Below are 573263 nucleotides of genomic sequence, written 5' to 3'. Positions count from 1 at the left end.
CCCGCCGCCTGGGGAGAATGTGGGGAGGGGGGAGGACTTGGGAGTCAACGTGAAATCTTAGAGCAGGGGGACACTCAGGCCACATCTCCTGCTGCTGATGGCAGGTGGACATGGTCCCCTCAGACCAGGCCACTGGACAAGGTCTAAGACAGCCGCTCTCCCAGGGAGCTCCAGGTCCCATTAGAGGTGCAGCAATCCTGCGGTTAGCCTGATTTTTCTCTCTACACAGCTGTGAAAGGACAGTTTTCCAGGCCCACAGCAGAGCCTGGCACCTCTGCAGAGCCGGGGGCAGAGAAGGGGACTCTGGGGCAGGAGTATTGCCGGGGAAGGTGAGGTCTCAACAGGATGGGAGATCTTCAGCCTTCCGACGCTGCTGATGCTCTGCTCTGGGGCCTGGTCACTGGGGGCTCCTCCCTCCTCTGACTCTGTCATGGATTGAATCATGTCCCCCCAAAAGATATGGTGAAGTCCCAACCCTTGGTACCTGTGAAGGTGACCTTATTTGGAAATAGGGTCTTTGCAGATGGTTCTAGCGAAGTTAAGATGAGCACCGGGGTAGGCCCTTCATCCAATATGATCGGTGTCCTTATAAGAGGAGCAGATTGAACACAGAGACACACAGGGAGAATGCCACGTGACGATGGAGATTGAAGCTGCAGGGAGAAGGCAAGGAAGGATCCTACCCAGAGTCTCGAGGGAGCACAGCCCCTCTGAATCCTAGCCTCTAGGACTCAACACGGGCTCAACACAACTCTCTCATTGGGCTCCAGCGTGAACCTCCAAGTCAAGAGACTTCTAGTTATTTCTACTTTTTCAACAGCAGGAAGGAAAAAAACAACTTGGATCTGAAAAGCAGAGGGAGAATTAAGAAACTAAGAGACTGGATTTCTGTTGTCTTAAGCCACCCAGCACACAGGGCTTTGCTGCAGCTAACACGGGCCCCAAATTCTGAAGCCTAATCCCACCCACCACCTCTATCCACATCCCATGGGGACACAGAGACCGGGGGGGGGGGGGGGGGCGGCGCCTGAGACTCCACGCTGGAGAAGGAAGTCAGCTGTGGGTGAGGGAGGTGGTCCAGGGGTGCGCAGGACAGGAGAGGGTGGGCACGACAGAGAAAGACAAGGGGGTGCTGTCTCCTGGCAGAGCAGGGCCCCAGAGAGTGGCATCAGGTAAACAGAGGACGCCTCAGATCCTTTCTAGCTGTGGACTCCGAAATGGCTGGGCCTAGGATCGAATCGTCTCCCCTCTGCTTTTTTTTTTTTTTTATTTATTTATGGCTGTGTTGGGTCTTCGTCTCTGTGCGAGGGCTTCCTCTAGTTGCAGCAAGCGGGGGCCACTCTCCATCGCAGTGTGCGGGCCTCCCACTATCGTGGCCTCTCTTGTTGCGGAGCACAGGCTCCAGACGCGCAGGCTTAGTAGTTGTGGCTCACGGGCCCAGTTGCTCCGCGGCATGTGGGATCCTCCCAGACCAGGGCTCGAACCCGTGTCCCCCGCATTGGCAGGCAGATTCTCAACCACTGCACCACCAGGGAAGCCCTCCCCTCTGCTTTTTTGAAACCCTGGAGTTCCTGCCAACAGAACGAAAAGAAAGCCCCGAACACACGTATTTCCTATCTCAACATATATTTGATAACCCTGCCTTTCCCCAGACTATAAATGACTGCCCCCCCCACCCCCTGCCACGCTCACTCCGGGTTCAACACGACTCTCTCACTGCATCCAGCCTGAACCTCCAAGCCAGGAGAATTCCAGTTACTTCTACTTTTCCAGCAACGGGAAGGAAAAAAACAACTTGGATCTGAAGAGCAGAGGGAGAATTAAGAAAGTGCCTCAGCTCCAGGCATCTTTTTTTTTAACCGCTCACTGGGCAATGAATAATTTATAGCCAAGAATGTTTGTAGGGGGATAAAACTGTTGACAAGTCAAGAAAAACCTCTTAGCAGCCTAACGGAGCAATCCATCTTCAAGAAGCACGTTTCAAATGCATAGTTTGTGAAGACGCTGGTTGAGGTTGTTTCCTTTCTCCTTTTTTTTTTTTTTTTTCCTTTTTTTATCTATATGGAAATCGGTGGGTGCTGAAATATATTTCACTTCAGCATGAACTGGGGCTGAATGATATCCCAGGCAAGAATTAAATCATCGCTTCATGCTGCAAGAAATAAACACCAAGCCAGGCAGAGACCCTCGGCGCCTGCAGGGGAGGAGAGCAGGGACTTCTGGGGAGCTGAACAGAGGTGTTGGTATTCCATGCAGGAGAGCATGCAAAGCCCAGGCTCAGACTCACCGGAGCAAGGGGGTGATGGATCCGGGAGAATGTTCCTCGGGGAGGGCCCCAAGCAAAGTGGTGGTGATTACACAGCTGAGACCTCCTCGTCTTTGAAGAGCCGGCATCCTCCCCAAGTCCTCCTAGATCTGGGCATCAGGAGGGCACTGTGGTTGGACCGAAGACAGTACGCCAAGAATCCTGACAGCTGCAGGGTCAGTCTTGTATCAAGCGCCTGCCATGTTCCAGGGCCAAGCTCCTTCTGGAGACTCTGTTGCTCGGTCCTCGTGTTGGCTCTCTGGCTGGTGCTGACTGGGCAGTTGGATCACTGCATGGCCCCCCTCTGCACCAGCAGGACAACTTGGGAGCCAGAGCTCCAGGAGGACTTGTAACATTGCTAAACATCACACAGCTACAGGATGATACAACCTGGCCTTGAACCTATGTCTCACCCACATGCTTATTCATCTCCCATGGTCTTATGGAGGCTGACTTGGTTTTCCAGAAATCGGCAGGTGTTAGGATGCCCCCCCATATTCTCACCCCCTCAATGCTCCCCCTACCTGCTTTGGGCCCCTGACTGACCAAGGTTCGAGTGGTTCAGTAGGCTGAGACCCAAGTCTAGACCACAGCCAAGCAGCTCCCCTGGGGACAGGACAGGTGAGGTTGGCACCATTCCTCGTAACTGTATTAATAATCCATTGCTGTGTAACAAATGACCCCACACTCAGCAGCTCTAAAACAACAAGCATTTTCTACCTCACGGTTTCTGCGCACTTGGATCCCAGGGGCAGCTTGTCTGAGTCCTCTTGTTCAGGGCCTCTCACAGGGCTGGAACCGAGGCGTCTGCTGGGGCTGCCGTCATTTCAAGGTTCAACTCTAAGCTCACCAACATGGCTGCTGCCAAGGTTCCGTTTATCACAAGGTGTTGGATTCATGGCCTCAGTTCCTCACTGGCTGTTGGCCGGAGACATCTCTCAGTTCTTGGCTATGTGGACCCCTCCACAGGGCAGCTCACAACGTGGCAGCTGGCTTCCCTCAGAACCAGCAAGAGAGCAAGAGTCACCCATAATGGAAGCCAGAGACTTTTGTAACGTAATCTCCAAGTGACACCCCATCAGGTGTGCCTTATTCTTTCACTAGAAGCAAGTCACTATGTCCAGTCCACAGTAAAGCAGAGGGCATTACATGATGGCATGAATGACCGGGAGGCTGGGATCGTTGGCAGCCATCTTGGAAGCTGCCTACCGCAATAACCAGCTGTATTTGTTATCTAGTGCTGCATAACAAATTAGCCCGAAGCTTCATGGCTTAAAACAGCAATATTGTTTATCACCTCTCACAGGCTCTGTGGTCAGGAATTCAGGAGCAGCTTGGCTGGACAGTCCTGTCTAGAAGTCTCTCATAGGACTGCAGTCAGATGTCAGCCAGGGCTACAGTCTTCTGAAGGCATGGCTGGGGCTGGAAGGTCCACTTCCAAGTGGCCCACTCACGTGGCTGGCAAGTTGATGCTGCCTGCTGGTGGGAATCCTCAGTCCCTTAGCACATGGGCCTCCCCACGGGGCTGCCTGAATGTCCTCACAGCACGGCGGCTGCCTTCCCAGGGCGTGCAATCCAAGAGATCAAGGCAGAAGCTACAGTGCTTTTATGACCCAGCCTCAGTGTTCAGTCACACACAATCACTTCAGCGGTGTTCCAGTGGTCACACAGGTCAGCCCTGTTCAGTGACAAAGTGGACCACACAAAGGCTTGAATACCTGGAGACGAGGATCACTGGGGGCCATCTCATAAGTCAACTACCACATTAACAGGGCAAGTCCACCACAGGGTGGAATCATAGTGCTGCAGCCAGGCTGAAAAGGGTACTGAACCCAAAGCCCAGGCATATCATACTCTCTGTAGTTTTCCTGAATGTGACTGGCTCTCCTGGGCCCACGTCTTTGTGATCTTCCCTCTACTTGTCATGCTTTCTCCCACAGTGAACTCCTACTTAACCTCCAAAGCCCAATTCAAATGTTACCTCCTCCATGAAGTCTTCTCTATTCCTCACACTACTCCCCTGACCTACCCCACCCACAGCATGGCTGTCTCCCCCTCTGTGGGTCCCTACGCAGCTTTTTAAATGCCTGTATTGCCAGCCCATATCTCAGCATCTGTCTGCTTACCCCATGTGCCTGGGATTCCAGGGACCACATACCTTCACCTGTGGATCCTGAGCGTCTGGCCAGCCCACCCATAGTGGGCACTCAGTCGCTGTATGATGGAGCCAATTAAATGACTTGCCACAGCTGCAGCTGGCCTGCTCCAGAGCTGCGCTGAGGCCAGAGGCAGGTCTCCTGCCTCCTCGGCCCTTTCCTACAGATAGTGGTGGGGCGCTTTAAACACATGTCCTGGGGTGAGCACCTCCCTGGAGCCCTCCCTCAGGCCCTGCCCTCACCCAGGGCCCCTGGTGAGGACCACCCTCGGCTGCCATCCCAGCTCCAGGAAGTGGACACTCCACCCTGCTCTTCATCCAGAGCCAATACACGCCACCTGATCCCCACCTGCCTCGCTCCCTGCTGCGGGGTCCATGGTAAACCTTGCCCCCAGTACTCCACCAAAGCTTAGCACAGGCTCTGACCCAGTGGAAGGTCCTCACGGGGTGGGGGCAGAGGGCAGGCGAGGAGTCCAAGACAGGGCTGAATGTGATCGATGAGCAAGTTTCAGACCAGAGGCCTTCCCGCTGCCCTGTGGGAAGAACTGCCTTCCTGCTTCCGGGAGGATTCGACCTATTGAATGCACAGATGCACAGGGACGCGTTGGTCACCTGAGCAGCTTTGTAACCAGGACCGGGCAGGAGGCTTGGTCCCCTCAGTCCTTCCTTCCTCCCCTTCTTCACCTGATGGAGAGGAAGACTTTCAGCTCAACAACACAGCACGGTTAGCCTGGAGGGCCCATCCATGCGGGCTTGTCTGGAGGCTGCTCCCCGCCATGTCCCAGCCTGGGACACAGAGTAGCCCAAGGGGGAGGTAAGACAGAGCCAGAACAGGGTGGGGGAGGAGCTGGGGGGCAGAAAGGAAAAGAGGGCTGGGGCTGGACCAAAAGGACCCCCAAAGGCAGCCCCTTCTAGAGTCAGCAAGCAACCCTTGGGCTCAAGTGTTTTTCCATCACTGGCCCCTTCATGGAATCTTTCTGCCCCTGCTCCAGCTCTCCACAGGACACCTGGCAGGGTGATGTGATTTGGGGCCCCCAGAGATTTGGGATTCTGTAGATCTGGGGGAATGGCGTCTTGTTTTAATATCTCACTACTCATTTTGATATAAACTAGGTTTAAAAGCCCCTACTCTGAAGGCCAAGCCATTAACCCCAATTTTCTGATACAATCCCCATTTCATAGAACTTAGCAATGAAGGTAATTTATACAAAAATGGAAATCATTCTGTTTTTCTACCTATTAAGTCCTTGATGCAAATTAATTTACATATTTAAAAATCTGTTGATGAATCTGGTGATCCAGTTTGGGGTCTTGCAATGTTCCACCACTCTACGCCAAGGGTTTCTTGGTTGTTAAAAAAGAAGATGGAGAAGGTTGGCTTCAGAAGGATGTCCAGAATGAACCCTTATAATGGCTTCTTCCAAAATGGATTTACATTGATCCTATCCATTCGTTTCCTCTCATTTCACTTCATGTATAATGGCTTCAGAGTCTGCAGAACAAGCTAGAGAATTAGGCCTGAATATTTGATCTCCCTGGACTCAAGGACCACGTCTGGAGTCCATGCTGGTCTTGGTCATGTTTCCAGATCTATTACCGTCCTCTCTTCTAGACCAGCCTCTGTGTGACAGCAGTGGGTCTAGGCTTCCTTACCGTTATGCATCTCTCGTTTGGCCCAGTGCCTGGCACACAGGAGGCGCCCAAGAGTAAGTCCCCTCGTGACCCCTGTCAGGGCTCCCTGGACGCCAGCTGCCCATCTACAGTGTGACAGGGCAATGCCTCACCCCTGACAACACATGAAGCCCTCAGAGGAAGGGGCCAGTCACAGCCCTCCCCAGCCTGTGAGCCCTGGGAGCTGGCTTGTGTCCTCTCCGTGCAGCACCCCCTGCCCCTGAGGCCCACCTCAGGGGGCTTCAGAGGGGGCTCTGAGGTTTGTGCTCCGAGGTGGCTCAGAGCACAAACACCCCGCACCATCATTCCCTCCAAATCCCCTCAGGTGACAGATACCGCCCAGATGGCAAACGTTGTGCAGCCAAAGACGTCATGACCAGCTACGTATCGTTTCTCAAGGTGGCCCCTGGGAGGAGCGCTCCATCCCTGCCAAGGGCCTCTGGACCACAGGCCTCCCCCATGGGTCGGGGGCCATCAGATTCTGCAGGGGGTTCATCTTCACGGTCATGGCCTAGGGCTGTCCTTGAAAGGTCCAGAAAGGAAAGGGCAACCTTGGCGAGAGGGAAAGGCAGGGCAGATCCTCACTGAAGGCATGTCCTTGACCTTCATCTGACCTTCATCCAAGCAGCCGACCTCACCGCACAGTCCAAGAGAAACCAGGACCTCAGTCGGTCCTGCTGGCCTTGCCGACCTTGACTGCAGACCACCCAGCCACACACATCCGTCCCATCCCAGGACGGGCCCAGCCTGTCTGCCTGCCTGTGTCTGTCCCAGAAGTCTCCAGGCCCCCTCCAACTGGACCCTTTGCTTCTTAAGATACACTCCGTGTAAGAAGCTTCCACTTTACTTAAAAACACTTGCCATGGTCAGGGTGCCAGTCACAGAGAACCCCCCAGCGCCTCCCCCGTTTAATGTTCTCCCGGGAGTTCATCAAACGAAAACCCTGGTTCTGAGGTGGAAAAGCCTCTTAGGAGGCTAATAGCGAGTGGATAGAGCAATAAATGTAATGATTTAATTCTTCAAGGATGGCTAAACAGGCTGCTGTTTACCAAAGTCTTAGTGGATAATTACTAACGGATAATTACGAAAAGCTGCCGGATTCCAGCTGCCCCAGAAAGGGCCACAGCCCCAATCCGCTCAAGTCACTTTCTGGGAAGGACCCAGGCAAGAATCGCCACTGCCCTCTCTTCTTGCTCCTTCCCTGGCTCTGCCATCACTGGAAAGCTGCCCTGGGTGATTATCTCCCCAGAGATACACATGATGCCTTTAACCCGGCTCCTCAAGCAGCCTGTTTCCCTGTCCCTCTCCAGTTAGAAGACAGAGGACAGCGGGACATTTGCTATAGGAGCACAGCTCTGGGACAAGCTTTGATGGAGGGGCTCAGGGGGTCCCCTGCGGCTCGAGCCCTCCCTGGCTGTCTGGGAAGGTGGAGGGCACGCTGAGGTTGGCCCTTAGGGACCACTGGTCACCTGACCAAGAAGTTGGTCCCAGAGCCCAAGAAAAGAAAGGAAGAAAGTGTGTAACCCATATAGAAAGTGGGCCTCCTGGGGCCTCCCCTGCTCTCACCCCCAGAGGTCACTACATCTCCCATCCTGTGCCTCCTTCCCCAACTCCAAACACACCTCCACCATCCCTCCAAATCCCCTCAGCCACAGGTGCCCCCAGCCCCAGCAGGACAACAGCCCACAAATGATGTCATGACCAGCTATGGTTCCTCAAGCTTGTCCCTGGGAGGAGCTCCCCAGCCTTACCAAGGGTGTTTGGACCAGAGGCCTCACCTGCCTGTCCCTCAGGTCACAGGGCCCATCAGATTCTGCAACACGCTCATGTTCACGGTCATTCTTGGGGCTGTCCATGTAAAGAAGATGTTCTCTATCATCATGATCATTGGTCATGGTCACCTTCAAGGTCATGGTTTGGGGCTTTTCCTGCCCTGGGACTAGGTCCTACCTGCAAGTAAAGATATTCTCTGTGGTCGTGGCCATTGGTCATGGTCATCTTCAAGGTCATGGCTAGAGGCTGTTCTTGTCCTGGGTGAAGATGTTCTTTATGGTTGTCCAGGCCAGGCCAACAGCTCCATTCTTGCATGTCCTGAAATACCCATTCAAGTGGTCCTTCAGCTGCAGGAACAGGGAGCTCCCTATGCCCAAGTCCACCCATCCTGTGGCAGGCAGTTTCAGGAGGAGGTTTCCCCTACACCAGGCCAAAAGTGGACCCTTGACCTTTGGAGCTAATCCAACAGCCTTAGGGAGCTCGGAACAGTCTTTGCTTTTCCTCTAACAAGACTTCAAACATCAGAAATGCTTCTTCTGTCCCACACAAAGTCTCCTTCATTCCAGGCAGAATGTATGACGCTTTGGCCATTTCTCCAATGCCAGGGGTCCAGGTGCCCTTGCCACCAGGGTCACGCTCTGTGAGCAGACACCAGCTTGCTCTGTCCTTCTGCGGCGTGGTGCCCAGGATGAGCTGATGAGATCCAACGTGGCCCAGCCACGCACAGAGCTGCAGGAGCACCCCTCCCCACCCCAGGCCCGGCCCAGCTGGCTCCTCCTCCCACGGGCTTCTGTCCTGCTGATGACAATGAGGACGCCGGCTCTCCCAGGGAGCGTTTCAGATGCCAGCGACTGAAGCCTACTCAAATCAGCTCACAAAAAGTGGACTTTAGCCAGAAGTCTGAAAATATGTCAAGGAGCTGAGGGCAGAAAGTGCAGGTATGGAAAATGGTGACCCGAGCCTGGCTGGGACAACTCAGCGGCCTTCTGCAGCCCTGCCCCAGCCCAGCCCGGGGCTGCACGGTTTCTCACCGCTCCTCTCTGATCATCGGACTCTTCGTTCTTCCCTCTCCTCCAGAACCCTTTTCTCTGCACCTGCTCAAACCCTGAAACGTGGCCGCCCTAACTCCAGGGCCACCATCCAACTGATGAATGTCTCCGGTCCCAGTCCAAAATTCTTGAGGGGAACGAAGCTGATGAGCTCATCTTGCCAAAAGATTGGATCTCCTTGGATCAAGCCTCCTCTCTGGTCCAATCAGCTGTGGCCCAGGAGGGGTGAGTGCCAGTGTTCAAACACGGGGCTTACCCGGGGGTTGCCCTGGGGGAGGGGGTGGGTGAGCAGACCTGCTCCTCCCCCCAGGAATGTCCTATCCATGCTGCCGAAACAGTCCTTCCACCTCTCCAGCCCCCACCCTGTACTCACAGCGGGACCTGATACAGTGCTCGTCCCCTTGCTCCTGAATCTTTTCCTTTTCTAAGATTGTCCCTCTCATCAACCAGTGGGGTCTTTTTCTAATTCTAATTCTGGCTTCTAATATAGATGCTCTTCCTCCATCCTCATGCTGTTCAAAATCTGATGCCTGTGTCTCATGGGTCCCCCTCTAAGCTGCTCACCACCGGCCTAACCCAAGCTGGATGGGCATTGGTGGGGCAACCTTGGGTTCTTGCCTAGGGCTCTGGCGGCTGGAATCCAACCAGCTGGATTGTGGGCAAAGTTCCTGTCTCCGCTGTCCCCACCCTGGCCTTGTCCTTCCTGCCGCAACCCTGCCCTCTGATAATCACACTGCCCCACACCCCGGACTGAGTCCCAGCCCCAGCACGTCAGGGGTCCCCGGGGGCAGCTCCGATCCCAGCCCGTGGCTGGAGGCCCCAGCTCCACCCATCCCGAAGAGCTGGTGGCCTCAGAGCCTCTCTGTGGGATCTTACTGGATGGCAGAATGAACACACATTTCCACTTGAAGTATTTTGACACCAAACACTGCTGAGCAGGCAGCCTGGGCTCCTCCATCCATAAGGCAGCCCTGCGTGACAGGCTGAGAAGGAGGACTACTTCAGCGTTAGGGACCCCTCATCACGGATGCTCAGCCGTCACAGGGAGATGCGGAGAATCCACCAGATTCTGAGGACGCACTTCTCTGCAACCCACCTCCCCAAAGGCGGGGAGCATCTCACAGATGCACATCCCGGATACACCAAACAGGCAGAAAAATCCTCCCACTAACCTGGGCAGCCCCCAGATTTTAAGAGCCATCTCAGCAGGCTTGGTGGGGCTCGTTTTCAGGATTTCCATTAACATTTTCATGACCACGTGAAAAAAAATTGCATTACTAATTCAGTTTCTAGGGGAAAAAATTCCAACTTGCTTTTCTAACTTAATGGTTTTTCAGGAAGCCAGATAAGACTTCCTGAATCTGGAGGCAGTGGGTAAATCATTACTCAGACCATTCTTAGGAATGTTCTGGTGGTACAGCCGGCTTCCTGCTCAGGAAGAGGGATAGTGGGGATCCGGGCCCCTCGGACCACATTTTCCAAAAGTGGCCCTTGTACAGCTCTTTCTTCCAAGGTAATATGTTGTGATGATGGCCATTAGACGATAGTAAATGGCCAGCAGGGGAAGTTGGAGGAGAGCAAGACGGTGGGATGGGAGGGTCGGGCTCACTCCATCCTCCTCTCCCCCAGCCCGAAACTATCTACCTCACCACGCCCTGGAGACAGGTGGCACGTGGCAGGCACCCCTGGGTCCACCTCTGACCCTGCTGCGCCTTGGGGACAGGTGTCACTCCCACTGCCCTGGCCTCGACGGTGCCCACCCCAAGCCTGCGTCATGCACGGCCGAGCACACAGCCAGGAGGGTGGGGTTACCCCCAGGGGCAAACCTCAGGCGGCGGGCAAGGAGCCAGCAGGTGGCTTGGCCCTGCATCATCTTTCCTGTGGACAGTCCACCCCCAGCCTGCAGGTCCCCATGGAATCGGGCATCATGGCCCCAGCCGTGCCCTCCACTACCCAGGGTTAGCTTTTCCCCTTTTCTGTTCTACTCCCCGCACCCCCCTGCCCCATCCTGCTTCCGGGAATCAGCTCCCAGCAAGCTTACCGGCACCCAAATCCTCATCTCGGTCTCTCATGCCGGGAACCCAAACTAAGACACTGTCCCTCTCCCCACCCCCAGGGGTCCCACACGAGGTCTGGTGTGGAATCGACCCCTCACCCCCCATAAACATCCGCAGGATGAACTAAGGAAGTACCTGTTTTGTGCTTGGCGACATGAAGTTCCCTCCGGGACCGTCACACCAGGAAACTGTTACATAAACTGGGTTTCCGGATGCCCTGGCCCCTCCCTGCCCGTCCTCAGCTGCATCCCAGCCAAGCACAGCCGCCCTCAGCGGCCACCGTGGTGCTGTCCGCGGGCCCCGCGGGGAGGCTCGAGGCCAAAGCCGGCCCTTGTCTCTGGGCCCACAGAGGTCTCCTTACCGAGGCCGCCGCCCAGACAGGCATATTCCTGCCTCGCCGGCCCACAGATGGCTCCATGCGGAATGTCGGGGCCATAATTGCTTTCTGCCCAGTGTCTGTCTCGTGTTCAGACACAACTCTCTCGGGGGGTGGCGAAGGACATGTTCACACAGGTCCACATCAGAGGCCTGGACACAGGGGCAACGCCCAACCCCCAGTCACCCTCCCAAATGCCTTCCAGAAGAGTCCATTGAAATGAAGAAGCAGGCCCCTCCGGGGATCTGGCAAATTGGAACACAGGAAGCAGAAAGACTGCACAGGAGGAGGGATCCTGCCCAGGGGTCCTAAGCCCAGAGTCGGCCTGCTGGCTCTGCCGGGCAATTCCCCTCCCTCTCCAGGCCTCAGTCCGTCTGAGGAAGAAATGAGGGGCTTGACCTCACCTCCACCCAGAGGCCAGCCCAGCTCTGACCGTTGTTCCCTGAACCGTGACCCCAGAGCACCAGGTCTGGGAGATGCAGGTGGATGCTCCCTGGATAAGGTGTTCACTGGTCCAGTACCCTTGGGGGCCCGGCACACAGGAGCCCCTCTTAGAGACGGTCGTGGCACCACTAAAGGTCCTGAGAAGGCCTGCAGCGCAGAGTCCATTAACATGTGGAGCCCAGAGTTTTCCTAATTCACGTGACCGCAAAAAGGCTTTTCTCCAAAGACTCCTACTACTTCTAACACACATATTGAGAGCTGATGACCCAGGCATTTGACACTGTTACCAAGGTTCTTCTGAGGATTCTGTCTCCTTGGGATGTGGGGTCAGATGAATCCGCTCTGATAACAAAGGCCCTGGCGTAGCAAGGCAGGTGTCTCCAGATGTGTGTCCAGAACAATACTCTAAGGAACAAAGAAAGGAAACACCTGAAACCTTGAAGGGCTGCTTGTTCCCGTTTGTGATTGAGGGTGCCCAGAGGCGGGGGCACCGGGCATCTCCACCTGGCTGGCCCTCAGCCAGCAGGTCCCTTCTCCCGCCAGCCTCCGTGTGTCCAAAGGTGGAATCGGGGGCCCGGGAAGACTGCCCCAGGCGCCAGCCCAGCTCCGACAATTGCTTCCCCAAACATGACCTCTGGGGGAGAGGGACAGACGTGCTGAACCCACACATCCAGTGTGAATCTTAGCTTTCTGGCCCCAAACCTGCCCCTCCTGGGGGGCCCCATCTCACCGCCATCCCCCCAGTTGCCCCAGACAGATATAAAATGTCACCCTCCTCCCCAACCCGCCCACCCCATTGCCACGTCCAGTCTCCAACACCTAGTAACGCCGCCTGATAAACAGCCCTCAAATCCTTCCTCTCATCTCCATCCCCTCCGTCATTCAGCAGCAAATATTTACAGAGCACCCCCCACGTGTGAGGCCCCCACCTTAATTCTGCCCGACGTCCCCTGTTCAGACCGTCACAAGAGCCTCCGCAGGTCCTCCTTCCGTGCTGCCCCCAGAGCCTCTTTCCAAATGCAGACCTCAGCGGTCCCATGGCCCTCCGGGTCACATCCAAACTCCTCAGCCTCACACGGTCTGACCACGGCTGCCTGCCTTTCCTGCTTCTCCGACACTCACCCTTTCCTTGATGGCAAGATGCTGAAGACCGCGTCCATTGCAAGGCGCTCCGGTGAGGATTAACCAAGGCAACGCTCGCACAACACAGAACTTGTGTCACAGGGTGAAGGGAAGCCTGCAGGATATCATGCTTCTGTGTGCAGAAAGAGAGTCTGGCATTCAATCCCCCCATCACACCTCCCCCAGCTCATCCTCTCCCACGCAGACCCCACCTACCTGATGGGAGAAATTAAGCCATTGAAGCTGTTCACCGAAGGAAGGTGGCAAGTTTGCACCCTGAATTCCACCACTGCCAGCTCTGTCCAGGCCTCTCCTCAAGCAAGGCCCAGGATGCCCTCCCTGGTGAGACACAGAGCCACCCCCAGGGCTGGAGACAATACTCCCCCACGCCCACCCCACAGGGATGGGCTCCGGGACAGGCTGTCACTATGGGATGTCACAGTGTCAGCCTGGAGAGGTTCCCGGGCACTGAGGGTTGTAAACACCCCCCTAATCACACTTCTCAGCAGGAGCACCTGCTCCCAGGGGCGCACCCCGCAGGCAGCCTCACCCAGGGCAGCCCCCCGCACCACGAGGGGCTGCTCCAATGCACCGTGGGTGGGGCTGCGGTGAGGCCGGGCAGGGCCTGAGCCCCTCTCACCTCCAGGGCCTTTCCAAGGCCACCCCTCTGTCACCCCTGAAAAGTGCAGCGGAGTCTTATTTCTAGGAAATGATGGTGCACACTTGTACTCCTGGGACCCAGCCTGCTCTGAGCTGCGAGGGGAATGCCACAAACCCTGGACGGGCTCAGACTGCATCTCCATGGTCGTGCAGACCTCCCACCTCTGACCACCCCCCACCAGTCTGCATCCTCTTCCTTGCTGGGTGGCTCCCTTGTGGTCCACGAGAGCCTCCTATATGTTTCTGGAGCCACAGAGTGTACCCACGGGTGACGGTGAACAAGTACAGATCCAGGCCTTCCTGCCTTGTCCTTGAGCGGCTGGCTGCCTAACCTGCCCCTGCCAGGTCACTCCTTGGGGACATGGGTCTCACAGGGACAGGCCCAGGGGTCCTGGGTGGGTGTGAGAGGGGGCTGACACGGTGACTGAGCGGAGTGTCCCCCACGGCCTAGAGGAACAAGTGCGTCTCACCCTGGGGAAGGAGTCGTCTAGGGATGGGTAGTTAAGACACATCTGAAAGGCGGCGTAACCTAAAGCTGCAAGTAACAGAAAGTCTGACTCATAGTGGCTTAAAGAAACAGGGGTTTATCGTCTCACAGTAACAAGAAATCTGAAGGGAGGTGGCCCGACACCGGTTCAGTGACTTAAAGCCATCGTGATTTCTTAGCCTCTTGCTCACAGTTACACAATAGCTCTTGTGGGTCCAGGAACAATGAGCACAGCCACAGCAAGAGGAGGAGGGAGTAACACGCCAGCCCAGGCTGCGCGTCATAACTAAGAAATCTTTACCTGGCCCAAGATGGCAAAACTTTCCTCTTGTGTTTCCATCTTGAGGTTTCATAAATTGTAGCTTTTACACTTAGGATCACTTTTAATATTCTATATGGTATATGGAATGGATTGTGTTTCTTTTCTTTTCTTTTACATATGGATATTTGATTATACCATCAGCATTTGTTGAAAAGACTATCTTTTCTACACTGAGTTGCCTTTTCCCCTGTGTTGAAAATCAATTGACAATATAGGTATGGGCCTATTTCTGGATTCTCTATTCTTTTCCATTGACCTTTATGTCTGTTTTTATGCCAATATCACACTGTTCAGATTATTAGAGCTCTATAATAAATCTTTAAATCTGCTAGTGTAAGTTCTCCAAATCTGTTCTTTTTTTTAAGTTGTTTTGGCTATTCTATATAAATTGCATTTCTATATAAATTCCAAATAAGAGTCAACTTATTCATTCCTATGGAAATCCTGCTGAGATTCTTATTGAGTTGAATCTATAGATCAATTTGGGAAGAATTGACATTTCAACAATATTGAGTTTTCCAATCCACAAACATGGTATTGCTTTCTATTTATTTTGGTCACTTAAAAGTTCTCTGAACAGTGATTGACAGTTTTCAACGTACAGGTCTTTCACATCTTTTGTCAGACTTACCCCATGATAGGCAGAATAATGCCAGTGCCCCAAGATGCCTACATCCTAATCTTCAGAACCTGTGAATATGTTACATTACACGATAAAGGATTTTGCAGATGTGATTAAGTTAAGAATCTTGCAGCGAGGAGGTTATCCTGAATTACCTGTGTGGGCCCAATATCACATATAAGAGGGAAGCAGGAGAGTCAGAGTCAGAAAGATGAAGATGTGACATTGGAAGCAAAGATAGAGATGTAGGACCATGGGCCACAAGGAATGAAGGCAGCCTCTAAAAACTGGAAAGGCAAGGAGCATTCTTTCCTAGAGCATCCAGAAGGACCAGCCCTGATGACACCTTGATTTTAGCCTACTGAGACTAATTTGGGACTCCTGACCTGTAGAACTATAAGATAATAAATTTGTGTTACTTTAAGCCACTAAGTTTGTAGTAATTTGTTACAGTAACAATAGGAAACAAATACGGATTTTGGTGACAGAAGTGGAGTACTGCTGTTAACAATACTTAAAATTTTTGAAAGTGGCTTTGGAATTGGGCAGTGGAAAAGCAGTGGAAGACTTTTGAGGAGCATTATAGAAAAAGCCTAGAAACATGGATGTTAAAGACCCTACTGGTAAGGACTCAGAAGGAACTGAGGAGTATGGTAGAGAAAACCTATATTGTCTTAGAGAACCCCTAAACATCACAAACAGACTGTTATCTGAAACATGGATGTTAAAAGTGCAGCTGATGGGGGTTCAGAAGAAAATGAGGACTATGTTAATGGAAACTAGAGAAAGGGGATCCTTTCTGCCTATACAGTGGCAGAAAGCTTAGCTAAATTGTGTCCTGTGGTTATGCAGAAAGCAAAGCTTATAAACAAGAAATCTGGCTATTTATTTGAGTAGATTTCTAAGCAAAGTATTTGAAAGGGCAGCCTGGTTTCTCCTTGCTGCTGATATTAAAATGCAAGAGGAAAGAGTGATTGAGGGAAGAAATGTTAAGCAAAAGGGAGCCAGAACTTGAAGAGCTGGAAAATTATCAGTCTATTCAGATTGCAAAAGACACTAAAATTGGCAGGACTTCCCTGGTGGTCCAGTGGTTAAGAATCGGTCTTGCAATGCTGGGTACACCAGTTCAATCCCTGGTCAGGGAACTAAGATCCCACATGCCGCAGGGCAACTAAGCCCACGCACCACAACTAGAGAGCCCGTGTGCCACAACTACAGAGCCTATGTGCTCTGGAGCCCTCGCACCACAACTACTGAGCCTGCACGCCACAACTACTGAGCTTGCGCACCACAGCTAGAGATAAGCCTGTGCAAAATAAAATAAATAAATATATGTTTAAAAAAAGGAAGTTTAGGGCTTCCCTGGTGGCGCAGTGGTTGAGAATCTGCCTGCCAATGCAGGGGACACGGGTTCGAGCCCTGGTCTGGGAAGATCCCACATGCCACGGAGCAACTAGGCTCGTGAGCCACAATTGCTGAGCCTACGCGTCTGGAGCCTGTGCTCCACAACAAGAGAGGCCGCGATAGTGAGAGGCCCGCGCACCGCGATGAAGAGTGGCCCCCACTCGCCACAACTGGAGAAAGACCTCGCACAGAAACGAAGACCCAACACAGCCATAAATAAATAAATAAATAAATAATTTTTTTTTTTTTAAAAAAGGAAGTTTAAAAAAAAAAAAGACACTAAAATTGGAAAATTTGCTGTCAGGAAAAAAACATGCTCCAGAGAGAAAGGAGGGTATAACTGGACAACCTTTTGCTAGGGCCTTGGATGGAGCAAAATGTCACAGTTCTGTCACACAGAGAGTTCTTTAAAGAGACTCAGTTTGTGACTCATGAGTTCCCACAGCCATCTCAGCAGAAGCCAGAAATAGAGATGATATTATCTAGGAAAGACATGTGGAGGAGCCAGGTCTAGCGGAGTAAGTCCCTGTGACGTGCATAGGAGAACCACAAGGTTGTTAAGAATTTTATACCCGCAGAAAGAGCCATCTTAGACTGAAAGGGACAGATAAAGGGCAAAATGAAAGAAGGATGTCAGGCTCCCCAAATTCTGCAGGCAGGAAGCAGACTGATAAAACTCCCCAGCTTCAAACACATGCTACCCTTCATGATAAAGGAAGGATAACTCTGAAGACAGAGCCTTGAGCCCAGACATTGGAGCCGCAAGACCAAAGGGCAGAGCCGAGAGCTACAGAAAATTATTCCTAGGTCTTGAAACCTGATGGAGTTTGCCCAGTTGGCTTTTGAAATTGCTTGGAACTAGAGATTTCTTCTTTTCCTTTTATTTTCTCCCTTTTGAACAGAAATGTCTTTAATTGGTATCCTATGCTTTTCTCCCTCCTCCCCATTGTATTTAGGGACCAGATACCATGTTTTCTTGTTTCACAGGTCCACAGATGGAGAGAGATTTCTTCCCCCAGGATGGATCACACCCAGAGTCTCACCCACACTTAATTTAGATGACATAGATCATGAGATTTGGAACTTCTGAACTGATGAGATTTACATGAGATTTGGTGCTTTGAGTTGGTGCTATATAGTGTTTGGAACTTTGGTGATATTGAGATGAGGTAAACACATTTTGCATGTGAGATGAACGTGAATCTTTGGGGGTCAAAGAGCAGATGTGGTAGGCAAAATGCTGGCCCCCAAAGATGTCCATGTCCCAATCTCTGAAACCTGCAAATATGTCACCTTACATGGTAAATGGGACTTTGCAGATGTGATTAAGTAAAGGCTCTTGTGATAGGGAGATCATCCTGGTTTATCCACATGGGCTCAATGTAACCGCAAGGATCCTTATAAAAGGGAAGCAGGAAGGTCAGAGTCAGAGATGGAGATGTGATGAAGGAATCAGAGATCAATGTCATGGGAGGCCATGAGCCAAGGAATTGGGCAGCCTCTAAAAGCTGTAAAGGCAAGGAAACGGATTCTTCTCTGGAGCCTCCTGAAATAATGCAGCCCTGCTGATACCTTGATTTTATCCCACTGAGACAAATTTTGAACTTCTAACCTCTGTAACTGGAAAATGAAAAATGTGTCTTGTTTGTTTTAAGGCACTAAGTTTGTGGTAATTTATTACAACAGCAATAGGAAACTAATACAATCCCTAAACATTTCATATTTTTATCCTATTGTAAATGGAAATTTTTATAGTTCAATTTCCATTTGTTCATTTCTAGTATGTAGGAAAAATGATTTTTATATATTGTTCTTGCATCCTGTAACCTAACTAAACTCAAATATTAATTCTAGTAACTCTTTTTTAGACTCCATTAGACTTTCTACAGACACAAGGATGTTGTTTAAGAATAAACACAGTTTAACTTTTTCCTTTCCAATCAGGATGCCATTTATGCCTTTTCTTGCCTTATTGCACTGGCTAGAACTGACTACTTAACTGGCTACAATGTTGAATGGAAGTGGTGAGAGTGAACATCTTCACTTGTTCTTGAACTCAGGAACGAGAATGTTCTGTCTTTACCACTGAGTATGATGCCAGCTATAGGTTTTCCATAGATGACTTCATCAGGTGAGGAAATTCTTGTCCTAGGTTTCTGAGAGCTTTAATCAAGAACAGATATAGGGGCATTTCCCTGGCACAGTGGTTAAGAATCCACCTGCCAATGCAGGGGACACGGGTTCAAGCCCTGGTCTGGGAAGATCCACATGCCACGGAGCAACTAAGTCCATGCACCACAACTACTGAGCCTGCACTCTAGAGCCCGTGAGCCACAACTACGGAGCCCACCTGCCACAACTACTGAAGCCCGCATGCCTAGAGCCCGTATTCCGCAACAAGAGAAGCCACCTCAATGAAGAATAGCCCCTGCTCACCACAACTAGAGAAAGCCTGCATGCAGCCATGAAGACCCAACGCAGCCATAAATTAATTAATTTTTTTAAAAAAGAACAGATGCAGGATCTTGAATTCTGCTTTTTCTTAATCCATTGATATGATCATATCTCATTTAACCTATTGGTAGAATGAATTACAATTGTAGATTTTCAACTTTTAAAAACCTTGCATTCCTGGGATAAACCACTTTAGGTCATGATGTGTTATCTTTTTAATATATTGTTGAAATCAGTTTGATAGAATATTGTTAATTTTTGCATGTATGAGGAATATTGGTCTATAGTTTTTTTCCCCTCATTTTTGCTCAAGTTCTGCATTGAGATTCCACATCTTGAGATTCCACAAGATGATGGTAGGCAGCCTCCTAAGACATGACAGATTGAGCTTTTACAAGAGGTCCATAGCAGTCAGGACTCTTCATTCCGAAAAACTTGAAGCTGGAAGAATTGTCACAAGGACTCGTCTTTTGATCCTTCAGTCCAAGTGGAGAAACCAGGAGACCCTTTCCACCAGGGCAGCATCAAGAGCGATTCTAACATTCTTGTAGGCTGGTGGATTTGGACACTTAGAATTTAGATTGAGATAAGTATATCTTGCTTCACAGTAGAAAGAAGTTATTTAAAATACCCTGTGACAGACCTACTAGAGAATGGACTTGAGGATATGGGGAGGGGGAAGGGTAAGATGTGACAAAGTGAGAGAGTGGCATGGACATATATACACTACCAAAAGTAAAATAGATAGCTAGTGGGAAGCAACCGCATAGCACAGGGAGATCAGCTCTGTGCTTTGTGACCACCTAGAGGGGTGGGATAGGGAGGGTGGGAGGGAGGGAGATGCAAGAGGGAAGAGATATGGGAGCATATGTATATGTATAACTGATTCACTTTGTTATAAAGCAGAAACTAACACACCATTGTAAAGCAATTATACTCCAATAAAGATGTTAAAAAAAAAAAAGCAGAAACTAACACACCATTGTAAAGCAATTATACTCCAATAAAGATGTTAAAAAAAAAAAAAAAAGAATCTGCCTGCCAATGCAGGGGACACGGGTTCAAGCCCTGGTCCGGGAAGATCCCACATGCCGCGGAGCAACTAAGCCTGTGCATCACAACTACTGAGCCTGCGCTCTAAAGCCTGCGAGCCACAACTACTGAGCCCACGAGCCACAACTACTGAAGCCTGCACGCCTAGAGCCCGTGCTCCACAACAAGAGAAGCCACCGCAATGAGAAGCCCACGCACTGCAACGAAGAGTAGCCCCCGCTCGCCGCAACTAGAGAAAGCCCGTGTGCAGCAACAAAGACCCAACACAGCCAAAAATAAAATATAAATTTAAAAAAGTGGAAAAAAAAAAATAAAAATAAAAAATAAAAAAAATAAAAAAATAAAAATAAAATACCCTGTGACATCTCCATGTCACACCCTGTCAGTGGCTCTTTCATACAGCCAAACTCATAACAGTTTGAAAGGATGAAAATGTTCACTCATATCTTCCCCCATCCTTCACTCCCTGGCTTTACCTAGAGAGGAAGAGAAAACAAATGCCTGATTAAGTACAGTTATAGTTACTATTTCCTAAAAAAAATTTACTCTCACTTTAGAGCTGTCTCAAAACTTTGCAAAAGAAAGATAATCTCCTTGGCACATAGTAGGAACTCAATAAATATTTGTTAAGTAAATTAGAGAATAGATACATGAGTAAATGAACAGAAGAATCACCTTAAAGATGTCCCACTTGGGAGGAGCAGGTGTCAGTTCATAAACTTTCCAAGGGAGCCATGAGTAGGCTCAGGGGATCTGCAACACCCACACCCCACGCCTGATAAAAAACAGCGTGCAAGTGGAGCTATAGGCATACGTGCAGTTTTTTAATTCTCGTTGCGGTCTATGACCCAGAAAAGATTAAGAATCATTTCCTTGAGGCCTTTAAATATGCTGATGAATGAAACATAAACAATATTAATTTGCTTCCCATGGCCAAGTTTCTGGCTTCTAAGGATGGTCGGACTCTCAGGACAGCCTTGGTGTCTGTACAAGAGATCTCCCGATCTCTGAGCCCCGCAGCAGATCTTCATTTATCGCCTCTCCAAGTGCACACTTAACTTCCCAGGCAGCAGACCCTAATGAAGCAAACCAATTAGGGATCCATTAGAGCCTTGCAGAGGGCCATTAATCCTCCCCACCTCCTGTGCAGGCCAGTGAGAGCACGGGAGGTTTTCCCGAGGAAGGGACTGAGCCTGGAGACAGTCATTTGTTCTCCCTTCAGAGCAATCCAGCCCCCAGTGGGGTGGGGACAGGGGAGGCTGCTTGTGTCCCTGTAGGATGTCACAGCAGAAGAAGGGGCATGAGGAAGGAAAAGAGGCACACTGCTAGGCCTCCCATCGGCTCTGTTCATCACCCGAGGGGACCCGAGTTTGTTTCTGGAGGGCCATGGAATTTTCTTAGTTTCCATTAAATCCCTGAATTGTTGAGACTGCAAGGAATACACTGGGCTCTGAAAGGAATTTAAAATGTGGACACGGCAATGCAACCTGAAGAACCAAACTGTGTTCTCTTGCAATTAAAAATAAAAGATATGGACCATGGAGATGGGTAAATGGCTTACTGGGATGTGTTCAGATGCCCTGGAAGTCCATTAGCATGAAAAGGCTCCCTCCTTGACCTCCTTACCTTTAACAACCTTACCAGAATCTCTGCTAAGATATCAGGACACACACCCCGAGATAATTCCCTGGAAATAGTCTGGGTATCAGAAAGCTGTCCACACTCCCTGGACTGGCTTCTCTAGAGACAGAGGCTGATCAGAAGGAGGGGTACAGTCGGTGTCCCCTGCTGGAAATTAATCTGTGAGCGGGGCTTCCCTGGTGGTGCAGTGGTTGAGAATCTGCCTGCTAATGCAGGGGACACGGGTTCGATCCCTGGTCTGGGAAGATCCCACATGCCACGGAGCAACTAGGCCCGTGAGCCACAATTACTGAGCCTGCGCATCTGGAGCCTGTGCTCCGCAACAAGAGAGGCCACGATAGTGAGAGGCCCGCGCAGCGCGATGAAGAGTGGCCCCCGCTTGCCGCAACTAGAGAAAGCCTTCGCACAGAAACGAAGACCCAACACAGCCAAAAATAAATAAATTAAAATAAATAAATTTAAAAAAAAAAAAAAAAAGCCCAATCTGTGAGCAACTCCCCTCTGCTGGGGTGGCGGGTGGAATTGGGGTAAACTTCTGGAAAGCACAAAGGAAATACACATCAAAAGGGACGTGCGTACCGTTTGTACTAGTTATTTATTGCCACATAGTAAATCATCTCCAACCTTAGTGGCTTAAAACAGCAAGCATTAACTCACAGCTCCAGTGGGTCAAGGGTCCAGTCATGGCTTGGATGGGTGCTTCTGTCTCAAGGTCCCTCACAAGGCTGCAGTCAAGGTGTCAGCCAAGGCCCCAATCTCATCTGAAGGCTCAAGTGTGGGACAATCCTCTTCTAAGCTCACTTACATTGTTGTTGGAAGGATTCATTTCCTCACCAGACATTGGGTCAAAGGTCTCAGCTCCTCACTGGCCATTGGCTAGAAGCCTCCTTCAGGTCCTTGCCGTGTGGGCCTCACCACGGTGCAGCTCACAACATGGCAGGCTGCTTGGCTCAAAGCAAACAAGCAAGAAGCCTGAGCAAGGTGGAAGTCAGTATTTTGGTACCCTAATCTTGAAAGTCACATCCTATCACTTTCACTGTATTCTGTTCATTAGAAGCAAGTCACTAGGTTTCAGCCCCCTCTCAAGGGGAGGAGGTTACACAGCACAGGGATATCCGGAGGTGGGAATTACTGGGGGCCAATTTACCGACTGCCTACGCACCCTTGAGCCCTATAACTCCACTTGCTGGAAGTTACCCTAAAAGAAATAATCAGACAAGTACAAAGATGTACAGTCAACAGTGCTGCTTAAAATAGTGTACAACTAGAATCCGTCTGGGCTGGCTGATTCTGATACAACATGTTCAAATGACAGAACACTGTGCAGTCACTAAAACACACATAGAAGAACATTTATGTACATGAAAAAACATTTGAGATATAATATAAAGTTTAAAAAAGCAGAACACGGGACTTCCCTGGTGGTCCAGTGGCTAAGACTCCACACTCACAATGCAGGGGGCCTGGGTCCGATCCCTGGTCAGGGAACTAGATCCTGCATGCTGCAACTAAGAGCCTGCATGCCGCAACTAAAAGATCCTGAACGTGGAGACGAAGATCTCGCGTGCCACAACTAAGACCCCGTGTAGCCAAATAAATAAATAAATAAATAAATAAATGTTTTTTAAAAAGCAGAATACAAAATCATATGCAATATGATTCCCATATTCAAATATATAGAGGGAAAATAATTAAAGAAACCTCAACTTTTTAACACTTTGAAGTATCTCTGGGTAACAGGACTATGCATGATTTTCATCTCCTTCTTTATACTTCCCTGTGTTTTTATAATTTTCTAAAATAAATAGGTATTACTTTTATCATAAGAAAAAAGAATGCTTTTTTAAGATTTAAATTCACTGCGTGCTAACAATGTCACACTTTCCACATCTGCTCTCCTCTACAAACCCGAATGACAGAGGAAGAAAAGAAAGATGTAGCAGACGTAGCCCCCGTACTTGAACTGGGCCCTGAGGCTGAGGGAGAGGAGACCAGGCCTCGGGCCACTGACAGCTATGCCATGCCATTGTGCACATCTGAAAAAGCACCCCTCTGGGAGCTTGGTGAGCCTGGGGGTAATTTAGAAAAATGTGCCCCCCTCTCTGAACAGACACAGCCCCGATCCAGGGTACAGGGTACAGCGTGGCCAGCAGGGCGTGGGCCGGATTTCAGCCCCACTCGCCTCCTCAGCCAAGCACCCTCGCTCTTGTCCTGTGGCCTTGCCTACCTGAAGGTGAGAGGCAAGAGGGCAAAACCCCAGCTTCTGGGTGTCGCAAGCCGGCACCTCACTTCTCACAGTTACCCCCGCCCCACTCCTGCCCTGTGGGCGGCTGTTCATAGGCCAAACGCCACCACTTCCTAGACCTGGCCACACCGGTTAAGTGGTTGCCCCGAGGCCAAAGAGCCAGGAAGGAAAGCAGGGAGCTGTCAAAGGCTATTCCCTCACCTCCAGCTCCATCGCTCTCTCCATTCCGAACTGCACTGACCTTCTAGACAATCCTGACGCCCCAAGTCCTGCTGTCCTGGGCCTCACGGGCTCAGCTGCATCTTTCTCCGCAGGGCTTCCCCGACTCCGCCCCTGGCCCGAGTTTCCTCTCCTGCTTCTCACCTCCTCCATCCAGACGACAAATCACAAACGAGCCATCAGAGAGGGGGCCTCGCCGGCCCTGAGTATTTGCTCTGTGCCACGGCAGCTGGGGCTTCACACGTGCTACGTCATCCTCAGCAGGCGTTGTCGTCCCAACCTGCCATGAGAACCCTGAGCCTCGGGAAAGGCAATGAACTGTCGCAGGCCACACAGCCAGGAAGGGAGGGACGGGGCTGGGACTCAGGGCTCATCTTACTAGCCCACGCATGATGCCTGTTGATGTTTGTTCCACAAGGAGAAGAGGGAGGAGAGAAACACGGCTATGTGTTAGAAACCCAGGCATTTTATCTGTTAATGACATGTAATAATTCAAAAGCAAGCCTTAGGACAGAAAATCCCCACTGACCGTGTTTCCAGGGACTGGGAGAATCGAAAGGCTAACCCGACCAGCAGGGCACAGACCCCGTGTGGTCTCCAGGCCCGCTGACCTGGATTCTTAAGGACCAGAGACAGGAAAGGTCACCTCCACAGATGGGGTGGCTCTCGGGAACCAGAGCATCCTGGGAATGACCAGGACGCCCACCTGGCTTCTCCAGCCTTGACCTGGTCATGGGAAAAGCTTCCAAACCTCCTGGGGCACAGCCCCGGGTGGCTGAGGGGCCCACGGCCCGGCTGAAGCAGAGGCCCCATCCCACCGGCAGGCAGCCCGCAGGTGGGTGGGTGCTGCAGGGGTTCTGCTCAGAACAGAGAGCCCCCCGTTTCAGGACAACGGAAAGAGCCTGACGGTCCAGCATGGAGGGAGGAGGGTCAGCTGCCGCTTTGCACCAGCCTTAGAGATTATTACCTCCCAAATGGGGCCTCCATCCTGGCTTCCCAGCATGCACTGGGCTCAGGAAAAGCATCCCAGCTTATCGGGAGGATGAAGGAGGTGGGAGGGAAGGAGAAAGAAGCAGATTTTTCAGTACATGCCGTGTGAGGCGTTTGGTTTACATTATCCCATTTACCTTCCCACAACTCTGGGAAGTGGGCATTCATGTTCTCCCCATTTTCTAGAAGAGGAGGCTGTGAGTCTGAGACAGGAAGAAGCTTGCTGGCGGTCACACGGCCAGGGAGAACGGGGTTAGGCACAGGCCTCTGAGGCGAGCTCCGAGCCGGCACGCCTTGGCTCAGAGCATAAGGTGGCGGTCAGCAGGGGAAACGTCCTGTCATCACTGGCTTCGCTGCAGGGAAGCAGGGGACGTGCAAAGCTGCCTGGATCCCCCCTCATTCCGTCTCCACTTCACCCGAGTGGGAGCTGAATCCCAGAGCATCCAATTTCACACAGCCAGTTAGGACGTGGCCATCTCTGTCCTCCAGGCAGGTGACTGAGGCAGGGTGCTGGGATGATCTGACTCGCCGGCCCCAGTCCCAGCTCCACCAGTAAATGGCAGTGGACTCAGGGCAACCTCTCTCTCTCTCCGCTTCCATTTCCCCACCTGGAAAACCGTGCAGGTTAAAGGAGACATTGCTGCAGCCTGTCGCCTCGGCCTGCCATGATTCTCCTTCCGTCTAAAAGGTGGTTGGCTCTGAACCCGATTAGGATAAATCCATTTCAGACAATGTTCATCCCCCGTGGGCTCTGTTCTCCCCCATCCGCCTCCCATTTGCCTGTCGTCACCCGAAGTCACCACTTACTGAATTACCAAGGAGAAGGCCAGCAGGTCAAGGCAAGGCCAGCAGGTCAAAAGAGGGGAAATGGCCAAAACCAATCTTAACAAAAAGTATTTGAACTCCCAATAAAATTTCACCCCTTCCCATTGGCAGCCAAGCATGTGGACCGGAGCTCGCTTCTGCCCCAGATAGAGAATAACAGGGGCCCTGACCTGGGGAGCCCCCAGGAGGGTGGAGTGCCCTCCACAGGCGGTGATGGAGGGCACAGTGCAGAGCTGGTTCCTGCCAGCCCTCCAAGATGCCTGAACACCCGTCACTGGGGGGAGTCTTTTGGGAAATTACATTTAATAAAAGCAACAACGACAGCAGCTCTCCTTTCTTGAGCGCTCGTCATGTGCCAGAGGCAGAGCTCGGCCCTTACACACCTTGTCTCATTTAACACCCTGTGAGGTGGACACTCTGACTATGTCCACTGTATAGATGAACAAACCAAGGCGCAGCAAGGATAAGCAACTTGCCAAGACCGCATAGGCAGTCGAGAGCAGAGAGGGCTTTAAACCTGGCGTGTCTGGCTCTGGTGCGTGCGCTCCTAACCCACTGTCACTGGCCTTTCAGGAGAGGAGTGTGGTTAAGAGTCTCTGGGCTCAGGGGTCCTGTGAAAAATGAACCCGGGTATTCATTCAACAATCAGGAAGCTTTGCTCATGGACTGGGTAGTAGGTGATACCAAGGAGAAGTTTAGGACGATGGTGACACAGTTATGTAAGGAGAGATCCAGGGTTTTAGAAATGTCCACTGGATTATGTAGTGATGCTGAGACACGGTGTCTGGCATTTGCTGTGAAATCCTTCAGGAAAAGGGAAAACAAACTGGGCAAAAATCTTACTAATCGTTGAATCTGAGTAATGGCTATATGGGGCTCATTGTCTTATTATTTCTACTTCCAAGTATGTTTGAAAACATTCATAAGTACGTATTTTAAAATACATACAGGAGTTCCCTGCTGGTCTAGTGGTTAGTATCCAGTGCTTTCACTGCCGTAGCCCAGGTTCAATCCCTGGTCAGGGAACTGAGATCCCGCAAGCCGCACAGCGTGGCCAAAAAAAAAAAAAAAATACACACAGAACATCATTCGTCATTAGGGATGTGCAAATCAAAACTACAGTGAGAAACCAGCTCACGTTCATCAAGATGGCTACTATCCCCAAAAAACAAACAAACAAACAAAAAGCAGAAACTAACAAGCGCTAGAGAGGATGTGGAAAAATCCATACCCTTGAACGTTGTTGGTGGGAATGTAAAATGTTACAGCTGCTGTGAAAAACAATACAGCAGTTCCTCAAAAATTTAAAAACAGAATTACCATATGATCCAGCAAGCCCACTTCTGGATATATATCCGAAAGATTTGAAAGCAAGTTCTCAAAGAGATATTTGTACACCCATGTTCATAGCAGCATTATTCACTGTAGCTAAATGTGGAAGCAACACATATGTCCATCTATGAATGAATCAATAAACAAAATGTGATATATCCATACAGTGGAACATCCTTCAGCCTTTAAAAAGAAGGAAATTCTGATACAGGCTACAATGTGGAAGAACCTTGAGGACAGCATGCTAAATGAAATGAGCCAGTCAAGAAATGAAAAATATCGCTTGTTTCCACTGATACGAGGTACCTAGAGGAGTCAAATTCACAGAGCTCCAGTTTGGGAGGAAGAAAAAGTTCTGGAGTTGAATAATGGTGATGGTTGCCCAGCAATGTGAATGTACTTGATACTGAATGGTACACTTAAAAATGGTCCAGATGGTAACTTTTATGTTTTTGTGTAATTTACCACAATTTAAAAAAAGTTTTTAAAACACGCACACACACAAAATGAACCATTTTGCTATGTGCCCATGAGAACGTTCTCCAAAAGCTGTTTGCAGTAGAAAAACAGGCAAATGCAGAACCATGTAGTTAAGTAGATGCATAGGAAAAAATTCTGTAAAGACACGAAATTGTCTTTCTGTGGTTTTCTCTGGGGAGTGAGACGGAGGTGGCTGGGAAGTAGGAAACCTGGACTTTCTATTTTGTAAGTTTTTATGCTATTTGAACTGTTGAAACAAAAACTATTCTCTGCATTACTTTGGTAATAAGTTTGATATATTTTTTTTAATGCAACTACGGTCCCTGGGACAGGAAGTTATCACCAGCCCCAACACGTTAGCAATGACTGTGGGATAGATTTGGCCCTGACCTCTGGCCCTGGAGGAAAGACAGGGATGGCTCTCTCTGTGTTTCTGGGTGAAGGAGAGGGAGGGGGGTTATGAGGGGGCTGGGTCTGAGCAGGGAGCCACATGAGGCCTCGTTGGATCCTGCGACTGTTTGTGCAAGGAAAGGGCTCTGGATCATGAAACAGGAGCGTGAACAGAGGGGCAGAGGAGCCCCTGGGGCAGCCCCACCTGAGCATTGGGGCAGGTGGGGTGAGACGCAGCCCTGGACCCAGCCCAAGGCCTGTGTGTCAGTCCAAGCCCTGCAGTCTCCAACACCGGGACCCAGGAAGCCCTCAGGCATTTCATTTATAAAATATAAAGGGTCATATCTGCTCTCAGACCACCAGGATAATTTTTTAAAAAAGAATGGATAACAACAGTTAATATTTATCATGCTCAGAATATGCACCAAGCCCTATACTAAGAGCTTTATTTGTATCAGTTCATTTAATCCTTATTAAACAGCACTATGAGGAGAGAGTACCATCATAATCCCTATTTCACAGATGAGAAAACTGAGGCACAGAGAGACTGAATGACTTGCCCAAAGTCATTACACAGCTAGTAAGTAGCAAAGTTGACTATGTGTCTGGAATCTGGTCTAACAACCATGTTACAGTGGTGCCTCTCAGTGGAGACTCTATGACTCAGGACTCCACTGGAAGGAAGTGACAGAAACCCAAACAAGCAAGCTCAAACATAAAAAATATATATATATAAATATATTGGATAAAGAAAAGGAAAACTCTAAGGGTCTGCTTCAGGCACAGCTGGATCCAGGTGCTCAAGTGATGTGTGGAATTCACCTCCCTCCATCTCCCACTCTGCTTTCACCCAGGCAGGCTCTATTCTCAAGCAGACTCCCACATGGGTGGCAAACAAGTTCCCAGAACTTTAGGCTTAAGTTCCACCAGTCTGGCAACCCACACAGAGCAAGTGATTCCTTCCAATAAAACTCCCAGGTTTGGGTCTCACTGGTTGGGCTCGGGCCACATCCTCATTTCTGAACCAAGCCCTGTGATTTGAGGAAGGCCTGGGTCTGAGTAGAAGAGGGGGGTTCCCCAAAGGAAAATTCAGGCCATTCCTGGAGAATGAATAATGGCCGCTGGGCGGGTAGAAATGTCAGCAGTCCCTTCGATGTGGAGGTGCTTAGAATTCTGCCAGGAAGGGTCAGACATGGGAATTATTACTATAGGAGACCACTGTGTGTGTGGCATCTGCCACAAACCCAGGCTGAGAGTCCACAGAGGGGTTGGCAGGACATCACTGTTGGTCTGGCATCACCACACACATTGGCAGGTCTCAGAAGGATCCAGAGAGCAGCACAGGTCTGCGGCCCTGGGGTCTGCGTTCCCTCCCTGGTTCTGCAATCCCTGGCCTTGTGGCCTTGGGAAATTGGCCTAAACTGTGCTCAGCCTCAGTTTCCTCATCTGAAAAATGGGAACTACAAAACCTCATGTACAGGATCACAGTAAGGATTGCAAGAGAAAAGGATCTGGGTGCCTGGAACCATCCCAGCAAACCTCAGGGGCTCAATCAATGATTTTTTTTTTAATGTAGGAAATCATTTAATATAAATCTCAGTAATTACTGTAATACATTGAATTTTTAAGTAAAATTTTATTCTGGAATACATTGAGATTTGCTGAAAGGCTGTTTGTCAACACCAAAAAAACCAACACTGGTACATTATTATGAGCTAAACTACAGACTCTACTCATATTTCACCAATTCTTTGTTTTAGTTTAATTTTTTATTTTATATTAGGGTATAGTTGATTTACAATTTTGTGTTAGTTTCAGGTGTACAGCAAACCGATTCAGTTATGCATATACATATATCCATTTTTTTTCAGATTCTTTTCCCATACAGGTTATTACAGAATATTGAGTAGCATTCCCTGTGCTATACAGTAGGCCCTTGTTGATCATCTCTTTTGTATATGGTAGTGTGTATATGTTAATCCCAAACTCCTAATTTATCCCTCCCCCCGCATCCTCCCCCTCTGGTAATCATAAGTTTGTTTTCGAAGTCTGTAAGTCTGTTTCTGTTTTGCAAATAAGTACATTTGTTTCATTTTTTTTAGATTCTGCGTATAAGTGATATCATATCAATCAATGACTTTTAAGAGTTCGCCTGCCAGCTGCTGCCCCCACCCCTGGAAGGCCCTTTGGGCATCTGAACTGAGGACCAGAGGACTTCAGGAAAGCAATTCCTCTTTGCTTTAGCTGTTGGCAGACTTTAACGAAAGGAAATTAAATAAAAGCCAATACTGGGACTTTCTTAAATCTTTTCCAAGGCACTTGACCCAGCAGTGGTGCAAATGCAAAGAGCCAGTCCTGCCAAGGCAATGGATGGATGGCAAAGATTAGCTCGAGGGTCCCAGAGACCCGGGGCCTAGGACACACCTCTGCTCCGGGGTCCCCCCAAGGCTGTTCTGAGATGGGGTGAGGGAGACTCAGCTGCGACTGTAGAAGTACTGTGTCACCTGTAATGCCTCCAAAGAGGTGTGGTTCCCAAAGAGGATGCCACAGGACCCGCAGCCCTTGGGGAGCTAACAGGCACACACGCGGTGCCTTCTGGATGACTTGAAAATGTTAAGAAAGCCTTCCTTTGTGCAAAATGTGAAATAATGTAAATGTCCCTTTCAAAGGTTTAAAATGTGTCATGAATTCCATAACTGCGAATCTGCTGGCTAAATGAGTCATCACCTGGGCTTTCTGTACTGCCCATGTCCGCGCCACCAGAGCTCCTGCATAATCACGCCCTGCCCTCCATCCACGCTGCGGGAAATCGGTCTTGAATTATTCATGTTGTGGGTGTCACAGTAGCTTAAAGAGTGGATGCTCTTGCTGAAACATAATCACCCTGACTTGGGAACAAGCAGCTGTGCTCAAACCTGCTCTCGGCACGTGCCAGACACCCCATAAAACACTGTGGGGAGGGGCAGAGGGAGAGTATGGTTGAAATCAGGGATCCCAGGCCAAATCCAGCCCAATTCCTATCTGGAAATAAAGCTGTATTGGGTCATTGATTTAGGTACTGGCTACGGCTTCTTCCACACGACAGCAGCTGAATGGAGTCGCTGAGACAGAAAGGAACAGCCTGCAAAGCCTCAAATATTTACTACCTGGTCCTTTCCAGAAAAAATGGCTGACTCCTGGTTTAAATAAAGTCAAGCACGCTTCTTTCTCGCAGGACTTCTAAGGGGCCTTTAAAGTGTTATTAGACAACGTGAACTGCCACACAAGGGATTTCCCAAACCTATTAGATGGAGAACCTTCTCTTCCCTGGGGCATCGCGCAGGCCTGGGGTCCACGAGCCACACTGGCCACACAGGCCCCACTGTGGCCTGAGCACGGCATCCTGGGGCTGAGGTTAGGAGAGGAGGATGTCGTGATGAGTCCCCCCCAGCGTCTGAGTGACCAACAGGAGTGTTCTGAGATTCCTGAACTTGCCTATCAATCCATCCTGCCTCCCCCGACCATGAACTCGAGGACATCTCTGTCTGTGTCCCCCCAAATGTCAGCTCCACTCACTGTAGCCAGGAGGAAAGTGCAGCCCAAGGCAGGAGAGCGAAGGTCGCCCGCTTGGAATGCTCACAAGCAATGTCCTATGGGAGGAAGCCTAGCTCTCGTGTCAGCCGTCCTGCCCAGGGGTGTTTGCAAAACTGGAACCATTCACAGAGAGCAGCCTGCAAACATGAGTCACTGCTCCCTCAAATAAACAAACCCAGACACCAGCTCTCTCCCTGGAGCATTGCCTGCCCCCCCCCCCCCAGGGCCTCAGCCCTGCCTCTCCCAGCCCCCGGGCACTGAGCTGGCAAAGACTGGCAAGTGGAAGCAGCTGCTCCTTCCTCCAGCCTCAGACCTCAGGCACGTCCGGCCACGCACGCCACACCCTGTGCAACCACTGTCCACATCCCCGATGCAGGCCCGGGCAGCGTGGCAGAAGTGCCTACTCGCATCGGGCACAGGATCAGGAAAACCCAACCTCTGCCCCGGAGGGCTCATCAGCCAAGGTGAAAGGAATCATGGAGGAACAGGCAAAGTGCTGTGAAAGAGGGGAAATCCAAGAAGGCTTCCTGGATGGTGTGGCTCCTAAGATGTGCCCAGGGTACTGACCAGGGAGACTCCAAGGGCAGAAAGACATACCCGAGAGCGGGACACACTGCCCAGGGCAGGGAGCAGCAAGCACAGCGTTCTGAGGAGCGCTTTGCTCCACGTCTGCTTGAGGGCAGCCTCGTGCACCTGCAAGAGCCTCGGCTGGGCAGCCTGCTTGGGGGCGGGGCTGGCAAAGGCCCTGACGGCAGGAGGGGAACTGCTGGCAGCAGGGAGGGCTGTTAGGACGCCTGAGCCGGGCAGCAGCATGACCAGAAGTGGCTGCTCATGTGAAACTTCACAACTCAACCCCCAGAGGGTGTAAGTAATACTAAGGACAGTAAGTGCCCACTGCCGTTTGTGCGCACGCCGTGTGCCCGCGAACGAGAAGCACTGTGTGTGCCGCCTCCTTTTATCCTCACGATGCCTTCATGAGGTGGGTGTGACCCTTATCCCTGCTTTCCTAGAGAAGAGCTTCAGGGAGGTTAACTTGCCCAAGGCCACCCAGCCAGGAAGTGGCAGGGACAGATGTTTGAAACCAGACTCTGGACCGCTCTTTCTTAGCCTCTTCCTGGGAGGGAGAAAGAAGACCCAACACGCTGGGCTGTGAGCTGCACTCCAGAGCTGTTGCTGACTCATTTCCTCCAGACGGTCCCACCGAACGCTGCATTAGAGCATCAGGAAGGAGGACCCAGCCAGCCCTGACTGTGGTGGTCTTCCTGGAGCTGCTCCTTGGCCAGGCTGGGGGCCTCCAGGAAGCCACGAATGTCAGCCGGTCTCAATCCCCATGGCCTGGCACAGAGCCCGGCACAGAGTAGGCATTCAGCAAATAATTGTTGAATGAACAAATGGTTGAACAGCTGTTTGTAAATGACTAAAACGCACGCCATGGCAAGTAGCTTTCCTCTTTAATCCATGTTAAAAGACAAAATGAAGCTCTCCAAATACCTGCGTGATCATAATCCGTCTTGAAGTTGAAATATGTTCCCCCAAATTACCCACCATGTCTGATTTCAAAGAACTTGTATTCTTGTAGACTTCAGCTTCAAGATGGAGCATGTCAAATCCTGACAGTCAGGACAAGAGGAGACGTTCAAAAAGACAGCAGCCAACCCCTGCCAGCTCTCCGGGCCCCAGGGAAGACACGGGAGGGGAGACGCTGAGTCTCTCCTCCGGGCTGGTGGGTCTTACACGGTGGCACCAGCTTCTTGGGTTTCCCCATGAGCTGAACATTCTTTCCACTAACCCAGGAATTTGATGCAATAAATCTCATGATTATTGATGGTTCCTCTACTCCAGGTGTGGGCTTATTGGCCAAGGATTAAACATCTTATTCAAGGTGATCTAACTACATTTCTGGAGAGAGAGAAACAGAGGAAGAAGAATGGAGGGCACACAGTCTGTCCCTGGAGGACAGGCTCATGGGGGATTTGGGTTTCAGAAAACAAAAGATCATGTGTTGCCAGAGACCTGCAGCTGCAGGACCCTCGATGGGACCGTTCGGTCCAGCTGTGCTAGCGTGGGTGGGACAGGAAGGGGTTGGGAAACACAGATGAGCCAGTCAGGTGAGGCCCCTGCAGAGCAAGATGGTCTGGGTTCAGGTTCTAGCTCTGCCACTTGCTGGCTCTGTGACCTTGAGAAAGTCACTTAACCTCATGTGTAAAATGGGAATAACAATAAAACCCACCTTGCAATGTTGTTGTGAGGATTATAAGTAATTATACATAAAAGGCCATTTTTGTGCCTCGTTTATCATAAAGGCTACTGCCCCATCTCTCCTTCCATCATCTCTGCTGAAGTTTCCTCTTATTAAAGAAGAAAAAAATACATGTACATGTCCAATAATACCTGGGCCAGGGACTTTGTGTAGCATCTCAGGCTGTCAAAGAGACTTAAGTGGAGCTGGCAGGAACTCTCCACGGAGGACACTCACCTCCACACTCCAGGGATGTGCTTTGCACTGGAGTTTATTCTAAGCCACGCAGATTCTACTCAGACCGCCCATTTTGCCCCCCATTCTGTCAATAAATGTTGGGGGGTTCACACAATGGCCAGGCCCAGTGCTGGGACACAGGGACACTCTGACCTGCTCTCCACCCCCGGGGGCTCACAGCCACGTGGGTTCTGGACGTTGGGACCATCCTGGGGCTGGAACGATGTCCAGGGTCTCAGAGGGCTTTAAGCCCATTCCTGCCAATGGCAATGCTTCCTCCACAAAGAGATTGCCATCCAGTCCTAATAAAATCCCTCCAAACCCAGAATTTTAATAAGCAGATAAACAGGTGGTATCGTGCTTCTTTTAAAATACATATAAATAATGCTCCCTGAGCAAAGATGCTATGCATCCCCAATAATCCTGCATCATCCCTCCCCTCCCCCTGAGCCAGCTGGGGCTCTGGGTTCAGCGATCTGGGGGTGTACCTGATGCCATGCCAAGAGCATCTCAAAATACTGACACATCTGCTCCCCATGACAACCTGGGAGAAGGGGGGGGCCGTGAGCACCCTCCTTTTGCGGATGAGGAAACTGAGACATGGAAAAGTGAAGAGACTTGCCCAAGGCCAAGCCAGGCCCTACCCTGACTTCTCTCTCCAGAGGGGCCAGGTTACTGACTCTGGCAAAGAAGAGGTCCACCATGCCATGGCCAGAAGGGCCAAGTCCACATCTATCTGCAGAGTCCCTCAGAAAAGGGCGTCTGGCTCTCACGCCTCCCCTCTGCGATCCTGAGTCTATCCTGCTTGACAGTGCAGGGTCCTTGCCCCTCAAGAGCTGACTGGGAAAATAGGGTCCGGTGTTCTGGACAGTGAGAGGGTCTGGGGCTTGAAAGGGAACAAGGAACAAGGCCTACTCCTCTCAGGATACAGGAGTTAGCGAACACCAATACGGGATGCCTAGTGAAATTTGCATTTCAGATAACAAATGTTTAACATAAGTAGTCACATGCAGTATCGGGGATATACTTATACTAAGAAAGTATTCGTAGTTGATCTGAAATGCAAAGGTAACCGTGTGTCCTCTATTTTTGCTGGCAGCCCTACCCCTCATCTCCCACTACTCTCAATAGTGCTGGTGCAAGCTCAGGATGGGGTCTGGGGCCCAAAATCACACCTCTTCCTACTCTAGGTTATGGTGACAGAATATAATCACATAGGGTGATCGGCAGGGATGAAAGTCGTGGCTTTATGAATATCATCATCAGATTGGAGAACGTGCCCTGGATTTGGAGCAGAGTGACCCGGGTTGATGGCGGCTCCCATCCCCGGCGGTGTGACCCAGCCATATCCCTTAATGTCCGAGCCTTGGTTTCCTTTCCTGCAACTTGGGGCTAATAATGAACCTGCCCTACCTGCTCCCAGAACCGCTGGGTGGATGGACCCTCCGTGACATGCACAAGTGCTCCAGTGAAGCTGAAGTCCTAGCGGGTCCTACTGGGTTATAATTGATTCGTGTCACTTTAATAACAATAAATGAACGGGTTGATTCATTTCCTGACTCCAAGGTGCTGCCCTCGCTTTCTCTACCAGCCTAGTTTTCTGCCTGTACACAGAGTTCATGCAAACGCTATATTCTGGAGGTGGTTAAAGAGGAAGCGAAGCCGTAGCAAATTCGATTTATGTTTCTAATTCCATTTGAAACGACTTTGGCAGTAAATAAACCACTCTCTCTGATTCTCTTAAATCAGCATATTTCAGCAGCAAAGTGACATGCTGGAATCAGCAGTGTGCTCCATCTCACTCTGTTGGCCCACGTGTGTCCACAGTGAAGGGACACTGAGGTCCGGCCCAGTGCCAGGCTGCCGGCCTCTGCAAGCATCAAGACACTGCCAACCGCTTTGGTCCCTGGCTCCGAGGGGCAGTAACTCTCCCCAGCGCGAGGCCTGGTGACCTGCTGGGGTCGGCCTCTCTCGGTTCCTCTCTGGTTGCAGGGCGCCCAAGGAGGTTTCACTGTGTTCAGTCTGTGAATTGATGTAGGGTGTTCAAGAGGGATGGGGAGGTTTGGGCGGAGATGCCAGCCGAGGCAGGATTCCAGGACTGGCATGCGAACCAAGGGCCCTGCCCTTTAGCCTGAAGCAATTACCCGGGGATTCTTGCTGGGTCAGGGATACTGTGAGTTCATGAGCACAGCTAAGCATTGGGCCCTGGAGTCATCCCGGATCAGCCCCCTACTAATCAGAGAGGCTGGGGAGTGCCTGAGCCCGGGATCCCCATTCGCTCGCCTGGGCAATGGGGATGATTCTGTTGTCCACCGCTAAGCTGCCATGAAAATGACCTCATAGCATCTGTCATCCATGACCGACTAAAGCACTTAGCACAGGGCCTGGCAGCTGTCAGCTCAACACAACAGATAGAGAGGGCTTCTTACCGGTGGGCAGACACCCTGGGAGCTCAGAGAAGCTACGCACATGTGCACACACACCCTGACACCTAGAGACCCACAGACACACACACACACACACACACACGCGCGGACACTCAGAGGGTTTGAGGTGAGGCCCTGGCACGTGGACGTTTAGCAGGCAGCCCAGGTGACTCCAATCACAAGGAAGCCTGAGGCACCACACTAAGGGAAACCGGGGCTCCCCAGCCCTCGGCAGTGTCAGAAACACCTGGAGAGCTTGTTACACTGCAGCCGGGGCCCCAGGGTCTGCGTCTCTAACAAGGCACCAGGCGATACTGAGGCTGCTGGGCAGGGATCCCCCCTTTAGTGGGGGAATCACTGCAACTGTCCAGGGACATGCAGAGCTCTTTGAAGAGAGGCCAGAGGCTGTGATGTTTCGGGGAGGGAAGCAGACATCGGCCACCAGGAGCTCCTCCACCTCCTGGACACCTCCAGCCAGCGTCCACAGGTCCCTCCGATCCAGCAGGTCCAAAATGATCCAGGCTCACGCCTCCGTCCTCCTCAGCCCCGCCCCGGACTGCTCCCCAAGTGGATCTATTCCGGCAACTAGTGCTGTGTGGTCTAAAGCAATCATTTTATCGTATTCATGGATTGAATTCTACAGGCCGGGATTTCAGGCAGGGCATCCGGACAGCTTGTCTCTGCTCCACAGTGTCTGGAGCCGTAGCTGGGAAGACTCAGGACTGGAGTCTGGAATCATCCTGCGGCATCTTCACTCGCGTATCTGGCAGTTGATGCTAATAGCAGCTGGGGCCTCAGCTGCGTCTGTTGGACAGAACCCAACATGTACACGTGGCCTCTTCACGTGGCCTGGGCTTCCTCGCAGCATGGCAGCCTCAGGGCAGTCAGAGTTTTCTAGAGATGTCAGGGCTCCCCAGAGAACCTCGCTCTGTTACTTCCACCGCGTTCCGGCACCTAGAAGATCAGCCCAATTCAGGGGCAGGGATATCAACGCCAGCTCTCCATGGGAAGAGTGCCATAGGACTCACAGACATGTTTCAAACCCACCCACCAAGTGTCTCCAGGGACTTCCCTGGCGGTCCAGTGGTTAGGACTCCGCACTTCCACTGCAGGGCGCACAGTTTCGATCCCTGGTCGGGGAACTAAGATCCCGCAAGCAAGCCGTGCAGCACGGCCAAAAATAATAAAATAGAATATGTGTCTCCAGAAGGCACTCTCTCCTTCACCCCCCAGCCTCCACCTTGGTCTGGGGTCTCCCTGTCTCCCATCAGGGCTTTTTTTTTTTTTTTTTTTTTTAATTTATTTATTTTTGGCTGTGTTGGGTCTTCGTTTCTGTGCGAGGGCTTTCTCCAGTTGCGGCAAGCGGGGGCCACTCTTCATCGCGGTGCGCAGGCCTCTCACTATCGCGGCCTCTCCTGTTGTGGAGCACAGGCTCCAGACGCGCAGGCTCAGTAGTTGTGGCTCACGGGCCTAGTTGCTCCGCGGCATGTGGGATCCTCCCAGACCAGGGCTCGAACCCGTGTCCTCTGCATTGGCAGGCAGATTCTCAACCACTGCGCCACCAGGGAAGCCCACCATCAGGGCTTTTGAAACATCTTCGTTGTTGGTCTCCCCACCTACAGCCTTGCCCTCCAGGCCAGCCATCACCAGCAGGGATGTCCATAACAAAAACAGATCCAGTTGCTTCCTACCTGGTCTCCTCTGGCAGAGCCAGTGGCCTGACTCGCAGCATTCCTTTCTCCCAGCCTCATGGCCTCCCCGTCTCTGCTCTAGTCACGTTGCATTCCAAACCTTCCACTCGCCTTCCTGCTCTGCCACTTTCACACAAGCTGGTTTCTCTACAGGGAAATGCCCCTTCTTCCCCTATGCGGATCCTAGCAAACTCCTAGTCATCCTTCAAAATCCAGCTCCAACCTCACATCCTCTGTGATGCCGTCTCCAACCCATTTATGATTATAATTGGGTGCAGACCAAAGGTTCCCAGTCTTAGCTGCACATTGGAATCACCCGGGGAGCTTTGACATATATTGATAGCTGGCTGCCACCGCCAGACACTCTGATTTAGTGGACTGGGTGCAGCCTGAGCATGGGGGCTTTTAAAACTCTCCAGAAGATTCTAGGGTGCAGCTAAGGTTAAGAACTGCTTGTATAGACCAATGGCTCACAATATGGCTGCACATGAAAATCATGTGGGGATTTTTAAAAGCATGCCTTTTCCCCAGGGCCCTACCTCAAAGCTATCAAATCAGAATCTATAGGGGTAGGGCCCAGACAACACAATGGGTCCTTTATGAAACCTCCCCAGATGATCATGTAGCCAGGGTGGAGACACACGGGGGGGCAGGTTCTAGCTCTCATTCAAAACATGACATCATGGGGCATGCTCAAAACCTCAATCTAATTTTCAATTTATAAGATGATCTTTATCCTAGAAGTGCACAAGGTCACAAGTCTGCTGAGTTTTTATAGAACACATCACGAGGCACTTTCCAATTTCAAAACCAATAAATGAATGCAAAATATGAATAATTTAAATATCAATTTCATGCACATAATAGATCCTCAATAAATATTCATTGAATGAATTAATCAGTCAATCAATCAATACAGTCCTAGTTTTATAGCTGCCCAAAACACTTCTACACCCCTCTCTGAGGGCAGGCCTGGGACCCCAGCCCCCAAGCAAGGACATTTGATGAATGAAGCAATGACTCTGCACACAAAGCAAAAGGGCCCTGAACGTTCATGGCTGTCTCTCTATTTTCTAGGTGTGCCATGAATTACTAGATGAACAGGGGAAATGCAAATATGTCATTTTTGTTGAAAGGATGACAATGTTACAATTTAACTATGGAAAAATTATTGGTTATTGAGCTTTTTTAGAGGCCTGGGGAGAAGGCCAGACATGGCTTTTCAACTTGACAAGAAGCCAAAGGCTCAAAGCCCAGACATGCATGGAGTCAGGTCAGGTGCCCAGCGCTGCTCCGTGCACTGTCCCCCACAATGCGGTGGCTCAGCCTTTCCTAAGCAGCCCTCACTGGGGCCGTGGCCTCTGCTCCATGGCTGGTGGAGGGTGGATGGTGGAACCGTGGCCTGTGCAGCTCCCCTGTCTTGTGACCTCAGCTGATTTGGCCCCTTAATGGTAAGAATATTCTTCCCCAAAGCCCCCCACCAGCATGGAGCTGCAGCCCAGTGGTAAAGAGGAAGGGATCTCAATCAGACATCCAGGGTTCCAGTGCCTGGTCCACCACCTATTAACTGTGTGACTAGGGCAAATCACTGAGCCTCTCTGAGCCCCAGTTTCCCCGCCTATACAACAACATCGATGTAGTACCCGCCCCAAAGGTCACTATGAGATGAAGATGGAGTGATGTCTACAGAGCCTGAACACCAGGCCTGGTGTGGAAAAAGGGATCGGGATTTGACAGGTGACAGCACAGAGGCTGAGCCCTCAGATTCCAGGCTGCCTCTTAGTCACTGTGCCACTTGGAGCAAGTCGCTTACTGTGGTAAGACTCAGTTTTTGCATCAGTAAAATGGGCCCAAGAGCAGAAATCATCACAAGATCATTGAGATGTGCTAGTGCCATGAAGGACAAATCATGGTCACTGGCTTGTGCTGAACACTCAGTATTAGCTGTCAGAATTATTTCCACTTTTTTAGTACTACGGTTATTAATAACTGCCATTTATTATAATAATAAGGAGCCGACTCTTCTCCCGGCAAGGGTATGGTCATGGTTTGTGTGCTGACAGCACCCCAGAGACTTACAAAAAGCACTCTCCCCACCAACGCAGGCCCCACCAGAACTCTGGTGTAACTGTTTTCCAATCAGGGGAAAAACATGGTTCACAGGAGGTGGACAGAGAGGGGAGTTGCATGTCACAGGCCTGTGTCTGCCCTTGCATAACCTGCCGCCACCAAGGCTGGAGGGAAGGACAAATTCAGGTCCCCATGTGGGATGACAGGCCCTTTTCCCACTTATAACCTGGGCCACCTCAGCAACCAAACATCTCATTGCACCAAGCCTAGAGGGAGAGTGAGAGTTCGCATGCAGCCTCCCTCTGGAACCATCCCAGGCCCCGCCTTCTCTTCCCATGCCCCAGAAGCAACCTGTGGGCCAGGTGGGAACATGTGCCCAGGACAAGGTCTAAGTCAGGGTGACGCAGACCAGGCCAGCTCCAGCCCTGCCTGGACACAAGACCCCTTCCCAAATGCACACACGAGTCCTGGTACAGGTAAGAGAAAGGAAGACAGAACATTCTTTGGCAAAGTGTGGCATCCTCGGGACTTCCCTGGCAGTCCAGCAGTTAGGACTCTGCGCTTCCATTGCAGGGCCACGGGTTTGATCCCTGGTCGGGGAACTAAGATCCCGCAAGCCACATGGTGTGGCCAAAAAAAAATAAAAGTGTGGCATCCTCCACCAACCTGTGTGCACCCAGGTGGCAATGTCCTTGAACAAAGGCCAGAGGGCCACCTTCTCCCAGTCTACTGTGTGGACAAGATCAGCCTTTATCTGCAGTCAGGACCATGGGGCAGTGCAGCTGTTCAGCAAATCATGACTTTCCTGAAGCAGCCAAGGCCAGCTTCCCCAGACCTCCAGGCAGCCACGTGGCATCTCAGAGCACACAACCCAGAAGGAGCACGGGAAGGAGAACAGTTAGCAGCACGTGTCCGAAGACATGGGCTCCATGTGGGCTGCACGTGGCCCGCCGCGGTGACTCTGATGGCTTCGCCTCCCTCTGCCTGTGAGACGCGGATAAGGTAATTAATGCTGGACCCCTCCATGTGCAGTGAAAATAAACGTGCCCGTGCAAACTCTAGAGTGCTAGTGATCACTGCCGGCCCTCCCGCTGGCCCTGGGGGAGCCCCAGCGGAGGAGGGTAAACTTGAACCTGGGCTCCTGGGAGCAGTAACTCAGAGCAGCTCTCCGAAAATGTGAAATTTCTGCGGTATCTCTGTTTGATCTTCAGAGTTCATGCAGACTCTTATGTTTAATTCATAATATCTTTGTTTCAGTAAAATGGTGTTTTAAATTGGTTTCCGTCTGGTAGATTGATGTACCTGGTAAATCGATGCTCCAGAAAGTTGTGACTGGGGAGGTGAACCCCACCCCCGTGCTGCCAGCAAAGGCTGCTCGGCACCGAGAGATGAAACCCCCGGACGCCTCCCAGCAGGCTCATTTGGGTGTCCCTCCCACCCACCCCAGTGCCCTGAGGAGTCAGGGGCTGCCTCTGGCGTGTGGTCCCCACAGCCCTACCCCAGATGGACCTGGCTGCATGTGGGTGAAACTCTGAACAGCTTCTCACTGAGTTAACCTGGAAACCTGGCCTCCTGGCCCAGCCTGTGGGAAACAGCTTTGTGAGGCTCATCCGGGCACGGGGTCTAGGAGACACTCAAGTCCAGCTCGCCTTCTCCAGAAAAGGAAGCCGAGGTTACCACGGCTGTGCCACTTCTGCCTCTCCTTGCGGGTGATCCCATTAAGTCTGAGCCACAGCCTGGCTGGGAGCCCGGGAGAGCGAGTCTCATGCGAGGTTATGGGAAAGGGGAGGCTGGCTTCAGGTTGTGGGGAGGGCTCCCCCAGTCCTTGTCGCCCCCTCTCCAGGTCCCAGGCCCAGATGCACCGGAAGAACTGCACTGGCCCCCACGGCAGTGGTGCGATGGTGCCTGCTGGGCTGCTGGCAGAAGTCTGAGAGGGCAAGGTTACCCAGAATGCCCTCCTCCTGCTGCTGGTACAACGTCTCCTGTCTTTCAAAAGCTTAGATTTGGGACCCAGGCAAACTGGGCTCAGATCCCAGCATGTGGCCTTGGGCTTGGCCATCCAGTCTCTGTCTGGGAGGAGCTCAGGGGAAATCACCAGCTCCCTGGATTGGACCCAGTTTCCATCCCTGGTCAGGGAACTAGATCCCACATGCCGCAACTAAAAAGATCCCACACGCGGCAACCAAGATCCCGCGTGCCGCAACTAAGACCCAGCCAAATAAATAAAAATAAATATTTTTTGAAAAGATAGTAGTATTCAAATTTTGAGATGGCAGCAAAAGAGCATTAAACCAAGCGCGGGCCCTTCTGAGCCTGCCTCTGCTGTGAAATGGGCAGAACGCGCTTGCACTTGCCTGCCTGAGGGTGGGGGAGGACCACACGCAAGGGAGGTGGTAGAAATGCGTTGTCACCGGTGACTCCCGAGCCCACTGGGGATGTCAAGCCCCCCGGAGAGAGGCAGGTGGGCACCCTGAGCACAGCCAGCATCTGGGCGGAGCTGCAGGAACAGGGGTCTCCGGCCGGGAGCGGACAACAGGGAGCTGATTTTGGTTCTAGATGAGCTTGGATGACACAAAATCCATTTCCTTCCAGAGTCTGAACTGTTTTTAGTCACCCAGCGAGCTCGGTACCGTACCACGTTTCTCCCGGTGGCTGTCAGGCAGTAAACCAAACATCGCTGTCTGCAGCCTGGCTGCGTGTGCCCAGAGGTCAACAGCAGCTTGCTCTCAGAGCCTCTGCCAACAGAAGGTGGGTTTTGCTGCACGTGCTGGGACCACCGGCCGCCCGCACCTGCAGACCTTGGAACCAGCATCCGACAATGGATGTCTGGTGACAGCTCTTCTGCCCAGCTGTTCCATCCTTGGTCACCCATTTCCCCTGAACGAGCCAGTCCCCTCGCATCAGAGCTCAGCTGAGCAGTGAGGACACAGCGGAGAGCCTTTGCCTGTGTCGGCTGAATCGTCATGTATTCTCACCTAGGAAGGCGATATCACACTCTCCTCTCTTCTCTCCAGGAAGCAGACAGGCCCCGTGGGCACAGGTGCTGGGCTCAGATGGCACAGCACGGGGGGTCTGAGCTGTGCCATGGATCCGTCCAGCTCAACAGGAGACCGACATCCAGAGGTCCCAGGCCCTCCACCCCCAGCCACGGAGCCTGGATCCATCCACGACACAGGCGGCAGCCACCAAACCTCGTGCACGTTTCCTGAACTGTAAACTGGGAGCTACAATGACCACACGGACACCGCACAGCCTCCCAGCCCCCGGGAAAGGGAGTGTCCTGACCCCGCTTCTCGTGGAGGCACCTGAGGCTTAGAAAAGTTAAGTGACCAAAATCTTATTGTCTCAGGCTTACACACGGGGAAATCGAGGCTTGGAGAGGTTAAGCAAGCTGAGGTCACCCCCACGTCTGGGGAATGCCTAAGTCCACGTCCAGCCTGGAGTAAGTGTCGGGAACACGTGAGCTCACCCGTGTGACGGGGCATCGTAGCTTTTACTGCGGGACACCAAGGTAGGCGGCTGCCGCTCGCTTTAGACACAGAGGGTGTCTCGTGGGCCACAGTTATGGAAAAAAGGGCAACTCGGGGTGAGGAAGTCCAGCCTGCCCGCCTGCAGTGCCCCCCCGTGCCCAGCCAGACTGAGACAGCAGAGCCATTCAGTCTGTGTGATGGAGGGAGAGAGGGAGGGGTGGATGAAGCAGATACTACACACCCCTGTGCTCTCCCTCCTTCTCTCCCAGCCCCAGAGCGGGCGGAGCTCAGACTTTGCTCCTCCCTCTACCCTCTCTCGGGAGGTTGGTCGTCCTCTGGGTCCCCAGCCTCCCTGGCTGTGACGCTGGTACCCAGGCCTGCATTTCTACCCTCCAGCTAGAAAGTGGCCTCCAGCCACGCCTCACCTCAGCCTCCACACATCCGGGAGGCATTCTCCCCTCTGCCCTGTCCAGCTCTCCCCCAGCACACACACACACACACACACACACACACACACACACGTCTCTGTTTCTATGTTGGCCCCTCTGACAATTTGATGCCTCCTTCTCCCTCCGGCCCACAAGTTTTGCCCATCCTTCTGTCCCAGACTCTCTCAAGCCTCATGTCCTTCTCTCTCATGATGCCGTAGTCTGGGCTTCAGAATCACAAGCATCCTAATTCCAGCTCAGGCTTTACACCCCCAGCTCTGAGGCCCAGCTCCCTGTCTGATGATGGTGCATCCTTCCTACATCAGAGGGTGGTAGGGTATGTGCGTAAGTGCTTGGCCTGTTGGGGCCCCAATGGCCTGACTACTCCGAACTTATTCACACCAATGTAAAACCAGTCAACATGCTGGACCTCCCAGGACCCCTCCCACACTGGGGAGAAGACTCTGGGGGAAATGTCAGGATTTACTAGGAATTCTAGAAAAAATAATAATAAAATGGAGAAAATGTATAAATTATATGAGTCTTAGAATAACTTTCCCCAGTGCTAAAGGAATATATAAATCTTCAGGTTGATGGGGCCCACTGTCCAAGCAGAAATCCAAGCAGAATGACTCTGCGCTAGAGGCAAAGAAACCCTCACGACCTGCAGACGTTCACCACCCCGGTTCTCCCTTCACAGAGAACACCCAGAGCACAGAAGGCAAGAACCAGGGTGAGAAAACAGATTCAAAGAACGGAAGGAACTTCTAAAAGATGAATGTCCTTAGAGAAATTCAAGAAGATAATGTGGCCCTAAAAAGAGAACAGGTTGTGCTTAAAACGGAGCAGTTAGAGATCAAGAAAGAGTTCGTAGATTTATGGTTACCAGGGGGGAAGGCTGGGGGAAGGGATCGTTAGGGAGTTTGGGATTGACATGTACACTCTGCTGTATTTAAAATGGATAACCAACAAGGACCTATTGTATAGCACAGGGAACTCTGCTCAATATTATATAACAACCTAAATGGGAAAAGAATTTGAAAAAGAACAGATACATGTATATGTATAACCGGATCACTTTGCTGTACACCTGAAACTAACACAACATTGTTAATCAACTCTACTCCAATATAAAATAAAAAGTTAAAAAAAAAAAAAAGTTCATAGAAATGCCATTGCTAGAACAAAAAAAACCTGAAGTTCAGGAAATCTCTCAGAATGTGTATCAAGAAGACAGAGGACAATATGAGAGAAAATATATGAGACGCATAAGATCAACCTAAAAAGATCAACCTATTAAGAATTCTAGGAAAAAATAAAAGGAAGAAAATATATAAATTATACAAATGATAGAATAACATCCCCAAGCACGGAAGGAACATGCACATCTGCAGGTCAATAGAACACACCAGGTACCAAGAAGAATGAATGAAAAAAGACCCACTCCCGGACACATTCTCCCAAAAACTGGAACTCCAGGAGGAACAAGAAGATTCTAAAAGCTTCCAGACAAGAAAAACAGATTATCTGCAAAGGAATTATAATCACCTTTGACATGTGACTTCTCATCAGCAACACTGGAAACTGGAAGACAATAGATACCCCAGAGTCCTTATTAAAGAAATAAAATTCTAAACTTATAATGCTAACTCTTCTTTTAAAAACTAATAAGTGTAGGGACAACATAAATCTTTTGAGACATAAAAATACTTAGAAAATTTACATCCCAAATATTCTTTTTTGAAAAACGTTCTCTCAGAATATTCTCCAGCAAATAAAAAAGTAATCCACGGAATTTTTTAAAATGGGAATCCTAAAACAGAATAGACTTAGCTTTGCATTTGGGGCTCTTCAAAATTCCAATCACGCATGCCAAACTACATAGTCATTAAAAGTTTAGCTTACTGTATTTTATTCCAGCAAAATATCTTTATCTATGGCAAATTCATTTCTCTACCCACCCATATACTGTCTAGATAATATTTCCCAGGTATAACATCAGCCACCAATTCTTTGCTCAGCTAGAAAGGATTGGCTCTCAACCTGGAATATAGACTTCCCTGCATCCCCAGGTCTTCAATAGCTTTTAAAAAATATGTACTTTTTTATTCGGTCATTTCTTAGTATTTCCTCAAGAGAGATAGGCTATTACCATTTTCTACATCCTAATAAATGTGAGACTCAAATTTTATTCATTTTCAATTCCAAACTGTCATATTCATGTACAAAAAGTGGCGCTATCACTGTTCACATGTTGACTTCACTAGGAAAACTATACAAATAGTTAAAATAATGCAAGTTTTATTTCAGTGTCATAAGATTCCTCAAATAGAAAAATCAACTAATTCCAATAATGTTTCCTTTTTTTTTCATCCAAGTCATGGACTCGGAAAAAAGCTTTTGGAAGTTTTCTTTATTAATTGAGCATCATCTGAAACTATTATGAATACTATTGTGCAATTGACATTAAGCTAAATAGTACTTGTTTTTGCAATGATAATACAAATATAGTTTTTGGTGGAGCACACTGTCATGGTAAAAAAAAAAAATCCTTACTAAATTAAGAAACCTATGAAGCAGAAATTTACTTGGAATTGTTGATGGTACACATATAATTCATATTGTATCCAAATAAGCTGGTATTCTACCAATATAAGTAAAAGCTGTAGTTGCCAACATTTTGTTACAACACTGATGAAGTTTAAAAAAAGAAAAAGAAAAAACATGCTTCAGCATGGCTTAATGTGGTTTGTCTCTGCTACCTGCCATCTATCAGATTTTAGAATACTTGGAACTTTTGAAGTCAGTCTCAGTGCCCTACAACAATATTGAACTTTTTTGTAAATGAGTTCTCTAAATTTTGGATGCATGTTGTTCAAAAAAATTAGAAAACCTTGATGATTTAACACTTGGATTTTTAGTTTCTGAAGCTCTGAAAGAATTACATTAATTGAAAACAAAGCTTGCAAATAAAAAGACATTGGAATTTATCCCTAAAAAAGTACGGGGGAAGGGGAATACATTAATTAATGAGAGCACAATATTGAAATTCTATAAGGGTACTTCAGAATATCTTGACTTGTAAGAAGAATCTTTTGATGGAGCTTCTATTTTTAATTCGAAGAAATTACATTCTGTCCCAGAAGGGCAGGAGATTGAAAAAGCCTACCATCTTGCAGCATCTAAATTTAATGAAGCATTCAAAAGAAGCATAAAGACAATTTGATGAGTTTTGTCTTGTAAAAATATTTGCTGAAGAAAACTATTCTGGAAAGAGGCAAAAAGGCAGTACCTGGGAGCCGAAGTCGGCCGAGCCCCGGCGGCAGGGGATTGTGGGAAAAGATGGCGGCCACCGTTCACCCCCGAGTTGTCCGGGTCCTGCCAATGTCACGTCGCATGGGGTCACAAGTGATCGTCCCCTACCAGGGTGAGCCATATGATACCATGCACCTTCGCCCCATGGGTGACCTGGGCCAGATTATCCTTCTGGAATGGAAAGGGAGAGACAAGGACTCCATCCTAAGCGCTGTAGAGCACAGCAACGTGGTCATCAATCTCGTTGGGCGAGAATGGAAAACCAAAAACTTTGATTTTTAGGATGTTTTTGTAAAGATTCCCCAAGCAATCGCTCAAGTGTCCAAGCAAGTTGGAGTTGAAAATTTTATTCACGTTTCACATCTGAATGCCGATATTAAAAGCCCTTCTAAATATCTGAGAAATAAGGCTGCTGGAGAGAAAGAAGTGAGAGACACATTTCCAGAAGCTACCATCATAAAGCCATCGGACATCTTTGGAAGAGAGAACAGATTCCTCAATTATTTTGCAAGAATTCAATGGTTTGGTGTTGTCCCTCTTATTTCCTTGGGCAAGAAGACAGTGAAACAACCAATATATATTGTGGATGTCACCAAAGGAATTGTTAATGCAGTTAAGGATCCAGATGCCAGAGGGAAAACTTTTGCCTTTGTTGGGCCCAGTTGGTACGTCCTCTTTGACCTGGTGCAGTACATCTTTGCCATGGCTCACAGACCCTTCCTGGCATACCCTTTGCCACATTTTGCATATCGATGGCTAGGTCGACTCTTTGAAATGAGTCCGTTTGAGCCCTGGACCACAAGGGATAAAGTGGATCGAGTTCACATCACAGACATGACCCTGCCTCACCTGCCCGGCTTGGAAGGCCTAGGTATTCAGGCCACGCCCCTGGAGCTCAAGGCCATCGAGGTGCTGCGGCGTCACCGCACTCACCGCTGGCTGTCTTCTGAGATTGAAGATGTGAAGCCAGCCAAGATAGTCCCTGTTTAGTGGCCCCTGAGCTGCCCTTGGTTTTTGGTGTCATTCAGGTCACTAGCGACCAGGCCACCTTCGGCAGAGAATCCTGTACATAGTGCATAAGAGCCCCTATTAAAACATCTGAGATCAAAAAAAAAAAAGACAGTATCTGGTAAAATAGTTAGGCGGAAAGATTTTCACATTTTAATGCCAAAAAGTAGCATTGAGAACATCCTTCATTTTTCCCAAGCCCACTAGGTACCCTAACACCTATAGAGAGAATATTTTCCCAATTAAGAATATTATAGTCTATAACAAAGAGTAGATTAAAGGTGTCAATAATTTCAAATTTACTAACCACAAAATATCTCTTTGAAGAATATTTATGGGAAATTTTGTGGAAAAAATAAATTAAAGTGATGAGGCCATATCAGGAAAAAAATTGAATACCATTGACATTATGTTAGAGACAGACACGCCTTAAGAAACTGATTAAAGTACACTATTCTGCTTTTTTGTTATTTATATTCAGATAATCAATATAAAGAACTGTTTTGTTTTGGTTTTTAATTTTATTTACTTATTGATTGATTGATTGGCTGTGTTGGGTCTTCTTTGCTGCACGCGGGCTTTCTCTAGTTGCAGCAAGCGGGGGCTACTCTTCATTGCAGTGCTCGGGCTTCTCATTGCGGTGGCTTCTCCTGTTGTGGAGCACGGGCTCTAGGTGTGTGGGCTTCAGTAGTTGCAGCACGCAGGCTCAGTAGTTGTGGCTCGCGGGCTCTAGAGCACAGGCTCAGTAGTTGTGGCGCACGGGCTTAGTTGCTCCGTGGCATGTGGGATCTTCCCAGACCAGGGATCGAACCCGTGTCCCCTGCATTGGCAGGCAGATTCTTAACCACTGTGCCACCAGGGAAGTCCCTTTAATCATTTTAGAATCTCCTTTCCCCCTCAAAAGCCTTGACTTGGTGTGATCAATAAAATATATGGTCACTCTAGCCAAGAAGGATGAGGAGGCATACTAGTTCTCTGTTGCTGTGTAACACATTACCCCAAAGCTTAACCGCATGAAACAGCCAAGTGTTATTGTCTCACAGTAGAGAGAGGATACCATGTGGCTCAAGAATCTAGATGTGGTTCAACTGGATGCTTCTGGGTCAGGGTCCTTGGTGAGGCAGCAGTAAAGCTGCCAGCCAGGCCTACAGTTAGATCTCAAGGCTTGACCCAGGCTGGGAAATCCGTTTCCAAGGCCACTTGTGTGGCTGTCAGCAGGCTTCAGAAGACGTGCCTGTAGGCTTGCGGTGCAGTTGTGGGCCTGTATTAGTCAGCACAGGCTGCTATAACAAGTACCACAGACTGGCAGCTTATACAACAGTTCCGGAGGCAGGAAGTCTGGGATTGAGGTGCCTGCAGGATTGTTTCTCCTCAGGCCTCTCTCCTTGACTTGTAGTCGGCTGTCTTCTCCCCGTGCCCTCACACAGTCCTCCCTCTGTGTTTTTAGGTCTGCATCCTAATCTCTTCTTAAAAGGATACTGGATCAGTCATATTGGATCAGGGCCCACCCTAAAGGCTTCATTTTAACCTAATTACCTCTTTAAAGACTATCTCCAAATACAGTCATGTTCTGAGGTCCTGAGGGTTAGGACGTCAGCACATAAATTTTGAAGGAATGGAATTCAGCCCATGGCAGGGCCTCTCCGCCTGAGGGTCCCCACAGCGTGGAAGCTTGTGATTCAAGATTGGGAAGAGAGAGAGAGAGAAGAGAGACTCAAGACACCAAGACAGAAGCTGCCGTCTTTTATAATTTGATCTCAGAAGTCACATCCCATCTTGTCTGCCATATTCTATTGTTGGAAGAGAATCAGTGAGTCCAGAGGAGGACAGGGTTCACGAGAGCAGGGTCTCAGGAGGCAGCCATCTTGGAGGTGGCCTTCCACAGTCCGTCAGCTTCTCTCTCCAAATCCACCGGAGGGACCTAGACGGAGAGTGGAAACGCTGGCTTCGGAAAGGCAGTTCATCCGCCCTCATCTCTAAGGAGACGGTAGGAAGGCTAGAGAACACGTCAGCCTCTCTGGCTGCCCAGCGTGACTAAACGGTGGAGGCCCACCGGCATCGGGCGTGTCCGCCCAGCCCTCCCGGCTCCTCGGCTGAGGACAGCCGGGCGGCTCCCGTCCGCCCAGCCCTCTGGGCTCCTCGGCTGAGGACAGCCGGGCGGCTCCCCATCAGATTCTGAGCTGGAAGCCGTGCGGGAGGCTGGTTCAGCTCCAGGCGGTGAGCTCAGGGCTCTTCTCCCTCCGTGGCACGTCGTCTCGTGTGTGAAGTCGTAACCCGGAGCCTCACCAAGGCCTCCAGCTGTGCAAACCACCTCCACGTGGGTGGCTCCCCCTCTCCGTGGGGTTTCCGCACGCATCCTTCTGTACTCTGGGCCCCAACTCAGCCAATAGTCTTCATTTGTTCTCTAGATGAGTCCTCCCTCCACTAGCTCAGCCTCTGGTGTTCGCTTAACCATTTCAGGACACACACATCACCCTCATCGCAGACGACGACAGACAACCTGCTTCTCCTTCACGATGTTCACACAGCCGCCCACGCTCACAGCAACCCCGCTGCCTCCCAGGTGGAACCATTTCAAAGTCGTTGTAAAGCGACAGGGTAGGAAACACAGGGCCTGAGGTGACTGAGGACTGTCCCCTCACAGGCAGGCGGGCTGACAGGTAGGAAACCGAGAGTAAGGTGCTCCGGGCAAAGACGTCACGGCTGGGGGTGTGGGAACCCCACGCAATCCAGGGTGGCCGGCGTTTAGGGAAGTAGAGGAGGGGAAGGTGGGGAGGGAGGTTGGGGGGTGCTTTGGATAACAAGGAACAGGGTGCTGAGCGCAGGTCTCCTAGTCTCTCCTGGCAAAGCTCCTGGGAGCAGGACTCAGTGTCCTCTTCATCTCTGCATGCCCCCCCCTCCCGTCACATGCACGCACACACACACTCACATATACAGTTACAATCTCATACACATACACACGTGTCCACACACATACACCATTGCCCACAAGAATGGACACACAATACACAAGTCACATATACTTGCACGCACATCCACAGTACAGACTCACACTACACATGCATCCACATGTGCTCTCTCTACGCATACATCCACATGTGCTCTCTGTCTCTAACAGACACACACACACACACACACACACACACACACACACACACCCCACGCAGCCCCACCAGCACCCTCCCAGCCCTGGCATGTGGCTGGGGCTCAGTCAGGGTTGACTGCATTGATGAAACATTAAATCAGGGGAAATTGTGTTTGGGGATCCTTTTTTCCAATTAATCTTTCCAGTTGTTTAACATCAGCTCCTAAGGAATTCGCTGTGTGTGTTCAGAGCCCTAAACTCGTGCTTCTCAAAATTAGAGAAAGATAGGACTTCCCTGGTGGTGCAGTGGTTAAGAATCCGCCTGCCAATGCAGGGGACACAGGTTCGAGCCCTGGTCTGGGAAGATCCCACGTGCCACGGAGCAACTAAGCCCGTGCGCCACAACTACCGAGCCTGTGCTCTAGAGCCCGCGAGCCACAACTACTGAGCCTGCGTGCCGCAACTACTGAAGCCCACGTGCCTAGAAGCCTGTGCTCCGCAACAAGAGAAGCCACCAACCGCAATGAGAAGCTCCCGCACCGCAACGAACAGTAGCCCCCTCTCGCCGCAACTAGAGAAAGCCCGCGCACAGCAACGAAGACCCAACGCAACCAAAAAATTAATTAATTAATTTTTTTAAAAAAAAAAATTAGAGAAAGATCATTTCTCTTTCCCACAATTGCATCTGAACTGACCATGCTTTAGGAGATTTTTTTCATGAAATATGACCCTTTAAATCAGGCCATGTCTAAGTCTTATACTTTACTCAAGCACTTGGGTGAGGGGGAAATATAAAAGATTCTCTCCAAGCAAAGCACTTCTCCACGTTTGGGGGGATCCTTTTAAGGAAAGGGGAAAGTATTGGGAAAACAGTCCATGGTCCAACATCCACCACTTTACGGGCTGCAGCTTCCAACCACCACCCCAAACGGAGCCCTGGGAATGGTGCACCCCAGGGGTGAAAGCATGGCTGAATTTGTTCAACTATGTTTTCTAAAGAATAACCCCCAAACATGCATTATTTTGTAATAAGTCGAAGGTTATTTTTTCAAGGAGGAAAGAAACAATCCTGTTGACACAATAGATGCAAAGAACTTAGCACCATGCCTGGCAAGAAGAAAGGGCTCTGTAAATGGTTTTTTTTTTTTTTTTTTTTTGGTTGTTTAGTTGTAAAGAACCCGCCGGGAGGGAGCCTGCTTTCTGAGTAATCGACATCCTTGATAATTTGATGCCCCTCCCTGGACGCCCTCAGAACGCTGCTCTGAGACCAGCTCTGTAGGCTGAAGGCTCCAGTCTCAAGAGCGCCCGACGAACCCCACTGAAGAGGGAGGCTTTCCACTTACCCCATTCTTAAACCACCACTTCGGGACACGATGAATCCCCAGGAAAATGAGGCCACTTCAGAAATACACAATTCTGGCTTAATATCCGCCTCAATTGCCTGGTGTGTTCCCTTTACGACAAGATCCCCCCAAGCCTGCTATCTCCTATTAGAGTGTTATTCTCTATTTGATTTCCAAATTATTCTTCATGTGTCACCTTTTACCTTGAGCCATTTTCTCCCCCCAGTGAAATCTTGGCACCCAAAGCAGTTCTCAGAACTAAATTAATTATAAAAGCATATTAATATCATCTGTATAGCAATGAAATTAATTTATTCAATAGATCCAAGAGGAAGTCATCAATTATGCCCGGTGACTGTAGCATTTTGTGTGACAGCATTTACAATTCTTACAAATTTTAATATCTCGTCCAGCAAGAGTTGCCATAAATATCATGTGCTGTGCAGCCTTGATTTATGAATTACGTGGACCTTTTAGATGTCACTAGTGTTCAAATACTACACATTTTATTCTTATCAAGTGTGTGTTCCGGGGGCGGGGGTGGCGTTTTATCCTTCTATGAAAAATAAGGATCTCCATTCTCTTAGGGATGACCTCTCCCGTCAGTACAGTCTACCCTGGGACATATACAAATTTCTTAGATGTGCTTCTAACCATCCAGGTTAAATTTCCCAAGACATGTTATAAACTCAATACAATGGAAATTTAGCTGCACCCTCATGTCAAGATCTGAATATACCTAAGGGTTGCTCAGTCTCAGAATGAGTAAGCATTCAAAGTCCAGCTCACTATCCAGAGCAATTCTTATCAAACTCCTCCTTCCACCTCATTCTTCTACGTCACCCACAAGACCCACAGCTAGCCAGAAATCCTCTCTCACTGTTCCCTAAAACTCCCCAAGAAAAGATAGTTGACATATATCTGACAAATAACTTGTATCCCAGCGATACAAGAAATGCCCACGGGGGGAATTCCCTGGCGGTCCAGTGGTTAGGACTCCGAGCTTTCACTGCCTAGGGCGTGGGTTCAACCCCTGGTCGGGGAACTAAGATCCCACAAGCCATGCAGTGCGGCCAAAAAAATAAAAAAATAAAAATAAATAAATAAATAAATGCCCACAAAGGAGGAGGCCCAAATGGCCACTAGGCAGGCGAGAAGGGGCCCAGCTTTAGGAGTCCTCAGGGATGTGCAAATTAAAACCACGGTGAAATTAAAACCGAACACACCCACTAGAGTGACTACAATGAAAAAGACAGAAAATGCCAAGTATTGGCGAGGATGCAGAGCAACTGGAACTTTCGCACACTGCTGGCTGGAGTGTAAATGGGTACCATTTGGAACGCCTCCTGGCAGTATACACCAAGCTGAGCATATGCATTCCCTATGACCCAGAAATTCCGCTCCTAGGTAAATACCCAAAAGAAATGAGTCCATATGTTCACCGAAAGTCAGGTACTAGAATATTCGTAGAAGCTCTATTCATAATAGCCCCAAACGGAAAACTACAAAATGTCCGTTAACGGGAGAATGGAATAAGGTTGGCCAATAAAATACAGGACACCCAGTAAAATTTGAATTTCAGATAAACAACAAATAATATTTTAGCATAAGTATGCCCTACACAGTAATATTACCCAAAATGCTCTACTGCTGTGTATGGATGATGTCACAGACATAATGATGAACAAAAGCCTAAGAGAATCCAAACTGGGTATTTCTATTTATATAGTATCCAAAAACAGGCAAACTCACCCCTGCTATTAGAAGTCAGGATGGTGGGGAGATTCGTAGCTCCTGGATGAGGACACAAGAGACATTTGGGGAGCCTGAATGTTCTGTTTCTTGATCTGAAACACAAGAAACAGATGTGTCCACTCTGTGATGATTCATCAAACTGTACACTGTGAGACATGCTCATATCACATTGTATAGTCAACATACTTTATAAGTACGTTTCTTATTCACTTCTTATTCAGGCAGAGATTATAAAAGTTTGTTGCAAGTATCCAGATCAAGATTTGTGTTTCAGAAATTATCGGTGTTCACAATACCTGCAGGGGAAAAAAACCAAACTCGAATACGAGCACTCTTTACAATTAAAAGAATATTTTTATCATTCTTTTATTTGTTTTGGCTCTGTCACAAATTAAAGTGCTTGGAATGCTGTAAAAAAAAAAAAATGCTCACAGCAAAAAGTATTTGTTGTTTATCCAAAGTTCAAATTTAACAGAGTATTCTTTTATCTGACAGCCTTATTCCATCCTCCTGCTAATGGACATTGTGGCCATCAACACATATCATACATGTATTTTATATGTCAATAAAAGTTATTTTAAAAACTTCACAGAACACTGCAATCAATATGGATCCTCCCATTTTTTTCCCTAAGAATGGAGGAGAGAAATGTCAGTGGGCAAAGCTGGAATTTTTAGTGGGCTGGGAGGGGGTCAGAGTAGAAAACAGGACTGCAAATACTCACGTGGTAATAATTTTTGTAACACAAACATTAATCTTTCAAAGACCAGAGATACGACCCCTATTTCCATCCTGTTAGGATTTAAATTCAAGTTGCCTACTAGGTACCTTCAAACTTCATCTGTTTTTGTAGAAGGAAGACGGGTGGTGATCAGTCAAGCACATTATTTGTGTCCCTACCCACCTCCCCCACAATAACAGACCCCTGGCCTCTAAACAGTCATTAAGGAAGTGGTGAGGACCCCCAGCAAGGTTGAGAGGGACATTGAGAAGCAGCTCCTTGTTAGATGTACCCATTCAAGTGGAGACAAAAACACAAAGCTGAGAGAGAGGAGTGAAAAGTCGACTGAGACACTAGATCCAGTCCCAAAAGACAGCCCAGGAAAGGCAGTAGAGGGCAGTGGTTAGACTCAGCTCCAACATTCCTGACCACGGGTCCTTGAGAACATCACCAACCATCTGAGCCTTGGTTTTTTCACCTGAAAAAGGGGGATAATGATAGTACCTACCTCACTGGGTTGTCGTAAGAATTGGGTGAGATGATGGGTGGCAGATTATATTATCCCAAAGTGACCACAATGCGTTTCCTGCTCCATACGCTCCTCTAAAACTTGCCACTCCCCCATCAAGGTGGAGTCTAATTCCCTTCTCTTGAATCTGGGGGGAGCAGAGAGCTTGTGACTGGCTTGCGACCAATAGAAGGTAGCAGAAGTGATGCTGAGTAAATTCTGAGGCAAGGTCATGCAAGGCAGTTCCCTTCCCCCTTGTTAGCTGGTATACACCCCATCGGAACCCTGGGCCTCCATTAAAGCCCAGCTACCTGGAAGCCACCATGCTGTGGGGAAGCTCAGGCCATGTGGGGAGGCCACACGTGGCTGCTCCAATGGACAGCCCCTGCTGAGATGCCAGCTAACAGACGATATCAACTACCAGAAGTGAGTGAAGACAACTCCAGATGATTCCAGCCCCCATCTTTTAATAATCCAGATCATTAGCCCTTGAGTCTTTCCAGTTGAGGCCCCAGATATCAAAGAGCAGAGACCTGTCATTCCTGCCATGCCCTGTCCAAATCCCTAATTCACATCCATTAGCAAGATAAAATGGTTGTTTTAAGCATTTAAGTTTGAGGTGGTTTGTTATAAGCAATAGTAACTAAAACATAATGTCTTGTATCAGTTAGCTCTTGCTGCATAACAAAACACTCCAAATTTAGTGGTTTAAAACAACACACATGGGGCTTCCCTGGTGGCACAGTGGTTAAGAATCTGCCTGCCAATGCAGGGGACATGGGTTCAAGCCCTGGTCTGGGAAGATCCCACATGCCGCGGAGAAACAAAGCCCATGTGCCACAGCTACCAAGCCTGCACTCTAGAGCCCATGAGCCACAACTACTGAGCCCACATGCCACAACTACTGAAGCCTGCGTGCCTAGAGCCCGTGCTCCACAACAAGTCACCGCAATGGGAAGCCCACACACCACAACGAAGAGTAGCCCCCGCTCACCGCAACTAGAGAAAGCCCGCGCACAGCAATGAAGACCCAGTGCAGCCAAAAATAAATAAAATAAATAAAAATTTTTTAATTAAAAAATAAACCCACATTTATTTAGCTCACAATTCTGTGGGTCAGTGGGCAGTTCTGGTGCTTTGGGCAGTATCAGCCAACCTCTCCTGGGCTCACTCGTGTGTCTGTGCTCAGATTGTGGTCGGCTGGTGGCTGATGATCTAAAATGCCTCACCTACATGTCTGGCAGTTGGCTGAATGTCAACCAGGCAGCAGATGTAACTAGGCCATAGGACTCTCATCATCCAGGAGGCTGGCCTATGCTTCTTCACAAGGAGGCAGGGTTCCAGGAGCAGCAAGAGAGGACCAGCCCACTGTGTAGGCTCCTCAAGTTTCTACCTGCAGCATGTTTGCAGATGTTACATTGGCCAAAGCAAGTTCATGGCCAAGTCTAGAGTAAGAATGAAAAGGCACCCCACTAAAATCTGGAACAAGACAAGGATGCCCACTCTCACCACTTCTCTTCAACATAGTATTGGAAGTCCTAGCCTCAGCAATCAGACAAGAAAAAGAAATAAAAGGTATCCAAACTGGAAGGGAAGAGGTAAAATTGTCACTACATGCAGATGACATGATACTACATATAGAAAACCCTAAGGACTCCACACAAAAGCTACTAGATCTAATAAATGAATTCAGCAAAGTAGTAGGATACAAGATTAACATTCAGAAATTGGTTGCATCCTTTACACTAACAATGAAATATCAGAAAGGGAATGTAAAAACAGTACCTTTTAAAATCGCACCAAAAAAAATTTTTTTAAATACCTAGGAATAAACCTGACCAAGGAAGTGAAAGACTTATACGCTGAGAATTATAAAATGTTAATAAAGGAAATAAAAGAGGATTCAAAGAAATGGAAAGATACTCCATGCTCTCAGATTGGAAGAATTAATATTGTTAAAATGGCAATACTACCCAATCAATCTACAGATTTAATGTGATCCCTATCAAAGTACTCATGACATTTTTCACAGAACTAGAACAAATAATTCAAAAATTTACATGGAACCATAAAAGACCCAGAAGTGCTAGAGCAAGCCTGAGAAAAAACAAACAAAGCAGGAGGCATAAATCTCCCAGACTTCAGACAATACTACAAAGCTACAGAAATCAAAACAGTGGTGTGTCTCCTTCCTGACTGTCCTCGGTGGTTTGTCTGTGAGAAATGCTGATAGCAATATGTCTTCAGGAAATGCCAAAATTGGGCACCGTGTCCCCCAGTTCAAAGCAACTGCTGTAATGCCAGATGGTCAGTTCAAAGATATCAGCCTATCTGACTACAAAGGAAAATATGTTGTGTTCTTCTTTTACCCTCTTGACTTCACCTTTGTGTGCCCCACAGAGATCACTGCTTTCAGTGATAGGGCAGAAGAATTTAAGAAACTCAACTGCCAAGTGACTGGTGCTTCTGTGGATTGTCACTTCTGTCACCTGGCATGGATCAACACACCCAAGAAACAAGGAGGACTGGGACCCATGAACATTCTTCCCTTGATATCAGACCCCAAGCGCACCATTGCTCAGAACTATGGGGTCTTTTTTTGTTTTTAATAAATTTATTTATTTATTTGTTTATGGCTGTGTTGGGTCTTCGTTGCTGTGCACGGGCTTTATCTAGTTGAGGTGAATGGGGGCTACTCTTCGTTGCGGTGCGCGGGCTTCTCATTGTTGTGGCTTCTCTTGTTGCAGAGCATGGGCTCTAGGCACGCAGGCTTCAGCAGTTGTGGCACGTGGGCTCAGCGGTTGTGGCTTGTGGGGTCTAGAGCTCAGGCTCAGTAGTTGTGGCACACGGGCTTAGTTGCTCCGCGGCATGTGGGATCTTCCCGGACCAGGGCTCGAACCCGTGTCCCTTGCTTTGGCAGGCAGATTCTTAACCACTGCACCACCAGGGAAGCCCAGACTATGGGGTCTTAATGGCTGATAAAGGCATCTCATTCAGGGGCCTTTTTATTATTGATGATAAAGGTATCCTTCGACAGATCACCATAAATGACCTTCCTGTTGGCCGTTCTGTGGATGAGACCCTGAGACTAGTTCAGGCCCTCCAGTTTACTGACAAACATGGGGAAGTGTGCCCAGCTGGCTGGAAGCCTGGCAGTGATACCATCAAGCCTGATGTCCAGAAGAGCCAAGAATATTTCTCTAAGCAGAAGTGAGCACTGGGCCATTTTAGGGCCAGGCTGCAGTAGGTGGCCATGAGAGCAAAACCTCTTCTGTACTATTGTCATGCTTAAAACACAAGACGTTACACTCAGCCAAGATGTGGTGTGGGACTGGACAGGCCTTTCCTGCAGGGGTTGGGGAAGCCAGACTTTCTTCCTCTGGAGGGAATGCCCTGAGCTGTATTATGGGGCAAGCAAACTGATGTGTATAGTAGTAGGGTATCACTTTTGGTCTTTTGTAGTTTTATTAAACTTGAGCTGAGACCTTAAAAAAAAAAAAAAAAACCAAACATTGTGGCATTGGTACAAAAATAGGCATACGGATCAATGGAACAGAACAGAGAGCCCAAAAATAAACCCACACACCTACAGTCAATTAACCTTCAACAAAGGAGGCAAGAATATAAAATGGAAAAAAGACAGTCTCTTTACAAGTGGTGCTGGGAAAGTTGGACAGCTGCATGTAAATCAATGAAGTTAGAACACACATTCACACCATGCACAAAAATAAACTCAAAATGGCTTAAAGACTTAAACATAAGACATGACACCATAAAACTCCTAGAAGAGAGCATAGGCAAAACATTCTCTGACATAAATCGTACCAATGTTTTCTTATGTCAGTCTCCCAAGGCAATAGAAATAAAAACAAAAATAAACAAATGGGACCTAATCAAACTTACAAGCTTTTTCACAGCAAAGGAAACCATAAAAAAAACGAAAAGACAACCTACGGAATGGGAGAAAATATTTGCAAATGACGCGACAGACAAGGGCTTAATCTACAAAATATACAAATAGCTCATACAACTCAACAACAAAAAAACAAACAACCCAATCGAAAAATGGCCAGAAGACCTTAATAAACATTTCTCCAAAGAAGACATACAGATGGCCAGTAGGCACAGGAAAAGATGCTCAACATCACTAATTATTAGAGAAACGCAAATCAAAACTACAAGGTACCACATCCCACCAGTCAGAATGGCCATCATTAAAAAGTCTACAAATAACAAATGCTGGAGGGGGTGTAGAGCAAAGGGAACCCTCCTACACTGTTGGTGGGAATGTTAAGTTGGTACAGCCACTATGGAAAACAGTACGGAGGTTCCTCAGAAAACTAAAAATAGAATTACCATATGATCCAGCAATCCTACTCCTGGGAATATACCCAGACAAAATTGTAATTCAAAAAGATACATGCACCCTTATGTTCATAGCAGCACTGTTCACAATAGCCAAAACATAGAAACAACCTAAATGTCCATTGACAGATGAATGGATAAAGAAGATGTGGTACACAATGGAATACTACTCAGCCATAAAAAAGTATGAAATAATGCCACTTGCAGCAACATGGATGAAACTACAGATTATCATACTAAGTGAAGTAACTCAGACAGAAAAAAACAAATACCATATGATGTCACTTATATGTGGAATGTAAAATATGACACAAATGAACTTATCTACAAAACAGAAACAGACTCATAGACATAGAGAACAGACTTGTGGTTGCCAAGGGGGAGGGGAGGAGGGAGAGGGAGTCTGGGGTTGGTAGATGCAAACTAGTATATATAGGATGGATAAACAACAAGGTCCTAATGCAGAGCACAGGGAACTATACTCAATATCCTGTGATAAACCATAATGGAAAAGAATACAAAAAAGAATGTCTATATGTGTATAACTGAGTCACTTTGCTGTTCAGCAGAGAGTGGCACAACTTTGTAAATCAACTATACATCAATAAAAAAATAAAAATAAAATAATGCAGTAACTTAAAAAAAAAAAAAAAAAAGAATGAGAGAGCTCCCAAAGTAACATGGCAAGGAGATGTGAATCTGGGGAGGGAAAGAACCATGGCCATTTTTGTCGTCTGCCACGTTCTGACACAGAGACAGCCTCTAGCACGCGTTGGCTGTCCATGTGACATAAAAGACACAGAGTTTGTGCTGCTCTGCAGTCCCCGGACGTAAGCTCAGTGCACCTAGAACACAGGGTGTCTGAGAGCGGTGGCCGGGGATGAGGTGGGAGAGACAGGCAAGGAGCTAGGTTCAAAAGGCATTCATCCCTGACTCCTCAGGGACAGACACAGTGGCAGAAGGGCAAGAGTTTGGGAGTCAGACACGCCCAGGTTTAATTCCAGCTCTGCCACGAGCCCCTGGGAGGCCCCTTGCTAACCACTAAGGTCCCCATCTTTCATAAGGGATAAAAGCATCTGCCTCTTAGTGCTGCGGGGAGGATGAGATGAGGCCAGGTGCCTGGCATGGAGCGTCATGGTGCCTCCAGCAGAGCTGCAGCTTGGCTGTCATCAGGCCCCAGGAAGCTGACTGAGGTCTCTTCGTGCCCACTGAGTGACAGCGGCTGGAAAGACAGAGCCAGCTGAAAAAGCTCCCCAGCCAAAGCCTTCTCAGAGGCTTGCTCCCCAAATTCCCCGTTATTATGCTACAAAAGACTGGTACAGCTGCTCACCAAGAAATAATTGATGCCACGCTTGTCTGAGGTTCAACCTGTGCAAACTGCAATCGCTCAGATTCCCACACCTGCCAGCCCAGCAGGTCCAAAAAGTTGTGCTTACGTACGCATTTCTCAAAGGCTCGTGCTGGGCGGGGCTGCTGGTGTGACTAGACCTTCCGCAGGGGGCCAGAGCCCAGGCGTGGGCCCAGCTTGCAGGTTAGACATCCAAGGAGGAATGATGCACTTTCCAGGGGCTGCAGCCCAGACTGGGCACAGGAGGAAGATTGCCCTGCTGCAGGACTCTCCCAGGAGCCAGGCTGGGCATGCCAAGGGGTACACATCACACACAAACACACACTCACCTATCAAACCCCTTACCAAATGGCATGCCACCGTGTCACTCACACAAAGGTGCCATCTACACTGGCACTGCTGCCCTAACCATTGCCAGGCCAGTTGATTCACCCTCCCAGACAAAGAGAGAGGGAGAGGTGAAGGCATTCCTGGCAGAAAGAGTGACATGTGAAGACACATGGAGTTGCACATGGGCCTGGGACACCACAAAGGTGCAACATTCCATGAATAAAGTGGGAACGTTAAAATTCATCTTGTAGACATTAAGGGGTCAAGGGAACTTTTTAAGCATCAGTGTGATGACCAGGCATGCAGATGGGTTTCAGGACCATCCTCCTGGAGATGGTGGAGGAAGGAGAGACTAGACACGGGTGACCAATTCAGAGATTTCCATAGCCCAGGGGAGAGCTGCTGGGAGGAAGGAGAGGATGGAACAGACTCAGGGAGCGTTTCCGGGTTGGCATCAGCAGGCCATGTGACCGAGTGGATGTGGGCATGGGGAGGATGGAGGGCTGGGTTGACTTCATGTTCGGGCAGATGGGGGCCGTTGCCCCAGCCAGAGGGCACAGGGGGAGGAAGGGGTCTGGGAAGAAGCCGGTCTCGGTCTGAAACGGTTCTTTCAGTCTGAGAGGCTTGTCCATCACCTCTCCTGCCCTATGCTCGCTGGGAGGACAGGCAGACTCCACTTCCCATCTCTACAGCTGAGGCTGTGGGGAATGGCCAGCGTCCCCATGGGAATGCTGGAAAGGAAGTCCCCATGGTTACTGATGAACAAGGAGGTCCCGGGCAACAGGGTCAGGGGACCACGATGGAGCCCTGCCAGGGGGCACATCTGACGCTGAGGGTTCACTGTGCCAGAGGAGCCCCTCCACCCACTAAAGATGCCTGTCTTCCCTGGCTTTTGACCCTCCAGGCCTAAGCCCCTGGCACAGCAGACACCTCCAAGTCCTGCCATGTCCCTCCTGCTGTGACCCAAGCCGGTCCCAGGCCCAGACCTCCAGGTCACACACACACTTCCACACCCCATCCCCACAGGTGAGCATGACGCAGAGCTGTGAGAGAGGTTTTTTTTTTTTTTTTTTTGAGTTTTTAACATTTTTATTCAAGATAAAATGAAAAGATAATGAAGATACTTAGCAACATGCCACATTTAAGCCTGATGGACATTTGTTGCAGTCCTACTTTGTCCTTGATATTTGAAAATAGTATTTAATGCAGTTCTTAAGAGAGTTAGATGATATAGATATAAGTTTCTTCTAACAAATTATATTGCTCTGGTAGGTTAAATGACTTACCCAAGTTCACATGGCTGATAAGCAAAGCTGAGATTAAACTCATTTTTTAATTCAAATTCAACATTTCCAAAACATTCCTTTCTAAATGACTTCTCTTCAAGTTGAATGTACTTTTTAAAATTTAAATTAACTAAAGTATGATATTGAAGTATAATTGCATAGAACATTTTTTATAAATCACATGTAGTGATAATTTACAGAGTAAAATTCATTTTTAAGTATATAGTATAGACTGTACAGTTCTGACTAAAGAGAGAGGTTATTTTTGAAACTCATTTGCAAGGTAGATTTCTCATAAATGCCACAAAGCAAAGCAAATCCTATAGATTTTTTTTCAAGGCAACACAAGAACTGTATAAGTTCTCTGAGTACGTGTGTTCACGGCATCACTTTGCTTTACCTCATGGTCCTGCACATTCAGACTGCAGTCGCCCCGACCCAAAACATCATCAGCTCCAGGAAGCATCCGCCGGCACCCATGGGGCAGGATACATGGGGGTGGGGCTGTCACAGGCATTCTGGGGGGCCCTCTGGTACCTCTGGCAGTGACAGGCTCCAGACCCTTCAAAGAGAAGGGCAGAGGGCTTCCCTGGTGGCGCAGTGGTTGAGAATCTGCCTGCCAATGCAGGGGACATGGGTTCGAGCCCTGATCTGGGAAGATCCCACATGCCACGGAGCAACTGGGACAGTGAGCCACAATTACTGAGCCTGCGCGTCTGGAGCCTGTGCTCCGCAAAAAGAGAGGCCGCGATGGTGAGAGGCCCGCGCACCGCGATGAAGAGTGGTCCCCACTTGCCGCAACTAGAGAAAGCCCTCGCACAGAAACGAAGACTCAACACAGTCATAAATAAATAAATAAATAAATAAATAAATAAATAAATAAATAAAAAGAGAAGGGCAGAGTCTGGGGGCTGATTCTCAGCACTTGGACTCAGACCATGGGAAGGGCCATTGTCCACCTCGGGGTCAACAAACTGGGACTGTCTCACCCAACAGCCCGCTGTTCCTTCCTTGGGCGCCCCATCTCCACGAAAGGTGCCTCCCTCCACATCCAGGGCACGGCCTACGGGAAGGGAGGGAGGCTTCCCTGCACCGCTGCTCCCCTCCACCACTGCCCCTCTTCTGTCTCAGGTTCTGGGATTCCACCCTCTTGAACTTCTCCCCTCCATCCCCCACCTTCCTCCTGGTCTCCCACATCTAACATCTCCTGCTCCAGGCATCCCTGCACGGCGACTGGAGGGGCCTGCCTGAAGCACAGTGTATCTGTCATGCTCTCCCTCATTAGCCCTCTGTGGCTCCCACTGCCTACAAAACCAAGCCCACACTCTTCAGTCTTGCCCGGCCTGGCCCCGCCACTCACACCCCCAGGTCCTCGGACACTTCGCATGGACTTCAGCTCTCAGGTCTTTGCTCAGAGTGGGGTCCCTTCCCAAGTGGCCTGTCTTCTCCTTTACCCCCTCTGAAATGTCCTCTTCCTGGCCACGTGCTCCCTGAATTCTTCTCTGATCCCGAGGAGTCCTCCCTGCCTCTGGCTCCCCCATGTCCTTGCCTGTGCTCTGAAGGTGCTCACCCACCTTGTGTTACAGCCTCTATGTTTGCCATCTCCTCCTATCCTGTGAACTCCAGAGGGAAGGGAGGGCTTCGGTCTTTATCTCTGAAGCCCCCTTGATTAGTTGAGGCAATGCTAGCTGCTATCACAGATGAGCCCAGAATCCTGGTGACCTAACACAGGAACAATTAACGTCTCACTCACTCACATCCAATGTCGATGTTCCTGGCCCGGTGGCCTTCCACAGGCTCCTTCAGGGACCCGGGCTCCATCCACCCTTAGAGTCCTCTCTCTAGAGATAGCACAGACGGTTTGAGGGGTTTGTTCTTATTGTGGTGAAAATACACAGAATCAAATGTACCCTCTTAACCATTTTCAAGTGCACAGTCCAGGGCGGGTAACTGTATGCACATTGTTGCACCCTAGTTCTCTAGAACTTCTTCATCTTGCAGAGCTAACAGCACCCATCAAAAGACTCCCTTCCCCGCCCCCAGCACACCCATTTGTTAACCCCGTCAGCTACTGACGTGTGTCACTTCCACTCACATTCTGTTCGCACGAGCTCACTACGTGGCCACACCCTGGGGGGCTGCAGCCAGGGGGTGGGGAGCAGCTTCCCATAACAGGGCTGCCCTGCGGGAAGGGAGCCCAGCCTTGCACACAGGTGAGGCCGAGACAGGTGTGTGCTGAACTGAGCGTACACAGAGGGTGGAGGAAAGAGAGGCTTCGGGGAGGGAAGGAGGGCGACGGTTCCTGCTAACACCTCTGGGCACCTACTGCCGGTAAAGTGCAGAGCTGGGTGTGGTCACACACGAGAGCCACACGGTGCCGGGGAAAGAGCCAGACAGACTCGGTCCAGATTCCTGGTCTCTGGGCTCGGGGAGCTGATGAACTCGATGATCGCATGAGATGAGATGGGATGTGCAAAGGGCCCGGCACACAGGAAGCGCTGTTACTGTTTACCTTACACAATCCTGCAATGGGGAAACCCAGTCTCAAGTCACCTGGGCCACTTGCCCAGTTAATAAGCGGCGGGGCCAGATCTGCACTCACACCAAGACTGCATCCAGCTCCCCAGGGCGTCCCTGAGATGCCCTGTGACCTCCCAGCTCTGGCCTAAAGAAGATCAGAGAGCCGGTGCCCCGCTCACACCTCATGACCTCCCTCCCCTGACCTCTTGCGGGTAAAGCCCTGTGGTATCCGCCAGATGACGCCAACTCCCTCCACATCCTTTTAAAGGAGCTCCGCCTAACAGTTCTCAATATAAATACTGCAGAGCCTGGGCTGAGATCTGCTCCTTGTCTCCTTGCCCAGCCTCCTTTCACCCAGCCCTGCCTGCCAAGCGCGTCCACTGCTGACTCCATCCAAGACTTATTGCCAGTGGCCCCTCCACGTGTACAGTCGCCCAGCGCCCAACCTGCAGACGCAGCCCTATCACCTCCCCTGTCAAATCCTCCCTCTTCGGGCTGGTGCAGCAGACGGGCTCACGGAGGAGCATTCAGAAGCGCCGTAGCAAAAGAAAGCAAATCTGAGCTCGCGTCGCCAAAGGCCAGCCACACGCCTGGCCACGGAGGTGCCCTGGGGAGATGCACGGGCTGCACGGCTGGCGGGAACAGGACGCTCTGAGCTGACCCGGCGTGAAGCCCAGCTCCGCAGGCATCACCAAGTCCCCGTCCTTCCCGCTGGCAGCTCCCTAAATGCTGTGGCTGGTCAAACAGACATTGACATCTCTTCCCCCTGCCTGGCACGCGGCAGGCCTTAAGCTTCAGAGAGACGCGGAAGAGGGCAAGAATGTAAAAACCACTCCTTCCTGCTTGGAAAAGGGCCTGCGTTCATGAGAACCTTCTTACCTCCCTGGCACAAGGCCGCTCATCACGGAGAAATGTTCATTTGTGGTCCGTTTCTGTTACTCCCGGAGCTCGCTTTCAGGTTTGGGGGGCCGCGCGCATCGAGAAGGCGCCTGCCCACCACTCTGCTTCCCGGGCCACGTCTGCGCCGTTTGATCCTCAGCCAGCGAGGCTGCGAGGCTGGCAGGAGCCGCGGGCAGGACGCCTGCCACCCTCGCACCCCCTTCCGGGCCATGCAGCTTGTGACTGTTTGATGCATCGCCCTCTTTCATCTGCACCGAGGTGCTCAGCCGAGTGAGGGGCAGGTGGAATCACTGGCGCCCCAGCGAGTGTCAGGAGGGAAATAAACCCCGTTGCTCTTCTTCTGCACCCACGTCGCTGGCAGGCGGGGCCAGCCACTGAGAGGCCCCTGCCCCAGCCGGCACCCACGTGCGTGCCCGGCTGGAATCTCCCCTCTCCCTCTGCCGTCCTGGAATTAAGGCAGGGCAGCTGTCATCTCTGGGTTCTCAAATGTAAATCCCAGAAACCTGCCTTCATCCTTCCAGCTGCCTTCATCCTTCTAAACGTGCCGTGTTTTTTCCAGGCTCTGCAAGACCGGGCCCTGTCCAGAGGCTGCTGATGCCCGGGCCGAGGTGGCCTCCAGGACACACCAGGGATTTCAGTCCCAGAGTCAGGGCCCCCTTGGTTCCGTGCTTCTGATGCCCCAAGCCCCACAGCAGAGCCTCCCCCAGGCCCGAGGCCATGGGCACCAGGAGAGAGACTGTCAGCAGCCAGGACCATGGAGAGAGGAGGGACAAAATTCCATCACCTGGGCTGGGGACGAGGGCCAGGACCCAAAGCACAGCAGGACACTGGGCTCCTCGCTGCTCTCCGAGATCCTCGCCTACTCTCTCCTGCCTCTAGGCCTGGCAGAAGCTGCTCCCGCTACCTCGGACACCCCTCCCCTCCTACTTCACATTGCTCTTCGCCATAGGCCTTTCAGGTCTCAGCCTGGGTACCACTTCTTCCAGGCAGCCCTCTCTGACCACCGCCAGACAGGGACAGATGCCCCTCCCTTCTCTCTCTCAGGTCCTTGCATTTCACGCCCCCCATGCTGCCCCTGTCACTCTGGGAGGGAAGAGCTTGTTGGTTTTTCTGTTTCCCTCTCCAGGCTACGAACTCCACAGGGCCAGTCAGGGATGTGGTCGGCCTGTCACAGCCCCTGACATGCCACCTTCATGAATATCTGCTGCCTGGGAGAAAAGATAAAAAGAATAAAGTGAATGAATTAATGTTGGGCTCATCGATCCTTCCCAAGAACCGGTGTCGCCCAAAACCCCAGATCATGTTGCTCCAGAGGTGAGCCCTGAACACCTGCGTGGCACAAGCTTCCCTCCGGTCCCAGCTGCCCTGGCAGTGGGTGGGGCCCAGCCTCAGCCTGACTCCTGGGCTTCCAGACCTTCCAGACCAGTGCCCCACAGAACTGGAGCCTTCCACGACCACTAGCCCCGCTGAAGCTGGCCCTTGCTCAGGCCCAGCCTCTCCTCCGACAGGAGTTGGTTGTGTGCCTGGTGCCCGGGCAGGCCGGCCCTGCTGCCCCCCGGGCCTCATTCATTTATTCCTTCATTCACTCACTCACTCATCATTTAAACCAGTTTGAGCTGGCTGTTTTGGTTCTTGAAATGAAAAGTCTTGACTGATTCTGCCTGAATCAGCCTTCAATGGGGTCAGCCTTCACTCTTTGTGTGGACTCCCAGCTCTGGACTCATTCTCACATTGGTTTGGATCCCAAACAGAAGCCCCGGCAGGCACCAGATCTCTGCTTGCAGATGAGGCTTAGATGATACAGGGATCATGCCCTGGTGGGGAGCGGGTCTGCAGCCTGCAAGGCCTCAGCTGGACCAGGCACAGTCCTTCCCTTCCCATCACTCACGGCTGGACTCCCCTCTCAGAGAGCAGTTGAGGCCCTCTCCCCAACCCCCCATCATGAGTCCTCTCACCACTGACCCCTCCTCTCCACCACGGAGGGCTCGTTCCCACTCATGGATACAGATCATCACTTTTCCGCACTCGCCACGCCCAACGACAGCGGCCCAGGCCTGCCAGCAAGGCTGACCCCATAGCGCCCAGGGCCCCTTGTGGGCTCTCTGACTTTGCCCAGATGGAATCCACAGATTCCAGAACTACTAAGTCAAGTCTGCTGAAAGACTATTGGAAATGGTTCAATTTGAGATGAAACAGTAGCCAACCTTCAGGGGTTACCATGGGCACTGTTTTCCTCTCTCCTTATACGTCGAGCCAGGCTGAGCAGCTAGGAGGAACACAGGCAGAGCCTTGCCAAAGAGGAAACTGTCGCTCGCTCACGGTCAGGCACAGGAACGCAGGACGCTGTTTCTGCCCAGGATTCAGGCTGGAAACCCTTGTGCAGGACCGCGCTGCAGTGTCAGAGGCCCAGGCCCCCCGGAAGGGCACAGCGACAACCCTAGAAGGATGAGTGGCAACAGCATTTCCTCCTGCAAACCAGTGAGCCTATGCGAGGAACGGTGGGCAGGAGCGCCTCACCAGTTGGAAAGCCCAAGGGGACAGACTCTTCCCATTTGGGGCCATCCAGAGCAAGCTGTTAGAGTTTCGTGTGGCCAAGAATTTGCCAGAACACTTCACTTCGTGCTCCCAGTCTGGAATTCATGCTGGCAAATGTTGCCTGTGGTTAATTAAACGTATTGATAAGATGTGACAGAAGGAGTGCCACGTTCCTCCCATGGTTTAGATATTCCCTCAGGAGCGGAGAGAGGGGAGTCCTGCCAACCCACAGCAATGTTCCATAAAACTAATCACTCTGCTGACTCATAAAATAAGGATCTGACACAAGGGTTGAATATCTGAGCTCCTCAAGGACAGGGACCAAGTCCCACTCGTCTGGTGTTCCCAGTGCCTTCCAGTTCCAGGCTCACAGTCGGGCACACAGAACCCGAGTGAGTGTGGGATCCCTCTGCTATGCCCTGGATTGTTTGGAAGGAAGGATCATACCTACAGAAGATTTCTTATTAGATTATTCAGCACACACAGCCACATAAATATAACAGAGCATGGATAGAATCTGTGTGCTAGAAACTATAAAAGCTGATGTAAGAAGCCAAAGAAGCCCTAAATAAATCAAGAGACAGCATGGTCGTGAATTGGAAAACTCACAAAGATGTCAATTCTCCCTACATAGATCTACAGATTTAACACAATTCCAATCAAAATCCCAGCATGATTTGGTAGTTATAGACAAACTGATTCTAAATTTTTAATAGATAGGCCAAGAAACTAGCAAAGCCAAAATTTTGAAAAAGAAAATAAAATCGGAGGAGTCACACTACCCGATTTTTAGATTTTCTCAAAAGCGACTTAATCAAGACAGCATGATATTGGTGAAGGGATAGACACATATATCAATGGAACAGAATAGAGCATCTAGAAATAGACTCTCACGAGTATGGCCAATAGACTTTTGACATAGTGCAAAGGCAATTCAATGGATAAAGTATAGTCCTTTCAGCAAATGGTGTTGGAACAACTGGACATCATAGGCAAAAAATAATTTTTTTAAAGCTGATCTAAACATACTCCTTATTAAAAACAAAACAAAACAAAATGGAGTATAGATCTAAATGTAAAACACAAAACTTTTTAAAGAAAACATGGAAGAAAATCTTCATCACCTGAATTAGGTAAGGAGTTTTTAGACATGACACAAAATGCAAAATACATAAAAGAAAATAATGACAACTTGGACTTCATCAAAATTAAGAACTTCTGCTCTTTAACACACACAGGTAAAAGAATGAAAAGACAAGCTGCAGACTAGGAGTAATATGCAAATCTCATATCCAATAAAGAACTTCTATCCAAAACGTATCAAAAACTCAGAATCCAACAGTAAGAAAAACAAAATAAAAAATGGGCAAAACCTCGACCAGTCACTTCACCAAAGAAGATATACAGAAGGCAAATATTCAGATGAAAAGGTGTTTAGCATCATTAGCTGTTAGGGAAATGCAAATTAAAACCATGATGAGATACTACTACACACCTATCAAAATGGCAAAAAAAAAAAATACTGACAATACCAAATGCCAGTGAGAGTACAGCAACCAGAAGTCTCATATGTTTCTGATAGGAATACAAAATGGTACAGACACTTTGAAAACAGTTTTGTTTAAAGTTAAACATACATTATCCATCCCAGCAATCTCACTCTTAGATATATATACCCTAGAAAAATGGAAACATACGTTCACACAAAAACCTGTACATGAATGTTCATAGCGTCTTTATTTGTAACAGCCAAAAACTGGAAACAACCCAAATGATCTTCCACAGGTGAACAGATAAACTCTAGTGCATCCATATAATGGAACAGTACTCAATGATATTAAAAAAAAAATTACTGATACATGCAATAATTTGGACGAATTATAAAGGTATTACACTGTGAAAGAAGTCAATATTAAAAGGTTACATTCTCTATGATTCTACTTATATAACATTCTCAAAAAGACAAAATTCTAACAAAGACTTTGTTACAAAATTAGTGACAGAGTACAGATAAGTGGTCTCCGGGGGCTTAAGGTAGCAGTGGGGAATCATTACAAAGGGGTAGCATGAAGAAGTATTTTGGGGGTGATAGAACTGTTTTGTATTCTGATTGCAGTGAGGGTTACACAAATCTATATGTGTGTTAAGTTCATATAAATATATCAAAAGTTTGTTTTATTGTGTACTAATTTTTAAATAAGATTCTAAAAAACTATTATAAATATACTCCAAATACTCAAAAGGAAAATAAGAACATGATAAAAAGAAAAATGGAAGATACAAAAAAGAAACAAACTTCCAGAGACAAAAAATAAACTGAATGAGAGTAACACAGATTAAACACTGCAGAAAAAATGGCCAGTAACCTTAAAGACATAACAACAGAAATTATCTAAAGCAAAGCACAGAGAGATAAAACATTGGGAAATAACATCGAGTGGTCCAACATGTATGTAATTGGAGCCCCAGACAGAGGGAAGAAAAAATATTTCAAGAAATAATGGCTGAAATTTTTCCAAATTTGATGAAAAATAAACTCACAGATCCAAGCTCAATAAACAGGATAAATATAAAGAAAACCACAGCAAGGCAAAACATAATCAAATTGTTGAGAAGAGGTGAGTAAAGTCTTAAAAGCCGTCAGAGAAAAAGACACATAATCACATAATGTACAGAGGAACAAAACTTAAAATGACAGCAGACAATGGAATTATATATTTAAATACTGGGGTGGGGGGGGGGGGCGTTGTCAACCTAGAATTCTATGTTCAGTGAAATATCTTTCAAAAATGAAGGCAGGGACTTCCCTGGCAGTCCAGTGGTTAAGACTTCACCTTCCAGTGCAGGGGGTGTGGGTTTGATCCCTGGTCAGGGAGCTAAGATCCCACATGCCTCGCGGCCACGAAACCAAAAACATAAAAACAGAAGCAATATTGTAACAAATTTAATAAAGATCTTAAAAATGGTCCACATCAAAAATCTTTCTAAAAAAAATGAAGGCAAAATAAACACATGCAAATTTCAGACATGCAAAACCTGAGGTAATTCATTATGCATTACCAGCAGATCTGCACTACAAGAAATGTTAAAGGAAATTCTTCATACAGAAACAAAAATGAGAGGGTAACATCAGTGAAAATGAGAGAATAAGGATGTCTGAAAGCCCCTCCTCCACAAAGGCAATGAGGACCCTGGCAGAAATTGTCAGAATCAAACTGTTTAGAACTCTGGAAATCAACCAAAGGCTACCAGCAATCTAGGGAGCATTTATTCCAAAAATAGATGAATGTTGGTAACGACAGTGTACATTGTCATATTTTAACTTATCCTATTCCCATATTCCTCTCCCCAGCTCTTTTTCATATCTAAATATCTCATAGTAAAATAATAATTTAAAAAACAAATTATTTGCATATTCTTTGTTATTTCTCCAAGTCTAAACTCCCTGTTTAACTGACAGGAAGGCAGCTTTCTCCCAGATCCATACTTCCCACCATGTGTCTAGGGGTCTTTCGCAATTGGCCCTATCCATGTACTCCCCACTCCCCCGCTGGACCCCCCCTCCCAGGCCACACTTTCCTTCCTGATGCTGCCCCCCCATCCAGCATCTCAGACTTCCTGGACCCTTTGTCCTAGTTGTCACAACCATCATGGCACTCCTCTGCCATGGCCCAGGGCGCCACTCACCAAGTTCTCTGCCCTACCTGGCCCTGACTAAGGACTTCCTGCTTGTGGACACAATCACCAAGAGCCCCTTACAGACTAGTCGGACACCTGGCAGGAAGGGCAGGCCAGCGTCTGTTGGAGGGCACTGCCCTCTGTCCCTCTGAGAGGTGAGGAAGACGATGCCTCAGATCCCACAGTCAAAGCAACTCTACCAGCCCCCAGCACCAGAGCAGAAGCCATTCCCGTTCTCTCCTGGAGGGTCACTATCTTAGTCAGCTCAGGCTGCTGAACAAAATACCAGAGACTAGGTGGCTTAAACAACAGAAATGTATCCCTTACAGTACTGGAGGCTGGAAGTCCAGGATCAAGGTTCCAGTGTGGTCGGTGTCTGGTGAGAGCCCTCTTCCTGGCTTGCACATGGCCACCTTCACACTGTGTCCTCACATGACAGAGAGAGAGGTCATCTCTCTTGTGTCTTTTCTTACAAGGGCACTAATCCCATTCCTGAGGGCTCCACCCTCATGCCCTGCAAGATATCCAAAGATATCTCCAAATACCATCACACTGGGGGTTAGGGATGCAACATATGAATTTGGGGGGGAACACAATGCAGTCCAAAGCAGTCACTGTGACTGTGTCACTACCGTGCAGGAGCCATTGTGCCTCTCCTTCCCCACACCAAGCAGCTCCAACCATTGGGGATAGTTGAGTTCTTCCACCCAGCTGGGCTGGCTTGTGCAGACAACCTCCTTATTTTAACTCAGACAGGCCCACACACCCCTTCTTTGTTAAAGGGGTTCAGTGCCCCCCCGAGTCTCATAGCATGTGAGGTGTGGGAAAGTGGGGAGCTGGCAAAGCTGTGTGCCAACAGCTTCCCTACTGAGCAAGCCTGCTGGAGTCATGGGAGCAGGCTGAAGACGAGAGGCAATGACATCCCAGGGCAGTGAAAAGGTTCGATTGACACACGTGGGTTTGCTGGGCGTCTGTCACTGCATTTGTTCATTTCTCCAGCACACAGATTTTTTTATTTTTTGATTTTCTGGCCACGTGGCATGAGGGATCTTAGTTCCCCGACCAGGGGTCAAACCTGCGCCCCCTGCAGTGGAAGTGCGGAGTCTTAACCACTGGACCATCAGGGAAGTCCTTCTCCAGCACTCAGTTCTTGAGCACTTACTCCGGTACTGGGCAGGCTGCTGTGGGCAACAAGAGAGACAGAAGGACCCCTTCCTGCCTCCAAGACCTTCTGGTCCTCCATCGGATGCCATCCTGTGTTCTGGATACCCTGGCATGCACCAAGACTTGCCGGCACAAGGCTTGGGGTGGCTTCTCAGTGGAATGATGGGCCCAGGGTCCCCCTGCCTCACACATCACCTCTGGATGCCAAATGGCAATGATCTCATGACTGGTGTAAACAATGACAGTGACAGCAACGTTCAGGGGCCCTCGGGGCCAGCACTGTGTACACACTTCACATGCAACTTCACCTCTAGCCTTGGGCCAACCCTATAAGGTACAATTATCACCCCATTCTTCAGATCAGGAAACTGAGCCTCAGCGACGGGCTGTAACTTGTCCTATGGTGGCTAGGTTGAGACCTGACCTTGGCCAGCTGAAGCTGGGGACCACATGAAACACACATGCTCTGCCCATGTCATTTCCCATTTTCCCATCAGGAATCTTTGTTCCCCTGTGACCGCAGGCTGGATAATTTTCATGGGAGTTCAGGGTCAAAGGTGGGTCTGCAGAGCTGTGTTTACATCTTGCCTTGTCCTTGAACAGCTTACAAAAACAAGACATTTTTACGCCGTGACCTGCCACTTTCCCACGTCTTGACCAAGTGTGCTTTCCGCATCAAGTTGTTTACTTTCAAAACATTTCTGTTTCTCTAGGTTCGCTAGTGTAAATGCCCCCCAAGGCTGCCAGGCTTCCAGGGAGACGCAGGCTGCAGGCCACAGCTGCTCTCCTAAGCCTCCTAAGCCTCCCACTCCTCGGGTCACACCTGGTGGAGGCTGAGGCCACAGCAGCCAGCCCAGAGCAGTGATGCCGTCAGGGCCGCCAGGATGCTCAAAACTCTCATGAGGGTGTCTATGAAGGTCCCATCATGGCCGTGCTGGGTGTGGTCTGAGGCCACCCCAGAATGACCCCCTGACCCCTACCACCTTCCCCAGTGCGCATGGTCCAGTCCCCCACTGAGGCCATTGTGGCCAAGTGGCCCACAGTGAATAGATTCAGAGCAACAGGAAGGAAAGCCCACACCTGCCCCCTGCAGGCTTTGAGACAGAGCCAAGTCCAGGGGAGGGGCTGTCCGGGTCTCCAAACTCCACGCCCCAGGTGACAAGCCCTCCGGAGGAGGCAGCCTGGAAAGGCTGCAGGCAGCACGTGCTAGGAGACCTCAGCAAGCCATGCGGTCTCTGAAGCTCCATGTCCTCACCTGAGAACTTAGGACAGTACTAACCCGACACCCCTCACAGCACGGCCAAGATGATCAATGCCTGTTAAATGCTAGCCCTGGTCACCACTAAGGTTAGAAACATGCATGTTGTACAGGGCTCACCAACCCCTGCACCAACCGCTGAATTAATGTAGCTAAAATAGTACTTGATGGTCATTAAGAGTCTTCGAATCCAGCTGGAATGACGCAGGAATACCCCACGCTCTGTGTGGCAGATGTACCCAGAGACAGTTCTCACCAAGCCACGGGGGATGCCCATACCCGTCCCGATCTGGGCCTCCATGGCTTCAAGCTGATCTCAGATCACAGACACATGATTAAAGGGCATCAGTCTGAGCCTGGGGTGAGGACACGAAGCCCGGTGGCTGCCGGGATCAGAGCTTCCCCCGCACTGAGTGTTCTTTATCACATTTCACCTCCCAAGGGCACTAAGGGTGGGCACCACTGTAAAGTCCAACAGGTGGATGGGGAAACTGAGGCAGCCTCTGTGGCATCCCTTGAGGTAGTCAGAGACCCCACAGGATGTGGCCCAAGGAAGGTGAGGAAGCTCGCCCTGTACCAGAGGCAACGTAGATGCCAAAATGCTCACCAGCTTCAAAGCCTCGACTCAGAAGTCAGGTGCTCGGAGCAGAGGCCGCACCTGTGGGAGCGCTGGAGGTGCCTTGCCCAGGGCGCTGGGGTCAGCACCAAGGGGCTGCACAATCTCCTCCCCTACACCCTCCTTCCTCCACCGCACCCCCCAGCCAGCCTCACCCCAACAGGTAAGTCAGAGAGCAAAGGCACAGGGATTTCATAGAGGCCACACATCCATGACGCCAGTGAGAGGTGGCCATCAGCAGGAGAACAGTTTGCTTCCTACATGGTCACCTGGAAAAATTAGGAGGAAGAAGCCAAGGCAGGACCAAACACTGCCCCCACCAGGACCCTGGTGGTCCAAGGCATTAAGGAGGGTGGCCCTGAGGACAAGGAGTGCCAGGTGCCCACCGAGGTGAGCTGTCCTTGGGCAAGTTGGCAACTGATGGGGAACAAGACAAAAAGTGAGACTGGCCAGGAGCCATGATTTCCTTCTGGCTCGAGCCCACAGGCCTGCCAGAACTTGCGGGTCTGACTCAGGGGGTCACAACCTCCAGAGTCACAGTGTCACCACATCACAGCATTACTAAGTCACAACCTTACCACTGGTGCCTCTCGAGTTTTCTGGCTCCAGGTAATGGCAGCTGAGACAATATTTTCAGCAAAGCCATGCACGCCCAGTGACTCTCCAGAATCCCCGCCGCCCACTTAAACATCTCCAGACCCGTGAGGCCGGCGTGTGCTTTAGCAGCTGCAGATGCCCTGCTTGCTGTCAGCATGAAAGCTTTATGTGACTCCCTTGGGGCTTCAACTCTAAACAGTGCCCAGAAATTTTTATAGATTTATTTTTAGAGTCAACTCTGGAAGGAGTTCCTCATCAACAGCTTAGTAAGCACAGCCAGGTCCAGGAGCACAGTGACCTAGAAAGCCTCCAATCCCTCTGCCTTCCTCCACCGTCCCACTGGGCAGGACATGTGTTTCCCAACTCACGGACCTCTGCTCACAGGGATCACTTCCTCTCAAACAAGACAGCCAACAACACCTGGCCTTTGCCCCCAAGGAGGCCTTTGGAGCCAACTCCTTTGCATAAACCCCAAATACTCTCACCCACCAGCAGGCTTCCGGCAGAAGCAGCGGCCTGAGAGTGAGTGCTGTGTACTTTATAATGCCAACACCACCTACTCCATGGCCCTCAAGGCCCGAGGAAGCAGGTTCTCTGTCTGAGTTTCCAGGTGCCCTGGGGGTCAGGGAGCACAAGGTGGGTGGCTCTTGGTGTCAGGCCTGTGTTACAGTTTTGCCTCCTCATCTCCCTCTGTGACCATGGCCAAGTTACTTACCCTCTCTGAGCCTCAGCACCCTCTCAAAATGGGAGGATAGCACCCACCCCTTCAGCAAGCTCAGCCCAGCCTCCAGAAGCTTAGAGACATGGCTTGGCCACACCCTGTCCTGGGCCAGGCTCAGCAGGCCTACAGTAAAGGTTGGTTCCTCACTCCTCAGCACCTTGCCTCAGCACCAGAAAAATGTTGGAGAAAACGGTGCTCATCTTAACAGCCTCGGGAACCCCCCCCTTCACTAACACTCATGCCCTGCGAGGCCAGAATCTGCCAGAATGGAGGCTCCAGACAGGGGAGATCAAAGTGCCTGGGAAAACTCTGTCCTCCAGGACCCCTCCCCAGATCGTGTAGAACAATCAGAGGCCCCGAGTGTGGACTTGGGTCTGTAGGGGCTGGGCCTCACGGAGCAGCAATCTTCTCGGAAAATCCACAAGGCCCCCGGGCCCCTCCCGGCTCTGAGTCCAGAGCACAGCAGCCCCTGGGACATTCAGGGGAAGATGAGTCCTGGGGTCAAAATGCTCGCTGCTGGGAGCCAAAGGAACGAGATGGGCTTTTCTGGGAGAAAAGGACAATCCTAACGGCAGCATTTTTCCAGGACATCCAGGCAGCTTGCAGACCTGGGCCCGGGGCAGGGCCTCTCTGGGCTCTTGCCAGGCTCACTCACTCCACAAAGGTTGATTTTGTCCCAACACCGGGGACTCAGCTGTGAAAAACACCAATGAGACCCCTACCCTCTGGAGCTTAGAGACAGACACAAATCAAACAGACCACCAAATGAGATACTTACAGCTGTGATAAGTGTCCCGAAGGAAACAGAGAGGATGTGCTAAGGAAGAAAATAGCAGAACAGCCTCTCTCGGGGAAGACCCCCCCTGGAAAGATGGGGAGCCAGGACCCGCCTGGCTGAGGGCAGGGCCAGAGCTCTTCCAACCACAGAAGCGTGGGTGTGCCAAGGCTCAAGGTGGGATCACAGCTAAGACTGAGCGAGCTCTTACCTACACCAGGCACCGGTCCCCGGCTTCACAGGTGGTGTATTTCTCTCCAAAACCCGAAGCTACTACATTTACACTTCACAGATGGGGAAACTGAGGCACAGACCAGTTAAGTGACTTGCCCAAGATCATGCAACTGGAAGTGGTAGAGCGTGGATTTGAACCTGAGTGATCTGGCTCCACGGGCGGTGCCCACACCTGGTCCCTGTCCAGGGGCACCCTCGGCCCAGGAATGGCTCTGCCGGCCCTTTAGCTCAGCACTGAGGCCAACCGGGCAGCTCAGAGCAGAGCCTGAGCTCTGGAGTCTGAAGACAGAGTTCAACTACTCCTGAAAATTGCTCCTGAGCTCAGGGCACCAAGTGGGGACAAGATCGGACCTTGTCAGCTGGCTGCAGAGCCGAGCGGCCGCGTGGCTGGGACGGGGCTGAATCTCTCTTGGGCAGGCAGGACGGCTCCCAGCCGCTCAGGTTCACTCCCAGCTCAAACTCTTCCTGGCTGTGTGTCCCAGGGCAGGGTACTTAACCTCTCTGTGTCTCAGTTCCCTCATCTGTAAAATGGGGATGATCAATGAAGATCAACTGAGAAATAGCTACAGAATTGCTCTACAAAGGGACATTTTCCCCAAATGTCGCCAGTGTGTGCTAAGAAATGTTTATGCATGCCCTCTGTCATTGGCAGGGAAAGGCAAACCGTGGGCTTTTCTAGGGCCCAGAGGACATTCGTGCCACCCGGGTCCCCCTTGGGCATGCACTGCCACCTGTCAGTGGCTGGGACACGCGCGGCACATTCATAACAGTCCACGCCAGAGACGCGGAGAAGAGCTGGATGCTAGCCAGGCACGGGGCCTCGTGGGGTGACCTGGGGACCTGACCCAGTCCTGCTTCGGCAGGAGAGCCACCTCCCCACCCCAGAGCCAGGCTGGGTCTACCTCTGTCCCCGCCACACGCACACACAGCCTCAGGGGTTGGCTAGGGCAGCGCCAGGGCCACAAGGCAACCACCCAGAACCAGGCCTTGGCGGGCTGCCCTGGACTTCAAAGCTCCTGAGAGCCAGGGCGAGGAGGAGGTCCCAGTCCCAGACAAAGACAGGGCTCACCCGCGTGGAAACCACCAGCCTCAGCCAGGGAAGAGGCCGGGCCCAGGGCACAGCTGGCTCTGGGTTCCTGGGCCCGTCAGCCTGCAGCCAGCATGGTGCTAAAACAGCTGTCAGCAGCGCGGTGGCCGGGACAGGCTGCATCCTGACAGCTCCCTCCCCCAGCTCCTCCTGCTCTGGAATTATCTGCCTCCAGGTGGGTGAGGTCCTCACCCCCAGCCTGGCTTTGCCTGCCTCTGGGCCCTGAGGATGGCCCCTCTCCTACCCTCCTCCTGACCTTGAGCATCCCCCAGAAATGCCTAGAAAGCCAATCCGGGCTCCCTACTGGTAATGCACGTGTGCAGGACAAATGCGTCTTGCTTGCCCTGTCTGTCCTGACTCCGGGGGGCGGACAGGCTGCTCACAGGCGCTCAGGACAGAAGAGAGGGGAACGCCCCTGCCGCTGCTGCTTCAAGCCAAGAAAATACTTCCTTGTGTCTCTCTGGGCAGGTCCTGCAGAGCCCAGGAATGAGAAGCATGCTAGCTGGTCCCCAGCACCCCTGCAAAGCGATCAGAGGAAATTCAATCCACAGTCTGTGGGATGCTTACTGCCCCCGTTCTGGAAATTCCTCCTCCTGGGTTTGCAGGGCTTTGCGTCCTCTTTCATCTCCCTCCCCTCCAGCTGCTCCTTCCCAGCCTCTTTTGCAGCCTCTCCAGCACCTGCCCCTTAAATGTTGCGGTTTCCTCATGGTCCACCCTCGACCCTCTACAGAGTGTGCCCTCTCCCTGGGCCATCTTCACCACCCAGCTTCAGGAACCCCCATCTGTCTCTCCAGCCCCCTCTGGGCTGCGGACCCCATTCACTCCTCAGCTGCCGGCTCCGCTCTGGACTTGGCTCTGGCAATGGCTGGTGGGACCTCCTCTGAAAGACTCGGGAACCACGGACCTACAGACGCCCACTCCCAACGCCCACAGAGATTTCTCCGTCTGAGTCCTTGACCTCCACCCCCAAAAGCAGGCCAGAAAGGGAGGCCTGAGCCTCAAGAAAGGCTGAGAGCCCCACCCCCGAGGTCCTCACCCTCGCCAGGCCACCCACTGTCCCCCTGTTGGTGCCACGGTGGCCTTGGAACCTTCTATTGGTCCTCACCGGGAGCTGTCATTATGCAGCGGTAAATTCCCAGTTCGACAGACTCTCGTCCAAGCACCCACCTGCACACACCCAGGCCTGAGCCACAGACTGCATAAGCCATGAGGGATTTCTGACTCCCTGCTCCCCACTGTGGCGAGGCCTGAAACTCTAGGTGCGTGTCCAGTCTGGGGTCCCGCTGGTGCCCCCCAGCCTCTGGGACAGATGGGACAATCTCCTCTATCCTCACATCTCTCCCTCTCCACCGTCGTGGCTGCCAGATTCACCTTCTAAGGATCCCACGCTATGAGCACCGGATCACTGCTTCTGCATTTACCTCCCTCAAATTCTTTCTGGAATCAACTGATGCCTAAATAACTAAATTTTAAAATGTATTAAGATTACATTTGTCATGTGAATAAGATTACTCAGGCCACTGACCCAGCTATTTACAGGCAAAGATTCTGTTTCTACACATCTATCTATCCACATATTTTTATAGGAATATAGGAATATTTGTAGCTGTCTAGGTAGCTTGCTGGATGGATGGATAGACGGGTCAATAGGTAGACAGATCTAACTTAACCCACTATATGTGTTCTGAGAAAGTCATCAGTCAAATGTTTTTCTAACTTGAGCCACATTTTAAATTCATCTCGAAAGAAAGACTCTTGTAAAGCAAGCACACACACTTTAATTTAATGGCTATTTACAGAGGTTTTCTGATACTGGACACATCTAGGAATGGATTTCAGTTCCCCTGTCTCCAGCCTGTGTGCCTTCATCTATCAGACCAGCCTTCTTTAACACTGTGCCCTTTGCTGTCCCAACTGAGGTTAAGACAAAATTCAAAGACTATCTCTTTGGATGAAATTAGTTTTCCACCAGACTCACACCTCCATCAGCTGCTTTGACCTCCCCTCCCCTCCCTACCCTCTCAGGAACCTCACACCATCCTCCACCCCAGTGACTAAAGGCACCGACCTAGCAGCTCAGAGCCTGTCTTCCCCAGGTGGGCAGAGCCACCTCAAAGTTTATACTTTCCACGAGATGGTCATAAGGTCTAATTTTATAATGATGACATCACCTTCCTGCATGCAGGTCTTCTATACAGCAAATACTGTCATATTTGTTACCTCAGGGACTCCTTGCAACTCCCTCCCAGAGATGAGTCTCCATTTTACAGGTGAGAAAACAGACTGAACAAGGGGGAGACATTTACCCTCAGTCAGGTGACAGGTAATCGTTGAACCGGGCTGCGGTCTGGATCTGGCCCTAAAGCCAATGCACGGGCGGACACCCATCCCCTCACATTTCCCGGACAGCCCAAATCTTCGTACTTTGTGGCTAGAGACAGTCCTTTAGCAGGGTCCAGCCCAAGTGAGTCTCCAGGTCAGGCAACAAGGACTTCAGTGCCCTTATCTGGCAGCCATATTCTCAGTGCCACCTCAACCAGGATGTGTCCAGGGGAGCTGGGGCCTCAGAGGATCCAGAGCGGACTGGAGCAGTGAGCTGCAATGGTCTCACACACACACACACACACACACACACACACACACACACACTTCAAGGAGAGGCACAAACATGCCAACGAGGAAGAACCAGCTCTGCCATTTTCATGCTGTTTGACCTTGAGCAAATCACTCAACCTCTCTGAGTCTCAGTTTCTACATTTATAAAAACAGAAAAGAATACCAACTTAAGGTTTTATGAGTATTAAATGAGAATTCATGAGAAAGAATTCTGCAAATGACTAAAGTTCATGTAAATAAAAGGGAGTTGTCATTATCACCATTATTACATATTTATTATTTCAGAATTGTTAATATGATTTTCATTACCATTAGGACACCAGCGTATCTTCCCCAACCAGGTCAGGAAGACCAGGAGATTGTTAAGATGCAGCTGAACAGCCAAGATGAATCGTAGATAGGCGTGACCAGGAGCAGGTCAACAGACCTAAGAGATGACCACAGCTGCCTTCCCGATTTGACCTGAGGCCCGGGGTGCCTGTCCTGGGCAAGGGTCACTGACGCCTGAGGTTCTCCTCCCTGGGGCCCAGTCATGCCAGGGGTGCTCCTTCTCCTCCCACAAGACCGCCTTAGGGGCTAGGAGTCCATCTCGGTAGCAGTCTTAGTCCCAGGCCGGGTGTCCTCAGCTCCCCTGCCAGCTCACTCCTTCTAGGCCCATAGCTGCCCACCCTCATCCAGTTCCCCTTCTGGGTCAGGCGGCTGCTGGGCCTGGGGTCGGGACTGCCAGGAGCTCAAGACTCCCAGCACCACACCCATCATTCAGACAGCTGCGGTTAGTCCTCTAAGCCCAAGCCCTGGGGTTTGGACGGCGCTGGCCAGCTGAGGCCACATCCAGTCTCAGCTGACCCTCAGAGGTAGGTAAAGCGCTGCCCCCCAAAGCCCCACGCCTCAGTGCAGCCTCCTGCAGGCTCCCCTGCGTGGGCACCCTCCGACCACGCAGGTGTGTTTAGAGGTACAGGAGGGAGGCCCTCCCAGCACCCTGGACCACAGGGTACTCTTCCTCTGGGCTTCAAACCATATGCCAGCCCCTAAAGCTCCTTGGGGCAGCCAGAGACCAGCTGAGGCACAGGAGGCTCCAGGCCTCACCCAGGGTGAGACTCGGAGTCACGAATGTCCCCCGGAGCAGGAGTCCCCATTTCCCCCACTGCGTCCCTAGCAAGTGGTCTCAGGCTTCCTGTAGCCTGGAGAAACCAGGTCAGCCTCAGGCCCACCCAACTCTCCCCCACCGCAGCCAACACTCCAGCCCCAGGAAGGAAAATCCTTTTCCCTATGCTCCTGAGCTCTGCTGAGACAGGCAAATTATCAAAGAATTGCTGAGGACAGTGGAAGGAAACCTAATCCCAGGGCTTAGTGAGAGAGCAGGCCTCGCATTCTATGAGTCTCCTCCCACCTAGCTCCTGGGGTCCCTGCCATTGTTCCAGGTCTTTCTTAACTCTTTCTTCCCTTTCTTTGCTAAACCAAGCAAAGATGCAAAGATTGGAGCCCTCCCTGAGCCAGTAGAGGGACTAACCTCCACAACATGGCAGCGCAGGCCACTGGGCACGCCTGGGGCCACGGCCACAAGCACTGCAAGCCCAGAGCACCGTGGGAATTGGGAGTCCCTGGGGGCAGTGCTCGCTGACTGACAGGGGTGGGCACGTAAAGCCCCGGCAGCCTCGCTCTCTGGGTGGGATATCTCAGGCTGAGTCTCCCAGAGACTTCCCAGCAGCACCTTCCTTCCCAGCTCAAGTCTCCACTCCTGTTGGTTTGGTCTGGGATGGTCTCCCAGATATGCAACCTTCCTCCAATCCTGGTCTCAGGATCTGCTTCTCGGAGGCAGGGGAGGAGGGGGAATGGGGGAGGACAAACCAGGACAGAGGGCGGAGGCTCAGAGGCTGGAAGAGGAAGGACTCGCTCAAAGAAGTGTTGCTCTACAGTAGAGAGAGAAGGGCGGTGGGAAGGAATAAGGATCTCAGGGCACCTGCATGTCATTTAATTCTCACTCTGGTCCTTTGGGGTAGCTGTTATTATGCCCATTTCCCAGATGCAGAAACTGAGGCTCAGACATGCCCCAGGTCCCCAACCAGGAATAGGTGGAGCTGGGATTCAAACCTGGTCTCCTGGGATTAAGGCCAGGTCCCTGGCCCTGGACCACGGTGCCTCCAGGCAGGGGATGCAGAGCTAGAAGAAATAGCGTGTCCCCCAGAAGTGGAGCATGAAGGCAACACGGTCCCATCAGGTCCATGACATCGATGAGAAGGTGGTCAACGGGCAGGACGGTCAGCGTTCTGTCCTGGCCCCTCCTCGGGACAGGCCCCCACGTGGCTCGCCGGCCCAGGAACACAGACAGCCCAGCCCCTTCCCTACACCGAGCAGCCCCTTATCTCACACTGCCCAGCGCTCAGCTTTCGCTTTAAAGCCCAGCTAATCAGAAGTATATTTTATTTTCTCAGGGGAGGCAGCTATGGGATAAAAGTCAGAAGTGTAAACTCTGGTGGTGGAAGAATCATCGCATTGCTTTTCATTAATATTTTTACAGTGAAGTTTTTATGGCTTTCCAAAAACACACAGAAGAATAAGGCTCATCGCTCTCATTATTGGTGATGACTGGGGTAGAGTTCAAAAGGCTAAGGCATTGCTGAAACAACCTCCAGTGGGGCGGGGCGGGGGTGGGGGAAGGCGGATGCTGACCACCAAGCACCACATCCACCGCAGGGCCAGAGAAAGCATCTCTCCAGGAAAGGACCAGGGGGAGGAGAGAGGTCGGCACCTGGGACCTTCAAGTTCTTCCATGTGCACAATGAGTCGGGGGGGTGGGGTGTTGTGAATGAATGAATGAACTGATTCCACAAAAACCTTCTGTTTGGCCAAGGAAATTAAAATAATTGAATTGAATTAAATTAAATTTAAAATAATTAAATTATTTAATTTAAAATAATTAAAATAATGCAGCCCATTAATAAGGTAGAATACGATAGAGCCATAAACTGAATGTTTGGGAGAATATTTAACAATAATGGGAAAGTATCCCCTTCTATTATTAAGTGAAAAGCAAATAATAAAGCAGCGTGTAGATGGGACTTCCCTGGCGGTCCAGTGGTTAAGACTCCGCGCTTCCACTGCAGGGGGCGTGGGTTCGATCCCTGGTTGGGGAACTAAGATCCTACATGCCTCGTGGTGCGGCAAAAAAAAAAAAAAAGTGTGTAGAGTAGGATCCAAGCTTTATCTTCAAGATACAGCATGTACGTATATAAAATATGTGGAAATGCAATGTAAGGACATGCAAAATGGCAGGGTAATACACAGTTTGTAATTTCTTCTTTATCTTTCTCTGTATTTTCTAGTTTTCAATATGACTATGTGTTACTTCAGAAATCAGGGAGAGAAAAGGTTCTAGTAACAATAAGGCCAAATATCATAAAGTAATTGACAGCTTGACTTCTTTGCATGAAACGGAGACCAGATTTATGGGAGCCCATCTGGGCACGGGGGCTGGGGGATGGCTCCTGAGATCCTCGTGGACCCCGAGGAGGGAAAGGGAGAGGAGACCTGGGCAGACAGGGCGTCATTCTCACATCCTGCTTCTACCAGCTAGTCCTGCTTCACTGGGCTCAGCATGGATTTTACTCCACTGATCAACGTGCCAAGAAATGGCACTTTGTATTTTTTAAAAGCAAATTAAACCTGACCTTATATTCCCGCCCTATGCTCCCACCCTTGGGGTGATGGCAAATTCACTCCGTCATTATATAAGGGCCCCTTCTCAGACTAGGTTGCTAGATTCAGCAAATAAAAATACAGGATGCCCAGATTAAATAAACAAACAAACAAAAAATTAGCATAAGTATATCCCATGAAATATTTGAGATATACTTATCTTAAAATATTATTCATTTTTTATCTGAAATGCAAATTTAACTGGGTGTCCTTTGTTTTTTCTGACAACCCTATCTCTGTCTCCTAAGGGTTCTGCAAAGGCCCAAGGACGGTATGTACAGCAGAATAGGTGGGGAGGCCCCAGGTCTCTGAGTTGTGGGTTCACCAGGGGCAGGGAGCTTTCCTGTCCCCATACTAAATGGGGCAGGGCAGGGGGGGACATCTTTGCCAAGACTAAGCACCTGGTGACCAGGGGTAGTAGTTGGTCACCCCCCGCAAAGACTTGCCACCTCTCAGGACACTACGGGCATGGGGCCTAGGTGCCCACTGCTATCAGCACCCCATAAGCCATCCCTGTATGAGTCAGGGGTCTGGCAGGAGACCACTGGCCCATCAAAGAGACCATTTACAAAGCCATGGACCATGTGTAGAGAAACCAGTGCAGACCCAGGGCTACCGATGGTATGAGGGGAGGCAGTCCCTTCCAGAAGCTGGGCACAGAGACTGGGAAAGGGGCTGCTGAACAGACACTGAGACCCTCAGAGACCCCTGAGGGAGAGATCCGGGAATAAGCACCCAGCCTCTCCTCCCTCCCACATCTCCTGCTGGTGCTTCCCACCGGCCAAACCAACTGGAAGCCAGTGAGCCCACTGAGGCAGTCCCCGAGGGTCCCCTTTCAGGGGCCCAGAGCAGATGGGAAGAGCACAGAGGGCAAATGGAGGGCACGCAGCACAGTGTCCCTCAGCGGAAAGGACTCTCCCAGCCCCTCCTCTCACGGTCACCACCCTTCATCCCGGGCCTCCCTCTGGGAGAACCCCCCCAGTCCCTTCAATGAGCTAAACAAAAGGCCAGGGACAGGCATGGTCCTCAGGCAACAAGTGGCCCGAAGCAAGAGGACACAGCAGCCTGAGGCCCTCTAGAACAGGGGAGGGAAAATGCAAGAGCACGCAACACTGATTAACATCTCATCTGTCTTGATCACACTTGCTTTGTGTTGGACTCCCATCTAAATCCCGCTTCAAAACAGTTTTGCAGCTGAAAGAATAAAGAAGCAAAAACCAGGGCTATAAGCAAACCAGACAAACAAATGCACCAACTCAGAACAAAAACTCCAACCCCCGGAAACATACGTGTAAACTAAAGCACACTGACAACGTGTCTTTAGTATGGACATTAATCAGCCAGGCTGAGACAGACCCCACTCCACAGAGGATGACTCCCTGGTCTTCTGACCCAGGGGTTTATTTTCACAAGGCAATCAGCAAATTCCACTTTCCCTGGCCTCAATAATTGGTTCAGGAATGGGTACCCAAGCCAATCAAAATCAACGAGGCCTCTTCTTCCATAAGAAAGCAATTAGAAGAGTCTCAACCTTTCCCTCTAGACACGAATAAGGAAGGATGTAGCTCCAGGAGCTTTGGCACCCATTCTGTGCCTAGGAGGAAAGAATCTGCCTGAAAATATGCTAACATCGAGGAAGCAGAGCCAAGAAAGGAAGAGAGAGAAGCTAGGTCCTGGTTACATCATTTGAGACCTGGATCAAACCATTCCTGACACAGTTGAGTTACAGGCACCAATAAAATCCCATGTTTTTCTGAAGGCAGTCTGGGTTAGGCTTTCTGATACAAGCTGGATTCCTAAACAGCATGCAGCATATTAAGAACCAGGAACACCATTCCTGCTTCTTTCAGGGCCATGTAAGGAGAAAGCAGCCAGCTTCCTCCATCCAGTTGGGAATCAAAGTGTCAGCCTCTGCGAAAGGGAAAGGAATAGACAACCAGGAACCTGGACTCAGCACAGGCGCAGCAGGGCAGCCCGCTACTTTGCCAAAGGTGTCAAGTCTGCTCAGCCCCTTTTGGGACAGCACAGTGGTTACCAGCAGGGACCCAGGGCCAACTGGCTCTGCCTCCTGGGCTTGATGCCAGCTCTATCCCTAGCCAGCTGACCACCTTGGGCAACTTTCTTAACTGCTCTGGGCCTCAGCCTCTGCACCTGAGGATAAAAACAGTGCCAACAACATGGACTGTTGTGAAGACTATGAGGTAATATCTGTAAAGTCCTTAGGACAGTGCTTGGCACAGAACTGGCCTCACTGAGAGATTGTAGCTGCTACTGTTGTTGTTGTTGTTATTAATACCTAAGCCCGCCCTGGATGAGTTTCACTCTGGAGGTTTGTCATCCTCCAGACTCCTCCTTACATATGGAAGAATCCTGTGGCCTATGCTGCATGCGCCCCCTCTCCCTGCAGACTCCACCCTGCCTGACCCTGAACCTGACCTGGTAGGCCACCCTGAGCCCCACCTGATGGTCCAGGCTCATGCAGACTCAGTGTCTGCAGCTCTTCCCCAAGCCCGGGCTGTGCAGATTTTCTGTTGCAAGTGACAGAAAATCCTCCACAAACTGGGTAATGGGAGAGGTGACTTCACTGTCAGGATTCAGGGCTTCTGAGAGGCCATCAGCACACCCGCTCACACCTCCTCCACCGGCCTTTCTTACCTCTACGTTGGTTATATCTTCTGGTACGTCATTTTCAAATTAAAGACAACTTTTTTTAAAAGTCTAAAAGGTTTCTTTAATCACTATAAAAATTAGAGTTAATAAGGATAGAGGAAATATAATCATTCAGAATACAGAATACTGAATAGCTGAAATTACCCCCCAACAAGTGAATAATAATGAACATAACACATGGAAAAATTCATGGATTGTGGCTAATGTCATTCTTAGAGGAAAATTCAAACCCTTCTTTTTTTTCTATTTCTTGGCTGAGCTGTGTGGCATGGGGGATCTCAGTTCCCCAACCAGGGATCAAACCCGCGCCCCCTGCAGTGGAAGCACGGTATCTTAACCACTGGACCACCAGGGAAGTCCCTTTTTTTTTTTTTTTTTTCTATTTTTCAAAACCTTTACTATATTAATTAGAAAACAAGAAAAAAGGAAAACAAATGAGTGTAGCTCACAGGACTAGAGAAAGAACAACAGTCAATTCAAGGTAACAAGAAGGACCTAAGAAAATAAATAACAGGCAGAATTCAAAAAAAATTCAAAAATCGAGAACAAAACAGAAATGATGAGCACAGTCAAAATACCAATACATAAAATACAAAATGAAAACAGGGGACAACTCAGATATAACAAATATTGTATTTGATATTAAATATTTAAGGGATATTATTCACAACCACAAGCCAATACTTTAAAACAGATTAAATGGAAATACTTCTGGAAAAAAAACATAAGTGCCAAAACGGGCTCAAGAGGAAATAGAAAAGTTGACTAGATCAATAGCCACGAAAGAAAGTAAAAACCCAAGAGAACCAACAGACAGACTATTAGAAAAAGTGGGAGAGGGCCACAGAAAGAGAGACAGAGGTATCTGAGAGGAGGCATAATGGTAAACTGGGAAGCAGACTCTTGAGTTCACAGCTGGCCTGTGGTTTTTGCATCTCATCAAGGATCTCCTCCTCGTACAGGTGGTATTTTTCTGAAGTTGTTCATTGAGACTTCCCAGCATTCCTGCAGATATAATAGCCGTGTGGCTGACAGGGTTTTCGTGTTCCGGCCAGGTGTCAGGCCTGTGCCTCTGAATTGAGAGAGCCAAGTTCAAGACACTGGTCCACCAGAGACCTCCCGGCTCCATGTAATATCAAATGGCGAAAGCTCTCCCAGAGATCTCCATCTCAATGCTAAGACGTTGAGCTCCACTCAATGACCAGCAAGCTATAGTGCTGGACACTCTATGCCAAACAACTAGCAAGACAGGAACACAACCCCACCCATTAGCAGAGAGGCTGCCTAAAATCATAATAAGGTCACAGACACCCCAAAACACACACTGGACGTGGTCCTGCCCACCAGAAAGACAAGGTCCAGCCTCATCCACCAGAACACAGGCACCAGTCCCCTCCACCAGGAAGCCTACACAACCCACTGAACCAACCTTACCCACTGGAAGCAGACACCAAAAACAACGGGAAATATGAACCTGCAGCCTGCGAATAGGAGATCCCAAACACAGTAAGTTAAGCAAAATGAGAAGACAGAGAAACACACAGCAGATGAAGGAGCAAGGTAAAAACCCACCAGACCAAACAAATGAAGAGGAAATAGGCAGTCTACCTGAAAAAGAATTCAGAGTAATGATAGTAAAGATGATCCAAAATCTTGGAAGTAGGATGGAGAAAATACACGAAACGTTTAACAAGGACCTGGAAGAACTAAAGAGCAAACAAACAATGATGAACAATACAATAAATGAAATTTAAAATTCTCTAGAAGGAATCCAGAGGCAGAAGAACGGATAAGTGACCTGGAAGATAAAATAGTGGAAATAACTACCACAGACCAGAATAAAGAAAAAAGAATGAAAAGAACTGAGGACACTCTCAAACCTCTGGGACAACATTAAACACACCAACATTCGAATTCCCAGAAGAAGAAGAGAAAAAGAAAGGGTCTGAGAAAATATTTGAAGAGATTATAGTTGAAAACTTCCCTAACATGGGAAAGGAAATAGTCAATCAAGTCCAGGAAGTGCAGAGAGTCCCATAAAGGATAAATCCAAGGAGAAACACACCAAGATACATATTAATCAAACTATCAAAAATTAAATGCAAAGAAAACATATTAAAAGCAGCAAGGGAAAAGCAACAAATAACATACAAGGGAATCCCCATAAGGTTAACAGCTGGTCTTTCAGCACAAACTCTGCAAGCTAGAAGGGAGTGGCAGGACATATTTAAAGTGATGAAAGGGAAAAAGCTACAACCAAGATTACTCTACCCAGCAAGGATCTCATTCAGATTTGATGGAGAAATTAAAACCTTTACAAACAAGCAAAAGTTAAGAGAATTCAGCACCACCAAACCAGCTTTACAACAAATGCTAAAGGAACTTCTTTAGGCAGAAAACACAAGAGAAGGAAAAGACCTACAATAACAAACCCAAAACAATTAAGAAAATGGTAATTTGAACATACATATCGATAACTACCTTAAATGTAAATGGATTAAATGTTCCAACCAAAAAACACAGGCTGGCTGAATGGATACGAAAACAAGACCCGTATATATGCTGTCCGCAAGAGACCCACTTCAGACCTAGGGACACATACAGACTGAAAGTGAGGGGATGGAAAAGGATATTCCATGCAAATGGAAATCAAAAGAAAGCTGGAGTAGCAATTCTCATATCAGACAAAATAGACTTTAAAATAAAGACTATTATAAGAGACAAAGAAGGACACTACATAGTGATCAAGGGATCAATCCAAGAAGAAGATATAGCAATTGTAAATATTCATGCACCCAACATAGGAGCGCCTCAATACATAAGGCAAATGCTAACAACCATAAAAGGGGAAATCAACAGCAACACAACCATAGTAGGGGACTTCAACACCCCACTTTCACCAATGGACAGATCATCCAAAATGAAAATAAATAAGGAAATACAAGCTTTAAATGGCACATTAAACAAGATGGACTTAACTGATATTTATAGGACATTCCATCCAAAAACAACAGAATACACTTTCTTCTCAAGTGCTCATGGAACATTCTCCAGGATAGATCATATCTTGGGTCACAAATCAAGCCTCGGTTAATTTAAGAAAATTGAAATCGTATCAAGTATCTTTTCCAACCACAACACTATGAGACTAGATATCAATTACAGGAAAAAATATGTAAAAAATACAAATACATGGAGGCTAAACAATACACTACTAAAAAACCAAGAGATCACTGAAGAAATCAAAGAGGAAATCAAAACATACCTAGAAACAAATGACAATGAAAACACGATGACCCAAAACCTATGGGATGCAGCAAAAGCAGTTCTAAGAGGGAAGTTTATAGCAATACAATCCCACCTCAAGAAACACGAAACATCTCAAATAAACAACCTAACCTTACACCTAAAGCAATTAGACAAAGAAAAACAAAAAAACCCCGAAGTTAGCAGAAGGAAAGAAATCATAAAGATCAGATCAGAAATAAATGAAAAAGAAATGAAGGAAATGATAGCAAAGATCAATAAAACTTAAAGCTGGTTCTTTGAGAAGATAAACAAAATTGATAAACCATTAGCCAGACTCATCAAGAAAAAGAGGGAGAGGACTTAAATCAATAAAATTAGAAATGAAAAAGGAGAAGTTACAACAGACACCACAGAAATACAAAGCATCCTAAGAGACTACTACAAGCAACTCTATGCCAATAAAATAGACAACCTGGAAGAAATGGACAAATTCTTAGAAAAGTACAACCTTCCGAGACTGAACCAGGAAGAAATAGAAAATATAAACAGACCAATCACAAGCACTGAAATTGAGACTGTGATTAAAAATCTTCCAACAAACAAAAGCCCAGGACCAGATGGCTTCACAGGCGAATTCTATCAAACATTTAGAGAAGAGCTAACACCTATCCTTCTCAATCCCTTCCAAAATATAGCAGAGGGAGGAACACTCCCAAACTCATTCTACGAGGCCACCATCACCCTGATACCAAAACCAGACAAAGATGTCAAAAAGAAAGAAAACTACAGGACAATATCACTGATGAACATAGATGCAAAAATCCTCAACAAAATACTCGCAAACAGAATCCAGCAGCACAGTAAAAGGATCATACACCATGATCAAGTGGAGTTTATCCCAGGAATGCAAGGATTCTTCAATATATGCAAATCAATCAATGTGATAAACCATATTAACAAACTGAAGGAGAAAAACCACATGATCATCTCAATAGATGCAGAAAAAGCTTTCGACAAAATTCAACACCCATTTATGACAAAAACCCTCCAGAAAGTAGACACAGAGGGAACTTACCTCAACATAATAAAGGCCATATATGACAAACCCACAGCCAACATTGTCCTCAATGGTGAAAAACTGAAACCATTTCCTCTAAGATCAGGAACAAGACAAGGTTGTCCACTCTCACCACTATTATTCAACATAGCTTTGGAAGTTTCAGCCACAGCAATCAGAGAAGAAAAAGAAATAAAAGGAATCCAAATTGGAAAAGAAGAAGTAAAGCTGTCACTGTATGCAGATACATAGTCAGAATCCTAAAGATACTACCAGAAAACTACTAGAGCTAATCAATGAATTTGGTAAAGTAGCAGGATACAAAATTAATGCACAGAAATCTCTTGCATTCCTATACACTAATGATGAAAAATCTGAAAGAGAAATTAAGGAAACACTCCCATTTACCACTGCAACAAAAAGAATAAAATACCTAGGAATAAGCCTACCTAAGGAGACAAAAGACCTGTATGCAGAAAACTATAAGACACTGATGAAAGAAATTAAAGATGATACAAACAAATGGAGAGATATACCATGTTCTTGGATTGGAAGAATCAACATTGTAAAAATGACTATATTACCCAAAGCAATCTACAGATTCAGTGCAATCCCTATCAAACTACCAATGGCATTTTTCACAGAACTAGAACAAAAAATTTCACAATTTGTGTGGAAATACAAAAGACCCTGAATAGCCAAAGCAATCTTGAGAAAAAAAAAAACGGAGCTGGAGGAATCAGGCTCCTGGACTTCAGACTATACTACAAAGCTACAGTAATCAAGACAGTATGGTACTGGCACAAAAACAGAAATATAGATCAATGGAACAGGATAGAAAGCCCAGAGATAAACCCACTCACATATGGTCACCTTATTTTTGATAAAGGAGGCAAGAATATACAATGGAGAAAAGACAGCCTCTTCAATAAGTGGTGCTGGGAAAACTGGACAGCTACATGTAAAACAATGAAATTAGAACACTCCCTAACACCATACACAAAAAGAAACTCAAAATGGATTAAAGACCTAAATGTAAGGCTAGACACTATAAAACTCTTAGAGAAAAACATAGGCAGAATACTCTATGACATAAATCACAGCAAGATCCTTTGTGACCCACCTCCTATAGAAATGGAAATAAAAACAAAAATAAACAAATGGGACCTAATGAAACTTTAAAGCTTTTGCACAGCAAAGGAAACCATAAACAAGACAAAAAGACAACCCTCAGAATGGGAGAAAATATTTGCAAATGAAGCAACTGACAAAGGATTAATCTCCAAAATTTACAAGCAGCTCATGCAGCTCAATATCAAAAAAACAAACAACCCAATCCAAAAATGGGCAGAAGACCTAAACAGACATTTCTCCAAAGAAGATAAACAAATAGCCAACAAACACATGAAAGGATGCTCAACATCACTAATCATTAGAGAAATGTAAATCAAAACTACAGTGAGGTATCACCTCACACCAGTCAGAATGGCCATCATCAAAAAATCTACAAACAATAAATGCTGAAGAGGGTGTGGAGAAAAGGGAACCCTCTTGCACTGTTGGTGGGAATGTAAATTGATACAGCCACTATGGAGAACAGTATGGAGGCTCCTTAAAAAACTAAAAATAGAGCTACCATACGACCCAGCAATCCCATTACTGGGCATATACCCTGAGAAAACCATAATTCAAAACAAGTCATGTACCACAATGTTCATTGCAGCTCTATTTACAATAGCCAGGACCTGGAAGCAACCTAAGTGTCCATTGACAGATGAATGTATAAAGAAGATGTGGCACATATATACACTGGAATATTAGCCACAAAAAGAAACGAAATTGAGTTATTTGTAGTGAGGTGGATGGACACAGAGACTGTCATACAGAGTGAAGTAAGTCAGAAAGAGAAAAACAAATACACATATATATGGAATCTAAAAAAAAAAAAAATTGTTCTGAAGAACCTAGGGGCAGGACTGGAATAAAGACGTAGACATAGAGAATGGACTTGAGGACACAAGGAGGGGGAAGGGTAAGCTGGGACGAAGTGAGAGAGTGGCATGGACATACATACACTACCAAATGTAAAATAGATAGCTAGTGGGAAGCAGCCACATAGCACAGGGAGATCAGCTCGGTGCTTTGTGACCACCTAGAGGGGTGGGATAGGGAGGATGGGAGGGAGACGCAGGAGGGAGGAGATATGGGGTTATATGTATATGTATAGCTGATTCACTTTGTTATACAGCAACAACTAACACAGCATTGTAAAGCAATTATACTCCAATAAAGATGTTAAAAAAAAAAAAAAAGAAGAAATGGGAGAGTTCAGTACAGCTGCCAGATACATAATCAACATACAGAAAGCAGCGTTTCTCTGTTCCAGCCAAAACTAGCTGGAAAAATGTAGCCAAAATATATTAGCATTTATCATAGCAATAAAAAATAGAAAGCATCTATGAATTAGCCTATTAGAGAATGCACAAAATCTCTATGGAGAAAATTTTGAATCTAGTAAAGGCACAAAAGGATATGTGAGGAAATAGGGAACTGTGTCCCATTCATGGATGGCACAACTTCACATCACCAAGGTTGATTCTCCTCAAGCTCATCTGAAAATTAACGATAATCCAATCAAAGTCACAGCAACACATTTTGAGGAACTTTACGGGTTGACTTGAAAATTCATATGAAAAATAAAGATTCATGAATGGCTAAAGATCAAAGATGTGGTATTGGCAAAGGAACAGATGAGACAATCAAAGAAACAGAATAGAAATTCCAGAATCATACCAAAATCATGTCAACGGCATCAAAACTCAGAGAGGAAAAGATGAATTATTTAGGAAATGATGCTGTAGATATTAACCTGCCATGTGAGGAAGATTTGGGCTCCTACCACATACAGACTATACTCCACATGGAGCACCCTGGGTCCAACATTCCTACAGCACCTTGACTCACTGGCTGCATTTATCACCTAAATATCATGTTGCCTATTTGACAGTCATTAGTATGGGAATCACAGTGCGTCTTATAATCTCAACATACATTTGCGATTTTTTTTTTTTTTTTTGGCCACACAGCATGTGGGATCTTAGTTCCCCGACCAGGGATTGAACCCACGCCCCCTGCACTGAAAGCGTGGAGTCTTAACCACTGGACCACCAGGGAAGTCCCCATTTGTGGTATTTTTTAACGTTTAATGCATATTAAGCCGCTACGCAATCCAAACTTTTCCTGCAAGGAACAGCGGTTGAAAGAAGCAAGTTCTAAATGAAAAGCAGATTCTTGAAATCCTCACACTGAATTAAGGAAGCAAATAATCAGGCTGCTTCAAAGGGAAGATAAGCTAGTGGAGGATTCGGCTGCTCAAAATGCAGAGGTAAACAACCCAAGATGAACAACTGCCATTGGTGCCGACACATTAGAATCCGGGAAGGAAGAAACAAAGGAAGTATAAGAAAACTATTTGCCCTGGATATTTACTTCCTCTAGAACTAGTGATAGTTTAGATTCTCAGTACAGGTTATGAAGAAAGAAAATAAACACTAAAGCTATTTCGATGCAACCATCAATGGTATTTGGAAAGTCTTCATATTGTACATAAAGACAAAACTGTAAAAATGAAAAATATTATATATATAATGTAATATCACATGATAATATAATACAATATAATATGGACACACATACATATTCCAAATAGTTTAAGGCCTGAAATATTAGCTTTAAATTCTAAAGCTAATTTTTTAAAAAAGAAAAAAAGCTTCATGGTCTCAACGTTGGCAACAGTTTCTTAAACAAGATGCCAAAAGGATGAACTATGTGAAAAAAAATGACAGATTCAACTTCATCAAAATTAAAGATTTCTGTTCAATAAAGAATACCACCGACAAACTGAACAGATGAGTGACAGACTGGGGGAACTTTTTCTTCAAAGTCTGAAACTGATAAAAATTATTATGTAAATTATACAAGTAATTCCTACAAATCAGCGAGTGAGAGAGAGTCAGCCCCTCAGGAAAATGAGCGAAGTATAAGCAGATGGTTAACAGGGGGGAGACAGCGTCTGCTGAGGAAATGAGGAGACCTCTGCCAGAGACTCGGGAACAAAGGAGACATCACCTCCAGCCATCTGATTCTCCAAAAACAGAAGGTCAAGTGACAGCAAGGGCAGCTGTGAGCTTGCAGAAGTGGGGCCCCGTCCAGCTGGGAGGCCAGGCTGCTGCAGGACGGTGGACAGCCAGGCAGTGTGTACCCGCCCACCATGCAGCAGCCCAGGACAGGCGTGGGGCTCCTGCAGATGCATCCCAGAGACATGCCACAGGGCCACCAGGAGACATGGAGAAGGGCTTTCAGCACAGCATTATTCTCATCACAAAGAGGGGTAGGGCCCATTGCTCAGGAATGGAAAAGGGGTGTGTGTGTGTGTGTGTGTGTGTGTGTGTGTGTGTGTGTGTGACAGACAGAGAGACAGAGAGAGAGACAGAGTTGGCTCAGGCTTCTATAACATAACACCAAAGACTGGGCAGCTCATAAAACAACAGACATGTACCTCTCACAGTCCTGGAGGCTGGGAAGTCCAAGATCAAGGTGACAGCAGATTCACAGTCGAGTGAAAGCCCACTTCCCGCTATTTTCTGGGTGTGACCTCACATGGCAGAAGGCATGATGGAGCTCTCTGGGGTCCCTTTTACAAGGGCACTAATCCCATTCATGAGGGCTCCACCCTCATGACCTAGTCACCTCCCAAAGACCCACCTCCAAATACCATCACCTTGGGCGTTAGAATTTTAAGATGTGAGGGTTTTTCTTTGCCAGGGGTGGGGGGGGGGGGTCCACAAACATTCAGCCTATAGCATAAGTATACTCACATAATGAAAATTCCATACAGCCATGTAATGTACTGAACCAGACTTACGTATAGCAACAAGAACCGATCTCAAAAACTTAATGTCTGGCAAAAAAAAAAGTAAGAAAGACAATGAGATTTACGGGCCAATAGTATTTATGGAGATTTTAAAACACATGCAAAATGGCACTCTATCTATTTCAAAGAGTCACTTATATTTAAATAAATGTATAATGTATTGAAAGGGGATTGGGAGGATGTAAATTAAATGCACTAAAGTGGGTAGTATTGGGAGGAGGGAAATAGGAGTGAGGAGGGAAGATGAAAGGGGGAAATAATAAAGGAAATGAAACCAAGCACAGCCTGGCATAGGCCACCGGCAAAGCGAGCCAAGACCTCAGCTGGGTTCTGGGACACGTCAGTACTGGACATGTGTACGAGGACGGTGCCGGGGGCCTTTCTCCACCACAGGAATGGGGTCTGCAGAGGGACAGAGGAAGTCTGGATCTTACTTGAAGTCAGGTACAAGTTGCAGGACCTTCCTAGCCACCCCCTTCCATCCTTCTCCCCTCCGCCAGCCCCAGGCCAGCACCCTCGGCCTTTCCTCACCAATCACAGCTCAGACCCCAGGGCCCCTGCTTCAGCCGAGAGCACCTGCATTCTCTAACCACCTCTGAGGCCTCTGTCCTCTGGCCCAGCCACCCAACCCTCTACCCCTCAGCCAGAGATGCCAACCCAAGTGAGGAGACAGAGGCCGGAAGGTGAGCTAACTTCCAAGACCACGACGGCGGTCCCTGAACTGGGGGCCAGGGGTTCTGGGCTCTGCCCATGCCGCCTCGCAGCAAAGCCCCCAAAGAGTCCAGCACACACTGAGGGTGGGTCCTGGACGCCTCTGGGGCCACAGAGTCCAAGAAAGATGGCCCAGATAACACCCTGGTGACAGCCAGTCTCAGCTGCTGTCTGAACACTGCTGAGTGTTTTTTCTTGGTAATTAGATGTCAGCCTTGATAACTGTAGAGAATAGGAATGACTGTCCTCTATTTCACAGATTCCCAAGGGCGCTTAGACGGGGAGGGATGGACATAGACCCCCTGCAGCAGTAGCAGCAGCAACAAAACGCCAGAACCTTGTGGAAGGGGACACTGTCAGGGGGTGGCACTGGTTTACCATCCCTGCGATTATTAACTTTTTGAGGATGACAGTCTGAACAGTGAGGGCCTTCGGACAGGGGTGGAGTACCTCCCAGGGCACACCTGCTGAGGAAGCGCCCATGAATCCATGGCAGAAAGACGGGAATGATGGATGGAAGGGAGGGAGGGAGGGAAGGATAATAAATGGATGGAAGGAATGATGGATGGAAGGAAGGAAGGAGGAGCGATCACACAGGAGTACAAACAAACCCGGTCTCGAAGGCACACCCCCTGAGCAAGGCCCTTTGACAACACAGTATGTTTCATGCACGTGTCTGGTTATGAAATAAACCCATTTCATCAAAATATGGAGGAGCCGAGCACAAGCCCTAGGCTGACGGAGCAGGATGAGTGAGGATGCAGACTAGGACCTGAGCTCAGAGGAGACAGGAATGGACATGGCCGAGGGTCGTCGGTACTCTCGGCTGTGTCCACAGGAGACAAGAGCAAGGGGGTCACATTAGAAAGACCATCACCAGGAAGAAGTGAGAGAGTGGGAGGGAGGGCTGGGTGCCCGGAGCTGGTCGCCTGGCATGGAGAGGCCAGCACATGGGTGTCCGGCGGCCTCCCCATCGCTCCCCTTTGCTGGCCCCTCCCCATCTCCCTGACCACTTAAAGATCCAAGTGTCAGGGGACTTAGTCCTTGGTCCTCTTCTCTTCTCCCTCCACACTCAATCTTGTCAATTTCATTCAGTTTCAAGACTTTAATGACATCTGTATATCGAAAATTCCCAGCCTGGATCTCTTTCCTGAACTCGTGTATCCAGCTGCCTACTCAACACATTTCTGCTTGGATGTCTAAGAGATATCTACGGCAGATAGAGACTGATGCATAACAAGCAGCCCAAAAGAGCAATGTCTTGTTTCCCATGATTCTTTTGGTCAGGAACTTGGGCAGGGCTCATCTGGGTGGTTCTTCCGTCCCATGTGATGTCAGCTGGAGTCACTTCCACGGCCACATTCATCTGGGAACTCATTTGGGGCTGGAACGTGGAAGAAGGTCCTTCTCACAGGTCTGGAAGTTGGTGTTGCCTGTCGGCCAGCTGTCCATGGGCTTCTCCTCCAGGAGTCTCTCCCAGCCTCCTGACAGCACAGCAACTGGGTTCCCAGAGAGCAGAACCAGAAGCTGCTGGGCCTCTTCAACGTGAGGCCAGGAACGGACACAGCATCATTTCCCCACACTCTACTGATCAAAGCAAGTTACAAAACTGGCCCTAATTCCAGAACGGGGAAGGGGGAGAGAAATAATGGCCAAGTGGCATGGGGGACAGAAGGGAAAGTCTCTCTGGAGACTTTCTACCAGGACAAGCCAGAGCCCCTGGATGACATCTACTCCATCACAAAACCTGATGGCTTCATCCTAAGAATATATCCAGAATCTCACCGCTTCCCTCCAGCACCACTGCTCCCAGCCTCACCTGAGTCACCAGCATCTTTATCCTATTTCCCCACCAGCCTCCTGAGTGGTCTCCCTGTTTCTACCCTTGGACTCTCTTCCCAACAGCAGCCACCAAGTTGACCTTTCTGTACTTTAGGTCAGATAATGTCACTCTTCTGTCCAACCCTTCCTGTGCCTCCCTATTCCTCTCAGAGGGGAGCCAAAGCTCTCACAGTGGCCCCCCGGGGCCCTACACTCTCCACAGGCCCCATGCGCACTCTGGCATCACTGCTCAGACTTGGTCTCTGACTACTGTGCCCCTCCCTCACTCCCCTCCAGCCAGCCCGGCCTTTCGTCTGGAGAGCACCCTGCAGCCCACAAAGCACCCTCTTAGCCGGGAGCAGCTACATAATTTGCAGGGCTCAGTGCAAAATGAAAATACAGGCCCTTGTTCCAAATGACTAAGAATTTTAAGACAGCAACAGGAGAGCATTAAGCCAAGGGCAAGGAAAAGGGGTAAAAGGTATTAAACAATGTAAATCAGAGCCCTTGGCCCTGGGAGCCCAAAAGTCCTGCCAGGACTCAGGGCAGAGCCCAGTAAGACTGGAGATGGGCAGCGGCACAGAGGCCCTAATTAGGGGCTTACACAAAACCTGTGAGTCAGGCCACCGCAAGCCCCAGCCCCACGTCAGGACAGACTTAATGGCCTGGGCTGGAGTCACCACCAACATAAAGTATCTTGTTCCCAGCAACTTTTACAAGGTGTTTATGGTCCCAGACAACATCAGGCTAATACTCGGCTTATGGGGCAGCTGCCCAGACAATGAGGGCAAAGAGGCGGGTCAGCACAGGGCCCTGGGATGATGGGCAGCAGGGCCAGGGGAACTGAGGCCCATTCACCCCCTCTGCAGGACTGGGGCCCCCACTTTGTTATCTTGCAGCCTCCCTCCCACTGCTCAGCCCTGCGAGGGACCTTCACCTCCACACACTGTGGGGGAGGCACACAGCATCGTAACCAGATTCCTGGGGTCTGGGAAGCCCACCATCACCGGTGTTTAAATGTAGCCCCAGTAAACACAAAAACCACTGGGGGCAGGGCCTCTGAGTCACTGCCCCCCAACAGCACCAAGGTCCCTGGGAATATCTTGGGTTCCCACAGCCCACCCCATTGCTTCAATCAGCCCACATGCTTCACAGCAATTAATCTGATATTCCATTTTTTCTAATCAAAGATGGCCATAACCAGCCTGGATGGGAGGGGACTTTGGGGGAGAATGGATACCTGTATATATACATGGCTGAGTCGCTCTGCTGTGCACCTGAAACTATCACAACATTGTTAATCGGCTATACTTCAATATAAAATAAAAAGTTAAAAAAATAAATAAAAGATGGCCATAACAAGGGTCCAGTGTGCAGGAGCTAAGCCTTCACACTGATGTGATTCCAGCCAAAAGCAGAGGGAATTTGTACCTGGGTTCCTCTGTCTCAAGTAACTGTGGGATTTCCATGCTTTCCTTGTATGTAGCTACCATTTACTGAGAACTTAACATGTGCAAGACTCGAGGGAAGGGCTTCACATGAATGGTCTCATTCAGGCCTCACAACATCTTGGGAAGTAAGCTTGTCATCCTCCAACCCATGTCACAGTTAAGGAATCAGGTTCAGAATAGCCTGAAAACATATACTGGTAAGTGACAGGCCTGGAATTCCAACCCGGATCTGCAGAGGGTAACACTGGAATCCTTCCATCTCCCTGTCCAGGTTCACCCCTCCTGAGAGGCAACCATGGTTCCAACATTGGGAAGGAGCAGCCAAAGAGAGCTTCCTGGAGGAGGTGATATCCAAGTTGGGCTTAGAATGATGAGTAGGGTTTGGCTAACAGAGAGGAACAAAGAGAAGAGGGAGCATGCGTAGGGCCCCGAGCACAGCAGGCAAGAACCAGAGGCATCCCGGCACCTCAGTGCACGTCCTTGGAGGGTCTAAGCTTTGAGGTTCTGCCCTGTTGTTATTAGTAACGGCTACCACATAGCCAACACTTACTATGTGCTTTATAGAAAAATGACTACTTTCCCCAGAAGGCTGAGACCCAGGGACATGAAGAAACTCACGGACTGTGTGATCTCAGGTGAATCATGGAGCCAGGTCCACAACGCAGGTTCCATTTGCAGACAGAATCTACACACTCAGTCTCCACGCAGAGAGCCTGTTCTGACAGGGGCTCACGGGAGCTGACAGGAACAGTGTTGGCATTGCAAGGGGGAGACCCTGGTTCCACTCTCGGCTCTGGCACTCACTTCTCAATCCTGGGCAATGACTTCACCTCTGGGCATCTCCATGAAAGGGGGCCCACAACCCCCTCTCCTTCTGCCCCCCAGGGCAGTGGAAGGATTGGAGCAGCCAGACCATGGAAATGATTTTCTGGCTACGATAGGCCAAATTACAGCCCCAAGGTTCTTCAATCCTATTCCCCAGAATGGTGAATTTGTCCCTTTCCATGGTAAAAGGGACTTTACAGATGCAATTAATTAATAGTCTAGAGATGGGAGATTATCCTGGATTATCCGATGGGCTAAATGAAATCACGAAGGTCCTTATCAGAGGGAGGCAGGAGGGTCAGAGTCAGAGAAGGAATGACAGGAGCAGAGGTCAGAGTGACAGGCTTTGAAAACAGGGGGAAAAGAGCCACCATCCAAGGGATGCAGGCAGCCTCAAGAAGCTGGAAAGGGCAAGGTAATGGATGCCCTCCTAGAACCTCCAGTAAGGAATCAGCCTGCCGGCACCTAGCTTTTAACACACTGAGGTCCCCTTCAGTCTTCTGAACTACAAAACTGTAACTTAATAAATTTGTGTTGTGTTAAGCCACCGAGTTTGTGGTAATTTGTTACAGCAGCAAGAAGAAAATGATACACCGGATCTCATACCCCACTCACTCGGGAGTGATTCCAGCTTGGACTCTGCACCCAGAAAATTTTACACAAGTGTCTCTTTTGGTCAGAAAAAAATGATTCCAACTGCTGTTCCTTAAGTTAGAAAACAGGCTTCAGATAATTCCATTCTACTTCCCATGGAGAGTTAAAATAAAAATTTTTTTAAAGGAGCTGAAAGATATGTAATTACATTAAACAGCACCAGTGTCTTCCTACTGCCCCCAAATGAAATACATTTTCTTCTCCAAGGGTGATTCTGAGGTGTTTTCTGACAAAACCAGACCTGTTTGGATGGTGTCTGCTGCCTGTCACCAAGTAAGCTCCTCTGCCCGTGGATACCACGGCCAGACTGAAATAACAGTGCTGAGAAAAGGCACATTTCTGACCAAGCAGAGGCCCTGGCAGAGTTGGAGGGGTGGAGGTTTTAGGCAGGGAGATTTCCAAGAGCTATGAATATAACAAGTCAACTTTGTGGGCAGGGGGATATGGCCATAATTTATTAATAAGCCTAATGAAAATGCACGGGAGTGGGGGGAAGGCAGAGCCACAGAGACGCTGCCCCAACTCCCACACAATACAAAACAGAGTCGGTGGATGGTCCTGGACCAGGGTGGGCATCGGTCCTTCGCTGTGGAGTCTGCCCTCCTCCACTCTGGCCCAAGCAGAGATGGACTGGGTCAGCAGAGCCCAGACAGTTCTGACTGCATCCTGCCGCCCACCAACCCTGCCATGGAAGAGAGGCCAAAACAGGAGGACCAAAGACGGACCAGGGGACCCGAGCTTCTAGTCTCTGCCGGGAGCCCAGGAGAGTTGCTGCCCATCTCTGGGCCTCAGATTCCCCAGCCAGAGCCAGAGCCTGCTGGACTAGAGGACCCATTCTGAGGGTCCCGGCCTCCTCATCCAGCTCCTCAAGCTCAAGTCTGGCTCCATCTTCAACTTCTCTCTCCCACTGCCTTCCCAGATGTGGCCCAGCTCCAGCCAGAGCATCTGCCAAATTCTAAAAAAAGAAGCTCCTTTCCCATTGCTCCCTAATCTCCCAGAGGTCTCCTGGAACTTGACCTCATTTCTTGATATTATAGGGCCAATGGATCATCTATTCTTAACTCTCTCCTTCCCTGAGCTTAGCTCCCCTTTCTCTTTTCTTTTCAGATCTCTACCCTCCATCTTGGTTTAGGACCCCAAAGACAGCCCAGAGAGAAGGACTTGGATGCAGGTGGTTTATTTTGGAGGTGGTCCCAGGAAGCACAGGGAAGATATGGGGAAAGCCAGAGTGCTATGAGTTGAATTATGTCCCCCAAAACGATATGTTGAAGTCCTAATCCCTGGTATCTATAAATGTGACCTTATTTGGAAATGGGGTATTTGTAATGAAGGGAAAAGGTCTTTACGTGTAATTTAGTTGTAAGTTAAGAGGAGGACACACTGCAATAAGATGCGCCCTTAATCCCATATGACAGGCGTCCTTAGAAGGAGAAGAGATGCAGAGACAGACACACACAGAAAGAAGAATACCATGTGAAGGCACAGACACACAGAGGGAAGACAGCCACGTGAAGACAGAGGCAGAGATTACAATGATGCAGCTGCAAGCCAAGGAACACCAAGCATTACCACCAGCCGCCAAAAACCAGAAGAGAAAGCTTGCCTGACACCTTGAATTTGGACTTCTGCCCACCAGAACTGTAAGAAAATAAGTTTCTGTTGTCCTAAGCCACCCAGTTTGTGATAGCTTGTTACAGTACCCATAGGAGACCAAATATATATATAGCATATATATATAAAACACATATATATTTAGATAATTCTTTTTGGCCACTCAGCATCTCTCTATGCCCCTTCCTGGCTTCATGTAGTTGGAGGGAGGCAGGGACCCCATCCCATTACAGAGGCTGAAATGCCAGAGACCTGCCTTCCCAGCCTCCCTTGCAGCCAGGGGAACAGGCATCTGATAAGGGTTCTGCCAGTTAGGTACACATGGGAGTCAGTGACAGAAAGAGTCTGAGGCTGTGTGGACGCCATGCTGGGGAGGTTGGGGGCAGCAGAGATACCCACATGTTCTAGAGGCTTCCAGGGTTCTATTCAAGCAGCAATGGCCAGCTCATTCACTCTGGGGTCACCAGCACGCGTGGAGGTGTCAGTTCCCACTGGAGGTCTCACGTGTCTCCCTGGGGCAGCTCTGCCCATTGATTTTGAACATTTTTTCTGGCTGCACAGCCTCCAAACCTAGTTGTCTGACCCCTACAGAGCTGTGTGCTGCTCGATACCCTTCAATACATTTGTTTTGCCTTAATGAGCAGAATTAGCTTCAGCTGCTTGCAGCTGAGCTCCATGGTTGATGCAATTTCATGCACACAGTTCTTCTGACTTTTGCTTGCGGCCCCTCTGGCTCTAGGATTCTGGTGGGAGGCTTTGGGAGTGGGCGGGGACTGATCCCTGCAGGCTAGGTGCTGTCGTAAGCATTCTATGTGCTTTCTTATTTATGACAACTCTGTTTCATGGACAAGATTATTGCTCAGTTTTAGAAATGAGGTGACTGAGGCTCAGAGAAGGTTTGCAACTTGCCAAAGGCAGCACAGCTCGAAAGGATGGAAGCAGGATGTGCTCGGGGTTTGTCTGACTCTAAATCCTCAGCTGTTCTGCCATGAAACCCCCTTGGGAGTGAGGGGTAACTTCCAGCTGGGAGTCCTCCCTAAAAATAATTTCCCCTGCTGGTACCTGGATACTTCCTGTGGAACACCGTGAGATGTCACACCAGAAGCACATTCTAAATTATTTTGGGCCCTGCATCATGCGGGTTACATTTTAAGATCATCGGGTTGGCTGCATTGAGGACACTTTCTAAGCAAATACGAGTTGCACGTACCTATGAGGAAAGGTCCTGTGTGGGAAAAGAAGTCCCATGAGTGGAGCATCTCCTAGTCCGGGGACTTGGAGAAGCAAATCACCCCCTTGCTCAACAAAGCAGCAGCCTGGGCACTGACAGACACTCCGATGGCATTGCTGGGTCCCTTCCTGGGGCAAGGTCAGGGTGACAAAGGGAAGACTGGTGCAAATAGGGTGAGTTCACCGAGCTCCCGTCAGGACCGAGACGGGGAAGAGCCTTTGGGGTTTCAGCAACTATGTCAGAAGGGGGTGGGGTTGGGGTGTGGGTGCAGGAAGTTCAGGCCAAGGCAGTGGCTCCAAGGACTCAGCACGGTTCTGGAACTTTCATTTGGGAGGTGGACTTGTTACTCCGTTCCTGGAGTGTCCAGCGTGAAACTCTTCAATGAAAGGCCTGTGGGAAAGTGGAGGCCTGTGCCGTGTGCTACAGCTGGTCTGGCAGAAGAGGGACCCTGAAGGGAGAAGGCCGGCATACTGAGATGCTAAAGGCATTGGTGAAGAAGGGGGGCCCTGGGTGGGTAGAGGTAGGGGGTACACTGGGGCCTGAAAAGTTGGGTGCTGTGGGGCTTAGCAGCCTGAAGACTTGTGTATTCCCCTAGGGGGCTGCCCATTTCCTGGGCCAGTGGAAGGCAGGCAGCTCTGAGATCGGAGAGCTCTGGGTAGAGTGGAGGCAGCTGGCCTCTGCTCATGCTCTGTCACCCACTAGCGGTGAGACCAGGAACAAGTCAGCACCCATTGGCTGGCTCCTCCCCTCCTCTAACCTGGAACACGGCGAAGACTGACCCCAAGCAACACCCTGAGTTTCTTAATTGGGGGCAAACATCCTATTATTTCCTGTGTTAACACTGTTATCAGTATTAGTTCCTCGTCCTCCCTAAGGCTCACCTTCCTGAAACAGTCCAGTTTCTTCCTCCTGAAAGGGAAATTGAGAGGCCACTTCCTATAACAAGACGGATCGCATGTGATCTGAGCTCATGTGACCTAACGGGTAGAAAATGGAAACTGAGACCCCAGCCTTTCTCCCCCTACCGGTTATCCCACGTGATGTTACAGACTTGTGAACCTGGGTATAAAGGTTTGTTTGTTTGTTTGTTTGTTTGTTTTTATTCCCCGTGCTCCAGCCCCCACCCACTCTTGAGGGTTTGGAGGTGGGTGTCTTTCCCAGCCCCCCAACCCCTGCAAGGGTTCTTCACAGAGGCTACACCTGAGTGTTCTCTCAAGCACAAAGCCCCTAGAGACCAACCCTGGCAGCCTGTGGCTCCGCCTCCCTCTCTGGGAAGACTGTGGCTCCACCCCCCAAGGCTGTGGCCCCACCCCCTCTCTGGGAAGACTGTGGCTCCGCCCCCCAAGGCTGTGGCCCCGCCCCCTCTCTGGGAAGACTGTGACTCTGCCCCTCTCTCTGGGGTGGCTCTGGCTCTCCTGGGACAGAGAAGGGGCTCCCTGCCAGGCTGTGTGCTTATCTCAGAGGGCCTGGCAGCTGGCACCAAGTAGCACCCCAATGCTGTGCCCTCTTTTGAGGTGAAGACCACACGTGGGGGGGGCCCTCTAGTCTTTGGGACCTCCCCTCACGACTGCCTTTCCTTTCTGAGCTCTTTTCTCCCTGTTCTTCCTCCTCAGCACCACCCTCCTCCCTTTTCCTGAGTCTGATGAGTGTTCATGGCGATTGGCCCAAGGCCCAGCTCTGGCTCTGGGAGCTGACAGTTCTGAGGAAATGGAGAAGGGGGGGTGGGTAAGAAGATGGTGTTGGGGAGCATCCTACCTCTCCGGCTTCCTTCCTGAAGAGGCTGGAGACTCCCAGCCGGAGAAGGAGAACGTCCTCGCCGGCAGACTGTGGGCCCCTCGTGGCCAGTGCTGAGTGGGCATCGGGCAGGCGTGATGTTGGCCTGGTAGTTTCCCAGGCCTCTGCTTCTGCATCTTTAAAGTGAACACAAGAATTATATGATAAATACAAATATATGATTTATTATCATAAAATTACATGATTATCAGTACATATCATATACATATATATTATACATATGTGATAGGGATTTGTCGTTGCCCAGCTGTGGGAGCTGATTAAACCGTCTCTGGGAAGCTGTCCCTTCTCCATCTGGTGCCACAGCCTGAAGTCGGCCATCAGGAAGGGAAGGTGGACGTGAGGTGGGGAAGGTCAAGGAAAACAGAATGAGCAGAGCCCACAGGATGGACCAGAACAAGCTTGGATGATGGGGGTGTCCTGCACTCTGGTGCCCTTCATCACAGAGCTAAACACGCCCCGGGCCCAGAAGTCGCAGAGGCTGAAGGAGGAGACCTGGCAGCCCCTGCCAACCAGGTGAGCCTAGAGGTGAGCAATGATGTTTGTGAGCGGCCAGGGTGCCTTGCGCTCCAGTCTCCCAGATGGAAAGGAATACGGCTGCTACTTCATGTCCGCCTTCAAAATCTCATGCAAAGCATCGCTTGCAGCTTTAGTTCCACGAACCTGGAACGATGTAGGGAAGGCCATTTCAGCTAACGCATCCACCCCACACAGATGTCCGCTACCCTCGGAGACCTCAGGTCACCTGGGACACTGTGGCACTGCCCTAATGGACAAGGGTGACCAGAAGTGGGCCACAGGGACACTCTGCCCCAGGGTGGAGGCTAGCTCTCCAGGCTAGATACCCCCTTTCCTCAAGATAGGTTTTCTTTAGAGACATAATGAACCTACCCCAAGCCTAGAACCATATTAGGGCTACATTGAGCCCCCCAACAGTTCTCCCCAACTTGTAATCTTGGGCATCTGGGATTGGGGACTTGGTGTCCAGCCTCCTCCCAGAGGTCCCTGTCTCCCTGTATGCCTCCTCTCCGGGAGGCTCAAGATTCATGCCCCAGCTGGGTGCCAGCCTGCCCTACACCTGCATAACTAAGGGAGACCATGGATGGGACTCTTCAGGTAAACACAGCAAATGAACTTCTGCCTTCCCAGATGCTGTGTTACCTACGGTGTTGCAATTTTGGAAAGAAGAGTTATGTGGGTGTATAGACAGAAAACCTATAAGGGAAGGTGCTAACACATCATCAGGAGCTCTCTCTGAGAGGTGGCAGTATGGATGATTCTTCCACCCTCCTGGGGTGTTTTTTCTTTTTTCCTATATTGTTTTTCAATGAGCATATACGACCTTTATAATAAAAAAGAACAAATACAACATAGTCAGGTTTTCCCTCCCTCGTCCACTCAGAGGAGATCCACTTACTTAACAGGTGAAACCGCCAGGGAGAGCTCGGGGCAGAGCTGAGCCACACGCATGCATGCCGCCTGCCTGGCATCGAAGAAACATTCCATGGCCAAGCAAGGCCGCTTAGCCTTTCAGACACCGAGGGCATAACTGAAGCATGAAACTAACCAGGCTTAGTCATCCATCTCTGGTCTCCTCGACAGTTTGCCAACTGTCAGCAGAAATCACAGGGTAGGGAGCTGGCGGCGGACCCGTATGATAACGCAGGCGAGATTTGCCAAGGCACAAGAAGAGAGGGACTTGCCCCCTTTAAGTATCAAACATCCCAGGGGCTGTGTGTAATCAGCTCCCTGGCCACTCCAAGGGTGGTAGGAGTCCTAGCCCAACACAAAGACTGTCTCAGAGGAAAGCAAGTTGATGAGAAAGCCTTGCAGAAAGCGACGGGCCCTCCCAAGGAGGCAGATACTCAGTCAAAAGCATCTCTGGTTTGATGCAGCTTCCCTCCCGGTCCCTTCAATTCCAAATCACCACCTGGGAGAGCAGTGCTGGACCACCTCACTTCATGGATACGGAGCCACATGTGAACGTGCACCCGACGGTCGGGGACCAAACTTGGTTTCCTATAGCTCAGAGCACGTGCTCCACTCTAAGGGCCAGAGAAGCAGCAGGTACCCAGGAAGGCTGACGATTTAGTATCTTCTGATTGGTATTCTTGATATATGTGTTCACGTCTATTTGTTGAGTGCAGGGAAGGAACCAACACTTACTACACTGTGTGCAAAATAGAGAACGTCTCTGCATGTGACTTTCCAACCCAGACACTACCTTGGAGGCAGCTGAAAGGCTGCTCACTTCTCTCTAACTCCCAAACCCAAGTTTACATTTTGCCAGTTAGGTTTGTTTTCTGGGACGCTGTTGTGCCCTCTATATGCGTGGCCTGGGCAGTTGTCAGCTGGTGTGCCCTTTAATCAGCTCTGCCTGCTCTGTGGCCAAGAGGAAGCACCCACATCCCACCAGCAAGCCTATGGGCCTGACCCCCTTTCCTTCACCAAGCACACTCCTGCCCAGGCTACAGGGCCCCATTTAAATGCCACCTTCTCCATGCACCTGCCCCAGCACCCCAGCTGCTCCAGTTCCCTCTGATGCCCCAGCTCCTCCGTGCTCCTCTCCTGACATCACAGCTCCTCCAGGCACCTGCCCTGACGCTGCAGCTCCTCCCCTGATGCCTGAGCTCCTCCCCTGACACTTCCAGCTCCTCTACGCTCCTTCCACTGTGCTCCTTCCTCTATGTTCCTTCCCTCTGTGCTCCTCTATGCCCCAGCTCCTCTTCCATCCTGACTTGCATGGTTTATTTTTGGCCACACCATGCAGCATGGGGGATCCTAGTTCCCCGACCAGGGATCGAACCTGCGCCTCCTGCAATGGAAGCACGGAGTCCCAACCACTGGACCGCCAGGGAAGTCCCCTGACTTGCGTGCATTTTATTGTTTTGGTCTCTCCCTCCCCATGACCGTGAGATGCCATCTGTCTTCTCGTAGTCCTTGCCCACTGGCCCCTGGCACTGTTCCTGGCTCTGTAAAAGCACCCTACAAACTCTGGTTGAAAGTGAAATCGTTGATCAATTTCTTAAATTAATCCAACTCAAGCTTTTCTTGGCAGTTGTCTGTAAATTGATTCAAGGTGCCCGGCTGGGGCGGCGGCAGGTGTGCAGAGGAAATCAAGGAATCCAGCCTCTCCCCTTCCTCTAAAAACCTTCCAGACTCTGATTCTTCTGTTTTTCCTTCACACGTGTACATGCTCGGGGGAGCAGATATCCGAGCCTGGATAAACATGCCTTTGCTTGTGAACATCAATGTTGTAAGCACCATAAATCACTAGAAACAAGAGACACCTCTCGCGGTGGAGGGCGGGAACTGCTTTCCCAAGCACTATCGGAAAGGCAGCGACACCCATAACGCCACCCGTCAGAGCCCACAGGGAAATCAAAGCTCTTTCTACTGAAGATCCTGTTTAATTGATGCACTGCATTCACTAGGGATTAGGGCTGTGATGAATGCAGACCAGAGAGACCTGAAGACACTGCGGGTCACACGGCCAGCGGTGTCAGAGCAGGACAGGCACCCAAGGGTGAAGATCAGCCCCACCTGAGATCACAACTGCAGGCGGCAACACACGCCCCACCCTCCCAGCAACCCCCAAGCCTGTCACTCTCTCTGTGTCCTTCAAAGAACCAGAAGCCTAATCCGCCGTCTACCCCTGCTGGGCACCTCTAAAGCAGAACAGATAAACGGTGCAAAGCTAAGGGGAGCGTCCTGGCCTCTGGGGGGTGCTTTCTGTGGTACCCGGCTCAGCATCCCCTGCCTCGCTCACAGTGGGTACTCAGTAAAGTCTGCCGAATTATGGATGCTAAACTCCCAGTGCTGGCAGTGGGGCAGCAACAGAACACATAATCACAACCGCATGGTCTGATTCAGTCCCAGGAAAAGAAATGTGTCAGCAGCTGTCGGGCATGAAATCATTCATTATTCAGTGGGCGGACGATGCTTCTCTGCATCTCATCACTGACCAAAACTTCTGGGTCTGATCATCGAAACTTTGTTCCAAGGGATCTCAACCCAGCTGCGGCATCAGAGGCACCTGGAAGTCTGTTACAAAGATGCATGCGGTGGACCCACCCAGACTGGGTACGGGTGCCGTGAAGGCTCCTCCCACGTGTCTCGAGAAGCCTCCAAAGACAGAGGACCACTGGGTCTGCAGAAGAGCTGTGGGGTGGGGGTGAGGGGACACTCCCCCAGCTGCCACTGGAATCTTCTGGAGTTGATGCTGGGCACTTCATAGAATCTCTTTTCAGAATCTCAGCTTCCTCATCTGTAAAACAGATGTAATAAAACCCTGTGCCCCTCTAACCACATAGGCCCACCAAGGTACAGGGACCCACTCTGCTGACCTTATAAAGCAGCTACCTGCGAGAATATTATTTATGTTAACAAGCATGGCTTTGCTCCATGACACTCAGATTCGAGAAACATCTCATTTGATAATTTTTCTACATAAAATTAAAGCTAGTTGAGGCCCGTGACAAACCCAGACCTGGCCACCTAGCCTGCCCAGCCCAGGTCAGACCTGGCTGAGTGCCACAGTCCCGACTCAGGTATGTCCCATGAACAGCTGAGTTAGCTGGACGCTGTAATCTCAGCCCACACCTCACGCACGCAGCAAGCCCCCTCTAGCCAGCCCGTGGTATCGCTGGCCATCACCCTGCGACCCTGCGATCCTGATAAGGGACAGACACAGTTCAAGGCGTTTGGGCTTTGGAAAACCTACCTTACTTTTCCTCTCCCAAACCTCAGCCCCCAGCACCTGGTCTCTGGGCTAGATTGCTCCCCACTTGACAGTAAAACATTGCCACTCAGCATTCAAACTCAGGAGGGCTGGGGTTTTTTCCAACACCTCACTCACCAGGGTTGACCAGACCCCCAAAATTAGTAGCACTGGGCCCTCCTTCTGCCCCCCAAAGACTCAGCTGTGCATGAACCCAGGGCCACAGCAGAGAGGCCCTGTCCTTGGTCCGCTGTGGACCACTCACCCCCACTGTACCTTTGCTACACTGACCGTGAGCTTGGCCACGGGGCCTACAGCTGCTGCTCCTGGTATCCAGCCCCCTGCCCACCGCCAACATCCACGCAGCCACTCTCCCATCTGGGGGGGCATCAGGGCACCAGTGTCTGTCAATCCCAGAAACCAAACCCCAGCCCTTCCCCCAAGGCACACGAGGCCTCCCTCCCCAGTGCCCACAAAGCCTCCCCCTCCGTAGACCCAAAGAAAGGCTGAGGGGGCCTGTCTTTAGGGCGGCCCTGGAAATACAAAGAAACTGTTCATCTGCCTCCTGGCCCAAGGAAGCCAACTCGGAACACAGAGCCGAAAAGAGGGGCCAACAGAGCGGAAATCAACCTTTTCATTATTTACAGTCTCCCATAGCACTAAGATCAAGTCCAGCTTTATATCTCAGCTAAGCCACTGGCCATATCAGCACCCATGTCAGCCAGATAAAGCACAGCTCACATTTTAAGCTTGGGCTGGCAGGAGGGGGTGGTGGGGAGAGGATGCCTTGAGTCGATGCACCACTTGAAAACTTCACTCTCGCTTTTTCTTGTGTGTTTACTTTGTCCAGACTTCCACTTCTATGGTGGACACCCCCCCATGGGTCACACCCTTGTCTAAATCCCCGAGTACAGACAGAGCCTGTAATTTGCTTCTGGTCAGTAGAATAGCCACAGGTATGGGCTAGTCATTCAGCTGATTCACCCGATTACATCACATTGTATGAGACGCCGTCTTAGCAGACTGGAGAGGGAGACCCTCCTCTGGCCTTGAGGAAGTGAGCCACCAGACTGTGTGAGGGGCCGTGTGGGTGCTGCGTGGCAAGGTACTGCAGGCCTCCAGGAGCCAAGAGCAGCCCCCGGCCCACTGTCGGCAAGAAAGCAAGACCTCAGTCCTACAACCGGCAGGAGCTGAATTCTGCCAACAACCCCATTTTCTTGGAGGAGGCCGCCCCCCACCCAGGTCTTGAAAGGGACACAGCCCAGGTGACACCTGATCTACAGCCTGGGACACCCTGAGCAGAGGACCCAGCTAAGCCCTCCCAGAGTCTAGACCCACAGAAATTGTGAGATAATCAATGCATGTGTTTTAATCTGCTAATTTTATGGTAATTTGTTACTTGGCAATACAAAACAAATTCAATTCTTTCCTATTTCATCATGTTGAGTGGAATATGTCAAGTAGCACATGAGGGTCTGGGTGTAAAAGGGAGCAGACACAAACCAGGACCCTTTGCTCTGATCCCCAACTCCAGAAAGTTGAAAGTTCAAAGATCTGGGTTCAAGTTCAGCTCCTGCTGCTAAACTGTTGTGTGTCTTGAGCAAGTGCCAGCTGCCTGGTGCTCTTTAGGGTCTTCTAGCTCTGAAATCCGGAGTCTCTAGTTTCAAGAGTAAGATCTTAGGGTTAAGGAGGTCACAGTTACTTCCAGATTCTCTCATCTTCAATTCCATCCGCCCACAGAGCCTTCATTCAAAACCAGAGCACAGGGACTTCCCTGGTGGTCCAGTGGGTAAGACTCCACGGTCCCAATTCAGGAGGCCTGGGTTCGATCCCTGGTTGGGGAACTAGATCCCGCATGCCGCAACTAAAGATCCCGAGTGCCACAACTAAGACCCAGCACAGCCAAAATAAATAAATAAATATTTTTAAAAAGAAAGAAAGAAACCAGAGCAGAGGGTAGGGGGACAAAGGCAGAAGTCAGCTTCCCCAGAGACTCGGACACCTGGGGGGCTTTCCTGGGCTCCATCCGGCCTCCCAGCCCCCACTCAAGTTCCCTCTCCTGCCTCAAGCTGGAATGGAAAACCTATCAGGCCTCAAGAGATGGCCTAAGAAACAGCAACCTGTTTTTCAATCCAAATTGTGAAATGCTCTGGGAACAATCTGCTAGCTAAGCAAAGCTTTCCCATTTTTTTCCTGTCTGAGCACATTGTTCTGAGCCTGGAGAGAGGACAATGGAAATCGCAGCTCTCCTTCACTCCCATCAAGGAATAATTCACACAGGAATTCACTGCGCCGGTGGCTTCTGGGCAGGGGTCTGCCCAGGAGGATGAGAAGCCCATGGCAGGGACGTCCCCAAGACTCCCTGGCTGACCCCGTCGGCAGCGCGGCAGGGAGGGGCTGAGGCTTGGGGTGCGGCTGTGCAGTCAGCGAGCACCAAAGACCAAGTGCTGCCGGGGCCGCCCCAGCTATCTGAGCCAGGAGCCCCATCCACGGTCCATCAATCGCTGCCCCACACCCGGCCACTGAGCCACCCATGCCACGGACCCGAGTGTATGGCAGGGAGTCACCCAGGACTCCTCGGCCCTGTTTGATCCACTCACACTCTACCTCTGGCGGGACTACCATGCCCCTGCTCACACCCCACTCAGTCCCGCCCTTGGCATCCATTAACCGCACTCCTAACAAGCCCTGAATGAGTGCTCTTGGCATAGAGGGTGGGCACAAAGCCAGGTGACCCCGAATGACCCACCAGGGGCCCACGAAGAGTCATTCAGGCCATTTTTAAGCAAACAGGTTGGTGCTGTGACAGGAAGAGCAGCATCTCCAGAAGGGTCGAGAGATGACTCTCGGCTGCCACCACTGCCACCTGGGACAACAGAAGTGGGCATGGGTGCGTGGATGGGCATCCCCCAAGAGAGGTGGGCCCCTTTCCCAGGAAGCCCAGGACCCTCCCTGGGCCTGTCTTCATGCTGTCCATCAGCACTTGCAGGGGATTCTCCCCTACCTCCCCTATCCAGAGCCCTGGGTGGCCCTGAAGTGCGTCCCACGTGCAGTGAGGCCACATGGAGTGGTAACCAAGAGGTTATTGGCACTGTGGCTCCCGACCAGGCTGCACCCTGAAATCAACATCACGTGCCCAGGATCCATCCACCCCCAGAAGGCGGAATCATAGGGAAAGGCCCAGTCCCAGCACAGTGTGACCTTGGGCAAGTCGTTATGCTCCTGGAGCCTCAGTTTTCTCATCTGTGAAGTGGGGATAATACAGCACCATTCTGCTATGAGATGAAATGACAGAATCTGGTGCTTCCCAACCTCTCTCAACAGAGCACACGGAGAACGTGGAAATATTTGCACAGCCCACTGAGTAAAGGAACAAGGCTGCTTGCAGGATTCCTCTTGACCCTGAGCCTCACCAGCCATCTCAGAGCTGAAAGGGCCCCCACCTCACAGACAGCAGGATGCTGAGGGGCAGCATGCCGAAGGCCTGATCCCCGACAAGCACCAGACAGGGGTCTGCGGTGTGTAAGCCCCCCACCCAGTGCAGGATTTTCTTGTCTCATCAGGGCGGTCTGGGACAGGGCTGGCACATCACCATTTTTTAACCAGCGCCTTGCACAGTTCTGGAGCAGCAGGTGTGCAGAGCCAGGTTTGGACTTTCAGTTCTAGCTCATCAGAGCCAGCAGGCTCTTCCCCAACGGGGTCACTCACTCCCCCACCCATCCCACCCTTTCCTGCAGCCCACCCACTGCTAGGGTCCTCCCCACCTAATTAGCAGGCAAATCCCGTTCTGGGAGAACTGAATGGGTCCCTTCTGCTCCCGGCATCCCTCACAGTGTCCCTTTGTGGCCGGCCATCCTCCTGACCAGGCCAAACTGGGTCCTCAGCTGTTCACTCTCCATGCAATTCTGACTCCGCCTCCTGGCTCCCAGCGTCAAAGCCGTGACGGGGCAGTGTGTGGCCTCCTGTGGGGCCGCAGTTTCCTCTGGGAAAGCGGCTGCCCACCGGGGACGCCTGGTGCCACACATGGACCTTGGGCTGGCTGTCTGCAGGGGCGTCAGGAGTCACGACTCCACACTCTCTGGAGGTGAGAAGTGCAAACAGCCCAGGCCTGGGAGACGGAGCTCTGACCAGCGGGGCCGGGCACAGCTCCTGCCACCCAGTGCTCCCCGCGCCCCCCTCTGTAACCCAGGGAGGCAGGGCCCCCCTCCTTGAGGCAACCCAAAGAAGGCTCCACTGAGGCACACATCCCTCCAGACGGGGCACCGTCCCTCCCCACCTCAGCAGAGAGCCCTGGTTATAATAAAGGGCAAGCTGGCAGAGCCCCTCCAGAGAGGGCCAGGCTGCGGCGGGGTGGGGCCGGGCTGGGTCCCAAGCAGCAGCAACAGGGAGGGGCATGGGAGCCAGGGGAGGGAGCTACCACCCCCCAGCCCTGGCCTCTAGAACTGGCTGAACCCAGACCCACCCGAGCTCCGCTTACCAAACCAGCCCCAGTCTCTCAGGCTGGAGAGCTCAGGGTCACTGTGGTCATGAGGGCGGGGTCTGGAGTTTCAGTTACTTCCACAGCATGGATGGGGCTGTCTGGGCACCAGGCTCCATGGGGGTGAAGCCTCACCTACCACCTGAAGACTCTACAAGCTGTCTGGCGTCCCTCGGACTCGGCCTGTGAACTACCAACTTTGCAGGGTTGCTATGGGGATTAATGAACTGAAGCATGAACTGGTCCTCAATTGGGAAGGAAGGATATGATGGCTGTCACTATTCACTCATCAAGTTAAGCCCCGTGGGAAGAGGCAGGCACCAGGCAAGTGAACCCAGGTCAGACCCCAGGCCTTGAGCAAGTGAACTCAGGGTTAGGACCCGACCCCCAGGGCTGTCCAAGTCCAGGGGTGTCCTCACCTCCTGGGAACAATGACACCTCCTAAGTGAAACATCAACTCAGGGTCCTGCCCAATGTTCCCCACGGAAACCACTAAAATCCCTCACTCTCCACAGAGCCTTGCAGGTTAATGAGTCTGGGGTGGGTACCGCCCACAGCCCACTACCCTGGCACCTCCCTTCCCAGTGCTGGGGGCCGATGGGGTCCACAACCAGACCCCAGGAGAAGTGTTCCCAGGGGGGTTCCTTGTGCCACCCAGACCTATAGCAACCACCTGTCAGAGCAGAGTCCTGGGCACCTGGACGTTTATGAGGTCTCAGGTAATGCCAGCACCCTCTGAAGTTTGCAAACTCCCAGAGGACAAGGTCAGGGGGCAGAGAAGGAGACAGGCAGGACCAAGGACCCAACACTGCCCCACCAGCACCCTGCTCCCATTCCTAAATGAGGACAACGAGACTGCAGAGGTTGCAGAACTGGACCAGAGTTACAGAGCTGGCGACTAGCCTGGAAAGACGCAGGAGCAAGGAGGGGGAGTCGAGGTGGGCCACTCCCTCCCACCTCCCACCTCCCGCCAAGGAAGACTTCAGTTGGGTCCAGCTCTGGGCCCAGGCACTGGCCTTGCCCCTGGCACTCACACAACCCAGGGCTGCCAGACCTCGCCGGCGGGCAGGACTGTCAGTATGTCAGTGCCCAGGTGCCAGTGTCATCCAGCCACAGCCAGGTGAGCACCGGGCCCCACATCCTCACACTCGTTGCACAACTCCCCTCCCCCAACCACCGGGGCGACTACTACTAACCCCACCTCCTCTCCCCCCTCTCCCCCTCCTTCCACTCCCCTCCCCGCCCTCCAGTCCAAAGCCCCTGTCCTTGCAGGACCTCAAGCTGCAAATCCCTCGGAGGCTACGGCAGCCGTCCAAGGAGCTTCCAGGAGGTCCCGGGAGGCCCTTCCCACGGGGTCAGAGCGCCCCCTGCCCCCTGCCGGGTGGACTCACAGGCGACCATCACTTGTCAGGTCGGCCACGAGACTCTTTAAAACTCACCATCCCGGAGCGGTGGTTGCTTCTCCCGCTGCCCTGCACAGTGAACTGAAAGGGGCTCCAGAGGGGGGCAGCGGACGGCGCCTGGGCTCTCAGAGGGTGCAAGCGATTCACAGACCCCAGTGTAGGCGACAGAGGGCTGAACCGGGGCCCCACGCAGCAGCGCCTGTCTCTGCGGGGAGTGGCCGTGGGAGGTCTGTGTCTACACTTCCGATTTTCCTACCAGGAGCACATTTAATAATGAAACAACTTTTGCAAAAGTACACTGCATTCGGCGCGCGGCTGCCAGGCTCGGGACGCCGCCGCGGCCCCCGGACCTCCTGCGCCGTCCGCCCACGCGCCCCGCTGTGCGGCGCGGGGGCCCAGGACCATCAGCCTCTTGGGGCGCAGGCCCCGCCCCGCCTCGGCCGTCAGAGCCCCCCGGCCCCTGCGCACGCGCGGCGTCCCGCTCTCCGTTCAGACCCCGGAACCAAAGCTTTGCGGACAGCGCCCCCTGCCGTCCCGAGGCGGCCTGCGCCTGCGAGCGGCCGCCGCCAAACCCGACTCCTAGTTACTCCTGGTTATGCTGAGTTGCCCTGGAGGGGCTCGAACTTGGAGGCGAGGGGACCGCCCTTTCCTCCACCCAGAGCCTGAAGCCCCTTGTCCGCGCCCGAGGAACGGACTTTGGGGGAAACTAAGTCACTAGAGGATATAGGGAATGCACAAAACGCGGTGGCTGTCTTGGGCCGTCCCTGTTTGAAATCTAATTCCTGGGGTCACAGACCCCGGCTCCACTGTGGGTTCAGGAGGCGTGCTGGGGGACCACCTGAACCGTGTGCTCAATGGCTGGGGGTTTAGGCCAGCCGGATGAGTTCCAGGGCCCACCTTCAGACGCCAACTCCGCCAGGACCACTCTTTAAGAAATATTGTCTTAATTTGACCCCCTCATTTCATAAAGGACAGACAGGCAGTGACTTGCCCAAGATCACACAGCTCCTCAGAGGGAAGTGCAAAACGGAAGCTCTGGCAGCATGTCTACCACCCCACCTCCATCCCACAGTTAGAGAAACCAGGAGGCTGTCACCAGGTTCAGTCCCAGCTGTGCTACCACTGCTGTGTGCACTGTAGCAAGTCCCTTCCCCTCTCCAAGTCTCCCAGGTCTGTGTTCTAGCATGAAATGATGGGCAGTGGCCATCCCCTCCATGATTCTAGAATTCCTGGAGCAGAGGCAGACCCTCACCCAGGTTTGAGCTCCTAGGTCACCATGTGAGGTCCTGCAGCTTTGTGTGCTCTTTGCGTATGTATTTTTAAATTGCTCCCAGGAGTAATTACTTCCAGATCATTAATAAGTACATGGCTCGGCCCTCGGGAACCACTAAATTTAAGTGCTTTGTGATAAAAAGGAAGGCAGAAGAAATTGAGGACTGGCAGAACTTACTAGCGTCCTCCACTTTCTATCTCAGGGAGGAATATGCACCCCGATGGCCTGGGGGGAAGGCCACCAAGATCAGAAGGAACCCAGGCCCTCCACAGCTCATGTATGCAGGAGCCAGAGTCATAAACAGTCCAGTGGAACAGGATGCTTTGAGCCAGGTTCTGCCTTACTCCCATTTATCTTTAGCTACCATCTGCTCTGCACTTAAGTATTGTGATACAAATTATAAAAACCGTACTAGCTCAGATATTTCATTAACGATTTGAGGGACTGGACCAATGCATCGAGGGAGAGATCTCATTTCCAAGGTAATCAGAATAAAGGCTGGGGAGCTAATAAACTCCTCTAAGCTATTATACATGCAGGGAACAGTAGAGTAAGTCCTGAAGTAGATTTTAAAGAGTTTTTCCTAAAAGGACTAAGCTTCTTTTGCGTTATCTATTATTCATTTGAACGGCTCCTGCTTGTATTTTTCAGAATCCATCCCCCAAGTTAGAAACAAATTGAAATGCTTTTACACACACCTGGGGCCCCTCAGCCATGCTCCTGAGCCAAGTGGAGGAGCTGTCCCCTGTGCCCCCAGCCGCTGGAGCACCTGAACTACCTCTTGCCTCCCTGCAGAAGCCTGGTCCAGCCCACCCAGGGCTCCAGGGCTCCACCGCTTACTATTCCAATGACCCAAGACAAGTTTGTCTCTCTAAGCCTTGGTTTCCTCGTCCGTAAAATAATGGGGATATTAGTACCTGTGATGAAACCTAACACATTTGGGATAGCACCTAGCACATACTGTTCAATGCTATTTCTTGGAACCACTGCCTCTCCTCTGGGGCTAGCCACGTGGTACATAATATTTTTCAAATAAATGTACTCATAATAGGGAAGAACAAATCTGACCCCATGCTGGATGTTTCTTTAAACTATGCATTCTATTGCTTTTGCTACAAGTGAAGAATGTTGCCTATATCCTGAGATAGACAGGATAGCTCACTGTCAAGGCTCTCACCTTTGAAAGTATATAACGCTTTCATTCACATAGAGATAAAAAGTTGCAGAACGGAGAATAACGTTTTTCTTGTTAGAGGTTTACAGGAACATCGTGACCTGACCTAGGTGGAGGGCTGCAAGAACAAAGGATTCCGACACCAAGAAGTCTGCAGCAACCAGCCACGCCCCCTCCCTTTCCAGTATAAAAGCAGCCTTGGGGGAGGAGAGAAGATGGCGGAAGAGTAAGACGCGGAGATCACCTTCCTTCCCACAGATACAGAAATACATCTACACGTGGAACTGCTCCTACAGAACACCCACTGAACGCTGGCAGAAAACGTCAGACCTCCCAAAAGGCAAGAAACTCCCCCCGTACTTGGGCAGGGCAAAAGAAAAAAGAAATAACAGAGACAAAAGAATAGGGACGGCACCTGCACCAGTGGGAGGGAGCTGTGAAGGAGGAAAGGTTTCCACGCACTAGGAGCCCCTTCGCGGGCAGAGACTGCGGGTGGCAGAGGGGGGAAGCTTCGGAGCCACGGAGGAGAGCGCAGCCACAGAGGTGCGGAGGGCAAAGCGGAGAGATTCCCGCACTTCCCGCACGGAGGCTCGGCGCTGACCAGCACTCACCAGCCCGAGAGGCTTGTCTGCTCCCCCGCCGGGGCGGGCGGGGCTGGGAGCTGAGGCTCGGGCTTCGGTTGGATCGCAGGGAGAGGACTGGGGTTGGCGGCGTGAACACAGCCTGAAGGGGTTAGCGCACCACAGCTGGCTGGGAGGGAGACCGGGAAAAAGTCTGCAGCTGCCGAAGAGGCAAGAGACTTTTTCTTGCCTCTTTGTTTCGCAGCGCGCAAGGAGAGGGGATTCAGAGCGCCGCCTAAACGAACTCCAGAAACTGGCGCGAGCCGCGGCTATCAGCGCGGACCCCAGAGACGGGCGTGAGACGCTGGGGCTGCTGTTGCCGCCTCCAAGAAGCCTGTGTGCGAGCACAGGTCACTCTCCACACCGCCCCTCCCGGGAGCCCGTGCAGCCCGCCACTGCCAGGGTCCCGTGATCCAGGGACAACATCCCCCGGGAGAACGCACTGCGCGCCTCAGGCTGCTGCAACGTCACGCCGGCCTCTGACGCCGCAGGCTCGCCCCGCCTCCTCTGTACCCCTCCCTCCCCGCGGCCTGGGTGAGCCAGAGTCCCCGAAGCAGCTGCTCCTTTAACCCCGTCCTGTCTGGGCGGGGAACAGACGCCCTCAGGCGACCTACACGCAGAGGTGGGTCCAAATCCAAAGCTGATCCCCAGGAGCTGTGCGAACAGAGAAGAGGAGGGGAAATCTGTCCCAGCAGCCTCAGAAGAAGCGGATTAAAACTCCACAAACAACTTGATGTGCCTGCATCTGTTGAATACCTGAATAGACAACGAATCATCCCAAATTCAGGAGGTGGACTTTGGGAGCAGGATATATTAATTTTTCCCCTTTTCCTTTTTTTTTTGTGAGTGTATATGTATATGCTTCTGGGGGAGATTTTGTCTGTATAGCTTTGCTTTACAATAGCTTTATTTTACTTCACTATATTATAGCTTCTTTCTTTCTTTTCTTTCTTTCTTTCTTTCTTTCCTTCCTTCCTTCCTTCCTCCTTCCTTCCTTCCTTCCTTTCTTTCTTTCTTTCTATTTTTTCTCCCTTTTACTCTGAGCCGTGTGGACGAAAGGCTCTTGGTGCTTCAGCCAGGCATCAGGGCCGTACCTCGGAGGTGGGAGAGCCAACTTCAGGACACTGGTCCACAAGAGACCTCCCAGCTCCACGTAATACCAAACGGCAAAAATCTCTCAGAGATCTCCATCTCAACATCAAGACCCAGCATCATTCAATGACCAGCAAGCTACAGTGCTGAACACCCTATGCCAAATAACTAGCAAGACAGGAACACAGCCTCATCCATTAGCAGAGAGGCTGCCTAAAATCATAATAAGGCCACAGACACCCCAAAATACACCACCAGACGTGGACGTGCCCACCAGAAAGACAAGATCCAGCCTCATCCACCAGAGCTCAGGCACTAGTTCCCTCCACCAGGAAGCCTACACAACCCACTGAACCAACCTTAGCCACTGGGGACAGATACCAAAAACAACGGGAACTACAAACCTGCAACCTGTGATAAGGAGACCCCAAACACAGTAAGATAAGCAAAATGAGACGACAGAAAAACACACAGCAGATGAAGGAGCAGGGTCAAAACACACTAGACTTAACAAATGAAGAGGAAATAGGTAGTCTACCTGAAAAAGAATTCAGAATAATGATAGTAAGGATGATCCAAAATCTTGGAAATAGAATAGACAAAATGCAAGAAGCATTTAACAAGGACGTAGAAGAACTAAAGAGGAATCAAGCAATGATGAAAAACACAATAAATGAAATTAAAAATACTCTAGATGGGATCAATAGCAGAATAACTGAGGCAGAAGAAAGGATAAGTGACCTGGAAGATAAAATGGTGGAAATAACTACTGCAGAGCAGGATAAAGAAAAAAGAATGAAAAGAACTGAGGACAGTCTCAGAGACCTCTGGGACAGCATTAAACGCACCAACATTCGAATTATAGGGGTCCCAGAAGAAGAAGAGAAAAAGAAAGGGACTGAGAAAATATTTGAAGAGATTATAGTTGAAAACTTCCCTAATATGGGAAAGGAAATAGTTAATCAAGTCCTGGCAGCACAGAGAGTCCCATACAGGATAAACCCAAGGAGAAACACGCCAAGACACATATTAATCAAACTGTCAAAAATTAAATATAAGGAAAACATATTAAAGGCAGCAAGGGAAAAAAAACAAATAACACACAAGGGAATCCCCATAAGGTTAACATCTGATCTTTCAGCAGAAACTCTGCAAGCCAGAAGGGAGTGGCAGGATATACTTAAAGTCATGAAGGAGAAGAACCTACAACCAAGATTACTCTACCCAGCAAGGATCTCATTCAAATGTGATGGAGAAATTAAAACCTTTACAGACAAGCAAAAGCTGAGAGAGTTCAGCACTACCAAACCAGCTTTACAACAAATGCTAAAGGAACTTCTCTAGGCAAGAAACACAAGAGAAGGAAAACACCTACAATAACAAACCCAAAACATTTAAGAAAATGGGAATAGGAACATACATATCGATAATTACCTTGAATGTAAATGGATTAAATGCTCCCACCAAAAGACACAGGCTGGCTGAATGGATACAAAAACAAGACCCGTATATATGCTGTCTACAAGAGACCCACTTCAGACCTAGAGACACATACAGACTGAAAGTGAGGGGATGGAAAAAGATATTCCATGCAAATGGAAATCAAAAGAAAGCTGGAGTAGCAATTCTCATATCAGACAAAATAGACTTTAAAATAAAGACTATTACAAGAGACAAAGAAGGACACTATATAATGATCAAGGGATCGATCCAAGAGGAAGGTATAACAATTGTAAATATTTATGCACCCAACATAGGAGCACCTCAATACATAAGGCAAGTACTAACAGCCATAAAAGGGGAAATCGACAGCAACACAATCATAGTAGGGGACTTTAACACCCCACTTTCACCAATGGACAGATCATCCAAAATGAAAATAAATAAGGAAACACAAGCTTTAAATGATACATTAAACAAGATGGACTTAATTGATATTTATAGGACATTCCACCCAAAAACAACAGAATACACATTTTTCTCAAGTGCTCATGGAACATTCTCCAGGATAGATCATATCTTGGGTCACAAATCAAACCTTGGTAAATTTAAGAAAATTGAAATCGTATCAAGTATCTTTTCCGACCACAACGCTATGAGACTAGATATCAATTACAGGAAAAGATCTGTAAAAAATACAAACACATGGAGGCTACACAATACATTACTTAATAATGAAGTGATTACTGAAGAAATCAAAGGGGAAATCAAAAAATACCTAGAAATAAATGACAATGGAGATACGACGACCCAAAACCTATGGGACGCAGCAAAAGCAGTGCTAAGAGGGAAGTTTATAGCAATACAAGCCTACCTCAAGAAACAGGAAACATCTCGAATAAACAACCTGACCTTGCACCTAAAGCAATTAGAGAAAGAAGAACAAAAAAACCCCAAAGCCAGCAGAAGGAAAGAAATTATAAAGATCAGGTCAGAAATAAATGAAAAAGAAATGAAGGAAACAATAGCAAAAATCAATGAAACTAAAAGCTGGTTCTTTGAGAAGATAAACAAAATTGATAAACCATTAGCCAGACTCATCAAGAGAAAAAGGGAGAAGACTCAGATCAATAGAATTAGAAATGAAAAAGGAGAAATAACCACTGACACTGCAGAAATACAAAAGATCATGAGAGATTACTACAAGCAACTCTATGCCAATAAAATGGACAACCTGGAAGAAATGGACAGATTCTTAGAAATGCACAAACTGCCGAGACTGAACCAGGAAGAAATAGAAAATATGAACAGACCAATCACAAGCACTGAAATTGAAACTGTGATTAAAAACCTTCCAACAAACAAAAGCCCAGGACCAGATGGCTTCACAGGCGAATTCTATCAAACATTTAGAGAAGAGCTAACACCTATCCTTCTCAAACTCTTCCAAAATATTGCAGAGGGAGGAACACTCCCAAACTCATTCTACGAGGCCACCATCACCCTGATACCAAAACCAGACAAAGATGTCACAAAGAAAGAAAACTACAGGCCAATATCACTGATGAACATAGATGCAAAAATCCTCAACAAAATACTCGCAAACAGAATCCAACAGCACATTAAAAGGATCATACACCATGATCAAGTGGGGTTTATCCCAGGAATGCAAGGATTCTTCAATATACGCAAATCAATCAATGTGATACACCATATTAACAAATTGAAGGAGAAAAACCATATGATCATCTCAATAGATGCAGAGAAAGCTTTCGACAAAATTCAACACCCATTTATGATAAAAGCCCTGCAGAAAGTAGGCATAGAGGGAACTTTCCTCAACATAATAAAGGCCATATATGACAAACCCACAGCCAACATTGTCCTCAATGGTGAAAAACTGAAACCATTTCCACTAAGATCAGGAACAAGACAAGGTTGCCCACTCTCACCACTATTATTCAACATAGTTTTGGAAGTGTTAGCCACAGCAATCAGAGAAGAGAAAGAAATAAAAGGAATCCAAATCGGAAAAGAAGAAGTAAAGCTGTCACTATTTGCAGATGACATGATACTATACATAGAGAATCCTAAAGAGGCTACCAGAAAACTCCTAGAGCTAATCAATGAATTTGGTAAAGTAGCAGGATACAAAATTAATGCACAGAAATCGCTTGCATTTCTATACACTAATGACGAAAAATCTGAAAGTGAAATTAAGAAAACACTCCCGTTTACCATTGCAACAAATAGAATAAGATATCTAGGAATAAACCTACCTAAGGAGACAAAAGACCTGTATGCAGAAAATTATAAGACACTGATGAAAGAAATTAAAGATGATACAAATAGATGGAGAGATATACCATGTTCCTGGATTGGAAGAATCAACATTGTGAAAATGACTCTACTACCCAAAGCAATCTACAGATTCAATGCAATCCCTATCAAACTACCACTGGCATTTTTCACAGAACTAGAACAAAAAATTTCACAATTTGTATGGAAACACAAAAGACCCCGAATAGCCAAAGCAATCTTGAGAACGAAAAATGGAGCTGGGGGAATCAGGCTCCCTGACTTCAGACTATACTACAAAGCTTCAGTAATCAAGACAGTTTGGTACTGGCACAAAAACAGAAATATAGATCAATGGAACAGGATAGAAAGCCCAGAGATAAACCCACACACATATGGTCACCTTATCTTTGATAAAGGAGGCAAGCATATACAGTGGAAAAAAGACAGCCTCTTCAATAAGTGGTGCTGGGAAAACTGGACAGGTACATGTAAAAGTATGAAATTAGAACACTCCCTGACACCATGCACAAAAATAAACTCCAAATGGATTAAAGACCTAAGTGTAAGGCCAGACACTATCAAACTCTTAGAGGAAAACATAGGCAGAACACTCTATGACATACATCACAGCAAGATTCTTTTTGACCCAGCTCCCAGAGAAATGGAAATAAGAACACAAATAAACAAATGGGACCTAATGAAACTTAAAAGCTTTTGCACAGCAAAGGAAACCATAAACAAGACCAAAAGACAACCCTTAGAATGGGAGAAAATATTTGCAAATGAAGCAACTGACAAAGGATTAATCTCCAAGATTTACAAGCAGCTCATGCAGCTCAATAACAAAAAAACGAACAACCCAATCCAAAAATGGGCAGAAGACCTAAATAGACATTTCTCCAAAGAAGATATACAGATGGCCTACAGACACATGAAAGAATGCTCAACATCATTAATCATTAGAGAAATGCAAATCAAAACTACAATGAGATATCATCTCACACCGGTCAGAATGGCCATCATCAAAAAATCTAGAAACAATAAATGCTGGAGAGGGTGTGGAGGAAAGGGAACACTCTTGCACAGTTGGTGGGAATGTAAATTGATACAGCCACTATGGAGAACAGTATGGAGGTTCCTTAAAAAACTACAAATAGAACTACCATACGACCCAGCAATCCCACTACTGGGCATATACCCTGAGAAAACCATAGGTCAAAAAGTGTCATGTACCACAATGTTCATTGCAGCTCTATTTACAATAGCCAGGACCTGGAAGCAACCTAAATGTCCATCGACAGACGAATGGATAAAGAAGATGTGGCACATATATACAATGGAATATTACTCAGCCATAAAAAGAAATGAAATGGAGGTATTTGTAATGAGGTGGATGGAGTTAGAGTCTGTCATACAGAGTGAAGTAAGTCAGAAAGAGAAAAACAAATACAGTATGCTAACACATATATACGGAATCTAAGGAAAAAAAAAAAAAAAAAAAAAGGCCATAAAGAACCTAGTGGCAAGACGGGAATAAAGACACAGACCTACTAGAGAATGGACTTGAGGATATGGGGAGGGGGTGGGGTGAGATGTGACAGGGTAAGAGAGTGTCATGGACATATATACACTACCAAATGTAAAATAGATAGCTAGTGGGAAGCAGCCGCATAGCACAGGGAGATCAGCTCGGTGCTTTGTGACCACCTAGAGGGGTGGGATGGGGAGGGTGGGAGGGAGGGAGATGCAAGAGGGAAGAGAAATGGGAACATATTGTATATGTATAACTGATTCACTTTGTTATAAAGCAGAAGCTAACACACTATTGTAAGGCAATTATACTTCAATAAAGATGTTTAAAAAAAAAAAAAAAAAGCAGCCTGAACTCTAGCTTCTTTTATACTGAAAGGGAAGCGGGTGTGGTGAGATGCTTCTTTGGGACACTAATCCACAATCTTCTCTGTCTGCTGGCTTTCCAAATAAAGTCGCTCTTCCTTGCCCCATCAATTCCTCTCTCCATTTATTGGCCTGTTGTGCAGCGAGCAGCACGAGCTTGGACTCGGTAACATACTGACTAAAAAGCCCCATGAGGTCAAGGACCACGTCTGTCTCTTTCACCAGTGGACCCTAGTGCAAGCCCAGTGCATGGAATAGCAGGTTTAGTGAATGACACCCTGCTTTACAGTCAATATCCACTCGTGCGTCCACATTCAATACCCACTTTGCAAAGGCTGCACACCAGACTCCCCTAGGGAGCATTTAATATCCTGAGATTCTGATGGAATTTATTTGAGGTGAGGCCTGGACATTGATATTAATTTTTAAGCGCTCCAGGTGACCCTGACAGGCAGCCAGTGTTGAGAAACAGATCTAAACCTACAAGTGGTTCCCACGTGGTGTGTCCCCTTCCTGTCAGGAGGAAGCTGGGATCTTTAAATTCCTAGTGCCTGAAACACGCTGTAATTTCACCTTTGTAATTCCTCCTCATGTATTATCCTGGGTAAATCAGACATCTTGTCCCAACCTCGGTTTTCTTATGTGTGCAATGATTCATTTAGATGAGGTGTCTGAGATGGTCGGAATCCAAAGAACAAGTCATCGTTGGAGTTTGTTATGGGCTGAATTATGTCACCCTCCCACACTCTTACTGTGAAGTACTAACCCCCAGAACCTCAGGATGTGACTGCATTTGGAGATCAGGTCTTCAAATTGATAATGAAGCTAAAATGAGGTCATTAGGGTGGGCCCTAATCCAATATGACTGGTGTCCTTATAAGAGGTTAGGACACAGACACACAGATCATGTGAGAGGTCTCAGAAGAAACCAACTCTGCAGTAACCTTGATCTCAGAATTCTAGCCTCCAGAATTGTGAGAAAATAAACTTGTGTCATTAAAGACACCCAGTCTGTGGTGCTTTGTTATGGCAGCCCTAGCAAATTAACACAGGGTTTGTGTGTGTATACAAAATAGCTCCTGGATTATCTTTCTTTGGATGACTCTAACCCAGGGCCTGTATCTGGGCATCCCGTTCTCACTGTGGGTCCTCTACTTCGGGCCACTCTTCTCCTTCAGGGCCCAGCCAGTCCCCTCTCCCCTGCTCTGGCTGTCACCCTTCCAGAGGTCCTCCCCCCACCTGAATTTGTGTGCTGGGGCCTCCTGCTAATGATCATATGCCATAGGTAGCATCTGTACCACAGAGGTGAGCGTCTCATTCACGGATCTAGAGCTCTGCCCGGTGCTGTGCCAGGGCTGTGCCTACACCATCTTAGTCCTCAGACCTCTCCTGAAAGGCGGGTATTATGCCACCTCCTCAAATGAGGAGTGAGGCTCTAAGATGTGGCAATAGCTCTGACATTCCACGCCAGGTCCAATTCCAAAGCCTCTACCTCCTCCGTGCCTCCCCACCACCCAGGCTCCCCTGCTTCAGCCCCGGGGGGACTCGGAAGAGTGAGGGCCTACCTGCCTTGTTCGCTGTCCACACACCCACAGCCCCAAACATGGCTGGCAAACCAGTAAGCATGGGCTTCCCTGGTGGCGCAGTGGTTAAGAATCCGCCTGCCAATGCAGGGGACACGGGTTGGAGCCCTGGTCCGGGAAGATCCCACGTGCCACGGAACAACTAAGCCCGTGCGCCACAACTACAGAGTATGTGCTCTAGAGCCCACGAGCCACAATTACTGAGCCCGCATGCCACAACTACTGAAGCCCGCGCGCCTAGAGCCTGTGCTCCACAAGAGAAGCCACTGCAATGAGAAGCCCGCGCACCACAAGGAAGAGTAGCCCCCACTTGCCGCAACTAGAGAAAGCCCGCGTGCAGCCACGAAGACCCAACACAGCCAAAAATAAATAAGTAAAATAAATAAATTTTTTAAAAAAAACAGTAAGCATACACTGGATGAGCAGCTGTGCAGCTGGTGGGCTTTCCTAACTCATTTGGGATCATCCTACTTCCCCACTTCACTCCCTCCCCTCAGGGATCCCACTGCTGACCAATTAAAAGCCCCAGCTGCTTGCCCAGGATTCCAGACTCGCCAACACCCTTGGCCACCTTATTGCACCCCAGGTTCTAACTATGCTTTCCTACAGGGCCTTCCTCAAACCATTAAGGCCCTCAAAGAATTTAGCAGGAAGCTTGCTGATTTGTTAAATTCACCTCGCCTTTAGGCCTTCTCTGATGGGTGAGAATTGCTGAATGCAAATTAAACTTACTCCTGATAATGATCTTGTGCCTTAAGGCAGCATCAGCACCTGCATCTCCTGGGAGCTTACAGGAGAGGCGGAGGAATCTCCGGTCACCCACACACACTGAATCAGAATCTGCATTTAGGTGAGATTCCTAAGACAGGTTCTCAGCCCTGAGTGCACACCAGCATCACCTGGGGAGCTTAAACGTTACTGATGCCTGGTGACACCCCCGAGATTCCGGTCTAGAGTAAGGCCTGAGAAACCCCTGGTGATTCTAATGTGCACAAGGTGATGTGATCGGCAGCAGCATCAACCTTAATAACCCGTCCTACAGTCCCAACCAGGGGTGAGAACCGGCAGCCTCTGATGTCTTATGAGGGACCTCACGTTCAGGGGCCGGGCAGGCCTAAGCCAGAACCTCCCACCCAGACCAGTAAGTGTTGCCATTGGTATAAGCAGACCCTCCTGTAACCCCTGGCTCACAAATCTGGTCACTAACTCCCATGTTGCTTGCTACGAGGTGGACTCGTTAGAACCTGGTGGGGGCAGGGAGCTGCGCGGCACTATTCATTAAGTTGTTCCCTTCGACACAGCGATCCACCTCTAGGGATCTACTCCACAGAGACACTCACACGTAAGATACGAAGTGGTCACGACCAGCTATTTAAAGAGTGAATAAGTGTTCATAACATATGGAAATCACACCATCACGCTGTACACCTTAGACTTATACAGTGATGTATGTCTAATGTATTATTTCTCAATAAAACTGGAAAAAATGCTATTAAAATTCTGTTCCACTTCTAAAAGAGAAAACAAGTGAAAAACTGGAGACAACTCAAATGTTTCCTGATACAAAACTGTAATATACCCACTTAAGATAAAATACTATAGTCATTAGAGTGTGAAATAAAATTCATATTTTATGGCAAGACAAGAAAAATTTAAACATAAATTCTCTCTGCCCTTTGGCCTCCTCTCTCCCCTCTACTGTGCATTGTGTATCTGCATTAAGCAGCAACCAAACCTCCCCATCGGCAAAAATAACTGCTCAACCATAAAGAGCAATATTTTCTAGCACCACCAAGACAACCCCTTAAAGATAACATACGCTTTTTTGGCGGGGGTGGGGAGCAGCGCACCACTCAGCACGCGGGATCTTAGTTCCCAACCAGGGATGGAACCCATGCCCCATGCAGTGGAAGGGCAGAGTCTTAATCACCGGACTGCCAGGGAAGTCCTGCATTCCTTCTTAATCTTGTAAGGGGCCAAAATGACCCATGACCCACTACTCACCAGATCGTGTAAGCTGTCAGTAATACATCATCTAGTGTACAGCCTTGTCTCAAAAAACTTATGTAAAACTGTTTTGACTACTTTTTTCTTTTTTAAATTTATTTATTTATTATTTATTTTTGGCTGTGTTTTGGTCTTCGTTGCTGCATGCCGGCTTTCTCTAGTTGCAGCGAGCGGGGGTTACTCTTCGTTGTGGTGTGTGGGCTTCTCATTGTGGTGGCTTCTCTTGCTGCGGAGCATGGGCTCTAGGTGCTCAGGCTCCAGTAGTTGTGGCACGCAGACTCAGTAGTTGTGGCACGCAGGCTCAGTAGTTGTGGCACGCAGGCTCAATAATTGTGGCTCACGGGCTCTAGAGCGCAGGCTCAGTAGTTGTGGCGCATGGGCTTAGTTGCTCCGCAGCATGCGGGATCTTCCCAGACCAGGGCTCGAACCCGTGTCCCCTGCATTGGCAGGCGGATTCTTAACCACTGCGCCACCAGGGAAGTCCCCGTTTTGACTTCTAACAGGCTGCGAAACAGTTCTCAGAGCTTTCTGAGAGGCTGTTCCTGCGTTATAATCCTTAATTTGGCTCGAATAAAATTTTCCGTTTCTTTCTTAGATAGACTGATTAATTTTTTCATCAAAAAGAGAATGACATAAACTTATAACTACTGACATAGAAAAGCATCCAAAATACTCTGTTCAGGTAAAAACAAACAAAGAAACAGAAACAATACCATGCAAAACAAGGATACTTTAATAAAAATGGTAAATATAGTACTAAAAGAGATTTTTATAGTTTGTTTTTCTAGAGATTACCAAAGAAACCAAAATGTTCTTAGAAAACACATGAAATACATCAGGTAAGAACATTCTCAGAGGGCTTTAAAATGTGAGGTAATTGATAACACTGCAGTAATCACACACTGGTCCCAACGTAGACATTTTAAATATGAGCTTTATTTTAAATTTAAAGAAACACTGAAAATAAACACTTTATACAAATTATATCAAACACTTAAAACATAATCAGGAATGTTAAACAATAATTCTTAATTCAAAGTAATGACATTCATAGAATACATCTTGGTGCTAGCCAATATGGTGTTTACTTAAGTCTAGTATTTTATATAAGCTTAACCATTAATCCTTCCTAAAATTCAATGACTATGACTCAACTTTATGAGGTTAAGCTAATCTTCTATGCAATACTCTCCTATAACTTTTTCCAAATACAATTTATACCAGCAAGGAAATTATTAAAACATATATAAATTATGCTGAGGGGCTTGATTAAAAGGCTGTCTATATAGAGAGATGCATCTCAGAAAGCGCGCGCGCGCGCACACACACACACACACACACACACACACACACAAACACACATACACTTAATCGAATATAAGATGCCAGGACATTCTCTTAGTTATGTTACACAGCAAACTGCACGTTTATAAATGTCATTCTATGGGGAGGGTGGGAGGGAGGGAGATGCAAGAGGGAAGAGAAATGGGAACATATTGTATATGTATAACTGATTCACTTTGTTATAAAGCAGAAGCTAACACACTATTGTAAGGCAATTATACTTCAATAAAGATGTTAAAAAAAAAATAAAATAAAATAAATGTCATTCTATTATGTATGAACTGAAAAACATATATTTTTTAAAAAGCCCTTGACATGGGGGAGTGGAATATGCCTGCATTAAGTGCAGAAACACAGAGCTTTATGAACTGCCTGTCTCCAGCTGGCTCCCAGGCACCACTGAAAACTGTCACCCTCAGAAAGACAAGATGGTCTTGTTAATGATTTCCACGGCCTCCAGAATCTCATCCTCCTTGATCACAAGTGGAGGTGCAAACCTGATGATATCACCGTGGGTTGGCTTGGCCAGAAGTCCATTATCTCGAAGTCGCAGGCACACCTTCCAAGCATCATAATCTAAAGAAAAACCGTCAAACTTGTATGCTGATCCAAGATAAACGTTGAAACATTCCCTTGCAGCGCGCATGGGCAAGGGCAGCCTAGCAAAACAGAATTCCCAGTACCTAACTCAAGAAACGCAGCTCTGAGTTGCAAGCTTGCTTTGTTCTTACTCTTAAAAACGAAGTTATTTTTCAGCAGTGGTCTGAATGGTATGATTAGACATGGTTTTTGTTAGTTCTTCGTAAGTGAAAAAGACCTAGCAAAAAACTTACATGCTAAGGCAGATGTAATTAATTACACGAGGAACCAATACAAAAAGAACTGGGGTATGACACACATAACTAACTGGCATAGAATAAGCAATACTCAAAACGCAGTGAACACTACACATTCCTAACCTGGATTTGCTTTCTGAGCTGGCAGAACTAGACTCTCATCATTTTGACTCTCACGACCCTCAACCCCGGCTGCATCAGAATCACCGAAAGGGCCGCGGCCAGTGTCTGGGCCCCACTCCAGACCCATCAAATCCATATCTCTGCAGTGAGGCTAGGCTTGGATTAATTTGTTAAAAAGCTCCCCAGATGATTCTAAAATGCAGTCAAGGTTAAAATCACTGCTTTAAAAGGAAGGGTTAGGGCAAGAAAATCCAGCAAGGAACGCTTAAGGATTAGAAATGATGTGTTAGACACTAAACACTCAGTTAAGTGGCAGCTGGGGTTATTTTTATTATCAACATCATCATCATCATTCCTATTATCACTCCTGCTCCTACTACCTCTACTGATATGCAAAGTACGAAAGTGAGTGAGGAAAGGAGAGTGAGGAGGAAACGGGACTGCAAAGTGCTCTGTGCAGACTTCCTAACAGAAAATAAACTGAAATCTCCAAGAACTGCATAAATAACCTAAGGCAGAATAACAAATGACTTAAAGAAAGGAAAATAGGTGAAATTAGTTATATGTGCCTTCACGTAGGAAAGAGCTATATTTTTAAGACCATTAATATAAATCAGGTAATAAGAGTATTAGGCAGAGCTTAAAAGACTTGGTCAATAGGAGGCCAGTCAACAGTTTCAAACAGAGGAAACCAACGACCAGATAAAATACCAAACGTGTTTTGAGCTCTTCCTATAACAGTAATATCTTGTAAAATATTTTGTCTCCGTACCTTTGGTTTCTCTAATAACAATAGCATTTAATAATCCTTTTCCTCTTACAGCCGTTACAATATCAGAAGGTAGCTTCATGAGTTCATTTCTCAAGATGACACCCATTTTCTCTGCATTTTCAGCAAGGTTTTCTTCTTCCAAAACCTATGTTTGAAGAGAAATTACACAAATGTTAAGATTGCCTTTTCTTTTACGTTGTTCTTTGGAGGGGAATGTGGACTATAAGCACAGGGAGAACGTGATCAGATAAAGACCAGAGCGGGGCTTCCATGGTGGAGCAGTGGTTGAGAATCTGTCTGCTACTGCAGGGGACACGGGTTCGAGCCCTGGTCCGGGAAGATCCCACATGCCGCGGAGCAACTAGACCCGTGCTCCACAACTACTGAGCCTGCGCGTCTGGAGCCTGTGCTCCGCAACAAGAGAGGCCGCGATAGTGAGAGGCCCGCGCACCGCGATGAAGAGTGGCCCCCGCTTGCCACAACTAGAGAAAACCCTCGCACAGAAACGAAGACCCAACACAGCCATAAATAAATAAATAAATAAATAGATAGATAGATAAATAAATAAATAGATAGACAGATAGATAGATAGACCAGAGTAACTTAACTTTCATTTCTATTTTGCAAAGCCTATACCAGTTTGATTTCTAATCATCTGACATACGCTAGCTCAGACAGAGCCTTGCTTTAGTAAACCCATAATCAATCTGATTCTGTGGCAAAATAAGGATTAAAATTTGTTTAATGCAACTGATATATTTTCTTCTTAGGTGAATAAATCAATGGACTAAATATACTTTAACTTTCTAACTGCAATAGAGTTCCCTTTGTTTTTTTCCCTAAAAAGTCCATCCTCAGAGATAATAATTTTATGCCTTTTGTAGGCACTTGAGGAATAAGTCTAAAAGCATTCAAATCCACACTTGAACAACAACAAAAACAAAAAGCCACATGTGCTAAGCCAGAGGCTTCACAGGCCAGGCCTGGTCACAGAGTGAGAGTTCTGTGTGGACAGGCCAGGGCCTATGGGCCAAAAGCCCCAGGAGACTGCAAACCTGGGAAGCCCCCGGAGGATTCCCGTCTACTAGGCCAAGGATAAATTACTTTTTGAGAATGCCTTGCCCCTAAACCCTTTCCTCTATACTTCATGTTCTGTAATACTCGGCAATCTTATTACATTTCTTATCACACCAGTGGGCTCAAACCTAAAAGGCACTTCAATGCTACCTCCAGGACTAGCTACTGTAGAGCTGCAATCAGTTTTTACCTCCAGGGCCGCGATGGCCACTCGGCAGCCCAGTGGATTGCCACCATACGTTGAACCATGTTCCCCTGGTTTAATGGTCAGCATTATTTCATCGTCACACAACACTGCGGATACCTGAAAGACAGACACTTCAGCGCTGACCCAGTCTTTTCTCAGATGAACTCTTCTTATTCTTACCAGGAACACAAATATTTATGAAGCTGATACTAAATTTGACATAAACTTTCAACCAACAAGTGCTACACATCTGCCACCTTAACTAGCAGTGACAAACTGAGTGATGCCCTAACACGTTCCAAGCACATCAGGCCACACTTCAATGGCACAGAATAGCATTTTGGAACTAAAAGAAGAAAGCTATTTCTGCAGTGATATACTTTAGAATTCTTTCCCCTCTCAAGGTGAAATGCTTTGTTTAACTGTTTAGAAAACAATGTTCTGCACTATATATTCAGAGCCCTTTAGTCCATACCAACTGTTGGCTCTGAATAGCAAACCCAAGAAAAGAATTACAGTTAAACATTAATTTTTTCCAATCTCTACATTAATCGGTCATGGTTTTAAACAATTAGTAAGAGTATGTCTCTGAACCATGGGAAAAAGCATAAAGGTCTACAGGAGTACTTTTGGGATAAAATGTTTCCATCCAAAACAAATGCAGCAGAGCAAATCCCAAGGCACACTCAATTCTTCAGTTAAAATATCTAAGTGGGTCACCCCATGGAACTCTGAAATGTTTTTATTACATGTATTCCAGGTGACCTATATATATATCACACTAAGTAAAACCAAACCATCAGAAAGGCACTATTGCCACAGTCGGCTAATGCAAAAACATCTTAAGGATTCATGAGAATAGGGAAGAGAAAGGGAGGCTGAACATTGGACTTACAGGGTATAAACCACCAGAAAGTGCCTTTCCTAGAAGGACCATATCAGGTCTGACATTTTCATGATCAACAGCCAGCCATCTACCAGTTCTGGCCAATCCTGTCTGTATTTCATCAGCAATAAACAGAACCTATTGGAAAATAACAAAACAGCATTAATTATCATTTTCATTTCCATAGGGAAATAGTGATCTTTATTTTACTCTTCCCTGCACAAATCTATCATTCTGACATCCCCTCAGATTTGTGAAAACATTTTAATGACCCACACAACTTCAAGAGTGTCCTGTGAAAACCCTGCAGACACACAGTTATTCCCTGTGTCAGGCCACTCAGTCCCCAGAGGCCCATCTGCACTGTTCTACAAAGGGGTGAGGCACTTAGGCAAAGGGTTTTGTGGGGGGTTTCTGAACATAACTACTCTCCGGGAATAAATTCCCTTGTTTATTCCACAACATTTATTAGTAAAGAGGGAGAGAGAGCGTAAATTCTGGAGCAAAGGGATACGACAGAGGGTTTGAGAAGGATCAGAGTACAGGCTGCCGGAGCAGAGAGGAAGGAACCGTGGTTAGGGCCCAGAAGTCTGCAGCTCTGCCAGGGCCCAGCCAGTATTAAGTCAGCTTCTTTGCAGCCTGCTGCTAGAAAGTTCTATCACCACTAGAAAGTTCTGCAGCTCTTAGAATGAAGTCTCCCTCTAGTGGAGAGGTGATGTAATCTTCGCATTTATCCTATTGGCCAAACCCTAAAAGAGGCAGGCAGGTGGGCAGGTGTGCAGGTGGCTGACCTGGTGCTGGGTGCAGAGCTCTCGCATGCCCACAAGGTACCCTGGATCTGGAACAACAACGCCTGCTTCACCCTGAATTGGTTCCACCATGAACGCAGCAACGTTTGGGTCCTGAAGTGCACGCTACAAAAACAGCATGAAAATGTTTTCAGTAACTTCCTTTCAAACCTATGTGGAAATCTGAAATCACATAATGCGCATATTTTCCCACTAAGAATAAGTGTGCAAATTAAGTTTTCACACTAACTTATATTCTGGCTTCAAAGTATAACTTTTTTTTTTTTTTTAAAGTTTGATTGATTGATTGATTGATTGCTTGATTTCTATGTTGGGTCTTCGTTTCTGTGCTAGGGCTTTCCCTAGTTGTGGCAAGCGGGGGCCACTCTTCATCGCGGTGCGCGGGCCTCTCACTATTGCGGCCTCTCTTGTTGCAGAGCAGGCTCCAGACGCGCAGGCTCAGTAGTTGTGGCTCACGGGTCTAGTTGCTCCGCAGCATGTGGGATCTTCCCGGACCAGGGCGCGAACCCGTGTCCCCTGCATTAGCAGGCAGATTCTCAACCACTGCGCCACCAGGGAAGCCCCAAAATATAACTTTTCTGACTGACATTCAATTACCAAAAGCTCTAAATACGTCAGCTTTAAGCTACTCCATCCTTTATTTTCTAATATATACTTAAATGTACTGTAAATAAAAGCTAATGAGGGACTTCCCTGGTGGCACAGTGGTTAAGAATCCGCCTGCCAATGCAGGGGACACGGGTTGGAGCCCTGGTCCGGGAAGATCCCACATGCTGCGGAGCAACTAAGCCCGTGCGCCACAGCTACAGAGCCTGCGCTCTAGAGCCCGTGAGCCACAACTACTGAGCCCACGTGCCACAACTACTGAAGCCTGTGCGCCTAGAGCCCATGCTCAGCAACAAGAGAAGCCACTGCAATGAGAAGCCCATGCACCGCAACAAAGAGTAGCCCCTGCTCGCCACAACTAGAGAAAGCCTGCACGCAGCAACGAAGACCCAACACAGCCAAAAATAAATAAATAAATAAATAAATTTATAAAATTTAAAAAATAATAATAATGAAAGTGGCTTTTTAAAAAGCGATTAAAGGGAATTCCCTGGTGGTCCAGGGGTTAAGACTCTTTGCTTCCACTGCAGGGGGGCACAGGTTTGATCCCTGGTCAGGGAAATAAGATCCCACAAGCCACGCAGCCAAAAAAAAAAAAAAAAAAAAAATTAAATAGATACATTAAAAGTGTATCTTTTTACTGTACAATTCTTCCACTTCATAATTTTAAAAAGCTGGCTGAATGGCTAAAAACTGCTTATTTTGTCTATTAAAGTAATTAACAGGTAATACCCAAGTTAATACTTATGCAGGAGATAAATCTAAAGTGGTTAGTTTGTTGTCAGGATTAGACCACAGAACCTGGTTTCCCCATGTTGGAAACTTGGAAACTAACTGACCATTACAGAGAACAAGTGTGACTCTAACTCTAATACAACAGATTCTCAGTACAATCATATATCTGTTTTTAATTCATACATTCAACAAATTTAAGTTCTATTTACTATGAACTAAAGCACCATGATGCTAAATGAAGTACCTCAAGAGCAGGCAGATCATTATATGGAATGATTTCGAAACCTGGCATAAATGGTCCAAAACCATCGTAACTGGTTGGGTCTGTGGAACTGGAGATAGCAGACAATGTTCTACCCCAAAAGTTTCCAGCTAGAAAGAAGAAATAAACAGTCATTATTTCAATCAAACCCCCCAATGTAATAAGCACTGTTCCCCCCAAAATGCCCTAAGAATCTTGATTTTCAAAAAAGCAAGGGTTTGCTTTAGAGAGCCTCCAGTGAGCTCATTTGTTTAAACAAAATCTGATACTAAACACCCTGGTTCATATGACTGAGGTCTGGCCTTGCAATTACTATTTTAGGCACTTCTCTACTGAGCCTCGGAAGTGTAATATATAGCCCCTAAGGATAGGTATTTGTCTTTTCTTTCAGTAATCCCAAACCCTAACAAGTGAAGCATTCAATGCATGTTTTTCTAGAGATGGCTTTTCTAGACACATTTATTATAGCGATATGAGAAAGAGACTACCCCTTCATAGAGAATTGGCAGTTTTCCTTTTAAAAATCTAACACTACAGGCTATTCAATAGAATGAATTTTAAATTTCATTTGGATAGAATATCCTCAAGCAGTCCGAACACTTTCAATTTGCCTTCCTTGCTGTTATAAGTTGTTATGTGCTAAAAGACAGACATCTGCCTCTGTTCAGGAACAATTTTTACCCATTAATTTATTTCATTAATAATTTGAGGACTGATTAATAATGTCAGGCACTGTTCTAGGTGTCAGGGGTAGAATGACGACTGGCAAGCTCCCTGCCCTCAAGGAGCTTCTATGCTAATAGGGAAGAAACACCTCAACGTAAACTAGTGAAGCAAATGCACAACATAATTGCCATGTGATTAAAGCCAAGGAAGAAAAGAAACAGTAGAATAAGAGAGGCTTGGAGGGTCTCCCACGTGTTGTGTTTTGTTTTGTTTTTTAATATCTTCCCACTACTTCTGCCAGCAGCAACTCAAATAACCCAGTACTGAATTATTCTAAGTTGGCTTCAAAGCATCCATAAATACTACGCTTGCAAAGCCTCTCTCAGCTATGAGTACTACGAATAATCCCCACTTGCCTTGTCCACAAGCAACAGCATATTGATTCTGCCCAGACTTAAGACAAAACGCACACTAGACCATAAGCCTATTTGCTCTCCTGCATCGGCCTCAGGAGTCTCATGCCCCGCAGTATAAGGGACGTGCAGCTGGGGACAGTCTTCTGTCTCCACCCACTGTCTCACCAGCTTCTTTCAACACCTGGGTGAAACACCTTTGCACCCTGTGCTAATGTGAGAGAGACTGGACACAGTCTGTAAGAACGAAATCACCAGAAATGCCATTTTTGTTTGCAAGAGACAGCTTTGTTGTCCTACAACTAAGGCACAAGATTCCAAAATGGCAGACCACAGAGACTTCGGAAACAGGAATCTGTCACCCCCACCCCCAAACACCAACTACGGCTGGCCATTAGATGAACTCTGGATTCTGTTATATTATGGGGTTTATATAATTTAACTGCGTGTATCCCCAAGGCAAAATATTTAATGATTTCAACCATCACAAAAATGAATCTTGACCATGTGCAGTGACAAACTTACCCATACTTTATGTTTTAAAAAATTAAAATCAGAGCTTTAAAAAAAAGTCAGAACCTATCCATTGACTATCATTATCAAGATCCCCAAAGTCAGTCTATATGGATAATCTGGATTAACTGTTGGTCTCCCCAATCAGAATTCAAGTCATTCCTCTCAACCATTCATGGAAATATACCCAGGGCAACTCCAGCCCTCCTCTTCCAGCAGCTTCTAATGACATGATACAGTAATCCTCAAATACTAAGATTCAATCATCGGATCATACCTAGGACATGGCCCCACCTGAACACAACCCAACGTCAACAACCTCACAAAAGTGCTCCATCGGCAAGGCCGTCCAATTAACCAGAAAACTGCTATGAAAAAAATCAGATAAGCAGATGGGAAACAAATCATACAGTCACTCATTTTAGGGAGGGAGGAGTAGGGAGTTATCTCGGAGAGAAAAATCCCACATATGAAGAAATACTTGGAAATAAACCCAAGAAAAGGAAATCCTTCCATTTTTATGAAACATTCAACAATTAACATACATGAGGCAAACATATCTGAAATATTTCATCAGTAAATTAAAATGGTAACTGATATTGAACGTTTCAATCACAGCAGGTAATGGTGAATTTCACATACCTGCAAAAACAATCTTTGCTTTGTATTTCGGGATCCCCTTCACGGTATATCCCCATCTACGAGCAAGTTTGCAAGCAGTCTCTCCAGCCTCCACTCCTACCAAAAGAGAACATCTCTCAGTTTTAAAAAATGTTTTAAACTATCGGAAAATTATAAGATTTTCTCGGCTATTTAACCAAAAAAAAAAAAAAAAAAAAAAAAAGGAAGTATTTACCTGTATTCATGGGAAGAACTTTGTGGTAGTTGAAAAGTTTGGTGACATACTCTTCGTATTCACCGAGCACGTTATTGTAGAAGGCCCTAGATGTTAAGGTCAATTTGTCCGCCTGACTTTTCAAAGCATTCACAATCTTTGGATGACAATGCCCTTGGTTGACAGCACTGTAGGCACTCAGAAAGTCAAAATATTTTCTGCCTTCTAAATCCCACACATAAATACCTAAAATATATAAGGAAAATAACTCTAGAAAAACCACTACATTATATGAAGTTCAAAGACTAAGACTGCTAGCCAGGGACTTCCCTGGAGGTCCAGTGGTTAAGACTCTGCACTTCCACTGCAGGGGGCACGGGTTAGATTCCTGGTCGGGGAACAAAAAAAAAAAAAAAAAAAAGACTAAGACTGCTAGTCAGCCCTCTGAATACCTACATATGAACCTTTAGTTAACATAGAATTGTGGTTAAGGCATGTTTTAGCTCAAGCATAATAAACTTTGGTTTATAAGGAATTATATTGTATCTGCCCAGCTTCAAATTACACATTTAACAAAACCAGCATAACAAGGAACTTCCCTGGTGGCACAGTGGTTAAGACTCCGAGCTCCCAATGCAGGGGGCCGGGGCTCAATCCCTGGTCAGGGAACTTGATCCCACACGCATGCCACAACTAAGTAAGCCCGCGAGCTGCAACTAAGGAGCCCGCCTGCTGCAACAAAGACCCGGCACAACCAAATTAATTAATTAAATAAATAAATATAAAAACAAAAAAACACCATTAAAAAAAAAAAACCGCATAACAAGAAGAGATTTTATAACTCTGGAGTGAAACCTTTATTCCCGGAAAACTGGAACCTTTATTCCTGGAAAACTGAAGTTTGGAATTTAAAGCTGGAATTTAAAGGAAGAAGTTATGCATAACATAAAAATCACAATTGGTTGACTGTAAAAACCAACAGAATGGGAAAAAATATTTCCAAATCATATATCTATCTAATAAGGATCTAGTATCCAGAACTCCTACAACTCAACAACAAGACATACAACCCAATTAAAAAATGGGCAAAGAACTTGAACGGACATTTCTCCAAAGAAGGTATACAAATGACCAACAAGCACATGAAAAGATGCTGAATATCATCAGTCATTAGAGAAATGCAAACCAAAACCACAATGATAGCATTTTACGCCCACTAGGATGGTTATTTTCTTAAAAAGGAAAACAAGAATTGACAAGGATGTGGAGAAATTGAAACTCTCATATATCACTAGTTGGAATGTAAATGGTGCAAGAGCTGTTGAAAACAGTTTGGTGGTTCCTCAACAAGTTAAACATAAACTACCATATGACCCAGCAATCCCACTCCTAGGAAGAAGGGGAAAAAAAAAGAAGTGGAAGACAGGTGTTCAAACAGAAATGTGTACACCAATGCGCACAGCAGCAGTATTCGAAATAGCCAAAAGGTGGAAACAACCCAAACATTCATCAACTGATAAATGGACAAACATGTGGTGTATCCATAAAATGAATATAATTCAACCATAAATAGCAATGAAGTACTAATGCATGCTACAACATGGATAAACCTTGAAAACATTGTGCTAAGTGAAAGAAGCCAGACACAAGAGGTCACATATTGTCTGATTCCATTCATATGAAATATCCAGAATAGGCAAATCTATAGAAACAGAGAACAGATTAGTAGCTGCCAGGTTCTAGGGGAAGGAAGGAATGGGGAGTGACTGTTTAATGTGTATGGGGTTTCCTTTTGGGATAATAAAAAAACTTCTAAGACGAGCTAGAGGTGATAGTTGTACAACATTGTACATGTACTTAATGCCACTGAACTGCATGGTTAAAATGGTAAATTTTATGTCATGTACATTTTACAACAATTTTTTAAAGTTGATCATAGATATTAAAATGTATTAGGGGCTTAACACCTAATTTTTACCATGTACTTAACATACTGTGGTAGGTGCTTTTGTCCCTTATCTCATCAAAAACCCCCTATGAGTGTTACCATCCCTGTAGTACAGAGTAGGTGCTTAGATTATAACTAGCCCCAGCTGGCACACATCAACCAGGACTCGAACCCAGGCAGTCAGATTCTAGACTGCACTCTGCTACTGTAAGTAAAGAATACTTTTGCAAACCAAACTGCTTCCAATTTTGTAATACACAAACCTAGATTTTCATTTGTTCAGAAGGAGCTTTATCTATACTACAGTACTGGTCCCAAGTAAAAAATACAGGCAAATGATTAAAATGTTTAATACTCTTATGCATCATCTTCTGGCCAAAAGCTAAGTAATAAACTTTGGCTTTATTTGGTTACGGTTGTTATTTCAAAATGTGGATTAAATCACCATTTGGCAACAATCAGTAATCATTTATTCAGGTAAGAATCATTAATGGATGCTAAAAGTGGGAGCAAAAATTTGATGAGTAACAGGATATTTGCAGTCTCAAATCATGTCTCCACAAGACATTTAAAAGGGAAAAATAGAACTTTACAATGGAGAAGGCTGGCAGACACTACCTGACCAGTCAACCCCAAATTGAGGTTTATACTAAAAATTATTGGCCTGTACTCTTCAAAAATATCAAGGTCAAGAAAACAAAGACTGAGGAATTGTTCTGGATTAGACTAAACAGACCTGAAAACTGAATGCAACCCAGGATCTGAGATTTTCTTTTGCTACTCAGGACAACCAGTGAAATCTGGATCAGGGCTGTAGATTAGAGAATAGTGCTGTGTCAACGTTCATTTCCTGATCTTGATAATTACACTCTGTTATGTAAGAGAAAGTTCTTGTGTTTCAGGAAAGGCACACTAAGTATTCAGGGGTAAGGAGGCATCATGTCTGCAACTTCCTCTCAAACAAGTTCAAGGAAAAAAAATGTATTGCGTATGTGTGTCTGGAGAGAAAAAGAAGATTAAGCAAATGTGGTAAAACGGTTAGCGCCTGGGAAATCTGGGTGAAGAGTAAAAGAAAAATTTAGATACTACTGTTGCAGCTTTTAAGTCTAAAATTATGCCAAAATAAAAGCTAAAGGAAAAAATGACAGCAATATTCCAGTACTTTCTTTATGTATCATACATTCCCTCCTGGCAAGGTCCATCATGACTCTGCAGTCCCCATAGTACCTAACACAGCAAGCACCAGACACTCAAAAATGTTGAATTAACCGTATCTGCAATATAGAAATTAAATGCATCTGGAAAAATGTATAGTGAGAAAATATAAAAGCAACTTTTACAAAAATGTAAAGCAAGTAAAAGGGGCGGGGGTGGGAAGGGTTGGAACATACCTTTCCCTCTCTCCAGGGCTACAGGTAAAGGGTGGTAGTTGTGGGCACCATATTTAGATTCCCGTTCAAAAATGTAATCAGAGGATGGAGGGCCTTGGACTGTTTTTTTAGTTGCAACCGACGTAGCAGAAGCCACTGAAGAATGAACTCCACGAAGGACAGCAACAGTCTGCAAACGCGCTAGTTTGGAAAACATGATGTCCTTCAAGTAGGAATATCACCAACCTGTCCAAAGAAAAGAGAAGGCATAGAGAATAAGAACCTCCCAAGAGCAGACAGATGTCAACTCATGAACTATGTGTTGAACATTTACCGAAGAATCAGAAAAATAAAGAGACAACTAAGGTGATAACTGTAAATGGAAAGTAACCTTTAAAAATTGTATTTAGGGCTTCCCTGGTGGCGCAGTGGTTGAGAGTCTGCCTGCCAATGCAGGGGACACAGGGTCGAGCCCTGGTCTGGGAGGATCCCACATGCCGCGGAGCAACTAGGGCCGTGAGCCACAACTACTGAGCCTGCGCGTCTGGAGCCTGTGCTCCGCAACAAGAGAGGCCGCGATAGTGAGAGGCCCGCGCACCGCGACGAAGAGTGGCCCCCGCTCGCCGCAACTGGAGAAAGCCCTTGCACAGAAACGAAGACCCAACACACCCAAAAATAAATAAATAAATTTATTTTTTAAAAAAATGCTAGCCCTTACAGTTTAAAAAAAAATTGTATTTAAATTTTTAATTAAAAAACTAAAATAAAATGAAAAAACAAAAAAGAGAACTAAGACAACCACTGTCTTTGGGGAGCTTGAAGGCCAACAAAGGGAACAAATATATGAACATTGACATTAAACCCCAACAAGTGGGATGTGCACAAAGTGCTCCAGGCTAGAAGTCTAAGAGAACAAGCAAGAACGATAAAAAGCAGAAGGGCTTTTACTTTTCACGAACACCCTTCTGTACCACCTGACGGTCTCTGGGGCAGTCAGGCAAGGCTGAACAGCACAGGGCCTAAAGAGCTGAACAACCATTCAAAAGGTATTTATGCGGGGGTGTAAGACTCTCTCAGCTGGATCGCAGATTAGAGCCCAGAGGCGGCAGAGACCAAATCAGAGAAGTCGGCTGCCCAGGGGGTAGTCATGGGGGAGGCGACAGAGGGACTGAGAACTACTTTGCATATCTACTTGGCCCTTGTGTAAAGAGTGAGAAAATTAGGGAAGAATTTGGTTTCTACAAAGATAACAGGGACCATCCTAAAGCAAAAACAATAGGGGTGGGGAGGAAAAAGTGATTTCTTGGGGGATGGGAAAGGCTTTTTAAGTTTAAAGACAGAAACTACAAAAGGTAAAATCAGTTATTTAGCCACAATTATCTAAAATTTCTATAGGTCAAAATTATCATAAACAAAGTTGAAAGGTAAAAAGATGGGGAAAAAAGTTTTTTCATTTATAACAAATAGCCTTTGAAGAGCTTTTACAGTTAAGTGAAACAGACCAAAAACAAAACAAAACATATGAGATGAAAAGGTACAACTCCCAAGAGAAACCATCTACTCTGCTAGGATGGCTGTTTCTATAAAATTAATCCCCAGAAAAAACTGCACCACAAAAGCAACTATTTAAATGAGAAAAAGGCAATTAGGAGCTAGAGAACATCAAACTGTTGATACAACGAGCTAAAAAGTTTAGTAATAAATCCTAAATATCACTGAGCAAACTGGCATTTATTCAAATCTATTTATATATTATTTCAGCTGCATAGCTTCTCTCATCCCACCAGCACCAGCCCTAGAAGCAGCCCTCACCACAGTGCTTCACACGGCTACATAACCATTAATAGTCATAATAAGCCATGAAGTACAGACTGAGCCACAGAAGAAACTAAGAATAACAAGGAAATTGGGGGAAATACAGAGCAATGATGTCAGGGGAGGGGGGAATGTTTTTTAAAGATACATTCAAGATGAGTGGAAAGTTGCCAAACACTAGGCATACTTAATATGTCTATACTTATTTTTTAAAAAGACTAGTTAACTCATGTTTCAACAGAACTCTATTAATGACACGTCAGACCAAGCAATATCTCCCAGCACTCAGTCTGAGCTGCCCAATTAGCAAAACCTAATACTTGGAGTTTGGCTTGCTTCCCTTTCAACTTGGCACTACCCAGTAAATCCAGTATGTTCAGGAATCTGCTACACAAAATTCAGCACTCTGGTTTGCCAAGACCCACCAGCTAACCCTTCTTCCCACAGTTCAGATTAGAATACAGATTTTTAACCTGAGATCCAGGGACGGTCTTCAGAGGGTCCAATAACTACTGAAATAAAGTGCAGAATTATATGCATAAGTGCATTTTTTTAAGAAGAAGGTCCCTAATTTCCACCAGATTTTATTTAAAAGAATTACATATTAACAACAAAAATGTTACATAAGAATCATTACACTGGAGATAGCCGCTAGCAAAAATATAAAAATTCTAGTTACACTACACAGAACTTCCCCAAAATACTAAGTCTAAAACATTGATTTTAAGTCTATTTCTTGAGTAGAGACTCAGTAAGAATTAATGCTCTGTTTGACCAACTAAAAAGTTAAAACACATTAATTTTTGCCTTGATCAAATTAGCAGTAATACACAGAGCTACTTAGATATACTTTAAACTGAAACACTTTCTGAAAAGAACCGTAACCATAATAAAAGCCTTAGACATGTTTGTGCTCTAAGACCACTAATTTCACTCTCAAGATTCTATCCTAAAGAAACACTCAGGAACGTAGCAAAACATTCATACATAAAAGATGCTTGGGGCTTCCCTGGTGGCGCAGTGGTTGAGAATCTGCCTGCTAATGCAGGGGACACGGGGTCGAGCCTTGGTCTGGGAAGATCCCACATGCCGCGGAGCAACTGGGCCTGTGAGCCACAATTACTGAGCCTGCGCGTCTGGAGCCTGTGCTCCGCAACAAGAGAGGCCACGATAGTGAGAGGCCCGCGCACCGCGATGAAGAGTGGTCCCCACTTGCCGCAACTAGAGAAAGCCTTAGCACAGACACGAAGACCCAACATAGCAATCAATCAATCAATCAATCGATCTTTAAGAAAAAAAAAAAAAAAAAAGATGCTCAACTATATGAGAACGGCTCAACATAATCACATACATAATATATTGTCATTTAAAATCACTAGTTTTTAATGACATGGAGAGATGTTTTAGGATATGTTTAAGTGAAGAAAATAAAATCATGTTCAACTCTACAAAAAATACTATACACAAGGAAGTTCACTGTGGTTATCTTTCTACTGTTCTATATTTTCCATGTTTCCTAATGATCAAGAATTACATTTATAATCACACAACACTGTAAATCAACTATATTCAATAAAAAAAAGAATCATATTTATTATCAGAAAAAGTTATTAAAAATGAAACTGAATGTCTGCCTAGGTTGTCACATTAGACAAAGAGAAAGCTTAGCAACAAAGAAAACCAAAGTAAGAGAAAAAGAAAGAGTTTTGAGAAAACAGATTGCGAAGGTGGCCAAACAGCTCAGCTGGGAGTAGTGAAAAGAAAGGCATAAGTCACTAACCCTGGAAGTGCAGCCTGGATGGATTACAGCAAGTAGGTCTTAAATGTCGTCTCTTTCTAGGGGGCAGGGTCAAATTCTAAAATAAAAACTATTCTCTATGATTTTGCTATCAAGGTCTACAGCTCTGTGACTTCATTAGAACCTGGCAGAGAGGTACTAAAAAAAATTTTTTTTTAATTAAAAAAGAGAGAGGTATTAAAAAAATACTAAAAACTCTCTAAACAGCATCTTCTAAGTTAATTAACAGGTTGACACAATATTGTGAGTGAAAGGAATCTTTGAAATTATCTAAATTCAACATTTTCATTTTACACATTTGCTCAGCTCATTCGCAAAAGAAATGGGACAAAATATCCATTTATATGCCAAGTTCAGGCAGTCTTATTAAAATATAACTACACTGTGGACTTCCCTGGTGGCGCAATGGTTGAGAATCCGCCTGCCAATGCAGGGGACACAGGTTCGAGCCCTGGTCCAGGAGGATCCCACATGCCGTGGAGCCACTGGGCCCGTGCGCCACAACTACTGAGCCTGTGCTCTAAAATCCGCGAGCCACAACACAACTACCGAGCCTGCACGTCACAACTACTGAGCCTGCGCTCTAGAGCCCACGAGCCACAACTGTTGAGCCCACGTGCCACAGCCACTGAAGCCTGCATGCCTGGAGCCCGTGCTCTGCAACAAGAGAAGCCACCATAAAGAGAAGAATGCGTACGGCATAGAAGAGTAGCCCCTGCTGGCTGCAACTAGAGAAAGCCCGCGCACAGCAATGAAGACCCAACGCAGCCAGAAATAAAATAAATAAAAATAAATAAATTTTAAAAATATATATAATATATATATATATAAAACTACAACTTACTAACAAAAGAGTAACATCCAAAACATTACTAATACTCGTGCTTAATTAAGGTTTTTAAGGTGAACTCTGAATATTTAATTCGAGGGGTCCTGTTGTCCGATGCATCAGATGCACTAGGGCCCTGTAGGCACATTTCTATTCAAAAACCTTCTGGGTTCAAGCTACTGTGCCTGGCACAACACAAGAAATACTAGAACAGAATTAAGGAGGGCTTAAACCAGCCAACATCAACAATTTCCTCTTCCAGAAAGGCCTGGAAAACCAGGAGAGGAGAGAGTAAGCTCCTCAGCGTTTGGAGATTAGGATGTAAATTCTAGCTGAGGCTATTAAGAGTAACTATTTGGATGATTTTGTCAATTTTTTTTTTAGCTTCAATGTCCCCATTTGCAAAATGAAGTTGAAGCCATTCAAGGCCATTACTGAGGATTAAATGAGATCGTTTTAGAGCACCAAACTTAGCACAAAATAGCCACTCAGTTAGTTCCCTCTTAAATTCATAAGGGAGTTAGCCAATTTCTGCAATATAAAAAAAAAACAGTGCCAGGGTTTCTTTTTTAACTGCAGCTTTTGTTCTTCTAAAAAATTTTTTCTATTGAAAAAAAAAAAATTATAAACACAAGAAAATGATCTACAGTTCCATATTTAGGAGGTAACCATTAACCTTTAACTTTTTTCTATGCATAAAAACTATACACATTGGCTTTTCACCCTTCCCTAGGGAATTTACCACATTAGACCTTCTGAAGGCTCCCAGGACCCTTGCACAGATTTTTGTCACAGGTCCTAACACTTCAGGACACTTGTTTTCACACCTGTCCCCTTACTAGAATCCTACTACGCTCCTTAAAAGGACAGTAATAAAATTCGCTTTGCATCCCCAGAACCTAGCCCAGGTTTGGGGATTCCTTGTCTGTCAAGTAAACAAGGTCATTCCTAAACAGACTTAGGACTTGCGAGGGAGTCAAGGCAGTGACCAATAGCAAGGCCATCCAGAGATGATTAAATCACCCACTCCTAACAGACAGAGCTGAGTCTAACTCTAACAGGAGGCTAGCATGACATCAACAAGAATGATCTTTCCATCAGGAGTTCACTTCATTAGATCATTTCACTCCAGGCTGTGCATTTAACTTAGGCCCACACTCGGGTCCTGGAGAAGAGGACAAATTGTTATTGACAGCAAAAATTTTAACACTGAATGTTTTCAGTAATACAATTAACAAGGTCCTTCTTCAAGCTACTATTGGCCAATCTAATCCATCCTATCTATACTAGAACATACCTAAAATAGAATTCCATAAAATGCTGCATTTTGAAGAGTTAATTTAGCATACACTTATGAAATACTATTTTTTTATATCACTCTAAAAGAAAAACCAGCATTAAATTCATCAAAAAGCCACTTAAAATATTCCACTTGAGGAATAAATTTGGTTTTACTATATTTGTCAAATATTTACCTTTCTTGAGGCAACCATTCAAAAGTACACTCCTTTTTGGAAAGTTCTGCCAACAAAAGTTTTTTGGCCTTTTTTTTTTACATAATCTGGCTCAAAGTCAGCTTAAGTGCGCCACCGGCAAACACCTTAAGCATTACTACTGAAAAAGGATTGGCTCCATTAGATCATTCCCTCCACACACCTCCAAAATCCACTCATCACTATTTTTAAATGTAGATTTCACCCATCCCCAGGAACTCAGGAAAGGGCATCAAATATGCCCACAAGTAACTGTAATAAAGGCAGAGAGTGGGGGTGGAAATACAAATATAGCCTCTTTGAGGAAAAAAACGTCTTTTCAAGAATTTTTACCATTCAAAGTTATACTGGGTTTGGGACTTCCCTGGTGGCGCAGCGGTTAAGAATCCGCCTGCTGATGCAGGGGACACCGGTTCGCTCCCTGGTCCGGGAAGATCCCACATGCCCATGTGCCACAACTACTGAGCCTGTGTGCCACAACTACTGAAGCCCACGCACCTAGAGCCCGTGCTCCGCAACAAGAGAAGCCACCGCAATGAGAAGCCTGCACACCACAATGAAGAGTAGCCCCTACTCGCCGCAACTAGAGAAAGCCGGTGTGCAGCAACAAGGACCCAATGCAGCCAAAAATATATAACTTTATTTTTTTTTAAAGTTATACTGGGTTTTTTGGGGAGCAGATTCAAAACTTATCTTGAACACCATGGAAAAACTGCAAACCCAAAACAATAAGCTTTATTATTTAAATCTTGTTCTTATTAAAAGATTTTACGTTCCTACTTGGACCTTTTTCATAGTCAGGAACTAGATTCTCTGAAGACGGTACCAGGATGTTTTAATGAAAGAAGTCTGTTGTTTCTTTCAGATGAGTAAGATGAAGAATTTGGATTACATACCTAAAGAACAGCTCCAAATTCAAATTGAGAGAACTAGTTTACCTACAGAAACTCTTACTCTTAGAAATCCGAAGATTCAGAATTGAGAACCTGGAGTTTAGTCATTTCTTAAAGCCACTTCATTCCAAAGTCACTCCTCCGTCTTTTCCGCCTTAATTTATCACCTTATCAAAGAGGTAAAACTGAACACCAAGAAGGTAAGAGATACAGTGAGAAAGGGAGGAGGCTGTAGGTCACGGAGCACAAGTGTCCCAATGAAATCAACCAGAATTTATTTATGCTCAGCGCTGTTGGCAAAAAAACTCGAGGGAGGAAGTCTTCGTGCTGAAAGCCCTGTTGACCCCAATCCCCTGACACCATGCAATTAAACCTGCACGTTACTGTAAGGTAAGGCTCTACTTCTGACTTTTTTATTTGGACAAAGGCTGGAAGGGAAAAGAAGATAGGTTGGGGGAGGGGAGAGATGGGCAGGTAGGCTGCAGGGCCAAGGAGCTGCCCGGAAGGACTCGAACCCAGTCTCGATAGTCGGCGCCGCCCCCGGAGGCAAAAATTTACCGTTTACTGAGCAGTCCCGCGTGTCCAGAATGCGCTCTCCTGGCCGACGTCAGGAACACAGCGTGCTCGCGGGGCCCACAGCCCCGGTCCCACGCGCCGGCGCCCTAAAGGCTTCCTCCCCGGAAACCCGGAGGCGCCCGAGAGGCTCAGGGTCAAGGCGCAGAAACCCCGGGGCCCCTGGGGCTGCGGCACGGGTTCGTGAACTGCGGGCCGGGAGAGCAGAGCGCCCGCCCCCATGGGCCGCGCGCCGAGGGGCCGGCCCGGCTCCGCCCGCTCGGGCAGGCGGAGGTGCCACATCCACAGCCTCTCTCTCCCTGCCTCCCTCGCCCGCTGCTCCCTGCCGGGATGCGCCGCGCCCCTGCCCGCCCGGATTGCGTGCGGGCCGGCTGCTCTCCGACCCGCGATACCCCAGTGCCCACCGCCGGCAGCGCAAACCTGCTGCGGAGGCGGAGCCTGCCTGCCGGTCAAGGCCCAGCACGCCCCCTCAGCCGGCTCCCTCCAAACCCGGGACCGGAGCCGCCCACGCCAGCCCCCCGAACCGCCGTGGCCCGGGGCGCCGGGAACCCACCCGAGCCCCGGCCCCGCGGCGCCTGCGCGGATACCTGGCGATACCTCGGAGGTCAACCCGGGACACGCGGCGTCAACTGAGCAACTGCGGCGATGGCGACACGTCACAGACCTTAAGATGAGGCTTCTGCCCCGCCCCCGGGACGCCCTCGCTTCCCATTGGCTGGCGGCGGAGGGCTGAGCACCAATCGCCGTGGGCCCGCCCTCCGCCCCGCCGCTGCGCATCCCAGACTCCTACTGGGACCGCAGGTTCGAGCCCCTCCCGCGCCCTCAGGGCCGAGCTGTTCCGTGCCGCCATCGGCTCAGTGCGTTCGGGCGCCTGCCTAGAGAGTGCTTTTCCCTCGGTCGCTCACTGCCCTCCCTTTGTTGGCGGGAAAACAAGGTCCGAAGGGATGAAACGTTGGTTGGGCCCCCGCCTCGCGGGGCTGGACGGCAGGCTGGACTTCCAGCCCTGCGTTCCCCAGCCGCGCTCCCAGGCCTTTGCCTCGCAGAGCCTTACGTGTGCGCCGCGCCAGCCCATCCCGGCCCCAGGCAGAGTCGCGCCCACCATGTTCTTGAACCCTGGTGTGCTGTAGTGCTGTTGCGCTTCTGAACCCATCTGCGTAAGTCATCACTGAGTGGAAAACACACTGTCCACCTCCTCGTGGTTGCTGGCAGATACTGAAAGGATGGCAACACACTCTGTAAGTTTGTCTGCGGCGCCCTCCACAACCCGTTAGAAACGCAGAACTGAGAATGGATAGGCCAGTATAACCTCATTTTAGAATTATGAGGGAGGGCGTCCCTGGTGGCGCAGTGGTTAAGAATTCGCCTGCCAATACAAGGGACATGGGTTCGAACCCTGGTCAGGAAAGATCCCACCTACCTCGGAACAACTAAGCCCACATGCTACAACTACTGAGCCCGTGCTCCGCAGCAAGAGAAGCCACAGCAATGAAAAGTCCGTGGGCACCACAAGGAAGAGGAGCCTCTGCTTGCCTAAAGACCCAATGCAGCCAAAAATAAATAAATTCATTTTTAAAAAAAAAGAATCATAAGGGACCTGGACACCGTGAAGTCTACACCATTTTTAAAAATTTTTTTAACTTTATTTATTTTAAATTTTTTTTTTAATCTATTTATTTTTGGCTGTGTTGGGTCTTTGCTGCTGCCCGCGGGCTTTCTCTAGTTGCGGCGAGCGCACAGGCTTCTCATTGCGGTGGCTTCTCTTGTTGCGGAGCACGGGCTCTAAGCGCGCGGGCTTCAGTAGTTGTGGCACGTGGGCTCAGTAGTTGTGGCTTGCGGGCTCTAGAGTGCAGGCTCAGTAGTTGTGGTGCATGGTCTGAGTTGCTCCACGGCATGTGGGATCTTCCCAGACCAGGGCTCGAACCTGTGTCCCCTGCATTGGCAGGTGGATTCTTAACCACTGCGCCACCAGGGAAGCCCCAGTCTGCAGCATTTTTGTTAAATATTGGAAACAGAGCTGGGAGTGAGAAAACGACTTACCCAGGGTTATCCCACAGGTGAGGGGCAGCCCAGTCCTGTGTGCCACCCCCCTTCTCTGAGGGTGATCACAGACATCTGCGGGGACAGGACTGCACATCAACGCGGTGTTCCATTAGACCGCCCTGATCAGTCAGGGTCCCAACTGGAAACAGGTGGCACACTCCAAAATGGAAAATTGACGTGTATTTGTTACAGGAATCATTTAAGTGTAAGCCACAAGAGGTAGAGAAGTAACCTGGGGCTAGTGCACCAGGGAAGACCATTGTCAACCCTAGGCTTAAAGGGAACTGTTTCCAGAACCGAAAGACAAAAAGAAAGGAGAGGCCAGCTGCCTGGGCAATGGTCATCAGTGACCTCCAGGAAGGGGAGCTGGGGTGAGGAGGATCCTGACCTCCCACCTCCTGCCAGGGTTCTCTATGGACTGAGCCCATTAGGAAGCCAGAGACCTAAGGAGCCCTATGAGGGCAGTCCCTGCAGGGCAGCCTCCTGGGACGCAGGCAGGGTAGGGAAGGGTGGGGAGTAGATGGGGTAGGAGGACAAATGGAACTCATTCAACACAGAGAACCAGCTAAGATAAGCCTTAGCCAAGTAGAAAGGAAAGTCAAAGCTATATGGTAAGGGCTGGAAAATGTGTGGGCACAAGGCCAAGCTGTAAACATCAGAGCCCATGTCTACAGATGTCCAGAGCAACATACCAAAAGGGATTCAGTCCTCTGTGGCTCCATCTGCCTGAGACCAAGGTCAGTTATTCTGATTGTTATGGCCATGCCCTCTCTAGAGCTCATTGAGAGTAGGACTTTGCCTTTTAGTTTTTTGATGTGCCTCCATAACCCTGAATACAATGTGATTAATTTCTTGGAAGTTAGGTCTTTGTGCTCACAGGATCAGAGAGGAATTGTTTCTCCATGGTCCGGCCTTACAAATCTGGGCAGGTGTGTCAAGCCAAGCCCAGCTCTTGGAACACTTACAGAGAGCCCAGGAATCCCCAGTCTGGCCTTGGCAAGTAGGAACAGGTGCTTCTGAATTCATGAAGGGGACATGACACCCAAGATCTGAGTAACATCAAAATGTGTTGCAATGCCTGTTGGACTTACAGATAAGGTGCTCTTTAACTAAAACCTTTTCATAGGCCAGAAACTGCTGAGAATGTCTGGGTTTTATCTTTTCTCTCTTATCAGAAAAACGGAGGTACAGAGAGCATGAAATACTTTATGGTTTTCCTAGCTGGTTGAAAAATAACTAGCAGTTGTTTTTCAGCTTAATGTGCCCTTGGAGACCTAGACTTGAAAGCAGCTTGTTTTCAAACAAGAAACAGAGCTGCTCTGTTTGTATGCATTTTATTTATAGTCTAGAAACACATAAGGACAGAGCATACATTACAAAGATTTTTGAGCCTCTAAAACTACTTATAGATTCAAGTTATTAACTATATGGGAACGATAAAACTGGATGATATAAAGACTGACCCCATCACAGATATCCAACACCTAAATTAATTTATTTAGTTCATTCAACAAATGTTCCTTGAGTGCCTACGTGCCTGACCCTGCAAGGGGTTTCACATCAGGCAAGAGTATGTGGGTCTCTTTAGGAGGAGGGAGAAGTTCAGGAAATGCTCCTTCAACAGGTGTGAACTGAAGTCTTGCAACTTTGACCATCTGAAAAACTGCAACTACACAAAAAAGGAAAGAATTCATTTTCTTATACAGGCAACTGTCAATTATTCAGTGACCAGAAAAGCAATTTATGGATTATGCCAGCCTCTTGCTTTCCATTACTTCCTCCATTGCCCAATTTGTTTTTACTTGTCATTAGCATAGCCTACGTGTGTAGGTGGACTTGAAATGATTAAAAAGGAAAATCCACACTGACCGTCAAGGAGAAAGTCTTGTAATGAGACTCAGAAGATGTTTGGTGATTTTTACCCAGCAGAAGAAACATTTTTCCCCAGATTATATTCACCCTAAAAGATGTCTTCCAACGGAAGACTTGGCAATATACATAGCTCATGCCTCCTGCTGCTGCTACACTGAGCCAAGGCAGGCATTTAAATCTGGAGGAGAGGGACTTCCCTGGTGGTCCAGTGGTTAAGACTTCCCCTTCCAATGCAGAGGGTGTGGGTTCGATTCCTGGTCAGGGAACTAAGATCCCACATGCCTCACAGCCAAAAAACCAAAACATAAAACAGAAGCAATATTGTAACAAATTCAATAAAGACTTTCAAAATGGTCCACAACAACAACAACAAAAATCTTAAAAAAAAAAAATCTGGAGGAGAGTAAACCTCCTTACCTCCAGAATGGCAGGGATCTGGCAGGAGCAAGGTAAGCAAAATAGTGAGGAACGTTAAAGAAGGATATAGCTGGTAAATGTTCTGAACTTAAATCTGAACTGGGGACAATAGGCAGAGATTCAGAAATTGTGCAGTTAAAATACTGGTTCTGCTACGAGGATATGCCTGCTAGGGGCGCTTATTTTCTCTCGTCCGTAGCTGAATTCCACCTAAGACCTCCAGCTGCAGTTTCTATCTGTCCCCACATGATACCTTCCCTGACTCCCCAGATCAAAAGAGTCCCCCCCTCACCCTCAGCACTGCCTGTCCCCCTGTCACAGAGCTGCCTGCAGTCACTGTTCGACTACTGTATATTTCTAGCTCTGTCTATGTCTTATCTTCCCACCCAGACTATAAATTCTTTTTTTTTTTTTTTTTGGCCATGCCACGTGGCATGCAGGATCTTAGTTCCCCAACCAGGGATCCAGCTCAGGGCCCCTGCAGTGGAAGCGCGGCGTCTAACCACTGGGCCACCGGGCAAGTCCCCAGACTATAAATTATTGAAGGTAGAGTATGTCTTGCAGGACTTTTAGAGCCTTCCAGAACCCATCTCCATGTTGCTTTTAGTAGGAATTATTATTCTACACCTGCCCCAACTCATCTTTATTCCCCTGGGCAGGAATTAGAGGCAGAGTAGAGGCAGGCCTACAATCCTGAGATTCTAAAAGCCTAGATGGCAAAGCCCTTCCCACTCTTAGAATAATAACAGCCATTCAAAACCCCAGAAGCTTGGATTGAAAGAAGGATACTTCAAGCTATTATTGTCCATTAACACCTTGCTACTTGTCCAAGCGCTGAAGGATTGTCACCTGGGCCTGATAAGTTTATAAAGTTATGTGCTAGAGAAAAGGAGATGGACCAAGTCTTAGCACGAGGCATGAGATCGGGAACAGAGCTGAGTCCAGAAGGGGAGGCTCTGAGAGGATCTTTGGGGTTAGTGACTGCAGATGGAGGATACTGCATGCCTGGGAGCCTGAGCAGGGAAAGAGAACAGAAAATACCAGAAGAGGGATTTGGGTGAACCAGGCCAACTCAGTGAAGGCTATTTAAGTCAACTCAGTAGCAAATATTTTAAAAGAGACTCAATTCACAGAGCTAAAAAGTCAGCTAATTATCAATACTGAGACATAATAAATAAGTTATTTTGAAGATACGAATTAGAGATATAAGTGCAAAATAGAGCTGAAGAGTTTTTTTTTTTAATAAATGTATTTATTTATTTATTTATTTTTGGCTGCGTTGGGTCTTCGTTGCTGTGCACGGGCTTTCTCTGGTTGCAGCGAGCGGGGGCCACTCTTCATTGCGGTGCACGGGCTTCTCATTGTGGTGGCTTCTCTTGTTGCGGAGCATGGGCTCTAGGCGCGCGGGCTTCAGTAGTTGTGGCTCGCAGGCTCCATAGTTGTGGCTTGTGGGATCCGTAGTTGTGGCTCATGGGATCTAGAGCGCAGGCTCAGTAGTTGTGGCGCACGGGCTTAGGTGCTCCATGGCATATGGCACCTTCCCGGACCAGGGCTCCAACCCGTGTTCACTGCATTGGCAGGAGGATTCTTAACCACTGTGCCACCAGGGAAGCCCAGACCTGAAGAGTCTTAAAGATCTAATCTAGCACTTTTAAGGACAGAGAAATCCAAGATTCCAAGGTAAAGGGCCCCAGCCAGTTGCGACATAGGTGACAGGACAGCCAAGAAGCCACGTGTTCACCCCATCATGTGTTGTGTTTGACACTTAATCAGAAGTAAGAATTTTAACTAAGAATAAAAAAAGTTAAAGTAAAAATTTTTGACAAAAAATTAAGTAGAGAATTAGCAGCAGCGTTTATTTGGAAAATACATTGCTCATTAATTAAAAAATAAAATAATAGAAACCTCAAGTATTAGTTAAACATTTACATCCTTATCTATTCAGATACTAAGAAGTTCAGTGTATTTTGCAATTTTCTTTTTTATTGATTCCATGGAGGCCAACTAAGTGTGAGCTTTGATAACTTTTATTATTTTTCTTTTGAGAACTTTAATTTTGACTCTTTTTAGTTGGACTATAGAAAACAACAACAACGGGACTTCCCTGGTGGTCCAGTGGTTAAGACTTCATGCTCCCAATGCAAGGGGCCTGGGTTCAATCCCTGGTCTGGGAACTAGATCCCTCATGCCACAAGAATATTTTTTATTTTATTTTATTTATTTTTATTTTATTTTATTTTATTTATTTTTTATACAGCAGGTCCTTATTAGTCATCAATTTTATACACATCAGTGTATACATGTCAATCCCAATCTCCCAATTCACCACACTACCACCACCCCCGCCGCTTTCCCCCCTTGGTGTCCATACATTTGTTCTCTACATCTGTGTCTCTATTTCTGCCCTGCAAACCGGTTCATCTGTACCATTTTTCTAGGTTCCACATATATGCGTTAATATACAATATTTGTTTTTCTCTTTCTGACTTACTTCACTCTGTATGACAGTCTCTAGATGCATCCACATCTCTACAAATGACCCAATTTTGTTCCTTTTTATGGCTGAGTAATATTCCATTGTATATATGTACCACATCTATTTTTTAAAAAAAGAAAGAAAACAACAACAATGACCCCCACCCCTGCAGAAAACCTGATGTATTAATTGAAAATAATTCAAACTTTTCTCCTAACATTGTTGATGTAAATAAATGTAATTTTAAGATTTTTTAAATTTCAAAGTTAAATGTTATTAAATAAATATATGAGAATATATTATAAAATCATTTCATCTTTGTTGAAGACACTTTGTTTTGCTCTGAATTCTGCCAAGAGTTGTTCACATATTGGAAAGTCAAGTCACAGACAGCAATGCCAGTCTGGTATTTGAGTTACCAGTATGCTTTGTGTTTGTGGCTGTCACATCCTTAATAGTGGTATATGGTCCTTCCCTTTTCTTTTGACCTGGATTCTCCTCCAAAAGGACTGTAGTGATAAAGATGAATTAAGTCTTTAAATTAGGAATGAGAGATTATATTTTGCCCTGACACCTCAAGTTTGACTTAGTTCATTGACTGAACAAATTACTTTTGTTTTCTGATATCTGTATTAATTTAAATATAGATTAAAGCACCAGAAGATGTCTACTACCTTGGTCTCCCCATTTTTAATTTAATTTGAACTATTTAAGTAGTGCCTCCTAATTCACAAAACACTGTGCAGAGTTCTGAGAGAATCAAGGGATTCAATAAAATGTAGCTCCTGACTTCAGGGGGTGTGAGTCTGACTGAAATCAATGTTCTAATGAACTTGTTAGAGCATCTAGCATCCAGACCATATAGTGGCTAAGATGCAGGCATTGGAATCGGACAACCCAGAAGTCACTCCTAACTCCACTGATCCTTACCTGGGTAACCTTGAGACCCTGTGGCTCACTTACTCATCTTGTAAAATGGGTTATCCAGAGGATCACTGATAGATGTGGCACTCTAAAACATCCAGCCACTTCTAAGCCACATGGCAGCTCAGTGTCTCGTAACATTATTATTTTTATTTACAATGAGGAGTAAAGGTTCTTTTCCAAGCCATCGTGATCATCATCTGGCCTTGAATCTTCCCTCTTCTACAGATTCCTATTGAAATCTAAGTAAATCATATATTACACTTAGAAGGCTAGAAAAGTGTTGATTGCAAATGCAAGAATATTTTATCACTGGGATCTACTGAAGTAAATTTTACTTAGAAAAGGCAACTTTTTTTTTTACTGCTACCTGTTCCCATTCTGGCCCTATGCCTCTCCCTGGAGTTTGGGAAGCCCTGTTGGGCCGGATTATATGTGATGAACTTCACTCTGAACTGGCCTTCTTCTGGTCGATAAACAAGCTTTGGTAACACCTTCCCACATGTGTTAATTTTCTAAAAGAAAGCTTGAGATAAATCCAGGATAGTAGGTAGCCCAGTGCCCCACTGGGCAGGTGGTCGAAAGAGAGTTGCCATTCTCCCTTTAATATCCAAAGATTGATAGTAGAAGGAACTTTGGAAACATTTGAATTACAAGTGTCTGTAGAACTACTTTCCTCTCTGACATTTTCTCCCCCAAGCAACTTCTTTTTGTTTTGTAAATAGTTAATACATTTACTTCATTTACAAATCAAAACAAATTAAAAAGTACACACTGAGAAGACTTCTTCCTACCCCAAGCCCATCTAGCTTTTGTCGCCACCAAGGGCAGCCCTTCACATTAGCATCTTGTTTATCTTTCCAATAATTCTTCATGCAATAGAAGTAAATATAAAAACATGGGACTTCCCTGGTGGTCCAGTGGTTAAGAATCCGCCTTCCAATGCAGGGGACACGGGTTCGATCTAAGAGCCCACATGCCGAGGGGGAACTAAGACCCGCAACTAAGACCCGACACAGCCAAATAAATATTTAAAAAAATAAAAATGATAAAAAATTTAAAAAATAAAAACATGTCATTATTTCCTCACTTTATAACACCTGAGACAGCAGGTTGTATGTACTCTTTGTACCTTGCCTCTTAATATGCCCTGGAGCTCTCTCTGTGTCAATATGGAGAGGTCACCCTCATTCTTTTGTTTATACCTGCATTAATAGCCCCATATTACTGGACACTTGGATTATTTCCAATCTTTTGCTATTGCAAACAATGTCACAATAGAGAACCTTATCTCTGACATTTCGTGACTTGTCCTAGGAGTGAGATTGCTGGGTCAGAGAACTGGCCTACATTTCCAGTTTCAAGGCTAAGACTTCTAAATCCAGGGCTCGGAGGAGAGTAAATAAAGCAGGCTACTTACTCAGTTTGTGCCTGTGGACTGGCGCCGGTCTCTGCAATGAAATGGTGCAGAAATTGCGAGAAGTGAGAAAACTTAGAGCAATTTTCCATTGCTGTGTCATCCAAGTACATAATCATTTTTCTAAGTAGTTGATTTTTACTGATTTTATCTGTCTGTGATGACTGGAAAGAAAAAATGACTTCTGTGACTATGCAAAATCACCAATAGCTTCTTTATTATGAGATTTCCTTTCAAATCACTTTAAATTCAGTGAAGTTTATTATCCAAACTTCTGAAAAAGTTGAAAAATAGGACTACCCCTAAACATGAAAGAGTAAAACAAAATTAGACTAAACAAGAAGTGAAAACATAGCTCAATCATTTAACAGCAGTTCTACCCAAAAACTGGGTTCACCTCTTAGGGGGTGTTGAGCCAAAAGACCTACCGAAGCCGAAGATCGGGAGAAGGAAGGATTTATTACTTGCAGCAAGTGAGAACACTGGGCATCTTTCCCAAATCAGTGTCTTCCTGAACAGCAAAATTGGGGGGTTTTAAGCTAAGGGTACATGCATATTCATGAAGGGGCCTGAGCAGTATGTGCATATTCATGAAGGAGCTCGAGTAGAGGAGGATTCAGCTTAGAATTGGGGCAAAGGTCTACGGTCTAAACTTTAGTCCTGAGGGTCAGAAAAGGTCAACATCATCATTCCCTAGCTTCCGACCAGTCTGGGGTCTTAGCAAGTAGTTAACCATCCTCCACCTGGGTGGGGGCCTTGGTTCCCATAGAACAACTCAAAGATATGTATTAGATTGTTATGTATATCCCTTGAGGAGGAACTAGGACTCTGTTTTATTACTGCACTATTGTTTCTTGACTGCTTTTCTTCTGTTCTTGCTTTCCTTTGTTCCCTTAAGATCATTAATTACTAAGACCTGTTCAAGGAGAAGCACTGTGGCCAGGCTTAGGTGACAAAAGGGTTTAGGTCAGAATGGCTTCTCTTATGTCAAAAAGCTGTATCTGGTTCTTTTCCTCTGGGGACCCCCTACCCTATCTGCCTACAGAATTGGTGGAATACCAACATATTCTGATGTGAGAGATATAAGACCTATAAAATATATGGAAGAACTGCCAGAGACAGGGGCTGGCGGGTGCGGGGGGGAGGGTCTCCCAGATGAAACAAGTAGATAATGATACAATACAAAATGTAGTAGGTGCCAAGTGACACGGTGAGGCCTCATCTTTTTACAAAAGGATCTGGCCACCCAGGCAGAAAAGCAGTGTATCAGGAATCATCCTGTCTGCCTGGACACCAATCTCCAAAAAGTGGGAAGGAGGTGTAAGATGAAATCGAGATATGCAGGAAGAAAATGTTATAAATTCTATTTAATTTTATTATCTCATCCTTTTATTATTTTTTTAAATATTTATTTATTTATTTATTTGGTTGCACTGGGTCTTAGTTGTGTCAGGCGAGCTCCTTAGTTGCGGCTCCAGGGCTCCTTAGTTGTGGCATGTGAACTCTTAGTTGCAGCATGCATGTGGGATCTAGATCGAACCCGGGCCCCCTGCATTGGGAGTACGGAGTCTTAACCACTGCGCCACTGTGTCCCATCTTATCCTTTTAAATACGCATTATCCTATCCTTTTAAATCCTTTTATTTTGCAAAGTAAATAATCGGTTAGCAGGGGAGAATGCATATACAACTTAAACAAATACGTATATTGGGCGTGCAGACTCACTAATTTTTATTCTGAAAGGTATGAGATCAAAAGAGCTGAAAGACTATTGTACTAGAAATGTAGAACTGGAGGGCGGGGATCTGATGTGTTGCACCCTTCCACCCCCAGGGACACTGCCTGACATAGAGAAAGCAAAGAGGAATTATGTAAGCTCTGATACAGCCTTGGAAATAAGTACCTGCCTCAAGGGCCCAAGACGCTTCTACAGGTATGGTTGCTAAATATTTAAGCTTCCGAAAAGAGAGAGAACAAAACATCCTGTATCTGTCCTACCATGAAGTTGTTATTCAAACATAGTATTTATGCCTTCTAGAGTTGAAAGAAAAATTAGAAATCAGCTGGCAGATCGAATTACATGGGTTTATACTCTATAAACACGTGTGATCTTGCTACCAGGAAGGCATAGATTTCTCTAAACCACTGAAGGTCATTTTACTTCAACTTATTTTAGAAAACCATGTTGGAAGCTAACAACTTCATAGGGTGAAAAAGCAGTTATGATTTATCTCAGGAAAACAAATAACCCTGGTCCTTTGAACTTATCTTGGTAATACCATTAACTTCTTTGTTAGTTGTGTTTTGCCACACTCTGGGAGTTATAAATGCCTGGGAAGATCTTTCTAAGACACAAACCAGATCTGTACAGCATAAGCATGGCAAAGGTGAAATTAGCATCATGTTTCCAGCCTGAATTCCAAATGACATCAATGCCAGGAAGAGTGTTTCTTTGTACAGAATAGCTGACAAGAAGGTCATGGCATTTTCTACATTCTGTTGCACCAACTGCACACCAGTCTGTGACTTTTACTCACCTATTCCTCTCTCCCATGCCCAGCTAGAGTCTTTCTGTTGCATGCCCAGAGTTTACAGTAGTGCCTGGCACACAGCTGGTACCCAATATGTATTTGTGCAAAGGAAGGGAGGAGGGAATCTTTGGACAATATATTTACTATAACGTACAAAATAAATAAGGGGTAAAGGTTATAAGTGTTTTTAATATATAAAGTATTCTTGAAACTCAACAACAAAAAGACAAAGATTCCAATTAAAAAATAACAAAGGATTTGAATGGACGTTTCTCCAAAGAACATATACAAATGGCAGCATGCACATGAAAAGATGCTCAATATCATCAGTTATTAGGGAAATACAAATCAATACCACAGTGAGATATTACTTCACATCTACTAGGATGGTTTTAGCTTTAATAATAATAATAAGTGTTGGTAAGGATGTGGAGAAACTGGAACCCTCGTACATTGCTGGTGGGAATGTAAACGGTACAGTTGAAATCAGTTTGGCAGCTTCTGAACAAATTAAACATGGAATTACCATATGGCTCAGCAATTCCATTCCTAGTTATGTGTCCAAAAGAATTGAAGACAGGCGTTTAAACAAAAACAGGTACATGAATGTTGTTCATAGCAGCACTATTCACAATAGCCAAAAAGTGGAAACAACCCAAATGTCCATCAACTGATGAATGCATAAACAAAATGTGGTCTATCCGTACAATGGACTATTATTCAGCCATTAAAAGCAATGAAATACTAACACATGCCAAAACATGGATGAACCTTGGAAACATCATGCTAAGAGAAAGAAGCCAGACACAAAAGGTCACATGTCATATGATCCCATTTATATAAAATATCCAGAATAAGCAAATCCAGAGAAAGCAGGTTAGTGGCTGCCAGGGGCTGGGGGTGCAGGGGTGGGGAGCATGGGTAGTAACTACTTAATGGGTACAGGGTTTCTGCTTGAGGTGATGAAAAAGTTATGGAACTAGATAGAGGTCATGGTTGTACAACATTGTGAATCTACTTAATGCCTCTAAATCAAACACTTATAAAGATTAAAATGGTAAATTTTATGTTGTGTATATTTTAACACAATTTTTTAAAAATTTAATATTTTGGAAGATTTAAAAGTGAAGGAAGCTAACTTCAAATTAGAGATCTGCTTGAATTTTAATGTCTTTAAAAAGATTCCATCAAAATCTTGCTTGGAGATAAGAGGAGCTTTTTAGAATCAAAGTAGAGTTGCTTAGCTTTAGTCTCTCTGTAGAGATGTATAGGAATTAAGTATCCTGGATTCCTGGGAACTTAAATTGATTTAGTCAGCCATGATGATGTACCAAAAAGAACTCCCTATGCAGAACTAGGACCCCTTTAAAAATGCATTAGTGAATGAATAGAACTTTCAAGAAGGGATTAAACTTTCCTTTTAACAGTTTTTTTTTTTAACAGTTATTTTAAAAACTTCCTGCGTATTTGTGGTAATTTTAGATCTCATGAGTATGGACTTCTGAAAGTGGTGTCTAAATTTCCCCCAGATGCAGCCCCTTCTACCTTACAATCTGCGAGTTATTTAGAAGCAAAGAGAACATTGGCCCCTGTTGTAAATGTATTAGCTACACACAAAAGAGAATAGGTCACAAGAAGGGAATCGATTCTTTAAAATAAGTAATTTTACGAGATTGCCCACTCAGCTCTTTTCTGTGGACTGTCGTCTCTTGCCCCCAGTGTTCTTGGCCAGGGGAAATCCTGCAGAGGAGGTCCCAGTGCGATCAGCCGCTGCCTGGGAGAGCGGTTTATTTAAAATGCAGTCCCCACTTTTGGGCCCAGCTCCAAGCCCGATGGTTACCTAAATATACCAATTTTTTAAAAAAATAAATTTATTTATTTTACTTACTTATTTTTGGCTGCGTTGGGTCTTCGTTGCTGCGCGCGGGCTTTCTCTAGTTGCGGAGAGCGAGGGCTACTCTTCTTTGCGGTGCACAGGCTTCTCACTGCGGTGACTTCTCTTGCTGCGGAGCACAGGCTCTAGGCGCGCAGGCTTCAGTAGTTGTGGCACGCAGGCTCAGTAGTTGTGGCTCGCGGGCTCTAGAGCGCAGGCTCAGTAGTTGTGGCACACAGGCTTAGTTGCTCCGCGGCATGTGGGATCTTCCCGGACCAGGGCTCCAACCCGTGTCCCCTGCATTGGCAGGCGGATTCTTAACCACTGTGCCACCAGGGAAGTCCCACCAATTTTTAAATTGGCAGGAAGAGCCATAATATTTACTGAGAGCATACTATGTGTCTCTCAGAAGCTTAGAAAATTTAGGAAACCGGGAACTCCCTGTAGGTCCAGTGGTTAGGACTCCATGCTTTCACTGCGGTGGGCCCGGGTTTAATCCCTGGGTGGGGAACTAAGATCCCACAAGCCTCGTGGCGTGGCCAAAAAAAAAAAAAAAAAAAAGAAATTAGGAAACTAACACCAGATTGCAGAGCTAGTAAGTGGTAGAGAGAAGAAATAAAGGGCCTTCCTCTTTTGACTCCACAGACCAGTGTAGTCATAGGAAAGGAAGGGAATATGCAGACTGTAATTGTCCCTGTGTCTGGGACCTCGTTTGCCTTAATAAATTCCCGTCACTGGAACAGTTGTTGGCACAGAATGAGTGCTCAGTACACCGTGTGGCAGGAAGGAAGGTGGAGAGGGAGGGAGGAAGGAACTGTGGATACCCTTTCAAGACTGACACTTGACCTGTAACTACAAAATGCCAAACAGCTCTCAGATCATTTAAAAAAAATTTTTTAACCAAATATTTTATATGTTTGATGGCCCCATGTACAACTTAAATCACCCTAGAGTTATTAGGCCCCGGTTTCAGGTTCTGCTTTTTTCTTACTAGCTGTGTGACCTTGGACAAGTCACATAACCTCAATGAGTCACAGTTTCTAAGGTAAAATGGGTGATCTTGGGCAAGTTATCTCCTCTCTAAGACTCAGTTTATTTTACCAGTAAATGAAAGGGTTAACCAGTGGGCAGAAGATCTGATTAGGCACATCACCAAAACAGATACCAAATGGCCAATAGGCATATGAAGACAGAGTCAATGTCATTACCCATCAGGAAATGAAAATTGAAAGATAAATGTGATACTACTACATACCTTCTGGAATCATTGGAATGAAAAAGGTGGTCAGTCCTAAGTGATGGAAGGATGTGGAACACCTGGGACTCTTTTTTTTTTAAATTTTATTTATTTTTGGCTGCGTTGGGTCTTTGTTGCTGCGCGCGGGCTTTCTCTAGTTGCGGCGAGTGGAGGCTACTCTTTGTTGCGGTGCACGGGCTTCTCACTGCGGTGGCTTCTCTTGTTGCAGAGCATGGGCTCTAGGCGCACGGGCTTCAGTAGTTGTGGCACGTGGGCTCAGTAGTTGTGGCACGTGGGCTCAGTAGTTGTGGCTCACAGGCTCTAGAGCGCAGGCTCAGTAGTTGTGGCGCATGGGCTTAGTTGCTCCGCGGCATGCGGGATCTTCCCCGACCAGGGCTCGAACCCGTGTCCCCTGCATTAGCAGGAGGATTCTTAACCACTGTGCCACCAGGGAAGCCACACCTGGGACTCATTCATTTCAGGTGGGAATGTAAACTGCAACAACCGCTGGCAAACTGATGGGCAGTATCTGCTAACGCTAGACCTATGCATACCCAATAACTTCACTCCTAGATGTATTCCTAATGGAAATATGAAGATGTTATTTACCAAAAGACATGTATAAGACTGTTTAATCAAAATGGCCCCAAAGTATCTGATTATCCATCAACAGTAGAATGGATAGGGACTTCCAGTGGTTAAGACTCTGCGCTCCCAAAGCAGGGGGCATGGGTTCTATCCCTGGTTGGGGAATTAAGATCCCACATTCTGCACGGCATGGCCAAAAAAGCAGACAAACAAAAACAAAAAGTAAGAATGGATAAATTGTAGCAAGTGTATACAGTAATAGGCCATCAGAAATAGGAATAAATAATTTACAATACTACACAACATGGATAGAACTCACAAATGATGTTGAGCCAAGAAAGCCAGACACAGGGGTACATTCCGTTGGATTCCATTTTTATATTTAAAAGGAAAAAACAGGCACAGCTAATCCATGCTGTTAGAAGTAGGACAGCAGGCACCCTTGGGGAGCGAGGTATGAGAAGGTGACACAAGGGGCCTGGGGTGCTCACAATGTTCTGCTCTTGATCTGGGCGCTGATTACACAGGTGTTCTGTTTGTGAAGATGCACCAAGCTGTATCCATCTGATATATTCAGTTTTTTGGGGTTTTTTAAAAATTTATTTATTTATTTTATATTTATTTTTGGCTGCGTTGGGTCTTTGTTGCTGCGCACGGACTTTCTCTAGTTGTGGCGAGAGGAGGCTACTCTTCATTGCAGTGCGTGGGCTTCTCATTGTGGTGGCTTTTCTTGTTGCAGAGCACAGGCTCTAGGCGTGTGGGCTCAGTAGTTGTGGCTCGCGGGCTGTAGAGCGCAGGCTCAGTAGTTGTGGCGCACGGGCTTAGTTGCTCCACGGCATGTGGGATCTTCCCGGACCAGGGCTGGAACCCATGTCCCCTGCATTGGCAGGCGGATTCTTAACCACTGCGCCACCAGGGAAGTCCCTGATATATTCAGTTTTCTGTGTTTATTCTACTGCAATAAAATTTTGTAAAGGAGGAGGTTGGCCTAGGTTCAGCATCTTTAATGTCCTTTCCAGCTTCAACTGGGATAATAACTACCTCATTGTGTCAGGCACTGAACTAAGTGCCTTCCTCATAGACTCTTGTGCAGTCCTCCAAGCCAGGCACTATGGTGAGGAAACTGAGGCCCAGAGACATGGGGAACTTGCCAAGTTCATCTATCGACTGAGGGGTGGAGGTGGCTTTGAACCCAACCACTCAGAGGCCAGGGGCCTTCACCTCGTCCTTGAAAACCACAGCCCAAGGGAACCAGGAGGAGTTAAGTGCAGCAAGAGCAACCCTACTGGGAGTCTCCCACTGGGTGTTTCCCCCTTTGTCTCCACAACCTGGCTCCTCCTGAGTTTTCCTTCCGCTGGAGGGAGAAGGGGGCCTTTCTCTTTCCCTGTTTCTCTTTCTCTGAATCTGTGTCTTCCCACCTCCCCTTAGACTCTTAGATGCTTCCCTTCAATTGACCATATGGAATTATGTTTTTAAATGTATTTATTATGTATTGAAGAATTTCTATGCTAGCCTACTCATAATTTTAAAAAGCTAGTTAAATAGGTTCTTAAGAGTCATTCCTAAAAAAACAAATACACTAAGCTGATCTGTGCCCATAAAATGGTTGGGGGTCTCTCAATGCAAAAATGCTCTCTAATCACTCCTTTAAATAAGGCTCCCTGGCTACATGTTTTCAAGTGGGAATCTGAAATGGTAATTTTTTTTTAAGTATAGTTGATTTACAACGTTGTGTTAATTTCTGGTATACAACAAAGTCATTCAGAGAGAGAGAGAGAGAGAGAGATACATACATATATGCTTTTTCATATTCTTTTCCTTAATGGTTTATTACAGGATATTGAATATATTTCCCTGTGATATACAGTAGGACCTTGTTGTTTATGTTTTCTTATACATAGTAGTTTGTATATGTTAATCTCAAATTCCTAGTTTATCCCTCCCCCACCCCTGTGGGTCTGTTTCTGGCTTGTAAATAAGTTCATTTTAAAATGGTCATTTTTTTTAAAAATTTATTTATTTTATTTATTTTTGGCTGCGTTGGGTCTTCATTGCTGCGCGCGGTCTTTCTCTAGCTGGAGCCAGCGGGGGCTACTCTTCGTTGCGGTGCACGGGCCTCCCATTGTGGTGGCTTCTCTTGTTGCAGAGCACGGGCTCTAGGCGCGCATACGGGCTCGGTAGTTGTGGCGCATGGGCCTAGCTGCTCCTCGGCATGTGGGATCTTCCCAGACCAGGGATCGAACCCATGTCCCCTGCATTGGCAGGTGGATTTTTAACCACTGTGCCACCAGGGAAGTCCCTAAAATGGTCATTGTTAACATCAGAAATTTATGACCAGTGGATGGCCCAAGTCTGAAAAGTTATCTACCAGACTCTTTATGGGGTATTCAGAACTTGTAAAGTAAGACTAGGAAGTTAATGTCCTGGAAACCTGGTGTTGATTTAATTTGTAGCCACTAATTAAAATTCTGTAAAGATGCTTTGCTTTCACTATGGAAATGGCCTTAAATGTGTGTTTGTGTATACTGCCTACAAATGGAGCCACTATGTGTGTATCTAGCAAGGGTCTGAAAAAGATGACTTAAGAAAGTTATGTTAGGGGGACTTCCCTGGCGGTCCAGTGGTTAAGCCTTTGCCTTCCAATGCAGGGGGTGCAGGTTCAATCCCTGGTTGGGGAGCTAAGCTCCCATATGCCTCGTGGCCAAAAAGCCAAAACATAAAATAGAAGTAATATTGTAACAAATTCAATAAAGACTTTAAAAATGGTCCACATCAAAAAAAATCTTAAAAAAAAGAAAAAAAAGATTCCAAAGCCACAAAGCAACTGTTAGTGTTCGGTGACCTTCTGCACCGGCTGTCTTTGGTGCTTTGAAATTGATTTTCTTTTCTTTTTTAAAAATATTTATTTAATTAATTAATTTATTTATTTTTGGGGGGGCTGTGTTGGGTCTTTGTCGCTGTGCATGGGCTTTCTCTAGTTGCGTCCAGCGGGGGCTACTCTTCGTTGCGGTGCACAGGCTTCTCATTGCAGTGGCTTCTCTTGTTGAGGAGCACAGGCTCTAGGCACGCCGGCTTCAGTAGTTGTGGCTGGCGAGCTCTAGAGCGCAGGCTCAGTAGTTGTGGCGCACGGACTTAGTTGCTCCGCGGCATGTGGGATCTTCCTGGACCAGGGATCGAACCCATGTCCCCTGCATTGGCAGGCGGATTCTTAACCACTGAGCCACCAGGGAAGCCCCTGAAATTGATTTTCAAAAAAAAAAAAGTCGTGTTAGGGTAAAGATACCCTCTATTGATGAATGCTAGTTGGTGGGGGGTGGGAATGGGAATACATATATACAACCTCTGATAATTATAAAATTATTTAAAAGCTTTGCTAATAAAGAACAAGAAATAATTAAACAAGAAATTATTACAAACAAAATTTATTAGACAAACACATCAATAGATTGAGTCTAAGAATTTGGTTGGAAAGCCACTGGGCCTTTTAAAGCAGCAGAAGTCCAAAGTCACACACTTCGAGCATTACACTGTTAAAATCTGAAGAAACAAGAAAGGTCAGGAAGTATAGCACTCCATGCTAGTCCATAGACAGATAAGCCTCCCACCTCCCTCCCCAGTCCCTCTCTCCAAATGGAGTCTCCTGTGATTCTGGTAACTGAGAGGAATAGAATGTTCCCCGAGTCTTACAGAAATTCAGCTTCTTTGTTACAGAACTTGCCTCTGTGTATTTGAATTGCCTACTCGGGATACATGGAAAGTTGCTTTTGAGAAACTGAGAAATAGTTACTGAAGGAATGTTTATCAATATGTAAAGTGAATAAAATGATATTCTCTACTATAGTAACTGCATTTTGAATCTCATCTGGCATCAGTTGTCTTTTAGAAAGTCATAATGCATTGTTTGGGGACACTTTTCTTCTTCAGAATAAAAGGAAAAGAGTCTAATTAACAAATTATAATTAAATAATACATATTCTCAAATCTTATGAGAGTCCCATGAATGTGAAGTCTTCATTTAATTTGGAAGAAAGTGATATTTTCTCATTCCTGATAATAAATGAAGTAGATATTTCAAGGTTATAATAATATCATGTGTTCATAATACCAAACAGCATGCTCTTACTTTACAAGAAGCCATTGATCATTAAATTTAATTATTAATGACACAGGCTACCAAGAAATAGCAAGGAATATGGTACCCATATAGATATCACCGGGCCTAAAGTCCTCAAATAAAGGTGAGAGTGAAACGTACGTGACCTAGTTGGGGAGGTCTGGTTTTCTGAGATACGGGCTAAAAATCATATCACATAAAAAACTAAAGGAAGGGTATTCCAAACAAAGCCGGCAAGAGAATTTTACAGAACTAATTCTTAAGGGAGATAACAAAAGCAGCAGTTAGAATGCTCATCCATATATTAAGTTACTGCAGTTGAATCCATCATAAATATGCTTTTTGCTTCCATGGTAGCTTTTTACACCCCAAAATTATTTCTTTTACAGCTAATGACCTTTTGCTTGTTAACCATGTCATCTTGGAGAGTCTGTGTGGAACAGAGTATCTTTCAAGTCAGAATCTTAGCTGAAGCTCTAAAAATGTTGAGTTTGTGCTTTAAAAAAATAGTCCAATTCATGACTGCAGCGTGTGCTGGAGGTGCGAACTCTCCCCCGGGTTCGATCACTATTGGGAGCCTAGGATTTGCTGGGACAGACATATTAGCCAAGACTGAAGTTTTACAGTATCAAATACTGCATACCCAAATGGGCAGTCTCATGCATAGACCTCAAGATTTTAGCTGAGCCATTTGTCTCTTTGTTATTTTTATGCCTTTGGGGCCATAGCCGTGGTTCATCAAGGCTGTTCTCAAAACTTGCAGTGGTGTGGAAGTGCGTCTACTTCAGCAGGCAAGTCTAGCTATAAAGCTGTTGCATTTCCCAAAAGAACTTCCGGTCTTCTCCGAAAAATCAGGTACACGTTTTCTCAGGAATAGCCTGTGGAGAGACTGTTTGGAACAAGAGTTGCGCTCAAGTCCTAATCTTAAACGAAGACCTAAAAATGTAGAGTGTTAAGCATTTAAAAAATAGTCCATTTCACGGCGGCAGTGTGCGCTCACAGACTCAGCTCTCTCCAACTTTGTTCAGTATTTGGAAGGAATCGCTGGGTTTGGGCCAATAATCGAGTATGAAATGGGAAACAATCAGCTGTGAAAAGGGAAAGCTCCTTACCCTCTGAGTGAGCCACAGTCTTTGAAGATTCCATCCTAGGTGTGAGCAGCTGGAGGGAGGGTCTTGTCTCTCTCTGGACACCATCCCCGCGGCTGGGTTAGCCCCGCGCCGCCGAACACCCAGACCCTCAGAAAGAACCCTTGAACTGAATTAAGCCTGACCGAAAGTGAAGAACAAGGTCCAGACACGGGCAGGCTTAAGGACAGCCTCCGTCTCCGGACACTTTTAAAGATGGCAGATCCTAGACCCCCTTTAGTGGACCGCGTGAATTCAAGGGTTCAGCGCGGCGGGGAGGCGGCAGGCGGCCTCTCCCTGCCCTCTGGCGGCGCCTCCCGGCAGCGGGAAGGGAAGGGGCGCGCAGACACCCGCGCACCAGGAGGGGGCAGTCCCTGCGCGCTGGCGCCCCTCCGTGGGGTGGGGACCACAAGTCCACGCCAATCACTGGTAAATCCGGACGAAGTGGGGCCCGAGGGGCTCCGGGTTCATAAATGTGGGGCGTAGAAAGGGGTCAGGTAGGAGGGCCCGAGGAAGGGCGCAAAGGAGCCCCTGGCGGCGGCGGCTGTCAGCGGGAAGGAGGCGGCGGCCGGGAAGAGGACGTTGGCCGCCGAGTAGGAGGGGAAAGTCTGGAAAGGATGCGCGGCCGGGCCCAGCTGACCCGGGCTGGCCCCCGCGCCGCCGCCGCCGCCCGCCCCCGCCCCCGCCGAAGTCCCAGGCTGGGGCGCGCCACCTCCCGCCTGCGCCGCGCCTTCGGCGCCGGGGTTCTGCTTCTTCCACTTGGTCCTGCGGTTCTGGAACCAAATTTTGACCTGCGTCTCAGTGAGGCTAAGCGATAGCGCGAGGTTCAGGCGCTCGCACACAGACAGGTAGCGCGTGGCCCGGAACTTGTTCTCCAAGGCCACCAGCTGCTCGTAGGTGAAGGCGGTGCGCGCGCGCCGCGGCTTGGAGCAGCTGGGCTCTGAGCGCCGGCGCCGGGGCCGCGGGGAGCCCGGCGAGCCCGGGGAGCCCGCGAGGCCGCCTGCGCTGCTCTCCGCCGCCACCGATGCCGCGGCCCGGGCCTCGGGGGAGCGCGTCCGGGCCTCCTGCAGGCGCGCAGTCCGCTCCCGCCGCCGCCGCCGCCCTACGTCCTCTACGTCCTCCTCCTCCGCCTCCTCCGCCTCCGAGCCCTCCAGGGGGGACGCCAAGCCGGCGCCTCGGCCCGCAGCATCTAGGGGAGAAGGGGACGGTGATCAGAAACCCGGAGCTACCCGGCCGGTCCTGGTCCCCAGACCTGGTCCTTGTCCTCCCCGGAGCAGGCAGCTCTCTCTGCCCAACCCAGAGCCCAGCCCTGCCCCTCTCCGGAATTGCGCTCCCTGCCCTCACCCCCACGACCGCTCTTAGTTGCAAGCCCTTTCCAGGAGGTGGGGGTTAGGGTTGCCGTGCCCGCTTTCTCTTCACCCACCTACTACCTAGTAGGCGTCCGAGAAGTGTATTTCGAATGAATGAGTGACACCACGCATCAAGAAAAAATAACGACCTTATTGGACTACCTTATCTTTGTACATTAAGACATCTATATGTCAAGTGCATTTGGGGCTGTCTCCCCAGTCCCTAGAAGCCTATTTTGGCCTGGAACTGCCGGCAATTAAAAAAGAAGTTATTAAGCGCCCCCTCCTCCCTTTTAAAGTGAAATTCCCTCTTTCCCATCTTCTCTCTCCTGCCGTGTTAATAGAGTTTCAGATTTGTGCGGGGCCGGATCGATAGATGTCATCTATTAAAGGTAAGTTTTAATCGAACAATATTAGGATCAGACAGGGAAAGGGGGTTTGAAGTCGGTACCTGCAAGCTGCGGGCAGGAGATATGCAGGCGCCAGTAATAGAATATCGATCATGGGGGTGGGGAAAGGGGAGCGCGGCCCCTGCGAGGGGCGATCCGAACAATTACCAGGCAGACCGCCCAGGCCCAAGCGCAGCCGCCAGAGGCGCCCAGAGCCCCAGACAATCACCGCTAAACTTGGGGAAGGGAAGCGGGGGAGCTGCCGAGACGTCAAGCCTCTCCCTGACCTGAGCCCCCGATCTTTGGCGTCCTTCCAGGGAACCTCGTGCCCACGCCTCACCCAACTTGGGTCCTGCTGTTTTTTGTCTTTCCTTTCAGACACAAACTTTCCTGGACCCCTCGTCAGGTGTCCTCCAGAGTTAGGAGTTGTTTTGTTTATTTGTTTGTTTTTGTCACACGCGGCTTGTGGGATCCTAGTTCCCCCACCAGGGATCGAACCCGTGTCCCCTGCAGTGGAAGGTGGAGTCCTAATCACTGGACCGCCAAGGAATTCCCAGAGTTAGTGGTTAAATCAAAAAGGGTTTCGGGGAGAAAGGACCAAGAGCCTCCCGTCACCCCACCCCACCCCGGCCCCAGCCCAGTCAACGATTGGGTCTGGGGAGAGTGAGCGTGCGGGAGAGCGGAGTCTCTGCAGCTGTCTCTGGATGGTTGGAAGTGGGCCCTGGGTGCGAAAACCGGACATCACTGCCTACTAAGACTTTGGACACATGATTCAGCCTCAGCTTCCTCATCCTGAAAATGGAGAGACGATGCTGTCTACCTCGTTAAGGATGCTGTCTACCTCGCAGGTTCTGAAGTTTTTCCTGACTTTTATCCCAGTCTCTAGCCCAGGTCCTGGCACATAGGGGACAATTAAACGCCCAATAAATGAATGAGCCTGGACAAGGTGGGCGCTGGGTAAGAGTTTCCACTGCGAGTAAATCAGAGCTGGGGTGCTTGCTTGCTTAGCGGGTGAGCAGGGACAGGCTTCGGTGGCAAATCCCTGACCCGGGATGCTGGGGGCCCCCTTTCTGCGTCAGTTTAATTACGCGCCTGGTCCTGTGCGCCTTCTCCCCTTGGGGAAGACGCCGCTAAGGGCTACTCACCCGATCCACGGCTCTCCCTCCCACCTTCCCATCGCATCATGTAAGCTGGGGCTTTCCGGGGCCGGAGGCCGCCTCGCATCCTTACCAGGCGTCTGTCGCTGCCGGGCCGGGTGCCGGCTGGAGTCCTTCCTTGCTTCGGCCTCTGCCAAACTTTTCTTGGCTTCCCGGGGAGCAGGGCGCACGGCTGGGAGCGCAGCGCGGGTGAATTTCTGAGGGTCCAGGATGTCCAGAACCGAGAAGGAGATCTTGTGGTGGGAGGGAGCCGCCTTGGCCCCGCCGTCCTGCCATGCTAGCATGCCCGCCGTCCGCGGGCCGGAGGCCGGCGGCGCGGAGTCCGGGATGGCCGCGCTCGGGCTTGCCTTCGGCTGTGGCTCGGCCGCAGTTCTCAGCCGGTAGGAGGGTCGGGGCGGCCAAGTGAAGCTGGGGAGGGGGGCGTGGAGGGGGGGCGTGGAGAGAGCCGCGGGGGGCTGAGCGCGGATTGGCACTTGGGCTGCCCAGGCCCCCGCCAAGTGCAGGGCGCGCTCGCAGCAGCCCCAAGACTAAGGCTCGGGGACCTCTAGCCTCGGCGAGGGGGCGCCTTCGTGAGTCTGGTGCGCGCTCCCGCCGGGACAGCGCCGCCGGCTCAGCGCTCCTCCGCCCGACCTGCGGGAACTCGGGGTGCGCGAGGGAGGGAAGTCCGGACGCTTTGGTCCCGGAGATCCTCCCAATACACCCACCCTGGCTTGGGCTGCGATTTGCACCCTTCCCCCAGTGCACCCGCCTTTGAATTGGAGATGCAATTGAGGCCAGCACTGATTACTTCAAGGCAATGCTCAACATATCTCCTGCCTCGCCAGTGAATCACGGTAATGGCCTCAGACCTGATCACCTCGGATTTAAAAGCCCTCATTTTCTCACAGTTTACAGTTTACAAAGCCCTTAGACCTGCGCGATCTCGTTTGATCCTCTGAGCATCCCTGTGCGGTGGGCGTGGCCTGGCAAGACTCTTATCCCAGCTTTAAGATGAGCAAATTAAGGTTCAAAGATGAGAAGTGACGTTGCCCAGGGTCACTGTTAGTCGGTGACAGAGTCTGGATTCGAACCCAGGTCTTCTTTCCCGGACCATTATTCTTTTCAGTACGTCCCGCTCGCTAGGAAATAACGAAAGAAAGTCCCGCACTGTGTCAGAGGCTTTCCCTTCCACTCTGGAGGTCAGAGGGCAGCAGGGGTTTTGGAGAGATGTCTGAGCCCCCACCAAGATGACTTGCCGCTTTGGAAACCTTGCGGGTTGAGGTCTCAGAGCCAGGTGAGATGCTCTGGTGAGGGCAGGTGAGCCAGGTGAGGGTGGCTGCCCTGGCCGGCAGAGACGCCAAGCACAGTGCCTGATGCCCTTCAGGCCTTCTTCAGAGTCACAGATTTGATCATGTGCACAGATGTTGGGTCTCTGGGAATCAGGTTGCATCTTTGACCCTCATCCTCCCCCTAGCCCCAAGAAGAAAAAGGTTAAAAGGTGTTTGCCCGGTTTGGATTTAAGATCAAAGAAGAGAGACAGTTGTAAAAGCTTCCATCTGCCCCACCAAGTCCCGTGGGCTGGTGCACATCAGTCCTCGCGGAAGCTTCCACCAGCCAGGCCCTTCTTAACATTCTTTTTTTCCCTTTTGTTGTTTGGGGAGCAGTCTGAGCGCTAAGCATTTATCTCAGCGGCAGATTCTGAGGCTTCTCCTACCCCTCTGCCCAGAACTACCTCTAAGGCTGTTGTCCCTTTCTTCCCTGCCCCATGGGGTTTCCAAACAATGACTTGGCAATTAAGATTGTCCGGTCAGGTAGGAGTAGGAAGGGGAGGAGAAACCTCACTGAAGTGCGGTGGGGGTGGAGGGAGGGGTGTGTGCTGCTAATCCCCTCCGTTATTGTAGAGAAGGTCTTACAGGCCAGCTTCTAGGAACTTTTCTCATTCAAACCTCGTGGCCCCTCCCAGAGGCGGCCACTGTATTCCCTGGGGACTTTAAAGCCCTGCCGAAATTCAAGCCAGCTTCAGTCCTAAAGCAGAGATGGATTGTGCTTTTAAAAGGAAATCAGAACAGGAAGTGCCCTGGCCAAGCCCAATGGACCACCTCCCATCAGAGGGAATGTGGGCCTTGGGAAAATCAAAGCAGGTGGCCATGGCACTAAACTGTGGTACCCAGGAACCTGGATTGCCAATCACAGAACCTTCCAGATCACAGATAGGGTACTTTGTTTTTTGTTTTGACAACTCTTTCTCACCCAGTTCTCACTTGATTTAAAAAAAAAACAAAAACCTTCTTAAACAACAGGATCCTACTGTATAGCACAGGGGACTGTGTTCAATATCCTGTGATAAACCACAATGGAAAAGAATATGAAAAATAATGTATATATGTATAACTGAGTCACTGCTGTACAGCAGAAATTAACACAACATTGTCAATCAAGTATACGTCAATAAAATAAATATTTTTTAAAAAATCTTTCCTTCCTTTCTCCCTCCCCAATGATCCCAGTCCCCTTTTACATTTTTCTACCCACATTCATATTTTTTCATATTTAGGTTCTTCAAGGTAGCTAGAAATAGATCTCTTTAAGGGAGCTCCAGAATGGACGTTTCTGGCTTCCCATGGTCCCTCTTCTTATCTGTTCTGTAAGAAATATTGAAACCACTTTCACAGGAAGGTGGGCTGGCATTCCAGAGGGCACCGAATACCCCCAACCAGAGGGACATGTAAGGCGCAGAAGCCAGGGCAGGCCAAACATGGGTCATTTTCATTTCACTTTATCAATTGTCTCCAAAAATTTTGTTCAAATAATATGAATCATTTTTCCTTTGAGGTCCACAGGTGTTAAATATAGAAAAGGAGCAGAAAAAGTAGAAGCAACAAATTGGAAAGTCAGGAACACATAAAGGCCATGTGCTTTAAGACTGTGAATCTTTAAGAACTCCTATTAGTTGTCTTTCTTTTTTCCTTGTCCTTTATTTTTCCTTTATTTTTGATATGTGTGTTCAGTGCAGCACAAGGTGATGTGAACCCTTGCACTCAGGACTTGGCGTCTGGAGACAGATGCCACCGGAAACACCGCGGTGTCTCCCATCCACATTGCAGGAATAGAAAATGCGCCCTCTTATTCACCCAACTTAAAGAGAAGCACCCCACCCAAAGAACAGGTTAAATTCTTCAATTTGGTGAGGGGAGGGGGTGCCTTGGGGAATTGTGTTTCTGGCCACCTGCTAGAGGCAGTGAGACTTCATATAGGAACAGTTTGGAGATGTGTTGACTTGCTAACGTCCTCATGCGTGTATTTATACACAAGGTGTTCCTATATAATAAGGATATCCATAGCCAGCAAACCACTTTCCCCCTGTGCATGGAGTTGATTTGTGTTTTCAGCGTGGGCATTAAAATTCTGCCTGAGTGCTGTCTTTAAATTGCTTTGATGCTAGGTGGGTTCCATCCCTGACCTGTCCTGATGGCAAGTGATGGCTGTAACAAGCTCGGGATCAATATTCATAGCGGGTGTCCTGGGCTGATAACACTATCCAAGACAATGTTCACTATCAGTGCAGACAGCTGAGATATTGCGCCATTAGGGATGTCGTGTTAAATAACCTGATCCATTTCTGGGGCTATTTAATGAATTTCACAGTTTAGATAGTATCTTTAAGGAGAAGGCAAAGTCTATTCCAGAGGCACTGATGCAAATCAATGGTGCCAAGCTTCCCGAGCTATTCCACAAACAAAGTGGCCTATAATTCCAGCACAGCCTTGAGAAGCTGCTGCCTGAGCCGTGAACAGTGTTAACAATGGAAAGAATTTGCAGTATATGCAGAGGGAGAGCACTCTTCGGAGCTGTGTTAAAGCACCTTAGATAAAATCTTATGCTCCTGAAATAAAATACAACTTAAATTCTCTAGGTAAAACCCTGCAGTTTGGGCCAGCCCACGGGGCAGGACATTAATGCCAAGAGACAGCTTCATAAGGCACATCTTGGTGACAAAGGGGGAGTGGTGAACCGCGTACTTCTTTAACTGAAATCTGGCTGCAAAATGGGAGGGGCGAGGCACTGGATGTTAAAAAGAAACTACTGAGAGCAGGAGAATCAGTTGTTAAATGTTTACTTGACTCTGTACCTCTTGTTGCTGGAGAGTTCATTTACAATTAAAGGCTAGTTTACCATTTCCCCTCAGGGCTTTGAACTCTGGCTGCCAAACAGAGCAAGTATTCCTTTTAAAAACCTACTTCGGAGACTTTGATTTGTGAAAGCTTAAAGTGTAGCCTTCCCACCTGTCCCCAGTCTGCAACCAAAATAAAAATGTTTACTTAATATATCTTGCTTTAAGAAATCAGTATTTCTTTTTGGAAATCAACAGGTTAAAAAAAATGAATTTCTTTATTTCAGAAATTTGGAGGAAGCATCAAAGAAGGTGATAAAACAATGGGAGGGGGTGTTGTCCTGATAGCGACAATTAGTATTAACAATAATTGCTCTTCTTTCTTGGGCACTTGCTCTGGACCAGGCACTTGGCTAAGCTTTTGCTTATTTTGGGTTATTTCATTTAACCCTCCTCATGCACGACCCCATGAAGCAGGCACTCTTGTATCCCCAATTTACAGTCGAGAAAACCAAGCTTAAGAGCAAGTTTGCCCACGACCCCAGAGCTAGGAAGTGGTGAAGTCGAGATTTGAACCAGGGAAGTGAGATTTCAGAGCCTGGTTCAGTAAAGTTCTTCTCTTAAAAGAAGTCACATTCCTGCCCCAGGGTGAAGTCCAATTGTAGACATTTATCGAATGGCTTTCCTTCAAAGTTACACACAGAAATGAGATATGGAAAAGGACCTCTGAGAAAATGACTTGAGCCCAGGCACTGCCTGGGAGGATACCGTGGTGCAGGTTTTGGAATGCAGTTTTGGAAGCTCTTACATTCAGTGTTTTCTAACATTTTAAGATATTCCCAGGAGAAACCCAAGAGAAGGGAATTGCCAGGCAAACCAAATTGCTCTGGGCATCTGGAAAAGTAGAGACATGTCATTGGGAGAAAGAGAATGGGGGAAAAGTGCCAAGTGACAAGCTGAGGACATATGAGGAGAGAATTGGGGAAGGACAGAGGCAGAAGGAACAGGGACACAATGCAGGCTCTTTCTGACCGTGAGTATCATACGCCATGTTCATACCGTACAAAGAGAGGCACAGGCAGAATATAGACAAGGGAGAAAGGTAGGGCTTGGCAAGTATATGAAGCACTTGCTTCCTGGTTGAATGGAGACCTGTATGATCTATCATTCTTGGGTGATTTCCTGCAAGGCAGGGGACAAAGTCCTCTGTTCCCCACCTCTGTGCCCAAATTTCATGCCTTCAATCTTTTTTTTTTTTAATTGAAGTATAGTTGATTTACAATGCTGTGTTTGTGTCTGGTGTACAGCAAAGTGATTCAGATATATATGTATTCAGATATATATATATTTTTCGTATTCCTTTCCATTATGGTTTATTACAGGATATTGAACATAATTCCCTGTACTATACAGTAGGACCTTGTTGTTTATCTATTTTATATATAGTAGTTTGTATCTGCTAATGCCAATTTCCTAGTTTATCCCTCCCCCACCTCCTTTCCCCTCTGGTAACCATAAGTTTGTTTTCTATGTCTGTGGGTCTGTTTCTGTTTTGTAAATAAGTTCATTTGTATCTTATTTTATTTTATATTTTATTTTATTTTTATTTTTTAAAACTTTTGGCCATACCAAGTGGCGTGCGGGATCTTAGTTCCCTGACCAGGGATTGAACCCGCTCCTCCTGCAGTGGAAGTGCAGAGTCTTAACCACTGGACCGCCAGGGAAGACCTGTATCATATTTTAGATGCCACATGCAAGTGATATCATATGATATTTGTCTGTCTCCGTCTGACTGACTTAGTATGATAATCTCCAGGTCCCTCCATGTTGCTGCAAACAGCATTATTTCGTCCTTTGTTATTCATGCCTTTAGTCTTCTTTTCCTGGCCTCCCTGCCTCCAGCCTTGCTGCCCCAGCAGGCTGTTCACCTCGCATGGGTATGCAAACTCCTGGAGCACCTGCGACTCACGTTGCAGGGCTGCTGGTCCTCCACCTGGTGGATGGTGCCCTTGCAGGAAGGCTGATCAGCGCTGCCAGATCTCCACATTGCCTCAAAGAAACTGGAAATCTCACCTCTTACGTGACATCTCCAATGCTGGTAATCAATTCACAGTGTTGAAAATCAGGCCATCAGAAACAGGTCTGTGGGTCACAAGTTTGCCACTCCAGCCATGCATATGTCAAGTGACCCCACCTTCACTGTTTGGGTGTTTCCATGGCTACTGTGGTTCGTGGGGTGAAGACTAAAGACCCCTGCACTGAATGCCAGGCTCTTCACTATCTCTTCCAGCTGCTTGTGCAGCCTTGGTCCCTGGACAGGCTAGGCTCTGGGTAAGATGTGTGTGGGTCCCCTGCCCATGCACGCTACCTTCTCAGAGACCCTGGCCAGCCCTTGGATCCTGGCGAGTGGGCAGTGGGCTTCCATCCAGCCTGGGTGGACATCTCTTGCTTTTCGGGATCAGCATCCTCATCCCCTTTTCTGGTACTGGTAATTTGACTCTGCTCAGATATCCCCCTTACATGTGGTAGTGGTGGGATCGCCAATCAAGGGCCCCAGGGTGGGAGTGGCCTCCTGCAGGACCGATCAGGCTCTCTCCCACAGGAATCTGAAGCAGAGTGACTGACACTGGCTTGGGGCCGCTTCATCCTAGCAGCAATGCCTGAAAGAAACCCTTTGCTATTTCCCACTCCTGGAGTTGATGGTTCTGGTACTTTCTGAGGTCTGGTTGTTGAGCATTTCCTTTGCTTCTGTAAATTGCCTTAAAGCCTTCCCAACTCTCCCCTTGCTGCCCCTTTCCCCATTTTGGAATTCAATTAGCTGGGGTCAAAGAACCCTGCCTGGCATACAGACTGCCTGGTCCTGAGACTGTCCTGAAGCCAGGGCCACACAGCATTTGTCTTTGTGCCCGTTAGCTCCTGGCACTTAGCAGGTTGAAGAGTTGAAAGGAATAAACTGTGGCCTAACAGCATAAACCCAATGTTCCTCAGTCTGATTAAGATAGATTGGAAACCCCACACCTAAAGAGGGGGTGCAGACTGAGCTGAAAATAAGAATGAGATCCAGAAATGTTTAGCTATGGATATAGTTTTATAGTGGATCCAACTTCCTCAGGGGAAATCCCATGAGTTTGTTGCACAGCCTTATGCTTTTATGCTGGGCAACCGTGCTCTTTGCAAAAGAAAACTGCAGGGACAGAAGAGATGTGAGGAAAGAGGTTATTTATTCCCCTTCCACCCAGCTACAGGTCAGCAATTGCCACATTCCTGAACCAAAGGCCACAGCTCTCCTGCAGCTACAGGTCTTATATGGTTGTAGTAAGAACTCAGGCCTAGGGGTGGTGAAGCCTCTACTGTTGCCAGCCTCTGAGGAGAAGAGTTTTGCTGCTCTCCCTTACCCCTGCCCCCACCTTCCTAACGAAAAAGCATCTCATGGGAGTGTACGGATGGTCTAATGCCAGATCCTAGTAACTCAGAGACTGATTTAAAGCCACGAACTCCCCTCCCTTTGTACAAACATGGAACAGGCTCCATGGCCAAAGAAAGGCTGAAGAAACATGGAAATCCTGGGAAAGTGTCACTCACAAACCTTTGCCCACGTGGCTCAGAAGCACTTGAGCAGATAGCCTGAGCCTCCTCTCACTGTCTGTTCCGAGACCCTGCCAAGCAGCCACCGGAAGTAGGGGAGAAGCAGGCGAGGAGCATCATTTACAACTTCGACAATCAGCACCTCTGTTAATAACGCGCACATATGAGGGCAGTATCCTGGATGTGCTGTTTTTCTGCAAAGTGATTTTTTTTTTTTTGGCTGCGTTGGGTCTTTGTTGCTGCATGCGGGCTTTCTCTAGATGCCGCGAACGGGGGCTACTCTTCGTTGTGGTGCGCTGGCTTCTCACTGCGGTGGCTTCTCTTGTTGCAGAGCACGGGCTCTAGGTGTGCAGGCTTCAGCAGTTGCAGAGCATGGGCCTTAGAGCACGCGGACTCCAGTAGTTGTGGCACACGGGCTCCAGAGCTCAGGCTCAGCAGTTGTGGCTCAAGGGCTTAGCTGCTCTGCGGCATGTGGGATCCTCCTGGACCACGGATCGAACCCATGTTTGCTGCATTGGCAGGTGGATTCTCAACCACTGCACCACCAGAAAGTCCGAGTGATATTTTTTTAGGAAAAAGAAAAAATCACAGAGTCATAGATCACCAGAGCTGCCAGAGGTCATTCTGGAGTCTAGAATCTAGACCCTGGTTACTTAAAGGAAGGTCTGTGGCCCAGCAGCTTGTTGGAAATGCAGACTCTCAGGTTTCACCCGAGACCTACTGAATCAGAATATGCATTTTAATAATGTCCCCCAGGTAATTCACATGCACCTTAAAATTTGAGAAACACTGATCTAGATCTGAAGAGTAGCAGCAGCAGCATTGCTTGGGGGCCTGCTGGAAATGCAGGTTCTCAGGCCCATCCCAGTCCTCCTGCCTCCAAACCTGTATTTTAATAAGCCCTCCAGGTGATTCTAATGCGCACTAAAGCTGGAGAGACACTTCTGGATCAATGGATCTCTACTTTTTTTTTTCACTAAGACCCACCGTGATAAAATAGAACTCCTTGGCTCATGTAGGCCTCCCTTGGTCTGGTTTCACTTTCCAGGGAAAACAGACTTTGGTCAGAATAAAGGGTCTCTGCGGGTAGTAGACACCTGCTAATCTTGCCTGCACGGTGTCTCTTCCTGCTTTCTCTTTCTCTTAGTCTGTTTGGGCTGCTAAAACAAAATACCACGGCTGAGAGGCTTATACACAACAGAAATTTATTGCTCACAGTTCTGGAGGCTAGCAGTCCAAGATCAGGGTGCCAGCATGTTCGGGTTCTGGGGGGGAACCCTCTTCCAGGTTGCAGACAGCCGACTTCTTACTGTGTCCTCACATGGTGGAAGGAATGAGCTAGCTCTCTGGGGTCTCTCTTTTTATTTATTTATTTATTTATTTATTTTTGGCTGTGTTGGGTCTTCGTTGCTGCGCATGGGCTTTCTCTAGTTGCGGCGAGCAGGGGCTACCCTTCGTTGCAGTGCGTGGGCTTCTCATTGCGGTGGCTTCTCTTGTTGCCGAGCACGGGCTCTTGGCGCGCAGGCTTCAGTAGTTGTGGCACGCGGGCTTAGCTGTCCCGCGGCATGTGGGATCTTTCCGGACCAGGGCTCGAACCTGTGTTCCCCGCATTGGCAGGTGGATTCTCATTTTTTTTTTTTTTTTAATTTATTTTTGGCTGCATTAGGTATTCGTTGCTGTGTGTGGGCTTTCTCTAGTTGCGGTGAGCGGGGGCTACTCTTTGTTGCAGTGCGCCGGCTTCTCATTGCGGTGGCTTCTCTTGTTGCAGATCACGGGCTCTAGGCGCGCGGGCTTCAGTAGTTGTGGCATGCGGGCTCAGTAGTTGTGGCTCGCGGGCTGTAGAGCACAGGCTCAGTAGTTGTGGCGCACGGGCTTAGTTGCTCCGCGGCATGTGGGATCTTCCTGGACCAGGGCTCGAACCCGTGTCCCCTGCATTGGCAGGTGGATTCTTAACCACTGCGCCACCAGGGAAGTCCCGGGGGTCTCTTTTATGAGGGCACTAGTCCCAATCATGAGAGCTCCAACCTCATGACCTAATCACCTCCCAAAGGCCCCGCCTCCTAATACCATCACCTTAAGGGTTAGGATTTCAGCACATGATTCTGTGAGAACATAAACTTTCAGACCATAACACTCTTGTTACAACGCCCTGCCTTTTGCTGGGGGCATTCCTCCCCCATCCTATGTGGCCGTGGTGAGGCGGTACTCAAGTGCCCCTCCTCGGCACCTAAGTCAGGCTGCATCATCACAGTACCTCTTCCCTCTGAACACAGACATGAGGGCCAGTCAGAGTTCTTTCTGCAACTATCAGGCCAAATTGAGGAAAATGTTCTTTGCCATGTGGTTTACCCAGGGCTCTGTGGCCTGGAACTGCCACAGCCCTCCCTCCCCACTGCCTAGAGAGAGCCTGGCCACACAGAGAGAAGGAAGTGAACCCAGAGAAGGGAGCAGAGCCAAGAAATGGAGAGTCAGAGAGCCCAGAACATCACCATTCGAGCCTTAGAACCAGCTACATCTGAAGCCATCAATTCCTAGACTGGTTACAAGAGCCAATAAATTCCTTTTAAATTTAAGCCATTTGCAATTGGGTTTCTGTCACTGGCAACCAAAGAGTCCTAGCTAATACAAGCAAGTCTGGAAGGATTATACACACATCTACTACAGCAAAAGAGGATTGGAAGGATTCATATTTAAGCTGAAATTCAGACATGATTTGTAGACTTGTTATTGGAAATGTAAGAGGCCAAGCTCTTACATCCCTGCACACTGGAGTGTTAATGTGCCACTTGACTAGCTCTGGCCCAAAAGATATAAACAAGAATCTATTGGGTCTGGATTCTGGGGCAGCTTTTGTTTTTCCTGGTATGAAGGGCAAGACTCAGTTGTCACAGGCCCTTTTCCCTTTTCCTTTCCGTTCTTTCCTGAAATGCAGACGTGATGCCTGGGGGTACAGCAGACATCTTGACAGCATGAGGGTGAAAGCCTGAGGATGGTGAAGCAGAAAGTTGGAAGTAGACTATTTCCTGATGTTCCTGGGAACTGCTGTACCTGCCCAGGGCTGACTTCCTCTTGGTTTCTTGATATATGAGAAAAAGTAAGTCTATCCGGTTGAGCAACTATAGGTGGATTTCTGTTACATGCAGCCAAAACAACTCTAACTTATACAGTGCCCTTCTATTACATCCAAAGAAAGGTCGTGGACTTTTGGATTAGGTCTGAGCCCACACTTAGAGAGATCTGTTGCCTTGGACCAACATGTCATTCTTCAGGTGAGAGACTCGGGTCCCTGTATTCATTTCCTATTATTGCTGTAACAAATTACCACAAACTTAGTGGCTTAAAAAACACAAATTTGTTCTCTTACAATTCTAGAGGCAAGAAGTCCTAAAATCAAGGTGTTCTCAGGGCTGTATTCCTCTGGAGGCTGTAGGGGAGAATCCATTTCTTCGCCTTTTCCAGCTTCTAAAGGCTGCCTGCATTTAGTGGCTCATGGCTCCTTCGTATTCAAGCCCAGCAGCGTAGCATTTTCAAATCTCTCTCTCACCTCGGCATGATGTGTTGTCATGTCTCCTCTGACTCTTCTCCTGCCTCCCTCTTTCCTTTATAAGGACTCTTGTGATTAGATCGAGCCCATGTGGATCATCCCGAATAATCTCACATTTCCAGGTCTTCAGCATAATCACATCTGCAAAGTCCCCTTTGCCATGTGAGGTAACACACTCACAGGCCCTGGGAAGTAGGACGTGGGCATCTTCAAGGAGCCATTATTCTGTCTCCATAATCTTAGACATAGAAAGTGATTTGCCCAAGGTCATGCCCAGCTAATGGGAGAGGGAGAACTACACGTGGACTGACCACCACAGGCAGAAGTGCCCTTTCTCCTTTTCCTCTTTGGCATGAAGCTAAAGCCCAGCCATGCTTCAAGGTCCATTTCAGGCTGCCCCTCTGCTCAGAAACCACAGCTGCCCTCCACAGCCCACAGAGTCCATCGTCTTGGCTGTGTCTGTCACTCACTGGCACTCTGCACACGTTTGATCAGTAATCTTAAAAGTGTACGTCTTGTTCTCTGCCCAGTCTTGACTCAAAGGCAAAGAACACACTTTAGACCTTTTTGGACCCTGGGACCCACTGAGCCCACAGAGTTGAAGTTCTATACATGGGTGATGTATGGCTCATGATGATTGTGGTAGATTATCCAGACTGACTCACTCAGTTCCTGTACCACAGAATCTGGAATGCAAACACTGCATTTCCCAGACTCCCTTGCAGGTTGGACTAGGTTCCACCAAGCCAGACATGGTGAAAGTGAGATGGTGACCATAGGTGGAGAGAGAGAATTCTCTGAGGGTATGGTGGGTGGATTTGATTCTTTCGGGGCAGTACTATCAGGTCCCTGTCATCTTAAGAGCCAAGTGATGGGGCAGTAGTCTCAGTGAAACAATGAAATTGGGCATTTCTCAGAGCTGCACGGCTCTTTGCTGTGCAGTACTTGAGCTTGGTTACCCAGTCCCCCTGGAAATCTGTAAGCTCCTTGATGCCTTGTATAAACATACCCCTCTAGCTGGAGAAGTTTCTATTGTCTGCAGCTAAGAACCATGATTTTAAAAAAAATTTTATTTTATTTATTTATTTTTGGCTGCATTGGGTCTTCTTTGCTGTGTGTGGGCTTTCTCTAGTTGCAGCGAGCGGGGGCTACTCTTCATTGTGGTGCTCTGGCTTCTCATTGCGGTGGCTTCTCTTGTTGCGGAGCTCAGGCTCTAGGCGCGCGGGCTTCAGTAGTTGTGGCACACGGGCTTAGTTGCTCCACAGCATGTGGGATCTTCCCGGACCAGGGCCTGAACCTGTGACCCCTGCATTGGCAGGCAGATTCTTAACCACTGAGCCACCAGGGAAGCCCAAGAACCATGATTAATATGAGGTCTCATATTCATTTCTCCCCCAACCAGATTGTAAATCCCCAAAGGGCAGGAACTATATTTTATATTTCTCCTGTAAAATCAGCAGAGTACACAGTTTTCCTAGTAAACTTATCAACATGATATGCACGATTCATTGAACTGGGTTAAAGTTCTAATATTCTGATGAATTCTTCATCCCATCTGTGAATCAAGAGCCTGAAACAAAATGGCCACCCTAATATGGTCTTCTTTTGAAACCTTAAAGTTAAGTCAGGCTAAGAGAAGTCAATTTTTAAAAAAAATAAATTTATTTATTTTATTTATTTTTGGCTGCGTTGGGTCTTTGTTGCTGTGAGCAGGCTTTCTCTAGTTGCGGCGAGCAGGGCTACTCTTCATTGCAGTGCGCGGGCATCTCATTGCGGTGGCTTCTCTTGTTGTGGAGCATGGGCTCTAGGTGCGCAGGCTTTGGTAGTTGTGGCACACGGGCTCGGTAGCTGTGGCTCGCGGGCTCTAGAGCACAGCCTCAGTAGTTGTGGCGCACGGGCTTAGTTGCTCCGCGTCATGTGGGATCTTCCGGGACCAGGGCTCAAGCCTGTGTCCCCTGCTTTGGCAGGCGGATTCTTAACCGTTGTGCCACCAGGAAAGTGCCAGAAGTCAAATTCTTTGAAGTTTCAGTTTAAACACTTGAAAAGGTCAGAAGGGCAGTCAAGGAAACTCTTCCCCTTTTCTATCAACTTTTATTTATTACAAAAACGATGTAACATTAAATAGAATGTAAAAATTCATCCAAAATCTCACTGGGCTAACACATTGCAATATTCCCGTTTTCTTCTCAGCCATTCCTATGCCTTATTTTTGTAGGCAGTGGTCTACATACAATTTTGCATTCTGGTTTTTTTTTTTTTTTGGCTGCACCACTCCGCGTGTGGGATCTTAGTTCCTCAACGAGGGATGGAACCCACTTCCCCTGCATTGGAAGCTGAGTCTTAACCACTGGACAGCTAGGGAAGTCCCTCTGCTTTTTCACACAATGTTATATCATGAGCGTTTTTCATGTTGTAACCTGGTCTTCCTTTTTTCATGGCATAATATTTCTGTCAGTAGCCGTCTTATCACTTCTTGAACAATTCCGGTCCCTCAACATTTACTTTTCTTCCAGCTTGTTTTGGCATCATAGCTTACACTTCAGACGTGTCTTTAGAGATTCATTTCCTTATCATTGCTTGTCAGGCGCGCAGCATTGTCCGGTCTGTGGGCCCAACTATCTCCATTGCTTTTAGGAGTGTCATCGGGACACAGTAAAACACCAATGAAGGTCTTGCCTGTTCTCTTTAATTTTTTTTACTTTTCCGGTTGCCTCCTCGTCCCAATCTGCCTTGCTCTAATTTTTAGGGAGGTTGACCCTTTATCCACTGATCTCCAGGTGAAAAGGCTCCCATTTTGGGGGCGCGTGACTCGGGAGTCGGGAAGCAGCGCCCGTCTTGCCGGGTTTGCGCCCGGCCACGCCCCACCGGCCCAGCTCTGCCCCGCCCCGCCCGCGGGACTACACTTCCCAGGCGCCCCTGCGCGGCGAGCGCGGCCGCAGCTTCCAGCAGCCGGTTGGGACGCGGGGCCCGAGGCGCAGGCGGAACGCAATGGCTGCGTGGGGCGAGCGGCTGGCCGGCGTGCGCGGGGTGCTGCTCGACATCTCAGGCGTGCTGTACGACGGCGGTGAGGGCGGCGGCGCGCCGATCGCAGGCTCTGTGGAGGCGCTGGCGAGGTGAGTGGGCCGCGCAGGCCGCCTCGAGCGCCCGGCGCTGTGCTCAGCCGGGTCCTGTGGGCCGCTGCTGGGGGGCGGGGCGGGGCTGCTGCTCTGGCCCCGCCCCGCCCGGCGAGCGGAGGGCTGGTCCCGGGAGGATCGCGCTGCAGCCCCTGGGTGTGCCAGGCGTCCGGCGTCCCTGGGTGAGCCCCGGGCCTCTGCTGGTTAGAGTTGCTCTACTGTCCAACAGGGCAGCCCCGCTCCTTGCTGTTGAGCGCTTGGAATGTGGCAAGTCTGAATTTAGATGTGGTGTAAGTGTACAACCCACACCGGATTTCGAAGACTTAGAAAAAATGTAAAAAGTTCATTGTATTGTTTTATATTGGTTACATGTTGAAATGATAGTAGTTTGAATATGTTAGCTTAAATAAAACATATTAAATTAATTCCACCTTCTTCTTTTAACCTTTGTTAATGTGGTTACCAGAAAACTTTAAATTACATACGTGGCTGGCATTGTAATTCAGTTGGACTGCCTTGACTGTCTGCTTAGACGGTAGGAGGGCGTCTTGCCCACCAAGTCTTGTGCACAGAGGACACTGCCAGGACCACTGTTGGGACCACTGGGCCATGGGCTTTGTAATTGCCACTGGCATCGCAGAACCAGAGGGTAAGAGGGGGCATGGGGTGAAGTGGAGGAGGAAGTGCCTTCCATCTGAAGGGAACAGTGGCTGCAAAGCCTGAGGCGGAGGAGAGCTCGGCAGATCGCACGCACTCACGGAACTGAAGAGCAAGTGGGGACTAGCGAGGGTGAGCATGGCTACAGCAGGCAGGGACCTGAGGGTCACAGAGAGCTGTCTGGATTCCATCCTGGGTGCAATGAGAAGTCACTGAAGATTTTAGGCAGGAGTGTCGTCTGATCTGATTTATGTTTTCAAGACATTTAAATGTAGAAAGTGAAACCATATAAGTAAATGAAAACAGGAGAGATTCCCTTTGAAATCTTGGAGTAGGAGAATACCTTTGGAGCTACGCCTCAAAATCTAGAAATCGACAACAACAACAAATCAACAGCCCAATAGAAAGATGCACAAAGGATATAAACAATTCATGGGAAAGGAAAACAAATAGAAACACAAAGGAAAAGCATAGGAAAGATGCTCAGCCTTACTCGAATAAGAGAAGTGCAAATTAAAACTATCCTGAGATGCCTTTTTTTATCAGTTTGAGAAAATTGGCCAAAATCCACAACTTTGGGAGCGTATTCTCTTGGTGAGAGTTTGTGGAAGCAGACCCTGTCTTATATTGCTTGTGGAAGATGCATTTGGCATTATCTATCAGCGTACTGCCTCATACATGAGAAATGACAGGTGGGAGGTCATTCATGGCAGTGCCTTGCGAAATAGCAAAAGACTGAAAACAGCTCAGCTATCCATCGCTAGGGAAGTATTACAGTCTATCCTTCTACACAGTGGAATTCCATGCTGCATAAAAAAGAACGAGCATGCCTGCCATGTAGACGTGCTGTCAGTGAAGACAGGATGTGCCCTGTGCCGTCTTTTGGGTGGAAAAGGCAGAAATGCAAGTGTGTATTCCTGCTGGTGTGTTTGTATAAGGAAACTGGAGGGAAGAGCTTCAACCTGTGAAGATCTGGAAGGCAAGTGATTGGGGAGAACTAGGTGTTTGGGGGTAGGGATGGGAGCAAGGCTCTTCCCTCGGTAACTTTGTATATAAACATTTTTTTAAAGTTTTGAACCATGTGGATGTATTTCCCATTCAAGATATCAAATTACAAATATTTTGTCAATTTTGTCTCAAAAAATGCTGGAAAAAAATACTGCACCAGAAAAAAAAAATATTTTAAGAAGATCTCTGGCTGCAAAGCGGAGAATGAGCTGGCAGTGGGGCAGACGGCCGGGCTCCAGAGGAAACAGGGGAACAGCCAGTTGGGAGACCCTTGTGTGGTCCAGGGAGACATGATAGGGCGTGGACTAGGGGGCGGCAATGGAGATGAAGAGAAGGGGGTGAATTAGATGTTTTGGGAGTAGGACAAATGAGACCTGCCTATGTATTGGATATTGTGGGGAACAAGGAGAAGATGAAATAAAGAATGGCTCCGGTGTTGGACTGGAGCACCTGAGGGGATGGAGAGGGGCACAGAGGGGTGCAGGCAGGTGCCATGATGGCCCTTGATGCAGTGCTTGGCACACAATACACCCCATGAGTATGACAGTTAAACGTCACATCCCATGTTTGTTTGTCTGTTTTTGTGTAAAAGACAAACATTATTGAGCCCCCAGCCCTAATTCTCTTTCTCCTGCACAGTCTTGGTTCCCCGGAGACACCCAGTCCGGCGGGCAGCAATGAGACCCACTTTCTGGCCAGCAGAGGCATCTCTGAGGATGGTAGAGGGTTTGCCGATGTGGTGGTGGTTGCCACCTCCGAAGGGATGCTCAACAGGGTTCATGGCCACACCCCGCACGCATGGCCAGCAATTCCTCTTTGCCTTATACTTGTGGTAGGCATGGCTGGCCTTCAGAATGGGCTTGTCAACGTGGCCACCTCCAGCCACCACACCGGCCATAGCTCTGTTGGCGGAGGAGATGACCTTCTTGGAGCCCAAGGGCAGCTTCACTCTGGTCTTCTTTGTCTCAGGGTTGTGGGAGATGACAGTCACATAGTTCCCAGAGGCTCTGGCCAGCTTGCCCCAGTCACCAGGCTTCTCCTCCAGACAACACACGATGGTGCCCCCAGGTACGGTACCCACCGGGAGCACATTGCCGATGCTGAGCTGGGCCTGCTTGCCACAGTACACGAACTGGCCGCTGTGGATGCCCTTGGTGGTGATGAACATCTCTGTCCGCTTCTTAAAACGGTATGGATCCCGGAAGACCACCTTGGCAAGGGGCGCGCTGCAGCCTGGGTCGTGGATGATGTCCTTCACGATACCCTTGATGTAGCCGTGTTGCTCGGCAAAGTCCACGGCGCGCAGAGACGCGGCGTCCTTTCGGTGCTTCACGTGCACGCGGAACGTGGAGCCGGCGCCCTTCCTCTGCCCACAGATCCCGCGGCCCACGGCAGCAGTCTGCTGAGGAGCGCGGCCGAAAGAGCACGTCCCATGTTAATATAGGAATTCCTGTTATACGTGCTTTTAATTTTTTAAAAATCAGGGCCACTTAAAAGAAAACAACTTTATATTAAAGTAAAGTACACATCTGTTCTTCTATTGAAGGAGTATAGTTTCCTGTTTTCAGTTATTTTGAATAGTGCTGCCATGAACATTCTAGAACATGTCTGGTGAATGCATGGATGCATTTCTGCTGGGTACAGACCTAGGAGTGGAATTGCTGGTCATAAGATAGGCATATGTTCATTGCTAGAAGATGCTGTCAAATCGTTTCCCAAAGTGGTATATGTGAGAGTCTCTGTGGCTCTGTGTCCTCACCGACACGTGGGTTTGTCAGTCCTTTGCATTTTATTTATTTTTTATTTTTTTAAAACTAATTTACATTTTCATTCATTCTTTCTTAAAATTTTTTAAAAGTTAATTAATTAATTTTATTTTTGGCTGCTTTGGGTCTTCATTGCATGCAGGCTTTCTCTAGTTGCGGCGAGCGGGGGCTACTCTTCCTTGTGGTGCGCGGGCTTCTCATTGCTGTGGCTTCTCTTGTTGCAGAGCACAGGCTCTAGGCACACGGGCTTCATTAGTTGTGGCACGTGGGCTCAGTAGTTGTGGCTTGCGGGCTCTAGAGCGCAGGCTCAGTAGTTGTGGTGCACGGGCTTAGTTGCTCCGCGGCATGTGGGATCTTCCCGGACCAGGGCTCGAACCCATGTCCCCGGCATTAGCAGGCAGATTCTTAACCACTGTGCCACCAGGGAAGTCCCGAAGTCCTTTGCAGTTTAGCAGGGTCATTTTTGCCTCAAAACCTGAGGAATAAAGTAGGTCAAGGATATGGACAGAGCCTCGGTCCCTCCCCGTCTCCCTTCTGCTGAGGAGCACAGAATGGATTCAGCAGTGGCTTTGGAATAGGTAGGGCTGATTGTGAGCCCTTGTTTCCAGTCAGTACTGTGGGTCTGGTGTGCACCCTTCCAGGGCCAGTGAGGCTCCAGGCGTCTCCCAGCACCAGCAAAGCTGGCTGCTCTCAGAGTGCTTCCTCTATGCTGGGCGTCCCTGTTTATGTCATGTAGTCCCCCTAACAGCGTGGGGGTGGGAGGAGGTTATCTCCCTCAATCAGCTGAAGCCACTGCGGCTCAGGGCTTGCTAGGGTCTCAGCTGGGATGGCGCAGGGCCCATGGGAACCCAGGTCTGCGCGACTCCTAACCGCTGTGCTGGACCCATACTTAGAGTCCTTTGAGGGAGAAGGGGGCATTGGAAAAGGTCAGGGGCTTCTCTCTAGCAGTCTCCCCTGGGTAATGCTCCCCGCCGATACACTGTCCAACAAACACCTGCACAGATTCCAAGGTGTGACTCGAAGGAGAGTAATCCCTGGTCCTTTAACCTCTGTGGGTTTGGCACTGGCATCTTCCAACAGATCCCCGGGAGTTTTTTGTCTTGATTTGCTTTAATTCAACTAATTTATCTAGCTGGAGTGTCTTTGGTAGCAGCTACACTGTATAAATCTAGCAGCGGTAAAATAACCAGATATACTAACAGTCCTAAAATACATCCCAGCCAGTTTTGTAGCTGAGAGAGGGGAGAAGTGCCTTCCCCATAGTGTGTGGGACTGTTTCTGGTGAGGGGACATAGTTCTCATTATCTCCGGGGAGTTGATTGTCCTGGAGAATGAGGCCTGGTCCCTCTGAACCCTCCCCAGGACTCCACGCCACAGGACCGCATCCCCATGCCTCTTCCTGCTCCACCAGGGCCTTCCCGAGTGACCTTTGTGGCCCCTTCTCTCCCTCTGCCCACTTCACCCCCTTGCTCCCAGTTATACAGACTTTCGGGGGGGTTTTCACTGACCAGCCCCTTAGCAGCCCAGCACCCGCAGAGCCTGGGCCCTCCACGCCGCGGCACCCTCTGGCTCTCACCCACGTTCCTTTTCTCTCTTCAGCTCTTGTGCTGGCTCTTTAAAGACTAGGCCCCTCCACCCAGGCCCGGCCTCCAGTGGCCAGCTGGTCACAGGCCCAAGGAAGCCGCCCATGCCCTCCTGTGGGGCCCCCGGAGCCCAGCATCCAGACCCTCCCGGCAGTGAGTGTATGTGGGCAACTTTCCCCAGTAAAATCTGCCTGCTTTTGGCGTTTCCCTGGGGATGTCAGACTTGGGGACACGGCTCTTTCCCGGGCCAGGCCCTGCTGGCCAAGGTGAATAACGCCAGGCTTCCACCACTTTTTTGTAGTTTTTGCAGCCACACCCTGCACTCTGTGGCCTCCTTGATATGCAAGGCTGGCTTTGAAGTCACAGGGGAGCTCAGAGGAAGTTCGCAGGGTGAGAGCAGCGCTGCAGAGGGGCAGCGTGATGGGGGTCCCGGGGCCCTGGGGGGCGTTTGCCTCCATGGCATCTCCCCAGTGCCGTGGGTTCCCAAACAGCACCTTCTGTTCTGGGAACCCCGGAAGGGGCTGACTCACCACTTCTCTTCCTAGACTTTCTGTGGTGACAGGTGTCCTCAGGTTTTTGGAAAGGTTCCCACCTGTTTGGAGACACAGAGCACATGGGGAGTATTAGCCCTGCTTTTTAAAACAATACCGACCACCATAATAGCAGTCACTGATGATCAAGCTACCTTCACAACCAGCCCTTTTCAAAGCCGGGACTGAGGCTCAGAGAGATTTGGGAAGTGGCCAAAGTGGAGAAAGTGGCTGGGCCAGGGTTCCCTCCGTTCCCGCCCCCCACCGTCCCCCGCCCTGCCCCGGTCCACCTGACTCCAAGCCCCAGTTTTCCCCCGCGATACCACACTGCTTCTCATTAAAGATGCACTTGTTCATTTGTTCATTCATTCACTCACCCAACAAATATTTATCGAGTGCTTCTTTTATACTGAAAGCACCGCTGTAGGCATTGGGACAAGGGGCAGTGAGTGCGGCAGATGGAAGTCCCTGCTCTCGGGAAGCTGACCGTCCAGTATGGGGAGAGCAGCGTAAACAGCACCCGGAAAGGCTAGTGTCAGGTGGAGAGAGACTGAGCCGCCCGGGAGACGGGGAGCCGGTGATGTGTGAGCTGGGCTCTGAAGCTGTCCTCTGGGCCAGGAACGTCCCAGATTGGAGGACAGGAGGTCCAGGCTCCCTGGAGCGCTGGTGGGCACGGTGCTGGCCAGGTGGAGCCCTCTTACTGAGCTAGGACTTGTGGGTGGGCGTGGTCACGGGACATCTGTAACCGGCCTGGGTCCCCCCATCAGGCCCTTTATTGGAGGCCATTCTTGGGCAGTTGGGCTCCCCGAGGGGAGCCATTCAGAGGCAGGGCTGGGCACAGCGGGGGCTGCAGGGGCCGGCCCCCCGGGCTGGTCAGCACAAAGGGGAGCCCCAGGGGCATCTGCATGTGAAAGGCGGGTGGGCATTTACTGCATCCTGTCTCGGGCCACTAAAGCACATCTGCTGGGCCCAGCGCGGCTCAGCCTTTTTGCGGCCGGCGGAAGGAAGCAGGCTCGGCCTCGGCCCAGGGCAGCCTCATAAAGCAATTCCCACCCAGGACTAACAGACCCGCGACCCATCCCTCCAGTGTGCACCAGAAGCCCTGGGACCCTGTTAAAACTCAGGCCCCTCCCAGCAGGTCTTAGAGCCCCGGGAACAGGGCCAGGGAACTTGTCTGAAGTGCAGCCTAGGACCAAGCCCCTCCCGATGCTCGGCCACCCTGGCTCCGTCGGGCCCCAGGGACACAGCTGCCCAGGAGTGGCGGTAATAATAGTAGCTACCAAGACTGTGAGAGAGCCGGGAACCTCCCTGCGTTGCCTCGTCCCATCCCCTACGTGGCCCAGCACCTGCCAGAGGGGGCTCTTAAGGCTATCAGAGGGGGCGGGCCGTTTGTTTGAGTTCGTTTAGGCCAACAACAGCTTTCCTGACTCACCCTGGACCTTGGACAAGGTGTGTTTGTTGAGAATGCCCTGTCACTTGTGCTGCCGTTTCCTCTCTGCGGGTGAACTAGGCTGACTTCGGAGTTGGGGGCCGGGTGAGAGAACGATGCTCTCCTCCCAGGCCGAGTACTGGTTTCATAATGTCCACAGTTTAGGTTTCCCAAGGCAGAGGTGGCTTCCTTCTTGTAGACCATCCCACTAGCGGCATGAATGTACTAAGTAAGAAGTCCAAATCGTCATCACCAGCCCCATCCTAGTCATTCCCCCAGGGGGACCCTGTAGTTCCTTCCACGCCTTTTCCTCTGTGTTTCCCCCAAAAGCGCAGGGGATTTTAAGAAGCCGCCCCTCCCCTTGCTGGCTCTCGTCCAGTTCCATGGTCCCCCCATCACACCCCCCACGACCCCCCACTCCTTGGGCAGCACTGATGCTCAAGAAACATGTTCTGTTGGTTCACAGGTCCCTGGAGGCTGGAGTTCCCCGCAGATCCCGAGCCAGTGGTCTCAAACTTATGTCGCCTCAGAGCATTTATCTCCTAAATGAAATCTGAGGTAGAATCCCCCAAATTTTAAAAACAGATAAAAGAGCAATGTTTGAATGGTGTGTATTTTCTCTGTTCAAATCTGTAATACCGATTATGAGGTCAGTCAGTGAAAATGATGAAAGTGTCATTTGTTTTTTTTTTTGGCCACGCCCCACGGCAGGCGGGATCTCCACCAGGGATCAAACCCGCGCCCCCTGCAGTGGAAGGCGGAGTCTTAACCACTGCGGCTGCTTCCCACTAGCTATCTATTTTACATTTGGCAGAATATATATGTCCATGCCACTCTCTCACTTTGTCCCAGCTTACCCTTCGCCCTCCCCGTATAGCGCAGGGAGATCAGCTCAGTGCTTTGTGACCACCTAGAGGGGTGGGATAGGGAGGGTGGAAGGGAGGGAGACGCAGGAGGAAAGAGATATGGGGATATATGTATATGTATAGCTGATTCACTTTGTTATAAAGCAGAAACTAACACTATTGTAAAGCAATGATACTCCAATAAAGATGTTAAAAAAATATATAACAGTACTAAAGTCTGGGGCAGTGGACAGCTCAACAGTACATATGTGTTGAGCTGTCACAATATGATTTTATATTTGTGGCTGGAAACAACCTGTGTGTCTTTCAGGAGGGGATAAGGGAATAAATTACGGTTTATCCAGACCGCAGAATATTCCCCAGCAGTTAAAAGGAGTGAGGTAGCTCTGTTTGGTGTTGACATTAGTTTATATGAGGTGAATGTTGCGTATAGTCAGTGAAAAAGTTACAGAGTGATGTGTGTGAAATACCATTTTTGTTCTTAGAGTTAAAGGAGACAGAGCCGCCCTCAGGTAGAGTAATAACAGAACTGTGACCCTGACTTGTGTGGAGGGAAACCGAGGGACATTGTTGTGAAGCCACCCACGGCTCCACTGTCATGACAAGGGCTGTTTCTGGGTTTCTGATCTCAGCCTCGGTGGGCAGGGGTCACCCTGTGGAAATCAAGGGCAGCCAGGCTGGGGGTTCTGGAGCAGAGTTAATGGTTTATCCCAAAGATGCTGCCTCTGGTAGGAAGGCCCTGGCTGATTAGGAGGTGAGCATGGCACGGGTCACTCATGGAGCCCACAGGTGGAGTTCTGACCCCGCAGCCCCCCAAGGATATACAGAGAAGCCGTATTGGCAAAGCCCTGCCCGGGCCCTGCCTGTGGCGGTGTGCAGGGTGATTTCCCACCACCCTGGGGCGGGATGCAGCCCTGTTTATAGAGGAGGAATAGGACTTGCTCAAAGCCACCTCATGAGGAAGGAGAGTGGGGGCCAGACCCTTACCAGGGTAGGTGTCAGCTCTTGTGGGCGAGGACCTGGGTTTCGAGTCCCAGCTCTGCCCTGTGGTTGTCATGTGGTCTTGGGCAAGTTCCTTAGCCTTTTTGTGCCTCAGTTTCCTCTCGTGGGGAGCTGTTGTAACTACTGTTGGGGCTCCCCCTGTCTTGGGTGCTCCGGGATGTCTGCCAGGACGAGCCAGTGCCGGTTTACCCCAGGTTCCCTTTGCTGGGTTGAACTTTGCCCTCTTTCTTAATGGTGGCCCCGGGCGAAGCTCTCTGGGCTCCGTCCAGCAGGCCTCCCTCACCTGCTGGCTCCTCCGGCTGTCCCAGTTCCCTGGGCATCTGTCTTCTTGTCCGACTACCTGCCTCGAGGGCCCAGATGTCCCCAGCACCCAGCCCCGGGCCTGCCAGATGTGTGGTTGTCATTGTCACCACCATCATCTTCACTGTCATTCACTGAGTATTTGCAACACGCCAGGTGCTTCAGGACAGTCCTGTCAAGTAGCTACTGCTAGTGCCCCATTTTACAGATGTGGAAACTGAGGTTGGAGAGGGTTAGGTGACCAGCCTTGGTCGCACAGGGACGGCGTGGCAGAGGTGCTGAGGGTGTGTCTGCTTCCCGAGCCAGGCTCCCACCTTACCCGAGAATGCCTGGCTCTGCCCCCTGCAGCGCCCAGCACTTGACCAGCCTGTGACCGCGTCAGGGGAGGACTAGCTGTTGGCTAACCTTCCAAGGCTGGGGAGTGGACCAGAGAACCCATGGCTCCCAGAAATGTGCCCTTAGGTTCCTCGTATCCCTCTGGGCCTCAGTCTCCCCCTCTGCGAAAGGAGCCACTAGGTTGGATAATCTCCAAGGTCTCCTCTGTTTTCTAGATTCCCATGCACTTCATTCTAAATTGAATTTATTAGTAACTAGTAAAGTGACGTCGTGGGCTCAGCGTGTCCCATTGATCTGAGCTCGGAGGCCCAGGCAGGTCAGAGAGAACATACTGGATGGCGGGTGAGGTGGCCGCGGGTGTGGAAGGTGTGCCACGTGTTTCGTAAGGGCCCTGGCTTCAGGCCTGCCCGACATCTGTTTGACCTCGTTGCTGTCCCCCTGAGGTCACTGGCTGGCTAGCCCGGACCGAGAGGCTCAGCCAGGGCCACTTCCATGCGTCACCACTGCTCTTGTTCTCTCCTCTCCGTCCAGACTTTGGACTCTGTTTCTTGCCTGGACTCTGACGACACAGTCTGCCCAGCAGAGTGTCCGATGGAGAGTGGGGAGGGACCTCCAGGGACCTAGCAGCTGGCTGTCAGCCTGGCCAAAATGTCCACTCTGGTGGGTCGGTGGAAAGAAGGGGGAGGTGCAGCAGGCCCAGCCAGAGCTGCTGGCAGAGGCCTCACCGGTGTCCCTCAGCATTCCTGGCCCCGTGGTGATGCCAGCACATGATAGGGCTCATGGCGTGTCCTCTGTGCCCCACCCTGGCGAGCCAGAAGGCTAGGCGCTACTGTTACCCCATTTCGTGGTTGGGACTCAAGACTCCCAGGAGTCTGGCGCGCGGATGCCTGGGCAAGGGCATGTGCAAGGTGCAGGTGCCGGACCCCAGCGGGGGAGCCAGACCCCATCCTCATGGGGGCAAAAGCCCTTGTGTTGCTGCTCCAGCCAGAAGGCATCTCCCTGCCCCTAAGCTGAGGCCCTACATCAGGGCACATGGGGAGCTGGACCTGGTCCCTCAGAATCAGCGTGGGTGCCCCTTGGTGTGTGTGTGTGACTATATTTTTCTTTCTTTCTTTCCTCCTTCCCTCCCTCCCTCCATCCCTTCCTTTATGACTGTATTTTTCTACTGCAGAACTGCCCCTGCTCTGTTCATGGGCTCCTGTTTGACCTTCTATTTTTAAAAAAATTGGGTTCTTAGAACAAATATGCACTTTGCAAGTTTCAATTTTCCAAATGTGTGTTGTCAACCTCTGTGGCTTTCTAAAAGGAAAGCAGCCACAGATCTCAAAATCAGACAGTGGCCGGCGTTGCCGGGGAGCTCTGCTAGGTAACGAGATCTTGATGCTGATGGATGGGGCGGCTGAGACTGATGTTCTCTGAGGGCCTTGGCTGGGCGCTGCCGCCCGAGTTTCGGTTCGTAATGACCCCCCGAGGTGTTGTGGGTGTTCTTTCCTTCTCTGAGAAACTGAAGCATATCTGCAGCTGTGGTCATTTCAGTAGTAACGGGGGCCCTCTTCCCCATCAGGTAGCGTCTTGAGCTGTAGCCCCAGGGGCAGAGCAGGCATGGGTCAGGGAGGCAGGAATGAGGGGGGACGCCCCTCTCCTCCCCTACACCTTCCTCCCCTCCTGGTATGAGTTTCTTCTGTCTCAGGAGAGGATTCCAGGCTACTTGACATAGAGGTGGCTCTGGTAGGAGACCAGAATTTCAGCCCAGGGTGGGCCTATGGACCTCACACAGCTCTTTTGAAGACCAGCCCAGGGATGAGAAAAATCAAAAAAAATAAACCCTGCTCTCTCTGCGATGGGGGAGAAGTCACCCATCCCCTCTGGGTGCTAACCTCATTTGTCACTTCACATTTGACCTGCCAGCCTGCAACCTCACCTTCCCACCCAGGAACCCACCCAGCCTGAGGGCTCCTCCCCGTCACCATCCCGTTGGGTTCCCTCCCCCGGGGGTGGGGGGTGAGATTTGGAGTCGCCATCAGCCTGGCCTCCCAGACCCTCCACACATGCCCCCTCTGTAGGACCCAGCCCATGCTCCTCGGAGCCCCAAGTGGGCGCAGGTGGTGAGAGCAGGGGAGGGGAGGTTGTGGCAGCTGCCATGGGCCTCGCTGCTTGGTCACAGGATGGCTGGGGCGAGGTGGGTGAGCGCCCTGCCTGCTCTGGGCAGTTGGGGCAGGTAGAGCGGGGAGGGAACTAGGTTGGGGGAGCTTCCCCGCCGGCCACTGGCCGATGTTCTCGGCTCACATTCAGTGAGCACTTACTGTGGGCCAGGCCCGAGCAGGCACATTGCAGGTCTCATTGGAGCCTCACAGTGTGAGGCTGTTACCATCCCCATTTTCCAGATGAGGAAACTGAGCCACAGAGAGAAGAAACAGCTCGTGGAGGTCCCACAGCCATTAAGTGGCAGAACCGGGACCAGCCCACAGTCGTCAGACTCTGAAGCGCTTCCTGGTCGCCTCTCGGCCACCTGGCCTCCCACTCAGTATTAGAGCATCTTTCTTAGGCGTTTGTTCCTCAGCCTGCAGAAGGCGTGACTCGCTCCTCATCCCTGTGCCTAGGCCCATCCTCCCGTCTACCTGTCTGCACTCATCTGGCTCCACTGTGCTTTCTCTTCTGGAATCCTTTAACAGCCTTGCACCAGGAAGGATTAGAGATGGGCTCTGGAGCAGTGCTCTCCACAGGCGGGATTGGCAGTGAGCGTGGGGTTTCTTCCTGAAGTTCTCTGGAAAGCAGAATGACTTGGTTCCATTACCAGGTGGGCCCATCAAATCCGGAATTTGGATCAGTTAAGTGCTTCTCATAGAAGAGCACTGCTGTGCTTCAAGGGCTGTGAAAGCCAAGTAGGAAGAAGATGGGCTCTGCCCGGGCAGGGGCCAGGGTCTGGGGGGGCTTCCTGGAGGAGGGGACATATCAACCAGGCTTTGATGGATGGGTAGGATTTGGCCATAGGGGAGGGTGAAGGCAAAGACTCAGGGTGATGAGAGGGCCTTCAGGGTCAGATGAAGGTGACAGATGGCTGGGGTGGGGTGGGGTGGGGACTGAGCTAGGAGGGGCCTTATCCAGGGCAGCCTCCTGGCCCCCTGCCCAGCCCCTCTGTGGCGAGCCCAGAGGGCATCAGGCTGTGGAGCAATGCCAAGGTCAGTCAGGATGTCCAGTAATCGTCCTAGCACTCTACCTGCTACCGAGAGCGATAATGAGAAGGTTTCCATTATTTTCGGGTGAGCGCCCCTGGCAGATGCCGACAGCCAGCAGATGTGTGAGGTCCGAGGTGATTTGCAAGGGACCAGTTCATGTGATGCTCGGTAATTGCATCAGGCGACGTTGTCACTCAGAGCTTGTCCTGGCCTCCGGGATGAGGTAAAGGTCAGTTCAAAGAGCCGTTGCGGCCACGGGAAGTAGGGGCAAGTACCCACCCTCTCAGGGAGTCTGGGGAGGGTGCAGTGGACTGAGGCCGTGTTCTCAGAGGGGCCGTCTGGCCGGAGCCCGGCTCTGGGCTGCCAGGACCCTGCAGTAGGCCCCCTGTGCCCAGGGTTCTTGGGTGTCAGGGGATGGGGTGACATGGCCTGTCCTGGAGCTGGGCCCAGTCCGATGTTGAAATCCTTTGGATTCACTCCCCTTGGGAGGCCCTTTGCAGACTGTGCCGCGGCCCTGAAGCCATGCCTGGCTCCGGCTTTCCTGGCGTTGGATTTGCGTGTTCCAGGCCTCCCGAGGCTGAATCTGACCTCTGGCAGCAGACCCCTCCAAAGGATGCCGAGGCTTTGGTTCCTTGGCTGTCTTAGTCTGCCATAACAGAATCCCAGCCTGGGGGCTTAACCACGGGGGTTTAGCTTCCCACAGTTCTGAAGCCTAGGTATCCAAGACCGAGGGGCCGGCAGGGTGGGTCTCTGGCAAGAGTCCTCTTCCTGGCTTGTTCGGTAGCCACCTTCTGCCGTGTCCTGACACAGCCTCTTCTCTGTGCTCGAAGGCAGATCTCTGGTGTCTCTGCTATAAGCACACTAATCCTGTCATCTCAGGGCCCCACCCTTCTGTCCTCACTTAACCTTCATTACCTCCTGAGGGAGTCGACATACAATTTTGTGGAAGGGACACAATTCAGCTCATAGCCCTGGCCATTCAGGGCCTCCCCTTCAGTGCTGACCCACCTTCTCACACTCTGTCCCCTGTGCACGCACAGGTGTGCCCCATGCACACCCTTCCCCACCCTGGGAAGGTGTCAGTTTCCTGCCCAGCGGGATGAGCTGGGCCTGCCCCCGGCAGGTGCCTCCCTTACTGGGGAAGCACCAGCTTCTTCACCCCCTGGACCAGAGCCTGGGCCGCCACCTTGTAGCCAGCTGCGGGCCCGTGGGCTCTGCTGCTTACAAGCCGAGCGACCTTCTCAGGTCTCTGCCCCCCGGAGCCTCTGTTCTGTCGTCTCTGGAATGGGGACCATGGTTCTTGCCTCCTCAGCTTGTTTTCTCAACATGTGCTTAGGGCCCCCTGTGCTCCAGACACCAGGCCCTGGAGGGGTGCATGTAGGGGACACAGGGTGTATGTAGGGGGCTCTGCCCTTAGGGAGTGAGGATGAATCAGATCATGGATACTGAGCCCCAAGGCAAGGTCCAGTGTAATGTTGTATTCATGCTTTACTATTTTAATAATAATAACGAATACTTGTGTTATTTTTGGTAATTAAGAAAAATGAAGAGAGGACCTGGGACTCGTGCCAAAAAGTCAGAAGGGGGTGTGGTCAGGGGCACGAATCGACAGACCCACAGGGAGGGGCCTTCCCCAAGCATTTCCCACCACTTTCCAGGGACTGATTCAATCCTAAAACAAGTACTTTGATTTTAAAGCATGTGTTTTGGATGAACTTACGTTGTATTTCAAAGGAGAACAGTGGCTGAAGTGTCCTGAAGTGAGTTCTGTTATTTACTCGTTTTTTTATGGGCATCGAAGTTGTGTTTGGAATAGCAGATGTGAGGCACTGTCATCTCACTGTCACACCGATTGCTCACTGTTCTGAGAAGGTCACATCATAATCCATTAGCAATAATTAGTCCCCCGGCACCCCCTGCCTTCTTCTCTCAACTGCTCCATTAACTTGGGTGCGATCGCACATCCCGGGCGCCAATCAATGAAGATCTGTCCGTAATGTACAAGGTGATGCTATTAGTTACAATGTATTAACTGCCTAATTTAAAAATACAAAAGCTGTCTTTATGAAGGGCAATTAACCACTAAACGTAATTGATAATTCATAACCCCCTGATTAGGAAAGACAAATACTTAGAAAGAATTGATTACGACATCGTCAGCCTCTCTGTCTGCGTTCGCCCTGTTGTCAGTAGATCTGCCAATTTTTTTCCAAATCGCACCTGTCCGCTCCAGTGCTCAGAGGGTCTGAAGGCTCACTGTGATGTGGGAATGCGTGTCCTCACCACTGAATCCTGTCTGTTTCCGTCCGGGCACCCTTGGGGGAAGCAGTAGGCGTGGCCCTAAGGAAGGGTCCCTCTCACCAGCTGTCGTCTGGACTTTGCATCGCTCAGTCATTCAGCAAGCGCTTATCGGGGGCCTGCCGTGCGCCAGGCCCTGTGGGAGGCGTTGGGGATGCCGAGGAGCGCCCAACAGGCCCCGTTCCTGACCGCGTGGAGCACGTGGGTCCAGGAGAGAGACGATGAACACATACAGAAATGAGACGGCTGGAGATACTGATTAGTGTTAGAAAGAAAAACCTGGATAGAGACAGGGTAGGGGCAGCGTCACACAGGATGACCGGAGAAGGGGATATACAGACCCCCCGCCTTTTCCCTAGGGTTTCTCGGGCCTCTTGACTTGCAGCCTGTTGTCTTCCACGGGCCCCCACCATGCTCTCTGCAGATGCCAAATATGAAGGCTCCCTCGCTGTGGCCCGGGGTTCATCCAGGGAGGGCTGTGTGCTCTGGGCCAGAGCCGTGGGGCCAGCCCACCTCTTCCCACTCCCCCCGGCCCGCTGGCCCCCTTGCTCGGCCCCCACGCCGGCCTCCTCTCCTGCCCGGCCACACCTGCAGCGCTGACGCTTACCAGGTCCCCCCTTCCTTCTGCCGGCCGCTCTGCCTTTGCCTCTTTGCTTCCCTTCGGATCTCAGCTCCGGAGCTCTCTCCTCCCCAGGGAGGCCTCCCCGACCTTCCCACCCTCCCTGGCCACCCTGTCTCTTCACCTGTTTGGTCCTTCCCAGCACCTCTCTGTTCTCAATCCCCGGTTCCCCTTCCTTTGTGTGGTCTTCCGCCCCGCCTGCTGACTGAGGGCTCTGGGGGTCAGAGAGCCTGCCTGCGGACACCGTGGCATTTCTGTACACCCACCCCAGCCAGGCATTTAGCAGGTGCTCGATAGCTGCCTGTAGGAGGGTTGAGTGTTACTTCACTGGGGCCTCTTTAGGCATCAGCTTTGCGGCTTTGCGTTCGGTGAGCCTGCCCGGGTGCCGCTGGGATGCAGGGCCTCCTGCGAGCGCGGACGGGAAGGATGTCGGTGCCGCTGACACTCTGCAGGCGTCCCCGGCTCCCCTCACATGAACTCGCCCGCGTGCCTGGTGACTCTGTCTGGCAAACCTTTCTTCAGTGACGGCGACGAGGAGACACACCTCCGCTTGGCCCCTTGACCTTTGTATTTGGGAAAGTGTGGATACAGAGTCAGCTCAGATGCTAAGTGGAAGTGCTCGTTGTGACGGGAGGTCCAGAGGGGTGGCCAGGACGCTCGGAGGTGGCCCCCGCGAGGCTAAGCGGCGTGGTGTGGTGGAGGAGGTGTCGGGTGTGGGAGAACTGGCATGTGCGCGGGGCAGCGTGTCCCAGGGGAGGGGTGGGGACGTGTCCCAGGCAGAAGGAGAGGTGCGGGCGGAGGCCAGGTGGGAACCTTGGGGAGTCTCAGCTGTGTCAAGCGCAGTGAGGGTGAGAATGGTCTGCTCCAGCTCCCAAACCCCCGGGGTCAGTCGAGGCCCAGCTCAGGGGCCCGTGGTGACCTGGCCTGCGCCCTCGGAGAAGCGCCTGTCCAGCCCTCTCCGCAGGAGGCCACACCGCCTGCTCACAGCCTCTCCACCTGTCTCCCCACTTCCAGACTGAAGCGGTCCCAGCTGAAGGTGAGGTTCTGCACCAACGAGTCGCAGAAGTCCCGGGAGGACCTGGTGGGGATGCTTCGGCGTCTGGGCTTCGACATCTCAGAGGGCGAGGTGACCGCCCCGGCCCCTGCCACCTGCCTGATCCTGAAGGAGCGAGGCCTGCGGCCACACCTGCTCATCCACGATGGTAGGCCTGCCGGGCCCTGGGACCTGGTTGGGGTGAAGGCGCCCCCTTTCCAGATGGGGGCTGGGGAGGGGGTCCTTCTCACCTGGGCCATACCACTGGGAAGGACACAGAGGTAGCACGTGGCTCCTGTTGACACCTGTGGGCCTTGGGGTGGTAACCTGTGGGCTCCCTGCTGGGGACCCGGCCCCATCCATCCCGGCCTCATACCGGAGGGTGTTTGGAGGCAGGTTCCAGGTGGCTTCTCAGAGGAAAACCCTGAATTTGCTTTCTGTGATCTAGGATGAAGCAAGGTGGCAAGGAATTGTCAAGGGGGCAAGATTTTAGCCTCTGGGGGGTGTGTGTGTGTGTGTGTGTGTGTGTGTGTGTGTGTGTGTGAGAGAGAGAGAGAGAAAGAGACAGAGACAGAGACAGAGAGAGGGGGGGATGAAAAGCTAGACTGAGGTCCATAGGTTTCTGAACTATATTTGTGAAAACCAGCCCTGCTGTCCCGCAAACGGCACAGGTTTACTTCCTGATATTAGTCTGAATGAAGGAAAAGAGCCCCTTTGACCCTCAGCGGGGAGTTTTGCTGGAACAGAGAGGAAGGAACAGTATTACCTGGTGCCTTCTGAATATTTAAAAAGAAGAGGGACTTCCCTGGCAGTCCAGTGGTTAAGACTCTGCGCTCCCAATGCAGGGAGCGCGGGTTCAATCCCTGGTCGGGGAACTAAGATCCCACATGCTGCGCGGTGCGGCCAAAAAGATAAAAAGAAGAGACATAGCAACGCTTCAGAATTCAGGACACTTTTCCTTAGTTGCACTGAGCCTTCTTCCTTCCTCTGCACTTGGTGTTTTGATTTACAAACCTGTGGCAGAGACAAGAATGCTTTTCTGCCTCCGGACAGGGGTGGGCCTCCAAGAGATGGAGGGAGCTCCCTGGAGGTCCGGCTGTCCAGTCCACGACTCTGGCGCCAGTCGAGGGCGACATGCCCAGCCTTTAGAAATCGTGTTTCTCCAAATGCTTCCTCTGTGATCTAGGATCCCTGCCAGTGTCTTTAGAACAGGTCCTTAAAGAAACAGAAAGACTTAAGAAAGAAAATCCTCCCCTCCCCAGGGCAAAGGGAGGGGTGGGGTGGAACTACCAGAGGTGAGAGGGAAACTCAGAGTTTGCTTTGAAGGCATCGTTCATCAGTGAGTCCAACAGGCAGATGTTGGAGCTTGAGAGGCTGAAGGGGAAGCCAGGTGCTTTCCTCACCTGTAATCCTGAGTCTGTGTTTTCCATCAGTGTACCTGACTTTTCAGACTTTGAATCTTTTTCAAGTTTTATTGTCGATAAATCTTCCCCCCAACATTTTATTACGAGAATTTTCAAACATACAGCAAAGCTGGAAGAATTACTTGGAATATTTGTATGCCCTTCACCTTGATTTTACCAGTGACATTTTGCTATATTTTCTTCATTATATATCTACCCATCCCTCCATCCATCTGTCCATCTTTATCTTTTTGATGCATCTCCAAGTAACTTGCAGGCATTGGTACACTTCCCCTAAACACTTCACATCATTTTTTTTTTTAATTAATTAATTTTTATTTATTTATTTATTTATTGGCTGTGTTGTGTCTTCGTTGCTGCACGCGGGCTTTCTCTAGTTGTGGCGAGCGGGGGCTACTCTTTGTTCCGGTGCACGGGCTTCTCATTGCGGTTGCTTCTCTTGTTGCAGAGCACGGGCTCTAGGCATGCGGGCTTCAGTAGTTGTGGCTTGTGGGCTCTAGAGTGCAGGCTCAGTATTTGTGGCACACGGGCTTAGTTGCTCCGCGGCATGTGGGATCTTCCCGGACCAGGGCTTGAACCCATGTCCCCTGCATTGGCAGCTGGATTCTTAACCACTGCGCCACCAGGGAAGCCCCACATCATTAACTAGAGTTCAATCTGTTTAGTTTTTTCTTTTCATGTAAAATTTACATACAATGAAATGCAAAAATCTCAAGTGTACTTTTGCTGGGTTTTGACAAATGCACACATCTGTGTAACTCAAAGCCCTCTCAAGACCTAGAACATTACCGGGACTTCCCTGGTGGTCCAGTGGGTAAGACTCCACGCTCCCAGTGCAGGGGGCCCGGGTTTGACCCCTGGTCGGGGAACTAGATCCCGCGTGCATGCCGCAACTAAGAGTCTGCATGCCGCAACTGAGACCCAATGCAGCCAAAAAAAAAAATATATATATATATATTTTTTTTTTAAAAAAAGACCTAGAACATTACCATCACCCCAGAAGTTCCCTCATGCCCTTCCCTATTAGTCCCAATCCCCAACCCCTTTAGAGGCACCCACTGTTTGGATTTTTTTCCATTATGAATCAGTTTACTGTGTCTAGAATTTCATATAAATAGAATCACACAGCATCTAGTTTTTGGGGTTCCCAAGACCACCCTCAGGCTTGATGATTTGCTAGAAGGACTCACAGGACTCAGAAAAGCTGTCCTACTCACAGTTATGGTTTATTTTTATTTTTTATTTTTTTAAATATTTATTTATTTATTTAATTTTGGCTGCGTTGGGTCTTCGCTGCTGCACGCGGGCTTTCTCTAGTTGCGGTGAGTGGGGGCTACTCTTCGTTGTGGTGCACGGGCTTCTCATTGAGGTGGCTTCTCTTGTTGCGGGTTTCAGTAGTTGTGGCTCGCGGGCTCTAGAGCGCAGGCTCAGTAGTTGCAGCGCACGGGCTTAGTTGCTCCGCGGCATGTGGGATCTTCCCAGACCAGGGCTCGAACCCGTGTCCCCTGCACTGGCAGGCGGATTCTTAACCACTGCGCCACCAGGGAAGTCCACAGTTATGGTTTATTACAGTGAAAGAATACAAATTAAACTCAGCAAAGGAAAGAGATGCGTGGGCAGAGACCAGGAGAATCCAGGCGCGAACTTCCAGGGGCGTTGCGCTGAGATGCACTTCATTCTCCCAGCAGTGCGATGTGTGACAGTACGCCTAAGGTGTGGTCACCCAGAGAAGCTCACTGCAGCCTTGTGCCCAGGGTTTTTATTAAGGGTCGGTCAGGTAGGCATGCAGCACCCGTGTGACTGACCTTGGCTACTCTGTCTCCAGGCCCCCAGGTGTCAAACTGATGCAGCGTGGCCCAGGGCCCCAGGCACACAAAAGCACTCTTTCCAGGCAGGATATTCCAAGGGCTCAGAGGTGATCTCCCCGGAGGTGGTGGTGGGCCTGATCTGAAGACAGCCTTTCTTTGGATGTGTAGGGTTTGAGCAGCCCAGGCCTACTGAGTTAACCGTTCCTCGTGTGCAGGGCTTCTTTCACCCAACATACTGTTTGGTTACATGTGTCAGTAGGTCTTTTCCTCTTGATTGCGGAGTGGCATTCTATTGAGTGAACATCCCATGGTTTGTTTATCCGTTCCCCTGTTGACAGATACCTGAGTTTGGGGATTTTTTAAAATTAATTAATTATTTTATTTATTTTTGGCTGTGTTGGGTCTTTGTTGCTGCGCGCGGGCTTTCTCTAGTTGCGGCGAGCAGGGACTACTCTTCGTTGCGGTGTGCGGGCTTCTCCTTGCCGTGGCTTCTCTTGTTGCAGAGCACGGGCTCTAGGTGTGTGGGCTTCAGTAGCTGTGGAACGCAGGCTCAGTAGTTGTGGCTTGAGGGCTGTAGAGTGCAGGCTTGGTAGTTGTGGCGCACGGGCTTAGTTGCTCTGCGGCATGTGGGATCTTCCCCGAGCAGGGATCGAACCCATGTCCCCTGCATTGGCAGGTGGATTCTTAACCACTGCACCACCAGGGAAGTCCCCTGCCTATGGTTTTGAACTAAGGGAACTTCTGGAGTAATGCTGGTGTTGGAGTGGGGGTCCCAGGGGTGGGCCTATCATCTTTCAGGATCCTAACACACACTCTTTGGGGAGCCAGAATTCCTTCATCTGTAAAATGGGAATAGCACCCCTTCCTTGCCCACCTCTCATGGCAGCTTGAGGATCGGAAAGAGTATCTGAGAAAGGACCAGGCAGACGAGGCAGGCACAGGTGTTCCTGGGGAGGAGACGGGAGGTGGGCCATGTCAGCCAGGGCTTTATCCTTCTCTCTCTCTTTCTCTCTGTCTCACCAGGAGTCCGCTCGGAATTTGATCAGATCGACACGTCCAACCCAAACTGTGTCGTAATTGCAGATGCAGGAGAAGGCTTTTCTTATCAAAACATGAATAAAGCTTTCCAGGTGCTCATGGAGCTGGAGAATCCTGTGCTCCTCTCACTGGGAAAAGGGTAAGTCGGCTGCAGGGAGAGTCGTTTATGGCCACTTTGGGTCATGCTCTGTGCGTCTCTGACTTAACAGAATCAGCAGAGAAGATGGGAAAAGTGGGTGTGGGGTGGACGCCGGGTGACCCCTTCTTCCTTCCCTCCCCTTTTCTTGCTTTTTTTCCTTCATTTCTTCATTCCTATCTTTTGATAATTTTGGAGGAAGTTCCCTGTCTTTAGGAGCTGGTTGGTCAAGCTTCCCTGCGGGCCCGAGGCTGGAAGAGGCCAGGGGCAGGGGAGGGTCACTGCAGAGGAGACCCCTGGAGATCTCAGGGGCCTGTGTTGACTCTCCTGAGTTTAGGTGCATTTTCACAGGATACAGCACAAGACTTGGATGGATTGGGCCAAGGGGGCACCTAAGTAGTAGAAAATAGGCTCGAGGGCCTGTGGGATGCTCTTGTCCGGGCCCCATATCTCTGGTCACACAGCACAGTCTGTGTAAAGTTGTGATTTTGTGATCGACATTTTTGTCTGAGTCTTCAGCCTGGGCCTCACTGTCTCTTTTAAAAAACCATGTTGGTTATTTTTCTTACCATCTTTTACCACCAAGACAGCACATGTTCACTCAAGAAAAATTAGAGAATACAGATGAGCAAAAAGAAGAAAACAAAAAGAATTTTCAGTCCCACCGCATGAGAAAACAACTGTCAACGTATTGATATATGTCCTTCCAAGTGGTTTCCTGTGCGGAGAGATCATTACACATGCATGTATTCACAACATCGGTGTCAAACTTGACCTACTTCTGTCACCCATTTTTAGTTGTTCACCAAACATTTTGTGAACCACTTTCCATACAATAAGTAGATGTCTCTGTGGTGAGGTTATTCCTATCAATTTTTTTTTTACAGTTATTTTTTTTTTTTTTTTTTTTTTTTAAATAAATTTATTTATTTTATTTATGGCTGTGTTGGGTGTTCGTTGCTGTGTGCGGGCTTTCTCTAGCTGCGGCGAGCGGGGGCTACTCTTCGTTGCGGTGCACGGGCTTCTTGTTGCAGTGGCTTCTCTTGTTGTGGAGCATAGGCTCTAGGGCGCAGGCTCAGTAGTTGTGGCGCACGGGCTTAGTTGCTCCGTGGCATGTGGGATCTTCCCGGACCAGGGCTCGAACCCATGTCCCCTGCATTGGCAGGCGGATTCTTAACCACTGCACCACCAGGGAAGCCCTTTTACAGTTATTTTTAAAAAATAACTCTCCTATAGTTATTGTAACCAACGCCTGCTGATGGACATTTGTGTTGTTTCTAATTTTCTACCAAAGTAAGGCTGTGATCAGTATCTTTGTGCATTTCAGATGATGTGTATTTTTGAGGTTCTTGATGTATGTTGCCAAGCTGCTTTCCAGAAAGCTGTGCAGATCTATTCTGTCCTCAGTGGAAGCAACACTAGTAGTATGCTGTGGAGCTCTATCCCAGCTTCTCGTGCGGGGCAGGAATTCTGTGGCCATCTCTGGGGAAGCCTTTCTCAGCTTAGGTGCTTCTGGTGATTGGGAACTTCCTACCTCTGCCTGCTGAACAGGGGGCAGCTATTTCAGGTGACGCCAGGGGGGCTTTTTATCTGGCCGCCAACCATTGCTAAGCACTTTATATAGTTCCATGTTTAATCCTGACCACAACACTGTGAGCTGTAGGCAATGTCATTGCCATTTTACAGATGGGCATATTGAGGCATAGGGAGGTGAAGTAAGCCATGGTCCCCCCAATCTGTAAGTGCCAGCATGGCCAGGAGTGCCCCCCAGAGCCTGTGCTCTGTCACCTCTAGGCTACATTCAAGAGCAGACATTTGGTCCACACAGGATCTTAAATTTTTTGAGGATGTTTTAAAAATTGGGAGATTTTACGTAAAACAACCAGATTTCTGGATCCTTTTGAGAAATCAGAAGATCTGGCAGTACTGGCCGCACATTCCCGAGTGCACCACAGCTTGGCTGGAGCCACTGGTCCGTTAGTTCCGGTGCACCACGGACCCGACCATGTCCTACTGCCCCTTCTCCAAGTTTCAGAGTTGGTTGCCATTCATCTTGTACCAATTGTTGTTTTCCTCATAGTAGAGAAATGTCTTTTCATGGCTATGTCTGTTTCAAAATAGGCAAATGAAAGATTTAAAGAAAGAGAAGAGAGGATATATTTCTTTTCGGAACTACAAATATTCTGGTGTGTTTATGATGAAAATGAAATGTGTCCTGTATTAGTCAGTGTTCTCCAGAGAAACAAAACCAACAGGATGTGGAGATGTATATACAGACAGTCCCTGACTTAGCGATGGTTCGGATTATGATTTTTCCACTTTGTGATGGTGTGAAAGCTATGCACATTCAGTAAAAATCAGACTTCGCATTTTGATCTTTTCCCGTGTGCAATATGACACTCTCTTATGATGCTGGGCAGTAGCAGCAAGCGGCAGCTCCCAGGCAACCACTCGACCACGAGGGTAAACAACTGATCCACTTTACGACTATTCTGTACCCAGATCGCCATCCTGTTTTTCTCTTTCGGTACAGTATTCAATAAAATACATGAGATATTCAGTGCTTTATTATAAAATAGACTTTGCGTTAGATGATTCTGCCCAGCTGTAGGCTAATATAGTGTTCTGAGCACATTTAAGGTAGGCTGGGCTAAGCTATGATATTTGGTAGGTTGGGCTTATTAAATGCATTTTTAATTAATTAATTAATTTATTTATTTATTTATTTATGGCTGTGTTGGGTCTTCGTTTCTGTGCGAGGGCTTTCTCTAGTTGCGGCAAGCGGGGGCCACTCTTCATCGCGGTGCGCGGGTCTCTCACTATCGCGGCCTCTCTTGTTGCGGAGCACAGGCTCCAGACGCGCAGGCTCAGTAATGGTGGCTCACGGGCCTAGTTGCTCTGCGGCACGTGGGATCTTCCCAGACCAGGGCACGAACCCGTGTCCCCTGCATTGGCAGGCAGATTCTCAACCACTGCGCCACCAGGGAAGCCCTAAATGCATTTTTGACTTACGATATTTTCAACTTATGATGGGTTTATCAGGACGTAACCCCATTGTAAGTTGAGGAAGATGTGTATATAAAGAGAAGTTGATTGTGGAGTCTAGATATGTCCAAAATCTGCAGCATAGGCCGGCAGGCTGGAGATTCAGGGAAGAGTTGCAGTCTGAATGCCAAGGCTGTCTGCTGGCAGGTTCCTTCTTGCTCAGAGAGGTCAGACTTTGTTCTGATTGTGCCTTCAACTGACTGAACGAGGCCCACCACATTATGGAGGGCAATCTGCTTTACTCAGTTCCACTGATTTAAATGTTAATCTCATCCAAGAGACATCTTCACAGAAGCATCCAGAATACTGTTAGACCAAATATCTGGGAAGCTTGGCCCAGCCAAGTTGATACAAAATTAACTGTCACAGTGCCTTCCAAACCTTACCTTCTTCAGTTTAGGTCATTGCAAACCACAGAACCTGGCCTGCTTAATTCTTTTACACTCCTGGCCCGGTCCTGTAGGCACCCCTAAAGTTACCAACCCCTCACTAGAGAACAACACAATTAAGAAGCTCTGTTTTAGGGACTTCCCTGGTGGTCCAGTGGTTAAGACTCCATGCTCCCAACACAGCGGGCACAGGTTTGGTCTCTGGTCAGGGAACTAAGATCCTGCATGCCCCACAGTGGGGCCAAAAAAAAAAGAAACTCTGTTATAACTCATTTACGTTAAAATTTTTTTCTTGAAAATTGTCTCTATTAAAAGTTACTATTCCAGATTAGGGGTAGTAGTCAAAATAGGTATGTTGTTGAAAATGAAAAAAAAAATGAGATCAGTTTCTTCTGGCTTTGTAATTCTGTAACAAATTCAATAGGAGGCAAGTGTTTGTTTTCCAAATAAGCAATTAGTGGGGTCTCTAGCTGCTGAGGATTCTGGCTTAGGCTATGGGTCGGGTACTCAAAAATCAGAGAAAGGGACCAGCAGCTTCTGGGCCTAGGTCATAGCTTCCTGGGACAGCCCAAGGACCCATGAAGAGCTGCTGTCACATCCACGTGGGGGTCATTGATGGTGAGGGGCTGTCCTCCACTGGAGTGGGGCTGTGCGGCGTCCCCAAGGGGGCTGTGCGGCGTCCCCAAGGAGGCAGGGTGGCGGGGGCACTGGGGCAGAGTGTCCTCCTCCTAGAAATGGTGTGATTTACATTTGGCATCTGTTTGGACCGAGAGTGGGAATTGCCTTTGTAATTTCTTCTGTCATGCTGCCGTCAGAAAATTAAGCTGTTTACGCGACAGACTATGGAAGGTTAATGGCTCTTGTGGGAAAGGTCAAGTGGTCATTTTGAAGGGAGTTTGTGCTGAATAATCGGAAGGGCAGAAGAAATAAAGCATAAAATCTGACTGCTTCTCTCCGGCTTTTTCCTGTCTTTCCAGAATCCACAGTTTCTTCTTTGTGGCCGGAACACTCAGGTTCTTACCAGACCTGCTGTTGCTTTTATTATGCCAGTAACAAAAGATAAATATATCACATCTCTTGTGTTTCGGGAATAACCTGGGCCTTTATAATAAAAAAAAAAAAAGTTAACTTAGGTGCTAGTATTTCCTGTATCTCTAAAAATGTTTTCAGCTAACAGATGGCCTTCAAGGTGCTTTTTTGTTTTCCTGGATGAAGAAGAAATAAAGACAAATTCTGGGCACTATAAAAACAAGGCCAGGGCTTCCCTGCTGGCGCAGTGGTTAAGAATCCGCCTGCCAGTGCCAGAGACACGGGTTCGAGCCCTGGTCCGGGAAGATCCCACATGCTGCGGAGCAACTAAGCCCGTGAGCCACAACTACTGAGCCCGAGCTCTAGAGCCCACGAGCCACAACTACTGAACCCGTGCCCCACAACTACTGAAGCCCGTGTGCCTAGAGCCTGTGCTCCGCAACGAAGAGTAGCCCCCGCTCACTGCAACTAGAGAAAGCCCGCGCACAGCAACGAAGACCCAACACAGCCAAAAACAGAAATAAAACAAAAACACAAAACAAGGCCAGATTTAGTTAAAAAAGAAATATTAAGTTCTCTAATTTTGATTTATGGAAGTCAGTTTTTTCTTTAGGTTCTAGAAGTCAGTGTAGCAAAGACAGGGTTATGATTGGGTATTTTCTGCTGCATGTTCAGTTTGTTCTTCCCACCAGGACTAAATTTAAATTTAAGAAAGCACAGGTATCTGTCACTCTGGAAAAAAGATTTTGGGGGAGGCTGAGGCGGGCAGAAGGGGTGCCGCGTGGGTGTCCTCGGGAGGTCTTACCGAGGGGAGGGGCCCCCAGCTCCTGCCGCCTCCACGCCGCTCGGAGCTGAGGCTGCGCTGGGCCAGAGGCCCCTGGAGCCCTCAGCTCCAAACAGAGCTGTGTCTGTCGCGACAGAGTGGCCTTGTTTTATAATTGTTTCCATGGCGCCTGGCTAAGCCTCTCCTATGCTGGCCGCATTCTTTCCTCAGCTCCGTCCTCCGTGCCTGGCTCACTTCAACATGCCCGTCCTCGGGGAGGCCCTCCCCAGCCCCCTCCCTCCCAGTCCAGCCCCCCCCCGCAGCAGGCATCTCATGGGGGGCGAGGGGGCGAGGGGACGAGGCGGTGGCTCCCTGAGAGCCTGACAAACCCCCGTGCGCCTAGAGCGATGTCCGGCCCTTGGGGCCCTCAGCAGGGTGCCGAGTCCGGGAGGCTCGGGGCGTGGGCTCTTCCATTCCTCCCCCTTGACCTTCAGGTCTCAGCTTTGATGTGTCCTCCTCTGGGCCGCCTCCCCGCCTCCCTGTCCCCAGCCTGTCCAGCCCTCCTCAAGCAGAGCGCACAGAGCATGGGGTTCCACCTGTTGTCACCCATGTCCTGCCCTTTTATATTTGTCTGTGGACTTGTCTGCTTCCCCCCGAGACCGGGAGTCCCTGGGGAGCAGCCTGGGTCTGAGAGCGTCCCCTGCAAAGGGTGTGGGGCAGCTGCGTCCTAAATGTTTTGGGGGACTGAGTTGGCGGATGCCACTGCCCCCCGGCAAGCCCAGGCCCCAGCACCCGGCGTCTCCCTCTGCCTCCTGGGCAAATTTTGCTTCACTCGGCCATTCCTCCAAACCCTGGACCTAGCTGAGGAGAGCGCCATACCAAAGTCGTTGATTGTGGAAAAAGAAAAGGAAGCACTATTTTGAGGCTGTATAAATGCAAAATAGATGTCTAGATTCCAGATTTAAGATAAATGAGATTGGGAACCTCTAAGCCTGTGACTTAGGGTCACCCTTAAAAAACGGGAGCATTGGCAGGTCCTAGCTCGGTAAGCAGTGGTGGTTCTCTCTTGGCTACCAGGTACCTTCCTGCGTGTGTGTGGGATCCTCGTGGCATGGCCCCTAGAGCACAGAGCCTCGGACCCCGGCTGAGAGGCCCAGGCTCACTTGGAGACCGAGTCCTGTCGTGATGGGAGATGCCCCCATGGCGTCAACAATCGGGCTCCAGGCTCTAATCCACCCGACAGGAGTGAGTAGCAGGGGACCAGCCCTTTCCAAGGTCAAGGGTTTGGCTACAGCCCTGCAGCCCAGCCTGCGTCCAGGCGGAAGCTTCCAAGGTGGGCAGTGGAGGATGCAGAGTGGGAGAGCACTAGTCCCACCTGAGCACCGGGTGAACGCTGCGGGCAGCAAGCCTCCTGCAGCCTTGGAGGCCTCAGGTGGGGCAGAGAGGGCCAGGCAGAGTCCCTGGGAGTCGCAGAGCTGGAGGAGAGGCAGAGCCCTGGGGCAGCTCCTGGGCTGTGCTACCATTTCCAGTAGGCACACAGCAGGCTTCAGCCCCCACAAACCGGAAAGACCTGTGTTCATCCTTTCTTCCCCAGCTCATATCTTTTTTTAAAAAAAATAATTTATTTATTATTCATTTATTTATTATTTTTGGCTGCATTGGTCTTCGTTGCTGCGTCCCAGCTTTCTGTAGTTGCGGCAAGCAGGGGCTACTCTTCGTTGCGGTGCGCGAGCTTCTCATTGCGGTGGCTTCTCTCGTTGTGGAGCATGGGTTCTAGGTGTGTGGGCTTCAGTAGTTGCGGCACGTGGGCTTAGTTGCTCCGTGGCATGTGGGATCTTCCTGGACCAGGTATGGAACCCGTGTCCCCTGCATTGGCAGGCGGATTCTTAACCACTGTGTCACCAGGGAAGTCCCCCCAGCTCACATCTTATTACCCATCTCAGTCTGGGTGAGCAGTTATTTATAACAATATTCTCTAACATTTTTGGAGCAGTTTCTGCGTGCCAGGCATCATGTTAGGAACTTGGCGTGCATTATTTTGCTCAAGCCTCACAGCAACCCATGAGGGTAGGTACTGGAGTTTCTTTTTACCCATTTTACAGATTAGGAAACTGAGGCCCAGAGGGCTTAAGCAACCCAAAGTCCCACAGTTAAAAAGAAGTGGAAAGAGGATTTGAAACCCTGAGGTCAGCGTGCTTCCCTAGCCTTCTCTTTGCTTTTCCACATACATGTTGTTTATTTGTATCATTTTTTTAGATTCCACATATAAGTGGTATCATATGATATTTGTCTTTCTCTGTCTGACTTCCTTCACTTGGTATGGTAATCTCTAGGTCCATTCATGTTGCTGCAAATGGCATTGTTTCATTCTTTTTTTTATGGCTGAGTAGTACTCCATTTTGTGTTTGTGTGTGTACACATATATATGTGTGTGTATATATATATATCACATCTTTTTTATCCATTCATGTCTGTGGACATTTAGGTCACATACATGTTATTTAACATCTCCCAAATTTGAAGGTTGAGGGGAGGGAGAAGGGTAACTGATGTGATGGGTCTGAAAACATGGTGACAGTCCTGGGTTTCCGTTAACCCTGTCTTCAGAGCAGCACAGAGTCAACTACCTTCTCACTTTATAATCGAATGGCTTTGCTCAGAGAGAACTGGGCTTGGTCACCGTGTGTCTCAAGGGGTCTGCGTGTGGCCTTGGGTGGCCAGGCAGTAGCAGCTGGGCCTCAGCACAGCGCTCACAGGAGGGAAGATGTGAAACCGTCTTGGGAGGCCCTGCTGTGAGCCAAGCCGTCTTGGCCCCAGTGAGATGGGGAACAAATAGTTGTCTTCTCCTAAAAGCATCTGGCGCCTGTGAGACCTGGCACCTCTCCTGACCTCCAGCTACTAGGAGATGCGGCAGGGTGCTGTGGAACTAATGGAGTTTTCTTCTCCAGGCAGCAATTAGGGGTTAATTATTAGCAATTAGGGGTTCACCACATGCTCTGTGGACCAGCTGTCCTTTCGAGAACACAGGTCACTTGTGTTTCTCTGTATTAGCAACTGGATCCAACTGCCCCTGGGGTCCCCCGTTAATCACTGTGGCGGGGTCCCCACGAGGCTGGCAGCAGGGGGCCATTCTGACTGAGAGTTGCTGACTCACCGTCTCTCCCCCTCTCGCCAGGCATGGTGGCCACCGCTGGGCTCTGTCGTGCTGACCTCCATCGGTCATTCTCAGCGTGGCGTCTGGACTGACCCTGGCCGGTGACTCAGCTCTCTTGAGCTGGCAGAACCGGGACAGGGCAGTTTCTCTTGGCACTTCCCAGGCCCTTGGGCTCAGCTCCCCTCGTCCCCTTCTGTTCTTTTCTAGACGCTACTACAAGGAGACCTCTGGCCTGATGCTGGACGTTGGTGCCTACATGAAGGCACTTGAGGTACCTGCCCTGGGTCTGCCCAAGCCCTCTTCACGTCTCAGGGCCCTCTGGGATGTTTCTGGCCTTTCTGGAGAAGAGGGTGTGCTCAGTGTTCTGAGTGCCTTCTGTGTTTTCCAACTCAGCGCCCCCCCCCCACCCCCCATTTGAGGCTCCAAGCCCGGCTCTCCCCCTCCTCTGGAGCTTGGCCTCTCGGCTGCCCTGGTCATCACTCTGCTCCCCCGTCGCTCCCTCTCTTCCCTACAGCTTGTACCACCTGCCGCTGAGCCCGCTGGCCCTCCCAGCATGCTCTGTAGCTCTCCTCTAGGATTCTTGGCTTCTGGATGTGTGTGAACCTGCCTCATTCCTGACCCTTACCTGCACCACTCTGAGCTTGATGTGTCCTGATTAGACTCCATCCCAGTTCCCTCCTCCAGTTTCCAAGTCTGGGCTCAGATGGGGCTCCCACTCTGACCCACGCCTAGCCAGCTGCCCCAGCCCGGGCTCCTGGCCCAGGTCAGCCCATGTCACATCCCGTACTCACTGCTACATTGGTCCCTACCTACTTGCACTCGGGTGGGAGGGACGGACAGGCTGGCGGATGGGGCCCTGGACCTTTTCCCCTGGAGGGCCTATGACAGAGCTGGGGGTGGTCGGGGGAGAAGGGAAGGGAGGGGAAGCAAGAATGCAGATGAGAGCACTGTCGGGGTGGCCTGCTGCGGACCGCCTCCTGCTGAGGTCCGGCGCTGGGGCAGGTGGCAGGGCGCCTGGTGGTGGGTGCCCCCGGCCTCCCGGGCAGCCCGATGTGGCATTGTGACACTTGCCTACGAGGTGTGCCTCTCGGCCCACGTGTCTTGCCGCCTGGAGGCCCCTGGCCTGCAGGTGCACATTTGGGGCATCTTTCCTTGATTCCCCGGAGGGAGGATTTCACTGCAGAACGGGTGTTCACCTGTACTTGCTCCCAAACCCATGCCATGTCCTTCTGTCTTTCCGCAGTATGCCTGTGGTATCGAAGCCGAGGTGGTGGGGAAACCTTCCCCTGAGTTTTTCAAGTCTGCTCTGCGAGAGATGGGGTTGGAAGCCCACCAGGTAGGCCAGCTGGTCCTGAAGCACGTGCGTGGAGGCAGCTATTGAGGGAGGCCCAGAGCGCTCCCCGGGGCGGCCTCGGCGCCGGAGATGGGTTTGAGGGCTCAGGCAGCCTGCGAAGGTTCCCTCTCGCCCCCCGTGAGAGCTGACCTGACTGGAAAGAGGGAAAAAGACAGCAAAGGAGGCCCACTGAATGTTTTCCACCTGGTTAATTAGTATCAGTATAAGAGTGAGAGAAAGAAATGCCTGTGGCTCTTTTCAAGCGACTTTTGTTTCTTCTCTGGGAGGATAAGGATTGACAAGTCCTATCAATATGTTAAAAATATTTCATGGAAAGACAGTGCACAGCAAGATGAAAAGAACATGTAGGAGTAAAATCATGCATCTGGCCACCTTTACATTATAACTGTTTTTGAGACAGGTTGCCTTCCAAACATACATCTTAAAAGAAAGAAAGGCAGTTATGGTTTTAGTGTCCCCAGTGCCCACCCTCCCACCTCCCCTTCCCAGGTAGAGTGAGTTGGTCCCCCCCGGCCGGTGGGTTCCTGATAGCATTGTTGAAGAAACAGTGGGCACGTGTCTGCTGGCGGTCAGGGCTGTCCTGCTGTCTCCTTTGGACACGGCACCAGGGGACAGTGTCAGCATCCTGTGGTGAGGCTGGTGCCCCCAGGATCACCGTGCTGCTCCCTTATTCATGGACCCGAATTTCCCATGTGTGTTCCAGTCTAGAGCGCTGGTCTCTCACGATGCTTAGAGAAAGACAGCACACAGCCATGGAAGTCTGGAACCTCTGCGCCCAAACCTCCCCTGAGATTCACAGATGCCAGAAAATACAGTTCTCGGGGGTCCCCAGGAAACACCTGGAAAATGCCCTGTGAGGCTGGTAGAGAGGAGAGGCTTGTGTTTTAAATGAGTGAAGACTACAGGAATAAACAGCTTGGTTTTCACGACTTCATTTCATAGTGACAATTTTTAAAATTTGTTTTATTGTGACAAATTTCAAATATACACAAAAGCAGAGAAAACAAAACAGTGATTCTCCTCATATATCCATCACCCAGATTCAACAATTTAAAGATTTTGTCACATTCCCTTCTTCTATCCCATTTCTTTCTTTTTAAAAATTTAGTTTTTTTTTTCCTGTTGTATTTTAAAGCAAATCCCATTCTTAATGTTATCCTATCCTTTCAAATTATAGTGTGCCTTTCAAAAAAGGATGGTTGTTTTTGACCATCATTAATGCATTTTTGACAATGCATTAAGACACCTAACCATGGCAAAAAAAAACACACAAAAAGATGTTCAGCATCATCACTCATTCAGGAAATGCAAATCAAAACCACAGTGAGATCCCACCTCATACCCACTTGGATGGCCATGATAATTTTAAAAGAAAAAAGGAAAATAACAAGCATTGGCAGGGATGTGGAGAAATTGGAACCCTCATATAGGAATACTGGTAGGAATGTAAAATGGAGCACCCACTATGAAAAACAGCCAGTATGGAAAACAGTTCCGTAATAATTTAATGTAGAATTTTCGTATGACCCAGCAATTCCACTCCTAGGTGTATATCCAAAATAATTGAAAACAGGTGTTCAAACAAAAACTTACACGTGAATATTCATAGCAGCACTATTCACAATAGCCAAAAGGTGGAAATAATGCAAATGTTCATCAACAAATGAATGGGTGAACAAAATGTGGTTTATTGTCACCATGGAATATTTCAGCTATAAAAAGAATGAAATACTGATAAATCCTACCATGTGTATGAACCTTGAAAACATTATGGTAAGTGCAAGAAGCCAGTCACAGAAGGTCACGTTTTATATATTTAACATTTATATGAAATGTCCAGAATAGGCAAATCCACAGAGACATAAGATAGATTAGTGGTTGCCAGGGGCTGGGAGTATGGGGGAATGGGGAGTGACTGCCAGTGGGTATGAGGTCTCCTTTTGGGTTGATAAAAAATGTCTGGAACTAGCTGGTGGTGATGGTTGCACAACATTGTGAATGTACTTAATGCCACTGATCTGTACACTTCAAAATGGTTACATTGGTAAATTTTATCACATTGAAAAAAAACCCTACCTAAAAAAAAAAACCAAACCAAAAGAACTCTACCTAACAAAATCAATAGTAATTCCTTAGTATTATCTAATACCAGGCCATATTTAAATTTTCCTGGCTGTCTCAGAAATGTCTTTTATGTAGATTAAAAAAAAAATCAAATCCAAATAAGGTTGTTTTGTGTTTTAAACCTCTCTTTTTAACTTTTTTATTATGGAACATTTCAAATATCTGTGCAAATTGCGAGAGTAACCTCATAAACCCCCAGGTACCCATCACTGAGCTTCAGTAATTATCAACTAATAAGCACTTTTAAAATTTGTTTTTAACTGTTCATTCTGAAGCAATTTCCCACGTACAAAGAGGTTGAAAAATAGTACAGAGAATTCCCCTGTGCCCTTCCTGCAGCTTCCCCAAAGGCTAACATCTTATGTAACAATCACAGGACAATTATAAAATCAGGAAATTAGCCTTGATGCAGATGTTGACTAGCCCAGGGACCCTCTGTTTTTGGACATGTTATATTTGGTGTCATGCCCCCAGCACCCTTTATTCTGAGCAGTTCCTCAGTCTGTCTTTGTCTTTCAGGACTGTGGCAGTTTTCAAGAGTACTGGCCAGTTCTTTCATAGAATGTCCCTGATGTTCCCTCATGATTTAATTTCAGGTTATGCATTTCTGGCATATTTAATTCTGGTTGTACATTTCACAGACACAGTGCTGTGCCCTCTGGTGTGTCCCATCAGGAGGCATGTGTGGGCGCTCTGCGCATTATAGGTGGGGGTCACTTTGATGCCCGTCGGAGGTTCCTATTTCTGCACTGCAGAGTTAACTGTTGTCCCTTTGTGAGTAATAGGTATCTTACGGGGGGAATACTTTGACACTATGTAAATATTCTCTCTCCTGACATACTTTTCCCCTCCTAATTTCAGCATCCTCTTACCTGCAACAGTTGTTACCATGGTGCCAAACGGCGGTTTTCTACTTCCATTGTTCCTTCTATATTTATTGATTAGCATTTACTGTAAGAGAGAGCTTTCCTTTTTCTCCCATTTACTTTTTTATTTATTCCAAAATGTACTTAAGGATATTTGTTTTATTCCACGAGTCACAATCCATTCCTATTGTTATTTTGTTGCCCACATTGTCCCATATTTGGCCATTGGGACCACTTTGAAGATTAATAACCCCTTGTTTAATCTGTACTCCCACCTGCTCCTCTCCCCTAGATTGTTTTGAATCATCTCCCAGAAATCGTATCATTTCATCGGTATTTCTAAGTGTCTCTAAAAGATAGGAATTCTTTTTAAAAACATGGATGATGCCATTATCACATCTAAGTAATACTAACAATAATTCCTTAATGTCATCAAATATCCAGCCATTATTCACATTTCCCTGATTGTCTTACAAGTGTTTACATTGCTTGCAGTTTCTTTGAATCAGGATCCACCTGAGGTCCTCGCATTGTGATTGGCCGGTGTGATTCTTAAGTGTTTTCTAATCTATCCATTCCCACCCACCCACGCCGACCCCACCCCCGTCTCCCTTTTGTACTCCTTGCAGCTTTATGAAGAAGAAGCTGGCTTGTTTGTCCTGTAGAGTTTCCCACAGTCAGGATTTTGTTGATTGCGCCTCAGTGGTGTCTGTCTCATGCTCTCCTGTTCTCCCTGCTTCCTGAATGTTGATAGTTAGATCTAGAAGCTTAGGCAGAATCTGTTTCAGTTTTTTGATGACTGCTTTCTGGGTGGTGTTGTGGCCTCCCTCAGGAGGTTCAGAATGTCCAGGTGTCTCCTTCTGTGGTGTTAGCAGCCATTGGTGATTGGTGCGTAACCCCATTCATTCATTAAGGGGGGCAAAATGGTGATATTTGAATTCTGTCATTCCTTCTCCATTTCTTCTCTGGATTACCTCTGTATAGGAAAACGCCTCACCAACTATGCGTTCCCCTGAAGTACAATTCATATAGGAAACTACAGATAAATGCCTATTTCTTTCCTATTATTTATTAGTTTTCAGAATGATTGATTCTCTAACACCATCCCAATACCTTGGAGGTTTAAAACTACATATATCACTATAAATAGACAAAAGCATATTGGACGTGTTCCAATCCATTGCAGTTATTCGTGTTCAAAGTATTGCATCTTTGACCAGTGGGAGCCTCTTCCAGCTGCCCTCTGAGGCCTATTGTCCTGACCCCAGAGGTCTCTGAGGTGCTTTACTCCCTGTTATGACAGGATAACACCTGCCTTGCACACTTCCTGCCCTAGGCCTAGAGTCTGCCATCCTTCCAAGGAGCCATGCTTACCTTTAGTGGAAAATAGTATTTAGAAACCATAGTCGGGATAGTAACTGTTCTTACTGCTATGGGGTTGGTCATCATTTCCAAGACTTAGTCCACAAGGGTTGAAAAAATATGTATCTTTAAAGATGAACTGCATAATGAGATCACACTGAAACTTCTGATCCAGATTTAGGCCTGTGGGTTTTTACTGGATCACCCATCTTGTGTCTGTATTTCCTTTTTTCCATGTCAGAAATCCTGGCTCGCAAGAATACCGACATAATCATTTGTTTTAGCCCATAATACACACAAGGGTCTTGAATCTCAAAAACATGATGCTGTGTGAGAGAAGCCAGACGCAAAAGCGTGGGTGCCACCACCAGTTCCATCAGCGCCACCAAGGCTGGGTCAGGGCTGCGGCTGCCGTGGGCTGGACTGTGAGACACAGCATCACTGTGACCGCTGATCCCTGGATTCGATAAGGCTGGTACCGGTGCTGTTCACGATTCCTTTTTTCCACAGTTCTTTTTTGGCTTAGAATATATCCCTCTAGAGATTTACAGCCAAAATACTGGGTTTTTTTGTTTTTTTTTTTTTAATTAATTTATTTATTTATTTATTTTTGGCTGTGTTGGGTCTTCGTTTCTGTGCGAGGGCTTTCTCTAGTTGCGGTGAGCGGGGGCCACTCTTCATCACGGTGCGCGGGCCTCTCACTATCGCGGCCTCTCTTGTTGCGGAGCACAGGCTCCAGACGCACAGGCTCAGTAGTTGTGGCTCACGGGCCCAGTTGCTCCGCGGCATGTGGGATCTTCCCAGACCAGGGCTCGAACCCGTGTCCCCTGCATTAGCAGGCAGATTCTCAACCGCTGCGCCACCAGGGAAGCCAAAATACTGTTTTTTAAAGCTACCATTATTCCGCTGGGTAAGTGTGTCACCAACAGGACCCTCCTTGAAGTCGCTTTACTTCCAATTTTTAAGGAGTTGGTTTTTCAACATTTAAATTTGTTTCATAGTTATGTAAAAAATCATGTGGTTCCGAAATTAAATCCACGGAACAAGATACATTCAAGGAAGTCTGGCTCCTGTCCTTTTCCTTCTATTGCCTTCCCACCCATCTCTCATCATAGCCATTTTTATAAATATTATGGCTTATCTTTCCATTTTTTAAATACGACCAACTATGTATACATTTGTATCCTACTTACAGGGTGAATTTGAGAGAGTAAATTCTTTTGTTTTAAAAGATTTTTTTTTGATGTGGACCATTTTTAAAGTCTTTATTGAACTCGTTACAATATTGCTTCTGTTTTATATGTTGGTTTTTTGGCCGCGAGGCATGTGGGATCTTAGCTCCCCGACCAGGGATCGAACCTGCACTCCCTGCGTTGGAAGGCGAAGTCTTAGCCACTGGACCGCCAGCGAAGTCCCTGAGAGAGTAAATTCTTAAGATCATTTGTTATAGAGTGGGAAGAACGTTACTGTTGTAATCTGAGTTAAAAATCAGTATTTAGAATTACATAAGCACTGTGGTCACAACCATCTCCCGCGACCCCCCAATCCCCTGCCTTCCCCAATCAACAAAACAAAAAACTGTCACTGCCTAGAAATTAAGACCAGAGGAACTGAATATTAAGACGTTATCTTTGGTTGTCTTTGCAGAGTTGACCTTGGTTAATCCCCTCCCCCGCCTTTTGTTTGTTTGTTTATTTGTTTGGTGTTTTCCAGTTACTTCCTCGGCCAGTATCTTTTACATTCTGAATGAGAAACTGCGCTCCCCACACCCCAAAGAGGAGCTGAGGCCCTTCTGCGGGTCAGGTCGATCGGGCTTCTCATTTGGCGGATGCCGGGGCCGTGCAGTCTGGGGTGGCGGGTTAGGAGCTTGGATTTCTGGCGTGTCTGCCGAGGCTGGGGTCCCTGTGCTGTCCAGGCATCGTGAGCATCTGTGGCCCTGGGTCGCTAAGGAATTGTTTTCTCTGGCGGCTCTGAGCGCACATGGCAGAGCTGAATCTTATTTACCTACCACATTATCATCCTGTCTCTGTCTCCCCTCTTGACAGACAGTTGAGTGGCAGTTGCATGTTCTTAACACCCCACCTCACCGTTTTTCTAAAATGTTAATTTAGAACATTTTGAAATACTGCTTGAGCCTCAGGATGTGTAGACATTTTAAAGCAGTATTTCAAAATACGGCCATTTTGAATGAACTGTGTCTTATGCACAAGGTAATAATTCTCTGCTCCTGCTTCTCTCTTTTTAATGAAAAATGGCTTTGAGGGGCTGTCTTGCTGCTGAAGTGCCGGGCTGTGGCAAACCTTAAAATTTTCAAGCTGCTTTAATCAATAAAGTTATCACCAGTCATTTCCCTTGATAACTGCTTCTTCCCAGATCCAGACTTGCTTCTTGCTGCCGAGGAGTTTTCCACCTGCGCTCAGAATGGATATAACTCTCCAAATCCAATTTTCATTTTAACCTTTCCTCAATAGGCTAGAAATAACAGATTGCTGGTATTACTCTAATAGATTGGAAATTCAAACCTCTTAGCGGTAACCAGACCCTTTCTAGGATTCAGTAATAAGGCAAAGAATAACATACCTTAAAGGCTACTTCAAGAAATACTTAATTCTCATGGTTTAAGGCTTCTGAATCAGTGGGTGGTTTTATAGCTTCATACTAAATCCCAAATCATGTGAAGGTTTTGGCAGTTTTCCATAATCGTAAGAAATTCCATCAGTTGCAAATTGTGCAGGTTTGGTGGAAATTGGGTCTGTTCAGACCAGAGTGCTTAGTCAGCACCAGAAGCCAGTGTGCAGGCATCCTGGAAGCTGGGGGTGCCCATTTCACAGATGAGGAACCCGAGGCTTGGAGAGGAAGGACCTTGAATACTTTGAGCACTTGTGCTGGGCACACCCAGGATCTGTCACGTACCCATTTACTTCGTGAAATCCTTACTCCAACCCGCTGTCGTAGGTACTTTCATTCCCATCTTAAGGTTAAGGTTAAGGATTTCTCAGCCTCGGCACTACTGACATTTTGGGGTCAGATCATTATTTGTGGTGGGGGGTACTGCCCTCCTCCCCCAGTTGTGAAACCACAGATGTCCCCAGACGTTGCCAAATGTCCCAGGGGAGCAAAATCGCCCCCAGTTGAGAACCAGGGCACTGAGGAGTAGTCACAGGAAAGTCTACTGTTGAAGCCAGGATTACTCTGCCGCTGTGGAGTGAGGCCGGGACCCAGCCCCCTCCAGGTCTCTGCTGCTCCCCAGTTCTCCAGGAGGGGCCAGCAACACAGCAGAATGCTTAGGTTTGAAAAGGCATATTTAGCAGTGCAATATCATTTTCTGTTGTGAAAAACATTAAAATCTGTCTTGTTGGCAGAATATAGAAAGTAAAGTTAAGCAAGATCTTGGGTGGTGAAGGTGAGGACTCTCAGGACAGCCTATCAAAAAAGGGGGCGAGGTTTGTGGGTTTATCCAAAGAGGACCGGGCATAAAACATGGACTTTGCCCCATCATTTTGCTCCCTGGTTCTCAGGGCAGTAATTCTAGCTACGGGGTTATGGGGACAGTGTGTACCCTTGGTGGGGAGGCCTTGTGGGTGGGGAGTGAACGTCTGCGTGGGGACCTCCTCCCCCTCAGGTCCGTGCGTGGAAGGCCCATCTTCTCCCCTTCGTGGGCTGGGCCCTCCCCCGGCCCATCTTCCCCACAAGCGGTGTGCATGGTCTTTGGGTGTCAGCTCAGGGACCACTTGCTGGGACGGTGTGAGCCCCGGGAGAGAGAGGGCCAGAGGGGTGGCTCATCCAGCCACGGGCGGGGGTTTCCAGGAAATGCCAGCACTGGGGTTGCCTTGTGCCCCGTCTCGGTCATAAGGGAGCTTTAGAACCTCATGTCTTAGTTTTCCCTAAGATATTTCCGCCCCTAAAGCCTTTTTAGTGGATTTTATTTTCTTCTCCTCAAAACACAAGTTTTTAATCTGATTGTGAAGTAACTCATGTGTGTTAAGGGGATGAATAAAGTTCAGAAAGTACAAGGGAAAAAAGTGTTCATCCTTCCACTAACCTGCAATAACACAAATCATGCTTAACCCTTCCAATTTTTTGGTGTCTATATATACTTTTTTTTTTTGGCTGCACTGTGCGACTTGCGGGATCTTAGTTCCCTGACCAGGGATCGAACCCAGGCCCAGCAGTGAAAGCGCCAAGTCCTAACCACTGGACTGCCAGGGAATTCCTGTATATGTACATTTAAAAAGAAAATTATTTATTTATTTGGCTGTGTTGGGTCTTAGTCGCTGCACGCGGGATCTTCGTTTCTGCGTGCGGGGTCTTTAGTTGCGGCATGCAGGATCTTTTTAGTTATGGCATGTGGGCTCTTTGTTGTGGCATGTGGGATCTAGTTCCCTGACCAGGGACCAAACGCGAGCCCCCTACATTGGGAGCTCGGAGTCTTATCCACTGGATCACCAGGGGAGTCCCTGTATATATACATTTTTAACACAAAATTGGATAATCCCATATCTGCTATTTGAAACCCGATTCCCATTCCCCTCCTCCCCCCCCCCCCCCCCGGCTTAATATTGGGAACAATTTCCTTTGTGCGAATTCAAGCACCTCCACAAAGTAATTTTTGTGGCTACAGAGCATTCTGTCATAGGGACTACCGTAATGTTCTTTAGCAAGAGGCTACCTTCCATCCCCTTGCTACCATAATGTGCTTCCCCAGTCCCCTGTTGTTGGACGTTTAGATTACTTCCGATTTCCCTCTTGTACATTAGCCCTAGTGAACACCCTTGTATGTATATGTCCTTCTGTATATTTTAAATTATTTTCTTAGAAATCCTAGAGGTATAGTTGTCAGGCCACGATGCACAGTGTTCATTTCTATTTCAGAAACACGGTATCAATTCAGCTTCCTTACCAGCTGTATATGCAAGTGCTCATTTTCCAACATCCTCACCAATAACATGGTTTCTTACTTTTTATAAAATGGTTTCCTTGAGTTTTGCTGTGCTGGTATTATTCCTTACGAATGTGTCAGACGGTGGGGGAAATTCCTTAGTGACGAGCCACCTCTGGGTGTCGGAGGGGGCCCGGTTGCTCTGAGCCTGCAGGGTGAGGGTCTAGGGCTCTTCCCAGTGCTAGGTGTCATCTCGAGGCCTCTCCACGTGGGGGTGTCTGTCCCTCGGGGCTGAAGTGCAGGCCAAGCCCACTGCTTCTTCACCACCAGCCCTGCAGTTCGTTGCCCCATGGGGGCAGAAGTGCTCCTCCTGGCAGAGCCTGGGAATAATCAGAAATTTCGTGAAACCTGGGGTTTCTTGGGAAAGCTCTTTGGCATTGGAAGTTGTGTTCCAGACGTCGCCACCTGTTGGAATGGGTTCTGCCCCTGGCACCTAGGATGGTGAAGAGGAGACCATGGCGGGCAGATGAATATTTAAGAAGGATGAATGAATCTGCATTTTGAACCCAAACCAGAAAACCTGCCTAAAGGGCTCTGGTGCCGCCTCTGGCTCTTGGATCTCTGTTCTGTGGGAGTCTGACCTCTTGGTGTGCATCTCCAGCTTCCCTGAACCATTTTGCAGTCAGAAAGGAAGTGCAACCCAGACCTGACAGGTAGGGTTTTTTTATTTCCCCTGACAGCGCACCTCTTGACCTCTATCTTCTTGCCAGTGATTTTTTAAATCCTAAATGATTTGGCAATAATTGCTCCTCCTTGCGTGATTATTGCCCTTCACTGATAGTAAATCTGTGAAATCCCCAGGGGCTGGAACGCGTTTTGGTATGCAGAGCCCACAAGCTGGCCCAGACAGGCCTCACTGCGCCGGGCGGCCGCACACCCACTGGGTCCCCGCATCCTGCCCCTGCCCTCACACACGGCTCTGGGCTCTGCCTGGGCTTGGCCAGTGGCTTATCATGCAGAACCATAGCCGCTGCTCCTGGTGTTCTTCCTCCAATGGCCCAGATTTCTCTGGTTCCACTTCCATGGGCCACACCAAAAAATGTCCTCGCCCAGGCAGACCCAGGAGTCTCTGTTCTGAGAGGGGGGAGGAATTTCTGCTTCATGCACAAGTGTGCATGCACAAAATTTTATTTTCCCCAGAGCATGGAAGATGCCAGGCATGACATTTAATAATAGGAAGACCGTTTCATTTCCAAGGAACCTTCTAGCAAGGTGGCCCCTGGAACCCCTGGCAGCAATGGACAGGGTCCTAAGCTGGAAATGCTGTGGATGTTTAGAGGCTGACCTCACAGTGTCAGGACAACTCTTTGAGAAGGGCAAAGTAGAATCTCATACTGGGGCTTGTGGCCGGCCCGGCTGCCTAAGCCAGGTGCCCACCTGCCCCAGCTCTCTCCTCCCAGGTGAGCTGTGTGGTTGCCCAGGTGACCCTGGCTTTGCAGATACCCTTAGACTCACGTGTGTGTGCAGCGGTCTCATGGCGGGTCCCACTTCAAGGAACACGCGTCGCCACTGGCTCTTTCTTCTTGGGTGATTGATGATTTCCACACAGCTGCATGGGAGCTTGTAGACACAAAAATTAAACCCATTTGGATTTGGCAGTGTTTTCCCCAGCATCACTCATTCTAGGAAAAAAAATTCCAAGTTTACCATATCTGGGTACTTGCCCCTGGCACTATTATTTACTTAATGTTTCTTTAAATTGATTCATTTTATAAACTTAAATGTATTTTAAAAGGAGCTTTCGATCCCTACTATAAATGGAAGACCAGAATCACTCACCATAAATAGATTACTCTAAAAATAAATACAAACGATTACATTAAAAATGTATGTCCTTATATACACTACCAAATGTAAAATAGATAGCTAGTGAGAAGCAGCTATATCGCACGGGGAGATCAGCTGGGTGCTTTGTGACCACCTAGACGGGAGGGATAGGGAGGGTGGGAGGGAGATGCAAGAGGGAGGGGATATGGGGATATATGTATATATATAGCTGATTCACTTGGTTATGCAGCAGAAACTAACACAACATTGTAAAGTAATTATACTCCGATAAAGATGTTAAAAAAAAAAATGTATGTCCTGTTCTACCTAAAATCAAATAGCATATCACCAGTATGCATAACACACATTGGGAAACATGGGTTTAGGTGGAGGAAAGACCAGAGGAAATTAGTGAGAAGTATGAAGTTTAGAATATTCACTGGGACGAAGTGCAGTTTATTTCAGGTACCTCGTATGTCTCTCAGGGGCGGTGGCTCCCAGCAGTTGGCAGAATTCTCAGCCCTGGTGGTCATCAGCCACCTGCTCAAGCTCCCCCGGGGGCCAGTGTCCCCCAGTAGCTTCTCTGACGGAGGCCTCTCTGGCCTCTGCTGGAATATGATTAAGTGACAGGGGCCTGGTACTTCTGAGGCAGCCCATGCTGATTGTTAGAAAAGCCTCGTGTTTACCTGAAACTACCTCCCTGGCATCTGGGGCCGCACCAGCTCAGTCTTTGTCCTTGTCTACAAGCTCCTCATGATTCCTCGTTATTTGAAGTCCTGTTTGGGAGATGTTTCCGAGGACATGTGCTTCAGGCTTAATGGCTGTGCTTTTGGGAATTCATTGTGTAGCCTGCCCTGGTAGAAGATTAGCACACATGTGGTGTCTTCTTCGGGGAAGTCTCTCACCCCTTCCCCTATACCCCCTAACCTGGTTGACCCCTCTTGCTCTTCAGATCCAAGCTCAAAACCTCACCTCCTCCAGGAAGGCTTCCCTGACTACCACCAGCCCCACAAGGTTAGGCCTGACAGCCTCCTGCACTTTTCCTCCCTGTGCTTTATCACAGGTCCTGGCTCTGTGTTTGTGAAGTTACCTCATGAACATCCGTCTTCTGCCTTCCACTGGGAGCTTCACAAGGGTGGAGACTGTGTTTCTGACTCACTGTGTCCCCACTGCCTGGCCTATAGAGGACCTGGTATAAAGGAGCTGAGGCACTGGAGCCCCATCGTAAAGACTGTGGACTGTCTCCAATAGGGTTAGATTAGGAGTTTCCTCAACAGAACATTTCCTAATATTTTTTCCTTTTAAACATATATAGATAACTTATTACGTCCAGGCACTGTCCTTGATGCTTAACTTACGTGATTTTGTTTAAACACCACACCAATTGTACCCATTTTACAGACTGAAGTGGATCACAAGATCACAGGGCTAGCAAATAGCAGAGCTGGGATTCAGGCCCAGTTGCTCTGGCCCCGTCTGCGACTTGAGCTCAGTCTGTCCATTCTGCTGGTCGCATAGGGCCTGCCTCTGGATTCACTGCCCCCCACCCCTCCCACTCCGAGCTGGAAGGCAAATTCCATCTGGACTCCTCTCCTCACAGGCAGAGCCCAAATCAATGTGTAAGAGTCCCCTGGTTTGCAAATGCTTTACGGTCATCACTTTTTTAAAAAAAAATTCATTCATTCATTCATTTTTGGCTGCATGGGGTCTTCGTTGCTGCGCGTGGGCTTCTTATTGCGGTGGCTTCTCTTGTTGTGGAGCACGGGCTCTAGGCGTGTGGGCTTCAGTAGTTGGGGCATGCGGGCAGTAGAGCACAGGCTCACTAGTTGTGGCACACAGGCTTAGTTGCTCTGTGGCATGTGGGATATTCCCGGACCAGGGATCGAACCCGTGTCCCCTGCATTGGCAGGCAGATTCTTAACCACTGTGCTACCCGGGAAGTCCACGGTCACCATTTTTAGTTTTCTTGGTTTCAGTTTATGTATTTATTCATTGGTTAGCCCTACCTAGCATCTGAATTCCAGAGGAAAGTTGTGGAAAAACTGTCAGTTTCAAAGCTTCTATCCCGTCAACATCAGGACGCTCACCCTGCTACGGGAGCCCGGTTTGTCAGGCCTGTCTGACCTCCCACCAAGGACATTTCTGATCGGACTCGGGAGCATATCTGGAATGCATTTGGTGTCTGAGGCATTAGACTTTTCTTCCGCTAGCAGGATCGTTTCCTGAAAATATTTGGAAGCTTTTAATCAGTGTGGCAGTTGAGTCAGGGAGGCTGCTCCTTTTTTCTTAAAAAGAGCACATTTACTTATGTAAAGATTATGAATCAATTTAAACAGTAATATTAATACAGGTTGATATGTCGAATGGGCACCCACTGGTGGCTAAAGTTTCGGCAACACGGATGCAGACTATGCCACCCGCCCCCGCTCTTTTGGTTGGTAACCACTGAGCAGTTCTATTGGCTCGACCTCCTAAGCATCTCCAGACATGCACAGCCATGCCTTATTTCAGAGCACTGATTCACTCAACAAACTCATGTTGGTCATCAGCTGAGCTCCAGGATCAGCACAGAGCCTGCCCTCAAGGAACTCACACATTTTTGGAGGAGAGAGATAAATGAAGGGACCATTATAACACAGGAGATGTGTGCAATGCAAGGGGGTAATCACAGAATGTTTTGGGGAGCCCCCAAACCCAGCCGGGGGTTGAAAGGTGGTGGTCACCTGAGCTGAGTCCAGAAAGACTGTTAGGAGTTGGCCAGTAGAAGAACAGAGGGAAGCGGGCAGAAAGGTCACCCTGTGCCCACGGGTACCCTTTCTGGTGCTGTCCATTCCATTTTGTGTAGATCCGTATTTCTATTTAAGTACCATTTTCCTTTTGCCTAAAGAACTTCCTTTTACATTTCTTGTGTGTGGATCTGTTGGTGATGAAGTCTTTTAGCTTCAGATATCTGGAAATGTCTTTATTTCACCTTTGCTCTGAAAGATAATTTTGCTGCATATAGAATCCTAGGTAAGCATTTCCCCCCTTTTCAGTACTTTAAAGATGGTGCTCCACAAAGGTGGTGTTCCACTGTTTTCGCATTTGCATGTTTTCAACAAGAAATCTGATGTCTTATCTTTGTTTCTCTCTGTACATGTCTTTTTTTTTTCCTCCAGTTGTTTTTAAGATTTTCTCCTTGTCACTGACTTTGAGCAATTTGATTATGTTGTGCCTTGATATAGTTTTCTTCATGTTTCTTGTGCTTGGTATTGATTGGGATCTCGGAGCTGTGGATTTATCATTTCTGTTGAATTTGGAAATTTTTCAGCCATTATTTCTTCAAACATTGTTTCTGTCTCCCCCTCTCTCATCTTGCTTCCAGGGACTCCAGTTACACCAGGCTGTTTGAAGTTTTGTCATAGCTCACCGTTTCTCTGTTCATCTTTTAAAAATTATTTTTTCTCCCTGTGTTTCATTTTGGATAGTTGCTATTGCTGTGTCTTCAAGTTCATAAATCTTTTTTCTGCATTGTCTAATCTGGATTTAATCTCATCCAGTGTTTTGTTTTTTTTTTTTTTTCCAGTCCAGACATTGTAGTTTTCATCTCTAGAAGCTTGATTTGGATCTTTTCTTTCACCTTCCATGTCTCTCTACTTAACTTTGGGAACATGTGGAATACAGTTACAGTAACTGATTTAATGCCCTTGCCTGCTAATTCTCACATCTGTGTCAGTTCCAGGTCTGTTTTGGTTGATTTTCCTCTTCACTGTGTGTGATATTTGTCATCTTTGCATGTCTGATTATTTTTTTTAATTGGATGCCAGACATTGTGCATTTTACCTTTTGTGAGTGCTAGATATTTTTATATGCCGATAAATATTTTTGTGCTTTGTTCTGGGATGCCGTTAAATCACTTGGAAACAATTTGATCCTTCCGGATCTTGCTTTGAAGGTTTGGGAGGCAGCACCAGAGCAGGGTTTAGTCTAGGGCTAATTATTCCTCACTGCTGAGGCAAGAAGCTTCTGAGAATGCTACCCAGTGCCCTGTGAATGATGAGATTTTCCAGTCTGGCTGGTGGGAACAGACACTAAACCCAACCCTGTGTGAGGTCCCGGCACTGTTTTAATTTTTGGTGTGATTCTTTCCCTGGCCTTGGGTGGTTTCCTCACTTGCCTGTGCTCATTAGCAGTCTACCCAACACTGCATCATTCAGGGGGACCGTCTGTAGATCTCCGCATTTCTCTGGGTAGCCCTCTCTTCTCGGGATACCCTGCCTTAGCCTCCCAGCTCTTAGGTCTGTCTCCTCAATTCAGGGAGTCTGGGCTCTACCTAGTTCCTCCTCCCTTTGCTCACAGTCTGGAAACTCTGAAGGCAGTAAGCTGGGGCATTTGTAGGATCCATGTCATTTGTTTCCTATGTCTCAGGAATCCTCCTTCATTGCCTGATGCCCAGTGTCTTGAAAACTGTTATTGCATTTGGTTTGTCTGGTTTTCTAGTTGCTTCAAGTGGGAGGGGCTGCTTTTTTTTTTTTTTTTTTTTATAAGCCACTAATATTCATTCATTTTATATTTAATTTTGTAGTTATTTTGTTTATTAGGATTTGATTACATATTAATCTGACATAGACTCTAATAATCTCAAAAAAAAAAATATAACCTGACATAACAAGCACACAAAAAAATTCAAACAACTATAAGCTACAATTGATTAAACTACACCTTCCGGCAAAGAAATAGGAATAGTAAACAAAATATTTCTCTGTATTACTAAATTTTTCATTTCATAGGACCTGCCATTAGAAAGTCATGTTATATAGTTTTAATAGCTTTCTTATAATTTTTTTCTTGTAAAAGTTTAACTGTATTTTCTAAATAGGATGACCACCTATCACGACAACTTAGTTACATGTGAATATAAGTAAATATAGCATTAAAATGATGCTATATTTACTTCAGAACAATTCAATGGGGTTGAAACATTATATATTACTTGTATTACATTGTTAAGATAACACTGAGTAGTACACAGAAGGCAAATTCTTGTATCTTGAGCTCAAAGAATGGGGTGGAAAATGTACGGTAACCATTTCTTAACTGCGAGGTCTTTTGGAAAGCCAGCACGGAGCACGTGCACACACGTTTAAGCAGCTGTAGTGTGCGCTTGTGTTCTGTGTGGAGATGCTCCTGCCGTTCCTAACGCTCTCATCCGCTTTTCTGTGGGCCGCCCAACAGTCAGCACGAGTGGTCAGATGGGATGCAAGAGTGAAATGGGGACAGAATTCTGGGCAGGCGACTGCTACCTCATTTCAAACCTGACAAGGACCATTTAGTTACCCAACAGAACTTCAACTTTACCAAGTGTTATGAAATTCTTAAGGACCAAAACTCTTTGGACTTTGGTTTTCATTTACTACGTATTCAAAAGATGGTGCTTCTGGAAGACAGGCCCTCTCCCTCAAGCATCTCATCGGATGCTCAGCCGAAGCGACACACGAGCTGAATGGCTAGTCTAGGTCCTGCAGCACCACCGAGGCACCCTCTGCGGTCTCCTGGCCAAGGACTCGCCTCCCACAAGCCCCGCTCAGGCTCACAGCACAAAGCGGTCCAGCTGCAGAGGACGAGGTTTAAATGCTCACGCCATCACATTCACACAGTTTCCGTGTAAACTCTCCCGAGGAAGAAGCTATCCCGCGCCGAGGCGTGTCTCCCAGGCCACCCGTGCTGGCCCCTACAGTCACTGACGCTAAACACAACAGTCACACACAGTCTCAAACACGCGTTCAGACTCACATCTGGCATTTCTGTAGAGAAGGAAGGGGTCCTGGAGCTGGAAATCCAGGTCTTTCGTGATGGGCTCTGTCCTATTCTCCATGCTCAGCCTGTTCATGATGGTGAAGCCGTGTTTCGGAGAAGCAGACCTTGTGTAAACAAATAAGGTTCCTTCCACATCAGTCTTTTCCCACTCGTTGGCCCGGTGGCCAAAGGTGTACAGGGCCACCTGGCTGGCCACGTCCACGATGCGGCTGATGTAGGGGTCGTGGCGCTGCAGGGCCGCCAGGCTAATGTCGCGCCCCTTCCCAGCTGGGTAGCCCGCCGCCGCCGCCGCCGCCATCTTCCCGCCGGCCCGCCAGGGGCTGCTTTTTGAAATGATATCCAGGCTGTGAGCATCTCGTGTGTGTGTGTGTGTGTGTGTGTGTGTGTGTTAGAGTGTGTATTTTTGTTTGCTCTTTTTTCTTTCTGTTTTTTTTTTGTTGTTGCTTTTTATAGGTAGTCAATTCAGCATGGAAAGCAAAACCTAAACTTGGGCTACAAAGATTTGCCAGAAATTTACTTAGTTTTCACAGAACCAATGGTTGGCAAAATAACCTGGTTACAGAGTATTTAGCTGAAGGTAAAATTCAGCCTGTGTTCGACTAGAGGTGAGATAGCGTCGGCCTCCTCGTGTGCCCTTGTGGCACTATATCACTTTGATACCCAATGATTGATTTTTTTTTTTTTTTAATTTAAACCAAACTATTTTAATTTTTATTTATTTATTTATTTATGGCTGTGTTGGGTCTTCGTTTCTGTGTGAGGACTTTCTCTAGTTGCGGCAAGTGGGGGCCACTCTTCATCGCGGTGCGCGGGCCTCTCATTATCGCGGCCTCTCTTGTTGCAGAGCACAGGCTCCAGACGCGCAGGCTCAGTAATTGTGGCTCACGGGCCCAGCTGCTCCGCAGCATGTGGGATCTTCCCAGACCAGGGCTCGAACCCGTGTCCCCTGCATTGGCAGGCAGATTCTCAACCACTGCGCCACCAGGGAAGCCCCCGCTGATTGATTTTAAATTGCCCAAATATGCATCATTCAGAGCCGCAGCCCATGCTGGGCAGTGGGAGATATATTCAAGTGCGTTGACTTTTAATCAATATGATGACGATATTACCTCGTTTACTTTGTATGGTGGTGGTTTTAAGCATCAAGTCAAGAGGTTTATTATGTCAAAAAAGATGAGGGAGCACAGGAGGAAAACTGTCTTGACATCACTTCTGAGTGCCTTTCACTCACTGCACGACAGGCCATCATGATCGGAGACGACATCGTGGGTGACGTCAGCGGTGCCCAGCGGTGTGGGATGAGAGCGCTGCAGGTGCGGACCGGGAAGTTCAGGTGAGTGCCCCGCGCCAGCCTGCCCGCCATCTGCCTGCCTGCCTCGTGGATTCCTGGGGTGACCAGGTTTTCGTTTGTTTTCTTCTCCAAAATAAAGGGGGTTACTTTTTCCCAAATGGAAGAGCAGTAGGTGGGCATCCAATGACTTTTTTGTAACTGTCCCCTAAGGACGGGCCTGGATGCCTTCTTATAGCAGAGAGTGGTAGATAAAAAAGGTCTGAGTTTCAAAACTGAGATTTGAATAGGGTGTAGTGTGGAGACAGCAAATGGAAGGCTCTGGCCAGCCGTTGAGCCCGCTGCCCACAGAGAGCCGGGTTGAACTTGGGCCGCACTCCTCTCCTCAGCGTGGCTGATGTCTCACTGTGCTTGGAGGGGACGGCTCCTGGGCGCCCAGCTCCTCTGGTCACCTTCTCCTTCCTTTTCCTCCACCATATCCATCTCTCACCTAGAGATGACAGGTCCGTGGTCAGGGGTGAGTCAGGGACACTTTGGAGTTGAACCTCTGTCTCCAGAGTGTTTTCTTTGCTGGGTCAGAAGTCAGCCTAGCCTCGGGCAGGTTGCTGACGGGCACCTGTCGGGGGCGTGTGGATGTGCCCTGCGGTGTCTGGGCCTGGCTTGCTTAGCCTTTTAGAGTATCTCAGACATCACAGTGTTGTCTTGGCTCATTCTAGATGGTTTTGATTGTGGCCATTCAGAGAAAGTACCATTTTGTGTATGCTGGAGAGACTTAGTTAAAACATGGTTACCCTGGGGTATTTGGATGTTGGGGGAGGGATGGATTACATCAGTCCTGGGTGGTCTGCTTAGACGGGATCAGAGGAATAGATTAGAGGGCCTGACCCTCACTCCGAGGCCCGTTCCTGTGTGAGAGACACACGCGGCCTTTGGGTTTGGGTCACGTAGGTGGACACAAGGTGAGTGAGGAAGTCTCAGTACCCCTAAGGTCCAGGGCCAGAAAGTCCCTTCCAGCCCCCTCTTGGACCTCCCAGGGTGCCAGAGGCCACCTTGAAGCCCCCAGCACACCTCCTTTCTTCCCCAGGTCCTCAAATGAGGGCTTCCTGGGCTTCCTCGGCTCTCTCCGGCCTAAGGGAGTGAGGGGGACCCCACTGGAAACCTCATCAGCATTCTCCCCCAGAGGCCAGCCTGGAAACCCGAGGTCCCCAGTGCCCGCTTCCCCCGAAGCTGCTGAACAGTGGGACTTGGCGCCCTTTGGTTGATGCCCTGCTGCGCGGTGCCGCCCGCCCCTGGTGCCGCCCCATCAGTAGCCAGCCCAGCTCGGTGAGCACCTTTGACCCATGAGCGCAGGAGTGGCACCTCCTCACTGAGAGCACGGAGCTGAGGCTCAGAAGGAGGTGAAGAGCGAGAGCCATGTAGTTTTTTGCACCGGGCTGCTGCTTCTGGTTTCTTAGGGAGAAAAACATGTCTGTCTCGATTAAATGTAGCCACAGTTGGGGTCTTTCTGGCCCAGCCTAAGCCATGCCCCTATACACTGAGAAGGTACTGCCCCTGCCCCAGGCCCCAAGCGTGCCACTAGGTCGCTGGGTCACTGAGGAAGGTCCGCACACCCAGTCGGGAAGCCCTCGAATGGGCAGGTGGGCGTGCAGGCGGCTGTGTCCTACCTTACACCTCCGGGGTTGGCACTTTTCTGAGTCCCCCATCACCCCGTCTCCCAGAGGGACAAACCCCATCAACAGTTGGCCAGATCATTCCAGACGGCCTTCTCTGTGTAGGTAATACATGGATAATATTTTGGTTTTTTCTCTTTATAAAAACGGTATTATATTATTTCGCAACCTGCCCTTTTCTTGAACAATGTTTTGTGGCATCTCCCCATGACCGTTCTTCATAATTTTAAATTCCTGAGGAAATGCTATAGGTAAGTACTGTTTAGCACGTGGTGCGCAGGGAGCCATCAGCAACGGGGAGGTGGTGCCGGTGCTGTTGGTGATGTCTGTTGCTTCCAGGTGCAGCCCCACCTGGCTCTGCGTGGAGAGGCTGGGGCTTAGCGTGTCTTTTCTTGGAGGTATTTAAGGTTTCAGACCTTTTGATTTGTTTGTTGTGAGGTTGTAAATCTGCCTTTGTTAGCAGGCAGGGCGGAGGGAGAAGAGCCTCAGTGCAGGTTAGGTGGTGATGGAGCCACCCGAGGGGGAGGCCGCATGGCGGGACAGGAGGCTGGGCTCCGTGCCGTCAAAGCAGGCAGAGGACCTCTCTGCCCCTGGCCGATCTCTAGAGCCTCACTGTCTAATGCAGAAGCCACGAGCCGCAGATGGCTGGGGAGCACTTGAAATGTGGCTGGTCTAAATTGAGACGTGTTAAAAGTGCACGTACACAAGAGTTCAGACTAAGTGGGAGAAAAAGAATGTGACAAACTCGTTCATAATATCTTACACTGATTGCATGTTGTGATCCTGATGCCTTGTGTTAATTTCACCTGCTTATTTCTTATTTTTGTTAATGTGGCCACTAGAAAGTCCTAGCTTGTCTCCACGGCTCGCATCCATTGGCGCTTAGTGCATTTCTGGTGGACAGCGGGGCCCCTGCACCGCCCCCTTCTCCCTGCAGATGGCACTCTCGGTGCACGAGACCTCCGTGGCACCTTGCATGGTGCTCTCTGTAGACGTGTAGCCGGCTTGGGGCCAGTGAGCAGCCTTGGCACTTTGGCGCCCTGGTGACTCGGCCAGCGTCACCGGGGCAGCACCCAGCTCCTCCCTCTGGGGCCGCCCTGCCTGCCCCTGGAGCTCTCCACCCCTCTGGCCACCTCTGTGAGCCGGCGACACTAGGTTTGAAGGTCATTGGGGCCCATGTCTGCACCAGACGTGAGCCGGGCAGGGGCAGGGTCTGCGTCCTTACTGTGCTGGGCCTCCCTCTGAGTGGCCCTGAGTGGCCTCACAGGAGCCAAGGGCCACTGGATGGGTCAGCAGGGCATCAGCCCTGTGCACCGTGTCCCCTGTTGGTGGCCTTGGTCCAGCCTTGACTGAATTGGGGGAGTGAGGCGGGTGGAGGATGGCCTTGTCACCAGGCACAGGTGGCCGAGAGCCGTGCGGTGAGGGAGCTTGGTGCTCATACCTGGCCACGTGGCTTCTCCACTGGCTTGAGGCCAAGGGTCGGATGGGGAGGCTGAGCCAAGTGAAACCCGGGTGTCCTGCCCGTCCTGGCGCTGGAAAGGGAGGGAGGCTGGAGGGGGCCGCACAGGGCCTCTGGACAGCCCCGCTGCAGGTGCCCCTCAGGCCAGCATCTTCTAGTTGTGCGCACGCACACACACACACACACGTGAGGTTGTCTGGGGCCACGGCATTGCTGGGGGTGTGGGACTTGGACTTTCCCATGGCCGTGAGATCTCCCTGTGACCTTCCATGTCTTCATTCCCCTCGCTTCTTTCTACTTTTTTTTTTAAAATTTATTTTGTTTATTTATTTTTGTCTGCGTTGGGTCTTCTTTGCTGCGCGCGGGCTTTCTCTAGTTGTGGTGAGTGGGGGCTACTCTTGGTTACGGTGCGCAGGCTGCTCATTGCGGTGGCTTCTCTTGTTGCAGAGCACGGGCTCTAGGCGCGCAGGCTCAGTAGTTGTGGCTCGCGGGCTCTAGAGCGCAGACTCAGTAGTTGTGGCACACGGGCTTAGTTGCTCCGCGGCATGTGGGATCTTCCCGGACCAGGGCTCGAACCCGTGTCCCCTGCGTTGGCAGGCGGATTCTTAACCACTGCGCCACCAGGGAAGCCCGCTTCTTTCTACTTTTATCAGAAAATGGCCCAAAGAGAAAAGTGTGAAGTCTCAGAGTGGGGAGAGGTCACAGCGGCCCCTGAGCTTTGGAAGGAGGGCTTCACAGGGCCTGCCCCCCAGGACCAGCGGGAGGCTCAGGCCCCTTACAGGAAGGGGGCTGGATCCCTTCCAGCAACCCCAGTGTTTGGGGCCAGAGCGGCTCCCGGGGCAGACAGCTTGCAGACACACCCCCGCCCAGCCCGGCAGCCAAGCGGTAGACAGAGCCGTACAAGGCTTTCTTTTCATACCTGCTCCACTTGAACGTCCAGCCCAGCCAGGGTGTGGCCCTCACCTGGCTGGCAGGTAAAAGCCTTTCGGGCGTTTTCCCCACCTGCCCCTTCCTGGCATGTCTGACGCACTGGGCCTGCTGGCAGAACCTTCCAGCCTGAGGCCAGGAGGCTGCTGTTCCTCCAGTCTCCTCAAGACGCCGTCCCGACTCCACAGGGCCCTGTGACCATCGCTGGCACATCCTCGTGGTCCCGGGGAGTCCCGGATACCCAGAGGGTGCTGGGTCCCCCACCGCCAGAGGCCTTTCCCGTTGAGATGGCTGAAGCCTTGCCCAGGGCCGCCCAGCGAGGGTAGGCAGAGGCCGGGCTGGAGCCTGGCTCTTACCCCAGGTGGGTGCTTCTGCCCCCGGTTTCCTACCGGGACCATCCAGCCCTTGGGGGTGAGCTTCTGAGGAGCTGCAGGAGTCACGGTCCCACGCTCACTGCAGGGCACAGGCAGGGCTCGGTGTCTGACTAATGGGGGGGCGCGTCCGGGAGGACTGCTGTCCCCACCCCCAGGCACCATAGCCCCCCTCCTTCTCTCCTAAGGACAGGCCTCATCTTCCGTGGGGGCTGGGGCCAGGCCCTGTGTACCCCCATCTGGCAAATTCAGGTGAGGGACGTTCTTCTCAGGAGCCAGATGCCCTGCCTGTCCCCAGTGGAGGAGGAAGCTGTCAGGACATCTCACTGTCCCTTCACGCCTCCTTGTATCCCCACCTGACCCTCCTCCTGGAGACATGCCGAAGCGGAGCGGGGACACCCTGAACGCTTCCCCCGTCGCCCTGTGCTCCGTCCCACGCTGCAAAGCACGGCTGGCGTCTGGTTCCCAAGCACGGTGGCAGGCGTCACTGCCCAAGGCCCACGCTGGTCGCGCTGTGTAAATAATCCGGCTACCTGGAGCCTGCTTTGGGTATTCTCTTGTTATTTACTCACGGGTGGGAGATGTTTTATGAGTCCAGAACGTTCTTGACAAGCAGTTTGCCGTCTTGGACTCACGAGGGAGAGTTTCCTGGGCCTGGATGCCAGGTGTCCCTGGGCTGGGGCTGGCGCTCCACCCGCACCGAAGCTCAGCTGGGGCTGGGGTGCCCGTGGTCGCTCTCCACCCGGCAGCGGGGCTGGCGGATCTGAGATTCCACGCACTCTGCACAAGGCTGAAGGAGGCGGGGTACAGAGAATGTGATGGTGGAACCAGACGCTGGGGTGGAACCACCCAGGGCCCAACGGGGCTGCACTCCTGACACAGCTGCCGCCAAAGCGTGGCCCTTGACCCCGTCTCTCGTCACTTTGCAGCCAGTGACTTCAAAGAGCTTCCTTAAGAGGAGACTCTGGTTTCCCTTTGGAAGGAAATGGGTTTTTCTTCTAGTGCCAGGTGGTATTTGAGGGAAGTGAGTGATCCTGGGTGTTAATTTTTCAGCAGTCACAGTTGTCACCGTGAGGCTATTGCAGGCTGGGGTCGTGGGTGGTAGCCCTCCGTCCCTGTGTCCCGCCAAGGAGCCTTGCCACGTGTGCACCGGGAGGGACCGCCTGCCCTCGTAGATGAACACTCCCGAGCCTCCGGCTTCTGGAAGACGCTCCCAGCTGGGGAGGAGGCTCCACGTAGCTTCAGCTGGGGCTGCAGGCCGAGCACAGGAACAGGAGACGACCAGCTACGGCCTGGCTGCAGCCCGCCCAGCTGAGGAGAACGGCTTAATGCTGGGCTTGGGGGCTCCCCCCTGGGTCCCTCGGACTCCAGTCCTGGCTGCCAGTTGGGGGAGGGCTCCGGGAGCCAATCTTCGGCGAAATCGACTGTGGAACGTTGGTGGGCCAGCCGGTCAGCCCAGCAGGCAGCCTCGGTCTTGCAGGGGGATGGAGGTTGTGGGAGGCACCCCTGGGCTTTGAGAGGTCCCTCAGCTCACCGGGGGTCACATAGTGAAGGGGGGCACACCCAAATTTGAGCCCATATGCCGCCTTTTGTGTTTTTTTTGGTAACTGCTTTATTGAGAAATAACTCGTATGTCGTGCAATTCAGTCGTTTTTCAAATGTTCACGGAGCTGTGCAGCCGTCACCACAGCTGGGTCGACACCACTCCATCATTCTGAACCCTTTAGCCATCCTTCCCAAATCCCCTGCATCCTAAGGCTTTGGGGGGGGCAATGTCAGCCCCCAGCGGTTCAGTCTGCCTAGACCCTGGGCCCTGTGGGAGACTGAGGAGGGACCCCCAGGGGCCTGGGGTGGGAGGGCATTGGGCAGGCAGAGGTAGGCACCGGTGGTGGGGTCAGTGGCGGGTCAGGGTGGGATTGGCAGGGCCAGACCCGCCCGTCTCCCCGTCCCCTCCCACCCACCGCTTTCCTGGGTTGAGTCCACTTCCTCTGCACTGGTTTGGTTTCCCTGCCCTCTGATTGGCTGGTCGCTGGGGGACAGAACTAGTAGCACTTTCTGGTACCTGACTCTCATTATCCTTCTTGGTCCCTGACCAAGGCTGCTTCGTGCCCAGGGCAAGAGGGGAAAGGTTTTCAAACTGTATACAGCCCTGCTGGGCTCCTCGCCCTCCTTGGAGAGACCAGCCGGCTGAGGCGGGGGGCTCCAGGCTGAGGGGGGCGTCCCAGGCGGAGGCCAGGAGGTGGCTGCAGAGTGAGGCCACGAGGCCTGGTGGGGGGCCCAGTTAGGACCCCGTCGGCAGCCTCCTAGCCCGAGGAACTTGCTTCCTGGGAACCTGCAGGTAACTCGGGGGGTCCTGGACGGCTCAGGAGGCGGACGGGGATGAAGGCCCAGCAGGTTCTCTAGTCCCCCTGAGCCCAGCTAGTACGTTCCAGGAGCCCCTCAACAAACCTCGGGAGGTGCGTGCTCTGGACCTGCCGCTCGCACTTGCTCCTCAACCGTGTGACACCCCGAGAAGGAGGCCGGCCTTCTTGTGGCCGGCCTCACCACAAGCTGGCGAGGAAGACGTGAGAACAGGGCAGTGCCTCCCAGAGGGTGTCTCACATGCCAGAGCCTGTGGCAGGTGCTCACATGCATCTTGCTTCAGCTCATCTAAAGCTCACAACCGCCCTGGAGGCTGCCCCTCTTCTCACTCCACTTTATACGTGTGGAAATGGAAGCCCAGAGAGGTAGAGTAACTCGCCCGAGGCCACACAGCCCACCAGTGTGGGAGTCGGGATTCGAACGCAGCTCTGCCTGACTCCAGGGCCTGTGTCCTGAGCACTCTCACACCCTGCTGCCCCCAGTTAGCCCAGTCTCGCAGGAGCTCCGAGCCCGTGCTGGGTCTCACCAACCAAGAGTGGCCGCCGTGGGGCTTTCAGGACCGAGCAGGTCCCTCCTGTCCTTGCTCTCTCGCACGACACTCTGCACTCAGCCCCGCTCGAGGAAAGGGGCCTCGTGAGGATGAGCTGCTCTGGCCCCGAAGTCGGTCATGTGACCACACCCAAGGGCCTGGCTGCGGGAGGTGACAGGTGGCAGCCCCAGAAGTCACGTGTTTGCTGGCTTTGTGGTTAAAGCCAGCTAACCCTGAGCCCTCCCCTCGCCTCCTGTGTGGGGGTGGGGTGGGGGAACGGGTACTGGAAGGTGCTGGAAGGAACCTCATTTAACCTCAGAGGAAGCTGCCCATGAAGGTGCGTCAGAGCTGTCCCGAAATAGAACGGGTTGCCTGGAGAGGGGTGAGTCCTCATCACTAGAGATGACCCGGGGAGGCTGGCAGACCTCCGGCTGGGGAGGCCGAAGACGGCACTGCAGTGGCCAGAGGCCAGGGCTAAATAAAGCCTCACACCCATTCGGAGTCTGCTGACATTTAATGGGCACTTGTGGGCTCCAGGTCGTTTCTGTACCTCTGGTCCCATTTCCCCACTGACAGACCCTGAAATGTCAGTGTCGCCACCTCCTACTTGCAGTTGCGGAAACTGCGGCCCAGGCAGGGCAGGGGCACTTGTACTCGGTTATTCCAGCTGGGCCTGCCGTTCAAGCCTGACTTCCCCCTCTGGGTCCTGGGCTGTTAGCATCAGAGCTGGAGCCCAGCGGTTAAAACCACAAGTATAGATGCAGGTGTATAGGTGCATGAGTAGCAGAGATGGGAAGGAAAGACAGCTGCTTGTTACGCAGGATTTGGTTGTATCTTTGCATCATCGGGTGTCTTCTAAACATTGTATGATGAAAGTATAGCACTCTTATCAGAACAACAGTTATTTTTTAAAGTACGCTTGTGCCACCCACACCCCCTTAGGTTTGTGAATTTGGGGAATTCTTAAAAAGAAAGACCACCTGAAAGTACAACACTGTTCGTTTAAGAACAGAAACCAACCCAAGTACCCTGAGGCCCCTGAGCCCGTGCACAGCTCTGCCCTGACCCCCGAGGCCCAGCCGGGCTCCCCGCTCACACGCAGGACCCTGAGTCTCTGGACACAGGCGTCCTCGTAGTGCAGTCCCATCCCTGGCCTGTGAGCGGTTGCTCCGGCTCCTCCCGCCTCCCTCCATGGTGCCAGGACACCCTCCGAGGTGTTTCATCCGGACGGGATCAGGGTGAGGACTCCGGTCCCTGCGACTGAAATCAGCGCCTTCTCTGGGCCACCACGCATATGCAGCCGTCTGTGACCTCCTCCCCACAGCGTCACCCCGACACGCTCAGGTCCCATGCCCTGGCTTACACACACACACACACACACACACACACACACACCACGTACGCACTTGGACTTGCGGAAGGGTGGCCGCCCAAGGGCGGGATCCCAGCCGCCCCAGCACGGGATGGGCGTCCAGGGCCGTCGTGTCTGGACTCACAGACGGCAGGCCCCAGGCTGGGGGTGGTGGGTGAGGGTGTGTCCGGGTAGAGGGGCCTGAGTCAGCCCTCGCTGGACAGAGGGGCTCAGAAGGCGGACTCAAGGCTCCCCTTGCTGCAGGCCCAGGCCCGCCCGGATGTGTCCAGTCCAAGCCCACCTGCCCCTCGTCATCTGGGAGGGTCCTTTGACCCGGGGAGGGAGGGGCCTGGTGAAGACCTGAGAGGGTTGGGCAGGGGGTCGGCCTCCAAGACGCGCTGTGCCCTGAGGAGGATCCCAGGGGAGCGCGCCAGGGCTTGTTTTCTCCTCCAGACTCTCCCCTCTGTGTCCTTCCTCCTGTCCCCACTCCTGTGCATCGTCTCCGCCCCTGGCTTTGCTTCCTCTTTCCAGATCCTTCAGGGTCAGCGCTCATTTTCCCTTCTTCCTCACGCCGCTTTCAGCTGGGGCCGCTAGAGGGCGCCTCGAAGCCAGGGCCGGGATGCACATCCGCTCACACCTGCACACTCACGCACACTCACACCCAGGCCCCCTGCACACATGGGAGCCAGGCCTCCTCAGCCCACGCCCTCCACCCTGGGCCCTCACCCCTCCCCTGCCACCCCTCATGGAGAACACGGAGGTGCTGGGCCTGGGGGTTTCCTGCAGCTGCGGCAAGACCCTCCTGGCAGCGGGATCCCAGGCCCGAGGCAGGTGGGAGCCACCCCCCACCATCCTCTCCAGGGTCTTTTTCCTTTTCCAGCTCCCCTGGCACCTGCCCAGGGGAGGGGGGCGCTGAGAACTTCCAGTGTTCCTGGCCAGGGGCCTCCTAGCATCCCTGTGGGCGCCGGGGAGACCGGGCCTCCCAGCCCCTCCAGGCTCCCCTCCCGTCCGTCCCCACACCCCCGTCCTTGGCTGGCCTGAATCCTGCTGTCTTTAAGGTCTTCTCTGATGATGGAATTCCCAGGGTCTTCCTAGCTGGAAGGGCCTTAGGGGACCCCTGGCTCTGTATGGGCAGCTGAGAGTGGCAGAGGGGCTGTCTCAAGGTCAAGGGGATCCTGTGGCAGTCTGGGGTCTGTGTGGGTTCCCACTCCAGCACCGTTTCTGTTGTACCCCAAACACACCTCACCTCCGGCGGAATTATCTGGCACTCCCTTGAGTTCCCACATTCTTCTTATTTCCAAACCCTTTTTGAGACTTCCAAAAAAGACAGATTCCATGTATATCCTTCTCCCAGAGCCAGACGCAGGTCCAGGTCTCACCGGTTATTCCACTAACAACTCCTCTATAGACAGGGAGATCCAGTCCGGGGGCAAGCAGCTCCATGGTCCTTTCTCTAGACTCTGATCTGGGGCACTAAGGCCTTGCCTCGACTATCATGATGTTGACCGTGTTGCTTTTTTTGTGTGTGTGGCCTCGCTGCACAGCATGCGGGATCCTATCCTAGTTCCCCGACCAGGGATCGAACCCGCGCCCCCTGCGGTGGAAACGCAGAGTCTTAACCACTGGACCACCAGGGAAGTCCCACCATTTTGAAGATTTCAGGACAGTCATTTCGTCTGATGCTTCTTTGTGAAATGACCCAGGTTATGCATTTGAGGCCAGAATATCACAGAAGTGATGCCGCGTGCATCATATTAGGAGGCTTGTGGTGTCAGTTTGCCCCAAATGACAATGATGTTAACGTGGTTTGATTAAGATGGAGGCTGCCATAGAGTTACATAAAGTTATGGGTTTTCTTCCCTTTGTAATTAATAACTGCTCGTGGGGAGATACTTTGAGTAAAAATCCCATTCCTCATCGTACTTTCATCCACTAGTTTTAATGTCTGTTGCTGCTTCTTGAGTTAATTATTTCTATGATGGTTACCAAGTAATTCCATCATTTGTTCTTCATTTGTTATTGATGTTCCACTGTAGGGAAGAATGTTTTCTTCTCCCCGCTTACTCATTTATACCAGTGCAGACTCATGGATTCCTGTTTATTCCAGTGGGTTATAATCTGTTAAAACCATAATCGATTTTGATGCTCAGATGGTCCCTGGTGTGGCCAGTGGCAGCCTCTTGAAGCTGGATCTGTGTACTTCTGACCCCCCCCCCCCCCCCCCCCGCCAACCGATTCTCCAGCCCTTCCTTACTTTCTGGCACAAAAGATGTTTCAGGCTCATCGTGTTCTGTCTCTGCATCAGCCCTGGAGTCAGCCATTTCTCCAAGGAGACCCCGTTCCTTTGAGTGGAAAGTGATATTTAGAATAAAAGACCAGGGCGCTAGATGTTCTCTTGCCTCTGGATGTCTCTTCTCTCAGAGCCTCTCTGTGGACAGAGGTGGGAAACATGCATGTGTGTGCATGTGTAATTCACACATCCACCCCCCTGTGTCTCCGTTCCTATCGGTACCCATAGAAAACCATGGGTTCACACTGATACCTCTGATTCTGGTCCAGCACCACAGGGCTCATCCCAGCCTTGTGCCTTTGCACATTTGTACCTTTGTCCGCCAACGGGGAGAAGGCTGCTTCCATTATTCTCTCTGTTTTCCTGATTGCTCAGTCCCCCTGTATATGGCCAGTCTCTGGCCCTGCTGGCCTGCCATCCCTCTCACCGCTCCCTCCCATGCCAGGGCGCCGGGCTGCCTTCCACAAGGGAGGAAGACCCCAGACCTTGCTGGCTCATCTGTCTCCCTCCTCTCACCCTCCGTGTTCCTTGAGTGAAAGGACTGGGTTTTTGCCAATTTCGTTGTCTCCCCCGACCCCGCCAGTGCCTCGCATGTGGTGGACACTCTGGTCTGTTAAGCTGAGTAACAACGGTCTTCCCCATCGGGAGAGTCCTTTCAGCTTCCCAGACCATTTTCACGTCTGTGGTTCTCACCCAGGCTCCCGGGTAGACAGGGAAAGTCTTCTGTTTTCCGGGGAAGATGCTGACTCGCCCAGGGTTGCCTCGCCTGCATGGGAGTGAGAAGGGTGGAAGCAGCCGCCCACTGTGCCCAGGGTAAGGGTGTTCCAGGGCAGTTGCCAGCATGTCTGTCAAGGTTGTCCCTTTGCCCCCATGAAAGCCTAGCTACGTGGTGTAAGAAGAGTATCACCTGGGCTGGTGCTCCTGTGGCGATCATGTGCTCCGAAGACAGAGAGCCTCAGGCTCAAATCCTGGCTCTGCCACCTACCAGCTGAGCCTCAGTTTTCTCATCTGTAAAATGGAGATTTGGGGGAAGTATCCTCAACACCTTCGGTGCAGGAGGAGCTGAAGGAATATACAGGTGCAGGAGGTAGGTAGGTCTGTGAAACCACATGTGTGCAGAGCCACATCTGAGGCTGCTGGCCTGACCCTCCAGATGCCCGGGCATTCCTGGGGGCGGGCTTGGCCAGGCCCGCGCGCCTGGGTAGAATCACAGGGTGTCATGAACCGGGGCGTTCAGGACACCGCTTTGAAAATTCACGCCCACGTCCTCAGATTTCCAACCCATTCTCCCAAATGTGCTCCCCTTTTGTGGCGGAATGGTGGGCAGAGCTCACAAGTTTACGTACTTGGATGGGGGGAGGGAAACATGCAGGTGCAACCACGTGAGATTTTTCTTGCTGTTCACAACCTTGTGGCAGCCGGGCAGAGCATGGCTTGTCATGGGGCCAGCCACTCCGAGAGGATAGATGCTGGATTAGCAAAGTTGGCCTTTCTTTAAATAGGGCGCGGTTGGCTTACTGAGAGGGGAGGAGGGGCAGCTGCTCCCACCCCCCACCCGCATGCGCGGAGACGCAGCCCACCCTTGCCAGGCCGTCTGCTCCTGCCACCCAGAGGGCACCCAGGAGGCGCTCAGCTTCGCAGGCACCTTCGTGTGCTCCGCACTGTGCGGCGGGCACCGAGTGGCCGGGAGGGTCCCCAGCCCAGCGTTGGGCACGGAGTGTGTGTCCTGGGGACTTGGGGTGCCCAAGGAGGACTCCGTGAGGTGCAGAGTGCAGGGGGAAGGGGGACGTGGGGCGGGGGTGGCACTCTGGGGCTCGCCTGCTCAGCAGGGACGGCGTCTGCCCCGGTTGATGTCCTACCTCGTGTGGTCACAGGACGGCAGGCTCTGAGCGACAGAGTGTGGGGACGGGCAGGAGCCCGGAGGTGCTGGGCGGCTGGAGCAGAGCCCCTTGCTGTGGCAGGATTGCCCTCCAGGCCCCAGGGCGTGCTGAGCCGGAGGGGGGTGGGGCAGGCTGCGTGGCCCCGAGTTTCGGGAGCGGATGCCCCTCGGGAGACTGGCATCACCGTCTTTGCCCCGGTGCTGGGAGCTCAGGCGCTGGAGCTGCCTGGATTTCTTCCTCCACCTCAGCCCTGTCGCGCTTTCTTTCAGTTTTTGGAGTCTCCTGTATGTGAGATTGCAGAGAGAGCCGGTGGCAGGGAGGGGGCAGCACTGGCTCGTCAGAAGCTGCAGCAGCGTGGGGAGGAGGCCCGGGTGCACGGCTCAGCCTGAGCAGCCCCGGCCTGGGCGGGGCCTGGGCGGGGGAAGGGGGAAGGGCCTGGGTTTTGGGGTCTGTGGCAGGGGATGACATCTCTGAGCCAGCACCTAGCCAGCGTGCGACCCTGCACGGGCTGCGTTACCTCTCTGTGCTCCATTCCCATCTGTGAAAAACAGATGCTGCTGCTGGTCTTGCGGGGTGCTGTGAGATCCCACAGGAGTTACAGGTGAGATACAGGTGAGCTGGGCAGGTACAGGTGAGGCTGTGATGAGCCCTGTCCCCTTCCTCTCTGGTTCCTGACCAAACATCTCTCATGGTTTCTGTCAGTAGCTTGGCTCTGGCTTACACAGGGCTGGGAAGAGCTCATTGATCTGGCTGTATAAAGTAGCAGTCAGCACTTGCACATAGTTCCACATAAAGATGTTCACGAGGTCTGGGTATTGTCTGGTGTGCCTTGGTCCTTGGAGCCTAGTAGTTAAGCACACAGGCTCTGGGACCTGCTGCCCCCGTATGCTCAGCTGTGTGGCTGTGGGCTGGTTACTAAACCTCTCTGTGCCTCAGCTTCCTCAGTGTAGATGTGTTTCCTTCCTAAGGTTGTTGGGAAAACACTAATTGTGACAGTGACAGACACAGGACCTACTTCATCAGAGATTGTTCCATTAGCTCGTTTACCCTCAAAACAATGATATGGAATGGTTAACATATTATATCGGAGAGGTTGAGTAACTCCCCTAAGGTCACAGAGCTGATGAGAGCCCGTCTTTGAACCCTAGGAGTCTACTCTATAGCCCGTGCTCTGAACCCTCCACTGTGTGCAGTGTTACCTATGAGTACTGTCCATTTGTTTCTGGAGCGTTCTGGGTTAGTCCAGTAGGTTTTTAAATCGCGTTGGCTTCCAGGGGTGCCTGCTGTGAAGTCATGCTGGGCGGGAGGCCGACACCGAGAGGAGCTGCTCCCAGCTGCCGGAGGAGCTCAGAGCCCAGGGCTGAGAGAACAGCTGGCTCCGGGCCTGTCCTTAGGCCGGGCCCAAGCCCCAGTTCTGCTCTGGTCCCTCAGGGAATTAGGGGGACCAAGCAGGGCTTCCAGACCCTGCCCTAATTCAGCCCGAGCAGCTCCCTTGTCTGTATCGGGCTTCCTTGCAAATTCCACTGGGCTGGGGTGGAAGTTCTACTTTAAAGGCATGTAAAAGCTCGAGGAGCGTGGCTGTCCCGACTACGCCCCCGTGCCCCCCAACCCCTGGGCCCTTTTACAGGTGAAGAGGCTGAGGCTGGCTGAGTCGGGGGCTGCCACCGGCTCTGGCCCCAGGGCCCCCACCTCGCAGCCGAATGGGCTCAGGCCTGTCCCTCTGCTTGTTTCTGGGTGTTTCACCCCCAGGCCTCATCGGTCTCGCAGAGGCCGTGACTGGGGCCTGGCAGGATCTAGGCGACATGTCTGAGATGTTCCTTGTTTTGTTCCGGCCAGCATCAGCCAAGAGGGAGAAGAAGGGGTTAACCTTCTTTGGAACCTGCCAGTAAAGAGGAACCATCCGTGTTTCCACCTGAAATGGTTTAAAATAAGCTCTTGTCCAGCCCCACTGAGGCCGCCCCAGACGGATCTTGCCAGGGCCGGATGGCAGCTCATGAGCGCCTCCTAGTGTCCCAGCTCCTCTCTGCCAGCCTGAGTGAGCTCAGGGCCGGTGGTGGGACCAGCTGGTGTGTCCCAGAGCCCCCATAGAAGTTTCCCGGAGGTCCTGTGAGCCCAGGGCTGGTGAGGCTGAGGGAGGGGAGGCGAGAAGGGCAGGGAAAGCTTCTGTGCCACTTTGGAAGTGACTTTCTGAAGGCAGGAAGCAGGCCAGGGCCCCATTTGACTGAAGACCACTGGGAGCCTGAGTTATTTCAGAACAGATCCTGTGCGGCAGCTCCGAGCCTGGGAGAATCAGGCAAGGATTGGTTTAGGACAGCGGCCCTTGATGGGTGGTGTTGGAAGCTGTCAGCCCTCCTTTTGCTGCTGAGAGATGGATGGACTGAGCTGTGAGGGTCTGGGCACCTGGACTGTGGTCCTGGCTCTGCTGTGGACCACCCACTGGTGGCTCAGGCCTCTTGTCCTCTCTGGTAATAAAAATAATAGCCATCTTTTTATTTATTTTATTTTATTATTATTTTTTTAATTTTTAAATTAATTAATTTATTTATTTATGGCTGCATTGGGTCTTCATTGCTGTGCGCGGGCTTTCTCTAGTTGTGGCGAGCAGGGGCTACTCTTTGTTGCGGTGCACAGGCTTCTCACTGCGGTGGCTTCTCTTGTTGTGGAGCACGGGCTCTAGGCGCACGGGCTTCAGTAGCTGTGGTGCAGAGGCTCAGTTGCTCCGCGGCATGTGGAATCTTCCTGGACCAGGGATTGAACCTACATCCTCTGCATTGGCAGGTGGATTCTTAACCACTGCGCCACCAGGAAAGTCCCCATCTTTTTAGGATAAACCAGCACTTAGCGGGTGCAGGACGAGCACTTTTCCTCTGTGCAGCAAGCCTGTAGGGTAAATATGTGTCTCGGCGTTTTGAGCATCAGAGACATTTAGTGACAACCTGGTGGGCCCGGGAGTCGAACCAGGTAGGTCTGACTCCAGAGCCCTGCTCGCAGCCCTCACTCAGCTTGCCCAGACTCAGTTTCCCCACCTGCCCTCTCCGTCTCCCTGCTGCCGTGAGAGGTCCCGGGAACACGGTGCTCAGGGTATCACGGGGCCCAGGGAGATGCTGGGGTGTCAGATCTCTGCCCATGTGGCAGGGCTCCTCATTGTTGCTGGAAGTGGGGACCCAGGTGGGAGGCTCCGGGTGGCATGAATCGGGCCTCAGGGAGTGGGTGGCAGGCATGCCAGCCCGGAGCCGGTTGTGCAATTGGGTGAGGTGGGGAGGCCGGGACCTGTTGACGGCTGTTGGCACCAGGGCTCAGAGTCTCTTCTGCCTCCCGGCCCAGCCCCAGGCCAGGAGCCCAGAGCCCCTCTAAACCCTTCCACTGGTCCATCAAGGGATGCATCTAAAGGCCGTTCCCATTAGAGATAATGGCTGGGCCTCACCTCACCAGACACACTGCGCCCACTTCACAGATGGGGAAACCGAGGCCAGAGAGCCAGGTGGCCAGTGTGAGGGCCTGCCCCAAGAGCCGGGCTCCCCATCTCCTGCTCCTGTGGACCCCGTTTCTGTGCCCACTGCCCTGAGGAGAGTGGAGGCCGAGATTACCCAAGACTTTGGAGGTATCAGCCAGGTGTGAGTAATTCAGGCTGCGTCGTAAACAAAAGCTGCTGGGCTTCTTTAGCCCTCGGATAAGTGTGTGTGGGTTTGTACCACCACAGAGCAGAGACATGATGTGGGCAGGTGTGGCCCAGGAGCCATGGTGGACGAAAGACCCTCTTAGGACTCCAGAGGTCCTGGACTCTTCTCTGACTGAGTCCTCTTCTGGGCACCGCCATTCTGGTTCCCCCATCCTGGGTGACCCGCCAGAACCTCCCACCTTGGTGCCCAGGGCGGGACTCAGCACACAGGGTGTGGCCGTCTGCGGGGGCTCCCCGCCATCTGCAGGTCTCGCCTCCGTGGGCCGGCCCAGCTCTCAGCACGGCGCTGCCTTCCTACCTCCCGGCCACGTGGCCTCCCGGCTGCCCTCTCTTCTCGCCCCATCAGGGCGTTCTCTGGGAGGACAGGAGAGGCTCTGGTCTGCTCACATCCAGCAGCTTCAGGAGAGCAGCTGCTGCTCTGGCCGAAGGGGAGGTGGTGGGCAGGCCTCCTTCCCCTGAGTCAGAGGCCATACACGTCCACCCTGAACCAGGCTGGTGACCACAAGGAGTTTGCTACTCGGATCTGGAAGAGACCAGTGATGATGAGGTTACGTGCAGACATTCCATTTCCTGAGAGACTCACAGGTCTAGGAACCCTTAGGAGTTGTCTAGGTTCTCCCCTCCCACTCCGTCCTGTGGAAAAGTAAGCCCAGAGTGGCTTCTGACTTGCCCAGGTGACACAGCTCTTTGGAAGCTGACTCAAGCTTCCAAAGAAAGAGCCTGGGTCTGCTAACAGCGCGGGCTCTTACTGCCTCTTATTCCTGCAAGGAAACGTGGTGAAGGAAGGAGGCACTTCCTTCCCGTGATATTTCAAGGCACTTTATTTCTCAGAATATTGTAGGCATTGAATTATTTTTAGCCTGCCTTCATGGGAGCAGGGGATACGCTTGCTGCAACTTGAAGTGTAGGACGGTTATTCAGGGCCTCTTTCTGGGGGGAGTTGGATGGCTGGAGGAAGTGTGGGGTGCCCCTGAGGCCTACCGGGCCCCCCAAGTGTTCCCTGTGGCTCATCAGCCATGTTGAAACTAAAAAGCACCCCCCTCCGCCCTGCCACATCCCCTGAGCTCCCCAAGGGGAGGCAGCAAAGCATCTCCAGTCAGAGCCACTTGCCTGACTTCATGTCCTGCTCCAGTCACTTCAGGCCTCAGTTTCTTTATCTTTAAAATGGGGATAATAAGAGCACCGACGCCCCAGGTGGAGGGAGGACAGAACGGCGTGTTATGCTGAAAGCATTCAGCGCATTTCCCGGTACATAGTGAGTGCTCCTCGGCAAATACCAGCTGTTGTTATTTTTGTTGGTGTTCCATCTGTGTGACCACCTGGGGAAGGAGGCCCCGGGTTACCCCTGACTTCCCAGGCCCTTGGGCCCACTGTCCCTGTGGCGTGGCTGTACTTCTGCGGCTGTGGGAGCCTCCGTGGTGTCTGCGGAGGTGCTCTGGGTAGGCGGCCAGTGTGCCTGTGCTGTCAGGCCTCCAGAGACAGGGGTCCCCCCCTCCCCACCGAGCAGGGACCTGCAGCCCAGGCATGTGACCCCACCCTGTTCCTCCAGGCCCCCCGCAGGAGGGGCCTTTCACTGTAGTCTGGAGCCCCTGCTCCCTGACTTCTGGAGCTGCTCGCGGAGTATTCTGAGGGAAGTTGCCAACACAGAGCACGGAACCTCGGACGGCTGGCTTCCTCCACCGGGCGCCCCAGACTCCGTGGACACGGCCCCCCGTGCAGCCTGCTGTGCTTACTCCGTCCTGCCGTTGGCAAGTTGAGTGGACTTTTCGCTAGGGGCCCGAGGGCTGTGGGAACACAAGCGTCTTCTCCAGCAGCCCCGAGGGTCTGCACAGCAGGGGTACCGAGACCGGTGGGTCGCAGTGCCTGGTGGTTCATAGTGGACACTCATCCCCTCTCCCGACCCCTGAGCCCACTCCCAGGTTCTGGCCACCGGCGGGGCTCCAGACACTCCCAGGAATTGGAGCCAGGGGTTGCAGTGCCTGGGGCCCCGGCTACCTTAAGGGGCTCATGAAGGTGTTTTAATTTCTTTTAAAATTAGAAGGAAAAAAAAACCCCAAACTTTTTTTTTTTTTTTAATTAATTTTATTTATTTATTTTTGGCTGTGTTGGGTCTTCGTTTCTGTGCAAGGGCTTTCTCTAGTTGCGGCGAGCGGGGGCCACTCTTCATCGCGGTGCGCGGGCCTCTCACTGTCGCAGCCTCTCTCGTTGCGGAGCACAGGCTCCAGACGCGCAGGCTCAGTAGTTGTGGCTCACGGACCTAGTTGCTCCGCGGCATGTGGGATCTTCCCAGACCAGGGCTCGAACCCGTGTCCCCTGCACCGGCAGGCAGACTCTCAACCACTGCGCCACCAGGGAAGCCCAAAACCCCAAACTTTAAGGTCAAAGAAAATGTTTTAAAATTTTTTCTCATATCAGAAATACATGATACTTTTGAGGCTCACAGAAATCCGTTAAATTATTTAAATTCTTTTTATGGAAAAGGGGGCCCCTAAAGTCATCAAGCACCAGGCATGCCCTGCTGTGTGGGAGCCTCCACGCCCACTCAGCAGGCCTGAGTCCCCGAGTGCCACAGATCAGGATGCGTCCGCTGTGAGATGAGAGCTCGGAGCCACGGGGAGGGGACAGCCCACCAGGCTCTCGGGGCCCAGATGGTAGTTTAGGTCTGAGCTCAACTCCATCAGGTGAACTATTATCCAGAGCTGCTTTGTGGAGAGACCAGGGACGGGGCTCTCCGGCCTGCAGGAATGTTGCTTTTGGCTCCAAGTGGCCACCTGTGATGGAAATTCTGAACCCTGAGGCTCATGGAGGAGCCAGCCCCTGCTAGCCCCTGACCTGATGGAGGGGGGACCACGGGCACCCTGGTGGGGTCCACGCAGCAGCTCCAATGGCAGACAGGTTCACGAGTCTCCTGTCTGTCTGCACAATAGCAGCGTGGACCCAGGATGGGGACGTGCTGGGCCTGCGAGGGGCACCAAGGCCTCCTGGGGGGGCATCATGGTCCTGTCAACACAGAGCTCCTGTGACCTCATCCCTCAATACACGTTGCAAGGGCTTCCTAGAACACACTGGGGACCAGGGGGATTCTAATGTTATCTGCACAAATCTGTGATGCTGGAGGGCAGAGCGGGGTGGTCCCCTTCACCCCGCCTTCCCACCTTGAAGGGGTGCCACCTCCCCAAGGGGCTGGGGAGATGCTGCCATCTGCTCGGTGGCAGGGTAGCCTGTACCCACACTTGGTCCCCGCCGAGATGCAACGGAAGCAGCGAGGGGGCTTTGAGGGGCTCTCCTGAGACACATCTCCAGCAGACACTCCTGGAACCGGAAGGCCCTGCAGTCCCGAGGGCTGAGTCACCAAAGGCCATCGTCACGCATTTGCCCTCCGAACCTTCTCTTGGTGCCTGTGACCCGCATTTAGACCTGATGGGCAGTCGGGGCCCAGGGCTGGTGCTGGGGCCAGCAGGGAGGTCTGGATGCCTTCTGTGGCCCAGGGGTGCCTGTGGCTTCCACAGCACCAGACTGCGACCCTAAATGGGGCTGTCAGTGGGGCTCAGCTGCAGGGTGACTTCCACCGATTTACTGACATGTTTACAAGTATGTTCACAGTAGCCCAAGAGGCAAGTACTAATATATCCCCATTTTACAGGTGAGGAAACTAAGGCAGAGTGGTTGGGTTACCCACCTGAGGACACACAGGAGCTAGTGGGATCTGAACCCTGACATTCTGTTTCCAGTCTGTGTGCTCAGGCTGGGGCTCTCCATGGCAGATGGTACCGAGGGGGATCTAGGGGCTCCCAGGGGCTCCCACCCTCGTGGAAGTTCTCCTGCCTCTGCACATGGGGACCAGAGAGAGGGGCAGGACAGGTACCAGCCTGGGGGAGCTGATGGTCAGGGGGAGCAGGTCTTCCCCTGGCCCCCACCCAGCCCCCTGCACTTCTGGGGCTGAGCCTCGCTGGAGGCCCGTCTTTCCCAGAATCCAACCTCCGTGCCCATTCCTCGTGCTCTCGCTGTCCTGCAGGCTACTTTCCTGACGGCCTCTGTGCTTCTGCCCACCCTGCATCTCGTCTGACCTCCCCTCACTTTCATGGGGTGCCTGCATTTCAGCACTGGGGTCTGCTGTCTCCCTGGCTGATGCATGCCCCAAAGGGATCTGAACTCATGACCCACCTGGGGGAGACACCGCCTGTCCTCCAGCCCCTGGCTGCCCCCAGCCGGCCCAGGCCAGCCTGAGATCCCATCACCCGACCTCCATCCTGGAATAGTTACCCCCATGGGACAAGCAGGTGCCAGGCGGCTGTGTCTGCAGAGATACCCCAGCAAGGCAAAGTCTGGGGGCCCCACGAGGGCTGAGACTTGGGAGCTTGGGAACAGGGAGTCTTCCTGGGCTCAGGGCCTTTCTCTCAAGATGGACCATGCTGGTTGCCAGGGCCACTCACAGCACAGAATTCCGCCGCTGGTGGCGCGCACGCTGGGGTTTTTCTCACGTTTCTCATCTGCCGTGGGGTGGGCTTAGTGGGGCTTGTTTGGGCCCAAGCACAGTAGCCCATGAAAAGCCATTTTTACCCTGAAGAACTCCTCATTTTTATGTTTTTGACTATGCCTTCAATGGTTTTCTTTTTTTTCTTTTCAAAAATCAATGTAATTTTTCTAATTATATAAGCAATGAGTGCCCTCTTTGGAAAATACAGAAAAGCACAAAGAAGAAAATAATCTATAATCCCACCTCCCAGAGGGAACCACTATTAGCGTTTTGTTCTGCCTGTTTCTTTTAAAAGAAAGTCGTATTAAATGCAGTTATTTATAAAGCATGGTTTTGGGTTTAAGAACGGACCAAGAGTCACTGGCATCTGAGCGTGTTCCCCCCTCGGGCATGGCTGTGACCCACTGGCCGCCCAGCCAAGCCCCCCAGGGTGGAGCCTGCTTAGGAGGCCGCCAGCCCAGCAGGGCAGGAGGGCAGGCTGGAGGCACCCCCTGCCCCTGCCCCGGGCTAAGCTGAGAGAGAGGGTCTGGGTCAAGCACGTCCCTCCCCCTCCCCCTCCCCTGGGTGCAGAGGAAAGCTGGACGCCCCATCGTGTCTCCTGGGAACGGAGTGGGAACCCCACAGTTCGTGGGGGGACTGTGACCCCCCCCATGAACATTCCATGGCTCTGGGCAAGCCTGCCAGCCCTGGATGTCCGGGGGCCAGGAGCAGGCCGGCTGGGGGCACAGTGGAAAGGACGCAAGGCGGGTGGCGAGAGGCAGGCTCCAGTGTCCACGTCCCCGCATCGTCCGAGGAGTGAGTGTCTGTTGGGGGCGGGCGTGGAGATCTGGGGGAGGGTCGGCATGTGCCTTTCCCGCCCTGCCGGGCCCGGCGGGGTGCAGCCAGCCTGGACTTACCCTCCTCCGGTGTGGCCTGCGCCCGCACCCCCGTGGGCAGCAGTGGCAGGGGACAGAGAACCGGCCACCCCTGAGTCGTAGAGTCGGCTGGGCTGACGGGGGTGGTGAGCAGCCTCACACACCCCTGGCCGCCGCTAGCCCCTGGTCAGGAGTCTTTTTTTTAAACCTATTACTGATTCATGACATACAGGAGGTTGCACAGAACTTACGTGCACAGCTTCAGTTCCTATTGCGTGAACCCACCTCTGTAAGCAGAGCATTCCCAGCCTCCCAGAAACCCCGCTGGGTCTCTTCCAGTCACTCTGACCCCTGAGATCACCACCACCCTGACCACCTCTAACAGCAGAGGTTGGTTTGCCTGTTCTGGAACTCTCTGTAAATGGAATCATGCTGCGTGCGCTCTTCTTAAAGGTTCTGCTGGGCGGTGGCTGGGCCGTGTGTTGTGATCCTGGCATCTGTGGTGGGCAGGGGTGCCACTCCCGGCTGCAGGCTTGTTCGTCACTCTGCAGACACTCCATGTGTGATGTTCCTGAAGATGCTGGCTCGGCGTGAGGGACACCAAGTCCTGGCTTTGCAGAAACTCTCAGGCCATGAGGCAGGGACAACTTCTCCTTCTGGGGCCAGAAGGCGTGGGGGCCGAGCCCGCAGGATTCAGAACTAGCCCGGAGGGAGATCGGGGTCTCCCTGGAAGAGGTGGAGCCTGAGTGAGATTCTGAAGGATGAAGAAGAGTTTGCCAGAGGGACAGAGCTGGGGGAAGGGCAAGGCAGGAAGAAGGCAGAGCATGTTTGTTTTCCCAGGGGGACCCTGGCTCATGCAAACCCGGCCACGTGCCCTGCCTTGTCCCCGTTGAGACTGGGATCAGGAAATCACATACCAAGTCAAGTCAGGGGCCAGAGTGGTCCTCATCGCCCACCTAGCCCTTGAAAGAGAAAGAAACTGCTGATCAAAAACATCTCCCCACCTTCTTTCTTCCACCTTGAGATGTAAAGTTTAGGGCAGATGCTTCTACAAAGGGACAGCCTAATACAGGACGGCGGGCAGGGGATGGGGTACCACGGCCCTGCTGTGACCGGAAGAGGCAGGAGTTGGGTGGAGGGGTCTCTGAGGTCCATTCCGCCTCAGCCACCCCCTGATTAGACGTGTGGTGTGAATGACTGAGGGTTCGTCTCCTGCAGTGAGTGCTTGAGCGGGAGAGCAGCGTCCCTTGTAAGGCATGGGTGCCTGAATGTGGGTGGGCACACAGGAAAGCAGGACTGGGGGGCAGAGCTGGGGCTGGGGCACAGCTGTCACCTGGGGCCGTGGCTGGGCTTCAGGGGACCGAGTGCAGAGGCGGCGTAGATGGGCTCAGTCCTGGCGTAGGGGTCTGTGGGAGGGGCTGTCGTCGGATTCGCTGTGTCCCTGGAATTACAGGCTCTGCTCTGCAGGCGGTGGGGCAGGAAGGGCCAGTGGCCCATTTACACTTTTGCTCTGGAGGGGCGTTGACCTTGGCAGAGGCCAGGGCACATCTAAGGAGTGCCACCGAGTCGAGACAGGTTCACGCTCTGAGGGGACCACTGATCTTGTCCTTGTTTGAGAGAGGAGCCCCCTCCTCAGTCCCCCTTCAGCGTCTCTGGGGAGCTGGGCGGGCCCAGCCTCCTCCCAGGACCCTCTTTGGGATGCTGGCATCAGGCTGGCCCAGTCTGTTCAGGCCAACACAGCGGTTGATTGGCCAACAGACCCAAATTCATCTGCTGGCTGGCAGCCCCTCACTGCAGGAGACCCGGCACCTGATTTTACGCTTTATCACCATGAGGTTGTGTGGGGTGGGGGGAAGAGGGTGGCCAGAGCTCTGAGCACACGCCTCAGCTCTACGGCTGGCTGGGCTCGCCCCTGAAGTGGGGAGAAGGGTGCCACCTCACAGGCCCTCCCAGGTAAATGAGATTGCAGGTGTGATGCGCCCGGTGCCCAGCAGACCTTCGGTCAGGGTGTGGCCGTCCCTCCCTCTTGGCACAGATACCAGTACGTGGGAGCCAACTGTTTCACGCATCCGTGGAGTGGGGGCCCGTGGGTTGGCTGCACCCATGGAGGTGCAATCAGTGTGCACCGCTGTGCTGCACACGTGGGCCAGCTCCCCTGGGGGCACCGTGGCTCCCAGCCGCGTCCCTCCCCCAGGGATGTGGGCACCTAGAGCGAGTTAATGATGGAGCTTCTCCCGGGGGAGCTCTGCCGGCAGCCTCCCCTCCGGGACCCCCTCCCAGGGCAGAGAGAGCCCTCAGCCCCTGCCTGGCTCCCGTACCTGCAGGAAGCTCTGGGGATGGGCCCGTGAATGAGCCAGGTGTGAACCTGGCCCTTCTCCTCCCTAGGCATCTGTTTCCTCCTCTGGAAATGGGGATAGAGGATTGTTCGGACTTCACGGGGCGTCACAGGATTGAATGAGAGAATGCTCCTACCACAGTTAAGAGTCCTGCCTGGCCCGAGGTGGAAGCGCCACAGGCGGCCACTGCTGCCTCCAAACAGGTAGTTGTTTCAACTCACCTGTTCGGGACCATCTTGTGGTCCTGTGTCAGCCTCCAGCTTTTCTCCTTCTGGGGGATTGAGGGGCCTTCTCAGCCTCCAGGTGGGGCCCTGCCTCTCCCCTCTGTGGCTCACCACCGGTGACCCTGGCGGCCCACCGCCCACTCTGAGGCCCTCAGTGGCCGGGCCACTCGTCTAGCCCTGATGCTCTGATCGTTAGTTCATGGGTAGGGAGTTGCTGGGTCTTTTTGGAGCCTGGAAATGTAAGCAGCTGCTCCCAGGTCGCCAAGAGGAAGGGCCGAAATCCACAGGCAGCGTGAAAGACTCAGCAGGGCGCACACTCTGTGTGTGTGTGTGTGAGAGGGCACGTATATGTATATGTGTATGTGAGTGTGTGTGCGGGAGTGCGTAAGCGTATGTGTAAGTGTGCGCTTGGAGGATAAAGAAAGATTTTTTTTTAAAACATATCTCCTGTGGTTTTCGATTTTCTTATGTATCTGAAAATCAATACAAAATCTTCAGGTGCAATTTGGGTCTCTAAGGCTGACATTGTCATTCTGCTTCGAGTGAGATGGGAAGCTCAGTCGGGGAGAAAGTGCAACCGCCCCTGCTGTCATTAGGCGTTCATTAAGTCCAGCTCTGGACACTGATGATCACAGCTCTGATTGAACTTCAAGAAGAGGCAGGAGGTGGGGAGGGGGCCTTGATGCAGCGTCTGTTTCAGAGTGTGCTGCTGGAACCGGGGTTCGCCAGGCTGTCCTCCCAGCCAGGTTGGAGGGAAGGTCCAAGGTGTGCACGACTTCCTGAGGGACTCGGGATCCGTAGGGGGCATAGGGGGCATCTCTGTAGGAGCAGTGTGGGGTGGGAGGGACACTTTGCTGGACCACCACCCTAAGCTGACCTTGGGTGGCGGCTAACAGACAGGGCGGGGAGGATCGCTTCATGCCAGCCGTACCCGGAGCCGTGCTGGGTGCTGTACACGTCAGGCCACTTGATGGCAGTCAGCCCCTCACATGTTATTTATCAAAGGTCTGCTCTGCGTGAGGCCCCTGCCACGCGCTGGGATGTACCTGCCAAGTATTCACTCATATTATTAGCTAAATAATAAGACAGTGAATGACTTCATCGTACTCGTGCCCAAGAAGTCACCGAGAGAAGGCCAGAGTCGTCCTAAAGGCTTCCTCTCTCGTGTCCTGCCGCTGATCCCTGCTGTCACCTCCAGTACCCGTCAGGACCGCTTTGGCTGCAGCTGCCAAAGAACACTAACTAGCAGTGGCTTCAGCCATGGGGATAGTTATTTACCGAAGAAAGCATTCGGTGACTCTCAGACTCAGGGTTGGCACTGCACTTCAACAAGGGCTGTCTCCTCTGTCTTTTTTGATCCACCAGCCTTAATATCAGGGTAAATCCAGGCTTTCTGAGGCCTGAAGTTTAGGCAACTTGGAGGAGAGGGGCTTTTTAAGAAAAAGAATACATTAGGTTTAATGAATATAAAATTAGTTTGGAAAGAATTGAAAACACATGTCCACGCACAGACGCGTACACGAATGTTCAGAGCAGCATTATTCATAATATCCCCAAAGTGGAAACAACCCAGATGTCCATCAGCTGATGAACGGACAGACAAAATGTGGCCTATCCAGGCAGTGGAACGTTATTCAGCCACAGAGGAGAATGAGGTACTGACTCATGCTACGACATGGATGAGCCTTGGAAATATTACGCTGAATGAAAGAAGCCAGACACACAAAAGCCACATATTGTGTGGTTCCATTTATAGGAAATGTCCAGAACAGGCAAGTCTGTGGAGATAGAAGGTACATTAGTGGTTGCCAGGGGCTGCAGGGTAGCTAGGAATGGTGAGAGATTACCTCATGTGTTTAGCATTTCTTTTTGGGGCGATGAAGTGATCTGAAATTCAAGAGAGGTCATGGTTGCAAAACACTGTGAATGCACTAAAAGCTACTGAAATGTACACTTTAAAATGGTAAGTTTTATGTTATGTGAATTTTACTTCAATTAAGAAATGACTATTTATGTGAACATATTTCTGGGGCCCTGGAAGGTGCCTATGCCATTGAGGGGACTGAAACTGAAGAGTCATTAACTTTGTGGTAAGTCCACCCCTGCTTAGCATGTTGGCTTCTCATTCTGTTTGTTACCTCATGGTCATAAGATGGCTGCCGTGGCACTGGGTGTCATGGTCACCTTCAAGGCAGTGCTAGTGAGCTTTCCCCCCATGAGTGTCCCTTTCAAATGGATGCAAAGCTCTCCCAGTGCTGCCCACCTTTCCTAACTTCCAGATGTATCTTTGGAACTGGATCATGTGACCATGCCTGACGAGGGCTTCTCGGGAAGGAAGTACCTGGCAAAAGGCAGTGGAATTGTCACAGCTGGCTTAGCCAGCCATGATTCTCTGCCTAAGAATGGGCCCATGGCTGCCTCAAACAAAATTGGGGTTAGGGTAGCCAGAAAGCTAGCCTTTCTGCTTCATGACACCACCCCCCCAACCCCGTCCTTCAAACAAACAGCAGCCAGACTTGCCTTCTGGATGTTCAGATCTACAGTCCAGTCCCCTGCCCAGAACTACTCCATGGCTCGTGCTGCCTTCCAAACCAGGCAAAACTCATTTGCTCCATCGTCCACTAGACTTTCCTTGGCTGGCCTCTGCCAGTCCCCTCTCCACACGGAACTTGGAATTCCCACCCGCCTCCTCTTCCCTGGCTGTGGGCCTTCGCAGGGATGTTGTCGACAATGGTGACTATGACAGCCGCTGGCACGGAGGGAGCACTTCCACTGATCGGGGTGCTCTTCTGTTTCTACCTCATTTAAAACTCACAGTCAGGCGATGTCTTCACCCCCGTTTTACAGATAAGGCACCTGGGCGCCGAGTGGTTGAGCCGCTTGTCCGGTTACATGGCTAGCAGCGACAGTACAGGTGCCCGCCCAGGCCGCCTTGCTCCCGTGTGGGTGAGGGTGGTGACAACAGTGAGAGTCACAGCTCCCGTTTTCTGAGAGCTGGGCCCGGGCCAGGCACGGGGGCCACGGGCACTGCTATGCTGCGTCCCCCAATCATCATAAACCACCCAGCGGGGCCGTTGCTCTTCTCACTTGAATGTCGGGGGCACTGCCGTTCTGAGAGGCACAGCGTGCTGCCCAAGGTCCCAGAGCTAAGGGGCCGAGGGGCGGGATTGAGACCCACGCCCTCTGGCCGTGTTGCTCCCGAAAACCTTGCTGCAAACTGGAGGCTGGAGTTTGCAGCGGGGAAGGGGCCCTGCCCAGCTGGCCCTGCGGGTGCCCACGCTGGGGAGGTGGCCCTGCCTCCCCCTGGACCCCGAGGCCTTCCCCAGGCTCCTGCGCCTCATCCAGGATTGCGCTCCCCTGCCCTTTCCACCTGGGGCTCCTCACGTGCGCCTGTCGTTGCGCGCACGGCCCCTTCTGCCTCCTCCCCCTACCCTGGCACCTTTGTTGGTGCCGCTGCTCACCCAGACCATGTCCTGCAGTGACCCTCCTGGGACACTGAGTTCGTCCTTCCTATGCACCGCGACCTGTGCGCCAAGCTCAGTCACGCTGACGTTGGCAATGGCTGCTGGTTGGCCCCCTGTCTCCATCCCACCCCCACCCTCCAATCCATCTTCCCTGGGAGCCAGAAGGAGCCAAAATGCAAATTCGATCAAGCGCCTCCTGGCTTGAACACCCTGTGGGGTTCCCGTGGCCCGTGGAGAATTCGGGTCCTTATGCGTCCTGCTCGCCTCCAGCCTCACCTCCATCATCACTTTCCCCAAAAGTCCCCCGAACCCGTCACTCCATTCTCCCTCCATGTGCACATCTAGGTCTCCTTTATGTCGGTTTTTAGATACTTATAATATTATGGTTAGAATTAGGTATTCTACATTTTCACTTAACATTACGCCATGCATATTATTCTATTTTCCTATGGTCTTTAAAATTTTTCTGTATGGACCCTCCCTCCTCTCTCCTACTCCCACCTCCATCCCAGAATAATCTGTGTTAACCTGCCGTGCTTCTGTCTCTGTCCCAGTGTACACACACACACACACACACACACACACACACACGGCATGAGGGGTGGGGGCCGTCCTGTTTGTTGTTTTGAAAATGGAGTCATACTGTTTTTCTTTGCACGCTGCTTTTCTCGCTTCACATCCCGGGCACCCGCCAAGTCCACAGCAGCAGTGCTAAGTCACGCCCTTCACGTGCCGAGTGCTGCGGTGGCTTCGCGCGTGTCCTGGGTGTGGGTGCTGCTGGTGACTCCCCCGGCCCCCTTGTTAATAGACATTTGGGCTCTTTCCTCCTTTCCCATTACAAACAAAAAAAACGTGCTTTCTTCAGCTGTTTTCATGTTTTAAAACTGTTTCCATTTTCTCACTTAACGGTTTGGACTTTAGATTCTATAAATGATTCTTTCAGTTCTATTAATGTGTCTGTGGAGGAAAGAAGAGTTCTGGAGAAGTCCGCATCTTGTCCTCCATGGTGTCCCCAGGTGGAGGTTTGAGTGGGCAGAAGGGGGCAGCCTCCGTCCCCAGTCTCTTGGGTGAGGTTTCCACTCCGGGTCTCCCCGCGGCCGGTGCTGAGCGCATGAAGAGTCCCCTTGGCCCCCGAGACCCCCGACGTGGCTCCAGCTAGCATCACCTCAGAGGACAGAGTTCCCTGGCTGCGAGGGAGTGGTCAGGGCTGCCGGGCCGCCCCCAGAAGAAGCAGTTCCAGGGGAAGGGCTGCGCGCCCTGGGGAGGTGCTCACAGCTCCGTGAACCTGAGCTTGTTTGGAAATAGGGTCGTTGCAGATTTATTTATTTATTTTTAAATTTTAGTTTAGTTTAGTTTAGTTTTGGCTGCGTCGGGTCTTCATTGCTGCGCGCAGGCTTCTCATTGCGATGGCTTCTCTTGTTGCGGAGCACAGGTACGCGGGCGTCAGTAGTTGCAGCACGTGGCCTCAGTAGTTGCGGCGCGCGGGCCCAGTAGTTGTGGCCTCGGTAGTTGCTCCGCAACATGTGGGATCTTCACGACCCAGGGCTCCAACCCGTGTGCCCTGCGTTGGCAGGTGGATTCTGAACCGCTGCGCCACCAGGGAAGTCCTGCAGATTTAATTAGTTAAGCTGAAGCCACACTGGAGTAGGGTGGGCCCTTAATGCAATGTGACTGGTGTCCTTTAAGAAGAGAAGCCACAGAAAGACACAGAAGTCAGCCATGTGAAGACGAGGCAGAGATGGGAGTGATGCGGCCACAAGCCAAGGAATGCCTGGGGCCCCGGAAGCTGGAAGAAACAAGGAAGAGCCTTTGGAGGGAGTGTGGCCTTGCCAACACCTTGATTTTGGACTCCTGGCCTCCACAACTGTGAGAGAAGAAATTCATGTTGCCTGAAGTCCCCTAGTTTGTGGTACTTTGTAACAGTTGGTATTAGCCAGGCTTGTCTAGACTCATTGAAGCAAATATCAGATGTCATGTCATTTAGTCAGACGACATTTCAGTCCAGAGCTGGAGACTGGCAGGCTGGGTGGGGTGGGGAGGCGGGTCAGGGAGACTGCGGGTTTGGGGCCTGGACAGCTGGTGGGGGTTAGGGTGAGGGGTTGGGCCCTCGGGGCAGCTGGGGGCTGTGGGTAGTCCTTCCTTGGCCTCCTTATGATGGAGAGGCGTGTTGGACCTCCAGGTGGAGAGCCCTGGCGGGCGATGGGTTTTCAAGTCTGGAGCTCCGAGTGACAGGCCCGGGCTGAGATGAGCCATGAATCTTGTCCAGCAAAGCCTGGGCCGGAACCTGGGCCCTGGACAGCGAGGTCGGCTCTTTCGGCTGTGGCCTTCTCATGGGCCAAGGTCGGTGGCTTGAAGCCTCCCTGGAAAGAACAGAGAAGGGGGACACTTTAGAATGAAAGTGTGCATTTTTAAACACATGGCTTCTCTCAACTTCTAAGTAGCAGTGGTGATTATCGTGTTTAGGCCTGAATGGGAAGTGATATTTCTAATATGAAAATCTAGTCTAATTAGATTTTTCCTCCAAAACAATTTCCCAGCAATGTATCGTGGACATGAAAGCCCCTTGATGAATGACTAGCTAAATTCAGAAGTTTAAGGGTAAGGAAGGAACTCAGTTTCTAAGCCCTAGTTCTGAAAAAAAGGCTTTCTTTTCTTTTTTAGTGCTAGTCTTATTTGTAAAGCCTTATAAATTCATAGAAGAAACCATTGGTACCCTTTTCCTTTAATTGGGGCACAGGATATGGATTCCGGTGGTGACCGGTGGTGTGATTCGCAGGAATGGGACCTTCCGTGCATGGAGTAGTCTGCCAGGTAGGCCGGCCTCTGCTGCCTGGAGGGATGTGGTCTCTGGAATCAAGAGGCCCGGGTTTGAATCCTGACTCAGTCACTGCCTACCCGGGCAGTCTGGGGCAAGTGACAAACCCTCTGAGCCTTGACTTTCTTGTCTGTAAGTGGGGTTGGTAATGCCTACTTTGTCAGGTGTTATGAGGAGCAAATCAGATTGCGCCGTGTCTGTAAAGCGTCTGGCAGGGTAACTGCTGGCCACGAGGACAGTGCTGGCCTTGCAGGGTGGCCCAGGTGTCCTAACCTTGGCGTGCTAGGCTGATGGCCCAGCTCCCAGCCCCTCGGAGGCCTGGGGCTTGGACAGAGCCCTCTCCTTCTTCCTGCCTGCAAGCTGGGCTTGAACACCCCCAGCGACATGGGGCTCGTTCCTGGCAGAGGGGAGTCTGGTCTCCCTGTACCCTCTCCCGACCTGTGCCTGTGGCCTCTGCCCTCAGGCAGCTGCGGAGCAGGGGGCTCCTGGGTGACCCTGGTCTTGGTTGTTGGGCCCTTGCTTGAGAATGATCCCCTCCACCACGACACACCCCTTTCCGTGCCATCAGGCGAGAGGCCCCATCTCCACCGTCTCTGTAGTTCTTGTGCCCAAACTGTGCAGCTGCTTTTGTTCGTTCGTAGGATTTCTAGAAGCGTGTGCAGGTGGGAGGAGGGACGTCATGTGCTGCACGTGCAGGAGGTGGTCCGGCTGCCGTGGCTCAGCCTCAGCATGTTTACGTGCACAGGGCCCTTCCGTCCTGGTGAGGATGTGTGTGCACCGGGGCGTGTGCCCGACTTCTCCCCCCAGCGACTGATCATGGAGAAGTCGTGCTTCCCCTCTCCAGGCTGCGATTCTGGGAAAGGGGTTGTCGAATGCCAGCTGCGGGAGAGGGGAACCAGGGCAGTGGGGAGTGGCCCGCCGACCCACAGAGGCCTGAGACGGCCGAGCCCCTCGCCCATAGCCCTGCTGCCCTCCCTGTGCCCCCAGGGTAACGTCCGTGCTCGGAGCCGGGGCTGCCCCAGAGAGAGGGCTGGTCTCGGTGGGATCTGGAACCCAGTTCTGGAGCCGGACAGCCTGGGCACAGATGCCTGGTTCACCACGGAATAACCTTGTCTGTGTGAGCCCTGCTGGGCCTCCATTTCTAATAACCCAGCTCTAAAATGGGGCCACAAGGAGCCACTGCCTCCGTGAAATCCTGTCTTCCCAGAGATGGCGCCTTCTGTCATCACTGTCGTGCCCATCAGCGCCCACCCGCCCTCTGGGGTGCCTGAGGAGGCAGCCCCCCCAAGCCTCAACACTCGCCTGCGTCCGAGACCAGGCGGAGGGGAAGGCCAGGTGCGCAGATGCCCAGCTAGCCCTCTCCCTACACAGCCTCGCCGGGCGCTGTCCTCCCTCGTCCTGAGCACGGGAAGGTAAGGGCCAGGTGGTGCGACACCATCCCGAGTGGGACGTCAGAACCGCAGGAGCCACGGCGGGAAGGGCGCCTGGGGCCCTGGGGTGGCGGGGAGCTGCAACCTCCGGAGTTCTCATGCCCGTGGTCCCTCGGGCCGGGCTGGGCTCCACAGGAGAAAGTCCGCAGCTGTGAGGGGGCCACAGCCCCTCCACCCCAGCGAGGGGACCCCTGCACGCTGCTAGGACGCACGGAGGATGTGTCTCGCGGCCGGCGTGCCGACAGCGGGTTTTCCGACGGGCTCTGTGAGCGGGTCCAGCGCCCTGAGGCCCCGGGTCACTTCGCATCCCCTCCACCGACTGCAGGCACTTCCTTTCCTCGCCCCCTGCTCCGCCGGGCTGTCTTCTCGAACCTTTCCTTGCTGGCCTCCTCATCACCCCGTCCATCCTCCAGGCTGTCAGTGGGGGCTCCCCACGCTCCCTCGGAAGAGGGGGCCCCACCTTCCTGCTCCCCGCTGGCCCTGCAGCCTCCCGCTCCCCACCCTGGAAAGTGGGCCAGTGATATTCACCCCCTCTCTCTGGAGATAAGGAGAGAAAAGCATCTCCAGCCTGGAGGGGCTGAGAGTCATAATTAACGGGCTGATGAGTGTCCTGATTTCCTTGGGGGAAGAGGGGGGGCTCCCGGCTGTCCTCACAGAGGGGCAGCCGAGCTGGCACAGCTCTTAAGCCTGCAGTCGCTGCCTCGCAGGCCGGGCCCTGCCAACCCCCGCCCCGCAAGCCCGTCCTGCGGTCATCTCACGCCTAGACGGACTGGACGTGTGGCTGCCGTCCTTTGGAAAACACCAAAGACCACGTGGACCGCCCTCCCTCCCCGCCTCCCGCCTCCCGCCTCCCAAGTGCTCCCGGTCCTGTGAAGGGCCAGCCCCATGTAGGGCCCTTAAAGCACCAGCGTTTGAACAGCCTGACCCTGAGTATTAGGAGGGCCCCCTCTGCTGATTCGTACGCTATACGCTCGGGGTTTAATTGGAGCATAATTGTAATCCATATGCCTGTTAAGGTAATTACACTTATAAACCTAATATAATCCATAGGTCAATGGGTTCAGCGCTAATTGAGGCAGCCGTAATTAACATTTACAAAAATCCTTGCAATTACTGGAATATCCTTTAAGCTGGCCTTCTGAGTTGGTAACGAGGCTGGGCTCAGTGCTCCGTGGCCTCCTAGGGCTCTTTGACTCGGCACACCAGGCCTCCGGTACCAAGTGCCTGCGCCTTACCTCACTGGGGTGGGGTCCGCACCCGCCGTTACCACCCCTGGGCTCTGTGACAGGCACCCGGCTGGTGACGGTAGCACCAGGGGAGCCAGATCCTTGTGACTCAGCTGTCCCTAGCGCTCAGCTTTTGCTCTGGCTCAACAGACTCAGCCTGACAAAGCAGTTCTTCGAGAAAAGAGAACGAGAAATCCGCGTGTTGAACTAGAGGCAAGACCAAACTCCGGGGCATCTGGAGCTTCCTCCCCCGTGGTGGTGATGAGCCTCGCGGGGTTCAGAGGGTCTACCTCCGGGCTTTCTTCCTGCCCCACGCCCTGCACCTGCAGCTGGGCTACACCTGTGCTCCCTCCACTGCCTTGGGGCCGGAAGTGGGGTGGGAACGAGACTGCCCTGAACGCTGGCCTGGCTGTGCCCGCATTCCGTCCCCGTGGCCCCTCCCCAGGTCCATCCAGTGAGGGAGAGTTGGGCCTCGTGGGTGTGGGGCTGCAGGCGGCGGGGCGGGGTGGGGAGGCGGTGCAAGGACCAGGGAGGCACGGCCAGCGCCCAGGGGCTGCGTCGTGGGCCGGTGCTCAGGAGAGCCAGCCCGGAAATCCAGATGCCCGTGATCGCCCATGGCTTCTGCACGGCCTCCAGATCTGTGTGTCCAGGAAAAAGGAACACTCTCTGATGCAGAATGTTCCAGACCGCACCCCTCTCCTCTCGCCACCCCTGCCCAACCCCAGGAAGAGCCCAGCAGCTGCATGCTAGGGCCAGGGCTGCCCCTGTTCCTGTATGTTGCCTGGCTCCTGGTCATGTTTTCAGCTTGGTGAGCCCCACAGAGGCCCACCCGCCGGCCGCCGACCCCGTCCGGAGCAGGAGATAAGCAGCAGCCCCAGCGGGCAGAGTCCACGGCAGGACAGTCGCAGGCTCATCTCTTTGGAACCTGCCCTTTGCCTGCTCAGGAGGCCAGTGGCACGCTGGGGGGCACTTGTCCTTGCAGTCCCGTCCTCCGGGAGCCAGGTGCTCTCTAGACAGCACCACGTGCGTCCTCTGGGAGGGGTGCTGGCGTAGGTAGCGGGGAGCGTGCACTAGCCTGGGCTGCCTGGCTGCAGGCCCCGCCTCGGCCGCTTGGAGCTGGTGTGACCTTGGCCGGGTAGAAGTTACTTAACCACTTTAAGACTCTGTTTTACATAATGGGGAGATGACGGCTGAATTCAGTAACGTGCACGAACGCTTAGCGTGGTGCCTGGCGCACAGAAAGCACCCGGCTGGCGCTGCTGCTGCTGCTGTCGCTGTCGTCACGGTCACTGCCGGGAGCAGTGGAGGAGCAGGGCGCTGGGGCGGGCGGGCTGGACCGGGTGCGCTGTCAGCGGGGCCCGCGTCTCTGCTTTCCCCACCTCGCGTCTCTGGGTCTGGGGTACCTGGGGGCCCCAGCGCTGGCTCTTCTCCCTTCATTTCTGCACGCTCTCCTGTCTCTGCCCAGAGGCTCTGAAACTCTGGCAGAAATGGCCAGATGGGACCAGTTTCTGTAATGGAGGAATGAGGCAAACGAGCGCGGGGGACTTCTCCACGGGGGCCAGGCGGTAGTTCAGGGGCGGCACGCACACGTTGGGGGAGGAGATGAACATCCTAGTGACGGTCGTCACTTCTCGAGCGCCTGCTGTATGCCAGATTCTGGGCTGAGCGCCGCGCAGACTCATTCGCTGATTCCAACAGCAGCTGGATGTAGCTGGCATTTTAGTCCATTTCATGGATGAGGAAATTGAGGCTCAGAGAGGTTGTCATTGGGCCAAATTCATCCAGTCAGGGGGTGGCTGGGCCAGGGTTTGAACCCAGCCATTCTCATCACCACTGTGCTCTCTCCCTCCCAAGGGGAGGCCCCTACCCGCTCTCTCTCGTGGGTGGGCCAGTGGGGCTGGGGGAGGGAGTGGGCCAGAAGGAGGAGGCTGCAGGATGCTGGGGGCAGCCGCCCTCTCCAGGGGGATGAGAGCTGCACCCTGGAGACCCTGCCCGGGGTCTCTATCATGACCATTAGCCTTTTTTTTAACTTCAGTATAATAATTTGTATTTTTTCTTGTTGATTGATAGAACTGTGGGCATTCCTGAGCTCCTGTTCTGGGCCCAGCTCTGCCCTGAGCTATTTGCATGTGTTGCCTCGCTGAGCCCTCGTGCCAAGCCCACAATGTGGGTGCTGTCATTATCCCCCTTAGAGATGAGTCAAGCCTCTTGCCCGAGGTCACACTGCTGGGACGTCGTGGGGAGGCTGACCCCACTGCTTACAGGCACTGGCTCCTTTGATCCCTGCCATCTTCAAAGGCCATTGCTATGAGGTGGCAGCAGCAGAATTCAAACTCAGGCCGTCCAGCTCCCTAACCTGTGCTCATGTTCACTGTTGAAAATTTAGGAAAACCTGAGAAGTGAATAAAGAAAGTAAACCTCGGACCAGCCCACCATCCAAAGGTGACTTCTGATAACATCTGGAGGTCCACCTTCTGCACAGAGTATGTGGGTTACGTATTCCATCCAAAAATGAGATTAGGAGCACATGTTGTATTTTTTTTTAAGCGATTAAAAAAAATAATTTATTATTTATTTATTTATTTTTGGCTGCGTTGCGTCTTCATTGCTGCACGCAGGCTTTCTTTAGTTGCGGTGAGCGGGGGCTACTCTTCGTTGCGGTGCACGGGCTTCTCATCGTGGTGGCTTCTCTTGTTGTGGAGCACGGGCTCTAGGCATGTGGGCTCAGTAGTTGTGGCGCACAGGCTTAGTTGCTCTGTGGCATGTGGGATCTTTCTGGATCAGGGCTCGAACCCGTGTCCCCTGCCTTGGCAGGCGGATTCTTAACCACTGCGCCACCAGGGAAGTCCCAGCACGTGCTGCTTTTGAAATTCCTCTCTTCAGCGACCAGTTCGAAAACACCATCCCACATCAGTAGCGTCCTCCTGTGTCACCGTTTCAATGGCTGAGTCCTACTCCACGTGGACACACTGTGTTGCTAGATATTCCATTGTTTCCAGCCCTTCCTTAGTGTAAACAGGGCTGCACTGAACATTCTTAGAGCAGGGCCTTGCACTTATTAGTGATTTTTTGCATTAAGACGGATTCTCACATGTGGTGTTGCTGGGTTGGGGGACATGCAGAATTCTGAGGGTTGTGGTACTTCTGCAGAATTCTCCCTCCCAATATCAGCTGTGCTCCCAGTACAGACAGTGCTCTGTTTCTTTACATTCTTGCCAACAAATAATACCATCATTTAAAAATACTGTCTCCAGGACTTCCCTGGTGGTCCAGTGGGTAAGATTCTGCACTCCCAGTGCAGGGGGCCCAGGTTTGATCGCTGCTCGGGTAACTAGATCCTGCATGCATGCCTCAACTGAGTCCGCATGTCGCAACTAAAAATCGCACAGGCCGCAACTAAGACCCGGTGCAGCCAAAATAAACAAATAAATAAATATTTTTTAAAAAAACATCGTCTCCATTGATAGAAAAAAGTTACCGTCTTTGATTGCTAAGGAGACTAAAGTTTTTTTTCATCTTCCTTGGTCACTGATTTTTTTTTCCTTCTGTAACTTGAATATTTATATCCTTTCTTATTCTTGATTGTATATTTTTAAAATCAAGGCTTTTCTTTAATGAGAAATACGCATTTCATCAAAGACGGAATGCAGAGTCTATGGCTCATTTATTCTCCGGAGAAGATGCTTCTTTTTTGTTCCTCTAATCCAATCAGATACTGAGACTAAAAGATTTTGGCAAATTAATTTCTGCGTGTGAGACTGTCGGTGTGTATAAGGATCCTAGCCGAGAAAACTACATTTTAATCCCAGTTACTCAAAGTTGTGAGGACACTTCGTGTCACACTGACCAGGGTTGCAATCCCCACTCAGCTACTTTCGAGCACTCTGACCTGGGAATGCTCCTCAGCCCCTGAAAACCTTCACTTTCTGTGCTGTAGAATGAGGACCCCTGAGGTTGCCGTGCGGTTTACATGAGGTCTGGGTGGATGTGATGGGCCTGGTGCTGCGCCTGACACCTAGGAAGGGAGAGGGGGGTTCATATGTCACTGGTGCTGGGTCAGGCCTCGCTCCTGATGCTGTAAGAGGCCAGGCAAGTGAAGGAAGGGTGAAGTGCTTAAATAACTTGTCTCAGACCAGCTGGGGGCCCAGCACTGCTGGGACGGCAGTATGCTGATTAGATCAGCAGTGATAAAAAAGCCAGCAGGGCCCTTGGATGCGCCAAGGCCGAGGCAAGGAGAGGGAAAACTAGAGAAATCCTGCAGCTGAGTGATGGGCAGAATGGGTGTTGCAGTTTGCCGCCGGTGGTCTCCTCGTAATCGCTAATGTTTATTGAGTATTAAGGTAACTGCTGCCTTATCCCCATTTTGCAGACGAGGGGACTGAGGCACAGAGAGGAAAACAACTTGCCCAAGACAGCACAGCTGGGGAGTGGCCCAGCCGGGACTATGGCTCCTTCTCGATGTGGCCCTGGGTGAAGGGTCTTTGAGGTCTGTACCCAGCAAGTGCCTCCCTGACCTGCTTCTCGTGCTAAGCGTGTGCAGTGTGGGTCAGACCGCGTCGGACTGGAGAAGGAGGAAGGTGCAGAGGCGGCTCTGAGACCACGTCGGGCGTTGTGCAGAGTCTGATTCAGTGGACATGATGGGACTGTGGCCTCCACCCAGGGGGCCTTTAGTTCCATTATAAGATGAGGCCACTCATCCTGGATCTGCCACACCATCTTCGAAGGGCAGAGCCTGAACTCTTGGGCCTGGCATTTGAGATCCTCCTAGAACTGCCCCCCCTAACATTCTGGTCTCATTGTCCGTTCTCCTTACCTCACGCCCTGAATTCCAGGCAGGCAAACCACAGCTAGGCTACTCCAGGCCTCCCTTGCCTGGAATGCCCTCTTCCTGTCCCTGATTCCACACTCTTACTGTTCCTGTGAGTGCAGCCTCCTCCAAGAAGCCTTCCCCGGTGCCACGGGGGAAATTTAGGCATTTCCTCGTCTGGCCCCCCAAGACACCTCATTCTTTTCTTCGTCACAGTTCTCGTGACAGGTTCCTCTCCGCACTAGCCCAAGAGCGCCTGGACTCCCAGACCAGGGCGCCTTCATTTTTCTGTCCTCCGGGCTGGCCTCCACTCCAGACCTGATTTTGAGTTGATGAATGAATGAACGAACGTACAAGCGAATGGTCGGCAGATCCGGGCCTCGGGAGTGCTCAGCAGTGCTCGGCAAGTGCCAGCTGGATGCAGTGCTCGGCAAATGCCGGCTGGATCAGGGGTGGTGGCCCAGGGGGCCTGCACGTGCTGCAGCCCCAGAAGCACGCTGGATGCACCTCGGAACACATGCGTACCAGCCCCCTTGTCTGTGTTTGGAATTCAGGTCAACAGATAGCTTCGTGTAGTTTGCTTTGTACTCAAACCTCTGTGTCCCCAGGCATTGGAGAGACGAGGATGTGGAACTGAATGATGGCTGTCTTGGAGTAAGTTGCAGCCCATTAGTAGAATCCACTTCCTAGAGGAGGGTTGGGGTGCTGGTCTTGGGGTAGAGCCGAAGCCTCGTGTAACTTTGTCATCACCCAGCTGGTGGGCTCACCCCTGGGGAGGCCGTTGTGGGCCAGGTGTCATCCCTACCTCGCAGAGATGCTAGGCCAGGCTGGCCAGGGAAGGGGGCACAGAGGGCACTGGGTCGGGGAAGCTACGCAGGCGTGGACTGTGGGTGATCGGTGGTGGGGCCCATGCGCTGGGCAGGGGCTGGGTGACGCGGCACACAGATGGAACCCGTGAGACCCTGGGGGGTCCGGGGAGCCTGGGAGGGTGCAGGAGTCGGGGAGGGGAAGCACAGAGGTAGCTGAGGGGTGTGACCTCGGCCCCGTCCCATCAGTGTGTCCTGACCCCTCGGATGCTCACGTGGAGCCTGTCCTCTCGTACCTGCTTCTTCCCTCGTCCTTCCTGCCCTGCCTGACGCTGCGGAGTCACAGGGGAGAGGTGCCCTCACGACTCTGGGTGACAGTCGAGGGCGCACGAGGCTGCGAGAGAGAAGCAGCCACGTGACCCTTAGTTCTCACGCCGCAGCTGGACAGACAACTGCATCAGCTGCCTCGGGGGCCGCCCTGCAGCTGCCGGGCCACCTGGCCCGGGGAACGGGCCCAGCAGCTTCCTGGGAGTGTTCTCAGAGCCTTTCTGGGGGAGGGAGGCACAGTGAACCTTCTGGAATCTGAGCCCCAAGTCAGGGAGCGGCTGGAAGGCTTCCCGAGTCCTCCCTGAGCGGACGTCCTCCCGGGGCTGTTGGGCCTCCTCATCCCCAGGGAGCTGCCGTCCGCCCTGCACTCACAGCGGGCCTACGTGCAGCTCATGCCTTGTGCTCTGCCCAGCCCACTTTCTAGAGAAGGTCAAGGGCGGCGGGAGGCGTAAGCCACTTGCCCAAGGTCCCACGGCGGGGGGCGGACGGGGCCTAGCCCTCGGCAGTCTGACTCTGAGGCCGTCTGTGCTCTGAGCCATTCGTCTCGCCTACCTCTCAGTTGTGGGGGGCCCCAGCCTCTCCCGTGGGGGGCGGCGTTTGGCTCGGGTTTGCCCGGTTCAGACGCGCAACCTCCTGGGAAGGCTTGCCGGAGGACGTCGGGGCAGAGCCCTGCGCCGGGCGGGCGGGGCCGGCGGGGGGCAGGCCGGGGGCAGTCGCCACGCTGCCGCCACTCCCCGCCGCTCGCCCAACATGTGACAGAACGGCTCACGACCCACTTTTATTTTGGTAGAGCTTTTAGTCCCCATTTACATGTTTTGTTTTTCCTTTATAGTCCCAAGTGTCGAGCCTAGCGGAGCACAGATGTCTCACCAAACAAAAATAGCTCCGCTCCAAGGAGGGCTCTGCGGCCACAGGCGTTCTCATGCTCTCAGCAAAACCAAGTTCTCTTGCCAAGTGCTCTTTGGGAGGATGTTTGGAAAAAATGTCAAGGCATTCATTTTTCTCTCGACCTTTTCGGTTGAAATTGCGGGGCCTTAACACTGGAAGTAAAAGAAGTTATAAATAAAGACGCAGCCAATGGCCAGGCCTGGCCTGCTCTCCCGACCGGCCACTGATGGTTTCTCTGCAGCTGTTACCAAGCACAAGGGTCCCGCGGTGGCCCTGCCTCTATGAGAGGAAGTTAACAATCATTTCCAGACAGCAGAGGGACCAAGAGCAAGGTTTCCACAGTAGCGAAGAGGGGAGGCCTAAAGAGAGAGGGGGCGGCAGAGGCCAGCGCCCAGGAGGCCCAAGGGGTGGGCTTCCCCTAGACGGTAGCATCGGAAGGTGCGTCTGAGAATGTTTGCTCAGTCTGTCCTGGAGTTTGGAAGTGTCGGTTCTTTACTGCCGTCTGGTTCTCCGGCAGCACTGACCATCTGCTGGAGGGGTCTGGGTGGGTCCGAGGGCACCTGCTGGTGATGCATCCCAGCTGGCTCTGACTGCATTCGCTCTCCTGCACTCTCCTGGCTATGGGTGGGTCCCAGGCTCCTGGCCAGGGGGCTGGCTGGCTTCCCCAGGGCCCACATCCTTCCAGGGAAGCCAGGACCTGAGTTGCCTGCCGACATGAAGGCCACCCACCAAGGCCACAGAGGGGATGTGATGGCGGGGCTGAAGGTGTATCTGCTGGTAAAGATGGCACACGTGGGCCCCGGTCTGCCCGGGCTGGAGGCCACCTTGCTGTGGGGTTATTTCACGCAGGATAACGAGCCGTTCTTTTGCCTTCGTGCTGGAGGACTTCCTTCGGCAAGTCTGGTCCAGCCCATGGTGCGGAGAGGTGGGTTCTTGGCAGTGCTGGGGTTTACTGCACTTTTGGTCCTTTGGTGGCACTGACTCTCTGTTGTGGGGCCTGAGGGTGCCTGTGTGGGGTGCGTAGTGCTGGCTCCGGGGCCCGTGGAGGGTAGGTGGCTGCAGAGTGACTCCCTGCAGTGGCGTTGCCACCCGAGGGGCCACTGGAAGCCTCGAGGCTGGCAATGCGGCAGCTTCAGGCACGCAGGGAAGAGGCGTAATTTCCACTTTCCAGGTCCTGGATCTGGCTGGCATCTCGTGCAGTGGCCCCAGAGTCCTGTCTTGACCACAGCTTATGATCTCAAGGTATAAACCCAGGTCCGCATGAGACAAGCAGCCAGTGATGGCTTCATATACTCACTAGTTAGTTTTTCATGGGAGAGATTTTATTTTGGTTTAAAAATTTGTTTTTAATTTTATAAATGTAATATGTTCACATTGGAAAATTTGGAAATTATGAACAATCCGAAAGAAGCAGCTTAAAAAAAAAAATCCTTTTGTAATCCCCCGATAACATCGATTAACATTATGGCATATTCTCTTCCAGCCCCCTCCTTCTTTTAGTATTTTTAAGCATAATTGAGATTGTGTTTTACGTACGGTTTTACCGCCTGTACTTGTCAGCCTTGAAATAGGCTCATCTGCATTTTCTATATGGGCTGCAGGGAGAAGGCCAGATTGCTGAGGTTTAGCTGAAGCTGTGGAAGAAGGAAATCCAAAAATATCCTTCTCATTGGCTTTGCACAGGCAACACCATGGCCTCATGTTTTCCTTCTAGTAAAATAGAGGCCGAATTAGCCACTAAGAGTGACGCCCCTGACGGGCGCTTGGTGATTACGCTCACAGAGTGTGTGCTGTGCTCTCGGCCAAGACCACAGACGAGGAAGGGGCTGCCACGGGGGGAATGCCAAGCCCAGCCCCTTCCTGAGGAGCTCCTCGAGAGCTCTCCAGGGTCTTCTGCAAAGCAAACACTTTACAGGGAGCTGAAGGGTCTTCTGTCAGACACCCACTACTTCTTCACCCTAGTCCCACCCTGGTTACAAGAGAAAACAATCTAAACCATGGAAAGCACTTGGAGAGACTTATGCTTCTGACAAGATGGAGTAGAAGTCCTTTCCCTATTCCTCCTGCTCAGTGCAACTAAAACCCTGGACATCAGCTGTGAAACAAACATAAGAAGACTCTGAAAGGTGGAGAGAAGAGGGCAGACCGGCCAGGGACCGCGGGACCCAAGGAATGAAACGATGGTGCGTTCCCTGGGTTTTCTTTTTGCTTCGTAGACCCCATACTTGGAAGTGAAGAGGCCAGCAACCCGGCAACACCAGTGGACACAGAGGAAAAGCCCCCACGGAAGCCTGCTCTCTCAGGCAGCCTAGCAAGACAGAAACTTACAGACGATAACCACTCTACTCCAGCCCAATACCACAGAATAAACTGGTCTCTTCCCATCCATGCCAGCAAGGGCCCAGTGGGGAGCCTAGACTTCCACCTTCTTGAGGCTGTAATGAGCCCCTCACCACTGGGGTGGGGGGTGGATGTCAGAGGAAGCCAGGTAGGTAGGGAGCCAGGGCGATAAAGAAGGCTCCTCAGCTGGGGTGTCGGTGGTGGCCACATGGAGATTCTGTGCTTCTACCCCAACCAGCAGTAAAAAGGCCGCCCCCTCCCACTCCCACTCACAGTGTCGATGGAGACCACATGGGAAGCAATCATGAGGCATTCCTGGTCCTGCCAGCCAGGGTGGAACTCCCACCCTGGACCAGCAGCAACCAGCGCCCCACCCTCACTTCAGTGTCAACAGAGGCCCAGTGGGGAACCTGGATTTCTACCCCCTCTGGCAGCTCTACCCTCTTTCACCTGCTGGAGCTGTGTGTTCCCCAAAAAGCCAGCCTAAAGAGAAGGTTTAAATAAGATCCAGAGTCTCATACCATAATACCCAAAATGTCCACATTTCAATACAACATCACTTGTCATACCAAGAACCAAGAAAATCTCAACCTGAATGAGAAAAGTCAGTCAGTAGACACCAGCAATGAGATGACACAGATGTTAGGACAAAGATTTTAAAGCAGCTGCTTTAAAAATGCTTCAACAGTCAATTGCAAATATGCTTGAAACAAATGACCAAGTAGAAAATTTCAACAAAGAAGTAGAAAGTCTCAGCAAATAGAAGATGCAAAGAAGAACCAACGAAAATCTTAGAACTGAAAAATACAGTAGCCAAAATAAAAAACTCAGTGAATGGTCTTGATAGCCCCTTGGAGGGGACAGGGGAAACATCTGTGAACATGAAATTAGAAAAATAGAGGTTACACAGTGGAGAAGAGAAAAAAATAGACTGAAAAAAAATGCATAGACATTTCACCAAATAGATAACAAATAAACACATAACAACAGGGGTCTCCAACCCCCGAACTGCGGACCGGTACTGGTCTGTGGCCTGTTAGGAACCGGGCCGCACAGCAGGAGGTGAGCGGCGGGCGAGTGAGCAAAGCTTCATCTGCCTCTCCCCATCGCTCCCCATCGCTCGCATTACTGCCTGAACCATCCCACCCCCGCCCCCGGTGGGCGGAAAAATTGTCTTCCACGAAACCAGTCCCTGGTGCCAAAAAGGTTGGGGACCGCTGCAAAAAAGATGTTCAACGTTATTAGTCATTAGGGAAATGCAAAAAACCACAATGAGCTATCACTACATACCTATCAGAATGGCTAACATAATAGTGACAACAGCTAATGCTGAAGAGGATGCTGAGAATCTGATCCCTTAGACATTGTTGGTGAGAATATAAAACGGTACAGCCACTTGGAAAAATAGTTTGGCAGTTTCTTAAAAATCTAAACATGCAACTGTCAGGAATCCCCTGTCAGTCCGGTGGTTAGGATTCTGTGTTTTCACTGCCGAGGGCACCGGTTCAATCCCTGGTTGAGGAACTAAGATCCCACAAGCCACGTGGCATGGCCTAAATAAATAAATAAATAAACAAACATGCAACTGTCACAGGACTTGGCAGTGGCACTCCTGGGCATTTATCACAGAGAAATGAATACTTACATTCACACAAAAACCTCTACATGAATGTTCATAGCAGTTTTTCTCCAAGCCCCAAACTGGAAGCAACTCAGATGTTCATCAGTGGATGAATAGTTAAACTGTATATCCATTGCACAGAATACTACTCAGCAAGGAAAAGAAACTATTGATACAGTAAATAGATCTCCAGTGAAAAAAGCCTATCCCCAAAGATTATGTGCTGTCTAACCCATTGTATATAACATTATTAAAATGATAAAATTATAGTGATGGAAACGGATTAGTGGCTGGAAAGGGTTAAGGTGTGTGATGGGGTAGGAGGGAGGTGGGTGTGGTTATAAAGGGCAACATGAGGGATCCTGGTGGTGATGAAAATCCTCTATATTTTGACTGTAAGTGTATCAATACTTTGGTTTTGATATTGTTCTGTAGTTTTGCAAGATGTTATTATTAGGGGAAACCACATGTGAATCTACAGTTATCTCAAAATAAAAGGTTTACTGAAAAAAACAATGAAACTGGGGCGGGGGGGAAACCCCTTTGTATGTAGCAACCCAGAAAAATGCCTGTGATATAATCTGAAGTGACAGGAGCCGATGACAAACTTTCTTGTTTCAGAGTGATGACAATTCTGGAATAAGCATGCTTGTTGGGGGAAAGAGACTGGAAGGCAACGTACGTTGAGCTAGAGGATTGAAGTCAACCTGTCATTTATCTGTCTGTCTGTCTGAACATTGGTCTCCTTCGGTCCTTCCTTGTTCTCCAGTGGGAGACGGATGAGGAAGAGGGTGGTTGCAGTGTAGGGTGCTGAGTCTGGGGTGGGTCTGTGCACTATGCGTGGAATTATGGGTAATGTTTTGTTCTTATCTCCAAGTTCCAAACGTGATATGGCTATATTAATTTTTTATGATGGAGGAAGTTATATATTAAAAAAGGAAACCACACGAGCAAAGTAAGGCCCTTCTAGCCATTCTTGGGGGAGCTCATAGGGTGCACGGGTCACTGCACAGTCGTCTGACAACAGCTCTGGATTCTAGGGACTCGGGGGGTGGGGTGGGATTTGCTCTGAGCCCTTTGCTGCTGGGGCTTTCCCCTGCACTTCCCTGACACAAGCGCATCCCAGAACCAGATCGCTGGTGGTGGGCCTCACAGGCCAGACACCCGTGTTCTAGTCTGTTCTCCCACAAAGCCATAAACCAGAAGGAAATTTCCAGGCAGTGGTGGGGCAGGGGCTGTCACAGGAGCCCATGTCTCCGTTCAGCAGTGATGTCCTCACCCAAACATGTCCCATGCTAGGTTCTGTGATATTGAGGTTTATAATAAGAAACATATATTTGGTCTTCCTCTCTGTTTCTGGCACAGAGCCCCGAAAACCTTTGGAACTTCCTAACTGATAAAGAGCAATAAAGGTATCTCATGTTCATAACAAACCCCTTTCAACCACCTCTGAGTTTATGTTAATGAGGTGACTTTTGGAAAGTCCCAGGGATGGGTCTGGTTGCCAGGGGAACCAACGTTGTGATTAGAGGGTTGGTACTTTCATTTCCCCCCTAACACCCCAGTGGAGGGGAGAGGAGCTGGGGGGTGCGGTCAGTCACCAGTGGCCGATGCTTTAGTCATTCATGCCTACGTAATGAAGACTCTGTAGAAACCCAGAAGGATGGGCTTCCGGAAGCTTCTGAGTTGGTGAACACGTGGAGGTGCTGGGAGAATGGTGTGCTGGGAGAGGCCGTGGAAGCTCCTTGCCCCTTTCTTCCTACCTCACTCTGTATCCTTTATAATACCCTTTAAAATAAACTCGTAAACGTAGGCAAATGTTCGTCTGAGTTCTGTGAGCTGCTCTAGCGAATTAATTAGTTGACCCTGAGGAGGTGGTTGGGTGCACCTCTGATTTATAGCGGGTAGATCAGAAGCACAGTGACCGCTTGGACCTTGGTATCTGAAGTTGGGTGGGGGACAGTCTGGGACTGAGCCCTTAACCGTGGGAGCTGACACTCTCTCCAGGTAGACAGTGTCAGAACTGACTTGGATTGTAGGACAGCCAGCTGGCGTGGGAGAATTGCTTGGCGCTGGAAGCTCCACGCGTTCTTAACGCACACTCTGCTCAGATGTGCACAGACCGCACGCCAGGTGACGGGCGAGGCCCACCTGAGACGCTCAAGGCCTCCCCTGGGCGAGCTGCCCCTTCCTGCAGCATCCCGTGGCACTGAGAGGCAAGTGTGAGTAAGGAGGGCATTTTTCTTCCCTTGGAAATAATTTTTGGTTGAGGTAGAGGGTTTTGTTTGTCTGCTTGTTCTTGGACCGAGTGCAGAAGTAAGGAAGGCCTGGTAAGGAAGGCCTTGCATCCTTTACTGGAAGTCAGTAAAGAGCGCAGGTCCTGCTGGCCGGCTTCGTAGGTCACAGTTCCCAAGAAGTCACTTGTTGGCCTTTCTCTGCTGACATGCATTTAGGTTTAGGGTTACGGTTTAGCTTGGGGCGAGTGGGACCCATCAAGCTGGGTTTCTGGGTTTTGCACCTATTTTTAGAAAGGGCCCTATTTTTAAATTGAGAGCGGCCAGCTGAGTCTCCGTCTGTCCTTCAGAGTCGGCATTAGGAAGCGGCCCAGTGCTCTGAGACCTGACATGGAAGTGAGGCGGCCCCTTGCCTTGCTTCCTGGGTGGCCACCTTCATCCAAGAATTTCAAGGTCTTTTCTGGTATCCGTTCTTGGCACGTCTGGGTCCGTCGGGCGGGGAGGAAGCCCAGCTCCCACCGTCCCAGCATGCAGCCACAGACCTGGGGGCATCTGGCCTTGCTCAGGGTCACCGGGCAGCCGCTGAAGAGGCTGGCAAACAGAGCCTGGACTGTGCCTGCCAGCTCCCTGCTCCAGCCCAGGGACTGGGTGACAGCGGGTCCAGCTGGCCCGGAGGACCACTGCTGCCCCTCTGCCTTTGTGTGTGGTGGAGAAAATTGGACTTTATACCTTCAGAAACCTGACAAAACAAAGGCACCAGGTGGAGAGAACCCCTGCTGTCCTCGGAGGGCCTCTGGGGGGGTGGGCTCAGTGCGGCCCGCTCGGCCCCTGGGTGGCCGCAACGCTGGGCTTGGCCACCACGCACTATTTGTTGTGGGCAGTCATCATGCTACGCTCAGCGGGTGAGGCCCAGGGACAGGTGCGCTGAGCCCGGTGGTTCCCCAGCGCACCTGGCCCAGGGGTGGCACCTTCTCCAGTGTGTGTTAGGGGCCAGATCCCGGAGACAGGACATGTCATCACATCCCCTCTGCACGCCCAGGTGCCCTCCCGGTCCCCGGAGTCTGGTTACCATCATTGGGTCCCCCGGGACAGCACTCTCGGAAGCGTTGTCCTTGCACCCCAGGGGCACACTGCGACTTGTTTCCTGGTGGGGCGGTAAGCTGGGAGACCTTGGGTGCCAGCCACCACTTCGGGGCCTCTTTCCCCCGGTTTTCCCAACATTGACGCTAAGCCGTTTGGCTTAGGTGATGTGTGTTGCCGGCGTAACTGTAATGTAGGCCTTTGCAGTGCTGGAGCAGCTGGGCCCAGCTTGCAAGAGTCAGGGGACTTCCCTGGTGGCGCAGTGGTTAAGAATCCACCTGCCAATGCAGGGGACACGGGTTCGAGCCCTGGTCCGGCAAGATCACACGTGCCGCGGAGCAGCTGAGCCCGCGAGCCACAACTACTGAGCCCGCGCGCCTAGAGCCCGTGAGCCACGGGAAGCCAAGAGAAGCCACCGCAACAAAGAGTAGCCCCCGCTGGCCGCAACTAGAGAAAGCCCCTGCGCAGCACCGAAGACCCAACACAGCAATCAATCAATCAATCAATAAGATGGGTCTGTCTTAAAAAAAAAAAAAAAAGTCAGTTGCGCGCATCTCCCTGGCCCTGGCCAGCCGTGCAGCCGTGCCGTGTCGGTAGCTTGAATCGGCCGCGCTGCAGGTATGCACGGTCAGCAATGCTACACACCAGGGGTGACCCCCGACCCCACCAGGAGCCGGCTTACCAGCCCGCCTCTACCTTTTCGGGCCTTTTGTGCAGAGTTAATGGGATCCCAGCAGAAGCTTGGCCAGGTCGCCATGAGGCTGTTGGGGTGAGGGGTGGATGGGCAGCCGAGCTCTTCACCTCGGCAAGGAGGCCAAGGGTCTGAGGGTCCGCAGCCGTGCCTGGAGGGCGGTTTGTTCATCTGCGCCCCCATACCCTTTCTGGTGGATTCCCCCCGGCAACCTCGCTTTGCCCTGGAGCAGTGCCCTACCTCACGACCCCCAGTTCTAGGAGTGAGGGCCCCCAGGCTACACTCCCTTATCCTCCAGGCAGAGCTCCCAGCAGGCAGGAGAGGGCAAGGGGAGAGGGCAGTTCGCTGCGGCTCCGGAAGCTCGAGCTGGGGCTCCTGCCCTGGTCTCAGAGTCCCAGAGGGCGTGGACCCTGCACCTCCGCCCTCTGGACACCCCAGCCCTTTGTCCCCATCTCTGTTGGGGCTAAACGTGCTTGGCTCTGTCCTCACAGTGGATGCAAGCTCCCTGTGGGCCGGTCCTGCCTTGGTCAGCTCTGTGTCCGCAGGCCTGGGTAGAGCAGGACATGATAAATGTTCCTTAAATGAGAGAGGACACGCACCAGGGAGTTAGCATGTGCTCGTGGTGACCAGAGGCACAGGCGGGTCAGATCTCAGCCCAGCCACTGGCTGCCCTCTGTGTGCCTTTGGCTGTCCTCCTCAGCCTTGGTCTCCTCCGCTCGTAAATGGGTGTAAATAATAGAATAGAAGAGACACAGGTAAAGTTCTTGGTCTGCTGCCTGGCTCCTAGCAGTGATTAATGTGTAGTAACTAGTATTATTGTTATTAATGACAATGTCCTTTACAGTCTCCTCTGTGGGCAGTTTTGAGTCTTTTCATATCCCCGGATGACCACAAGCAGCAGTCTTGGTGACACGGGGCAGTACTGTTGGTTCATATTCCGGGGCAGCCTCATGTGGCTACTTGTGCTACTAGCCGTGGCTCGTGATCTCCTGTGGTTGAAGGAGTGATATTTCTCTGGGTTAGACGCCTGTGCACACACCCGTGCACACGCACGCACAGGTACCCATGCACACGCATGCGTGCATTCAGGCACTACATGGACACACAGGCACACCATGTACACGCACACTCACGCATGCACCACGCATGCACACTCGTGTGGATGCTTGTACACACATGCACACACTTGTGTACACACATGTGCGCATGCATACAGCTGCTCCCTGTGATCTCTAACACGTGGTTTCAGTAGCTGTATAATGTTCCATGGTTTTTCCTAAAATTCCTTTAAATTAACCTTATTGAAAAATACCATAGTAGAGAGAAGTGCACATAAGTGCACAGCTTGATGTATTTTCACAGAGTGAAACATATCTCAGTAACCAGCCCCAGGTCAAGAATCAGGACATTTCCAGGCCCCCAGAAGTCCCCACATTCCCCCTTCCTGTCACTCCCCTGTTACCAGGACGACCACTCTCCTGACTCCACGTGTTTATGAGGTGGAACACGCAGTGAGCTCTCTCTTGTGTCCTGGCTTCTGCTCGGCACCGACGCTGTGAGATCCTCCCGTGACTGTGTGTAGGCGTGGATTGCCCACTCATGGCTGTTCAGTTTCTGCTAGTTCTCCATTATACTGACGTGGGCATTGGGGGCATTAGGAATGGGGCACCGGAATATTCCTATGCGTCCTGTGCACACGTGAGATGCATTTCTGCTGGGTGTGTGCTTGGCACTGGGAGCCCTGCGTCTGATGCTGTTCGTCATCATAGTCTGGTGAGGGGGACACGCCTGCCAGGTGAGAGCCTGGGTTTCCAGAGCAAGCGGGAATGTGGAGGGCAGGGCAGCCTGAAAACACAGTTGTAGCATGTATGAGAACTTAATTCCTTTTTATGACTGGATGCTGTTTCATCACATGAATGTACCACATTTTATTTATCCAGTCATCAAGTAATGGACACTTGGGTTGTTTCCACTTTTCGGCTCTTGTGAATAATGCTGCTCTGAAATTCCATGTACAAGTTTTTGGTAGACATATATTTTCAATTGTCTTGGATATATACCTACTTGTGGAATTTCTGGGTCAAATGGTGACTCCATGTTTAACTTTTTGAGGAACAAGCAGCCATTTTTAAAGATTGGATAAGCCTATGTAAGGAGAAGACTAAATGTATTCACTGCCATTCAAGAAACTTAACATAACATGGTAAATGTGAACCTTTTGAGCCTCGGCCCAAACATCCCCGAAGGTCCCCACGCATTACCTGGGAGCCGTGTCCCCACGTGCCTGGGAGGAGGACCTTGGAAGGTAGAGGGGCCATTGTGGTGTTGGTGGTAACAGAGTCCAGCCCATCAGTGAGATCAAAGAAACTCATAAATGGAAGTATTTTCATGGTTTTTCTTCTGAGTTCACTTCTTTAACCAGCTCTCATGGGATGGGTGTTCGGGAGCCGTCAGCACGCTGGGGAGACTGAAGTCCCTGCTGCGTGGGCTCGCGGGCTAGCAGAGGAGGATGGGCGATGGCGAGGGTAAATCGGCAGGTTATATTCTATGCGAGAAGGCAAGAGGGGCTCTAGACCGTGAGCGGTGTGCAGGGGAGTGGGGTGCCGTCTGCCGTGGCGGCAGGTGCAGCGGTACAGGGAGTGAGAGACATCAGGGCTTCTACTTTTATTCTGCCAGGGTGGCCCATGGTGGCGTTTGCACAGAGGACAGAGCTGACTTCAGGTTTGGAAGGGGTCCCTCTGACTGCTGTGTTGAGAGGTTACTGAGGGGGGCGGTGAGGGCAGGAGCAGGGAGACCGGTTAGGAGGCTTCTGCAGAAATCCACTGAGAGGTGGTGGTCCCTTGTACAAAGTAGTGGAAGCACCTTGTAAAGAAAATACTCTGTTCCAATAACACGGAAATACGTCCGCTGGAAAGCGGACGCCGCCTCAGTGCTGTGCTCCCGGGGATAATCATCACTGCTGCCGTTTGACATAGGTCCCCCGGACTCTTCCATGTGTATATAAACACATACTTTTTTACTTCAATGGGATTATACCATAAGTATAAAGCTCAGTAGTCTTGTTTTCCCCCTTGATATACCCTGGGTGTCTGTGTCGATGTACAGGGAGCCACCTTCTTTTTGCAGCTGCAAAGGCACATGCGACACGGTTGTGCTGTTATGTGTTTAATAATTCCCAGGCTCGAAGACATTGCTCTTCCTACTTTTTCACTATTTTAAACAATGTCGAGGTGAAAATTCTTACATAGACATATGTGTGGATGTTTTTAAAAATAAACTTTTTGGGACTTCCCTGGTGGCACAGTGGTTAAGAATCCACCTGCCAATGCAGGGGACACGGGTTGGAGCCCTGGTGCGGGAAGATCCCACATGCCACGGAGCAGCTGGGCCCGTGCGCCACAACTACTGAAGCCCGGGCGCCTGGAGTCCGTGCTCTGCAGCGGGAGAGGCCACCGCAATGCAACAAAGACCCGGGGCAGCCAAAAATAAATAAATAAATAAACTTTTCACGTTGGAATAATTTCATAGGCACAGAAAAGTGGCCGAGGTGGCACAGAGGCTTCCTGTCCTCTCTCCACCCAGGTTCCTCTCTTGTTAGGATCTTACATTCCACGGTCCACTTGTCACAACTAAGAAACCGAATTGGGTACATACGTTGTTAACTAAACTCCAGACTTGATCTGGATTTCACCACAAACATATATTTCTGTATACTTGTTTGATTATTACTTTAAAATAAATTCCCAGGGACTTCCCTGGCCATCCAGCAGTTAAGACTCTGCGCGTCCGCTGCAGGGGGCATGGGTTTGCTCCCTGGTCAGGGAGTTGAGATCCCACATGCTGTGTGGCATAGCCAAAAAGTAAAAGGAATAAAAATAAAAATAAAATAAAATAACTTCCCAGAAATGGAACGGCTGGGTCAGAGGGAACATGTAGTTTAAGTCCTGCCTTATTGCTCCCGAGAAAAATGATGCCGTGCTGTCATCCCACAGGGTGGAGGAGGGTCCCACTGCCCCCACCCTCACCAGCTGCTGAGCGTTGTCACCAGGGTGAGAGCATGGAACTCTGGACTCTGGGTCACCTGTGTCAACTCGGTCATTTTGTAGACGAGGAAAGCGAGGCCCCAAGAGGGAAGGTCCCTGCTCCCAGTTATGGAGCGTTGAGTCTCAGAGCCAGGATGGAGCTGGGCAGCTTCGCACTCGCAGCCCGAAACACCGAAGATTCTACCTTCCCAAACGGTGATTTCGTACCCCTGAGACTTGGACAGGTCCAGGTTCACATTTGAGACATGGGAAACGAAAAGCCACCCTCACAGCCTGCAGGCACACAGGCCCAGGTGCCGCAGTGCAGCTGCCCTGAGCCTGGGGTCATCATGCTGTGCCCGTGCACACACCAGGCTCAGGTCCGCCACCCCGGCCCCGGTGCCCTGGGAGCTGGGTCTGTGGTCACACCTGGTTCGGAGCAGGTGACTCAACACCCCAGTGCTGGCTCCTCTGTGAGTTACATCTTCCGTCGGACAGCGCGTGTTCTCTGTGTGCACATGTGTGAAACCTGCAAGATAAGCAGATGAGACCCTCCTGCCAAAATATTTGTTGTTGCACAGAATAGAAAGTCTTTTTTTTTTTTTTAATGTATTTATTTATTTATTTTTGGCTGCTTTGGGTCTTCGTTGCTGTGCGCGGGCTTTCTCTAGTTGCAGCAAGCGGGCTTCTCATTGTGGTGGCTTCTCGTGTTGCCGAGCACGGGCTCTAGGCGCGTGGGCTTCAGTAGTTGTGGCACGCAGGCTCAGTAGTTGTGGCTCACGGGCTTAGTTGCTCCATGGCATGTGGGATCTTCCTGGGCCAGGGATCGAACCCATATCCCCTGCATTGGCAGGCGGATTCTCAACCACTGCACCACCAGGAAAGCCCTACAAAGTCATTTCTGACATATGGCTCTCAACACACAGCTGCACCAAACCAGCAGAACAGTGCTGAGGGTTACAGGTTCGCCAGAGAGTGGGAGTCGGGGACCACGCCAGCGGCGGCTCGTCTCCCTGCGGGAAAGTGCCCTTGGGATTCGTTCCCTCCCCCAGAGCAGCGCCCCCCAGGGAGGGACTTGGTCATAGTCACCTCGGATCCCCAGAGCCTGACTCAGGGCTGCTAGGGGCTTCCCTTTGGCTTTAAACTTCACGAGGCGTCCTGTGTGCAGAAGTGGTGGGAGCATCAGGACTGTGGAAAACCAGACACGGGACCTGCATCCGAGGTCCAAGTTCACAGGGAGTGATACCTGGCCTCTGAGCTGTCCCAAGGGCACAACCAAAGTCCTGAGGAGTCTGGGCCAAGGGAAGGGAGTGGTCACATCCCACTGGGCACCTGGAGCGGTCCCGGAAGATGCAGCGTCTGAGTTGGAGGGTGAGAGGGAGGATGTGTAGGGAGCAGGGCGAGCGGGGGGTGAGAGGGAGGGAGGCAGGCAGAGGGGAGGGCATGGGCAGAGGTGCAGGGGTGGGGGGAGAAACCGCGGGCCTGTCATCTTGAAGAACTAAGGGCGGATTCCAGGGTCTCGCCTGCTGAGGCTACGCCGTCCTCTCGGCCCTCAGCACACGGTCGTCCCTGGGGCTCCTTCTCAGCCTCCTCTCCTTCTTGATCTTCAGATGCCGCAGGCTGCAGGCTGGCTTGGCTGAGGCCACTTGCTCTCCTTCATTCTCCCCCCAGGCAACCTGCCCAGGCCTGTGACCGTAAACCCAGCCAGGGGTGCTCCCCCAACCTCGGCCTGCAGCCGGCCCTCCCGACCTCTGGCATCAGTAGCCTTGTGACCTCTGCCCTAGCCCATCATTCGACGTCTCCAACCTGGCAGGTTCAAAACAGAGCCCTTTGGAAGTTTAAGCATAAACAGGATATTTGCATAGCCTTAAACTACCCCTCACCAAATATTTAGCAACTATAAAGGGGAAAATGGGGAGTTTACAGTGGAGGATTCTGGTAGACTCAACCTTAGCCAAGTGATCAAGGCGGATGTCAGCTGCAGTAAGACATCACGTACTCCTGACACCGCGCTGAGAAGGGCACCGCAGCCCTGGGTGCCCTTCCCCATAAACATGGGAAGACTCTGTTGTACCACAGTGAGGAGGGAGTTGAAACAGGGAAATGAACAGATCCTGTGCACGAATGTTCATAGCACCGTTCTTCACAATGGCTGAAAGGCGGAAGCAACCAAAATAAATGTCCATCAGCCGGTGAATGGGTAAACAAAATGTGGTCTTTCTTTATGATGGAATATTTTTTTTTCTTAACTTTTTATTTTATACTGGAGTATAGTTGGTTAACAATGTTGTGTTAATTTCAGGTGTACAGCAAAGTGATGCAGTTATATGTACACATGTATCTATTCTTTTTCAAATTCTTTTCCCATTTCATTTGTTACAGAATATTGAGCAGAGTTCCCTGTGCTATACCGTAGGTCCTTGTTGGTTATCCATTTTAAATATAGGAATGTATACATGTCAATCCCAAACTCCCTAAGTATCCTTCCCTCCCACCCTTCCCCTCTGGTAACCATAAGTTCGCTCTCTAAGTCTGTGAGTCTGTTTCTGTTTTGTAAATAAGTTCATTTGTATCTCTTTTTTTTAGATTCCGCATTCCCTTTCTCCGTCTGACTTACTTCACTCAGTATGACAATCTCTAGGTCCACGCATGTTGCTGCAAATGGCATTATTTCATTCATTTTAATGGCTGAATAACATTCCGTTGTATTATATATACGTACCACATCTTTTTTTTTTTTTTTTTTAATTTTATTTCTTTCTTTATTTTTGGCTGTGTTGGGTCTTTGTTTCTGTGCGAGGGCCTTCTCTAGCTGCAGCAAGTGGGGGCCACTCCTCATCGCGGTGCGCGGGCCTCTCACTATCGCGGCCTCTCCCGTTGCGGAGCACAGGCTCCAGACGTGCAGGCTCAGTAATTGTGGCTCACGGGCCCAGCTGCTCCGCATCATGTGGGATCTTCCCGGACCAGGGCTCGAACCTGCGTCCCCTGCATTGGCAGGCAGACTCTCAACCACTGCGCCACCAGGGAAGCCCCACATCTTCTTTATCCATTCCTCTGTCAGTGGACATTTAGGTTGCTTCCATGTCTTGCCTATTGTAAGCAGCGCTGCGATGAACATTGGGGTGCATGTATCCTTGCGGACCATGTTTTTCTCCAGCTATATGCCCAGGTGTGGGATTGTAGGATCATAAGGTAGCTCTATTTTTAGTTTTTTAAGGAACCTCCAAACTGTTCTCCACGGTAGCTGTACCAATTTATATTCCCACCAACAGTGTAGGAGGGTTCCCTTCCCTCCACACCCTCTCCAACATTTATTGTTTGTAGATTTTTTTGATGATGGCCATTCTGACTGGTCTGAGGTGATATCTCATTGTAGTTTTGATATGCATTTCTCTAATAATTAGCAGTGTTGCACAGCTTTTCATATGCCTCTTGGCCATCTGTATGTCTTCTTCGGAGAAATGTCTATTTAGGTCTTCTGTCCATTTTTTGATTGGGTTGTTTGTTTTGATGATATTAAGCTGCATTGAGCTGTTTGTAAATTTTGGAGACTAATCCCTTGTTGGTCACACCTTATGATGGTATTTTTGAGCCATAAAAAGGAATGAATTTCTGGCACATGTTACAACATGGATGAACCTTTGAGACATTACACTCAGTGAAATAAGCAGACAGAAAAGGACAAATACTCTATGATTCTACTTATGTGAAATACCCAGAAGAGGCAAATTCACAGAGACAGAAAGTCAAATGGTGGTTGCCAGGGGCTGAGGGAAGGTGGGGATGGAGAGTTATTGCTTATTGGGAACATGGTTTCTGAAGGGTTTTTTTAAACCTGTTGGCACTAGATAGTGGTGATGGTTGCACAACATTGTGAATGTCATGAGTGCCACTGAATTGTACTGTTAAAAATGTAAATTGCTATTTAGAATAGCAAATTTTATGTTCTACGTATTTTACCACGATTTAGAAAAATTAGTAATGCAATACACCACAACACTTTAAATAGGTGATTGATGTGGTCTGTGAATTGTATGTCAATAAATCTGTTTAAAAAAACAAAAAAATTGAGGGACATTCTACAGAATGGTCACTGCTCTCCCAGGGGCATGCCACGTGGGCTCCCTCCCTTCCTCTGCTCAGATGCCATGTCTTAGTCTGCTCGGGCCGGACAGACTGGAGGGCTTACCTAACAGACATGTATCTTCTCACAGTTCAGGAGGCTGGAAAGCCAAGATCGAGGTGTTGCATCTGTAGGAAGAATGATTAAGGAGGTGCCGGCTCTTGTGTTCCTCTTTCCCCTGCGTCCCTGTCCCCTTTGTCCTCTCCTCCCCCTGCACCAGCTTCCCCCAGACTCGTTGCCACCTGCATCACCTGTTCTGGGGGGGTGGCGGGCAGGGGCCGTGTCTTGTTCGTCCGCAGCCTGGCCTCCAAAGCCGTCATGCGCGTGGATGAGTGAGTACAATTCTCCCAGTAGTAAGTGTTCCATCCTGTTGGTGCAGGAGTGGGGACGCGTCTGGACAGCAGGGCCCAGGGCCGGGCAAGGACTCCAGGTGGCCTCCTGGCCCACGGAGAGGCTCCCAGCCCTCGTGCGTCTGCTGCGATGTTCAGCCGTCAGCCGTTCGTCAGACGGAGGTACGAGCCAAAGGAAAACGTGGATCCCAACTGCACTGGTCATTTCCACGTTGTCCAGAGCACTCAGGCCTGCTTTTCTTAATCGCTTTGTTATCTGAACACCCAGCATTTCGATTATGAGCTGCTGAGGATGACTTCATGTGGAGATTTTACTGCCTAAAGGAGTGCACACAAACCTGGCAGGACAAGAGTAAAAATACAGCTTTCCCAGAAATATATTTAAAGAAAAAACCGTTAAGAACCCGGCAGAACATAAAGTGCTGGTACAAAGTGTGAGGCAGCGAGGGGATGCAGGGGGCCAGACCCCCCCAACAGCCTGCCCCCAGGCCTGCCAGGAACGTGGGTGCAGGGGTCTCCCGGGCCCCCCTGCACATGCACACACAAACCTCCTTCCTCCCTGAGCAGGGCCTGGCCAGAGGACCGGGAGAGCTTCTCCAGGCTGGCGTGCCTGTCCCAGTAAGGCCTGTCCCAGACGGGGCGCCCATGGCTAGCGTCTGTGCGGCCTGGGGAGAGCCCTGCCATCTCCCGCTCTCTCCTTCCACAGCCGACGAGCCCCCAGGCTGTGCCTGCCCACCCCCCAATCTGGCCTGTGCCCCAGGTGGGCTGCTGAACGCCAGACCAAGGCCCAGCGTCCATCTGCCCGTGTCAAGGTGACGGCCAGCCGTTTGTCATCCTGAGCTCTCAGGTGTGTGCGTGTCCTTTCCACCACTAAAGGAGACAAAGCAGGCACTATTATTTGCATTCTAACGGTCGGGAAATTGAATAATAATAATAATAGTCCTCTTTGAGCGCGTAAGAAGTAGGAACCATCATCGTCCCCACTTCAGAGCTGGGGGAACGAGGACCAGAGACGTGCCAACCTGCCCGGTTTGTGGTGGACCAGGCGATAAGCCAGGTGGGCTGGCTGTTCCTGGCCCCCTTGGGCCCTGAGGCCCAAGGCCAGGGTGGCTCACCCAAGCTCTAGCCGGAGACGGGCTGGCCCCTGGCCACACCCCAGCGCCCTGGGCAGGGGGGTGCACTGCCACCCCAGCCCCCCCACGCGGCTTTGTCCTCCATCCAACCTTTTCTTTAAAGCAAGACGTCCTCTGGAATGAGCCCACCCGGAAACTTTATTGATCCAAAGAAAAAACTGAATTAGGTTCATAAACTTTCACTCTTGACACTCTCTGGGGGGCCACCTCTGGTTTCCAGGGCCCCGGGGCGCCCTAGTGCCTACGTCTGACCCTCGTCCCTCCCTCTTCAGACGACACCAGGTGGCCTTCGAGGCCGGGCGTGGCCCTGCCGTCCCCACCTCGAGACATGGCGCTGGGGTCACCTCTCTCCCCCACCCCACCCCGCCACGGTGAGGCTGTGACGAGCTCCTTCCCACCCCACACAGGTGCACGTGCATGCACACACCTACACACATGCCCACACATATGCCCACACGTGCGTACAGGCACACACACACGCATGCACACACACACGTGTACAGGCACACACGCGCACACATATGCACACACACATGCACACACACGTGCACACATGCCCCCCCATGCACACACATGGACACATGGACACATATACATGTACACGCCTTCACTCATCCTCTTCTCAGCAGTCGGCACTTCGCCTCTCACAGCCCCTCTCACGCTGGGATTAGCTACTCTAGCTCCTGTGACGGTCCGTTCATGCGTGTCTCCCCCCCACTCAGGCATGAGCTCACTAGGCGAGGCCACGTCATCGTCGTCGCCGAGGTCCCCAGCACTGGTCCAGCCGGAGAAGCCGGCTGAGGGAGTGATGATACACCAGGGTTCAGAGGGTCAGGCCACTTGTCTCTGCCCCAGTGCTCTTTCCAGAGGCTGGACGAAGCCATCCCCGGTGCCCCACCCTGGGGGCAGCTGAGGGGCCTGAAGGCCTTACTACCGCAGTGCCTGCCCGGCCCCCGGCCCCCAGGCCTCGGGGCAGGAGCTGATGCTCGCACACTGGGCCGTGCGTCCAGTTTCCTTTTCCCTTCCACCACCCCCGCCCCTGCGACCAGGTGTGTCACCCCCAGGAATCCTTGGCAGACCCGTCCCTGTCACCCCGCCCTGGTTCCTGGGGCGCACCTCCACACGGGGCTGCCGGCTGTGTGCTGAGCGGGGTCCGACGGCCTCACCCACATTCTGCCAGGCCCTCCCCTGGCAGGTGAGCCGCGGGGCGCAGCCGTGACCTGGGGTCCCGGGGGCGGAGGAGTTGGCAGGACGGTGCAAACCCCTCAGCGGCAGGCGTGAGGAGAGAGGGGGTCAGGAAGGGCATCTCCTGTGTGCCATTTATGCACTGTGCTCAGGTGCTGAGGGGGCACAGACCCCAGGGGACCCAGGTAGGGCCGCTGGCCGCAGGAAGATCACGCTCGGCTGCGCGTCTGAAGCTGGCAGAGCCTGAGCAGCGGCTGTGAGTGCCCGGAGGGCTGGGCCTCTGCCCTCTGCCCCGGCGCTCCCACCGCCTCCACCGCCCAGGCAGCCGGCCGCCCGCGCCACCTACTCATGGCTCACACACTTAGGTTCTGGCCTTTGGAAAAAGAGTTCTTTGCATCACTTATTTTTGGTCCCACCCATGTCTGGCTGCTTGGAGGCCCCATCGAGGGCCAGAGGGATTTCTAGGAAAGGCGGTCACGTGGAAAGGGTTCTGCAGGCGAGTAATCTGGGAGAATCTGGGCTGCTTTAGGCTAATATGCCCACGATTCCAGCCGCATCCCCGAAGGTGTCCCGACGCTGTCGTTGCGTCTGAGTCTCTGTAAGGCAGGTCTCCCCAGTGGCTGCAGTAAGGAGACAGGCATTGTGAGGCTGAGAAGGGCAGGGCAGCCCGCATCCCCAAACACGTCTGACCACAGAACCCTTCTTTGGAGGAGCATCTTACGCACCAGGGTTTGGGGCGCCTGCTACAGAAGGCCCTCCTGCTCTAGGCAGCCCGCCGCCATCAAGGAGCTGGCGAGGGCGAGTCCCTCCGCCTCTTGATGGAAAGAGTCAGCTACTGGAAAGGTAGAAGAATCCCAGCACTGAACTCCTTCCAGCTTCCCTCAACTGTATTCATGCAACATGGCACCAACAGGGAAAATCACACATAGGACATATTTATTTAGAGGCCCGGCCAGCCTCTGGAAATGAGCACTTCAGGGTTGGCCAGCAAAGAGGCTGGAGTTATGTGGGAGCATTTCAATGTATGGTTGTCCCACAATTTGTATTCCAGTCTCCTGTTGATGGACGTGTAGATGGTTTCCGGTTTTTTCACGATTATAAATCATACTGTGGTGAGCCGTGTTGGCATGCCTCCTGTGAAAATGGGCTCGGTTTTCTTTAGAACAATTTTCCCCACACTTGCCGAGTAATAAGCATCACCTTGGAGAGCTTGTTAAATACACATATTACCAGGTCTGTCCCTGGTGGGTCTGAGTTTTAGACCCGGGGAATCTTTTCGTTCTTTCAGCAGGATTTCAATGATTACTGTCATCAGGGAAGTTTAACCAAGCCCTGATTCGGAAGCAGGAGAACTGGCTCAGCGAACGGGTTCACGGTTTACTAATTAGATATGCCAGTCACGCCAAAGTGGATGCGCCCAACTCTGTCCCCTTCAGCAGTGGAAAAGAATCCCATTTTCCCACATCCTTGCCAATTCTTTGTACCATGAGGTATTTATTTTAAAAAATTTTTTTCCAAACCTGAAAATGTGTAATAATATCTTGTTTTTAATACAATTTGCGTTCCCTGTACTTTCAGTGTGGTTGAGCGCTTTTTCAGTGTTTAATGACCATTCAAGTTTCCTTTTTGTGAATTACCTATTCGTATCCTTTGTTCACTTTACCATGGGATGCTTGTCTTTTTAAAAGTCGTTTGTAATAATCTTTTATACAATCTGCTCCTGCTCCTTTGTCAGTTATCTATATTGCAAACATTTATTTCCAGTCTGTAGTTTGTCTTTTCACCTTGTTTATGGTGTCCTGTTGAACAAAAGTTTTAAATTGAATTATAATCAGATTTATTAATCTGATCAATTTTCATTTTCATTTTGTTATGGCTTGTGCATTTTGTATCTTGTTTAAGACATCCTCCCCTCCCCATAGTTAGAAAACCAGTCTTCTACATTCTTCTCCAGAAGTTTTAAAGTTTTGGTTTGCACATTCAGATTCTAAATTTGCACACACAAATTTGCTGTGTGTGCATGGCGTGAGGCAGGGGATTTAATTTTATTTTCTATGTGGATAGCCAGCTGTTCCAACACCATCTTTTAATAGCCCACCCTTTCCCCTCTGATCTGTAATGCCACCTCTGTCATATGTCAGCTTTCCATATTAGCTTTTACCACTCTCTTTAAATGTGGTCTTTAAAAAACAGCTTTACTGAGATATAATCCACAACCATACAATTCACCCATTTAAAGTGTACAATTCAAGGGGTTTTAATATATTCACACACCATCATCATCAGTCAATTTGAGAACATTTGCATCTCCTCTAGAAGAGACCCCCCTCACCATTTAGCTACCCTCCCCGCATCTCCCCAGCCCTGAGCAGCCCCTAACCTACTTTCTCTCTATACAGATTTCCCTATGCTGGAAATACATGAATGAAACCATATATATTATGTGCTCTTTTGTGACTGGCTTTTTTCACTTGGGTATATACCTAGGAGTGGAGTTGCTGGGTCATATGATAACTAGCTTTAATCATTTGAGGAGCTGCCAGACTGTTTTCCAAAGCAGCTGTACCATTTTACATTCCCACCAACATTTTGTGAGCGTTGATTCTTCCACATCCTCTCCTACGCTTGTTATTATCTGACTTTTAGATTCTGGCCATCTCAGTGGGTGGTGAAGTAGTATCATTATTGTCTTGATTTGCAGTTCCCTGGTGACTAATGATGTCAGGCATCTTTTCATGTACTTACTGGCCATTTGTGTATCTTCCTTGGAGAAATATATATCAGATCTGTTGCCCATATTTAAATTGGGTTGTCTTTTTATCATTGAGTTGTAAGAGTTCTTTATTCTGGGTATAAGGCCCTTATCAGATATATGATTTGAAAATGTTTTCTCTCATTCTGTGGGTTGTCTTTGCATTTTCTTGACGGTATCCTGTGAAGCACAAAAGTTTAATTTTGATGAAGTCTAAATTATCTATTTTTTCTTTTGTTCCTCATGCTCTTGGTGTCATATCTAAGAATCCTTTGATAAATCTGAGGCCATGAAGATGTACCCCTATGTTTACTTCTCTGAGTTTTCTATTTTTAACTCTTACATTTGAACCATTTTGATCTTTGAGCCATTTTGAGTTCATTTTTTGCCTGTGATGTGAGATAAGGGTACAACTTTATTCTTTTACATGTGGCTATCCAGTTGTCCCAGCACGATATTGCTGAAAAGATTATTCTTTCCCCTTTGAATGGTCCTGGCACCCTCGTTGAAAATCATTTAACCTACACACACAGTTTTATTTCTGTTAGAACCTTCAGTCCTATTCCATTGAGTTTTATATCCGTCGTGTACCACACTGACTTGATCACTGTTGCATTGTGGTAAGTTTTGAGAAAGGGAAGTGTGAATCCTACTTTGTTCTCTTTTTCAAGATTCTTTTTGGCTATTATGGGTCCTTCGCAATTCTGTGTGAATTTTAGAATCAACTCATCAGTTTCTACAAAGAAGTCAGCTGGGATCTGATAGTGATTGCCTTGAGTCTGTAGTTCTGGGGACTTTGCTGTCTTAACCATGCTAAGTTTTCCATTACATGAATGTGGGATACTTTTCCATTTATTTAGATCTTTAATTCCTTTAACAATATTTTGTAGTTTTCAGAGTATAAGTTTTGCATTTCTGTTGTTACATTTATTCCTAAATATTTTATTCTTTTTGATACTCTTTTTTTTAAAAATTAATTTATTTGTTTTTATTTTTGGCTGCGTTGGGTCTTTGTTGCTGTGTGCGGGCTTTCTCTAGTTGCGGCGAGCGGGGGCTGCTCTGTTGCGGTGCGCAGGCTTCTCACTGCAGTGGCTTCTCTTGTTGTAGAGCACAGGCTCCAGTAGTTGTGGCTCACAGGCTCAGTAGTTGTGGCACACGGGCTTATTTGCTCTGTGGCATGTGGGATCTTCCCGGACCAGGGCTCGAACCCATGTCCCCTGCATTGGCAGGCAGATTCTTAACCACTGTGCCATCAGGGAAGCCCCTCTTTTTGATACTCTTGTAACTGGAATTGCATTCCTGTTAGATGTGTTTTTAAGAAAGCATTTTAGAGTAAATTTTTCTTAAGCTGAAGGCTAACATGCTAAAGGTCCCAGGTAGTGAAGCAGGTAAGTCCTGAAGGATCTTGCCCCTCCCCCTCCTAGCCCAGCAGCTGTTCCAGATGTTGTGGATGGGTCTCTGCCTTGTTTCCTTTCTGTCTAACTGAGACGCGGGGTGGGGGTGGGGGGGTGGCTGGAGATCAATGAGATTAATCAGTCCTCTCTCCAGAGGTGGGGCTGTTGGAGAGAAAGGCCCGAAATATTCCCTCGGTATTCGTCTCTCCTGGCAGGGGAGCAGAGGGTCAGGGGAGATTGCCCTCACCACCCAAACCTGATCTAGTGAGGACTGTGGTCAGTTATGAATGTGAGTGAGACAGGCCCCTGCCCTGGAGGATCCCCCAGGTTTGTGGGGAAGAGAGACACAAACTCAACACAGAATGGTAAGGCTGGCTTGGGGACACCACACTGCCAAGGACTGAGTTTGCTTTTGAAGGGCACAGCCAGCAATGTCTGTGAAAGTCCAGGAAGGCTTCTTGGAGGAGGTGACATTTGAGCTGAATCTTGAAGGAAAGGCAGATTCTCTGGCAGGCAGAGAGGTTAAGACTTTCCAGCAGAGGAAAAGATCTACACAGAGGTCCACAGGTGAGAAAGAGGCCACAGCTCTCCTATGGCCCCCGCCTGGCTAATATAATATTAAACGACTCAAAAAATGTTATAAACTAAAGGTTTTCTCATCTCAAAAGACCTTCCCAGGGTTAATAGTAATTAAGTTTTATTGTCATTACCTTAGAAATTGCCCTACCATGCATCTGTGGACCCTGGCTTATTTATATATAAGTGTACAAATCATTATCTCGTGCAATTGTTTTTAACTATAAGGAAACATAGTTAACTTGGAGAATTAAGAAGTTCAGGTGCTTTAAATGTAACAACTAGCTGTGTAGTGGTGGGGGGGAGTCCTGATTGGTAGCGCTTGCCACTTGCCATGGTGTAAATTCTCCCATCATGGCTGATTTTGAGCCACCAGCATGATGTCACTGAACGTGGAGTTGGAGAGACACATGCACGGTCAGTGTAGACCAGGGTAGCACACGGCTGTGTGCAACCCACTTAATTTATGTTCTCATAAAGAAAATGTGATCCCACGACTCTCTCTGGGGTGAAACCAGTGTCAGCAGTGGAGACATCAGCTGATTTCATCCCCAGTGTGCAGTTGTGGTTGTGTTGATGTAGCCCCAGGAGAGAGGATGGATGGATGGATGGACGGGGATTACACAGAGAGGAGACTGTGTGTCTCACCTTTGCAGAGCACAGAGCAGCCAGCAGTGAACAGAGCAAAGGGGTTCCGGAGGAGTCGTCGAGAAGGGAGGGGAGAGGAGGAGAAAGAGCTAAGAATTCCCAGTCCTATAAGAAATGCTGCCCAGCAAGAGCACTTGCTAGGCTCTGACCCCTGCGCCATCCAAGTCTGATACTCTGGGCGGCACTCAGCGGGGGGGGGGCCCAGGTATCTGGAGAGCAGCCACGCACCTCTGCTGCTGATGTCTGGACCCTGGTCCCAGCCAGCAGTGCCCCTAAGACGTAGCCCCAGCTGGAGCCCGCATCGGAGCTGGCGTGCAGAGCGCCCGTTTCCGCTGCCTGGCCTCGAGCCTGGGCGCAGAGGGCCCTGAAGTGGCCCCTGTCAGTGCCTCGGTGGCTTTACGAGGGCTCCCAGGCAGCCCTCGCCTCGGTCCTTCCCGAGTGTCGGCCACGCGGGGCTCAGGATGGGGAGGTAGGTCCAGAATGTGTGGGAGCCAGGGACGGGGTGTGGGCCCCTGGGTGGCAGGGGACGGACCCCCCCCAGAAGAGTGAGGCTCCCCTCACTCCACACGTCGTGGCAGGGGGAGACTTTCCCCCGGGGGCACCCCCCCGCCCCCCCGTCGTGTCGGCCAGAGCCGTCTTCTTGCTTTCACACCAGCCCCAGTAACTTCACCTTATGCTCCTCAATTCGGTCTGAATGTTTGTTTCTCCCTTTCTGACCAGCTTTTCTTCTCCATCCCTTCCTTCAAGCCTGATGCAGGGTGACCCTGCCGGTGTAGCAGCCGGTGCCCCGGCCGGTGCCCCTGTGGCACGAGATGTGCCCCAGCCCCACTGGGCCCTGCTCTGCCCCTTCCTCCACCGTCACCACTGTCCCCAACTCTGCTTCCAGGGCCTTTGCTCTAGCTGTTTGTTCTCAAGAGGCCGGAACCCACGCTGCGTTAAAAAAAGAAAATCCCAGAGACATCTCGGGGTCTGGTGCTGACCTTGCACAGTCGAAGCCCTGGCTGAGCACAGGTGCGGGTTGGGGGCAGGGCTGCCAGGCTCTGTAGTGATGGGCCTCCCAGGCCTACAGGTCCCACACCAACAACGCCACCCCCCCTGCCAGTCTTGAGGGGAAGCCCTGCGTGCCGCCCCGCCCCCCGCCCCCTGCTTAAGCGAGCCACACCGCAAGTGCTTCGTGTGGGGAGTGTCAAAGGCTGAGAAAATACGGGCCTCTGGACGGGAGTGTGTTAGGGTTCAGGGACTCTGCATTCCCGGCCCAGAGGAGCCAGGGGCACAGCACCTGTCCCCTCGCCTCCAAGGTGACCACGGCCCCGGCCGACCTGAAGCGTTGCTCTCTAGAGCAGCAAGCTAGGCTGTATAATTTTTTTTTTAATTTATTTATTTAATTTATTTATTTTTGGCTGTGTTGGTTCTTTGTTACTGCACGCGGGCTTTCTCTAGTTGCAGTGAGCGGGGGCTACTCTTCGTTGAGGTGCGAGGGCTTCTCACTGAGGTGGCTTCTCTTGTTGCGGAGCACGGGCTCTAGGCGCGCGGGCTTCAGTAGTTGTGGCACGTGGGCTCAGTAATTGTGGCTCGCGGGCTCTAGAGCACAGGCTCAGTAGTTGTGGCGCATGGGCTTAGTTGCTCCGCGGCATGTAGGATCTTCCAGGACCAGGGCTCCAACCCGTGTCCCCTGCATTGGCAGGCGGATTCTTAACCACTGTGCCACCAGGGAAGCCCCAGACTGTTTAACTTTTTAAAAGAGAAATTTTTATAAATGTCTGCACAGAAACATCCGTATTGGCGGGTTCTTGCTCCTCAGGACCCGCCATGATAATAGCTTGCAGGGGCTAAGCCTGCCTTCTGGGGGGGGGGGGACACACCGAGGCCTGCTGGGCGGGGCATCGGGGGGCACCCCTCGCCCAGGGCCTGGCCCACAGGTTGCGTTGTTCTCTGGGAGCCGAGGATGCAGGAGCAAAGGTTAGGGAAAGCCAGACGTCGCTTTCTGGACCAGCTGTGGTGCCAGCAGGGCGGTTATTTATGAGACGGTGGAGCGTCCATAAATCAAGGCTTCCCCCAGCAGCGCAGCTGGTGAGGGCTCTGAAATGATCTCGTGGTGCCCCCTCTGCTGAACCACTGGAGAGAAAATGGGGTGTCACCCGCAAGGACCCAGGCTTCTCCTGAGCCTCATACAGACCCGGGCAAAACCTCGTCCCTGCGCTGCTGGGTTTCCGTACAGCCTCCGGGACACCGTGTGCAGGAGTGTCTGTCCGGCCTTAACCGGGGCCGCTCCTCGCAGGCGGTCGGATGGGTAGGTTGTGTGCGGTGGCGCCTTCCCCCGCCTGAGGAAGGCGGCTCGGAGCTTAAAGACGGCGCCTCCGCGGCGGCGGCCAGGCTTGTTCAGAGCATGCATCGCAGGTCCTAATTTTTTATCTGTTCCAAAAGCTGCCAACTGCTGGATTGAGCTGGGCCCACGATTCTGGCTTCTAAGCCACCTCCAAAGACAAAGGCCAGTCAGCAAAAATTAAAATTCAGCTTCAAAATGGTGACGTGGGCTCAAGCTACAGCGTCACCATCCCGTGGGCCCACGCAGGATGGCAGACGAGAGAAGGTGTGGGCAGTAGCCACATGGGCTCAGCATGTCCCCTTTGTCCAGGGTCGAAGGAGCTGGACTGCTAAGGCACACGAGACCCCCCTCCAGGGAAGGCCACGGTGCTGGGGGGCTCACCCCTCTAACGTTAATCACCAGTTAGGGATTGGCCCCTGTAATTTTCATCCGCTGGTACTTCCTTCCTGTGTTAATAGCACAGAACGATGCCTTTTCCTCTCCATCCCGACAGACCCGTTGGCTCTCCCGCATCTGTGGGGTCAGATCTATGGGGTTCCCCACTGGGCAGCCTTGGCCGGCGGCTGCAGAGCTGAGGTCAGGCTCTCGGTTCAGACCCGGGGGTCCCTGGTGCCACAGCCCCTCTGATCTGCAGGCCCCCTGCGTGCACTGGCTCTCCAGCCCCTGGGCTCGGCTTTGAATGAATTCATTCTTCCCAAGCCTGACGCGGAGTGCTGGGCTGCCAGCTTCTCCAGGCTGGCAGTGCTCAGAAGCTGGCCACTGCCAAATCCAGTTGTTTGACTTAATGTTTCAAGGCCAAGTTCTTTCAGGAAAGTTCTCTCCATCCCCACCCCACCCCCCTTAGAAAAATAGATGTGCAGTTGACTGGCTTTGCAGGTTTTTAATCCATCATTCTTTGCAAAGAATAGCATGAACAGCCCATTCGTTCACACACATAACACTCTCTCTCCGTCTCTGTCTCTCTGTCTCTCTGTCTCTCTGTCTGTCTCTCTCCTCCCAAATGCACATGAGATGGAACTGGGAGAGTATGGGCTCTGAGCATTTCGGGGATGGGGGCTGCAGAGCAAGTGCTAGCTGTGGTCTATGCAAAAGAAAGAGCCCTTGGCTGCCAGGAAATGGAGGTACTCATGGGTGGCCACGGGGAAATGCTGGAACCTTCCACGCGGGCTTTGCTGCAGCTGGATGTGCCTGTTGGCATTCCTCTTAATGCCTGTGATGTCTTAAAAACCTGACCTAGTTAATAATCCATCTATATATTTATACGCCCTCCTCTTCCCCACGGTGGGAGGGGTGGCGCCCTGCAGGCTCTGGACTTGGCCTTGCCTTTCCTGGTGGCGAGGGCACACACAGTCAGGGGGGTCTTTCTTGTGCTCCGAAGGCACCATCAGAGCCAAGAGAACTTTTCTTGGCCCAGAATTCTGAGTCAAGGTGTGACGTGGGCTTTGGCAAAGGCGAGCAGCTCCAGGCCTTCCTCAGACAGCCACTCCCACCCCTTTGTCACTGTGCTGAGACTGGGATGTAGCCCCAGGCTGGGAGCTGTAGGAGGGCGGGGTAGCATCTGCCCAGGGGGCCTGTCCCACGGGACACACCCAGTGACTCAGCTGGAAAGGGAGACAGAGTGGGTCCATGGCCCAGCACTGCCACTTACCTGCTCTGGGACCAAGGGGTTCACAGCCCCTTTCTGAGCCTGCTTCCTCATCCATAGATCAAAGGCCAGATCATAATCCTGCACAAATTGAGGGGCAGAATGGGCTCGTGGTATTGGCTGTGCCCCGTAACGTCCAAGAAGGCCCTGTGGTTTTTAGCAAACACCGTCGCCCACCTCTTTGCAGAAAACGGGATTCCCTGTCCCAGATAGAAAAGACCTCTCCTGTCCTGAGGCCCAAGATCACTGTTCTTCTGCGAAGTTTCCACCTGACCTGAGCGTGAGGCCTTCCTGTCTCCACGGCTCTCTGTGTGGGGAACACAGCAGCCGCTAAAGGAGGGTGTGGAGCTTGCAGAATACAAGGCCTCCAAAGGGAGGTCGAGGTGGTGGTTGTGTTCAGTGCTATTTCGGGGTCTGGGCTTGTTAATTAAAGGGGAGGCAGGGCAGGAAGGACGGCCTGCCTGCCAGCAAGCATCCTATTAGTGTCCTGGTGTACAAATGTGTCCTGAGTGTCCAGCCGGGGCAGCGGCTTACAGGGAGGAAAGAGTGTGCGCAGGGAAGGTCCATGCAGGATTGTGGAAGGAGATGAACTTGGCCACCATCAGGTGATCAGGGCCATTTAGGCCGCCACAGCACCGGGTGGAGGCTCCTGACGGTGGGGCAGAGCTGGGGGGCCTCATTCACAGACCCAGGGCCCGGGGCACAGGGTGGGGTCCATCCCACCCCTGGTGGAAGATGGGAGGAGGCAGGACTCCTGACTCCCAGCCTGCTGCCCCCAGGGCCCTCCCGGGAGCTGGGGCTCCAAGCAGCGCAGACGGAGAATGTCAGGTCTAGCACAGAGTCTGGGGTGGAAACAGGCCCAGAGTGGGAAGCAGACTTGCCCAGAACAACATGGCCAGTGGCTGGCATTGTGCTGCCTCCCTCGTTTTACAGGGGTGGAAACTGAGGCAGCATTTGTGCAGGCTGCTCTTTCTTCCTGCTGGGCAGCCCTCAAGTGGTCTGCATGTGGCAGCAAGGTGGTCCTCACTGCCCATTAGAGTCACAGGGGGAGATTAGACCAGCCAACCCCTGGGCCAACGCCAGATCAACTAAGGGAAATCTCTGGGCAGGGGGTGGGTTCAGGCATCAGCATCCCTAATTGATCTTTTCAAAGACCGGCCCTTTGTTTCATTGATTTTTCTCTGTTGTTTTTCTGTTTTCAATTTCATTGTTTTGTGCTCTGATCTTTATTATTTCGTTCCTCTGCTTGCCTTGGGTTTGTTTTGCTCTTCTTTTTCTGATTTCTTAAGGTGGGAGCTTAGATGATGGATTTGAGAACTTTCCTCCTACGTAAGCATTTTTTAAAATAATTAATTAATTAATTAATTTTTGGCTGCGTTGGGTCTCCGTTGCTGCGCGTGGGCTTTCTCTAGTTGCAGCGAGCGGGGGCTACTCTTCGTTGCTGTGTGCGGGCTTCTCATTGCGGTGGCTTCTCTTGTTGCGGAGCACGGGCTCTAGGCGTGCGGGCTTCAGTAGTTCTGGTGCATGGGCTCAGTAGTTGTGACTCGCGGGCTCTAGAGCGCAGGCTCAGTAGTTGTGGCGCACGGGCTTAGTTACTCCGTGGCATGTGGGATCTTCACGGCCGAGGGCTCGAACCCATGTCCCCTGCATTGGCAGGCGGATTCTTAACCACTGCGCCACCAGGGAAGTCTCCTATGTAAGTGTTTTAGTGCTATAAATTTCCCTCTGGGTCCTGCTCTAGCTGCATCCCACAGCTTTGATACCACACACGAGTCATTGTTCTAAGCTCCCCAGGTGATTCCGATAAGCAGCTGGATCTGAGAACCAGCCTTCTCATCTCCTGTCTGATCGTGGGCCTCTGGAAATGGAACCAACAGCACTTCCCAGTCTACTCCCTAGCGTTCTGAGGAAGAAGTTAGGCTTTTCCTGCTGAAGAACCTTGTTTAGGGGTAATTTAAGACACCTTCCTCCACCTTGTAACACACACTGGAAAAGTTAATTCTTAAGTTTGTATGGCAATAAGCAAGTAATTAGTCAGGAAACCGGGGGGAGGTGGGGAGGGGGGGAGGGGGGCAGGAGGGAGAGGGGCCCTATCAGATGTTAAGTATAGTGTAAAGCCTCAGTCCCTGGAACTGTATAGTCCTGACACACACCTGGGCTGAGGGACCAGTGAGGGACGGTGTTCCCGCAGTGCCAGGCCCTGTGCCCAGAATCGGGTGCCCAGGAAGGAATAGCATTTCAGATGGCACCTGGGGCCCTACCTTCCATGGGATCTTCAACCTACACAGCTTCCTTCTACCCATCGCCAGACCAGCCTGCCCATTCTCCGGTCCTGCAGCCTGAGCCCTTCAAATACACTGAGCCTAGGGCTCAAGTCCCAAAGGTCGCTGGAGGGGAGCCGAGGCTGAGCGGGTTGAGAGAGAAGATGAGTCACTGGGGCTTCCCAGACTTGGGGAACGCCCTGACCCCTGAATCCTGAGCCTAAACCACTGCCATCAGCCAGGTTCCCCCTTCTGGTCCTGCTTCCCCATCTGTAAAGAAGACAGCGCCCCCCTGAGGATCACTGAGCAAATGCATCTGAGGGCTGCTGCCACCATCCCCACCCACAGCCAGACGGGAGCTGCTTCCAGGGCTTTCTGGAGGCTAGAGGGCCAGACTGTTTAGGGCTGGTTTATGGCTTCCCAGTAAATTGTGGGGCAGGACCAGGGTCTGAGGAAAATCAGAGCAGTGTTGAGTGAATGTTCTGGAGGAGCAGCTGGTCTTCCTGGGCTGGAGACGAAACCGAAGAAAACAAGGTTCCGTCTAGGAATCGTCCAGGGCGCGGCGGCCCGCCAGGAGCCAGGGCAGCTTGGACGGGGTCCCTGCACGCACAATCGGCCCAGTGTGGGGCCCGCCGCCGGGATGAATGGCCCCTCACTGGGCGGCTTTGACCATTTACGAGGTGCTGTCTGGGCTGTGATGAATGAGGTGGCGTCCGTCAGCTTTTCGGGGAACCCAGCCGGGGTGGAAGGTGCCAAGTAAGTACGGGGGAGGGGCGCTGGTCTCCCCGCTGGTTCTCTCCAGGCCCTCCAGACCGTGCCTCAGTTTCCCCGTCTGCGCCCACTCCCTGATGCCCGGCCCCGTGTTGTAAGTGCAGGTGGTGAGAGTCCTGGCAAGAAGGGAGCCCAGGAACCCCCTCTGCTCAGGCCTGTGCCCGGCAGGTGGCCGGCTCAGCTCTCTGGAAGGACAGCCTCGTCCCTTCTCTGGGCAGCCTCCCTGGGCTGCCTCGGGCCAGCGTCTGCCCTCCCTGGGCCTCAGTTTTCTCACCTGAGAAATGAGGGGTTGTACCCTAAAGTCCCTACAGCTCCTGGGTTTGGGGGCTCGTTTACCGTGCTTGGGGCTTGTTCCAGCCGGTGGGTACAGGGAAGATGCCAGCGTTGGAGTCCCAGCCCCACCACGTGCTGGCCAGGTGGCCTGAAGCAACCCCCCACTCCTGTGTCCCCCTCTCCAGGGGCTGAGACGCGAAGCCTTCTCCAGGTGGACCTGAAGGAGGTGCCACCAAGGACGTGCCGCGTGGACCCCTAGTGCTCTCTGTCCCTAGGGTAATGGCTTCAGGCCTATCTGGCGCTGTGGGTAGGTGGGCAGAGGGGACGGGGTGAAGGCCAGCCCCGGGTGGTCTCCAGGTGGCATTCGTTGGACGTGGCAGGTACCACCGGCCCCAAGGTTACCTCGGCTCACCTGGGGGCGCTCTGTAATTAACGGATATGCTCTGCAGAGCAGGTGGCATTTGCCATGCCCGGCTGGGCTCTGGCCCCAAGGTCTGGGCTGTCCCGGGCTGTCCCTCCCACGGCTGCTGAGCTGCGGGACCTATAGGTGGAACCGCCGTGCCTCTTGTTTATCTGGCTGGGCTGGAGCATAACCTTGACTTTCCAGCCTCCTTAGTCCCTCTGGGGAAGCGGCTGGCAAAACGAAACGGGAAACTCTGCTTCTATTATTAAGTACATTATCAAGACAGCTTTACTGCAGCCTCCAAGGGAACTTGGAGGAACGGTCCTACCCATTATCCCACCTCGCTTAGACCGCTGTTTATCTCCTCTGGGTTCCAGCCAGCCCCCTTCTGTAGCCATGGTCATGTGCATGTATAACTCTTGTCTCCCCCTGGTCATCGTTCATAGCCGCATCTTATTTTACGGAGCAGATAAACCATACTCCCCTGTGGTTGGACTGGTTTGGACTGGTTCCTTTGCTGTCGTGAGCATCTCTATTGTACCTATAGCTTTTGTCCTTCCGTTTAGCTCACTTTTGTTGAAAACCTTCCACATGCCAGACTCTGTATGAGGTCTATTTAGAATGAAGTCTTTAGGACAGATTTCCAGGAACGGGGCTGAAGAACTTGATTCTTTTAATGGACCTTAACGTCTATAGCCACGTTACCCTCCAACAGAGTGTTGTCAGCTTGCATCCCTGGGGAGGAGGAGGACAGCAGAGTGTGTCTGCGCCCCAGGCTTGGTGCATCATGGCAAACGGAGAGGCCGCACGGCCGCTGCAGAGTCACATGCAGGGGTCGGGAAGGCTGTCCCAGAGGCAGGGGTGCCGCCGATGAGACGTCCCCCCCCCGCCCCCGCCGTGGGGGGACAGTCCTCATGAACAGGTGCATCCGTCTCAGCGAGCAGCCCCTGGGAAGCGTTTCTTGATGCCCACCTGGGACGATTCGGCCCTTTCTGTACTGCCTGGCCTCTGGTCTGCGATGGCCACCAGCGCTGTCACCTCGTCACCAGCCCGACCAGTGCACACTGACCTATTCAGTCCTCACGGGGACAAGGGGAAGTCACCTGCTCCAGCGGGATTTGCACCCCAGCTGCACCAGCCCATGGCCCCTGTGCGAAGTGCTCCCTCCAGGCCCGCCCCACTGTGGCCCCCGCCGACCTCCGAGGGGCCGGGAGGGTCTCCTTCCCTCCCTCTGCGCAGGAGGAGCCCACGCTCCGAGCTCAGTGGCAGGTGGGGGACCAGGCAGAGGTGCCAGGGGGCAGCTGACACCAGGAGCAGGTCCTGAGCGATCTGGCTGCGGGTCCTTTTTCTGCAGGGGCCCCGGGTGGGCTGAGTGAAGGAGGGGGGCGCATAGCAGGCTGTCAGGGAGGGAGTGACTGCCACCCCACCCTGCAGGCACCCTCTGAGACCTGTGATGTGCAGGATTGGAACTGAGCAGTAAAATCCCTCCATGGGGCTCATTAAACACAGGCCCTAAAACTTCACTTGGCTCCTGGAACCTTTGCCGCTGCCTACGCTGCACTAGCCCACTCATCCCCACCCCCATCCCTACCCCGCATACCATCTGTCCTGGGTCAGCGTCTGCCTAGGTCTCCTGTTGGCCCCTGAGGTGGGAACGTCCACCCCCAGACGGGAGAAAGGAGCAGGAGAGCCAGGAAGGTCAGCTGAAGCCCCCGGGTTTTATGAGTGGGGAATCTGAAGTCCAAAGAGGAGAGGGGACTTCTCTGAACTTGGCGTGTCCAGGCGGGAGCTTGGGAGCAAGTGGGAGCTAGTTTAGGAAAACCTTGGCTGAACAAGCCAGCGACCCACTGAGCCAGACCTTAGGGAGTCAGGGGAGTGGGTCAAGCCAGTCTTGGAGCCACGCAATAGTTACCTTGGAGTGAGAGGGCCAGAGGTTTGCTCATAAGGGAAGAACACCTTCTGAGCTTCTGAGACCCCCTGCCGGGTCCTCGCCATGCATGAGCCATGCATACCCTCACATGGGCAGGGGCAAGACCCTCCTGGTCTGTGCTGCTGGGAAGGTTGTCCCTCATGAACAGTCATCTGCTTCTCTGTAACCTACAGAGTTTCCCTCTTTGCTTTGGCTGCTGGGGAACTCAAAGCTACGTTTTTTGTTGTTGTTGTTCAAACTCCTGGGCCTCTGGCACTGTCCTAAACGTCACTGTGTGCCTTTCTAGGCTACCTGGGCCATTAAAAATACCCAACTCTTTATTTCATCCATGTCGTTCTATGTTGCAGGAGCCTGGTCTTTTTCGTTGGTGTGTGTTGTTTCATTGTATGACTGGATCACAATTATTGTTCAGTCTGCTACTGATGGACACTTGGGTTGTTTCTTGTTCAGGGTCACTATGAACAGAGCTGGTGGAACGTTCCTGTCCACGTCTCTCGGTGGACATGGCCTCACTTCTCTCAGGCACACGCCAGGGTGGAATCCCTGGGTCACGCGTATTCATGTGTTTAGCATTAGGAGATACTGTATCTGCCAAACGTTTTCTGGAACGCTGCACCCTCACACGCCCCCCTGCCACGCTGCGGTGAGAGTTCCCGTTGCTCACGTCCTGCCAGCCCTCGGTGCTGTACCTCTGGCTGTGCGGGTGGGTGTGCGGGGTGTACTGCTCTGAATTTGCATATCCCCAGCGGCTCCTGATGCTGAGCACCTTTGAGCTCCCTGTGGCCACGGGACCTCCTGGTTTGTGAAGTGCTGATTTTGACCCTTTTTAAGTGGCACATGCGTAGCAAAGTAGGTAAAGGCTGGTAGACCAGAAGTCCCACGTGAGCCCCCGGGAAGCCATGGAGCTGATGAAACTGCACTTTGGAGCTCAGGCTGCACGTTCCACGGGATGAGAGCTCCACACGCTAGTCCCTAAACACACCGGGAGGCGCGGCCTGGCCCATCGCCTTAGGAGACGTCCCTCCCGAGCTGACAGAGGTTCTGGGTGCGAGCCCTGCTCTGCCACGAGCTCTGGGCAAGTTCCTCACCCGTCCTGAGCCTTGGTTTCTTCACCTATCAAGGGGGGGGCGGTATGGGTGCCACCTCCCAGGACAGCTTAGGTGGTGCCAGCATGGTGCCCCACGTATAGGAACCCCCATCGTCCACAAGCTCCCCCGGCCTGGCCACCCAGGTCTGCGCCTGGTGGAGATGACACCAGGCCTCCAATGAGTGGGATATTCCTACCCCCCATCCCCAGGACTGGGAGGGGCACCACCTCTCCATGCCCGCCCTCTCTCCTGGGCCACCTCGTGAGAACCAGAGCTTGGGTGTGCCGGCCCAGGGCCGGCTGTGCTCACTAACCACGGGGTCTCCCTGACCTGGTCTAGCCTCCAAAGAAGGGGGATGTGTGGCATTTGTGGAGGAGGCGGGGGAGAGTGCCCCGCCCTGTGCCCCTGTGGGCCCGGGTCGGGGTGCAGGTGGACCTCTCGGGGGATTTGGCCGTTGGAGAGCACATCGAAAGGGTCTGGGCCAGCTTGTTTTAATCTAAACACACACCAGGTGTTCAACATGTTTTTATCAAAATATTCTGAACAGCTGTCAGGGGCTCCTCTGCTGCGAGGCCAGATGCCCAGCCCCCAGCAGGCCCGTCCCTCTGCCTAAGTGAGACTTTCAGGTGGACCCCTGCCCGCCGCCTGCTAGCCCAGCCCTCTGGCTCCTGGTGGGGTTTGGACAGTGCTTCCGGCAGGTTGGGAAGGCAGACAGGCCTCCCAGCCCTGCTCTGTGACCCCGGGCAGGCCACTTACCCTCTCTGAACCTCTGTTTTTTCAGCTGTAAGATGGGGGCAGTAGCACCTATCTCCTGGGCCGCTGCACAAACCAAAGCAGCTAATGTATGTTCCCTCACCAGGTCCCCGAGGGAGAGGGCACTCAGTGACTGTCACTATTATAAATAATAACATGAATAGAGCATCCCGTCAGCTTGGAGAAGCGGGCCGCAAGGGCAGGCTTGGGGGCACAGCTGGGTCAGCGTCCCCCAGAGGCTGCCCCTTCCCTCTCAGAGGAGTCCAGAGTCCCTGGGCCCAGCCGTGCGGCGTCTCTGCAGGTCTCGCCTCGCCCGCTGCCCGGCTCGCCCCTCCCCCGCCGAGCAGGCGCGCAGCCCTTGTCCCGGGCGGCCTGGCTGTCCCTTGGGGAAGGCCTCCTGAGATTCGTGGTCCTCAGGACCTCAGGACCTTCTCTGCAGGTGGTGCGCGCTCTCCGGACACCGAGCCCAAGGTGAGCTTCCCGTGCACAGGTGAGGCCTTGCGCCTCCCCTCTGGCCAGAGCGGCCCACGAGGGCTCTTCACCCAGCCCTGTCCAGCGCCTGCCGCCCGTCCCCCTACCCAGACCGCGCATCTGCGGTGGGCCCCGCCATGCATCATCTCCCTGCGTCTCCACCACGGCCCTGGGAGGGGGTCTGTTCAGCCCCACTTACAGACAAGAGACTCAAGCCTCCAAGGGTTTGCTCGAGGTCACACAGCAGTCAGGGCCAGCCCAGTCCAAACCCCTGGTCAGGCATCCTCTGCCAGGCCCAGCAGGCAGCCCACCGCCCTCCGCAGCGCTCCTTCCCGCGCCCTGGCCCGGGTGTGGCTGTCATCAGGGACCTCTGGGGTCAGGCCCCACATGCCTTCTGGGAACGAGAAAGGGGGGAGAAGAGAGAAACCGCCCTCGCTATTCGACAGCCTGTGGGAGCCGCGGGGGTGCGCGATGGCTGACCACTCAGGCCTGACCTGGGGCGCCCCGGGGGCTCCCTCCCTCCCAGGGAGCTACGTCTGCTCCGTGGACAGAGCCACCCACTTTGGGGTGCTCTTCCCATGACACTGGAAGGTCCCAACTGGATTCCCAGTGTCCCTGAGGCCATGGGGGCGTTCATTCATTCATTCATTCAGCGGGTAGGGTGGGTCCTGGAGACCATGGTGGGGCTGGTTCTTTCTGCATCGGGCCTTGCGGAGGGGGGTGGGCGTGAGAGGATGTTCCAGGCAGTGGCACGGACGGCTCGGGGAACATGACAGATGAACACAAGAGCCGGGGGGTTATGGGAGGGGGGAAGGGGGGTGCTGGCGGGCTCCGGAGCCAGCTCATGGGCCGTGTTAGGGAGACTGGATTTAGTCTTGGTGACGGGGGGGAACCGCAGGGCGACGGGCACCCTGCCCAGACCCTCTCAGGCCCCTCGCGGCTGGTTTTGTGCAGCCCCCAGCTTCCACGTGCTTCTGCTTCCGACGCCCGCACCTGCAGCTCTGCTTAGGACGCTGTCCTCGGACGCTGGAGCCTGCTTAGCGTGAAGACGCAGAGCCCCACAGGCCTGGGGTGCGGGGAGGAGGCTTGCCTCTTAGGGCTCAGTTACACTGGCCACGAACAGGGCCGGCCCAGGCTGGCTGTTGACATTTTCATGCTTCTAAGAGTCTGGGTTTGGGGGAGAGGGCGTTTTTCATTCTGGTAAGTGGTTCTCTAGAAGGTTCTCTGTGGCCTGGCGCTGCTACCCACACTGAGAGCTCCGGCGTTCGGGGGCTGGGCAGCGGGGCCTCCCCGGGGAGGTGAGGATCCAGACTGCATGTGCCCCGCAGGCTGGGGCCTGGGCTCTAGGCAGGAGCAGGATGGTGAGGCCAGGCGGGGGCTCCCAGGCCCTGAGCCTCAGACACCCGCCTTTCTGCCCATCGCCCTTTGGCTGTGGGGACGGACTGGCCCCCCCGCCTAGATTTCTAGGACAGCTCGGGCTCACAGGGAGCCAGACGCCTGGTGATGACACACAGCTCCCGGGCGGTCAGAAGGAAGGAGGCCACTTGCTCGTCTGCTCAGGCAGCTGGCTGACTGTTGCCGTCCCTGCCAGCTCCCAGCATAAGGCCACCACAGGGATGCCCGTGACCTCAGGGAGCTCACAGTCTGGAGGGAGCGTCACACGGGTGACCAGACAACTACAGTAGAGCCACAGATGCTCCGAGGGGGTCGACACAGGTGCCACGGAGCACAGAATGGGCACCTAACCGAGGTGAGGGCTGGGGAAAGGCTTCCTAGAGGAGGTGACCCGTTCCTTGGGAAATGAGTCCCAGAGAGCCAGTGGTCGGTGCAGGGCAGCAAATTCAGAGACCGCAGGGGCAGGCAGGAGATGTAGGGGACGGACTGGGCCTGGTCTAGGAATAGGGAGGCAATAGAGAGTGCCGGCAGTGTGGTAAACTAGAAGCCGCTTGCCGCGCTCAAGGCAGCGGCTGCCACACTGCAGCAGCTCAGTTTTGCCTGCGGAATCCCGGGCCATTGTTACTGAATCTTTCAGATTTTCAAAAGAAGCGAAATTTCCAGCTCCTGTTCTTGAAAAACACTATGTGGGCCCAACCAGACATGTCCAGGGGCCACCGGTTTGTGACTCTGGCCTCACTGTGCATAGGACTCGGGCGAAGGCTGAGGCAGGGGCTCCAGCCAGGGCTGGGGGTTCAAGGGACCTCGTTTGTCAGTGTGAGGGAGCTTCTCGAGTCCGCCGACGTGCTGGTGGGCGGCCGTGCGGCACCACCCACGCACCTCTGCGTGTCGCACCTTTGTTCTCAGCACCTCAGGTGCCTGCGGCCGATGGGCAGTGAGAGCCGTGCTGGCGCGTCGGGTCAGTTCTGGTTAACAAGGTGCCACCAGGCTGAAACACGCCGTAAACAGGCCCGTTTCCTCCCTGCGGGCAGAGGGGCCCCAGGGCGGGTGCCAGGGTCCACGGTGAAATCCCTCCCCGCTGGGCTCAGGCCCCCACTGCCCTCTGCCCGGCTGCTCCTGGCCAGAGCAGGCCTGGCGCTGGGTGCTGGCGACCCCGAGGCCCAGGTAAGGAGTTCTGGCTTCTCCGCCGTTCTGCCCAGGCACGCCCAGCCACCGAAGGCTGTGCAGCTCCAGTGTGGGCCGTTTCCTCGTTCACTTCCTCTTTCGTTTTCCTCGTTGGTCTTTCACAAACACCGTGCTATCCTCCGGGCGTTAGTCAAAGCTGGCAAACACTTCCGAGGGCCCGCCTCTGGCCTGGAGCTGATCCAAAGGTGAGGTGCACCCCTGCCCGCAGGGCTCTCGGCCTGGCCGGAGGTTGACCAGCACATCAGTGATTCCCAGATGCAGAATATGTCCTGCGTGCCAAGGGAAGAATCCCTAAAATGAGCCCGGATTTAAATCCAGACACAGAGGATTGAAGTCCCAGCGCTGCCATTTACTGCCTGTGGGACTTTGGGCAAGTTCCTCCCCCTCTTGGGTCTGTGTCATCACCTCTAGAACAGGCCGGTCATGGTACCCATCACGGGGCGTTGTGCAGCGTACATGGGAAATGCTCCTCAAAGCCCTCCCTCAGCAGCCGTGGGGGCCAGTGCCCAGTGTCCCCCTTGTCCTTCTGCTTCAGTGTCTGTGGCTCACCCATCCCCCAAGCCAGGTGAGCTTCGCCCGCATCCCAGAGCCTGCCTGCTGGCTGGGTGGGACCTCTAGTCGGTGGCAGGTTCCTTCCCCTGCCTCGGGTTACACACCGGGGCTCAGAGCCTCTGGGACTGGTCCAGCAAGTGCCTCCTCCTGGTGGGAGAGACTCCTGGTCCTTCCCAGCTGGAGGATGGGTCAGCCAGGGTGGGGTTCTGGGCCCTGGGGCGCCACCTGCCTGAAGGAAAGGGGCATCCCGGGACCGCCCAGGCTGCAAGGTGGAACACACAGACGTGGCCCTCCCCTCTCTCTGGGTAGTACCCTGGCCCACCCCAGGCCCCACGTGCACTTGCAAGGAGAGTGTGTCTCCCAGCTGGGGGCACAGGAACCCTCCCCCATCTTTAGATCCTCCTCCCATCAGAGGCTGGAGGGAGGGGGAGGCAGCCAACCTGCGATGCCCCTGTCCCCGCCCCGGCTGATGTCCCCTGGCGGCTGGAGCCTCCACTGTTAGTTCCGTGAGGGGCCCGGCTCACCAGGGCGCACCTCTTTCTCATTTGCACAGAAACTCCCGGGGGAGGGGGTGCTCTGGGGGAAGCTTACTTCTCCCCCTTCCCCACCCCTGCCCGTTACAGATGAGCAGACAGCCAGACTGACGGGAGAGGCCCAGGCGCCCACCAGGAAAGGGAGCTCTGGGGTGCGGCCACCTCCCCTGGCAGAGCTCTGACCTCAAGGGGGATCCCAGGCGACAGAAGTGTGTCCCCATTCCCTTTCCAGGCCGGGGAACCGTGGCCCTCAGAGGGGCCTGAGGCGAGGACTATCCTAGGCCTGGGTTTTTATTTCAGTATTTTTCCCCCTCTGTGATTTTAAAGCATCCCAAGAAGTGCCCGTCTGCGTGAGCCGGTTGGGCGGAGGGAGGGCAGGTCTCTCCCATCAGTGGCAGGAGGGGCCCCGGGTTGCAGGGTCCCCAGGTGGGGCTCGGGGGCTCCAGACTGGCCTGTCCCAGGTGTTGGGCCGAGTCTGGGCCCAGGCACGTGGTCTGAGGGTGGGCGGTGGGAGCCGAGGGTCTGGTGGGTGGGGCTGGGGGACACAGGCCTGAGGCCTGAGCAGGTTTCCGAGTGAGGACAGGGAACTGAGGCTAGAGCTGATGACCGGTCCAGGCAGGACGGCACAGGGCCTGGGTCCTCGTCTCCGGGCTGGCCTCCCTGCGAGCAGGGCTGGGTCAGAGCCCCCTTGTGCAGCAGGGCTCAGCGGACCTCAGCAGAATGGGGCGTGGGCTCCTCGGGGAGCAGCTCCTGCGTAGGTTTCTGCGTCAGCAGCAGGAACAGCGGTTCCCGGAGGCGCCCGGGGTGTCTGCCCAGGCCCGGGCCTGCCCCGCCCGCCCTGCTCCGCCTCTGAGATCTGTGGCAGTGAGCACCTTCCTGGCCACCCCACTGCGAGGTGGCACCTGCCAGCAGCCAGCTCAGGCCGGGGATCGCTGGCTGCCCCGCTGGGTCCCAGCAAGCTGCCGTCTTGACAGTGAGCATCCTGGGCCAGCAGGTGGACGGCAGGAAGCCCCATGCCACAGGTCTCACGTTTGGGCCACAGCTGGTGGCAGGTATCCCATAATCAGCCTTCAGAAAAGCGTGGATGAGGGCGGGAGGTGGCAGATCCCAGGCACCCTCCCCCGGGCGTTTGCCGGAGGCCATGCTCTGGCCTGTACCGTCTTAGAAACAAGCACTCGGGCCCTGGCTCTGGGACTCCTGGGGCTCAGATGGAAAGACGCCCTCGGCCCAGCCTCGTCACCTCCGGCCCCATGTGAATCCAAGCCCTCTGTCCTTTTTCTCCAACTTCGTCAGCACAGCCCGGAGTTGGCGTCAGTCTCGGTGGCGTCACCCTCCCAGAGCCAGGGCCCGGTTCCCTGAATCCACGTGGTCAGCCTGCCCCAGTGCCCGGCCCTCAGCCACCAGGGGTGCGGCCGGCCCTTGGATAACAGTCGGGACAAGGACGCATGCCCCTCCCTGTGCGGGCAGTGCCGTGGCCTCCGGTCTCAGGAGCCTCTGCCCGGCCCTGCCCTGGAGCACACCAGGTGGGGAGCTGGTGGTGGGCGGCACTGTCTCCTCAAGAACTTCACGGGGAGAGGCTGCACCTGTGTCCCCTCAGTCGGCGGAGCCAGGTGGGCATGGAGATGGTCCTTGCTGGGCGTCCAGCTGCCATTTTCCTTGGGCTGGTACAAAGATCGTCCCTGTGAGGCCGTCCAGGCCGACACAGATTGGCCTTGTTCTCTGCCTCTGTCATTCCCTCCTTCCCCCGGCTCAAGGGCCATGAGGGGGTGGAATAACTAATGACAGGCGGCGCCCTGCTGGGTGGGGGCCTTTGTTCATTTACTGGTCGGCAGACACTTCCTGGGTGCCTGTGTGGGCAGCCACTGGTGCAGGAAGCCTGGCCCCTCCCTCTAGGCAGCCCAGGTCAGCTGGTGCCCAGCCAGAATGGTACGAGTGTTCGGCGGGGGCGGGCAAGTTCTTGGTGCTCAGAAAAGAGAGCAGCTCGCCAGGGAGCATAGAGTTGGAGATGGGAACAAGTGGGTGAGGCTTTGAAGGATGAATAGGAGTTTGCAGGTGGAGCAGGACCTAGTGGTCATGCTATTCCAGGACGTAGCATGGACAGAGGTGTGGGAGAGCGTGGAATGTCTGAAGAGCAGTGGGCCCTGGACCCTGGGTGACTGGGAGGACACCCAGTTAGGACGGACTTGTCTGCTTTGCTGAGGAGCTGGGCTGTGACATGGGTGATGGGGAGCCACAGCAGAGTTTACACAGGGAGAGGTGGGAGCTGTTGACAAGAGGGGGAGGATCCGCACAGGTCCCCAGGCTCAGACTCAGCCGGGGAGACCCCTGGACACTGCCCACACAAGGAGCCCAGGAGAGCAGAGGCATCTGCTGCCCCTCAGCCATCCACGCACCCAGGGAACCTGCCTCTGCCTCCAACTTTGGGGAGGGACCTGAGGGCGGTGCTCAAATGGATGGCGGGGGCAGGGATCCAGCCTCATGCACCTTTCTCCAGAAGCTTCCCTGACCCCCGCACATCCCCCCGTAAATTCCCTCAGACCCCGCACCTTTTTCTTCCCTTCCCAGCCCTGGTCACGATTGTGGGTGTGGGTCTGGACAGTGAGCCCTGGGAGGGCCGAGGGCGGAGGGCAGGAGGCCGACCCTGGCGTCGGCTCGAGGGCTGGCACGTGCAGGCGAGGTGCCAGGTGCTTCATTCTCAGAGTGACCCTGAGAGCCAGGCCATATGCCCACCTTACAGATGGGGAAAATGAGGCTCAGGGAAGTGAAGAGACAGCTGGTTGGGGACAGAGCAGGGAGCCCACCCTGTGTGGGCCTGGGGCAGGGGAGGCGCAGCCGTGACCCCCATGGGGGGCCCGGCCGAGCCTCGGCTGAGCCTGTGGGTGCAGGGAGAGGGGGCTTCTCCTAAGTCCCAGTGGGGCGGAGGGGTGATCAGGGCACAGCCCGCTCTCTGCCCGGGAGACTCTGGTGTCTGCTCCCCACCTTTATGTGCTCTCTTTCTCCTCCCTTCTGTTTCTCTTTCTCGCTTCCTTCCCTCCATCCCTCTCTCTGCTCCTCTCCCTCCGTGTGTCTCTCTGCCCCCTGCTCTCTCCCACCTTCTTTCCCCTGCTGCTCTGTTTGCTCCCCGCTCTCTGCCTGTCTGACCGTCTCTCTTCCCTCCCTCCCTCCGTCTCTCTTCCTGAGTGTGTGTGTCTCTCTGTGTCCTCTGTCTGCCTGTCTGTCTCTTCCCCGCTCCCGTCTCAGCCCTCCCGGCCCAGCTGTGCCCGCCTCTCCCCTTCCTTCCCCACGCGTGCAGCCCTGTCCTGGCAGGGCCTGCCCAAAGCCAGGGGGGTCTCTTGGCCCCTTTGTCCATTACCCTGTGTTTCCGTTCCCACTGCCAAAGGGCATGTCTTTGCTGGGTGTCTTGGTTCAGCTTCTGTAGTGTGACGTCTTTGAGGCCCCGTGGTTGCAGGTCACTGGCCAGCGTGCAGTGGAAGGCTCTCCTGCCCAGTTAGGCCATACATTGCTGCCTCGGGGGCTTCGAGGGGGGCGGGCCCAGGATGAGTCCCCTCCGTGTACCCCGGCTCCCTGAGAGCCACAGCCCACAACAGTGTCACGTAATTAAGACACAGAAGTCCACGATTTCCTCTGTGTGTTGGCAAACAGTGGCCGGCTGCTAATGCTATCCTTTCTTTTAATGGATTCTTGAATTTAAATGATATGTAATTAAACGTAATTAGCCACGTACCCGTTCAGCTCGGTACCGTATGCTGAGTGGGGCCGCCTTGAATCTCATTATGAAGCATCTTCTTTTATGGGCGGATTTCTTCTTCCCTCTTGGGGTGGAGTTCGTTTGACTGGACAGTAAACCTGGCCCCAAGGGCCAGTGAAGGTCCGAGGAGGACAGTCCTGGGCCAGCCGCCCAGGGGATGACGGGGATGACGAATCGGGGTGGGGGTGGGGTTTGCTGGGAGAAGTTCCGGTTCTTTGAGCAGCCACTGGCCTCACTGTCGAGGAGAGAAGAGTCAGGAATCTGATGGGAACTGGTGGGAGGGGGCACAGAGCGGGGACAAGGGTGTCAGCGCCTGGGCAGGTGCAGCCTGAAGATGTCCCCCTCCCCTGACAACCCCTTGCTGAGTGGTGGCTGGGGCACCGCCCCGTCGGGGAGCCGGGCCTCGGGGCTGCCCTCCAGCCCCAGGGGCAGCTGAGGGAGACCCATAAGGGCGCAGCCCGGGCCATGCAGGGCTGCAGCCTCACGCACACAGGCCAGCACGAGGCAAGACCAGGGGCGAGGGGGCCAGGGCGCTGGTACCGCCATTGGGACGTCCCCTAGGGTCCTGGCCTCCCTGCCCCTCCTGCTAGCAATGCCTGTGGTTACACACGCCCATCCCACCCACCAAACTCACTGTCTTCCCTGCGCCTCGGATGCTGATGTGTATCCGTGTGTCCCATCTGTCTGTCCCCCCAGCAGCCTGTGTGCCCAGGGCAGGGCCCAAGGCCGAGTCCTGGCCAGTCTCCCTGCCCAGCACACAGTGCCCTCCCGACGGCTGGCTGCGTCCTCACTGGTCGTGATCACCGTGCTGAACGCCCGCACGAGGCCTGCGGGGCCCCTCCAACCTTGCGTGTCTCCCGCGCTTCTCCCGGGGTTACCTTCATCTAGAGACAGGGCCGCCGCGGCATGGAGGTGTGTGTGCTCTCCCAGGGTCACCAGGTGGGTGAGGGGTGGAGCCTGTTATGCTCAGGGCACAGATGAGCAAACTGAGGCAGAGATGGTTTGCCAGGGGTGGGTTTACTGCCCATTCTGGTGCTCCGTCTCCATTTCTCAGAGGGCGCCTCCTGCCCACCTGCCAGCCCAGCTCGCTGTGCCCTGGGCCGGGCCGGCCCCTCTCAGGTGGAGCCGCCCAGAGGAGTATCCCCTCCCCTACCTGCTTCGGAAGGACCTGAGGGAGGGGGCACCCCTCAGTCTGTACAGGGGAGGGGTTGTCTGCACACCAGGAAGGCCTGGGTTCCCAAGGAGGAGGACCCTCCCGCAGGAAGGGCTGTCCACAGAGCCCCTGGGTGGCCGGGAGGCCGTGAGCGCCCACCCCTGGGAGGACCGAAAGGAAGGGGCCCACGGAGGGTGGACGGCCGGGACCAGGGCTCCCCAGGCCTTTGCTGCAGAGGCCCAGGGGGCAGCTGGCTGAGGCTCGCAGGCCGCCTGTGGTCTCTGTTGCACATTTTCTTCTTTTTACAAAGTTTTAAAAATATGAAAACCATTCTTAGCTCAAGGGTTGTACAAAAACAGGCTGCCAGAGGAATTTGACCCGTAGGCCGTAGAGAATAGCCGCAGTGATGGGAAATAGACACCTTGTATATGTGAGATTATATGCGACCTTTTTAATTAAATTTTCGAGGTATAACATATACCTCAAGAGTATGTTACATATGCATGTTTATGTGCATACAAAGTGCACTGAAAATGAAGAATGTGATGCATTTTCCTCCATGTGCCACCCCTGTAATCACCACCCAGGGCAAGATCTAGAACACTGCCAGCACCCCCATCCCGTTCCCCCAGGAAGGAACCATCTTCTGGCCTCTGCACGGGAGGCTGGTGTACCCGTTCCCGAACCTGATAACAAGCAGGTCGTCTGGTCTGGGTTCTTCGCGCCTGGTCCTTCTGCCCGTCGTGGTGTCTGTGGGGGGCGGTGGAGAGACACTGCAGCGTGGCAGGTGATTCACTGCGGGTGGTGGTGTCCTGTGCTGTTCTGACGCGTGCACGTGCCACCCTCTGTCTCCCTGTTCTCCCGCTGATGGACATTTGTGCAGTTTCTGCCTTTTTGCTATTGCGACTGAAGCTGTTTGGAACATTCTAGTACATGTCTTTGGTGAACATGTTGATGCGCTTTTGCTGTGTTGCATACCTAGGAGTGGAATTGTGTGTCACAAGTAGGTACCCACATGGTTTTCCAGAGTGTGTGCCACATACAACCTTCCCCTATTAACAAGTGAGTATTTCAGCACTGCTGCAGAATAACGTGGATCTTAGATTCCCATGTTCACTAGATTGTCTGGATCTGGCAAGAACGAAATAACGATCCCTTAAAATACCTCCACTGCCACGAGAGAGTTGCGGATCCTGTGGGTGGCGGTGAGGGTCCCTGTGCACTCGTCCCCTTGTCTTGTCCCCAGGGCTCATGTTTGGGGCCTCACCCCTCGGGGGAGTCACGTACCCTCCGCGGCACCTGTCTGTGAGTGTGTCGATCCCTGAGCCGCAGGGTGGCCACACTCGAGAAGACCAGAGGAGCGATGCCTGCCGGCCCTGGCATCTGTAGGTGGCCTCTGCGTGGAGGGGGCGCTGCCCACTGTGACCTTCCTGGAGGGGGTGGGAGCGTCCTGTGGCCGTGCATGCCCTCGGAGGCTCTGGCACCCAGAGTACCGCTGGGAATCAGAGGAATCGGGTCTGATGCCGGCTCTGCCCCCGCTGCGGCCTCCCCCCATTTCCTCACCTGTCAGAGGGGGGCACCTGCCTCCTCCCCGAGGATGGAAGGAGAACATGATGTGAGACGCGGGAGGGCCGTGCCTGGGGACTACAGCAGGAAGGGGGACCGGGCAGAGTGAAAGGTGGGCCCTCCTCGGTCATAAGGGGTATCCACACTTCCCTCCCCCTACACCCCTGCCCAGGTCCCAGGCCTCAGCAGCCCCTGGGGAGGGGGCCTCTAGGCTCCTGGGCTGCAAGGTCTTTAAAAGAAAAGGTGCCGTTGCCCAGGACAGCATTTTAGGGTCACGAGCTTCATAGATGCCAAACCCTTCAAAGGGGCAACTTGACTTTAACGATGGTGTCAGAGCCAACTTCAACCACTTCCTTCCAGGCCAGGGTGGGAGCTTCCGAGGTGGAGGCCCGGTGCTGGGAGGGCGCCTTGTGCTTTCCCAGGACGTTTGGGTCAGACCTTGGGGTAATCGGAGTGGCCCCTACCCCCGCCGAGCTCCAGCCCGCGAGCGGTGGGGCGGCCCTTCCTGTCACCAGGACCCCACGCTCCGGTTCACAGCCCTCCAGGCTGCCCCCGGCCCCCGGGATGAGGTCCCAGTTCCTCCCGCAACTGTCAAGACTCTGGGGGACGTTCCCTGGAGCCCACCCCGAGCCCCTCCCCCTCCATGTGTCCACCTGGAGCCCTGCTCTGCTTCAGGACTCAGCCCGCAGCCCCCCGCCATGGAGCACCCCCCCGGGGTCCCCTTGGTGCTGCACGGACCCCACAGGCATCCACGCGCATCGTGTGGTCTCGCTCCCCTGGTCCTCAGCATCCAGCGGGACCTCGGGGAATACAGCAGGGGATGGATGAAGGCTTTGGGAGCTTCTAGCCCCCCAAATCTCAGCCGGAGAGCAGCTTTGCCGGGAGGCTTCCCCTGCTGGGTGGGAGCAGCCTCTGAGGGAGCTGAGCTGATGGCACATGAGCCCCCCGGGGTTTGGGCAGGAAACTCAGAGAAGGACTGAACTCAGGGCCCTACTCGCAGAGGCGTGATGCTTCTGCTGGCAGCACGGACGGAGCAGGGGCCGGTGGTCACCGCCACGGGGCTCCGAGCAAGCTTCCAACGGGAGGGGCACAGGGGGGAGTCTAGGTGGACGGACAGTCAGGAGGGAGGTGTGCGTGCTCTGGAGTTGCGGTGGCCGGGCCTGGGGCGTGGGGAGGACAGGCACAGCCGTTGGCCAAGACCAGCCTGCCTGATGGGGCACAGAAGGGCCTGCAAGTCTCCCGAGGGCAAGGCCAGGCCTGTGCTAGATGCTGGGAGGCAGCGGCTTCGGAGGGGTCACCTTGGGCTTACGGATCCACTAACCTACGGTCCTGCCCTCTGCAGGCCCAGTGACGAGCACCACCCGGAAGTAAAGGCTGATGGGTATGTGGACAACCTTGCGGAGGCTGTGGACCTGCTGCTGCAGCATGCGGACAAGTGACAGGCCTTCTGGGAGGGCCCCTAGCCTCCTGCCACCCTCCCCTGTGCCCAGACCATCCGAGGCACTGCCCTCTGCCCTGGATGGGCAAGTGAGAGGGTGCCAGCCAGGCAGTTCTGGGCTGCCCTGCCCCTGAGCCACCAGCCCCTCTCCTCTGTCTCCCTCTGCCGACCCCCCTTCCCTCCTCCTCTCCGGTCACATCTCCCAGCCTCCTGGGCGAAGTTTGATCCCCACCTGCTGGCCCATCCCCTGCCTGTGCTTCCCTAGTGAAGTCAAGAGGTGGGGCACATCTGTTGAATCCCCAAACCCATTCTCTCTCCCGTCGGCCAGTCCTTTCAATGCGCTACCGAATCGGACTCCGGCGTTTGCCCACTGCCTCTTATCAAGCCGCACTTGAGTTTTAGGGAGGCGCCTGGAGAAAGCGGGGACCCCCGAGCATAGTCCTTGCAGCCAGAGCCGAGCCAGCCTCCCCGGGACTGCCCAGCGGCCCCTGCCCTCCCCTGGTGTCAGAGGGACCGCTCAGCGCTCCCCACGAACCCCCCAAACAATGCAGCCCGCCTTTCCTATCCCAAGTCACCTCTGGAGCCCAAATGGAGCGGCTCCCAGGGGCACTTTAACGACTGCCGTCCTTCAGAGCGAGAATTGTAACCTCTGGAATCCGGGTGGCAGGTGGAGGGTAGCTTCTGGAGCCTTAACTCGATAGACTTGAACGTGTCACATCCAGGAAACTAACGGTTAAATCAACTCTGCCCTGACCTGCGGTGACTCTGGCTCTGACTCTGCGGGGCGGGCGGCGGGGAGGAGGCACCGTCCCTGATCCTGCCCTGGACTTGAGCCCCTGCACATCAGGGGGCCAGGGCCCGGAGACACCTCGCCTGCCTCAAGCCCTTTGTTTAATGGAGGGGGAAACTGAGGCCCCACGGGACCAGGTGGACGGGGCAAGCGTGGGCCTTCCCTCACGCAGCGGCCCAAGGTGGCGGGCGGTGAGCCGCGGGCTTCCCAGATTCACTCACAGCCCGAGTTTCAGGTTTCAGCCTCAATCAGCAGAACAGATAACTTGAATGCTCTGTTTCTCCCCAAATCCATCCAGAACCCACTGACAAATCTTGGGAGACTCCTCATGAAAAGAAGTCGTGAGTCTTCCGTAACAGGATTTCCATTAAACGAAGGCAGATGATGATAAAACGCTTGGCCCTGAACCTGAGTCCCCAGCACGGGAGCCCAGGGCCGGCGGGGGGCTGTGCGGTCCCCAGGCCTTGCCCGCCAGGCCGGCCGCTGTTAAATCAGGATTACGAAGAAATGGTGGTGGCTGAGTCTTTCCATCAAGGTGAGAGGCCACCGGCCAGGCTCGGGTCATTGGCTTGCGAGGGAGGAGGGGCGTTTGGCCTGTTAGCTGGAAAATATGCAGATGGGCTGCTCCTGGATGGAGTCCCCTAATCCCAGCTCAGGTGACCAGCGCGGCGCGGGCAGCAGGCACCGGGGCTCGGGAGGCGACTGTGCGCGGATGGGCCTGCAGCCTTGTGTTGGGTTTGTTCCCTCTTGTCTTTCTTTCCTTTTTCGTGGGCTGCCCTTGCCTGCTGTCCTCGGCAGGGGCTTGCAGGCAGGGCAGTGTGGTTCTGGAGGAAGGAGGCCGGGGGTCCCGCTCTCCATGGACAAGCGGAGCCTCCCCTTGCGAGCTGCTGCCCGGGAGTGAGGACGGAGAGGGACTCAGAGGGGCAGCAGGCGCAGACCCCTGCTTTGGGCAGAGAACACGCTGCCCCCCCCACCGAGCTGTGGGTTCTGTGGACACTGTCATCTCCCCATTTTACAGATAAGGAACCTGAGGTGCGGAGAAACTGACTTGCCTACGGGCTGACGGCTGGCAAGGGCAGAGCCGAGGCTCAAATCAAGGTCTGACCCTGCATCCCATGCCCTTTCTAGTCCCTTCCACGATCCCTCCACAGGGGATGACCTGCGGTGGCCCCGGTGGCTGTGACTTTCCAGGCGAGGAGCGCCCTGGCATCCTCCCAGTGGAGATGAAATGTGCCTCGGGATTGAGGTCCAGCCCTACTCTGGGGGCGCCATGTACCCCCGAGCCTCAGCTATCTCATCCTTCCCTGAGCCCTGCCGGGGACCAGGCCCGGCCAGGCCAGGGTGCCCCATCGCCCCGCTGGGGATGCTGACCCCTGTCCTGCTGCCGCGCCGGGGGCTGCCCAGAAGTGAGGATGACCTACCTCACCCCTGGGTCCTTCCAGCTGTCGGGCCCTGGCCTGATGCCCACCCTCCTTCCCCACCCCCAAGCAGGACAGTTCTCAGGCCAGAGATCGACGGAACCACAGGCCACGGGTAGGGCTGGAGTTCAGGGCTGGCAGTGGCCTGAGAACCTGTCTGTGGTCAGGAGACGCGTCCCAGATCTGCCACAGGCCCAGCAGACACTCCAGGCTCTGGGGGCACCCAGCAGAGCTGCTGGAAGGGGTAGGGACGGGTGGGGCGGAGAAGAGGGCAGGACGGGGGCACAAGGGCCTCACCTACCCCCAGATCTCCCAACTCAAGCGTCCACACGGTACCAGCCCTGCGTGAAAACCCGATTCAAACTGGGTTAATCCAGCAAGAGTTTATCATCTACGAGGCTTCCAAGTCCAGGCCTGGCTGGATCCGGGTCCCAAGAAAGTCCCAGGCTGACCCTGGGGCAGGGCAATGGCGGCTCCAGCCAAACACACACGGGAGAGGAGAGGGGCGTGGCACCAGGAGGACATCCACATCATCCTCTCGCTGCCCTGCCGGGAGCTGGGAGCCAGGCTGAGGGGTCCGAGTCCTCACCGGCAGGTGTGTGCCCACCATGGGGCCCAGACAGCTGCGGCGCTTCTCTCCTCCTCAGATCAGGTGAACGAGGTCCCTGCAAAGGCCTGGCCTACCCACTGGGCCACGCCTGCCCCTCTCGGGGAAGCGGGCGGGCAGCGGCAGGAAGAAGGGGCACAGGGGTGGGGACGCTGGGAGGGACACGCGTGGGTGCCTGCTGGGTGCTCACGGTGCCACCTCCCACCCAGCGTGAGTATCCACTAGGTCCCGCTTTCCCACTCAGAACTGTCCCGCTTTAGATGATAAACATACTGGACACTTTGTATCATCTCATTTTTTCTTAAGTTTTGATTTTTTAAAAAAATAAGATTATAAAAGCAATATGTTTTACTATAGGAACATTAACAGAAAAGTTTACAAAGAAACCACACAAGTCACTCAGAGCCTGACCACTGTTAATATCTGGATGCATTTCCTTTCACCCCTCTTTCCAGGTGGAGATAAATGTTTTAACACAGTCTGGATTGTACTGTCTAGTGTGGTACTGGGGGTTCTTTGGTGTTGATTCTCTCATTTAAGCCCCGAGAGCGTTACAAGCCCCGTCTGCATATGAGGAGGCTGCCTGGAGCCAGCGTATGTCCTGGTGGCCCACAGACGGCGCCCGTGTCAGCTGCAGGCGGTCCACAGCGGGGCCAGGTCCAGAGACCTGCAGCCGGACCCAACGGCAGGGCGTTTGAGCTGCTGCCCAGTGAGCCCCAGGGCCTGTGCCCGAGACGGTGTCCTCCCCCTGCCACAGGGGAGGCACCACTGGGTGAGCTGAGCCGGGGAGATTCTGCTCCATCCGGGCCATGCCCCGACAGCAGGGCCGGCGCCAGACCCAGATCCAGACCCGAGCACAGCCAGGGTTGTCACCTGAGGGGGGGCAGGTAAGGAGCTATCAGGGCTGTAGGTCCATCCGGGGCCACTCTGTGGAAGCCTCCCCTGCCGGTCATGGGGGACGTGAGGCCGGGTCCCGGGGCCCCTGGGCTTCGGGGCTGCAAGGCTGCTCCTCTCACCCCCACCCTCAGCCATAGCAGCCTTGCTTCACCTGCTTCGTGAACTTTTTGTTTGAATAAGGAACAGCTGCTAAAGCGAAAACAAGAACAGTCTGGACGGGGTGCTCTTGTGTCTCGTTCCCAGAGGGCGCATGCCCTCAGGACCTAATAGATCTCCAGGCAAAACCTCTGCGGTCAGATGATGTGGGCCAACCTTGGGTTATAGAAATGACAGAAGCCTCCCTAAGCCTGTCCTCGAGGCTGCAAACATCCTGGTCTCCTGAGCTTGGTTAGCGAGGGGTCCCTGACTTGAGGGCCAGGCACAGGGACCGTGTGCCCTGGAGCCCACTCTGAGCTGAGCTGTGAGCGCTGGCGACCCCTCGGCGCGAGCAGCACAGATCCGAGCCGTGCTGCCCTCCGAGGAGCGTGGGGTCCCAGCGTGCGCCCCCTCCCTGGCTACCCTGGTGGGCGGGGGGCCCCGCAGGCCCCCAGGGCTCCAGGCCAGGCGCCCTGCAGCAGTGCACCCTGGAGCAACTGCTGCGTGGCCTTGCCTGGCAGGCATCTCCACCCGGAACACACAGGTACTGCCTGCCACGGTGCTGGGCACCCCCGGGATCACAGCCGTGGCAGTGGCCAGCACCCCCGTCGTGGTCGCTCACAGCCTCCTGCACCTGAGCCTCTCGACAGCTCTGAGATGTCCACTAGCCCCGTTTTATAGACCTGACCCTGAGGCTCGGAGGGGACAGAAGGGCCCAGGCTCTGCCCGTGCCAGTCCAGAACGAAGGGTCCCAAAGGCAGAGGGGGGACCCTCCGATCTGCCACACCCAACAGAAAGCACACAGCCGGCTCCCAGCAGCTGGGTATTGAACCAGGAAGCTTTATTTACACAGTAAAAGTAACAAGCAAATTCCTGAGAGACTAGAGCGGCTCTAGTGCAAGACAGTCGCGGCCCGTGCGGAGGACAGGCTGCGGTGGGTGGAGGTGGGGACAGACCCAGCGCCTCTGCACCCAGCGCTTCGCCCCGGGCAGGGGCCTGGCCCAACACTGCCCGTCCTGGCCGCCACACTTCCTGAGGCTCCCCAGTGCCCACGAGGTACAGCTGGGAAAGCGCACACGGCCCCAGAGACCGCCGACTCGCCGTCCCCGCGCCCCGGGACATCGCCCCCCCCGCACTGAAACACAATTTCTTTGCCAAAGAGACTATGCTAGAAGGTCAGACTATCCTACCTAGGCTACAAGATCTCTGCTGCGGTCTGGGATTTTTTTTCTTTTTTTTTTTTTTTAATCTTTTTCTCTTCTCTTTCAAGAGGAATGGTTTTCTCTGGCACCAATGGGAGGGGTCTGGCCAACTGTGTGGCCGTGGCAAGACGTGGCACAACTGCCTACACGGAGGCACCGCCCTGGCCGGGCTGCCGCCCCAGCGCCCGGAGCAGGGGGGGGACCGCTCGCGCCCCAGGCCGCGGGGCCTGAAGCGGTCATCGTTTGGGTGACCGGCCCCAAGGCCAGAGCACACGCGACTTGAGCCCGCGGCGGGGCATCCAAGGCTTGCGCTGAGGCCCCCGGCAGTGCCAGCCGGAGTGCGGAAACGCACACGCCAACCCTGCCTGGAGACCCATTTGGATGTTGGGTTTGTTTTTTTTCTAAGGTGGACTTTTCCTTTATTTAAATTTTCTTTCCGCGTACAAATTCACAAGACTTTCCTGCTACAAAAATTTTGCTGAAAAGTAAGGCTTTCTGAGAATGAAAATTCGTATGCATGATCAGAACAAGCTCTCCTGCGGCCTGGATGTCGTGTCTGCCTGTGGGCCCTGCGCCGGACCCCGGCCTCCACCGTGAGTAAGGCAAGAGGGTTTGCGGTAATGTAAACGGCGAGGCTGTGGCCCTGGCCCCCGGCCCGGCCCGGCCCTCACAGGCAGCAGCCCATGAGTCCAGCGGCTCTAGCAGGCGCTCCCTCTGGAGTGAGCAGGGATGCCCCGCGACAGGAAGCCCCCCTCCCCATCCACGACCCCGTTCTTGTCCTTCAGGGCCCCCGGGGCCGCGGACGGCCTGACACGGCCCTCCCTCCCGGCTCTCAACTTCCTCAGAGGCAGGAGTGCATGGGCTGCAAGAGGCGGGGCCCCCGCAGAAGTGAGGCTTGGGGGGGCCCACCAGGCCGCCTGCTGCCCCCCCGGGGCAGCCCCCTGGGGTCAGAGGCAGCCTCCCTCCAAGACCAAATTCCCGGTGCCAGAGGAGCAGAGCACAGATGGGCCTCTGGCAGCGTGGCAGCACCTTCTAGATGAGGTCTGCTCTCTTCAATTAAGACCGACAGGAAGCCACCGGAAGGCCATCTCTTTCTCTGAGAGGGGTCACTGGCCATCCTCTCCCCTCCCTGCTGCTGTCGTGGGCTTTGGCGAGGAGCTTCGGTTGGGGCAGGAACAGCCAAGAGAGGCCTGAGGCGGCTGGAGAGGGCCAAACCCTGCCTTGGGCTGGGATCCCTTCTGCCTTTTGGGTTGATAGGACCAGCCTGCGGGGAGGTGGGGACGATGGGGCCACTGCCTGTCCTTCCCTGCCACCAGGCCTGGGAAGGGGGGAGGTGACCGGCAGGGTCCAAGGGAGTCCCCTGCACCACAGGCCTGTGACACCCACCCACCGCCAGGTGCCTTCCCTCCCGGCCCCGAGGAAAGGCCCATCCTGGCTGAGTCTCGCCCCTCTCGGTGGGTGAGGGAGGCGGGATCCTGCTTGTCCTGCCCCAGGAAGGACTGCTGTCCTGCATGCGCCCTCTATGGCCACTCTTGGTGCGGGCCAGGTGTCAACACCTCCCACCCCAGGCTTTCTGAGGCCGTGAGGCGCCAGCACGTACTCTGTGAATTCATACGTTGGTCACTGGACGCCACCGAACAGCTGCCCCAGCCTCCTCTGGATCAGCTCTAAGACGACGAGCCACCAGGCGGGGATCAGGCGCACCCAGGGCCGCCGGCTGCCTGGCCCGACTCCCCAGGCTCCCCAGGGGACGTGCCTTCGGAGGGCCTGCCCAGCGCCCGCACACCCGTCCCGCTCTACAGCCTGAGGCTTTCCACACGGTCTTGGGGGGCCGCGGAGCTGGGTTTTCTGCAAGCATCTTACGGCTGATTTTTAAGAAAAGCCAAGTATACATGAGAACTGGAGCCCCCTCGCCTTTGATGTAAAAAAGTAAAGGTTTAAGTAAAGTTTCCCAAGTACTGTCTCTCTCCTCAGTGGAAAGAAAGCGAGAGCCACTTGTACTCGACCTGCGCGGTGAGGCATCCGCCGTGAACAGAAGTGCAGGAGCAAAGTGACTCCGAGAGAGCCTCTGTCGCGGCAGCGAGCTCCAGGGAACGCGCAGGTATGTTCAGCCTCACGGGAAAAAGGGGACTCGCTCACAAGCCGGCCCAACTGCTATCGTCTGAGGAAGGCGCCAAGCTGCTAAAAGCCAGATTCCAAGGCAGCAGAGCCCAGGTGGCACGTGTGCACGCGGGGCTGGAGAGGAGCTGTCTGGGAGGGAGACGTCGGGGGGCGGGGCTCCTCGGCAACCCCGGGGGGCGGGGGGTCCGGAGCCGGGGAGGGTGCGCGCGCGTCTCGCCCTATGCCTGCGGCGGGGAGAGGCACTCGCCGCCCTCTGCTCCCCGGCCCACCGACAACGAGCCTGCGCGTGAAGGCGGCGGGGCCCCAGAGCGGCCAGCAGACGCCCTCCGGCCCAAAACGAGCGCGGGGCCTGGGGCTGTGTGCCTGCACAGAAGTCCTGCTTCCTGAGGACGTTTTCAAGAGGTCGCCCTTTTATGGTGACATCGCTCCACTCACCTGACACTCCGTGACAGGTTGGTCACGGAGAATGGCTGCCAGCTGCCGACCCTGCCAGAGCAGCCCCCAGAGCGGCAGGGAGCCCGGGGCCAGGCCGTCCACGCCGCAGGAGGGGCTCGTGGCTCTGCCTTTTCGGCCAACAGAGCCACCAAATGTCTACCCAACTAGACGGCCTCTAACGAGCGCCCCGAGTTGTTCCCTGGACCCTGAGAGTCCAGATGTGGAGGCCACCCGGCAGCCCAGGGCCGCTGTCCCCCGCACTTGGCATTAAGGCTAAATGGTTCTGGTGTCACCACGGAAGGAAGCCTCTCCCGACCCCGCCCAGGCCCCAAGCTGGAGACCTGGGAGAGAAGGCACGGAATACGACTGAGGGAGGGAGGGCGCTGTGGGCCGACTCCCCCCCACTGAACCTGAGCAGGAGGCCGAGAAGGGCCGTGACCCCAGCGGAGGGACCCGAGCCCGGGCGGAAACCCGGGCCGGCGGTCAGCGCGTAGAGCGGGCCGGCCCTGCCGCAGCGCCACGGGACTGCCCAGCGGGGACGGCTGGGACGCTTGCGCCGACGTCCCATGGGAAAGAGGGGGAAGGCGACCGAAACCAAGAAGCTTCTCTCCCGGCCGTGGCAGCTCCACGGAGCGTGGGTGCGGTGCTGGTGAAAGGCTGAGACCCTGCACCGCGGGCCCGGCCAGGCGGCTGGTGCTGGGCCAGGACCCCGCGGGCGGGACGGCGTCTGGGGAGGTGGTGGGCTCGCTCCTGGGCCCCAAGGCCTTCCAGGAAGCGCTGATCAGGCCCAGGGGTGGGGCTCCCCCAGGGGGCCCGCCCAGCGCCCGGCGGGAGCGGGGGGCGGGAGGCCCGTGGATTCTAGCACACCCCCTGCCCTGCCCGCCCCGCCGCCGACCGGGGCCCCTCAGTTGTTCTCTATCTGCTCAATGTCCAGCTCGCCGTCCAGGGAGCAGGGGCTATTGCGGACGGCCCCGCGGTCCCGCCAGGCCGTGCCCGGCTCCCCACGCCCGCCGCAGCCCTCGCCTAGGGCGCAGCCACCCGCCTCCTCGCAGCACGGCTCCTCCTGGCAGGCGGGGTGGTCGTCCAGGGACGGGGGCAGAGGCTCGGGTATCGGGGTCCCGGCAGGGGTCCTGCCCCCCGTGCCGGAGGCCGAGAGCAAGGCGGTCCAGGACCTGGTACTGCTGATGTGGAGGGCGAAGGGGCTGTGAGGGCCGCGGTCCTCCGTCCCTGCGCTCAGGCAGCTGAGGCTGCTGAAGGTCTGACAGTTCTGTGGGGGAGACAGACACACACGTCACTCAGGGTCACGTTCCTGGAACCCAAGGACCGCACGCCCCAGCCAGCCAGGCCCAGGCCCCGGGGGCTATCTGCTGGTGGGCCCGCCGGGCAGCAGAAGACCACCCAAGTCCCGGCCTCCTCCCCGACCTGGGCAAGGACAAGGATAACGTATGAAGAAATACCCCTGGCCAGTGAACACCATGTTAATAAAGAAAATGCGAGGTGCAGTTATTCATCTGCAAATTGGCAAAGAGGACTAGCTTGCTAACACCCAGTTCTGGGGGTACCGGCATGCCCAGAGCCCTTCACACACAACCTTTCTGAAAATGGATCTGAACCCTTCATCAGGCAATTTCACTTCTAGAATTTTTATCTGAAGAAAACAATCCGGACGCATGCAGAAATTCAGTGACATGAACGGTCCTCGTCACGCTGTTAAATTGAAAAGAAGAAAGTGACCCAGATTCCCTGCGATAAGGGTTCCATAAAGCATGTCTTTTCAGACAAGGGAAGCCTCTTTAGCCATTAGAAGAACACGGCAGGAGCGGATTTACTGACGCAAACGGAAACACCGCCAGGCCGCACTGCTGCACAAAGGGGGCATGGTGCCCATGCCACCCTCTCGCCGTGATAGGAGGGGACATGGGCCAGGGGGGTTGGGTTGACGTCCACATGGTGCACATCACAGCCACCCAGGGGGCCGGTTTCCACCTGAGCCCTGGGCTCCTGTGCCCTCAACAGGCACTCAGGTGACGGATGCTGCAGCCCTGCTGGGGAAGGGGCCGGGCTCACAGCTGGGGGCCGCGGAGAGACCCCTCAGCCTCCCTAGGCCCCGGCTGCCTCATCTGTAAGAGGCGAGTGATGGTCCCTGCCTGTCCCACAGGACCTTTGAGCCCCCCATGAGAGAACGTGGCTGCCAAGGGCTCTGCACCCGCCAGGCTCTGCCTCTGCAAGGGGCCAGCCTGGAGGAGGCAGCCTAGGGCCTGCCCGTGGTGGGCAGAGCTTGAACACGGCCCAAGGGTGCTTGGGGCCACCCACTCACAAGAGGGGGCAGGCCCGGCACTGCACACAGATGGGTTCAGCTACACACCTGCTCTCACGGCTGAGCACAGAGTCAGGACGGAGAGCTGTACGGACGAGGGTGCCCACGGCCCAGCCCCACGGGTCCCCAACAGGACCAGCAGCAGTGCTGTGCCTTCCCGGGACGAGACAGGAGAGACGTGTGTCGAAGGCAGCAGGAGGGAATCCGGGCTTTGGCTTCCTCCCTGTACACGCTGGGGACTCGGGGGCGTGGGGAGCACCGCACGTCTGCCAATGCCAAGGTCACAGGCCTGTCCCGAGGGCCCCGGTCCTTTCACAGGCGGCAGTGTCTGTATGTCACTTTGAAATAAAGGTGACCACCGGCTGTCACAGCGGGCCAGCTGCTGCAACAGGCTTGGCAGATGGAAAATGAAAGGCGCTCTCTCTGGAGGAAAGTGGCCGGGCCTGCCGTGCACGCGCTCACCGTCCCCACCGGCGCCACGGCGGAAACCGCTCTGATGGGTTTGCTCGTCTTGGAATCCTTTGATTAACTGAGACAGGGAGGCTGGGGTACTGGCGGGGTGGGGGGCGCTGGGATTGAGGAAAGAAGGGCTGGGCCACCAATCAGACCTGAGATGCTGGCCCAGGTCGTGGTGGGAGCCAGACTGGGGACCCTCGCGGTGCCCCTCCTGGGCCACGTGGGGCTCGCTGAGGCCCCAGTCCGCACAGGGCACGTTCCCTCCGCTGCCACAGCAGAGGGCCGGAGGCAGCTCCTCGTGCAAAACGGCCCCCAAGATCCTCCGTGTCCTCAGGTCAGAACACAAACCTAATGCCGTGTGTGGGCAGAGGCCCCAGATGCCTGCGACGGGAGGGTCCCTGAGGCCCCTTCTGCCTCCCAGCCACTCTCCTGACTGGCCTAGACCTGAGCCAGCCAAAAGGAGAACTGGGTAGGGAGACAAGAAAGAGGGAGGATGGCTCAGCCCGGGCCTATAGAAGCAGCGGTGTGTAAGGAATTTCCACGAATGGCAGTGTGACCCGTTACAAATAATAGCGCCCAGCATAAACCCGACGTGCCGTGAATGGGTCACAGGTCACGCCGAGACCTTGATGCCCTCAGCCCTAGGAACATGTGTTAACTAAGGTGCAGGCGGGTGCCTGACTTCATGGCAAACATGACAGCGCGTGTCTGGGCGCTAATCATGTTAAACAGCAGCCAGGCCAGCAGCAGGGTGCTGGGGACCCCAGTTTGCGGGAACCTTCCAGAGATGCAGCTTTTGCCTCCAGTGTGCCCTGGCGAGGGCTGAGGTCAGAGAGACTGTTACAGGCCTGGGTTCCGCCACACACAGGCCTGATGGCTTCAGACAAGACCTTCCAACCTCTGGGCCTTGGCCCACCTGACAAATAAGGGCTGGGCCAAGGGCACCCGGGCGACCCCCGTTCTGAATGTCTGGAATAACTGGGTCCTTTATGCTTTGCAGCAGGGCAAGAAGCTGCAAGGTTTGGTTGGTGAATGTTGTCACAAGCAAACCCCAGGATGCCGCTGAACCCCACCATCTGACAGTCCTCAAAGGCACCTACTCCTTGGCTACAAAGCCAGTGTCACGTTGAAAACGTTGTTGACTCAAAACTCAGCTGTTTCAGCCACAGTGAAAACCTGCTGAATGTCCCAGCCGGTGGCACGCCCCACCTGCCGGGGAGGAATGTGACCTGCACAATGGGGCAGTGTGTGTCCGGCCCAGGCTCTGTCCCAGGAGGGCCCATCCTGTGTTGGCATCCAGGGCGCGGCCCTGCGGGCAGGGTCCCGCCCAGCCTCTCCTGGCGGCTCGCGCTCCCCAAAGCCCAGCTCCCACGCAAGAATGCTGCACAGGCCTGTTGGAGGCCTGGAGGCCTGTGTGCTCTCAAAAATGTCTGAGGAAAGCTGCAAAGCTCCGAACAAGTTCAAAGCACTGTGTGAACACATCTTTCCAGGGTGAAATGGTTGCTTTGGGACAGACAGTCCCCCCTACGCCAAACTCTGTTCTCTTGAGACCCGGCCTTGGCCCAGGGATGGGCCGCCTACTTGGGCACGGGCCTGCCCAGGTAACAAAGCTCAGAGAGGACCATCCATGTGGCCTCAGGCTAGTGGCTGGAGACACTGCTCAGCACCCCAGTCCTAGAGTCTGGAGCGACTTTGGAATGGAGCCCCTGAAAGTCAAGTTGCTTCCATCAGAACTGCCAGGCCTCAGGTACAGGAAGCAGTGTCTCAGCCCACCCACCCAGCCTCCCCAAGTCAGGAGCAACGGCCCCTTCTCTGCACAGCCCTTCTGTGCAGATGTCTGCTCCCATCCCCTCCTTCTGGGTGGCAGGCCCCTGGCCAGGCCCTGGGGACTGAGACAAAGTCTTCTTCTGGGCTCAGCCCCGCTGGAACTCTGTGCAGCCCTCATTGCAGACAGAGGCCCACCAGACCCGGGTAGTGAGAGCACCCCGAGGGCCAGGCCCGGCTCCCGTCCGCACCCGCTGCCCACACCCAGCCCCAAGTGCCCACACTGTGAAGAGGCCGAGGAGGACGCAGCCCCTCGCCAGCTGAGGGCACCTCTGCCTTGAGCTGCAATCTGAAAACCAAATCCCCCCTCGGGAACCTCACATTAACTTAACGGACTCGCCCCGTCCTTCTGTGCACGCCGGCCCCCACCCACCCTGCCGAGCCTTGGGCCATGAGCTCCATCCCCTCCCCAAGTGCCAGCCTGGGGCAGGCAGCCCGGGGCCAAGGGCAAGGCAGACTGTGGGGTGCCACGGCTGACAGCGGGCAGCGGCAGCCCCCTTTCTCCTGGTCGTCTTGCCCTAAGGAGGACAGGCTGTTTTCCTCACTCCCGTCTCCCTGGGCCCCATCCTGCCCTTGAACCGGGAAGGCCTCGGGAGCGTGGCGCACGTGGCCCAGGGGAGGAGCGCGGGATGCAGGGTCTGGGGTTGGAGGAACTCGCCCAAGACTGGCTCCTCCACTGACAAGAGTCGCCTCATTTGGGAAATGAACAGTCGTCACTGGCCTGGCTGCCTCCCTGGGCCATTGCAAGGGTCCCACGAGAAAATGGATGCGAAGCGGGGCTGCTGGGGCCCCACCCATGGAAGCCCGTTCCCCAGCACCTGGCACAGCTCCCCTGCCCCTTCCTCCCGGGACAGCCCACAGCCAGTGACTGGCCGATACGGGTTCTGGGGCTGACCCGGGCCTGGGGGGTCAAATCCCAGGCGCTCTTCACACTGCTGGGCCCCCCTGGGTGAGGCTGAGGGCTCCTTCCCCGGCCTGTCTGCTTCCCTCACTTCCTACAGGTTTCTCCCAAGGGCCTCCTAACCTCTGGGACCAGATTCCCGGCTGAAGCTCTGCTTCCAAGGAGCCGACCTAAGACGGGAGGTGACAGCACTCTGAATCAACTGCTCATCAGTACTGCTGTTCCTTCCAGAACAGGAACGCCAGGTGCTGCTCAGAGGCTGACCGTCAGACCCCGTCAGGAGTCCACCTGTCAGGACCAGCCTGCCTTGCGTTTACTGGGGATCAGTGGTTGCTGGGACCTCTCCTTGCTCAGCCCGGGGCCTCATCGTCGTGCCCACGTGAAACTTCTCAGCATCGTGCTGGGACAGAACACGTCTCCCCAAGGCACACGTGTGCTTCCCCTTCTCAGACACGAAGTGTGACAGAGTCCCCCAGCTTCCCTCTTCCAGCACCATCCTTTGAGGCTGGCTCATTTGCTTTTCCTCTTTCTAATGCTATCTCCCTCTTTGTAATCCAATTCATGGATCTCTCTGTGTTACTGATTTTTAGGGAACCACCTCAAATCCCTCTAGAAAGAGGGGCATAAACAAGCCCAATCAGCCAGGCAGAACGAGCAGACCGGGTCCTCGCCTGGCCCAGGCTTCTGGAGCCTTGCAGCCACTCTGATGCAAGCTGCTGGGCTAGGGCCCTGGCTAAGCGGAGGCATTTCCTCCCCCAAGCAGACACTTTCATGAGAGCAGAATTCTCCAAGTATCAAGAAAACACCAGGCCATGAGAGTGGCTAGCGGCCTGGAAATTTTCTAAGTCTCATTTGTGCTGGAAGCTGGCACAGAGACAGCCAGGGCGGTGAGGCATGCGGTTTCCTGGGGTGGCGGTTTTGTTTTGTTTTGTTTTTTAAACTATCTCAGAAAAGAGAAAAAGGCACCGGCTTATTTGGGGCCTATCTTTAATCCATCTTTGGTAAATCGGAATTTCCCATGAAGGCTGGACTGTCTCTCATAGGAAGCCCCAGAGCCCAAAGGGTCAGGTGGTGGGCTGCCCCAGCTCAGAGCTGCGGGTCTGGTGTCGGGTGTCAGGCAGGTGCTGGAGGTGGCTGAGGGTAGTGGGCGCAGCTGGCCCCTGCTCCAGGGATGCTCCAGGCATCCTATCGCCGTGCTCAGGCCCCAGCCCCGCTCCACTTCCTGCTCACTCAGGTCTGTGTCGGGCCCAGCCCGTCTCTGTGACATGCTTATTACCTTTGGACCCCACAAGAGGCAGCCCTTTAGAGCCTGGACTGCTTCCCTAGCTCAGGAAGAAGGGCAACGCCGACCATACAACCCAGATAGGGAAGCTGGGTCGCCGAGGCCTGAAAGCAGAAAATGAAGTTGCCTGAAGGGAGGAGCCTCTGGGGCCCAGGGAGCACCTCGGAGTTGGCACTGGACACTTCAGGTTCTTCCCAGATCACAGGTTCTAGAATCAAACAGCCAGGGGAGGGCAGGACATATCTGGGGGGGGTGGAAGGATGGCCCTGGCAGTTACTAGGAAGTCCCTGCCTTCCTGGGCCTTTTTCCTCAGCTCACTGCTGCAGAGGCCACAAATGTTTCCTGAGCACCCGTCACCTGGCGGGCTCCTCCTCATCCGCTAGAACCCTGCAGGAGCGTCATCCCCTGCAGAAGCCAGCCTGAGCCCACGTGTCCCCTGCTGGTCCCCTGCGGCCCTGACCCCGCCCCCCACCGCCTGGCTCAGGGGCCGGCTCACAGGAGGTGCTAGTGCAGCCCGGTGGGATGGGAGGGAAGGACCCACTGGGTTGGCCCCGGGGGCTCGACTTTGTGTATCCGCACAGCCCTAAGGTCCCGGGACGCTGTGGGCACGTCCTCTGAATGGTGGCCAACCCCGTGGTCCGGAGCCCCTCTCCGCCCAGGCCACATTGTGGCAAACGCTGTTTCTGCACCAGGCCCCGGGCGGCAGATAGCCCGCCTGGACGCAGAAGGCGCGGAAGCCAATGGCAAGGGGCCTCCCGGCAAGCTCACAATTAGAAAACAAACATTTTCTTTCTGCGGTGTGCATTCTGGCCAGCACACACTCAGGACAGGACTTGTGAAACCGCCTCGCTCTCAGCTTGGCGTGGAGGGAATTCTTTGCCTGACAAAAGTCGAGGGACCTTTCCAAAGCACACAGGGCGCTGGTGGGGGGACCAAGGCTAACGCACTGCCGGGACGCATGGGGACCCTGGGGGCGGCTTCTGCACCAGCACTGGGGGCACTGAAGGTGGGTCCAAGGCCCCAGAGGGGACGGCGGGCCCTTGGTTTTGTTCAGCTGCCTGGAGCTGGGTGCTCCAAGGGCCATGTCAAGGCACAGGGAGACAGGACTGCAGAGCATTGGGACCCTCTCAGCCCAGCCCTCCATTCTCTGTTCGGATATTGGCTTCCAGAGAAAGGGGATGCTTTTTGGAAAAACGGGCAAATCGCCAATCAGTCTAACAGCCTTATCTGCAGATAGGCAGACGGAGACCGAGGGAAGGGAAGAGACTTGCCCCAAATCCCACAGCTGGTTGATATGCAACCAGTGCCCTTGACTTCCGGGTCGAGCTCAGGAGAACATTCGATCCTCAGGCAGGATGGCGGCCTAGAAGAGGCTGGACAAGCCTGGGCTGGAACCCTGGTCCTCTGGGGGCCCTGGGAAGTCCTGAAACTTCGCAGCCTCAGTTTCTCATTTGTACAATGAGGCTAATATGAGCCCCAAACGAAGTCACAGAATTGTCTGCAGGGTTAATTGCACTGAGACCATGTAGGAGGCCAAGGAGGCGCTTGGCAAACCGGAGCTCCCTCCTCCCCGCTGCGCCCACCGCGCTGTGCTCAGGCTAAGGTGGGGGGCCCGTGGCTCTCCGTGGATAGCACTGCACGGCCAAGGGGTCAGGGGCTCGGCTTTGGGAACAGAATCTATACTCTAGATGGTCAAACCCACTGTCCTTTTTAACCAAAACCTGCTTTCAGAGGAGCCAGAAGACATGCCAGCAACACGAAAGGTGAAATCTCTAGGAATAAAAATACGAGAGAGAGAGAAAAGAGATAGGAAGACAACCTTATAGAACACAAACGTGGGCTTGAACAAATAGACATCCTGTCTGTGGACGGGAAGACTCGACCTCAGACAGGTGTGAATTCTCCCCAAGTTAATTCAGAAGTCTAACACAATCCCGATCTGCAACAGCTCCAGCTGCCCGCCCGCCATCGCAAGACAAGCTGATTCTCCAGTTTTCACTGGGAAAATAAACAGGTGAGAATAATCAGGAAGCCTCTGCGAAGAACAATTAGGAGAGACTTGTCTTACCAGATGCTAAAACATACTACAGAGCCTCAAAATTAGGAGTATACTACTATATGAGGACACCCAGAGACTAATGAGATAGAAGAGAATGCTCTGAAATAGCCCCAGGTTAGCATATGATAAAGGTGGAATCTCAAAGCAGAGAGAAAAAGATGGAATTTTCAATAGCTGGTAGGGAGACCAGTGGGTAGACATATTAAAAAAGAAAAAAAAAAATGTTGGCTCCATATTCATACCACATACGGGAGAAGCTCCACATAGACCAAATACTGCAATATAAAACCACAAAAACACTAGAAGGAAACATAGGAGAATTCCTTTATAGGCTTTCTAAAATCCAACATTCAGAGCCATAAAAGAAATAATTAATAAATTTGATAAAAAATGTATACACATCAAAAAATGCTAAAAGCACTGGTGGGATTGTAAAATTGTGCAGTCGCTTTGGAAAACAGACTGGCAGTTTCTCAAAATGTTAAACACAGAGTTACCACAGGACCCAGCAATTCCACCCCTAGGTATATACCCAAGAGAAATGAAAACACATGCCCGTACAAAAACATGCATGTCAACATTCACAGCAGTATTATTCATAATATCCAAAAAGAGGGAACAACCCAAATGTCCACCAATTAGCAAATGGATAAATAAAATGTGGTAGGAATATTTTTCGGCCATAAAAAGGAATGGAGGGACTTCCCTGGTGGCACAGTGGTTAAGAATCCTCCTGCCAATGCAGGGGACACAGGTTCGATTCCTGGTCCAGGAAGATCCCACATGCCGTGGAGCAACTGGGCCCGTGCGCCACAACTACTGAGCCTGAGCTCCAGAGCCCGTGAGCCACAACTACTGAGCCTGCGTGCCACAACTACTGAGGCCCGTACGCCTAGAGCCCATGCTCCGCAACAAGAGAAGCCACCGCAGTGAGAAGCACGCATACTGCAAAGAAGGGTAGCCCCCGCTCGCCGCAACTAAAGAAAGCCCACGCGCAGCAACAAAGACCCAATGCCACCAAAAATATAAAATAAATTAAAAAAAAAAAAAAAGGAATGGAGTTACTGACACATGCTACAACATGGATGAACCTTGAAAACATTATGCTGCTCAGTGAAAGAAGCCAGTCAACAAGAGACCACATTACTGTATGACTCCATTTATATGAAATACCCAGAACAGGCAGATCCAGAGAGACAGAAGGTAGATCAGTGGCTGCCTGAGGCTGGGGTGGCTAAGGGTGAATAGTGACTGGCAATGGGTATGAGGTTTTTTGGCGGGGGGATGATGAAAATATTCCAAAATTGACTGTGGTGATGATTGCACAATTCTGTGAACATACTAAAAACCACTAAAATTGTTTGCTTTAAATGGGTGAATTGCATAGCATGTGGATTATAAAGCTGTTAAAGAATGCCAAAAGCAAAGTCAAAACACAAAGAACAAATTAGAAATAAACATTTGCAACTCATAGCAAGGCAAAAACTAATCTAATACAGAATCGAGAAAAAGAGCGACACCTCAATTTTTTTTAAGGGCAAATGAATACAACAGAGGACATACGAATGACCTTTAACTATTAAGATGCTCAACTGATTAGAAAAATGCTAACTAAAATGACACAGAGAAACCATCTTTCACCTATCCGGTTGGCAAAATCCACGTTTGATGAGAATCTGTCGAGGCGGCGGTGGGGAAACGGACCACCTGGGGCACCTGTCGGCGGTGCGGGCCCCCCTCAGTGTCACCTGGGCAATATCCTCCCAGATGACAAGTGCGTACAACCTGCAACCCGCCACGCTAGTGGCAGGACGTGCCCACAGAGGGTACACCTGCAAGTCTGAGAGGACCCACACGCAACGCAGTTCACAGCTGAGAGGACTGCCCCCGGCTTGGGAGTCCGCAGCCGGGGCCTGGGAATGAAAAGTGGGGCACGTCCACACAACAGACCCTCCTGTGCTGGAAAAAAGGCGGCAGCGGCTCGGCTCTGACACCGAAACAATTCCAGGGTCTATTATTTAAGGCAGCAAGGTGCAGAAAGCTAGATGTTAGCATGCTATCTTTCATATATGAAAGGAGAATAAAACAAGAACCTTCTTATTTGCTTGTATTTTTATAAAGGATTTCTAGAAGGATCACAGGAAACAAATAAGGAGTTAACCTGAGGCCACGGGGGATGGGAGGGATGGGAGTAAGACTTTCCCTGTATACTGTTTTAATTTTTGAACATGTGAATGTACTATCAAAAAATATGTGTGTGTGTTTATTTTAAAAGGAAAGGACACTCTAAGTTAGGAATGAAGAAGTGGATGACTCACAGGCCAGAAAATCTTACTGAAATGGTCACTCCGATTTTCAAAAAAAGAAGTCCCCCTCCCAAACCATCTCCATATTAAATCATTGTAATGTTTCTCCACCAAAGTTCTTTTTGACTTTCCTTTTCTCCTATTGGCAGGAACAAGGCTTATGCATCACAAAAAAAATGGCACTTTGCAAAACTGTGGAGACAAAAAAAAAAACCCCTCTACCGGGTTCCTGCATTTAATAATCACCAAATTAAATCTGAGTTTCACACGAGCACAAGACGTGAAAACATCAGGAAGGCCCAACCCTTGAACGGCAAACGGGCCACACATGTGCCAGACATCTGCCTGTGGGCAGTCGGCTGTGCGGGCCTTTTCCTGGGGGCTGGTAGGCGGGCTCACAAACACAGGCAGGGGGAAATCCCTGGGAAACATCTCGCTGTTCTAGAGGTTTGCAGGGCTCCCCACCTGCCTGGTGGAGGCTGGCCTGGGGTCTTCGCTCCAGGGGAGAACACTGCTGGGCCTTGTGGGTGACCCAAGGCGGGGTCGGGGCTGCTTTGCGCCCCAAACCCCAGCTTTCCCCAAACAAGGCCCATCTCTTGGACTGTGCCCACCTTGCCCAAATGGGCCGTTGCCCGCCATTCAGAGCAGCTGCCCGGCCCTGCCCCAAGGCAGGGCAAGGGGCTGCTTGTCAGAAACAGTCAGGGGGAACAGCCCCCCCATGTCTGCGAGAGGCTCAGTGCCGAGGGAGCGTCAGGACACACGCCGAGGACGGGCGTGTGGGCCAGGTGTCTGCAGTTGTGGGGCGTGTGAACACAGAGCTCCCGCTTCCACCTGTCAGCATATTTCCACACCTGGTGAACACACGAAAAGCAGAGAGTAAGCTCAAAGTGTCAGATTCAGCTGGATTTCCTTTCTATTTGGTGCGGGGGGGAGGGGAGGATCTCTTCTCCCCTCCTTAACGATAAAATACAAATCACGAAGAAAGGCAGGCAAACACTGTGGAAACACGACTGATTTATCTGCTCCAACAGGCCTCGGCACGGAAAACTCCTAGAGCCAACAGTCCCCAGGCCCCTTACAGACTGACCCTGTCAATGGACAAAGTGCTCCCCTCCCGCTGGAAAGGACCACCAGGTGCCCTGGCCTCACTCCCACCCTCTCTGGTTTGGTTCCACCCCTTCCAAGCTCTGCACCTCCAAGCCCCCGGCCCCTGACTTTAGGGAGGACAGTGTCCGAGCAGGGCCCAGAGGCCACCTGCATAGCCGGGATCCAACCCACACCACTGGCTCCTGCGTCCACATTGACATCAACGGCACTGGAGAAGTGGGCTTCACAGCAATGGCCACTTAGCACTGATTCCCAGCTAACCGGCCCAGGCCAGAGGGCCGGAGAGGAGAAAGAAAGGCACGTCCCCATGTCTGCTGTCTGGGACCTCGGCCATCTCCCAAGGCCAAATACTGGAAAATCCAAGTAAAACTTGCCACAATCAGGCTGAACTCCAGGGAAACCCAAGGCCAAGAGAGCCTACACCAACCGTCTTAGGATAATCCCAGCACCCCTCAACTCCTGGGAGCCAGGACCCTGGCCGGTCCCAGACAGCACTCGCGCTCGGAGCCCGACGATGTAGCCAGACTGGGAGGGCAGGCTCGGGGAACAGGGATGGGCTGGAGGCTCCAAGCGAGGGGGCCTGTCCCCATCGACTGGGCCACCCACAGGGCACCCTGGTCTGTCCAGGTCCCCTGACAGGAAGAGGCCCCAGAGGGCCAGTACACAATGTCTGGCTGCCCTCACTTCCAAGGCATCAAGGGGGGTTCCCCTGCCAATCCACAGGGGCTCCTCGTTGGCTACAAAGCTGGCCACGTCACAAGCCACAAGCCCCACTCCCTTGCTCTGTGACTTGGTCCAAGGTCAGGGTCCAAGGGCGACGGCTCTCCCAGGGAGGCACTGGGCCCACCTGTGAGAGCGAGCCCCGCTGGGACGTCAAACACAGGGTCTGGGTGCAGCTCCAGGGCCTCAGGCAAACCCTGCTCCCCTCGCGGCCTCCATCTGTCCTCTGTCCTGAGACAGGGTGGTCCCCAAGGACCTCACAGCAGCCTCGAGCAGAAGGTGGGAGACGACAGGCAAGCCCCAAGGGCAGCGTGGTATCCAGGACACCCCTGAGGGCGTGTGGTCACCTGGCTCCAGGCTCCAGCCTGTCATGTACTGGGTGTGTCCTGTCCCCACCCTGCCTTGCCTGCAACCTCCCTGCCCACTCAGGCTCCCCGGACGCACTAAGCTCTCCTGGGGGTGCCCTCCCTCAGCCAGGACCATCACCCCCTCGATAAGTCTCTCTCCCCTCACAGCTCAGCTCAAACACCCTCCCCGCCCCTACAAAGCCCTCTTGGAGCCTCCCTGCCCCACAGGCTGGCTGGCAGGGTTCTGGAGGGCTCGGCCAGGGAACAAGTCTGCTGGCCGCATCTCTGATGCCTGGAGGAACGGGGTTGGGTGGCTGAATGAAGAGTTGAAAATGGTGATCCATTGGGGTGGAATCCTGCCTCTGCCACTACGTGTTCCCTCGGCCTCCTTGTGCAACCCGAGTTCCTCTTTCCCCATCTGTGAAATGGAGAAATAACACTGCCCTTGTGGGGCTGTAACGGGGCTGAAATGAGATCATAACAGGGCCCGGCTCAGCAGGATCTCCGCACATTACGGTGTCCAGCTGCACCAAGGAGGAGGAGGAGGGCCGGCCCTGCCCCAAGGGGCTCAGGCAGAAGCCACAGAGGGAGAGCCCTTCACCCACAGCTGCCCCAACCGGAAGTGACCCGTGAGAGCAGAAATCCCAGGCGAGCTGGGGAAAAGAGAGGCCGCGCTGGCCTGTCCTGGACACCAGAGTCCTGCGGGGGCGAGGAGGGGGCAGCTGGGCTCCGCCAGCGTGTCCCAGCATGCCTGGGCAGGGCAGGTGGCCACAGACGTGCCCGCTGGCAGCGGGTGTGGCAGGACATTCCTGGGCACATTCCACCTCTGTGGGCTCGGCTGTCCCTCCTGCAGAGCCAGGGCTGAGTGGCAGGGACACCGTGTGGGGCTCTGGTGCTCCCGAGCCCCGGAGGCCCCATTAGAGGACTGCCTCTCCTGAGGCTCAATCTCACCTGGAGGCAACCCGGACACTCAGTTACAGGACAGGGTCGGGGGCTCAGCCCGGACTCTTGCCCACCAGGCACTTTTCCTGGGATGGCCTGTCCTCTCACCTGTGTAAGTCACGTCTCTCCAGCCAAATCCGTCACTGCAGCAAGGTAGGGGCCTAGCAGAGGCCCAGGATCCCTGGATGGAGTCCCAGCTCTGTCCAGAGCCCCAGGGGTGACCTGAGGTCTCATCCCCCTTGGAGCCCGGTTCCTCCAAGCTGCAGTGAGGGACGACAGGGGACAACCATGGGAGCCAGGGAGGTTGCAAAGACCTGGGAGCTCGCGTGGTGCTTGCGAACTTCTCTGGATGCTTGTGGCCGCCAGCCCAAGACTCCTCAGTCTGTGCTGCCCAGGGAAACCCTGTCAGGGAACCCCCAGTGCAGGGGCTCTTGGGCTGAGGGGTAGGGGGGGCAGGCCCAGCATTCTCCACCAGGACCAGGCCAAGCCCACCCCAGCAGGAGATCCAGATTCCAGGCCAGGAGCAGGCACCCAGGAGACTTTTTTTTAAAAAATATTTATTTATTCATCTTTACCTGGTCTTAGTTGCAGCATGCCGGCTCTTAGTTGCGACATGCTGGATCTAGTTCCCGGACCAGGGATCGAACCCAGGCCCCCTGCATTGGGAGCGCGAAGTCTTAGCCACTGGACCACCAGGGAAGTCCCTGGGAGACATTTTCACAAAGCGCACTGGAGATGCCAGAGAGGCTGTGAAGGGCACGCCCTGAGCGGCACAGGTGTGGCCTGGGGCATCAATCACGCCCTGTGCCACCAGACAGATACCGGGGCGGAGTGTGTGCTGCTCTGAGTGAGTGTGGATAAGCCGTTTCCACTTAGAGGCGGGATGGAATCACGATGCCCACCTCATGGAAGACCCAGCTCAGGGCCTCAGTGTGCTGACAGAATGCACTTCCCACTTGGAGGCCTGACCGCAGGCTCCGGAAGGGCTGGCCAGGGTGGGTCCCTGTTTCTTTGACTTTCCCAGGGACACACCTCAACAAAACTGAATTTCCCGACAGGCTTATTTTTTTCCTTTTCTATTTTTTCCCTTTTGTTCGTTACTGTTTAAGTGCTTGACAGGACATGCAAATGCAGCACTGGCATCTCGAGGCATCTAGAAGCCCTCGCAGTCACTTCCCAAGTGAATACGTCTGAGGCGGATGCCCGGGGCCAAGCTGGGTGAACCTCTCGCTCCGTTATCTCATCATCTAATCCTGAGAGGCGGGCTCTGCCAGCACCTCTGCGTACAGGCAGAGAGACCCAGGTAACTGGGCAAAGTCCCACGGGGCCGGTGGTGGGCCAGGCTCAACCCCGGCTCTGTCTGTGCCCTTACCCGTCACTCCGCACCTCATGGCCGCCAGAAACGCCTGAATCCGGGGTGGAAACCCAACCTAATTTCTACCCCCCAAGTACCCACAGCAAGGCTTGCCTACTACTTGGTGAAAATTCCCAACTACAAAAGCCAAAGGCCCTTATGACAGCAAGGGCTCCAAGATGGCCCCGAGGAATGTGCAGGGCCCGGAGAAGCCCTAAATCATTCTTCCATCCAGACATTTCTTCACATAAAGAGAAAACTGACCCACAAGGTTGCGCTACCATAAATTCCACCTGTCATCCCCTGGAATCCTGCCTTGTTCCAGGAACGCAGTCAAGGCATTACTGGGGGTTCGTTCTCATGTCCTAGCAGCCGTGGAGCCTCTGATGGTAGTAGAACTAACGTCTACTAAGCATGTTCCCTGAGCTTCCCGGGGTTGTCCCACTGAACCCACACGACACCCCCTGAATGGGGACGGGGGCATTCCCGTCACTGGAGGCTCAGGAACTTGCCAAGGCCACACAGGGAGTAAGTGGGGAGGATCTGAACCCCAGCAGTCTGACCCTAAGACCAAGGGCCCGAGTGCAGGAAGGAGAGACAGTGGGAAAGGACGCGGCCTCCCTGGTGCACACGCCAGCAAGGCAGCAGCCCTGCCAGGGGCCAGAGGGAGGGTGTGCCCAGCCTGACCCCACGTGGGCCAGGCCCTCAGCCAGATGGGAGCAAGGGGCAAAGGCCGCAAGTGTATAACTGCTCCCCGGAGTCACCCCAGGTGATGACGTGTCAGGGGAAATGCTGCAAGTGCCAAGGAGGAGGCAAACCCGCAAGAGAAACCAGCCAGGGCCCAGCGACAACGCCTGGGTGCACACAGAACCTGGCGTCTTCCCAAGGGTCCCAGCTCGGCCCTTGCTCTCTTCCTCCCCTTAGATGTAAATTAGTTCACGTGTGTGTGCATGCACACCGCACACACAGACACACACAGCTCCGCCAGCTTGCAATCACTTCAAGATGCTGCAGTTCCGACAATGACCAACGATCGTGTGGTCAATCTGACTCCGACCCCTTCGTGACTGTCCTCGTCCAGACGGGTGAGGCGAGCTGTGAAGGAGCCGAGATGGCAAATGAGATGCCCATTGCCAGGAGACCAGCTTCCGGGCCTGGGCCCCAGCCTCTAGCTTCAGACCATCATTGGCTGAGCCCAAGTCAGGAAATGAGCCTACTTCTCTCTTGTAAAAGTGTCTGATGATTTGGAAAACGCATAGAACCCACGAGGAAGTCCCTCACTTTCCATCTGCAAGTGGCTACCACAAAAAGGAGCCGCCAGACTGTGTGTGTCATCAGCTGAAGCCCGGGTTCACTCAGAAAGGGGAGCCTCGGCAGAGAAGGTTCTAAAATCCCCACGGAAGCCACCACCAGGCCCTTAGGAGAAAAGCAGCCCCGGAGCCGGCCCACCCCCGACAGGCTGGGTCCCTGCCCCTCGGACCACAGGAAGAGGGCCCCGTCTCCACCCTGTGTCTTCCAAGCAGATAGGCGGGTCTTATTATGACAAAGAGAGCTGCTAACATACTCCCCCGACCTGGGCGCCTACAACGTGCAGGTTCCTCCAGAACCCCTGGGAGGCAAGTGTCAGGGCTCCCACTGTACAGATGAGGAAACTGAGGCCCGAAGAGCCTGCCAAGGTCACCAAGTGAGAGTGGGAGCCTCAGGCCACGCTCTGCACAAAATGGCACAGGCACACAGGCGTGCACATGTGTGTGCAACGTGCTCACGTGCACACACACACTGCCCTGCAAACCTGGAGGGAAAATGAGCCGTGGAGGCCCTCCTGGCGGGTCACTGCAACCGAAGCCAGGGGTTGTTCCGAGTGGGCTCAGGGCAGAGAGCAGTCATTCTCCTCTCCGCCTCGAGGACACTGACCCTGCCTGGGCTTGTTAGCAATCGGCCGCGCAAGCAGGTCAGGGGATCTTAACGAGGCTGGGACTCCAGATGAGAGGCGATGAAAGCCGGAGCCACGCTTGTGGACAAATCCACAGTGACGGGTCCCCCTCTCGTGCCAATGTCTCTCCTGGCTGTTGTGGCCAAAGCAGGCCAGCTTCAAGGGGGGCGGGGGTAGACGGGCAGAGTGATTCTGCCGCGACAGAAGGGCTGCCTGGCAGAGCCCAGACAGCCCCAGATGCCACCTTCTCAAGCCTGGCACGTCCTCTCTGCAGGAGAACCGGCCTGGGGTGGTTGCTCCACGCTGGCAGCCCAGCAGGCTTGCAGGCGCCCCCCGCAGCGCGACAGCAGCCAGCCTGACGCCCTGTGGTCGCAAAGCCCCCAGAGGGAACAAGGGCCCTGAAGCCCTGTGGGTCAGCAGCCCCCCAAACACACCCACACACACACATACACACACTCACAGAAACCTGGGCGGAGGCCGGCCTCCTCTCTCTTCTGCACTTAAAATGGGTTCTCACTGCAAAACTAAGTATGAGCTAAGAATCTTCCCCCAAATTGTTCCACCAGGATTGGGGAATCCAGAACAAAACTCCCTTAAAGTGCAGCACAAAGCTCTCCGGCAGTCGGCTGAACTGCTTTTCTACTTTCCGTTTTCCCTCGCGCTGTCTCCCTCTTTAATCTCCGCCATTGTCCCCTCTAAGTGAGACCTCATGGTGTTTTCATGAAAGCAAGAAAAATTGACATTCCTGAAGGTATTGTGGGACCTGTCGAGGCAGAATCGCTCACATATGCCTTTTTTCTCACTGTTAGCTTGAGATGATCTTAGAGAAAGAAAGAGAGAGAGACACACACACACACACAAAACACAAACAAAAAAGTCCGTTCCTCGATTGGCCAATGAGAAAGAAAGCCGCACTCTGTCTCTCGAGGGAGACATCAATGGTCGGAGAGCTCAGGTTAACGGAGATGCACAGAACTAAGCACCCCACTCACCCAGCTGAAAACAAGAGAGCAACTTCCAACTGACTGGGGGAAAAAATTAATTGCAGCTTTAGAAATAGCCTTTCTCTCCCGTAGGACCTCGGGGCCACGGCTAGGCCACGGGAGGCCCAGACGCTTTGCAGGGCTCCCAGCGGTTATCGCTATTCACCACTCGCAGGTGGCTGATCAATTTCCCAGGGTTTATCAGCGTGGCGATGGTGCTGTGCTCTTTCAGCGAGGGCTGCGGGAACCCATACAGGGCCACTTAAATCACTCTGAAGCTGTGAAAGGCTCCATCACTTGAAGCCCAGGCCTGGCCGCCCAAACAGAGCCCCGGGAGGGCTGGCGGGCGGGCGCAGGGCCGGGAAGATGGTGCCAATTAAAAACCCAAGCCGATGGGCCTTTCTCTTCCTCGTTTTCATTCCTACAGCTACATTGTGTCCACTGGCAGCAGATTCCAAAAGCAAGGCAGCGGCATTCACCTCCCAGGGCTTTAGAGCTGCCATTCCCAAACTAGGCTAATTAAAAGCACAGTCCCTCCCAGGCTGCTCCTGGGGAGGAGTGAAGACGGAGGCCTCAGAAGACAAGGCCTGACTGTGAATGCTGGACTCTTCCAGGGGCAGTTAGCAGTCTGGGAGGATGGGTCCCCTTCAGACCGTCACCCCATCCTCAGAGGCAGAGGGCCTCTGGAAGGAAAGGGCCCACTCCGGCATCAGTCCCCACAAGAGCCTGGCCCCTGGGGTCTCTGGAACATTCCAGCGTTCCCTGCGTGTGCCAGAGGCCCCCGAACCTGCTCAGGAAGACAGGGCAAACCTGGTGTGGGTGGGACCGGGCCGGTCTGCAGCTTTTACAGCCCTGCTACGGGGCTGCCGTGCCTCTGGGATAAATTCACCGTCCCATGCCTGCTCCCAGGACGCCCAGCGGACAGCAAGCTGGCCAGCCAGGGGTCACTGACTATGGAGACAGTCGTAGTCTGGGGAAGACGGGGCCCAGGCCTCGCCACTTTCTAGCTGTTTATCCAAGGCTCAGCCACTCTGCCCCCCCGGGCCTGTTTCAACTGGAAAGCGGTGGCAATGAAAGTGACCTTGCAGAGCTGCTGGGCTAGCACAGTGCGTGGCAGACACGCAGCCTCACCCAGGGACAGCCAGCACTGTGGCCACTAACCACAGCACTACCAAGTGGCCAGCACCCCTCAGCAGCTCTGCCAGCAAGCCAAGGAGCCTTGGCTCCATGGGGGCAAGTCAGAACCCCCAGAAATGGGACAGAGGGTCCTCCGTGGCCCCCGCCCCCACCCGCCGCCTCCAGTGCCCTTTAGAATTCCAGGACAGCTCCTAGCCCAGCAGTGGATGAAGATGTGGGTGGCAACTCTGTTCTTTCAACAAAGTGCGCGTTAATTCCAGCTGACCTACGCGGCATTCAGCAGCCCTTCTCCAAATTACCCGGGTATCTGAGCTACTGAACGAGGTCCTCCCCGAAGAACGTCTCAGAAAGGCACCGCTCAAAGGTTGCTGCCGCAGAGGGAGGCCAGAGGTGACCTCCCTGGGCTGCTCAGAGAAGCTGCGGATGCCGGTTTCCCAGATGGCGGTGGGAGGGGGCATCTGGAGAGCTCCGAGAGGCCCAAGAATTTGACCTGAGAGGGCAGGCGGCCGTGATGGGAATGGGGGAGGGACGCAGAGGAAGGCAGCCTGGGCCGGCCTTTCCAGCCAGAGCCTCCCCTGGTCGGGAGGCCGGGAGACAGAGGGGATGGTGTGTGCCGCCCCTCTGCCGTGGGACCCGACACAGCCCGGAGCGTCTGCCCCTGAGTGGGTGGAGGTGGCTCCCGCTGTACCCGGAACCCGTGGGGCCTGCCCCTCACATTCTTCCTCGAATGAGAGGAAAAGGAGCCGCGTGGGTGGGAGAAGAGGCCAGCCCTGCGAGGCGAGGACCCCAGCAGTGGCCCCCTGCCTCGGGCACGGCAGCAGAACAAGAACCAGGCTTGGCTCTCACCAGGGGAGCCCCAGGGCGCGCTGTGGCCCCGCAAGGAGCTGGGCCGAGCCCTCCGTGCAGAAAGAGACGGCCAGGGCTTCCCTGGTGGCACAGTGGTTGAGAATCCGCCTGCCAATGCAGGGGACATGGGTTCGAGCCCTGGTCTGGGAAGATCCCACATGCCGCGGAGCAACCGGGCCCGTGAGCCACAATTACTGAGCCTGCGCGTCTCGAGCCTGTGCTCCGCAACAAGAGAGGCCGCGATGGTGAGGGGCCCGCGCACCGCGATGAAGAGTGGCCCCCACTTGCCGCAACTAGAGAAAGCCTCGCACAGAAACAAAGACTCAACACAGCCATAAATAAATAAATAAATAAAATTAAAAAAAAAAAAAAAGAAAGAAAGAGACGGCCAGCCCAGGGCTCCCTGGACGCCTCCACGCAACGCGGCTCTGTGGCCTCACCTCTCCAGCGCCCAACGTCTCCCTCAAGGGAATATCTGGGAGTCTGGTCCAGCTTCCTTTTTCTCTTTCAAGTTTAAAAAAAACTGAACATTGAGAATTATAATAAAAATAACCCTCATTCCAAGCCAGTGCCTCCTCGGGCCCCGCTGAGAGATGCAGTCTCAGCCCGAGACAGGCTCTGAGGCCAGGGGTGCTCTGCAGTCCCGCGCCCAGACGGGGCAGAGGACGGCGCCAGCTCTGAGGGCAGACAGGTGACGGGAAATCAAGCCGGGCTCGTGCCAGGCAGTTGCTAAGATCTTCCCGGGAACCCTGAAATCCTGATTAATGGGGGAGATGGCTCCGGGCTTTGGCAGGGGACTCAGGCGCCTTTTCTGATGAAAAGCAGTGGCGCACACTGCTGGCGGCTGTCTGGCAAAATGCCTGTTTGCCTGGCCTCCCTGGAGGGGATCAGGGGAGACCCTGGCACTGCCCGGGAGCCAGCAGGAGCAGTGGGCCAAGAAGCCATCAGACAGCATCACCGTCCTTCACAGCTCCTGGGGCCTCTCCCCGGGGACGCGGAGAATAAAACTAACAAACCCGTCTCAGGGGAGCAGGCCCCGCGCTGCCTGTGTCTTCAGGTAACAGGATGTCCCGCCGCCCAGCCCTACCCAGCCTGCGTGGCACTTGAGCCGAGTGGGCACTGAGAAGGCACCTCTCCTTTGCCACTGCCCAGTTCCGAAGAGTAAGATTTCCTGTCTGAGGCCAGACATGTAACAGGGCCCCGGGGGCTGCAGCCACCAGGGAGGTCAAGATCTTTCTTTCATTCCTGTCAGTAGCCTCACCTATACAGTGTCACCTCTAGGTGACTGTCATAACCTGGGGGAGGGGGAACTTTGGGCACCTGTGGGTAGAGGGAGGGATTCTCCAGGGCACGGCATCTCCTCTCCCTCCAAAGAAGAATGATCAAGTTCCAGATGTAACGCAGCCGAAGCTGAGAAACTGCCCTAGTCTCAACAGCACAGCATTTCTCCCTGTTCTGGAAGCTCGGTTTTCCTTCTCTTAGGCATTTGCTCGGTGCCTTAAAGAGTGTTCCCACTGCGGCTTCAGTGCTGACAATGGCCCTGCAACAGGTTCAAACATCTTCCCCAGGTCTTCAGTGCCTGACGGGACAGGGGAGGAAAAACACGCAACTCTCCAGCCAAGCGGAGAAGGAATCCCAGAACGAACGGAACCTTTCTGACTGGCTACCCCAAACCGGGGCTCTCCCACTGTCATGCCACCAACTGCACGTCCTTCCTCGGTTCTTTTGCTCCCAGCCCTGGGCCTTTGGGACCTTAGGCCAAGGGCTGAAGGCATGAGGTTGGGCTCGCCAGGGACGCGGGGCTTTATGGGGACGCAGCATGCCTGCCCCCCAGCCCAGGTGGCGATGGTCAGTCACGCTCCATGGCTCTTTTCCCCACGTCTCCTCCTGCTGCAGGGAGACCGGTCCGCACCCACCCCCCTCACGTGAACCCCGACTTCCCTTCTTTCTGAGTTGTCAGCCTGCAATACCGGGGTGACTCATATGCTTACAGAAGGCGGAAGCAGGCACGGTGGACGCCCAGGGGTTTGGGGAGATCCACGGGCGTCTTTTCCCCACTGCAGGAGGAGGGCCTGTGACAAGCAAAGAGCCAAAGTGTGAAGGCACAGAGGCCGTTCTCTCCGGGTCTAAAAGGAGGCCCCATCCAAGGGATGCAAGGTGCCCAGGCGCCCTTGGAATCAGCCCCAGGGACCGTGACAGGGTGACACGGCCCATCTGGCAGGCACCGGGCCCCACCTGGGGACCCAGAGCAGGAGAAGACCAGCCCGGCCTCTGAGGAGTCCAGTCGGGAAGGGCTGAGGCTGCTGAAGGGGGCTCGGGGCCAGGTCTCGGGCCAGCGATTGCTGAGCACTTGGCTGGGGTACCATCTCATTTAATGTACACCTCCCTGAGAGACTCGACTCTACTATTAGAAATGGGGAATCTGAGCCCCAGTGGCGGGAATGAATGGCTGGCGGAAAGCCACTGCAGGTCCTCCCTCCAAGCAGCTGCCCAGGCCCCCAGGCTTCGGCCGTTTCTCCTGCTCCCAGCCCCGCACCGCGACAGTCCAGCGCTTCAGGGCCTCCAGCTGGAGGCCCCAGATTCACGGGGTGCCCTTCGGATGGACAGGCGAGAGAAGGACGGGAAGGCAGCCTGTGGAGGCCCACCAGGTGCTGGGCCCTGACTCCCGAGCCGGCTGTGAGAGGGTGAGCGTGTGTCCCCACACACTGTCGTGGACCGAGGGTACGTGCCCAGCGTCCCCGCTGGGGTGTGGCCGAGCCCCGGCCCCTGGCTGCAAGTGCCGAGGGCAGAGCCAGGGTGAGCCAAGGATGATCTCGGGCCTCCCGGGAGACGCAGAGCAACAGCTTTTGGACCCTGATGGGACTGTACTGGGGTCAGGGTTCCCTGCAGCACCCAGACTGCCAGGGAGGCCAACACGGAGCGCATTGGTAGCTGCACTCGGCTACTTGCCAGCAGGGCATCAGGGTGGGGCGAGGGATGGAGAGGAAGTGGGTGTGGGTGAGAGAGCATCAACAGGAAATGCACGGGACGTGCCTGTGAGCCGGCTGCCACCCCCCGGACTTCTGCCTTGTCGGTTTTCCCTCCGATGCTGAAATCCACTTGCCTCTGCAGGGCAACATGGCACACTCCCCCTCCTTGAGAAGGTCCTCCCTCTGGGATCGCCGGGGGCATCGAAGCTTCTGGAAAGCAAAGATACTGAAGGCTCTGGAAACGTTTGCAGGAAACCCCCAAGTGTGAGAGGGATGGATGGGCGTGGCTGCCCACAGACCAGCGTGCCCAGCACCCATGAGCCCACACGCTCCATGGAGAGGAAAGCCTGGGGGAGTGGGTACCAGGGGGAGGGTGGGTGAGCATCAGCCTGCTGGGTCCTGGCTGGGCTCTACACCCCCCGCTGTAGAGTCGTCCACCATCCCTCCCCCCCTCAGCACCTCCAGCTCCCCACCTGTGAAATGGCAAGAATGGTCTCTGGCCAGCGCACCTAGCAGCATGACCGTGAGATCTCACGGATAATTGTCATGAGGCTTCAGAAAAGAGAACCCACTAAAACAGCAGCAGCAGAGCCCTCGGCTGCACCCCGACCAGCCGCCAGCCCCGAAGTGCTCTTCTCACCCTCACTCTGCAGAGGAGCAAGCAGGCGTAGAGAGGCTCAGTAAGTTGCCCGAGGTCCCAGAGCTGAAAGTCGCACCACCAGAACTTGGGTGCCCGCCCTGCCTGCTCAGGGCTCCTCTTGCCGCTAAGAGGCCTGGCCGGGATTAGCAATCGTGGGAAGCTGCCCTGGGAAGAGAGGGCAGCGTCCCAGCCCTTGAGGAATGTGCAGCGTCACCGGAGGCCAGTGGAAAGTGCCTGCCACAAGAGAGGCACTTGGAGGCGCAGGGTGTGGGCCAGGGCGGCAGAAGGAAACCAGTGGGAGAGGAGAGCCCCGTCCTGCCAACTTGCAGGAACAGCTGCAGGCCTGCTGGGGAAGGTGCCAAGTGGGGAAGGGCGGGCGACAGAGTGATAGAGGGCCAGGGGCTAGTCGCCGCCCTGTCGCCAACTGACTCACTGTGTGACCCTGGGCAAAGGGCCTCGCCTCTCTGGGCCTCAGTTTCCCCAGACGCGCAATGACAGGATTAGATGAAGGTCCCTTCAAGCTCTGAGAATTAGGGGTGCCAGCTAATACCTTCTGCATCTCTTCATCCTCAAAACTGGGAGCGAGGAATCCAGCCCTGATTACTGGAAGTTCTCACGTTGTCTTCCTAGAGGAAAACACTGTCGTCTCAGGAGACACGAGCACACCGACCTCGGCAGAGGCCCCCGCACTGTTCTTGGACTGGCCTGGCACCCTCTGACCACCCACCTGACCAACCAAGATAGGGGGACGGGTGGAGAGGGCGCTGCCCGGCACGGGGGCCCAGGCATCAAAGGCGGCGGTGGGAAGCCGGACGCGCAGTCCCGCAGCCCCGCCTCCACGTGAGTCAGCAGCGCTCTCCCAACATACTTCTGCTCCACAGCACGCCACGGGGCACTGCCAAGCCCCTGACAACTGCACAGACGTGGACAATGCCAGTTCTAAACAAACTTCCACAGTAAGCCTGGGTCCGTGTTCGCACAACTGTGTGCAGGACGCCTGCTGTGAGCGGCGCCCAACTGGAAGACGGCAGGATCCAGGACCAGAGAGCTGCCCCCCACACCCCCAAACGTGGCCTGACAGCATCGTGCCCCCCCCCCCCCGCCAGCACGTGCTGGGAAGTGTGCACTTCATTCCTCCTCTTCCTTCAGGCTCCAAAAGCAACGAACACTTACTGGATGTATATTCGTCCCACAAACGATGCTACGTATCTCCAGACCTCACGCTGCCTCCACAAGGCAGAAGTATTGTTAGCCCTATTTTTCAGGAAAAACAAACCAAAACCAAAACAAATCCAAAAAAACCCCTGAGGCCCAAAGAAGTAACCTGCCCAGGATCGTGCAGCTAGTGAACGACAGAGGTGGGGTTGACCCCCAGGCCTCTCCCCAGGCTAGCTCCCTCTCCGCTGTGTGCTCAGATCTCTAGCCACCTACGGAGGTATTTATAGCATTAAGAGCTGAAGTCATAACAAGATGATCTGGTGACACGCACGGATGACATAATTATCTACCAGATGACTTTTCTCCCTAATGGAGCCAGAATATTTTATTCTTAGTAATATAATTAAGTATAGGATAATTTTAAGATACTGTAGGCTCTGCCTTGCTCCCAGAGTAAGTGCTAAGAAGACAGCAACTAAGAAGACCTCTCCCTACAAGGAAGAACTTTCTACCAGTTGGAAGAGGCCAAAGGTAGAAAGAGCCTTCTTGAAGAGGCAGAAGCCCAGGTCACACTGCAGTACACAAGAGATGATAGGTGTATTCCACTAAGATTCAGAGAGCTAGGCATGAGACAATCTTCTAAGTGTTCTCATTGGACTCTGCATGCTAGATGATGATGAAGAAGCTGATGGTGGTGATGAAGGTGATGGTGAAGCTGATGGTGATGGTGGTGGTGATACTGAAGGTGATGATGACGGTGATGTTGAAGGTGATGGTGGTGGTGATGATGATAGTGGTGATATTGAAGGTGATGGTGGTAGCAGTCGTGATGGAGATGGTGAGGACGTTCGTGGTGATGATGACAGTAACAACGATGGTGGTGATACTGACGACAGTAGCTACCATTTGCTGAGCATCCAGTGTGGCCGGACGTGCTAGATGCGCTACACCCTTTGGCCCTCTACACACCCTCTGGTGTGTGATCTTCACACCAACCCCGTAAAGTAAGTTATCAACCCTGTTTGCCAAATGAAGAACCTGAGGCTCAGAGCGGTGACCTGGCTAGAGAGTGGTGAGGCCAAGATTCAAACACTAGTCCACTGAATTCCCAAGGCATTGCTCTTTCTCTACCTCATGCCTCCCCTTTCTTATCTCCCTTATTCCAGATAAGAAACCATTTCTTCTACTGATAACCAGTTTCTAGCCTCTATCTCCCCGGTATAAATGTCCCCAATCCCCCAATCAAGCTAACCTCCCTTAGCTGTTGGTGTCTGTTTCAAGAGGGGGAGGCTTATCTGAAAGGAAAAGGCTCATCCTAGAGTGGACCTTGTGTGCTCCAGGCTCTGAGCCCTCTCCTGCCCTCAGCATTGAGTGCCGAGGAAGGAAGGACAGTGGGGACTGCTGGGGGCTGGGAGGGCGCTGAGGGGTGCTGCTGGGCTGCATGCACCCCCCTTCCCCGAGGGCTCCCCCACCTCCCTTCAGAGGCCGCTTCCCGCCCAACCCGCCCCAAAGCCAAAGCCGCAGCAGCGAAGGAGGCCGTGAGGCCGAGCGGTGGAGAGGCCAGGGCCAGGCACGTGGGCCAAGCAAAGGCTCTGTCCTGCCCAGCCACTTCCTGCTGCCGCGCCACAGGGAGAGGAGACAAGGTCGCCCCTCAGCCCACCCCCGGAGCCTCTGATGGCCTCGGTCAGCCTGAAACCAGGAGTCAAGACCCAAGCGCCCGGCTCAGAGCCCCGAACTCCATCTCTCTCGGGCACTGAAAGGCAGGAGGCTGGAGGGCAGAGCTGCCAGAGGGCGCTGCCTGGAGCCCTGCTGGGTCTGCTGCAGCCTCCACGCTGCATGGGACAGGCAGGGGTGGAGCTGAGGAGGGTGGCCGAGGGGAGAAGCACAAGCCCACGGCTGCGGCCCAGGCTTGCTCCCGACCCACAGGTACCTCGACAGAAGTCCAGCTGCTGAACAAAAGCACAGGCTCCCAAACAGGCCCCGGGGCCCAGACTGAGCTCCCCACTCTCCCGCCGCCTCCTCTACCGGCCTCCCAGCCCGGCAGCTCCCTGGCTTCTTCCTCAGGGCAGTGCGGTGCAGTCAGCTAGCTGACTTCCTGCCCTGGAGAAGCGAGGCCACAGAGCCAGCTGGTGAGCCCCGCCGCGGACACGTGGCTCCGGCCCCTGGTCAGCAGAGCCCGCAACCCAGCTCCTCCAACACCGACCCACAGTCCCTCACGCGGCCCCTGCCGACCGAGCCCAGAATGTTCATGCCAGCCCCAGCGTCAGGATGACCTAAGCCTGGGGGCCATTCTTAACCCAGGGAGCCTCCACTCACTGGCTCCTCTATTCAGCCCCATCCGTGAAGCCCCCACTGTGTGCCGGGCGCCGTCCTGAGCTCCAGGGGCTCAGGGACCAGCAAGACGGGTCCCTGCCCTCCAGGATCCCCCTCCCAAAGGACGTGGCTGGGAATTGCAAACCCAGCACAATTCAGACTCATCAAAATACGGTAAGAATGAGAACTTTTTCTAAGGTTGGAACAGTTTCCCCAGTTTCTTCATTTCCAGGCCTCTTTCCCACTTAGGTTCCGAGACTTACCCAAGTTTGTCCCTGCAGAAGGGAAAAGCATCCATTTCCCGAATGTTTCTACTCAGGAGGTCTGAGCCGTAACAGTGCTTAGGGGGTTCATCACTCACACAGCACGTCCGCATCCAGCCCCGGGGGCCCTGGGCGGCACGAGGACGCGCCCCGTGCATGCTGCTGCCCGGTGGCAGAGGCTGTGGCCATGGCCTCTCTGCCGTGGGCTCTGGAGAGTTCTCAGAAGGAGCCTGGTCCAAAGCCGCCCTCAAATCTGGTCCCAGGCTGCCAGCCCTGGTGACAAGCTGCTGGGTGACTGCGGCACAGCCGCTTCCCTCCCCTGGGCCTCGGTGGCTTCGCCTGCAGTTAAGGGATTGAAGGCGGCGAGTGAAGTTTGGTGTCTCCGGGTGCCGACACGCCAGGGTTAACACCAGGAGTCTAGTGCTAGTGGGAAAGAGGGGTGTGTGTTCCCAGGGCCACGGGGAAGCACGGTGGCGCAGGGCTGGAGCTGCTGATTCCCAGCTCCGCGCCCCGCGTCCTTCAGTGCGGGGAGCAGCAGGAGTCCCAGAGGAAGGCTCTGGAAGGACACGTGCTCTTTCCAGCTGAGACTCTCAGGTGAGTCCCCTGGACACAGGCCCCGCCTGTCTCCCCCCAGCCCACGGCTGCACACAGGCTTGGATGCCCTACGCGGGCATGGGCTCCACCAACCAAATACTTCAAGGCTCTGCAGACAGAAGGGCTCATCCTCCCCGGGGCGCCCAGTGCCTCGGCCACGAGCAGACTCTGACGACAGCCCTAAGAGGGAAGAGCCACGTGCTCGTGAGGCCAGGACAGCACTTTCCAATCAGGTCCCCCGGGGCCCTGCAGAGAACTCAGCTAGAAGGAGCCTTGGGGGCTGCCTGTCTGCACCTCAAGTACCCCAAACACTGTCCTGCTTCGCTCCTCGAAACTACTTAGGTCGATGATTTCTACGCCCACTGTGGGGAGTGGAGCCCCCTTCTAGCTCACACAGGCTTTGATGAGTTTCTCTGATGAAGCCCCACGCTCAAGGCCAGGAAGTGATGTCTTCTAGATTTCGGGAAAGGTTGTACCTGTGGCCGGGGCGGCTGGCTTCCTCTGCACCAGGAAGGTAGGGTACGGCAAGAAGGGCCCTGCTTGGGGCCTCTGATGCCCACTAAACAGGGGCATCTACGGAGCCAAAAGCAGATGGGCGCCGCCAGGGGCCCCGGCAGCCAGGCCTCCCTCTCCGCCCTCTACTTTCAAGCGGTTCTGCCAACAGCCAAGGATGGATGGGCTGTTGGTCCGTCGCTAGGGTCCCAGTGGGGTGGCGGCTTCAGGCTAGGCGCCAGGCAGACCTGGGCTCAAGGTCCACTCTGCAGCCACGTCCTCCCTGTGTGGCCTTGGGCAGGCCCTCCACCCGAGCCTCACTCTCCTCATCTGTAAGTTGGGCGAGCAGAGCCCATCTCAGAGGGGTCCCATGAGGAAGAAACAGGCAAGGCGTGTGAACGTACTTTGTGACTCTAATGTGCTGGTTGGATGGGAGGGGTCCACACCAGGCCAGGTCTGGAACACCTGTCGTCCAGTTCAGGGCCGGTGCCAGCTGGATTCTCCAGCTTATGTTTTTACATTAACCAGCACCGGCCAGAGGCTCAGCTGGCAAACCGCAGGGGCGGGGTCCCACCTGGCAGGCTTCTGGTAGTTCCAGTCAGCACCCTTCCCAGCCTGAAGCCTGCCAGGTCACTCTGTGGACTCAGGAAGGATGGATGCTCAGAACCATTAAAGAACCCACAGGACACCAGGCACCAGCTAGGCTGCCACATCTTCCTTATTTGGAAAGGATGGAAACTCTTGCGTGTAATCCTAAATAAAAAGGCTCATATCATTACCAAAGGCAATAATTACAAAGCATGAAATGATAAAAACACGCTGTGAGCTGAATGCTGTGCCTGGCACCCAACACTAAGGTGCTCAGAGAAAGATCTTAGAACAAAGGACCTGAAGCCTTGGGCCCGCCTGGCCCTCCCAACCCCTGAGTCTGAGCAGTGACGTTCCCTCCACACTGGGACAAAATAGGACTGCAGTGGAACTCGGTCTCTGGGAGAGGGGCATTTCTGATCGGTTCCCACACAGGGACGATGGGAAGGAAGGGATGCTTCTGCAGACAGGGCCTCTGGTTCCCGGCAGCCACGAGGATGGCGGCCGGGGCGGCAGGGTGGTGAGGGCTCATTTTCCACTTAGAGCAGAACAAACAGAAGTGAGTTACTGGAAGGCAGACTCTCTCCGATTCATCTCCCCGAGGCCCCCCTCCAGGGCCGGGGCAGTGCAGCACATGCCTGGGGGAGAAAGCCCGTCCTGTCACGTGCAGGAGCGGTCTCCTTCCCAACGCGGCACGGGAGCGATGGCAGGAACTCGCTCCCTTCCGTTACCGGCGTGGTCAGGGCTGACGGGGCACCGCATTTTGGGTGGGGCTGCAGGTGGCTCGGTCTTCCTGTGGCTCTGACATGATGCTCTCCGCTCTGGAGGTCCTGGGTCTGCAAGCCAGCCACTTTGTAGGAGCCCTGTGTGCCTACCCACCCATCTGCGTTTGGCCCGAGAAGCCCCGAGGGCAGGTTCACACCAGATCACCCTGGCTTCTTTTAAAAGCAAGACACACAGGAAGGGCACAGAGATCACTCTGACAACAGTCAAGACTGACGTGAGCCACAGGTCCCAAAACAGAGCCCAGGTTACATGAGCCCAAGGTGCATATAGGTCACAGGCTTCTGGGAAATCCCACGGTCGCGGAAGGTGACATGGAATATGAGCTCCGCGGCCTGGACTGCTTCCCCAGTGCCTTAGTCCAGCGGCCCAGTCATAACTTCAATGCCACACTGGACACTCCCAGCCAGACAGGCCACTGTGTCCTGCCACATTTAGGTGACGGGGCTGTTGAGAAGCTCAAGGACACAGTCAGCCCCCATCTCCCACCCACACCCCAGGACCATCCCATGATGACGCCCCCTCCCACACGGCAGACAGCCCATTCTGAGTTCAGCGTTTGGGGCAAGACCCGCTGGGCTGGTGAGGAGCCCAAAAATCACAGACCTCTTGGATGGCAACAAGAAAACCAGGGGCTCCGTGAACTTGACACATTTCCCCTCCCGTGCACTTTGAGGCCAACACCATGGGACAGCAGATGCTGAGGAAAGGGGAATGGCGAGAACCAGCCAGCGCTGGGATTCTAGGAGACAGCCCCTCCCTGGGGGCACCTGGCCCTCCAGGTGATGAGCCCTCACCAGCCAGGGCACCACTTAGCGGCAGAGCTGGGGCTGGGCCAGGTGCGAGCCACCCCCGGCCGCAGCCCCATCAGCTACTGCCCACACAGCCAGCCGCTGGGGTCGCTCAGGCCGCCTCCCCACGGAAAGCCCTTCTGCTTCTCTGCCCATCATCTCCGCCCTGCTACCCGTGCTTCTGGGCTTCTGAGCACCGACTGTGACGTGGTTTCTTCACCCCTGCCGACTGCCCACACAAGGGGAAGCTTCTGGAGAACAGGGCGACCTGCCCCATGTTGTACGCTCAGTGCTGAGAGCAGGGCCGGCAGATAGTAGGTACACAGCGAACAGCAACGGCCCCGGAATGAATGGGATCCATCTGAAGGGAATGGGGTCCTGCTTCTATTTTTCCTACTCTGCAGCACCAGCACACTGCCCAGCACACAACAGGTCCCCAGAGAGAGGTGCTGGATTGAGCGGACGGTGAGAGAGATACCCTTGAACATGGGTCCTACGTGGGAACAAACCAGCCCGAGACCCAGGGAAGCTGACACGACGGAGGCGGCACTTTTGGGTTTTCTCACATCAAACGCACACCCCGGCTCTACTGGGCCAGCGTGGAAGCATAAGAGGCCCCACAAACAAGCATGTCCTGAATGGGCGCAGGGGCCGGGGGCTCCGGGGAGCACGGCTGTGGTGGGTGTGCAGGCGTTCCTGGGCACCGCGGCCCTAAAATGGAATGGTTCACTTAGAGAAAATTACACGGTCAAACCAGCTCCCCGGACTCAAGGGCAAACTATTCGTAAAGAACAAAACCAAAAGAGCAGCAGGGCCCTGCCCCGCTGGCAGCCCCGCTCCAAGTCCGTGGTACTGGGCTGACACTGGAAATGATTCTTGAGCTTGGATGGGCTGGAAACATCTGGCCAAGCTGTGCTCGGTGCAGCCAGGCCAGCTCAGCTCCCGCACTCAGGCCCATGGGCCCCCGGAATGGACGACGGGATGGATGCAATCTCATGCGGCGTGGTGTCCACGCTGATGGAGATTGTTCTGTGATGCTGAAGGGAGAACAGCATCATCACAAACTCGTGGTACAGGAGAATCAACACGTTCACCACAGAGGTTGGACCAAACAACCTAAAAGAATTCAATTCCATTTTGCATAGGGCCAAGAATTTTGTGGTCACTTTTTTTTTTTAAACCATGTCTGCTTCTCTTATTGGATAGAGTGAAAAACCAGCACTAGGCTCATATATTTCCTGTTTTAATAAGTAGTATTTCTTTCATTTCTCTCTTTTGAAGGAAAAAATTATTATTTCTTGTCATCATTCCCCACACGGTATATCTGAACCCGTGGAATCAATGGACTCCTGGGTTGGAAGGGGCGTCAAGGGTCTCCACTCAGTGTTATAGCTGTTTAGAAAAAAGACTGCAAGGATCTACACCAAACACTCAGTGATGGTATACCTGTGGGTGGATGTCAGAGGAATTTCACTTTCTGTGTTTTTACATTTCTGAACTGTCATTTTTTTACCTTCTGAACTTTAAATCTTTTACATGTATGCATTAACTTTGTAACCAGAAGAAACAATAAATAATGAATCTGGAAATTACTTGAGTTGATATGCAAGTGTTTGCCCCCATTCCAACAAGAATATTGCTGTATGCCACGAATTGACTGTTATGTGCCATTATGTCCTCAAAGTGAGACAGACATCATCTAACTCCCTATCATCATACCTATTTTACAGATGAGGAAACTGAGGCTCAGGGTCCCACAGCCAGAGCCGCACCTGGTTCTGCCTGCTTCCAAAGGCCTTGCTCTCAGCCAGCCTGCTCCACAGCCTCCTGGCAGACTTGAGGGCTCCTGTCTCCCTGCCCCCTTTTCTACCTGGCCACTGAAAGCAGCTGCCGTTCTAAGCACAAATGATACAGAGACCACAGGACTGGCGGGTGGCACTCTGGAGGTGTCTTGGCCATGACTGGTGACTTCTCTCCCACAGGCGAAGAACCAGGTCAATCCCTGCCCTCATCCTCAGACCGTCCAGTGCAGGGGAAAGGGAAAGGCTGGCAGGAGCCAGGGGAGAGAGCTTTGCCGGATATTAAACTGCAGAAAACACTGGTGTGTTTAGAGATGGGGCTCCTACGGGGCAAGCACGGAGACCTGGCCATCTTCTGTGCTACCCGGCACCATGCCACCCCAGGAGGTCTCAGGACCAGAAGCCTGGGGTCACCTCTGCAAGGGTCCTGGGCCACAGACCCCAGAACAGATGTCAGCGGGTCCCCTCTTGCCCACTGCCACAGGCCCGGCCCTGATAATGCGCTAACGGTGTTACCCTCTACAGAGGGTCGGCCCCACGCAGGCATGTATGTTCAGGCTCTGAGAAGCGCGCCTCAGCGAGACCCGTTCAACCGCGCGGGACCTTTGAAACCCTTCTGCACAAGCCCGGCAGGACGAGGGTCCACGCAGCCCAGCTCAGGAGAGAGGCACGAAGGCGCACGCGAGGCCCCAGGAGTGGGCCAGAGGCAGGGCTACGGGGCAGGGAGGCGAGAGGCGCAGGCTGCGTGCAGCGGGGCTCCAGGGCTGCGTCCCTCCCCCCGCACCCGCTCCCCAGCTCCGCCCAGGACACCTCCAGCCTTCGGAGCCCACTCCCTGCACCTCCTGAGTCTGTGAGCACTGGCTCAGCACACACGCCCAGCCAAAACACCTGGGCTCAAATCCCACCACCGCCAGGGCCTGGCTCTGCAGCACGTTACTCATCAAGCCTTTGCTTCCGTGCCCGCAGCTGTAACGCGGTGTGAGCTAGCAGCACCTGTCTCCTGGGGCGGATGCATTAGGTGAGCTCATACACGGACGGCATTTCGAGAGGTGCCCGGAGCACAGCGAGGGTCGGTGAAGGGCCTGCAATTTCATTATCATCACCCAGTGCCTCCCAGGGGCCCCAGAATGTTCCTGGGTCCTCAGTTTAGCATGTGCCTCATCCCGGCTAACTGCCGAGATGTCTGTCTCTCCCAGGCGGGGGCCGTCTGATGCCCACACACTCACCCCCCAGCATCCTACACACAGTGGGAGCGTAGCTTAGGTTGCTAAGACTTACAGACTTTGTACGGTCTGTGAAGCTGAACGCTTCTTTGGAAAATCGTGGCCCCGCACCCCAACCCCGGTCTTCCTGCTTCTCGGCCACGGACACCCTTCAAGCGCGAGTGGAGTCGCCCACTGCACGGCCGCCCCTGTGGACGAGGTGGGGACGAGAGGACTGCGGGAGCAGCTCCTTCAAGGGAGACGCTCATCTACTCATCCTCCTCCACGCCTCGTCTTCTCGCCGACGGCTTCACAGCAAGGCCGACGCCAACAGTGACGGTGGAAGTGGCTCCTGGTTGTACGAAGAACTTTCCGACCACATTCCTGGCCCCCGAAGGCGCTCCAGCCCTGGCCACAGCCTCCTGGCTCCGGTTGCCAGTGGATTTCTCAGGCATGGGGCGGCTCAGCCCTGGGACAGGCCGGCCTCTGTTGACTGAGTCTGAGGTGGAGTGCAGGGTAGAAACCGCGGCCGTCTGAGGCTCTTAAACGTCAGAGCCAACCTTCCCACCCTTATTTTCACAATGCTGTTCCAAAACCACCTCCCCGGGCCAAGTTCTGTTACCACAAAGTTAATATCCTCTAGCAACTTCCGAGTTGGTTGTCTGCCTTGGGGGCCAGAACACACCTGGCCAGCAGGGAGATTTCTGGATCCCCACCAGGGTGAACTTTCTAGGCGTTTGTCTTGAGTGACGAGAACCTCTGCTGTCTGCATCTGAGTTTTGTGCCACCATCCTGGGCGGAACAGCCTCACCAAAATTCTTCGAGGGACGGGAGAAAATCGAGGGAGGGAGTGAAAGCAGGAGGAAATGAACAAGCCTCCCTTTGGTCCACACTCTCCAAGCATGGCAGCGACAGAAGGGCAGCCTGGAGAAGACGGGAGCACTGAGAGTGGACAGGCGACCCAGCCAACGCTTCCAGAGCAAGGCTGCTGGGAGAAGGCAGTTTTCACTTTTAAGAAGGAATCGTGATTTTGTGCGCTGACACAGGAGAAGCAACTGGTTCTGACGCCAGCGCCCCAGCTAGCCAGAGCTCACCAGCTCCCGCAGCTCCTCTCCTGCAGCTCCCTGGCCAGCGCCTCCTTCTTTTTTGTTTTGTTTTGTTTTTTTGGCCACGCGGCTTGCAGGATCTTAGTTCCCCAACCAGGGATTGAACTCGGGCCCTCGGCAGTGAAATCGCAGAGTCCTAACCACTGGACCGCCAGGGAATTCCCAGCACCTCCTTCTTATTTTCCACTTGAGGAGCATGGGAAAGGGCCGCGCAGGGGCCAAGTGTGGACCCAGCAGAGCCTGAGACAACTGGCGGGCCTGCGTGACATGACTGCTGGGATCATGGTGCTGGGCCCTTTCTAGGACTTGCTCTCCTTGAGAAATTGCCAAACAAATTCCAGTCGCTTTCCCAATAGGGAAACTGAGGCACTGGATCATCTACATTAGGGGCTGGTAAAATTCTCTTGAAGGGCCAGAGAGTAAACATGTTTGGCTTTGAGAACCATGCGGTCTTTCTTGGAATATGAAAGCAGCCACAGGCAATAGTAAGAAACCAGCATGGCTGTGCGCCATTCAGACTTTATTTGCAAAAACGCGTAACGGTGGTTTGCTGACCCTGATCCACGTGGTTTGAGGGGACAGCTGTCACCACTCCTGGAGGGCACTGGCCATAATTGCAGAGAACCGCTGAACCCCACTTGGGAGGCCCCAGGGGTCCACTTGGTGGAGCTCTAGTTAGAATATTAAATCTATTATTATAAAATATTAAGTCACATCCCATACAGAACTCAACAGGCCTCCGTCCCCTGGGGTCCTGCTCTGTCACAAGGGTGGACCCTACAGCCCCTCCTGGCACAGGCTCAAGGGCGGAGGGTCAGGGGAGGCCCAGGCGCAGAGGGGCTCACGGCTGCCCTCTGTCCCACCTAACACCTCGAGGAAGAAGAGAAGGAGCCAGCAGACTGGAACAGAGGCGGATCCAGCTGCTGGATGCCCGGCCGCCAAAGAGGCTCAACAGATATTCTGAAACCTGGGGTGAGGACCACACTCTGCCTGTGTCTTTCCTTCTCCCCACTGGCCAGCTCTGGGACAAGCCTCATGGCCACCAGCCTGCACTGCGGGGTCTCTCTAGGGCCCGGACAGTCGGGAAGGTCCGTGGAGGGAGGGGCCCTTCTCTTCCTCCACGCCAGCCCCTCATGCTGAGCCTCAGGTACTGCTTCAGAAGCCCAGGGCTCTTTGTGTAGGTCCCTGGGCTTCATCAAGGCCACCACTGGTGCCCCCGCTTGGGCACTTGCTCAGTGCCACCACTTTGATCTTAAGTTTCAGATTTCGGTAATAATTCAATTTTATCCTACTTCATCTAGAATGGTGACAACTGTCACCTTAGACCGTCTAGACAGCTCCAACAGCTGGCACAGCGGGGACCAGATCAGGCTTCCTTGGAGATGTCATGTGAGATCCCAGCTGCCACCCCAAGACTGGGCACTGACTCCTGAGCCTGGCCACTGCATTGTGCTCAAACAGAGCCCCAGGTGCCCAGGGCCGACGTGTCCCACCAAGGGCCCACCACAGCCGAGGAGGGAAGGCTCACTCCTAGCCGACCCTCAGCTCCTGACTCTGGCCTCCGCTGGCCCTGACCCCCCACTGTGGAAACCTGAGATGATGGCATGGGCCTGGTGCCCCGAGCCCTGCCTGGCCCCCTGACGAGGACTGCAACAAGCCTGGATCGCACAGCCTTGCCACACCCAGCCTTATGAGCCTGGTTGCCACTCGGAACCTCAGTTTCTTCTTCTGCAAAATGGGAACAGCAATCCTCACTTTCCAGGACTGTAATCAAGACAACATGTAACTACATGAACGCACGACTCATCCCTGGTCCACGGGGCGCAGTGGAGCACGGGGACACACAGGCACAGTGCAAGCACGCTGTCGCACATGGCAACAGCCATCAGTGTTATCTTATCATTTACGTGTTGACCAAAGTTTCCAGGGGTGGGGCCCAGGCCACACAAGGTGCAGGGCTCCGGCTAAACGTTCTCGACATGAACCAGGCTGTCCTCATTCCTGGGGAGAAGGGTCAGTGTGGGCAGGAGAATGACTAGGCAGGTGACCCAAACCAAGGCAGAAGCCCCCGCTGCCTCACTGCTCTGCTCAGGAGTGTTACCGCTGGCCTTCTTGGCTCCTAGGAGGAAGAAGAAGCCCTTTCTGACTCAGTTCATTTCCCTAAGGACAAACTTGGTCATCTTCCTTTTTCCCTGATGAACTTCCGTGTCTGGTGGGGGAGAGGAAGAACTCACCTGAATGGCCTCGCAGAGGTCAACTCAGCCAGCTGCCCCCGCTTCTGCACCAGGCCCTTGACCCTCAGGCCTAGAGGAACCAGGCAAGGAACCCTGAAGGCTCTGGGCCCAAGCAGTTCAGCCTGCAGGGTGGGACTCCTACAGCCCCCCTTCTCCACTGAGGGCCACCAAATACATGGGCACAGCCTTCTCTCTGTCCTGGGGGGGCACTCCCTGCAAACCTACCCCCAGCCCGACTGGGGTTCAAAACCCCACCATCCTGTTCAAAACTATCCTTGGCTCCCCACGGCACATAGAATAAGGTCCCAACTCTCCAGCTGGCTCTCGAGCCCCTCCACGCTCCATCCCAACCACAGCTCCAGCCAAACGGGCTGGTTTCCGGTCTGGGGAGCATCTCTGCGCCATGTCTCTCCTCTCCACTCCAGCTGAGGCGCAGCCTGAGTGGCAGCTGGGGCACCATGCCTGGGCCCACCAGAGAGCATCTCCCCTTCCAAGGAGCTGAGCCCTGCACACGTCACGGTGAAGCCGCCACGTGCCCCTGGTCCCTACTGCTGATTCCTGGAGGGCTCCCGTGAGTGTATCAACTGCCAGTGAGTGTCGGTCCTGCAGTCATCACCTTATTTAACCCCAGCAACAGCCACTATGGATCCTATTTAACAGGTAAAAACACCAAGGCTCAGAGGGCAGAGCTGCGAGCGCTGGTCATACTCTCCGGGTTTCTGCGTGATGATGTGTTTGATGCTGTGACCTCCAGAAGGTTGGGGCCGAGTGTCCTGTCTACTGCCGTACCCCTGGAGCCTACAGGGACCCGACACACAGCAGGTGCTTGGTAAACGATGGCTGAATGAAGGGATGAGTCCAGAACTTGAATCCAAACCCTCAGAGGACACGGCTACCTCACCAGCTTGCAGCTGGCTGCAGAGACACAGCTGCTCCCACCCGACCCCTCTGTAGCCTGCAAACTCCTTAAAGGTAAGGCCGGGGTCTTAGGCATGCTGGTCTCCCCTGAGCCCCTGGTCCAGGCACTCGTACATAGCTGGCATTCAATCAACGCATGCTGATTTGAACCAGCTCACAGGGTTGTTGCTGCTTGGAGTCGGAGGGCCCAGAAGGTTCCCATGGAGGGCGGGGCCGTGTCTGAAGTTCCCAGGCTGCTGAAGCTGTAGACCCCACCTCCTGGGGGTCTATAAGTCCCTCCTGGCAGGGGGTGCAAACTAGAACCACAGATACAATTTCCAGGAAAACTGTGGTCAGGAGGCTGCCAAGCTCCAGGGACACGGCTGCTCGGGAACCACGTTCTACCCCTGGGCCATTTCCCACCTGCCCTTGCACCCCGCTGCTTGAGCGCTGGGGGCTGTGCAGCCCACCCCCAGGGACAGGCCTACAGCTGGTCAGCTGTGCGGAGCTCGTGCTGCGCTCGGGGGGCGGGGGAGCAAATACACAGCCCGGTCATCAGAGAGCAGGACGGCAGCACAGAGACGTGACCCAGGGCGGGTGGCACCGCAAAGCCTACCTCAGCGTCCCCACCCGGACCCCACAGGAAGAGCCCGCCTGGCCAGCCCGTCAGGCCCCGTCTGCTGCCGCTCCCCACCTCTCCCCCAGCTCTGCCCTGGCCACGTACAGACCGAGTGGGGCTGCACAGGCACGGTAACTCCAACAGAAAAAACGCCTCGGAGAAGAAGGCAGGCTCTCCCCCTCCCCACAGACCTGCTCCACAGGGGGCACAGCAGGTGAGCCTGTGATGTCCCTGTTCCATGACGGAGCGGACCCTCGAGCATCCAAATGCTCCGTGGCTCCCGGTCCCCTGGTAGAGAGAGCACGGCCCCAGGGGACTTGCACGTCAGAGCAGGGCCTCTTGCCACCCCTTCCTTTACCAGCTGGTGCCTGGGGCCTCGCGAAGGACAGGGTTTCTGAGTGGGTGGCAGAGCCGAGCCCCTTAAACCACGGCTGAGTCCCAGTCCCATCCCTCACGTCCCCACCCCAAAGCCTCCCTGCCTACCTAGGCCATGAGCTCCGGAGGCTGACGGCTCGGCCACCTAATTTGGTGTGGCCTTGAGCAAATGCACTGTCCACTACACGAACCACCTTCCTTCCACCTGTGGCCACTGAGCACTGGACAAGTGGCCAGTCCAAGTTGAGATGTACTGTAAACGTAACACACATCCTGAGCTTGGAAACTTAGTGTTAAAAAAAAGAAAAGCACACATCTCCACTAACAACTGATTCCTATTAATTGCACGTTGAAATGACACTGTTTTGGATATATTGGGTTAAATAAAATATATTGTTAAATTAATTTTACCTGTTCCTTTTTTCTTTTTAACTGTGGCTGCTAGAAAATTTAAAATAATCTCTATGGCTCCTATTCTGTTTCCGCTGCACGGAGCTGAGACTCAGTTACGGCCCTTAAACTGGGTAAGATGCGTCGACCTCACAGGGCTATTCTGAGGAGAAAATTCGATGGGTGAGTCTCTTCTGCAAACCCGCTCCCACCCCACTGGCCAGCAGTCAGCAGCCCCACAGCTGCTGCCTCTCACTCCACCTGTGTGGTCAGAGGCTGCCCTCTGAGGCCCCTGCGGCCCCAGGGCTGGGCAGGGCCACCTCCCCATCCTCCGCTCCAGCCTCCCGGCCCCTCTCAGGCTTCCAGGCGGCGGGCTAGGCGGCCTGCTGCTTCCTTCACTGGGCTGCCCATCCAGCTAGTGACAATGACTTCAAGGCCACAAGCAGTAATAAGTCAAAGAAATAATAACAATGACAGTGGTGACAACACGGATCCCAGGGCCAACATTTCCTGAGGGCGTCTGTGCACCAGGCCTGCTGCAGGCGCTCCCACAAGCTCAAACCCCACATCACATAGAAGAGGACACGAGGGCCCAGAGCGGGACAGTGACTTGCCCAGGGCCACCTGGCTGGCGAGTGGTACACCAGCACTCCACGCCAGGCCCAACTGGCCCCGGAGCCCAGAACCCGCCCTTCCACTCCTGCCGTCCTAGGTGAGGGGCAGACGCGGGCAGGGCTCACAGCTTCCCCACGTGCGTCACGCTGAAGCTCTGGTGTCTCTGCCGAGGGACAACTAACCTCACACCAGTGCAGTTGCCATCTCCCTTCTCTTGCCAAATACTTAATGCTGCACCATCGGCCCACGTCTGCTAAAACGCTCGCCCCAAACACACTGCACTGTGCCGCTCCTCTCCTGGCCGTTTCTGAACGCAACAAAAAAGGGTCTTTTCTGCCGCTGGCTCCCCGGCCTGCATACTTGTTCCCATTTTTATTTGCCATCAATTCTTGGAAAATTCCATTGTCCAAGACTGTTCCAGATTAAAGTGAGATGGAATTCCTCTAGGTGGATTAGGCTTGTTTAAAGCTGGTCCCTACTATCAAGCGGCTACGGGAGGGTGCGCTGGCCCAGAGATGGAATGCAGTTAGAACCCTCTGCAAGACTGGACCATGGCACTGAGTCCCAGACAGGATCCGTCCTCCCACAGGGGACACGTGATGCTCCAGGACAGAACGGCAGGACAGGAGAAGACCACCCAGATGGCCCACGAGGGCCCTCCCCTGGTCTCAGCATCTTCCCGGGGAACCCACAGGAGAAAGGGGCAGACAAGAAATTTGGGGTGATAGGGCGAGAAGAGCCCCTCGTGTGAGTGTGAGCACAGCTCCGGCCTGGCTGAGCCACTGGCACAGCAAACCCTCAATGCCACCTTGCGCTTTGTTTGCCAAGTCAGCTCAGTAAGGGGTTTGCTAGGACTTTTCCCTCTGGGACACAGAAAGCCCATTTCTCATGCCTCTTTTCCCCATGTCCAGGCATGCCCACCATTTCAGAGGGAGAGCAGGACTCCAGGAGGGAAGGGAGACGAGTGCCCAAGGGCTGCATCCAGAACAGCCTGGCTGGGGGTCAGAGGGGAGGCTGACCAGACCCTGGGCTCGGGCAAGTGCAGGACTGGCTGCGACCCCCTTCCCTCCCACAAGACGAGCCACTCTGGGGATGAGGCGGATGGCAGTAGCCAAGGGCTTAAGAGATCTTCTGGCAAATCACAAAAATGGGTAATGAAGGCTCTGCTTTGGGGGCTAAGAGGATTATTACAGACTGTGGATATGTCCACCTGCAGGGCATAACTGACATTTTCTGGGCGCCTCCCCTCGGTACGGCAGAGCCAAACTGCAGGGCCAGTCTCCCTTGTGCTCCAGCCTTGTACTATGGAAGGACCTGGAACAGGACAGCTGGGCCGCACTGCTTGGGCAGAGCTGAAACAGCCTCCTAGGGAGGCCCTGGTGCCAAAACAAGGGACCTCTTCAAGCCCCCGGTGCCCTGGTTTACCAACCAGAAAACTCACAGCTCAAGAAATGCAAAGCCTGCCCAAGGGCTGGGAGGATGAGTCAGTTAGATGGTGTGATATTAGAATTTCGAGGCTACTTCATCAGTGTATGGGCCTAGCGGATATGATAAATAACAGTCACGCTTCCCGACAACGTCCTGAGGCCCTGGGTCAAAGCAGCCTGTGGTGAGAATGCCACCAGCTCCACCTTACCTTCAGGAAACCCGAAGCCTAGTCCCAGCCTCGCCCAGGCCCGTGGTTCCCAAGTGGTGGCAGGACCCACCCCAGCAGGGGCCCTCTGGAGAGGTCGTGGCCCACGGGCCATGGGGGGCTGAAGAGTGGCCGGGGCTCTTGTCACTGCTCTGTCACTCGGCAAGCGAGCAGGCAGCCCACACTCAGTTTTCTCCCCTGAAGAGGAAGGGGAGGAGCCCTCCCAGGGTGGATGAGGGAGACGACACCCTGGAGGGGTGCCCAGAACAACCAATTCCCTCCCAACCCTGCTGCAAACACAGGCTGGTACTGTTAGGAGTCAGGACCCCGCTTCCCAGGGCCTGAGCCAGGCTGATGTGCCAAGATGTGGCAGCTGAACGCATCCCCTCCTCTGGTCACCTCCTCAGGGAGGCCTCCCCGTCCCTCCAATCTGAAGCCGGCCACCTCCATCTCCTCTCCCCCACCCAGCATTACAAACCACACCAGCCTGCTTTAGTTTCCTTATGGCACACATATCGCCGTCGGAAATTATCTGGCCTGTGGTTTGCTTGCTTATTATCCCCCCTTTCTAGAAAGTAGCTTATAGAAAGTAGTGGCGATTGTGTGTGTCTTGCAGAAATACCTCTGGGCCTGAGTGCCACCCAGCAGTCACCAGGGAAGTACCTCTGAGTGCAGACGAGGTGGTGGGGAGTGGAGAGGAGAGCGGAGCAGGCCCCTAGCGTCCTGGCCTAGGACACCAGATGGTACCGAGAACAGCGGGCTCGCCTCGGCCTGCACAGCGCGCCCCACGGCCAGGCCCTAGGAGGCGGGAGCTGCATGGAGGTGGGAGGGCAGGGGTTCCCCCAGGTGGCAAGGGTCAGCTCAGAGCCCGGAGCTGCCCATCGTCTCAGCTCCAGGCCACTCCCGCTCTGCACTCTCCTCTGGAGCCGGGGCTCTGCCATCTGCCCCCTGCAAGGCTATGTCCATGCGAGGGATGGAGGAGGGGGCAGGGCTGGGCATCATCCTGTCAGCTTCCTGTGTCACTGCCCCCCAGCCCTGCTCCTCACCCACGGGAGCAGTTTGGTCCATTCACAGCACTTGCTTCCAGTCTGCAGCTTTTCCAGCATCCACAGAACCGACTTCTTCGCCCTCCCTCCCCTCAGCCCCACGGGCCTGCGGACTCCCAGCTGCCGGGCCTTCCAAAGGGCAGCCTCTTCCCGGTGGGAGCAGCTGCCGGCAGTAGCCGCCTCCGTGATACCCGGTGTTCACACCTCGGCTTCTCGGGTCTTCAGGAACCTGGTTAACAACTGCCCACAGCGACCTCTCTGGACACATGGGGTGGCTTCCGGCCCCGCCAGGAAGGCCCTGGCTAATCCAGGCCGCCGGCCCCACTCTCCACGCACAGGGCTCCGTCAAGGGAACAGCTGCGGCACTGCTCTGCCCACCGCACGACCACCACCCTCTCCACCAAGACGAAACGCGTTACAGGCCCCTGCACTGTCTCAGGGAAGGCTCTGGGCCTGTGGCCTTCAGTGACATACTGTGATGTGAGCTCACTGCTACTGCGCGCAAATGAAGCTTCTGGTGGTTGCCTTGTATTTTAGAACCAGCCATTTCTTTTGTTTTCCAAGACAGAAAAAAAAGCCACCCCTCGCCCTCCCCAAAAGGAATTATCCAAGAGTTCTACTATGCACAACTTTCAAAGGAGGCCTTGTTAATCTTCTCGCCATAAATAGGCAATTAACACCCACTCCGAGTCCCGTCAAACCAAGTTCCTGCCGGCTTGGGGACGTGGCAAAGGGCTGGCTGGCCCTCCTGCGTGGCATTTGCTTTCTTTAGTTCTCGACTGTGGCCTGAAGCTGCAAGAAAGGCCAGGAATTCAGGACGGCTGATTCCACAAAAATTTTACAGATAAATGGCTCATGTCAACAGGTATTCTATGTTGATGCCACGCTTGGGACAACGGGGGGACTATGTTACAAAAGGCGAAACGGGCATCATTTCACCCTGTGCGGGTCCCCACGAAAGCCAGCGGCCTGTACAGGATAAAAGGCACAGGTAGGCGGCAGGTGCGTCACCTCAGGCCCGGCTCGTAATTAGTCACACGTCCGCCTCAGTGACCCCGCTCCGTGCTTCCCTGTCTCCGGCCCTCCCAGGGGCAGACCCACAGGCTCACCGAGGGCCTGGAGCTCCTTCCGGGGAGGCGTTACCCCGCCATCCCCAGTAAGGACGCAGGGGTAAGACAGGGAGTGCTGAAATCCTTCCGGGTTCTGTCAAGCGGCCCCTTGCCCTGCATCCTTCCAGGCTGGGCTGAGGTCACTGGGCTCTGTAGCGGATTCACAAAGGCCACTGCAGGCCCCTCATTTTCCAGAGACGCTGCCTCAGCTGATGTACACAGGCCAGATGCGGCACAGCTTCGACGCGACCCAGTGTGACAAGCCCTCAGAGCTGTGACAGCATCCTCCTGCGGCCCCGAGCTGCCCCGTCTTCTCCAGCCAAGTCCAGAACAGGGGACCCAGTTTCAAGTGGACAAGGACGGAGAAGCTTCAGCAAAGGTGTCGGAGGCTTCGAGGCAGGCGTGACAAGAAAGGGTAGGAATCGGTTTCCTCAGGGTGGGAAAGGGCAGCCTGGGCTGGCAAAGCACTGATGCATAAGGGTTTGGGGGTGGGATGGTCTCAAGGACACTTGTGGAAACAAAACGAATCATGGTGACCAGCTACACTTCACTTCTCCTGAGAACAGATCATGAAGAAATACAGGCAAAGTGAGGGCTGCAGGTGAGATAACAAAAGAGACTTACGATCAGCAAACTCTAAACACGATAGCTTAAAGACAGTTATCTCTGGGGATTAGGGTGACTGATTCTCGGCCCAGTGAGGTCTGTGGCTTGGAAGCTAATGACAAGATCAACCCCCTGGCTGGGCCTGTTGGTCGCGCCTCCAGAATGTCTCAGCCCCGAACAGGAATCAGCGTGCCCCCTGCCCTGGTCTAGCCCACGGTCCTGTCTGCCAACAGCCCCCTGCCTCCCCCACCCCCCAGTCTATGCTGCTCCCCCCAGCCAGGAGCTTGAGGGCGGGGCTGTCACTCCCCTGCTTAAAACTCTCTAACGCTTCCCCCTGCGCTCAGAATTAAAGACAAACATCTTCAGAGGACCTCCCGAGAAGGCCCTGCGCTCGGGTCCCCTGCCCCCATCATCCGCTCTGCTCCAGCCACACCAGGCTCCTCCCAGCCCCTTCCTGACTCTGACCTTTGCGCACGCACTCGTGCAAGCCCCCGTACCCACCCCACCTGCACTCTTCCAGGGCCGCCTCAGGGCTTATTTCCGCGGTCCCACAATTCTAAGGCACTGTGAGAACACTCTGGAAGCCTGGCCTCTTTTAAATGCTACCAGGGACCAGAGACGCCCAATGCACACAGCAGGCGGACAGGGCACTGACAGCAACACCGAGGTCCCGGCCATTCACTCTGCCGCCCAACACAAGACTTCAGCAGGCACGCGGAACCACCACGCGTGGGGACTTGCCTTGGAAACATCCAACACAACAGAGTAGACGTTTTCCAGGCGTTCCCCACAAAGCAGGGCCAGAGATGTCCTCAGATGCGCCTCCCACCGGCCCACAGGCTGTGGGCTCCTGGGGCAGGGCGTCCGCCTCCTGCCTCCACGCCTGGCACGGGAGCAGGGCCTGGCCAGCCGCGGGTGCCCCAAGCTCATGCGGGGAGCTGGAGGGGCTTCCACCTGGGCACCTGGGTTATGAAGCAGAGGCCCCATCCAGAAAGCCCTGGGCACCCCCAGAGCTCTGTCGCCTCAAGCACCCTTCGGCTCAGAGAGGCTCTCAATTAAAGCATGGAAAATCACCGAGTGGCATTAAAAGCTGCCTCCCTGGCATGTCCCCAGTTGAACTCCTTCTATTTTTCTTTTCCCCAGGAGATCAAAGCTATTGTGTCAACACTCGGCCCTGATCCGAGTGACCTTAAGCAGATGGCTTATGCAACCTGGTGGCTGTGCCTGGGACACAAGGAAGGATCCAGGGGTCTGAATGGGGATTTCCTCAAATTATGAGAACCCCCATCAGGGCTTCTGTGGTGTTTCTGAGAGAAAGGAAGGACGAGAGAGAGCTGAAACTCGTCTCCCGCCCGGGCCCTGCCCTGCTCCACGGCTGCAGGATCACGACACCCCGTACCAGAAGCAGCAAGCCCAGCTGACCGCCGGAGCCCACGAGACAGGCCGCAGGGTGCGGCTCTGACGGGAAAGCATCATCCCTGGCTGGAAGCACGCCACGCGAGTCCTGCCCACACCCATGAGAAACAGGAACTGTCATCCCCATTTTACAGACAAGAAAATGGAGGCTTACAGAGGGTGACCTACCCAAGGGCACACAGCTCAAAAAAGTAGCAGAGTGGGGAACTGAGCCCCACCTGACACCAGAGCTCACACTTTCTCCTCTACGCCGCCCTCTGTGTCCCACGAGTGTCAGCTACCTGGAAGGGGCACCTGGGGGCAGATCACGGCACAGGAGGAGCACTGAACCCGGTCTTCCCAGCCTCCTCAGGAGCCGCGTGGCTTTGCGCAAGTCACCAACTCTCCCGGACTCTCGAGTGAGGGGTGAACAAGAGCAGAGGTGGCAGATCACTTAGCAGTGGCTGCCAAGATCACGGAGGGGAAGATTCTAGACTTCCTCTGAGTTCAACCAGAAGGACCACCGCAACTGACCAGCAATCTCTGTCAAGAGCATGGAAGGAGCTGCCACCCTTGGCATCCACTGCTCTGATGGCCTGGGTCTTAAAGGCTCTCTTCCTTTGTTCAAGCCCATTCTGTTTCCTCACGGGAAGCAACTATTCCCATGTGCCCACAGTGGTTTTGCCTTTACTTTTATTTAGCATTTATATCATCCCAGTTGGAATCCCAGGGCTTTCCATGACTATTCCTCAAAGATCTTAACACCCATCTGTATTCTGTGTTGTGAAGGGCGACCCACCTCTGAACTCCTCTGCTTGCTGCCAGCACAGTTCCCCGCACCAGCAGGAAGGATGCTAAGGGTGCAAAGGGGCAGGAAACTGGAGCCAGTGAGGTGGCCGGCCGCTGGCAGAGGGGACAGAAGGCCATAAAGGCTCAGGCAGGCCAGGCCTGAGCCCAGGACTCTGCCAAGAGAAAGCACAGCTGGCCTGCAGCTGCCAGGGCTGCCGGAGTGCAGCCAGTGGTGTGAGGGCCACCGCTCGTTAAAGGCAGACCCCCCCCCCCCCCAGCACACAGGCCAGAGCAGGAGACTGACCGGGGGAGCCTCACCCAGGGGCGACCCTGCCAGCAAAGAGGCACGAGTCACTGAGGAGCGTCTGCGATGAGCCTTCCGCTGACCTCCCCCACCAACCCCTCACCCTTCAGAGCCCACGCAGCCCTGGCCAACCTGCTCTCCTGGACTCGTCCGCAGGACCGTGGCTCTCAGCGTAGTTTCTACCTCGTGCTTCTTTCCTACCCCACACTGCCCCCGGCCAGCTTTCACCGGCCCCTCCAACATCTGCTAACACAACAGTTGCTGCCTGTTCTGAGGCCTGCTCTGGGAGCTTCGGGGGCTCAGTGTGTGGGCAGCTGCAATCAATCAAACCTCTGTTCCAGCATCCTGACCCCTCCTCACAAACGTCTCCCTTCTGTTGGAAGCACTGTTGAGAAATACAATTTGTTGCTCTTTCAAGCTGACCAGCTTGGAGTTAAAAATACAGCAGGGCCTGTGACACCCAGGGCATGGCGTTCAGCGGGTAATCCTTGATTGTCGCTTTTGCCGAAATCTTCGCTCACACACATGCGATCCATGTCTAAATGGCCACGCACAGCCCAGGTCTCACTGGGAGTCAACCAACGCTTGGTGCTCAAACCAGGCCTCAAAAAAGCAGTAATAAATAATGTCAGCGAAAGTCCCACTAATAAACAGCTCACATGCTCAGGCCGGGCCCTGCCCTCCATGGCACACACCGTCCTTTTGCAAAGAGGCGGCTGCAGCTCCACAAAAACCACCAGGCAGAAGGCGGCTCGACAGAGCGCGTGAGGAAAGCTGCGCGCGGAGGTCAGCAGGACCAGCCCCGGCGCGCACGAGGCAAGACTGACCCCCGGGCCACCTTCGAGCATCCGGCTCTGTGGAACGAGGGGCTGCAGTCACGGTTACAGGGAGGGAGGGCCTTTCGGGGCCAGGTCCTTGCGCCGTCCCTCCCCGCGGGGGCCCCCTCCCTACAGTCGCCCGCCCTCACTCAGGACCCAGCTCCCTGCCTGAGAGCCCGGCACTCAGGCTGTAAGAAGCAAAGACAATCTGAACGCAATTCTCACCAGCCCCCTCCCCCACTGCTGCGAGGGACAAGAGCCACGGCTGCTGCCAGCTGGGAGCTGTGCCCGGAGACCCGGCTGGGAGGGCAGGGCGCCCGCAGGGGCGTCGGGTGGGCTCCGGGGGTCCCTCCCATCCTGGTACCACGGGTGACAGACATGAGACAAGAACGCTCACACATGCCAGCCTCCTCTGGCAGGTGGCGATTCTGATTCTCTCCCCATTTCACAACCCCCAGCTCTAAAACATGGAGTTTACCGCAGGCCGAGCAGGGTGTCAGGGCAGGCCTCCTTCCCATTTTCAAAAGAGAAGGATGAGGCAAGAAGAGGAACCAGCAAGAAGAAATAAGTGGCAAGGACAGAAGAGGGAGGGTAAAATCAGAAGGAAGGAGATGTCGGATAAAGAAAAGGGGCGTCTTCAGAACGTCACCCTCTAAGCCCAGTTCTGCCTCTGTAGATGCCCAGAACAAGCCCACGCCTTCCCTCCCAAGCCCTGCCATCACGACAACAACAGTCAGTATCTGTCAGCGCTCCCTGGGCCAATGTGCAGGTGATGTGTGTGTAGATAAAGACACACACATGTATCAAAAGATATCACAGATACACACATTTATACACAGACATCCATACATAGCTACACACATACATACATGTGCACACAGACACACTGACACATTTACACAGCATACACACACACACGCACACATGCGCACATACGTGACTTCCCCTATTCCTCCCAACAGTGGTGGTGGCAGTGCCGGTATTATCTGCTGCACAGAGATGTTAAGCAATTTGCCCAGGGCTGCCAGCCTCCTGCCCCATCTCTGAGGCCTTCTGATTTGTCAACGCCCCGCCCCCCCAAATGAGGATCTAAAGGTGAACACCGTGTTCCAGAAGGGTCTGTTTCCTCAGGAGGGGCTGGGAGGGACACAGCCCAAGGTCACATCTACCTCTCAAGGCCTCGGCTTCTAGCTCAGAGCCCGTACCTCAGAACGGTGCCCACCCCAGGGCCTCCCTGTGTACACGAGGACCTCAGGGCGTCTGGCCTCTCCTGCCCTCCTGACTCTCCCGGGGTCCCACCCTGGTCCCTTTTCTGTGGCAGCCGGGAGATGCTCTGGCTACCATCCTTGCTCTGGGCGCCGCTGGTGCTCACACAGACCCCAGGGAGGTCCCAGGGAGGTCCCAGCCCCGGTCAGCGCCTCTGGTGGCCGGAGTTTATCAGAGCTGCCCGTTGTCCCAAAGGTCTGACCGCAATGCGCTCACTCTGTACCTTCAGCCCGAGTCTCTCACGCACCTGGGCCCAGAGCCCACGCACACGGGGGCTCCTTGACAATGATGCTCACGCGGAACCCCTCCCGCCAGGGAGGCGAACGTATAAAGCAAGATCAAAAGACCCACGAGAGAGAGTCTGCGATCCGGCTGCAGGAAAGGGTAGCAGGACACAGAGGGCAGCGCTGACCCTCGGCACAAGCCAGCCTTCCTACCGTCGTGCAGACCCGCTCGCTTCCCGGCAGCTACAGATGCGGGTAAGAGCACGCGGAGGCCAGGGTCTGGGGGCAGTAAGTCCTGCACCAACCGCTGTCTGGCTGCGAGCAGGTCCCCGCCTCCCTCCCCCAGCAACACCACCACTCACAGGGTGCCGGCTGCAGGGCCCCACATGCTCCAGGCTGCATCCAGGGCTCTTCAAATGCACAGAGGTGGCCCTGGGCCTGGCTTTCAAGGCTCCCGGAGGAGGAAGGCCCACCTCCCGAGGCCATGAATCACCCGGTTGGGGGAGCCGAAGCAGGCGGCGCCCCAGGGGAAGAGGGCTGGCTGGGTCTAGAGGCTTGGTCGGGGGTGGCTCAGAGCCCATCCATCCCCAGGGCTCTGGCCGCAGCCCCTCGGCCCACGCGCTTCCCAGGGGCCCCTCCTCTGCTTTCCCGGGACCCTGCCCTCTCCAGGCCTTGGCTGGGGAAAGACAGGCAGAATGAGGGCAGACCCCTGCGGGCCTTGGGGGGCTGCCTGGAGCCAGGGAAGCAGTCCATACACCTGGGCACAGTCCCACCGGGCGAAATATCTTTAGATGGTTTCTACCCAAGTGAGGACGGGAAATGTCTCCAGTGATGCCAGTGGTGTTATTCCAACCCGTGGCTAGTAAAATACAATTACACCTGTACGTTATTTTTATGACCTATCTAGCTTATTAGCTAATAAAATAAGCTCAGCATTAAAAATTTAACTGCAGCCATTTATCGTACCCACAACTCAGGGCTCTGGGTTTCCTTCAGCAGTCACCCAAATCTGTTACCTTTCCAGCCTTTTTACCTATTTACATTTCTCCAGGAAGGAAAATTCCACCTGCCTGTCCAACTTGAATGAATGTGTTCGATCGTTGTCTAGCTTGGACACCCCTGGAGAGGCGCTGGGAGGAAGGGAAACTGACCATGAAGGCAGGGTCTGGGCTCTTGGACAAAGGTGGCCAGAAAGGCTGGACTCAGGGGTCACGTGCGTGGTCTAGACCAGAGATACCTGCACCTCTTCTTTTGGGGGGACCTCTAGGCTTGGAGGGAGAACTAGAAGAGAAGGAAATGCCAAAACAGAAGCTGTATTTTCATTCTGAAATGAAAGGAGGCCCGGCTGAAAAAGCAGCACTGGCCACTGAAGGAAGGCAGTGGTGCCCGCCTGGGAAGGGGTGGACACGACAAGCCTGCCTGCACAGACGTGGCCATACGCTCACGAGCGAGGCCAACCTCTCACCGCCAAGCTAGTCCCCACTCCCTCAAGCCCAGCCGTGACAGGTACTCACATAACAAGACTAGAAAAGATAATGCTCAAACCGTGGCTCTGAGCACCTGAGGAACCCCTGAACACAGAACCCAGAGCGCCGCGTTCTACCCACCACACCCATCTGTCCTCGAGTGGGCAGGTGGTCACAAGGACCAGCCCTGCTCCCTGCCTCACTGTCACGCTCTGATCCTTGGGACCCCGCAGTGAGAACCAAACGCAGGCAGCGCTCAGGCTTGGAGACTGTCCTGATAATGGTGTATTAACTCCAAGTTCATCTCATTCAAACCCATACCCAAGATCAGTGTTAGCACGAGGCAGGGCTCTGAGACTCGGAGGATAAAGCACAAGTGACAGGGGTGTGTGGCCAGAGGCCTCACCTACAGTGAACAGCAAGGATGATTACACAGGTGGCACAGAGCAGAGTGACAACAATTTCTTGATGGTCTCACACTGTTGGCAGTTTAATCAAAAGAATAAGTGCCTCCCCCCATTTCTCGTTCTTTAAAACTATCACCCACGGCCCTGATGTCAGGATCAGCATGATCCGAGAGACACTGAATCCCGGCCTGTGCCAGCAGTTCCTACGGCGGCTGCAGGGATGGGCTCCTGGGAGAGGCTCCAGAAAGTGCCAGGAGGGGGACCACCGGTGTCTGGTGATGCTGGACTGCCCGACACCCTGCCTCTCATCATCTGTCTGTTCCTGTACCGCTAGCACGTGTGCAGAGGGAAAGAGCATTTCTGATTTTAAATGGAAAGAAATAGATGTTTAAAAAAAAAATGGGGGGCTTGATTTCATCTTTCACTGTATAGAATTTTAAAAACGAGGAAATAAACCCACTTCCTGGGCATTTCCGACACTGGCACCCTGCAGTTGCCCGGGATGGGCCAGGAGCCGTGGCGGCTCCGATAAGCACCTGGTTGCTTCTGCAGCGCCTTCTGGGGCTCTTACCTGTGCCATCTTGGCCAGGTCCAGGGAGGGCCTCTGCTCCTGTGCCTCCTCGGGACGACGCCGCTTGACGCCGACCTTCTTGTCGTTAAGGACACACGGCTGGGAGCGGCTGCGGGAGAGCCCACTGGAGCGTCTGGCCAGCTCCGGCGTCGAGGCAGGGGTGCTGCTGGCTGAGGGGGGACAGTACTCCGCAAAGGAGAACTGCTCGTGCGAGCAGGAGAGGGACCGCTGCATGTCCAGTCGGGCCCCGCCCACGGGGCTCGGGTCGGGGCCCCAGATGTCGCCTGCCTGTCTGCAGGTGGCCGAGCCCGGCACCCCCTGGCAGGGCTGACCGCCAAATCGGGGGTGAAGTCCCGCCTGGTCGTAGGGCGAGGAGAGCACGTTGGCGCGGGACGGGAGGCTGAAGCTGGAGCTCCTCTGCATGGTGCTGAAGCCGTTGGAGTAGCGCTGGACGCTGCCCCCGCTGTAACAGCGCCTCTTCTCAACAGGAGTCCAGACTTTGGACCCCAGGGGCCTCCACGACGTTCGGCAGCTGGACATCTCGTCGGAGAAGGACAGCGACCGGCACTGGCGCTTGCTGGGGGGCGCTGAGGGGTTCCCGTTGTGGTCACTGAGGCTGAGGTCTTTGATCAGGTTGGTGACCGCGCAGGCAGTCGCGGCCTCCCGGTGCCACAGAGCGCCGTCCTGACACTTGTCGGGCAGGCACTCCCAGATGCTGGCGCTCGGCTGGTCGATCTGAAGAGGGCACTTCCTGTCCAGGTCTCGCCATCTGTCATTTTCTGGTTCGCAAACGACAAAGAGAAACAGGATTTGAGAAGGCCTTCGTGCCAGCCCTCTACCTCCTCACCAAGAACCCGTCTTAAACAGGATGTTAGAGCCAGAAAGGCCCTTAAAAGCCATGCAGTCCAACCTCGCTTCACAGGTGAGAAACTGAGGCTCAGAGAGGGGACAGGAGTCCCACGGTGCTGACCCAGAAGCAGGGCTTCTGGGTCTAGGATCCAGGCAGCCCCCAGGACGCCTGAGACGGTTTCCTCGCCAACATACCGTACTGCCTCCCAGGAAAGTCCAAAGCACTACTGTTCACCCCAAAGGCTCCTCATTCTCTAGAAGGGAAACTGACTTGCCTCACCCCTGCCCTGGCCGGCAGCAGAGTGGGGGCAACATGTCTGTTACGTCCCGCCTTAGGGCTCTGCTGCTCTGGGGCTGGGACTCGACACCCTGGCGGGAAGACCACAGCCAAAGATGAGTCTGTCAGAACTTCAGAGGGGCTGGAGGCGCTGCCAGGTTAGTGCATCTGAATTCCATCCTTAAAATACTTGCTGACAATGGAAACTGGACATTTCATGGATTTACATCCCTTCCACCAAAATGTTCCACAACCAACAACATTAGCTGCCAATCACTGAGGACTTTCCTTGTGTTCACTTGCTCTCTGGCTGAAATCGAGGACAAAGTGGCTAAAATCTATAGAAGTAAGTCTTGGGCTGCAGAGACGTAAGGGTACAATTTCAACTTACACATTCGGGTCTCTCCTTGAATGCATGGATAAACAAGCTAACCCTGCTAGGAAATGCGGACTTTTGCACTTGAACCCTTACTTTAGAGAAATATTCAAGAACTGCTTGTTAGTTTTCTACTATGGAATCAGGCACTGTGCTGAGAATTTTAGGAGAACAAACTTGACACAGTTCTTGTATTCAAGTTCACAATACAAAAGCAAAGTTAAGAAATATGCTGTGCTGCCAGGGATCAACATGCTACCACGTTTCTATGTTTTTCTAATCTACACATATTTATAAACTGTGCAAATGTGAATATGGAGAAAAGTATGGCTGAGTCAGTCAGTAGAAGGAGAGAAGTAAAATCTGAAACGACAGTCAGTAGCTATTTCACACACACTGATTCTCAGCACTGCAATCAGTTACTGCACATCCACAGTGGGTGGTGTAACCCCGCACAGTGCCCTGCACGGCTACCACTGCTGCCCAGATGGGGAGACCCAGGCTTGGGGGGGTTGAGTAAGTGGCCCCGAGCCACATACCTAACAAGTGACGAGATGCAGACCCAGGCTGACCCAACCCAAAGCCCTTTGCTCTTTTCGCTACACTGCAGCACTGAGGGAACCACAAGGCAGTCTGACCTTGGCCCTGCCCTCAAGGAGTTTACTAGTCATTCAAGATGAGCCATCACTCAGAAAATTGTGACGTCCTTGCTCCAGGCAGCAAGGACTGTAGGACCATCTTCTCTACCAGTGGCCATTTCTCAAAGGGCCCCGAGAGACACACCTAAGGAACTCACTCCATGCTGAGTGCCACAAGCAGCAACTACTGGACAGGTTCAAAGGGAATGACCAGTGAGGCCCAAAAGGAGCTTCACGAGCCAAAGGAAAAGCCAGATCAGGGCTAAACGTGACGCTGCCTCCTCCAGGGCACCCTGTGCACCCATGAGACGCAGAGCCTGAGGCGCTGGAACCCTGGACAGGGGACATGGCGGGAATCGTCCAGAGGCTGTTCCCACAGGAGGGCCTTAGAAGCTGGAGAGGCAGGAGAGAGATCTGCCAAGTTAGGCCAGCTGGGAACAAAGCAGGACTGACGCTAAACATCCAGGTCAACTCATCCCTGAAATCTGCCCAGGCCCTGACACACGGCAAGTCTCGATACGTGTTCCTGTAACTTAATCATTACTAAAAACTGACAAATCATTACTAAAAATTATCTTTTTGCAAATAGCATTTATGTTGTTCAACATAGGTCCTCACTACCTACCACTCCTCAAATATTCACCATTCTTCTTTTTTTTTTCTTTTTTTTTGGCCACACCGTGCAGCACGTGGGATCTTAGTTCCCCAACCAGGGATCGAACCTGCGCCCCCTGCAGTGGAAGCGCAGAATCTTACGCACTGGACCGCCAGGGAAGTCCCTCACCATTCTTTTAAAAGAGTTTCAATTTGACATCTGTCAGCAGCTGTAAGTTCAGTAAACTAATACTAGAGTAAAATGTTTAAAAATACAAACTAACCTTGACTGAGTCAAGACAATCTCTGATTTAGAAGAAGAAAAGTTATCCTCAGAAACAAGTGGAGATTTATGTATGATGACGTTCTTCAAAATGATATGAGTGATGGCAAAATGGTAAACACAACTAAAACGTCCTACAGTAGGGGGCTGGTTAAATAAAGTACCAAGGAATACCATGGAGCATGAAAAAAGCAGTTTCAAAGAATATTAATGATGTGGAGAAATGCTAATGATGCAATACTAAGCATAGAGAAACAGGATACAAAACTGTATAGACAGCGTGATTCCTATTTAGTGAAATACATATGTTATATGGGAAGATAAAAAGGAAATAAACGAAAATGTTCACGGTTGATTGGCAGAGAGCTAGTTGATTTTTCTCATTTTTGTTTCCCTGGAGCTTCTACGTTTTCTATAAGGACAAATATGTGGAGGACCAGGGCCTATGACCCCATCCTCCTCTGGGTTTGCTCCTTTGGTCTTTTAGGAAGTTCCCATCAAACAATGCTCGCCACCGACTCCCCTTCTGGGACAAGGCATTGAGGTGCCACATGGGCCACAAATGTGGTCGATGAGGAAGGAACCAAGGACCCAACCGAGGGCAGTGAGGGCCCCAAGATGGCGCCATAGTGGCCCCAACTTAAGGAGCCTAGAGCCCACTGGAGACGGTCTCTGTCCCAGGCCTTGGGAAACCTGGGAAATTAAAAGAGATTGGTCCTATCCTCAGAAGATACCACTTTCTGTTCCATTTTTCTTTCACTGCCCTGGAATTTTCCCCATCTCTAGGGAGACAGTGAGACAAAGGGCAAGTGGAAGCCAGTTAAGCATGAACATCCTGTCTCTCCACTGGCTACCTTGTGATCTTGGTGCTTCCTAACTCGGGCCTCCCTACTCCAGTCCCATTTCCTTTCTGCCTCCAGAGAACTTTCTGAGGCCCGCACATGTCATGGGCCCCGTCTACTCGTGGTCTCCCCAGTAGGCCCTGTGCTCCAGGCACGCCGGACTTCCTGTGACAGCAGAAGTCAGACAAGAGTCAGGGAGAGCCAAGATCATCCTTGAAAACCCCTGAAACAGCCCATAAAGCCCACTCCTCCTGGTTTTGTGTACAAAGCCCTGAAGAGTACATAAAACTAAAGTTTAATAAATCGATTGCAGGAAGGAGTACAGGTGGCATCTCTTGCAGAGGGGTGTGCCTTCGACTTGTTTTGCGGTTTAACTATCAAATCCCCAGTGGGAACTGGGGTTGGATGGCTCACTCTCGCGTGCTCCTACCTGCCTACAGGAACTACCTGTCTCTGTTTTGAAGAGTAAGCCTCTATTGACCTTAATACATAGATGTCTTTGTTGTAGGGAGGAGTAAAAGAGTCAGTTCTCAACTCAATCCACCGGTTAAATGCGGGTACAGCGCGACCGCCATGGACCTGCAGCTTCCCCTCCCACGTGAGCTCTTCCATGCCTTCACACCTTTGCAGAGACCTGCACCAGTCTCTTACTTCCCATTTCAGAGCCAACTCAAACATCACCTCCTCTGCAGATACGCCCTCCCATACAAGCCCTTGGGCACCTGCAGCTTTTTGCCTAGACTTTCAATCACGTGACTCATGTTAAGTGAACTTTAATGATCTGTTCATGTGTGTATGTCATCTATTGAGCTAGAAGTTCTGGAGCACAGTCCCAGCATGACCCTCCCGTGCCCTGCACACAGCTTGGCACACAGCAGACCTCAGCCGGTGGTGGGTGGAAGAAGGAGGGTATGACGAAGTGCAGATAAAAACTACAGAGCAGACCATGGGTGCTCACTTGGTCTCGCTTATCCTCTGTCCCTGGCACAGGTAACTGTTCCTTGGCCAGGCAGGTCCAACCTGGGCTGTGCCTTGAACTCCCCACCCCACCACGGCCAGGGATGGTTGTGTATGAACTAGCCAGGACACTGGCTGGCACCGCAATAGCTAAGATACTTTGAAAACACGAAGCACTGCCCGATACTGAGCACTGCTACTGTGTGTCAACACCAGCCAGGTGGCCACTTGTTCTGTCTGCGGAGCAGATAATATTTTAATTGTTTCTATCTTTATCGCTTCACGAAGTACAATATAAGAAAAGTAAAAACAATCGAGGCTATGTTTAGCCCTTGTGTTTTCCCCCTTCGCTCAGGGAACAGAAGGCGATTTGTTGGGTCAGGTCACCAGACAAAAGAAACAGGAATAGAAGCTAATTTTTCATGGCAAACCGCCCTGAGCGTTAGGCCCAACGTCACGGTGTACAAAAGGCCTCGGTTCGGCTCCAAGGAGAGGATACCGGACACCCCCGCCCCTCCATTCAATACCACTTCTGCACAAACAACTATAACTTTTCCAGAAGTGACAATGGCCATGGACGTGGGGATTCCACTGAGCAGGGCTCACTTGGTGTGGTGGGAAGGGTGTGGACTTGGGTTCGAGCCTCAGCTCTGCAAGTGACTTAATCTCTCAGAGCCTCCGTTTCTTCATCTATAAAACGAGGGGACTGGTGATGACCACCCTGCAGAGCTGTTCTGAGAACTAAACAGTTGCCTCGCACACGGCCTGCGAGGACGGAACAGGCTCTCGAGACGGCAGCCGTGACTGTGACCACGCTGCAGAAGGCTGGGACGGCTGAGCCTCGGCCCTTCTGCAACCGGGGACCCATCTCTGTGGGGTCTGGTTGGAACGGGAACCTGGACGCTCTGCACGAGGATGTCTCAAAGTGTGGTTTCAGGACCACCTGCAGGGGCATCCCCTGGGTTGTTAAAATGCAGATTCCCAGGCCCAGATTCTGATACACAGAATCTCTAGGGGTAGAAGCCTGCATTTTAATAAACTCCCCAGGTTATTTTAACACGAAGTTGTTGAGAACCGCTGCTCTGGACTGCAGGCTACACAGGGGCCTGGGTTCTCACACACCTCTGCGGCAGTCCAGTCAGACCACCCAGACACACCAGGAAGCTTCTGCAGGGTTGACCATCCCAGTCTCTAAAAATCTGGACTTAGAACGTCATTGAACACTGGCGTTCTGGTGTTTGTTTTGTTTGGGGCCAACAACAGAAAGTAGAATTACGGAGAAGGAGGACCCCGCCCTTCAAGTTCCTCAAGGTCCCTTCTCACAGGAGGGGGTGGGGACCCCGAGCTGCACGGCATGTTCTGGATGGAGGGCCGGTGGGAAAGGCCCGAGAGGCCCACCATTCACGTGAAGGGGATAGCGTGAGCCCCCCTCTCGCCGAGACACACCGTGGCCTAGAGCTTCTCAGGGACGTTCCCAGCACCACGCCTCCAGCAGACGGGGCACAGCCCCGGGACACAGGGCCACTCAGGCTCTCGGCAAGCCCCCCGGACTTCAACCCTCAGGAGCAGCTAAAGCTCCTCCACTTCCCTGCCGAGCCTGCCTTCACAAGGCTGAGGTCACACACAGGAGCGGCATCAGCGCACACGGCACTCTTCCCACGGATGTGGGGCAAACTACGCAAAACACACGAGCCACGTAAGCATCTAGCTCTCTCGCAGATGGCCTGACTAGGTGGCCTCCACGGTGCCTGTCCAAGCCGAGGCGCCACGACCGAGCCTGACACTCCCCGAGGCACAGAAGCCGACGGGCACACACGTGGGGGCAGGAGCTCAGACCCCCCAGCCGCATCACAGGCTTTGGTCCTCAAGCCACCCCCTGACGAAGGAGGGCAGAAGGCTGCTGGGTGAGCAGATCCAGAGCTCAGAGAAAGAAAACACCCAGAGGAACACAAATAGCATCTGACCTCAAATGTTCTTGTTTCCATTCCTGCCCTTAAACTTGAAGGGAGATTCCCAGGGGCCCAGGTTCTGAGTGGACTGCAAGCCTTCTTACATTCAGAAGACAGAGGATATTTACAGCCTTGGATATCTTTATCCTGTGTTTAGAGGCTGCCTTACGGTGACATAACCACAGCAGAATGTGGTTTCTAGAAAAGGTTAAACACCTGAAGCACAGACCCGAGGTACAGAAGGTTCTTGCTGCTGCCCGGGCTGGGGCAGCAGGCCTCAGTCAGATCAAGGCTGGCTGACTCATTCCTGGATTTCACACCTGTCTATTGTGCTGACATCAGTCTCCTGCCCTGCCCTGCCCTGCCCTGTGGGTTGGGCTGTGCTAACTTGGCCTCAGGGCTGCAAGGACTCTATGCTTGATTTGGGGGTAGAAGCTCACCAACCCTTTCAAGGGGAAACTCAAGAGAATTGAGGTGTCTCTCTGAAACCAGCTTTATTAAACCGGTCTTATGAAAAGAACACAGGTGGAAAAACATACAGGGCAAGGACATGAGCTATCCCTCAATGGCGTCAACTACTCTTAAATGAACTTTTAGAGGCCCTGGCCCACGGGAGTGCCTCTTTCCCTGTATCACCAGAATGGAGACTCAATTCAGAGCTGTGTCAGAAAGAAAAGGTTCCTGGGCTCTGCCCACCCAAGCTTCAGCCTCTGGTTGTGCCCCCTCACCTGCAATAAGTCATAAAACGTCAGTGGCGTTTTGGGCTCAGGGACAACAACGCAGGATGCCAAGCTCCTCAGCCAAGGCCTGAGGACAAGGGACAAGGATGGCTGGAGACAGCGAACGCTCCACTGGTCCCACCAAGTGGAAGGCTGGCTCAAGGGGCGCTGGGAGATGCCCGAGAGGCTGGTGGGTTCGGAGTGGTTACTGGGGCCCTGCCGTCACCAGCCAGGTTGGGGTGGCGCATGGCAGCTGCCACTGCTTCTGGGAAGTCTTTGCTCTCACAAAAAGAGGCCCAGTGGGATCCCCAGACAGTACAGAGGTGTAAATAAAACCCTCCAGACTGGCCATTGGGAGCGTGGGCCTCAGCCTCCCAATCTGTAGGAGGAAGTGTGGACTAGGGCCCTGTGATGGCCCCTTTCAGCTCTGAATGGACCTCCTGCTCCATCCCCGACCTCCAGAGATACGCTGGGAAAAGCTAGTGGCTACAAAAACTCTGAAGAGACAGAAAGGCTGGTTTCATCCATCTCCGTCAGATTCCCACCCGGGCTGTGGGTATGCACAGAGCATGGGAAATGGGCAGCTGCCTGCGATTCATCTCTAAACCGATGTGTGCAGCAAAGCTGGGTGCCATTATACAGACCAGAAAACTGACAGCTGGGAGAGCTTTTCAGGAAACTGTCAATAAATCCACATTAACTGTTAATTAACTAACACCCCATTGGGATCCTGGCTGAAGCTGGGAAAAAGCCTGAGCACATATCCCAAGCACAGTACTCATCTTGTGGGGTATTCACAGCACTCCCCGTGTGACTGGTGGGGAAACTGAACTTCAAGACAGCATCACGTCTCACCTACGGACACACAGCTAGCAAACAGCGGCCTGCGATCCCAAGGCCATGCTCTTGCAGTTGGGTCAGGCTGCCTCCTAACGACCATTTCTGCACGTGGAAGGCCACCTGGCGATGCACCACACTGGGGGTGCCCAAGGCCAGTCGGGCAGCTGCCAGCCCCTGTCCTCTGGCAACTCTGGGGCCCCTCTCCAGCCCATGTCAGACCAGCACGGGAGAGAAGGCAGCCTGGGAGGCTCCCTTGTCACTGTAAACAGCCATCACGTGCTAACTACACTTGGCACCTACTTCCATTCTGTACATTATTCCGGAAACACTGTCTGAAACCAATAAATGGTGCAAGGAAAAACCGAAAGCACTCTGTATGGACAAACCTTACACTATTTTAGAGATGGAAAGGTCACACCTATGACCACAATAAATAAAAATAGTCACTAAAAGTAAGTTTTTAAAAATCATGCATAGGAGCTTCCCTGGTGGCGCAGTGGTTAAGAATCCACCTGCCAATGCAGGGGACACGGGTTCGAGCCCTGGTCCGGGAAGATCCCACATGCCGTGGAGCAACTAAGCCCGTGCGCCACAACTACTGAGCCTGCGCTCTAGAGCCCGCGTGAGCCACAGCTACTGAAGCCCGCAAGCCTAGAGCCCGTGCTCCACAACAAGAGAAGCCACCGCCATGAGAAGCCCGCGCTCCGCAACAAAGAGTAGCCCCCGCTCTCCGCAACTAGAGAAAGCCCACGCGCAGCAATGAAGACCTAACGCAGCCAAAAACAAAACCATGCATATGCACTTTTGGTTATGGATATACTAGCCTATTTTGGTTAATAATCAGTTTCTTATAGGAGACCCTGGTCCAGTGATGAGATGCAGCATGGCCATGTCTGAGACGGAAAAAGCCGCAGAGACCAGAAATTCTGGCTGTGTTATCACTGTTGTTCATTTTGTTTCAGTCATGTGTGTGTTTGTTCTCGGAAACCTAAAATGCTCAGCCTCTGAATGCTGGCTTTTTCCTGCACGGTGCAATCACATCCCACTTTCAGTGACAAACAGCGGTGGAGTGAAAAGACCAAAAGCTACCAAATCTCAAAGTGATATCTTTTCAACCTGCACAGCTCAACACAGCCAAATGATTCACCCGTAGAAATTAGTACAGAGGGTGCCCCCGGGAGAAACCCTTTTATGCACAGAGCAGACTTTAACAGCCAAGTCATTAAACACAGAAAATAAGGGCTTATAATTAAAACGCTGACAAACCTGAACCAGAGTGGCACAAGCAGGGCTGCTATCGTATTTTTACAATAATTCCTTTTTATACATAATGTATGACCCTTCTGCTCAAGTTTCCTCTATGTTCTTTGCCTGTGGAGTAATTTACATTAATAAATAATTTATTACCATAACTCCTAAAGTAATTATGGGTTTCCGCCCAATTTTCTTTTTTTTTTTTTTAGCATCTGAATTGTTTTGTTTTCTGTCCACTGACTTGTATTTACACAACTTTTCCCAGTGGCCTTTCAGATAATTGGTGTCGCATGCACTTTCTCACGTTATTTGATTTCCGGTCTTCTCCTGGCCTGAGCGCGGAGGAAAATGGAGTGTGTAGTGTCCAGTGTCCCTGCAACACGGAACTCATTCAAGGGGTGCAATTAGCCAAAGCGAGGGTGGTGTGTGGAGGCCCCTCTCACCCCCCCACTTGCCCTGTTTCACCAAAAGAGATTCAACTAGTACACGTGTGACCCTGGGTTAGCGTGAAGAAGCATCTCCCACGGCAACCGCTGGAGGAGCCCAAGGGAGGGAGCCGCGCGCTGAGGCTGCCCGGGCAGCCCCCGCCTTCCCCAGCACAGAAAGGTCTCTCGGGAGCAGCCAGGCCCCTGTCCACACCCACTAGAAGTCACGGCCAGGAATGGGGGTTGGCTCGCCTCTCAGGCCAGCTAACCGGTGGGCGGGCCACACCCATGAGACTGCCACCTGACCAAGGTTTCCTGTGTCAAGAACGCAATAACCGGGCAGACATGGCTCTTCCCCAGAGAAGCTGGTTGCAGAGGAAATTCCAGTTCAGCACAGGTGCGCTGAGGACGGTCTGGGAGGTGAGAAAAGAAACCAAGAGGCACAGCACCGTCTCTGCTAGAAGGGGCCCTGCGGTAACCAGGCTGGGCGGGCAGCCTGATGATGGGCACCCGGCCCCGGCCGGCCGGTGGCCTGGCTCCACTCTGCCCTGCTTCTCTCATCCACACTTCACACTGCCTTTGTCCCCCCAGAGCGCCACTTTGGAAAAGAACAAAATCACTTCTTTGTATCAAGTCCCCAGACTTGGGGCACGGGGCGGCGGGGAGAGACAAGGGTGGGGAGGGGCCTGTAATCCAGCTCACAGTAACTGAGCATGAAGTACTTCAAAACAAAACATTGTTGTGAGCGCCGATTATATTAGTAAAGCATTTTATCTCAGTGGGTGCAGAGGAGGCTGAGCTACTTGCAAGGGTGGCTTTTTAAGAGGAAGCAAACAGGCACTCCCTACCCGAATACACTCGCCTGGTTTTCCTTAAGAACACTTATGAAACTCTAACTCATCCTGGTGTCCAGCTAGGACCCTTGCATGGGGACTTAGGAGGGAAATGCCCCGAGTCACAGGGCCAAGCTGTCCCCAGCTCTCACGGGAGAATTCCACTGATCAGGGCCAGAACGTGAGTCCTTTTTCTTCAGGAGACAGGCAGGGGGTTTTGGTGATTATAATACTATGTTTTTGTTTTTTTTTTTTTTTTGGGCTGCATTGGGTCTTCATTGCTGTTCTCAGGCTTTCTCTAGTTACAGCAAGCAGGGGCTACTCTTCTTTGCGGTATGCGGGCTTCTCATTGCAGTGGCTTCTCTTGTTGCAGAGCATGGGCTCTAGGCGCACAGGCTCAGTAGTTGTGGCTCATGGGCTCAGTAGTTGCCGCATGTGGGCCCTTGAGTGCACAGGTTTCGGTAGTTGTGGCACGTGGACTCAGTAGTTGCGGCTCACAGGCTCTAGAAAGCAGGCTCAGTAGTTGTGGGGCATGGGCTTAGTTGCTCCGTGGCGTGTGAGATCTTCCCCGACCAGGGCTCGAACCCGTGTCCCCTGCATTGGCCGGCGGATCCTTAACCACTGCGCCACCAGGGAAGCCCCAGAGCTATGATGCGTTATCTTTGCTGAGCATTGTCCATCCCAGGAAGGGCCCAAAACCCTCTGGAAAAGTCTGGCTGGACCCACTGGGTGTCCTCTTCCCTGCTACGGAAAAGCAGGCACAGCTAAGATGAAGTCTCACTGCTACTCAGGTCACAGGGCGAGGCCACACCTTGAGTCCCGGGTTCACTGGGCTGGAGCAGCCACCGGAGTCTCCACGAGCACACAACCTGGAAGGCCTTGGACCGCTGACATTCCCACCTCACCAAGTGCAGGAAAGGGATGGAGGTGGGAGGGGCTGAGCCGGCACCTCCTGGGTGCCACTGTCTCTTTAAATCCCACAAACACCTGCCACGTGCAGGATGAGGAAAGTGAGGCTCAGGAAGATGCGCTACACGCCTACACCGCCGAGGGCCCGCTTCAGGCGCCTATCGGGGAAGTCGGCCTAATCCACGGGAATCCACTGCTCCCTGGCCTTCCTCCTCCGCCAGATAGAAACCCCCTCGAGGGCAGGGGCTGATTCGCTCTATCCCCGCCCCAAGCGCCTGACACAGAGGAGGTATTCAATAAATACCTACCAGAACAAGCCACTGAAATGAACTGTGGTGAACTTTTCTAAAAGCCCTGGTAGTGTGTGTTGTCAGGTGGGTCAGGGTCTCCCGAACCAAGAAGGGGCTGAGAACAGAAAGATGAGCACGTGGGAGAGAGAGAAACCGAGGAGAGGGTGGGGGTAACTGCGCAGACCCCCCAGAGTGGCTGCCCCACTGCCCCTCCACTGCCTGGCGGTGCCCTAGTGCCAGCCGGCAGAGCAGGAGGGGGACAGACCCCACGGAAGGGAAGAGCCCGAGGGCGAGGGGAGCACTGCAGAGCCCCTCCTGAAGAGCCACCCGGCAAACCAGAGCCTGGACGGGGCAGCAGCACAGGCCGTCCTGGAAAGCCCGGGCCAGAGAGAGGCCCCCCCGCACCGCCCCCAGCGAAAAGCAGGCCTCTGGGCTCTGCGGGCTCAGACCAACTCTGCTGGGAATCTGGGAAAAGGCCTCTCCCCACACGTCTCCGCCTTGGTCCCTGGGCCTGAGCATCTTCCCCCGCAAGGGCGACTTCACTCACACTCCCTCCCCAAGGAGGCCAAGGTGGTCCCTTTGGGCATGGAGGCCCCCTGCAGGAGCAGGATTCTCACTTTAGGCCTCAGCCCTCTTCTCCACCTACTGTGTATGGAGCTCACGCTGTGCCAACCTCCTTACGAACGTCTCAGAGTGCTCAAGGCGCGCCTACGAGGCAAGTGCTGTCCTAACAGCCATTTTACAGATGAGGAAACTGAGGCTTAGAAAAGGTAAATAGTTCACAGTGACTATGTGAGTGCCAACACCACCATCACGAACCCACAGGAGCTCCAACTTATCATGATGCACTTGGAGCAAAGGCCAAGGAAGCCCGATGCACGACACGGCCTTGAAATAAAGACCAACGTCTCCACAGTCCAGGTCACTAGTCTGGCCCAATTCAGAGCTGATGTCCTGGCTGGGCTGAGGGGTTGGCGTGCCCAGGAGCCCCTCTCTCCTTCCTGGACATGACAGAGGAAGGCAGCCCAGCCACAGCTCAACTGTGAGTCTGACCCAGGAAGCAGGCAATGAGGCAGGCTTCTGGGCCACGTGGATGGGTCGCTGAGGGTTTGTCAAAAACCATTAACCACCACCGAGGTGTTCAGTCAAGCCCCATGTGGGGACAGGCCTCAGAAGTGTCTCTGTCACACGGGTAAACCAAGGCCAGGTGAGCTCCCTGTTTCCACTTCCTCTGGGCGGCAGCACCAAGAGGGCCGCCCGGGGCTCTCCCACAGAGCTGTGGCTTGTGAGTGAGAAGAAAACAATCCTCACCCGCTCCGGGTCCAACTCTACCCACCTCACGAGGCCTCAGTTTCCCCAGATGTGAGTGGGTGCCCCTGCCCGCCCCCCGAAGCAGCTGCGGAGTCCAGGAGGTCCTGCATGTGAGGCGCGTGGCACAGCACCATGCTCACTGTGACACCCCCAGCACCACCCCCATCACCACCCCCATCACCCACCTAAGGGAACTGAGTCTAAAGAAGAAAACGCCGTGCCCAGAGGCAAAGGGCCGAGACAAAAGGCAACGGAGAGTTTACATAGTCCTGCGGAGACAAACTTGAAACCCGAAAGAGAGGACCCATCGTGGAAGCCTGGTTTACAGAAACTCATGTGGCGAGGTGTCTCTGCAGGGGGCAGGAGTCCAGGGGAGAGCGCGCAAGGAGAAACTGCCCGATCATCCGGAGTAGAGGGAAATCAATACAGTCAATACAGTCATCTTTTTGGCCCCCCTTATAAAAACGGTAATTAACACTCGCATGGGAACAGGGTACCGAGGCAACCTTTCTGGAAAGCATGTCAGAAATATGAAGCAAGAGCCTTAAAAATGAAAATGTTCTGCTCTCCAGCCTCTCTATTCCATACCTGGGAACGATCCTAAGGAATAATCCAAAAGGCAGAGCAAGATTCAGACACTGAGTCACTGTTAAACAGAAAGCAGAACACTCCTTCTACCCAACAACCAAGAAACAGTTACATCGTTAAATACATTTTGAATCATCCACACAATGCAATACCATAGCCTCATTAAAATGCGTGGAATGGGCAATTTTAGCGCTGCGGGGAAACGATGGTAATTATTACAAAGCGAAAAAAGCGGAAAAAAAATTTTGTAAATAATTTTGTACAATCGTATGTTCGTCATGGACTTGGCTATGTAAAAAATGCAATGGACATAAACTACACCAAAATATTAACAGTAGTTATAACTGTGTATTGGGGCTGTGAGAGATTTTTATTTTATACGTTACACTATGGTGCATTTTCTGAATTAAAATAAAATGAACGTGATTACTTTAATAATCAGACAGAAACTCTCAGGATCACTGTTGGAGATTAGATTCGTAACCACACACCAGCGCCCGGCCCCTCAGTCAGCCGCAGCAGCCCCTGCACCACTCCAGCACCGCTGAGACCGGAACAGTTCAAACACACAGAAGAGAGTCCCCACGGCTGCTCCTTGTGCCTGCGTCCCGCAAGTGCTTTTAGCGTCTCACCTGGAGGACTCAGGCCCTCGTGGAAGGGCTAGAGAAGGACTGACTGTCCACAGCCACCTTGGTTACTCACCCATAATTCCACAAGAGAAAAGTGTCGGTCCTTGACTCATCTTCTTTGGCGTGTGCTGAAAACAACCAGAAAAGCTATCACTCTTCAAGTCATAAGAAGCACGTTTGCACATGACCCTGCACTGATCCCTTGCTAAAGTCACAATTAAAGGGGCAACGTCAGATTAGGGAAAGGAGAAAAAAGTATTAAAAGAGACATCTGCCCATAATTAGGTCTGGGCTCTTTGTCCGGAGCCTTCGGTGAGTTATGGAGTCCATCAAGTTAATGGGCTTTAAAAACACACAAGAGAGCCCCGTGACTTCTGACACTAGGGGATTTTTCCACGTGAGTGATACGGAGGAGGGTGCAGGAGGAGCTGTGATGTGAACAGTTCACCGAGCTGAGCTGGAGGCAGGCCTCCCCACAGCCCAGGCTAGGAGGACAGGGGACCTCTTCCTGTCCATGGTGACAGGAAGAACCTTGAGTGAAGGGCAGAGGCCACCTCCAGAGCCCTCCCTTCGAGACACGAGGAGAACACCTCTTCCATCTCTGTGAAGAAGCAGCGGGTAAAGCTCAGGAGCGCGGCCCTGGCTCTGCAAGCTGCTGTGCAGCCAGGAGGCCCCCCGAGGCATCCTCACGAACCGAAACAGAAACTCAAAGGTTATGTCTGGTCTCAACACATAGCTATGGCTTTTGAGCTGCTCGGCACCACATTTCCACAGTGGCGTCCCCGTCCACTGTAAACACCGCGCATCTCCTCTCTAACCCCACGCCTAGCCTCAGCCGAACACTGTGATCACTGGGTGAAAAGCCAGTGAGGCCTAGAAGAACCCCAAGTCCAGGCACTTGCTCCATGGCTACACAGTAACCCGAGCGTGGAACATTCCAGGGGTTCCTGGTGCTGGCCGAGTCCCAGGTCAAGAGGCCTGTTCTGACCTCTGATGAGGAGGACACCATCTGTGCCCATCGGGGCCCCAGGAAGAAGGGTCTCACTCATTCCTGCCTTCCTTCCTTCCTCCACTCATTCAGCAAATAGGTACCGGCAATTCGTTACGTGCAGGCTGTGCTGGGGTTCAGTGTGCGATGGTGAAAGAAGCTCTCAGCTCCAGAGGGGTCCGCGGTCACAGAGGGCTCTAGCTGCTGAGAGGAGCCCCAAGTGACACGGACGCGCAAGGCTACCGCTCCAATAAGTGGGCAGGAAGCCAGGCCCTGGCTCTTTCAGGCCTGGAAGGAGGAGGGGGTGCTGACCAGGAACAGCCGGCCCACCCAGATAAGAGGGTAGCCGGTGTCTGGCAGCAGCTGCCCCACCCCTGTCCTCAGCTGCCCGAGTCAGGGACCTTTGCCCTCGGTCAGCAACGTGCTCATCCATCAGGTTATCAAGGGTCTGTCCTGACCAGTCTGGAACACGGAGGTGAAGGACGCCCGCCTCAGCCCTAAGGAAGCTCACACGTCACAGAGGCCACAGTCACACAAACCCCTGAGCTACAGAGAGTGGGACTGGAGGGAGGTGGGCCAGGCCGTGGGTGCTGGGGTGCTGGAGGTCAGGGCTGGCTTCCAGGGGGCAAACAGAGCTGCTTCTAAAGGACCAGAAGGAACTTAACGGGCCGGGGGGGAAGGCGGGCAAGGCCGCCCTCCTCCAGTCCCCCATCTTGGGTTTAAAACAATCCTTATGTGTTCAGGATAGGTCCCCCTCCTGGAGTCCACCCGGGGAAGTATCTGGAAAAAGTTAGAGACGGCTGCCTCTGCCTCCGTCCCAGCTCACGCCAAGTCACTGAAGGGAGAGCGGGTGACAGACACTCAGAGCCCTGCCTCCGGGCAGTGTCACCTGCGGAAGCCAGACAGGCCCCACGGCCCAGAGAAGGTTCGGAGAGAGAGAAGCTGGGCCTGGCTGGTGCCACAGGCCCGGCTGTTCGAGGGAGGCGGCCCCGACGCTGCAGGAGCCCCAGCACAAAGCAGACACCCCCCGGGAAGCACAGACCCCATCCCTCCCCACCCCACCGCCGCACCTGGTGGCAAGGGGAGCCACCCAGGCTGGGAGCCCACAGACACCCAAACCAGGACCGGGCCAGGGCAAGCAGGAGGGCGCGAGACACAGGGGCCACGTGTCACTGCACTGGGGCCACCGAGGAAGGCCTGGGTTTACAGACACAGCGGGAAGCAAACTGACTGCTGATGGTCAGGTGGGCACTGCTCACCGGCCCCTCCTCCCCCCCGCCAGGCCGCTGTGCTCCAGACAGAGAGGCAGCTGGGAGCCCTCCCAGGAATGGGGGCCGGTGAGTGGGCGCCAGAGATGCTGGGGGGGTCCGTGCCCACGGACGGGAGCCACTGGGCCAGCGCACAGGGCTCCCCGGCCCTCACTCACTCACTCATTCATTCACTTAGCGAGGACCTGTCTGTGTTTGCCGCAGACCCGCTCGCCAGGCTGGAGAACACACACTCGGAACGACTGCTTCTCCTGCCCCACGCCGCCCGGCTCGAGCCCCACCACCCTCCACCGAGGGACCAAACGAACCCCCGACCTGGTCCCCGCCCTGCGCCCCGGCCCGTCCTCCATCCTCCATCCTCCACACAGACCCAGAGGGACCAGGCCACGTGGCTGCTCTGCTCACAACCCTCCAACCACTCCCCACAGCAACTGGGTTGAAACCCGGCTGCGCCCCTTCCTCGCAGCCCACCAGAGCCAAACCTCCGTCCATCCCGGCCTCACTCACGCAGCTCGGGACCGGCCCAGCTCGCTGCCGCCTCAGGGTTTTTGCTCTGCGGCTGGTTCCTGTCACGTGGCCTCCTTGGCGGCCTTCCCCGACCATCCCGGCCGAAAGCTGCCCTCCCCACCCGCGCTTTTCTCCACGTGGCCTTGTTTAACGCTTTCCCCGTGTGAACGAGTTCATCTGTTTCTCTGCTCATGCTCCACTCCCCCCAAAATCAAGCTTCTCGAGGCTGCTGTCCTGTCTCCGATATTCCCGGCACAGAGCAGGCGCCACGTGACTCTCTGCTGACCGACCGCTATGCCCACCTGTCAGCCCAAGCTTGTCTTGCTCTTGCTGCCACACGCCTGGCGAATGCAGGGCCGACAGAAAAGGATTTTCACTGGACAGGATCTGCTGCCTCCCAAACTCTCTGGGCTTGTGCCAAGTCAAAACTCAGCGGAGAAGGGGGGGAGAGCACCAAAGTTGGGGTCGACCCCCGGGCCGCCCAGGCTCCCCACGCGGCCTCTGACTCTGCACCCAGGGGCGCACGTGGACGGGCCATCCCTCGCACGGAGATCTTACGACTCGAAGGAACACCTTCTCCGTGTCCCCTGGCTTGGGTAAGCCCCACGACCGCTCCCCTCATTGAGCATGTGAAACCGCACGACCTGGTGGTGCACCCCCTTATTCTGCTAGCAGCACCCCAGTTTTGCACTGGGACTCCTCCCCTCCCTCACCGGACAGTGTCTTGGTGGGACTGTGTCTCTATCCCCCTGGCACGGGGTGGCTGTGGCCCACCAGACACTCCTGCTCCGGGGCTGCGACTCCTGGACCGAGGGGGTGCGGGCTGGCTCACCCCGCAGAGAGGCCCCGAGCCTGCCACAAGCCTCCGCCTCCACCATCCTTCCGGCTACCCTGTCCCCGCCCTTTCTGGGGCTTCATTCACCAACTCCTCTCCCATATTTCTCTCAATCGCTCCAGGGAATTCTCTTCTGGTGTAAATCAGTGGGAGACAGTCTCAGCTGCTTACAACTGAGGAACCCTGGCCAATTTCGTGCTGGACTTCAAGAGGCTAATGGTGAAGTAGGCCGTGGCTCAGCTACTTGAAGGAATATCATGCAACTGCTCAAAGTGATTTTTGGGCAGAGGCTTCTAGTGCCAGGAGGAAACATAATTTATAAGTTAAACCTGCTTAACTAAAAAGACGTAAGAAAACCTGCCAAACTATGTATAGAGCAATGTAGTTCCCCCCACCCTCCCGCCCCGCCTGAAATGCAGCTTTTTCCTCTTTCTTTTCCTTCATCCTCTTCATGAAGCTCAATTCACACTGGTCTGTGTGTGTAGACAAATTCCATCAAAATAATTATGGAGAAATGCTGACTGATAGGACAGCAGCAATTTTAAGGTCAAACATAAGGCCTGAAATAGTCATGAGCTAACTACTTCCCCCTGGGGCTTTCTGCCTCCTGTTGGGGTAAAGAAAAAAAAAAAAAAAAAGATGGGATCAGGCCCCCGTCTTGCTTTCTGAGTCCCGTGCGTGAGCTGGGCTGGCTGTGGGCAGGCCAGAACATCACGTAGTCAACAGCTTCCCAGGGTGTTAGGCCCCAGGCACACTCTGACTGCTGGCCACTTTCCCTGGGCCCAACAGCGAGGTTCCCACTGGGCACCAAGTTGTCCAGGGCTGCTCTATTCCCACTGGTTTGTGCCATTCTGCAGCCAGCCTCCCGGACCCTTTGAGCCTTCTGCACTCCAGTGGGAAGGATGAGCCAATCACTACGTGGACGATGTGGTGAGGCCAACAGGCCTCAGGGGAAACTCTCACCATCTGAGGTTTCACAAGACACTCAGCATTCGCACACAAGTGCACGCCCAAGCCCTGGCCGGGGTCTGCAGTGCAACAGAACAATAAGCACGGCTCCCCGGGGTATTTCTCCTACTCCAAAGCCTCTGTTCCTGAGCCTCCCCCAGGGCAGAGCCTGGTGTCTGGGAGACTCCTTGGATCACCAGAGAACGTTTGGGAATCAGATCTTCCATAGGAAAGGCAAAAGCTGGAAATCAAATTGAGGCTCCAGGGGCCATCTGTCTGACTAAGTAACGCAAGAAACCTGACTTAAATAAAGACACAATTCAGGTCATTATTTAATGAGGAACTAGCTCAGACAGAAAACAGCCGAGCTCATCTCTGGCCATAATCATGCTTCTTCATAACTTTCCTCTGTAGACTACTGACTAAAGCAATCACATCACTTTTCCTTCTCCCGATGCAGCGCTACAGGGAACCACAGGGCCACGCAGAACAGGCCCACGCTCACGCACTTGAGGGGTACAAGTGGGGCACCCCAGCCTCTGGAAGGGAACAGGGTGAGACCTTGGCAGTACAAAGCAGGAGGCAGAGCCAGGCCCGAGAAGAAAGAGAAGCTGAGGAGGGAGAGGCGCCCTTAGGTGGAGGCCCTTGAAGACGCTGATGGAGACAGAGCGAGCGGGCGTTAGCCACGGCAGGGCGGGCCCTGCTGTCCCTGCTCGCCCTTGATGCGGGGGTGGGGGGAGAGGCAGGGGACTGCCTCGGGCTCTGGGCACCTCTGGATTCTGGCCAGGGACCCTGGCTGGGGCCGTGGGGCCCAACGCCGACTCCGGGTGAGTGGGACGATGAAGACCCTGGGTGCCCAGGCAGCTGGGTGCCAGGCTGGACATACTCACTGAACTCTTCTGCCGGGCAAGTCACTTAGCCTCGGCGTCCTAATCTGACAAGCGTGGAAGGAAGGACCTGCTCCCAAAACGGGTGTCTGTTGTGGCCGGAAATACCTTGAGGCTGAGCAAAGTGAGGTGGCCTGGAGCCTAGCTCCGGCCTCCGCCCCCCGCCCTCCAGGGAGCAGTGCACCCCAGCTCCCGCTGGTCTCCAGACTTGAGAGAGGCTGGGAGGCTTGCCGGGGAGAGGAGGCTGGGCCTGGCCGGGGAGGAGGGAGAACAGGCCCTTGGCCGGAGTGTGGGCGGGCGGGAAAGAGTTGGGGGAACGCAGCCCCGAGGTCAGATGTCCGGGCGGCCTTCCAGCGGCAGCAGCTAATGTTAGCACACTCAGAGGAAGAGCTGCTCACAGGGGAAAGGAAGGCGGCTGGCGCGCGGAGTGGGGGAAAGGGGAACCGAGTCACTGCACTCCCCCACCCCACCCCCGTCCCCCCGGGGGAAGGCGATACTGAGTGCTTGTCAGTCCCCTGTCTGCCCACCTCTCTCGGGAGTAGGGGCAGGCACGTTGTCACCAGCATTTAGTTTTTAGGGAAAGGAGAACAAGAGAACCATGACGGGGACCTTCAGCAGGCAGGGAGGGGCGGCCAGGGCCCAGGGGGGCCCAAGCTTCTCCTCTCCCAGTGTTTCCAAGCCCCCAGGGGACCGTCACCTGCAGTTTTAGGCTCTGTCCTCACTGCGGGGCCTCTCACTTCCCTAATTCCAAAGCGGCCTGTGGTGATTCATGATTTCTTTTTTAATCTGAACCCCCAACTTCTGTTATCTTCTTAGTCTGATTAGAAAACAAAAGAGAAAAGCTTTTCCATCTTTCCTGTTATTATCTTGATGGTATTTACATGAGGATGATGTTACCCGTTTAGGAAGCTGAAGCAAAACCCCCATCTTCCTCTCAACCTTGCTGGCTGTTCAGAGCAAATTCTAATCAGTTTATCTTACATTCTGTGGATGTCATCACTAGGCTGGTCTTATTTAGGGTCTTTCTTTGGTTGTTTACAGCCGTGCCTCTCCCCAAGGCCTAGAGGATTCCAGGACGACAGCCTCAGGAGCCGGGTAGGGGCAGGCGTGAGAGCCTTGGTGGGTGAACACGGCCTGGACTTGAAGCCTGCGTCCTGGCACCCTGCTCGCCAGCTGTGTGACCTGGGCCCTCCATCCCCTGGGCTCTCTGTTTCCTGCCTGTATCGCAGGTAGAGATGGACGAGTCCCCACCCCTCAGCAGGCTGGGGGAGGCTCCCGGAGAGGCAGGGGTGACGGCACCCCTGCAGGCCCCGCACAGACCACGCTCCCATCCTCCCCCTTGCCTTCATTGTACTTCCACCTGCACCGTGAGAGCAGACCCAGGCCAGACCTGTAACGTGCTGACAACCTGTGATGCACCCACCAACTGACACAGGAGAAGGCCGCTCTCCAAAGGTGGCTGCTGCCCACAGCTGGCCTGCCCATCTGGAAGTCCAGGGGAGGGAAGAAGAGAAGGAACACAGAAGGCGATGACTTTCCAAGAAGGGGAGGGGTGTGGGAAGAAAGGCCAGACCCCGACCTGTGAAGCCACCGAGCCCCCTTCAATGGCCATTTGCTTCCCTTGGCTTTCTCTCTTTTTTTTCTGAGAAGATGAGTTTTCCTTCCCCGGCTGGGGCTGGGAGGCCGCACTCCTCCTGGCAAGGGCTCAGGCCCTGTCTCTTTGAAGACCGGCTCAGCTGACCACGGGCCCACGGGCCCTGGACCCAGCTCCATGGCCAAGCCCAGGCAGGCCCACCCCCAGATGGAACCAAGTTTAGCGGCGGCAACGGAGGCAAACAGCACAGCTGGAGCCAGAGGGGGCCTCCCTTGGGCCCTCCAGGAGGTCCTCACCCTGAGAGCCATTGCTTTTTGGTCGGAGCTACTCTACACGAGTGCTTTAATTTCAGCGGGAAAGCGCCCACCAACCACAGAAAACAGAGCAACTCATACCTGCACCCCCTCAGCCGTGAACTTGAGCAGCAGAGAAGGGACTGAACGATGACGAGCTGAGAAGCTGGGCTACAGGAGCCCGCATTCACTCGCTCCAAAATGTCCCCTGGGCACCTGCCATGCGCTAGGCCCCAGGGTCACGCACTGGGTATTCAGCAAGGAGCAAGAGCGACAAAAGTTGTTGCCTTGTGAAGCTCACATTCTGGGGCAGGACTCATTCAGTGAACGAGATCAAAATGTTAGAAAGTGGTGAAGCACCTTGGAAAGAAAAGGACAGGGAAAAGGGGACAGACAGTACATGGGGGTCAGGAGGTAGGGGAGGTAGTGGAATTAGATTTTAGGCCAAGTGGCCAAAGAAAAGGAGGAAGGGAGAGAGTCCTGCTAAAGGGGAGTGTTCCAGGCCAGGGAAGAAGTGCACAAGCCCTGAGGCATGTAGAGCAGGGGGGCCAGCGTGGCTTGAACAGAGTCAGTGGCGGAGAGCAGCTGAGAGAGAGCACAGTGGTCACGGGGGCCAGAGTACAGCGGACCTCATACATCCCAGTAGGAGTCTGGTGTTTGCTCAGCCTGAGACGGGAAGCCTGTGGAAGGCTCTGAGCAGAGGAGGCACGGTCTGACTTGCATTCCCTCTGGCTGCTGGGTAATGCAAACAGGCTAAAGGAGCCAGAAGCGGGGGCCAGTTCCCAAAAGAATCCAGATGGGAGAGGACGCAGGAGGGACCAGAGCAGCAGCAGTGGGGATGATGAGAGGGACTCTACTGACAGATGTATATTCAACACAAACTGGAAAGGGAGGAGTGATGGGCAGAGACCCTACTTATCCTGCGGAATTCCTTCAGCCCAAGGTGCTCCGTGAAGGCCTGTGGAGTGGACACAGGCCTTGGAGGCTTTCACAAGCTCTTACGAGGAACTAAGACCCACCTGCCTGCTCTCGACCTGGGTCGTGGGGTGAGATCGGGGGAGAAAGCCCACTAGATGCTAGCGTGGGGTCTCAGGAGGGGTTGTGAGGGCGCCAGGAGGGGCGCTGGGTGACATGACCCTGGACAGTGCCCCCATCCCTGACCACAGAAGCAGCAGAGAGTCCCTGGGATGTACCCACGTGCAAACCCCCCCCCCCCAAGAGTGTTTATGCCCGAGTGGGACTGCTTTCAGCTCCCTCTGCCGGGGAGCAGCCCACCCACTTCTGAGGAATTAGGGCTACAAGGAGGGTGGGGAGGCCGTTTTCTTCTCGGCCTAAGAGGGCCGGCTGTCTGCCTCTCTGGCCCAGCTCACCGGGCCCGTGGCCCGAGGACCACCCTTGCGGAGGGCAGCCGCCACCAGGCCCACCACCTTGGCCGCCAGGCCACGCCTTCTTTCTCCACTGTCTTCCACTCTGGACACTCCTGAGGTGGCAGCTCTCGCTCGCGCTGACTGCCCTTTGGAGGCCCGGCCTTATCTCGGTACCACCCCGCCTTCTGGAAACCACCTTCCTGACCGGGTGGAGACCAGAAGGAATGTGGGTCTCAGCCTGGCAGGGGCGGCAGAAGCACGCTTGGTATTATTTACCAGGGTGCTGGCCTGCCCTCCCCGCTCGCCAGAGGACTCAAATCTGGGCTGGCCACTTCCTTCTTGTGAGGGCGAAGCCGGGCTCCGGGTGACTCTGCTCCACTGCCCCACCTGCCACGGCTCCCAGAGCTCTGCTTGCGGGCCCTCTGGGCACATCTGCTAAGCCCTCTTGCTCCATCCACAGCCCCACCTGGATATCGGGCCTCAAAAGGGTCACCAGAGAAGCCAGGCCACCGGGTCCTTACCAGCTCAGGGCTGAAGGTCCTGCACGCTACGGGGTCAGCTCCCTGCTTGTCGAGGCTTTGACTTAGGACCATCACCATGGTAAGGGCCTCAGGCACTGGGCGCCAGCCCAGGGTGGGCACGAGCCATCTTCGGGCGGGCAGGCTTGGGCAGAGGCGACCTCCTGGGCACCCCCCAGATGGTGACGTCAGCAGACACGGCTCCCCATTGGCTGCTCACCCTCGGGGTGGGGCTCTTCCAGGAAACGGCCAAGTGTGGTCAACTCCCTGGAAAGATAAAGGAAACGCAAAGGGATTCAGGACTGGGGCAGACCCAGGCCCCGAGAGAGCCACCCCCTCCCCTTCACGCTGGGACCCTGCTGGGGAACGGAACCGCCTCTCCGCTGCAGGAGATGTATGCTGGCGGGGGCCACGAAGGCCGGAATGGCCTTCCCGGAGTCCTCACCCACCCACAGGCCAGCCTTAGGGTGTCCCTAAAGCCAACACCTGGTGGGCACAACAGTGAATCCCAGCTCAGCCTCATGGCACCTTTAAGACAGATCTCGGGGTCTGGGCTGCTCACAGACTGCTGTCCCCAAAGTGCGCTCAAGCCATGTGACCTCCTGTGCTGAGCTAGCCCTACAGACAGCCCGAGGTCGGCTGAGGTCAGACACAGGCGACCCTGCAGTCAAAGCCCAAGGGCTTGGCCCTCAGGCAGCCGGCAAGGTGGCTCCTGTTCTCCGTTCAGACCTGGGCGGAAGCCACTGGAAGAACCAGGAGGGTCCATTTAAAGGCACATACTTCCCATCCTTGGAAGCACCATGATTCCGAATTGACACATTTGCAACACGGGGGGTCTCCGTCCCCTTCCTCAGAATGAGCCAAACCAAGTCACGGCCTGCGCACACCCCTCTGAGCTCCCAGCAGTGATGGGCCCCTCTCTCATCATTGTTCTACACAGCCCGGAACATCTCCCCGACCCACCCTCATCTCTCACCAAGCAAAAGCCCAAAGAGTGCAGCCTTCAGTCCAGGTTGGGAAAATCGCTCCTTACAAATTAATTTCTCTGATCCTATTTCCATCCCACCCCTCTGTGGTTACACCTTCAGAGGAAGTCACAGAGATCCAAGGAACCTGAAGATCACCATCAAAAAGTAAAAAGTAACGATAACAATAGTAAAAAATGAATAAATAAAAAGCAGCTCCTAATCTGTAATTAAAATCAAACTGGTCAGTGCAGGAAAATGTTTTAGAATCTGCTGCTCTGTGTAAAAATTAATTGCACCCTGGTATTTACTTGCCGTCCAGATTGTAAATCATATTTTCCTGTTTACTTCGATTAGACTTTACAGTGGGTGTTATTGAAATTGCTCAATTACAGGCCAGCTGGCGAGCAGAGGAAAATTACCTTCTACTGTTCTTCGAAAACAAGGTTCATCCAAAGTGCAAAAGCAGGGAAGGGAAGGAGGGAAATCAATACATTTTCAAAGGACTGACTGTTCAGGAGGGAGGGCCGGTGGAGTCTCCAGGCTCCCAGGTCACACTGGGAGACCTGATGCAGAGTTTCAAAGCCACATCAATCTAGAAGTGAAACGTTCTGACCAAGTATGATCTGCCCCAGCAAAGAATTTCAGATCACTCCTCTGAGTCTGGCCAGAAAGCCGAGCCAGGAATGCCCGCCAGCCCCCTGGACGCTTGGCTTGGGAGCAGGGCGGGCCATGTGAGCAGGAGAGTGCCTGGAGTGGTGCCGTGGACTCTCCCTTCAAGAGGACCCTTTGTGCCAATCAGAGATGGAGATGAGGCCTGATAGAGGCCGTCTTCTCTCTAGGTACAATCTCAATTCAGTTCTGGGGCCGCCAGCCACTACCCCAGGCCCAGGGGTGACCCGCCCTCCCCATTCCCTTCTTCCCTAACAAGGCAGGAGGGTTCGGTGGTTACAAGCTCAGGTCCTGAGCCAAGCACACCTGAGCTGGAATCCCAGCTCTTGAAACGTATCGTCTGAGTGACCTTTGCCAAGTTACTTTCTCTCTGAGCCTTGGTTTCCCTTTCCATACAATAGGGACAACAGTGCCTGCCTCAGAAGATGACTGCATCATAAGAAAAGAGAGCTCGGCTTGCTCGGTGAGAAGTCCTAGCTCATTTGAAGAACTGCTCAATAAACAAGTAGCTACTGCCACTAGTTTCATGGGGGAGCCTGTGAGTCCCAATCTTTTCTCAGCAATGGACACCCAAGCATCTGTCCTCTCAAATTTTTTTAAAAGGGAAATTCCATCAAAACTTTTCAAAGCTAAATTCCATCAAGAGGAGACTAGCTGGGCTGCCTGGGTGGCGCAGTGGTTAAGAATCCACCTGCCAATGCAGGGGACAGGGGTTCGAGCCCTGGTCCAGGAAGATCCCACATGCCACGGAGCAACTAAGCCCGTGTGCTACAACTGAGCCTGCACTCTAGAGCCCGCGAGCCACAACTACTGAAGCCCATGCGCCTAGAGTCCGTGCTCCACAACAAGAGAAGCCACCGCAATGAGAAGCCCGCACGCCACAACGAAGAGTAGCCCCCGCTCGCCACAACTAGAGAAAGCCCGCGCGCAGCAACGAAGACCCAACGTAGCCAAAAATAAAAATAAATAAATAAATTTTTAAAAAAAGGGGGGTGGTGGTGACTGGCTGTATTATGGCCCATGCCTCTGGTGAAACAGTAGGTGGCCAGTAAGAACGATGCTGTAGAAGTCTTATCGCCATGGAAACACGTTAGCCCATCCGATGCAGCCGCTGTGTACCAAGCACGAAGCTGGATGGAGGAGGTGGTGCAGGTGTCCCAGCTCTCGCAGCTCTGCTCCCACTGGAGCCCCTACAAAAGGCCAGGTCGCACAGAGGCAGCATGACTGGTGAATACCAGAGCACCATATGCTCCTGGAAACTGAGTGGTCAGTAAACATGGCAGGCACTGGAAGGAGGAGGAAGGTCCTGCACAAGCCCTGTGTTCAGGAGTCGTGGAAAGACAGTACTGTGAACACAGGTACCACAGCTATGGAAGGCAGATGGAGGAGGGGGGCCCTGGGGCTGAGTCATAAACAGACCCCTTTGCACAGGGACCAATGACACGCAGCACTGCCTGGAAGAGCCCAGGAGTGGGGACAACCCAGACGGCCATCAGCAGGTGACTGGTAACAGAAATCACAGTGTAGCTATGTCAACAAATACCATGTCACCTTTACTGCAGTGTTAATGAGGCAATTTTAATGGTACAGATATGAAGCACTCTCTAAGATAACACTGTAAATGAAAATAGCAAGGAGAGGAGTACAGCATGGTCCCATAACCACGTGGCCCTGGAGTGGGAGAAGGCACTTTGAGTGTATAGCCTTACACACGGACACGTGCTATTTGAGTATTTCATCCAGTGCATATAACGTCTTTCTGATTAAAAATAGGCAAGGTTTCAACATGAAGGGAAGAGGCACCTGGGAAGAGGGAAGCGTGAGCGTAAGATGGCAGCCTGGCCTGTACACGGCGTGGGGGGGCAGGGGGCCAGTGAGCACGCTGCTGGCAGGCACACAGGGCACGTGGAGAGGGGGCAGCAGGACAAGGGGCTGGAAAGACAGAGTCACACCAGACCAAAGGCTCCGAATGCCAGACTTTATCATGTGGCCATAGGATGCTCCCAAAGGAGCTGGAGTTGGCTGGGTTGATCTGTTGAAAGAGAAAGATTTTTTTTGAACCCTTTGCAGCACCTAGCTCGGTGCCTCGACTACAGCAAGAGCTCCACACATTTCTGGAATTCGGCTAAATCATAGCAACATCTGAAATGATCTGGGCACGTTCTCAGACCCTGTGAGGCAAATCCAGACCATCAGAGCCTGGCACAATCTGGAATTCCCTGGGATTCCTTTGATCCGTGGCATGGGCCAGGCCAAGCTCATTGGGGAACGCCAGTGCCCGTCCAGAGACTCGGAGCCCAGTCCGAGAACGGGGCCAGGTACTTCTCAGGGAGAAGCCAAGAACTCGGCCTTTGAGGGACGACTGGGTGCACAGCTCTGCCGAAAGTAAAAAGGAGGTGCCCCAGAGCCCACAGGGGGCAAGGGAAAGGCCTCCTGAGGTCACCTCTGGGGCACAGATCCTGCTCTGGCCTGGTGGGTCTTCTCTTAACCCACGTTAAGAACAGCTTCTATCTACTGAGCACCTACTGTGTACCGGGTGCTTTATATATCAATACACGACAGATTAAGTAGTAACAGTGTACAGACAGACGAAGCAACTCACCCAGGGTATCAGGGGTGAGCTCCCGGGCTGTGCTTCCCACTGGTGTCCACCTGCAGCAAAGCCCCCACCCCTACCTGCCTCTGCACACCGGATGCATCCTTCAAAGCCCCATCGAGCAACTACCACGCAACCCAGCAAGTGCACTCCTTGGCACTTATCCCAGAGAAATGCAAGCTTACGTTCACACAAAACCCTGCACATGATTGTTCATAACAGCCAAAACCAGAAGACAACCCAGATGTCCTTCAACGGGTGACTAGCTAAACAAATTGTGGAAGAGCATCCCATGGAACACTCCTCAGCACTAAAAAGGGATGAACTATTGATATCTACCTGGACGAATCTCCAGGGAATTATGCTGAGTGAAAACCCCCAGTCCCCAAAGGTTAATTACTGCACGACTCCATTTACATAACATTCTTGAAATGACAAAATGACAGAAATGAAGACTAGATTAGTAGTTGCTGGGGCTTTGAACGGGCGCTTGGGATGGGGGTGAGGGAGCTGGGTGTGGTTATGAAAAGACACCGGCAGGGATCCTTGCGATGGAAATGTTCTGTAACTCGACTGTATCGCATCGGTGTCAATTTCCTGTTCGTGATTTGTACTATAGTTTTGCAACATGTTACTGCTGGGGAAAACTGAGTAAATGGTACACGGGATTTCTATGATTTCTTGCAACTACATGTGAATTTACAATGATCTCAAAAGTTAAAAATTTTTTTTCTTCCAGCTTTTTTGAGATATTATGGATATACAGCCTTGTGTAAGTCTCAGGTGTGCGGCATCATGATCTGACTTCCACACGTCATGAAACGATGATCTCAATACGTTTACTGAACATCCATCATCTCATAGAGATACAAAGCTAAACAGAAAAAAATTTTTTTCTTACGTCACGATTTTAAATTTAAAAAGCCCGCTCCGTCTATGCATTTGCCAAAACTCACAGAACTAAACACCAAAGAATGAACTGTACTGCATATACATATAAAATTTTTTTAAAAGAAGGCCACGTGGCAGCCACTGCCTGTACGGGATCGGATACAGCGTGAGGCAAGGAGGCGTGCTGAGCCACTGGGCAGCCTCCCCCTCACCTCCCAAGCCCCTTAACTGCAGTTTCCTCATCTTTAAAATGAAAGTGAGAACACCTTTGCTCTGGGGGCTGCTGGGAGAGTTAGGTAAGAAAATGTATATAAAAGAGCGCAGCACAGAGAAGGCCCCAGACACCGGTGCCCACTCCCCAGGGTACACACGGATGGTCAGCGGGCACCAAGTGACACTGCCCGCGGTTAGTGAGAGGCCTCAACCCAGCCCCATGGCATCCTGGCCCCAGAGCCACCTCCGCCCCCTCCCAGCTGCGCTTCCGCCCCGGCCTCCCTGAGGACCAGCTATGGGCTGGGCTCTTCTCACTTCATCTCTCGAATTCCTGTGAATAGGCATTGCTATTAACAGTGTTCCCATTTTCCAGATGAGAAGACCAAGGCTCCAGGAAAATAAATCAAGCATTTGCCCAAGATCCTACAGCTGGCAGGGGTGAGGGTGAGATCTGAATCCAGGTCTGCCTCCTCAGGACACCGCAGGGACAGGGGACAACTTTGCTTTCTCACACGAGTCCTTCCTAACATGAAACTCTCTTGCTTTTGTTCTGCAGTCTTCAATGTGCCTTCAGGCGTCTGCAACCCTCGAACCCAGCTGTCTGATATCACTGTGGTTGAGACTCTCAGCTTCTGGCAAATGGGAACCCTGCCCGGTGCGCGCTAAACGCCTTCATATATGCAAAAAAGTTTTGCAAACTCTAAGATTCTATATAACTCTTCAGAAGTTTACCAAACGTTTCTGTCATGCATTTTGAAGAGCTACCCTTTAAAGAAAAGAAACTGACCATGCTGGAACTCGCCCAATTAAACGTTTCCTTCTTTTAATATCCTTATCCTGTGTTTACTACTTGTACAAGTTCGTTTTATAGCAGAAGAGTATCTCACCACCCCAACACAGGACTCAGAGCAAAACCTAAACATAACCTTGGCCGCTGACAGTGATTTTCCTGATGGCCCAAGCAAGTCATTCCTTTCAGAGCTTCCATTTCCCCCTCCCATTAAGCAAAGGAAATGGGAGAAAAACAGCAATTCTACAAGGTCTTTGGGAAGGCTGTATGCACTTTTAAACTTTCGTAACTTCAGCTGTTGGTGTGACAAAGGCAATCTGTGGGCAGGATCTAGAAGCAAATTTATGAACACTTGGGGAAGGGCATCTTTCAGAGGGTTATGCTGCCTTCTGCCAGATCCTATGACAAACCCATGGAAGGGTGGAGCGGGCAGAAGAATCCTCTGGTCGCAGTCAAGGTTCACATCTGCCAAGAGCAGGGAATTAAATCTGTCCGGGGATGCCTTTTGCTTGCTGCTAAGGCATCTGAGTTTAAAGGATAAAAGTTAAAAGCTGCCTAGGAACTTTATCAACAGCCCGTACTTTCCCAGACCGAGTTGACATTGGAAAGAGAGTCTGGAGTTTCAATAAGAGAACATGCCCGGAGAATGTGTTTCCCAGACGGCAGTGGAACATTTAAACTCATTCCCTCGGCCCAGGTTCCCAAGTCTTCAGGTCCTCCTTAAAAATAACTGATCAAAGACAACTATGCCTTCACCACCCGCAATACACCGACAGAAAAACAGAGACAGATGAAACCTCTTAAGTCAATACTTTAACACCAAGGACATGTTTGATACCAAACATTACTGATTTAAAGAAACTCCACAATAGAGGCAGTAGCCAGAAAAAAATACATTTTTGTTCACCATTGTCCTAGTATCTTCCTGGTCTGTATTTGTGGAACTAACAGGTGACACGGAGTCTACCTTTTCACAAAGCGTGAATAAAATAAGAACAGCCACAGCAGCAGTGCCAGGCCCCAGGCTTACTGTATCCTCAGAGGAGCCCTACGAGTGGGCACTGTTGTTATTCCGTTTTACAGAGGGACAAGCTGAGGCCCAGGCCCAAGGTCACCCAGCTGTAAAGGGTGAAACAGGACTCAAGCCACATCTGCTGAATTCCAAAGTCTTTGTCTGAACCCCCAAGCCTTCTACTCCAGGATCTGTAAACTGTGTCCTAATTATCCCATAAGCATTTGATTTCTCAGACTGACCAAAAGCTGAAGCACAGATGCTGGGTTTGCAAGACACCCCTTCTCTATAAGCTCTTCCTGTGGTGCCCCAGGCCACACCTCAACCTTCTGGACTTAAAGATGAACTGGCACTAGGGGTTCCCCCCGGAGGCAGGGAGTGGGGAAGTGAGAGGATAGGGGTGAAACATAAAGGCACTGATTCCCATCCCTGACCACACGGAAGGGCAGCCGTGCCAGGTGCCGTGCAGAGGCGAAGTGCCTTCCAGGAAAGCCAGGGTGCCCCCAGGCCTGGGGGAATGGTGCTGGCTCCTCGCTACATCAGCCAGAATCCGTGTCCATCGGCCCCCCTCTCCCTGGGGCTCTGCTGCCCCTCCCCCATGGCTCCCCCCACCCCCGTCCTTCTCCCCAAGCCCATTTCCAGGGTGTTCACGGGGAGCCCGCCCTCCACACGTGTCGTCTGGGTGCGGCCCTGCCTCAGGCCTCCTCTGGTCTCAGCACAGAGCCTGTCACAGCAGGAACCTGATCGGTGTGTGTTCACTGAGTCAACAACACACCTGCGGACGAGCACTGGACTCGAGGCCCGGAAGTCACACTTCCCCGCCAACTCAGTCCTGGACGAGCTGTGGCACCCTGGGCGAGTGATGGAACTTGGCTGAGCTCTGTGACCTGTAAGAAGCAAGCCTTGTTCTGCCCCCGCGCGTGGGAAGTTAGGGAAGGAAAGGTCTGTGGAGCGGGGCACCGGAAGAGGGGCCAGGCGTACTGCGGTGAGACCATCGGTGAGCACAGCGTGAGCAGGGAGCAGGCCCTCACTCAGCACGTGCGAGCTGGCTAACAGAGATCACGTCTTCACAGCTACAGCACGAGCGGCTGGGCAGGGGAACGGGACACGCTCGTGACTCCTCTGAGCGCCTCGCGGGGAGATGTAGCTGCCGGACAGTCAAATCCATCACTGAGTCTCACGTTCACCCGGGTTCCTGTGTGCATGTGACATGTGAGGAAACTGGGCTCAGAGAGGCAGTGCAACCTGGCTAAACCACACAGCTGACATGCGGCTGCATCGGACTCTCAGGGGGGCTGTGCAACACTTTCTTGCTGCAAGAATAAAGCATCTGCCGTCCTTAGAGACAGCATGCTTACCCCACCCTTGATTCCTCGCCCCAGAGTAAGGTGTGTCCTTGGGGGTGTTTTCTTCAGTAACTGGGGTGAATATACATTCCCTGGACTAGACCTTCAGGTAATCAAAGGCCACCGAAGGCCCACACTCAGCAAAGGACTGGCAGTCAGGTCACCTGGCTGGAAAGGGACCCACCCTGTGCCCTGGGCTGAACAAAGTGGCCCAGGCTCCCTTATGAGACTGTCTTAATGGAGGGGAAACAAGACAAAACAGTGAACGAGATGTTGAACCAAACTGGGCGTCTGTTCTCTGGGACTTCACACAGTCACTCTCACAGTGTTGGAGGGATCTGCTGTGTTTTTAAGCAAATAACATTTCAAGAGGAGGGGGAGGAAGAACATTATTCAGGGACATGAAAGTGTTGAGACCCAGAGCCAAAACAAATGTGAACATGGGAACGAGACAGCCTGTGTTGCTTCTTGAAACTCAAGCCAACTGCATGCAGGACCTGTCAAGAGCTCATTCATCAATGAGAAATAACTGACAGGCAAGTTTCCTATATGCAGTCCCGCAATTCTCGCTACCATTCAAGTCCTTTTAACCTGCCAAACCCTGCAAGAGAAGAGTGTCCTACGAACTAGAATCTGCTGAGCAAACTCAAAAGGAAGGAAATGAGGGGTTGGGGGGAGGAGAACCAGTACTTACTGAGGGAGCACAGACTAGACACCGCCTTGTCCTCCAGCCCAGGATGGGGGAGAGAAGGGGAGAGAACTGGGGACGGTGAGACACAGCAAGGGCCCCAGAGATAATCTACTGAAATGTTAAGCCACTTAGCCTAAGACGACCATGACCTCTTCTTCAGTCAGACCTATTTACAAGTACAGTGAATTTAATCAAACCGTGATTTGAAACCAAAAGAGATGAGGGGTTAAAAAAAAATTAAACAAGAACAAAAATAGAGAAGCCCAAACAAGAGGCAGTGTGGCCTGCGTGAAGACAGCAGGACTCGGGAAACATGGGTTCTGGCCCTGCCCCTGCCATCGAGCAGCTCTGGCCCGTCTGCCAAGTCACGTGCCCTGTCTGGCCTCAGATCCCTCACCTGACGAATGCAAGACCGGGTCAGACGGGCTCTGTTTCTGCCGAGTGAGCATCCACGTGCAGCCATGCATCGGCTGTGTGGCTCAGCCAGGTCACACTGCCTCTCCGAGCCTCAGTTTCCTCACCTGTGACATGCAGACGGGAACCCGAGGGAGCAGGAGACTCAGTCACGGCGGGTGCTCCGTGAGCTGCAAGAGGGTGGGAAGGGCTGATGATGCCCGTGTGTCCACTGGCCTTCCCGGTCCTGCCCAGACCTGACCTCCAGCGTACAAGGTCGCAGGACACCGGACAACAGCAAAGGCCAAATTCTCACTGGCTGCCATCATGTGCCTCAGCCGTGGCCTTCCATATGGCCGAGTGGGGAGCGGGAAGCCACCCTCATATTCCCTCGGGGCAGGTAACCGTGAGGTGGGGTTGCCCCCGTCTCTTACGTACCTACAGGCCCAAGTGGGGATGTTTGCACAGGTGCATTTTCCAAGCTCAGTCCTTAAGCACACCAGGGCACCTTGGTGCCTTTCAGTGACATTAACAACATTCAGAATTAAAGAGTTTCTTGGAAGGCGAGGAAGTTAGTCACTTACCAGTTTTCACACCTTCATCTCCTACCTCCTGCTACAAAAACAGCCCCTTCCTTTGCAAAATGTTTATGGACTTTAGGGCCCAGAGACAGCAACGTTCTCTCCCTCCTGCGGGATGATCTACCTTCACCCAGGCTGCACGCACGCTTCATGCCAGTGTGGCCCCAGGAGCCCCTCGGGCAGGGGCAGCGTCCCCGTTCCTGCCCCGGCCACACACCAGCACTGCCCTCACAGAAGCCCCGGGCCGCTGCGCAGAGCGAATGGAGCGTCCCAGCAGCTGGCACCGGGGACACAGCTGGGAGGCAGCCTCTCTTCATCTCAGGGACCTGGGGGCTGGTGGCCTCACACAGTGACACAAGTATCACACGGAAACTCGGGCGGTGACGCAGGAGGGGACCAGGAGCTCTGTAAGAACTGTGAGGGACACGAGAACCAGCTTTCCCATCTGCCGCCCACTCGGAGGTCACACCCTGACCTCATCTCGCAGACCAGGACTTCACCCTCCTGACCCGACCGATTTTACAGGGCCTGGTATAGAAATTAATCAGCCGGGCTAACCAATCTACACTGAGGCTTCCGCCTTCTCCCCCGCCCCCCACACGGCCAGCTGCACCGCACGTTCAGAACGCTGTCATCTGCCAGAACAAAACTCTTCAGAGAGACTGCCAGACAGGTCCATCATAACGACAGGTACCCTCGAGCTCCGGGGCACCTCTCAGTCAAATTCCCAAAGCCATCTCTCTGGTGCCTCCCAGGGGGCTTCCGAAGGGCGGGACAAACTCCACTAAGATGACTCTGACATCAGCTGCAGCATGGTGGCGAGGGAGCCATTCTATGTGTAACAACGGCCATCTGCCTGCAGAAGGACCTCAACGGCACCAGACTGTTGACTCTTTAGGAGGAGAAAGAGGTTCCTGTAAGAAGGGCTGCCCTGAGGTCCTAATTCAAAGCAAAGCCCAGAGATTCAGCTCTGAATTACTTAGCACTGTTCAGGGACCGAACAGAAGGAGCTTGGGAGCAGCTGCGTGTGGGTCTCGAGCTCCTGCTTTACCTTCTGGCAGCGCGTGTGGGCAGGAGAAGGGAGGGGCGCCTCATTTGCAAACCCATCTCCACTTCCTCTAAGCATCCTGGATATGACAACCCCGGCCTCCTGGGCTCAGAGCAAAGACCTCGAGGGGGTTAAAGAGGAAACGATATGGCCAACCAGATTCAAGCCCTGGCTGAACTCTTCCAGAGCCTTGGGGGAGGGGTGGTAATCTTGACAGCTCTAAGTGAGACTCAAAACACCCTCAGAGAGTTACCTTCCAGAGGTGAGCAGATCATCGTCATCAGAAATGGCCCAGGCCCCGGAAGCAACAGAGGTTCACTGCATTGTTCGTCCACAACATATCCCAAAGTACCTGAAAACCCACCAAATGTGCCAGCGGCCGCTGTAGCTGTCGTGTTACCGTCATCGTCCTCTAGGGGAGCCATCGGCACCGAGTTCTGGTGCAGGCCTGTCTTGCCCTCAGGAAGCTCATTTCACTAAGTCAGCAGCAAAACTCTACAGCTAGGCCTCGGAGCACCTCCCAAACCCACCAGCGAGCTGGCCTTCGCCTCGCCTGGAAGGGGCCTCACCCTGGTCAGGGGCCTCATCTGGAGGAGTTACCAAACGTGCGAGAGCGGGAAGGCTACATCTGAAACGGCTAACACCAGCCTCCTCGACCAGGAGTAAGCCCAGGGGAGGTGGGCACAAATTTGCAACGTTCTCAGAGTTCACAATAACGATAATAAAGTTAAAAAAAAAAAAAAAAAAGCTGTCAGACTGAATAAGGGGACAAGATGAGAATGGACGAAATTTAACAGGTACTGGTCAGGGGCCAGCATTTGGACACCAAAACCAAGTTTCAGGTGTGCTAGGTGAATAGTTAACAGCAGGCTGTCCTCCCTGAAAAGCCTGATAGGACAGGAGTTGTGCACAAAAGCATATGTAAGCCACAGGCCCTCCGCCCAAGGAAGTAAAAATTATTAACTGATGCATGAGTGAAATGAAAAGTAAAATAAAATGCACTAAGAGGCAAAGTACATTTTAAAAGACAAATAACACGATATCATAACAGGGCCTTCTACGGTTCAAAAATGAGCATCGCAACCTTGATGAGGTGGGTGCAAAGCCATGCTGGGATCTCCTCCTCCCAGTCCTTGGTGGGTTTTCTTCCCGGGCAGATTCTTGTTCACATCAATTATTAATAAATCAACAAAACATTTGCTAGAGCCATGATGTTCATGAAGCACAAAGCCTGGCAAGTGCCTGGAAGTGGCATCCACGTCCACCAGGCCCCAGCAGACAGGGCTGGCAAAGCTGCTCTGCAGGCCCCTGGTCTGGCCTTGCCTGGCAGCTGTGAGTGGTAGGAGGGTCGGAGTCTGGCACAGGTGCCCAAGGAGCAGTCCCTCCGAGCAATGCTGACCACACCCCCGGGTGAGTGGTGTTTCACGAGCCCACAGTGGGTCCCCTTTCTTAGAGGGGTCAGTGATGGGAGGCAGCACCAGAAAAAAAACAGTTTCTCCCCCAAATTCTCAGCAGAACCCAGTTTAAAAGTCACTTGCCTTCCACAAAGAGGAACAAGGCAACTTCTAGAGAGAGGAAGCAAAATATAATTTGGGCAAATGTCTCTGTGCCATTCTACTGTCATCCTGGCGGCTCTCCTCTTGAACCTCAGGACCCTCAGATGCCAAATTAACCTGCCCTACAGATAAGCCTGCTTGGGTGCAAAAAAAATATGCACCTTCAGCACAGATAGGACAGAAAGCAACTTAACTGCCTAACAGTAAGGACAGGATAAACAAATGTCCCAACATCCACGCAAAGGACAAAATGCAGCTTTTCAAAAGACTTGACAGGTGCCAATAGGAAACCACCTTCCAGTCTAGTGTTAAGTGAAAAAGCAAAGACAGACAGTGGACACAGTAAGCTCCTATTTGGGTAAAACTAAATAAATGTAACAATAATACAGAAGGATACAAAAGAAACTTAATATCAAGAGTCTTCAGGGAGAGGAAGTGGGTTGCTGAGAACAAAGGGGAGAGGAGACTCTTCAAGGAATACCATTTTGTACGTTTTGAATTTTGAAGATACGACCTATGCAAAAAATATCTAAATTTTTAAAAATCAAAATTTTATATATATATATATGCTTGCACATCAATGGAATCTCTCTGGGAGAATAAAGAAAAAGGCAACAGGAGTTCTTCCAGAGAGAGAAGTAGAGGTATATATGAGGGACAGGGATAGGGGGAGAGTTACTTTTCACAGCTGAGTTTGTAACCAGCGCATATATTGCCTATTCTTAAAAATTAATTTACACACACAGAGCTGCTTGTAGTTCCCCAAACACCCCACGCCGTTCCACGTGTCCAGACCTTCGCTCACACTGGGCCCTCTGGCTACAACTTGCTCCCTGCTTCCCCCTGCTCCCCTCTCAGCCTCTTCAGCCTCCAGCTGAGCTAACGACTCTCAGCTTTTAGACTCAGCTCAGGTGTCTCCTCCTCCAGGAAGGCCTCGCCCACACTGCAGAGTACGAATCAAAGGAGCATGAAATGAACTGGCAGTGTGTCCGTCTCCCCCACGGACTGGGAGCTTCGGGAGGGCACGAACCCAACCACAGTCCCCTGAGTCCCAGGACCTGGCACGAAGAACAGCTCTCAGGGAATGTTTGCTGAACCAAAGAACACATTCACTACATTAAGTCCGTTCTCAACTTTCCTGATGCCAAAAGCTACTGAAACCTCTCTTGCTTGTGGGGTTTCCCACAGCTATCAAAATTGTGTTGTTAACACTAATTCGAAGCATTACACCTCCTGGTCCACGGAGGGGCTGGGCTCAAACCTGTCCGGGTTCCACAGCAGCAGAGCACAAGCAGACTCTGTGGTTGGCACAAAATCACTCTGTCTGATACCGCTCACCTCCTGGAAACTTGCAAATACTCATCAGAGGCTCCTTGCTAGGGCGGGCGGGCGGGCGGGCAGGTGGCCGGCCCTTCGCACTCCCAATCCCAGGAAAACCTCGGCCCCGGGTGTTCCCTATGGTTTTGTTTCCCAAGTTCGGCCTTTAGGAGAAAGCACCTGGCTGCCCTCAGGGCTTGCTGGGAGGCAGCACCCCTACAGGCCGGTGTCCCCTGAGAAGGAGGAGGGCCAAGGTCCTGGCAGCCTGCACGGTGAGCAAGGTGGGGTCGGGGGGCAAGACCACCCGGGAGAAGTCAAATGTGCATGTGATGCTGTGCTCCTGAACAAAGGGTGTCTTCTCTGAGGGACTTTAATTCAACAGGCAGGTCCTGTGCACACCCTGTGCTGTGTTTCTCTCGTCATTTCCTCATGGTACCAGAGCCCCAACCCAAGTCCAACACTCCCCGGGCTGGCTGTACCAGGGGCTGAGGGAGGAAGGCAGGTGTACCAACCAAGTTCACACAAACCACCAAGTGTTCAAACAGGTATACCGCAAGGCACAACGAGTGCCAGGGGAGGATGCAGGCTATGGGACAGGAGTGAGCTGTGACCCCAAGCAGGGAGGTAAAGGTCTGGGGAGGGGTCCTAGAGAAGGTGGCATGAGTGTCGGGCTTTGCAGGCAGATAGGAGTTCAACAGCCGGAGACAGGGCGAGGGCCTCCCTGGAGGAAGCCCATCAGTGACGCGTCCAGCACCCCAGGGAGCTGGGGAGCCAGGAGGTGAGGCCCCTTCCCAGATTCGGGTGGAAGCAGCCCCGTGCCGCCCGGTCGGGCGTGTGTCCGGCTGATGCCCGCACCCCTCACAAGGCCCTGGGGGGGGGGGGGGGGCTCCGCCATCCAGGGCAAGCCTCAGCAGCACCGGCCTCCCCACTCCTGGCCCGGCCCCACCTCACCCTGCTCCCCTCTAGCTCTTGGGGGTCTGCCCCACCACACCTGTCCTGCTCTTCTGCCTTCTGCCAGTGAGAACACCAGGCCAACAAGCTGAGCCCTAAGGGGCACGAGCGGGTGCTTTACTCAGCCGAACGGAGCCAGGCGACCCAGGGGATCCGAAACCACCCCCCTTCATAAAACGGCAGCATCAAGGTACACAGCCGCAAGACAGTTATTTCCATCTCCCAGTGCACCAACAGCCCCGGCGCTGACCCACACCGCTAACCCAGAATGCCGACAGACAATACAGCAATTGTGTCCTCTCTTGGGAAGGGGGAGTGGCCACGTCCAGCCCCACATGAGAATGTCACGATCGTCTCGGACTCCCGAGCTACAAATATGTGATCAAGGCATGTGCCGAGCACGCGCTCACCACGTGTTTGCGTGGCTATGAAAGCACAAAAGCACAAGGGCCAATGTGCTTCAGCTGCCGGGTACTGGGTCTGGGGGCGGCAGAGGACAGGGTAACGAGAAAGGAGTCAGGAAAACAGCACAGAAATGCTTCATTCAAAACCATGACTGCTTTATTGTCCCCTAGTTTTTGAGGAGTGGGAGAGGAAGGGGGGACACTCCTTTACAAAACAAAACTGCAAAGCGAGGCAACATTGGTGACTGCCGTCGCCTCCCAGCTATTCCATCCTAGGCTAAAGACAGGAGACAGGCAGTGATTTCAGATTCACTCTGGACAACTGAAAACCAAAAATGAGATGAAATCAATCTTCGCAGGCAGGCAACCACCACTGACAACTTCGATCCGCACAGCCTCTGGCTGACGCCGTGTGGACGCGGGCACATCCCTTCCGAGCTCTGGGCCTCAGGTGCCCAGTTGTGACAAGAGCTCTTTCACTTCCAGAAGCCCAAGCTGGGCTCATCTGTTGGCAGGTAAGAGAAAGAAGGGATAGAGCACTTGATTCTGGGCATGGTTGGTGCCCCAGTTCCCATCACTACATGGAGACACACATTTCAGGACACCTGAGTCAAAGGGCACCTCAGCCTCAGGACTGATACCTGAAAAGTGGAGCAACATGAAGGGAACAAGCTGCCCAAGAGGAGGCAGGGCTACCCAGCATCTCCGTGCCAGATGTTAGCGCAGCCAAGTGGGGCCTTTCTTTGATGAGAATGGGTAAAATAAACCTATGTGGGAAACCAAAGTTCAAAACTCAAAATCATCGGTGTTGCCTCCTCTGGTATCCAGGGTCCAGATTAAGGGGGTTGGAGGCAGGGGCAGAGAGTGGGTTAGGAAAAAGAATTACCTAAAGGTAGGAAATAAATGTTTCTCCAACTATTACAATGAGAGTCTAAAGATAAACAGCTTCCATAAAAATGGCTGGTGTCTTACTCCTTTGGGGCTGCTGTAACAAAATACCATCAAGTGGGTAGCTCATAAACAACATTCACTTCTTGAGGTTCGGGCGACTGGCGAGTCCGAGATCGTGGTGCCAACACTCAGAGTTGACAGGCTCTTCTTCATTGATGGTCATCTTCTCACTGCATCCTCACATGGCACAAGGTCTGAGGCCTCTCTCTGGGGTCCCTTTTGTAAGGGTCTAATCCCATTCGCGAGGGCTCCAGCTTCATGACTTGGTCACCTTCCCAAAGGCCCCACCTCCTAATACCATCACTTTGGGCTTAGGTTTCAACATACAAATTGGGGGGGGATATAGACATTCGGTCCATAGCAACTGGAAAATGAAACATCTTTGGACATCTAGGGTCCAGTTTCCCAGAAGATAAGATGCAAAGCTTTGTAAGCATGTACCTCTGCACAGCAGGAAGTAAAAGAGGCAGAGCAGGCTCATACACAGGGCAGGCATTCGAGTCGCTGGCTGGGACCCAAACCCTTGCCGGGGTAAACACGGGAGCGTTTGGCGCCGGCTTCAACAATGTGGTTCCAGTGCAGTGGTTCTCAAAGTGTGGTCCCAGAACCAGCGGCAAGCAGCCTCACCTGGGAGCTTGTTAGAGATGCACAGTTTCACTCTCCACCCCACACTGACTGAAGCAGAGACTCTCTGGGTGGAGTCCGGCAATCAGTGTTTTAACAAGCCCTCCAGGTGAGTCTGGTGCCCCCGAAAGTTTGAAAACCTGTGTTTTAGTGGATTTGGTACTTAGAACCCTGATACTTGGTGGGACAATTCTGCAGATGAAAATACTGGGGTCTATCAAGGTTGAGTCTCTTGCAAAAGACCATGAGGTCAGAAACGGGTGGAAGGCCTAGGCCCCACCCCCAGCCCTTCATCTAGGCCAGGACCTGGGGACCTAGATAAAGATGACCCAGTGCTGTCCTTAAGGAGTTCCCAGCACCCCCTAGAATGCACTCAAGAACACCAGTGGGGGCGGGGCCTTCGGGGTCCTTCTCAGGAGTCTCAGCCCAGTGGAATCAGGGGGTGGACAAAGCCCCCAGGCATGGAATCGGATGAGGACACCACATTTCTGCTGCAGATCGGGGGGCAGGAGGGCTTTCAGGCAGTGGGACTTGTGGCCCACATTTCTCAAATTCAGCAAACAATCCAGAAAGACACTAAGAAGCTCAAAGGTTGACAGTGTAGTGAAATGTGTGAGAATCCGAAGGAAAAAAAAATTGTTTGCAGAATATTTGCCACAAGAGGAGGAAAAAACGGGGTTGAGGAAAAAACGGGGTTGAGGAAAAAACGTAAACAAAAGGAGTGACTGATGTTAAATATTTGGAGGAATATGGGAAGAAAAACTCAATTCCTGAAAAAATATAAATTGCCATTTGGAGGCTCTTTACTTCCACTTGCTTCATTGAGTCTCTGTCGAAAAGAATAAGCTAAGAGGCTCTGAGAAGCGTGTTCTCATTTACCCTAAGAAATTTTTCTCTTTCAACCACCAGCAGAAGTTATCTACTTGATATGTGGCAGCTAGACTGCCTGTCAAGATAATTTAGAGATTAAATCTTTGTTTTAAAAAAAAAAAAATCCCGCAGCATCTGTTAAAATCATGGAAGCACTTTTGGACTAAGAAGATTAAACTGGGTGAAGCACCTGACTGACTTTAGCGGGGCTGGGGGACAAAAAGGATCCCCAAGTCACCTGGCATCGCAGGGCAACCGGAATGAACTCTGGGGTGGAGACTGGCTTCCAAAGATTCAGGCACCTTGTTTGAGGAGCTGACTCCAAGCCGCGTCAGGGGTCACATCGGGAACCGGGAACGGCAAGGGGAAAGCTCCACGCAGATGAATGAAGCACTTCCCCTGCTCTGAGCCTGGCTCATCTCTGTCAGTTTCCTTGCAGGTGGAACAACAGGCCGGATAACGGAGGGAATGACCCTGTGCAAGGGGCATTTCCACCACTGCCCCGCCTTGCACCATACAACCTGGGGGGCCTGAATCTACCTTCTAAACGTCTTGTCCACTCCAGAGATCTCCAGCTCAAATGCCTTCCAGAGCCGAGCAGGGAACAGAAACGAGTGAAACACGCTGGGTGGAAACTGTGACGCAGAGCAGGGAACGTGGCCCGGGGGCGTGGACGGCTAACACCGCGCGGCTGCAGGGGAAAGTGGGCCCAGGATAATATTAAAGATCTTCTGATGTGTCAGGAAAAGCTGAAAATCTAGACTTCTTTGTACAATCCCACTTTTTAAATGTTGTCAATAAATGCAAAAATGCATAAAGCATCATGGGGGCCAAACAAATCTTGCCCAAGGACCACACCTGGCCCCCAGACCACGAGTGCACAACCTCTGGTCTAACGGACACTGACTATTCAAGCTCTGAAATCGCCCAGACAACTGCATTACACCTCGGTTTGAAGGGCCCTGTGGATTCGCCCGTCCTGAGCACCCCACAGTCACGCATATCCATCTGCATCACTCCTGGCTCCCTCTGAGTTAGAGGAAGGCCTAAAAAGGACTAGAAAGCGCAGACTGTCTGAAATCCTGAGCACATCAGAGCAGCACCATGACACCCCCAATCCCGAACAACGGACGCCTGCCTTCCCACGCACATGCTGGAGAGGTGGGTGAGCTGCTTGGCTTCTCTGCCTGGCGTCCACTCTCCAGGGTGAGCTGCGGCATTACTGGGAGCAGAGGAGGGCCTGGGACCTGCCCCTGTCCTCACCAGGAGAGCTCCCTTCAGACCTCTCCCACAATGTGGGATCGGGGAAGGAAAGCGTTTCCATGCCAAATTCTTTAAACAAATCCAAGTAAACCCAGCAGATGGAAGAGACGATTCTGGATCTCTGACGCCTACAGATGGCTGGCTTTGGTCGGGTCATCGTGAACAGAACAGATGCTTCCTCCATCACAACTCCTGCACAGAACACAGGATTCTGTTTTGATGACATCTGTGCAAGATATAGAAATGAGAGGGGGGTTTCCTGCCTTTTATTTCAAAACAGCCCTGGACAAACGAAGACTCCTTGTACCATAACAACACAGTCAAAGGAAAGCTCCATGAAGTAGGTTTTCTTAAATGTCAACCCACAGAACAACCTACTTCTCTGCCCACAGGCCATGATAAAAATGCGAGTGGGGAGCCCATCCAGAGGAGGAAGAGATTCCTCTTTCACACGGCAGCATGGTCCCTGATGGGGGTAACACCGGGTATGGAGGAGATGAACTGGGGTCCAAGCCAGGCTCTAGCCTGTTAGGATCTGTCCTCTCAGGGATATGCCGGGAGCTCAGTTCCTCCCGGTGGGGCGGAGCTCATTATCCAACAGCCGACTGTGTGACGATCAGATGAAATACAGGCACGGTGCTTGGCACATAGCAGGTGCTCAACAAACACCAGCTCTCCAAGTAATAAACAACTTCCACTGTAAACTTCTTTGTACCAGGGTTCTTTCCAGGCACAGGCAACGTATCCCCTTTTCTGGGTGTTGAGACAGCAGTGAGCAATTCTGGGCACAGCCCAATCTGCCGTGCTCTCAGGTCCCCACTGGCTACAGAAGGCAGACCCAGGAGACCATTCTGAGTGGCTGGCTAAAGGCAAGCAGAGTGTCAGAGGGGGGCGCACAATCAAGTCTGGGCTTCCAGGGCTATTCTTTCCCTTTCTAAAGCAAGAGCGAAAAAATAAAAACCTCTCTCTGTGCATCCTCTTAACCCCAACTTCCTCCTTACCAAGCACTTCTTTCATGCAACTGTTCTATGGCTAAATGCACCAGACTTATCTGGTTTTCTCCCTTTTTCACTCTTGCCCAAGGTCCTGAAAGAAAGCTCCTCCTGGTATCTTAGGCTTGCATTTTGGGAAAGTTTCCATCCTGACTGTAAAGGGAGTGGGCACTGTCTAAGCTGGGGAGATTCGTGCAGACTGGACCCATGTAAACCCAACATAGAGAGGTCTAGCCGTTCCCAAGAGCAGGAATGGACTGGACTCCTGACAAAATGCAGCATCTCATGAATGCAGCTAGCCCGGGGCCAGGACGGCCCAGCGGTAAACAACCACGCAGCCTTTCTCCACACTCAGAGTCTATCAGCACTCACCAATGGCGGGGAGATGGTTCCAGCACCGATGCATTTACAGTCAGGCCCCATGAACAGAATTCAAATCTATGCTCTCCACATTTGCCTTCACACCTCAAAATGACTCTACCCCTAATTAGCTTCCAAAGAGACTCCTATTAGGTAACATGGGAACGAAGCAAGACACGAGCTACACTTCAGCCCAGCTCCCAGCTGGTCAACAGACTGTCCCAGTGCTGCAGCTGATGTCACTTTAAGGAGAAAGCCACGTGACGCTGGCTGGCAGAGGGGCCTGGAGCTTGTCTTCCTTCCTCATGCTACACAGTAGCCACCATTCTGAAGGAATAAAGCAGTTCCTTATCTGTCACCCATGGAAAACATGGCCATGTCATCAAAACAAAAACGTTCCCATCCCAGCACAGTAGGAACAGTGGCACAACCCGTCGGGTCCAGATGATCCAGAACAGAGCACGACCTGAATACAGGGAAGTCTGGATTTCTGTGGCTGTCCGCAGGGCCCGGCGCGCGCACGCAACACACACACACGCGCACGCGCACGCACACACGGGGTGGGGAGGGGGAGCGCTGGGCGCAGCAGAGCTGATGCGGCCGCGGGCCCAGGTGAGCCAGGAGCTGGGGTCACAGGCTGGAGGGTAGCAGGGCTGAGGGGGTCCTTAGGTAGCAACTGGTCACCTGCAGTTGGGGACCATGGCCTGCATGGTGTGGCTGGCTTGCCCACGGTCACATGGAAGGTGTGGGGTTAGCTTCTTCACTCCAGGCCCAGGCCCCCTCTGTCACGTCACACATTTCCCATCACCTCTGAGTCAACGGACTCATTACCCATTCTGTGCTATGGGGCCAGGAAAGTCGGTGTCCTTTCTTTCACTGGAATGCCTCCTCTACACTTCTGGTTCCCTCAGATTTGGATTTTCCACACACTGAGAGACAGTCTAGCACACCTCTGCCCACCTGAACTTTCTGTGATGCTGGCTAAGTTTTACATCTGTGCCGTTTAACCTGACAGTGAAAAGCTGCACGTGGCTACTGAGCACGTGACGAGTGGCTAATGCAAGTGAAGAACCGAACTTTCTATTCCATTCTGTTTTAAATTTAAATAATCACAATTGTGTCAATTATCCCTCAACAAATCTGCAAAAAAAATGTAAGCAGTGACATGTGGCTAGCGGCTACCATATTGAACAGCCCAGGTCTGGAGTACGGAGCATCCTTATAGGGAAGGGGTCAGCACATTTTTTTCTGTAAAAGGCCAGACAGTAAATATCTTGAGCTTTGTAGACCATATGGTCTGTCACCACTGCTCAGCTCTGCTGTGGCAGCGCAAAGGCAGCCACAGACACTACATACACAAATGAGTGTGGCTGTGTGCCAATAAAACTTTATTTACAGGAACAAGCCATGGGCCAGATTTGGCCTGTGGGCTTAGTGTGCCAACCCTGATCTAGGTACAGGGTTGAAGTTCAAATCCCAGGACTACTGCCCAGCAGCTGAATGATCTTGGGCATCTTCATCTTATTAAACCTCAATTTCTTCATCTAGAAAAAGGGAACATAGTATTCACTTCTCCGGGTTATAAGAATTAAATGGAAAGCTGATAACACACTTAGCACGGGGCCAACACAGATGGGCGTTCAAAAAGCCCTTGAGGGTGAACGGAAACTGGATACGTACTGGGTGCTCTGACTTAAAAATATCCTACTGCTTCCTCCCTTTCCTGTGAAGTGGACACTACTATCCCCAGCCTACAGAGAAGTGGCTGGTTCAAAGTCAAAGACAATAAAGTGGCAGGACTAGAACCCAGGGTGCCCGTTTCCTGGTTCCTTGCCCTGGTCTCCCTTCCTCTCAGGCTTTTCCAGCTGACATGAGCTCTGCCCAAGGTTCCGCTTGACTGGGCTCACGTGAACCACCTTGTACTGTAAGAGGCTTGAATCCTTTACAAAGGAAATTGTTAAAAAAACAAAGTCAATGACTTCCTGAGGGCTCTACGATGTCGTGCTCTACTGGTTCCTGTTCTGTCCACTGTTCTGGGGCCCCTGTCACCACCAGTGACCAGAGACCCCTCATCTAAGGCTGTCAGTCACCAGTACACCATGGGAACGCCCTCACAAGGTGGCTCCCCTTTACTGGGCAGGGTCAGAATGAGGTTCGGTGCTGCAGGTCCGTGTGAAGATCTGGCTGTCGCCCTTCACAGCCCCGCCTCCGCACAAGTCCTCCAAAGTTGAAAAACGCTATCCCCACCCTGGTGATGGGGTCACACAGAGATGCCCTCTGCGGTTCCTTAGAGAACTGCACAATCTGACGTGAGCAGGCCCGGCTCAAATACGAACTCAGTGCTGGCTTCCACCTTCCTCTGGGCTCCCTCCCGAGCAGAACGAGGCGCCGAGGTCTTCTCCCCCATCTCCTTAGCGGAGTCGGCCAGGATCATTCCCGAGCAGAGGAGAGGGCACTCAGGATCACCATCTTCTTCCCCAAGGGCCCTAAGTAAGACACCATCGGCTGTGCCCGCCATGCTGGCTTAACTGCAGCAACCAGGGCATGGGGCCAAAACCCCGAACAGAGGCCAAATCGGAGACGGGCAGCCAGCTGGACGGGGGCGAGCCCCTGGGCCCCGGCTCTCTCCTCCTGCCACGGAGAGGGGCTGAAAATCAGGCCCCCGTCCCCAAGAGCACCGGAAGCCTGGCCGTGACGCTCACCGCCTTCCATGAGGGACCTCACCCGGTCTCCCCACAGACCCGCCCAGAAACTGTGCAGAAGTGGCCGGCTCAGCCTTTCTCCCACAAGCGCAGGGAAAGGGCTGGCCAGGCATCTTCACACAGGTTCAAAGCCGAGGAGGATGCTAGCAGCCAGGAGCTCCTCAGGCCAACACAGAGCAGGTGCCAAGCTGGCCCTGCTCTTCCGTGGCCAAGCGGAGGGCTCTGTGCCACGTCCTAGAGCAGAGATGTCCTGGGGTCTTTTCTGCAGCACTCAAGGACGTGCCCGAACCTTACAAAAGTTTAAAAACCGGATTTTTTTCTTAAAAAGCAAATTAGAACCCATTCACCTGTAGACAGAGCATCCACCACACGCCTCAGCCAGCAGCCCGGGCACCTGACGGGCACAGCTCTTCCACTCCAGGCTGCAGTTCACCTTCCGGCCTACTCAGCCTCGGCCAGGCCTCACCTCTCTCTTACTTTTCTAACAGGTGAGGGTGTTTGCTAACCGCCCTAGGAATCAGATGAACAGGAGGCTGACTGCCAAACTTACAGCCATTTGCAGCTAACTTACCTACTTCTCTCCTCAAGACTAAATGCTGATGAGCAAAACCCCCATAGGGCTCAAAAAAGACACCCCGAAAGCTGACGTGGGCAGCCCGTCTCCGTGGGTTCACTATTTTCCTTCACTATTGTCCTTTGGGCCTGCGTCACATGCCCCACAGCCACCGGGGCCTGGAATCCTGGCTGGCATCTGAGGGTGTGGAATCCCCAGGAGCGCCAGGAGTCAGGTGACCCAGGCAGAACAGTCTCGCGTGTTTGTGTCAGCGACTCCCCCACCCTTTGAGATCACCAGCGAGAACACGCTAAGACAGAGCCCAAAGGGCACCCAGACTCCTTTGTTCAGTCACACCAACATGGTCACTTTCTTTTCCTTTAAGGGGTGGGGAAAAAAAAGTAGGTTTACACTGAATCAGACTTTTCCAACTCATCCAATGCCAGAAGGTTTTGTTCGTTTTGATTCCTTTAGTTCCAGTGCAGGCACAGGCAAGGAATTTTGGAAGTTCTTGGGAATCCCAAGTGCCCCCAATGAAAGCAAGAGCTTCAACTAAAATAAACACAGACCACATGCCTCTGGCCAAGTAGATGACACTTGATGAAAATTCTGTGTGTAGGGCGCTAGTCTTGTGCCCTCCAAGGAGGTCACTCCAAGGTCAAAAGGATGGGGCCCCTGAGCAGTCTCCCTGGAAGGGGGCCCCTCGTGAGGGCCGCTGGAGAAGGCCGTTCCCTTCTCCTCTGGCTTCCTCACCAGCATCCAACCGGTGACCAACCAACCAACCGCTACCCCCTTCAGCCCTCGCCCTGCCCTGGTTCGCCCCTCTCTCCTGGGTCACTCTGTGGTCTCCCAGTGTCTGCTCCAACCCTGTCCGCAGTGCCACTCCCCAAGTGCAAGCACCAGCATGTGCTCCCCAGCTCCCAGCCCTCGGGCGATAAAGTCGGGACTCCTCCGTCTGGCACCCACTGCCGTCCTGACCTCGACCAGCTTAGCTGCCAGCCCAGCTGCGCGCCTCCCGCCCTCGAGCCTAGGCTATCCTCCACCACCCGAGGCAGTCTCCGGTGCCCCCGCGCACACTGCTCCCTGGTCTGGAACACCTCCTCCTCCCAATTCTGCGTCCGTCTAAACTCCTGCTCATTCTTCAAGCCTCAGGAAGCCGCCTCAGCCCTCCTCCCTTCGGCTTGGTTTAAATGACCCTCCCGTCACTCCCACAGGACTGTGGACTCACCAGAACCCTGTGGACCCACACCTCCGCTACACTTACTACACACGGCACATGGTAGGAAGCGGATAAAAACAACTGCAGTCTGAGTGTTCACGACACAAGCCGATGAGCTCCTCAAAGACGGATTTGGTTTACTCAAGTGCGAATTCTTCAGGGCCTGACACACATGGTAGGCGTTTACTAGACGTGAACTGGATTGCGCCTGGGGGACCATCAGCACGGCAGTGTTCCGTGGTCACCACAGAAACAGCGACACGTCCGAAGAGGCACAGAGGGCAAGGAAGGTGAGTTCTATCACATCCGCCAAGAGCAGAGGCAGCCCAGGCGCCTTGGTCACCTCCCTCACACAGCCCCTCGGTCACCAAGCTTCGTGATGTCCGGGAAGAGGGTCTGTGTCAAGGCCACCCAAGGCCAGCCACCTTGGTGGGTCCTCTGGGGAGAGCTCTCTAAAGAGCTCCCAACCACCTGTGCCAGCCTCTGAGGGCACCTGCCCAGAACCTAGCGAATAATAGCCTTCGCACCCCGGTACGAAAGGCTCTCCCGCAAAGCTGCCCAAAGTACAGCAGCAATCTCTCAGGCCAAGACTGTTCACCCCACAGGACGCCAGGCTGGGGCTGACAAGGGGTGACACTCAGAAGACAAGGGGAGTGGAGATCTACGCCTACCAAGGAGTGGACGGCCTTTCCCTCCATCATCCCAGTCAAGGACTCGTTTCAAAAGCTTTGATGGAGCTTAGATGAGCTCTTGCTCCTGGAGAAACTGCCACCGCGTTCAGGTGGCAGGGGGGTCCGGAGACAGCGGAATCAGACCCCAGTAGTCGGTGAAAGGTGGCCAGGCTGGGGGCAAGTGCCACAGCCGCGACCACGCAACCTGCACCAAGAGGACGTGGGCCACAGTTGTGAAAGGCAGCTCGCCAACTTGAAAGAAGGGGCAAGATGAAAGAAAGACATCAGCTGCGGAGAGTCTAAAAAGAATCTTAAAGTAAATGGACCTCCCACTCTCAGTCCAGATAGGTGTGCAGCCACTGAGGTTTCCAAAGAATCCATTCACAGAAGTTGGTGAGAGCAGAGCCAAGATTCCAGGGCCGCGTCATGACACTTGCATTTAAATCTTCTATGTTTAGGACCAAATTAAATCACTTTTGATAAACAGAGATTTTGTTTCCTAAAGCGAAAGCTTAAAAGATTTCACCCACCTTAACTCTTAAGAGACACACTGCAAACTGAATTGTAACATGTACTCTCAACCCTTCTTCCCCCCAAAATCACATCTGCGAACAGAGAATGTGGGTGAAGAAAGGCTCTACCTGGCCTTATCCAGCCAAGCCCAGCTCCGAGTTAAGTCCCCTCTGCTCTGTCCCTCGTCCTGTCACCCACTGGGGCCATGGGGACAGTTGCCCTGGTCCTTCCCCTTGAACTCCCAGCCCACCATCTGTCCTCCCAACAGCACGTGCCTGCCACGGGCTGCACACCAACATTCGCTGGGCTCTAAGTGTCCCCAGCCACGGTCTCACTTAGTGCCCCCAACCCACGGGCTGGGTGCTGTCGGCACAGCCATAGTTCAGAGGAGGGAAGCCAGGCGGGAGAGGCAGTCAACGGCCTAAGAGCAAATGGAGGGCAGACCTGGGATTCGAACGCAGGCACTGATGCCACAGCTGAACGCTGCCCCTGGCAGTAAACGACACAGACCTGGGTTTCACCTCCTCTCTGCCCAAAGTTCCCCCGTGGAAGTTCTCCTCTTGCTGGCACGTGGCCCGCCCTGGACCGCCTGGCAGAACTTCTGCCCACCCAGTCCAGCTCACGCCCCACCGGCAGCACCGCACCTGCGCCAGGGGCTTCTCAGACAGGCTCTCACCCAATCCTCCTGAAACCACTGGGAGGCAAGGCCAGCAAGATGAGAAACCTGAGGCCGCGAGGGTCACACAGCAAACTGGGTCCAGCAAGTGAGCAGTAGTGTGCCCGCTGCTTTCCCCCTGGGGAATCCCATTGTCTGACTGCTCCGGGGCCTTCGGGGGAGGGGGGCTCCCAGGACCACGCCACAGAGGGGGCCCCTGCATTCCACACCCCGTCTGGAGTCTCAGAACCACAGACACCCCCGGCCCCCTCTCCTCACCCAGAGCGCAGAGGCGGCTGGCTGCCGAGGACGGTGTCCTTCCACCTCCAAACACGCAGAGGCTGCTTGCAGGCGGCACACGGAACGTCCCTCCACTCCCAGGCCCCCGGCCAACGTGAAGGCCAGAGCAAGGGGAATTCCAGGCACGGCGGAGGCCTCTCCCAGCTGGGCTGTGTCCATCAGGGCACTTCAGCCAGAGGGCAGCCGGGAAGGAGGGTGGCCTCCTTGGGGTGAGCCACCTCCTCCCCCCAGGGCCCTGCTCCAACTGCCAGGACACAGAGGGGCCCCGGACAGACGCTGCTCCCCGGGTCCCCTCAGGCCCCCCAAGCAGGCTCTGCCACATGGCCACCCCAGCCCCTCCCAGAAGTGGCAGCGTGGTGCCCGGTCCATAATCGCCGGGGACCACCCCCTGCTCATGGCAGCAAGCGCACCTCCACTGCCCCAGGGCGGCCACTGGACCAAGAGGGAGCACACGGAGGCCCGCCACAAAGAGCTGAAACGCCACTGTCCCGCCCACCAGAGGCGAGGAATTTCTCTGAGCAGCAGCATTTTCAGCAAGAGACGGAGCGAGTTCCTCAGCCATGGGCTCGTGCTGAGGATTCAATGAACTAATGAAGTAAAGTGGCCAGCTCGGCGAGGGACACCCAGCAGGTGCCCAATCAGTGTCTGCTAAATGAATGCAGGAAGAACAATCCCCCTCCTCCCCACCTCATTAGGCCCAAACCCAACTCTGAGCGGAGGAGAAAGAGCCCTTATTTACCCACCACCACCAACGCGCGGAAGGGCAGATGGACAAACCTTTGCCAAGGCGACCAAAAAGGCCTTTTCATCAAGCTCCAGGTTTCAGCACTTCCTATCAGGACTCAGTTTCCCCGGCGGCAAGTTTCACGAGCCTACACGTTCAGTAACTGAAGGGATGCCTGCTGCACACGCATCAGGGGAGGAAGTGAAAAATGGGATGGACTGTCAAAGTCAACCAAGAGCTCGGAGGGCATGTTTCACTAGGCTAAAGAACTCTGGACAGTGACCATGTTGCCTGTGGGTCTGCTACAGGGTGCTGTCCTGCAAGCAAGAATGTGTCCCGGGACTTCCCTGGTGGCGCAGTGGTTAAGAGCCCGCCTGCCAAGGCAGGGAACACGGGTTCGAGCCCTGGTCCGGGAGGATCCCACAAGCCGCAGAGCAACTAGGCCTGTGCACCACAGCTACTGAGCCTGCGCTCTAGAGCCCACGAGCCACAACTACTGAAGCCCGCGTGCCTAGAGCCCGTGCTCCACAACTAGAGAGGCCACCGCAATGAGAAACCTGCACACCTCAATGAAGACTGGCCCCCGCTCGCCACAACTAGAGAAAAAGCCTGTGTGCAGCAACCAAGACCCAACGCAGCCAAAAATGAATAAATTAAAAAAAAAAAAAAAAAGAATGTGTCCCAAAGTCTCGCAGGAGAGAATGCAGCACTTGAGCAGGGCACCCAGGAGACGCAGGTTCTGGTCCCTCTGTGCACTGGCCCACGTGACCTTGGGAAAGTCACCGCATCTCTCGGCGTGGGATTTCCCTTCTGTAAGATTACATTTTGTAATCTTACATTCTGTAAGAGCAGGCCACAGTAGCTCCTGCTCTCCCAGCCCCTGGTCATCCTAAAATAATTCTATGAAACATAATCCCAAGTATGTAGGAGGACAGGTTCCCAGCAGTCAGGTACAGCCAGGTGGCTGACAGTATGGCACTCACTGCAAACCAAGGTGAAACGGACCAAAGGCTTACTGAGAATCACCAAGATACACCCTGAACCCAAACTGCATCTTCCCACCCCTGAGCCCCAGAGGGATACTATGTGCCAAACCTCCAGAAGGAACAAGAAGCTGAAAAGACCAGGATGGTGGGGGTGCACGGCCCGCATGAGAACTACCCTGAGACAAGAGACTGAATAAAACCTGCCCTCTTCGTTCCAGAAAGGAGGTGGCTCAGAGGGGCTGTACTGAATCCTGTGGGGGGAAGCGCACCCAACGCCTGGCCCGGCAGAAACAGGAACTACCTGGGTGATGTCTGCAGCAGGCACGTGGCCCAGGGATGGGTACCTTTCAGATTCTCCTTCACTGAGACATGGCAGCAGCGGAAAATTCCAATACGCTTATTCTACTCCTGAACAGGAAGGTCCCTAATCCCCGCTAAGGGAAGAGAGGTATACGTGGGGTCTATTCCAGTCCTCGTTCCTCAGTCTCAGATGCACAACCAAATCAACTCAGAAGCTTTAAAAGTACCAACGCTGAGTCCCACCCCTTCTCTCCAAGATTCTGATGTAACTGGTCCTGGATGCTGTCTGGGCACCCAGATTTTTTTTTTTTAAACTTCCCCAGGTGATTCTAGTATGCAGCCAAGGTTGAGGAACACTGCTATAAAGTCTAAAAACTCGGCGACAGGGGCTCCCAGCCCTCTCCCACAAACTCTTCAGGAGCAGAAAGGCCAGCAGACCCAGCCAGGCAGCCCTTGCTGGAGGTGTGGGTATCCTTACCCCGCCTCCACACACAAACCAGGATCGACCTGCACAGAGCCATCTGTCTGAGACAGAATGCAGGGCCTCTGCCCAGCCCTGGCTGGGGCATACCAAGTGCCCACACGCTGGAGGATGTACAGTTGTGTTCAGTTATTTGATGACTTTAGGCATGTAAACAAAATGTGATATTGTACAAACCTGGGGTGGCAAGGACCACAAAATGATTTACTATGAGACATCTTACAAATGCAAAAAAAAAAAAAAAAATGCTGGAAACCCTTTTAACAATCTCTTTGAATGGAAAATGGGATCTGCATAAATGTGATGCTTCTAGTGGGCTGTCAGATTTATTTCCCATTTCCCCCAGAAGCTCACTGGGAATAATCATATTATTTTCTTGTGAATCTGTCTTTTGTAAGGATGAAGCGGAACATTCCAGTCTTCCCAACCGAGGCACTGCCTTTGGTCCTATGGTAGATACAGAATCCAATTACTCCTTCAAAGAAAAGAAAAATGACTGTAGGAAATAGAGGGGCAAGGAAAAAAGGCAGTTAAAATTTCTAAGTTTCCCTGTGGTGTTAACAAGACTAAACAAAATTTATGCTTCGAGATAAAACAGAACCCAGTGCCTCTGTCTTATGAACACACCAACCGATAGCACGGTGTATGGAGAGCAAGCAGGCTCTGAAGCCAGACAGACCGGAATAGAGCTACCAGATGCTCGGCCTTCCAGCTGTGTGGCCCTGGGCCAGTTACTTGGCCTCTCTGAGCCTCAGTTTCTTCAGCCGTAACTGCAGGACTTCTTTGAGAATTAGAGACAGAGTATACAAAGCCCCTGGCCAAGGGTGAGCCTTCAACAACCAGTGGGCACTGCTATTATTCTTTGAATAATCCACACCCATTTCAGCTAAATCCCGCTGCACCCAACTTTTTACGGGCCTGGATCTTGGGAACCACATTATATCACTACAGGAGGAGAATCTGTTTCTTTGTTTCAAGGGAGAGCGAGAACAGCCAGGAGTTGGCCTGCTCCTGCATTCTGGGGTCAAATGGGCTGTTTACCGACATGATTTGCTTTCACCTCCTGAGAGGGGCCCAGTGGAAAAAGTCCCTCCAGGGACTACAGATACCTAAGGGGAGCTGTTGTTTCCGTGATATTCCTGCCCAGTCTGGCCAGGCTGCCCCCATCCCCCCTGCAAAAGGCAGCTTCCCATGCGGCCCCCGCAGCAGGAGAGGAGAATCGTAAAGAAGCAGGGTGCCTGTCACACTTCTCCGTAACCCCTGACGTGATGTGAAATTCTACAAGGTAGATCCTTTGAAATGCAAAATCTTCCCGAGTCCTTCAAATGTGTTTTTATTTTCTTGGGTTCCTAAGGCTGCTTTCAGACCCACCCATCAGCATTTCCCCCTCTCAATCAACCCACACTTAACAAAAAAAAGGAAGAAGAAGAAGATGAGGAAAAAGGAGGAGGAGGAGGAGGAGGAGGAGAAGGCAGCTGCAGCAAAGACGTCTCTGTTTTCTGAAAACGCTCAAGTATCTCCAGTCACTGCAAGGGGGGAAAAAAAAACTTGTCCTCTGCTCCAGCCTCCCTGTAACCCTCCTCCAAGACACCCTGAAGCCAAGTTTCCTCTGGAAGATTTCCTCCCATCCTAACCAGCACAGCACTAACTGCTGCTTCTCAGGATCTCAGAGAACTTTCTTAAGACAAGAATCCAGATGCCCCCTGACCAGAGTTCGGGAGGGTTAAGATCGGCACCACCAAAACCACAACCCGCAATTTTCGAAGCCCAAACCTTGATCCAAAACTGTGTGCACAGGAGGTTTGGATTAAACATCAAAGAAGAAGTTACCTTAAAACAAAGTTGTTTGGCAAAGAAAATTACTTCACCATAAGAAGAACCCTAGGGAATGGTAAATAGCTTTTGAATATAGACTTTTCAGTGGCAAGGTCATTAATCATGTTAATGTAAACTGCGCTAAAACAAAAATTGTCTAAGCAAGTCTCCGGGGCACATCAGCATATCTAAGCCTCTAGGTTTGTTTCCAGAGTTCACATCCCGGCCGCAGGCAATGAAACTGTTGTTAATGGGGTCAGCTATTATAGTGCAGTCCCCGACCTTGGGCCATAATAAAGGTGACTCAGTCCTGTAGAAAGAACCCTTCTAAAGTTAGGCAGGAAACAAACATAGAAATTAATCAGAGAAGGAGAGTCAATGATTTCAGAAAGTTTATCCATTGGGCAAGTTTAAACAGCAACTCTCCCTGGATGATCAGAGATTTCAGAAAAGAGTTGAGGGAAACCAGTCAACATTCCTTATGGCACCCAAGTCCCTCAGCCAGGCCCTGTTTTGTAGGGTGGAGGGCAGGACAGCAGCTGGACAAGGCGAGGAGAGTGGAGCCCAGCAGAGTTAAGCTGTGCTGAGCCCCACCAGACCCGGCCATGTGCTTCATGCTGGCAACAAACCGGTTCTTTCAAGAGAGGAAGAGTCTGACAAAAAGGACAGCTGCAGTGAGAAGCTGAGAGGCAAAAACTTCGACTAAGCTCTGGGTTTGGGATTCTCCCTCCCCTCAAGTCAAAGAAAAAAAAAAAAAAAATCACCTTGGGGTTTACAAGGGCTAGTTAATCTATTAAAGTGTCTCCCTTGCTGGATCAATTAAAGAGAGCCCCTCCACATCTGGTTTCCACCTAAAACCGAAACTTGTATTATCAGCATATTACATAACAAATTATGCCTGCAGGTTTCTTTTATTACACATCAGAGAGGTGTGTGTAGTGGTGGTAATGATGGGGGTTGTGCTGATCTGAGTATCTGCTTATTTCAGTCTTTTTTTTTTTTTAGGGCAAGAGCAAAGTTTTCCACGCAGTGTGCAATCCAAAAAAGTCACACTGACTGGGTGAAACATCAACTGAACAATCCAACAGTGTGTCTGGGGCTCAGTCTTGAGGGCCTACTGCATCAAGCAGTGGGTCAGAAGGGTGTGCTTTTTCAAAGAGCAATGCAAAGGTAAACCAAATTGCTCCGAGGCGTCCTCTGCTGCCAGCTCCCAGATTTTACACAAGGCTCCCTCCTCTCCAGCCTCCTGCAGGGGAGGAGAGCTGGCTGGCCTTTCCTGAGCTTCGATCATGGGTCAGGCGCCTGCTCCCTGAACCCACTTAAAGGACACCCAGCCCACTAGGCCCCTACAGAACCAGGGAGATGGAGAGGCCGGGCAATGGTGAAGGAATCAGCAGGGGAATAAAGGCTAAAAGGAGTGGTGGGAAAGAGCCTAAGAAATAACAACAGGGCTTCCTATAAAATGTCAGTTAAGTGTAGCCACCATGATTACAAGAAGGTATCTCAAAGCTCTTCTTCCTCAAAAAATTTTATGAACTTCCAAAATGCTACTACACGCAACATACCCTAAGTTCAAAGCAGAAGGGAGAAACTGACTAAAAATTATCATCAATCAAAACAGTGGAGTGCTCTATTTGTCCTGCCAGCCTTAGAACATTCAAGGCCACTTCTGTAGCAACTATACTGCTAGCTTTTATTTAAAACTTGTCTTCGATGTTAAAACGATTGCACAGCAATAATCACCTTCTCAGGGGGAAAAGAAGTCCTTGGGCAAAATTATTTGAACTGGTCTTAAAACCACCTTGTTCTCTGGAGGGGCATTTGGGAGAAAGAAACAGACCTGCCGCAGGCCTCTCCTTCATTTTCTGGCCTGGAACAGCACCCTGGGAGGCGATCAGCAGCCTCCTAGGTCTGTACCATGGCTGGCAGCATCCAGACCCTTGCCAAGTACAGACACAACGTCAAGGGCTACCAATCCTGAACTTAAGACCCAAACCTTCTCCCACTAACATGAGCCTATCAACTGGGACAAGAAGCTGTTTTCTGTTTATCTAGTTGTCCATAGCTAAGGAAAAAGGGGGGGAAAAAAAAAACCACACTACAGATCTGCAATTCAGTATCAAAACTGTAACTGAGACAAGTTACTGTTAAGTGGATAAATTAAAATGAAACCAAAACCTGGCGAAGTCACGAACAGTGAGTTTCACCCAGTCTACTAACTCCATTCCTTTCCAAGTCCTCAAACCTGATGGCATATTTTAACCCAGAGTCCAGGATCTGGAGCAAGGAGGGATCCCCTTCCAGCCGGTGGGAACTGCTGGGAACACATATGCTAGTATGTCATTTGGAAGTCTGCTAATATGTTGTAAGCAGCACAAGACGCTTGCCTGGCTTCCCAGGCCAATAAACAATGCCATTCCAACTCCTGCAGCAGTCAATAGAAAACAGTCCCTTGTCTACACCACGCAACAATTCAACAAACATTTGTTCCTGTTGAACAACCGTCAGCCTGGCTCCGTCTGCACCCGCTCCGGCAAGACGAGCGTGGCGGAGGCGGCATCGGCACAAATGCCCTGCCCAAGTCCGGGGCCCGGAATGCAGCCCACCGCGGGGGCCACTTGCCCAACACCACCGAGTCCGGATGCTGTAACGAATGGAAGACTCGGAGTGTGGCCTATAGGAGGCAGAATCCCATTCATCAAATGCCGCAAAGAGCTGTTCTTTGTTCACCATCGTACGAAGTACAGTACGTGTTAATGAACCAGGGCGGTCAGATGGAGGCAGCCTGGCTTCAGGGGGCGTCCGGGGGCGAGGGACGCGAGCAAACCGGCTCTCGAGACTCGCTGGTGCTCCGCCGCCTTGTCCCGAGCCACGAGCATTGTTCCCCAAGTCTGCGGGCGGGGGTAGGGAACCGGGGGGTGCCGGAGGATACATTTGGGGCAATGCAAACCGAGGGCCCTCCCCGGGACTCTGGGCGTCCTCCCCTTCTTCGTCCCCGCCCCACCAAGAGAAAGCCCGAGCGGCGAAGACGACTCCCACGGGCTTGGAAATCAAGGACTGGCAAAAATGTGACTCGACCCGTGTGCCCGTGCCGGACGGCCCTTCTCGCCATGTGCAAAAGCCACGCCGGCACGGCCCCCCTGCCCCCTTTCCGCAAGTCCTCGCCGCGGCGACCCCGGGGGCTTCCCCTGCCCGGGACAGAACGCCCTCTCACCCCCTACGTGACCTCCCCGGCCGGTCCAGCCGCCGGGGAGCCCGCCGCTGCGTGCCCGCATCCCGGGGTGGCGGACGCAAACTTCCGCGAACAAAAGAGTTGTCTGCAAACGATGCGGGAACTCCGGGGTGAGCGGGGACGCCCGGGTCCCGGGGCTCGGCGCCTTCGCCGCTGCCGCAGCCAGGGCTCAAGTTGAGACGTGGAGAGGAGGACACCCCCGGGCGCAGCAGTCCCCGCGCCCGCCCCGGGAAGCGCAGACTTTTCCGCAGGGGCCGGGCTGGCTCGTTCCCCTGGCTGCGCTCTGACAAGTCTCACGCATGCACCAGCGGCGACACTCAGCGCCCCGAGAAACCACCCGACCCAACGCGAAACAAGGCGGACAAAAAGGAAATCAGCAACATAAAAATAAAAATAAAAAAGGTCAAGACCAGCACACACGCGAGCCGGGCTCCCTACAGCCGGCGGCTGGGGCGCACACGGCAGGGACCTCCGCTCGGGACCAGCCCCCCGGTCGCCAACGCCGCCGCCCAGCCCGGGGTCGCTTACTGTGCGCGGCGGGACGCTCCGAGAGCGGACCCCGCGCCGTTGCCGCCGGCGCTCGCCAAGTCGTCCAGGCTGCCCGCGGCTGGTCCGCCGCGCGCACGCTCTCCTGCCGGCGCCGAGCGCTTTGTACCGAGCGGCTCCCAGGGAGGAGGAAATCGACTTGTCACTTCCTGAACTGTTTGCAACTCGTCCCTTTAACCGGCCCCGGCCAGGCCGCCCGCGCCCGCCGCCGCCGCGGGGCAGCCCGACCGCGGCTGCGTGTCGCTGGGTCCGGCGCTCTGCGGGCGGCGTCGCGGGCCCGGGCGCTCAGCGCGGCGGCGGCGGCGGCGGCGTGCAGGAGCCGGGCAGCGTGCGGCGGCGGGCGAGTGTGCAGTGCGCGCAGCCGCCGGTGGGCGGGGAGTGGGGGGGTCGCGGCGCGCCGCCGGCAGGGCTAAAGGGCGTCCTGCGAGCCGAGCCGCGCGCCGCTCGCCGAGCTCGCGCCCGCAAGGCCCCGGAACGCGGGAAGTGGCCCCGGCCCCCGGCCGCGCCGCCGCCACCACCACGGCTGCCCGGGCCCCGAGCCAGAGACCCCGGGGCCGTCTCCCCCCGCCCCCCGCACGAGCCGGGATGAAAACCCCGGGCCGCGTGGACTTAAGACGTCCAGCTTCCGGGTTGTTGGGTTTTTGAGGTTTTAAGGAAACGATTTCAGGGGCGTGCTGGGCGGTAGGGGAGGGGGACCGTGTTAGTGTTGTCACACTTTCGGAAGATAAATCGCTACTTTCCTAACTCGGGGTGCTGATCGAAATAAAGGAATGTGTACTTCAGAAGCCACATCCAAAATACATGCAACTGGTGAAGGAAGGATTTGTGGTTGCTAAGCAGAAGCAGAGCATGTTTAGTTCTGTAACTTAGGATGTTGACTTAAGTTCAGGAATGTAGCCCTGATAGAATAAGCAGAGTATTTTCATTGTGCTGCTCACCTGGGGGAGGGGGATTGTTTTCCTTGTGAAGTGAAGCCCTAGATTTCCCATTACTCCTTCCTACTGGTTTATGTTATTTTATTAACCTTTTATCCAAAAAGAGATTTTTTAAAGAGAAGGTTTTTGAAAAGAACTCCCTATGCCTGTTTTGTGTTCTCCTTTGCCAAAAAAACAAAACACCTCATTACTTTACATGGATTGTGTCTGCACCATCTGAATGGTTCTATTCATAAATCAGGAAACTTTTTCTGCTGCTTCTAGGAACATTTAATTGGTTTTAATCCAATGTTTCAATCCCAGCATCAAACATAAATGAACAATTAACTTCTTGAGCTTGTGTACACTTGGGAAACTATTATATTTCATGGCTATTGCTAAAATATTTCAGTTTCTCATCACACTGGACCCATTCTTTTTCAGAAAACCACGAGCTCACGTCTCCTTTCACACTAACTACAGCTAACTCTAGTGGTCTCTACTGTAGGATGGATAACAACCAGGAGAGGATGTGAGTATGCACTCAAGTAGGCGATGTGGGGTGTAATCACTTCGTCCTAAGAAAGCCAAGATGAGATAATATGCAGAACACTAAGGTACGGATATCCTTATCCATAAACACTGCTTTAAAAAAATTTATCAAGGGCCAATTCTGAAAGGAGCAAGAACCAAGTCTTCCTAGATTGAACAAAGAAAGGCATAAGGGATAATTTGAGAATGCTGCTACACTGGCCTAATGCCATCTTATCACAGCGTCACCTCAGCCTTCGAGAGCTTTAAGGATATAGTTTAATTTACTTTTTATTAGGAGGCCTAGAGTGACTCCTGCTGGTAAGCATTCAGTTTATTCCTGCAATTACTAGTTCATCGGGTCAACATAAAAAACAAAATTCAGGGGTCCCAAGCCTGGAAACAATTATTGCAACCATTATTCTTGTTGCTTTCAGGATGATTTTAGTCTCACAAAACTCCAAGGACTGTGGTTATGGCAAGCTCCTTTGCTGTACCGCCTCCTTTCTAACCTAAAGCAGCCTGTTTTTCTGGTTCTGAGGCTTTCTTAAAAGTGTAGAGAACTAAACTATCTGCTTCAAGAGTTCTGCTACTAACCAGTGAATAGCTATTTCTCATATACTTAATTTGAATGTCCAAAGACTAAAAATATACATTAAGGCCTGTGCCACTAACCTTCCATACTATGGGCCTTCCCACATCATGTAATAAAGTCCTATAGATATAACACACACCACTTTTTACAGCTATACTACATAGTTCTTTATTATAAAAAATCCTACCCAAAAGTTTGTATATTAGAGTTGCTCAATTCAAAAGAGTAAATATAAACTCAGTCAAACCCTGGACTTAAAACAATGTAAACTGCAGTCAGAGGAAGGGGGGGGCTAAGCTGTCTACCTTTGTTCAGTCCTCAAAGGTCAAAACCAAATCAAAACCAGATTTAGAGCACAACAAGACACCAATATGCAAATTCATAGGCCAATTTAGGAATAAATATATAAATAATCCAAAAATGATCACCTGTAACTTTTCCATTATCATCAACCAACACTAACCTGGTTAAGCCATAGAACAGCCTAGGGATTACATACAGTCTCACTCCAAGACCAATATATGGAACCTAGCGAGAAAGCACAGCAATACTGGCTCTTCTGGCTCCTGGCTCCCCGCAAAGCAGAACTTCCAAAAGAAGGAATGCCTGTGTGTATGGTATGTGTGATATGTCCACTCAACACTGCCTAGGAGATACAAACTGAGTAGCATTCTATACTAGGTGGTTCCCCCATTCCAAGTTTAAAGCTCTTAAGCAACAGGAGACAATAAGAGTATATTTTATTAAGAAAGGGTGTAACCAACTATAACTTGTATCAGCAAGCTAATAAAAGTATTCACCTAAGCACATTTGTGCAGAGGAGGGTAAAGATTGGGTTTTGACATGCACTAAGAAATGTCCTTGGTAGTTAGTGGGTGTTTTATTTTTGTGCCTTCAGAACCAGATAAATATGATGTTCAAACAACAAGGGGCTGAGCTTTGAAGTTTGAGGAAGTACCAGTCAGTATTGCTCAGTTTCTCCCATCAAATGTATCTGTACCTATGATTGTAAAAAGAGCTCACCACTAAAAAATGATAAACTGGCTTGTCTCTGAGAATAACATTCTTTTTAGACTAACAATGTGAGTGAAACAGACATTGAACGTGTTATATATACATTGGACCCAACAGCAGTATGCAGATGCATGTGCATTAACCCCTTTATTCAGCTTCCAAAAGCCACTGCCTCTTTGTCACAACTGCTGTATTAAAAGCCAGTCATTCACATTTCACACTGTCCTTTCTACATTTGAAAAGATCTTTTTTAAAGGAGAACCTTTAAAATTGCTTATAATAGATAATGGGAAGATAGACATCACCAAGTCCACCTGAAACATTTTCAAAGGGATTGGCTACTGAAAACAAGTTAGCGAAATACACTTCTTTTAAAACTATGGAAACTTTTTGGTTATTGATGGAAGCCAAAAATCTGAACCTACTATGGGGGCAATTTTCTTATGCAGCTTATTCAGAAAAATAAGTTCTATAATTGTTCCCACACCTATGGTCCAGCTACAACTAACAGCCCTACCTACATAAGCATGTTATGACACACTAATCCTTCTGTTCTTTCCTTTCTATTCTTTTTGTCTTTTGTTCTGAAACCTTTCCACTAATGAAAATGAGTTACAGCCCTGGCTGGAATCTCATATAGATATAGATATATAGATATAGATCTATAAATCTATCTCCTATATCTATAGATACACACCTTTTTTAAGAGGTACTTTGGTTCTTGAAGACAGTTATTTTTTGATTCAAGAGATAAATAAAATGAATTTATTTTCATTGAAAAATAAGCACAGCAGTGAATTTAATGATACCAATCTAACTCCTTTGATACAAAATGAGAGTTGAAAGCAGCTTGAAGGGGAATGCCTATTGAAATCAGCGCATGTGAATCTGCACAGCTTTGTAACCGAACGTCTAGCACCATTGAGGTAAGAAGCATGCCAGCTGGGACGGCATTGTGCACCACAAAGTGTGGGTTGTAAGCCTAAGTCCTGAGCACAAACCCTGGTTTCCAAGTTGGCAGGTGCTGAAAACACAGCAAATGTCACGCTTGCAACTCACTGGATGGAAGAGCTCTGAGTAAAGTAAGCTAAAAAGAACAGAGCAACAGTTAAAACTTATTTCAATTTGATATTATTTTTTCTTTGCAAAGTTAATAGTAGCTATTAGTGTTATGTGCTAAAAGAAAACTCAAGCATGAAAAACGAGACACGGAAAAGTTTATGCATGGGAAATAAGCAAAAATAAATATAACAAAGTAAATCTATATTCAAAGTTACTGACATATGTAAAACTTCCCAAACCTATTTTTACTATTTTAATACTAAGATTCAAAAGCATAATCAATTCCTGGCCTTTCCCTGATCTATTTATGATCTTAGCTGATCTAACTAGTATCTAACTAGTATCACTACAGCATGGTTAGTCACCTATAACCTAGTTTGCCTCAGTTACTCCACCAAAAACACAGCTAAAAACAAGTTACAGCATTTTCATACTGCTGTACATTGAATTTAATATAGAAAATATTTCAACAGCACACTCAGACTAAATGTTTATGTTATCATCTTCAAACGATTTTTTTTTCTCATATATTCTTTTTTTTTTGGCTGCGTTGTGTCTTTGTTGCTGCATGCGGGCTTTCTCTAGTTGCGGCGAGCGGGAGCTACTCTTCATTGCGGTGCGCAGGCTTCTCATTGCGGTGGCTTCTCTTGTTGCGGAGCACGGGCTCTAGGCGCGCGGGCTTCAGTAGTTGTGGCATGTGGGCTCAGTAGTTGTGGCTCGCGGGCTCTAGAACGCAGGCTCAGTAGTTGTGGCACCCGGGCTTAGTTGCTCCACAGCATGTGGGATCTTCCCAGACCAGGGATCAAACCCATGTCCCCTGCACTAGCAGGCGGATTCTTAACCACTGCACCACCAGGGAAGTCCCTTCTCATATATTCTTTAGTGGAATTCAGATTTAGTATTTGAGATATTAACCCCAAAATTTAACTTAATTTTTCTATCAACTATCTGCCATATAAGTCACTGCCTCAAGAAAAATCTATTTTGAACTCATCCCTAGTGATATGCTCAAAGCTACTGCTATCCTGCCTATTACCCAGAAAAATGAAAATGAGTGAATTTCATTTTCATTAGTTAAGAGGAAACTGAAAGATACAGCTTGTGATTTCATAGAGTTTAAATACCCAATCTGAAGACTGAATCCTTTGGATTTAAAATATCAAGAAAAAAAATTAGTCTCTGGCTCCAATGGTAGAACATCCCTGGGAGCAGTATGAAAAGAACATTTGCCCCACATATTACATTAGCGTGTGAATTTCTTCACTCTTCTATAATAACCAAAAGCAAAGATATTCTGTTTTATCATACCCATTACTGTTTGTAAGAGGGACCAGCCTTGCCTATTTTGTCCTAGCATAACCTGCAGCTGACCTGAAACAAAAGAATTGATATGAATGAGAAGCTAGCATGCTATTTTAAATACTACTTTACATCTTTTAATTTTCACATAGAAACAAAACAAGAAACACTTTGATCAAAACCAAGTTATTCAGGGACTTTCCTGGTGGTCCAGTGGTTAAGAATCCACCTTCCAATGCAGGGCATGTGGGTTCGATCCCTGGTCGGGGAACTGAGACCCCATATGCCATGGGGCCGCGGGGCAACTAAGCCCGCGTGCCGCAAGTAGACAGCCCATGCACTGCAACTACTGAGCCCGCGCGCTCTGGAGCCCGCACGCCACAACTAGAGAGAAGCCCGCGCACCGCAACGAAGATCCCGCCTGCCTCAGTGAAGATCCCATGTGCTGCAACTAAGACCTGACACAGCCAAATAAATAATTTTTTTAAAAAAACAAGTTATTCAACCCTTGTAATGTTAAACTACCTAATTAAAGGTAGCGAAGCTTTGGGCTTCCCTGGTGGCACAGTGGTTAAGAATCCGCCTGCCAATGCAGGGGACGTGGGTTTGATCCCTGGTCCAGGAAGATCCCACATGCCGTGAAGAAACTAAGCCTCTGCGCCACAACTACTGAGCCTGAGCTCTAGAGCCCGCGAGCCACAACTACTGAGCCCACGTGCCACAACTACTGAAGCCTGCACGCCTAGAGCCCGTGCTCTGCAACGAGAGAAGCCACCGCAATGAGAAGCCTGCACACCGCAACGAAGAGTACCCCCTGCTCACCGCAACTAGAGAAAGCCCGCGCACAGCAACAAAGACCCAATGCAGCCAAAAATAAATAAATAAATATTTATTTAAAAAAATAATAAAGTAGCGAAGCTTTATGTTCTATCCTGATGACGTACATCATATCACATTGACCTCATCTCTGTAGAACTTTTTTTAAATGGTTCAAAGACTTAAACTCTTTGAGGTTAACTAGAGAAAGTGACACTGTTCTGGCCAGCATTTCTGTAGTAATAGTAAGCACTCTAAGCATTGAGATATTCATTTAACCACCAATAAAAAGGTTAAATAAATAAACAAATCTGAAAACCAAGTGTTTTCTACACTAGCATAAACAACTGATTCACTGTACTTTACATACCATACTGTCAGTTCCAACATAAACCAAGGTCAAATCAGATAAACTACTTAAAGGATTGCCCAACATCAAACTTTAAAATGCCACTGTGAATGGTACTGTTAACTCAACTTACAGCAAGGAAAACAAACATGACTCACTGATCAAAGAAATCAAATCTAGATGATGCAAGGTGGAAATCAATGATAAAAATCTTAGCCCACAGCTTCCTAAATGCATAGTAAAAAACCCAAACCCAACTCAACAACTCAGTAAACCTGAGGCATGGTCATTTGGGGGATCTGTTCTCAGGTCCCTTGTTAGTTGTCACTGGAAACAATGCCTTGGTGTTCAGACCTAAGAAGGAAGGTGCACCCTGTCCTTGACCATTTGTTTTCAATTCAAATGCATCCACATTAACATTTTCCCCATCATACCTATGTTTATTACTAAATAACTACCTCTAAAACAGATAATGATCTTAAACCTGAGGGGTATTCTTAGAGTCTGCTGAAACACATCATAAAGGACATTTCCTGAAAATCCAGAATTAGGATATCTAGCCTTCATTCCTTCACTAAATAAAAAGATGCTTTCAGCATCAGCCCTATCTAGAGACTAAAGAAACAGCAGCTATACAGTATGATTTCTTAAGACATTCTGAAAGGTCCACCTATTCCAAACCTTCCCTCTTACTTATCTACCACTCATTCGCCTCTCTTCACTCATCTAATCGCTCCTGGAATACAAATGCCTTACAATGGGACTGAATACATTAAACTCAGTGGCACTGAGGGTTAAAATCCTGAACAATTCAATATATTGGCTCCGATGGGAAGGTTTCCTTGGAGAAAAGAATATTTATTTGGCACTGGTGTGTGCTAAGAATCATGCTAAGATGATTTACATTTATTTTTCTCATTTAATATTCACAACCCTATTATGTAGAGTCTACACAACTGCTTATCTCTCCACTATATCAAACTGCTTCAAAGAAATGTACTAAAGGGAAACCAACTTGAAATAAGTATCTACTATACATTAGGCACTTTGCCAGAACGTTTAAAATATTGATACTTCAATTTCATTGAGGGGGTAAGCAGTTTTAGGACAGATTGACAGTAGCCCAAAGAGGTAGAAGGCATAAGAAGGAAAGACCCATGTACTACACTCTGTATAGCATGAGAAGGTAGAAATCTCAAAGCCATGGGCCTTTCAAGCGGTAAATAAGGTCATCGGTGAGTGCGTAGTGGTGTCTGTGTCTGGGGTAGGGAAGAATCAAATTAGGGAGATTCTTCAGGTTATCATAATTTTATATAAAATTAAGGTGGGACTAAAAAATTAGATGTAAATTTCTGAGTTTCTCAGATAAAACAGCTCTGTGGTCAAATGAATACAAACTGAATTATCAAACATATATCGGAGGCAATCAATACTCAAACCTAAAGTTTACCAATGAATGCACAATGACATTTTTAGACTGAAAAACAATCATGTGATTGTGTCTAATGTTTTATTATATGTACACACATTTTTTCATATACATGAATAGATAGTTTGGTTTAAAAGAATCAGAAAGTGACCTAACAATTGATATTTAACTAATGGAGTATTTAAACACCCCATGTATAGTGGAAATCTATTTTGTGAGCTTTCTCTAAACCTCAGATCAATTTCAGCAGTTATTATGGACTGAATGTGCCCCTTAGAAATTTATGTTGAAGCCCTAGCACCCAAAGAAATAGTATTTAGAGATAGGGCCTTTGGGAAGTAATTAGGATTAGATGAAGTCATGAGGGTGGGGCCCTCATGATGGGATTAGTGCCCTTATAAGAGACACTCAAGAGCCTTACAAGAGATAACAGGGAGTTTGCTGACTCTCTCCCCACAAGCATGCACAAAGAGAACATGTGAACATATAGGGAGATGGCATCCATCTGCCTACAAGCCAAGAGAAGAGACCTCAGAATGAAACCTACCTCGTCAGCACCTTGAACTTGGAATTCCCAGTCTTCAGACTATGAAAAATAAATTTCTGTTTGAGCCACCGAGCCAATGGCAGCCCAAGCTGACTAATACGGGGGTAGAAAAGAACTTTAAATATCACCTACTCAACACCCTTGTTTCACAGAGAGAAAAACTGAAGCCCAGAAAAGGAAAGTGACTTGCCTAGGTTCCAATCATTTTTTTTCTCCAAAATTTAATATTTAAAAAAAAATCACTTCTCTCTGATATTTATTCTATTAACAGATTTTAAAGACAAATTATCTGGTACTATAAAATGAAAAAAACCAAAATAAATTTCAAGTTCAGAAAATAATCTGATACTGCACTTGTTGCAAATTAAGTCATTAATCAACTGGACTTAACAAAATGATCTCTCAATTCTGGCTATGTAATGTCTTTATCATATAAAGATTCCACGAGGAAACCTTAGCTCACTAAAATGAACAAACTTTTGGAAAGGTGAGGCTTATTTCACAGTGAGGTTCAGTATATGGAATATATTATGGAGTATATTCCAGAGGGAATAAATAGCTCTGACTTGCTTATGACTGATTCTCAAAAATCAACAAATATTATTCTCATTCAAGATATAGCATAAAAGCGGTTTCACTGAATCACAAAGGTTCTATTTATAAATCACACAACGTGTAGTTTTCACTCACAATTTCAGGCCTTTCTTCCAAAACTTGCAAACAGCTCTTTAATTCAGCCCAGTATGTTTTATTAAATACCACATTATGATTTTCCCCATTCAGACTCCAACTAGACTTCTTGTTAAGGACATGGAAGGAAAACCTAATTAGTGCTGCTCCAGTGCATCTAAATTTATTTCACCACGAAAATCAACAGAGTAGGGGCTAGATGCTGTCACAGAAAGGCAGACGGATATGGAATGTAAACTGCTCTTTCCTCTACTCTTCCCCTCTCCCACCCCACCCCTCCAAGTTCCATGGCTGGAAATCATCCTAACATTTTTTTAGCCAGGATGTACTAAAATTAGATGGGAACAAAGGACTGACATTTTCATATTAGAGGAGGGGTTAGGAGAAAAATGCGAACTGGCAGCACCCACTCTCTTCTGCATTTAGCCTCTTCATCCTGACTACTCCCTCATCTTTGAAGCAGCAAGGAAGGCAATAGCAAGGGAACTACAACTATTCCAATAGCACTTCTATTCTGCTGTGATCACATAATGATAAACTGCTTCATCTGTAACTATGTTAATGAAGAGTGATAAATACACTTCATGGTCCCCTTATTCAGAGTATTTCATTATTTCTTTCTAAGCTCCTCAGATAATATCCAGAATATGCTAATTGCTGGCTCATGTGTAAATTTTTAGGTATTTGGGAAAACAAGTACGTTAGATTTGCTTTTCTTAAAAAGCTTCTGGATAGCATGCACAATAAAGCTCACTCACTCACACACTTACCATTTCCTGATGCAGTAATAACAATACATATTTAAAAATATAATATAGAAGAATTTATCATTTCTTCAGGAAGGGTCACTTAAAAATGAAAAAAGTAGATTTGGTTTTTTATATCTTCCTCCAATAAACTAGGCAAGTAATTTGCAAATACTTTAAGGCACAATTGATCTCTTGGTTGTAAGTCTTTCTTACAATGGTATCAGCATGACAAAAGTGCATTCTGCCAGCCTCTACATCCCAGTTTTTGAAGTTCTACTCCATAAAAGCAGGATACTGATACATTCATGTCTTGAGAATTATTCCTATCTTTTTAATTTGGTTTCCCTGGGCCTAAACCACAGGTCCGTACAGTGACAGCTCAAAATGCTGAGCTGTTAGAGAAGCTCTTTTAATGATTAGTCTAATGCACTGTGTTGTAAAGATTTTTAAAACTCAGTAAGTACCGACTCAAGCTCTCTTTTTTCTTCTGGTTACTGGAGCCCATCTTGACATCTAAGCTGGAAATGAATGATCTTTCAACAACACTCCAGGGATTTTGCTAAGGTCATATTCAATCATTCATTAGGCTTCTTACCCCTTCCTTTTCAGAGTTCCATTGTAGAGCTGGTTTTATTCAGCATTTATGTAGCCCGTGGGCTTGGGTATTTGTCTGCTTAATGTTGAGTTTCATTTCTATGCCACTAACATAGGAATCCATCAATTGACCAAAGAATTTCAAACTATTCTTTTACTTTTCTAACAAATTGCATGGTATGTATGAAGAATAAATTAGCATTAATTTTCTTCCATTAACTGTTAATAAAACATGCTCATGTGCTCCCCCTTCTTTAAGGACATCTCTGTTTTCTGCCTAGCTAAGAGAAATGACAGGGTTTCCTAATTTTTCTCCCACTATGCAATTGTCCTTCAACCTACCACGCTCCTCATCTCCCACAGTCAAACTCTAGGTCATAGGCAGCCTCCTTCCAGTGAAGTGTACTAGACAAGACTCCTTTCAGACCCCATCAACACCCCCCCCCCCTCCGCCCGACACACACACACACAATGAACTAAAGAGGTTACTACAGCGAACACAAGACATTTGGTCTCTTGCTCTCAAAGCAGGAGGCTGTCTCTGGAGCACATACATTCTAGCTCACAGTGCAAAAAATAGGAAATCAAACCCAGGTCTCCTCACAGTGGTAGAATGCTGATCTGGAAAGCAACTAATTTTTCACATTTACATATATTTTCATTGTAGGCTACCAGACACACACACACACACACACACACACAAATATATAAAATAAAATTATTTAAGAGAACATAAATCAAAGTCTATTCACATAGGCAGGGATACTCTATTTCTTTGCATATTAATTTAAGAAAAATTATTTCAAAGCCATATAAAACTTAATTACTCATATAGGTTCTTTAAGGTTTCTATTATACTCTGGATGAACGTGAATGAAGGTCAACATATAGTAATGCATTACAGTATCATGGAAATTTAAAAATAAATAATAAGTGAACTGAAACACATTATTCATACCAAAAATAAAAATCTTTCATATATGTTTACCTCCCTTCCTCCCCCAAAATAGCCAGAAAATTGCACACATAATCACAGATGAAGAAAGGCAAACTCGTTGCTACTACAAAGGGAAAAAATCATTCAAGGACAGTTTGTACTTATTGTAAAATGGCTTTAGTCAAGCTGCCAAGAGTAGTGTCAGGTTTGATTCTCAAATACATAAATGCCAGTCCCAAAAAGCAACTCGAACTTGTGCACCTGGCTTGAAACAAAATGTTCTGAAAACTTTCTATTTGTTAATTGGTGTAACGCACCCATTCAGGCCTCCAATCCCTTTGGACTTGCACACACACTTCCTATACACACAGAAGTGGCCTGTTATGCAGCAATAACATCATCATGAAAAGCAACAATTCTGTGCAGGCTCCACAGAGAAGTCTCGTTTGCATTTCAAACAAGTTTCCTCAAAATAAGGGTGTCTTTTGATGTAATAAAATTAAATTCCAACTTCTTATCCAAATAAAACAGCATTCACTACATAACTTACTGCTCCCTTTTATAACTGCATAATTTCTTTCACAGTTACCCACATATTCATATGACCTAACAAAACTAAGTTTAATAATAATGTATTTATGACTTGTTTCAGTAACTTGGGGACATTAACTGGCCTGGTTTTTAAAGTGTGGTATTACTTGAAATTACTAATAATTTATTGTTAGCATTTTTGGACCTTCCATTTGTTCTGATTTCAATCTCTGAGAGGCTGATTTCCAGCAGGATTAAACTGATAAGAAGAGATGACAACTCCCTTTTCCTAACCGTATCAACAGCTCCATGATTCCCCCCCAAATGTCCTACATTTTTGCAAGTGGAACACACATACCCCCCACAATAGTGACTCAAGGAGCTTTTCAACAAAGGCCCCCTCCAAGCTATCAGTGAATCCAACCCAATGTCTCAATCTGGTTGCACAGAAGGCCTATTTTGTTCCATCGATGCTTTAAAATAGCATATACGTAACAACTCAGAAGTCTAAAAAAGTACTTATATACTATTACATATTTAAAATCAAGAAATATTAATGTGAAAAACAACAAAGACAAGATCTCAATAAATTATAAAACACTGATTCTATGGTTTAAGATCCCATGTCTAGTTTATAAAATCAACACAATTTTACACGTTTAAATCACAGATATTTTAAAGTAATTTCTCACTTTTTACATGTTAAAAATTAAAGCTTTTCCAAAAATGTTATTTGTGTTGAAAGTTTATGTAAATGTCTTCAGTTATCTTGTGCAAGGCAGACGGTAATCTTAATGGTTGATTAATGTTGATCTAAATCAAACCACCCTTCTCCTCCCCGTCCCCCAAGCCCTCCCCGTAACAAAAATGAAAAGAAAAAGGGTGTAATGCTAGACTCGCTCAGTACTGGAATAACATTTGCCAAACAAACAAAAATTCTGTTTGTTTTGTAACCCAACAAGCCCCCAAAGCTGAAAATCATAAAAATTATTATCACTTTTTAAAAACTCATATTGTGACTCCAATATTAAACTATTAGCCCCAATACAAAATGGCACTAAGGATTAATAAAACTTATCTCTTCAAAAACGTTCATAAATAAACTGTTCCTCTTGCTAATCAGCCCCTAACTAGAACATATTTGTCCCTGTATCCCTGAGGGTGTATATATATAAAACTTACACCACCTCTCACAGAGGAATGACACAGCTCAGTTCTTGATGACACAAGTCTTTTAAGACAAATAGGGAAATGGTGAAAAGTAATGAAGGATGACTCACTATCCTCACAGTCCACTGATCAACAGTCACTAACAGGGAGCTGCAGATCTCCTAAAAATAACTGCCCAACTTCTCTAACAGAATTTTCGACGTACGAGTCCTAGTTCCCCAACTGAACTGTAAATGCCGTAAAGGCAGAGACTTAGACCTGGGAGGCGAATACGCTAGGGGAAGAGAACAGGTTTTAGAGTCAGACCCAGAGAAGAATCCTGGCTCTATCTTGTACTAGCTATCTGATATGTAGAAACAGGAATAAGTAATACATGCCTCGAGAAGATATTGAGGGAATTCAATGACTTAGTAAGATAATACAACTTAACCTAGTGCCAGCATATAACAGTATCTCTTAGTTGTCTTTCCTTCTACTATTTATCCCTCACAGTGTGTAGAAGATCATCAGCCACAAAATACAAGCTCAATAAATATTTCTTGATCAACTGATACATTTATCTCATTTTGTTTAATTACACACATAAGGGCTAGGGGATTTTCTCAGGTATTAAATAATTTTTTTTTAAAAACCTATTCAACTCAAAATATCATACTTACTATGTTTTATAATAGTCTAATAAAACATTAAGAAAGTCGTTTGGCTTATTATTCTGGCCCGGGAATAGCTTGGTCATATATTCATAAATAGCTATATTCAATTCACCTTTACCAAAGCACAAAAGTCAAGAATACATACTATCTGTAAATTCATTTACTGCTTTAAAGTTTTTAACTGTTCAGCAGTTACAGGAAATTTTTTTAAATCAGAAAGAAAAATATTTACATCTCAAATACAAAAGAAAAATTTAAATTATTCTTGGTTGATCTCTAAAACCGAACTACTTCCATGCTCATGATTTTTTTTACGAACCCATTTTATCTATTCAACATGTGCATTCTGTGTACTTACTAAACATTTATTTGCACTTGCATTTTCTGTATCAGGTTTACTTTGATGTAGAGCTTCTTTAAAAAAGCTAACTGAATTTGTCCAATGAAAAGTCTCACGTTTTTTGGAAAACCAGTGCTGCTACACTGTTTCCAGATCTGCCTCCAAAGCTGAACCTGGGTGTCCGCAGCTCTTCAAAAAGTTCAAATCCTGCCAGACAAAAGTAAAATATTTTTATTAGGGACTGAATCCCACAGTTAAGGGATATTTGTATTAACAATGTACTTTTGAACCTTTTACAAAATTACGTGATTCCAAACTCCAAATTGTGACTAAATTTCACTTTATGATCTTCTATCCTATATACTATATGTGTATATGTGTATACACCCAAAAACACTTTGAAATGAACAAGTAACAGACAAAATCAAACTGGAAAAAAGAGGCTTTCCATCCATCCTGTTTATCATCCCTGTTTATCATCCCTTCAACTCTGCATCTCCAGTGGCCTCCTTTACCATCTAGTTGTAGGAAGCAGATTACCATGTGTTGAGGTCTTACCACGTATCCGGCACTGTTTTGAGTGCTTTATATGTAGTAAGTCAATTAATCCAAATCAGATATATAAAGGCACTTAATACAGAGAAGATAAGTAACATGGGAATAAAAATGAAAAAGTCCTGGAGACGGATGGTGGCAATGGTTGCACAACAATAAGAATGTACTTAATGCCACAGAACTATAAACTTAAAAATGGCTAAATAGTAAATTTTATGTTATATATATTTTACCACAATAAAAAAAGAGTTTGTAACCAAAGATCAAGACCCAAACTGAACCGAACTTGGGAAGGTAAGGAAGTAGTAACTTTCAAAGCAGCACAGGGTGATTTCTTTTTTTTTTTTTTACTTAACATGTATTCAAAAATCCTGGGTGCAAGTCCCAGCTCTACCACTTACTAGGTGAAAGGTTACTAGATTAAGGTCAATTTACCTTAACCAGAATCCTCAATTGCTATGCAAGGAGGTTACAGGTATCACTGCCCCTATCTAACTTACAGTGATTTTGTGAAGATTAAAATAAGAATATGTGGTGTTCTCCTAACCTATAAAACTAAATGGAAATTTAATGTTTTATTATTCTGTTTTCAACAAATAAGACAAATAAGGGTGGAAGGTTGGTTAACTCTTAGTTAACCATGGTTTTCTCTCAGTGATGGGATTATCAGTTTGGGAGAATTCTTTTTCTTTTGGGGGAGAAGGTGTCTGCATTTTCTAAGTTTCCATGTCTTGAGCTAAAGCTGAAATAACTCTTGTAAACAGAAAAAAATGCTTAAATGGATATATACACTATTGTATCAATTGGTTTTTTTATAATTTACTTCATAATTCATATTCTTAATCAAGCTTCACCAAATCTTAACAAGTAACTAAATATTAACATACTCATCAAAAACTGATCATAAGAAAACTTTTCCAAAGAAGGTCAGGCCTTTTAAATAATACGATACATTTTAATGCTAAAAAATAGAGCCACTGTGATGGGTACATGGGTACACACCTATATTTGTTTTCTGAAATTTTACATATGCTTAAAATATTTCGTAATAAAAATTCTCAAGAGAAAATGGAGCTGTCTGGGTGAATTTTCTAGGACTAATCTTTTAACTCCCTAGACTAACCCTACAGAATTTAAGTTTTATATTTCAGTAGATAAAACATCAAAATGTTGATGTATTATATCAACAATACAAAGTGGTTGTATATCAGAGATAGATAATAAATTTTAATTATTTTTATCTATATACTTATGTGTTGGGGTTACTGATATTTTAAATTTTTTTCATAATGAATCTGATTACTTTTGCAGTAAGATAGGTTTGGGTTTTTTTTTTAATTCACTAGTTGTAAGAAAGTCAAGTTCCTTGGACATCAAATTAGAATATCCTAGTGTCTGCCAAATGATTAAGTAATCCTCACCAAAACAAACGGCAACACAAAATATTTATATAAATAGGGCTATAAAAGAAAAATGAAAAATTCATTTCAACAGATTTATGAATATTTACATTTCAAATTAGGAAAGAAGCAAAGAACCTTAAAAAAATTAGTGAAGCAATCTTTATTCGATGCAAAAGGGACCATGGAAGTCAATCTTCAAAGCTAGTGACAAGCCCCTTGGCAGTGATGCATGGCAGGTGTTCTGTTAGTGTCCTGTATCTATCTAACTCCAAAAACCATTTTCTAAGAGAAGCATGCCTAGAAAAATATCTTCAATCGTTTATAATTATTTCTTTAACATTTCCTGTTGTAACATTTCGCTTATTTAAATTCTGCATTAAGCTCTAAAACTGAACAGAAGTTAAAGAATTTATTCAGTAGTTCTCAGACACAGACACATTTTTAATCACTCTTTACAAGGCTAAAGTCTGTTCCTCATTATGAAAGACAGACAAATATGTTTTTGTCTGGTGGTTCCAGGGATAAAAGAGAACACCTGTATTTAAAAACCAGGAAAGGAACTTGCCCTACACAGTGTAACTTTGAGCATTTATTAAAACTGTCAAGCTTCAAGAAGAAAGACTATTGATAGGAGGCCTCAACAGTTCTAAAGGAAACAAATTTAACATAGAAGATAATAAAATTAATGACATGAAATAAAAGACAATAAATCACATAATTCTTGTTTTCCAGAGGCAACAGTAATGAAGCTCACATTTCAAGCCTCAAACACTTCAAGTTTTACATTATATAACCTGCCAAAGCCATCGAATGCACACAAAAGGACATGTGTTAAGTGTTCTCCCTCCTACTGCCTATTCCCTTACTACCAAAAAGAAAACAAACTCTGAGATAAAGCGCGTGCAATACAGTTATAAATTCATTTCCCATTAGCTTGTGACAACTGAGGTTCAAAATTTAACCACAAACTTAGTACCATATCACTTATTAATACTCCAACCTGAAAATTCTTCCCACTCCTTTAAAAAAAACAATACTAATCTGAAATGGAGTCTAAGGAAAAAACAAGCAAATATATAGTTACAGATTCTCAAGGTACTTTCCCAGAAAGCCCTGTGCTCTGCATGAGTAAAGTGACAGGTGAAATAATCCTTAAACCATGCAAGAAACAGTCTTCCAAAGAGCTCAAAATATTTGTGTATGGATTAAAGATTCTCGATTCTTACAAGATCCCCATTTAGTAGACACAGCACTAATTATACTTTGCTAATGGGGCAAAAAAGGATCCTGTCTTGGCACCAAATCTTGCAAAAAGTAGAGATTTCCTCAAGAATTAATAGGTAGTAATTCTTCTAAGTTCCTACATTTTGTTTCTGTGCGATGTTAAAAAAGAATATACACTGAAAACAAGAAGAAAAATCCTAAATATCTAAGTGACCACTAGGCAAGACAAAGTACCTATAAAATGAAAACTCTCATACAAGACTTTAAAAAACACTACTACCATCTGCATTATTACTATTATTACTAATTACCAGTATATCAGTACACTGAAGTCAGAAACACAATATATGCACTTTCTTTGTCTGATTCCCTAAATAACAGATTATATAGCTTAAACAAAGAACTTAATTTTTACAGGCTCATAAATTTTAGTACTTAACTGCCAGGATTTCTTGGAAAATTTTACAAAGGACTCTGGATCTCAACCAATATTATTTCTTTGCTCTTTGCATATACAGTTAAAAGTACTACCATGGTTATTAACAAAGAAGAAAAGCAGGCGATTCCCACAAATAGAAAAGTAAAATACTATAACACCATGGAAAAAAAAAAAACCTATTTAAGTGCATTAAACCTGAGGTAAGAACACATTTAAACAACATAACAGCCATTTACCTTCACTGAATTCATTTAGCAACTCTTCCTTGGTCCAATTACATGAGGTTATTAGAAAAAAGCCTTTCACTTTCAACACCCTGGAGAGAGATTTCACATATTGCTTCCTCTTTTCAATTGCATTGTCAGGATTAAGGCTTATGGCATCAAAAGTCCCTTTGTCAATACAAATATGAAATCCAGACAGTTTTGTGGAAGGATTCAAAAAGTCTTCTACCTATATTAAAAATCAATGTCTATGTGAGAACAATTCACACACAATATTTACTGAATTTAAGTAACAATCTGTAAAAAGTTACAGATAAAAAGAGCAATTACTTATGATGGCATTTTACATATAATAAACATTTTCAACTTTATAGCTAACTTTTATGTGCTTCATTCCAAGATCATTAAAGCTAAGATTAGTAAGCAAGACTGACAGTGTTTCCTGGACATTCCAAATCTCTACAAATTTGGAAACAAATCAAAGCCAGGTGTATTGCCTAATACCAGCACACAAGGCTGGTTTATGAAAAAAAGTTATTTCTGTCGAAAAAAGAATATTTGAAATATTTTTTTAAATGACAAAAAAATATCTGGAACTCAAACAAGGCACTTGAAATAAGATTATTTTTAGCTGACATTACTAGCTGTATGACCTGAGGTAAACACGGTAAATCAAAAGTTCTTTTGCCTTGACTCAGCAGCTTACAAAGCAACTAATGGATACAATGAATGGCACAAAGCTTAAGCAATTAAAGGACTGTTTAAACTGCAATTACTTAACTTTATGAATATCATGCACTTCAGATTTTGAAAGTCATGTATCAGCATCTCATTCATTTTCAATAACTTCAATAACTTACTGATACTTTAGAAGCATTTGAAATAGTGATCCGCCTCAATTTCATAAAATATTCAAAATAATTTGCCAACAAACTTAATTCTGAAAAGCTGCTTTGAAAAAGTAATTAAGCAATTAGCTCGTGATTAGTCATATAAACTTAAAATAATCATAAATAGTGTATTATCTAAAACTCTTATTGTTTGACTTGAAAATGTGTATTACATGTTTACATACATTTGAACATAGGTTTCCTGCCCCTGACGCACATCAAAGTATTCATTACACCTGAAGCAAAATAATGACTACCACTCTTAAGAGTGAAGTTAGGAGAAGTTCCTATCCTAAATGCCTATATAAAAGTATTCATTTAGTGGGACTTCCCTGGTGGCACAGTGGTTAAGAATCTGCCTGCCAAAGCAGCGGACCTGGGTTCAAGCCCTGGTCCGGGAGGATCCCACATGCTGTGGAGCAACTAAGCCCATGTGCCACAACTACTGAGCCTGCGCTCTAGAGCCCGCGAGCCACAACTACTGAAGCCCACATGCCTAGAGCCCGTGCTCCACAACAAGAGAAGCCACCGCCATGAGAAGCCCGCGCACCGCAACGAAGAGTAGCCCCCGCTCACCGCAACTAGAGAAAGCCCGTGCGCAGCAACGAAGACCCAACACAGCCAAAAATAATGAATAAATTAAAATATAAATTTATAAAAAAAGCATTCATTTATTCAACAAGTATTTCATAAACACCTATTACAGGCAGGAACTTTTCAGGCCCTGGGACTGTAACTGCAAACAAAGCAAAGAAGGTCCCTGTGTGAGAATCTCTCTCATATTCTCTGAAAGGAGAGGCAAACAATAAATAAGCGAACCAAATTACTTCAGATAAAGTGCTATGCAGACAAAAAAAGAATAATGAAGACAGTGAGCGACTGGGAAGAGAAATGTTTTGGAAAAGGTAGTCAGGCAAGACCTCTTTAAGAAGGCGATATTTGAGCAGAGATCAGAATGATGAGAATGAGCCAAACAAACTAAGATCTGGGGCAAGAACATTCTAGGCAGAGAGCAGCAGGTATAAAGACTGGAGAAAAACAGGGCTGACATGTATCAGGAGCAGAAAGAAAGCCAGTGTGACTGGAGTACTGGTGATAAAGAAGAGGTAAGAAACGAGGGGCTTTTTTTTTTTTTTTTTTTAATAGAAAGTCTTTTATTTATTTATTTATTTATTTATTTATGGCTGTGTTGGGTCTCCGTTTCTGTGCTAGGGCTTTCTCTAGATGTGGCAAGTGGGGGCCACTCTTCATCGCGGTGCGTGGGCCTCTCACTATCGCGGCCTCTCTTGTTGCGGAGCACAGGCTCCAGACGCGCAGGCTCAGTAATTGTGGCTCACGGGCCTAGTTGCTCCGCGGCATGTGGGATCTTCCCAGACCAGGGCTCGAACCCGTGTCCCCTGCATTGGCAGGCAGACTCTCAACCACTGCGCCACCGGGGAAGCCCAAACAAGGGGCTTTGTAAGGCTGGGTGGGCGTTCAGATCCCATTCTGAATGCAACGGGGAAGCCCTTGGAGGCTTGTAAGCAAGGAAGTGACACAAGCTGATTTATATTTAAAAAACTAACTCTGGCTACCCTGTGGTAATGGACAGCAGGGTGGCAAGAGTGGAAACAGGAAGGCTAAGTAAGAGGCTACTACAGTCATCTAAGTGAGAAATGATGGTGGCTTGGATCTGGGAGGTAGCAGTGGAAATATCAAGAAATGATCACATTCCTGATATACTCTGAAGATAAAACCAACAAAACTGGCTATAGGATTTTTTGTTGTTGTTGGCGCCTTGAGGCTTTCAGGATCCTAGTTCTCCGACCAGGGAGTGCACCCAGACCACAGCAGTAAAAGCGCCAAGTCCTAACCACAGGACTGCCAGGGAATTCCCTGTTATAGGATTTAAAGGAAAGAGTGGGGTAGGGGATGGGAGGTGAGTGAGAAGTTTAAGGAAGAAACCAAGAGTTTCATTTTGGACCAACTAAGAGACTTTTAGCTATCCAAGTGGAACTATAGAATAAGCAGTGTTTATATAATTCTAGAGCTCAAAGGAGAAGCCTGGGATAAAAATATAAATGCAAGAGTCATCATCTCCTCACAGATCAGTGGGCAAAAAATAAATTGTGTAATCTTTGGTGGCATTATACTACTTTAGGCATTTACAACTTTTTGATCTAGTTAATCCGAAGTTAGCTATTATTTGTGTGTATTTGTAAAAAAAAAAGAGCGAGAGAAAGAATAAACAGACTTGCACACAAGGAAGAAGAGAAAATAACTTTCCCAAACTGACTAGACTGAAAATTTTAATACTGTCACTTAAAAAGTATCATTTTGGATTATTTATGATTGACCCTTAATTTATGAGCTCAAAGATGTCAGTAAATTAATATACTTCAGAAACATTTAAACTTTATAACTTATTATAAATAAAAATAACAGTTACAGTAATATAAATAATAGTTACCTTCAACTTAATGTTAGATAAACCTTCTTTCTCTATAATATTTCCAGAAAGCTGTATTGCAGAAGGAGAGTAATCAATTCCAGTAATATTAGAGAAACCAAATTTTGCCTAGGGAGAGAGAAATAATGTTATACTTTAGTTTTCAGAAGTTTTAAATACTGTTTTACCTATGAATTATAATGTTCCTTTAGGACTGGGACTGTTTTATTTTTTTAATATATCAGATGACATATACCATCCAATAATCTAAAATGTTTAAATTTTATTGTAAAATCTAAATAGAAACTAAAAGTTTAAATTTATATAAAGTGACAATTTATTCTTTTATAATATTTGATTTCTTTTTCAAAAGGAAATTCATTTTCTTAAAGACAACGAGAATATATGTATATTTTGGCCCTAAAGCAGAAAAATGTAGTATTAACTTCTAATGCTGATATGCTTTAATTCACACAAAAATCTGTCATAAATTTTACTTAACACAATTAAATTACATGAATAAATTAAATGCGTATGTAATAAGTTCTTGCTTTTAAAATTTTCCTGCAGTGTACTTATAAATCATGCAATTCTCCACCAACCATGTGATCATTAACCACCTTCCATTTGTATAGTATTTTTCGTTTTTGAAATATTTCATACATTCCAGTAGACCTTTACAAAAAACCTGTGAGATAAATTGGGCAGGTATTAACACCCCCAAAGAGTTAAAGAAAGCTCACTGGACTTAAAAGGTTTGAGACTAAACCTGCAGTCCAGCTGTTTACTAACCATACTAACCCATCTAAGGGTGTGTGGAGCCTGAGGCAGAAGCATGATGGCCTCTGGTCTTCACCCCTAACTATGCTGAACATTGTTAGACCAATCAGACTAAAGAAAATTTCAAAGGAAATCTGAAGAAGAACAGAAGTTGCAAAGTAAAGTGTAGCCTGGGGGGCTTCCCTGGTGGCGCAGTGGTTGAGAATCTGCCTGCCAGTGCAGGGGACATGGGTTCGAGCCCTGGTCTGGGAGGATCCCACATGCCGCACAGCGGCTGGGCCCGTGAGCCACAGTTGCTGAGCCTGCGTGTCTGGAGCCTGTGCTCCACAACAAGAGAGGCCACGATGGTGAGAGGCCCGCACACCGCAATGAAGAGTGGCCCCCACTTGCCGCAACTAGAGAAAGCCCTCGCACAGAAACGGAGACCCAACACAGCCATAAAAAAAAATAAAAATAAATAAATAAATAAGCAAATATGGTTAAGAAAAATATATTTAAAAAAAAAGTAAAGTGTAGCCTGAAATTCTCTTCCACCTCTTCACCATTTACTAGATGGTTACTTCCTCTTCAAAACTACTTAACCTACTCCAACACCATCCATTTAAGACTTATTTAGACTTCTCAACCCTAAGTGACTGATTCCTAATCTAAACTCAAGTAACACAACAATTATTTTCCACAGAGCATTTTGCTCCCTTTGATCATTTTTATTTTTAGTCTTAAGGTCTAATATCCCTTCTTTGATGCCAACCTCCTATTCTTTTAGTGATCTCAATCCATATTCTTCAAGATCTTCATTTTCCCCCAGTTTCCCTCATTTCCTTCTTTATCAGACCTAGAATGCAGGATGATTCTATTAATTGACTCTTACCAGTTCCTTCTTCTCCAAGCCTGTTTATTTTTCCTTAGAATTTATAAAAATCATATATAGATGTTTTAAGTTTCTAGAACAATCATCCTCAAACTACTGCCAACATTTTTCACATTCAATTTCTGGCACTCAGTGAGAAATAAGCAGACATTCAAGGAAATAATAAATGACCAAAAACCAAAGGGAAAAAACTTACATTAGCAAAAGACCCACAGGAGACTCAAATAAAAGAATGATCAGAAACATATTTAAAAAACTGAAATAAATGACAATTTGGAGAATTGTGACAGAGAACAGAAAACTATAACAAACATACAAATAAGAGAATTTTAAAATGCAGTGATTAAGATACTCAAGGATGGGCTTGATAGCAGATTGGACACACACACACAAAATAGTAAAGTGAAAGAAAAGTCAGAAGAAAATACCACTTTAAGCACAGAATGACAGAAGGATGGAAAATTAAAAACAGGAAAGAACATAAAAGACATAATATGGCACAGAGTATAAGATCTAAATATATATAATAGGAGTCTTAGAAAAAGAGGAAATAAGAATAGGGCAGAAGAGAAAATGACATATGACTGAGAACTTTCTAATTTTGAAAAAGGATCCCAAGCCAGATTCAAGAAGCACTATAAACTCAAGGCATGATAAAAACAAAGATAGTATAGTATAATATATAATATATCTGATAAAACATATAATTTATATTATATACAAATAGTATAATATATCTGATGAAAACCAAAATCAGAAAAATCTCAAAAGCATTCAGAGAGTGGGGTGGGGGATACAATGCGACAGATTACCTGCAAAATACCAACAGTAAGACTGACGGCTGGCAATAAGTCATAAAGAATGGAAGCCAGAAAACAACAAAAGGAAAATGTCAATCTAAAATTATATACCCAGAAAAAAAAAAAAAAGTGTGTGTGCATGTGTGTGTGTGTGTGTGTGTGTATCCATCAAAAATGTAGGTGGTCACTGAAAAACCACCGAATATAAGCAATGATTGTTAACATCACAAAAATACAGAAAACTAAACATTATGTGTCACATAGGCAAATATACATGACCACCTATTGAACTTACTTGTTTTAAAAAAACTGAATTTGATAAAAATCTATGGATCAGAGGTAAACAAACCTTTTCTTTAAAGGAACAGAACATAAATATTTTATGCTTTCCCAGTCATACAACCCCTGTCACAACTATTCAACTCTACTACTGTAGCACATAAGCAGCTACAGACAAAGCTGTATTCCAAGAAATATTTATAAAAACAGGGGAAGCTTAGATTTGACTCATAAACTATAGTTTGCTGACCCTTATTCTAGATTTAACTTCCAACCTACAGAAAACACAGGGGACAGAAAACATGTTAAATAATACTACAGAGATACAATTAGAAAGTCCACACTGTGGTAAATCATTTGAGACTAATAAACTACCTTCTACAACAAATAAATCACCAAGTTACATAAAGAAAAAGTGTAGGGAGAACTTAAAAGAGCCTTAGGAGACTATCAGCCAACTGCAGTATGTGGACTCAATAACAGAATGGAAATGACAGAAGAAAACTCAATGAACTTGAAGACACATCAATACTAGTTATCAAATCTAATCAACAGAGAAAAATAATTGGAAAAAAATGAACAGGTCCCAAAGCTTCAGGGACCTGTGGGACAATACAAAGAGGCTTAACATTGATATTTACAGACTCTCAAAAAGAAAGGAGAATGTGATTCAGGGGGGAAAAAAAAAAAAAATTGAAAACATAAAGGCTGAAAACGTCCCAAATTTGGCAAAAGACTTAAGTTCTCAGATTCAAAAAGCTCAGTGAACCCCAAACAGGATAAGGAGAAAGAAATCCAAGCAGCAGTACATAATTAAACTGGTAAAAACTAAAAGACAATGGAAAAAATCTTGAAAGCATCTAGAAAACTGATGCATTACTTACAGGAACACAACAATTCAGATGACTGCAGATTTCTCATCAAAAACTATGGAGGTCACACAACATTTTTAAAGTAATGAAAGAACAGTTAATTCAGAATTCTATATTCAGCAAAAACATCTCTCAGGAATGAAAGTGAGATAAAGACATTCTCAGGTGAAGAAACACTAAGAAAATTTCTTGCCAGGAAAGCTGCTCTAAAATCATTCCTGAAGGAAGTTCTTTAGACAGAAGGTAAATAATACCAAAACAAACAAACAAACAAACAAACTTGGAAGATCAGGAAGAAAAAAGCTGTGAAAGTAAATATCTGTGTTAACATAATTAACTACTATTCTCCTTTGAAAGGAAGTATTATCACATTATCCTACAGGATTTTCAATGTAAAGGTAGTATTTAAGACAACTGCAATATAAAGAAGGGAAGATTAAAAAACTCACAGGTGGTTAAGGTTTTCCACATTCCACGTGGAACGGCAAAACATTGATTCTAAGTAGATTGTGAAATAAAGTATGTATATTATAATCATACAGCAACCACTAAAAAAGCCAAAAAGATAGTCATTACAGCAACCACTAAAGAAACTATACAAAGACATTTATACAAATAGATATATCTAATTAAAATGGAATACTAAAAAATGTTCAAATAAACCAAAATAAGCAGAAAAGGAGAAAGGGAAGAATGAAAAAACAGAGGTAACAAAGAGAAAGGAAATAATAAAATGGTAGACCTAAATCCAAATGTTCTAAGTATATCAATTAAAGGATAGAGATTATTAGAAAGGATAAAAAAACATGACCCAACTGTATGCTGGCTACAAGAAACTCACTTCAAATATAATGATATAGGCTGGTTCAAAGAGAAAGAATAGAAAAGGATATACCATGCAAAAACTAATTTTTAAAAGTTGAACTTCACACCCACAAGGATGGCTACAATCAAAAAGATAATAAAAAGCGTTGGTGAGAATATGGAAAAATTGGAACTCACATACAGTGCACATGGAAGTGTATAATGGTGTAGCCACTGTGAAAACAGTCTAGCAATTTCTCAAAAGGTTAAATATAGAGTAACCATATGAACCTGGGTATATACCCAAGAGAAATGAAAACATATGTCCACACAAAAACTTATACATGAATTTTCACAGCAGCATTTTTCATAATAGCCAAAAAGCAGAAACAACTTAAATGTCCATCAACTGGTGAGTGGATAAACAAAATGTGGTAAACCCATCCAACAGAATATTAATTGGACAAGAAGAGGAAAAAAGTATTGATACATGCTACAATATGGATGAACTTTGAGAACATTATGTTAAATGAAAGAAGCCAGACACAAAAGACTACATATTGATGATTCCATTTATATGAAATGCCCAGAATAGACAAATCCACAGACACAGAATGTAGATTAGTGGTTGCCAGGGGTTGAAGGGAATGAGGAATAAGGGGTGAATGATAATGAATATAGGGTTTCTTCTTGGGGTGATGAAAATCTTCAGGAATTAAAATAGTGGCGATGGTTGTACAAATTTGTGAATATACTAAAAACCACTTTCAAAGGGTAGATTTTATGGTATGTGGATTATATCTCAATTTTTTTAAAAAGCTGGAGTGGCTTTATTATTAGCATCAAAGTAAAATCAAAGTAAAGAAAACTACCAATGTTAAAGAGGAACATTATACAATAAACCGGTCAATTCATCAATACACAAACAAATACAATCCTAAATGTGTATCCTCTGAACAACAGAGTTTGAAAATACATGTAGCAAAAACTGACAGAAATAAAAGTTAAAATAGACAAATCTACCAATATGGTCAGACACTTCAACATTACTATTTCCATAATTAATAGAATAGACAGAAAATCAGTAAAGGTATAGAAATGAACAACACCATCAAACACCATAAGTCTAGTTAACATATACAGAATACTCTATCCAGTAACAGCAGAATACACGTTTTTTTCAAGTGCACATGAAACATTCACCAAGATGGATATATCCTGGATCATAAAAGAAAGTAATACATTTAAAAGAATTTAAATCATACAAAATATGTTCTCTGACATAATTGAATTAGATTAGAAGTCAAAAGCAGAAAGAGAAAAATCCACAACATGTGGAAATTAAACAACAGAATTCTAAATAATCTGGATCAAAGAAGAAAACTAGAGAATTCCCTGGTGGTCCAGTGGTTAGGACTCCACACTTTTCACAGCTAGGGGCCCGGGTTCAATCCCTGGTTGGGGAACTAAGATCCCGCAAGACTCACGGCACAGCCAAAAAAAAAAAAAAAAAGAAGAAGAAAATAAAAATACAGCATATCAAAATTTGTATGGTGCAGGAGCACCTACAGGAAAATTTATAGCATTTATATCATTAAATGTTTACATGAGAAAAGAAGGAAAGTCCCAAATCAATAATCTAAGCTTCTACCTTAAGAAGCTAGAAAAAAAGAGCAAGAATAAATTAAAAGCAAAAAGAATGAAAAAATAATAAAATTAAGAGCAGAACTTATTGAAATTGAAACATAAAAGCAATAGAGAAAGTCAATGCAAACAAAAGCAAATTTTTATAAAAGATAGAAAAAATGAATCTCTAGCATCACTATCAAAGAAAAAAAGAGAGAAGACACAAGTTACCAACATTAGGAATGAACAAGGGGATTTCAATACAGACCCAACAGACTTTAAAAGGATAATAAGAGAATACCGTGCAGAACTCTATACACACAAATTCACAATGGACTAATTCCTCAAAAACCACAAACCACACAAACTCACTCAAATGAAATAAATAACCTAAATAGGACTGTGACAATTAAAGAAATTTAATTCATATTTTAAACCTTCAGAAAAGAAATCTCCGGGTTAAATGGTTTAATTGCAAATTCTACCAAACACTCAAGAAGAAATAACACTAGTGCTACACAATATCTTAAAAAAATTTAAAAAGGAGGGAATTCTTCCCCACTCGTTTTATAAGGCCATCAATGCCCTGAGGCCAAAACCAAATAAAGGTAATACAGGACTGCAGGGAAACTGCAGACCAATATCCCTCAAGAATACAGATGTAGGGAATTCCCTGGCAGTCCAGTGGTTAAGACCTCACCTTCCAATGAAGGGGGTGCGGGTTCAATCCCTGGTCGAGCTAAAATCCCACATGCCTAGCAGCCAAAAAACCAAAACATAAAACAGAAACAACATTGTAACAAATTCAATAAAGACTTTAAAAATGGTCCACATCAAAAAAATCTTTTTTAAAATTTATTTATTTATTTATTTGGTTGTGCCAGGTCTTAGTTGTGGCAGGCGGGCTCCTTAGTTGTGGCATGCGAACTCTTAGTTGTGGCATGCATGTGGAATCTAGTTCCCTGACCAGGGATCCAACCCGGGTCCCCTTGCACTGGGAGTGCAGAGTCTTATCCACTGCGCCAGGGAAGTCCCCAAAAAAAATCTTAAGAAAAAAGAATACAGATGTAAAAGTTCTCAACAAAATGGTAGCAAATTGAATCTAGCAATATAGAAACAGAATTATACATTATGACCAAATGGGGCTTATTCCACAAGTGCAATACTGGTTCAATATCTGTAAATCAATTAATATAATCCACCATATTAACAGTCTAAAGAAAAAAAACCTCATGATTATATTCACTGATGCAAAAAAAATTTATTTTATTTTATTATTTTTTTAACGAAATTCAAGAAATACATCCTAGAAATACAAGGGAACTTCTTCAACCTGATAAAGGGCATCTAATAAAATCCTGCAGCTAACATCATCCTTAATGGTGAAAAACTGAAGACTTTCCCCCTAAGATGGGAACAAGGCAGGAATGTGCCATCACCAGTCCTAGTCAATATTGTATTGGAAGACCTAGGTAGTGTAATCAGGCAAGACAAAAAAAAAGGCATGTGTATTGGAAAGAATGAAATAAAACTGTCCCTGTTCACAAATGGCATGACTGTCTACATAGAAAATCCCAGAAAATCCACTTAAACCTCCTAGAACTAATAAAATGCAAGATTACAGGATACAAAGGCAACACAAAAATCAACCATATTTCTAGCAATAAACAATTGGAAACTGAATTTCAAAAAGCAATACCATTTTAAATACTCCAAAAAAAAAATACATAGGTATAAGTCCAAAAAATATGCACAGGATCTGCATGCTGAATGAAAACCAAAAGATGCTGAGGAAAGAAATCCAGGAAGACCTAAATAAATGAAGAGACACATCATGTTCATGAATTGGAAGACTCAAGATAGTAAAGATGTCGATTCTCCTCAAATCATAGATTTAGCTCAATTTCAATGAAATTTTCAGCACAGATTCTTTTGTAGATATTTACAAACTAATTCTTAAATTTATTTGGAAAGGTAAAGGAACTAGAATGGCCAAAACAACATTTGAAGAAGAATAAAGTTGAGAGAATCACACTACCCAACTTTAAGATTTACTAAAAAGCTACACTAATCAAGATAGCATCCAGAGAATGTCACCATGAATTCTTCCAAACATTTAAGAAAGAAACAAAGCTAATCTTACAAAAATCCTCTGAAAAAAATAAAAAGAGAGACAAGTCTCATCTCATTTTATTAGACCAGCATAACCTTGATACAAAAACTTTACATTAAAATTGCAAGTAAGCGCAACTAGACGGCCCGCATGCCGCAACTAAGACCCGACGCAGCCAAAAATAAATATATAAATACTTTTAAAAATAAAAATAAAATTGCAAGTAAGGAAAATTACTGGCTAAGCTCTCTCATGAAGCTATATAATTCCTAAGTAGAATACTACCAAATCAAATCCAACAATATATGAAAAGGATAATACACCACAATCAAACTTGGTTTACTTCCGGAATGGAAATTTGTTGTAACATTGAACAGTCAATCACTACAATTATCTCAATAAAAATGTCAATAAAAAAAAAACTGAGGGGCTTTCCTGGTGGCGCAGTGGTTAAGAATCCGCCTGCCAATGCAGGGGACACAGGTTCGAGCCCTGGTCTGGGAAGATCCTACATGCCGCAGAGCAACTAAGCCCCTGCGCCACAACTACTGAGCCTGTACTCTAGAGCCCGTGAGCCACAATTACTGAGCCTGCGTGCCACAACTACTGAAGCCCACGCACCTAGAGCCCGTGCTCCGCAACAAGACAAGCCACCTCAATGAGAAGCCCACACACCGCAACGAAGAGTAGCCCCCACTCACCGCAACTAGAGAAAGCCTGCACACAGCAACTAAGACCCAATGCAGCCAAAAATAAATAAATAAAATAAATAAATTTATTTTTTTAAAAAATTGAGGACCCCCACCAAAATCAATCAGTTCAACTCTAACAGAATCAAGAAGAAAAATCATTTGATCATATCAATGAATACTAAAGAAAGCAACTGATCAAGTTCAACACCCATTATGATTAAAAACTCTTAACAAACTAGAATATAAAGTAACAGCCTCAATCTGGATGACTACCTATAAAAACCTAGAGCTAACATCATATTTAACAGTGAAATATTAGAAGCTTTCCTCTTTTAATAGGCAGTGTTAGAAGGCTATCTGCCTTCACAATTTCTATTCAATGTTGACCTAGAGACTGCACAGCATTTTAATAAACAAAATATTAAGAATGGAATAGAAGAAATACAACTACTATTTACACATGACATTACAATCTTTATAGAAAATCCAAAAGAATCTATAAATAAATTATTAGAATTAATGTGTGACTTACTGGATACAAGATCAATATAAAAATCTGTTGTACTTATACATATTAGCAATGAACTATTAGAAAATAAAATTTAAAAGCATAACAATAATAATTACAACAACAAAAAAATCTAGGAATCAACCAAGGAAAAATACTGGGCTGGCCAAAAAGTTGTTCTGGTTATCTGGTTTTTTTAAATAAATGTATTTATTTTTGGCTGCGTTGGGTCTTCGTTGCTGTGCACGGGCTTTCTCTAGTTGCGGTGAGCAGGGGCTACTCTTCGTTGTGGTGCGTGGGCTTCTCATTGCGGTGGCTTCTCTTGCTGCGGAGCACGGGCTCTAGGCGCACAGGCTTCAGTAGTTGTGGCACGCAGGCTCAGTAGTTGTGGTTCGCGGGCTCTAGAGCGCAGGCTCAGTAGTTGTGGCACACAGGCTTAGTTGCTCCGCGGCATGTGGGATCTTCCCAGACCAGGGCTCGAACCCGTGTCCCCTGCATTGGCAGGCGGATTCTTAAGCACTGCACCACCAGGGAAGTCCCTGTTCGGTTTTAAGTAAAAATAAGACACATTTTTCATTTTCACCAAGAATTTTATTGAACAATGTATTCATTAACCGAGCAAACTTTTTGGCCAACCCAATATATAAGATCTCTGTACAGAAAATCTCTGTACAGACAAAACACTATTGAGAGAAAATTAAGAACTAAATAAATGGAGGAATACATCATGTTCATGGATTCACTCAGTACTACAAACATGTAAATCCTCCTCAAACTGATCCATAAATTCAATACAATCCTAATCAAAATCCCAGGGTGGGTTTTTTTTTCCTGAAAAGTGATGATTCTAAAATTTAAATAAATATGCAAAGAGCTAACTAACAACATACAAGACAACAATGGAAAAGCTATCAAAGTTGGAGAACTTACATTAACCAAATGGGGAGACTTACAAAGCTGCAGTAATTAGGACAATTTGGCACTGGCATAAGGATGAACAAACAGACCCAAAGGAATAGAACAGAGGATCCAGAAACAGACCCAAACACATACCATTACTGAACTTATGACAAAGGCACCCCTACAGTGCAGTGGGGGAAAGAGCAGACATTTCAATTAGTGGTGCTGGGTTATCTGAATATTCATAGGGAAAAAAAATAATAAACCTTAACTCTACCTCACAACATACACAGCAATTAATTGGGACCTAAATGTGAAAAGGAAAACAACAAAGCTTCTAGAAAAACATATAGGAAAATATCTTTTTGACTCTGGGTAGGCAGATTTACTATACAATATTCAAAAGCACTAACCATTTTTAAATGATATATTAAACTTTAGTAAAATCAAAGAACTTCTGTTCATCAAAAGATACTATTACAGGGACTTCCCTGGTGGTCCAGCAGTTTAGATTCCAAGCTCCCAATGCAGGGTGCCCGGGTTTGATTCCTGGTCAGGGAACTAGATCCTGCATGCCACAACTAAAAAGATCCCACGTGCCGCAAGGAAACGCGGCAAGAAAGATCATGCATGCTGCAACTAAGACCTGGCGCAGCCAAATAAATAAATAAATTTTTTTTTAAAAGATACTATTACAAAAGTGAAGAGTCAAGCGACACACCAGATACAAAGGTTATATACACAGAATATATAAAAAACTCCTACAAATCAATAAAAGAAAGGCAACCCAATTTTTAAATAGGCAAAAGCTTGAAGAGGCATTTCACAAAAAATAGCCAAATAGACAGCATAAGAAAATATGCTCAATATCCTTAGTCATCAGGGAAATGAGAATAAAACCACAAGATACCACTACACACCTACCAGAATCACTGAAATTGGATAAGCTGACAAGAGCAGGTGTTGGCAAGGATGTGGAGCTACTAGAATTCTCACAAACTGCCAGTAGGAGTGCAAACTAGTGCAACCAATTTGGAAAACTGTTTGGCAGTATTCATAATAACACACTGCTGGAAATGAGTCAAATGACCATCAACAGGAAAATGAATGAGTAAAATGAATGAATGACTAAATCAATAAATAAACTGTGGTATTTTCATATAGTACAGTACTAACCGCAATGAAATGAAGCACTCTAGTGCTACACACAATATGAAAGACCATGGATAAACCTAACAAATCCATGCTCAGCAAAAGAAACCATATCAAAAAAGTGCATACCCAAAGATACTATTCATATCAAGTCAAAAAGAGGCAAAACTCAATGAAATGGAAAAAAGATAATCTTTTCAACAAATGACGGATGGAACAATTCAACATTCACATGCCAAAAAAATAACCCCAACCAGTATCTCAAACCTTCTACAAAAATTAATTCAAAACAAATAATAGATCTAAATGTAAAATGTAAAACTTTAAAACTTTTAGAAGAAAACCTAGAAGACCTATGTGACCTTAAGTTAGGCAAAGAGTTCTTTAATATGACAACAAAAGCACGATCCATATAAGAAAAAATTAATAAATTTGACTTCATAAAAATGAACTTCTGCTCTTCAGAAGATATTGTTAAAGAGAATGAAAAAAAACAAGCGAACAAATGAGAGAAAACATTTGCATATCACATACCTGACAAGGAACTTATATCCACAATACATAAAGAATCCTCAAATCTTAATAAGTAAACAGGCAACCCAATTTAAAAATAGGCCAAAGATTTGAACACACATTTCACCAAAGATATACAGATGGCAAATGAGCACATGAAAAGGTAATCAACATCATTAGTCATTAGGAAAATGCTAATTAAAACCACAGTGAGAAACCAGTACAGCTGACATGAAAAACAGCCTAACTTATGATGACAGAAGTCAAAATAATCATTACCTTTAGGAGGGAATGAGTGGGAGGGGACACAAGGAGGCTTCTTCTATGGTGTTAATAATGTTTTATTTGTTGATCAGGTTGGTGAGTTACACACAAGTGTTCATTTTGTAAAAGCTGTACACTTATGACCTATTCACTTTTCTACATGGATGTTATACTTTATTCAGTAAGTTCACATTAAAAAAGAAAAAAACTTCCCAAAGCAACTCCACATCTAGGTAGCTTCACCAGTGAATTCTACCAAACATTTAAGGAAGAAAAAACAATTGTCAACAAACTCTTTCAAAAAATAGATTCTCGTTTAATGATGTCAGCATAACCTGATACCAAACCCTGACAAGGACACTACAAGAAAGGAAAATTACAGGACAATCTCCCTCATGGACAAAGTTGCAAAAATTCTAAACAAAATATTAACAAACTGAATCCAGTAATATATATATAAGTTGGGTTTATTCCAGAAATGCACTTAACATTTGAAAATGATCAATGTAATTCACCTACATGAATAGAATAAAGGAAAAAATTCATATGGTTACCTCAACAGATACAGGAAAAACATTTAATCAACAACAACACACACGCACACACACCGTTAGCAAAGGAGAAACAGGAGGAAACTTCTGAAGTCTGATAACAGAGTTATCTACAAAACTAACTTACAAGATAACATCATACCTAACAGTGAAACACTGAACGTATTCTCTGAAAAGGGCGAAAAAGACAAGGATGCCTTCTGTCACCACTTCTTTTCAACATTCTCCCAAAGGTCCCAAACAGTGTCATAAGGGGGGAAAAGTTACAAAGGATTGGAAAGGAAGAAATAAAACTATCATTATTTATAGTTTGCATAATTATATATGTAGAAAATATAAAAGAATCTATAGTTAAACTGCTAGTCTCAAAGGATAAATCATTAACCTCTACAAGTAAGCTATTAGAATCCGAAAGTATCTACAGGTAAACAACAGAATGAATAAATAAAATTGTGGTATAACAGTACAAAGGATTCATATACAGCAACAAAAACGAATGAACTGCTATGTACAAGTTGAGTGAATCTCACAGAATGTTGAGTGAAAGACACCAGAAAGAACATACTGAAGATTTCCATTTATATATCCAAAACAGACAAATTAATCAATGATGTTAAAACTCCTTGTAGTTACCTTTAGAGAGGAAGGAGGAGCAATTTAGAGAGGATTAGCAGGGAGTTTAAGGGGGGCTTCTAGAGTCTGTAATATTCTATTTCTTGATTAGGGTGATAGGTGTGTTCACTTTGTAATAATTCATTGAGCCATACTCTTTTGGTTTGTGCACTTTAATGTACTTACGCTGCACCTTGTTTCAAAAAAATTTATTACAATTTTTTCTAATCACATTTCACTGCTTCAAACATTTTAATGGCTCCCCATAGACTAAAAGTAAAATCTAAGCTCTTAGGCATGGCATATGATATGGCTCCTACCTTTAATCTAAACCTCATCTCTGTCTATCTCACACATACACTTTATATTCTAATTTACCAAATTATTTATAGGGCCAGAACCTTCATGCCTTTAGATTATGTTTCCACTTCTTGAAATTCTCTCCCTCTTTACACTCTACCCACACTCAACACAATTTCCACCCAACTTGGATATTAGCTCCTCCAAGACCCTTCCTATCCCTCTTCCCCAAATCACTCCCTTTCCTATACTCAGTATATCTATTATTGCATACATCAAGCTACAGCATTAGCTATTTATGTCTATGTCAGTCTATCCTCTATTATACTGTGAACAACTCAAGCACAAGGTCTAAATTTTCATACTGCCAGTGCCTACCACAGGCTTGGCAGGTGGTAGTCACTTAGCAAGTTTCACTGTTATGCAGATATCCTTACAAACTGAAACAGTAAAACCATCTAGGATGAAGGCTAAGTCTTACACCTCCTCCACAGCACTTGGCAGAGCAATGATACACTACAGGCATTAACAGTGATGGTTTAGCTAATAGTAGAACCTGTACCAAAACTCAGTTCCATGGACAAAATGCTCTTTTCAAACCATATACAAAACACTCTTCAAAAACCATATGCTCACCTAAGAAAAGGGATATATGTCCTACTGGAAATGTAAAAAAAAAAAAACATCTTCCTTTTATACATACAGATTTCCAGAGTTTTGAGCTAGAAGAAACCAACACAAATCACCTAGTCAAAATCTTTAGGAAAGAACTGAAGTCCAGAAATAAAAAGTGGCTTGCTCAAGGTTGAGACAAAAGCAAGAAGGGCCAAGACTAGGACTCAGATCCCCTGGCTTCTCATTTAGTGCTTTCTCACAGCCCATGCAGCCTCCCTTTTGTACCATGTGACTTCTCAAGGTAAGTGGTAAGACTGCTTTACTACTTTGGATTTAGATAGCTAGTATCCTCAACTGCAAGATTTTTTTCTTAATTTCATTTTTAAATTTGGTTCTAACACATGAATACTAATAGTACCAACAAGTTCAACCAGGAAAACACCATTTCCAGTTCCAATATCAAGCACTGAAGCATCCAATGGAATCTTGTGTTTCTGCATCCACCTTATTAGTCGAGTCATACTCTCTTCTCCAAACCTATTAGAAACAGAGAATCAGTTAATCAAATAACAGAGGGACAGAGAACAAAGGTTACAACTACATTTCACTTAAGCAGCTTATTCAGTTTGCTCAATTAAGTCTTTCTTGAAAGTAAGAAATAACATCTGTAACTGCTTAATCTTCATCTCTACTATTATTTAGAAGAAAACACCCCCAAGAATAGAACAGAATAGATAAGGTTGGTATGTTACTTATTAATGTTTCTCTACATCAGCATTAACACTTATACATGTTGGTAGCTCAAAACTGCATTGCTTATAGAAAAAGGACAATTATAAAATAAGGGTTATTTCCTAATACTGTCATCAAATTTAAATCTGGGCCATTAAAAGAGAAAAGAGAGAGATTCTTTCAATCTACCCACTAAAGCCAGAATCAGTCCAAGGTTCCCAAGATTTCTAGGGTTTCTCTGGGATAAGCACTTAAAAGACACACACACACACCTACACAATCTTCTGGATCATAATCCCACTACTTTTTCTAACTTACCAGATTTCTCCTGTATCTCCATATTCTTGGAAAGTTTGCAGTTCTCTCTCATAGACAGCATCCCAACTATATGAATAATCAAATGCAAAGCAAATTATTCAATTAAACTGTATTATGAATTAAAGGTATATTTCTAATACATTACTGGGATAGTTATGACAGAAATTTAAAACATTATTAGTGTTGATAAGTGCACATCGCTCAATCTTTTAACATCCTTGTGTTAAAAGAATTTAAGAAAGAATAAGTTTATACATGTAAAGCACTTACAACAATGCCTGACATTTAAAACGGTGTATGTTTTAGCTTAAAAAATACAAAGACGTATCTGTCCAAGGATCCCTAAGTCCCAAACACAAATCCAAAACTTGACTGTAAAGGCATAGATAGTGTCATTACAGCACTTTTCAGTCTGAAGTGTAAAGACACAAGAATTTTCTACCAATTAGGTGGTTACTCACAATGGAATTCGCCAAAAATAAGCTCCGCTTAAAGGTTAAGTTTTAAGACTTACTCTCACTCCTTTTAAGGACTCCTCCTCCATCACCTGCCGTCTCTTCCTATTTCATGTCTCTAGAAGCCCTTCTCCCCCTCCAAGTTACCTCTCATTCTTACCTTTCCCCACAGTCATTCATTCATCCATCTATTAATCCATTAAATAATTGCTGAGCGTCTGCTTAGGTCAGACCACTTTCTCCTACTCCAAGATGCCCGCTATCTCCTCGCTCCCTTCTTAGACCATCCCCCCCACTCCCACCCCTTCCAGCTTCCACGGCCCTGCCCTCGTCCCCTTAACCTTTTCAACTCCCCAGCCGGGCAGTTCTCCTCCGGCCTCCTACCCTCGCCCACCAGCCCTATTCGTCAGCCCCGCCCACTTTTCCTTTCTTCAAGTCGGCCCGAAAGGTTCAAGACCCCTAAAAAAACCTCCCCAAAAGCTTTAGAGCCCTTCCCGCACCCCACGGGCCCCTTAGACGTCAACCCCTTGAAAGGCCTCTTTACAGCCGCCAGTGTAGTCCCTCGGGATTCCATCCCTACGACCCCCCCGGACCTTCGTCCAAGGCAGCCCTTTAGGCTTCCTCCCGTCACGCCCCTAAGCTCTCCCCATCTTCCGGGGCCGCCTAGGCCCCATCTCTCCTTCCCCTCCTGCGGCCCAGTCCGGGCAGCGCCGCTCACCCTCCCCGGCCCTGCGCCACACTCACTGCTCTCGGGTGCCCAGCGCAGACGGGGCGAAGCCATCCCCTCCGGGACTGCCCCCTGGAGACCGCGCCGCGGCCCCAGCGCCGCCGTCGTCGGCGGCGCCCTCGCTCATCGCGCTCCTTGCCCCGGACGGCCGTTGGGGCCGCCATAGAGACGTGGCGCGGGCAGAGCGGACGGGCGGGCTGGCGCCTCTAGGAGGCGGGAGTCGGCCCTCTCTACTGCTCCCGGCCCCGGCGGGGGTCCGCAGTCCTGCGCTTTTCCTGCAGCCACCCTGGTCCCGAGTCCCGGGTCCCAAGCCCAGAGTGGGCGGGGCGGGGCCTCGCCTCGGTCCCCACTCTCCCTCCAACCAGCGTCAGATGCACCCCCTTCTTCGAGGTGCCCGCCTAAGCACCACTATATTTGGGGACTGCTGTTCCTAAGGGACTGTTCAAGGTATTGCATTTTGGAAAAAGGCTGACGGTGGGGGAGCCACACTAAATACCTAACCGACACTGCTCAACCCAAATGTACAAATCACCTCATCTCTCCACGTCGTGGGCAGATCTGAGAAATGGGTGGGACAGTCCATCGCATTATTTGGCTTTCCTGCCCAAGGCTAATTTCATTTGCGGCTGGCATTCCGCCTTGAAAATAGCACTCTGGCCTCTTCTGACTTGACGTCACTGGTGGACGAGGGAATTTATGCCCAGTGAAATGAATGCCTTACGACACCCGCCCCCGCCCTCCCAAGTAAGCCAATCAAGGGTATCAGACTGCTAAGTGAGAAGAAAGGTCTAAGCGAAAGTCAAGATGCCTGTCTCAGCTCTGCCCCTAATCAGGCGCCTGGCCCTATCCAAGACTCCTAACCTCTGTGTGCTTCAATTTCCTCACCTGCAGCTCGCTGGTAATAGAATGCTCCCAACCAGTGAATCTGAGATTCATCCACCTCTTGGTGGGACTGATACTGGAAGTTCTGCAGCATAATGCCAGAGATCTTATGGGCCAAAGGTCTGGAGGGACTTCTGTATCAGCAATGAAATACTGGTAGTCCAATGCCCTAGGCAAGAATCTCAAAGGCTCCTAGCAAGGCTGCCTTCCAACCAAAACACGTTTCCTAGGCCACATTTCTGTTGACATGGCAGACAAAAGCCCAATAACAAGTCCCTGGAGGTAAGCGGCATCAACAGTTGCCTTTCCAGCTCACAGAAATCCCGATTAAGACCGCATGTGCATCTCCTCTGATGCAAGACATTCCAAGATCTTCAGGCAACCACTGGTGATAGAATATGGTAAAAGACAGATGGGAATCTATGTGTATAGTGATTAAAGAACTCAAGAAAGTGCGTAAGTAACCTTATTACAGAGTAATAAAACCACCAGATGCCACGGCCAATTAGTGCTGCCCTGAACGAATGGTTGTTTTGATTTTTTCTAGACTCGATGCTCGAGAGAGTAAGCTTGAATGTGACTGAGTGGGTCTTAAAAAGTTTTAGGTTCTAATTCAGAAGCACCCATGAAAGACAAGGCCGTCTTCAATCTGATGTCTTGCCAACACTTAAGATGTTTCTGCTGTGTTTGATGAATGCTATAAACAGTTGTTGGTATGGAGCCCTGGAAAAAAACCATGGTTTATACAGAGTTCCTTCTCTGGCTCCAGGATTACTCTGGGTGTTTAGTCCTGAAGGCTGAATGGGGCACCACCTCTGATCTCCCAGGGCAACAGATTCTTGGTGGGGGGATGGAGAAGCTCGATCCGAGCAGAGCTGCCCATCACCAGGGAGAAGCTGGAATGTGCCAAGGAACACAGTCCCTTCCACCAGGTGCCCGTTCCACAAGGCAGGAGGGAGGCTCTGAGGGTATCCTGGGTTGCCTGTCTCCCTCTCACTCTGCCAATCCCTGCAGCCTGGAACCCTGCTCACCTATAACTTCTCTGAAACTGCTTTCAGGAGTTCTCAAATGCTCCCCAATTGGCAAAACAATGGTCAAGCTCCAGGCAATTCTGGTTAGGGTTAGAAGGGAAGGATTCTCTGAGAGGGTAGCACTGAGTGAAAACCTAAAAGAGTTTGTCACAGGTGGTGTCCCTAGGGAAGCAGAGTGTAAGACTGAGATGAACGTGGAAGAAGTTTATTAGGGAGTGCTCTCAAGATCACCACCTATCGGGGAAGAGAGAGAAGCAGGGTTGGACAGAGGAAGTAGTCAGGCTGGGGTACCATTACGACCAAGCCTCAGCTAACACCCTCTCCCCTGACAGGGCACTGTGAAGCTGGGATGATCCTTTGGAATTTTCAGGTTGGATTGAAGGGTGTGGGCCTTTATTCATCTACATTGACCAGGCATTGAATGCTTGTTTGCCCAGAAGAGGAGGATTGACCTTGGGTGATGAGACTCTTCCATGAAGGATAATTCCAGGAGAGGGCTGTCACCTGACAACCTCCCCAGCAGCTGGGATAATAATGCAATCAGTCGTGCAAGGGGAGGTCTGGGTCACACATCACCACATCTAGAGCAGAGATAATGGAGTAAACCTTGCAGCTTTCTGGGAGAAGAGCATTTCAGGCAAAGGGAAGAGTGAGTGCAAAGCCCCTGAAGTAGAATGAGATAGGGGTATCCAGGAAGCAGAAAAAAGACTAGTGTAGCTGTAGCAGAGTGAACAAACGGGACAGCAGCAGGAAATGAAGGAGTCAGGTCGTTGTAAGGTTTGGGATTTGACCAAGAAGCAACATGATTTAAATTTAAGTTTTGGCGTGACAATTTTGGCTGGTATGTTGTGAATAGATTTGGCAGGGAAAGGGTTAAAAGCAGAAGTGGGAACACAGGGTTTCTCAACCTCATTCCATTGACATTTGGGGGGGGATAATTCTTTGCTGTGAGGGGCTGTCCTATGCATTGTAGGATGTTTAGCAGCTTCGTTGGCCTCTGACCACTAAATACCAGTGGCACCCTACCCCCACCCCCAGTTGTGACATCCAAAAATGTCTCATTTTTGCCAAATGACCCGTGGGGCAGAATTGTCTCCAGTTCAGACCCCTTGAGTTAGGGGCTGTTACAGTGATCTGGGAGAGAGATGATGATAGCTTGGACCACTGTGATGGGTATGCTGATGGTGAGTTGTAGGATTCTGGATATATTTTGAAATCTGTGCTGACTGATCAAAGGGAGCATCAAGAATATTCCAATGTTGTTGGCCTGTGCAACTGTCAGGAAAACAGTTCTGTTTGCTGAGTTTGGGAAAAGTGTGATAGAAGGAGCTTTCTGACAGATTAAAATCGCAGTTTTGAACCTGGAAGATTGAACAAATTGAAGAATAATGATTAGAAAGGTTAGTTCCTTCCCTGAGGTTAGTTGTAGTTCATATTCACTATTATTTATGTTGATTTTATCTTCTTTCCATGATTTTTCATTAAATTTGTCTTCTCTTGTACCCAGAATCCAGTTGCTTCTTAACCTCCAGCGCTACCACCATCTCACTTCAAACCACTGTCATCCAGCGTCTGGATTATTGTGATAGCCTCCCTTCCCCGGCAATATATTTTGGACATTGCGGCCAGAGTGGTCATGTGAAAATTGAAATCACATCATGTTACTTCTAGGTCAAACCCAAAACCGTACAGTTGCCCGAATCAACTCCCTCTTTTATCCTTGAGCGTGGCAAATGCTGGCTTTTAATACTAAAAGTCTCGTTTGCAAAGAGCAGAAACAGTTTGGGGAACTACCAAGAGCTATACAGAAGAGGCAGTGTCTGGGATGCGCAGAGCGCGAGACCCACGGGGAGGATACAGTGCTTGGGTCGGTTCTGATCGCGTAAACCTGCACTTCTCAGCCCTCGCTCCCCGGCGCACAGAGCCCTTGGCCTCACCCGCCGAAGACTCCATTTCCCAGGATGCCAAGGGGCGGGGCCGACCGGAAGGCTCTGTGCCCTCCGCGGGGCATGATGGGGGAGTTGGAGATTTCCATCATGGCGGCTTCCATTTCGGGCTACACCTTCAGCGCTGTGTGTTTCCACAGCGCCAACAGCAACGCCGACCACGTAGGTGCTGGGCCCCCCGCCGCGGCTGCTGGGGCCTCCAGCCTCGGTCTCAGGCCGACGCCTGCGGCCAAGCTGGGATCACTTGCGGCTCGCCCCCCGGGCTGGCCCGGTTAACTGATGACCCGGGAGGCTCCCGCCGCCAGCGAACTCCTGCTGCCCGGGGCTCCTTCGCCCCCGAGATGGGCCCCCTCGCTCGGTGCCTTCCGCCGCCTGGCCGCCCCGGGACGGCAGTCTCCCCTTTGGCAGAGCTTTCCCGGCCGGCCACCGACAGTGTCAGGAGTCGCTTAGTGGAAACCGAGCGCCTGCCCCTCCCTGAGAGTCAGGCTTCTAGACTTGCGAGGGGAGTCTGGGGTCGGGAAGGAGCCGAGAGACCCGGCGTTAGTCTAGGAGCGCAGACACCCAGCCGCGCCCGCTGGTCTGACAGGTTGTTGTGGGCTGCGACGAGGGAAACCGTGGCTGTCACTATTCGTACTTGTTAGATACGATCGTGTGTTTTCTTCTCCTCGATGGAAAATGGAGATGTAACCAGGAGTGTTAGGTGTAGGGTCTCCTTGCCTTGAAGTGGCATGTTCAGTTCCTTGGCGAAGATTCTAAGACCACGGAACTAGTCGCAGTGAAATAGGGAAGTGACAGGCCTACGTATGAATGATCGGAAATGCATTTTTAATGTCACTGGCCTCTGGATGGAAATTCTTTATGAAACTAGATAATTTTTATCTTTAAGTACTTGCCCACCAAATTGAGGGATTGTTTTAAGTGATTTTAGTAGTGAATTATTGAAGTTCATTAAATAAACGTAGTTGGGGGGGCTGTTGTGGTTGTGTGGTCATCACAAAGCAAAATGATACACTGCAGAAGAAGGAACTGGACTTGGTTTCACATCTGCACTCCTTGCTTCCATTAATAAAAACTGATTTCATGGAGAGGTGGTTCCATTAGTAAATTGAATGGCATTAAATTACTGTGCCGTTCCTCGCTTCAGTTTGATAGTAGAGATGAAGGATAGGAGTATACACAACACGGGTTTTTCCAGAGGCAGCTCCTGTCTCTGGACACTAATGCCTTTGATATTGCAGACAGATATTTAATAATGTAATACAGTTCCATGTATAGGTAGTTTGTGGCACTGCTAGTGTCCTGTGGAAGTATTAAATATGGTTTACAATAATGCTTCTTAACCTCTCTAGATCTTGGGGTGCCTAGTAATATCACAGTTTATGTATAAGGCAAAGTTACTGTAAGAATAAGCAACCTGTTGAAAAGTGGATAGTTTTTTTACAAACTGCAGTGAGACGGCCATGTTACTTAGATTGTTATTAATTTATTTCAAGAGATATCTCTTTAATATCTGTGCTATGCCAGGCATGGTACTAGACTTCACAGAAATTTTCACCAGTGACAATAGTTTGCAACTTGTGTCTTCTACGAGGATACCTGCTTATATTAACCTTACCACAATTATATAAGTGGAGTACTTTAAAGTAATTTCAATTTCATATATTTTAAAGTTGAAGAACCAAGAATTTGTTTTTGTAGTATATTCTTGTTTTGCCCTGGTAAGAAATTAGTTTAAAACCACTCATTTCAGTAGAGTTGGAGTTAACAGACTATTTCTGTAAAGGGCCAGACAGTAAATATTTTAGGCTTCATGAGCCATGTGGTCTCTGTAGCAACTACTCAGCTCTGCTGTTGTAGGAGAAAGGAGCCATAGACAATAAGTAAATTAGGTTGACTGTTTCCAATAAAACTTTACTTATGGACACTGAGATTTGAATTTCGTATAATTTTCACATGTCATGAAATATTCCTATTTTCTATTTTTTTTCAACAATTTAAAAGTGTAGAAACTTATTCTAAGCTTGTAAGCCATACAGTAACAGGCGTTAGGCTGGATTTAGCCCACACAGTATAATTTGCCTACTGTTATAAGGTAACAGTGGCTCAGATAATCCAGACCAGTAGATAAATAAGCATTCATGTTATACTCGGCTTTAGAAAGTCTTGATGTCACTGTTGACTTTTTCAAACTGAGGCCTGTGGTAGGATTGCCAGATAAAATATAGGGCACCCAGTTAAATTTGAATTTCAGATAAATAGTAAATAATTTTTTAGTATAAGTATATCGCATTTATTACATAAAAATTATCCATTGTTTATCTGAAATTCAAATTTAACTGCATGTCCTGCATTTTTATTTGCTAGGAATCTGTAGATATGTTCTTAAAGTCTAAAGTTCTGTAGGAATTTTAAATTGTATTTTCCACTTTGATTAAAGAAAAAAGTTTTTAACCTGTTACAAAGACAAAGCTTGTTTTTTGTAATAAGAACTCATAACTGAAAGACTTTCATAGGGTAAAACAAGCTTCTTTAGTCCATGTTTTTCCAGATTAGTAGTCATGGATTCTAGCTCTGAGAGAGGTTTTTTTTGAAAGGGGGGTCTGTATATTACTAAAGTTTGAGAGATGCCTTGTACATGATGATTTGGGATTTTAGGACACTCCACTCACCTAATCCAATACAAAAGCTATACTGAAAAGCATCTGTCTCTCCCTCCTCACCCCCACAGATTCCAACTGGGATTTTTTTTTAATATTTATTTATTTATTTTTGGCTGCGTTGGGACTTTTTGTTGTGGCACGCAGGCGTCTCTCTAGTTGTGGCATGCGGGTTTTCTCTCTCTAGTTGTGGCACATGGTCTCCAGACCTTGTGGGCTCTGTAGTTGCAGCGTGAGCTCTCTAGTTGTGGTGCATGGGCTCAGTAGTTGCAGCACGCGGGCTTTGTTGCCCCGTGGCATGCGGGATCTTAGTTCCCCGACCAGGGATCAAACCCGCGTCCCCTGCATTGGAAGGTGTATTCTCAACCACTGGACCACCAGGGAAGTCCCCTGGGAATGTTTTTAAACTAGGAAACTTCTTTAATTGATTAGAAGGGTCAACCTAGAATGGAAAGGACATTGTTTCATCAAATGTATTCAAGCAGCATTTATTATTATTATTTTTTTTGCTATTTTTTAATTAATTAATTATTTATTTATTTATGGCTGTGTTGGGTCTTCGTTTCTGTGCGAGGGCTTTCTCTAGTTGCGGCAAGCGGGGGCCACTCTTCATTGCGGTGCGCGGGCCTCTCACTATCACGGCCTCTCTTGTTGCGGAGCACAGGCTCCAGATGCGCAGGCTCAGTAGTTGTGGCTCACAGGCCCAGTTGCTCCACGACATGTGGGATCTTCCCAGACCAGGGCTCGAACCCGTGTCTCCTGCATTGGCAGGCAGATTCTCAACCGCTGCACCACCAGGGAAGCCCCAAGCAGCATTTATTGAGCACCTCCTGTGTGCTGGGCACTGTACGAGGTGCTGAGATACATAGTGAACAAGCACAGAGTCCCTGCTCTCGAGCTTATATTTTAGTAGGAGCAGGCATTTGTTAATACATATAAATATGAAATATGGCAGATAGTGAGGAGACTAAGAAGAAAAAGGATGCAGGGTAAAGGGAACAGTGTCTGGCAGACTCTGATTCTGTTCCGCTAGCCAGGGAAGGCCTCTCGGATAAGGCGCTATTTGAGTGAAGAGTGGAATGGAGGGAAGGAGTAAGCCATGTGGATGTCTGGGGAGGGGGAGTCTGGGACAGTCTATTAGTTCACCACTGACAGGGAAGTTATTTTGACATTTAGAGTGTATGTTCTCCAGCTGTGCTTGTGCTGAACAGTACAGCAAGTGCTCAAACAGTAGGTTATATGCTGAGTAATCCAGAATTGATGATGGTGGTATATGTTCTCTAAAGGTGTAAATAAATTTACCTCAGCATTTATTAAAGAAAAACTTTCATGTAATGTTAAATTTATTTGCTGGAATGCTCATTTCCCATGCCAGCCCATACAGGAACAGTTAGGTTGTGCATTGTGTCAACTTCTTTATACTTTTATCATTAGCAATGTTTTTTTTTTTTAATTTATTTTTGGCTGCGTTGGGTCTTCGTTGCTGCACGTGGGCTTTCTCTAGTTGCGGTGAGCGGGGGCTACTCTTCATGGCGGTGCGCGGGCTTCTCATTGCGGTGGCTTCTCTCGTTGCGGAGCACGGGCTCTAGGCGCGCAGGCTTCAGTAGTTGTGGCGCATGGGCTTAGTTGCTCCGCGGCATGTGGGATCCTCCTGGACCAGGGCTCGAACCCGTGTCCCCTGCATGGGCAGGCGGCTTCTTAACCACTGCGCCACCAGGAAAACCCCCATTAGCAATGTTTTTAAAACAATGAAATAAATTACATGCTGTTTCAAGAAAACAACCTTGGAATATTTCTGCTTCCTGAGCTTTTTTAACATTGGTTGTTACACTTAGTAGGATTTAGGTTATGAATTCACTCTCCTTATTTTCACTTCAAAAAAAACAGGGTTTTAGGGGAAGGGATTAAAATAATATTTCATCTTGTCAGGAAATCCTTTTTTCGAACAATCCAGTTAAAAACCAAATCTCAAATTGCTTTAGTCTTACTTGTTGGTTTGTGGGTTAGTAGTTTACATGGCAGACTTATTTGGATTATTGTTAAAGTTATTATAAAAAATAACAATGTCCTCGATTCCTCTTAATTCCAGTAAAAATCATTTTTTTAGCTGCAGCTATTTTCTTCCTTTGCTTTCAGGAAGGATTTTTGCTGGGAGAGGTAAGACAAGAGGAAACCTTTAGCATCAGCGACTCCCAAATCAGCAGCACAGAACTTCTGCAAGTCATTGGTGAGTGAGTTTATCACGGACCTTAGAAATACTCTTCTTGTATACATGCTGCTTGTTTTGTTCTTTGGCCCTTAACTGATTTTAACCTAATAGTAGATTAAAAGAGTACATAGAAAAGCACTAAAGTCACAATGCCAATTATTTGCACTAGTAAATGATGTGAAATGTTTTTATAAGTCAGTGTAAACTCACAGTGTGTAGCTATAAGTTCAGGTAGTCTGTGAAGCCATCCCTGACCCACTGACTGGTCTGACCTATGAATGGCTGTGTGGAATTACACGTGATAGTCTCTTCACAACCACAGTGAATCTCGAGTTTGCACCTCGGGCTGTGCCCATTGTCAACATCACCTCACACTATAATGAAAGCACGTGTCATGCTGGTCCTTCCTGGAGGGATCCGGCAAAGATGTTTACACTTGTTTACAGGAGATATTTGTTAAACCTACACAGCCTTCTGAGGAGTAAGCCAAACAGTCGATTTGGGGGCGATCGCTGGGGCAAACGAAGGAGTATTTGTAGGTTCACCCGCCCTCTTTGGATCAGTCTCCTTTCGATAAAGAAGGATCATAGTCCTTTCAGCTGCACCTCGAGCACTTCACCGAAAAGCATATCCTGATACTCAAAACAGAGCAGGGGTCGTTTTATTCACTTATGCAGCCAACAATTATCGAAGAACGTCCGTGCGAGAGGCATTGTGCCGGGCAATGAGAGGAATGCCCGATGCATCCCTGCCTTCCAGGGCTGTGGGGAGGATAAGACGAGTGTACAGAAATGCCAGAGAGTGCAGGACGAGTGCTGTCAGGAAGGAACAAAGAAAATCTCATAAGTTGGGGGAAAAAAAAAACCACTGCTAGTGGGTTAAATCAGGAAAGACACCATACGGGAGGTAAACTTAGGGGATCCCCTAAATTCAGGGGATCCCAGTGCAGGGAGTGCATGAAACTTACAGGGAGCCTGGCCTGTTTCTGTGTGACTAAAATACAGCCTGTGTGAAGGTGAGGGGTTTGTGGTTTGAAATACTGCTGGGAGGTTGGGTTATGTTGAGGCCAAATCATCACCTTCAGCCTGTTCTCCTAGCCTTCTAGTACCTGGGCTGGGAGGCCGGCTGAAGACTGAGGCGCTTGGGGTTGGAGGGAAGCAAGAGGCAGCTGTTTCCTCAAGAACCAGACTGAAGCCCACTCCCCACAATGCTGACTTGCCGAAAAAATACTTGACGTACTGCTGCCTGGCTGTTCTTTCACTGGCGTTTTATTTTTGTGTTTCGTTTTGCTTAACCCTTTAAAATCCTAAAATAGAGAATTTGGTTTCATTGGCCATCTGTGCAATTACTCATTGTTTGCACTTGGGTTTTCAAAACTAATGTGGTATATGAAGGTTTGCCAGATAGACCTGACAGAAAACCGTGCAAGAAAGAGCTCTCTTGCCTGGCATGACCACAAAAGTAGCATTTCTGATGAATGTTCTGGCTGTTTATTTATCTTTAAAGAAATAGAATGGTAAAGTAACTAAAATTCTCCAGCGTAGTGTACTGTATCTTTGATTCACACACCTTCCGGTTCTTGCAGTAAATACCGGTTTCCATGGTGCTATAGATGTGGAGAAGCACCAACAGAGAGTCACAGTTAATACAGTGCCATGACAACGCTCTTTTGCTGTATAATGTTTAATTTATTAGCTGCATTCAATTCATTGTTTGAAATAGTCACGGATCTCATGAACAGAGTATTTGCTAGTATTATCTTAAATGTATTGTTATCGTTGTAATATTTTTCTTTTAAAAATAAATACATATTAGAAAATGTAAACCAAGGACTCTGGAAAACCTGGATTGAAAGGCAAAACATTAGGTAATGTGCCATGAGAAGTATTCCATACCACTAGTGTGAAGACATTTTCTGGCATAGTTTAACCACCAGAATAAGCTATTTTAAATAAAATAGCTTGACCAGATTTCTTATTTGTTGAAAATGTCTGAATCCACACACAGACACCTTTCCTTGACTCTACACAACAAGGAGGACTTTGTATGGAATATCACATTTTGAACACTTGTTTTGAATACATATTCATTTTTGAAGCTGTGCTCACTCACTTGAAGCGGAGTCGTCCGCTCTCAGTGCCGGGAGTGGTCAGGAGACAGCAACAGAGAGCTCCCGTAGTTAATAAGGTGATGCAGCAGCGGTTACTGGAAAGAACGGAAGGGGGAAGGAGAGGAGCAGTTCAGCTCATCCACCAGCCGGAGAAGCAGTGTCTCTGCTGAGCTAAGCAAGCACCGCAGCACGTCCCGGTGGGGATTTTTACAGAAATGCGGGCAGAGACGCCATGCGTACGTGAAGAGGGGTCCAGCGCATGGATGAGCTCTGGAGGCTTCAGAGACTCTAGAATCCCAGGCGAGGCTGCCCTGCCTCCCCCTGCTTCCAGAAGCCTACCTATCAGCTATCGTGCCCGCCACCTTCATTCCAGTCTGCACCTTACTGTGTTTGAGAGCGTCACCGTGTTTTCTCCACGGAGTGCTTAGTTAGGTATTGCAAAATCTTGTAAGAGAAAGCCTTAACTTCCTTTAGAAAATACCACATGATATCTAGAGCATATCTTCAACAAGCTTCTAATCCACGTTGCAAATCATGAAAGAAGTCTGCTGGGGTGGATTGATGACAGGAATGTATATTCAGAGTTCAGAATTTACTCCAGGGATTTTCTTGAACAAAATAATCTTTCCTTTAAGGTAGAAGAGGTTTTTTTTTTTTTTTTTTTCTTTTCCCTGAACTCTAGTTGACATTTTTACTACAGACATTCCATATTCTAATTACTTTACTAACAGTATCTCTGAAATAACTCGTGGTGGTATACCGTGTCATTTTGGGGGATAAAAGAAGGAAATATTTCCAGATGAGGTTTTCTTATTTGCATCACTATGTCGACAGTTATACTAGGCAAATGAGCTTTTCATTCCTGTGGAAGTACTGGCATCTCTGTCTGTGTTTTGGCAGCACTCACATCAGTACAGAAGCTAATGGGCATAGCCTGGTGTCCTTCAAGGTTGTGGTTTCATTTTAATTGAGTTAAAATTGCAGACTGGAACTCTGGCTCTGGCTTTATAAGCAGCAGGTGATGATTCCCTGTCCAGGAGAATGTTGTTAATAGAATTGAGTGGTTAATTAGTCCCATGGTCTTATAAAGCAACCCAGACCCTAAGCCCCCTGATGAGCTTGAAGAAATTGTTCACTCTGATTAATCACAGCAATCTTTTAAGAAGCCGTTTGGATCTGCCTTATAAATGACTGTTTCCCTTGGTACTGAAAATCTTTGAAAGGGTTAATATACTTTCAGAGTTTCCGCCCTTCCCCTTCAAAACACCTGGCCCAGTTGTCCTGAGTTGTTAGTAGGTTACTGATAGTAAGGTGGTAAGGCCTTCCTTTCCCCAAGCTGTCCTCAACAGCTCTTACCCACCTTGATCAAATGCTTCCAGGCGTTGATTCCTTTTTCCTCTTGGGCTTTGTTTGAATAGGTAAGATTGAATAAGGGCACACAATAGCTGCCTGTTCCTGAATAAAAGCTTTCAGATGTGTGCTCATCACACCTGGACAAATGGACCCAGAACTTTCATTCGCCAGTTTACTTTGTCCCAAGAATGTGTGCCTGGGTTTCAGTGTTAAAAAGACATACTGCCTTCACTAGTGTACACACTATTTGGGAGAGGAAAACTGTCTTTTTATTGTCTGAGATTTTGGTTAAAAATTTTTTTTAAATCCTGAACTGTTTTATAGTTGTCTGTATCTTACATGATTAACTGAGATGTATTTCCTCTTTCTAATTACAGAAATCCATAACCATCAGCCTTGTTCAAAACTTTTTAGGTAAGCCACATCCTTCTTTGTAGCTTTTTGTCCTTATTAAAAAATTAATTGATTGAAAACTAGTGAATTTAGACCTGTATGTGATTATGGCTGTAAAGTTATAACTGAGGGCATCCAAATTCACTTATTTTTTGAGTGCCAGATGTGTATGTGGTACTGTGTTAAGTTAGGAAGAGGAGAAGGGAGACAGTATAAATCCTGGCCTCAGTGGTTTAGAATGGAAGCCTTTATGCCAGCCCCTCTAGCAAGGGCTCTTCAACCAGAGAGAAGGAAGTTAACCAAGGATCGCATATAGATAAAATAATTGGTGTTTTTAAGAGGGATAAAAAGTGTTCAGTGTTCAACTTTAAAATGTAAGGAAAGGGAACATAAAACTTACTTTTTTGTGTTTAATATACACCAGTTGAATATTATTACCAACTAAAGGACAGAAAGAGAAAAAAAGCAGGAGGAGAGATGTTCAGAGGGAGAAAGCAAAGGACAGAGAGACTTATGGAAGGCAAAGGTGAGGGAGAAGGTGGCCAGCATCTCCCACATCCCGGACCTCTGTTCCGCAAACCGCAGTCCAGGCCTCTGTCTGCTTTCTCAGCCCCAAACCCTTCCACCTGATGACAGGTATGATGAGCTCCACTCTGTGTTTCTTAGAACTCCCTGAGGCCCTATTCTTCTACTTTGCCAAGAGCCAGGCCAACACTTCCCTTGCATTGCCGCTCGCACTAGTCCGATTCAGCGTTCTTGGTCAGCACTTCCTTCTTTCACACCTGCCCACCCCTTGAGCCTGGCTGTTCCTGCTGTGTGCTCCCTGCGGCTTTCCCCCTGACCCCGCTCCCATTCTCCGCTGGCCCAAACACCCAGCCCCCTCGGACCCAGGAGCCCACGGGGACTCGCACCATGTTCACCACCCACCTCACCCCACCCCTCCCGTGCACACTTGCCCGTTATTTCAGAGGATTGTTACCTGTGAACTAAGCCTCAAAGTAGCTGAGAACCTCATCTCTCAGATTTACACATAACTGAAAGAGGAGCAGGAAGCAAGACAAGGAACCAGCAGTTCATTTGAAAAGAATCTCAGAGCAAATGAAATGATTCAGGCCCTGGTCCACACGCAGCCTCTGTCTGGGTCAGAATGGGTCCTGTTTGGCCCTGACCGTCTAAAGCTTTGCTAGGTGTGCCCTGCCCTGCCCTTCTGAGGATTTCCTTAAACCACCGTCAGCAAAGTAGTACCAGAACGTAGACTCATAGACTCACAATTTAAATCATAGACTCATAATTCTTAGAACTGAAAGAAATCTTAGAAATCATCTGTCTACTCCAAAATCTTTATTTTGCAAAAAGGAAATGGAGGCCAGGTAGGTTAAAGTGACTTGCCCAAGATCATACAGTGAGAAGCAGAACGGAGCTGGAGCTGGTATCTCCTGACTCCCAGTTCAGTGTTTTTACTATAACTTGAACTCCTTCCTGCATTATAAGGCCTGGGCTTATGGTGGTAGGAGGAGGGGAGGAGGGTGGCATTCCTAAAACCATGACCAGGGGTAGAAAAACCCACACATCATTATGCCTGGACTGCTCATCATGGGATTCAGGTCAGATTGGTCTCGTTTAAGGGTGAGTGCATTCAGTTTGAAGCTGGCCAGACCTCGCTTCAAATCCCAGCTCTTCCATCTACCAGTTCTGTGATTTGGGGCAAGTCATTTAACCTCAGTATCTTTATCTACAAAAATGGGAATAAAACATGTTGACTGGGACTTCCCTGGTGGCACAGTGGTTAAGAATCCGCTTGCCAGTGCAGGGGACACAGGTTCGATCCCTGGTCCGGGAAGATCCCACATGCCACGGAGCAATTAAGCCCGTGTGCCACACCTACTGAGCCTGTGCTCTAGAGCCCGCAGCCACAACTACTGAGCCCGCATGCCACAACTACTGAAGCCCGTGCGCCTAAAGCCCGTGCTCCACAACAAGAGAAGCCACCGCAAGGAGAAGCCCACACACCACAATGAAGAGTAGCCCCCGTTTGCCACAACTAGAGAAAGCCCGCGCACAGCAACGAAGACCCAACGCAGCCAAAAATAATAAATAAATAAATTAATTAATTAATGTTTTAAAAAAAACAAAAAACATGTTGACTTGTTGGGCTGAACTAGTACTTACCTCCCAGCATTGAGGCAAGAATGAAATGAATTAACACGAGGAAGCATGCAGCTGAGTGTCTTATTAAGGATTCAGCAAATACTCATTTCCTTTCTTCATTTCTCAGAAAATGAGCTGCTATGTTCTTTTTTTTCCCATAGGTAATTGATACTTAGAAACAAGGAAAAGATGTCACAGCCATTTGAAACCATACATTTTATAATTACTTGCTATCAGCTCCTCCCACTTATGGAAGTAATACCCTTTGAATGTAGCAGTCTCTTGAGTAGTCTTTGCAAAAGATACTTCATATCAGTAAAGCATTTAGATTGTTTTCTCTTTATATACCTATTGCAGACAAGCAATTGTATCTTTATTACCAACTTTTAGGGTTAAATGACCCATAGACACATGTTACTAAGCATATTCGTGTCAAAATACTATGTGATTTTAATAAAATATTTTTTCTCTTAAAAAAAAAAACAGTTTTTATGACTATGCAAGCAAAGTTAATGAAGAGAGCTTGGACAGGATTCTTAAAGATCGGAGAAAGGTATGTTCTATTTGTCACCCAGTCTGATTTGGAAATCAATCCTTATCACCCAAACTTAAAACCAGAAATGAATGTAAAATGAAACAATGAGATTTGATGTTAATATATAAGAATTCTGTTGAGTAGATTTTAAAGGTAAATTGCAAATGTGACATGATGTTTACAGTATATCGATAGAACAAAATTTGGATATTTAGAGTGATTCCATTATGCAAAAGTCAGAAGAAAAAATAGAACATGAACTATAATCTAGAAAGTTGACAACAGTTGAGTTGATTCTGGGTGGTTCTATCTTCCTATTATGTAATTTAAAAAATAATTTTGCCAACATTTAATACACATACATTAATTTTATAATGAGGGAAAATATTTTTTAAAAATACAAATTGCAGTCAAACATCTTTAGATATGTTACTCCTTCAAGTTCAATTAACAGTGAACATAGATGTTTTTCCAAAAGGTCATGTGTTTATTATTTCTGTCAGCATATGCATATGATGTTCTGAGTGTGTATGCATGGTAAGCAAGTCTGAACAGAACTGAAAACGGACCAAAGCTTTATTGCTGCAGCACTGTCTGATGGTCTCATTTATAATTTACTGTACCATGTATGGCGTTTACTTTTTTACCTTGGTATATTAATTCCAGAAAAATAGATTGGTCACTAAACCATCACTTGAGGGAAAAAAGTACCAATGAAAGTTTTCAACTTATCAAACAGAAAACAAAATGCCTTTGTTTAGAAGCATGTATTATTTAAAAAAAAAAAAAAGGCTTTAAAAAGATTACCTGTGCATAAAAATAATCAGTGTGGGATTCCTAAGGTGTCTGAAGAAGGGCGTCAGAAATAACAGTGCAGTAAGAGTAGATCAACAGCCTTTCCAATGTACGGACTCTCTCAGTACCACTGTCGGATGTACAGGCAGAAAGAAAAGCAGGTAGGATCACAGGAAAAATGTGAAGTGTGGGGGATAGGCCTGAAAAAAGGGCAGTGGTTTTGAGGGTGATAACAAACTCAGGAAGCGCTCGGTGTTAGCAGAGAGTCTAACACAGTCACCTGCCCAAGCGGGAAAGTGGGTCAGAGCAGCCACAGACATCACGGTCCAGCTCCCCCATTTTCAGTGACTTGCCTGAAGCATCTCTGGGATCTCTTAGCAGTCCATATTCATCCCCCAGCCACCACCTCACTTCCTCATTCCATTTATTTTCGTATTTTAGATAACGAAGCTTTATTATACTTTCTAAAACTAAAATTTATTCCCTGAAAATGCCTATCGAAGCACAGTTGCCTAGAGCACTCACTTTATATTAAATTACCAGGAAATTTTTTTTAATAGATGAAAAAAATTTAAACTGAAAAAATTGAATAAAGAATATGAACAGGAAATTCACAAAAGAAAAAAAGAAATCCACAAATGTCCAAGAAGTAATGGGAAAGATGTTCATTCTCAATTAGGAAATGCAGATTGAAACAGGTAATACCGGTTTTTTGTCCATCCGGTTGGCAAAAGTATAAAAGGATTGCTAATATCCAGTGTTGGCAAGGTTGTGGGAAATGGGGAAGCTGTAGTTGGTGGGAATGTAAGTTGATACAGACATTTAGGGGGAGAGTTTTGCAATAACAGAATTTTAAATATGGAGTTCCACCTCTAGGAATCTGGCCCGAGTAAAGAAAAGCATCTAGGCACAAAAGTATGAAAAGCTGGCGTTACTGAACACTTTAGCTCTGTGCCAGGCAGTATTCTAAGCACTTTCCAGGTACTGACACATTTAACCCTTGTAGCAGCGCTGTGAGGCTGTTGTCATCACCCCCATTTTATAGTTGAGACAACTAAAGATGAATAACTTGCTTAAGGTTGCGAGCAGGAAATGTTGGCGCCAAGGTTTAAACGCAGCAGTCTGGCCTTTTAATCCAGCATACGAAGATGTTTGTTGTATTTTTGCTTAATAGTGAGAATTTTGAAAGCAATCTAAGTGTCCACCAGGAGGAATGGTTAAGTAAATTATGTTAGTACCTCCATGCTATGGGATATGAAGCAGCCATTAAAAAGAATGAGGGAGGTTCTCATGAATGACATAGAAAGATCTCGAAGTTAAATGAAATAATTTGAGCCTATTTTTTATAAAAACAAAAGTTTGAATGTTTAAACGTACAGAGAAAGATCTGGAAGGAAGCCAACCAAACCTAAAAGTGGTTACTTTGAGAAAGGGAGCAGAGACGCTGCTGAGGAAGGGAGACTTTATGTGATAAGGTTTTTTTAATTGTATTTTACATTGAAAATAAATTGAAAAAAAGAAAGGAGCTCTACCATGTAGTTTTTTCAGTAGCAAATAGGGACACATTTCCAAATTAATTTGGGGATTTTAAAATTGGATTTGCTAATTTACTATGCTGTTTTGTATTCTGGTTGTGTATTAAAATATAATCATGTTGTATTTTAAAATAAATAAATGAATGAATGAATGAATGAATGGATTTGCTGTTTTGAGACACAGAAGACCAATCATAGGTTGTTAACCGGAGTTAACTTCGCTTTTCCTTTGCAATTAAAGACAGGAATTTGTTGCTTCAATTTACTTGGAAATTATGTTTTATTTTCCATGGAATTTGTTAAAGGCAGGGACCGTATTTTATGTTCATTGTATTTCCTATGGCACCTTATACATAATATAAACTCTTTAAGGATTTTTTTCAAAAATCCAAATTTCTAGCCCCAAAACAAAGATGATACATAATATTTAGACTGAAAATCTTTATAGTTGACTCTAGTTTGGTTTTTTTTTCCTCCACAAATGGTACAAAGTTATATCTTCACCTCAAAAGGGTTACAGTAGTACTTACAAAGGTACATTTAAAAGTTAGGCTTAAAAATACATACGTACTTTAAACAGTATCTGACATACAAAAAATATTTTTAGCTAATATCGACTCTTCAAGAAAGTGCTGATGGAACTGTTTCAAAAACTGACTGTTTGCGAGGCAGGCTTCAAACCTAATGTTTAATTGAAAAACGCTGGGAGTTCCCTGGTGATCCAGTGGTTGGGACTCTGTGCTCTCACTGCCGAGGGCCCTGAAGGCCCGGCCGGGTTCAATCCCTGGTTGGGGAACTAAAATCCCACAAGTTGTGCAGGGAGGCCAAATAAAAAAAAAAAAGGAAGGAAGAAAAATCCTAAGAATTGGACGCAAGTTCAGTAAGTTGAACTCATATAAAATAAGTACATAATAATTTTAAAAGTTCCCTAATGGGTCCTAAAATTACCCATTAGAAAACACAAACTAATAAAGATTTTTGTCACAATAGCAATTAATGTATAAAATACATAGAAATATGTTTACTAAAAAAAGTGTGCCTCTAAATATAGAAACTCCACAACATTGCTAAAACATTTAAAAAAAAAAAAAAAGGGTTGGGTTTAAGATAGAGGCTAATATTTTTGGTATGCAAAATCCCCCAATAGGTGCAGCAAGGTTGCATTGGTGTGCTCAGTTACTGCTCTGGCAGAATCCATATTGTGTTTGCAAAGTTTCGACCAGCCTCAGGTTTTGGGCTCAGGCCAAAAAAGCAAGTGAGAGGAGGATTTCTGCCTTCTTGAAAGCACCTGCTCCGAAACAGATAATGATAAACATAACTGTCGTCTTAATATCATCGTAAGGCCAAAAAGAACAGAACTTAAAGATGACAAATGTGCCCAGTATTGGAGATAATTGCTTTGGATCCAGAAGATGTAAGTGAATGTCTAGCACAGAGAGTAGAGAGGACAGTCTTTGTGAAATATTGTCTGAAACTTTAGCAGAGATAAGGTTTTAGTGAAAGATATTCATAATTTTTTATCGTGGCCCAAACATAGTGTGCTCTTCCACATCAGTGACCTCGTTTCTCAATAGCATTGCAACCAGCTTGTTAGCTCTAAAAGGTAGAACTGTAGACGTCGCCAATCTGAATTATTTTGGCATGTCATCTTTCATTGATCAGGATGAAGGGAGTTATCTTTTAAGCAAATATCAAATGAGTAAGTTGATATCCAAAATAAATTTATAAGCCTTCCCGCTTCTCTGAAAATACAAATGGAATAGAACAATTACAGTCAGTATAAGTGAAAAGCGTTAGTACCCATCCAGTAGCCACTTGCAAGATTCTTTAGTCAGCGAGTATTTCATGAGAAGAATCCATGTGCTGAGCACTGCTTAGGCCTCTGCAGGAATGCAGGGGTGTGTGAGATGCACCCAAGTCCTGCAGGGGAGCTAATCCTACATTAAATACAGAGTGCCGAGACTCAGAGTGAAATGTGCCATGTTCTTTGGCGTTAGCTCTAGCCAGTTGATAATTTTTCTTGCCCACTTTTTTTTTTTTAAGGAAAACTACTTTTCACTCTTTTATGAGCAACATTGTGTGAATAATGTGGAATTTTAAAGTTAGTGTAGTACAGTGGAAAAAGACAGGCAGAGAGGTTCCAAATCTTGGCTGTCACTCATTAGCTCTGTGACTTTGGACAAAACATCCCTTTTATAAGATTTGCACTGTCAGAAGTGTTTGGGTTTTCTTTATATTTAAAGAATATCAGAATTAATTGCTTTAATATAATTGGAATTATGCTTTATTTTCAGTAGTACTCCTTAAGGGCAGGAACTGTTTCTTTGCTGCCTGTAGTTCCTTGCATGTGATACAAACTCAGTGCAGAAAACTTTAGTCACCTCCCAGGGTTGTTGTGATACTTAGTGAAAATATTTGTAACATAGCTAGCTGGAGGTCTGGCACGTGGGCTCAGTAAAGGTTAGTTGACTTCCTTCATTTGTGAAAGTGCCAAAACATAATCTAAATTTACTGTTAGTTTTAATATGACACTAACAATTTTAAATTACTTTGATTTCTCAAAACAGGATTTTCACTCAAAGAGTTTGTTTTTTAAAAAGAAGCTTATGAAGATTATTCTTCTTATAAAGAATTAACTTAATTGTCTCTACAACAGAGATTTTCAAACTCTTAGTATGCATAAGAAAAAACTTAAGAACTTATCTTAAATTCAGGTTCCTGGCTCTACCCTTAGAGGTTGTGATTCTTCAGGTTTTGGTGGGGCCCAGGAGCATTTTAAGGAGCTGCCAGAGGTCTCTTAGGCCATCTGTCTCCCAGATGTCCAGCAGATCACATTATGAAAAATATTCTTCCAAAGAGCCTATAAGTTTAATTCACTTACCAATTTAAGTTACGGTATAGTCAGAACTGACAAAGCTAAACTTTTTTAATTGTTGTATTGAGGTATAATTGACATGTAATAAACTGTGTATATTTAGAGCATATACTTTGATAAGTTTTGATATATGTATACATGCATGAAACCATTATCGAAATAAGATAATGAACATACCTATCACTGCAAAAGTCTCCTCATGCCCTTTTCTGATCCCTCCTTCTCACCCCTCCCAGGTCACCCACTGATCTGCTTTATGTCACTATAGATTACTTTTTATTTTCTAGAATTTTATATGAAATAGAATCCTATAGCATATGCTATTATTATTATTATTATTATTTTTTGGTCTGGCTTCTTTCACTCAGCATAATTATTTTGGAATTCATCTGTGTTGTATTTGTTGGTAGTTTGTTCCTTTTTGTTACTGAGTAGGATTCCAGTGTGTGGATACACCACAGTTTATTTATCCATTCACCTGTTGATGGACAATTAGGTTGTTTTCAGTTTTGAGCTATTGCACATAAATCTGCTATGAACATTTGTGTACAAGCGTTTGTGTGGATGCATTCAGAATTAAATTTGTAAGATTTCATGCAACTTTTAACACTTTTTTTCTTCTGTTTTTGTTGCAGAAAGTTATTGGGTGGTACAGATTCCGGCGAAACACACAGCAGCAGATGTCGTACAGAGAGCAGGTTATTCATAAGCAGCTCACCCGCATCCTTGGGGTGCCTGACCTCGTCTTCCTTCTCTTCAGCTTCATCTCCACCGCCAACAATTCCACTCATGCTTTAGAATACGTTCTCTTTAGACCAAATCGAAGGTAAATAAAGCGTTCCCACCAGCCTCGCATAAATAGGAAAGATGTTGATACAAGTAATTGAGATTTATGACTTTGAAAATATGCATTTTATAGCATCTTTAAAGAAAAGTGTTTATAACTCTCCTTTAGCTAGTTTTCTCTGTGGTTAAAGAAGATATTTTCCTGTCAGTTAGTTATATAAATTAAAATTGTTTTTGAATCAAGAAGCATTAGCAAGACATTAATTATGCATCAATTCTTAAAGGAATAAACAGCTGGAAATCATCATTTGCTTCTCCATAATCCATTATGTAGAAATACAGTTTTATTGCACTGTAAGTCTGATTGTAATTTTAAAACATAAGATTTCAAAGACAAAATTGTAAAATTGATCCACCTACTGGTTAATGAGGGTTCTGCATTGTGAACTTGCTAAAGCAAAAAAAAAAAAAAAAATCATACCATGGTGTCTGTCTGTAAACAACAGAAAGGGTTCCCTCCAGAATTTCACTTGTAGTAGAATAAATTAAATCAATATCAGTGAAAATAATTATTAATTGTTAAATAGCCATTTGCAAGATTTCATTAATTAATCAGTAGGTTCTTGAGCACTTAAAACCTCCTCAGCACTCTGTCAGTTGCTGCGGAGATGCAAAAGATGTATAAGACATCACCTCAGCCCTTGAGTAGTTTACAATTGAGTGTCTACTTTAAGGGAAGGGAAAAAATTGCTAATTCACATAACCCTAGGTTGTCTGTGGAAGTAGGTTCTCTGTGAGACCTTCATTTAGTTCCCAGTGCAGAGACTCAGGCTCCTATTGGCAGGACCCATTCTTCAAGTAGAGCAGTGCTTTCAACATGATCTCTCTCAATCTTCCCTGCAGGTATAATCAAAGGCTATCCCTTGCTATTCCCAATCTAGGCAACACTAGTCAGCAAGAGTATAAAGTGTCTTCAGTGCCAAATACTTCTCAGAGTTATGCCAAAGTTATTAAAGAACATGGGTAAGTCGAAAGGTAAAATGAATGTTTTTTCCTTTTTTTTGTTAACAATATGTTTATGGGGACTTCCCTGGAGGTCCAGTGGTAAAGAATCCGCCTTCCAATGCAGGGAACGCGGGTTCAATCCCTGGTTGGGGAACAAAGATTCCACTTGCCGCAGGGCAACTAAGCCTGCGCGCCACAACTGCTAGACCCGCGTGCCGCAAACTACAGAGCCCACGCGCTCTGGAGCGCACGCGCCACAACTAGAGAGAAGCCCGCGCACCGCAACAAAGAGTCCGCAATGAAAGATCCCACATGCCACAACGAAGATCCCTGGTGCCACAACGAAGATCCCTGGTGCCGCAACAAAGACCTGATGCAGCTAAATAAATAAATAAATAAATAAAAATTTTAAAAAAACCCAGAAACCCAATATGTTTATGGAGAAGTGTGACATCATTTGATATGGTTAACATTGAAAACTCCAGTAAGGTAATTCTCTAGACCACCACTACTGTATATCAAAATCTTATGCTTATTGAAAAGATAGTTTACTTTTATCAATATTTATTTTTTTAATCATTTGCCACGATTTTTTTTTGCAACCGATACAAAAGTTTGGATAGAGTATGTGTATTTCTGAGGTTCTGAAAGCTAACTGTGGTCACTGAAAAATATATAGAGTGATCTAGGAAAAAATAACACTATTATTTTTCAGTTGTCTTGGTAACATGGATTCTCTTTTCTTTCTCTTCTGTAATTCTAGGGGTATGGGCATTATTGCTGAAACATTGTCACTGTGGACTTGTAGCATTTAAGTTATAGATAAAGGTAGAAATGATGGGCAAGTGCCTTCTAGTTCACGGCAGTTCTAATCACTTGGTGAATCTTTTTTCTGTTTGTCTTCTAGTACTGACTTTTTTGACAAGGATGGAGTAATGAAAGACATCAGGGCGATTTATCAGGTTTATAATGCACTTCAGGAGAAAGTGCAGGTAACTGATTTATTTACTATATTCATCTTATTTATATTGCCCAAATCTTTTAATTCTACTTTAATTTTTAATAATCTCCCAACTGACAAATGAGTTGTGGTCCAAAAATCAGAATGTGCTCTCCCAAAGTGATATAAGATGTATGGAGTAGTTGCTCATGTCAGTCTACGAAAGCTGGTCTCACTCATTATGTGCCTTCAGTGGAAACTCTGAAGTACAGAATTAATATCACTCTTTTAAATACTCATGACCTCTTTAATGACAGCTTTTTTCCTGGGGAAATGTATTCTAAATTTAAAGAAGTATTGCTAAGAACACAGCTGTCCCATCACTTGTACCGTACGTGGAGACTCACCCAAAGGCACCCGTAACTCAGGGCAGCTCTGCTTCCTAATTCTAGTTCACTCCCTCCGCCCGCGGCTGCCTCCACTGAGTGGGAAGACGCAGTGGAGCCTGTTCATTCCTAGGCAATCAGGCAGCAAATATTTATGGAAACATCTCCTGCAAGCCAGATCCTGAGCTAGGTGCTAACAGTACTTTCCCACGTTCTTTTCATCATCCCCAAAGTGTTCTTAGGAGTAATTTGTTCTAAAACCCTAAGAACAAAAGAGCCTTTGAGGACAAGGAGAGTGGTAGGGCTGAAGAAGCTGTCCCGGGCCTGGAGAAAGCCTAGCTTTGAGGAGGAAGGCCCCGAGGAATAGAGGAATGAAGGCAGCTGCTGAAAAAGAGGAAAGCAGACTGAGTTCAGCCTGGGGCAAAGAAGAACACATGCAACGGGCAGTTTCCAGTGTCAGTTCTCCAAATTCGGGTCACGGTTACCCATAGCAGCACAGGGAACTTAATACAGCCTCACTCACTGGTGACCGGCCCACTTTCGGCAGTTTCTGGTATTTCTGCTATGGAAGGAACATGCGGTGAAAAACAGCTTTTTGTCCTGAATTCATGACCATGCTCTTTTCAGACTGTCAGCACTGTCTAATGGACTTCAAAATGGCTGTTATACATTTCATTGACTATTGATTAAGGCCTGCCCTGCAAACACCAGTATCACGTCCAGTGCCCTGATAGGAGTGGTTACATTACAATGATATGGTCTCAAGTAGTTACCTTTTATTAAATCTTGACTTTGAAACTTATTTTCTTTTTCAACTTTCCCTAATTATAAATAGTTTCTGTTAAATAAATCTGTGTGTCATCTGATATTTGATTGTTGATTATAAATAAGAGTTGAAAGTATCTCATTCCTGTCTTTTGTTCATCCTTGTATGCCAGACTGGTATCAGAAATTCCCTTTTCATATCAATAAAGATGAGTAAGCAAGGGAAAAGATGAACTCTTTCTCTTCTTACCCTTCTTTTTCAAGAATGTATAAGCTAAATAGCATAATCATCTTAACATAATTAAGAAAGCAGTTCAGTGAATAACAACAGTATTGGTCTCTGGGACCTTCATGATTTTGTTCTACCTTAGGTGTCTGCTTTTTAACTTGATAAAGTGCCTGGACTCTTCCCAGGGTTATAATCGATGCTGTCTTTATGAAATGCCTCGTGCTTGGATTTGAAACTAATTGTTCTTGTTGTCATTTTTCCCTCAGGCAGTGTGTGCAGACGTAGAAAAAAGTGAGCGAATTGTTGAATCTTGTCAGGCAGAAGTGAACAAATTAAGAAGACAAATCACTCAGAGGAAGAATGAAAAGGAACAAGAAAGAAGTGAGCTTCCTATTAATTTTACCATTCAGTATCAGGGAAATGTCTGGTTTTAAACATCAAATTACATAATAAATAACATGCATTCTTCTACACTCATCAAGCTCCAAGTTAGGCTGCTTGGAAGAGGGCATTCACTTGTCTTTAGACTTTTCCAGAAGGGAAGTACTGTTTTTCATGGTGTCCCTCTCAAGTCTCTGAAACTGGAAGAAAAAGAAGACCAAAGGTAGAAAGGCTGAAGCAAGTTAGAATAAATCCTGAGAAGTGATATGATCTATGTACAGTGGATGTGATGTTTCTTACTAAGTTAACTGTGACATGCCTTGCACATAGGGACTGTGTCCTGTGTTCATTGGAACCTCATAAAAGAGCTACCTAAAATTCTTTTAACTTTACATTTGCTTCATGGGCAGGGTCTCAACAAAGACTTTAAATGTCTGGTTTTTGATAGCAGTGGATGACTGGATACCATTAAGCTAAGGAACCAGCTGGTTGAATGAGAATTAGGCCCAAGCATCTATTAATTCCAGCATGCTAACAAACATATTTGCTAGAATGCCACCAGATTTTTTTTAAATTAATTAATTAATTAATTTTTTAATTTATGGTTGTGTTGGGTCTTCGTTTCTGTGGGAGGGCTTTTCTCTAGTTGCGGCAAGTGGGGGCCGCTCCTCATCGTGGTGCACGGGCCTCTCATTATCGTGGCCTCTCTTGTTGCGGAGCACAGGCTCCAGACACGCAGGCTCAGTAATTGTGGCTCACGGGCCCAGCTGCTCCGCGGCATGTGGGATCCTCCCAGACCAGGGCCTGAACCCGTGTCCCCTGCATTGGCAGGCAGATTCTCAACCACTGCGCCACCGGGGAAGCCCTTAATTTATTTTTTTATTGAAGTATAGTTGATTTGTAATGTAGTGTTAGTTTCAGGTGTACAGCAGAATGATTCAGTTATACATATATATATATATCTATTCTTTTTCAGATTCTTTTCTGTTATAGGTTTTATTACAAGACATTGAATATAGTTCACTGTGCTATACAGTAGGACCTTGTTGTTTATCTATCTTGTATATAGTAACGTGTATCTGTTAATCCTAAACTCCTAATTTATCCCCCCACCCACCCTTTGCCCCTTTGGTAACCACAAGTTTGCTTTCTATGACTGTGAGTCTATTTCTGTTTTGTAAATAAGTTCATTTGTATCATTTTTTTAGATTCCACATATAAGTGATAACATGATATTTGTCTCTCTTTGTCTGACTTACTTCACTTAGCATGATAATCTCTAGACCAATCCATGTTGCTGCAAATGGCATTATTTCATTCTTTTCTATGAATGCCCCCAGATTTAACATTTGTAAGTAAAATCTATAAAATGTATGGCAAATAATATCAAATGTAAAAGAGATAAGGGTATAACTAGCCTTTTCTAATTTAATAAGAATATTTATAAACAAATTAAAATATAATTTATATTTCCAGATAAATGATGTCTGATTCATTTCTACTGTTACATTATTCTAGAAATAATCAGAAATGCAGACAGGGATTTCTGCACAAGAGTGTTAATCACAACTTTATAATTCCAAAATCTTGGAAACAACCTGTTACAGTAATTGAATAAACAACAGTAGAATAGTTGAATACATTTTGGTATATCTATATAATGGAATATTGTACAGCCATTGAAGCAAATTTTTAATGACATAAGATAATATATAATCTTATATGAAAATGCTAGGATATAAAGTATAAACATATTATCTCAGCTCTATTTAAAATACATGTATACAGGGACTTCCCTGGCGGTCCAGTGGTTAAGACTTTGTGCTTCCACTGCAGGGGGTGCGGGTTCGATCCCTGGTGAGGAAACTAAGATCCCACATGTGGCAAACAAATAAATAGATAAACAAACAAACAGACATGTACACACAAACACACAAAGCTGGATAATAAAACTAGAATTCAGAAAAGTTGGGGTGACTGACATCTAAAGTTTCTGCCTTTTAACCCCAAATCTTGTGCTGTTTTCACCAAAATTTTAACAGTGTTATCTGGATGATAGAATTGTGGGTGATTTTTTGTTGTTCTTTTCTAAATTTTGTACGAATCATTTTTATAATATTTTTAAAATGTACTTAAAAACAATTTAAAGGCCACAGGCTCATAGATGTAGGCCTGTTTCAGTTTTACCACCATAAAAATGCAGTAAAATTATGGCCTATTACGTAGAAAACTGGGCACCTAACCCAGGGCTTTGAACTTTTAAGGAGAAAGAGATGTTTAAGAGTATTATGACAAGTTGTTTTCAAGAAGTATTTTTTTTTAGGTTTTATTTATTTATTTATTTATTTATGGCTGTGTTGGGTCCTCGTTTCTGTGTGAGGGCTTTCTCTAGTTGTGGCAAGTGGGGGCCACTCTTCATCGCGGTGCGCGGGACTCTCACTATCGCAGCCTCTCTTGTTGCGGAGCACAGGCTCCAGACGCGCAGGCTCAGTAATTGTGGCTCACGGGCCCAGTTGCTCCGCGGCATGTGGGATCTTCCCAGACCAGGGCTCGAACCCGTGTCCCCTGCATTGGCAGGCAGATTCTCAACCACTGCGCCACCAGGGAAGCCCCAAGAAGTATTTTTTTTGATGTGAGGCCTGTTAAGGAAAAATTCACGTTCAGATGACTGCCGAGGATGGTGAGGACTGTTGATTTTATCCTCTGTCCCCACAGTCTCTGAGCACAGTAAGCAACAGGTGAGGGAAACAGCACCAGATCTGGAGTTAAGAGACCTGTGTTATGAGTATCAGGGCCCCACTTCTAGCTGTTCTCTTAGTGAAGTCACTTAACCTTTCAGAGATCCGGTTCTTTGCCTGTATAATGGAAACAATAACATTAGTGATGACAGTAGTACTTCAGAGAGCTGTTTGGAAGCTTAAATGATTTAATGTATAGAAAACTCTTTTGTAAATTGTGAAATACTATGCAAATGTAAAATAATTCATAGTAATAATAAATTTCACTTCTTTGTTGCTATTTTCCAGAACAGTCAGGTTGAACGTTTAACGTATTGAAATGCAAAGCTGTGAAAATACAGAGTGTTACAGTTTTCTTCCCCTTTTCATCCAGGATTGCAACAGGCAATGATAAGCAGACAGATGTCATCTGAAAGTCTGGACCCCACGTTCAGCCCTCGGATGCCCTATCCTGGGTTTGCAGCTGAAGGTAGAAGTGCACTTGGAGACGCAGAGGCCTCGGATCCTCCTCCCCCTTATTCTGATATTCACCCAAATAATCAAGAAAGTACTCTGAGCCATTCTCGCATGGAAACTAGCGTCTTTATGCCTCGACCTCAAGCCGTGGGGTCCTCCAATTATGCCTCCACTAGTGCTGGACTGAAATATCCTGGAAGTGGGGCAGATCCTCCTCCTCCCCAAGGAGCAGCTGGAGACAGTGCTGAGGAATCAGACGACAGTGATTATGAAAATCTGATTGACCCTACAGAGCACTCTAATAGCGAATACTCACATTCGAGGGATTCTCGACCCATGATGCATCCCGACGGGGGCTCCAGGAACACTCCGACCTCCCCAATTTAACTAAACGAAAGAAACTCTCCACTTAGCAGTGTTAATTGCTTATTGAGAGAGTTTTTTGAGGACTTAATCTGGGGAGAGAACTTCTTTCTCAGACCGCTGGACTCCCCAGGGCAAGCGCTTTTGGGCACAGAACTTGTAAGAGCCTCACGTCCACGGGTCCTCGCCTGCGGACTCAGTGTGCAGGTTTCACGACAGAACCATTAAGATAATCAAATTGTCCTAATTCTGGTGCGATTCATGGATGTACTGGTAAATATAGGCAAAGAGAAACTTAGCAACGTAGTTTCTGTTCTTTAAAATAAATTGGAAATTAGAGACTAAGCACAATTAGTCTGTAAATGTTCTATAAATCAAAACCTTACCTCTTGCACTATCATGCCTTGAAATTTACTTTTTCAAAGGGAAACTAGTTTAGCAGCAGCCTTCAAAGAACCTTCTTTCTATGATGAGCCAAATTCATCTCTGCCAGAAAAGAAATTTTGATAATTCCAAGAAGCCTGATTGGAACAAATCAGATGTGTACCTTCTTTTGTCTGCATGACTTTGTGAGATCAAAAGAGAGGGCTTTGTTTCAACTTTTTTCTACTAGCCTGATATGTATTGTCACTTAAAATGGTTGCCTTTAAAAAAAAAATGTAGAAATACTAATTACCAGTAAGTAATCATCCAAATAAGTATGACATGAAATAAATTACTTATTTTTCTTTTGGGGAATTACAGTGACTGCTATGTTGCACTAGCCACATTTATGGTCTCTGTTCTAGAGTCTTAAATGAAGGACACACAGCAGTATAACAGAAGGGAGTTATGTTCCAGACCTGAGTTTTATGATGAACAGATTCCAGACACAGTGGATTTAGCCAAGTTCATACGTAAGGAAGATAACTCGTTTAGATCTTCTGATAAATCCTAGTGTTAGTTTTATTTGTGGAAGAAAGACATTTAATAAACTGTTTGGGAATCTCGATTATTGAATAAAGATTCATTTTCAGTCTGAATAACCGTACTTTTTTGAGTTGCCATTTGGAAGATAGCTGTGGAATGTGTAGAGACTTTCCGTTGGGATGCACTTACATTTTTATTTAATTACTGCTTGTTTTCTAGTTTTAGGCCCAGAATGTGTGAAACCACTAAAGACATTCATGAGAATGATAGGCTTCTGGTTTGGAAATGACAAGGCCCCCTCCCCCCCATTTATGGTGGGGTCAGCCCGTGAAGCTAAAGCCATGGATAAAAACTGCCTTTCCTTTGGACTAGTTAAAACCTGTCAGAATAAGGAAGTTGTTAAAGAGGCTTAAGCTCCAGGTTCTGAAAAAGCAGTTTCATTTTGTAGGAGAGAAGTTTACTCTAGTCTGACTGGAAATGAAATGCTAAAACTGCCATTCTTCAGATATCTACTGTATGGGGTCTGTATCTTCCTACTCTCCGGTTTTGTTGGCCTTATACCACTGCCATTTGATCTGAAATGTTGCAGACCACTTTATCTGCAAATGTGTTCCAGTGTTTATCAGCTACCTTCTAGCGGCTTCAGCACCAGTGTGAATTTAATTTTTTTTTTTTTTAAGTGCCATCACCATCTCTGTTCAGATTTTGACATTCAGGAAAATATTTTTATTTTTATGCCATTCCGAAACCTACAATGTATATCTGACAAAGCAGTTAAATGTGACAATAAAAACTTATTTAATCGTGGTACTATTGTTTTAATGTCTGTCTCAACACCCGGCAAGGTCTTGCTTAGTTTACTCATTCTAGCTGTTCTTAGTCAACTTCATACAGTTTTTTTAAACTTTTTCTTTTTTTTTTTAAGATTTATTTATTGATTGATTGCTATGTTGGGTCTTCGTTTCTGTGCTAGGGCTTTCTCTAGTTGCGGCGAGCGGGGGCCACTCTTCATCACGGTGCGCGGGCCTCTCACTATCGTGGCCTCTCTTGTTGCGGAGCACAGGCTCCAGACGCGCAGGCTCAGTAGTTGTGGCTCACGGGCCCAGTTGCTCCGCGGCATGTGGGATCTTCCCAGACCAGGGCGCGAACCTGTGTCCCCTGCATTAGCAGGCAGACTCTCAACCACTCCGCCACCAGGGAAGCCCAATACAGTTTTTTAAAAGGCATGAAAACTCACCTCCATACAGATTTTTTTTTTTTTTTTATCAGACTGGTTTCAGGGGAAATCCAAGAATAAAATTTACTAAAAGGTTCCTATGGATTTCAAGAATGTGTTGAATATCAAGTTATCAAGAGGACTGAGTATCAGTTGAGTAGAAAATTGAACCTTATTTCCCAAAAGGCACCTTTCATGTAAGAACCGATCTTGTTTGAAGAGGCTCCTCAGCCGAATCACCTACTGATTGAGATGTTATAGAATTTGGTGCTCCTAGAGTGTCTTTGGAATTACGGAATCGCCTTAGAATGAGTGTCTGCTGGCTAACAAGTATCTTCTGGGTTCTGTGGGGGCCATGCCAGGTTAGTGCTGTATCTCTTCCAGAGTCCAAGGTGATAGGCTTCTTTCATCAGGATTTTAAAATGGGGATCGTAGCCTTTTAGGATTCTACTCTATGTCTCCTCCAACTAATTTAGAGAAAAGAAGACTGGATTCTTTTAACTTACTTGAAAGTCTGGAAATGCTTATTAACATGTTGTAATTGGCTTTTCTGGAGAAAGATCAAAACGTAGAAACAGAAATCTCATCTCCAAACATTCAAATCCTAATTTAAAATTCTAGACACTGTGGGGCAATGACCATAACTGCTTTAATAAAAAGATTTAAATTGACCACCTTGTGAATTCATATTTTAAGGAGGTAAGAAAAGAGTTGGGGAATATAAAATTTAAATACAATAGAAAGAAGTAATGGTAATTAATTGTGTTCTGGGTCTGATTTGCCTTGACTGTAGGTTTCATCTCAGTTACTAAAAGATCTTCACTCTGTTACAAGGTTCTGCTTCATCCTTTCCCACGGCAAGCCTTAATTCTGCTGGACAGGGAGCCTGAAGGCAACTGGTTCTGCAAATATGGTGCTAATAAATAATGGAAAATGTTTACTTTTCAACTTTATGGCAAACTGATTTGGGAAAAGTTCTGGGATTTAGCTTAACTGCCTTCTTTTTTTACAGTGGTTTTTGTGATGTCCTAAATAAGGCAGGGGAGTCAGGACATAGAGTCCATCCAAATTGGGTTACTCTGGGTTTGTTCTGATCCCTGGAGATTGGGAGAGGGGCACTCTCTAGCAGTGAGGTTTTGGAACATCAACAGGGAGATGTGCCCTTGAATGCCGTATGCTACACATGGTCTAGAATGTAGAACTTGGAAGTGGCCTTCTGTTCGTGCGGATTTAGCAAAAGGTAGTTCATTGCAGCATTTTTCAATAGCAAAAAAACTAGAAATTAATGCTAATGATAGTGGAATGGTTAAGTTTTGGTGCACCCACAGAAGAAATAGTCTGCAGCTACTAAGTGTATTGAGGTAGAAATCAAAAAGATTTCTTGACATGGAAAGATTGTTTCTAGATACCAAATGAAGAAAGCCAGGTTTCCAAATAGTATGGAAGGTATGATCTGATTTTTGCGGGGCAAAAGTTTTTATGTAATATTCCTGTTGATAGAAAACAACCTAGAAGGATGTTCACCGAAGTGGTAACAGTGTTGACCCTAGATCATGGCAGTTCTTCCGTCCTTCACTTACTGCATTTTCTAATATTTCTGCAGTAAGTGTATAATAAAAGACTTCAGAAATGTTGGGTCATTGGCTACATGAATTATTTCATGCACACCACCCTATAGAGGTGATTCTGGAAACATTCTTGACTGTGCGTCTCTTCACCACCACACTTCAATTTTTTAGATTTGTGGCCAAAGTAAGATCAGCCTTGTTGATGCTGCTAACTTCCCTGCATTCAACTTTTATTTTATTTCCAGATGATGCCATGTTTTTGCATTGACACTGATTACACTTTGTTTTGCATTGACACTGATTCTTTTTTCTAATAAATCTAGAGCCAGTTCCACTTGCCTTAGTTCAGAATCCATTTCCTAAATTTCCAAGAAGCATTTAAGAAATGCTTTCTGAGACTGAAAGTGATTCAAAACTGGAGCAATTACTAATGATATTTCTCTAAGGCATAAGTGCTCACTACAAAATGGATTTTTGGAGTCTTAATATGTAACAATGATTTCCTTGATCTTGCAGGTAACTCTCTGCAGGATTCGTGTGTTCTGCTTGTGGTTATTCTTTTTTTTTTTTTTTTGGCTGTTCCACTTGGCTTATGAGATCTTAGTTCCCCAACCAGGGACTGAACCCGGACCCTCAGCAGTGAAAGCGCAGAGTCCTGACCACTGGACTGCCAGGGAATTCCCATGTTTATTCTTTAGTATGGTGCCCTTCCTGCTCCAGGAGCCTTAAATTGTGTTATGTGTTCGGAGGTGTAGACCCCTGATAGTCCAATCCACATACAAAGGAGCCTGCGAGGTGTTTGATTCCAAAGCACATATATGCTTGCTTGGGACATTTGCTGTGGCCAACCAATTGTGGGCATTGCTGTATAGAGCTCAGGGCCATTAGTCATTTATCTTGACTAATTAGAAACAGCTGTGGTTTAGCTGTACTAAGATGTGGATCATCCAAAACACCTTTCAGACAGTTTCAGATGGTGGGTTTGTTGGAGAAATTTGGGGGCAATAAGTAACCCTTCTCTAGAAATACAGTCAGCCCTCCATATCTGTGGGTTCTGCATCTGTGGATTCAACCAAGCTTGGATTTAAAATATTCAGAAAAAAAAATCTAGAAAGTTCTAAAAGACAACACTTGAATTTGCCATGCACTGGCAACCGTTTACTTAGCCTTTACATTCTATTAGGTATTATAAGTAATCTAGAGATGATTTAAAGTACAGAGGAGGATGTGTGTAGGTTATATACAAATACCGCCCCCTCCATTTTATATAAGAGACTTGAGCATCTTCGGGTTTTGGTATCTGAGCGGGGTGGGGGGGCATACCAAGCCATCCCCTGTGGATACCGAGGGATGGCTGTAGTAAGTCCAAGGTAGATCCCTGGCACATGTGAGATGGAAAGTTGAGACCAATTTTATGCAATGTGAATCCTTAAAAAGTTCTGCATCTTCTCAATCTGTCACAATCCTACTCATTGTTTAAGGCCCAGCTCAGATGTCGCCACATTTAAGAAACCTTTCTGACTCACCTGGAAAGACTGTGCAATCTGAGTACCTTGTTCAAACCTCTGTCTGCCACCTTGCACATGTCTTGGGATAGCACTCAGCACTTTGTAGGGAGTTTTCAGTCATGCGTCAGACTCCCCAGCAGGACGTGAGGCCCTCAAGGGCAGGAAAAGAACTGAGGCACCTCAGAATTCCTGGCACCAGCACAGGCTTGGTATAGAGTGGGTGTCAATAAGTATTTGTTGCCTGAATGTTGAACGAAAAGAGAGGGACCCAAATAAAGCTGCCCATAGATATACTAGTTCCTGAAGAATTAGGCGAGAAGACAGGGATTATCATCCAGAGAGGTTACTAGTAAAATTTTTGACTTCCTTAAACTGCTCTTGTTATGAAGAACTTACTGATAGGCCGTTTCCACCCCAGGCCTGTTGGGGCCATTATCCAGTGCACAAGGGTATGCACAAATTCAGTAGAGTGTCGAGCAAGATTGAGAATCAGATTTCCATTAAGGACCTCCGTGATCTCATCTGTAAAATGGGCTTGAGGGTGATGCTGCTTGCCCTGCGGGGTGGTGGAGGGAATTGCTGAGAAACATAAAAATGCCTTTGTAAACTGTAAAGCATCAAAGAAGCAATTATCTGACAGCTGGCCAGAGCCCATTTGGACATCTTCCTAAGTAAAGTGCCCTGGGAAGCCAAGGCCATCCTGAAGAGCATTACATGCAGTCCCCTGGAGAAACCCAGAAGGGCCCGGAAAGTAGTCCCATGAGTACGGTTTCTTCCACTGATTGGGTTTTCTTCCAAGGCCAGGATGGGGTTCTCCAACCACATGTGAGGGAAAGCCTTGTGTGGCTCCCAGAACTGTATCCTCTTTTCATTCAACATTCAGGCAACAAATATTTATTGACACCCACTCTATGCCAAGACATAGGACAGAAAACTGTTCAAAGAGCAAGATCTACCACTTAGAAACAGCTGTTGTTTTAAACTTCACCCTTTGGCCATTTTTGGAGAATAATCTGTGACCTTTCACTTGGGCAAACAAGTATGAGTGAACCTTAGAAAGTTAAGATTGGTGAAAGGTATTTTACCCTTTAAAAAAGGGGTGAAAATATCCTGATCTGTTTTGTAAAGTTGGCTGCCTTGGCATGTGATTGGTATGCTGTGAGAGCAAGAAAAAAATTTGACAGTGACCAAGGTCACAATCAGTAATCCATGGGATTTGGGTTTGGGCTAGTTGCCAATGCGTATTCAGGGTCTAGCTGTGTTTGACTTCACCATCTCCAAATCATTCACTCTTTCTTTTTTTCCTCTCTATTTTTTTTTAATATGAAAGTTTTTAAAGATACACAAAAGTAAAGAAATTAGTATGGGGGCTTCCCTGGTGGCGCAGTGGTTGAGAGTCTGCCTGCCAGTGCAGGGGACACGGGCTCGAGCCCTGGTCTGGGAGGATCCCACGTGCCGTGGAGCAGCTGGGCCCGTGAGCCACAATTGCTGAGCCTGCGTGTCTGGAGCCTGTGCTCCGCAACGGGGGGGGCCGTGATGGTGAGAGGCCCGCGCACCGCGATGAGGAGTGGCCCCCGCTTGCCACAACTGGAGAGGGCCCTTGCACAGAAACGGGGACCCAACACAGCCAAAAATAAATAAATAAATAAACTCCAATCTCTTTTAAAAAAAAAAAAAAGAAAGAAAGAAAAAAAGTGTCCCCAAATAAACAAAAAAATTTAATTAAAAAAAAAAAAGAAATTAGTATGAAGAACCACTCTTTTTGCTCCCCCATCTTCAAGGATTATCAGTTTGACACCTTTGCTTAATCTACCTCTTTTCCTTTAAAAAATTATTGCTATGTTCTTTTAAAATATACCTCCAACATCCCAGCCTTTTTTTTTTAATGATGATTTTCTTTCTTTTCTAAAAAAAAAAATTATTTATTTATTAATTTGGCTGCCCCGGGTCTTTGTTGCGGCACGTGGGATCTTGGTTGCGGCATGCAGACTTCTTAGTTGCGGCATGTGATCTCTCAGTTGTGGCATGCGCGCAGGATCTAGTTCCCCGACCAGGGCCCCCTGCATTGGGAGTGTGGGGTCTTACCCACTGGACCACCAACAAAGTCCCAATATCCCAGCCTTTTGCCTATTTTTAAATACTTCTGTGTGTATATCTAAAAACTGACATTTTCTTATACAACCACAACCCCATTATCACCCCTAATGAAATTAATAACTCCTTCGTATTATCTATTGCTTTGTCTGTGTTCCAATGCCCTTGGATGTCTCCAAAATCTCTGTTTACAGTGGCGAGATCTCACTGTCACCCCTTAATCAAGTGATCAGTCTTAGCATCACTAACAGGGACACAGAATGACATCATGGGCCTTCTGATGTGATGCCATTATGAGTGCACTGTGAAGTATTTTTACCCATTTTCTAACCTGAATCTAATCAAGTCTTTAAGCCTAACTTCCAGTTTACAAGAAATAGACAAGGACAAGGTAAACAATATCATGACCAAACAATCAGACAAATCCAGAACATGGGACATTCTACGAGATAACTGGCCTAATGTCTTCAAAAAGTCATTGTCATGGGGGTAAAAACAGTAGAGGGACCGTTCTGACTAAAAGAGATTATAGAAACAAGCTTGATTGGCTTTGACTTTGAAAAAAACTATGCATTAGGACCGACTCACAGACTTCGAAAACAAACTTATGTTTACCAAAGGGGAAACGTGGGGAGGCAGGAGGGATAAATTAGGAGCTTGGGATGAACATATACACACAACTATATTTAAAATAGATAATCAACAAGGACCTACTGTATAGCATGTGTAACTCTACTCAATACTCTGTAATAACCTATATGGGAAAAGAATCTGAAAGGAATGGATATATGTATATGTATAACTGAATCCTTTTGCTGTACACCTGAAACTAAGACAACATTGTAAATCAACTACATTCCAATATAAAATAAAAATTAAATTAAAAAACTATACATTAGGGAAAATTTGAATAGGGACTAGGTTAGATGATATTGGAAAATTATTGGGAATTCCCTGGTGGTGCAGTGGTTAAGACTCCATGCTCCCAATGCAGGGGGCCCGGGCTCGACCCCTGGTCAGGGAACTAGATCCCACATGCATGCTGCAACTAAGAGTTCGCATGCCACAACTAAGGAGCCTGCCTGCCGCAACTAAGACCCAGCGCAACCAAATAAATAATAAATAAATAAATATTTTTAAAAAGAGAGATGGCCAACTCTTAAAAAGAAAAAAATTCTTGTGAGTTTTCTTAGGCACAATAATTATATTATTGTTATATGAGAGAATCGCCTGGATTTTAGGAAATACAGGCTGTATGTTTGGGGTGAAAAGTCATGATGTCTACAGCTCGCATTCAAATGGCTCAGAAACCACATATACAGAGAAAGACAATATGGCAAATGTTAACAACTGCTGAATCTAGGTGTTTATTGTACTATTCTTTCTACTCTTCTGTGTGTTTGAAAATTTACATAATAAAAAGCTGGGGGAAAATAAAAATAAAACAGGGCTGATTCCTACTTCACTGTTTCACAGGCAGGATGGTATTAAAAATATTCAATGACTGATATGGAATATAAATTAATATAAAAATTAAAAATTAATATATTTTATTTTATTCTTGAGATAACCTAAAATATATATATTTCATATACATAAAATGAAAGGGTACATATTGTCATATAAATAATTCACCCCATTATTCTAATAATTTCCAAATTATTTTTTGATATTTAGACACTGTTAGTGTGATCTTTTGTTTAGCACAGCTGTCACTAGCTAAATGGCGCCCCCTGTCTGGGCCACTATCTGACTTAGGGATTACATCAAACTTTTCCAACAGCTTTCTCATTAAACCAGCAGCATCGAGTGACAAACCGTCTAGGTAGAGAATCACTTTTATTGTCAACAACTCGCTCTGGACACTGGAATTTCTCTCAGCTAAACCCAAAGCATTTACATATGGAATTTTTCTAGCTTTTATCGTAGAAAGGTTTTTATATAGCCAATTTCTCTATTGTCAACTATCTTGAAAATATTTTGTTAGAATGTCATACAAGGTGGCTAAATTTTATTAATTTTTGTTTACTCAAAATCTACAGAGCTTTGCAAATGTCAGCTGGCCTAATTTCAGGATCAAATAAATGAAAAGACAGCAAAGTTTACTATGTTTATTTACTTCTATCATAAAACAGCAAACATGTTCTCATGTAATTTATTAGATAAATAGGATTTTTTTCCTAGGAATTGCCACTTTGTTTTTCATAAGGTATATCATATTTCTTTGTTTTTCTAATACTTTCTGCTCCTTTTCATGATATCCATTATCAGTTTTATATGCTCAATCACTTTTATTATTTTATCAGCTTCAAGAACCAAAACATGTCTTTCTTGTAGAACTAAAGAAAGTACTGACATCTCTGTTAGAATATCATTTACTAAAATCTCTTTAAGTGTTTTCATTTTCCAAATGTTAGCTACTACTATTTTGTAATTTCTATTAAAGATAATATTGAAGGCTCAGTTCAATTTCCAAACTACTTTTGTAACTCTAGCACCTCACTGAGATACAACTATTCTTCTGATTTTCCATTTTTAGGTTCTCACCTTGTAAGATATATTATTTAATTTTATCTGATATTTATTTGATGTAGTAGTAAATATAATGCTTTTTAAAGAAGAGATTTAAAGTTATTTAATTGATTTACATCTTTTAATGCATCATTCACAAGATAATTGAATATATCCACTAAGTATCAAAACATCCAGAAAATCTTCTAATCTTTGGCTAGAACTTTAGACATTCTTACTAGCATTACATGGACACTATCCACACAAAATCAATCATGTTTACTTGTAAAGTCTTCTCAGTGGAATAATTTTTCTTGAGTATCAACAATAAAGCTTAAAATGCTACTTCAAATATTGTTACAGGAGGACAAGGAAAACCATTAGATATCACTGAAGTCTTAAATTTCACTTTTAGTTAAACTATCAAGATATATCTATACATAAAAAAATGAAGGTTCATCAATAAGGATTACAATTTTATTTCCTTCATTTATAAATGTTCCAAAACGATATTTTCTTATTTTGGTAGATTTGTTTTGCAATAAGTTTTTTTTTCACTTGTTTAGTTTTTAATTAATAGCTTTATTGAGATATAATTCACATATCATAAAATTCACCCTTTAAAATTGTACAATTCAGTGGTTACTAGTGTATTCACAGAGTTATGCACCTGCATCACTAGTTTTGTACCATTTTCAACACCCCTAAAAAGAAACTCCATTCCCCCCCTTATCCCAGCCCCAGGAAACCACTAATCTACTTTCTGTCCCTATAGATTTGCCTATCCTGGACATATCATATAAATGGAATTATACAAAATGTGGTCTTTTGTGTCTGGCTTCTTTCACTAATCATATTTCAAGGTTCATACATGTTGTAGCATATATTCATTCTTCTTTACTTTCTATGACCAATAATATTATATTATATGGATACACCACATTTTGTTTATCCATTCATCAGTTGGTGGACATTTGGGTTGCTTCCACTTTTGGGCGATTATAAATAATGTTTTGCAATGAGTTTTGCAGTAATATGTAACTCCTCCCATTAATAGGTGGAGTCTATTTCCCTACTTCTTGAATCCGAGCTGACTTTTATTTGTTTGTTTATTTATTTATTTATTTATTTATTAGCCACACCATGTGGTTTGTGAGATCTTAGTTCCCTGACCAGGGATCAAACCCTGGGCCCACAGCAGTGAAAGCGCCAAACCCTAACCATGGGATGGCCAGGGAATTCCCCAGAGCTGGCTTTATGATTTGCTTTGGCCAATAGAATGTAACAGAGGCCTGAGGGCTTCTGCTGGCCCTCTTCACCCTTTCCTCCATCATGTGAACAGGCCCAGGAAGGTCTGCTGGATCATGAGAGACATTATGGAGGACAGTCCAGTAGTCCAAGTCAAAACCATCCTAGACGAGATCTACAATCAATTGACCCCAAAACATGTGAGAGAGCCCAGCCAAGACAGCAGGCCTGCCTATCCGTCCCACAGCTGACTGCTGATAAATGAGGGAGCTGAGCCAGGACCAGAAGAATGGATCAGCTGAGCCCAGCCTAAATTGCCAACATGCAGACTGTGAGCTAAATAAAATGTTGTTGTTATAAGCTACTACCTTTTTGGAACGATTTCTTAAGCAGCAATAGCTAGCTGATGCAGGTGGGAACGGGCCTGGGTGTTAACGTTGAACATTTGGTAAAGGTGAGGAAATCTCATGATACATGGTGCAGTTCGCCCCATCAGCACTGAAGAACTGCCACCATCCAGGTTCTATGGACCAAAAAGGCAGGAAGAGTGGAATAAAGTGGACCCCAAATGGAACAAGCCAGTTGACATCTAGATGACCAAGGAAAAGGGTCCCCAGATCCCATCATCACCCCAGAGGTCCATGGCTGCACAGTAGAAAGAGCCCTGAACTGTGATGGAAGAGACCTGCATGAATATGCTATGACCTTGAACAAAACACTACACCTCCCTGGATCTCAGTTTCCTGACCTGTAAAAGTAAGGGGTGGCAATAGATAACTTCTGAGGTCCCATTACCGCCGAGCTTTGATGAATCCATCTTCCTAGAAGATTTCAGGTGAAGTCAATGTTCTTAAATCTACTTGTTCTCAGTATTCCACTACTGAGTGGATTCTCGTAGAGCACAGAATCTGGTGGAGTACAGAATCTGGCTCCTCCTCTGGCTTGATCTTGTGTCTAAGGCTTGGCTTTCCTATCCTGGCCATGCCTGCAAGCGTCTGGGTCTGAGCTGCCCCTCCAGGCCCTGTGGACCTGCTAATCCAGTGAATCCAACACACTGCTGGATTGAGTGAATCCAACACACTGTTGGATTCACTGCTAACCCAGTGAATCCAACACACTGCTGCCCTCCTCAGCAGGGCAGGTCCTGAGAGAAGTCATGAACTATCCCCGGAAGGAGAAAGTCCTAGGCCAGCCTGGCACGTGTTGGGAAGATGGTGTGTCTCCTCGGAGACAAGTTCCTGCATTCACACATTCATTCATTATGAACACTTGAGCACCTGCTGTGTCAGGCTGTGTTAAGTGCACAATTCATGCTCTCTATGTTAGTGGGAGCCCCTAACTCCCCTTCCATGTGGTTCTAGAAGGGCTCTCAGAGGACCCTGAGCCCCCAGTCACCCCAGTCATGGTGATGGGCACGTGACCGAAGCTAGGCCAATCTAGAAATTTGAATCTTGGGAGGAGACATGCAGAGTTGGAAGGTGGCTGGAGCTGTTACCTGGTGGCTGGAGCTGGAGAGAGGCCTCAAGGTGTTGCTTCTCCTGAGATCCCCGGAGATGTCCTAGTTCCGCCCAACCTGGCCCTGAAGCCTCACAGGAAATCCTGTATTCTTGCCGAAGTTAGAAAAGGTTAGTTTTTATTCCTTGCGACTATAGAACCCTTGCTAATACACAACTTTCAAGGAGTTTCCAGTCTAGAATTCCAAAAAGCACCTATCACAGGCCCCCCAAAACCTGCATGGTAAATAAACGTTAGTCAATTTGTTAATTATTGGTAGGAAGGTAAAGGATAAATCAGTGAATAATTGGGATGGGGAGGGGGTGCAGAGGGAGGTTTCAGAAGATCTTCCAAGTGCCCAGGGAGAGGCAGCATGGTTTAGGACACCCGCAGACAAACCCTGAGGGACTCCAGTGCATTGGGATTTAATCTAGGCCCTGAGGGTGAGCACTGGAGACAATGGCTGTGAAATCAATTATCAGAATACAATGCGATACGTGAAATAATAAACACATCTTCAAAGTATGGGAATAGCACAAAGGTGGGTCAGGAAAGGCTTTTGGGAGGAAGTACATCCAGGCAAGGTTTGAAAGATGGGAGAGGAGATTTCCAGGCCAACAAGAGGGGAGGGGTGGCATGTACAAAGCCTAGGAGACAGGAAAATGGCTTGTGTGCTCAGTGGGTGACCAGTAGTTTTGTTTTGTTTTTTAATTAACAAACTTTATTTTTTAGAGCAGTTTTAGGTTCACAATAAAACTGAGTGGAAAATACAGTTTCCACAGGCCCCCTGCTCCTCCTATACGTGCATAACCTACCCCGCTATCAATATCTCGCACCAAAGAGGTACATTTCTTTTTTTTTTTTTAATTTTATTTATTTATTTATTTATGGCTGCGTTGGGTCTTTGTTGCTGCACATGGGCTTTCTCTAGTTGCGGCGAGCGGGGGCTACTCTTCATTGCGGTGCGCAGGCTTCTAATTGAGGTGACTTCTCTTGTTGGGGAGCACGGGCACTAGGCGTGTGGGCTTCAGTAGTTGTGGCTTGTGGGCTCAGTAGTTGTGGCTCATGGGCTCTAGAGTGCAGGCTCAGTAGTTGTGGCACACGGCTTAGTTGCTCTGTGGCATGTGGGATTTTCCCAGACCAGGGCTCGAACCTGTGTCCCCTGCATTGGCAGGCAGATTCTTAACCACTGTGCCACCAGGGAAGTCCCCCAAAGTGGTACCTTTCTTACAATTGATGAACCTATGTTAACACATCATTTTCATCCAGAACCCGTAGTTTACTTTAGGGTTTACTCTTGGTGTTGTACATCCTATGGGCTTTGATAAATGTATAACAACATGTATCCACTATTACAGTATCATACAGAGTAGTTTCACTGCCCTAAAAAGCCTCTGTGCTCTGCCTGTTCATCCCTCCCTCCCCCCTAACCCCTGGTAACCACTGATCTCTCTACTGTCTCTATAGTTTTACCATTTTCAGAATGTCACATAGTTGGACTCATACACTTTGTAGCCTTTTCAGACTGGCTTCTTTCACTTAGTATCACACGTTTAAGTTTCCTCCAATGTCTTTTCTTTTAAAATCTATTAACTTTTCCTCTTTTTAAAAAAATTTAATTTTATTTATTTATTTTAATTAATTAATTTATTTTTGGCTGCATTGGGTTTTCGTTGCCTCGCGTGGGGTTTCTCTAGTTGTGGTGAGCGGGGGCTACTCTTCACTGCGGTGCACGAGCTTCTCCTTGTGGTGGATTATCTTGATGTGGAGCACGGGTTCTAGACCGCAGGCTCAGTAGTTGTGGCGCACGGGCTTAGTTGCTCCGTGGCATGTGGGATCTTCCCAGACCAGGGCTCGAACCTGTGTCCCCTGCATTGGCAGGCGGATTCTTAACCACTGCGCCACCAGGGAAGTCCCTCCACTACAGTTTTGACTTGCATTTCCCTAGTGACACGTGATGTTGATCATCCTTTCATGTGCCCATTGCACATATTTTGGGGTATTATTTGCATTACAAATAAATGGGAAGCTGCAACCCAAATCCTGATCTTTGCCCAGGTTGAATCCCCCATTCCACTTTCTCCAGTGTGAGACGGCAGGCGACAGCATGTCCCCTGCTACCTGGGGGAGACAGAAGGGTGAGGCTTGTGTCTTCCTGAAGAAGGTGGCTTTGAACACGTGAGGCCCAGCAGGAGGCCAAGAGGAGTGTATCTGCCTCTCGGCTGCCCTAGAATAAACAGTACTCTGGCTCTCGGCTCTTTTTGCCCCAGAATCATCCCTCCAGTTCTGGCCGGGTGGGCATGAGCCTTGGCCGGTTGGCTTGCTCCGTGGCTGGCGATTCCACCCTTCCCCTCCTGTTTCAGCAACTGCTCATTTTTGACTGAAAGGTTCCAAGCTCCCAAGTGGGCATTTTCACGTACATTGATGGCATGGACGTTTCTGGCAGTACAGCCTGCATGCCAAGCTAAAGCTCCCATCACTGACAATTCTCAGAGTGACGTCAGGTGTTGAAGTCCCACGGGACCAGCAGCATTTAGAAAGAGAAGGTGAGTTTCCTGGAGGGGAGCCACTAATTGACTGACTCATCCTGGTGTGCCAGGGGACTTCTCAGTTTTAGCACTGAAATTCTCACATGGTGGAAACTCCTTAAGATGATTGGTCACCCTACCACTAGTCTCTAAACTGAACTCCAGGATCCAAATGGCATTTTAAGAGCTGGTGATTTTGTAAGATCACTATCCCGACAAATCCCTTGTGATTTTCCCAGCCTACCTTAACAGCCTGATCCTCCTGGGGGCAAAATCGGCAAACCTGATTGCATCCTGGGCCAATCAGGGCTAGCAAAACTCTAGGTTGAATGTATTCACTTGTAGGCTATATAAACGAGAAGAAACGAACATGCCTGGATGAAGTGACCTCAGGTTAAAGGAAAACCAAAGGTGAGAAGTCCACTGGGGGTGGGGTGGGAGAAGAGAGAATAGAGCAGTCCTGGCCTCCATGAGATGCCTTACACCAATCAGGGTCCTCCAAACAATCAGGACCACCTCACCTGCCGCGTGCTGCTCTTTAGGAGTGACCCCTACATGCTCGTTCCTTTCAGAGCGGAGGCACTCTCTCTGCACCACCCACGCCCCTTCCCCGCTCCCCCCACCGGTCCAGGCCATCAGCTCTGGTCCAGCTGGAAAGATTCCCCGTCTGTTCAGTCCCGGCTTCTCTCCTGAGCCCCCTCCCCCAGCGCACCAGCTGTCTCAGGGCAGCACTCAGGCTTTCTGCACGAACTTGTTCCCTGTCCAGTGGTGATGGAGACCCCCCCACCCCCATGGAACAGTGACCGCAGGGCCTTTCTGGCCACATCTGCTAGGCCTGGAAAGTAGCTTAAGACAGCACTATGAGGTCGTCTTTGGAATCAGAATCTCCTGGTGTTTGAATTCCTTAATGGTGTGCCCTAGGGCAAGTTACTCAAAGTCTCCGAGCCTCATCTGTAGGTGGAGATGAATGGTAATACCTTTCATAGGGTTTTTGTGAGGATTAAGCAAAATAGAGTATATGAAGTCCTGAAAACAAAGCCTGGAAAGAAACCAATACTCATAACCTGTGGCTACTATTGTCTCAAACTACGTCTTCATCCCAGACACACAGTTTTATAGCTAATAGATCAGCAAACACTGGTGCTGGGAGCTTTCCCTCAGATGGGGTCCCATGCAAGAGCCTGGGAGCCACTGTGAGATGTGAAGAACCTTGGGGTCTCTGGTCGCCTCTTCCTCAGTGTATCTGTTGACTACAGTGGTCTTTGGGTAATAAAAAGGTCATGAAACCACAGATTGGTCTAGCCCAGCCCTGCCCCCTATAACTTTCTGTAATGATGGAAATGTTCTACACCTGCATTGTCCAATACAGTAGCCACTAGCCACGCTGTGGGCTAGCACGGTGGAAAAACTGAGCTTTTCATTTTGTTCAATTTTAACTAATTTGAATCTAGATTTAAATAGCCACATGCCATGTGATCAGTGGCTACCATAATGGGCGGCACAGGACGCTCACCCATTATGAGGAGGGAACCGAGGCAAGGGCAGCCTTGTGATGTGCCCCCGGCCACAAAGCCAGTAAAAGAACGAGAGCCCAGGCCTCCTGCCTTCTCCTTCAGCTGGTCTGCTCCAGACCATCGCAGACTCAGAACGTCAGCCCAGTAGGGATCATCTCGGGCAACCTATGTCCCAGATTGAAGGAAACAAAGAACAGGCTGGAGCATTCACTCTGGAGCCCCTGTGGAGTTTGGCTCCCAGCTCAGGAGGCTTGGCTGTCTTTGGCTCAGCCTGCAGTGCCCTTTGTGGTGTCCTGGCCAGAGCCGGGCAGGGGTCAGGAGACCTCTTCCGGGCAGCTGCAATCTCAGCGACCCCTGTCCTGACCCTCACACTCCCTCCCCTGCCCCAGCTCGGACTGGAAGAGTGGAACCAAGGTGGAGGTCAGCCACATCGCAGGTCACGCACACACCCCGCCTCCCCATTCCCTAGGCCTGCCCACTCAGAGGTACCCAGGTGGAGGATCAAATTAATCCCTGTTCTTCATCCAGAGTTTGGCACTCAAATCTCCGCCCACCTAGGGAGAGTGGGCGCAGAGTGCTGACCAAGGCTGCACAACATCCAAGCCCTCAGGAGAAGGAGGACGGCGCAAGATCGCTGGCACCTTTCTCTAGCCATCTGTTCCCTACCAAATCCAGCCTCAGTGTGCTTTGCCACAGCCGATGCTGGGAAATTGTGCTCTGGGCTCCTGGAGACCTGGCGGGACCAACTGTCAGCCCCATTTCCTTGGGGAGGTTGTGGCATCTTCTCTCCTCCCTCCCTCCCTCTTTTTCTATTCTACACTCCTCTCCCGCTTTCCCCTTCCCTTCTCTATTGTTTGACTAAATTTTTAATCAAAGTGTAGCATATATACAGAAAGGACACAATTATAAATGCATAGTCGTTGAATTTTTGACAAAGCAAACGTACCTATGAAATCAGCACAAAGGTCAAGAAATACTCATATTGTGGTGATCACTTCCCAATATGTACATATATCGAATCATGATGTGTACAGCTGAAACTAATATATCGAATCATGATGTGTACAGCTGAAACTAATATAATGTTATATGTCAATTTTATCTCAATTAAGAAAACGGGCCTTAGAACACCCCTTCATGTCCCCTCTCCGTATTACTCCCACTCTCCTGACTTCTCATTGTTATAGACTGAATGTTTGTGTCCTCTCAAAATTCATATGTTGAAACGCTAATCCCCAGTGAGATGGTATTTGGAGGCGGGGTCTTTAAGAGGCATTAGGATTAGATTAGGTCATGAGGGTGGAACGCTCATGATGGAATTAGGGTCTTTATAAGAGCAGACAAGAGAGATCTTGCAAACCAGGAAGAGGATCCTCAGCAGAGTCCTGATCTCAGATGTCAGGCTCCAGAACCGTGAGGAATACATTTCTGTTGTTTATAAACCCCCCAGTCTATGGCATTCTTTTATAGCAGCCCAAGCTAAGACACTCACCATGAATTAATTTTGTCTGTTTACAAACGTGTCTGCTTTTTTCACTCAACATTATGTTTGTGAGATTCATCCATGCTGTTGAGGGCAGCGATTGTCTAACTGTGGATGGGTGTTTGAGACTTTTCTGGGAGTGGGGCAGCAAAGAACGCAGGTCGGAATAGTCTCATCATGTGTTTTGGTAAACCTACGTCCATGTTTCTTTTGGGTACATATCTGAGTGCATTGCTGGTCATACGGTGTGTAATTGTTCAGCTTTGGTAGATACAGCCAACACTTTCCCATTGTTGTCACCCCAACTCATACTCCCAATAGCCGGATATAAGAGTTGCAGGAGCTCCATCTTTACCCGCACCTGGTACAGTCAGCGTAAAATGTTTTAGCCATTGTGGTTAGTGTGAGTGGCGATCACTGTGGTTTGAAGTTCCGCTTGCCTGCAAACTAGTGATGTTGAGCACCTTTCTCTGTGTTTATTGGCCATTTGAATAACTTCTTTTGTGAAGTTCTTTTTGAGCTCATTTTTCTGTTATGTTGTCTGCTTTTTCCTTTTTCTTTTTTAAAAAAATACATGAAATACATGATCATCCAATAGATACAGAAACACTTTTTAAAAATAGATTTATTTATTTATTTTTGGCTGTGTTGGGTCTTCGTTTCTGCGTGTGGGCTTTCTCTAGTTGCAGCGAGCAGGGGCTACCCTTCATTGAGGTGCACGGGCTTCTCATTGTGGTGGCTTCTCTTTTTGCGGAGCACGGGCTCTAGGCGCGTGGGCTTCAGTAGATGTGGCGCACGGGCTCAGTAGTTGTGGCTCACGGGCTTAGTTGCTCTGTGACATGTGGGATCTTCCCGGACCAGGGCTCGAACCCGTGTCCCCTGCACTGGCAGGTGGATTCTTAACAATTACGCCACCAAGGAAGTCTCTGCCTTTTTCTTTTTGGTTTGTAAGAGTTCATATATATTCTAGACAGTAATAAAAATATATATGTGTGTATGTGTATATGTATGTGTGTTGTATGTATGCATATACACATATATGTAGCCCAAACGATATTCTTTTCCCAGTTCAATGGCTTATCTTTTTTTATTCTCTTAAAGGTGTTTTTTGCTGAACGGAAATTTAAAATTTTCATCTGATATAACTTACCAATTGTTTTCCTTTATGGTTAAGTCTTTTTGCATTTGGTTTAAGAAATATTTTTTTTTGTTTTTGGCTGTGTCACATGACTTGTGGGATCTTAGTTCTCCCACCAGGGATTGAACCCGGGCCTTGGCAGTGAAAGCGTAGATTCCTAACCACTGGACTGCCAGGGAATTCTCAAGAAATCTTAACCTGTTACAATGTCATGAAAATTTTCTGCTGAGTTTTTTTTCTAGAAGCTTTATTGTTTTACTTTTCATATTTTGATTTTTGCATATGTTATGAAATAAGGGTCAAAATTTTTGTATGTTATATGACCTAAGGGTCAAAATTTGTCTTTTCTCTATGACTATCCAGTTGACTCAGCAACAGTTATTAAAGATAATCCTTTCCCCCATAGCACTCCATTGTCACATTTGTCATAAATCGAATGCAGGTCTGTTTCTGAATTCTTTTGTTCCAGTGGCCTATTTATTGTAATGTAAGTGTATAATAACTATTGATATCTGGCAGTGTAAATCTTCGAGCTTTGTTCTTGTCCATTCTTGGCTCTTTGCATTTCCATACAAACTTTAGCATCAGACTGTCAATTTCCACATTCCCCAAATAATCTTCTTGGGATTTCAATCGCATTGACTCCATAGATCAGTTGGGAAGAATTGACATCTTTACAATATTGAGTCTTCTAATCCATAAACCAGACATATCTGTCCATTTATTTAAGGCTTTATTAATTTCTTGCCATACTGACTTGTGTTTTGTGTAGACATCTCTCATATCTTTCATTAGTTTTATTCCAAGGCATTTAATGTGGGGTGTGTGTGCAAGTGTGTGTGTGTGGGAGGTGTGTGCAAGCACACATATAATATTATAAATATTAATATTTATACATTTCATTTTTTATTGATTTGTCAGTAGTATATTGAAATACAATTAATTTTTGGTGATATTGACCTTGTACTCAGCAATCTTGCTAAATCATTTAATTCTAAGAGTTTATCTACAGATTATTTTGATTTTCTATGCATACAATCATGTTTCCTATGAATAATGACAGTCTTATTTCTTCCCTTCCATTCTTTATACCTGCTACTCCTCTTTTGACCTTTTGTTCTTGCTGGTACCTCCATATAATGTTAAATAGAAGTGTTGATAGGGCACATCCTGTCTCATTCCTGATCTCAGAGAGAAAGCTTTCAATATTTCACATTTAGTAAGAAGCTTTTTTGCAGATATTCTATCAGATTGAGGAAGTTTTGTTACCTTTCTGTAATCTTCTTTCCTAGTTTTCTGAGAGTTTCTTTTTATTACTATGAATGAATATTGGATTTGATCAAAAGCATATGATTTTACCCCTTATTAAATGTAATAGTAAAATACATTTTTTTTTGAATGTTAAAACAATCATTTGTAGAATAAACTTTCTTGTGTGGTATTATCCTTTTCATATATCACTGGATTTAATTTGCTAATAGTTTGCTAAGGGATTTTGCATCAGCGTTCATGAAAGAGATTCACTTGTAATTTTCCTTTCTTGTTAAGTCCTTATCTGGTTTTGAAATCAAGGTTATGTTGACTTTACAAGATGAGTTGGGCAGTGTTCCATTTATTTCTATTTTCTGGAAGAGTTTGTGTAAGACTGGAATTACTTTTTCCTAAATTGTTTGAAAGAATTGTCTGATGAGGCCATATGTACCTGGAGAGAGAGAGAGAGAGAGTTTTACCCAGTTTTTCTAGTTGTTTTCAGTGGAGAAAACGCTACTGCCTTATAGCTGGAAGCAGAATTCTCTGACAGTCTCTTAAACTGAGCTTTGCTACAGCGGCTGAAAGAATGAAATGTGAAGAGCCTGAACCCCAGCTTTACATGCACTGACAAGATGCAAGCCTGGGCAGTGGGCTTGCCTACCCCGCAGTCTCAGGCCCGCCTGGGGAGCAGGAGGCAGGGTGATTTGGCAGAAGGATCAGGGGCAATTGGGCCCATCAGATGAGGGAGTGAATTCCAGCTTAGCAAGCTTACTCTTGGTAAGACCTTGAGCTAGTTACCAAACTTTCTTCTTTATCTGTGAAATTGGGACCATACCCCCTTCCTCACTGGGATGCTGTGGGGATTAGAATTTGGCTAATGCATGTGAAGTAGGTAGGACTAGCCAGAACCTGGAGCAGTCCTCAAGAAACAGATGGTAATGAAGTTGTTATTGTTCAAATCACTGAACCTCAGTCCTTAGCATTTTGCAAACCACCAAGGATCTGGAAGGGGTAAGGCTGCTGCCTGGCTGGCCCAGGTGCCAGAAAGAGGCTGGGCCCATCCCCCAATGGGCTGCCCTTCCCAGACCACGGGTAGGTGTGCTGTTGGACCAGGACCCTTTCAGGGGCAGCCTGTGGGCATGTGCAAGGCAGCCCCACCAGGATCACAGCCCAGGCTATGCTCGACCTCTGACCTCAATGGACACCTGGGCAAGTGTCCCACCTCGTCCAGACTAGGGTAGCAGCACAGGCCCTGCTGGCTGGGCTTTGAAGTCCTGCCTTCGTGTAACAGCCTGTAACTTGGCCCCGTGGCAGGGATGGGGCTAGTTGGCTCAGCTGTGCCGAATTCACACCTGAACACCATTGGCCTTGGATTTGTGAGTCCAAACTATCAGTTCTCTAAGTGGTTCTCCACCCTGGCTGCACTTTATAATCCCCTGGGGAGTGTTAGCAGTACCAACACCCAGGCGCCACGGCTGGGGCTCTCATCTAACTGGTCTGGACTGGGGCCACTGGTAGCGTTAAAGAGCTCACCTGGTGATTGTAACAAGCAGTCTGCACAGCCATCCATGTGTGAGCCCACTGAGGCAGGAGGGGCCCCAGGGCACCTCGGTCCAGGCCGGGGAGGAGCTCCTGGACTGGTAATGACAGGGTGGCAAAGAGGCTCCACTTCCTGCCCTGGCCACACCACGGCGTGGCCTGACTACATTCCCTTTTTATTTTTTTTTTTAATTTTAAAAAAATTTATTTATTTATTTATTTATTTTTGGCTGTGTTGGGTCTTCGTTTCTGTGCGAGGCCTTTCTCCAGTTGCGGCGAGCGGGGGCCACTCTTCATCGCGGTGCGCGGGCCTCTCACTATCGCGGCCTCTCTTGTTGCGGAGCACAGGCTCCAGACGCGCAGGCTCAGTAGTTGTGGCTCACGGGCTTAGTTGCTCCGCGGCACGTGGGATCTTCCCAGACCAGGGCTCGAACCCGTGTCCCCTGCATTGGCAGGCGGATTCTTAACCACTGTGCCACCAGGGAAGCCCTACATTCCCTTTTTAGAGCACAGCATGGCAGTGAGCCAGCACCTCGGCCCAAACCAGCTCAGGCTGGTGGGTGGAGTCCAGGCCTGGGTGACCATAGTCAGTGTCACCCACGGCACGCCCACCGTCTGCCAGGCTCTGGGCACTTTACACATCACACCGGTGGCATCATCCACGCTCCATGGTGATGAAAGTGAGGTCCAGTTGGCTGAGGCCATGGGGGGAGGAATCATCCCAACATGGAGGCCTGCGTGTGTCCCTTGACCCCCCCCTCCCAAGGAGGCCCATGAGCACAGAAGTTGGATAATAAGGCCCCTCCCTGAGGCTGCCCCCCGGAGGGTGAGGAGAGGGGAGTGAAGACTGCTCCTCTGACCCTTTGTCTCTGGAAGCCCAAACACCATCTGGTCCTCACGCAAAAAATATTTCTACAAAATCCTGCCCAGTGACGGCCAAGCTTTCCCAGCCTCACCTCTGGACGTTTACATATTCATTAACACATGTCTGCCATTAAAAGATAATGGTGGTCATTTGATGCCCATATGCTCCCTTTCAAAACGACAGACTGATATTTATCTTCTGAAAAGAGTGAATTCTTAAACAGACAGCTGAGTACACATCCTCCTGATTTGCAGAGAAAGGGTTCTCTAAATTAAACAGGTCTCTACACAGCCCACCAACCAGCGGATCCTCTGTCCACTAGTGAGATGAAGACTCCCACTCAGATTCAGGTACATCCGAACATCATGGAGTCTGCTTTCTTTGAAACGAAAGTGTTTACATATATTGGCAGGGAATGCACTCGTCTTTCTTCTGGGTTAAAAAAAAAATGCTTCAAAAAACATGAGGCATCCTGATTGGTTTTCCCATGCGGCCTCATGGCTGCAGGGAGCCCCTGTGGGAAAGGAGAGAACTGAGGGCTCTGAGGACCAGATCGCAGCCCCGGCCTGGCCGCTGACTGGCTGCAGGACCTGGACTGGCTACTTCCCCACCCTGAGTCTCCAATCCCCCAGCTGTGAAGGGAGGGGATTGAACTAGCTTTGTTGTCCCCGAGCCTGGTCACCCATCAGGAGCACCTGGAGAGCTTCTGGGTCTGTTGGCCTTTTAAGTTCTTCAGTCTCTTCTGAACTCCTGGCCAGCTGAGCGCCAAGGCCCTCTGGCTCTGACGTTCTGCGTCTGCAGGGACAGCAGCAGTGCCCTGGGCTGCACAGCGCACACCTGACCTGGGATCTCTTGCCCACTTACGCCTGGCATACTGTGATGATGACAGGTCTGGCCAGTCCCTGGTGGTGCTCTCGGGATGGTAACCGCTGCTAACATCTGTCAAGCCCTTATGGAGAGTTGGACACCGGCTGCACGTGGTTTTCTCATTTAACCCTCAGAACAGCCTAGGAGGCAGCTACTATCATTAGCTCTCTGTACAGCTAAGGAAACCGAGAGATTAGGTAACTGGCATGAATTTAGGCTATAGGACTTCTAAGTGGAGGGTGGAGGCAGGCAGCTGACTCGGGCAGCTTGGCTCCAAGCCTGTGGCCTTAACCACTCTGTCGTTCAATCCAAGTCATGGGGCCGCCCTGAGAAATACAAGGTGATCCAAGCTGGGAAATGGCCTTCCCCAAAGCAGCATGCTGGGCCCTCCCTAGGCCCAGGTGTCCCCTGACGTCTGTTTTACTGCCTTCCTAAAAGGGGTGCAATGACTAATTCCCTGAACACCCAGTTCCTTCTGAAATGGGTGGATCACCCATGCGCTGTCCTTCTCCCGTGACTCTGGAAGAGATTGTTCTGGAAAACATCCTCTGTGTGGGTGGAAAACGTGAGTGATGGGAGCGTGGACACATCACCAGTGTCGGCAGACATGGATGAGTGGCTGTCATCTCCTATCTCTCAGCCGGGCACTTGTTGCTCAGCTCTATTCCTGCTCTTGGTCCTACACATAGGCTTGAGGGCACCTCTCCTGTGCCAGCCACACAGGAGGCCTTATATGTTATCCAAGGCCCCTTCAGCTCTTCCATCAGCTCCAGAAAGTTCAAGGAATCTTTGATGTGCACATTATTTTTTTCTTATTGGATCTTTCCAAACCCCAATCAATCCAGCCTGGGCATAGGAGTGGCCCGCAAATACAAATGTGTGTGGACACATGTGCCCTTGAGGAAGACAGGAAGAAATATTTAGTCAAGGAAACAGACGAGATTGCTGCTTCGGGGAAGGGGGTGGTAAAGAAAGGGCAAAACCACAACATAACATGCCAGTGATTACTCTTTTGAACCAGGGAAGCCAACATTCCAGAAAAGATCATTACTAAGGTGCTTAGATGTCTGAACAATTTCAGGCACACCCAGGCCCAACTGGATTTTTCCCCATCCAATTTGTCATGAGCTTGCAAGATGCAAGTGTGTGTCTTACCGTCTGTAAGGCCAGTGAGAGGTGCTGCTCACTGGAACTTACACTGTAAGGGCCTTGACCTCATGGGGAGGCAAGACACTGAGAGAAAAAAAAAACCTTTGAAATGTGTAGACCTGAACTTTTCTTTCTTGTCAACTTATTTCTCAAACATTGTACTAAATTGGAAAGCAGATATCAAGGTCCTACAAAAGATAGCATTTCACTAAAATGCACGAAGCCAGGCTTGATGAAGCAAAGGGGGACTGAAAGTGGACAGGGAGAGGTTCCCTTTCAGGAAAGTTTAAAAGCAAAGGTCTCGGTGGTGTACTTTGGAGAGCTCCTCATGGGCTGTGTACTTTCACAGACTGAGAGTAGTGTAACTACTTCAACAAAATGTCCTTCAGCCAGGATGAATTAAATAAATTATGGTACCTCTGTACCATAGAATATGGTCCCACCTTTCTAAAGACCTAGGCATATTTACATATTTACCGAAAAGCAGCAAGATCGATTATTAGTGAAGAGGCACTTTTCAGTTTTTACACATATATCCTTTTGCATATTTTGAAATTTGATTTTGAACCTTGTGACTATATAGCCAATTCCAAAAATAATTCACTAAAAATATAATAAAATCAATTAAAAAATAACTGGGTTTGTGCAAAACAAAGATACTTGCCAAAATGATCATTGACGTTATCACTGGGTATGGAATTTTGGATAATTTCCACATTTTTCTTGGAATGTTTCTTTATTTTTTTATAATAAACATGTGTCATTTTGATAAATGAAGCTTTTAAAAATTGTTAAATAAAAGCCCAGGACTTTATGAACACTTCCTTAAGAATACCAGCAAATGAGACAAACGTGGTATGATTAGTTGGTTAAAAAATTACATCAATTAGGGACTTCCCTGGTGGTGCAGTGGTTAAGAATCTGCCTGCCAAGGCAGGGGACACGGGTTCGAGCCCTGGTCTGGGAAGATCCCACATGCTGCGGAGCAACTAAGCCCGTGCGCCACAACTACTGAGCCTGTGGCTCTGGAGCCTGTGAGCCACAACTACCGAGCCAGCATGCCACAACTACTGAAGCCCACGCACCTGGAGCCCATGCTCTGCAACGAGAGAAGCTACCGCAATGAGAAGCCTGCGCACCGCAACGAAGAGTAGCCCCCGCTCGCCGCAACTAGAGAAAGCCCACGCGCAGCAACCAAGACCCAAAGCAGCCAAAAATAAAATAAATTAATTGAGAAAAAAAAAAAAGAATAATGCAGGGGTTAGGGGCACTGATCCTTCCCCCGCCCCTGCAGTCGAAAATCCACATATAACTTTGAACTTCCCCAAACTTAACTAATAGCATGCTGTTGAAATCTTACTGATAGCATAAACAGCTGATTAACACATATTTTGTATGTTACATATATTATATACTGTATTCTTATAATAAAGTAAGCTAGAGAAAGGAAAATATTAAGAAAATCATGAGGAAGAGAAAATACATTTGCAGCTCTGTAGTGTATTTATCACACCGTAAATTTATGTCATCTGTTTATCAGATGGATTATCTGTCAGTACCTACATCAAAATATAATCTTATATGACACAAAACACGATAGATGTTATACATGTTACTAATACTAGACCTCAAAAATGAAAAGATACTGTGAAAAAGAAATTCATACTTATTTAGAGGTACAACGATTCCTGCACTGATAATGAAGATGCAGCAATATGATTGCTTCATGGTAGCCTAGACTGTACACTAACAAATGAATTGTTACAAAATTTTTACAGCATACAGTATTACAGTGATATTCATAATACAATATTGGAAACATTGTTACATTTTTTAAAAAACCACTTATCTGAGACAATAGGCTGGTAAACAGTTTCTCCAATTACAAGAGAGGCATATTGCATGATAAGGTAATTCTTGGAAAGTCAAGTTATAATGCAGTAAGAAAACTAACACAGTATTAATCTTATATTAAATGTCACCTACCTTATGCCTATGTAAGGATAGACTAGTATCTACATGTATTTTATGAATTCATGACATGTCTAACTTTTTCTTTATTTTTTTAAATTTAATTTTATTGGAGTATAGTTGCTTTACAATGTTGTGTTAGCTTCTACTGCACTGCAAAATGAATCAGCCATACATATACATATATCCCCTCCATTTAGAACACTACAGTGCATTAAGTAGAGTTCCCTGTGCTATACAGTATGTTCCCATCAATTGTCTATTTTATACATAGTATCAGTAGTGTATATGGGACTTCCCTGGTGGCGCAGTGGTTGAGAATCCGCCTGCCAATGCAGGGGACACGAGTTCGAGTCCTGGTCTGGGAAGATCCCACATTCTGTGAAGCAACTAAGCCCGTGCGCCACAACTACTGAGCCTGCGCTCTAGAGCCCGCAGCCACAACTACTGAGCCCTCACGCTGCAACGACTGAAGCCCGCATGCCTAGAGCCCACGCTCTGCAATAAGAGAAGCCACCGCGATGAGAAGCCCATGCACCACAACGAAGAGTAGCCCCCGCTCGCCACAACTAGAGAAAGCCCGCTCACAGCAACAAAGACCCAACGCAGCCAAAAAATAAAAATTAAAAAAATTTTTTTAAATTATAAAAAAAAGTGTATGTGTGTCAGTCCCCATCTCCCAGTTTCTCCCACCCCACCCCTTTCCCCCTTGGTATCCATACATTTGTTCTCTATGTCTGCGTCTCTATTTCTGCTTGGCAATTAAGGTATATACCATTTTTCTAGATTCCACATATTTTCTTTTTTTTTTTTTGGATATTTCTAGGCTGCGCTGTTTGTCAGAGTCTTTTCAAATTGTCACAAATCTCCAGAAAAATTTCCAATATATCTCTTGGAAAAAATCTGCCTCTTAGTGGGCGCTTGCAATTCAAACCCGTGTTGTGCAAGGGTCGACGGTACAGTCTGTCTGGAGAAGGCTGACCAGGGGGAGGCAGCTGTGTGGTGCTGCCTCTGGGTCCCGGGCGGTGGGCCCAGCTCCCTCATCCTGTCCAGCAGGACCCTGGTCTTGGTCACCACAGGTCCCGAGGGCCCGGCAAAACGCCTGGTGCACAGTGAGAACTCGAGAGGAACGACTGAACAAATGGCCAGGGTAAGACGCTGGGCCACAGCTCTGGAAACCGCAGTAAAGGGGCTGCGGGATGCTGGGAGCAAACCGCTCTTGCTCAGCACCGCCTCAGCGCCCACGGTGTCCGGGCTCCTCTGTAAAGCTGGGCCAGCCCAGAACGCCAGGGCTCTGAAGCAAGGCCGGTGAACCTGGGCAGTGGGCACTAGGGGCTCCCAGCGAGCCCATAGTGGCGGGAAAAGCCAGCTTGGGGTGGGGGGCGGGGTATGGGGGACAGAGGCCAGGTCAGAGCCGGGACAGGCCAGAGGCCAGAGCCTGAAGGCTGAGGTGAGGCCGTGTGATCCGCACAGGCTGCCAAACCTTTCGCCCCAGAGCCCCAGCTTCCCACCTGCTAAACAGGGATAATCAGCTGCCTTCTTCATGGGGTGGTTGTGAGATCAAAAAGCGAATGTGTGGGAAAGCGTTTCATAACCTGTAAAGAGCGAGATGATGTGTCAGTGTTTCCTCCCTCCCTCGTTCCCCCTCCCGTCCTCCTTCCTTCTCTCTGCCATTAAATCCCCTCAGGCCCCGCCCCTCCTGCCCGCCCCGCCCCGCCCCTCCTGCCCGCCCCGCCCGCTTGAGAGCAGCGCCCCTGACGCGCGCTGGGAGAGCCTCCGCTTCTCCACCTTCCTCTCCCGATGGCAGCTCGGAGGAGCCCTGAGCCAGCGCTGCAGTCCGCTGATCACGGCGCACCCACGGCAGCGCCTTCCTGCTTGGGGACCAGCCCCCCGAGGCTTCGGGGTCGCGGCCGGTGGTGGGGGGCGGGGGTGAGGCCCCGCTCAGGCAGCCTGGCCGGGGGCAGAACATCCCCGCAGGACCACCTCGAAGGCAGGCGGGAGGTGCTGCTGGGGGTGTGACTTCTGTCCCTGTGTCGGCCAAGGCTGGGCCCGCTGCGGCACCCGTCGGGGCCCGTGTGCCCTGGATCGCAGAGCCCCCACCCTGGCCCCGGTTTCCCCACGTTTCAGAGACTCCGCCGAGGCCCTTCCCCGCTCTGGAACTGCTGCTCTTGCCCTGCTGCTGGGGCAAGTCCTGGACTGAGGGAAGGAGAACCCCCTGAATCAGGGCTTTCCTGCTGCTTCCTGGGTGGCATTGCCTCAGCAAGAGAGGAAGGATCTGGGCTCCCCTCCGGCTGCAAGGGAGCATTGTGGGCCACCTCCCTGCCCTGCTGGACCAGAGTCCCCTCCGTGTGGCAGACCACAGAGAGGACCCACTGTGTGCCAGGCACTGTCTCACTCCCCGACCTCCCCCAAAATGCGGGCAGCACCTGACCTAGGTTGTGCCAGACACCAGAAGCAGACCCAGGACTGGGTCAGACTTGCAGAGATTTATTGGAAGGATGACGGGGAGGGAGCTAGAGGGTGAGGAGCCCTCAGTGATCAGCACCAAGAGGGGCCGGGGGGGAGGGTTTGACGGCCTCTTGGTCTGCTAGGGCCGCCCAGACAAAATGCCACGCACTGCGGGCTCCGCAGCACAAATCTGCTCACGGCTCTGGAGGCTATCAGTCCACCATCAACGTGCTGGCAGTTTGGGTTTCTTCTGAGGCCTCTCTCCTTGGCTTGCAGACGGCCACCTTTTTGCTGTGTCCTCACATGGTTTTTCCTGTGTGCATGCATCTACGTGCCCTAATCTCCTCTTCTTATGAGGATACCAGTCAGATTGTATTAGGGCCCATGCTATAACCTGATTTTAATTTAATCACCTCTTTAAAGGCCCTGTCTCCAAATATAGTCACATCCTGGGGTAGAGGGGGTTCAGACTTCAACGTATGGATGTGGGGGGACACAGTGCAGCCCGTAAGAGCTAGGAAGAGCCTTAGGCCTCAGCGTAGCTTTAGAAAAGTCTGGGCCAGGCTGACGGGATGCCCTGAACCCCAGTGTGCGGGGGGAGCCCTGCGTCCTGCAGGAATGGGCAGACACAAATGGCCCCTCACCTTCTGTGCTCGGACGCTGGCTGGGAGCAGCTGGCAGATGTGGGTCTCGGGGGGCGGTGCTGAAGTGTTGGCCATCTGGTCCCCCAGCTGTATGTTCTCTCAGAGGAGATACAAGCAGTGTGTTTCTGTGGCACATGAGTGCGTACTCGAGAAAAGGAAATTATATGTCCACCAAAACTTAAACGAAAATGCTCTTGGCACCTTTATTATAATCACCACCTAGAAACAACCCAACCGTCTACAGACGGGTGGATGGTTGAATATGGGTGGTATGTCCATACAATAACGGCTATGAATCAAAAGGCATGAAGTGCTGGTGCATGCAACAATGTGGGTGAATCTTGGAAATATATTATGCTGAAAGAAGCCAGACACAAAGAGTACATATTGTATGATTCCATTTATAGGAAGTCCAAGAAGGCAAAATGAATCTCTGGTGACAGTGAGTGTCGAAGGGGTTGAGGGTCAGGGAACTGACTGAGAGAGTTTACTGCAGTTATGGAAATGTTCTATATCTTGATTCAGGTTTTGGTTATACTTTGTCAAAACTCACTGAATTGTGCTGAAGAGTCTGTGCATTTCACAGTTTGTACATTTTCCCTCAATAAAGGGAAACATCCCCACCATATAGATAAGGCTCAGAGAGGTTAACAGTTTGCTCGAGATACACAGCAGTTGGGCTTGGGTTAGAACCCCACCTGCCCAGCCCCTAGTCCATGCCCATCTGAGACCTGGTCTCCTGGCTCCCAGAACTGGCCCATGAGGTTTCTGTGCACCCACATAAATTCCTGGGTCCACCCCCGGGGCATGGCAGCTACTCCCCTTGACAGCTGGGGCCTCAGGCTCCTGGGTTAGAGGCCAGCCCCTGTCAGCAGAGCTGGGACTTGGTCCACTTCATACTCTGCAACAGGGTGGGCAGCAACTCTGGAGGTGGGGACCCAGCTCCAAACAGGCACTGGCTTTTGTTAGCCCTGGGCCAGGCTAGAGGCTGCAGGTGAGGCCTCTCCAAGGCTCTGGGGAGCTTCGGGGGGCGATTAGTCAAGGCCAAATCTTAGCTCCACCCCTCATCCGCAGCTGAGTATCCTGGCCCAACTGTTCTGAGCCTGTTTGCTCAGGAGTAGGCTGGGGGTAAAAAAGGGAGGTAAAAGGAGAACACAAATGTAAAGCACCTGAGACAGAGTAGGCTCTCAGCAACATCGTTTCTTTCACCTCTCCTAATCGTGTCACTCATTCATTCAGTCAGTTAGTCATTCAACAAACATTTATCAATTCCCTGCTCTCACCAGGACTGTGTTACGCACAGAGATGAATCAGTCCGGCAGTCAATGAGCTAACAGCCTAGTAAACAAATTATTAGAATTACACACACTTTGATACCTGGTTGGATTAGTTCTGCCCTCCTAATTCTTCCTTCTCTGAATTTTCCTGACTATTCTTGACTGTTTACTTATAGAAACCTCAGAAGCAGTTTGTCTAATTTTAAAAAAATCAGCATTTGGAATGACTGTATGCATAATATAGCTAGTATTTCAAATCAGTGAGAAAAAGGTGGATAATTTAGTAAAAATATTGAAAAAACTAGGTAGCCAAAAAATCCCAAAATAAATTTCAGAAGGAAAAAAGATTTAAATGTCAAAAAATAAAACCATAAAAATATTAGAAGAAAATTTTCTGAGGGGGAAAAACTTTCTAGATATGACACAGAAACCATAAAGGAAAGGCTAATCAATTTGTGTACAAATGAAACAATTTTTTGGCCTTAAAACTTGTTAGAAACAAAATCAGAGACATATGACAGGAAAAAAGTATTTGCAGTACATATGACAAAAGCCCATTTTCTCTAATGTATGAAAGAATTCCTAGAAATCTCTATGTAAAAGACAAAAAATCGAATTAAAAAAAATGAATGTACAATGCATGAGCAGATAGTTTACAGAAAAGAGAATAAAAATACCTTTTTAAAAAAGCCTTGGGGACCTGGTGGTGCAGTGGTTAAGAATCGGCCTGCCAATGCAAGGGACACGGGTTCGAGCCCTGGTCCGGGAAGATCCCACATGCCGCAGAGCAACTAAGCCCGTGCACCACAATTACTGAGCCTGCGCTCTGGAGCCCGCGAGCCACAACTACTGAGCCCGCGTGCCACAACTACTGAAGCCCGCTCACCTAGAGCCCGTGCTCCGGCAACAAGAGAAGCCACCGTAATGAGAAGCCCACGCACCTCAGCGAAGAGTAGCCCCCGCTCGCCGCAACTAGAGAAAGCCTGCACGCAGCAACGAAGACCCAACGCAGCCAAAAAAAAAAAAAAAGCCTTGGGACTTCCCTGGCGGTCCAGTGGTTAAGAATCCGCATTTCCACTGCAGGGGGCTCTGGTTAAATCCCTGGTCAGGGAACTAAGATCCCACATACCGCGCATGGCCAAAAAAAATAAATAAAATTAATTAAAAAAACAAAAAAGCCTTATTTTGAGATAATTGTAGTCTTGCAGAAGAGTTGCAAAGGTAATACAGTTTCCAGGTACCCTTCACCTAGATTCCTCTAATATTAACTTCTTACATAACCATAGCACAATTATCAAAACTAAGAGTTAAATTTGATACAATACTATTAACTAAAGTACAGAGTTTCTTCGTGTTTCACTAGTTTCCCCACTAGTACTTTTTCTGGTCCAGCATCCGATTCAGGGCCCCTCTTTGTGTTTAGTATCTTGTCTCCTTAGTCTCGTTCCTCATCTGCGATAGTGCCTCAACAAGATAGTTCCTTGTCTTTCATGCCCTTGACGCTTTTAAAGAGTACTGACCAGATATTTTGTAGAATGTCCCTCAGCGCGGGTTTGTCTGGTATTTTCTCCTGATTAGATTTAGGGGTGAGGTACCTTCCCAGTGCATCATCAGGAGTCCGTGATGTTGATGTGTTAACCTTGATGGCTTGGCTGAAGTGGTGTCTGCCGATTGTTCACTGTAAATTTACTATTTTCCCCTTTGAAGTTATTAAATATCTTGGGTGAGATATTTTTTGAGACTATGCAATATCCTGTTTGCTCTTAAACTTTTACCCACGAATTTTAACATCCATGAGTGAATTTTGCCTGCAGCAGTTATTACTCGGATGTTTTAATGGTGATCGTCTATTACCAGTCTCCCATTCCTTCTACGTTTATTAACTGGGATTCTTCTGTAAGGAAGAGCGGTCACTTCTCTCCTACGTATTTACTTATTCAGTTAATCATTTATATCAATATGGACTCATGGCTATTTATTTCATTCTTTGGATTATAATCCAATATTAATTAGTTTATTGCTCATGTTGTTCCCAAATATTAAACACCTTTTAAAAACTTCAATTTGGGAAATGAAAATTAAAATACAGTGGGATATAGTGTTTTTCACCAATTAGACTAAGATGAAAAAGCTACCATACAGCATAATAGTGAGATTAAGGGAAATGGTGCTCATATCAAGGTGGGATTGTACCACTTCTAGGGAGGGCAGTCTGGCAACACCAATTAAAATTAAAGTGCATATATCCTTAGGCTGAGCAATTTCACTTCCAGGAATTTTTCCTAGAGATACACTCTTACATAGGAAATGATGAAGGTACAAGGATGGTATTAGCAACATTGCTTATAATGTCAAAAGATTGGAAGCTGCAAAACTGACAGCCATTAGAAGACCGTTAGTAATTATGAGCTCTCCCATAAGGGAACACCACGTGGTGGTTATAATGAGGCAGGTTTTTAAGTACTGACATTAGGGATGATCCCCAAGCAGTGAGGTTAAGTGAAAAGTCAAGATTTACAATGCATATATAGAATATTTTCAGGAAATTTTTCTTAAATTATTTATCTGGTGATTCCATCCCCTTTATCTTCTTGGTTCTCTTTTTCTGGGGGAAACTGTGTTATTTGTAAGTGGTGCCTCTTGGACTGGTCCTCTGATTTTCTAATCCTTTTTTGACTAGTTTTATTTCTTTGTCTTTTTACTTGACTTTCTAGAAAATTATTTCAATTTTATCTTCTAAACCTTCTATTAAATGTCTTTAATGAAATTTTTAAAGTATAATTTACATTAAATAAAATGCACAGATTTTAAATGTACAGCTTGATAAATGTTTATAAAGGTGTATATCCACCACCCTAGAAGATGTGTATACATTTCCATCATCCTAGTAAGTTCTTACTGCTCCTTTCTCACTGATCTCCTGCCCTCTCCCCTCTCCCTTACAGAATCCCTTACAGAATCACTGTTTTGATTTCTATTAACCAAAATAAATTCCTAAAGGATTACCATGCAAAAATTAAAACCATAAAAATACTAGGAGTACATTCAAAGTGGGGAAAGCACTGCCTAAATAGAACATAATATAGCATTTTTTTAAACTAATAAACTTTATTTTTTAGATCAGTCTTAGGTTCACAGAAAACCTGAGAAAAAAGTACAGTTTCCGATAAACCTCTCCTCCATACTCCCTCTCTCCCCCTCCCTACCCTTCCTCACCATCAACAACCCTGCAGCAGTGTGGTACATTTATTACAATCAATGAACCAGCACTGACACATCAACCAAAGTCCATATCAACCAAAGTCCATAGTTTATGTCAGGGTTCACTCTTAGTGTTGTGCATTCTGTGGGTTGGAACAAACGTGTAATGACACATCTCCACAATTATAGTATCATTCAGAGTAGTTCCACCGCCCTAAAAATCTCCTGTGTGCCCCATTTTCATTCTTACCCTCCCTCACAACCCTGGGCAACCACTGATCTTTTTAATGCCTCCATAGTTCTGCCTTTTCCAGGATGTCACATTAGTTGGAACCATACAGTATGTGGCCTTGTCAGATTGGCTTCTTTCACTTAGTAATATACATTTAAGTTTCCTCCAAGTCTTTTCAGGGCTTGATAGCTCATTTCTTTTTAGTGCTGAATAATATTCCATTGTCTGGATGTACCACACTTTATTCATCCATGGTGGCCAGTAGTTTCGTGACTGAGTGTACAAGGGAGCCCTGGGTGTTGCCAGCTCCTGTGTCTTTTCAAGGTTCTGCAGTGTAAACCAAGGGCTCCCAGCTTTCCTCACTGCTGGTGTAGGAACTGACTTTCCTGGGTCTCCTAATCAGTTACCACCAGTTCATTTGATTTCCAGTTTCCAAAATGTTGTTGGTATTTTCCTCTCTGGTTCCCTCTGTCCTTGTTGGTTTCTATTTTTGTGTTTGTTTCATCATTTCATTGTAGATTTCAGGAGGAAATGAAGTTAGATGCATGAGTTCAATCCACCATTTCAACCCACAAGTGCTCCTAATATCTTTTACTTGTTTTTTTAAAGAATATTTATTTAGTTAGTTAGTTAGTTGCATCGGGTCTTAGTTGCGGCAGGCAGGCTCCTTAGCTGCGGCTCACAGCCTCCTTAGTTGCGGCTCTCCGGCTTCTTAGTTGCAGCACGTGGGCTCCTTAGTTGCAGAAGGCAGGCTCCTTAGTTGCAGCTCACTGGCTCCTTAGTTGCGGCATGCGAACTCTTAGTTGCGGCAGGCATGTGGGATATAGTTCCTGGACCAGGGATTGAACCCGAGCCCCCTGCATTTGGAGCGCGGAGTCTTAACCACTGCGCCACCAGGGAAGTCCCTCTTTTACTTATTTAATGAAGAACTGAATAAAATGATGTCCCAATTCTTCTTCTATGCTTATATGGCAAACCTAGCAGAATTTTAAAACATAAAGTTTGCCCCCTGAGCTGTAAAATATTATCCCAACATTACTGAATTTTTAATGTTCTTGCTTCAAAATTCATGTTGAATGTAGAAAAAAAGTCTTGCTTTGTCGTCATAGTGATTGTATGAATTTTCTTAGAAACAACACATAGTACAGAAATTTCTCTTGTCTGAAAAGTAATGTTAACGTGGGACCCAAAGAATTCTCCAGCACCTGCTGCATACCAGGCCTGACCCAGGACTGTCCAGTGAGGTTTCAGCACAGACAGAGCACTTCCACCTGCCGCCTCAGTCCTGGGACAGGCCCAGCAGGGCCTCACCGCAGCTCCCTGCTCCAGGAAGTCCTGGCACAAAGCTTCCTGGTCACTTCCAGCCGGCCCTCCCGTCCAGCTGGACCTGTGGGACAGGTCTCCCGCTCAGCTTTGCCCACTTGACTCCTTCCCCTCCCTTGCTGATGAGAACAGAATTCTGTAGTCACAGACACTTATGTGGAATCTCCACTTTGGGCCACTTTCCTCTGCGTTTTATTTATCCAGCTATTAAAACAACCTCAACGACGACAACAAAACAAAACCTCTTTCTGGGACGAATTCTGTCAAGTGATTCTCAGCCATTGATTGATATGTAGTCTCATGTGCTTGTGCAGATTTTTCCGTCTAGGAAGTGACGTTGGTGAGTGACAAGTGTCCCCACATTCTAGAGGAAGGAATGGGATGCATCAGGGCAGCAGCAAAGAGAGGGGCCAGCTGGCTCGACAAGCGTGTCCTGCCACCGTCCCCCGCCCACCCCACCCCCAGAGAGAGGATGCGCCGGGAAGGGCTGCCAGCCTAGGGACCGCGGGTGCTGTCGGTCTCTCCATGCATTCACCATCTTGTTAAATCACTACCCTGGGTAGTCAGCCCGTAACCCCAAGGCAGAGCTTTCTGCTAATATCTTGTCTAGACCTGCGGCGAAGGAGGCCTCTTCCTTCCCACTATGTCAAATCCAGGTGCGGAGCTCTGCAGGCTCAGGCACGCTGTGCAGAAAGATAAGGTAGAACCGACTTGATGTCCACTCTCCCAACCACTACGCGGATGACAGTTGCTGGTGTCTTTCTGTCAGGGGACGGGCTGGAGCAGCACAGGCAAGATGACCCCCCACGTCTGAACCAGGCTGTGAAACAGGAATTGCCCACCTGGGAGGCATGGTAACCCTGACCATTAGTGAAACGCGGATCCATGTTAGGGTCAAAATCTGGCAGCGGGATTAGCCACTGGGTCTCCCTGTGGCGATGCCGGGAGTGGAGGGAGAGCTCGGGGGAGGCGCCCTCCTGTGCTGTTGAGGCAAGAACACGGGAGAAGACGTAGATGTTCTTTCTTCCTACCCGTGGCAGCATTCAGAAACAACCTAAAAGTCCAGCAGGAGGGGAATGGCTAACTTACGGAATGTTCATAAAACAGAATCTTTTTTTTTTTTTTAAATAAATTTATTTATTTATTTTTGGCTGTGTTGGGTCTTCGTTTCTGTGCAAGGGCTTTCTCCAGTTGCGGCAAGCGGGGGCCACTCTTCATCGCGGTGCGCGGGCCTCTCACTGTCACGGCCTCTCCCGTTGTGGAGCACAGGCTCCAGACGCGCCAGCTCAGTAGTTGTGGCTCACGGGCCTAGCCGCTCCGCGGCATGTGGGATCTTCCCGGACCGGGACACGAACCCGTGTCCCCTGCATTGGCAGGTGGATTCCTAACCACTGCGCCACCAGGGAAGCCCCAGAATCTTATATAGTTATTTAATAAAACGTCTTCTAAGAATTTGTATGCTATGTGATGTGGTGTGCACACTCATATGTACATATATAATTATAGAGGGGAAATGATAAATGTGAGTAAAGAATATATATATATATATACTTAAATATGCATACATACATACACACCGAATTCAGTAATGATATATTCAAATTATATATTTCTGAAAATTCTTTAAAATGTTATCTGTGATTAGCTCTCTTGGTTTGGGGTCTATGGGTAATTTTAATTTTTTTCTTTATTCCTTCCTGTATTTTCCAGGTCTTCTGTAAGAAATAAATATTAGCTCTGTTTGATTTGCTCTTCCCAGAGAACCAGGGGGTGCGCCCTGAGAAGCCAGGGTTCGGTGGGCTGTCCACCTGGACCCTGAAAAGCAATCTGAAAGGCAGGATGGTAGGGAAGTATCACAGCGGAAAGCCAGATAATCTTTCCAATGCCAGAAGGGGCCAGCAAGAGAGACAATGGGGCAGATTCAAAGAACCAGATGAGGTCTAAACGTCGGGGGTGGAGGATGTAGCCATGCCGTGGGCAGGTGAGAGGGAAGCAGCAGGGCTTTATCGAGAGAGCCTGAGCCTCGTGTACGGACAGGATTGGAGTCATTAGTGTGCCAATCCCATGGGGTCAAGCTTTACAGTCACAGACACACTGGAAAACACAGTCACGGTAGCGATAACATTGCCTTGGGTCACCTTCTCCGTGTATGTCTCTGTTGCCTCTCAGCATGGCAGGCTTCTCTGCCTGCTGCCTTATACAGGGCCGTATATAATCGTCTTGGCAAACCCTTCTGTAACCTCTGGGACCCACAATAGTGAGAACAGCAGAAGCCAGAGCCTCAAAGAGCCACAGCCTGGAGGGATACAGGAAGCACAAGTTCAAGGTCACCAAGTCACCGGCAGAGAACGGGAAGGCAGAGGCAGTAGCTGCGAGGGAAAAGCATGAGCCACCCAGGGCCGAGGAAGAGAGATGATCTGGGGAGTGGGCATCTTCCAGCTAGCAGCTCGGAGTTGGACTGCTGCGGTTTCCCTCTGCCCCGTGGTGGCCCAAGACTGATGCGGCCCAGGCACACAGGGCCACGTCACAACCCCTCTGACCTCCTTGGCCCCCCTCCTCCTGGCAACGGCTCTCATCCTTAAGTCCCGGTGTGGCCTTGTTGCTGCTGGACTCCACCATTCCTCATGAGAATGATGTAAGAGCAGAGTCAGAATTTTCCAGACCCTGGAGACACATGCACCTTTTCGCTACACCTTTAAAAAAAAAAATTATTTATTTACTTATTTGGTTACACTGGGTCTTAGTTCTGGCAGACGGGCTTCTTAGCTGCAGCTCGAGGGCTCCTTAGTTGAGGCACGCAGGTTCCTTAGTTGCGGCATGCATGTGGGATCTAGTTCCCCGCCCAGGGATCAAACCCAGTCCCCCTGCACTGGGAGCACAGAGTCTTAACCACTGCGTCACCAGGGAAGTCCCTTCTCTACACCTTTTGGAAGCCACTTTCTTAAGGGTCCAGGATTCACATCTGGGTCGTGACTTTGTGTCTTTGGCCGCCCTGAAGGGGCCCTCTCTCTGTGTCTTTGGCCACCCTGAAGGAACCCCCTCTCGCACATGCATGATACTGCTGTTTCTTCTCTGCCACTGGTTAGTCCCTCCTGTTGGTCAAAATGGAGACCAGAGTTAGTTCCCTTTTGTCTCCTCTTCTAGAATACATGAGAGAAAATTGTCAAGTCAATTATTTATCAAGGCTTTGTGTTTTAAATTCTTAATTTTCATTCTTTCAGTGAATGAGCTTGTCATCGAAATGCTGCAGCCACTTCTTTTTCTTTAGGCCTCAGGCTCAGGGTTTAGAATCTCCAGATGCCATCCTGTGTTGTGTAATCTGGGTTGCCATGGAGCTGGAAATGGCTTGTAAATGATGAAATCCTGCGATTTCCCTGGTGCCTGAGAGAGAGGGTGATGTGTTATGTGTAGATTTGAGTCACGTGTTGATTAAGCTGCTCGGTGACATCTAAGTTGTGATTTGATTGTTTGTATCAGCTTCAGATCCTAATCTGATCACCCTCTTGACTCTGTCAATTGGCTGAGATACAATCAATTATTAAAACAGCCGAATTCTAAGTTGCTGGGTGACGCCCTTTTCTGGCCTGGTCTTTCATTGCATTTACAAACTCTGCTGCCGCTGGGGAGTGAGCTGAGAAGTCCCTCTGGATTTCGGGCTGGTGACTGTAAATCTCCAAGAACTCGTTGCCACCTGCTAAGCTCTTCTTCTGTTCCCCCAGCTCCTGCCGCTTCTGTTCTTGACCCCATGGTCAGCCCTGCTCAGCACGCTTCCCCCTCGGTCAGGGGGCAGCTAAGCAGCCTCAGGAAAGGAGCACTAGAGGACCAAATACCCCCTCTCCGACCTGTCACCTCTAAGCCAACCGGACAACCACTTGTCATAGACGTGTGTGTGTGTGTGTGTGTGTGTGTGTGTGTGTGTTAATATTTATTTATTTGGCTGTGCCGGGTCTTAGTTGCGGCATATGAGATCTAGTTCCCTGACCAGGTATCGAACTCGGGCCCCCTGCGTTGGGAGCGTGGAGTCTTAACAGCTGGACCACCAGGGAAGTCCCTGTCATAGACATACTTGTTATGGACATGTTGGCGGCACCCTCATGCGTCCTTCTCTGGCTGTGCCCACAAGGCCATGGTCAAGGGTGTGGAACTAGGTACCTTTATATTGGTATATAGGGGTTGCAATTGGCAACCCATATTGCACCACATGTGACAACATCTGAGGATTCTAAACCCTGAGCCTGAGACCTAAAGAAAAAGAAGTGGCTGCAGCATTTGGATGACAAGCTCATTGTTTGCATTAAGTGATCTCACCCCAGACAAGGGTGATGGAATGAGATGCCTCACCCCTGCTGAGCGGATCGGACCCCCTAGAGTTCCATCCAGAGCTTGAGTTAAATGGCCCCAGTGCTGTGTCAGGGGTTAGCACTCTTGTGGAGCCTCTCCACTCAGGTCTACTCTTTTTTTTTTTTTTAAAAGGAATTCCTTTATTTTTATTTATTTATTTATTTATTTTTGTCTGTGTTGTGTCTTCGTTTCTGTGCAAGGGCTTTCTCTAGTTGCGGCAAGTGGGGGCCACTCTTCATCATGGTGTGCGGGCCTCTCACCATCACGGCCTCTCTTGTTGCGGAGCACAAGCTCCAGACGCGCAGGCTCAGTAGTTGTGGCTCACGGGCCCAGCCGCTCCGCGGCATGTAGGATCTTCCCAGACCAGGGCTCGAACCCTTGTCCCCTGCATTAGCAGGCAGATTCTCAACCACTGTGTCACCAGGGGAGCCCTCAGGTCCACTCTTGACGCCCCTCCCCCCCACCCATTACACCCTTGCTCGTGCCCCTGAGGCTTGAAGGGTATGCCAGGTCCTCCTAGCATCTGCTTTGGGCAGGTCCCCGAGTATGTTCCAAGGGACTTGCCCCATCCACTTACTCCACTTTGGCCCTCCATGGTGTTGTACCACCCTCACCCCCTCCAGGATGCTCATCCTAGCTCTGGTCAGCCCCTCATTAGCCAACTCCTGGCCCTACTCTTTCTTAAGGCTTAAGGGCCAGTAACCAGGGCCTTGGAGTGACTTGTACAAAGACCCAGAGGGAGGAGAGGGACCAACAGAAAAAAATGCATCCTCTGGGGAATGGCTTCTACCCACTGTGCCCCCTGGCTGGGTTCTTCTAGCTCTTCCTAATCATGACCAAAGAAAGGGGCTGCTCCAGTAGAGATGCCATCAGAGCTCTTATGATTCAGAATGGAGCTGTCCACCACTCACATCATACATGTGCTGAAAATGGAGGTCTGGACACAGGCCCTCCCTAACCACGGGCAGGGCCCAGGGCGGGAGTGGCGATGGAGGCCCACATGCCATGTGTCACAGTGTTTACAAATCATTAATCAAATCCCCCAACTGATACATAAAAATATGTTCTACTCTCCTACCTTGATGAAGATATCTTCGTAATGAGAAAACAACAAAATACATCTATTTGTGAACTTTTGATAGTCAGCAAAATATCAAAGACAACTGACTTTAATGATTATTGTAAATGTCTAGGTGCTTTGTTAATGCGCTGGTGATGTTTGCGTAAGTAGTAAAGGTATATAAAATTCATAAATTATTCTATATTTGTACCCCAATATTTATTTTTCTTTCTTGCATTATGGCAAAGTCACTATGTTTTTATAGGCAACATTTTTTGCATAATTTGTGTCCTGTTGACAGCAATGACAAATTAGATGACTTTTATTGAGTCATTGTAATTCTTAGATAGTTTTTTCTTATTAATTTCAATTTGGAGAAACTTCAGTCAATTGAAGCAATAGCAACTGGAATTGTCGGTAAAATTATTAAAGCAATATTTAGATTCAGAAATGAACCATGGATTTCATACAGAACCCCATTACAATGTTTGCTTCTGATATATGACAAATTATCTTTATTGCAGGAAATATTATAACATACTGAATTTTACCATATAGATTACTATCACTTGAATTGCAATTTTCCCCATCTCTTAAAGCAATATCTAGATCCATAGAGTAACATAGCAAATAACTGGCATTATGCTTCACACGTATTACATCGAGACCTACTTATGGACACATTTAAGTATAATATGAATCATGTAATGTTGCACAGTGTTCCTTGGCCACCATGTGCAACTATTGTGAAAACCATACTTATCTGTGAATACTTTCCAGTCGTGAATTAGAACATGAAAGGAAGAAAACAAAGGCACATAGAGCTACCAGAAAATGCTTTTTTTTTTTTTTAATTTTATTTATCTATTTTATTTATTTATTTATGGCTGTGTTGGGTTTCGTTTCTGTGTGAGGGCTTTCTCTAGTTGCGGCAAGTGGGGGCCACTCTTCATCGCGGTGCGCGGGCCTCTCACTATCGCGGCCTCTCTTGTTGCGGAGCACAGGCTCCAGACGCGCAGGCTCAGTAGTTGTGGCTCACAGGCCTAGTTGCTCCACGGCATGTGGGATCTTCCCAGACCAGGGCTCGAACCTGTGTCCCCTGCATTGGCAGGCAAATTCTCAACCACTGCGCCACCAGGGAAGCCCGAAAATGATGCTTCTCTATGCAAGAATCTATTATGCTTTTTGAGGATTTGGCAAATTGATCAATCTGTCCTTCTCTTACTTAAGACCTCCTCCAGGCCAAATCCTGTCCATCTCCAATGTTGGTGGCAGCACAACCACAAATCTCCTGATTGATCAGACACAGACACCTTCTGTTCAAGGACAGAGGGCAAGAATTGTGGAAAAAGCTTCCCTTGAGCCTTGACAAGTATTAGCCCTGGGTGTGGATGTTTCCAGTGTTGAGCACAGGATCCCAGGTGGCCAAACACCCACGTGCTCTTTATCCGCGGGCTTTGTGTGTGTGTTTGTCAGGTATGAGGCACATGGAAGCGACCTTTCTTGCCTGGGTGTAAACATGGTGCTGTCCGGGAAAGACCCCTCTCTGGTGATGTAAAAGCAGCTCTGTTTCCTGTAGAGAGTGGAGTGACAGATACAAGGGAGCACCTGCCAGGTTCCAGGTCCTGTGCTAAGCCCTTCCTCCCTCCCTCCCTCCTTCCTTCTTTGAAAAGGGACCACATGCAAATAGTAACATTGCAACCACTGTGCCCTAAGGCCACCAGGACAGCACTGGAGAGGGGTACCCTGACCGGCAGGAGAAGGGTCAGTCTCAGGAGAACCAGGCTCCTGGGATCTGGTTAGCAAGAGAGACTTGGGGGCATTCGGCCTCTTGAGGTTTTCCAGGAATCCCAGGTGAAGCTCAGATCCAAGGATGCTTGGTTCCTGTTGCCACTGCTGCCCACACTCCTGACCCTTCCCTCGGACTGCTGGGGCAGAGGAGGCAAAGGTTTATCATTTAAGACAATTTCAGAGCAGTGAACAAATTGAATTTAAGAAAAATTTCTGGGACACTAACATTTGTCTTGTAGGAGAAGACTGATGTCGTGATTGCCTAGTATGTCCTTTCGTTTCATGATACGTGACTTTCTCCGTGCCGGCTTCGCCTAGTGGTCAGGCCCAGCAGAGCCTCCACGTGCGCAGATTCCTTGTGTGTAAATGGGTGCTGACGGCAGGGGGCTGCAGAAGTTCCACGAGCTGGCCTGGCCTCTAGGAGGGCGGCTCACACAGCACACACCTGGCAGCTCAGAGGCTGTTCCTTCCTTTCCTCCTTCTCATGTAAATGAGGAAAAAGAAATGAAAACCAACCAAACCTATGTGCATATTGTGTGTGTGTATGGGTGTGCATACGTGCATAAGTGTACATACTTTGCAGCCTATATTAGTTTCCTAAAGCTTCCGTAGCAAATCACCACACTCTGGTTTAACACAGCAGGAATGTCTTCTCTCATTATTCGGGAGGCAGACAGGTGGAAACCAAGGCGCTGGCAGGACCATGCTTCCTACAGCGGCTCTAGTCCTTGCCTCTTCCTAGCCTTTGGTGGTTGCCTGCGATCCTTGGTGTTGCTTGGCTTGTAGACATAGCACTAATCTCTGCCTCTGTTGTCACATGGTCTTCTTCCCTGTGTCTCCTCTGTCTTCGTTGTGTCCTCTCTTCTCCTTATAAGGACGCCAGTCAGGTAGGCTTTAGGGCCATCCTAATACAGTATGACCGCATCGTAACTGATTGAATCTACAAAGATTTTATTTCCAAATAAGGTCACATTCTGAGTTTCCAGATGGATGTGAATTTTGGGGGGACATTACTGAGCCTAATACACAGGGTTAAGACAGAAAGCTAAGATTCCATTGCGAGATGCATCCCGAATTTAAAGACATTAAATGTGAAAAAAAGCACATCTTAAACTCCATGAAACATGGCATCTTACATGCACTCACAGACACACACACACATAAAAGATTCAACGATGTAGATGGAAATTGCATTCTCAAAAACTGCCGTGATCGGACTTCCCTGGTGGTGCAGTGGTTAAAAATCCACCTGCCAACTCAGAGGACACGGGTTTGAGCCCTGGTCTGGGAGGATCCCACATGCCGCAGAGTAACTAAGCCCGTGTGCCACAACTACTGAGCCTGTGGTCTAGAGCACGTGAGCCACAACTACTGAAGCCCGTTCGCCTAGAGCCCGTGCTCCGCAACGAGAGAAGCCACCGCAATAAGAAGCCCGCGCACCGCAACGAAGAGTAGCCCCCAGTCGCTGCAACTAGAGAAAGCCCGCACGCAGCAACGAAGACTCAACGCAGCCAAAAATAAAAATCAAAAATTAAAAAAACTGTCGTGATCATCTTTTGGTGGAATCCCCAGTTGAGGGGCTTCAACTTTGATGGACTAGAGGACCTCATATTCTCCAGGACAGCTGAGTTTCTGGAAAAGGGTTTACTCAGGATGAATTCCCTATGTCAGATAATGGTTGTGAAAATGCTTTGCAAACAGTCAAATGTGGTACAAATAACAGCTGATGGATACATGGGTTTACCCACTTTACGCCTCTTGGGAAAACTGTCCATTCCACACACACATTTGATAACAGTGGATTTTCACAGGTCACTATGGCAATTTCCTGAAAAAAATCCTTTTTCACCGGATGAAACAAAGGATGATTCTTCCTGGCTTCATGAACAGAAACCCTGTTTTTCATCAAGAGATCCAGCAGCCCCTTCTGGGTTAATTCATTTTAGAGTCCTTGGAGTGGATTTCCCATGTGTAGGTTTCACGTAAGGAAGGAGGGGCTCTGATATAGGATTTTGCATATTGTTTTGTTAAAAACAAAGGACGGTGAGTCAATCATTTCAAAAGGAGTTGATAGAATTTTATGTCTGGAAGGGAATTTATATACGATCTTGTCTTACCCACTTATTTTATAAAAGAGGCTTAGAGAGAAGTAGCTGTTGGCCCTTGCGCAGAGGAGTTGGAGGTGGAGTTTGGGCTTGAGGAGGAATTGAAGCAGCTTCTCTGAGGGACAGCCCCTCTCGTGCTTAGCTTCTCCATCATGCTGCTAAGGTAGGGCTGACATGCATTCTCCCATGTAGTCTTCACAACAACCCTACAAGGTAGGTGCCTTATTATTCCATTTTACAGATTAGTAAACAGAGGCTGCTTGATGCAACGTCTGGCTGCATATCATAAGCTGGTGTTAGGTGATCCAGAGCCCAGACTCTTGACCATCACACTGTCCTGTTGTCCAGGCAGAAACCGTGAAGGGAGGGTCAACAGCAGTCCCATTCCCTACCCCGAAGAGATGAACCACGGTACATGACAAACACCTATTTCCATAAAATATATGATTTTTATCCTGGCTTTAAATGTCATGTTAAAAATTTGAAACAAAACAACGTCTTTATAAGTAAACTAAATGAATCAATAAAGAGAATGTTGGGAATTCCCTGGCTGTCCAGTGGTTAGGACTCCGAGCTTTCACTGCGGGGACCCGGCTTCAATCCCTGGTCGGAGAACTAAGATCCTGCAAGCTGCGCGGTGTGGTCAAAAGATAAAAAATTTAAAAATAAAGAGAATGTTTGGGGACTTATAGAAGTGGGGTGGGAATCACAGATTATCAAGAGGAAAGTTACGATGTTAAGGGCTGGAGGCATGATTGGGACAGTTCCATGAGGATAATGCCTCTCGTTCTGTCGTTGTGGACGCCACAGTTCTGCCCTTCTTGCTCTCAGAGTAGCTGATGTTTATCATCTAACAATGTTGCATCCCAGGCTTTCATTTCAGCCTTGCACTAGATGGAGGTTCAATCTGGTACCAGCACGAGGTGCTGACTTACTGTTACTGAAAAACTAACCAGATCCCTGGGCTTTCAGAATGTCCTAATCAGAATTCAGAAAAAAAAAAAAAAAAAAAAAAAAAAATCCAATCAGTCACAGTGTTCTTTTGCACTTCTAACTTTCTTCTGCCCTCCCTGCCAGCTGCTTACTGCTTGAAATCTAATGAGTCAAATCTAATGAGTAATGATTCTTACTGAGTGAAAGTGAGTAAGGAAACAATTTGGGAGAAGTACCTGTAGTGTGTAGGAATTATAAAACCATATTCCATGCGGAGATAATGTTCTCTATTGTATTCTGGACATTTTCTAGCCCTTAACTGAAACTATGTATAGAGCATTTTACTAAGATTTTGATACAGCATCTCTTAAAATGTAAAAGTGTCTCCTATTTTTCCTTTTCTACTTGTCAATCTCTGGCCGATTTATTTTCAGATTAAAACAAAATTCTAAAGGTCCTTCTACAAAGCACAGACCAAAGCAGCAACTTGGAAAGGGGAATTATTTTGATTAATGTTGGTAAACAACCTGGAAAAATCATTGCTATTAGCATGACTTTTTTTCAGTCTGAAATAATACATTGAGACAAAATTTTAGAGCTGAGAGTGAATTTAGCAAGGCCACTGTCATTTTAAAGACCTCTCATGTGGTTATTTACACATTTGATATTTTTATTTACTGGGTATAACTAATCAGGCACATATTTTTAAATAATGATGATAAAGTGAATATTCAAGGGAGCCACTAGGGTAATATGAACCAACCCCTTGCACTGGAGATTTGTAAGTATGATGCAAATGTCAGTTGTTAGTTTATTATCCAGTAAGCTGATTAGCTAGTACAGATTCAATTTGACCTCAAAATCTGCCAAGCACCAGAAGGCTGTCCCTTCAGCCTGCTGTTTCTGGTAGGGAACAGGGACAATTTCCTCAGGGAACGCACTTGAAACATTACTTTTAAACTAACCAGACTCCAGAGGGCTCATAAAAGTATGTTTGCCTTTTTATCTGCCCTTCCTTGATTACTCTGCTGGGATTTCTCTCCCCATACCCAACAAAAGCCTACTCCAGGCTTTTTCTTTGTTTTGTTTTTTAACTTTCAGAGATACAGAAATATTTATGGATGAAATGATATGATGTCTGGGATTTACTTCAAAGTAATATGGGAAGTAGAGAAGCAGATAGGGATAAAATTGAAACAAGACTGGCCATGAGTTGGTAATTGTTGAAGCTGGAGGATGGGTCCTGGAGCTCATGATCATAAGCCTGCAGGGAACATCCTGTACACAGGTGGGAACTGCCCTCAGCTACCCACAAGAGGAACTGCTGGGCTTATATCCATTTACAGTTTTACTGAATACTATCAAATTGCTCTCCAATGTGCCTGAACAAAATGACATTCCCCCCAGTCTCACCAAAACTTGAGAATTAACATTTTTATCAATCTGATTTTTTTTTAAAATTTATTTATTTATTATTTATTTTTGGCTGTGTTGAGTCTTCATTGCTGCACGCCGGCTTTCTCTAGTTGTGGCGAGCGGGGGCTACTCTTCGTTGCAGTGTGCAGCTTCTCATTGCTGTGGCTTCTCTTGCTGCGGAGCACGGGCTCTAGGCGCTCGGGCTTCAGTAGTTGTGGCACGCAGGCTCAGTAGTTGTGGCTCGAGGGCTCTAGAGCTCAGGCTCAGTACTTGTGGCGCACGGGCTTAGTTGCTCCGTGGCATGTGGGATCTTCCCAGACCAGGGCTCGAACTCGTGTCCCCTGCATTGGCAGGCGGATTCCCAACCACTGCACCACCAGGGAAGTCCCTGATTTTTTTAAAGTGGTATATCTCCTCTTTGCTTTCATTTGCATTATCCTAATCACTTTGAGCATATTTTCCACATTTTCTGGTTTTTCCTGTGAATTGCGTGTTTCCTGTTCCAGATTACAGATGAAATCACAGTGATTTCTCTTTCCTCTTCCCTCCAAGCAGTAATGTGCAGCAGCCTGCTTGCGTTTGCTTATGAGATCCAATTGTTTCATTTTCTAGAATTTTGCCAACTGGTTACCAAATATTGGTAGATCCACATTGGCCCTGGTGGGAATATGTACACCATGGCAATCAGCAAACATTACACAGCAGGGCACCCATCCCCAGAGAGCTTGTTGTTACCTGATCACCACTACCTCCAAGCGTTTACATCTACACGTGGCCTGGTTCAAAAGAGCATCAAGGTGAACCTGAGGCATGGATGATGGAGGGGCCCCTTGACTTGAAACTGGGACAAGAAAGGGCTTAATGGCTCTGTTTCCAGTACTCAGCATCCCTTGGTGGACACAGGCAGGGGTGGGGTGGGCAGTGCCTCAAGGGCATCTAGGAGAACCTGGCACTCCTGCAGCAAGGCGAGGTAGGCTTGGACACAGGTCCTGGGTAGAGTCTCTTCCATGGCCTCTTTCACTTCTGTGTCAGGTGTGGGACCCAGTGTAACATGAAAATATGGGGATCCTTGTTCAAAAGCAAGAAAAAAAGCCTTTCCTTTTTTCACCTGAGATTTCTCCATCTGTCATGGTGTTCTTTATTTGTTATTTAATGTCATGTTCTCTCGGACTTGAGGATATTTGCTGGGTGAACGCAATATCCCAGTGTTGCCTGGGATCTTGCCTGGTGACTTAGCACACAGGTGTGCGTGACCCACCCAGATGCCTGTGCCCAGGACCCCTCTCGGAGCAAGGGCAGCTGTGGTCATTGCATCGCAGCAGGGGAGTGGGCAGCTGAGCCCCCATTCTGGGGGGCGGCAGGGAGGTGGCGGGTGGTGAGAGCCTGGATGAACCCAGGCTCTGATGCCCAGGTGCATGCTCCATTGACCCATCAGACTTCACTTACAAAACACAAATTCAAAGATAAAATTACTAAGAAATAAATTGAAGAGAGCAAGCAACCGTGGAGCGCTGGACCCCAAGTATGGGACCTCCTGAGTGTGTGGCCCTTGGCGATGCTTCAGCTGCACGCTCTGAAGCTCACCCTGAGCCCAGGCAGCACCCAGGCCACCAAGTCCCTTTGCAGCTGAAGCCTCCCTGGGCTGGAGCTGTATGAACCTAGGTGTTCTACCCACCATGGGGATTACAATCTACTTACAATCCAGTTAGAGAGCAGGTTTGTTTTCATAGTCCTCCTTTTTATAGCACACCATATATTTATTGAGCAAATGCTATGGGCCGGGCACTCTGCTACATATAAGGGTTACAAACACAAAAAAGCTCCCTGCCCTCATGGAGCTTACCATCTGGCACAGGACATAGGCAACTAATAAGAGGCATAAATTAAAAAAAAAATATGGAATGTTAGTGGTAGGTGGTAAGAAGAGAGATTTAAGAGGGAGAGAAAGTGTCAGGAGGGGTGGCACAGACAGAGGATGGATGAATTAGAGTTAGAATTTTAGATGCTGGGGTTTGGGAAAGTGAGCAGGTTGCCTCACCTGAGGTGAGGGAGGGAGAGACTAGGTAATACACTTGTCCTTTACTCTGTGTTCTCTTCCTTATAAATACTACCTAAGGACCAATCAGGGTCCTAAGGATTTGTAAGTATTTTGCAACAGCACCTTTTCAGTCAGAAGTTGCCTGCATAACATTCAATTTTAGTAAAAGTCATTTTAAATATTGGAAATGTCATATTAAAAATATGCTGGGACTTCCCTGGTGGTGCAGTGGTTAAGAATCTGCCTGCCAATGCAGGGGACACGGGTTCGAGTCCTGGCCCGGGAAGATCCCACATGCTGCAGAGCAAATAAGCCCGTGCGTCACAACTACTGAGCCCGTGTGCCACAACTACTGAAGCAAGCGTGCCTAGAGCTCGTGCTCCGCGGCAAGAGAAGCCACCGCAATGAGAAGCCCGCGCACCACAACGAAGAGTAGCCCCCGCTCTCCGCAACTAGAGAAAGCCCATGTGCAGCAACAAAGACCCAACGCAGCTGAAAATAAATAAACAAATTAAAAAAAAATATGCTGGTTAGAAACCCTTTTTTTCCCTGTAATCTTTATGAACTCAGTTTTCTTTGAAGCAGATACTTCATTGACGGTCATATTTTTAGAGACTCGGGAAAGTTATCTTTGGCATCTCCTGAGGATTAGGATTAGCATCAGCCTGCAATGATTTTTTCCCCCCTCATTCTTTTGGTTGCTCAGCAGGGTTTCTTCTCACAAAAGCAGAGTGTTAAGTAATAAAAATGTAAAGCCACAGGATGAGGAGAAAGAAAAAGCAATTCCTCCACGTCAGGAAGTGGAGTGTTACTTTAACAGGGTATTTGAAAAAGAAAAATCCCCAAATAACAATGGCTGAAATAAGACAGATGTATCTTTCCCATGTACAAGATGTCTGGGGTAAGGCAGTCCATGCACGGCCTGTGTAACGGCTCCAGGCTATCATCAGGGCTTCAGGCTCCCAACCTTGTGCTCTACCATCCTCAAAATCACCTCATGGTTCAGGATGGCCGCAGGAGCTTCAGCCATCACATCCATACCCTAGGAAGGAAGATAGGTTAGCAGAATGACCCATTCCCTGCCTTTTAAGGAAAATTTCCATAAAATCCCTCACAACACTTACATATATATATAATGTTATATCCGTATATAACATTATAACATTATGGGCTGGAACTTAGTCACATGGCCACATCCAACTATAATGGAGACTTGGAAAATCAATAAAAACATTGAGCTGGGTAACAGTTTTGTTAGAAACTGACGTTTTGTTGCTTGGGAGGGAGAAGAGAATAGATGTTGGGGAGAGTTTCTAGCAAGTTCTGCCACACTCACCAGCGTCATTTTCTTTTTAAGTTAATGAAGGCTATAACTCTCAGGAAAATAAATCAATACCTAAGTCCTAGGGCCTTGAAAAGCTACATTCTTAGGTGTTCTCACCCTAACTTTTAAAAATTCAGATGAAAAACTCCAATGGGGAATTAGATTCTGTCATCTTTATTATTTTTGTATGTGTACTTCAATAGTCTACCATTTCACCTGCTTTGGAATTGCACAGATAAGCAGTCAAATGAAAGAAGATTTCACGGTTGTGCTTTAGAGGACAAAATAATTTTTTAAAACTTGCATTTGAGAAAGGAAATAATAGTACTGGGTTGATTGTTGCGGTATGAGTTTAAGTTCTGCACTATAAAGAAAATATTTCCAAGTGGACATCTTATGTTTTTTTTTTTTTTCTGTTGAAAATAATCGCCAACAAAGAAAACATCTTTCTCTTGTTGACCCATGCCAAAATGCAGTATTGGCTCAGGCAGTTTTTATACAGTATGAGTGGCTTTCTGATGGAAAGCTAATGTTTTTTTGCTTAAAAAAAAAAGGAGGTCTATTTTGTGAGCCCTTGAGCACGAATACGCCTTCCTCTTGAAGATTCATTTTCTTTCCTTCTAATGGTGACAGACGTTGTCTGCCAGCACAGCAACACAAGAAAAACGTCATGTTTCAGTTCCAATGACTCTGGGCCACTACGATGTCAGTTTTCCTTTGCGCATGGTGACCCAGGGACTAGACCGCTAATATTTTATTCGTGGGGGGGTTTTCCTTTATAATTAGAGAAGCTTTCAGGAATATTGTGTTAACACAAAGCTACATGTCATTTGTGAATCTCTCTGCTTTATTAAAATGTATTTATCACTGAGTTAGAGCTGGCTTCTTAACATAATTCTTTCCTACTTAATAATATAAAAGATTCCTTGTCTCTAATCCTGATTTCAGTGCTGGAAATCCTGCAGACTCAAAACTATACCATCTGACAAAATCATAAAAGAAAAGTCTATTATATCCCCCAGCTGGGGAAATATAGTTTAATTGTTTAACATATGAGGATGACTGGCATTAGGTTCAATCTAGGCTCCAACAAATCTTCCCTTTTGTAATAAATCACTTCATTCCAAAGAGACACTGTGAAAGAGATAACCTATCAGTTTATGGACTTAAACTTCTTTCCTATCGCTTTAGGAAGACTTTTCTTGATGACGCTCCATTATTTCACTGGAATGTTTCTGTACCACCTCTGACATCCATCTTTTCTGAGTTTTGCTATAGAATGGATTAGTATAATTCCTTCTTTTGGCATAAAAACATGTTGTAGTAGAAAAAGGAAAATTCAGATTTTCTCAAAATACATTATCTTTGGGTGGAGTAGTCTTTACTTAGGCAAAGGGATTCAAAATGGCAATAGTTGTTGCCTCCAAGGAAAGCTCTGGAAGTATCCATTCTTTTACTTTTGTTCTACTGCAGTTTCTGTTGGCTGGAGAACCTCCATTTGTCCCTCCAGACCTGTTATCCCCTTGCTCTGTGCCCCTGGGGCAGACTGACCTGTAGGGACTGCTTCAATGTCTCCCTAGCCTTATGGTCACCAGTTTGGTTTGGCCAGTGGGAGGTCCTGCCAAAGACTGGAGGGAGGACAGAGGGCTCAGGATGTTTACTCTGGCTTGTTCTCTAGCTCCTGCCAGGTGGCCCTCCCTACAACAACTCCTCTCTCTCCAGGATTTGGTAATGGCTCTCAGTTATTGCCAGCTCAGGGCTGTTTCGCCATCCTTGTTGGTTTTCTTCTGCCCACACCTGTGTAAAGAATTGCAATGTTCCCATGTGTGTGTGCTATGTATTTCTGCCTGGGACACAGATACGCAAGTCTTCTTATGACAACCTCTATGGCGAGAGTGGTTATTTTGCCTCAGACTTGTTTTTGGAAACGTTTTCATCATGAATAGAATTTACAGCAAGGCCGTGGACCATTTAAGCACTCCCTGCTGTTGGTTTTTCACTACTAGAGTTGTAAATTGTTTACATTCTCACAGAATGTAAAAGAGGAAGGATGCAGTTTTGCAAGGTATATGTACAATTCAACCAGTTCTCAAGCCGGGCTGCTGACATCTTGCTAGAGCTCCCAGAGGCTTGTCAAGTGATGGTTTTACCACCGTGGCCCAGGGTCAGATGAATGTGGTACCGAGTGAGCCCTCATCTCGGCAGTAGCTTCTTTCCTGGACCCACCTGTGCTGCAGGGAGCATGGACGCCTGCTAATTCCCTTACCTGCTTGCTTCCTTACCACATTACCCTCCTGAGTGCTGACTCTAACACTTCAAGAGAACTCAGGCAAAGTTCCTGAAACAAAGTGCTCTGAAGCTGATGCTAATCACCTGTCCTAAAAGGTGGGGTGAGAAGTTCACTCATTTTGAGCACAGTCTTTTTTCAGGCTCATCACTGAAAGAGTTTGGCTTCAAGTTGGTTACTTACGCCATTTCTCTTTTTCCCCATAATTGGGGATGGATGACTCTTATTTCGCAAGTGTGATGAGGTCAGGAAATTGTGGTCTTCTGATAAATTCTATTAGCAAGGACTACTTCTTGAAAAAACAAATCATAAAATTAGAGAAGGCATTGATATTTAGGCTTATTCCACACATCTTTTTATAGAAACATCTGTAAGTTGTGTGTATTCTGGGTCCCAGATAGATAGATGAAAAAACCCGGGGAAAGGGTCACTGGGTTACATGGACATTGAGAGCCTGTGTCCTGATTCCTAAAAAGAAAGTCCTGTAACTTCTCTGTCCCTTGGCTTTCCCTTCAATCATTGGAGGTAACACCTACCTGACAAAACTGATAAGAATACAATGAGATAGAGGATAGTAAAGTGCTTTGAAAACTTAAAGATTCTAAAAACAGAAATTACTGTTGTTGCCTAAAAATATGTAGTCTAAAACAGTGGTTTTTAACCTTTTTTGGGTGATTAATGCCTTTAGAGACTTGATGAAATCTACAGACCCTCTCTCCAGAAAAGTACAAGCCATCAGAGGATTTTCTTTTATAATTTCAAGGCATCCATGGATCTTCTGAAGTCCATCAATCCTTGGAAAAACTTCATAAAATACATCTTATTTTCTTTTTAAAGATTGCTAAATGCAAAAGTTAATGTGTTAGATATGATTTTCATCAGCATTCATTTATAACACTTGACATTTAAAATTCTTCACAAGATATATAAATTACAAACCAAAAGAAAAAGAATCAAAAGGAAGTATCAAACTATTCTAAGTTCTTGAACAAAATTTAAATGCATTAGGTTATTGAACTAGAATAATGATGATTGAAAAGATCCTGAAGTATAAAATCAAGAAAGCTAAGTTAATTAATTCATTCAATAAATATTTATTGAGCACCTGTATGTGTCAAGGGACATTCTAAGTGCTTAGGATACACTAGTGAATCACACAGTCAGAATATCTAAAATACAGAGGTGGTACCTTCTGTTCATTGCTAAAACTGTTAAAGCTCCAGGTAATGTATGAATCCTGGAAGCTAATGAGTCCATTAGTTACACAATTCATGCTTTACTCCTTATGTGGAACAACTAAATAATTTTGTATTGGTCATAAAACTACATTTCTGTCTGATCAGCTCTCTCTTAACATTTAGTTTGCATGTTTTAAATTTATAGCTCGGGATGTCCCTGGTGGCGCAATGGTTAAGAATCTGCCTGCCAATACAGGGCACACGGGTTTGATCCCTGGTCCGGGAAGATCTCACATGCCATGGAGCAACTAAGTCTGTGTGCCACAACTACTGAGCCTGCGCTCTAGAGCCCGCGAGCCACAACTGCTGAGCCCACGCGCCTAGAGCCCGTGCTCTGCCACAAGAGAAGCCACCGCAATGAGAAGCCCGCACACTGTAACATAGAGTAGCCCCCGCTCGACGCAGCTAGAGAAAGCCCGCATGCAGCAATGCAGACCCTATGCAGCCAAAAATAAATAAATAAAAATTAAATTAAATTAAATTAAAATTAAAAAATAAATTTATAGCTACTATAAATCTTCCACATTGAAGGTAACAAAATATTGTGAACTTAATGGTTTCATCCCAGGTATGAAGCTACCACACAGATTACTGTCTTTGGTCCACAGTTAGAATTTACATATTGTTTTTGAAGCAAATGAGATCATTTGCGTGAATCACTCTAACTTGAGAAATACCTGAATGACATGAATACTTTCAAATATTCTGAAATATTTTTAGACTATGTGTCTCTGAAATGACTGGAAGGAAAGGAATGAAAAGTATTGTGGCTTTCCTAACTTTGTGGGTTATTTATCATTTTACTGCTTGGCAAAAAGGCAGAATATTTTCAATTCCATGAGCATTATATAATAAGACATGTAGTAAAGTATAAGAATTTAGGTCAGGGGCTTCCCTGGTGGCGCAGTGGTTGAGAGTCTGCCTGCCGAAGCAGGGGACATGGGTTTGAGCCCTGGTCCGGGAAGATCCCACATGCCACGGAGCAACTAAGCTCGTGAGCCACAACTACTGAGCCTGCGCGTCTGGAGCCTGTGCTGCGCAACAAGAGAGGCCGCGACAGTGAGAGGCCCGCGCACAGCGATGAAGAGTGGCCCCCGCTTGCCGCAATTGGAGAAAGCCCTCACACAGAAATGAAGACCCAACACAGCCAAAAATAAATAAATAAATAAATAAATTTATTAAAAAAAAAAAAAAAAAAGAATTTAGGTCAGAATGTTTTTTTTCCTGTTTGTGAGAGTTTGTGTGTGTGTGTGTGTGTGTGTGTGTATGTGTATGTGTGTGTGTGTGTGTATGTGTGTGTGTGTATGTGTGTGTATGTGTGTGTGTTGGGGGTAGTAGTGGAGGTGTCACCTTGTCAGCACTGAAATGGGAAGAGGTGTATTTCTTAAAAACAATAAATGGGGTAAATATCCCTTTTGAGGTTGTTCACATGGGGTTAGGCTTAAAGAATATTTGGGGTTGACTGGGTATCAGCCCTGCTTTTCACTTTTTCAGGGTTTCCTAGTTGAGACATTTTCTGTCTCACTGAGTCACCCATCTTTCCTGCTACCTCCTGCCTCTTTTTTTCTTCTCTCCTTGCTCAGCTAATCATATTTACCTGCAAAACGCACCCTTATTTCCCATTCCTACTTTCCAAGGGAATTGCATCACTTGCTATCCTGTGCTCTGTATTGCAACATTAGTAATCTGATTTTCTTACATGAAATTTGCCTTTTTGTCCTGAGAAATGAACAAAATTCAACCTTCCACTAATTAGATTAGGGTCTCAATCTTTGTGTGTATGTGTGTGTTGTGGTTGCTATGGAATAATTTTTTAAGTGCATAAAATGAATGAGATTATAAGGACACCAATTAAATTGAAATATAGTTCTCAAAGTATTTAAAAATCTATAATATTCATTTAAGTACTTTCAAAATAACACATGAAATAACAAGTTAGTGGCAGGTCTAATGGCCACAATGATTTTGTAGTCATGATGAAGATAAGCCGTATTTTGAGACAGCTACAACTGTAATGTGTTCTAAGAAATCTGTGATTTCTTTGGGTGTCAAAGCCACCAGGTCTGTTAATACTTCTGTGGTTTGTTGACTGTGTTGATAATTGATGTAAATGCTACATTGCAGTTAAAAGTTAGTGGAAATAAAGATGTATTTTTTCCTATCTGAGTTCACAGACCCCTAGAGGGTATGGAGACCCCAGATTAGGTACTGTCCCCCACTAGACTGAAAGCCCCTTGATGCAGAGACAGGCTTTTTTTTTTGTCCCTGCACAGCCAGCACTTAGCACAGTGTCTGACATAGAATAATTCCTCAACAAACATCTGAATTAAGTGAAATGCAAAGCAAGGAAACCAATTTATGATTATTGCCAGGGCTCATCACCTCTTATCTCAGTGAATCTTCAGTTAACTGCCAGGAAATATTACCTTTCTCAGACGAGGAAACTGGGACTCAGAGGATAGCTATGCGGCAGAGCAGAATTTAAACTCAGGTCTGTTTGACTCCAAAGTCCATGTCGTTTCCACCTCATATTGTTGCCTCTTACAAAACTTGTCTGGGTCCGGAGAATAACACAGATGAGGTTATTTCAGATAGTTGTTGTCTCCAAACTTCTTAAAAAGACTCAGTAGAATTTCAACAATTCTCTCATAACTCAGCAAGTCTACTTTATAGGGATATCTTGTTGAAGTTTTGTGACAATGTCTTAATCTATATGATCTTGTTACTATGAGCATAAATTCCTACCCATCCAGGCAAGACTGTCCTAGAACAGACCAGGACTTGGGTAAGTCAAGCAAGCTGTATTCTGTCTGATGCCTTAACACCCATACTTTGCCCTTTCGTGAGAGATTTTGTCCCAGGCAGTTTTGCGGTTGGGTTGGCCTCAAGGGGGGGGGTCACAGGAGGATCCTATATTCCACAAAACAGTGGCATTTATGTCACGAGAATGGATCAGGCAACATTATCATTTTTTTTTTTTTTTGGCTGTTCTGGGTCTTCATTACTGTGCGCGGGCTTTCTCTACTTGCGGCGAGCGGGGGCTACTTTTCGTTGCGGTGTGCGGGCTTCTCACTGCGGTGGCTTCTCTTGTTGCAGATCACAGGCTCTAGGCGTGTGGGCTCAGTAGTTGTGGCTCGCGGGCTCTAGAGCGCAGGCTCAGTAGTTGTGGCACACGGGCTTACTTGCTCCGTGGTATGTGGGATCTTCCCGGACCAGGCCTCGAACCTGTGTCCCCTGCATTGGCAGGTGGATTCTTAACCACTGCGCCACCAGGGAAGCCTGCAACATTATCATATTGCATTTTCTGCTGCAAAGAGGTTTTTCCACTGAGGAATCATGTATAATCATGTACAGTAAGTGGAAGATATTTTGTCGTTTATAGAACTGACATTTTCTGCAATACAGCTGAGAATTTGTTCTCGTAACAACTGAAGTTTCTAGCCTTTCTTTTGAGGGAAGCTCACCAATTTTGTACAACTTGCTTCATAAAAGTACAGATTCCCCCAGCAGTCCCTGGGCAAGCTGGACCTGTTGTCATTTCCTTCAGCTAAGTGCCTTTAACTTCCCTGATTTGGAAATGTCCGCCTCTAAGTTGCCTCTGCCATCTGGCCCCCCTGTTCCACGCCTGACTCTGGGCTGCTGAACCATGTTGGAAAAAGTGACTCCTTTTGCTTTTCTTTCTTCACTCTTCTTGGTTTGCTTCCCCGCAAACTTTGTCCCAAAGTCCCTCTGTTATCCTCCAGCTCCCAGCCCAGCCCTTAGCAGGTGACCTGCACTTGACTCCCCCAGGAGGAGAAAGGGTATGAAGTCCACTCCATCACCTGTTCTCCCATCAGAATTTCTCTGCAACTCTATTTTTCACATCTTCCTCTTTTCCTGTTTCTGGGAAAGAAATCGCCCCCTCCCCATTCCCTTAGCTAGCTAAGACGCCATCAGTCTGCTCTGGATTACCTTCCTCCTGGATTTCAATCCTTTATTTTTTCCCCTCTCCATCCTCTCTCCTCTGTTTATAAAAGTGCTCAGATATGCTCATTTTAAAAAGTATGTAAAAGAAAACAAAACCTTTCCCTCATTCTTGTTACTCCCTGTGTCTATTCTTATATCTCCTGCCTTCCCTTCATTGCCAAATGTCTTGGACTGGTCTGTAATCACTGCTTCAATGCCCACACATGCCTTCAGCTTTTGGAATCTGGCTTCTGTCTCCACCATCCTACTGAGACCTGTTCTCTGGAAGGTCCCTAAGACTCTTGTTTGTCAAATCCAGCGACCTTTTCTCTGTTCTAATTCCTAAGTCTGTGGAATCTGACACTGTTTGTTACCATGTTCTTGAGGCTCACCTCCCCCTTGGCTTCCAGAACACCTTTTCATCTCCTGGCTTTCTGACTGATCTTTTTCTCCTTTGGGAGTTTCTCTTTTTCTATCCCACTCCTGTGGCTTCAGTGGCAATTTCTACATAGATAACTCTCTGATGTTTATCTCCAGGTCCAGCCTATCAAATTTTTAGCATTTCCCCCTGCTTACTGCACATCTCCTCCTGAGCCCAGCATCTCAACATACCTCATCCAGCGGTCAACATCACCTCTTATTTAGTTCCTCTCCTGTGCTTTGATTCTTTCAATTCTTTCCTCTGCCCCAGATTCAGACACCGGAAAACCCTGAAGTTCTACAGTCACCCTATTTCACTTCTGAACCTTCCTTTCCATTCCCACAGCTACTTTGGTTTTGGGTTCTTGACTCTTAATTGGTTTCTCTTTCCTTGATTCTAGTTCTACCCTGGTTTGTCCCACAGGTATCCCAGGTTAAGGTGTAAGTACTGGCACTTGCCTGCTCAGAACCTTTCCATGGCTTTCTACTAGTGTAGGAATTAAGTACAGAGCCACAGTTTGGCATTCAAGACCTTCACAGCAAGGCAGGAAAAGTAAAATGGAATTTTATCTTCTCTAGGTAGTTTGAAAAACACTTGAAATAAAACTCCAAACAAACTAGTCGTCAACAAAACTATAATGTCCCTACACTTTAGTAAAAGGGTTGTAAGAAAAAGAACACTTTTTTTTTTTTGCAACAGTGGATACTTTTTTCCCAAATGAAATATTTCTCAGAAATATATGTAAGGAGGATGATAATTTAATCTCTGTGCCAAACAGCACGAATTACATCCTTCTTTGTGACAGTGCTGTCTGCTGCATTTGCTGACATCCTTTTTACTCAAATGTGGTGCATTGGGAAGATTTGACTGGGGAATCAAGAGCTTTGTGTTCTAATTTTAGACCTAGATGGCCTGGCTTTTGGTAAGTCACTTAAAATCTCTAGGCATTAGTTTCCACAGCTGCAGACTGCGGGGCTGGGACAATGTCAGTATCTGGCTGCACATTACAATCACCTGGGGAGTGTGTTTAAAACATAGCCAATGCAAACTCTCCTCCTGGGGATGGTTTCAGTAGGTCTGGGTAGGGCCCAGATAGGTATATTTTGAAAAGCTCCTCATGTGTAGCCAGGGCTGAGAACCACTGGCTTGGTAACAAGTGCCTTTTCAGCTTTAACATAGAGTCATTTTTGGATTTGCTCTTCCTCTCAATTACAAGATGGTTTTCGTTTGAATTTACTCAGCACATTCTACCTCCTATTGTAATTATGGTTATTTTTGTCTTGTCTTCTTTCCTATGCTGTAGTTCCCGCAAACACAGAATGTGTCTTACTCATCTTTGTGTGCTCGTTATTCCTTGACACATGGACTTTAAGTTTGCTAAACTTCATGAAGAATTAATAAGCTTACTTAAACAATATCCCCTTTCCTTAACAAAATGAATTACAACTCGAACTAAACAAAAACACCTAATTCTGTGCTTCTTGGTAACTTGTTGGTGAGCTTCAGGAAGGGCAAACTGGAGGTTCTCAGAGGCTCTTAAAGTATTTTCAAAGTGAAATGTTGGTGGAACCATTTGTTCTTACATAATAACGTGGTTTAATTTTATCTACAATTGTGTTAATTATATGTTCGAGAATGTGTGTTAAGTTTTGGAGGCAAATGACTGTTGCAGTTTAAACTCTATTGATGAGTCCTTGAGCAAATAATGTTGCTCTGGGAAGATGGTGGTTATTAAAAATCTCTACATCACAGGAATGGTTGCAAGGGTAAAATATACCACTGATTAGGAAAGAGGTTGTTGATGAGAGGAAGCTATATAAGGTATTTCTCTTCAGTGGCCATAGTGAAGCTATGAGAATACCAGGCATAGTTTTACTAAATGAAGTCACCATCCGAGTTTTAAAAATCCAGTTAAACTCTGAATAATACATTCTTTCTGTTGAAGCTGAAGCGTCCGAAACTTCAGACGCCTCAGTGCTTTTTGACAGTGCTAAAAGGTTTACAACTTTTAAAGACTCTCTGTGTTTTTACGCTCATTCGAATTCTTGAAATAAAATTTGAAGTATGAAAAATGCAAGGCAAAGTCTCATTGAGAAAAGCAAAGCTCTCCAGCCGGAAAAATATGACATACTCATGGGGTTTTAGTAATTGGGTAAATGACTTAGACTATTTGGCTATATTTATATTAAAAAAAGAAATATATGAAACATCACCATATAACATATTCTCTTTAGAACTTTGGCTCATGTAATTCTCCCGGCAGTTTTTTTTTTTTCCCCATGGCTATAATTTAATCTCTCCCTTACAGTTACAATTTACAGTAAAAGCAAACCATTAGAAAATTAGGTTTACCCAATACTAGAGCTAGGAAGTAGTAAAAGAGAGCGAAAAGCGAAGTATCCATGGCTTTTTTTAAAAATTAATTTTGAGATATAATCGGCATACAACTCTATGGCTTTTCATCATGAATATATGCATGTACTT

General features: G+C 49.8%; 10 protein-coding genes across 23 annotated transcripts; 4 read left to right on the top strand and 6 right to left on the bottom strand.

The window, feature by feature from the left end:
• Positions 1 to 47552: 47552 nt before the first annotated feature.
• Positions 47553 to 48515, top strand: LOC132350679 (NADH dehydrogenase [ubiquinone] 1 alpha subcomplex subunit 9, mitochondrial-like). The gene is given in 1 exon segment (XM_059900028.1): positions 47553 to 48515. A coding segment is annotated over 1 exon segment (963 nt).
• Positions 48516 to 58182: 9667 nt separating this feature from the next.
• LOC132350385 (peroxiredoxin-1-like) lies at positions 58183 to 59250 on the top strand. Its single transcript, XM_059899560.1, has 2 exons — positions 58183 to 58536; positions 58893 to 59250. The coding sequence occupies exons 1-2, from the start codon at positions 58183 to 58185 to the stop codon at positions 59157 to 59159; spliced, it is 621 nt and encodes a 206-aa protein (XP_059755543.1). The 3' UTR covers positions 59160 to 59250.
• A 73330-nt stretch (positions 59251 to 132580) lies between these two features.
• On the bottom strand, positions 132581 to 153120 carry OAT (ornithine aminotransferase). 4 transcript variants are annotated; one of them, XM_059899248.1, is made up of 10 exons: positions 153035 to 153120; positions 145068 to 145292; positions 141750 to 141974; positions 141536 to 141631; positions 139284 to 139411; positions 137681 to 137803; positions 136899 to 137027; positions 136007 to 136120; positions 134740 to 134884; positions 132581 to 133584 (listed from the first exon to the last, which is right to left on the bottom strand). In XM_059899248.1, the coding sequence occupies exons 2-10, from the start codon at positions 145261 to 145263 to the stop codon at positions 133424 to 133426; spliced, it is 1317 nt and encodes a 438-aa protein (XP_059755231.1). In that variant the 5' UTR covers positions 145264 to 145292; positions 153035 to 153120; the 3' UTR covers positions 132581 to 133423. The 4 variants fall into 4 exon arrangements, with proteins under 4 accessions (XP_059755231.1, XP_059755230.1, XP_059755233.1 ...); XM_059899247.1 differs by having other exon boundaries at positions 153001 to 153067; XM_059899250.1 differs by having other exon boundaries at positions 153045 to 153067.
• Positions 153121 to 173529: 20409 nt separating this feature from the next.
• On the bottom strand, positions 173530 to 176241 carry NKX1-2 (NK1 homeobox 2). The gene is made up of 2 exons (XM_059900647.1): positions 176031 to 176241; positions 173530 to 174251 (listed from the first exon to the last, which is right to left on the bottom strand). Exons 1-2 carry the CDS (start codon positions 176239 to 176241, stop codon positions 173530 to 173532), a joined length of 933 nt encoding a protein of 310 aa, XP_059756630.1.
• A 13862-nt stretch (positions 176242 to 190103) lies between these two features.
• On the top strand, positions 190104 to 345850 carry LHPP (phospholysine phosphohistidine inorganic pyrophosphate phosphatase). Of its 7 annotated transcripts, none has more exons than XM_059899523.1 (12): positions 190104 to 190289; positions 206874 to 207061; positions 211148 to 211301; positions 219886 to 219949; positions 220922 to 221014; positions 239128 to 239219; positions 326890 to 328310; positions 328794 to 329845; positions 330256 to 332627; positions 334009 to 334135; positions 338364 to 343384; positions 345705 to 345850. In XM_059899523.1, exons 1-7 carry the CDS (start codon positions 190165 to 190167, stop codon positions 326984 to 326986), a joined length of 813 nt encoding a protein of 270 aa, XP_059755506.1. In that variant the 5' UTR covers positions 190104 to 190164; the 3' UTR covers positions 326987 to 328310; positions 328794 to 329845; positions 330256 to 332627; positions 334009 to 334135; positions 338364 to 343384; positions 345705 to 345850. The 7 variants fall into 7 exon arrangements, with proteins under 7 accessions (XP_059755506.1, XP_059755509.1, XP_059755508.1 ...); XM_059899526.1 differs by lacking the exon at positions 345705 to 345850 and having other exon boundaries at positions 330256 to 330687; positions 332103 to 332627; positions 338364 to 339513; XM_059899525.1 differs by lacking the exon at positions 345705 to 345850 and having other exon boundaries at positions 330256 to 330687; positions 331354 to 332627; positions 338364 to 339513.
• Positions 192551 to 199549, bottom strand: LOC132351006 (large ribosomal subunit protein uL2-like). The gene is made up of 3 exons (XM_059900720.1): positions 199414 to 199549; positions 195834 to 195895; positions 192551 to 193353 (listed from the first exon to the last, which is right to left on the bottom strand). The coding sequence occupies exons 1-3, from the start codon at positions 199547 to 199549 to the stop codon at positions 192571 to 192573; spliced, it is 981 nt and encodes a 326-aa protein (XP_059756703.1). The 3' UTR covers positions 192551 to 192570.
• Positions 237195 to 238186, bottom strand: LOC132350791 (mRNA-decapping enzyme 1B-like). The gene is made up of 2 exons (XM_059900290.1): positions 237863 to 238186; positions 237195 to 237384 (listed from the first exon to the last, which is right to left on the bottom strand). Exons 1-2 carry the CDS (start codon positions 238182 to 238184, stop codon positions 237374 to 237376), a joined length of 333 nt encoding a protein of 110 aa, XP_059756273.1. The 5' UTR covers positions 238185 to 238186; the 3' UTR covers positions 237195 to 237373.
• Positions 331653 to 459825, bottom strand: FAM53B (family with sequence similarity 53 member B). 4 transcript variants are annotated; one of them, XM_059899518.1, is made up of 5 exons: positions 459756 to 459825; positions 410338 to 410601; positions 401203 to 401257; positions 386567 to 387345; positions 331653 to 335857 (listed from the first exon to the last, which is right to left on the bottom strand). In XM_059899518.1, exons 2-5 carry the CDS (start codon positions 410413 to 410415, stop codon positions 335495 to 335497), a joined length of 1275 nt encoding a protein of 424 aa, XP_059755501.1. In that variant the 5' UTR covers positions 410416 to 410601; positions 459756 to 459825; the 3' UTR covers positions 331653 to 335494. The 4 variants fall into 4 exon arrangements, with proteins under 4 accessions (XP_059755501.1, XP_059755500.1, XP_059755503.1 ...); XM_059899517.1 differs by lacking the exon at positions 459756 to 459825 and adding an exon at positions 445500 to 445759; XM_059899520.1 differs by lacking the exon at positions 459756 to 459825 and adding an exon at positions 437413 to 437442.
• EEF1AKMT2 (EEF1A lysine methyltransferase 2) lies at positions 459280 to 483693 on the bottom strand. Of its 2 annotated transcripts, XM_059899530.1 has the most exons (6): positions 483402 to 483693; positions 482203 to 482268; positions 481575 to 481689; positions 466922 to 467029; positions 463595 to 463811; positions 459280 to 459944 (listed from the first exon to the last, which is right to left on the bottom strand). In XM_059899530.1, the coding sequence occupies exons 1-6, from the start codon at positions 483509 to 483511 to the stop codon at positions 459850 to 459852; spliced, it is 711 nt and encodes a 236-aa protein (XP_059755513.1). In that variant the 5' UTR covers positions 483512 to 483693; the 3' UTR covers positions 459280 to 459849. The 2 variants fall into 2 exon arrangements, with proteins under 2 accessions (XP_059755513.1, XP_059755514.1); XM_059899531.1 differs by lacking the exon at positions 483402 to 483693 and having other exon boundaries at positions 481571 to 481689.
• A 3613-nt stretch (positions 483694 to 487306) lies between these two features.
• ABRAXAS2 (abraxas 2, BRISC complex subunit) lies at positions 487307 to 513617 on the top strand. The gene is made up of 9 exons (XM_059899324.1): positions 487307 to 487405; positions 492037 to 492127; positions 495950 to 495986; positions 498600 to 498666; positions 504489 to 504679; positions 505543 to 505662; positions 506552 to 506636; positions 508231 to 508345; positions 511457 to 513617. Exons 1-9 carry the CDS (start codon positions 487307 to 487309, stop codon positions 511924 to 511926), a joined length of 1275 nt encoding a protein of 424 aa, XP_059755307.1. The 3' UTR covers positions 511927 to 513617.
• The last annotated feature ends 59646 nt before the right edge of the window (positions 513618 to 573263 follow it).

Source organism: Balaenoptera ricei, chromosome 16, assembly GCF_028023285.1.
Source record: "Balaenoptera ricei isolate mBalRic1 chromosome 16, mBalRic1.hap2, whole genome shotgun sequence".
Taxonomy (NCBI): Eukaryota; Metazoa; Chordata; class Mammalia; order Artiodactyla; family Balaenopteridae; genus Balaenoptera; species Balaenoptera ricei.
This window is presented reverse-complemented; position numbering and strand designations above follow the sequence as displayed.

Bases quoted from the DNA above. Each gene is read 5' to 3' on its own strand.
- LOC132350385 (XM_059899560.1), top strand. From the start codon at position 58,183: ATGTCTTCAGGAAATGCCAAAATTGGGCACCGTGTCCCCCAGTTCAAA. The intron at 58,537-58,892 runs GTCTTTTTTTGT...CTGCACCACCAG, and splicing joins CCATTGCTCAGAACTATGGG to GGAAGCCCAGACTATGGGGT.
- OAT (XM_059899248.1), bottom strand. From the start codon at position 145,263: ATGTTTTCCAAACTAGCGCGTTTGCAGACTGTTGCTGTCCTTCGTGGA. The intron at 141,632-141,749 runs GTAAATACTTCC...CTCTTTTGGTAG, and splicing joins AGTTCTTCCCATGAATACAG to GAGTGGAGGCTGGAGAGACT. The intron at 137,028-137,680 runs GTCAGCCACCTG...ATTTTCCAATAG, and splicing joins AGCTCTGCACCCAGCACCAG to GTTCTGTTTATTGCTGATGA.
- NKX1-2 (XM_059900647.1), bottom strand. From the start codon at position 176,241: ATGCTAGCATGGCAGGACGGCGGGGCCAAGGCGGCTCCCTCCCACCAC. The intron at 174,252-176,030 runs GTAAGGATGCGA...CTTCTCCCCTAG, and splicing joins CCGGCAGCGACAGACGCCTG to ATGCTGCGGGCCGAGGCGCC.
- LHPP (XM_059899523.1), top strand. From the start codon at position 190,165: ATGGCTGCGTGGGGCGAGCGGCTGGCCGGCGTGCGCGGGGTGCTGCTC. The intron at 211,302-219,885 runs GTAAGTCGGCTG...GTTCTTTTCTAG, and splicing joins CTCCTCTCACTGGGAAAAGG to ACGCTACTACAAGGAGACCT. The intron at 239,220-326,889 runs GTGAGTGCCCCG...TGCCCTCTGCAG, and splicing joins GTGCGGACCGGGAAGTTCAG to GCCCAGTGACGAGCACCACC.
- LOC132351006 (XM_059900720.1), bottom strand. From the start codon at position 199,549: ATGATGGTGGTGACAATGACAACCACACATCTGGCAGGCCCGGGGCTG. The intron at 195,896-199,413 runs GTGAGGGAGGCC...GTCTCCAAACAG, and splicing joins ACAGCCGGAGGAGCCAGCAG to GTGGGAACCTTTCCAAAAAC. The intron at 193,354-195,833 runs GTGAGTCAGCCC...GCTCCTCAGCAG, and splicing joins AAAGTCTAGGAAGAGAAGTG to ACTGCTGCCGTGGGCCGCGG.
- LOC132350791 (XM_059900290.1), bottom strand. From the start codon at position 238,184: ATGGCGGCGGCGGCGGCGGCGGGCTACCCAGCTGGGAAGGGGCGCGAC.
- FAM53B (XM_059899518.1), bottom strand. From the start codon at position 410,415: ATGGTGATGGTCCTAAGTCAAAGCCTCGACAAGCAGGGAGCTGACCCC. The intron at 387,346-401,202 runs GTGAGTAACCAA...TTTGCGAACCAG, and splicing joins TTTCTCTTGTGGAATTATGG to AAAATGACAGATGGCGAGAC. The intron at 335,858-386,566 runs GTAAGAGCCCCA...TCTCCCCCACAG, and splicing joins ACCTGGCCAAGATGGCACAG to AACTGTCAGACCTTCAGCAG.
- EEF1AKMT2 (XM_059899530.1), bottom strand. From the start codon at position 483,511: ATGAGCGAGGGCGCCGCCGACGACGGCGGCGCTGGGGCCGCGGCGCGG. The intron at 482,269-483,401 runs GTGAGTGTGGCG...TTATTCATATAG, and splicing joins GCGCTGGGCACCCGAGAGCA to TTGGGATGCTGTCTATGAGA. The intron at 467,030-481,574 runs GTTGGTACTATT...CTCTCTCCCTAG, and splicing joins GTGTTTTCCTGGTTGAACTT to GCAAAATTTGGTTTCTCTAA.
- ABRAXAS2 (XM_059899324.1), top strand. From the start codon at position 487,307: ATGATGGGGGAGTTGGAGATTTCCATCATGGCGGCTTCCATTTCGGGC. The intron at 487,406-492,036 runs GTAGGTGCTGGG...CTTTGCTTTCAG, and splicing joins CCAACAGCAACGCCGACCAC to GAAGGATTTTTGCTGGGAGA. The intron at 505,663-506,551 runs GTAAGTCGAAAG...TTTGTCTTCTAG, and splicing joins AAAGTTATTAAAGAACATGG to TACTGACTTTTTTGACAAGG.